Source organism: Gambusia affinis, linkage group LG15 (genome assembly GCF_019740435.1).
Source record: "Gambusia affinis linkage group LG15, SWU_Gaff_1.0, whole genome shotgun sequence".
NCBI classification, from domain to species: domain Eukaryota; kingdom Metazoa; phylum Chordata; class Actinopteri; order Cyprinodontiformes; family Poeciliidae; genus Gambusia; species Gambusia affinis.
Window position 1 is genome coordinate 18,707,533 of NC_057882.1, and position 530,599 is coordinate 19,238,131.

At 39.6% G+C, this 530,599-nt stretch overlaps 26 protein-coding genes, 1 long non-coding RNA gene and 27 other non-coding genes across 67 annotated transcripts; 7 read left to right on the forward strand and 47 right to left on the reverse strand.

The window, feature by feature from the left end:
- Window positions 1-27,172: 27,172 nt before the first annotated feature.
- On the reverse strand, window positions 27,173-42,556 carry LOC122844878. Its single transcript, XR_006372946.1, has 3 exons — window positions 42,454-42,556; window positions 41,804-42,158; window positions 27,173-27,922 (listed from the first exon to the last, which is right to left on the reverse strand). It is a non-coding gene; the product is annotated as an uncharacterized LOC122844878 (long non-coding RNA).
- A 31,920-nt stretch (window positions 42,557-74,476) lies between these two features.
- On the reverse strand, window positions 74,477-90,518 carry wnt11 (wingless-type MMTV integration site family, member 11). The gene is made up of 6 exons (XM_044141264.1): window positions 90,288-90,518; window positions 88,449-88,611; window positions 84,824-85,068; window positions 82,103-82,380; window positions 81,729-82,021; window positions 74,477-75,670 (listed from the first exon to the last, which is right to left on the reverse strand). The coding sequence occupies exons 2-6, from the start codon at window positions 88,529-88,531 to the stop codon at window positions 75,496-75,498; spliced, it is 1,074 nt and encodes a 357-aa protein (XP_043997199.1). The 5' UTR covers window positions 88,532-88,611; window positions 90,288-90,518; the 3' UTR covers window positions 74,477-75,495.
- Window positions 90,519-97,822: 7,304 nt separating this feature from the next.
- On the reverse strand, window positions 97,823-111,465 carry si:dkey-250d21.1. The gene is made up of 11 exons (XM_044140687.1): window positions 111,083-111,465; window positions 109,618-109,738; window positions 108,511-108,618; window positions 108,387-108,423; window positions 106,481-108,255; window positions 106,358-106,388; window positions 103,829-105,585; window positions 103,443-103,491; window positions 101,557-103,355; window positions 100,079-100,115; window positions 97,823-99,950 (listed from the first exon to the last, which is right to left on the reverse strand). The coding sequence occupies exons 1-11, from the start codon at window positions 111,175-111,177 to the stop codon at window positions 98,425-98,427; spliced, it is 7,335 nt and encodes a 2,444-aa protein (XP_043996622.1). The 5' UTR covers window positions 111,178-111,465; the 3' UTR covers window positions 97,823-98,424.
- A 1,117-nt stretch (window positions 111,466-112,582) lies between these two features.
- Window positions 112,583-117,747, reverse strand: thap12a (THAP domain containing 12a). Of its 2 annotated transcripts, none has more exons than XM_044141290.1 (5): window positions 116,405-117,747; window positions 115,912-116,029; window positions 115,330-115,428; window positions 115,008-115,044; window positions 112,583-114,936 (listed from the first exon to the last, which is right to left on the reverse strand). In XM_044141290.1, the coding sequence occupies exons 1-5, from the start codon at window positions 116,488-116,490 to the stop codon at window positions 113,120-113,122; spliced, it is 2,157 nt and encodes a 718-aa protein (XP_043997225.1). In that variant the 5' UTR covers window positions 116,491-117,747; the 3' UTR covers window positions 112,583-113,119. The 2 variants fall into 2 exon arrangements, with proteins under 2 accessions (XP_043997225.1, XP_043997224.1); XM_044141289.1 differs by having other exon boundaries at window positions 112,856-114,936; window positions 115,330-115,455; window positions 116,405-116,740.
- A 78-nt stretch (window positions 117,748-117,825) lies between these two features.
- On the forward strand, window positions 117,826-121,087 carry si:ch211-266i6.3 (cytoskeleton-associated protein 2). Its single transcript, XM_044141293.1, has 7 exons — window positions 117,826-117,924; window positions 118,134-118,186; window positions 118,289-119,037; window positions 119,115-119,442; window positions 119,528-119,588; window positions 119,696-119,921; window positions 120,012-121,087. Exons 2-7 carry the CDS (start codon window positions 118,142-118,144, stop codon window positions 120,274-120,276), a joined length of 1,674 nt encoding a protein of 557 aa, XP_043997228.1. The 5' UTR covers window positions 117,826-117,924; window positions 118,134-118,141; the 3' UTR covers window positions 120,277-121,087.
- Window positions 120,526-129,700, reverse strand: stt3a (STT3 oligosaccharyltransferase complex catalytic subunit A). 2 transcript variants are annotated; one of them, XM_044141292.1, is made up of 18 exons: window positions 129,609-129,700; window positions 127,388-127,508; window positions 127,234-127,294; window positions 127,034-127,155; window positions 126,101-126,246; window positions 125,658-125,748; window positions 125,432-125,538; window positions 125,188-125,352; window positions 124,916-125,096; window positions 124,210-124,365; window positions 124,023-124,114; window positions 123,361-123,516; window positions 122,979-123,167; window positions 122,578-122,694; window positions 122,400-122,502; window positions 122,119-122,307; window positions 121,124-121,239; window positions 120,526-120,882 (listed from the first exon to the last, which is right to left on the reverse strand). In XM_044141292.1, the coding sequence occupies exons 2-18, from the start codon at window positions 127,473-127,475 to the stop codon at window positions 120,844-120,846; spliced, it is 2,118 nt and encodes a 705-aa protein (XP_043997227.1). In that variant the 5' UTR covers window positions 127,476-127,508; window positions 129,609-129,700; the 3' UTR covers window positions 120,526-120,843. The 2 variants fall into 2 exon arrangements, with proteins under 2 accessions (XP_043997227.1, XP_043997226.1); XM_044141291.1 differs by lacking the exon at window positions 129,609-129,700 and adding an exon at window positions 128,159-128,258.
- A 521-nt stretch (window positions 129,701-130,221) lies between these two features.
- Window positions 130,222-136,846, reverse strand: ei24 (EI24 autophagy associated transmembrane protein). The gene is made up of 11 exons (XM_044140778.1): window positions 136,695-136,846; window positions 135,525-135,661; window positions 134,575-134,720; window positions 133,849-133,909; window positions 133,666-133,732; window positions 133,469-133,593; window positions 132,827-132,946; window positions 132,607-132,718; window positions 132,396-132,507; window positions 132,215-132,289; window positions 130,222-131,507 (listed from the first exon to the last, which is right to left on the reverse strand). The coding sequence occupies exons 2-11, from the start codon at window positions 135,564-135,566 to the stop codon at window positions 131,342-131,344; spliced, it is 1,026 nt and encodes a 341-aa protein (XP_043996713.1). The 5' UTR covers window positions 135,567-135,661; window positions 136,695-136,846; the 3' UTR covers window positions 130,222-131,341.
- Window positions 136,847-139,218: 2,372 nt separating this feature from the next.
- Window positions 139,219-152,049, reverse strand: LOC122845152 (beta-galactosidase-1-like protein 2). Of its 2 annotated transcripts, none has more exons than XM_044141239.1 (20): window positions 151,933-152,049; window positions 149,707-149,822; window positions 149,134-149,331; window positions 148,982-149,050; window positions 148,499-148,594; window positions 147,578-147,686; window positions 147,407-147,499; window positions 147,221-147,302; window positions 147,083-147,147; window positions 146,903-146,987; window positions 145,840-145,977; window positions 145,588-145,668; window positions 144,736-144,845; window positions 144,509-144,655; window positions 140,965-141,036; window positions 140,792-140,870; window positions 140,595-140,682; window positions 140,401-140,512; window positions 140,100-140,216; window positions 139,219-139,424 (listed from the first exon to the last, which is right to left on the reverse strand). In XM_044141239.1, exons 2-20 carry the CDS (start codon window positions 149,796-149,798, stop codon window positions 139,338-139,340), a joined length of 1,920 nt encoding a protein of 639 aa, XP_043997174.1. In that variant the 5' UTR covers window positions 149,799-149,822; window positions 151,933-152,049; the 3' UTR covers window positions 139,219-139,337. The 2 variants fall into 2 exon arrangements, with proteins under 2 accessions (XP_043997174.1, XP_043997173.1); XM_044141238.1 differs by having other exon boundaries at window positions 144,736-144,848.
- Window positions 152,050-155,105: 3,056 nt separating this feature from the next.
- On the reverse strand, window positions 155,106-183,688 carry b3gat1b (beta-1,3-glucuronyltransferase 1 (glucuronosyltransferase P) b). Of its 2 annotated transcripts, XM_044140974.1 has the most exons (8): window positions 183,435-183,677; window positions 173,422-173,585; window positions 172,227-172,368; window positions 159,193-159,695; window positions 159,032-159,049; window positions 158,753-158,860; window positions 158,069-158,172; window positions 155,106-156,223 (listed from the first exon to the last, which is right to left on the reverse strand). In XM_044140974.1, the coding sequence occupies exons 3-7, from the start codon at window positions 172,336-172,338 to the stop codon at window positions 158,086-158,088; spliced, it is 828 nt and encodes a 275-aa protein (XP_043996909.1). In that variant the 5' UTR covers window positions 172,339-172,368; window positions 173,422-173,585; window positions 183,435-183,677; the 3' UTR covers window positions 155,106-156,223; window positions 158,069-158,085. The 2 variants fall into 2 exon arrangements, with proteins under 2 accessions (XP_043996909.1, XP_043996908.1); XM_044140973.1 differs by having other exon boundaries at window positions 158,753-159,049; window positions 183,435-183,688.
- trnar-ucg lies at window positions 160,370-160,442 on the reverse strand. The gene has a single exon. It is a non-coding gene; the product is annotated as a tRNA-Arg (tRNA).
- Window positions 161,111-161,183, reverse strand: trnar-ucg. The gene has a single exon. It is a non-coding gene; the product is annotated as a tRNA-Arg (tRNA).
- Window positions 161,532-161,604, reverse strand: trnar-ucg. The gene has a single exon. It is a non-coding gene; the product is annotated as a tRNA-Arg (tRNA).
- trnar-ucg lies at window positions 162,798-162,870 on the reverse strand. The gene has a single exon. It is a non-coding gene; the product is annotated as a tRNA-Arg (tRNA).
- trnar-ucg lies at window positions 163,219-163,291 on the reverse strand. Its single transcript has one exon. It is a non-coding gene; the product is annotated as a tRNA-Arg (tRNA).
- Window positions 163,635-163,708, reverse strand: trnar-ucg. Its single transcript has one exon. It is a non-coding gene; the product is annotated as a tRNA-Arg (tRNA).
- On the reverse strand, window positions 164,055-164,127 carry trnar-ucg. Its single transcript has one exon. It is a non-coding gene; the product is annotated as a tRNA-Arg (tRNA).
- trnar-ucg lies at window positions 164,475-164,547 on the reverse strand. The gene has a single exon. It is a non-coding gene; the product is annotated as a tRNA-Arg (tRNA).
- Window positions 164,895-164,967, reverse strand: trnar-ucg. Its single transcript has one exon. It is a non-coding gene; the product is annotated as a tRNA-Arg (tRNA).
- On the reverse strand, window positions 165,316-165,388 carry trnar-ucg. Its single transcript has one exon. It is a non-coding gene; the product is annotated as a tRNA-Arg (tRNA).
- Window positions 165,737-165,809, reverse strand: trnar-ucg. The gene has a single exon. It is a non-coding gene; the product is annotated as a tRNA-Arg (tRNA).
- trnar-ucg lies at window positions 166,158-166,230 on the reverse strand. The gene has a single exon. It is a non-coding gene; the product is annotated as a tRNA-Arg (tRNA).
- Window positions 166,577-166,649, reverse strand: trnar-ucg. Its single transcript has one exon. It is a non-coding gene; the product is annotated as a tRNA-Arg (tRNA).
- On the reverse strand, window positions 166,996-167,068 carry trnar-ucg. Its single transcript has one exon. It is a non-coding gene; the product is annotated as a tRNA-Arg (tRNA).
- On the reverse strand, window positions 167,417-167,489 carry trnar-ucg. Its single transcript has one exon. It is a non-coding gene; the product is annotated as a tRNA-Arg (tRNA).
- On the reverse strand, window positions 167,838-167,910 carry trnar-ucg. The gene has a single exon. It is a non-coding gene; the product is annotated as a tRNA-Arg (tRNA).
- trnar-ucg lies at window positions 169,097-169,169 on the reverse strand. The gene has a single exon. It is a non-coding gene; the product is annotated as a tRNA-Arg (tRNA).
- On the reverse strand, window positions 169,516-169,588 carry trnar-ucg. Its single transcript has one exon. It is a non-coding gene; the product is annotated as a tRNA-Arg (tRNA).
- trnar-ucg lies at window positions 169,935-170,007 on the reverse strand. The gene has a single exon. It is a non-coding gene; the product is annotated as a tRNA-Arg (tRNA).
- On the reverse strand, window positions 171,172-171,244 carry trnar-ucg. Its single transcript has one exon. It is a non-coding gene; the product is annotated as a tRNA-Arg (tRNA).
- On the reverse strand, window positions 177,391-177,463 carry trnar-ucg. The gene has a single exon. It is a non-coding gene; the product is annotated as a tRNA-Arg (tRNA).
- On the reverse strand, window positions 177,809-177,881 carry trnar-ucg. The gene has a single exon. It is a non-coding gene; the product is annotated as a tRNA-Arg (tRNA).
- Window positions 178,672-178,744, reverse strand: trnar-ucg. The gene has a single exon. It is a non-coding gene; the product is annotated as a tRNA-Arg (tRNA).
- On the reverse strand, window positions 179,091-179,163 carry trnar-ucg. Its single transcript has one exon. It is a non-coding gene; the product is annotated as a tRNA-Arg (tRNA).
- trnar-ucg lies at window positions 179,510-179,582 on the reverse strand. Its single transcript has one exon. It is a non-coding gene; the product is annotated as a tRNA-Arg (tRNA).
- A 9,904-nt stretch (window positions 183,689-193,592) lies between the features above and the next one.
- On the forward strand, window positions 193,593-193,666 carry trnam-cau. Its single transcript has one exon. It is a non-coding gene; the product is annotated as a tRNA-Met (tRNA).
- Window positions 193,667-196,719: 3,053 nt separating this feature from the next.
- trnam-cau lies at window positions 196,720-196,793 on the forward strand. Its single transcript has one exon. It is a non-coding gene; the product is annotated as a tRNA-Met (tRNA).
- A 1,135-nt stretch (window positions 196,794-197,928) lies between these two features.
- On the reverse strand, window positions 197,929-202,354 carry LOC122844614. Its single transcript, XM_044140249.1, has 5 exons — window positions 202,264-202,354; window positions 200,497-200,587; window positions 199,995-200,401; window positions 199,826-199,899; window positions 197,929-199,744 (listed from the first exon to the last, which is right to left on the reverse strand). The coding sequence occupies exons 2-5, from the start codon at window positions 200,580-200,582 to the stop codon at window positions 199,655-199,657; spliced, it is 657 nt and encodes a 218-aa protein (XP_043996184.1). The 5' UTR covers window positions 200,583-200,587; window positions 202,264-202,354; the 3' UTR covers window positions 197,929-199,654.
- LOC122844611 (glucose-6-phosphate exchanger SLC37A4-like) lies at window positions 202,262-214,557 on the forward strand. Its single transcript, XM_044140243.1, has 10 exons — window positions 202,262-202,355; window positions 203,270-203,659; window positions 204,732-204,964; window positions 209,067-209,313; window positions 209,969-210,121; window positions 210,202-210,287; window positions 210,364-210,477; window positions 210,556-210,621; window positions 211,501-211,639; window positions 211,725-214,557. The coding sequence occupies exons 2-10, from the start codon at window positions 203,512-203,514 to the stop codon at window positions 211,889-211,891; spliced, it is 1,353 nt and encodes a 450-aa protein (XP_043996178.1). The 5' UTR covers window positions 202,262-202,355; window positions 203,270-203,511; the 3' UTR covers window positions 211,892-214,557.
- Window positions 214,558-215,331: 774 nt separating this feature from the next.
- On the reverse strand, window positions 215,332-219,258 carry si:ch73-1a9.3 (non-histone chromosomal protein HMG-like). Its single transcript, XM_044140248.1, has 6 exons — window positions 219,060-219,258; window positions 216,927-216,950; window positions 216,718-216,747; window positions 216,587-216,628; window positions 216,394-216,501; window positions 215,332-216,315 (listed from the first exon to the last, which is right to left on the reverse strand). Exons 1-6 carry the CDS (start codon window positions 219,075-219,077, stop codon window positions 216,268-216,270), a joined length of 270 nt encoding a protein of 89 aa, XP_043996183.1. The 5' UTR covers window positions 219,078-219,258; the 3' UTR covers window positions 215,332-216,267.
- On the forward strand, window positions 216,964-233,724 carry igsf5a (immunoglobulin superfamily, member 5a). Of its 3 annotated transcripts, none has more exons than XM_044140244.1 (7): window positions 216,964-218,147; window positions 220,836-220,984; window positions 227,985-228,299; window positions 229,451-229,741; window positions 231,969-232,088; window positions 232,233-232,257; window positions 232,339-233,724. In XM_044140244.1, the coding sequence occupies exons 2-7, from the start codon at window positions 220,885-220,887 to the stop codon at window positions 232,493-232,495; spliced, it is 1,008 nt and encodes a 335-aa protein (XP_043996179.1). In that variant the 5' UTR covers window positions 216,964-218,147; window positions 220,836-220,884; the 3' UTR covers window positions 232,496-233,724. The 3 variants fall into 3 exon arrangements, with proteins under 3 accessions (XP_043996179.1, XP_043996181.1, XP_043996180.1); XM_044140246.1 differs by lacking the exon at window positions 216,964-218,147 and adding an exon at window positions 226,297-226,370 and having other exon boundaries at window positions 220,911-220,984; window positions 232,339-233,722; XM_044140245.1 differs by lacking the exons at window positions 216,964-218,147; window positions 220,836-220,984 and adding exons at window positions 225,665-225,778; window positions 226,297-226,370 and having other exon boundaries at window positions 232,339-233,722.
- An 860-nt stretch (window positions 233,725-234,584) lies between these two features.
- pcp4a (Purkinje cell protein 4a) lies at window positions 234,585-247,704 on the forward strand. 2 transcript variants are annotated; one of them, XM_044140253.1, is made up of 4 exons: window positions 234,605-234,702; window positions 242,282-242,333; window positions 245,539-245,571; window positions 246,941-247,704. In XM_044140253.1, exons 1-4 carry the CDS (start codon window positions 234,694-234,696, stop codon window positions 247,069-247,071), a joined length of 225 nt encoding a protein of 74 aa, XP_043996188.1. In that variant the 5' UTR covers window positions 234,605-234,693; the 3' UTR covers window positions 247,072-247,704. The 2 variants fall into 2 exon arrangements, with proteins under 2 accessions (XP_043996189.1, XP_043996188.1); XM_044140254.1 differs by lacking the exon at window positions 245,539-245,571 and having other exon boundaries at window positions 234,585-234,702.
- Window positions 247,705-250,750: 3,046 nt separating this feature from the next.
- dscama (Down syndrome cell adhesion molecule a) lies at window positions 250,751-345,740 on the reverse strand. Of its 3 annotated transcripts, none has more exons than XM_044140251.1 (33): window positions 344,802-345,739; window positions 320,553-320,870; window positions 320,239-320,388; window positions 284,015-284,161; window positions 283,085-283,363; window positions 282,666-282,941; window positions 282,101-282,397; window positions 280,487-280,762; window positions 278,224-278,502; window positions 277,989-278,108; window positions 276,600-276,779; window positions 266,955-267,151; window positions 266,011-266,107; window positions 265,790-265,918; window positions 265,507-265,674; window positions 264,607-264,677; window positions 263,208-263,451; window positions 262,100-262,246; window positions 261,028-261,183; window positions 260,625-260,758; window positions 260,328-260,481; window positions 259,863-259,980; window positions 258,827-258,990; window positions 258,609-258,707; window positions 258,339-258,527; window positions 257,583-257,873; window positions 257,325-257,501; window positions 257,208-257,238; window positions 256,710-256,825; window positions 256,481-256,630; window positions 254,557-254,754; window positions 254,112-254,414; window positions 250,751-252,872 (listed from the first exon to the last, which is right to left on the reverse strand). In XM_044140251.1, exons 1-33 carry the CDS (start codon window positions 344,842-344,844, stop codon window positions 252,493-252,495), a joined length of 6,078 nt encoding a protein of 2,025 aa, XP_043996186.1. In that variant the 5' UTR covers window positions 344,845-345,739; the 3' UTR covers window positions 250,751-252,492. The 3 variants fall into 3 exon arrangements, with proteins under 3 accessions (XP_043996186.1, XP_043996185.1, XP_043996187.1); XM_044140250.1 differs by having other exon boundaries at window positions 256,472-256,630; XM_044140252.1 differs by lacking the exons at window positions 250,751-252,872; window positions 254,112-254,414; window positions 254,557-254,754; ... (20 more) ...; window positions 277,989-278,108; window positions 278,224-278,502 and having other exon boundaries at window positions 280,596-280,762; window positions 282,108-282,397; window positions 344,802-345,740.
- A 17,640-nt stretch (window positions 345,741-363,380) lies between these two features.
- Window positions 363,381-371,743, reverse strand: tmprss2 (transmembrane serine protease 2). 2 transcript variants are annotated; one of them, XR_006372928.1, is made up of 13 exons: window positions 371,664-371,743; window positions 370,280-370,375; window positions 370,047-370,163; window positions 369,822-369,951; window positions 368,411-368,527; window positions 368,283-368,323; window positions 367,952-368,120; window positions 366,261-366,427; window positions 366,058-366,156; window positions 365,431-365,462; window positions 365,320-365,351; window positions 364,289-364,441; window positions 363,381-363,950 (listed from the first exon to the last, which is right to left on the reverse strand). XR_006372928.1 is itself a non-coding variant. In XM_044140477.1 (12 exons), exons 1-12 carry the CDS (start codon window positions 371,686-371,688, stop codon window positions 363,927-363,929), a joined length of 1,281 nt encoding a protein of 426 aa, XP_043996412.1. In that variant the 5' UTR covers window positions 371,689-371,743; the 3' UTR covers window positions 363,381-363,926. The 2 variants fall into 2 exon arrangements, 1 of the variants encoding a protein (XP_043996412.1); XM_044140477.1 differs by having other exon boundaries at window positions 365,320-365,462.
- A 4,269-nt stretch (window positions 371,744-376,012) lies between these two features.
- On the reverse strand, window positions 376,013-383,034 carry acat1 (acetyl-CoA acetyltransferase 1). The gene is made up of 12 exons (XM_044140234.1): window positions 382,821-383,034; window positions 380,586-380,633; window positions 380,349-380,466; window positions 379,752-379,847; window positions 379,144-379,244; window positions 378,830-378,973; window positions 378,603-378,753; window positions 378,424-378,519; window positions 377,756-377,869; window positions 377,596-377,660; window positions 376,896-377,053; window positions 376,013-376,395 (listed from the first exon to the last, which is right to left on the reverse strand). The coding sequence occupies exons 1-12, from the start codon at window positions 382,869-382,871 to the stop codon at window positions 376,275-376,277; spliced, it is 1,263 nt and encodes a 420-aa protein (XP_043996169.1). The 5' UTR covers window positions 382,872-383,034; the 3' UTR covers window positions 376,013-376,274.
- Window positions 383,035-384,268: 1,234 nt separating this feature from the next.
- Window positions 384,269-386,014, reverse strand: LOC122844778 (collagenase 3-like). Its single transcript, XM_044140538.1, has 5 exons — window positions 385,902-386,014; window positions 385,576-385,823; window positions 385,340-385,488; window positions 384,990-385,118; window positions 384,269-384,890 (listed from the first exon to the last, which is right to left on the reverse strand). The coding sequence occupies exons 1-5, from the start codon at window positions 385,998-386,000 to the stop codon at window positions 384,724-384,726; spliced, it is 792 nt and encodes a 263-aa protein (XP_043996473.1). The 5' UTR covers window positions 386,001-386,014; the 3' UTR covers window positions 384,269-384,723.
- Window positions 386,015-389,581: 3,567 nt separating this feature from the next.
- LOC122845024 (collagenase 3-like) lies at window positions 389,582-392,204 on the reverse strand. The gene is made up of 10 exons (XM_044140978.1): window positions 392,106-392,204; window positions 391,732-391,979; window positions 391,490-391,638; window positions 391,278-391,406; window positions 391,025-391,186; window positions 390,793-390,916; window positions 390,554-390,687; window positions 390,301-390,460; window positions 390,018-390,121; window positions 389,582-389,907 (listed from the first exon to the last, which is right to left on the reverse strand). The coding sequence occupies exons 1-10, from the start codon at window positions 392,202-392,204 to the stop codon at window positions 389,798-389,800; spliced, it is 1,419 nt and encodes a 472-aa protein (XP_043996913.1). The 3' UTR covers window positions 389,582-389,797.
- Window positions 392,205-398,114: 5,910 nt separating this feature from the next.
- Window positions 398,115-401,114, reverse strand: LOC122845023 (collagenase 3-like). Its single transcript, XM_044140977.1, has 10 exons — window positions 400,982-401,114; window positions 400,600-400,847; window positions 400,358-400,506; window positions 400,146-400,274; window positions 399,893-400,054; window positions 399,661-399,784; window positions 399,422-399,555; window positions 399,169-399,328; window positions 398,913-399,016; window positions 398,115-398,802 (listed from the first exon to the last, which is right to left on the reverse strand). The coding sequence occupies exons 1-10, from the start codon at window positions 401,078-401,080 to the stop codon at window positions 398,693-398,695; spliced, it is 1,419 nt and encodes a 472-aa protein (XP_043996912.1). The 5' UTR covers window positions 401,081-401,114; the 3' UTR covers window positions 398,115-398,692.
- A 4,361-nt stretch (window positions 401,115-405,475) lies between these two features.
- LOC122845026 (collagenase 3-like) lies at window positions 405,476-407,830 on the reverse strand. Its single transcript, XM_044140982.1, has 11 exons — window positions 407,738-407,830; window positions 407,640-407,696; window positions 407,413-407,603; window positions 407,171-407,319; window positions 406,950-407,078; window positions 406,706-406,867; window positions 406,453-406,576; window positions 406,212-406,345; window positions 405,973-406,132; window positions 405,690-405,793; window positions 405,476-405,579 (listed from the first exon to the last, which is right to left on the reverse strand). The coding sequence occupies exons 1-11, from the start codon at window positions 407,828-407,830 to the stop codon at window positions 405,476-405,478; spliced, it is 1,407 nt and encodes a 468-aa protein (XP_043996917.1).
- Window positions 407,831-409,719: 1,889 nt separating this feature from the next.
- Window positions 409,720-420,837, reverse strand: LOC122845025 (matrix metalloproteinase-18-like). Of its 2 annotated transcripts, none has more exons than XM_044140981.1 (10): window positions 420,678-420,837; window positions 416,835-417,091; window positions 414,662-414,810; window positions 414,457-414,582; window positions 414,163-414,318; window positions 412,584-412,713; window positions 412,370-412,506; window positions 412,078-412,237; window positions 411,298-411,398; window positions 409,720-410,334 (listed from the first exon to the last, which is right to left on the reverse strand). In XM_044140981.1, exons 1-10 carry the CDS (start codon window positions 420,813-420,815, stop codon window positions 410,204-410,206), a joined length of 1,485 nt encoding a protein of 494 aa, XP_043996916.1. In that variant the 5' UTR covers window positions 420,816-420,837; the 3' UTR covers window positions 409,720-410,203. The 2 variants fall into 2 exon arrangements, with proteins under 2 accessions (XP_043996916.1, XP_043996915.1); XM_044140980.1 differs by having other exon boundaries at window positions 414,457-414,585.
- Window positions 420,838-430,882: 10,045 nt separating this feature from the next.
- On the reverse strand, window positions 430,883-441,529 carry acer3 (alkaline ceramidase 3). The gene is made up of 11 exons (XM_044140456.1): window positions 441,321-441,529; window positions 436,785-436,895; window positions 436,627-436,679; window positions 436,475-436,527; window positions 435,912-435,993; window positions 435,784-435,819; window positions 434,250-434,308; window positions 434,057-434,158; window positions 433,662-433,766; window positions 433,548-433,593; window positions 430,883-433,445 (listed from the first exon to the last, which is right to left on the reverse strand). The coding sequence occupies exons 1-11, from the start codon at window positions 441,421-441,423 to the stop codon at window positions 433,392-433,394; spliced, it is 804 nt and encodes a 267-aa protein (XP_043996391.1). The 5' UTR covers window positions 441,424-441,529; the 3' UTR covers window positions 430,883-433,391.
- gdpd5a (glycerophosphodiester phosphodiesterase domain containing 5a) lies at window positions 440,875-475,776 on the forward strand. The gene is made up of 18 exons (XM_044140454.1): window positions 440,875-440,931; window positions 455,410-455,683; window positions 459,858-460,032; window positions 464,213-464,316; window positions 465,437-465,530; window positions 465,608-465,667; window positions 465,762-465,860; window positions 466,313-466,406; window positions 466,715-466,860; window positions 468,023-468,105; window positions 468,341-468,491; window positions 468,614-468,835; window positions 469,739-469,884; window positions 470,556-470,703; window positions 470,988-471,070; window positions 472,960-472,974; window positions 473,199-473,311; window positions 474,311-475,776. The coding sequence occupies exons 3-18, from the start codon at window positions 459,916-459,918 to the stop codon at window positions 474,400-474,402; spliced, it is 1,767 nt and encodes a 588-aa protein (XP_043996389.1). The 5' UTR covers window positions 440,875-440,931; window positions 455,410-455,683; window positions 459,858-459,915; the 3' UTR covers window positions 474,403-475,776.
- serpinh1a (serpin peptidase inhibitor, clade H (heat shock protein 47), member 1a) lies at window positions 442,199-446,942 on the reverse strand. Its single transcript, XM_044140455.1, has 5 exons — window positions 446,753-446,942; window positions 444,166-444,774; window positions 443,985-444,083; window positions 443,136-443,368; window positions 442,199-443,020 (listed from the first exon to the last, which is right to left on the reverse strand). Exons 2-5 carry the CDS (start codon window positions 444,761-444,763, stop codon window positions 442,718-442,720), a joined length of 1,233 nt encoding a protein of 410 aa, XP_043996390.1. The 5' UTR covers window positions 444,764-444,774; window positions 446,753-446,942; the 3' UTR covers window positions 442,199-442,717.
- On the reverse strand, window positions 451,117-453,414 carry LOC122844736 (clumping factor A-like). Its single transcript, XM_044140457.1, has 5 exons — window positions 453,325-453,414; window positions 452,444-452,534; window positions 451,826-452,340; window positions 451,657-451,730; window positions 451,117-451,575 (listed from the first exon to the last, which is right to left on the reverse strand). Exons 2-5 carry the CDS (start codon window positions 452,530-452,532, stop codon window positions 451,561-451,563), a joined length of 693 nt encoding a protein of 230 aa, XP_043996392.1. The 5' UTR covers window positions 452,533-452,534; window positions 453,325-453,414; the 3' UTR covers window positions 451,117-451,560.
- Window positions 475,777-476,219: 443 nt separating the features above from the next.
- On the reverse strand, window positions 476,220-489,698 carry samsn1b (SAM domain, SH3 domain and nuclear localisation signals 1b). 3 transcript variants are annotated; one of them, XM_044140632.1, is made up of 14 exons: window positions 487,535-487,654; window positions 487,011-487,463; window positions 484,203-484,337; window positions 483,865-483,908; window positions 483,760-483,791; window positions 483,227-483,312; window positions 481,684-481,798; window positions 481,192-481,586; window positions 480,089-480,196; window positions 478,557-478,689; window positions 478,140-478,291; window positions 477,328-477,513; window positions 477,090-477,240; window positions 476,220-476,510 (listed from the first exon to the last, which is right to left on the reverse strand). In XM_044140632.1, exons 5-14 carry the CDS (start codon window positions 483,776-483,778, stop codon window positions 476,404-476,406), a joined length of 1,452 nt encoding a protein of 483 aa, XP_043996567.1. In that variant the 5' UTR covers window positions 483,779-483,791; window positions 483,865-483,908; window positions 484,203-484,337; window positions 487,011-487,463; window positions 487,535-487,654; the 3' UTR covers window positions 476,220-476,403. The 3 variants fall into 3 exon arrangements, with proteins under 3 accessions (XP_043996567.1, XP_043996565.1, XP_043996566.1); XM_044140630.1 differs by lacking the exons at window positions 487,011-487,463; window positions 487,535-487,654 and adding an exon at window positions 489,641-489,698; XM_044140631.1 differs by lacking the exons at window positions 487,011-487,463; window positions 487,535-487,654 and adding an exon at window positions 485,823-486,109.
- Window positions 489,699-530,599: the final 40,901 nt, after the last annotated feature.

The window sequence follows — 530,599 nt, forward strand, 5'->3', positions numbered from 1 at the left end:
AACTATAGAAGTCAATGATAAAACATCCCAGTACCAGAGGCAACTTTGGTGTTCCACAGGTCTGACTGATTGGACCAAAACTGCTTATCAATGAAGTGCTTACATTTGGTAAAAATTTTAATCAAGCACACAAAGATGCTCTTGCTTATTCTGACTGGGATGATGTGTGTTGGCCTCTGTGTGCACACTTGGTGCAAAGGTTTTGGGATTTAAAGTTGTAGGTGTGTTTGGGCTGTTAAGAGGTTTTCAGGATATGATCAAAAAGCGAACACCAAAAAGCTGATCATTAATGCATTTTATTGTGATGGACTGGCGACCTGTTCAGGGTGTACCGTGTCTCTGTTATTTAATTTTAAAAAATTTTTTCTATTTTGGGCAAATCTATTTTTTGAAGTGTTGCCTTTCAAGAAGAAAAAAGGGAGTGGTGCTACTCTCTGAAATTTCACATTTCCAAACAGCTGAATTTGTCTTTGTTGAGTTAAAGTTATATTTGAATTGCTTTATGTGTGCTCAACGTCTGACCTCTAATCAGAAGTGTCACTTTACAACCAGCTCTTTCTCATCTAAAATTCTTCCTATGACTTTGATCGATGTGCTTATGGGAAGTTCAGCCTTATTTCATATTTCTCATTGTTTGGGGACAGGTGCACGCTGCTATAATTCACGATCAGATCTTTGGCGCAAGCTAGCAGTCATCCACTGCTGGTCTGTCTAACTTGAAAACATCCTGTGTAAAAAAATACGACACACTCGGTTGAAGGCTGGAACCATTTGCTTCTTACTTTTCCGTGCCTTAAAGTATTGTAGTTGTCAAGCTTTTGGACTTAAGGAATACTTTAAACTCTTTCTCTCACAGGTATTCCCATAGTGGCCATTTGCTTTGGTCTTTGCACTTTAGTCTGATATTTTTGTTCCATTTATCTAAATGAAAAAAAAGTTGTTTTAAGACAGCACAGCAGGCCTGCTCTGAACTAACTCAGCCAGCTTCCTCTTGCCTGGAAGCTGCTGTTCACCTTTATTAGCACATGGGAAAGACTGCATGTGACTGAGCTTACAGTGCAGCCTGTTCTTGCTGTGAGCTCAGTTTCTAATGAAATGAGCCCTTCTGCTTTCCTTTACCTCATTACGCCCTTAACTGAATCAAACGCAACCCTTCTTGTTGTATTACTGTATTACTTTGTTGCCGGGGCTGCAGATAATGCTTCAATTTGTTCATGATAATTACCGGAAAACGATCGCTGAGAGTGTGTGAACCTTGCTGGCAGCTTGTAATTCTCATCTTGTGCAGCCAGATTGCTGTAATGTCATCTTCTAACAGTACCCGTAATCCCTCTGCTGACTGAACTAAACCTTCTTCCTTTGGAGAAAGTAAGATGGATGTTTTAGTTGGTCTTTGGAAAGAAGATCGACGACGCTGTCTGTCAAATTTCTCATGACACACAGCTGCTGATTCTGTCGTTTCTGTTTCAAGACTCGCATGAAGATGTTTCCTGATCCTCATCGTTATGTCACTTTGCTGGGTGTCCTCTCTCTCTCAGATGAGCCTCGCTGCTACCTGAAGGCCTCAAAGCTTCACTCTCTAAGGTCAGGTTTGTCTCCAAGCAGACAGAATAACCTAGATGCTTTTTATTTGTTAAAACTGTCTCTACGTCCGGTTTGTACATATGAGACAGATAATATGTGAAAAAGAAGCAAGCACATCTGCCCAGCTGCAGAAATACACAGATCTGATGGAATCAGCCAATCAGAGCCAGGAGGAGGGTCTTAGCGCTGTCAATCACCCTCTTGTATGCAAGGTTTTGAGACATTTGTTTCCCACAGTGGCTTTATGTTTCAGAACTTTTATCATTTTTATTGACCGGTTACATTTACTGACTCGTGCTTATGTAAACACAGAACATTATGGATCTGTGGTACCAAACAGAGAGGTGGCGCATTAGGAGATGTTCACACTTTACTTCAGAGGAGTCACAACTCCTAGCAGCAAAATAAGTGTGCAAATTAAAAAAAAAATAGCAAAACAAAAACTGCAAAAAGCTACAACACATTTTTGATGGATAAAAAAGTTACACACCCTTCACACGTCCCACTGTAACAGGAATCATCGCTTGTAGTTTTGTTTTCCATATAAGGTCATAATGAAATTGAAAGGTATAGACAACATTTTTGAAATTCAAATCTTTCTCCACACAGATCAACGTTTTGGTTGTGTTCATTTGTATTTGTGTTTAGGGAGAGAAGAAGTGAGTGAGAATAAGCAGATGCTGCTTCCTTCACTCCTAGTAGAATCCTCTTCGGGTTTCCTCTCCGCTCTCTCACTTTAAACCTCTCGCGTCTCTCACACTGTATGATCTGCTGTACTGCTCCTCGTCACAGGCACCTCGCAAAATAAACACAAGCTAAACTGTCAGACTACTTCTCCTCTTTAAAATACGGCGTGTCACAAATCGACTTCTGACCCCAATCCCCTCCCCAGGCGGCGTCCTCATTAACTCCAAGGTTTGTTTAAATAGAGATACTAGTTTTTAACCGTCCAATCCATCAAAAGTGACTGAGTTTAATGGCTTCGCTCTAAATTTGTTTTCTGAACCGAAGTCGTCCAGCTTGGGACGTTCTGGAGGAGCAAAATGTCTGATAAATGAAGAAAAGCTGCCATGTTCTCCGTCACGGCTGATTCATGCCTGATATGTCATGGATCCCCCGCTGCATTTTCAAATAGTCACAAAGCAGCATTTACAAATAACATTCAAATGTCCTGTATTCTTACTTTTTTCTGTTTTAGCTTTGTGTGAAAATGTGCACACCTTAGGGAATCCTTACTTCTGTTGATTACAGCGCTGAGCTTATTAAAAACGTTTTCTTTAAATTACCTGCTGACTTGTGACAGTTTCTACCTCATTACACCTTCTAATTCACCCAACAGGAAATCTGCAATATAAAAAAATAAAAGTGTTTAATTATATGATTTACACAGTCAAGGTACCGAGAATTTACACCTTGGTTCTAGGATTCATCTTGTCAGGGCTTATAATGAAAATAAACACACGAGAAATATCTGTTTTTCTTTTTTTTTTTACCAACTAATACATGAAAAATGCAGTTTTAGACACGAGAGGTTAATATGGGAAAACAGCAGCTTTGCACTTCTAAAACCAAAACTACAATTTATCAGCACAAACAAATAAAACATGCTATCTGTAAAGCAAGGTGGTGGAGGAGTGATGAGATGGGCTTACTTTGCACTGTTCTAGTTCTAGAATTAAGAGACATGTATTCCTGCATTCATTCTAACCTTTACACATAATTGCAAATATTTAGCTTTTTACCATTTTTTAAATAAGAAAATGAAATATTACTGTTAAGTGGAAAACTTGCATTTAAAATTCATTCAATAAATCAGAATATATTGAAAAGTCCGTCTTTTCCTACAACTTTATTACTGAGTGAACCATATTATATAGATTAATTAAAGCCTTTAGTCCTGTTAATTATGATTTTCCATTTTGCAGCTAATGAAAACACGACTTTTAAAATTGGAATATAACATTAGACCTATAAAAGAAATCATCCAGAAATGTAGCCTTAATTAAAACAATTTTTAATATAAAAGTTAACTATTTTAATCTGACAAATGAGCCTCATCAGAACAAATGAATGTATTGGATATGATTGCAACTTTATTATTAGGTTTATTGCTGAGACGTTTTGCAGTACATTTACAAACACCACACAAGTTGACTGGAATATTCAGTCATTTTCTTCTGTTTCTGTGATCAAAACTTTCACACAAACCTTGTTGCTTTAAATATTTAAACTTGACTGTGGTTCCTCAGTTCCTCTCTGCCTTGAGTTGACCAAAATAATCTGAAATACCTCATTCACAGCTGACGAAAAAGTCTCAGCAGCAGCAAAAGTCAAACTGTTCCTGAAGAAATAAAGTCTGGGAATACTTACAGAACTATTTCTACGACCGATGCTCCACAGAGTCCTATAATCTGCAAACAGATAAGACTTGAGACAACAGTGAACCCTCCATAAGGTTAGCGACCTTCCAAAATTCCTCCTAAAGCACAGCACCGTCTCATAAAGGAAGATTCAAAGACAAGATCTAAGAAGCTTTGGGCCTCTTTCACCTCAAAGGTCAATGTCTGCCCTCCCATCTGAAACGCAGAAAGTGAACATGGCCTCTAGGATATTTCTGGAGGAATATCAAAGGGGAAGTATTCTGTAAAATCACTTTTTCATGTTACAAAAACACACCTGGAGTGTTGCTTTGATTCGTTCACGCATGTTTGAGAAATCCTGTAGCAACCACTCAGCTGTGCAAACTCCAGGGTGGACCGAGTGCCTCGTTCGAGATCCAGCTTCCACATCACAGAGCAGACCTCCGCTCAGCTCCTCCAGACTAGCTACCAGTAATTAGCAAACACCTGGTGGAACCCTGAATCTGTTGAGCTCACTGTAGGAAGAAAAAACATTAAAAGCTTAATAGAGGAGCAACGTTGTGACGACTTCCTGAAGACGAAGTTTCAGAAAGCGCTGGAGTTCTGAAAGCGACAGAGGCCAAGGCATTGAATTACAAAGTCAGTTTTCTTTTAAGTCATCTTTGATAAATAAAGCATTTTTGTAACATAACTGGATTGTGCAAAACACAGAGTACTGTCCCTTTAAAGCTCACTTTGAACGACGTCTCTGAATCTTTTCCAAAACGTTGTGCAGACTGATGTGTGGAAGTTTGACCAGTTCAAACTTGCAGTAAGAATTGTTGGGGACCTCCCATATGCGGAGGAACCATGAATTCTGCTTTCTAAAAGTCTAGTTGGAAGAACATCTGGTCATCAGACTGTGAGTTGAAGCCAAAGCAAAACTGGGTTTTGCAGTTAAAAGATCCCAAACATTTACATCCACATCTGAGGGGCCCAAAGGCAACAAGATAGATGTTTCAGCGTCCCTCATTCCAGGGCCGGTCATAAACCTTTACTGACCTAAAAACGGTTTCACCTCACACACACACACACACACACACACCCTCTGCACTGCTGCAGCATTAAACAGGCTCTGGAGAGACGAGTGTGTTTGTTCTGCAAGAGGGTGACATCAGAAATGAAGTCATTAAGGTATCATGAAGTACATCTTCCTTCATTGGCGCACGGAGACCATTCTGTGTGACTGCAGCTCTTCATAGGCGGATTATAAACACAATACGGGGATTAGAGGACTGCATTACAAGCTTTGAGGGACGCATGCAGGAGCTCTGGTGTCATCTCAGATGTCACAGAGCTCCCTCCCCTTCTCGGGTGGTTTGGTTCATCCTGGGCCGTCATGGTTCTGATCGTTCATCGTCTGCTTAAAGCCGTCTCAGACACTAAAACTCCCCGCTTGGACAGAATCCCAGTTGCTGCTTCTGCTTTTTTTTTTTCAGCAGCAGGAAAGCCTCACTCTTCGCCGTGACTCCCCGTGTTCACCGTTTCACGAAGAGAAGCAGCTCCTTTCCCAGATCCCCTCGAACGCAGATTTTTATGGGAATTCCTCACACACTCCATATGGTCTGTGGCAGCGCTTCATGAAATGTAGAGGAAGTTCAGCGCTGGAAAGAAGACTTTGTGTAAAAATAGCACCTCAGTAGCAGCAGTTCCATTAACTGTAAAAGTAAGCAAATTAAAATTACAAAGAAAAATGTGAAACACAGCAATTTCAGAAAACGTTTTTTGCGCCAAGATGAGGTGTTTTTTCTTCCGGATTGAAATAGATTTATTTTACAAAAGCAGCAACGGAAACACTTTTTTCGCATTACGTGTGATCAACAGCCGGATGTTGCTGCTGGCAAAAACCACGAAGAAGACAAGAGGAGGAAGTAGGAGAATGAAGATGTTCTTGTTTCTGTCGGACGATGTGCAACCGGCTCCACCTGAGATCTCACAGCCAACAACTCTTCTGTAAAATGACTAATTTCTCTAAACGGCTGCAAACAAAGGCGCTCCGAAGTGTAAGATGCTTGACACTGACCTCCTTTGATTAGCGCCATGGATGAAATATGGATATATCTCATGTAACTTTTTACATCCATCGCTGTATATTTTATTTTTTACTTTATCTGTGAGTGGTCGTATAGGAAAGGTCGTGAGGCCGGGACGCCAACCTGGAGTGACTCATTTAATTTCTTATCTTATGGAAACACAGCAGTTGCAAAATTGTGACATTACCAGAATATCGACACACACACTTGTAATGGAAACACACCTTTTGACCGTTGAGCTTTTATTCTCTCAGGGTTTCCCTGAGTAAAATCTGGCGGGCTGCCAGGCTTTACTTGCACCCCCACTTAATTACCAAGTAATATTTAAAAATGTCCTGACGACATTAAAAACTATTTTAACTCAAAAACATAGTACGTCGCTGGACACTGCCCTGTAGCGCCCCTACCACTGAGCTCCCCAGGTTTTCTGGGTGAAATCCTGTTTCTACTTTATGAAATCTACCGATTCTTCATGACTCGTGTGATCTTGCTCTTGTCATAAATTTATGCCCATAGACATTGTGGTTTCCTGTGATTAGCTTCCAGCTTTTTTTTTCTCGATGATGTAACTGAGACCTGACATGTGGAGCAAGAAGGGAATCCTCCCCAGACACACAATGGGCTGCCCCCCCTACAGCTAACAAAGGCAAACAATAACAGAAGGCGTATCGCTGCGCACACGGTAACTTTAGAGTTTTCCTTGCTGGTCTCTTTGCTTTGTGCTGAATGTGAACATGTTTTTGAAGGGGATGTGCTTTCAAACATAACATCACGTCTTCTTTCTTATTTATGGACGTGATTGATTGTGCCTTTGAGGTAAATCCATGGCGGGATTCCTGGTCCAGAGAAGAGTCCTAAGCGATACCAGAAATATCCTAGAGCTGTTCCTGGGCTGCACCTTAGGAAACCTTAGGAAATACCTCTGGGTAGCTCAAAGGTTAGGGCACCAATCCATGGTCAATATCACTGGATTAGTGTTTCATTGACATATGTGATAAAAACAGAAACCAAATCATGTGAAATTTGTCCATCTGGCTCTCATGTAGTCAGCAAATCTGCTGAACAAAAATGCTGTGTCGTGTAAAGCTCTGTTGTTTTCACACATAAACTCTGTTCAATTGGGAGTGAAAATTACAACATTTCTTGCACTTCCAGCTGCTGCACTTCAGGACACTGTGTCTAACAAACTCAACCCTTTAAGCAGCCTGTTCCCCTTCTGACCTGTGGCGGCGCTCTACCGAGAACCACTGAAGGAAACCATGTCAAAATCTCTGAGGAAGACACTGGGTAAACTGTAAACACTGTTTTCTTGACAAAAGCATCTCCCAGTTGGATATGAATGGATTTGTTGCTGTTTACTGGCAACACAAGGAGAAAGGAGTGATCACTTCTACTTTCCACAAAGAAATGAGCGAACTTTGTGAAATTAGAAAAGATGACGGATTCCTTCTCAACCTCCAAAACATTCTCCGTTGGAAACACGTTTTACTGCCCCTCTGTGAAGCAGTGAAAGACTGGGACCTCTTTAGAACCCCATCTCAGGGTGCCAGTTTGTTAGGTCTCGTTATTCTTTACATAACATCATCACCCTTCAACACCTTCTGAACGCTTCCTCAGTTGTACTTGTTTATTTTGTTTTTTCTTGCAATCTGTCTTACTTATTTAAAATATTTATAGGAAAATGTGTCAGGACATATATATATATATATATATATATACAGACACACACTGATGTGTGCCCTGCCTTTGATGTGTATAAATGGTTCCCCCATTACAACCCAGATGCTGCACAGTGTTTCAGTGTTTCAAAGATCATTTTATCCTTTTCAGATTTTCATTTTTCACATCAAAGGAGGATTTTTTTTCCTCTTCAAATCAGTCAACTTTCACTGATCTCAAGCTGAATTTGAACTACTTTGTTTTTTTTGAATGGCACATATTCCAAACCTCATTCTGGTGGTAAATCAAACGATCGAAACTGCAATGTCGGCAAACTGCAGCAACATCCTAAAAGTAATTGTTGCATATCTCATACTGTTTAACCAGTGGCTTATATTAGTTTCTTTTACTTCTACCGTTTGGCTTAGTTTTGGTTAATAAAACTGTCATATGCCATGTGGTCTTGATCATCTGGGATTGTTTTACTAAAACTATATTTGACTGTTTGCCACTTTTATTTTTTTATTTTTTATTTTTTTACTGGAGCTGTCCCTTTCATTTATGAAATAAAGTTAACACCATTACAGTTTTCTGTGAAAATTCACATTTAAGAGGTCAAACATGTCAAATTGTTTCAGTAAGAGATAAAAAAAAAGTTTGTTTCTTTCGTGTGCCAGAAGTGTATCTTGGTGTGCTACCAAGAAGTTTTAGTTGCGGTTTTGTTTTCTCGCAAATTTACCGAGACGGCAAAGAGAAGAGAGTTTTTTATTGTTGATGTGCATAAATCAGGCTCCTTGTCTTATTTTATTTTTCAAATTGAGCCTTTGGGCCAGAGGATAAGACAAAATGGACAAATGGAATTACACTGCCTTGAGTTAAACCAAAGGCAAAACACAAGAATGAAATACGGTCTTAACAGAATACGGGTCATTATTGATCACTGAACCGTTGCAGTTCGTTTACATCACTGTCAGCGCACGAGTTTTAATTCAAGGAACTGTTCAAGAGAAAGATGAAGAATTCATATCTGAGACTTGGGCAGAAGATGTAATCTATTACCCTTCCTGGGATGTTGGAAGTTCAGAATGGTGAATAAATCTTGCAGGCTGTTGTAAATCCGTTAAATCATTTAAAGTGACCTCTGAGATGAAAAATTCCAGGATTTAGATAAAAGACTATTGAGATTTATTCGGTACAGAGGATTAGGTCGAAGTCTTCTGAATGTCTTTTCCTCTTCCACACACCAGAACAAATATCGTCACGCAAAACCAATGAATGCATATTTTATGTAAGCCAGGAGGGCGTCCAAAAGTACTCCCCCCTAGGAGAAAGAGAAATTATTTTTAAAGCTAAAATCAACAACAAAAAAATATTTATATAAATACAAATATATTGGGTTTTTAAAAAAAAAAAAAAAAAAAAAAACACATTCTGAACAATAAACTATTTTATTCAACCAAATAAATTTGTCAGAATATTTTGTACATTATAGTAGATGATCCGTCTAGTTTAAATGTCTAGATTCATTTCGGCTAGACTTATTTCTTTTTTTTTAAAAAAAAAAAAAACATTTAGTACAGTCTCAGCAATGATAAGTCACTCTTTCTTTGAAAATGAGTGACCCAAGTTTAATAAATTAGTTCAAGTTTAATAAATTAGTTTGACTTTTGCGACCAAAATGTTGTTTTTGACTAAAACACACTGGACAGATGTGGTTCTATCCACTAGAAAATTAAAGACAAAGTAAAATCTAGGAGAATTTTAAATTAGCAATATTATTTCCTAACTAGAAATAAAAAGCCTGAATTTGCATAAACCACCTGAGCAATTAATTGGGGGCCATCTTACAGGTGTGGAAAACGCTATTAGCTGGTGTTTGCGAAGCAGCCAATCCAAGAGCAGGATGGATTTTCCTTGCCGCTGATTGGTTGTTCCCCAAAGAGCATAGATAAGGGAGACTATTAGCTTCTTTAGCAGTTCTAAGATGGTTTTTACTGTGTGTGTGTGTGTGTGTGTGTGTGTGTGTGTGTGTGTGTGTGTGTGTGTGTAGTAAGGTTTTATGTTTGAACTATTAGAACTGGTGGTCATAAACGTCTTTAGGTCTTATGTATTTATGGGTGGTTGTAGATTACAGAGAGTCAACTGTTCCTGTCTACAGGAAAGATAAATGTGTTTCTCCTGACCTTACGTTTGGCTGTTTGGGTTCATTAGTGCTACATTATAGTGAATTTACTTTGGATTTATGTTACTTTGTGCCTCCACCATCAGGAGAACCCATGCTACAATTTGAGAACCTTGGATATAAAAGGAATCGAAGACAACAGAACAAAGTGATGCGACACCAACGACAGATATGTTGTTCGCCCTGCGACTTCTGACAAAGTTTTAGGAACCCCTTTAAAAGCCGGTTGGGACCCCGCAGTTAAACGTGCTAATGGGAAACAGCAGCTTATATCGAGTACATTTGTTTTCACAGGAAAGGGTTTATTGCCAAAACCGAAAAATGAAGGTCAACACCTTTAGGTCAGCCACTTTGTCACCTACATGGGTTTTATTCCCATAGCAACCATAACACAAATTACACACAAACCGCAGTGTCCTCGTTCCTACGTCCTTCCTGGAGTTCAAATCAGAAGGACATTCGACCAAATTTCAGCGTCAGAACAAATATGTCCAAGATTAGAAAGTAGATACAGTTTCCCTCCAAATCCCTACCAAAGACTATTATAGTACATTAATAATGAAAAGCACGTGGCTGCTGTTGCCAAGAATTAATGAGGTACCTGAATATTCTTTTTAAAGAAAATCTTGAAGAAGATCTTGGTGTTCTTTTAAATTCCCTTGTCCTCTAGGTAAGATCTTTGAATCCCTTTGGCGATTAAACACATCTGAGCTTCATTGTCTCCCAGTGAGACCCGTCACAGCCATCCAAAAGCAAAAGGGGAATGAAAAGTGTGTCTGTGAAAGACAACTGCTTGAGGTCTAAGTAGCAGAGGAGAGATTCATGGGGGAGGGCTCCAGGCCAAACGCTCTTGGCAAAGAGAAAAAAGTCCACCCTGCTGGTCAGGCAATCCAGTTTGTAGATTTACAAAAGCTGCCTGGCTGCATCACAAAAGAGACACTTAGATTGTATTTCTTTTTCCTTTTTTACAAAGAAAGAATGTCCCATTGGCTTCCATATTGGCGTGGATTTCTCCTGGACGCGGTGGAGGATTCGGCCCAGATAAATCCTGCTGAATCCTCCTTTGACTCACTGTTAAACTTTCTCCCTCATAGCCTCCACATCCGGGTTCCCAGCGGCACAATCTGACCGCCGGCACTTCCACAACGTCAGAGCTGGTTTCAAGCATTCATGTAGTGGTACAGTTCCTGCAACAGCACTCGTTACTTCGAGTTGTTTTCAAACGATTCATTCCGCTCTTCCTCTCCGAGGTGCTGGATTCGCGCGAGAAAGTTCCGTGTTGGACCTCTAGGTTTCTCTGCTGGAGTTCAGGAAGCCACCAGGGAACGTTAAAGTCAAGTGGTGTTGAAACTCTACTGACAGGATTATCCAGGAACAGGAGATTTATCGAATATGTGTTTTTGGTTTTCAAGTCGCCCGCTAAAGAACCTCCTGTTCTCGCTTTTTCTAGATGTCTGACTATTTTGTTGTCAATTTTTATTCGATTAAGGTCCAGTAACAAATTGAGTGGGATTTTAGTTTGTTCTTTTGTGCTTTTCGTGGCATTTGTTTCCAGTTGGTAATCAGTTTCTTTCTTGACAGATTTTATAGCTGAAGATCTGCAGCTGCCACTTTGTTTCAGGTCACCGTAAAATTAGCAACATGGACGACCGGAGCCTGCAGAACTGCTGTGGACTATTGGCAGGTCTCTATGCACTCCAAGATCCTTCACTTGTTGCTTGTTAAGTTAAACAAAGCGCATTGCAATGTATCATCACCGCCTATTTAATACTTTAAGTGCAAAAAGTGAAAGTAAAGACAAATAATTTGCAAAAGAAGTAACATTTATTCTAAATTCAGGAGCGCCACTGAGCTATTTCAATATTTTGAATATATTTCAAAACAGGGAAATGAGGTAAGATTGATTTTACAATAAGGATAGTCATTGGGTGTTGTGCAAACAAACAAGGATGCAAACCAAACTTGTCATTTCATCGTAAACCTTTTGATGAGGAAAACAGGCGGACTGGCAGCCCTGGCTGAACTTGTAGACTTGCTATTGAACACATTTCACAAGGTAAGATTAACTTTCATATACTTCATAAGTAAGTACAATTAATAACAGAATATTGCATTGTGGAGAATCAGTAACCATGGGGAAATTGCCCCACCATCATGTAGTCTATTTTGTATGAAAAAAGCTAGTTAGGATCTGGACATTGGTATACTCTACGTCTGCTCTGGTGTACATCATTGATGACATTTATAAATCACATGGCGTGAATTCAGGCAAAGTCGACGGTTTGATCAAATCAACAAGCGCGTCAGGAGTTGGGAGGTTTGGGTCGGTTTCTGAGCTAGCTATCTCCATCGTTTGTAAACGCCGCCGCCGCCGTCTATAAGCCTCGACTAGGTGTGCTACTTCTACCGATAATGTAGCTGGATTTGAACCAGCAAAAACAGCGTGGGAAAACAATCGAGTCGTTCAATACTTGCTTCGTCCATCATGGCCCCTGTACATGATTAGGTGACTTAGTTGCAAAGGGTCAATTGACAGTGCATGAATGGATGATTTACATGATATTTTCCTGTTTCAAAACAGTACAAATATACATGAAGTATTGAAATAGCTTAGTTACTAACCTGAATTTACTGTAAATGTTACTTCTTATACAAAGAAGTAACATTTAATACACTCACTGTATTAAATAGGTGATTATGATGCGTTGCAATGTGCTTTCTTTACAATCATTGCAGTGCTTCAGGCCAGTGTCTATAGGTTAGCAGTGATAATGCTGTGGGTGTGTGGAACATTAAAGTCTGTCCAGGTGCCTACAGGTGTTTGTGGTGAAACTTACTGAAAAGTCTTCCACAGTAGCAGTAGTTGTTATCAATGATGAAATTGAACTCTGTATCCCATCCTTGTTCTGAAATCCCCATATTTCTTTTTTTGCCGTTTAGCTTTTCTCCGGACCATCCGGTGGTGAAGGGATTGCATGAATATTAATAGTTAAAATCCTCACTCTGTCCGACAGAAAGCAGCATGCTGCTAATCACCACTGGTCAAGCCAGTATCCTCAGTACGCATTATCCTCAGCCTCTCTGTGGCCCGTTACTTAACTCCCCTGGCATTTTCCTTTCCTCCCATGTGTCACAGCAGAGGTGGATACAGTCTGCTTATTTTCTCCCCCTAAAAATTTAGCTTAACATTTAATGAATACATAAACTCTTAGCTGGAATTCTATAAATATGTCACTTACCTTGCCATTGCCTATTCATTTTAAAATACGTAGAGACGGGGAAACTTGTTGCACATTGCATTCCGGATGAATTACTTGGCTCTGAGTGAAATTCTGCACAATAAATCTCAAGGTGGATTTGCAGACAATAAAACTCTGTGTTATGTTTTATGGCTGAACAAGTAACTGTTTTGTGCATAAAGGGGAAAATTCATTATGTTGTCAGTGCGTGCGCTTGATATTTTTTACTAAAGCAGCAATCAATCTCTGCAATATTTGCAATATTTAACGACCATCCATTACACTTAAATAGATGTTTCTTAATTTTCCCTTTTAGATGAACCAGATGTCCAGTCAGTTCCCATGATGTGTGGAAAACTGCAGAGTGAAAAGATGAGACAATAAGACTCACTGCAAAACTAAAGATCATGTAGGAGGAATCCAAACTAGGGTTTGGATTGACGCTCTGCAAAATTTACTGCTTGATGAGAAACACAGATTTGTAGGGGGTCAATAAAAAAGCCAGTAGGAATCACTTTAAAATCAAATCAAAAAGAAGCTATCTAGCTAACCTTATCATGAAATCTCTAAGTACTCGTTTTTACTCTTTATTCCAGACAAAAGTCATTAAAATCCAACCAGAATAGATCTTGGATTTCTTCTCCTCATTACGCGTGACAGACACTGCTGGCATGAGATCTGATGTTTTATCGTCATGTTGGAAGCACGCTTGGGTCCAGAGTACCCAAGCGTGCTTCCACAACTTACTGAAGTTGTAGCTTATCCACGGTGTGTGGCCCAGTTGTACCAGCTTGGCTTGGTCATCAGGACATTCAAAGGTCAAGCAAGTTTGGGTGCACAGATAAATCGCCCAGCTGATAAATCGGTCCCAATTTCCTTAATTTTGGGAGATCGGTGATCACATGAAGCCGATCTTATCCACTTATTTCATCTACCTCTGCAAAGGTATAAAAATTAACCGCTGTCCTCTTTTGCTCTCCCGTGAGAGAGGGCTGGACAGACAGACCCACTCAGCAGGTTATGTCTCCACGTTTGTGGCTAACGATAGTTGCCCCACTGTTACTACCTAGACTTTCTTGCTATATTTAGCAACATTTCAGACAAAAAAAAATCAGTATGGGCCAACATCAGAATCAGCAGATCAAGCTTTTTTAAGATCGGTGATCAGCAAGAAAACTGCCATCGGTGCAGAAAACTCTTCAACAGTGTTTGTGGTGGCAAAGGCAGCTGGTTCAAGGAGTGTGAGTATTCTGTTTTTATTTGAGAAGTGAAGAAAAAACATTCTGCGATATAGTCAATTCATTTTAAAGAATGCGAGCGTTACGGCGGCCCAGACGTTCCCGGCTCTTGCTCCGTATCCAGCTCTGTTCTCTGTGCCGTCCGATCAAAAGCACCTCCTTATTGAAGCTTTCAAACCGTTAATGTCACAGGAAGAAACAGGCTCATTCTTACTGAAGGCTGCGAGTAGACGAGAGTATGAATACCTCTGTCATTACCTGAAGGTAAATATAAATTTGCAGTCATCAGCCAGCAGTTTTCTTTGGCTTACAAATCCATGTAAAAGCTCCAATGTGTGGTCTTCCACAGGGAGAACAGAACCAAAGTTGGAGGACAGATTTCATTACAGGCTGAAACTGCTAGTGATAATAATGCCTATTAGTACAATCTGAACAGGAAAGTGCAGCAGGTAGATACAGCACCCGACTCTGGGTCTTTGTAAAGTTAAATAAAAAAGGTTTTACACGCATATTTCGGTATATTTTTATGGAATTGTATGTTATCGATCAACAGAGTACAGGAATTCCCCCGGAAAACATGCTGACCCTGATGTTAGGCCACCAGCAGCCTAACATGTTTGTATTTTAAAAAATGTGAAAAGTTACAGAAATTCAGAGGTGCATGAGCCGACATTGTAATTTGGAAATAATAGTGTGTGAGTCAACTCTAAACCTAATCTGTCTTTACTGTCACTCTGACTGGTGTACAAAAAACGTATTTAAAATAAACACACAATGCCCAGCCTGGCGGGGCCAGGGCAAGGAAAGCCTGGTGACCCGCCAGGCTTATAATACACAGAGGGAAAACGTTGAAGTAGTTTGGATTGTTTGGCAAAGTGCAGTGTGAAAGCAAACTGCACCAGCTGAAAATTTAATAAAATGTTGCAACTTTGGTCCCCTATTGAACCGAGTCTGTCAGGCCACAGCAACAACAATGTGACAGCTGAGTGTCAATGAACAGTCACATCAACCCTATTAAACATTAGACAAGAAAACAATATATTGGAAGTTTTTATTATTATTATTATTATTATTATTATTGTTTTTTTGCTGGAGGTTTCTGGTGGTGGTTTTGTGGAGAGGAGGGAACGGATCGCCCTCATTAACCTTCAGTCCCTCACTGACAGACTTAATGAGTTTATTAATGGTGCTGCAGAGCAGAGATAGATGGCACTCGCCACCATTTAAAGCATTTTCTCCATATGTGTGAGCCCATCCAGCAGTCGTTGTCCTCTCGCTCAAAGAAAAAAAAAAAAAACAGAAACTCCACAGCTTCTCCCGCCTTCTCAGTCATCATCTCTGTGGGTCTCTCTGCGCTGATCAGATATCAGCCTGTAAATCTCAAGTAGTTTTAGCTCATTAAAGGGAAATAGCTCTATTTTCAGAGTATGTGACTTTATACTGTAACCCCAAACCACACGCACAGACACAAAGCCTCCCAATGCTCAGTATGGTTTCACTTATCCCTGTATGTTGTGATGAAGACCATAAAGCAGAGGGAAGGCTTATGCACATATTATTTATGATAAAAAGGGCAGTATTCATATAAACTTGTACATATTTCAGAGGAGTACTGGGGATTAAATCCACACATTCCCCTACTGTGGGATTTGACTGTGTTTCTTTTTTCTCCCCCCCCACCGGGCATTGGGTGTTATTCTAGAGGGCCTGGTCGTCTCGTTTTTCAGCAGCGGAAAGAAACATGGCTGTCCTCGGTTTTGAAGACCTTTCCAGAAACCCGTTCCAACATTTCAGCTCCGCCATGGTGTTGACAAACAGCAGTAACCACCCTGACCTTCACCAACCAACTTCCCTTGGAGAGCAACCTAAACAAATGTTATTACTCCAGGCTCTATTAATATTCCGATATAAATAGTGAAAAGGCTGATTTGCGTCAGGACTTTGTGAGCTTTTTATGGTGTCGATGGTACTGCAGCTGTCTGGAACAGTTGCAACACAGAAACTCGAGGTTGAATGTCAGATTTCTGGAAACACATTTGAACAGAGAGGATAAAAGAGTGAAAAATTGTTCGGATAAGGCGCAACAGGTCAAGCTTGAAAGCGCTGGTGTGATCCGATATGTTGTATTCTCCACATCCAGGGCTGGTTAGAATTTCTCGGCACCTCAAGGACAAATGTGTTATGATCTGATAGAACCAAACAGAAATGTTTCAATTCCAAAAGACTTAAAAATATCGCAATACCACACTGAAACATGGTGGTGGCTGCTTACCATTATTAATCTGAAAACACATCCAAACAAATTTTTGCTTTCCCAGCCAGGGTCCAGAACTAAATTTGATAGAAAGTGTGTGGATTGACCTGACGAGCGTTGTGTCCTTTTGTTACAACTCTTACAGCCTGAAATCTGATGGATTCATGCCTGATCCTTCAGAAACTCATAAAGACAGTTACAAATTCAGCCTTCTATCACCTAGGGAACATTTCCAGGACTAGAGGACTAATGTCCCAATAAAATCTTGAGAAACTCATCCATGTGTTTGTCTTTAATCGCATTGATAACTGCAATAGTGACTTTACAGGTCTGCCTAAAAACAGCGGCAGCTCATCCAGAATGCTGCTGCTTGCATTCTCACTAAGACCAGGACAATAGAGCACATCACCCCAGGTCAGATCTTATCAATATTATCCCATTCGTATCGTTTTATGGGGCTTTTTTCCACCAAACTGGTTCCAGTGGTTAACTGCTGTTGTTGTCTAAGAAGAATCAGTTCATTGTGTTTGCACCAAAGGTTAGCTCTATCTTCCCCCCAAAATTTGTTTCTAGTGTTAGTTTCTATTTCATCCCCAGAGGTTTTCAGTAACAATATCTGTTGAGTTTCCTGTGAAAATGACCCAACATTTCAGCGTTAGGATCACTCTGTCACTTCATTTTTCTGATTTGTTTTTTGATATGGCGCCCATCATGACAGGAATTGTTCGCCATATTGTGGGTGTGTTGTTGGAAGAAGCTGCTCTTGGAGGGTGTTTTGATCCAACTCTTTTATCGTGGCAGAATCAAGGTCAAGCCCTCTGGCTTGGATGAGAACCAACCTCCACATGGACTCCATCAGGATGCGTCACTGTTGGAAGAACTCAGAACTGATGGTAACTCTCACCTTTCCTCCTCTGGACAAAACGTTTGCCTGATGTGCTCAACAGTCAGAAGAAGTATTCATCAGGGAGAATAACTTTGATTTTGATCAATTTTCATTGTCAATTTCTTTTTTCTTCTTCTTCTTTTTTATATTGTGAACTTTTTACTGGAAGCAGGAAATCTCCAGTCTTCTGCTGTCCATCCAAGTCCTTCCTGCAGAATTTTGGTCGATTCTTATTATTTAGTTTGGGGTAAAAATGGATAATCTGATGTTCTTCTTGTTGCAAGCTTGTTGCCCAAAAGTTTTCATCTCCCAGTAAGAGGAGATGCACTGATACCAGTTGCTGCCTTTGACATTTCGAAAATAAATTTGCTTGGTGGAAGCAGCTCTTATTTTTTGGCTCTAATGTGAGGTGTTTTTTCCTTTCACACCAGATGTTGCCAAACCACAAAGTCTTATTACGAGAACAAACTTATTTAGGTGTGATTTTTATTGTGCTTCTTATTTGATGGAGGCACTGTTATTGTGAAACTGTTTTTTCAGCACTGGCAGAATAGTAGCAAAGTTTTGCTCACATTTGTGATGAAAAGTCATCTATTGAAAATGGGTTCTGCTGTACAATTTTCTAAATGCATTTGTAATAAATTCACAAATTCATCACTGATGAATCATCAGTGATTTTTACACATTAAAATAAAGAAAACAAGTACAAGTTATGTATCTTGATAAAAAAAAAAAATCTTACGGCATACTGAATTTATATATTTTCATCATTACAACACTGTCATGAGATTATCCTGAACTTTTTAAGATAGAGTAGCCCTAACCATAATAAATAAAGCTATTTTGAATTGACTATAATGGGTTTTCTTGGCTCCAAAAGTCAACAAAAAGGCCACAATGTTCCATATTTACCAGTGTTGTTCTGTTGATCTGCTTCATTTGGTCGTTAACCATGAAGACTCGACTTGTTTTGGTGCATCCATTTGTAAGTTGCTACATTGTTCTGGGGTTGTTGTTTTCTTTAGATATGACCTTGAACATTCCTTCACTGCTGGCCCTTGAAATGGATATCAAGCTTCCTCTTTCTTGATCAGAAAATAACCCATTAGCATTATTCTCATTACAGGTTTAGCACTGAAATCAGACACAGAATCAAAGACTTTTGTAATGCGGATGATGACAGACAAAATTATCTTGACGAGGCTTAGAGACACTTTTCTGCTTCTATTATGTAATTCCGCCCGACTGTGGAAAAGCTCCTGATTCTTCTGGCCACCTTCATGCTGTGGAAATAAGCTTCTTTTACAGATTCTGACATGTTGTTTACTTTATAGACTAAAGGGAAAAATTACCCTTCACTTCAGTTTCCGTCAAGATTTGTATTGTAGTTAAAATAGCAGGCAAACTTTCTAAAGGAAATTGTACAATGTTCACACAAAGAGAGAGAAAAAAAAAAATAAAAGTGCGACTTTACTGGTTGAACATTGACTTTGTACTCAATAATTGTATTAAAATTGATAATTACCTTGATAGCACACAAGAGGGAGGTCCATGTAACCCACTTTCATCTCACTCAAGGTGTCACACAGGTTACAAAAACCTGTTGCTAAGTACTTTGGGAAATAGTTTTCATCCTAAAAACCCTCATTTGCTTACTTCTTTTTAGAAATATGGCAAAATTAATCAAACGTTAACAACTTACTACTGCAAATTTATCTTACATTAACTCACATTTAAGTTCCAACCCTAAAACCTTCAGGATTTCTTTGACAGTTAAGTCACAGATCAGCCCTCCACTGCAACTCTTCCACTCAGCTCCTTCAGACTAGCCTGCAGTAATTAGCAAACATCTAATGGAGCTGCTCATCTGCTGAGCTCATAATACAATCTACTTCTCAGTGGAACGCTGGCAAAAACATTGTTAAAGGGTGACTAGAGGATGTTGGAGTGACTTACTGGAGGTGGCGTTTCAGAAAGAGCAAGAGTTTTTAAAGAGACAGAAGTCAAATTTCTCTGACATATACAGCATTTTTATAACAGCTGAATGCAACATAGTTACTTGACTGTGTTATAACACAGTACTATGTGGCTGGAAAGCACATAACACTGCCCCTTAAAAGAGAAGTTAATTTATACTCCAGTGTTTTGCAGTGTAGCAGCAGATCTCTGGGGAAGGTAACCGCATCCATCCTTCTGTCCATCCATCCATTCAACCAACCACCCACCCACTCTCTACTATTGCCAGAGGCACATGCCCTGAAAAGCAGAGCAGCCAGAAGGTGTCTTATTCACATTCTGGAATCACCTCATCTGACTCCAGTTGATGCAGAGGAAGAGTAGCTCTACTTGAAGCTGTCCCTGAAAAGGTAAATCAGACTCTAACTCTGAGAGTCAATCCAGCCACCTTAAGGAGGAGGTTCATTTTTAGCCACTTGTATGCAGGGTCTTGTTCTTTCACTCATGGTCCATATTCCATGAGCTTAATGTGTGGGTCAGACAAATTTGTAAACCAAACTCTTTGGCTCAGTCCTTTCTTCACCAGAACAGACAGAAGCCCTGGTTGTACCTTTGTGTGCCAGCTATCTCTACAGGAAAATAAGAAACAGGACTGGAGACAAAAGATAGACTTTTTTTAGATCAACCCACACTGGAGAGAAGCCGCTTTAGTGCCAAGAATGCGGATGCAGCTCTTATTTTGAACAGATAAGGAACAGATTTAAAACACTGTGATGTGATTTAGAAGTGGACTGAATCACAACAGAGTTATACAGAGACAGTCAGGAAAATGCTGCACCTTGATGAACACTGTGTAATTATTCTGGTACCTCAATAATAAATGGAATGACTGCAGTGTTGAAGTTGTTTAAACATAACTTCATTGATATAATAAGGTTCTGTTAAGGAATATTCATTTTATTTTGTCCTTGCAGAGTTGTAGTTCAGAAAATAGTTTCATTTCATGTATTCAATCCATGATTGCACACATACACTTAGAGGACAATCAACCTAACATGCATGTTGTTGGATGGTGATAAAGCAGCTGTAGAAAACCCATGGATGCAAAAGATGAACATGCAAATTCTATGCGGAAAGTTCCCAGGTCAGGAATTGAACCCAAGACCCCCATTTCTGCACCAACAACTGGACAACTGCACATCATTCTCAAAATTCACTGAAACTCTCCTGTGTGGAATATAAATCACTTAAAAGCAGTGAAAACCAAATTCTAGTCAGGCTAGGTTGTGTTTTATTGGTGGCTGTTGGTAAGAGTTTTGCATAAATTGGCTTGTTGATGAATAAGATTTAAATTTATGTTCCTAAATTCAGAATACCAAGACAATGTTGTGTAATTTAACATTGCGGAAAACATTAATAGACTTGCATCTTAGTGGAACCTATGACCACAATATTTTCTAGGTTCATGCATCCATATTCTGCAAAACCTAGACCCTGGGAACGCCCTGGAAAAGCTGGGATTTGTTTTTGTGTTACCTGAACCCTCCTGTAATTACATTTGCAGTAGTTTTCCAAAAGCTTCTTAATTTATTTTAGTTAAAGGTAGCTGCAGGAGGACCAGAAGAGGAGTTTGTGCCTATGAGGCCCTGCAAAGTGAGGTCTGGCTTTGTCCTGCAGTAAGAACCACAGACCTCCCAGGCAAAGATGTTGCCCTTATGGTAGCATAAACCCGTCCAAAATTCTGCTGCACCACACAGCGTCAATAATACCTCACCACATGAGAACGTCAGCCATGCCCTGGGCTATGAAGCACTCTCACAGCATCACAGTGGCAGCCCGTTGTGCTGTTTGCTGATACCAGCCCTGATGATCAGCCTCATTCTTGGCATGAGCAACCCGGTAATTTCTCTAGAAAAGCTGCAGAAACAGGGAATCTTTGAAGGCCGGGAGTCTTCCTTCAAAGATCTGTGAGGTTATGTGGGGTCAAACCGCAGCATCTCAATTGGCTAGCCAGAAACTTTCGCTTCGTTTTTGTTTTTAGTCATTCTTTGGAACAATTTCCAGATGCTAGATGGTGTCGTGTTCATTTGTTTAAACATTCAGACGCAAGTGCAGACATGATGATGGAAATGTCCAACCATCATACAGCTCAGGAAAGAGACAGATTCTGTGTTTCAGAGATGAATATGTTTTGGTCCAGATTCAGCCCAGAAAAACCCCACAAAACTGACTTGTGAAAATGCTGCTGAAGCTGGTGAGACAGTGTCATTATCCACAGTGAATCATATCCTGTACCAACATGGGATGAATAGCCACTCAGCAAAGAAGAAGCTATTAATCCAAAAGAAACAAGACAAACACCTTCATTTGTGGAGACATGTCCTGTGATCTGATGAAACTAAAGTAGAACTGTTTGGGCATGGTGGTCATTGTTACATTTTGTACTTGTTAGCACCAAATGTTGTGGGGCTGCTGGAAATATTGAAGCAACATCTAAAGACATCAGCTAGAAAGTTAAAGCTTATGTTGGCCACAGGTCCATATTCCAAATGCATGATAAGCTTAAGCATACAGCCAAAGTGGTTATAAAGTGGCTTAAGGACAACAAAGTCAGTATTTTGGTGTGGCCATCACAATGTCGTCAGTCATCTCATCTCCATCTTACAGAAAATTTGTCGGTATATCTGAGGCAAGGCAGAAGAAGCTGACCTGAGCTCCTTCAGTTCTGTTAGAAGAGACGGGCCAGAATACCAGGAAACTATTGGGAGAAACCTGTGGAAGGAAATCCAAAAGGTTTAACCCAAGTTATCAAATTCAAAAATAATGCTACCAAATTCTATGGAAATGTACACAAACTCCCAACTTAGAAGATATTAATAAATAAATCTCTGACATATTCTTTCTCTCATTATTGGGGCATCTAGAAAACATTTTGGTGATTCTGACTTAAAACGAGAAGTTTGGTCTGATTTAACTTCAATAAAAGGTACATGTCTGTTCTTGGGTGTTTGTAAACTCCTGGTTGTATAAAAGATCAGAGCCATGACAGATTAAACTTAACACCATAGTGAGAACCCGGTCATTTTTGGCACATTTACAAAGACAAGTAAAGCTCTTCTCCCTGCTCTGTTAGACTAAAGGCAGACTCAGGTGCCAGTCAGAAGCAACAGGAAATAAAAACCGAGATAAGCTCTGTTGAGAAATGCCAGGAACCTGCTGTAGTTTTTGTATAACAACAGTTGCGATGGATACTATCAGGCATCTTTGCTATAATATTAACGTCAGCCAAAGAAAACAGTCTGCAGGAAGCAATGCGCGAAACAGGCTGAACAAAGCAAAACAGAGGGCCCAGTATGACCTAGTAAGAGAAAGTAGGCGGTGTTCCAAGGAGAGCAGAGAAAACATGCAACCAAAATCTACCTTTTAGTTACAAATAGCATAGATGAGAAAGTGAACAATGCTACTTCCAGATGTTACTTCAGTTTCTGATGTTTTCAGGACGTAGCCATTGATACTGAAAACAGTGCTTTATAACGTTATTACATCCAGGGCAGTAGCCCAGGGCATGAGCATTATTTGGGGCAGCCCAAAGATTTTTCTTTTTTTAACCCAAATGTAATTTGAAAACATTGTACTATAAATAAAACTCGCTTATCAGGGGAGTTGTAATAATATTTGGGGATGTTAATGAATATAAACCGTCTTCAAGTATTTGAACATAATGAAGTTATAGGAGATTGATTTTGGAAGGTATTGGTATTAAACCTGCCATGCATCGATTAATTCTCCCTGATATGTATGTACTGTAATTTGCATTAGTTAAACCATTTTTCTGTGGTGGACAGGCCACCAATTGTGGCCCCAAAGCCTTTTAAATCCGCCCCTTCATCTTTTTCATATTTGTTGTCATATAACATTACAATATATAATTTGTGTAATTTAATTAAATGTATTTATTACTTTATTTCAAGCCATGCAAAAGAAAAATGCGTATAGTACCCCTTAGTAGATAAAAAAGGAACAAAGAATATACATATATTTACACAAACACATATTTCAACATGCATACAACAGGAACAAGATTTTGTCCTGAGTCATCAAATTCATGTTTTATATAAGTAATACTGTATTTAAATGTAAACAAGAGTTTACGAGCAAAAAAGTAGGCTATGATCATTTAAAAAACGCATCAAGCTGGATTAAATAGTTTTGAATTGTTTTATAAATAAAAAAAAGTGTGATGCGCATTTTGTATTTAGCCCCATTTTATACCGATCCACCTGAAGATGATCAAGTTAAACCAACTAGCTTTACAAAGTAAAGGTCGAGAGTTTATGAATATGTTTTCATACAACCTCATAAACAGTGTAGGACATTTTGTGTCAGACACGAAGGTGTCAGTGGAAATGATAAGTTGGATACATGTTTCTTTCAATGAATATTTGCACGTCAGCAAATTTAATCATTTCTGCATAATGAGCAGCACTGACACCATGTATGGTTTCTTAATAGAGATTGATACATTTAATCAGAGGCTCCCTTGGCCTTTGTCATACAAAGGATTTCTTTCCTGTCGCCATTACAGAACTGTCTTAATGACGGTGAAATGGCAAGAGCACAGGGGATGAAATCAGTTCAGGCTATCAAGAGCACATTATAGTAAGTGCACACTGAGTAACGGGCTTGCCACATATAAGTCACACATGTTCTGTAAACCAACACTGAGCCATATGAAAGTATGATTACAGTCTAATGAGGAGAGCCATTTAAAGTGTTTGGAGGTGCAGATTCCTCGTCCTTTTGTCTGCACATGGATGTTTGTGCTTTGGTGGCTGCAGTGACAAATGTGCTGCAGAAACATCAAGAAACGACAAGTTTGCCAACCTGCTCCTTAGTTTAACAAAGCAGGTTTCTCATTTTAAAGTCATAAGTCATGCAGAGGTATGAGTGATCCATACTGCTGCTCCCTCATTTCCACGTCCATGGACTGCGTCCGATTGAAGTGTCATTATAGCAAATATGGTTAACTTGAAAACGCTTGTATGTTCTTAGGGATAACAATAGTTGTGCAGCTGCTATGTTTGCTTAGATACTAAAAAACTGATATTAATTATGTTGTGCAGGGAAGGATTTACTGATACAAAAAGGCTTCAATGTAAATGTTTGAGTCTGACTTGCAGGCACACAGTTAATCCAGTGGACAATTTACCGTGGCTAGATAACTTAGCTTACATTGTTGGATCATGGAAACGAGCAGGAGTACCCAGAAAAAACACACACAGGTATGTGGAAACTTCAAAAATAAAGGCAAAAGTGATCCGACATTTGCTCCCAGATGTTGGTGAATCTTTTATTCCAGACTCTTAGTATTTTAGAGCCTGCTAGTCAACATGTTGCTGCAGTGTTTGAATCAATCCTGCTGCTTCCTACCTGTGTGAACATGGTCAAATAAGATTATAGAGGTGTGAGGAGTAGAGAAATAAAACACTTTTCTCATCTGTCTCTCAAAGTCCAATCAGGTAACTTTGTCTGCCTAATACGTCTAGAATACTATTGGCTCTGGATGTTAGGGTGAGTGCTTAAAGTTTTCTCATTTTGAAGATACAAAAAAGCAGGTTTTGAGTTTCCTGGGTAGGGTTAGGGTTAGTCGCTCGGTCACAAAAATATAGAAGATTACCACCATTTTAAAATAGTTTGTGTTGCAGGATTATGAGTATGTTCATTATACTGAATAGGTTTCTGTAAAAAAAGCAATCTTTACGTTGTCTGTAAGAACAACAACAAAAAAAGTTGTACTTTCAGTTTTTCCCATCTTCTTCCTCCGTCAAACTCTGGAAACCGAATGTACTAATGCATTCAAACAACAAGCAAAGAAAGATTAATATTATATAATCTGTACTTTGCTGAATCATGTCTGCCATTGTTTTCCATTGTGTCCAAACCTTTATTAAGGCTTCCTTTAAACTCTCAATAGTTCTTTAAAAAAGGTGGCAGCTTTCACATTGAGTCAATCTTAAGCAGAGATGAATAATGGGGCTTTAACAGCGGGGTGCACCAAAAAGGTGGTGTGGGAATTACCTGTGGTGGCAGGTAGGTATGAAGGATGAGTGCTGGTGAAGAAAAGATCAATGAGACAGAAACTGGAACGTCGACCCAGTAAGACAGAAACAGTTGGCGGTTCTGCTGGGTGGAGGAGGCCGGTGATGTAAACCCCAAAGCTCAGGACACTGATCCCGAGATGTCTCCTTCTAAGTCCTGATATCTTTTGTATAACTTAAATTGACTTTACCAGATTTATGTCTCCGTCTTCTCGTGTTTTGTTGGCCTTAGCGATTTCAACTCTAACTCTCATTTCCCACACACTTTTCTATTTTTTTTTTAATCAAAGGCATATGTGATCCCGCTATCAGGAACGCAGGAGACCCTGCTCATAAAAACAGTCCAGCTGTTTCTTTTTTTGCGCTGTCCCGGTTCAAGCCTAGGTCCATCAAAGTGAACATGACATGGCTTTGCTCAGAAAGTGGGGCAAAAACTCAAGTTACAGCAGAGGCTCCCTGGAGGACAGGACAGACAGGACACCTACTTTTATATTTATACGCTGTGCATTTTGAGTGCTCAATATATCTAATGCACAACGTCGTATCTTACGTACTCTACATTTGTTCTTTATTACTCTAGAGGACGTTAAATTGAATGAAGGGGAAAGCCTCTCTTGCTTGTTGTCTATAAAGATTATATTACAGATACACCGTTAGTCCTGATGCTGAACGTAAAGGAGGAAAGGGCTCTTGAGTATAGAAATATTCTACTTGATCACATCGATGGGAGTCTCTGATGAGAGATCATAGTACAAAGGAGCTGACTTGACTTTGACTCCTGAAATGTGCACTGGGGAAATACATCTAAAAGTGTATTACAGTGTTCATAGTGCAGTTGGCTTTCTTCGTCTGTCCAGGATATATCTTCCTCCTGCCATGGACAGTGTGGTGGGAATCTTCTCTGGAAGAGTTTTACTGGGGTCCAGAAAAGTTTCCTTCTTTAAGAGCTAAACTCCCATCTACGTGAGAAATGTTTCCCACCCACAAACATGCCAGAGAGGGAAATATTAAGGTCAGACAAATGAGTGAATGACAACAAACTGTGAGGCAAATTACATTTGTTCAGACTAAATTAGTTCATTAGATTTACTGGCTGCTTTGTTAAAGTCCTGTCAAGTTCATTTATTTTAGTTGTTTGGACTCTTTGGTCTAATGAGTGTTTTTGTTTTGATCATTTATTACTTATTTTCATATATCTTGTCATTTTAGTTTACTCTTTATGTGTTCATCTATTCTCATTGTTTGTGCGTTGGACTTGTTTCTTTAGACAAGTGTTTCTTTTTGTTTATTGTTTAGATTATATTCAGGTTTTCCTTTCATTCTCTTTGTTTCTCCTCACTATATTCCATTCAGCTCCTCTTCCCGGCTGCATCTCATTTCCCCGTTTACCTCTGGCTCCTTCCTTTCCCCAGCTGCATCTACTCACTTTTGATTAGCTCTTCTGGTCTCTGTCATTTCAACCTTCGCTCAGCATACTTTAAGCTCCCCACTTCTCATTATTCTCCACTGGCTCTCTTCCTTTCGTGACGATTTATTTCTCTTGTGTGCATTTTAGTCCAGACAAAAACTCACCAAACATAACAAATTCAATAAGTGAATTCCACATAGACCGATGTTTTCAAGTCTTTATTTGTGCTAATAATGATGATTTCTCACTTACATCTACTGAGAACATGACATGTAGAAATAGAATATTATAATTTAAAACACATATAAAAAAAATAAATAAACATTGCAATTCACAAAAGCCTCAATGGAGCTTCAAACAACTCGTGTTTTCTTTTTTTTTCTTTTTTTAGCAAAGTCCTGCACTAAATTTGACTGGATATTTGAGTTCTTCCTATCAGAAATGGCATATCCTATTAAAAATAATTGTTTTCCTGCCCACTTTGGGCATTCTCTATAGGACTGAGGTTAGGTCACTGGGCCCTACTGGGTCATTTGTTTTAATGAACAGGCTGACATCTACCTTTAGCTACTGGCTAACCATAGAAGCTTCTCTACAACTGCTGAACTCTAAAGCGCGTGTAAAGACACCTTGCACTGACTCACAGATTGCTGTCCTGCGGGAACGGAGGTATTCTTGAAAAAAGAGCCACAATAGGCAACATGTCACCATAATCCCAGTTACAACAGCGCCAAGAATAGAAGCCAAGTGGATACTGGAGATGGGGATGAACAATGCACCCTCAATAGGAGCACTGATGTATTTTAAGGCTCAAAATGGCTTTGATATCCTGATTGCTGTCCCTTGCAGTCCAACGTAATGGCCCTGGTGCGCTGGTCGCCTTAGGCAGCATCCAGATTTCCTTGTGGTTCGACGCCAGGGATCAGAGGCTGAACTGTTGACTCGCAGAGGAAACCAATTGTCAGTCGCCGGCTCTCAAGTTCTGCCTGTTGGTACACAAGGATGAATGAGAGCGTGACAGCTGTGGCCATTCGAATGAAAGGCTTGCGCTCGTTGAACAACACAAAGAGCATGCATGTCCAACAAGTGATATGTATGTCACAGCCGGCAGGCTTGGCTGATTGTAGGGTTAAAAATTCTCCTGACCCCTTTGGGCCTTTAACAAATGATTCTCACAGCGCTGGGGCAGCAGCCATATCCGATGTGTCCATGTGAGACACATGTGCTACAACTTAAGTCTGAGAAATAAATCACCTTGTAAGGAAAATAAGGAGGATTTTTAAGTTAACCCCTCAATGCCTCATGCTCACATGGGAACTTCCTTGGCTTGAGGATAAATAACATCCAGAGAGACTCTTTTACAGTTGAGGATTTACTCTGCTTGAATTCCATTCTCTGAATGGTAACAGGATCGTCCTTTCTGCAGGGTATGAGGTAGTGTGAATGTCAGATGACATCAGTGCAACAGGGTGGCAGTGTGGTCCATGGGGACGTGCGGTGTAACACCATGCTACCTGCCACACCCCCGGTGCCTAAACATCCTCCCAGGTGGGACTCCCTTCTGCTCAGAGGGGAAGTAAATCAAGTCTCAAGATGGCAGCTTAGTGGTGTATGGGTTTATAAACGGAAAAAAGGAAATCACATGAAGAAGGAGAGAGAGGAAGGTCATGCAGGTAAAAATTCACCTAGGTGCGCTGTTGGACCAACGCGATAACAATATGGGTAGAAACAGTTTGGTGAGTGAAAAGCAACCAAATTTAAATCAGGTTGATCCAAATTTGGCTGATTGTATTATTATCTCTCACTCAGACCTTCCTCTTCTGACTTATCAATCAATCAAATTTTATTTGAGTAACATATTTCAGCAACAAGACATTTCAAAGTGCTTTACATCATAACAAACACAAAAACACAGTCATTCAACATAGAATCAACAATCAAAACATGACATTAAGTCAAGTGCCATCACTAAATTCGTAATTGATTATGTTTCAAATACAGCAGGTGTGTTTTTAGTCGAGATTTAAAGAAAGACAGTATTTCAGCTGTTTTACAGTTTACTGGAAGTTTGTTCCAGATTTGTGGTGCATAGAAGCTGAATGCTGCTTCTCCTCTTTTGGTTCTGGGGATGCAGAGCAGATCAGAACCAGGTGTTCTGGTCTAATAATGATGTTCAGACCCTGACTAATGGAGACATTTTAAATAAAGGTGGGCAGATCAATCCAAAATGTCAATATATCGATACCAAAACGGTTCCAGGGATATCAATACATTTGCTGAGTGCTGTATATCGTTCAGGCATGTGAAGTTTGAGGGATCATTTTCCATCTGTTGCTGTGACTCCAACTGTCCCATCAGCCTCAGCATGCAGCGGCCTGTCACCACTGAGCCAGGGTGTTTAAGAGCTGTCAAAGTGTACACATCGAGATCAGTGTGCAACTCCGCCATCAGCATCTCAGTGTGTATCTGTCGCCGCATGAGACAGCTACATAATTTACAAAGAAGAGCCTTGACTTCAGCAGTTTGATGCATTTGTGAGCAAGGGCCCAAAAGGAAGGAGAGGAATGCAGGAAAACGGCAGAGGAGACAGTGGAGCAGCTGAAAATGAAGGGAACATAAAAGGGACATTCAGAATGAAAACCCACAACATGAAGGAAGGGAGGAAGAACAGAAAGAGAGGCGAAGAGAGCAAATGCAATAGTGAGGCAGAAGAGTTTAGTAAATGCAGTTAAACATCGCCGCTCCCTTGACCAGCTGTGACAACTCCCTGCAAAGTATAAACCTCATCTTCACCTCATGTCGACTATATACAGATATCAATTTGATTAGTCATTTAATTGCTGTTTTACAGCAGGTTCGTGTTCTGCAGAACATGAAAAACAAACATATATCCAACATCACACCACTGCAGGGGGGTGTGGAAAGGTAACCCTGAGTAACAGAAGCAAAGAGGCAGATGTAGAAAGCTGCTGCATCACTTTGCTACAAGGTTTGAACAACCAACATCTAGTTTGATCAGTTGTTTCACAATATCTATAACTGTGGCACCAAAGCACCCAATATTGAGTAAACAAAGCAAATACGTCACTGTGAACTCACAACAAACCCTGAATGGCACCTGGACTACATATGGCCATTCCTCTTACCCTGGAGCCAAACCTTAATCTGAATAAGGCTTACAGTTTATACCCGGAGCTTAATAACGTCATAAAACAATATACATACCTTTCGTCATTCAACATTTATAGCCTGGCTGATTTAACTAATGGCTTCCCCAGCTTGCAGCTGCGTTTGAATACTGCAATACAAGTATATTTATAGCTAAGCTAGCAGAAGCACAGTGGCTTCCGCTAGCTTAGCATAGCAGCTTGGACATTTGTTATGAGTGTTGCATTGTGGGGCCCATCTATGTCATTGGGAGTGAGAGGGCAGGCAGGTTGACAGGACAGCATGGCTGAAAGCATTACAGCATGAAGATAAGTGTTCAAAACAGAAGGTGTGAGATTTGATCTAATATTGGAGTAAACATACATTTACTCTGAGCTTAGTAGACAAGGCTCGTTCATGGCCATGATAAATCAAGTGAGAATCCAGAGTAAATCCCAGATTTTTATAAGTCGTGACGATAGAAAGAGGTTTGTTTAAAGAAGTTTTGCTGCTCAGACTAGCAGCTTGAGGCATCTCCAGTCAGGAACTCACTCTTGCCCCTGTGAGAGCAGCAGGCTGAGGTTTTACACAGCGAGAGCTGCAGAGAAGCATATTATTATTATTTTTGTATACGCGGCGCTCTCCGCCTCCTTGTTCCAGATCAGCCTGTGCAACAGGTCAGGGGTTCCAAACACAGTTTTAGTAAAAACATTCTTTATCAGATCACTTAGTGGTATCAGTCAGAACCCAGTTTATTTCAACACTTCGTTAAATATTGTTTTATGTACTGTTGGAGATTGGAGCCCCATGTTGGTCGTCGTAGAAGCATTCAGTCTTCTTAAACTTGTTCACATCTTGTCTCAGTACGAACTACAACATATTTTATTGCAGAAGAAAGTCATTGTTATGCAGAGAAGACATAAAAAGTCTTGTTAGCAGCTTGCCACAAGCAATAAAATGATTTTAAAGTTGCTGATACCCCTTGCACTGACACTTCGTCACAATCATAGGACTCATGAAACGTGGTGGAAACTTTCCCTGTACATCAGTCTTAGAATGACGTCTACAGTGTGAGACGTGGTAGAGGAGGAATGATGCTGAGGGAATCTTTTAGGAGCTTTAAGCTGGTTAGAGTGGGTGGGAAGATGGAAAAAGGTAAATATGGGAGAATTTTATAAGAAAATCTCAAAGTGTCTGACACAGATTAACAATGCTAGCTTTCAACAGCATTGGAGAAACTGGTTGCTGGCATGACCAGGCTGGTAACAAACTGGATTAGAAACATTTTTTGTTCCTTTTTTTAAAGAAAACTACCAAGAACTATGGTTATTTATAATTAAATAATTGTCATAAGCAATACGATTAAGATGGCATGTATTACTTTGCAGCATTGGAATTATGTTTTTTGTGTGTTTTTCAAAGAAGGGAGATTATATTTTACATTTTTGTTTGTAATTTTCATATTGAGATCATAATGCATTTAAAACTATAGTATTTTTTTCTAGAAAATTTAGGAGTGTTTTTTTTTTTTTTTATTGGAAATGTATCCTGTTTTTTTATGTATCATAGTCCTAATACACTGTCATACTCTGACCCTCTGTAACCCATACGGCTAATAAAACCATAGAATGCGTACGCGTGTGTGTGTGTGTGTGTGTGCGTGTGTGTGTGTGTGTGTGTGTGGGCTGGCTCACTTTCACAACCCACCCGGCCGTCACTGCTTGCTGAGCCAGGAAGGCGACCATGAACTAATAACAGCGCTCACCCGCATGCAGCCGTATACACACAAACTCATCCCAGGTGGGTGACAGCTGCTGATGAACTGCTTTAAAAATACCAGCGTTGACACACAGAGAAAAGCAAAAATTCTAATTAACGAACGCCTCTCCAATCTCCTGTTTTGATTTCGTGTGGCCCGTCACAGCTGGAACGCACACTTCCTGTGAGATTTCAGTCAGAAACTATCAAAATTCTTTTCCAGTTTCTAAATTAGTATTTCTAACATTATGAGATGCAGACCTCCAGGCCTGCAGCTCTCCACTGTCTGCTTAGTGCAACACAAGGAATGAGGTCCGTGTCTTAAATACTATAAACAAGAGGGATGGAAGCCTGTAGGAGCAGAAGATGCAGGAGGCTGAATTAATGGATTTTCAGCTGAACCTTGACAAAAGTGCGAGTTTCCAGCGTGGGAAAACCCAGCGTGCCTCGCTATAAAACACTGTAATGAGATCTGTGAAGGACAGAGGAGTGTGAAGGGGCTGTCCGCGCCGCAGGCCACCTTGACGGGCTGTTAGAAAGACGAGAACGGGTCGGCACCGCAGGTCCACAAGTGGAAAGCATGTGTGGGGGGAAAGAGTGCATGCGTGTGTTCACAGACAGCTAGTGTGTGACGGCGAGAAACTTCCTTTACTTTAATTAAAACAACATTGACCACCTTTCAAGTTTCAGGTGGAAAACAGCGCAGCTATTTTATTTTATTTTTTTACTTTCCATGGCAGTGTAAACGCCAATAAAGCAACCTCCAGGTTTGAACTGGAACACACACTTGAGCGGACACGCAAAGGCAAACAACACACACACACACACACACACAGAGAGAGAGCTGTGTTAGAGTTTAATCAGTTCATCATTTAAAAGTTTATTATTCAGATTAGTTTTAAAAGATTAGAAAACCCATCCGATTATATTGAGTTATTGACTTGCAGAATCCCCTCCTCTTTGACCAGCATGTAACAGAGAACGTAGTCAGAGGTGACTAGAGGACGGACAAAGCTAAACAAAGAGAAGCTCTGAAAGATAACTGGTTACTAAAGATTCACCTTCCAGCAGAAAAACAGCACTAAACATTCAGCTAGAGCTACAATGAGCATTCATGTGTTAGAATGGTACTTTTATTTTATAACATGATGGACTGAGTACGTAAAACCCCTTTCATCAGATTTCCTTCAGGCTATTTCCCTCCTTGATTTTGTCAGAGGAAGTGGTCGTTCACCTTATAGTTGATGGAAATAGTTTGGGGTTTTTTGACAGACAAGTTTTGTGCTTTTAACCTCCGTTGGTTGAAGCAGTGGGATTTAGTGCCACGCCCTCTGGTTAAATATTACTTGTTGGTGTGTTCTTGTTTCGATTGTGACTTGCTGTAAAATTAATTCAAGATCTGAACTGTGAAGACTCAAAACTTTGTCTTGTGATTGATGGTGCGCTTCGTATGTATCCGTAAACTGAAAATATGGTTTTGTGGTTGTAACAAGAAGAATGACCAAGTTCAAATGGTGTGAATACTTTTGGAAGGCACTGTATGTATGTTTGTATATGGATTCACCCACAGAGGGAACAACGGGATCACGGCTCCATCACAGAGGCTGTTTACTTGGTCTTGGCCAGAGCCACATAAACACACACCGACTCACAAGGACATTAAAGCCTGCAGCTCGGCGATATTAAGAGGTCATGCAAGTGACAGCTGATGCAGGGTACAAAACAAGGCTGTTGCTACAGTACAAACAGAGGGATCAAATACAAAGCAGGCGTTGCTGTCTAAGTCTGGAAAATGCTGCAAAAAGGCTGCAAAGCTGGTAATAAGCTCACGCTACAACAAATGGCTTTCTAAACAGGATCTGTAATGTAGCACGTATGGCGTGCTGTAAAACCTCCAGTTAGTATGCAACTCTATTTGCTCTTTGGCATGAAAGGGAACGGAAGGCGAGATGAAGCCGCCTAGATGGCTATCGGCTTGTTTGTTATGGCATTGTGTCTGCGTGCACTTCAACATCGGGAAGCACTTGGACTCTGATCTGTTGGAGTTCAAACGTATTTGTAGAAGTCTGCTCCCAATCCGCGACGTGTAAAAACTTTAAACGCATCCCACGCGATTCCATCTTCTACAAATTATGCTTGCTATTCATACTGCTCCCACGACGCAGACAGGTCAGAAACGTTCTGCTGCAGACTGTAGAGCCAGGTCGCTGATGGCACCATCCACTTGTGTTTCGTCCACCATTCCCTCCCAACAATGTACAGATGGTTTTCATATATCAGGGCTTCGTTCACTCAAAAAACAATGAAACACCTTTCTTTGAAACCTAATCCAACTGGGTGTGTTCTGCATCACTGTTCTAGACTTATAAATCAAGTTTATTGACTGTATTGTATTATGGTCCTCAGTCGTAAATGCATATCACATATACAGATTTATTAGACATTATTATAAAGAAACTACGTCACAGTTTAGAAAGTCAAATGCTGTTTCTACAGCAAAGGTAGGCAACAAAACTCACAGACTGACTGAACATCAGCAATAGAGATAACCTGTAAAAACTTAGAAGGTGTACTAATTTGCTGTTTTGGGTCATCAGGGGTTCAGGCAAAAAGAAAAGACAGTGGCAATGATCATGAACAATTAATCCTAAATGATTTGGGAAAGTTTAAATGCAAACTCCCAACAGTCGTAAACCCATCGTTTCACAGTAAGAGATCATTTACATGTGGCGAAACTTTTAAGACAGTTGCCAATCTTCTCAGCAGGAAATACTTTATGAGTTCAAACAGTGAAACGCTTTGACAAAACAAACCGTAGCTCCAACTCAGACTCTCCAAACCATTCTCCGAGAATGTTGAATATCACAGCTGATGAAAGTGAAATAATTTTTTTTTAAAAGACAATGAAGTATGGACTGTTTAGAGGAGCTGGAAAAGGTCTACGTTCTTCTAAAAAGAATGCGTCAACAAAAAGTTAGATTTAAAACATTTGAAGAAACCAACAAAAGCATCTGGACTGAGAAATTTGGACGGAGAATGTCCAACGTTGAGATGTTTAGCCATAACTCACAGTTCCATGTTTGGTCAAAACCAACAAGGTTACCATTCCAAAAACACGTTCGACCATCTGCAGTGGTGAGGCGATATGAAGATGTGGGCTTGTTTTGAAGCCACTAGTCCTGGACACCCTGCAGTCATTGAGTTGTTACTTTACATCTACCATTTGATCATCAAACACGTGACGTTTTGAGAATAAAGCAGGTAGAACATTTAATAGACACTTTGATAAATTAAAATAATTTTCTAAATTCTACTCAAGGAACGTGCTTATATGACTCCAATAGAAATATCCACCAGAATGCCCCTGGGAGTCGGTAAAACATGGGTTCATAATCTATTATAGAAGAATCAACAGGGCCACTCAGTGATCAGAACCGATATTAACAGGAATAGCGTGTAATGCAAAGAGTTCAGATAAAAACGGTGTGATATTTGAACATGTCTATGTTCATTGATCTCCACAATGTGTCAAAATACTTAAGTTGATTCAAAAATAGACTGATATGTAATGTTTAATATCATGCATGTCAACATCAGCACATTAACGCACGAGATTAAACTGAAAAGTTTAAAGTCTCTCCCTTCTCACTAGCAGCCTCGAATATGGGGCCTGCAGCACTTCTGCTAACAAGATCAATCTAAGCACATGCTATACAACAACCAATATAGACATATTGCATATCCATGTAACGGGCAAAAGCTCATCTAATTGATAACAATATTATCTACCTCAATAACACCCAGCAACAACACTAATCAGCTTTATGAAAGAAACATAACTAGAGGCTAATTAGTCGCTAACGACTCACAACACGCAACACAATCCTGAATATGAAGACCTGGAAAACTTTTCAAACTTAAAAAGTTAAGCACGGTATTAAATCATAATTAATAATTTCTGATTAATAGCAGTAGTGAAAATGTATACAGGTATAAAATGGACAGACCCAAACCCAGCTCAAAGCCATTAGCAAATGAATGACTGAAAAAGAGAAAAAGCAGAACAATCAAACATGAGAACTGCATGGATTTTATGGTGGAAACTCAGTCAGGTATGAACAAATACAGTTTACTGTCCCCAAAGGTGTACTACAAGTGTAACTATTTTAAAAAATAAATGTCAGGAGAATCATAAAACTAGACGAGGATCTGCTTCCTTTTTTTATTTTTTCTTACATTTTTTTCATAAGACAGAAATGTCTGATCTGTAAACAGAGGCAATTGTTTTCAGCCTCATTATAGGAGCATAACTATTCCTCACAAACAAAGACCCTCTAAGTGTCAAAGCTTATAAAATACCAAATTCCTTTTCAACACTGTCATCCACTGGCAATGCATTTTATAGATTTTTCCTACTCCAGATTTGCAGAGCCAATCCCTGTCTACTCCATTACACTTCCAATGTGCTCCCTTGTATTCAGTGTTTTTACTGTGAGAAAAACGTTGACCTCGTCGGCTTGCAGGTTGGTAATATGTTCAAATACCACAAAGTCAATTAGAGCACATGGTTCGCTCACGTGCCACTGAAAATGTCAGGATTTCTAGCCGTCAGTGTGAAACTTGAAAATGAACTATGGCCGGCTGCAAAAGGTGGAATAAAAATATATTGAAGCATAATTATCTGGAGATCAGTTCAGCCTTCTGCTTTTAGTCTCTTGGGGCAAACTGGCTTATTATTGGTCTATAAAGTTAATAGGACAAATTTTGGCCAGAAGTTTGCCCAATATTCTTCTTAATTTGGTTTTGGTTTCTACGGACTTCACTGGAAAATATTTGGCTGTCTTGCTCTGGTATGCTACATCGCAGTAATTTAACCTCTGTGGTTACATGGTTAGGAAACTGACCAAGGTCAACACAAGAAAACCACAGGAACCACCAGGTGTTCAATGCTTTAAAATCCAGTTTGAGATGGGAACAGGCTCAGCTGGGTCAGAACCTTTTAAAAATATTTAGCATCTTTCAGTACGATGACGTGCTCGAATTCAAAGTAAACCGAAACACAACGTAATTCTTACATTTTTCAAAAGAGAGAGAGAGAAAAAAAGAAGTATTTCTGGTTTTAAGGTTCAAATGTTTCCTTGAATGTTAACTTCCTGTTGATGACAACTTGGGTCATCACTTTCATTTTGTGAACAATAAATGTTTTAGAAACAGTTTAAATTTTTAAAGAGTTTTCTAACCAGCTCTGACTCTGCTTTGTTCCAAATTGTGACTGTAGAGAAAATGTGCTAAAAAATGATTTTAAGCTGAACATTTAGATTGTTTTTAGATTAAATCATTTTATTTTGTAAACCCCTTTTATGACCTGTTTTCTAAAATGTTTTTGTTTTTTGTTTTTTACTTAATCAGTTGTAAAACTGTCAGCCATAACTGTTGCTAGGATAAATATAACTTTATTTTCTTTATACCACTAAACGTTTAGCAAACAATATTACACCAATAAAAATTGTGGCTGTAAAAAATAATAAAATAGGTCGTCGCTCTAGTACCGATACATGTTTTATTAATTTATTTTAATCACCTTCCATTCCTCTGCAGTGCGTCTGCTTTGTAATATCGTCTCTCTGAAGCTGTTCTCCATATTTTTCCTCCTTTAGCTCCTGCTAAAGGTCTGCCCTCATGTCTGGCGTGGCTTTTTGCAGGAAAAAGAAGAGGTCCCCTGCATGTGACCTGCAGCGGCGTCTGAAATAGACCAGGCATGCCTTTGACCAAAGAATGAGTCTCGAGTAATAAAGAGCACTGTTGGCCTTTTTCAGGAAGGTGTTGAAATGTGCTCTAATGTCCCCGCACTTGTTAAAGTTTCCCTTTTAGAATTTAATAGTGATATTCCATTCTGGTTGTTCAATCAAACTCTAAATTGGTCTCACTCTCATGTTTGCTTTTTTTGACAACTGCAGCTTAAGAATTGCCAGGACCAACAAATGCAGCGCTGCGAAAACATATTTCTCCCCTGACGGACTCCTTCTGTTTTTGCTTTTAGTCTCAATTAAATGTTTCGGATCATCAAAAATGACTCTAATGTGAGAAAAGGAAAACCTGAGTAAATGCAAACCTGTTTTAAATGAGGATTTCTTTAATTCATTAAGAAGAAAAAGCCAACTTGCAAAAAATAACTGTTCCTGAAACCTGATAACTGGTTTAATGGATGGAATGATTGCCATCAAGCTTCACTGAGGAGGAACTGTATCTCAAAGTGATTCAATCACAATGGAGGGTTATCATACGTGAGCAACCTGACCACGATGAGTCAAAACAACTTTCATGTGAAAGTTTGGATTAATATAGAAATTGTTTAAAATGTCTTTGAAAATACAGTAACTTCTATCCACGTTCCTGCCATCCGTCCTTCTACTTCCTGTAAAATGTCACCCTTTCTTTGATGTTTGTCTTGGACAGAAGTGACTTTTTGTTTTTTTGCTGTGTGTTGTTCAAAACTCTTCACCTCAATCAGAACGTGCTGCCAGCATTGAATAAGCTCTGCCCTGGTGGCAACATGACTCTGACCTCGTTCTTTTGGTCTGGATCTATGCTCATAGGTGAGGGGTGGAACATAGACCGCCCCTCACTGTACCTCTATCTTCACCACCAAAGCCAACAACAGCTGTGTTTGTTTTTATTCAGCCATGCTTGTGAAAGTGATTTTGTTTTCAGAGTGCTGTCATAAAGATGCAGTATGTAACTTCTACAAAACAATATTTTTTTTACATATTTGTTGAAACTGTCACTATGCTGTGACAGTTTGGTATGACACAAATAGTCTGTGAAAAAGTTGAGCTCCTCTGCCTTTCCCCAGTGCTCCCAGAAACAACCAATCAGAGCCAGGAGGCGGGTCTTGGCGCTCTCAATCATCCTCTGTGTGCCGCTGCTCACTTGCCGTTCTTTTTCCCACCTTGCTCTCTGACTGTGGTAAATGCTCAGGCTAGTTAGCATGGCCACGGATGACTTTATAATGGATAAATGGTTTTCTTATAAATGTAAGTTGTTTCTTCTGCTATTAGCACATTTAGCAATGTGAGATGAGAGTGGTAAGATCTTCCTCCTGGCTCTGATTGGTTGTTTTTGGTCAGGAGTGGTGCCTTTCTTCAGACAACACTAGTAGTTCAGGGAGGAGATTGATCTAATCACAGTGAGATAAATATAACAAAAAATCTTTCTGTCACAGCAAGGTGACAGTCTTAACAAATATGTAGACAACGGCTTCCAACACGCGAGACCTACTTGATGCGAAACGATGATGGCTGCGCTCTTCTCTTGTAACTGCAGACTGAAATCTGACTCAGTCAGCTTTAAAACACATTAAACACTCTAGGCAGAGTGTTCCAGCAGCCTCCACCAGAGTGGTTCCCGTTCAATTGGACGAGGATAAATCAGGCTATTAACAATTATGCAGCATGCCCGGCACCAAAAATAAACCTTCAGCTGACAGATTTTTACCAGAAAAACAGGCAGCGTTTAGCGGGTACATGTTGAATTAAGACATTCCTTCAGTTAATTCCTGCATGGGAGTCTGAAGGAATCTGGATTAAAACGCCACGCCGCAGAATGAAAACACCACTAATATAGAAAATATTTTAATACGGAACCCCAACACTTCAATTTCAAATTAAATATTTGACTGGGGGAACTTTTAAAGGCCGTCCTTTAATTAAACATCTGAAGGTGCAGAAGGGAATCGTGGCCGCCTCCACGCCGATGAGAGACCTGCTTTGTTTTAAATGTTTAGCAGAACCCTGCGGCGTGCCGTATCCTCAAACAAAACCTCGTAAATTTAAATGTCCGCTTTAAAAAAACAGCAACAACAAAAACAAAGCAGCAATGAAATCTGAAGTCCTAACAGGCTCTGCAGTGTCGCTCCGAAACCGCTCAGCCGGCGGCTCTGGTTTTACTTTTCCCACCTACCGAGGCGAACAGAGGGCCTGTGAGACATCAAAGAGCACCGAATGCTCCTCCGGGGCATCCAGGGGCCAAAACATCTGAGTTCAGGCAGCATTTCACCTAAACAAATCACCACCTGATTGTGTCCATCTTATCATTATCCATTCTGTCAATCACTTCTTGAAAAGGGGAGAGAGGACGAGGAGGTCAGAGTTGCCCTGGAGAAGCGAAGCTATCAGCTCTGAATGCTCTGCAGAGCAAAAAAAAAGGCCTAAACAGGCCCCAGATATCTGTTTGTTGACTTACTTCAGGTCATGGTTTGTATGCCTGCTTCTGGTCAGCACAAGTCAAATATGAGGTGAGCATATTTTAAAGCTGCGACCTCTGTTTCAGTCATCCGCGCGCGCAACGGAGCGTTCTGATGCTAAATAAACAGATTTCTGCCCCCATTACCTTAACGTGCTCACTGTTACATTTGGTGACATAAGTTGTGATCTTAATAAACGAAAGGGGAGACGGCCTGTGTGAAAACATTTGTCCAAGCACACGGCAAGGCGTGTGGTTCCACCTGCGGTCGGGGGGTGGGGAAAGAAAGCTTCGACTTTTATTTTAGTCTCCTGGTCGCTCCACAGCAGGACAGTGGGAGCATTTAGTGGAAGAGCTGCACTCTTTGGACAACTTTGGATTCCTACCTGGAAGTAGAGTGAACCCTCGTCCCCATGTACACCCCGATGAGTTCATTCGCTGTTTAGTTTTAACTTGACCTGCAATTCCTTAAAGCAGCAGTATATTTTTATTTTAAAACATGTTTTTATATATTGTATTTTCCAGACAATAGAGCGCACCTTACTATAAGCCGCATCTACAAAGTTTTTTTGTTTTTTTAAACTGGAAACGTACATAAATAAGCCGCACTGGGCTATAAGCTGCCGTTGTGCCTGCTGCTAGCATGTGCTTGTTTTAAATGAAAATCAGCATTTTCTTCTTTGATTTCAAATTTTGACTTCCAGTGATTCACTTCCTGCTGAAGAGCCCCCTGGTGGTTGAAGAAAAATCCACAGAAAAGCCTCACCGGGCTACAAGCCGCATGGTTCAAAGCGTGGGAAAAAGTAGCAGCTTATAGTTCGAAAAACGGTACATATTTGTTAAAACTATCACTATGTTGTGTTTGTGAGAAGATTTATCTCCTCCAGCTCTTTATCTCCAAAGGAGGGTGAGCAGGTGCAGACGAGGGTGATTGACAGCGCTAAGACCCCCCTTCTAGCTCTGATTGGTTGTTCCTGGTTAGCACTGGTAGAAGGCACAGGACCTTGATTTTTTATTTTTTTGCACAGATTGTTTTGCACCATACCATCACAGCACAGTGATAGTATCAATAAATATGTAAAAAGTTAAAATTTTTAATAAAAATACCAGACTGCACCTTTAAACCAGTCGTGTCCAAACTTTTTGGCATTGGGGCCAAAAATGTCAAGTTGAAACTATGTGTTCTTTGTATTTTTGTTTTTAATTACAATACCAAAAACTAATTTACTTTTTATTTTTACCTTTTCAACTAGAAAATGAACTAACAATATTTTAATTGACATGAGCAAAGCAGTCTGATTTATGTAGACGGGATCTGTAAATAATTGTAGATTTAAAACTGCAGTTTTGGCAGATTTAAAAAGTAAAAAGAATTTTCTTTCAATCAGTTTTCTTTCGTACAGGACCAAACTACGGCATGAGTAGGTGTTAGAAATTGCTACCTTTTAAGAAGTATTAACAGTAATTTTAACATGTTAATTTTATTAATACATTCTGCTACAACTGGCCCTTTGAGGATATTCTTGATCTTATTATGGCCCCATATAAAAATTAGTTTAACTTTGTTGCCCTAAACTAGATCATATTGTGTTTTGTTCCTCTTCATCAGAATGTGCTACTTTCTGTTGATCCATCACAAAAACCCAGTGAAATACATCAAAGTTGTCAAGTAATGGTCCGGTCGCCATGGAGATTGGGATTAATTATGAGGTTCCACCCACCTGTTCCTTGTTTAGACGTTGTTTCTTCTGGTCTGGAGCTCTGAGGCCTCGTTATCAGCCTGCTGATTCCTGTTCTGCTGTAAGTCGAGTCACTCCTCTTTCTGCCAACCCCAGCTGTGCCACCAGTCCAACGACGGCACCAAATTATTCCTCAATCTGCATTTATCCTCTCTGGTTGAGAGCAAATTGAGTGCTTCTTCCAATCCGTTGCCAGGTCATTGTCGGGTTTGCGTCGCTGCACAAGCACGTCTATCTTTATATCAGTGTGACAGAAGTTTGGGGCTTTTTTCATGGAACCGTGTCTGTGCACTGCAGAAGTGCTGAAACCTGACAGTTCTAAGTCGCTGAGTGTTTTCTAGACAAACAGAAAAAGATTTGACAGTGAAGCCTCTAGTCTAGAACAAAGAAAAAAAAATCAATCTTTGATCAGAAATCATAAACTGTTAGAAGAAATCTTTATCCTAACTTTAAAAAATAAAAACCGCAAAAAGTATTGTGTAATGAAACGTCCCAACAGCTGTTTTGCTTTTCAAAAATTGTCTTCATTCTTATTGGTTTCACTATATTTTCCTGTCACGGATCATCAGACCCTGACAACTAGCTAAACATTGAAGAAAAGCTGCGGTAACTCCGGCATCGGGACAACTCACAATTTACTCAATTCCTGTTTGAAAGCACAATGAGCGGAGGAGAAACAGCGACTCACAGCTCTGGCAGTTATTAACCAAAAACCCACGACCAATCACCCTGACAGGCTGCGTTTAATCAGTTATTAGGTCTGTCAGAAAAATCCATCCCAGCATTATCTGCAAATTAAACCTCTTACTACAGCGCATGGAAAAAAGGACAGAATGGAAATGAAAAACACACAAGGTTTCGCCAAGTAAACTTACACACGCACAAAAAAAATCTAGAAAGAGCAACAGTTCCTTTTCTTTTGGCTCAGCTGTGCTGCAGCCTGCATGGTCTTTCTGAAAATGGGAAATGTTAAACAAAGCAAATAAAGCCAGGAAAGAAAAACCTCGAGATGTTTTACCCCACTGTCTGCTCATTTTAACTTGCCCTCCCTGGGAATGAGCTGAACATTAGGACCAAATGGGAATTTTTGGACCTGTTAAACGTCTACAAGGACACAAAGTGTTTTGATATTTGATGCTTTGTCCTCCTACAAAGAGCCGGCACCACAGTTTCACGCATCACTGATTGAAGAATTCTGGTTTATTGTCATGTGTAGTGTCTTTTTTTTCCCAAGTTTGAAATTGTTAGCAGATTTTCTTCTTCTCTTTTAATGTCCCAACAAAGACATAAGAGGCAAATTACTTGTGTGAGAGTAACAGAAAAATTTAAATCAATGCCACAGAAAAAAAACCTACATGCTCAAAATCTGTCGTATGTAACGTCTTTGGGTCTTATTGCGCAACTCTGCTATCTTTTTGAAGCTAGCAGATGAGAAATCAACACAGAGAGTTGGTTACCTCAACTCTTTAGAAAGTGCAAAAAAAATGGATTGTACTTTCTGGGAAGATTATATGAACATAAATACTTTGATAAAGCAATAGGGACACTTTAAAACTTAGTTTTTAAGCATCTAGAATGTGATAAGACTCTGCTCAGATTATTATTTATAAATATTTATAAATAAAAGTAATTTATTACTAAATTACTTTGGCTTTTAATTGTATCCAACTTAATAACTTAGCTTTTAACTGTGTGCTGCAGGTTAAGGAGTTACATTTACATTTCAGCTGTAAATGTCTTGCACATAACCCAAAAACCAAAAACTGCAATAACCCAGGTGCATGAAGTAATGCCTCTTTTGATTCAGTTTTCAGCCTTAGTTTCATACCTCAGAAATTATAACTCCACATACTTTCTGTCAGATTTACTCCTGGACTTTGTCTGGGTCCTAAAATGTTATTTTTCTCTGATGGAGTCATTGTTTTGTTCATTTGGCGCTTGGTCTCACAGTGAGTCCTGGAAAATAAAAACTCTCTTCATCTTTAGATTTTTAGGTACCTGAAACGTTTGGGTCATACTGGTATTTAGAAGTGCTCATAATTATCATGTATCATATCGGTCTCAGTTCTGGGACCATTTGTGACCCTTGGAATAACTTTGGTATTGTGCTTATGCTTCATATTTGGGTCTCCAGAAAAACCGATGCAGATGGACACTTTTTGTAATTTCAGTTACAACTTCAGTCAAATTTATTTCTTTTTAAGTGGAAAATATTAGGTACAACACAAAGCATTTTTACAATTTTATCCATGTTTAGGGGATTTTTTTTATTTTTGCATTTTTTTATTAATTTTGACATCATGGGACTTTTTACAGCCAACCCAAAAACTAACCAGAATGTACCTTTCTTTGTCTAAGACCTACAATAATTGATTGTTTTCTTCTTTGTTACATTACAAAATGCATTAGATAAAAAGAAAAATATGAAGTATTCACAAAAACATTATTTATCTTGTTTAATTAAAGAGGGGAACAGTGTGGCACCTGCGTACTGCCAACTCTGCACCAAGTTTAGACACCAGTGTTGCATCATCCAAATAGTTTAGATTTTGCTGGACTGGAGCAGGTTTGCTTGCAAACATTTTATATTTGCGTGTCAAGCGGGTAAAAGTACTCCACATTTGAGTCATCATCATCAAAGCAGACAATCAGCAGCAGCCAGTTACCCACTTTCACAGAACTTCAAATCAAAGCTTCAATTACAGAAGTTAATCTGTTTCCTGCAGTGCTGCGGTTCAGAGGAGGCATGAATAGCACTAAAGGGAGTCATGTCATGTTGGGCGCTGACAAACAACTTCTTAATGGGACTTGATAATCCCATGCAGCTCTCCTACTTTGCTTCGCTGGGATCCATTATTCTGAGGACTCTGCCCACTAGCAGCAGGAGACGCTTGGCGGCAGAATGGGGTACGGAGTCCGACAGAAGAGGTTGCAAATGTAAACCCCAGTAGCTCAGAGCTCTTATTGACTCTAAGCAGATAAGGCTATCTTCAGGCTAACGACAGGTCACAGCAGGTACCTGACCCATCCATTTCCCAGCAATAAAGCCGAGCTCAGAGCCTGCTCCCCCGAGGCTTCAAAGGAGAAGTCCACCTAAACGGGGCAACTCCGCTGGAAGTCACAGGACTGTGAGGGGTAACAAAGTCGCAAAGCACGAAGATGGTTGACCGCCAGCCTGTCTGGTCATCCATCTCTCTGTTAACGTTGCCTCAGCTCGATCACGCAGCACGAGTTCTCTCGAGAGGTCAAAGGGGAATGTCAGAAGTCCCTCTACCTCCTGACCCCCCAATCACCAGAGAAGGGCAGGGTGCCATTCAGGTCTTGGCAGTGTGTGTCCACACTCTGAACCAAAACAAAAGTCAAAGGTCGGAGGTTGTGAGTAGGCACCGGCTCACTGTGTCGAGCACAGGGAGTCTTCTGTTCATCCACGTGGAACTGGAAATGAGACGGCAGCAGAAAAAAATGGTGACAAGGAATAATGTAAAATCCAGACTTTTATCAGTCAGGTAAAAACCTGTGTCAGGTTTTCATTATTATTCTGTCTTCTTTAGTCTCTTTCTTTGATTGGGTCTTGTTTAGTTTAGTTATTCTTTAATGTTTAGAGTCATTTCCAGTGTGCTCTCCCACCTGTGTCACAACTCCTCCTGTTCACTGACTGGCCCGGTTTAAGAAGCGCTGAAGGGAGATGAGAGTCAGGCTTCAGTCAGTGTGAGGCGGTCTTTCTTACAGGAAACATCAGTTTGTGAAGTCCAACATCAGGATTCACAGAAATGAAGACAAATGTGAACATATTTGTTAGAAACGGCTCAGCATGCAGCACTGAAAAATTCAACCTGACATTTGTACTAATCAGAACCACATTACAAATAACCGAATTAAGCAAGTTTTTGTTTATTATCATTTGGGTTGAACCGATTATTGTACTTTTGCCCAAATTAGAAATCTACCAAACTAATGTGGAATAATTCTTTGATTTGCCAATTTGAATTTTAGATCATATTGAAAGATAGTCTGTTCATTTCCTCCTTCCAGAATCAGTTTTCTCAGTATTTAGTGGATATGCTATAATAAAATTTAGTGCAGAAGTTTTATAAACAGATTTTAGTGAGTTCACCATCGCTCAATGATCTTTTTGTTGGATAGTGAAAGATAAGCTGTAATAGTTACTGGTTCAGAAGGTGGAGTTCAAGCAGAGAAGCACACAGAGTAAACAAACAACAACAACACACACACATGCCTAGGAAGAACGAACAAATCTAGCTGTGATTTCAAAGTGCTTGCACCAATCTGCCTCCCTGTAATCCTGAAAATATGATTAAATCAAAGTACACAGCAAAAAGGGAGAAATTTGTACACAGTTTTTGTGTCAAAACGAATAGAAGTTTCTTAATTTTGTTCTCCAAATGTCTTATTTTTTTCATTAAAACCAATAAATATTGTTTATATATATCTTGCCCACGTAATAAATTGTACAGAAGGACAGGAAATAAACAAGATATTATGGGATTTTAATAACACATATCAAAGACGCGGCATAATAAATAAGCAATTTTTCTGTGAACCCCTTTTTCAACACGGCAGTTATTGATACTTATTTATTTCGTCTGCATTGTTTTAATATGTCCAAAATACATAAAATGAATATTTTTTTTACATTTACATCCGAAACATTAAGACAGAAACAGCGCGTTCTTAACCATGATGGGTTTCTCATGTAGATTTATGACTAAAAGAAAACTTGAAAGTTGCTCGCACTGTTTGATCTCTGCTTGGTATGTAGCCAGCTTTTCAATTTGCAGCCAAAGAAAGAAATTCTCCATCAACAGTGTGGCAACATGGCAATAACAACATAAAATTATAATGTATTATTGCTCAGAAAAGTAAACAGAGAAAATAAAACCCACACACACACACGCATCCAGACCATAATTACCCAAATGTTCAGTGGCAGAGGATGCCAGTCAGACTGGAGTCCCTTCAAAGCCCTATTTGCGCTGACAGACTCCTGTATCATTCTACGGCCCAACTGTCCTCCTGTGATGTGATTTACAGCCTCTCGTTTGGAGCGTACAATTAGGACCTGTAAAGTTGCTCCCAAAACGCTGAGCGCTTGTGTCTGTGCGCAGTTTCACCCCAGACTGAGTCGGATCTGAGCGTTAATAGCGGCAGCTCCCCCACAGAGACGCTGGATGCTGGTATGCAACACAACACACACACACACACACACACACACACAAGGCGGCACGACGACCTCCTGCTTTGCCAATCAGAGGATCAAGTCGCAACAGCTCCGGGGAAAAGTCACACTTGGATTCAGAGCTACCAAGGGCTGGACGGTCCGGGCCAAGCAGTGGAGCGTAACTTGCACTGATGGGAAACCAATATTTCACTGTCCCTCTGATAACTGCGCTGGGTATTATGATTGTATTTTTTACAGGTTTGCTTATGTCTGTGATATTATTTCATTAGGAGCTGTAAAAAAATAGTTGATTCTATGTTGCATTGTGTTTCTGTGTTTGATATGATGTAAAGCACTTTGAAATGCCTTGCAGCTGAAATGTGCTATACAAATAAAATTTGATTGATTGATTGATTGATTGATTGATTGATAAAAATCCCCAAGGTTTACACAAGCTCTTCATCTCATCCTGCTCTCTTTTCTCGTTCTCAATGTAAGCAGTGGAGACGAAAGAAATAAAGGAGGATCTAATCCTGATAATCTAAAGATCTATTACAGACAATAGTCACACTTAGTCGGTGTTATTAGAACTTTTGGAAAAGTTTTCAAGGAAAAACATAAGAAATAATTGTGTTTCTATTACAAACGTGTGCAAAACTTTGTCAATTTTCCACTAATGTTGAAAAAACACAATTTTGCAATTGTGGTGTTTCCATTAAATAAGAAACACAATTTTTTTTTTTAATCACAAGTAAATATATTTTTTCACGCGATAAGTCATTAACAAGCATGCCAAACGATGATCCTTCAGTTACTTCCTGTCTTCTTCGTGGTTTGCGCCAGCGGCAACATCCGGTTGTTGATCATGTGACTCATGTGATGCTACAAAAGTGTCCCCACTGCACTTTTGTGAAATGATTTCGATATGGACAAAAAATACCACCTCATCCTTTTATTGTTTTAAGTAGGCAAAATCGTTTTTGAAATGTCAAATTGTAATGATTTCAACAGAACCACAGTTAGTGTCAGTACGCACCTGCTGGGTGCAGTTCTATTTCGGATGCTCACCGTTTCAGTGCTTCTCTCCCTCTCTCTCTCTGCAGTGAGTGAAGGCATTTGACCTCATTCTCTGATCACAGCAAGCTAAACAAATCATCCCTAACTAACAGCTGTGGGTGTTCTGGGCTCACAACATCCCCGCAGTGCTTTGCTAATAAGTGACCTACCAGATGGAAAGACAGAGGACGTTTGAGAGCAAATGAGCCAGTTGAAAAAAGGAAACTGCATTAAAAGAAGATAAAGTGCTATTGAGCGTTTTAACTGGAACTGCTCCCACATGTGAAGTTCTTTTAATTATGATGTCAGGTAAAGAGAGAGAGAGAAATGTGGAAATTTAAAAGAGAGCTAAATGCTTACAGATAACAGAGAAAGTCCTGGAGACTGATGGGACATTTGTTGATATTAAATGTGTTTGCTACCTGAAGTTAGTACTTATTTTCACATAATTTAAATAAAAATATATATATATTATTCCAAATGCTGGGAAGTATATTTTAAAGTAATTTGTAGAGGTGTTTACTGTAAACCAAATCGCTGTAGGTACTTTGTAAAAAAAAAAAAAACCTTAAGTAAGTTACTATAGCACCCTTTATGAGTAAACAGAGATATTGTGTAGAGTTACACTGTAATACTCTCTGGTGGCATGAAGGTACAATTCACTTCATGAAACGTCTCATCCCTGTAGGAACCTGGCAAGTATCACTATAGGCACATTTATGACTTTTCACCAAAACCCGAACATGATTTTGACTTCCAGGATGTTAAATACAAACCAGTGACTGTAACGTCTCTCGTCTCTCAGGTGTAGTTATAAAGCAAGGCCAGACGTCGCTACAGAGGAATGTTGCAGGGGGCCCAGCCCTGCTTGACCTCAGCGACTCTCTGCAGCAGGCAGATAGACCTTCACCCTGTAATCCCACCACAACAGGGAGCAGCAGGGACGGCTCTGGCAGCTCGGCCTCTTTAAAGAGAAGAAACTCCCTGCAGGGACGGACTCCAATAAAATGCCTTTGTTCCTCAGGGAGCGCTACATCTTAGGTCCTCATCAATGCTCTGGTTTGGGATTTCAAGAGAAACTAAATACCCAGTGGCTGCGTTTGTCTCATGCTCCGAGTGAAGGCAAGATTAGAGTGTGTAGATTCATTAGGTTGCTCAGAGAGTTCTCACTGAGTCTATTAAGGGAGAGCTGAGTGATAACTTGTTAAAGAGCACAGGCGCAGGACAACACTGAGTTCACTTCCATCCCTTGGATTCATGGTTTTTACAAGTGCTGTGGTTGTATTGGGAACGACATTTAATTTAAAGCAGTTTGTAGTTTTAGCCATTCTACTTATTCCTCATGTGACAACAACCATCACACATTTTTAAAGCCTGACACAAAAGGCTTTGAAAGCCTGAAGTGAATTATTTTGTTTTTCATCCAATATTCTCAGTTGCGCATCCAAACCTTTAGAGTTGGTGTTGGTCCAATATACACACACACACACACACACACACACACACACACACACACACACACACACACACACAAAAGCAACATTATGTTGTTGCTTTTGTTCAAATAAAAGCCATAAAGAGTAAAGGCTCTCCCATATATCACTCAAAGCCAAACAGTCGATGAGCGAACAAGTAGAGACACACCTAAGTTTCCAGTTCACTGAGTCAGTCAAGTATACCAGTAGATGATTGTGTTTGATTGGGTCACGGTAGGTTTGTATGAGCCCTGGTGGTTGGTTCACTGGGTGCTTATTACAACGTGGTTCATGGTTACACAACTTGTGGGGACGTCGGTGCCAACATCTGGTCACAGTGATGTCCTTACTTTATGACCGCTACGTCTCATGCTAGCCCAAAATATCACCACTATCAAATCTCTGTCTCGCACCATCAAGATGATGTTAACATGAACAGGTGCAGTGGACCCCAGCATTCAAGGGGGTTAGGATCACACCTGTCAGCGAATATCTAAAATCCATGAATTCTTGAGACTCCGACTAAATACACTTAGTTCAAACACCAAATATACCTTAATACGCTCAGTGGAAACTGTCTTAGCAGTACTGAAGGAGCTACCGAATAAGCTACTATCTTCACCCTCCCAGCCAGTCATCCATCCGTCATCGTCCACTTAACCCAGGACCACTTGGGTCAGCTCCTCTGGAGGAACCCCGAGGCGTTTCCAGGGCAACCATGAAACCCCTAGCATGTCATGAATCTTCCTCAGGGTCTCCTGGACCATTTCACCAGGAAAGCCAAGGATACGATGACAGAGGCAGGCCGAGTTGATCAAACCAGCAGCCCATCGGTTCGATCTCATGGTGGCAGTTTTAACAGTTATGTTAATTATTTCAGCTGCATTTTGGGAGGTTGAGTGAATATGTGACTCATGGTGAATGACTGTGAATGTCTTCACTGGAACAGTAAATCAAGACTGAACGTTTCTCGACTCAATGTCGTCCACTGCAAAGACCTATGGATTTCCTTTTTGAACCACCGAACACAGTGAATGTTTGCTGAGGAAACAGCAAACAAGAAACGTATTCAGAAGTATGAAATGGTACAGATAACTTGGGCTTTGGTTTTATAACCTATCCCTGCTTTAAACGTTCTTCCTGATGTTTCGGCTGTGTTCCTTGGCCTTCGTGTCGCTGTTTGTTTTTTAACAAAACTCGGTTGCGAGGCTTTCATATTAAAGTTTCAGAGAATCTTGAGTTTCAGAGAATCTTGTTTTTCTCGTCTCTTGATTTCCAGTGACACCGAAGCAGCTGGAGTCATGAATAAAGAGCGACGTGGAATAAAAATCTCAACAGTTTCCAGCTGTCAGAGCTCTGTTTGTATGCTTGCATTGGCCATTGTACACACAGTTTCACAAATCAAAGGTGGAACTTGACCTCTTGCTAGTTTCTGTGCTCAGACGTTTCCCGGTTTGTAGTTTTTTCACATTTCAGTCCTTTGACAAGTCAGATGATCGAACCACATTCAATCATCTATTGTTCAAAGTCTAAAATACAGAACTGATCAATTCTGCACTGAACAGAGACTCCTTAAAAAACAGCTCAAGATTCTCAAAAGGATTGTTTTTAACCGTTTTTGGTAACAAGAGCACACTAAAATAAAAAATTAAAAATACAAGGAAAAATTATATGAATTATTCTACACTAATTAGAGAGGCTTTAAAACACAGGTTGGGATTTATGAAACCTTTCACCTTAGTTTTGAAGCCAAAAATATTGTGGTTTTAAGTTTTCCCAAGTCTCTTGCTGAAATCTCATCCCATCTCATTCTTGTGAACCCACAACTTCCTGCGTTGCGCTGTCTCTGGATGCATGTCAGCCATTTGCAGTAAATCACACTGGGACCGGACCATTCGTTCTGGGTTCATTAGTGAACATCAGTGTTCAGTACACATGTACATTATGCATGGAGACGTGATCTGACTCATTTGCACATTCCTTTGATCTATCTGTAATTAATGCACATTATTTTCTGTTACAGTGTTGTACCGTGCATTATTATTATTATTATTATTATTATTATTATTATTATTATTATTATTATTATTATTATTATTATTGCTACTGCTACTACTGTTATTGTCGTTGCAGTTTAGTTTTTTATATATTGTTTATAACACTTGAATAACTTTTTTGTATGAACCTTTATACCCGAAGCTGCTGTAACGCCTTAATATCCTCTTTGCATGACAAAAAACACTGTTTCTATTCTACTCTACTCATCTTTCAATAATGGCGTTTTGTGTAAACAAAAAGAAGCTGTTTATTTCCGCATTATAAAATCAGAATTATCATTCCAGCCCGTTAGCTGGAATGAATTAAAACTCTTAATGTTGACTGAGCGGGAAAACAAATAGTGTAAAACACAAAATATGTCATTTCAATAATACACATTGATATGACTTTAATCAACAGTCAATCCCGTTTAAGGCTTAGTCAAAATTATTATAATGTGATAGAGAAAAATGCTCTTTCATCACATAGCACGAATATCTTCATAATAACAGTATGTATGCTTCAAACCATTCATTTCTTTTTTGAGGTCACACAGAAGTCAAAAAGCGTTGCACACCATTTTGCTATAAAAACCCAATAAACATAATGGTAGTCGTATAAAGTCTTTGTTTGGACTAAATTATTAGGCGCTAACAACAGCTCCCTTTTGACTCCTGTCACGTTTTTATTCTTTACAATAAAATTTCTCCCTGCAGGCAGAACGATGAATAATCACAACATATGTAATTGTGTATTATTATAGAAAACTGTGACTTTCCCCTTTTTTTAGATGCAATTTTTAAAGTATGTTTGGTTTCGTCTCCTTGGAGACGACTGAGGAGCTTCTGCAGGTGAATGGAGGTTTTTTTGTTTGTTTTGTTTTTTATCAAATTCTGCGTTTCAGTAGGCAAGCAGTTGTAACCGTCTAATTATTACCTCTTCCTCTTTGGGAAGAGCTCAGAAGAGCAGAGAGGAGTTTCGTTCGCCAGCAGGAATTGCAATAATATTTGTTCTGCTGCTGCCGCATTAGCCCTGCAAGTCTGAATCCGCTCCGCTCGTTTATCTCTCTATCACAGACTGACAGAGGTCCAAGCTTCATTAAGCCAAAAGGACAAACACGGAGGAAACTACCATAAAAAACTGCCAAATTGCATTTGTTAATGATTCGTCATATGGACCTGTTTACATCTAATGAATACATCGTCTTGTGAAAGAGGGGAGGCCACCAAGAGAACAATAGCGGGAGTAAATATTTGATCCATCTTTCATCTACTCAGTGTCCAGCTGTCAGTCCATATGGAGGACGGCGGGACGGGGGATTCAGAACATTGCGTGCTGTGACCGTATAACGACTCAGAAACAGCTTGTGTGAGAAATGAAATATGGTTTTAATTGGAGTCTAAATGTTTATTTCTATATGTAAGAAGCATCAAAGCCACGGCCGAGGCTCTGTATACAAATGCGGTCGCTAGTAGAGACGGCTAATAGTGTTTACCTCAGCTGATGAGCAAATTTTCATTGTTGAATCCTTCAAGCAAACAAACACATCTTGTCCAATGGCTGTCTGTCAGCGAGGTCGTGTCTCGGCAGCCACTTTTCATTACTCGGCTCGGTTTCCGCTGAGGAGGGGGGGACACTTGTAGAGTCCAGATATTGGGCCCAGAGGAGCCCGTTAGCTGGAAGCACCAGTGAGTCGTGGGGGCCTCGGCCTTTCAGTGAAGACCTGCAACAGAAACCGAGCCAGATCGCTCAGAAACAAACCGCTTTTGTTCTGTTCGTGCTTCTGCATGCGCTTCTTTCTTAATCCTTAACCCTTTGAGGCCCTGCTCTGATTTGGAGTCACGTTAAATTAGGCTCTGATCTCCTATAACTTCATTCTGGGCTGCAGTGAAAGTCAAACCTCCTATGTTAGCTGGCTGAACAAGCACACATATAAACAGTATTTTCATTTAAATTACAAGATTAAAATTTATTTCAAGTTAGAAGAATACACATTCTTGATCCAATTTGTCATCCAAAAAATATGTCATCCATTTTATTCAACACAATTTATCACAATGATTTCCGCTCAGAAATATTGAATTGGAACACAATATGAGAGGACAGTGCCATTTTTAACCATTTTTAAATTGTTTTACTATGAATATTTGTCTTGAAAACACAAGAGAGGTCAGTGTGACCTTCTTCCATCTCATACCGGGCAACGCGGGATACAAAAACCTGAAATAGTCCCCACTGCTGCCTTTTTCTTTCAGTTTTTTTAGTGCCAACTTAAAAATTCTTGTTTATTCAACTCTTAGAGACGTGACAAATTAATAAAAAATTAACAACTTACTAAACTGTCAATTTATCTTTCACAAATTCACACATTTAAGTTCAAAATCCAAAACTCGCAAGATTTATTTGACTTAAAAAATAGAAGTTAGTAGACAACTAAACGCACGGAGGTGTTTTACAGTTTTACGTGTTTTACGGCTTTCTTTCTCTTTTTTTAGACATGCAATGTGAGTCAATAGAACCTCGTTTTACTGAAGTTACAGCTGCTCTTTTGCAAGATGAGTCAGTTTTGAACTTCTGGAAAATTACCTTTTTTTGGAAGAACAAGGAGAGCATCTGTAAATCATTAATTCTTATTTAAATTTAGGTCTAGACTTTGACTGGGCCATTCTGACACATGACTGTGCCTTGGTCTACCATTCCATTGTAACTCCATTGTCTCTGTCCTGCAGGAAGGTAAACATTTGCCCCGGTCTCGACTCTTTATCAGCCTCCAACAGGCTCAAGTATTTCCCATCTTCCTACCATAACCACCACATTTAAATCTGGGCATTGTATCTTTAGGTTGTGATGTGCCACACTTTTCAGATTATTAGACACAAAAAGACAATAGTGAAAAGCCTACTATAACTTTCCTTCCTCTTTATAATTGTGTTTCTTTTGGGTGTATTTTGTGTAAAATCACTACAAAATACCTTAATATTATGTGCGATGTGATAAATTGTGGGAAAGTTCAAGGAGTAGGAAAAATATGTAATCATGCTTTGCTTTTTCCCAGCCATGGAAATTGAAAATGAGAGATCAATTTAAAAACAAGGTTTCTTGAATGTATTTTGACTTACGTGTCTTTGCTTCTGCAATGTGAGTCAGGTGAAGGAATGACGGTAAGCTAGCATCAAGGCATTAAGCAACAAAGTGTTTTAACTATTATTATTTTAATGTCACAGTACATTTTGTTCTTCCTCAGGCCTTTAGGTGTGGTTTTACTCTGCCGGGTTCAAAACTTAACGGATCTCCTGAAAAATATGTAATCATACTTCGCTTTGGAAACCCTTGTTCTTTTTCTGCTTTATTCCCACCATCCTGGGTTATTCCTAAAATTAAAATGACAGAAAATATGAATTAACCACCCAGTAAAATTACAGGACCTTCCTTTTGGAGTCGTTGCTGATAGCTGGTCCTTTTCATGTTTTGTCCAGAATGTGTCTTCCACTAAAACGTTGCAAAGCAGTGTTATCTGACCGCACTCCACTTTTCTACTCTGTGATTTGGGTAAACGTATGATTTCTTTAATTGATGTGTGCTTCATGGTGTGCATTTTATCTAATGAAAAAAACTATCAAAGTCACAACTTTTGCAATAAGAAGTATGGAGAATCAATCCAGACAAAATCGGATTAATGAATAAACTTCAGGATTATATTATAGTTATTTAATTCTGTCGTAATTGCAAACCTTAAAAGAAACAAATTACTTTCTTTCTATGCATTCCCACATGCCACTTATTTATTGAATGCTCCGTTTATTCACATAGCATCTCTTATAACTAATGTTGTTCCAATGCACTTTACAGGGCAAATGTGAATATTCAGAAATATAAAGTCCCTTCCGTCCAATTATGTAAACAGATTCCTGTTGGTAGAACTAAAAAAAAAAAACAACATTTAGCGGCTCTAAAAAGGATATAAATAATGAGAAATTTATGGAGTAGAAAGTTGTTTCACATCTTCAAATTATGTGATTAAAATAGTGCATGTTTGCTGGGGTCAACAGCGTGGAGCACCTTAATTTTACAGTGACGTCACGCAATCATTTTTTTTTTTCTCTTAAGGATCAACTGACCATCTGGGAATTAAATCTGAAATCCTCTGAGTTTCCCTAATTGGCCGTTACTATCGTTATTCCCCAAATTAGTCCTAAACTAAGTCAAGCCATCGCTTTTGATTTCAAGCATCTGGCATCTCGAGGTGAGTGAATCTTCAACATCAAAGAGAAAATGTTGACACGTGGAATTTGTGACCTGTAAAGGTTTTTGTCTAAAAAATGCAGCACACTGACTCATGTGGCAATCATATTATTTATTCAAAATGATCAAATGTGTAGGAGGATGAAGCTGAATCGTTCTTTACCTAATGCTTCACAAGTTAGATGAGCAACTGAGGGCTGGTCTACAACATCTGGTTGCATAGCAACCAACTAACCCAACTAGAGGCAGTATGAGCCATGTCCACTGATTTTCATAGGTCATCAAATAAGTGAAAATTTATTTGTGGTTAGGTTATGTTAAATACAGTATATAGAAAAAAAACATCTATTTTTGGAAATATAATATATATACATTTTATATTTAATAATATTTACGTCTGTTAGCTCTTAATTAAATGTGTTGAACTGGCCTCAGCTGGGTTCATGTAAAAAGTTTCGTCTATTGGACCCATTAAATTACCCTGCTGGGTTATTACAAAGTCTGAATACTTTCTGTGAGAACTCATATGAAAGAACGAGTAGATTCAATCTCAAAACATACTTCAGGAAGGTAATTGCATTTTTGTATGACAAAATAAGTTGAGCTAAACCTAACAGTGCGATATTTATACAACAACTGTGTCAGGCAATTATCTGAGTAATTTATTGCACTCGTTTTATTAAGTAAATACTTGAAGAACTATAATGCTCAAAGTTTGTGTGAGTCGCTAACCCAGTTAAAAGAATCTCACAAACATACAAAAGAAATATTGATTTATTAATCAGCTTGAACCTGTAATTATCACACAGGTCACACTAATGGCCTTCCTGGACCTTCGAGTAGTAAGGAGACGTCCAAATATGAAACAGGAACAACTTATCAAATGTATGTTAGTTTGTCCAGAAGGTTTTACAATTAATATAATGTCTGATGATGGGGTGAGCGGGTTTGGATTAGATTTAAAAACATCAGGGCTTCATCAGTTCCCAGCAAGCGCTGGTTGTGGCTCACCACACTGTCAGTGAGGCAGAGACAGTTTCGCCTGAGAAACTGTCATGTCACACAAATCAATACAGCCACATTGCTTCAGAAATACCAAGAAAAACCACCAACCCATCACAGTTTGTCATCTACAAAACTTTAAGCTGCATTAGGTGAGAAGAAAGTCAAACGATCGATGCAGGAAAAACTATATTTTCAACCTTATTTCATCTTTTCAGTTTTGTATGTTTTGGGGTGAAGTGATAAGGATGGTGGTTTGAACGTGCTAAAGATTAAAGATTAGAAAGAAAGAGAGCCTGAACTTGCATCGGCACGGTGTGCAAACAGCAGCAGCGGTGTTATGGGGATGTAAAGTTGTGTGACTTTTGAAAGAATGGTCTAGATTCAGAGGCCTGAGGGAAATGCGCCGCTCTTGTCAGATTTGCAAACCAGGGAAGCAGGAAGTCATGGATTACTAATTTAAAGGTGATACTAAAAGAAATGTATATCTTCTTTCTTCTTTTTTTCCTACAGTTAATAAATACAAGAAGCTAAATGTTATATTTTCTTAAAAAAAAAAAAAAAACACTGCTTGAAGGAACCAGTCTTTGGTTCCTTTCTACATGTTTTACCTCCTTTTTTCTGTCAGTTTACTGTCGTAAAAAAGCTACCGGTGCCAAAAATTTTTTTTTAAAAACCCCCACAAAACACTGCGTTAGTGAAGAGGCCTCGTTTGAGTAAAAAGCTCCATGATCTTTCTCCTTTTCTCACGTCTCACTTTGCTGTCTGACCACTAGCAAATCAAGGCCACCGGAGCTCAAAAAATCACAAAATGGTGAGGTTTCCCTCTGAATTTGTCTTTTCACATATGTTTACAAGAAGTTGAAGACAGATTACCAAAATAAGAACTACAATAACAATATCATGAAATCAGCAATCTTTAATAAATGAATAAACACATAGCATCCAGCTGAGTAAACCATATAAAAAATAAATCATTAACGGATTTTAAAACCCAAACGACCCAAACTCTATTTTTTTAAACTCTATTTTATCACATCGATAGATTGAAAGTCATGTCTCTCCTTCTCCGTGCAGTTTGGCCATTTGTTTTATCTTATGGCATAAGCCGAGGTCGTCTGTTTCCCCAGAACTGTAGTTACTTCCAGGAGAATGTGGAGAACCACAAGGACGTTCTGATTACAATTTGTAGTCATATCTCAATTTGTCAGTCCACTTAAAAAGAAATTCCAAAGTGAAAATGACATGAAAGACATGAATTTCACTAAACATGGCTGTGGTTGAGTAAATATAATTTGCATGCTGACAGATTATTTCTGTTGCGAGAGTTATTAATGATCCGGGGGGTTCAGAAATCTCAATCAGGGGTTTAGCATACATCCCACGGATGTACACTGTGCAAATAATTTTGAACTGAACGTGATGTATTATTCTTATTATTTCATTTCGGCCCCAGCCGTCTTCTGGGAGCAGAAGGTGCAACTGATTAATGTTTCTCCTGACTCAGTGAACATGTGTTTTAGCGATCCTCTGTAGGCAGCGGCTTCATGCGGTAAACTGGACTGTTTGTCCAACCAGCTTTGGATTATGATGGACGAGGGAAGTGTGGGCGTCATTAGGCTACTACAAGAACTTTAACTATACACTGGAAAATCACTGGTAAGGACAAAAGAAACATATTCCTCATCTATACGTTCAGCTCTGATGCTCAGCTTTTAGTTTTATCAAATTATCACGAGCATGTTGGTGAACATATACAAACACGGCCTGTTAGCGCTGTTTTAAGACGCGAAAGGTGAAATTATACCGCTTAATTTTCATCTGACAGATAAAGTTACCTAAACTGTTTTTGTATGTGAGAGTCTGAGAGAAATCCCACCAAGAAAATACATAAAACAGCCTTTTTCCTGTTCAGTAAAATTAAGTCAAAGGTTTTTGGGGGGTTTTTAAACTGTTTTTAGCAACTTTATGAGTTTATCATGTTCATTTTATCATGTTAGCAGCTCTCTTAAGACCCAAAATGCTTTGGAAATAAGACAAAATCTAAATTTTTTCTTCTTTAAAATTACTTGGAGATATTCTTAGGATTCTTAGTGAATATAGGGCAAGGTATTTTGTTTCACTTTTAAAGTACTTTCTGAGAAATATAAGACAGAATCTTCCTACCCCTCGTTTCATGACAGCAACTCCAAATGACTGAATGTACATTGTTTTTTGTTTTGTTTTGTTTTTTTCTTGTTGGCAGGCAGTAAGCAGACAGAGTTCAACTAAGGGGATTAGAGCTGCTGTCAGGCAGACGGGGCCAGGAGGGTCCACAGGAAATGATCGCGGTCTCATGGAGGCAGGTTAGGGGCCAGAGTCACCAGACCAGCTGCTGCAACCAGGAGAACAAGAGGAGAAAAGCTGAGAAGAGAAATAAAATGAAGGCATAAGAAATCACAAAAGGAAAACCTTGACACAGTAGGAGAGGACAAGTTGGTTTAAGAAAGGAAGGAACTATGGTAAATACTGGAATCCTTTTCAAGCACAGGACAAACATCTTATGGGGAGCCTAATGTTGAGGTGTGAAGCCTTGATTTATTAAGTTTCCTTGTTCTGGAGGTTTCGTGGGGTCAGGCAGGGGGTAGTGGTTCATAAGTGCTGATAAATCTCTCCGGTTTGGCTGCTCACACACATTGCTCAGGCATGTGGAGACAGAGGAAGTAAACCAGTTTGATTCCTCAGCACATCACTCCCTGTGTAGCCGAGGTGTTTTCTGACTCACTGAGCGTTTATGAGCAGCGGCCAGCGCTCGGAGGACGGGAAGCGCTTCCTGCAGGAGGAATCGGACTCACTGTTGGACCAGCGTGTGCAAAGTATTTCCACCCCTTCAGCTTTTCCACACTTGACCCCACACTAACCAGAAACACTGACTATCTCGTAGATATTTAGTGACTAACACAAAGTAGCACATAATTATAAGGTGAAAGAAAAATGGTGATGATACCAAACCTGTGGCAGGAAGCTAACACAATCCCCACCATCATACATGGTAGTGGTAGCATCATACTATGGGAATGCATTTCTTTAGCAGGAACAGGGAAGCTCCAGTGGAATGGTTTGGACCAAAGCATACGAATCTGTTAATACAGGTTTAATCCAAGTTTTTAGTGATTAACTCTTCTTTCATGTTGGGTTAAAATGTTGTCTCATTAATTAATCAAATTAGTTTACTTTAATGTTCTACAAAAATGCAGACTGTAAAGATCCAGTTATACAGAGAGAGCTATTCAAACTTAGCTCAACCATAGCTCCGAGTTTTTCATTTTTCAAGAAAGTCCTTTAAGCACAACACATATACATATATAATAAATATATAAAACTGTCATCAGTCAAGATCTAACAGTTTTGTGATTCAACATTAGCTTCTGATAATTACTATATTACCAAAGGGGGAACTAATGTTGATGATTAGATCTTTAGGGTTAGCATGACTAGTTACCAATGTCCCTCAATGGTTAAAATATAAACAAAGTATTATAAGTAGCTTTAAATAATATTATACTGGTAATTTGCTTCATGTGGCTATGTTAGTTTACCTTAAAATAGCACTATTATACAACTAGGAAGAAGTTTTCTGTGAGCTGATCAGTTTTGGTACAGACTGATAAATGTGTTTGCTACATTGGTCAGAAGTTAGTAGCTAAAACCTGCTTAGTTTCATCTCTGTGTAAAAACTAGCATGGTTTGAGGCAACGCGTTTACATGCAATTTTCTAGTAGAGTCAATAAACTCGGGTTAAGAATGTATGGTCTAGTCAAAGTTCAAACCAAAATCTAAGTTAGAATCAGTAGCTTTAAAATCATACAGTTTTGAGACACTTTCCATCAAATCTGACTGAAACTAAGCTATTTTGCAAAGGAGAGTTGGCAAAACACTTTAGTTTAAAGCTGAAAGAAACATACCCAAAGTATCTTAAGCTGAGTTAGGGGGCTACGTAGAAATGCACAGCACATTTTTCAGATTAAAATGTGCAAATGAATTTGAAGGCCCATTTTTCTAAGCTGATACAAGCAATAAAAGTGAAAACCTTTATTCCAGAAATGGAGAAGTTTGCCCTCAATCTGTTTAAATTTAACTCAGTAGGCAACACTCAGAGCAGCTTAGCACAAGCTGACTATCGTCTATCAAAACAAGAGCAAGAAATAACAAACAAAGATGGGACCTGAGATTCCAGACATGCATGCAGGAGCCCCTCAAGAATGGACTGAATCAAAAAGCCACACAGTCACAACGTGGCCCCCCTCCAACTTCCACAAACGTGCACATCTCTCACACTGACAAGATAGTTAGATAATTTCTTCCTCCACACCCTCCGGTCAACAATTTAAGCTCGCAACTTTTAAAGTGACATTGGAAATAATTAGTCTCCTTCTTTATTCTGAGCAGTGCCACAGCTAACAGGCCTTAGCAACCCCAGGCGTTGTTTGGCAGAGAGCAAAGGACAAATCTGAGAGCGTTTTCCAGAATTAGGCACCTGAGAAACATTCCCCGGACCTTCTTCCCGTATCTATTTACCTTCGGCAACAATCTCTCACTGGCAGTTAAGAGAGAATGGCTCCCAATGCAAAGGTTTCAGACACAGATGTTTGAATCTAATTTAAAACCTGGAAGGAAGGCAGACTGACAGAGCTGAAGCTGAAATGGTAAAGAAGGGGCGTTCAGGAACGTGTACTGTGAGAGATAACAACTCAGCCTTTTTGCAACCCTGTTGATGAATTCAAAGGGTGAAGAACTGGTTCCCCTTTCTTTTCGGCTTTCTAAACAATCCTCTATTTGTCATCTGTGGATCAGCATTTGCTGTAGTTGTTTAAATGGCCTCACCACTTTGACCTCCGACTGGTTTATGAACTGTACCAGTGTGTGCTTGACCAGACAGCTCCTCTCTGACCAGCAGAGGCGCAGCAGTCTAAATACGAAGTCCACCCAATTTGGTCTGATAGACTCAAGGCGTATCTGTGAAATATCACTGGGATGACTGGTTTCGAGAGCCATGCCACAGTCCTCATCAAAGCGCTCTCAGGAACGCCAGCCAAAACAGAGCCGGGCTCACAGCTGCAGCTGGTTGGGGAGTTGGCTTGATTTAATCTGAGCTAAACATGATCTGATTTAGAGTTAATTTGGCCCTGGTGTGGCTGAAGTTTGGTACGACAGTCCACAGTCGAGCTGACAAGATAAAGTGACCTCTGAGGAGGTAAAGAACTTTACAAAGGTCTTTAAAGGAATAAAAGCACACTCCTGTCTGCAGCTACAAACAAAAAGCAGGTACAACACTTTAGTCTCATCTCCCAGAGAGCACTTAACGTTTAAGTGGAACCTCCACATTAGTAGTTTGCCCTGCGTCCACCTGTCACGGCGCAGCAGTGATCGAAACGCGTTGGCACGAGAGCACACAGGAAATCCCTCCAACAAAACACCCGACAGGCTGGAATGTTGGCACCGTGTTGGTACACAAATCCAACGGCCCATTCGACTCAGACTGAGCTCAGCGGTCATGTGACACTTAGAGGAATGCTGGAGTGCGATGTCGGGTCGGACGGGGTTAGCCAGACGTGTGTGTGTGTGTTTGGAGTACACAGGTGGAGAACCAACAAGTTTAGCAGAGGTCTTTGAAAGGGGGATTTGGGGACCAGCAGCTGAGGCTGAAGTGCTAATTCCAAACTTCTCGGCCAGAGAGATTGTGAAGGTCTCAGAGCTGAGGATGCCAGCCAAAGCTAAAACTTGGTGTCCTTTATATCTAGAATATTAACCAAATAAAAAGTAAGAATATAATATCATTTTGCATTGTTTTGTTAGAAAAATTTAGTTCAATTGTTGGTTAAAACCAGTAAAGTCAGTTATTTTGCTAGCCTAGCATGTACTGTAAAAAAGTTAAACAACTTTATAATATCTAATAAGACTTATATTGACAATCATTTGAATCTGCTTAACAAAATTCATACCTGATACAAATAGTGAAACCTAAAACAGCCCTCACAAATTTACATTTAAAGTTAATTTTTACTCAAACAAAATAAAATATGTATTTATACCACCTCTAATAATAAAGAGAAAAATGTTTATGGGCGTTAAAGCACTCAAACCCTTTATGCTAACTGGCATTAGTGATGGACTCCAAATCCCTGAGGCTGCCCTCCTCCTAATCTTTTGCTCTCTCCACAGATCAAATTAAGTCAAGACTCTGACGTAAATGTACATTTTGTAAACTACTGCTTTTTTTATTACGGTAACTTTTTGATGCAAGTGAATGCTAAACTAAGCTAGCTTAGTTGTGCTAGCTACTCAGCAAACACAACCCAGTGCTAGATTAAGATGGCAATTAAAATGTTTGTCGTTTTAAGGGAAAAAACTCAGTCTCTATTGTGAACTAAAGTCATTAATTCAGCCCCACTGATGGATTTTGTTACAGTGAATCATTTTGACATCTTACCATTTATTATTTCACTCTGACGCAGAAGAACGTTGACTTTTGATCAGATCTGTGTGGCACAAAAGAGCAGTCTGTGAAGACTAAGAGGCTCTTTCTAATCTCTTAAACTGTTTAGCTCTAAACTATTTAGGAGAGTGCAATGCTGAATTATTTGTTAAGGAAAGTGTTCTTTGTGTCATTCTTAAAGTCTTAAATGAAATAAATAAAAAATTTTTATTCGATTGTTCTAGTTTTATTCAACAGCATTAAGAGCTGTCGTCAGAAAGGATCCGCTGGGAGCCAAGCGTGCTCCACTGGAATCCCAGATCGCGGATGCTGAACCAGCACAGCTGCGATTTGTGTTGAGCTGCGGAGTGAAGATTGTGATGCAAATGCTCCAGGGAGCAGAGTCGTGTAGGAATGCACCGCTGTCCAATCCTCCAGGCCATGCTGTGTTTCTGCTGCAGATCAGGGTGGAAAGGAGATGAAAGAGGAAAAAAATCTGCCATGAATCTGCAGTGGGCATGCAGCACGGAGATTCTGCTGCTCTGGAGACAACTCTGTCACTTTTAGAGCAAACTGGACGCTTAGATATTAAAGAACATCCTGAAAAGCATGTCGTTTCCCTTGCTTGTTTTTATAGAAACATTTCTGGGGAGAAAATGGAGGAGGAGGTGACATTTTACCTGCAGGGACATTTACGTCTCAGTGTTGAGCGACTGCGGCGATTGGCTCGGCGGAGAGCGAGAACAAATGTGTGAATTATTTTAACTCGGGCGCAGAGATCTGTGATGATTCCAGGACACGACCCATTAGAAGGAATCTCTCTCACACAGACACACGCTTAAGCAAGGGATCCTGCACCTTTCAGTAATGCAAGACTCTGAAGATCGAATGAGGCCATTAGATGCCACCTCCAGCATCCTGCACACATGCACCGCTCCGTGCTTCTGCTTGGCCTCAGCTCCAAAAAAGATGTAAATATTAGGATTTGGCCATTAAGAATGAGTTGGAAATGTGGAAAGAGCAGAAGGGGCACGAGAGGGAGAAGAAGGATAAGTAGGGAGAAACGGGAGCTGTGGCAGAAATCAGATACCCTCAATTTTTACGTCTGAGCTCTCAATAATATGCTGGTGATGATCCCTAGCTGATGAGCTTTGGGGCAAAATGTTGCCTTTACCTAGTCAATATTTGCATATTGAATATTCACCGTAGACTTATGATTGCTATTCTCATACAATTGTTTTTTTTTAAAAGTAAAATAAGCTGAAAATAAATATTCTCCAGCAATCCACTGTGCAGTATTTGCAAAAGAAAAAAAGTCTATGAATTATCTGTTTATTTCAACATTTACAACTGCAGTAAAAATACTCAAAATAAGCTTCCATGCAGCTCTCCACATGTACAATAGTTTTTTATCTATACATGTCTTAACAAAATCTTCAATTAATTTGAATTAATTGAAGATTTAATTAATAATTAAAGACAAATTGTGATATCAAGACTGAAAGGGATTTTTTTGTTTGTTTGTTTGTTTTACTAGGACCTTTTTTGTACATAAAGACACCAAATTACAGTGGTTTTGTTGAGAAATCTGTTGCAATCCTAATGAGATCGACAAACTTGTTTAAGATGAATATCGGAGTTGAAAACGACTCAAACAGAAAATGTATATATTGGTGGGATACAGTTAGAGGATGATGATGGTCTAGACCTTCGTTGCTGTGTTTTCAACTGAACAACACCCTTGTTAGGAGGAAAATGTTGAATAAATTTAGCAACGAGCTGCAATTAGTGTAACTTTGGATCAGGACAGAATGCACATGGGAACCTCCACCTTAACATAGCAAAGCATAACATGTTCGGCTGAGAAATCAGGACTAAAATTAGCAAAGTGTTGAGAGTCAATGACAATACAGTGTTTTTTTGTTTTGTTTTGGGGTTTTTTTGTTCTCCATCAGACTTTAATGTTTTCTGTTTGATGTGTTTAAATCACCTAAAGCAGCCGGTTCGTTAAGATTTACGCACTTTTCCTACAAACTCACATCTGTTGACCACTACTAAAGAAACTCATTCTGAAAATAGCTTCACCTCGCCTCACTTTAGAAAATCCGAGCTATCCCTTTAAAAATACCCCTAGCCACTCGATTGCATTTTGTTTTGCTTTTTTACCTTCAATGGCTACCCTATTGTTTTAGAGCATTGATCGGGACAATTACATGAGCTAATGCGGGGCAGTAAATGCCCCCGGCTTCCCGGGCTGCTTCGGTGTGTTCACACTTTCCAGCTGCATGGTTATCATTTCATCAAGAGGTCTAAACAAGACCACACAGACTGCTGTGAAATGTTTTAGTGCAGGTTTAATGAGAGCTCTTCCAGGAGTATTTATCACTACAAGATTCTGTGACCACACACATTAAAATGTTTATTGGTGGGTGAAACAAGTTCCTCCTCCGTGATGTATGCCGAGTTGGACGAAGGGAGTCTGAGCGTTGCCTGCTCCCATCTTGATTGCGTAGATTTAGATGCCCAGCTGAAGGTTTATCGCATCGCGGGGACCAAATGCATGAACTTTATACAAATATCCGCATCAACATCGTGATTGCCTATTTTTCTACACCCTGCACGAGGATATCTACAAAGGAAGGATGGGAATGCACCTCACTCGGAAAACCGCAAAGTATTTGTGTTTTCTTGAAGTAATTTTTGCTCCATACAAGGAGATGGAAAAGAAAGTTATAAAACAGTTGGTTGAACGTAATGAAGTAAAAAAAAAAAAATTTTTTTAAAAAACCAAGAATTTTACAGATATTCTTACCATTATTACCTTCATATTATAGCTTATTGTTCTTTCTTAGATGCATTTAAAATTTTAGATATTTCAGCAATGTGCTTCAGAAAGGCTCTTTTATAAGACTTTAGAGGTCACCCAGATTTTCCCAGCATCCTGTAAATCACTCACAGTGTCACTTAAAGCTTCCTGATGCGTCTCACTTTATGATCGTAATTTCACCAGTTACAATTTTTTCAGCTTTTCTATTGTGTCAGTTTGTTTTTGTTTTTAATCTGCCTATTTGTGTTTTTCAAAATAGATTACAGTACAGAACTTAACTGGGAAAATTCAGATCCAAAGTCTGAAACACACAAAAAATTGTGCTCTTCTCTGTTTTAATAAGTTCTAAGGTAAGGCAAGGTAATTTTATTTATAAAGCACATTTTCAGCAACGAGGCAATTCAAAGTGCTTTACGTGAATTAGAAGGAAATACAAATAAAATAACACACCAAAGGAAAGAGCACAAGAATAAAATTAATTTAATCATGTTGATCCAAAGTATATAAATTTGATACTAGTGGAGCAGCGCTTGATGAGCAGTCATTGTCAAATTATGTTAATAAAGGCAGAAAATTCACTGTTTAATTTTACGGACTCTTTATAAGTCTGGATTCATGAGTGGACTTGGGCCCAGAGCCAGAACAAGATTCTCCATGCGGGCCCTCAGTAGGCTTTCGGCAGGGGGCCACAACTCCATTAGCATTTCTCTGAAATTGTGATCGATCGACTTTTTCTTTCTCCAATTAACATCCTGTTTTACACATAAGTAGACAGCCATGAATGAATTAAACAGATGAGGGATATTTGTTTTTTCTGCATGAAAGATATTGAAGCAATAATTAAAAATAATTTGTAAAAAGCCCATAAAGTGCTAAAAGAAAATAAATGTAATTGCTCTTACATTTTGACATATTTTGATTCTGGTTTAATTTTAGAACTTGGATCACCAGAACCGACAGTGTTGTTGCAAAACTCAAGGAAACCTTGCCTTTTTTATATCTGTAAAGTGGGGAACAGAAAATATGCTTGTGCAGGTATGAGGAATTAATAATGATTGAGATTTATGAAACAGAATGATGTCGTGAATCTAACAGCAAGACAGTACGTTTGTGTGCAAAGACATTGCTGAACGTTGCAACAATGGCATGTTCAGCCACATGACGTCCTACACTGGTTGTCTAAGAGGCATCCTCAAAACAATGTGGACTGCACGTAAATTAATGCTAAAATAAATAAGAAAATAACGTTGACAGGAGCAGCTCTCAGTTCTGGTCAGATTTGATTTTTTTATTCTAAAGCCATGACAACAAACGGTTACGCTTACAGGAACAAAGGATGTCCAACGTGTCTCTAATGCTTCCTCAAGGCAGACTCCCGTTTCAAATAAAAGAAATTAAAAATAAGATTAATCAATCATGAAAATCTCCTAAAAATACAGTTAATGTGTCAGAAGAAAAACCTGATTTGTTTTAAAATTAAAATCTATGTGAATTGTGCTTTGAATTCAATTCAATTAAGTTCATTCGATAATATTTGTTATAGAAATTTTTGACATTAATACTAGTAGTAGTAAATTAACATTTAATCCCAGTATTTCAATGTAATTTCTATTTTATTTTGTGGGTGATTGCCCTTCAGCACTGAAAGCATCCATCGGTTCTTTATGCTCTAATGAGGTAATTGAATAAATTTTTAATGCACTCCAAAACCTTTCAAACTCTGAGGTAACTCGATATCCTTCTGTTTTGATGGAAATCAGTTCAGCGTGTAAGGAAACAGACGGGACCAGAACCAGAATAAAGGTTTCAGATTGACAGAACATGTAAAATATGTCAGCGCTGATTTGGCCTTCAGTGTTTACCCGGAGCTCGAAACCTTTCAGCAGCTGCTCCACATTCAGGAGCTGCTTATTTATGGTCGATGCTGGCACATTGTTTCCTGCTTGATGTTCTCAGAGAGTGAAAAAAAACGAAGAGAAACCTTTATTTTTCCCACAACACAGCTCCCTTATTCAGAAAATTCACAAATCAAGTGTGCGCTTCAAGCATGGCTAATAGCACAAAATGGCTCTGCTGGCTTCCTATCGCTCTCGAATAAATGGAATTACCTCACTGAGGCTGAGAAATATGGAAGCAATTAAATCAAGGGGGTAATTTGGCCACTGTTCAGATGTAGCCCGATGTTAGAAACGGTCGAGAGAATGAGATAAATATACGAGCCGATTCTATGCCTTTGCCACATCTATTACTTGCTTGTTCTGTAAAATATGGTTCTTGCAAATGAGAACACAGGTTGAAAGATTTGTGAGAGCAACAGGCTGATTTGCTGTGATTCGCTTGGGAAGAAACGTCTGAATTTGAGTTCCCAGCCATTCGTTTGTACAACTTAACCGGATCGAAGGGAGTTGGGATCAGCTTTTATAGCTCCTGTTGTTTACGCACTCTAATTTAGGAAAGTCTAGTTGCAGTTTGAGCTCCTGGGCCTGAACTCGTCCTCGTTTTCCGACCAGAGATCAGCAGAAAATCATCAGCAGAGCCGAAAGGTGAGCGGCAGCCTCCCGAATGCAACCGACTCCAGATAAAGATTGACGCTTACGCCTGCTGACCTTTGGGCCACGCACGGTCTGCATGAAAACCGAATATTCTTCAAGAAATAAACAAGAGCCACATCTGCTTTCAATATGTCAGTATATGTGACAAACAAAGAGCTTTCCCCTTCAACCCAACAGCGTCCAACGTTGTCGGTTTGTTTTATACAACTGGAAACAGAAAGAGCGCACCGGAATCGCTTCAAATGAAGACACACAACCAGTAAAGAAAGGGACATTTTGTTTACTTACTTTATTTTGTTTGCTGCTCAGAAAATCTGTGACTCCCTGCACAGAAATATTAAAAGTGCAATGATTTATTTTTGAAAGGATTTCAATGAATTGGACTAGAAAAAAATTACTCCCCAACTAGAAAAATATTTTTATTCTGTTTTCTCCAACCAGCTGCCTGTTTGAAAAGCAATTATTCTAAAAAAACTAATCATTACAAACAATGTATCATTTAATATTGTTCCCCTTTTTCACTACAAACAGATTATGAATGAAATGACAATGATCAACTTTGCGTGACTGCAGCCTGTTAGATTAAGACGTTAACTGGAAAAATAACAAATGAGAATTTAAAAAACAAAAAAAAAGCACAACTGGCAGACTAAGGATTTGCCTCACACAGGCTAATGGCCCGACCGCCTAACTGATCTGTGGTCGGAAAACGAGGTCGGGCAATTGCACTTATCAGATTGTGTTGGCTGATGCCAGTGCTGCTGGATGGACGAACGTTTCTCTCTGGTCTGAAGCTCTGGGTGGTATCCAGTCTGTGGCTGTAACACGTTTTCCCCAGATCAGCTTTAACGAATGCTACGTTTTCCAGTCTTCTCCTCTGCTTCTTCAGAGTGTTTAAAAAGAAAGCAAAACGGGTACTGGGCTGTTTCTGGTAAGAGGGAGACTAATAAAGGCAAAACAGAAAAGATAGAAAAAGATTAAATAAGTATAAACATGCGTAGGCGTCAGCACTGATTGGTTAAAGGATCTGGTGTAATTATACTTTCTGTGTTTACAGTGAAGATGAAATTTCCAAACTTGTAGTTTGGAAAGTTCAAATTCAGGCGGGTAGATGGAGTTTTTTCACCAACACCCAACCTCAAAGTCCAACAAGGTTCCCTTGATATAAAACTGTTACAGAAGAAGTATAATTTTTTTTTAATGTATTTACACATCTGCTAATATTTAGACTGGGCATGCAGTGCCACATTTAGCAAATCCCAGTAGTTTTCAAACTTAGAGGTTGGGTTCAATTGGATTTGATGTTCCAAGTTTCAATATCTGAAGTACATGGAACAAACAGGTAACCACCGGTTCAGTGCTGTTAGCTACATAATGTTAATGTTTTCATAAATCCCTTGAAAATGATATCAGACTTTCTTCTTAGTACCACAAAAAGGAAACACAAGTGATACTTTTACTGCAACTTGAGAACTATGATTCTCAACACACGTATCTCACAAGCTGCATTGACTCTTGTAACATTAAGCCATGTTAATGGATGTACAAATACAAATATAACTCGGCGTAATTGTAAAACACAGCTTTACAAATTGGTTTTGAAGGTTAAAAAACAGGACATGAGTCACAGAATGATGAAGTGGAGCAGTGAGATAAAAACAACACAACCTGGGTCGGTTTTTGAGTGGATAGTATGCTATAGGAGATGATGATAAAGTATGATGGTAAATCACAGTTTGCACAAAATGTGTTCTTAATACAGACAAATTGTCATCTCTACAAATTGTTTTACTACATTATGCTCTTTTAAGGATACTTTTCCAGGACACAGTGTGACAGTGTCCTGGGATGTCATCCAGACATGACATTGAAATGATTAGGGATTTTTTATCGCGCCGTAGTAAAAACAAAGAATGTGACTGATCTGCTGTTGATGTTATTCCCAGCTCCAAGCTTCAATATCTGAAGAACATAAAACAGACACTGCGGCGTTTCTGTTCGCCTCCACAATTGTTGGAATTTGGAATCAAATCCCAACAATTTGATTCCAATTTGTTGGAATAAACTTTTTTTTTTTTTTTTTTCTTTTTTTTACCAGAAATATGGGTAAAAGTTCCTGGATGATTTTTTTTTTTTTTTTATCTTGAAAAATTTTTTTTACCCGACACACACTGTTTAGAACCAAGAGTCATCTTCAGATTTCTGTTGCTAAGGTTTAGCCGGTTTAACCCAGTAAGACTCTTTGCAAACACATCAGGGTTCTGCTGATCTTCACATGAATAAAGTCTCTTTAACCCTTTTTAGTAATGTTGCTTAGCTAGCTGCTTTTTCCCTCCCGGTTTGTTGACTCCCTGACTGAAGGCACAGACTGCTCTGTGGCCCCCCGACCAGATTTACTGCGATTATGCGGGGCACTGTTTACTTTTCCCAGCATACTTAGCTTTCTCTTTCTTTCATTCATTCATATTAATTATGCCTTTGCTATTTCCTTTCCTGCAGGGCTCCAATTCTGGCTTTCTATGCTAGCTCGACCACACACGTTAGCATCATCTTAAATCTCTCAACTTAGTTTCATCTGTTCCAGTGTCTTATATCATACTATATTATAGAGTACTATATAAGATATAGTGAGAATAAAATACTACGAAATTATCTAGAAAACAAAGTGGAGTTGTAGTTTTACACTGAGGGCCATTTCCAGATTTTCTGTGGGAGTTTGTAAAGTAATGAAAATTGATTTTTTCTGTGAATAATGACTCATATGCACAGTTGTCAAAAAAATGAATAAATAAAGCTAAGTTAAAAGTAGAACGATAAAATGAGGTTGAAATGGTCTTTTTTCTAAAAGATGTTCAATTAAATTGTTGGAATCATTGTTTGTTTGTTTTTTTGCCAATAATTTGCAGTTTTAAAAAATTATTTTTACAATCTGAATTTTGAGTTTCTGCATGTGAGCAAGATAAACCAGCTTAGCTAGACCTAAACCAATGGTAATTTTTGTACATTGTTGCTGTTAAAACTAATAATCTAAAAACATTAAATAAGAAACTAAACTCTCCAGCTCATTCCAGAGCATCCCAATGTATCTCTAGGCTTTATAGGATATTGCCCCTTGAGGTCATTTCCGTCTAATGGGTCATTTCCGTCAGTGACGTTGACCTGATGAGGAAAAACCTCACCATCAGTATCTGCTGCAGTGAACTTCTGACTTCTGTGGTTTGTGACCAAGCACCATCAACTGCTGCTGGTGTCTCTGTTTGTATCTTGGCTGTCCACTTGTTTGCCTTTATCTAGAAAGGTGCATGCCTTGCACGATCCGTTATCTCCCAGCAACTTGCCCAAACACACACACACACACACACACACACACACACACACGCACACGCACACACACACACACACACACACACACACACACGCACACAGACTCTCAAACACACATAACTGCCATTTTAAACACCACACAGTGCTGGGCTCCTTTTTTAAAGGCTGCAAAGTGAGGTTGGGGGGATGGTCCACAAAAGTCCATTTACAGTACGGGTCAGTACATCTGAAAGGCTTTACTACTGCAGCCAAATTCTTTGTCGTCCTCATTCACAGCTTGTTATGTAGACTGCAGGCTGCACAAAGGCAATTGGCAATATATTGTCTGGGTCAACATTAGCCCCCGATATATTTTCACCCCGCTCCATTAAAGTCTTCTTTTCCTCCTCCATTACTGGGCATTTCCCACAGAGCAAGGGGTCACGCAAACCATGAGCAGATACTTAGATATTCAGACAAAGAGAGACAGAAAGAAAGCCAGAACAATGGAAGTAATTCTATTTCTAGGGTCTATTTTGGACAACTGACCGCTAGTTTTGAGGCTATTTGTTCAACGGTTTTGGCCAAATCTCTTCACATTCCAGCAAAAACTGGAAGGTGTAATAACACAACTGAATAACAACAGGTTCTAATTGTGGCGGCACATTCAGGCCTCACATGAAGCTCGTTGCTATGTGAACTATCTGAAGGTGCGATAATTTAAGCAGGGTTAGGCTGAGGTCAGCTGAATACTTTCACGCCTTAATGATAACGATGGTTGCTCAGGAGGGTAACTTGGTGATGTCCAGCATTTCCATGCTGAAGCAGGTCAGGTTGGAGCACTATCTAATCTAGAGGAGGTGTGAGGAAATTAGTCAAACGTCTTGCGTGGCTTTAAGGTAAAAAACAGGGCAGAAGACTTTCCCAAAATTAAACAATTTACATTCACACAAATGGGTATTTCAACAAAAAAGTTATGTCTTAGGATGAGAGCTTTAGCTGGCGATTATGCATAACATCCTGCGTGTTTAGAATAAATTAATCCTGGGTCGGATCGCAGGGCCAGCAGGGGTTGAGTTGTACAACGTCCTCAGATCAGATCTCTGTCTGTGTGAGGCCTCTAAGTATTTGCTGCTCGGTTCCAACACCCAGTCACATTGTTAGCATGCATCGTCATTGGTTTCCTGTTGGAACATTAAATAAGTTTGTGTATTCAGGGTCTTGGCTTTGGATGTGGAGTCACATTTCTTCTCATTACCTGGAATATATCCGCCTAATGGGATCCGCTTAACCTGCGTTTGAAGCCAAGAACACAATACAAAAAAAGATTACAGCTGTGAAGCAACTTCTGAGTCATTGAATATGCGGTAAAAAAAATTGTGCTGGTGAAGAGATTCCCATAAGATTGATTCTTTTTAGTGAAGGAAGGGAAATACTCTGAATTTTTCTGCTTTCATAAATTTAGAAATCTACCACTAAAAATCATGAGCAGCCCCCTTAGAGGACTGTTTCTCAGCTTGTTCAGGCAGGCAGAAGTAAGCCTCTATGTTAGCAAAAAATCAACTTGGCTTTATTTCATGTTGCAGCTGGAAGTGGGGGCCTCACACAGTTAGGAAGCTGGAGCAGAGGTGAGATAGTTACTTTATTAATTAATTAAGTAGGTAAAACGTTCAGTTGAATACTCCAAAAAGCCTGTCAGGTTGAACCCTTCACTCAGTTAAATAGCCTTACAAATATTTTCATGTCTTATCACTGCACAACCAGAAACCTCGGTGTATTTCATTGGGCTTTTATATGATAGACCAACATAAAATAGTGAATAATTGTGGTGGTACCTCTAAAAAAAGGTTAGTTGTGCTAACTCCGAAACAATAATCATAAGTATTAGCTCAGCTAACGCTAAACTGCTACATCGACACGCTACTTAGCAGAAGCTAATGCTGAGCGCTAACTTCAATTCAAATTATCTCACTCGAGCACCAATTTAATTTTAACATTATAACTTACATGCTTTATAAGGCACTTAAATGTTGTGTTTATCTTTATGTCTTGTTCCCCACTGTCCATGTTTTATTTTGTTCCAGTACATATTTGACATAAAGTCATATGGGAAAAACAGAGAGAAATTGAGGAGAGGAAACAAAACTGCTGCATAAGCAAGATAAAGATACATACTCTTAAAAAAAGAGCATGGATATAAACGTCTATGTGACCGTGCAAAGAGAACAATTATGTCGGCTATTAGCGCTTCAGCGGAGGTGTGCCCGCCATTGATTGTGGGGATGCTTTGATGCCGCATGCAGAGGGAAGCTGGTCAGAGCTGAAGTGGAAGGAAGGACAACAATCCTAAACATACATTAGCTGTTCACAGAAACTCTCGTACAGTCTGACTGAGCCTGCGCTGATTTGAAAGAAGAAAGGTTTAAATGTCCATCTTTAGATGTGCAAAACACACAGAAAAATACCCCAGAAGATCTGCTGCTGCAATTGTTCTCAAACAAGGTGTTGACTCAGAGAGAAATCCAAACCACATTTTTCAGATTTTTATTTGAACCCATTTATTATTCTCCATCCACTTCACAACTATGCACTGCCTTGTGTTGGTCTATCACATTAAAGTCCAGTAAATAATATTGAAGTTCAAGTGGTATGAATATGTCTTTGAGGAATGCTGAGATGATCTGTTTTAATACAAAATATGCTGCAGTTGCTTTAAATGATATGAAACAACATGACTCTTAATGGTGTTTAATTTAAAATGCATAAAGTCTGTGAGGTTATGGGATATTTTATAAATACTTATTTCTTTATTTCAGTATACAAAATAACAGTATATACACCCACACAAAAGTGGTTTACAAAATCCATGAGTTACGCTCATATGCTCTGAAAAATAGAATATATTTTGATCTGCCTGCATGTCAGACGAAATTTAGATAATGCACCGTTTCACAGAGTTCTTTGATTTCTTCTCTCGTTCCACAGGGAATCAGGCAAGTCGTGGTCCAGGCGGGGCACGTGACGAGTCCCAGGCATCAACCGCAAAAATGTTCTGTGATTGAAAAGTACGTGAGGTTTTCCCTTTGTGTTCCTCTGTGGTGTATTGCTCCAGAGGAAAAAAAAAAAAGTTTTGATAGTACCTAAAAAAATGTGAATCCATGAGAGCCCTTTGATATCCAGGGAAGGAGGCCAAACATATCCTCCAGCATAAAATCCAATATTATTTCTTTTTACTAGAGATATGTTTAGACTGGCTTCCCGTATCTCTGTCACAGGGTGAGGGATTATGATTATTAACATGACAGCGAATAACACCCGCTAGGACTGTCCTCTTTCCACACTTTTCCCATCAAGAAACCTCGAAGCCCAGTTGGAAGTTTTGGAGATGAAACGTGATATTGGTACTGCAGAAGAATATACCAACTCTTGTCGAGATACGCATGCTAAAGCTGAAGACTGAAGTAAGCCTTCTGGGTACAGTAGTGCTTTGGTTAATCTGTAGCCTGGGGAGGGGGCTCGATACGAAGCCGAGGGGGCCGCCGGTGGATCACTTGCAGACGTATCTCTCCACGTTGCGCTCACATTTTTTGCAGGTTACGTAGCAACACCAGTGGTACTTGCAGTGGCAGCGTTCGACCAGCAGCTCTGTGTAGGGGTTGTAGCCGCGGCCGCAGCACATCAGGTCACAGCTGTCGCTGCCAACGGATGTTTTGTTGCACTGCCTGCATAAAAAAAAAAAGAAGAAAAAAAAGGAGACTTCCCCTCAGTGAAAGCGTTTTAGAACGAAACATTTTCACATCTAAAATAGCAAAAATAAAAAAATACATTATGGTACAACAAACATAAACAGACTGAAAGAGAACTGGACATATTTTTGGTTTTAGCAATCAATGACAGTGCAACTACAAAAAGAACCTTTAGGCACGTATTAAATATACTTTTCATTAAGTCCACATTTCTGTTTTTAAAAGTTTGGTTTTTTTAATGGTCTATGCACATTCTAATTTTAAAAGTTTTTATTGACTCTAAGTGGAAAACCATCATAATTAACATAAATATACTTTTTAATATTTTAATTTATTGAATGGTTCTGATTGCATAAGCAGGTTTGTTTTGAGAATGCTTAAAACATTCTACTTTCTACACTACTTTTATCATTTACATTATCAATCTTCCTCCAATACTTACATCCATCTATATGCTGATAATACAGTCGTTTCATGTTCTGGCAGCACACAGGAAGAGGCATTCAGTAAGATTCAAAATTATCTCAGTGCTGTTCAAAAATGAACTCTTTCACTATAAATATGTTTTAATGCAGAAAAATCCAAACTCAGGTTATTTTTAAGAATATAGCTCAAAGTTACCATGTTTCATACGACAGTTTCACATTTAAACTACACATTTAGCAGTTAGTGCAGAAATTTCAGCTGAAGATGCCGTTTTATTTTAGAAATCATTAGGGGTCCAAAGATAAATCTACCGAAATTTCCCTAATTTTGGGAGATCGGCTGAGATTTACGTGAGAAGCCGATCTTATCCGCCAACTAGGACACGTCTGCGTGTGCGCGGTTAAAAACAGTCACCCCACTGATGCCAACTTTGCAACTTTTGTCGCTATACTTAGTGACTTTTCAAACTAAAAAAATCTGTGTCAGCCAAATTTGGTATCGGTTTAAAAATCGTGGTTCAGAAAACTGCAATCTGTCCAACTCTAGAAATCAGCCCTGTTCCTATTGAAGCCAGGCAGGTATAGCTTATAAGAGGTTGTATATGTTGGAAACATGCATTCTGCCTCTCACTGTCTGCATGTTAGACTCAGCCTAGCATGGCTATCTTAGATTTATAACAAATCTCAAAGCTCTCTCCACAGACTATTTTTTTTCTCTGAGCTGGTCTCTACCTGAAGACTAAATCACAGATTTCTAAATCCATTTTTGGAAATCCACCTCCATGTCTGCTAAGCTAAATCTACCAACAGACGGTGGGATACTACCTACACCTTCCCGTGGTCCCGAGGGTCCAATGTGAACTGGACCCTGTCTTTGCTACATACTGCTCCTATGTCTGGAATCAATTACAGAATGTCTGAATTACAACAGAAGCTGATGTCTGAACACTTTTTAAGCGGTTTTAAAGGATTTGGAAAGATCTTGTTGTAAAGGTAGATTGCACCTAAAAATGTTTCTGTTTTGGTCCGGAATAACTTGCAAAATAGATTTTTCTATCTCTAGTTAAAATGAGGTGAATGAATGTTTTTAAAAAATCCCTTTCAACTCAATTCATTTACACTGTAATTCTAAAAGCCTTTGCCCCTGCTGGCCCTTCAATCATCTTCTGAGAGGTTGTGACCGAGAGGTCGTGCTCTCTTTATTCCAAACAATTTTTTCTTCCATTTTGATGACTTTGAGCAATGGCTGCTTTGGCGCCTCTCATTCCAGAGGTACGGGGGCATCCCGAATGAGCAAAGAATAGTCCTGTCATAAATCAAACGGGACACACCAGGCGACCCGCCCTTTCTTTGGCTCGGCCTTCTGAACGTAACTGTTTGGTTTTATGGTGGCGGGGTGTTAATGACCAGCAGGGTGAAAGAGCCTCTAAACTAATGACCACTGCAGGAGGGAGTGAGGGAGAACCAGGAGGTGGGATGGAGGGCGTCAGACTTGCTGCATCAGAGGGAGCTAGGGGGCCTCCACACGGGTCACGTTAGCAGAGTCAGGAGTAAGAGGACAAAACATCTGCAGGGTTAGATGCAAACATCAGGATTCTGCTCAAGGTCAAAGTATAGGGTCTTCCCAGGACATGACAAGCCAATGCAGCAAGTGATCCCATTTCATCTATTGGGAATGCTGGAAGGCTTGCACAGTGGCGCAGTTGGTAGAGCTGTTGCCTTGCAGCAAGAAGGTCCTGGGTTCAATTCCCAGCCCGGGGTCTTTCTGCATGGAGTTTTCATGTTCTCCCTGTGCATGGTGGGTTCTCTCCAGGTTCTCCGGCTTCTTCCCACAGTCCAGAAACATGACTGTCAGGTTAATTGGGCTCTCTAAATTCTCCCTAGGTTTTAGTGTGTTTGTGAATGGTTGTTTGTCCTGTGTGTCTCTGTGTTGCCCTGCGACAGACTGGCGACCTGTCCAGGGTGAACCCCGCCTCTCGCCCCAGAACGTAGCTGGAGATTGGAACCAGCAACCCTCCTGACCCCATTAGGGACAAGGGTGTTAGAAAATGGATGGATGGAATGCTGGCAGAATCCCACTTGGGTTTTTACTAAGCCAGCGATAGTTTTTTAGCTGGCAGAAAGGGACGAACAAAGTTAACTATTGTGTTAAGAAATACACAGATTACTGCTGGCACACATAAAATCAGAAATTTGATGGCTATAGAGAGGCAGCAATTTAATTTTGGACAGTTTTAGCTTTGGTGTCAATAGATGGCACCCAATACTATTATTATTTTTTCATGTATGTCCTCTTTATAAGTTGACTTTTTGGAGCTTTATGTCATCTTATAATATTATTCACTCATCAAAACTTAACTGGAGTTTGGCTTTGATACATTTATGCATGTAGCAGAAATCCTTGAATCTCCCATGGCAACCAATGAGGAGTGCCTGAATGCCTGCTCATACAATGCTCCACCTATTTACCCACAGATTAGCAAACATCTGAGCTTATCATACAAACTACAGCATTCCTAATAATGACTGTAAACAGCATCACAGAGAAGTATTGTTGCGCTGACATGCTAAACTGGGAGTGTCAGAAGTGGTAGGAGCGTCTTAAAGAGACAGAGGCCAATTTCAAGACGTCAGATAAGGCCGTAATACTTTAAAGTTATTTTTTGCATACACAGTATTTTCATAACAACTGAAGGTCATATAGTTAATTTATTGTGCTATAAAATGGCACCGTGTGCCTGGAAAATACATAATACCCCCTCTATCATATCATAGGTTCAAATAAAGCAACACAGAACCAAAATCATTAAAAAATATTTCATAATACAATTTTTAACTTTTGAGTGACCTAGTCACTAAAATATCATGAAACAGAAGTGAACTTTCCCAAGACCGGATGGCTTCCAAAGAAACGCCCAAGTTTTTAGGTCCTAAAAGAACCCAGAACAACATCTAAAGCTCTGCAGATTTCTCTGAAATTACATAGAACAACTAACTTTTAGCTGTGGCCTATTACATATGGTATCTGCAAGTTTCAGCAAGTCAAATTTAAGACTTTTCAAGACCTTTTTAATGCTACCTGGAATGATATTTAGGACAATCATGCTGCATTAGGCAAAAGGCAAATTTCTGGGGACTGTTTGAGTCTCGGTGCTTTCTCACCACAGAATTCACCTGGCCTCGAACGGGTTGGCAACAGAACCCGTACGAATGAATAAATGAATAAAATACAGAAAATATAGCTACAGAAAACAATAATAAATGTAAGTGAAGTGCATTCTTCAAGTTCAGTTTCAAGATAAAAATTATTTTCAGTTCTTGCTTTCTTTATTATTTTAAAAACAAATTTCAGCTCAAGAAAATGAGTGTCACCTCATGCCCCACAGGCTGAGTATCAGCCAGTATTGATGTGACAGTCATGGTGTAAACACTTATGAGTATAAAGCATGATGTTATAAACTGTGTTTCTGGTTTGTTATCACCATGCACTGCCCTCTGAAAGTGTCCTCGACATTAAGCCGGTCCTCTGCTTATCTGTGATAAGTGGCACAAGACTGCAGGACTCATGATTTAACAGTCATGTGTTCTATGACATTTATAACAAAACAAATCTGTCAGCTGCTCAGATGGCCTAATATGGCAGTGATGGCATCCATACCAAAGTATGACCCTCTTCCTCCTGAAGAATGAAAGATTCATTGTGATCCACAATAAAAGGAAACCAAACATTGACACAGGAACAAATCTGGACTTTTTTTTCCATTCCTTTGTTTGTAATCCACTGCAACAGAGATGTTTAAATTTAGCGACTTTAATTAAATCTGGGATTCTACGGGTTCTCTCCTGTCTGATGTCTTCTCCAAAAAAATGGGTCCATCTTTATCTCTGACCACTGCTGGCTAGATCCCCGTTTCTGCCGCCTACTCAGAGCAATATCAGCTTGAGGGGCCCTCGGCGCTAAGAATAACTCCATTAGTAATTGTTTTAGATAACAACACAAGCGCTACATTCACAGTGGCCTTTTCAGCGGCACATGCTCAGACGGGGGGGGGCGGATTGGACGCAGACGGCACGCTCTCAGGGGCCGCCGCTTTTTATCAGCCGGCCTGGAAATAAACGGCGGCAAAAGGCACAGCGGGCGGCACTTCACTGGAGTTCACTTCCTGGATGAGCAGACGTTCGGGACTGGTCATTTCCTCCTTTGTCTGGTACTGATATGAGTCACGCTTACAAATCTAACCCAGAACCCATCGGAGGTTATGGAGGATTTATTTCTTTTACCTCAAACATTGAACAATATTGCTTTGAACAGTGACGCCTGCAGCAAAACGCTCTGCTAAACTGTAGCATTTATCTCCAGACCTCGTGTTCTTTTGTTTGTGTGGCGATAGAAGAGATAAAACAGCTGTGATTAAATCCCGAGGTTTTAGCCATAAAGTGATTATTTTACAGCATTTAGACTGTGAAACTGAATTATAATCAGTTCAGTAAGAGGAGGCTCTTTCTTTCCTTCTTCCTTTCCTTCCCTCTTCCTTTCTTCCTTTCTTTCTTTGCTTCTCCACTGATGGCTTTAATCAAGCACTGATGGTTTATAATCCATTATGATTGCAGTTTACATAAAATATGAACTTTTCTGACTACTTCAAAGTGATATGACAAAATGATTATTTTGGAAAAATGTAGCCAATGAGAAATGCTTCGCTCTCCCTCCACAAAACTCCAAGGGTCCGCAAGTTAGAAAAAGGGTAGAAAATCTCTTCCTCTGGTGAAGAGTTTTTATCCTGATCTGAAAAACATGCCTCTAAAATTTCAGTCATTAATGGTTAAAGTTTTCATATTGAGATGATGGAGATTAAAAGTGAGTTCCTGTGGAGCAGTGAGTATAGGTGCCAACACCATCTTCCAAAAATAGATTAAAAGATGCGCATAAAAAACAAATTCAAATTTGTGCACCAAAATGTAAATTTTAGTTAATAAAATTCAATAACCTAGCATTCATTTATTTTTTTTGCTTGATCGTTTGAAGCAAACGATGCATCTGCAGCTAAAAAGATACTTGTAATAATAACATGCATCAATATAGTGTAGGCTAAACTGTTTATTATTTTTTGGATTAACTGATTAGTATTTGGAAAGCAAAAGTTGCTTAATAGGAAAATTTTATTTTATGTATTTATTTAATTTTACAAAATTTGGTGAAACTAAAGCTTTCTTTTCTTTTTATCAGTAGTGCAAAATGTATATTTATATAACATTTTTGGCTTAATTACTGCTCTGAACACGTTTTTCAGCAAGTGCCAATTTTTTTTAAACAAATATACAGTAACAACAAATTAAATACTAGATTAGTTGATTATTTTAATCATCATGATTAAGGCGATTAATTGTTTCAGCCCTACTTTTCAGTTTAAAGCCTTTGGATCAACGTACAATACTTTAGCACTTTATTCTATACTTTTGGTGAATCAGATGACAGGTTGATTTGTGGTATTTTGCCTCAGGTGTTTCTGCTACGATACGGACCCATTTCTACTGCACAACGGTACGTGGAACTGCACAGGTCATTTTAGGAATGAAAGAGACAGAGAGATCCAAATGCTGCTTCTTACCTGTCCTGCGTTCCAACAGAACCCAGTTTCTCGTTCTTGGTGCAGAAGTCCGGGGAGCTGTGCAAATAGATCATTTCATTCTCCCGCAGCGGCCTGACATCAATGTCTTTGGGGACAAGATGCTTGCGGGTGCCCATGGTCCGGTAAACCACCTTGGTAGCAGACAGGTACTTGGACTTGAGGTCCATGGCGATCTCCCTGAGGTCCTGGAGGCCTTTCCAGCAGGTCCTTATGGAGCAGGACCCAGAAACACCATGGCATTTACACTTCATCACCAGCGCCTCTTTCAGTGCCTGAACATCAACGAATCTGGATTAACTCACCACATCTAGAAAGAATAACTTAGCAGAACTCCTCCTCTAACACCCGCGTACCTGTCTCCCGACTTCACTGTTGTGAAGCTGCATCAGTTTGTTGGCACTGGAACTGGAGCGCTTCATCTTCATGGGGGCGTCTGAAAACTTGGAGCCCATGAAGATGCCGTAGTTGAGGTTGTCGGCACAGCCGCCCCAGCGGTAGCCGGGCTCTGGGATTTCTGCGGGGATGGGGCCACACGAACATATCCGTAGATCCCCGGAGGCGCAGGCTTGGGCGATGGTGTGGCTGATGGTCGCCGCCGACAACGCGTACACAAAAGCGGCCTCCCTCGTTCCTGAGAGACGGGTCAGAATATTAGGAGCAACATTTGTGTGGCCTCTCTTGTCGCAAATGGACCTAATTTTTTATTTATTTTTTTACTCTTATTTTAATATCATGGTTTTGGGCTGAAACAATTAATTATAAGGAATCAATTATTGTCAACTAATTTACTAATCGATTAATCGCTAACTGCATTGAGATGATATCAACAAATTCAGAGTGGTAGTTAAGCTAAGACTATAGAAAAATATATACGTATAGATTTTGCATTTCCAATAAATCAGTTTTTGACTTTATAATAATTTGCTCTTTTCCACTTCGTTTCAATAAATTGTTGCATTTGTATTTAATTGTTCAGAAGATAAGAAAATAATAGACAATAAAATTATTCTGTGATTACATTTTGGTAATTTACAAAAACCGTGGACACCCCTGACATATGGAAACACTGATGTACGCTACATTTATGATGTATATTACATTTACGCTACAAGTCATCATACTCCTGCAACATTTTCACATTTTGTTAACTTAACAACCACAACCATCATTGATTTTATTAATTTATGTAGAAGAAAAACACAAATGAGAAGCAAATAATTATGCTGTATTTAAAAATGGCTGCAAAAGGTGGTAGAGGTTCATCTTCCAGCTGGAGAACGACCACTAACATGTAGTAAGAGCTACAAAATATATTTAAATCAAAGCATGCTCAGGTGTTACAATGACCTCATCGACATTTATTCACAGATTCTCCTGCCAGCTTGACTGAGCTTGAGGTTTGATTAGATACAAAACTCAGTGCCTAGATGTGCAAAGTTGTTAGAGACATACCCTAAAAGACCTGCAGCTGTAAATGCAACACAATGAGTTGACTGAGCTAGGGTATGAAGTCAAATACACGACACACTATTCAGATTTCAGTCTTAGAAAAGATTTCACAGAAAAGGGGCCAAATCGGGCCCACCATAACTTTTTATGTTGACCTCTGTGTGCTAGAGACTTAAAACAAAATCTGGTGTGTGCTCAAATATTATTTTATGAATGAAATCAATGTTTTCATCTTCAAAAAGTTTATATTTTCACAAATATTTAATTCTAAGAAGAACTCATTGAACGGAGAGACAGCTATTTATTAATAGTCTAACAATTAGTTAATGGGTTTTATTGATACATTCTGCCACAATCTTGATTTGGTCCAAAATGAAAATGAGCTTGACAGCCCTGACTTAAGGCATACCTCTGCAAGGCTCTGTTTAAAAGCAATTAAAGGATCAAATTGCAGCTTTCATCACTATTCACTCATTTAAAGATGCTCAGATTAAAATAACAAGGAAAAAGGATAAAAAACACGCTTTTGATTCCCATATTTAAACCCGCTCTGCTTGTTATTCTACCTCTCTAATGTCCAGTCTGTTCTTCCTTTTCTTAAGTGCTTTCTTTGGTTTTGTTAGAACAAAAAACCAGAGACCTGCATACATAACCACCGGTTCTCATGCTCTAACGTAGAGTGAGCGCTGATGAGATTGGTAGTGATGTGCCGCACACATAATGTCAAAGCATGGGAGCAATCGGAGGTACGGGAAGGAATCACGGTTAGATCAAAGCCAGGCCCGGTCAGCGATGAGCCATTTCCTGTCCGGTGCAGACTGCTCATTTACCCCAAGGCAACCATGTCCTGTTCAATGAGCGCTGTACGTCCCAAAACCCCTCCTTGCTATTCCCAACGCGCCATCCCTGAAACTACCACTGACTGTTTCAAGGTTCTTTGGCAATGGGAAACCGCTGGATCAAACTGCAGTCCTAGCAGGCATGCGGCCTGAGAAAACTGGGTTTCAGACATACCAAACCAAATTACCACACCAAGCAACAGCCTCGGTTCAATTCCTTTCTACGGGTTCTTCGTGTTAAAGCGATGGGAATTTTTTTACTGGCAGCAAAATTACACGCCGATCATGAAAAGCCTGTTTTTAATCCAAACTCGTGTGGCTTTAAATATTTGCTTAGATTTGGAACTAGGGGTGGGCGATGTTGACTTAAAATTGTATCACAATAGTTTGTGCTACTATTGTGATAATGATAAAATTGACGGTATTTATTCATTTTTTTAAGGGAACCTTAGCTATGGCTGTGGCTGCATGACACAACAATCAGACCTCCACAAATACTGCTCTCGAAAACATTTGTGATACGCTTCTTTAGGACACCAGTCAAAGGAAGAAGTATGATTTGTGTCACTAAATGCACATAGTAATTTAATTTAATCATATTTTCAAATTTATTGATGTTTATTGATAATCTCAATGGAAAAAACTGAAGAAAATAGTAAAACTAACAATAATTTGAACTTATCGTCACAGTAAGAAATTTATTACGATAAGTGATAAACGATACAATAAATGCCCATCTGCATTTGAAACACAGTGGTCTCTCTCTCTCTCTCTACACCGCCGTACCTCTCTCCAGGTCCGGCCGATACTTGGTGGCGTTGAGGGGAATTTCGATGGAGGAGCAGTTCCAGCGCATGTCGGCGAACGTCTTCTGACACGTTTTCTTGACTTCGCGGGCGGCTTGGATGATGGTCTGCATGAGCTCCAGGTTGCTGCGGCACAGCTGCGCCTGGGAGGACACCATGCCGGGGAGCAGCTTGCAGTGCTGCGTCTGGTTGACGGGTCTAGAGGCCGGTGTGTGTGACAGCGCTCTGCAAGCAGCGAGAGAACACAAACAAACGCACTTTCGATCAGCGTAATACGCTCCGTGTTAAGTCTGAAATGTTAGCGCATTTTGCCGGACATAAAAAACAATAATGTTGTCATTTTGAGATTATTTTTCTAACTGTTAAAATAATAATAATAATAATAATAATAATAATAATAATAATAATAATAATAATAATAATAATAATAATAATAATAATAATGGCATATTGATGCAAATACACCTCAAAGATTTAAAAGAAAAAATAACATTAATTTCTAAAATTTATTTCTAAACCTGGAAGACATTTTAAATATCCGAAGCAAATAAATGAAACAGCCGAAACAATAAATAAAATTGAATATGGAGCATCAACAATACAAAATTGCCATTCAAAACATTAGGCTCAGACAGGAAAAACGGGCAAAAATGCCTGTTTGGACTTTTGTAAAAACACAGTGAAAGCTTTGTATCGTGTCAAATGTTTGCAGCATATTTCAAAATGGCGGCTTTTTAATAACATTAAAGTGGAGCCTCTCTTTAAAGATTACGCAAACGATACAAAGAAGCACGCAAATGAAAATTATAGCTCTCATTTTCATTTATAATGCGATTCACAGATTTATTGCTTATTGTTGACTTGTTTACTCCACATATTTTGATTTTGGTCCTGACAGTTAAAATATATTGATTCCTTGATTTGCGAAAGTATCACTTATATAAGGATAAAATTGCGAGATTTATTCCTTGCTTTTGCCAAGTGTTTGATTTCTGTCTTTGCCTGCACTTTAACCCCTGCTTTGGCACGCACAGACAGACTTCAGTCTGACATGAATCAGCAGAGAACAGACAATGAGAAGTTGGACGGATTCGGTTTACAACATTCTCAGATATTAAAGCAGGTTAGGGACCGAGCTTGCAGCGCCTGTTCCGCGTTAGCAGAGAGGGGCCGCCACTGGTACGACTGGGTTGGGCTCGAACTGAGCCAGCACTCGCAGGTGTTTACAGCTGCATCTGTTTTGTATTGCGCTGCTGAGCGAGATCAGGGCTCTGCAGCTTTCCCACTTACATTCACTCAGGCTTCTCACTGGCACACCTGCTGAGGTGTTGCCAGCGTGTCCTTCAGCCACGGAGAACGCACAAAGGCGTGGATTCACAGTAGACACACACAGTGATGCAGGAATCAGCCAGCCGGTGACTGACACCGGAAGAAAAGCGTGATTTGATGCATGACTGATGCATGTTTTCTAGTTTTCTAGTTTTGTTTGTTTTTTTTCTGTTGAAACAGATTTTACACAATAACAAGGTTCTACTCTGCATCTCCAGAGTCAGAGCCAAACAGGCAGTGTTCATTTTTTAAGCTTCACTAATCTAAAACAAACTAATAGAAAATAGCAAAACTGCCGAAACACTGAGTTCCTTTAAATCAAAACTTTCCCCTTCATTTGTAATAACTGGAACATTGATCAATATATATCTTTAACATTTTATTTAGGCGTTGTATCATTTAATGTGACAAATTTCATGTCATGATAAGAATTTTGATTTATTGTTGTCACGAGAAATTCCAGTTAATGTAAATGTTATTTTTACTATTTTCTCCACTGTTTTTTCCACGAGAGCATCAACAAGTATCGGTAAATTTGAAAATATGATCACGTCACGACTCAACTCATTTTACCCTTCTGCTCTTCTTCTGCCGCCAGAATTCGTCACATTCGTCGTCTCCGACGTGAAAACGTGCGACGTTGTGCTGATTTTACTTCACAGCGCATTAAAAGTAATGAAACAATTACAATTTCCTTTATAATTTCGATAAGCAGCGGCTCATATAAGTCACTAAACTGCACACCTCTTTAAGTGTGGCGTCCTGAAGAAGCTTATTTCAAATAGGAATATTTTTCAAGAGAAATATTTGTGGCGCTGTGAACTCTGTACCATTCAGTTTCCTTAAAAAAAACATAGTCTTAATCATCATTTTTATTATTTTTTTATTCTACGTCCACCTCTGTCACTGCTAATTTGACTCTGATTACTTTTTGGCGTTTCTGATGATGTCATTTGTCAAAATATAATGTTTTTTGCTGGTTTCATAATTAGATTTTCAAAACCATAAAACCTGCTTCAGTCTTTCAGACGTTCAGTTTTTCCCATCTCTGCAGAGCGAAGTAGTGCTGTGCTTCCCTCCCCAACCCGTTGCTGCGCACTTTTCCCCTCGTTTGTAAGACTGGCAGTTTCAGATCGCTCAATCTGTCAGTTTCAAACAAAACCAACTGTCACCATTATCAAGATAATGCTGTCTTAAAACCACGACTGTCGAGCTAAAGCAGCAAAAAGGTTGACTAATAGAGCGGTAAAAAAACACACAGCCAAAAGAGATCATATTCTGTGCAATAAGTAGTTGAAAATAACTTTTTAATTTTTGCTTAAGTCTACGCTTTAAAATCAAAATAGCACCAAATGTAATAATTAATATGTTGTCTTCTTTCAGAAGCAGTGTAAAAAAATGTTGGCGCTTTAGTTTAATAAAAGTTATTTAATCATGCTATGAATGTCTTTTTTTTATTATTTAAAAAATCTACATTGTACCACAACTTTACGCTGTTGTATTTTCACTTAAGGTTATCAAACCAGCCTAGTTTACACAAATGAGTTTATATGCATTAAAGTTATCCAGGAGAATACACAGAATGAAAAGGAGCGGGTTTGAGCTCAAACCAAATCAGAAATCATATCGGTGCATCTCTGTAAACTTTCTGCAACAAAAGACAAAAATAGCAAACATTCACCTCAAACATAAACTAAATCCAAAATAGCAACCTGGGAATTTTATGGACTTTCCAAACCTCTTGTGAAAATGGTTGTTTGCTTTAACATTACAGTGAGTAAAGGCAATCAGCCTCGGTATTTCATCTTCCAGCTACAGGGAAATCATTTTTTTTATAATTTGAGGCCTAACTAGACTACACACAGAAAGCGGTGACACCACCGCGGCGCCAACTCATTTTACCCTTCTGCTCTTCTTCTGCCGCCAGAATTCGTCACATTCGCCGTCTCCGACGTAAAAACGTGCGACGTTGTGTTGATTTTTCTTTACGCCGCATTAAAAGTAATGAAACAATTACAATTTCCTTTGTAATTTCGATAAGCAGCGGCTCAGTCGCTCTCCCCTGTCATCGGATACAAACACACAGAATACGCAGTGGAACTCCACGGAAAACTGGTGTCTGTTTCCAAGCTGACGTGAGCTTTTCCACTTTCCGAAAACATCCAGCAAGCAAAGTTCCAAATCTTCGGTGAAAACAGTTTACACATTAAGCTGGGGGAAGAAAAAAACGTTTTCTGCTTACAGAACAAGATGGAAGGATTGTGGAGGATACTTACAGCCATTTGATGCCCGAGCAGACCTGAGACAGCAGCAGAGCAGTGAGCACACCGAGAGGCAGGATGTGAGAGCCGCTCCTCATGATGGCTTCCAGTTCACACAAACACAAAGAGCTCACACTCAGAGGTCAACGCACATGGCCCGGCCCCCAGTCACAAAGTCCTGCAGCAAATCAGGAGAATATCAACACTGGTGCAACGCACACAAGAAATTCTGCAGGAGATGTAAAACACAACTTCAATATACATTTGAAAATTTCACATTAGGTTAAATTTAACTAAGTGCATGAAAGAGCATTTTAAAGTTGTACTATTTTGCCTTTTTATTTTCCATCTTAATTTTACTTGGTGAAATCCGCCTCTAAAATATCAAGGGAGTCGAAATAGGAAACAGAGAGAACAAAAAATACATAAATAAAGCAAATATGGGAAAACTTCTCAAGGCAGAATCCACCAGCAGCTGTTGTAGGCCAAGTATTCAATCATACAGCACGGAAAATCCTCTGCCGTAGCTCCTTCCAGCCAATAAACACAGGGAAAACAAAAGCAACAGCAGTGAAACTTAAAGACGATGGAATAGTTTGCATTTTCACAAAAATCTTTATTCTGCAGCTGTAAACATGCTCAAAACGGCACAACCAAAAATAATCAACTGTTTATAGAATCTAAAACGGAACACAAACGAATAGTGTCCTACTTTAATTTTCTACTCATTCCAATTAAGGGATTCTGCAGTGCGGAGTTGTTCAGTATATTCAGTTTATTTTTGCCCCTTTAACTCAATTTATTGTCACAAGGAAAAAATGTGAGAAACTCCAGATCAGGATCTCATTAGCAAGACAGCAGCTCAGATCAAGGCAGTGATTTGTGTAGAGACAGAGGGACGGGGCAGATCATCTGAGGCCTGATCTGATAAAAACAACCACTGATGAACTGAAAGCCTTTGAAGAGAGCGCGTGAAACGTGCACGCCGCAAGTAAAGCGCGAGGCAGCTCGGCGCTGATTGGTCGGAGTCGCTTTCGAAGTCGTTTTAACTAAATTAGGCGATATTAATTGTTGCCTTGGTCTAGATTTATGTGTGAGTGTGTGTGTGTGGCAGCGGCTATTCAAGCTCTGCAGGTTCTCACTGTGAGATAAATACAACACAATAATTAGCCAGTCGATGGAACAATGAGAAATCCTCGAGGAAAGCCTATTTCAAGCCTTTGTTACGAGTTTAAATTACTTTCCGATATTTGCATGTGACCAAGACTGACCCAAGCTCCTGTTTAAAAGGTAGGTCTGCACACACACACACACACACGCACCCACACACACACCCCCCCACACACACGCACACACGCACTCTCTCTTCCCTCTCTCTCACACACTCGCACACAGAGAGAGGAATTTTTTTTCTTTTCAGTCTATATTCTCTGTTTAAGCTCAGTTAAAATATCTAGGATAAACAATTGGGGGCTAGCTAAGTAGGCTGCATTACTTTTATCGGAAAGATGCTTTTTTTTTTGTTTCGTGTTGTTGTTTTTTTTTGTTTGTTTTTTGTCATTTTAACAGTTTTAACCACAGATGAAAAGTTAATGAACGAATCAAAATTTAATTAAAAATACTTTTTAGGACAAAACATTCCGTCGAAGCAGACCAAATATTTCTATCGCCAGACTTCAAATCACCTCCAGCTGAATTTCTCACCACCTACCATAAAATGATAAACTGCAGGTTGGACCTTACTACAGCTTACGGTTCCGCCGATGCCGTTCAGCAGCATATTATTTAAACCGAACACCGCGCTCTCTGAAGCAACAGCGTAACTTTTCCTCCAGCCATTTCTCCGCAGCTCACCTTTACCGCGCCGCTCCACAAGTCCGCACAAGCAGCCAGGAGGAAAAAAAGTTAAATCTCAGTGGGTCGGGTTATCCTTCAGGTCAGCTGTCCTGGTTCCTATCAGCCGGAAGCTTTAGTAAAATCCAAGACGGGGCGGTGGATCGGCTCCGGACAGGTACGCATGGTGTGTGTGAGCGGTGTCCGGTCAGCAGCCTGCGTGTGTGTGTGTGTGTGTGTGTGGGACAGACAGAGAGGCTGGAGTGGAAGTGAGCTGAGTGGGGGCAGACTGAGCTCTAAAATACCCCTGCCCCGCTTTGATCTCACTGCTGATGTCAGAACCGTATTAGCATAAGAACGTGGGCTGCACCGGTGTTTGGACCCGGAGCGAAACACCTTCATATTCCCACAGGGAGCTGGAGAGGACAGACCTCCAGTCAGCCACTGATGATAAATAGTCCGTTCACTTTTCTGCTCAGTGATATCTTTATGGTTTCTCTGGTTTTATTAACAAACGCCAGTAAAAGTCCATTACAGATCCCTGCGAGGATATTTAGTGGTGCCTTATCGAGCTTTGCATTATGTCACCACTAAGATATTGTCTTGTAAATGTAAATGTTATTTCTATATGATGTCTTAGATCAGAATTTTTTTTTTTTACTCTTAAAACGCCACACCTGTTTTAACAGTTTAATCTTATTGTCCTCTTTGGGAAATGAAAGTAAATGAACATTTTGCAAGACTATTAAATTTTAATGACTTATTTGTGAAACTTATTTGGGACTTAAGCATTAGAGTAAAGAAGGATGGCAATCTTTATCTATTTTATGTTGCATCACAAAGGCATCAGAGTCCAAAGAGTCCGCCGAGCCGAGCCGAGTCGATCCAAAAGTCCTGTTATTGTTCCGAGCACTGAAGCTCAGTTTAATCCACTCAAATCTCAGATCAGTTGTTCTCAACCTGTTAAGCTTATGACTTGCAAAATGTCAGCGGACAACACTCATTACCGTGAGAGTCAGTTAAATGTTTTATTTATTTCTGCAAAGTCTGTAATCTAAGAAGGGATACAAAGACAGCAAAGCCAACATATTATTTTATCCACCCTGAAGCGGTTTTCCATCTTCTAACATTTTTAGCCGTAATACGTATTACCAACTGTTATTTTTATTATTTTCTCTAGAGGATTATCATTCCACATTTGTTGAAACCCAGTCTTAGCTTTGCCAACCTCCGCCTTAGACGACCAGGGTAACTAACGCCTTATACAGGGACTAAAATTATCTGACAAAATGTTTTGTCTTTTCAGCTGCCAGTCAAAAAATATATAAATAGTTTTACTATAAGGCTGTGTTTCTCATTCTCTACTAATTAGGCATCAACTTTTATGACATTCTCATGGTTTGAACTATTCCTATACATTGATAAAAGATTAATTTTTACATAAAAGTTTGTATGAAAATGCTTTCGTTTATATTTTTTTTTACTATTTTGGTATACATAGTCAAACAAATATCTGCTTTTTATGTCTGGAAAAATTTCCAAAGAGCCAAATTATATCTTTTTTTTTCTTGCAGACAAGAGGAAAATGTTGTCCTCTTTCAGTCAGCTGACCAGCAGTGCACAGCAGCAGGTGGGGAAGGGCAGGTGCTGTTACTCTGGGCTCCATACAGTTGGATGGGGACTCTTCTCTGCACATTCTGCAGAGTTAAATCAACACTATGCCGAGTCTGTTTGGTCCTTGTCAGAATTGGTGTTAATTTAACTCTTTTCAGAGATATTTCAATAAGATATTGAGTAATTTTAACACTTGAAAAAATTATAACTACTCAAACTATTTTTGAAATAACTCTGTAAGAGTTAAATTAACACCAATTCTGATGAGGATCAAATAGACTCGGCATAGTGTTGATTTAACTCTGCAGAATTTGCCATTTTATTTATGCTATAAATTGCATGAATGGTATAATTAAAAATAGCACTCCATTTTTCAAACCATAATAAGTTGGTAGAGGTAACGAGACAATTCCTATTACTGTGACATGCAGTTTATCTATTTTATTTTACATTACATCCGAATGAAGAGCACAGTGGTGAATAGAAGCACCGTTGTTGTTCCAAACACCAAACTTGGACAATGAATGTAGTCAGATCTTAGATATGCAGGGTAGAGCCTTGTAAGGTTACTGAAACTCTAATAACTCCTATAAATGTCTTTTTTATTTACTATTTAGAAAATATTTTTACATTTACACTTTGTGGCATTTCTGGATACTTTGAACACAAAGTATCAGGGACTTTTCCAAATCGTCTTCACTTTTCCAAAAGCCTGTCGCAATAAGCAATTAATTACAGGATGAACTCAAATGAGCTCGATAATTTCTATTCTAATGATTAGTAATGATTTAGAGACTTCACAATCCATTTTATTTATGGTTTTGGTTGTGTGTGTTTTCTTTTTTATTGCGTTTTGTTGTCATGTTTTATCTTGGATGTTCAAAATGTCATGCAGTTTTTGTGTTAATGGTTCTGTACCAAATTAAAGTATATTTGTCTTTGAGAGAGCAAACTTTGCCATATTTGCCAATTATGCCATAATTGTTATATTAATTGAAAATGTTCAATGTTCATTATCGTTTATTGAAATATTTTCTGGAACAATTTATCATCCAACAAAATTTATTATCATGACAGGAAATTTTCAGATGTGATCAAGTTAAAAAATGTAAAGCTAATACAGAAACATAAATTCAGACCAACAAATACCAACTGAGATGAATTTTCTCCAAATTTTTCAAGCTATTTGAAAATATAAAACGAAGTTCTCGAGTTCCTCGCGAGACGACATACATCTTTCTTTAATCATTTCGGACATCATATAACAGTTACAGTATATGCGCCGTAATGCATTGTGACAGGATATTGTGGTCCGTCCGCATTTAGACACACAAACACTCTCTAACACATGTTCTATTTAAAAATCTAATTTTTTTTTTTAAAAAAGGAGCAGAAAAGCTTCCTAATGTTACATAGCTTTCCTTCTCGCTCTGTTTTCCTCCAGTATTAAGCACGCTGTAAACGATACGCCGCGGCTACAGGAACGCGACGTATCGTTTTGGCTCAAGATGTGACTGGAGCTGAGCTCTTGTCAGGACCTTGACCTTGCAGCTTCCACTGCTAACATGGCTGGCCTTTTGCGCCATCGGTGGGGAGCGGCGGCGGGCCAGGCGTTGTCATGCTGCTTTTGAGGCGGACCAAATCAATCCCCCTCCCCTTCCTCTTGGAACCCACCGCTGGCTTCAATACGTGTTTGCCAAACAGCTTTACAACAGCTCCATATGCATGAACCTTATTTACAATACACAGGGCCAGCGTGGTGGGGGGATGGTTTCAGAGAGGCTTGATGTGTTTTACATGGCAGTCGGCTGTGAATGGGCAACGAGGTCAGAGTGTGTGTGTGGGAGTTGTGGAGCTTGCAGCAGGACCGGGCCTGTCCACAGACTTTTTACACACAGGCTCTCCATTCCTGAGCTTGGATCAACACGCAGCCCCTTGATCTTCACATCTCACCTTCCAAGCAACACAGAAGATGTGAGGGTCGTTGTGGGGGGGGGAGCATGGTGGGTTATTATAACGAAATAATTCACGTCATGGAGGAGCAGAGCCAGAATGGAGTTATGATCGATAATCCACGAAGAAGATGAAAACCAGCTTTGCGGAGATAATGTTACGTTTGCATTGGAGTTTTTAAAACGGTCACTGCAGTCGAGGCTAGAATAGAGGGGATTACTGGGGAACATGCATCAGTGTCTCCTAAAGTCACGACTTCAGCTCCAGCTCCACGGTTTGGAAATGTTCAAATACACTTTCAATCAGACGTGGTTTGATCCAGAGCTTCAAGTTTATTTTCGACTGCAATGTCATGTAATTGAGACAAATACCCTCAGATGAGTGGATACTATTAAACCCAAAGAAATATTTCAGAAACCAAAAAAATGTAAACTGCAATTTATTAGCCTTCAGTCAAACCCTTTATGTAACTGTATTTCAGTTTTGCTGAGGAATTGTTTTGTGTTGCGTAAATGATTTAGAAGGTTTTCTGCGTGCTAATGTATGAGGAGGAAGAGGTTTCCCAGCTGTAGGCCTTTGTCCCTGTAATCTCAAGAGGATCAAACCTAATATCATGAATGGGGCGGCAGAGCTTTCACCCAGGAGGATCCCAGGACCAAATGGATGCGCAGTTACTGTCATGGATTAGGATGCATTCACAAAACTACCATGGACGGTCAAAGAGATTTGTTCAAATTCATTGGAGAAATTTGAAAAATTAATTATCCGTAGATTAAAATTTCAAAAATAAGAAAAAACCGTGTACGAATAGATTCCGCTTACTGAACTGGTCATTTTCCTTAATTAAAAAAAGATTATTTTCCCTTTAATGTTGTCAGTGCCAGCAATAAGAAAACCACAACGATAAACTAATAAACGAACATATTTCACTTTCTGACGAGGATACCTTCATCGCTGCCTGCTGTTCATCATCAGCCAAGCCCCCAGAAAACCGTAGATAATTCTCCCGTCAAATGAAAAGCAGGACTTTTCTTAAAAGCCATCATTTCTGGATTGAAGCAAGAGTTTAAAAGTGGGTTTTTCAAATGGAAACAGTCAGTGAACCGCAGCTGTCACGGTTAGCTTTCATTTAGCCTCTTATCTCTGATTCGTGCATGACACGTAGGCATGTGGATGTGCTGCCAGCTGGTTATTGACAAATAACAAGAACATTCTGGATCGGAACTTAGGTTCAGATTGGGTTTCGAAATGTTTTTGCGGCTCACAGATTAGTTTTGAGTGACGAGAGCCTCGCATTCACCAGGTGAAAATCCCAAAACTTTGTTGTGTCTGAAACCTCCACAGAAACAACAAGCATTGTCCAGTCGTTGTCTCACACACTTTGTTTGCATCACTTTACCCCCTCGGCATCTTTGTGCTTTGAGTATGGAGCCCTTTTAAGTGACAGATGGGGGAGAGACCTTAGAACTCAACATGAGGTCCTTCACATGCACTTCAGACTGAACTCCGGCACCATGCGGCCCATTTCAGACCTGTATCATCCCTCAACAAATGCTTCCTGTAAACAAAAGCTGGCACTGTGTTGCTACAATTGGTATTTACATGCTAAATTAAAACATTATGGGTGAAAATCCTGTCTACATTCTTGATAGAGGAGTTTCGGGATCAGTGTCTTCCTGCCAACACGGTGCTATTTACATCTCAGTGAGTCCAACTCGAGGTTTGAGTTTCCGTCGTCAGAGCATCAGTCAGGCAGGTCCTTCATGACAATGTACGACGGCGCCCTGGTATGTCTAAAGAGGTGTTTCTAAAGAGGAGCAAAATGTGTCAAGTTCCTTGGGGGTTACGATGGGCCACGAGGGGTGGGGAGACGACGCCAACCTTCTCAGACACTCCATTCATTTACAGATGTCTCTGCTCCCACATTTCCTGCTAAACACAAAGCTGAGGAGCGACGGCAGGATCACTAACCTCGGCATCGATTGGGCCACTGGCTTCTAAACATCACGGTAGATAAATTGTGCAGATACATCTGGTTTTTGTGAATATTTACACTGTTAGACCAGAGCACCAAAACATCCTTGTAACGGACTAACGCTTGGGTTTTTAAGGATTACAAAAGATTTGGACGTTCCTCTTCTGTATATTCACATTGCTCAGTGGAGACTTTCAAGAGTTGGAAAATAACTGCTAACTGATGCAGATCTTGATCTAGGGTTTGAAAGCAATAACTTCTTAAGTTAGATAAACCTTGAGATCCCTCGTAAATTGAAAAACCTCTTACTGTCAATCCAGAAGATAATTTATCTCACCAACAATACCTACACCAAACCTCACATTTCACTTACTGTTTCAAATCGTACAGTTTTACAACTGCAAATAAAAATGAAGTGTTTCTTAAGGATACAATGAACAAGCTGACATCTGAATAACTCAAATCAGAAGTTCTTCTGCTTGTAGACGGGTCTGCGTTGCGGTCTGTGCTGTCAAATCTCCCTGAAAGAAAACCTTGAAATGAAATCCATTTAAGCCCTTCTGTCTTTCCTGAAAGTGTAGTTAAATCCCAGCCGTGTATGGATCTGATTACAAGACTGCCACAGCTCTTATATCAGCACAGGACCTTGACATTAAACAGGAAGCCTGCTGCAAAGGTCAATTATGGCAATGCCTTGCTTTGCTTAGATAGGGAGGATGTGTTCTTCACGCTCAAACGCACAGGTCACACCTGAGGTTTTACCTGTAGCAGCCTGAGCACGGACATTTAAAAAGGTCCACAAATACAGCACGGCCTGCAAATGTTTAGCTCCTGGTGGAGAACAAAGAGCCGGGTTTATGAAAGGTTCACCAGGTTAAATTTTGTTTTAAAACCTTAAAACAATTTTGATTTCAATTTAAGTCCTACATCATTTATAAAAGTTACAGATCTGACCTAATAATTTATGTCACTACAGTGGTTTTACATTTAAATTAGCTTCCAATAGCATGTTCCGGCAGTACAGAAATGTTTATTAGTAGTTATTTTAGTCCTGAAATCCCTGTTCTCAAGCCAATTTCAATAAAAACACATTCTCATGTCAAAGTACTCAGAGGTAAACGTAACAGAAAGATTTTCTCTATGAACATTAAACTGAAATTTGGGTGGGGACAAAAAATACGAAAAACGTTAGAACTGTGACTAAACAAACTGAAGCTACATTCTTTATAAAAATCAATGATGAATGAACAAACGCAAAAGATTTACCACTTACACAAATGTAAATTTAGAGTCCAATGTTGATTTGGAGAATTTGTTTGTTGACTACAGGTAATGCAGGTTTTATACTTAAATTACAGCCATTTCTATTTGTACAAGAAAGATCAAGGACTTAAAAAAATAAAATCACTGTTTTCAATAGATTATAATTTTTAAACAGCCATGCAGGCTTTTCATTATTATTGCAATGCCTCCTTTCAGAACTGCTGGAATTCCTAACAAATGATTAACAGGAACGGCAACATCTAACAGCAGACATGCAGAATACACTTATTCCTTGAATTACATATTAACTAACAGACAAAAGCAACAATGGATCACAGAAGAGATGATTTGCATCTCCTGCAAATACAGGTTAAACACGTCCCGCCCTCATACCAAGAACCAGAATGGCCTCCTGTTCGACTGGCAAATAAGTAGCGACTGTAAACTAAATATTTACACAGCATATAGAGATAAAAAATCCCAAATGTTTCCTCTGGAGATATTCTTAGGCCAAGAATAGGAACCAACAGAGTGCATCATTAACAAGGGAAATTATTTTAATTATGTTTGGTACATCTGGTGAGGAAACAGCTTTTATAAAAGCATTCTTACTTTTGAATGCCTGTAGTTTGTTACCAGACACTTTTGAATAATAGGTGCACTGCACCACCTTGTGTTGACTTTTATATTAGCCTACAGACTTCAATAATTACCATCATGGTAAAAGACATTTGATAGTCAACAATGAACATATCTTTTTGGATCATTTTATTATTGTTTTTTGACAAATATATATGAAGATTTTCCTATAAAGGAAACATTATTCTCAAAGATACGTTTACAGCAAATTCATTCTCGCAAGGAGATGGCAAACACAGAAAATAATCAGACATGACAGAACTAACGATTTCTATTTGTGCCAAGGAAATATAAGAGTGAGTCTTAAAAAATAAAAAGTTGGTAAACGTGATTAAATTCAGTGTCGTTTCTGATTATGGGAGGAAAGGGGATAAAAGATTATCAAGTAAAACCAATGGGACAATGCTGACCATCTCACTTTCATGATAAGGGATAAAAATCAGTTTCTCATCAAGGCACAAGCACTGAGAACCATCACTGGGGCTTCGTGTTTTTCCATCGTATTGGTCCCATTGGGAGATACAACTGTACAAACTACAAAGGGAAAGAAAGAAAATAACAGAGCATAGGATTGAAGGATGACAACAGAAAAATTTAGTAATGTACAGGGACAATTGTCCATGAAGGCTAAAACAGTCCTTTAGTTAGGGGGTACGAAAGTCCACTTCCTCTCAAACACATTGCTCAAAGCTTCAACCAGAGGACCTATTACCCCTACAGAGAATGGAGCTCAGAGAGGGATCTCCTGTCTTGCTGAATGAAGTCCTGCAGACTCCTTTTCCCCTGCCTGAAGTTGCTTTCCCGTCGTGAAAATGGCAAAATGACCTGAAGTCTGAGGAGCGTTTCAATATTACTAAAACTTCTGATCTGTGACGTCTTGAGCGTATCGAGCACAGTGGCTGGAAGGTAACCTGCCAGAGGATCCAGCCATTTCTCCTTCCACGCCTTCATCTCAGAGTGAAGAGAGGACTGGTCTGGCAAGTCCTCCTTGTACAGGCGAAACACAAGACCACTAAGAATGCTGGTTTCCACTTTGAACATTGCATAAGGCACAATCTCCAGGCATCTTAATGTATCCAGTACCTTGTCTGTGAAGAGGTCATCAATTTCTGCTATTGAGTGCTCCACGACCTTCATGCCGACAGATTCTTTGTAAAAGTCACTCAGCGGCTCTAGAAGAACTGAATGCAGCATCTGAACGTTTAGCTTAGAAGCCAAGGAGACCGCTTCCTCAAACCAGGACTTGTGATGGACGTCAATCTCGCTCTTTAGCTTACCGAGGGACGCTTTGAGATCAGGCAAGGTATTCACAGCAAGCAACATATCTAAAGGTTTACCTTGAAGAGACTGACTTAGCTTTTTAGTTAAGCTCAGGACATTCTTCAGCACCACAGTTGAAAAGATAAACTCAAAGTTTCTGATCGCATCAAAGAAATTTGACGCTTGTCGCTGGTCTGAAGTACTTCCCTCTCCTTTCAGCTCATTCAGGCAGAGCATAGCTGCTTCCAAAATTTCTACCATAACCTCATGCATATCATGACTCTTCTCCCAGTTCTTGATGAGTTTGTCCCTCAACTCACAGGCCTTTGCCTCATCCTGCTGGAACGTCAACATGATCATGTCTTCCAGCATGTTCTGGCGTTCTACATTCTCTGTGAGCCAGTGTAATAATTTATCCATGAGTACGGATCCATTGGCTGCTTCTTCAGCAGGAGAGGATCTTGCCAGCCAAACATTGAGGGACAGAGCAGAGCTAACTGTTCTAATAGCCTGAGGGTATTTTGTTGCAATGGCTAAACTTACAGCCCTCATCTGAGCTCCTGCTTCACCAACACTTAGTGAGGCCTGTCCTCTGCAATACTCCATATTGAGTCCCCACTTCTCAGACAGGGCAGTTTCTATGGCCTCGGAAAGGACACCAGAGTCCTCGGTGAAAGGGATGAAAGCCAGAGTTTCCTCACACTGGATGTCCTCTTTGTTTAAGTACCTGATGCACAACGGGATATAGAGCTCACCATCAATTTCAACCACTTGCTCAGTTATGACCGTGAAGAACTGAGAGTCCCAGAGTTCCTTTAAGATTTGTTCACGTAGCTGCGGCTCGTAGAAAGACACTGCTGTTCTAGGTCCTTCAGCTACTTTTTGAGTCATTCCCTTATCTGGTGCTTTCACCTCTTCATCTGCAGGTTTTTCTGCAACACTTGATTCTTGGGATTCTGCTGGTTTCACATCAAGGTCCCCTAAATTTCAGTAAGAGAAAACAAAAGTTATACTCCTACCCTGAATTTAAACAAAACACAAAACCTGATGATGATGATGATGATGATGATGATGATGATGTTACTGAATAAGCAAAACATCAACTTACTTCTGTCCAACTTCAGTCTTTGGAGAACTTTCATGACCTAAAATGAGTTGAAAACTTCAGTTACCTAGCATAGATAGCAACCACAGATAGTTCTCCTGTCACTGCTTTAGTCATATTAGCTCATTGTGAAAGTACAGTACAATTTGTGCCTTGCATTTGAATTCTTCTTCTGGGTGAAACAATAATACAACTTCAATACATTTTAAAGATTTTGGATTTATAGTGGATTTTATCTACTGCACACAAGTTTTTTTTTTTTCTAAAAGCCTCCAATATATCAAAACTCTCCCATCCATTCAAGTTTTCTGTTTCAGAATTCCATAATTTTACAAATTGAGTTTCCCATCGGCCTTCCAGGGTTTTTTGGACATTTGAGGACAAAACATTGACCTAGTTGGCCCGGGTTATTTCCACACGTCTTGAAACATCCAACATTAAAGGTGACTTAAGACAAAATTACCAAAATTCATTTATCAAATTTTACCAGTTTAAATCAGGTCAAATTTAAGAATCACAGGTTTTACAGAAGACAAATTGCTTGGGACACCCAACCCTGTCAAGGTTTCAACCACCTGACCTAAACTGGCAGCTCAGATAAAAAGGAAGTTGGTCAGGTCAAATAGTATCAACTCAGGGTTCACCACAGCCAGAAGATGCTGAAACACAAGCAACCAGCACACTTCTCTTCATTTCAGTACCCTTTGGGAAAAATAAAGCATTTCAACTGAACTGAATAAGCAGAAAGCCTGCTCCAACAGCAACACCTCTTAAATCTTGACTGAAATTTGTAGCTGTCCATGTGGACAAGCCAAATGTATTCTGGATCAGAGTTTTATGACCAGATTGAGATATCTGGCCACAACGACAGGATGAATGTTTGAAGGATTAAAGACGAGGCGTTCCAACCTGAGATTACTGGACCAGCTGTTAAATAGGCTAATGGTCCCAATGCTAACACTGGTGGGTGGGAGAAATAAGAGAAGGCAGCTTTCCTCTTAATATTTCCACTTCACCTCAAGCAGCTAAATGTTTGAATTCTAGACAACTGGGTTTTCTACCATGACAGTAATCAAATACATAAAAACTAATTTTGACCTGCTTTATCCAATTCAAAACCAATCTTTTGGATAATATGGACCTGAAAATCGGTGAATTATGTTTAAAAGTAGCTATGTGCCAAGACAAGAAGTGTAATCAAAGATCTAAGCAGATTTTTGCCAGAATCCTGCTGATGGCAACAAAAAGCATACGGCTTCACTCCAAACTTACCAAAGTTAGACAGCTAGTGTATATATATATATATATGAGTTGATTTAAAACTTTTGCAACCAATTCTCACTTATAAAATTTAAAGTTTATATTATATGGGCATTTCCTAATGATTCCAATGAATCCTTATAAACCCAAATTAAAGACATTCAAGATTTTTCATTAGTATTGTTATTTGGCTAAAACGTTCATGTGACAAGTGAACATACCTGGGACAGACATGGACCGCTCTCTGGATCAACCTCCATGCACATTTCAATGACTTCTGGGAGTCCCTGCAGTGTCGCGGAGTGCAACAAAAGCATCACTTGACTGATCCGGTTGCCTCTGCATGTTGTGTTTTTAAACAGATCCCTCATTGAGTTCAGAGTGGTCTTCATCAGGTCACACTCCATACTGACACTTGGCAAGACAGCAACCAGTCTGAGCAGTAAGGTAACAGTTGGGTGGCTTTTGGACTCTGGATGAACAAGTGCTTCAGCGATAGATGTTGGAAGAGCACCATCTTGGTATTTCTCTCTCCAGACGGCAGCCCAAGCGTTAATTTCCTGCTCAGCCATGTCAGGCTCAGGTAGATCTGCAAGGTAAAGGCTGAAAGGCTTGTCTGTGGTCTCTGAAAGTATGGGTTGTGGATTGCAAGAAGGAAGCAGTGACAGGACAGACAGAGCCTTTAAATGGTTGTCTGAGAAGCAATATTTCATCTCCTCGATCAGACTATGGAGTAGTGGAATACTCAGGTTTTCTATGTAGTAAATCTCTGGGGAATCATAGCTATTAACTTCCTCTGAGAAGCACACTTGTTCAGGAGCCACCTTGGTCGCTAACTGGAATGCCTGTTCAAACCAAGTGGTATGCACAGAGCTCACATTTTTTAACATTTTCTCAAGAGTTGCTATGATGGAAGGGATTTTTTCCACCTCGCAAAGGATGTCAGCCGGGTTTCCGCAGCGGAAAACGGTGCTGCAGTTACGAAGAGGTGCACAGGTGTTCTTCAAAATCACAAGAGTGACAATGAAATCCATGTTCCTCAGAGCAGTAGACAGAACCTGAGCATGCATCGACTTGACGCCTGTGGCATTAGAGCTAACAGCATCTAAGCAACTGAGTACACCCTCTAATGTATCAGCAAGGATGTCAAAAAAGTCCTCCCGTTTTTTCCACCTTGAGCAGCATGTTTCTGGGATTTCCTCTAAAGCCTCTCTTGGCATGTTTAAAAGCCCATCAACAGCCTCTGCCAACTGTTCCTCTAGATCAGGAGATTGGTCAAAGAACAGCAGCAGATCTTCTGTGATGTCCAGCATTTTTGCCACAGAAGGACAAGGCACACTACTGGCCAACCAATGAGCGAGACCACAAGACTCACTGGGCGTTACGATACAGAGCGGATAGTTGTTGAGGAAATCTAAAGACATCTTCTTCAGGCTTTGATAACCTTGACCTAAATGCATGAATGCTTGGCCTCGGCACTTAGACATGGGGAAGCCCCAGTCTTCAGTAAGAATCTTTGCAAGGTTACTTGCTTGCCTGTCAACATCGCCATTTTCATTAAATGGTAAGAACCCAATCAGTTCCACTTTTGGTGTAGATTCCCCAACGTAACGAGTGAAAACAGGCAGGTAGGTTTTGTTAGTAATTTTAACAGGTTTATCGGTGATCAGGGAGAAAAATGGAGATTCCTGTATTTCTTTTAGTATGACATCTCTGATTCCGTTTATGAGGAGGTTCTCCATTTCGTCATCACTAATCCATGGTATGCTTTTGCCTTCACTTCCAAACCAGTGGCACAACTTCAGCTCCTGAACAAGAGGTTCTCGATCTTCCTCAGAGAGCTCACAGAGACTGCGTTTCTTTTTCCCCAGGAGTGCTGCCAGCCTAAAAACTGTAGCCAGGCTCTGACGGTTGTCTCCTGTGAGCCCGTTCTCATCCATGGCTTTCATTTCTTGGATCTGCAACTTCTCAGGAGACTGCTGAACACTGAGCTCCCCAGCTTTGTCCTTGATCATGTCAACTAAATACATAAAGGAAAATGGTTAGTTACCAGAAAAACATAGGCAAAAAAAAAACACATTTTAAAAATAATATTTTCACTGTTTACCTTCCATGTTATTTTCAGAGTTCTTGATGAGACTCTTTGATTCCTTGTCCTGCAAGAATAGTAAGACAATCATATTATTTATTAGATTAAACAAGGCTGTAGAGCAGGGGTGTCAAACTCCAGTCCTCAAGTGCCACTGTTCTGCAACTTATAGATGTGCTTCTGCTGCACCACACCTGGATAGAATAATTAAGTCATTAGCAAGGCTCTGGAGAAGTGATCTACACAAGGAGGAGGAGATTAAGCCATTTTATTCCAGTGTTTTGTACCTATGGCACATCTAAAAACTGCAGGACAGCGGACCTTGAGCACTGGAGTTTGACACCTGTGCTGTAGAGTAAAACAACCAGAATTGAGACATCACAGCAATGAACAGTGGTACATACCAAACAGATGCCCTCCAACGCTTGTGGCGTAACTTTCAAACACTGGCTGACCATACGGTCCAGATCCCTGCTGAAGTCTGTGCTGACGTAGAGCATAGCCAAACACACAGACCTGTCCTTGGGATGCGTGCGTCTCAAGTAGTCCTGGAATTTCTTGTGGCGCATTACAACACCACAGTCCTCTAGCGTGGTGCTGGGAAGGACAGACATGATCCTCAGCAGGGTATTGATGTTCCCAAAGTACTGCATGAGCGGCAGGCGTAACGTGTGAAATATGGAGCTCGGGATAGTCACGGATGCCACCTTAGTCTTCCATGTTACTCTCCAACAACAGAGCTCTGTGAAGAAGTTGTCTGCGTCAGGGAGGTCGCTGCTATAGAGAGGCGGCTTTGACTTCAGGCTCTCAAACATGTAGCTCACTGTGACTGAGCAGGGAACAAGGGAGAGGAAGTTCAGAGCTTCTTTGTGGTCATCTGAAAAATGATCCTTTACGGCATTGATGAGGTTATCTACAAGGGGCACACTTAGGCAGTCTTTGTAATAAGTGGCTGGCTTTATCAAGCCATCTTTTGGAAGAGAGTTGTCAGGCACTTCGATCTGTACTCTAAGGCTCTGTGCTATCGCACAAGCCTCATCAAACCAGTTCTGGTGGAACAACTTCATATTGGTTTTCACTCTGTTCAGAGTGGCCACGATACCACTGATTTGGCAAAGCTGGGACGCCGCACTGAACTGGTCCTTCTGGATACCTGCGCTGAGCTCTCTGGTGAAGGAGGAAGCATTCTTCAAGACCACCATGGAAATTATGAAATCAAACTCCATGACTTTGCACAGATGGGCTGCGGCTTGTTCAGAAACAGAAAGCTTCCATCTCTGTGGGTTGTTCTTGATCTTCTCCAGACATTCACATAGGGGCTCAAGCATCTGCACAAACACCTCATAAGAGTCATGCTTCTCCTGCCAAACAGCGCAGAACTTCCCCTGTAACTCTTGGACCTTTTCGTAGCTCTCTCTAAGGCCATATGCTATCACATGGTCAAGTTGTTTTTCTAGAGCAGCACTGCTCCCAAAAAAGGTCAGGATTTCTTCAAATGTATCCAGGGCTCTTTTAACAGCAGGCACTGGGATTGATTTAGACCACCATGTGTTGAATGAATAAGCAGAACAATGTGTGCTGATAGCAAGCGGGTACTTCTCTTGCACTTTGCAGGCAAAGGCTTTGAGCTTGTAGGAAACATCACCAGAGCCAAGGTAAGCTTGACCTCTGCAGTTACCTAAATCCAGACGCCAGTCCTCAGTTATTTTTTGCATAAGACTTTGCACCATGACGTCACATTCCAGATCTGCCTCAAGAAATCCTATCAACTCTAAACGCATGACATCAAAACTGTCAACAAACCTAATGAAGATGGGAAGGTATTCTTTTTCTCCCAGTTTCACAACACGGTCGATGATGAGGGAAAAAAAGGAACTGCCCACCTCTGTGAGGATCCCCTCCCTCACAGCGTTCTCACACACCGTGAGAACTTCCTTCATTTCAGACTTGGTCACATACTCCACCTCTCCATCCTGAGCAGGACATGCGTCTGTGTGCAGCTTGTAGGCAGCCGCCACTGCAGTCTGCAAAGCAGATTTAAGAGCTTCCCTATCAGTCTCTGCACATTTCATCTCAACAAGCCTATCAGCATCCATCTCTAGATTTATCCGCTTCAGTTCTTCCTCGGCATCCTTTTCAGCGTGGTTTCCATGGACTGTCACTGAATTGGAAGATGAGATTGGACCTTGGTAAGATTACAGTGTTATGATAAAGAAGAAATCTATTACAAAGTAAATTACAGATAATCTCAAATAACCCTTAATGACAACCATTGCTTAAAAAATAAATAAAAGCTCTTCTTAAAATCCAGACATGAAAGAACAAATGTCAGGGTTTATATGTTTATATTTATTTATTTATGATGTCATCTTATATTTATTTGGACTTTGAATTCAGGTCAACTCTAATAATCTATGACAGATTATTAGGGCCATATTGTTTTTTATAACTACAAGAATAACATCACAATCAGAATACAGTCATAATATCAGAGGAATGAAGTAGTAATTTTATGAGAACTCAAAAAATGACAAAAACAATTATGAGAAATGTTGAGCATCTTGTGAAGTTATACTTTTTGATATAAGTTTTGTTAGTAAAACCTAATGCTTAATAGAAATGGCCCTCATACTCCGTCTTACAACTCACAGAAGAGTTGATTGGGGGAAAAAAGCCACTTTTTATAATAATTTTGTCATTTGTAATTTCTTTTTGTTTGTTTTTTATATAAAGGTAAACAAGATATTTTTTAATGTTAAAATTGGAAAACGGATCTGGTATGACAACATCTCCGCCTTTTCCAGACTTAGTGCATTTGTAACAAAATTCATTAACAGTGAAATTAATTTACGGTTTTAGGCTTAAATGTAACAATGTCCATTTAATGAACTGTAAGATTGTGTTGGAACTGCAACTAAATTGCTTGAAATTACCTTGTGAAGGGTTCTCTGTTATGGCATCATCCTGTAAAACAGCAACACAAATGCACTTTAGCTCATAATGAACAGTAACCTCTTACATGCCATCTTGTATTCAGCCTGCGTTTGTCTGCTCACCAGCTGCAGCAACTTCAGGATGTCTGGATGCTTCTCAATGTATGACTCCACCATTTTCTCCACACTAAAGTGCACATCCTGGTTCACGTACACAAATGCCATGTTGCACTGTCTTTGTTCCTGCGGAGTGGCTTTCAGATAGAAATGACATCGCTCCAGCACCATGTGGTACTGTCCGTACACATCCGCCTCCGCATTTACACATGGAACAGTCCCCAACACCCTCAGTAAGCTCTGCACATTTGGGTAAAACCCAATATCTGGAATTTTGAGGGTAGCAAACACCGTGGTTGGGAGGATTCTCCGCTTGCTTGCATGCCTCCACTTCACCTCCCAACATCCAAGCTCTTCGTAGAATGTGTCGGGACGTGCGAGGTTGTTCAAGTTGGCATCAGCTACTTTATCCCTGCGAATGCTGAAATTGTGGTCGGCCATGTAAGACGGGACCAACGAGAGCCATCGGAGGATCCTCACCATCTCAGTGCTGAACACTCTCTTCACTTCTGCAACGAGGTACTGCAAGATGGGCCTACTCAGAGTTTCTCTGTAGAAGTCCTCCAGTGGGGTCTCAGTTGGGTCCACTTGGGCCATTTCTGGTTTAGTGATCTCCACGCCCAGTTTCTTTGCTCGGCCGACTGCGTCAGAAAACCATTTCCTGTGAAATATTGCTAGCTCTTGTTGGTATTTGCTGACCAGCTTTAAGGCATTGGAGATAGTATACTGCAAGGTACTGCTGATGCTTATTATTCCCCTGAGACTGGAGTTAAGTATGCTCACACAGCACAGTGTGTTCTTCAGAACAACAAGAGTGATGATGAAGTTAAAGTTCTTTAGAACTGGCTTGAGCTTAGCCATCTGTTCGGCTGTTTCTTCATCCACCTTCGAAATGATCTCATTGATGCAGGTAAGGAATGGTTCGAGGATTTCTAGCATGGTCTGGAAGGCGTCAGTGCCGTATTCCCAAATCCCACTGAGAGCAGCTTTGATCCGGTCAACTTCACCCTTTAAATGCCCATACGTCATCTGGATCTTTCCATCCAATCGTTTGCTCAGCTCTGGGATTTGTCGAAGTAATAATGCCACTTCCTGCACAGTATCTGCAACCTTCTGAATGGAGGGCACAGGCATGCAGCGGATTATCCAAATGTTGAACGCATACGGGTCACTTGGGGAGAGCACTACTTGTGGAAACTCTTGCAGGATTCTGCAGGTAAGATCCCGCATTTTCTGACACATGCTTCCTGTGGAGAGATAACTGAGTCCTCGACAGTGCTCCATCCTCAGACCCCATTTATTTCTCAGCTCAGAAAGTAGCATGTAGAACAGATTCTCTGCATCCAAGTCACACGGTAAGAAGCCAATCAGGTGCTTCTGGGGGAAACCTGCAATCGTTACCGACCGGATGAAAACCGGAATCTGCTCCTTTCCCTCTATGTTCGTCACGTCCTGGACAAGAATGGAGAAGAATCTCGACAGTCTGAGGCTGTTTTGGATCTCCTCTTGCATGAAGTGTTCACCGAATTGCAGGATTTCCTTTTTGTCTATTTTCTCGACACAGATCGGATTATGAGCCCGCTGACCCCGCACACTGCCAATTGGTTCATCCGTGCTGCTGTTTGCCCCATTGATGCTGAATCCCGTCAGAGCCAGGATTTCCTTAAAGTAAATCTTCAGAGTTTCTTTTGCTTTTGAGATGGCTACATCCTCTTGGGTTTGGTTTTCCTTTTGAGTTACTCCCATTTCTGTCAGCTCTTCTTTCACTTCTGGTGCATTTTCTGGTGTGAAATAATAATAGAAGCATAACTGAGAAGCTGAAATGATTGTACAAACTCATCATCTTTTAATGTATCAACATGTTCTTGGAATAAAGCAAGAAATTAAATTTCCAGCAAACTGAGCAAGTTACCTTTTGATTTCTTTACAACAGCAGCTTCCTCTTCTGACTGGATAAGGACACATTTGATCATTAGGGTTTTTATGCTTAACAAATTCCAAAAGGACTAATTTTAAACAATAAAATGTATACTTACTGGGTCTCTGGCTCGCTTCCTGTTGCATGATTCCTGTTGAATCACAGGAGCGGTAGAGTCAAATATGGTAGGAACAGCGTCTTCCTTTAACACACAGCTTGATGCAGTCTGAAAAAAAAAAGATATTAAATGTTAATTGCTGCATGCACAATGAAGATTCTCTGGTATTTTGGACATCTTATTCAATTACTGAGTTTTTAGGATGGTATATAAAGTTAAACTTTCACCCAAAGTTAAAGATTTTCTGTACAGTTTTAGTCACATTGCTAATGCAATGTAACTTTAGTGTTAAGTAGTGAGTGGAATGCCCACAAACAAAATTATAAACATCACCAAACGATATTGGGTTATTGTCTGTTGAACACATTTAGACCCGATGCAACACATATGTAGTTCTGTTCATAAAGTGGTGATTTAAGGACACAAACCTTTTCCATACTGGTTTAACATTGTAGCTGCTGAGAAATAAACAAATAAACCAATAAAATCAACCAAGACCCAGAAAAACATGTACTAACACTAACTCTGTCATTCCTGGTAGATTTGTCATCATAATCAATATGTGGTAAATACCACTGTTGCTACAGGTGACTACACCATGTTTGTTTACATTAGCATGCATTGGTAAAATTAATAATTCAAACAATAGTGCAGTCTACAAACATAAAGACTACACAGAAAATTAATTAAACAACCTGTAGAACACTAATCTCACATAGTTAAAATTACTACAAATGACAACACACTGCAATCTGGTTGGGCAGGTGACAGACAGTCTCTGTCTTCTGGTCTTGTGGCTCAAAAAATCTCTCATGCAAAATCCTCTTAATCTTTCCCGATCTGTCTGGAAAAAAAATCTACCCTGGCTCTACTTCACCTTACTGTTTACTTTTCAGCATAAAGCTATTAACCTTGTACTGGCTGAGGTTGCTTCCTCCTGCAACGCTGCCCCCTAGTGGCTGCCTTAGGTGAGTATTCAGCTACTACAGCCTCCCTGTCATGCATTAAGTTGATTTTCCACAAACCCAGTTACTACGTCAACAACTGACACCAGCTTCATTCGTCACTGATTGCCGACAAGACAACGAGCTCAGGATTGACTCTTACCTGTTGCTCAACCATGGAGGGCTCAAAGTGTTTTGCACAAACTTTGTACAGATTATGCAACTGCTCTGGTGGCTGTGAAGCCAAATCGTGGCGATGGCAGTTGATCAACCATTGCTGGCATCTGCAAAATAAATAAGATAGGTAATGACATTAAATAGCCGACTACAGACTCAGAAAAAATAAAAATAACTGGTAATAGTTTCTTAAAAATCTCCTTTGCACCAAGCAACCATGGCGCTGTGTGCTCTTTATTCCATCTTTCCGAACATGTGATGAATTAAAAGCTGCATGCCCAATCTGACTGACTTCCCCAGATGATTTAGTCTGGACAACCTTTGATTGAAAAAAAAAAAACATGGCCCATATTATGCTTTTGTTGCCGAGAATATAACTTGGCAAAACAATTTCTGAAATTAACTGTATTTTAATAAGTGAGACCCTTGTTATATTTTGGATATAGCATGAATTACATACCAGTTTTTCTGCAATCAGACTATTTCTGTAAAAATATTTCAGGTTTAGTTTATTGGGAAGGACGTACAAGTAAAATAAAGTAAGCAAAACAAACAAACAAAAATTACAATGATGAAAGTTTTTGAATTTGTATTTTTTTTTTTTTATTCTTTTTGTGTCCCATGGGAAATTCCAATTTAACAATTTCGGCCCACATGCCAAAAAGTGTGGATTTGATATCCTGTTTTGTTGCATTTTGACAAACTACAAGTTCCACAAATATTGATTTAGATCGCGAATAGATTTTTTGTATTTTTAGACTTTGAACAAAAAACTGACCAAAGATAACCCAGACTACTGAGAAGCTGTGGAATAACCCTTTATTCGGGAGATGGAGGGATTTCAGCCGGAACACTTTCTGTTTTCTGCATAGATATCTCGAAACAGAAAGCAGGTTTATCTTCAACAAAAAATTAGTCATAATTAGTCACAATAGCGTTATTGTCGCCAGTTAACTAACTGCACAAGCTAAACTGTGCAAACTTAGCTTTTCACACTTGCAGTAGAATTCATATAACTAAGCACGTTTTTAAAACCACAACGCCAAAACACTGCTACTCGAGATGTGCTCTTGCCATACTGCCCCCATGTCAGCCCGTGATACCCCTGTGGACTGTCTGTTGATCCGATAGCCATTTACACATTTGGAGGAAAAAAATACTCAATTGCGCTTATTTTCCTTGAGATTAATCGATTAATCAAAGTCAGGCATGACCTCTTATGAAACAGCCGTGGAAGTCCATAACGACTGATAAACGTGCTTGTTTCACACGGACTTTTCTTTTAAGAGTAACATGAGTCTGCGCCATTTTCCACAGAGTTGTGTCACTATTAGCTAACATGATGTAAAGCTAACCCCGTCGCTAACAGTCCAGGGCTAACACATTCATTTTGCAAGCTAAACGCGGTTTATTTCTGCTCAACTTTTGCACGAAATGAGACAAATCCTTACCGTTCCGGATCCAAAGGGAAGCTGAAAAGCGGAGTGGTGTTTTCGGACCCCTGCTGCTGGTAATCACAGTTCGCTGCAGCGCAGCAGTCAGTCATTTTGGACTGTAGTCTAGCTAGCAACTTAGCTAGCTTAGCTGGCGGTTGCAAGCTGGTAAGCCCACTTAAACCAAACTCTGTCTACAGAGCCATACCTTGGACATAAAATGCAAGCAACACCTTATAATTTCTATTGTACTTTCGTCTAGAGCTTCTTTGGTAAACTAAAAACCGACTAATTTCATGCTTTCCGAAGTTGAAGTTGCGAGCTAAGCTAACAGTGGCCGAAAGCGTGTTGTCCTATCAACCAGGAACTAATATATGCTATACCAATAGTTCACCAGCAGAGGGCAGAATGGGACAGACAGCGTTCTGTTTTGTAAATACAGTCTGCAACAGATATGGCTTTGTGATCATTCATTTACATTTTGTAAAACGTAACACGTAGTATTAGGGCCACGCTAAGAAAGTGATAAGACAAATGAGACAATAAAGTCACATTACGAGCATAAACTCGTATGAGATTAAAGCCATACGATTGCAGTAATATTACCACTTATCGTATTATTGACCTTATTTCCGAAATGTTGTAACTTTATCCGCATATTATTACCATTTCATTCTCGTGTTACTTTGACTTTATTCTTGTAATATTATGACATAATTATTTTTTACTTTGTTTTTAAGGCCCTAATACTCTGTTGTAAAAAAGCCTTTTTGTATTTTGATAATCACATTGACTCTTCTAATATGGCTTCAATATTTATTTCAATATATTGTTTAAAAAATAGCAGTTCACAACTGCTTCTGATCTAATGTGAGGGGTTTATGACCCTTACTCCACCACTGGTTGATAATATATTTATTGTTGCAATAAACCATAAAATAAGGCACTGATTTTTATTAAATGGAATATAAATGGAACTGTGGAAATGCTTCTTATAAGCAAAATCTAGATTTCAACATTATCATTCCACATAAAATCACCTAAGTTTTTGAAAAGTTTATGATCTCCGTCACATTGACATAGTCTAAATTTTTATTTATTTTTTGCACTGATTTGAAAGAGAATAAAAACAGTTCTGTAATATTTTCCTGTCTCCCAGCAATATTTTAAATAAAATACAAACCAACACTGAAGGGAAAAAAGACTGTTTAAGGCTGCTAAAGAGTTGACATGAACATATAGCATTAGCTGTAAACATACAGCATTATAATGGTAGGATTTAGGTCAACACAATCTGTGGCTTGAAAAGCGACGTTTACACTCTGTTCAATTTGACTGAGGTTGAGCTATTTAGTAAAGAATATTCAGTAGATGTTAAATGTTAGTAAAGTTATTCCCAAAATACTTAGTGCAATAGGAACCACATTGAAACATTGTAATGTATTGAGAGGAGGAGGTTGTATGTTATGAATACTAACACACCACCTCCCCAATATCCTCTTTATAATTACTCTTTCTAGCATATTAATCTGTCACATGCATTTTTAACAAAATACAGTGGTTTGTATTTTTGAAAAAACGTGAAAGATGTTAGGGAATATAAAAACTTTTCAAAGGCATTGAAAATGGAACATGCTAAATGGTTATAATGTATAATCTCTGTTTCCTGGTAAAATAATGAGATACTATTTATTATCAGTGTGACTTTACAATCACATCCAGAAATTATATTTTGAAAGCTAAGTAAAGAAAAACCTAAAGATAAAAGCAGAATGACAACAATACCAGAGAATTTAGAAATTCCTTCTTTTTAATTGCAAATTTAAGACTAGGCATGTTTTCTGCAAATCCAGACGAAACTCTCAAAATACCAGAACAAATTATTATTTTACTACAGAAATGATACAGAAATGGAAGAAAAGAAAACTATAGAGACCTAGTGTACAGACCTGCCCATATTCATGTCTACATTTCATCATAAAAAATAAAACCAAGTACAAAACGTTCTATTTTCATTTGAGGGTCAGAAAATAAAGCTCAACATTTTCTGGAAGCTCAAGAGACTTCCTGGCTTTCAGGGTACGTCTTCTGGTAGAGTTCTACCATGGAATCCAGATCAAACCCAACGTCATAGTTTATGTTGAAAAGGGCGAGGCTTTTTGACTTGACATTGTCAGGCATATTCTCTATGTACATCCGGTAACGCTTGAGCGCCACGTCGGAGGTGTCCTCCAGAGCCAGCGTGGGTAGGATGCTGAGGAGTCTCAGAGCCGTCATTACGTTGGGGAAGAACTTGACATCGGCCAGTTGCAGCGTGTCATGGAGGCTGGAGGGAAATGTCTCGCCTTTGCCTTTCTTGCTCCATTTGACCCACCAGCAGTGCAGCTCAGCAGAGAGACTGCCTGCATTTGGGATGTCATCGCTGAACACCTGAACGCTCTCCTCGTCCGGCTGAGTGGACTTCTTCCCCTCTATGATATCTGGGATCAGACACATACACCCCAAGACTTTGATGTGATCCTGAGAGAAGAGATCATTCATTTCGCCAATGACGTGCTTCACCGCAGGAACCGTCACATGCTCCTTGTAGTAGTCATCCTCCTGAGTGCTTCCATCTTCTCCCTGACGCTTCATCAAGAAGAACCGAGGAACCTTGACAGGGATCTCCATGGCTGCCGCTAGGTTGACGGCTTCGTCGTAGAAAAAGTCGTGATAGACGTCGATGTTGTCAGACATTTCCTTCAGGGACTGCAGCACAGCGGTCAAGCTGGCTGTAGCTGAATGGATGTCCACCGCTTTCCCTTGGAGATTTTTGCCAAACGCTTGGATGAGCAACATCACGTTTTTCAGCACGATTAACGCCATGATGAACTCAAAGTCAGTTAAGGCTTTGGAGATCTCTAAAGCACTGTGGGTGACTTGGTCATTCCACCTCATGTCTTCATTGTCATGGACGCTGTCCACACAGAGCAACAGTGCCTCTATGACATCCAGTGCCACCTCGAACCCATCATTCCTTCTGGTCCAGCTGGTCCGGCATATCTTCTTCAGCTCCTCAGCTTTGTCCTCTTTGTCTGGGTAGAAGATGGAAATCGCATGCTCAAACTCCACCTGCAGTAATGGTGACTGAGAGAAAAACAATTCAATCTGCTTAAAGGTGGACAGAACGAGTTGAACCCCTGACACACCCATATTGTTGGCCAGAGACAGGGTCAAGGGATTAGTAGATCTAAATGTCAGTATAGCCTTGGGGTACTTTTCAACCAATTTGGAAGCAAATGCTTTAATTTTTCTCGAGTGGGTCCCAGAGCAGGCGTGGGCTTGCGCTCTACACTGGCTCATATCTAAATCCCATCGATCAGTCATTTCAGATAGTAGTTTTTCTGCCAGGTCATTTTCATCTCCTTCAAAGGTCAAGAACCCCGCAAACTTCTCCTGATGACTTTTCAACTGGTCCACATAACGAAGGAACACCGGAAGGCACCATTCTCCTGAGATCTTCACTGGTTCGCCGGTAAGCAGTGAGAAAAAGCCGTTTTGTTTGACTCCCTCGATCACCTTACTGCGCACATACTGCTCACAAACCGTGATTAGCATGTCGAGTTCATTGGAAAAGCAGTTTTGCCTTGATGAATCAAACCTGTTCTTTAAGACTTCATCTCCACAGTTCAGGCGGTATTCCAGCAATGCCTGGAAGTTACACGACTTCAAGCCGTCATCTTTCCCATTACACGGTGCAAATGGCGGAATGCTTTGCTCTCCGAGCAGTAGAAGAACCTCCAATAAAGTCTTGAGGTACTTTTGCTTTTCATCTTCCTCTGGTACATTCTGGACAGTTTCAGTAATAGGCTCTGCTGGAGCTTTTTTCATTCCTAAAAACATATATATTTTGGTTACAGTTGGAAGACATTTTTAAAATTAAAAATGCATTATTTCATCTTACTTTTCCTTCCTCTTCTCTCTGTTTCACTGTCTTTTGTCTTCAGAGAAAATCAGACAAATCAAAAGTGAAATTAGATTAAAAACAGCTAAAAAGAATTTTTACAAATACATAAGAAATCCTTTCACAAATCATTCTAAAACATCATCTCCCTCTAGTGTGACAAATGTAGCATTCACCTTAACATAAAAAATCTTATGTTTAGGTGTTATGTCTGGCAAATGTAAAACACGTACATATGCAAAAAGCTGTCAACATTTTGAGACAATTACAGATGATGTAAACATTTGACATTGCTGTAATTATTAATCATTATTTTACCCACCGTCTCTTTACCACGTTTCACCTGTCCACTCTGAGGTTGGCCTGGACCATCAAACACAGACGGGACAGCGTCAGCTTTCAACACAGAACCTGGAGCATCCTGGAACAAGAGCACACAACGTAATCCCTATAAAAAATAAAAAATTAAACTTTAGGCTTTTTTCATACCACCATTGTGATAGTGAATTATATCAATCAGTCAAACTTTATTTAAAGAGTTCTTTTCATCCTAGTAAGTGTAACCCAAGATACCTTAGAGGTTAAAATAGGAAGACAAACTTTTAAAGGCTAGAAATGATCAACTAAAGTTTAATCAATACACAGATGAAACAAGTCAATATATTGATAGCGAAAGTGAAGTCAATCAATTTTACAGGATAAGAAGGTGTGGAAACAACATTGTGAAACAACATGAAAATACTGGAGAAATGTGTAAACATTTATAATGACAGAAATAAATCATTCTAAAAGCATACATAGTAGAGATGTAGAAACATAAATAGAAATCTACATATATATATGTATAGTGCTGGATCTCACTCTAATCTGCAACATAGACAAACAAACTGAGCACAGAACTTACACTATCAAAGGCAGATGCTTCAAAATGTTTCCCACAGAGTCTGTAGTATTTGTAGAGCTGCTCTGCTGATTTCTCTTTCAGGTCATCCCTCTGGCACTGTTCAAGCCACTTCTCCGATCTGAGGAACAAACCAGCTATACAATGACGTTACATATTAAAGAGTTTCTACATATTCAAATTCAAAAATACTTTATTGCTCCACATGGAAGATTAAACAGTAATAATTATAATTTTACATCTTTTTACTGAAAGAAACTGTCAGAAATATTCGTCCTTTTTGGGCCAATTTTTATTAAATGCACTCACTGTGAATTTATTGGGGATATTTCTACAGACATTAGGATTTAACTATGGAATAACAACAAAGTCTTAATGGAGCTCACAAGGCCGCACAATTTACATGCAGCGGTGCATTAAAAGACATTATTAGACCCGCGAAACCTATTTTATGCTAATTGATGCACATCTTCCTGGCTACATTAGCATCACTTACCTGTTTGGATCTCGTGGAAACCGGAAGAGCGCCTGAAAGTCCGAAATACCACTGGGACAGTCCAGCACAACGCAGTGGTTCTGCATGATGACTTTTTAGGAATAAAACTATATTTTTCGTAGATTTTTTGAAGAATGAGTCGAGTGCTAACGTTAGCTGCGAAGCTTCGAAGATCTAGCCTTACGCTATGAAAACCTAAGACTTCCGGTTATTGCCTTCAGAATAAAATTATAAAAGCCTCTGAAAAAAATGAACTTTAGTACAGTGTGGTACAGGAAGACCACCTACATTTCAAAGTTACAAAAATTGCATTTTTGGTTTATATGAAATTAATTTAGAGCAGCTGAAGTTCAATTAGGGTAAATTTGTAGCTAGGGGTATAATGAGAAGGATTTGGCCTCTTGGAAAGTTTATATTATGCATGCAAATGATAACAGATTTATAGATCGATTGATCTGCTCTTAGTAAAGGGGTTTCTTTCAACACGGAATTAGTTCTAGTTGTGTGTCTAGTATCCTTGGGGTTAAGGTTCAGGTCAGAGCAGATTACTTTGGGTTGAGAGGGATACTGCAATGGTGAGCTCTTGTTAAAGGTCTGATGCATTAGATTTAAAGAACCTTGTGAAAAAAAAAACCTTTAAGGGGGTATTACATATGCTTTTTACTAAGCCCACTGCCCACATAACTTTAAGTGGAAAATCACAGTCAGTCTGTGTAATTAATCCACATAATGTTTTACTTTGGAAATGAAGTCGCTGAAATAAATTAATTTTTATTTATTTATATATTAGATTTTACATATTTATTATTTATTAACCCTTATCTTTAAAAAAGTTCAATAATCAAACTTTGTTTACTATACGCTTTTGCTTGCGTTTCCATTTTTTTCTTATTATTTTGAAGGTATGTTAACGTCCGGTTGGTCTATGCAACGTTTAGCCTACGTACAAATTAGCGCGAGATTTGTTTGCCACTTTCCCAAGGTACAACAAACATGTCTCGACATGTTCCGAACATTGTTTATATTGTGGTTTTCTCGTCATATTGTAGATATGTAAAAACATAGCGTCTAAATCAAAGACAGCGACCATGGTTATACTGTGGATTATAGACGGTAATCATGGTGGCTGACCTGGAAACGTCTTTCACACACACAGTATGAAATGCGCAGCATTAAGCATTTCCTGTAAAAACTCACAATGTAATAAGTTTATCTTCACTACCCTCTATTTTTCTCCTGCCTCAGTCAGAACTGTAACACAATGGGTGTGTTCCGACCAGTACTTCTGGAATTCTATTTGGGTTCAAACATTCAAACTGCTGTAATGTAGAAGCCGCTCAGGCTACGTAATGACGCAACTGTCGTTTGACAATTTATTGGTTAGTTATAAATTCTCGCGATACTAGCCAGCCAATCGCAAAGCAATAAGCGCGAAGTTAAATGAAATTGTATTCGCGTGTTTTCCTCAGACAGAGGCTTACTGTGAAGGATACCAGTGGTGTTTGGACCAACCGTTGCAAGTAAGTTAAGATTTCTTGCAAGTCTGTGTGCGATTAGTAATGCCTGTAGTGTTTTTATGGTGATGCAGGCATATAACATGCCAAATACTGCTTGTTTTAGTCCAAAATGATAAATACGTCAAATCGATTCGATGGCGTAATTACTTTTTAGATATTAAAATCAGGCTTGTGTATTTCTCCCGCTAACTGTCTGCAACTGTAATTTTTAGGCCACATTATGGACACCGTCACAATTTCAAGACGAAAACATCCCAATAATAAGGTGAGTTCGGGATTAAAGTCTTATTATTTTTAAATTAAAGTATAATCAGCTCCCTTGGCTTTTACACCCGATTTAACGCTTATGTTCTTGTAACGTTACTAGGGAAACAAGGAGAACACCCAGCCTCCAACTGGAGCAAAATCCTTTGATAAAACGGGCCCTACATCAGCTATGCCATTCCAAATCAAAGCCAACAAACGAGAGGATGTCTTAAAAAAGGGAGATTCTCTTAAGGCAATGGGTAAAGAGCTGAGTAGGAAGCCAGTGTCTGGAGAGACTCAAAGAAAGTTTCAGAGAGATACTAAAGATGTCAAAGCACAAATACTTAAACCCGCTGTGGCTGAAGCTCCAAAACAATCATTAAAACCTGCTCCAGGGATGTACAAAGGGAGAATTGTTCAATCAAAAATTGGTTCTATTTGGAGGTCAAGTGATTCTTTGAGTGCAGCAGTTATTAAGGCACCAGCACGTAAACCAGAGAGCGAAAAGGTCAAAGGCACAGCCATAAAGAACAGGTCCAAATCTGTAACCGAGGTGTCCAGGCAAGTCGCCAAGAGGCCAGTGCCGATGAGGTCCAAGTCGGTTTCTGACCAACCCCATCAGGTGGGCAGGCCCCCCGTCGGTAACTATCGCCCTGCTGGATTCTGCTCTGCGCGGCCTCCCACCAGAACCCTCACAGCCACGCTACCACCTGCTACATCCAGAAGCACAACTGTGGCTGCCATCAAACCAAGAGGTGGTCAGAACACAAAGCCAAAGATTCCAGTGACTGACAAGAAAGCCAGTAGACCTGTGATCTCAAGCACACTGAGTCAGTACAGAGTTGCCATGGAGACGGCAGAGGAAAAACGGTAAAGTATACATGCAACAGAAATGAAAATTTGTTTTACACAACCTTACAGTTATTAAACATCTCCTTTTCATGCAGCGCAAAACTGGCTGAGTGGCTGGCCTCCAAGGGGAAGACCCTGAAAAGACCTGCCATGACAACAATGGCACCTCCAAAAGCAAAGCTTGCTACAAAAGTGAAAGTCGATCCAAAGGTTCCAGAGAATGTTGACCTGGAGCCCGGTGCTCAGTGTAGAGTTGAACCCAACCTGAGCGTGGAGCATGAAATTCTAGCATCGTCTGTGGAAACTCAGAGAGAAGAAGGAGGTAGTGCACAGAGCCCGATTCCTGGGATCATGAACACAACACTGGATCTGCTGGACGACTCTGAGGCAGACCTGTCTGAACCTCAGGGCAGAGTAGATGATGTAAGCAGATTTTTTTATGGGAATGGATTAAAAATGTTAGAACTGAGTTAGAAGGTAATCTAATCTCGTGCTTTCATGTTGACAGATTGTTGTGAACCTTTGTGATGCCTTGGAGGCCATGGCGATTCCCTCCGCAAGCTCTAATGGTACGTTTTCAAGGTTACTGCAGTGTATTTAAAGTCAAGATTATGTGTAACTTCATAATACAACCCACACAAGATTATTTTAATAATTCTCATTTTGCTTCATTAAGATGCTGATGCACAATGCAACCAAGCAGAAGAATGTAGAGATGAAGAGCAGAAGGATGAACAGATCCAGGCTGAGACCAAAGAGGAATCGGAAGTGAAGCAGGAAGATGTTGAGGAAAGTGAGGATGATTCAGAAGATGATAGTAATGATTATGTCATGGAGACAACACCCCAAACTAGTGCTTCAGTTATCAAATACAGTGTGAAGACCACCCCATACTTGCAGAGGTAAGTGCAGACTTTTATATTTGCAGCACAATTTGTTTACTTTCCGTCTTCATTCTTTTTTTTTTCTCCTTTATTCTTGAAACCACACAGTGTGAAGAAAACGATTGAAGGCGAGGTGAGTGCGAGCGCATCGAGGAGAAAGAGCAACATCAAAGACCTGAAGTTTCTGACGCCGGTGCGCCGGTCCAGTCGCATCCACCATAAATCCTCCCACCTGCCCTCAATGCTCACCGATCACGATCCATGCGTGTCGTCGCTGGCCGAGCTGGTCAAGCTGGACGACAATCCTAACGCGTACATCTACAGGAAGAACCCTGCGCTTCTGCAGGAGCTGCCGGACCAAAATACATACTAAGTATTTAGTTCTTGTACAGAAACGTAAAGGACTTAAGCTAAGGCACACTACATAGGCAAACTTTGTTTTACTAACGTAAAGTAAGTGTATGAAACTATTTTCTACAGTTACTAAATTTTTCTGCATAAAATGACACCTAATATGTGTCCTGTTGCGTTTTAAGAGTCCGAATTTTTAACTCAGAAAATCACAGGATGTGAGCTCTATTGAGAGCTTGCAATGACTAAACAAAAAAGACATTCAACACAATTCACAATCAATCCCACTTTAATTGATCACATTGTAAAAAAACAAAAAATCCAAAGCACTAATTGAACACTGCTTTCAGTTTCACACCCAATGGAAAATTACACGTCCTGATATCAGACGGGATGTTTTGACTCCGGCGTCTGGGGAAAACAGACATTCTTAAAACCCAAATAACCCCAAAACAACTCAAGAACCAAAATCACTTTGATGCAGTTTTCTCCCCTAAAGTATAAAAAGTATTTCTCGCAACCATCCGCCGATCCCATGGGAAGATGTTCAGTGCTGTAGGCTGAAGAGCAACGTTGCTGTCTGAAGGCTTTATGTCCTTGAAAGGCCCCGGTTGTCCAGATCTTTCACCTGAAACACAAACGTTGAATCCCGAAAGAAGACGATGAGTTAATCTGACTCCAGGACTAACATTTTCAAAGCTTTTAATCGATGTTGACTGTTGTCCAGTGGAACGCTGCAATGCAACATGTTCTATTTGTGCTGAAGTGCCTGTGTACATTCTAAACTGTTGCACTAATAATTTGAAGATTGAAATAAATACATTTTACCTTGACTGGAGTTTTCCCTCAAACCATCCTGACAGACTCACCTTGTATATCCTGACCAGCCAGTGTTCTGTAGTGTAGGCCTCCTCCAATACATCCAGCTCAAAGTCCTTGTTCCCAATCTCAGCATTTCTCACTCTGTCATAACCAGGTGGCCTCTCTGCAGAGAACAGCAGAATCTGAGTGGAAACTCTTTGCAGCAGTAATCAGTATTTATTTTAGGTCTTAAACTATGTGCACTTGTATTTGCAACAACAGCAGACAGGTTTTCTTAAAGTCCATCATTCACAGTGGAGCCTGTCACTGCACAATTGGTGCCAACAGCTACCCTGGGCATGGGCTAAAACAAAGACTTCCACCACTTTTCTTATTGTAATTGTAAAAATAGTGTATGATCTAAAAAGAACAAGAAATCAAGATTAAAAAATGTGACGGGCCATATTAAGTAATGGGAAGTGTAGAGATCTTTTGAGACCTTTAAACTCAAAAAGATGCGATTATAAAAGTTAAGGTATTTTTATCTGATTCCACCAGAAGGCGAACTGACGGCATAAATATCTAACAGTTCAATGTGTCCAATGCACAATTTTCTACTGAAATATAATCTTTGAACTAAATTCTGACAATTATTCTTTGAACATTTTTACAACATTGTCTAGAGAAATGGGTTCACTTACAGGCTACCTATTATTTTAATTAATATAAATAAAAATTGTTACTTTGTTATTTTAAGAAATAAAGTATTTTAGCCAACAACAGCTCGTGTAGTATGGGATTACATCTCTAATTATTTGAGATTACAGTTTTTCATTTACACAAAAGTAAAAAACATGCTAATTAAAGTGCATGAAATAGAAAATTTTAAGCTAAACCATAATCATCACAAAGGACTGTATCGAGTGCAAATCCTACAGATACTACAATTTGTATTCATGTAAAAAAAAAAATAATAATAAATTTAAATCTAGGAGATTAACGTTGGTCAACATTTTCTTCTTTGGCCTGTGACTAATCGGTACATACTGCTGGGATGACTTACTGCCCTCTGTGTAGACCTGTCCGAAGCGATAGTAGCACATCTTGTACATGAGGCAGTTGAGCAGGACGGGCGAACCCTCACGGTCCACTCTGAACTCTCCAGTGGGAGTGTAGTAGTCATGCTCCTTGATGTGTCTGCCAGTCTCCGTGCTGCCGCCAATGCGGACCATCCACAGAAACTTATTGATGTCTGTCATGTAAAGAGATGCTTGTATCACACTCAACACAGTAACTAGAGATATAGAGCACCGACAGGTAGCTTAATGGCATCTAGAGACGTACCGTCTGAGGAATAGCCAGTCAGTCCTCCGAAGATGACCAAAACGTAGCTAACGTCTAGCTCTCTCATGATCTCATAGGCCTTCTCCTCAGTGGATGCCATGGCCTACAGCACAGGAGGCATCCGCAGTCAGCACTGAAATCCTTTAGACGCGACAAAACTCTAAAAGGTAAAACTCACCTGTCCAACCCTGGAGATGTGCGTGTTGTTCCACGTGTTGTTGTCCACCAGAATGGTCCGGTTGGCCATGGCGGTGATCTGGTAGCCGTAATCCCACCACGACATCACTTTGGCATCCTGAGAGAGGAGAAAAACGCTTTACTTTAACATGTTTAACAAACATGCTCAGAGGATGAGCTGGGTCTGGCACTGGGTCCACCCAGGGGTTTTGCACAGCTGAATGGTTGCCGTGGGAGATTAAAGGATTTCTCAAACACGAGAGAGAGAGTCACAGCAACACTACAGGTATATTTTAGATGAGGGAATGACATTATAACATCACGTAAAGCTTAAAAAAGTTGTTCAAATACTGCCCCTTTAACAATCACCACACCCCCCTGCAACTCGTTTCGATGACTGACCTCGGGGGTGTTGTGGCGGAGCCAGTAGTAGGCCTCTCTGAAGTCGTCGAAGATGATGCGGCTGCCATCTCCTCCGCGGGCGGACAGGACGATGGAGGGAGAGGAGTAGGCCTCGCTGGTCACCCAGGTGGAATGGAAGGTGTAAGTGATGAGGAAGAAAGCCATGACCAGGATCATCCCACTGGCAACCTGCAGGGTACACGCATCAGAAACGCGTTACTGTTGAAGGAACATGCTCCTTCGACTGAAACACATGAGCTAAATCTGAAACGCTAAGATAAAATGGTAACATTAATGGTAAAGCTCATTGAAACACCAGATCATTTCTCTTTCAGCCTCAAGTGGGAAGTGCTCTAAACAGGTGAGTGATTTCTGACTTCACCTCATTTTTGATGGGGTAGGTGGAGTCCTGCTGCTTCTTCTTGTTCTTATCTGGCCGGCTGACGTCAAGGTTCTTCATGTAGGTCGTTAACACCTGGGAAACCCCGATACCCGACAGGATGCACATCACAGGAGCCAGCACCAGCATCAGGCGCACCTGGAAGCGTGAAAAGAAAATGATCCGTTCAATTTGTGCGACGTTGGGCATATTTACACAATATAAGAAATACTCTAAAAGATCCAAACAAATTACATTTTTGAAATAAGAAAATAAACACTTTAGTGCTCAAAACACATCAACAGAGCATTCCTTTAAGGAATCTGAACTAAAGCTAAATCTACACACCTTTTGAGGAGATTGGGATCAAATATATTTACAGACAAAGCTTTTTTTTTATCCATATGTTTGCAAAGTTTTGGATAATCTATTGTTCTGAATGAGGTTTATCCAGGAAATTACTTTTTGAGTCTGTATACTCCACTTAATGATTAATCGATTACTAAATAAACTAACGATTATTTCAACAACTGATTAATCGTGATTAAACGTTTTATCCCTATGTTGATCTGACTCTTTAGCACTTAAATCAGCAAAAAGATTTCTTTTCTACGATCCTTTGTGAAAGCAGATGTATTGGGGGAGCATGCTAAAAACAAACGTACCATGACAGCTGAGAAATACATGCTGGTCACTCCATACATGATGATGAAGATCCTGGCGTCTGATAAGTTGTTAAAGCAGTAGTACAGGCCGACTGGAAGAAAGGAGGGAAAGGTAATCTGAAGGTAAATGCACAAAGAGAGAGAGTTCACGTTGTGACGACTGCATCCTCTGCTTCTCCTGACTCACCAGGAAACATGAAGACAAGCAGCTGGAGGTCAAAGTAGTACGAGGACCAGGTGGTCGGCTGGTGCTCGGACACCGAGGCGATGATGGGGATGTTGTTTTTAGCATAGGAGGGGTCCAGCAGAGAGTAGAAACGGCCGGTCCAGGGAGAAATTTTACCTGACAGGAAACCAGAACGAGTAAAAAAAATAAATAAATAAATCACAACTCAAAGCTTTCCTTCGTATGGGAGGCCGTGAAGGGTTAGTTAAAAGACAGGCAGCATTCTGAATTTTGTAGCAAACTCAGATTTCTGGATATCTCTAAACTTACAAATACAAATTTCAATTGCTCTTTATAAATTATAACAGTTCAGTTATTCTCGTCAGTTGTTTATGTTAGAAGCAAATGTGAGGTTTACAACCAGAGAGAAAGTGAAATCCAGCATGTTCCAATAAATCGTCTCCCATTTCACAGACCAGTCCTCCGGTAGTCCATATGCAACGTCTTTGAAGTTGATTTGAATAACAGCTTTATTACATCAGCTCCAAGGACATAAACTTGAAGTTGACATGAGGACGTCATTTCCAATTTTGCCATTTCCATGCACCTTCTTTTAATACGGTACTTTAAAATTCGTATAAAAAAAAAAACAAAAAAAAAAACATACACGTACACATTGACAGAAACACCGTTATTGTCAGTCAAGAATGTCGGCAACGTAGTTTACCTGTGACCATGAGAACGGCTCCCACAGACAGCAGGATGAAGCCCACCAGAGAAATAACGCTCTTGAACAAGATCTCAAACTGCTGTGCGTTGAGTTTGCTGCGCAGATAATCCACAAAGGCGTGAATCTGGCACAACCCAAACACTCCGAAGGCGGCCATGTGCTCCGATGACAGCACCGGCTGGCGTGGGAGGGAAGACGCATAGTCACATGGAAGCCTTTTTTTAAAAAAAAAAAAAAAAGAAAATACTGCCACTGGTAATGCAACATACCTGAAAACCGACAAAAGAGATCTGCATTGATAGGATGGTGCCCAGGCAGTAGACGGTGCAGTAAGCCACATAGATACGATGAGAGAATCTGCCTGTGAGCATCAGCACCAACACGTGGAGGGGGATGAGGTTGATCAGGAACACATAGCCACCCCATGACGACACCTAAAACCACACACACCTCACAGTCACCGCTGTTAACTTTGAAGTGAAAAATGCCACGCCAACACCTCACTGGCCTCACCATGTAGAAGTATGCCAGCGCACACATGGAGGACCAATAAACCGAGCCGGTCTTCACCGCTTTGATCCACATGTAGTAGGTCAGCAGCATGCAGAAGATAGCAATACCTGAGTGGAGGAGGAGATACAGATGGTATCTTAACTATAACATTGCTTTTACGAGGCTGATCCAGAATCTTTCTGCAGCCTGAGACCCGATAGTTGAGCAGTCACTGCAGGCCCAGTACCTTCGTTATCATAGGAGCCCGCAACTGAACGGGAGATGTAACCAGGAACCACTGCAATCATGGCTGCCGCCAGGAGCCCAGCACCTGCATCCTACACAAGAAGAAGAAGCAGCTTTACAGACCAACCAAGAAGTACTTTTGAGTAAAAACAAAAAAAGGTTCCTTAATTAAAAAGGTGCCAAAATTACATAACTATCAGGAGAAACTGACTTTATTTTTGTAAACAAAGCAAGAACTCAAACTTTTGCCTTTCAAAGTAGGAGGGATTAAAATTGATTCTGTCCTTTCCTAATATATAAAACATATACCATAAAGATGTAGAAATTGGCAGTTGCGCTGCTTAAATCAAATAGTATCCCACAGAAAAAAAAGGCCTTTCATTTATAAACACGGGTAGTTTCTGGATTCTTCACTGAGAATGTGTTCCTGTGGTGGATTTTTACCTTCAGCTCCTTGGTGAGGTGGTAAGTGACGATGGCGGTGAAGGAGGAGAAGAGGGGAGCGAGAAACACACAGACGTTTCGGATGTCTATGGTGATGTGAAAAAAGTGGAGGACGTGGTAGAGGACGGCCGACGTAACCATGAGTCCTGGAGAAAGAAATGAGAGGAAGACGGTCAACTTATCATGTAGCAAGTCTGACAAAGTTGTTTAAAAATACTCCAAGATGAAAAATATAATTTAAAAAAAAACTAAAATCCTGTGTGAAGAAATAATTTTGATGATGAAAAAAAATTTCTAGGAATTTCTGATCTGTATTCTACGACTTTCTGTTTCCTGGGGTAAAAAACATGACGTGACACAGAGATCCATGTCTTTTAAACCCTGGACTTGCCTGGACAGGAGCCAATATTTAGTGTGCCAAATGTTATAGAGGGAATCAGTATGATTCTCTAAAGTTCCCTGCAGCAATTAGAAGCATCTTGGCATCTCCATGACAACCACTAAAGGCTCCCCTCATGTCTGTTACACAATCCCAAACTGGAAAAGCACCTCTGGGCCAGTGTTCGCTATGGTGAGGATGTATGATGCTGATGGCTTGTGGGAACATAATCAGGTTATTAAAATAACAGGACATTTTAAATAGAAATCTGCTGCACTACTAGTCAAGTAAACATGGGTTTTTAAGGGACTAAATCATCTGTAGTTGTGGTGATTACATCAAAAATTATTTCTTGACAGAATTTTTCCAACATGGATATAAAGACTGAATATTTTCTACTTGTTATGAGCAGAGATCATGCTGCTAAAAGAAAAGATGAATGTATATTTTGAAACTTCTTGGTCATCATGACAAATTTGTTAATGGATTGCTCTAGTTTCCATAATACAAATAAGAGCTAGAAAAGAGAATGATTGTAAGCTCATCATTCCCACCTGGGTAAATGGTGCCGCCGATGATCCTTCCCAGGGGATACCATGCTCGGTCATCGAACCAGTTGTGAAACTTATAAAATCCTTCTTCTGCCAGGAAGCGGGTGGTACGGTAGTTAAAGTATCTGATCGTTAGAAGAAAGTTAGGGTGAGCCAACAGCATGAGGACATCATTTCATCTAAAGGCATCAATGGAAACTTACGGATCAAACTCATGGATGACGCTTTCAAACCTCAAAACTGAAAAGAGCCTGGTGGAGAATGCTGAGGAGGAAAAAAACAAAAAACAAAACATAAACACTTGCTCTGTTTCGTTTTCCAGCCATGCTGTTAGGATAAAGGATGCAGAGGACTCACAGAGGACAGCAGCCATAGACAGAATGAGCAGCTTCAGCAGCGTGTCCTGCTTCTCATAGGACAAACGGAGGAAGCCCAGCTTGGTCATTTTGGTGAGATCAGGGACTGCTCACCGTACTACCTGTTCAGGACAGGAGAAGCAGTGGCGCACGTTGGTTAGATCCTGCATTATGAGACACTGCAATGATTAGCAAGAGTCAAGATTCAGGGTCTGAGCAGCTGGTGAGAACTTCTGTCTCCAGTCCAACCAGCTAAGGCCACGCACTGCATGTGGCGTCAGAAACCAGGAAGCGGCCACTCTGAAGCCCGTGCAGGCGGCTGTGTCCAGCTTTGCAATAAAACATCTTGTATAACGCTTTAAGCGGAATCACAGAGCCCAAAGAGGTTCTATTGGACCCTGCTGCTTAAACAGATAGCAATCTGTTTAAGCAGCAATCAAAGCTAGCCTTAAAATGGCATTAACCTACTTCCACGGCAGCTGTAATAAAAGCTAGCCAAGAAATAAAAATGTTTTCTGCACTTAGACAGCATGCACACATGTAGGGAAGAGTAGAAATTAGACAGTATGTGTTAGTTCGGTTGCTGTATGTACATGTAGAAGATAAACTACAGAGGCTAACATGTTAGCTCCTGTTGAGTGAAATCCGGTAACGGGCCTTTCTTTTTTTATTTATTTATTTTAAAACATCCATAAATTCAAGATCTCAAACAGAAAACATAATCCTGAGCAAAACAAGAACTCAGTAATACATTTTTTAAACACTCACTCACCCGCTCCGCCGCTCTTGCTACTCATACACTTTTCACACACTACCTTCACCCTCAAAGTAATCCCGCCTCCACTACTATTTGCGTGCACGTTTATTGGTCAAGTGCTTGTCAACGGCAGCTTACAAGAAATTTGATTGGTTCTTTCGTTGTCATTTAATCTTTGCTCTCTGCCTTAGCTCTGCGGTGTAGTGACGTGTCCTTAGACTAGATGAAGAAGTATGTCTCCATCTATTGGTTAAAAATGATACAATTGGAGAATCAAAATTGCTAAAAGGTTGTAGGTAAATCATGACAATTATTTATGAATATTATAATTAAATTACAATTAAAATAAAATACAAATGGAAATAAATTATTCCACGGTGATTTCAGCGCGCCAGTATAAATATACAAATACATAGGAATTGAATAAATTCAGATTAAAAGTTTATATAAGTTAAACTCATAAATATCTGCTTCTTGGTTCCGGCCAGCGAACCATTCCGCCACCCAGTGGTCGTTTTTCAGACCACTTAGTCTCCTGTACCACTCAAAAATGCACAATATGTCTATAAATAATTTGGGGATATTATAAGGAAGTGCTGAGATATACCGTTTTCCACCAAACTAACGTATTTGCCACTTCGGCACAAGCACAGTGAGAAGAGTTTAAAGGATAAAAACACTAGACTCAGAGCAAAACTCAGATGACCCAGCTTTCTACTAGCATGTAAACGCACCAACTACACAAATCTGGGAGCTCCCAAAGCGTGAAACGAGTCTCAAAAATTCTCGTGCACTCGTAACCGGATTTGTGCGTAATGCAGTTTTGTGTGTGTGTGTGGGTGTGTGTGTGTGTGTGTGTGCGTGTGTGTGTGGGTGCGTGTGTGTGTGTGTGTGTGTGTGTGTGTGTGTACTAGGTGACTTGTGCGTACTTTTTCAACATTTGTAGGCATAGGAGAAGGTTTATTTTATTTTTAAGGTTTACAAGTCCAATATTACACACAGAGAGATATTTTTACACACGCACAAATCCTTTTATATACACACACAAACGCGCGCGCGCACGCACACAGACACAGACACACACACACACACACACACACACACACACAGATATTTTTAGACTAATTTCACTCCATAAAAATAACAATAATTCCACGACGATAACATTACAGTAATTCTAAATGAAAAATATTAAATTTAATTTCCCTTTGAGATCAATAGGATATTTTGAATTGAATTTTAATTCTTCATACAACAAAATAACATAGGATCTCCATTATTAACAACAATAATAAAAATATTTTTTTTTATTTCATCTTATCCAGAATAACATTAAATAAACCACCGCAACGTTCATAACTAACAATCAGCAAAGAATACATAACAGCAGCTGCTGAACAAAAAAAGTAAGCAACAAAAAAGATCAGGGCAATATTATGGCAGAGGAGCAGAAGATGTAGCTTACCTGCCATCTACAAAATCCTCTATATTGTCATTGTAAGGCAAAGTGGAAATTTAACGTTCCCTCAACTGGCGTTGTCGCCACTAGCAACTTTATCACCATGGCGACCAAAAACTTTCTGTCATCTACTTATGGCAGGGGCGAGATTCTGAGCGCCACAAATACATTAAATTTAGAGATGCTGATTGGTCAAATGTTTATTTCTTCCCCTGGCAACTACACATGAATTTCAGAATTAACATGTCAGTCAGATGGCTAATCACATGGTTTGAAATAATCATAGAAAATTCTTGACCTCTAATGTGTTTTGGTTTCTGAAATACATGCACTTTTCTAACATACAGCAGCTAGAGAACAAAAGTATGTATTAAAAGGAGGAATTTGATGTTTTTTTGTTTTTTTTAATACAAACTGGGTGAAAAATGCAAATAGATTTACTTTAAATATCTCAGTTGCCTTATTTGTGCCAGTAGAATCTTGTTTTTGGTCAGGTCTGGCCAGAAAAGTCTGGCAGCAGGTATAAAATAAATGCAAACTGCAATAGCAGCACATTTTACTTTCCCATTCAAATCACACAAATGCAGAAATAATCACCAGACACATTTCAAACATTGAATACTGACCAAATTTTATTGAAATTAAATGTTACTTTTACAAAAAGAAAAAAGTAAACAACAATAAAATCACTAAGACTATGCTCCTGTCAGAATTGCACACTTTTTCAAAATCATTGCCCCTATCCACAGCCATGAGCTTTTGATAAATGAAAGAGAAAAGATTACCGAATGAGCTAGGGTGTCTGAAGAAAGGAGGTGCTGAAATTACGTACACCATAAAAAATCTTTTCAGATTAGGTATAATGACATCAGCTATCTGGGTTGGATAGGTTTAGCTAAGTCAGGGTGATCACCTACTTGTTTTTTTTGTTGTTTTTTTTAAAGAAAGGCCCTTTTTTTTATAGAGCTTCACATGGTTGTGCCTGAAGTGAAAAAGAAAACAGAGCTGCAGTGGTTTGGCAGTGTTGTCTCACTATGACCAGCCAACGACACCCAACCATTAAGAAATGGGGTTAACCTTTCACCCACTGGTGTCACTACATATACTACAGATAGTGGTGGTAAGCCAAAAAACACAAGAGTTACTATTTTTTATAAAAGGTAATCAACAGCAACATGGTACTGCCTGAATTGATCTAAAATTGCAACATAGGAAGGAAAAACAAACAAACAAAAAAAAGAAGACTCCCTTTAAAGGATTTGTTTAAGAAATTTGTCAGATATCAACATCCATGTGCAAGACTCAACACTAAGCAAAATGCTGCAGGTGGAACCTAAATGTGTCGTTTCTTCTCAATGCTCCTGCAAAGAGAGAAAAAGTCTATTTAAGGTATATTTGCTTAAGATTAAAACTATATGGTCTCTTGTGCTGTATTTGTTACAAAGCGTCACTCAAATGGCACATTATATAAAAAAAAAGAAAAACCTATGCAGAAAGAAGACCAAACCAAAATAAAGTTACAGCTGAATATATTCCTATAATGTGTTAAGAGAGAAGTGTGAGTCAAAATGTGCCTGGCGTGGATTAAAACTGAACCCAACAGCCGAAGATCGGATAACCTACATAAATCCTTCATTTTGCGTTGCATGTCGTCTTCTTTGACGTCAACCCCTCTGGAGGAATCGACACCGACTGATGCCAAACGTTGGTTGATATTGTTCGTGCTTCGCGTGGATCCATCACTGGCTGTGCTGCAGCAGTCTGTGGCGGTTTGGGGAGGTGTGGGGCGAGGCCAGCTTCTCGGACGAGGGCGACGGCGTCAGAGACGACTGCAGGTGGACGGTCTTGTGGAAAAGCTTGTTGCTGATCAGCACGACCAGAGAAAAGAGCCGCAGCTGGAAGTGACTGGGAGGGAACGCATGTTATCAGAGACGCATCAGGTTTACCAACGGCGTTACAGGAAAATCTGGAGCTACGCCTCATTTCTGTACATTTTAACCAAAAACGCCAGACCTTTTGGGTAATGTAGTAAAGGAGATATGACAATGAATGTAAAAGCAGCTAATGTTAAAAAAAATTAATTAGAGGATATAATTAGTACTACTTTTACATTATAGAGCACCTTGCCAAAGTGTTTTCTAAACGCTTCATATTTCTGTCATCTTACAACTACAAACTTCACGGTATTTTATCGAGATTTCTTGGGATAGAACAATAAAAAGACATAATTGTGAAGTTGAAGGTGAACGATACAATGGCTTAGTACTGTTAAAATAATGGAAGTTGGAGAAGTAGGATTGTCATGATATGAAAGTTTCAAAATCCATATTGATGCTAAAAAAATCAAGCTGCCAAGAAGAAGAACAAGAAAGAAATTCGGAAATGAACAGAGTTTAAAAGTGTCACGTCCCTGTATAGCGAAACATTAGACAAGATGGCGGCTAGAATAAGTATCTATGTATTATCCAGACACACTGTGTTCAAAAAATCATGTCACTTCAGTTATTATAAAAACAGTTTTTATAAATATGTAAAAAAAAAAAAAAAAAAAAAGAGGAGTGAGGGTTGGCTCAAGACTTTCCATGCATTTTAAAAGTCGTTGACACACTCACTACAGTTTTGTTGGTGTTTTTGCCTCATTTGCACTGATGATGAACAGAGGAAAGAGGATGGAGAACAAGCAGCCACTACAAAGGGGAAAAAAAACAGATCAGTTAGAAACTAATTCTGATTTTTTAAATAATGTGCTTGTGTACTTTCATTACATTTAAAAAAATTTACTCTACAATTGACCTGATGATGTATGAGGAGGGCATGGCGGTCAGCAGAGCCATGGGTAAACCGAAGCCAAAGTAATATGGCCAATTCCTCTCAATGTTGGACAGTCGTTGGTGCATCTCGATGCCTTCCACAAACAGACAGAAATAAATGATTATTTTAGCTTGAGCCCCCTCTTAAATCCACATAATTCACTACAAGAGTGGAAAACAAAGGGTAGTCTCACCGTGGTTGAACCAGCGATACTCGAAGCAATACAGGGAGTAGAGCAGAGACATGTGGAGGAGACTAACCATCTGTCCGATCGCATCGATGGGGAACAGGCTGACAATCATCCCCTGATGGACCACAGGTTTCATTCATTATGCCATTCGTGGATGAACATGTGATTTGATATCTTTACTTGAGCAGGAATGTAGTTTCTGAAAGGGAGGAAAGAGTTTTACCTGAATGAGGAAGAGCGCCTGGAGCAGCAGGTTGAACAGCATGTCGGCGATGATCTTACTGACACTGGGGAACGACTGGGCTTTGACGCCAGACACCTCAAACGCTAGGTCAGCTATATCCTGCAAACAAAGAACACAGGCTGACCTCTGACCTTTGGAGTCAATGTCGCTGTGATGACCTGACCTTGATCTAATTGAACCAATAATTTAATCTACGCTTATTTTTCAAAGTGTGTCCGTTTTGTTTGTTTTTTTAAGTGTCGGGACTTTAACTTGTTAATTTTGATTAAATGCGTAAATTTCAACATATTAAAAATTTTTAAATTGTTTCCGCTTTCAAATGTTCCTGAAACGCTTGATGGGTTGGAAATGTTTAAAACCAATCTGATGGCTGGCTAACCAAAATAAAGGTTTAAAACACAAATATCTTTGCTGTGTACCTCATATGTCTACTAGTCAATAACTTGGCATCATAAAGGATTTCTTAAGTGAGAATGTTGCTTATTTTGTCAATTTATATTTTTAGATTAAAATATGATTAATTAATTACAGACCCTGCAATTTATACAATTTTTTAAATCTAACCCCATCCCTATTTTTTTTTATTTTTTTTATTTGCACACTGCAGACTGTGGCTCTGACCTGGAACCAGATGGCGTTCACTATCTTGCTAAGGACGAACAGAGGGAGAACCCACAGAGCGCTGAAGACGGAGGTCAGGATGAATTCTAGCCAGGACCACACGCTGCCGTGGAGGGAGGGGTCACCTGGAGCACAGACAGCTTCCATCAACAACAAGCCCAACAATCCAATCCACAGTTACCAGCGGCTCTGCGTACCGATGATTTTTGCTGTGAGGGTCTGCAGCAGGGGGATAAAGACCCGGTAGAAGAGAAACAGACTGAGCTGAGGAGATAAAGCACAGTGAGGGATCATGTTTGACTGCATCCTGGGAAACAAAAAACAACAACAATTGCAAACCAAGGAGCTTCAGAAAAGAAGAGAGCAGAGAACCAGCTTACCCAGAACACTCCTCCATTCCAGGCACAGCACTGAAATATCCTGCTGGCTACTCTAGGCTCACTAAAAGATTAAGACAAATTATAACCGTCAGGATTATTTATAGTAAAAGAGATTTTAGTTTTGATAAGGGTGCGTCTGTGCAGAGTGGAAATCATCATTAACATTTTTACCTCTGCAATAAGTCAGAGCTGGAACATCATTATCATATGTTAAATATTTGATATTTTCTGAATGATGTCAGTGTTTATTATGCTGAGTACAGATCAGTTAAGTAAAGAATTTATCTATTGACCTTAAACTGATCACTTAAGTAGTTTGCTCCTTCAAAAATAAATAAAATTGGTCAAATAAAAGAAAGCTGGTGCTTTCTAGTGTGATAGTGCAAATATGGCTAAAAATAAATTAGGAAGTTTAAAATTAATATTAGAAATTCCTATTTTCTACTATTTTCACATGAAATATTTTTAGTGTCTCAGGTGACTGTTTCTGACAACCCAGAGCTGAAATCACAATAAAACATCGGATAAAACAAGAATTTTGCAATTGATAGACAACACTCATGAACGTTGTGACGACAACTGCAGCTTGACAGGCTGTCAAATTCCACACTCCAGACTTTTTCCCCAACATCTCTGCAGCATGCAGTGAATTCAACATACTACTATAAACAGAACAGCAGTGTGGAACCGCCACACCTCAGTCAGAACCTGGTGTTTCCAACCTACTTGTCCGGTTTGCGTTCCTCACTCTGTGCCCGTCTCTGTGCGAGGGCCCCGCTGGCCCTCCTTCTCCGCTGCTCTTCCCTTTTCTGCTGGATGCGAGCATCCAGCTTGGAGATGGTTCCGATCCCCAATATGGAGTCCTTGATCCCCTGACAGATCCGAACAAACACACACGTATGTGGTTGAAAATTCTTTTTATTTTAACACTCAGATTTTCTCAGTGTTGGGAGATGAATTCAACTTTTAGATTCAACTGCTGAGCTACCACTACAAATGAAGAGGTAGAGTAGAAAAACTGGGCCTGCAGGGGAATTTAATAAATTACGCACAGATGGAGAAAAAGTACAGACGCCTTTAACTCTTATCTCAGATGTCTAGCAGTCATACTGAATTATTCTGTGCCAGTAAATTATATTTCATGGACTAATATTTCACATATTTGACTATGTGAAAAGTCTAATGGTTTCCTTTATTTGAAAACCTTTAAGAATAAAAAGAAAAGTTGGATCTCTAATAATAACACTAATTTTAGTAGATTTTTTTGATAAAAAAAAAATTCTAAGCTGGCTTTTTTTTTTTGTCAAAAGGTCATGTAACTTCTGGGATTTACGTGAGCCTCTTTTAGCTGCACTGAAAGCAAAAATGGCTCTTTTGGAGTCTAAAAGTTGCATTTTTCATTGGGTTCAGATCATTTGAACAAACATTTCTGAAAAGGTTTTACTTGTTACCTGCTGGATCTTATTCTGGTTAATTTGTCAATTTTTTTACTTGGACATTCAAACCTTTATTATGTTGCACAGAGCACAATAAGGGACTGAATCTTTTTTCCACTTCAAGTATCCATACCTGAGTGTATGGAAGGCCATACACTCAGGTAAGCAGTCAAGCTAAACGACTACATCGTGATGTCCATCCTGCCGTGTCTCATGAGTGTGTGTCGCGTGTGTGCTGACCGTCGCGACATTCTGGAGGAAGGCCCTGACGCTGTCTGTCATCTCTGGACCAGCTGCAGATCCATCAACTGCAGAAGGAGGGGGGGCTGCTGACCTGATGGTCCGCTCTCATGGCAGGGTGGGGCTCATGTACTAACCTGCCGCAATTCATAAGAAATAAAAATATAAAATAAAAAACTCAATGCATTCCTCAGAAATCCATACAAATAAATACATAAGAGACAAAAAAATGTATGTTTTCAACCTACTTTATGTGCATAACTTAGGCTTTAACAATATTACTTTTTCACACAAGTGAATATACTTCAGATTGTTATAGTTCAGATTTATTAGAAAGAAAAAAGAAAAGAAACACAGCCTGTGTAAAATGCAGGAGATGTTTATTTCTCTAGAAGCCATTTTGTGCTGAATCACTAATAACGGTGTAACATGGTGATAGAAACTTTGGAACAAAAACAGCCCTTCCAAAGTCATTTCAATAACAAAAACATCTGACAGACATTTTATTCTACTTTCTAAGATATCATGGTGTCACATAAATGCTGCCTTGTTCTTTTTTTTTAATGCTAGAAGTCTAAAGTTAACTATCAGTCATAAGGTTCAAACAAGCTGACAAGTCTGAGAGGATCCTTTGTTCTCAGCTGGTGGAGGGGGACATCTGCCTGTGAACTCGGGAAAACAAAGCTATTCCTCTTATCCGTTCATGCCGATTTTGTTTTGTTTATTAGCAACAAATTCGAGCATTTATTCCATGGAAATATCATAAAATCATAATTTCACCTTCCTTTTCCTTAAACTATCTCAACAGCAAGGCATACCTGCTTATTTTAGACACACAGTTATGATTATTGTGTGCGAGTCAACATTAGCCAGCTGACTACAGGTAGTTAGCTTAATTTACTGGGGTCACTCAGGCAGTAGTTGATCCCGCTGACCTCTCAAAACGCCTCTAACTTGATCGGTCAACAGCCTCCTGTTTAACAAGAAGCCTCTAACTCCTAATATTTGACTTTCGCTGGGTTGTTCCAGTGTTGCTGTTAGCTCGTGTCTCTCTTAGCTCAGTGTTCACGCTGAGCAGCTTAAACTGTGCTGTTTTTATTCGAGACAACACTTATGGAGGCGAGCGAAGACAAAGACAGAGCACACAAAGAGCGCCATTATCTTCCTTACCTCATGCGACACGTTCACGGTTATAACCCCGGTAATAAATACGTCGTTCACTCTCCTAATGTGACAACAACACCAAACATACACTGCCAAGAGCCAGGGCCGTGCAAAACATATTGCGCAAGCTCCGACCGCTCGGTAACCTGGGAAATGTAGTACTTATTCCGAAACTTGAACGTGCGTTTGTCCATGGACGCTCGGTCTCCCCAATGTCGAACCCAATTTCGTTCTTCTTAAATGTCGGGCCTAAAAATAAACAACTTCGTACCCCATGTACTTAAACTATGGTTAATCTGATCAAATTTATTGGTTACCAAAATTTGTTATTAATTATGTAAAAAAAATAATAGTTATTACATTCTGAAAACGTAAAAAAAAAAGTTGGTTTCTTAAAAAAAAAACACAAAAAAAAACCTTGCTTTACACCCTACTTTCATTCTCTCTCTTTTTTTTCAAATTCTAATTTATTCCAACTGACTTCTAAAAGCCACCAACAAGCAAAAATCATCCTGCACGTTCACAGCCACCAGGTTCACTGATTACTAACCTTATATCTTTAAAAATGATCGTTATTTTTCAATGTAATAAGTGATGGTATTAATAGGTACAGCGACAAATAGACCCTTATTTAAAGGGGTAGTGTTATGTAAATTCAACTTTTCTGCAGCTTTACATCCTATTATTTTATTCCTTCATTAAAAACATACCTGGAATGTTAGCTTGATTCTTTCATGCATGTTTGAGGACTCCTTTAATCACCTTTGGCAACTTCAGAAAGCACAACTCCACAGCTCAGGTCCTTTAGACTAGTCAGCAGCAATTAGCAAACACCTGGTGGAACTATGCAGCATCTTAGCTTATTATACATGCAACTTCCCAGTGCAAAACTGGCAACCCCCCACCCCCCCAAAAAAAACAAAAAACCTTTGTTTAAGGGTTGATAGAGGAGCGATGTGATGACTTCATGCAGGTGAAGTTTCAGAAAGAGCTGGAGTTTTTACAGAGACAAAGGCCCAATTTTGAGGCGTTAAATTAGGAAGCAAAATATATTTTTAGTCATATTTGATTGACAGCATTTTTATAGCAACTGAAATTGACATAATTCCTTAATTGTGCTATATATCTATGTGCCTGGAAAACATAATACTGCCCCTTTAAATTTCTTTGGTGAATGTTATTGAATGACATCGTTATGCTGGATACAATTGGGGGTTCAACAGAAAAATCTGTTGAAATCTACAATGTTAATGATAATGAGTCAGAAAAATGTTACTGACAACAAGTAGACACCCAACAGTCTCCAACTTTATCTTTACCTCTTGTTCTTGTGTCTTTTCCTCAGGTTTAATTAGGTGTATACTTGCTGTTTCTGGATCTTTCTGGGCTCAAACCACTCCCAGAGTTCCTGTGGCCAAAAATATAACAACGTCACAACAGCTGCACTTAACCTCTGCTGCAGAAACGGAGGCATTGAGCCATGTGCATGTACTGAACTCAACATATCAAAGCACAACTGCACAGGAATTTTGAGGCCTGTTCTGCTGAACACGTCACGTTTGAAGAGTTTGCGCAGTTCACAGTATGCCCTGTAGGCGGCACCATTGCAGCTCACATGGATATTTTGGTGACGTCTGGGTTTCAGGAGCCAACAACTTAATTCTGTCCCATAAAGCAAGGTTTTGTTTTACACACGTGTTTGTATTAATTTAACTCTCCTGCCTTTTCACTCATGCAGCACAAACTTAATACAGTGGCTTGAAAAACTATTCATTAACCTTGAACTATTCTATATTCTGTCTCGTTTTTGTGTCCTTGAGCAAGACACTTCACCCACCTTGCCTGATCATTGTGGTGGATGGCTCCGGTGTGTGGCAGCCTCACTTCTGTCAGACAACCTCAGGGCATCTTTGGCTACAATCCTGTAGCTTGTCACCTTTGCATCTTTGTCCAGAAAAGTGCAATATATGTCTGAAGTAATTTCATAGTTGCCAGTAGCCGAAAGAACACGATAAAGATGTCTGTACATGACCAATATACGAGATTAAATAGTCTGGGCACGACAACATTTAAGACCTATGATTAATGCATTAATGTTGACATAATTTAGGAAAAAGTGCAATTAAGACATTTTACAGCCTTAGTTTTAGAACTTTAAGCATGTGGGGTTTTTTTGAGGTTTTAGCAATACTCCTGTTTTCTTTTAATTTCCATAGGTTCCACAGATCAGTCTGTCTTAAACTTCACACTCTCTCCCTGATCTGTGTGCTGCGTTCCTTGGTATTCATTATGGTGTTTGCTATGCAATATTCGCTAAAAAATTTTGAGAACATGTCAGAATAACTGAATTTATACTGAGATTACATTACACACAAATTTACTAGTTAGGACTATTTATGGAAATTCAAGTAAAGGGTTGAAAAAAAATGTACTTTTCAAATTTGTAGGTTAAAAACTGGAAAACTGTATGCAATGTGTACTATAAAATACTTAAAATTTATAGTTGTGCAACATAACCGTAGACCATAAACATTGATGACTGTTTATTTAAATACAATCACAGTAAAAAACATTTTGTAAAAATTAGAAAATAAATAATTAATGCACATGTTATACATCAAGATGTAGATCACTTTCACACCCAGATGTTCAGTCGATTTCTACTTCCATGCCCAGATCAGGTGAATCCTCAAAGTGGACATAGTAGTCTCCCTCCATCTCCTCAAAGACAACGATCTAATGAATTAAAAGGGAAGCATTACACACAGAAACATTTGCTCTGATTTAAGTTTGATGATTTTATGTCCAAAACAAACAAATCCACCGAGGACTGATAGAATAATGATTAAATAGAGTAGGGCACTGCTGGAGAAACAATGGAAATGACAGTGTAAAGAGATTTTACATAAAATCAAGAAAATTAGGGACAATCCTGAGGAACCTCTTCCTGTGACTGTCATATATAACATAAATATAAAAACAGTGTCTTGAATCAGAGGCTTCTTCAAATTCGTTGTAATGCAGATTGCTACAGGAGATATTTCCTGCCCACGGCCATCAGCCAACATAACAGTGAGTTACAACATTTAATTTCCCTTTGGGATCAATAAGGTATGTTTGAATTGATTTGAATAACCACATTATAGTGACTCAACATAGGCATACTGAATATTACTTAAGGGTATATAGTAGTTATTGATTAATCGATAACTAAAATAGTCATAAGTTGCAGTCCTAAACATTACATAACACTGTTACTCTCACAAAAGAAGGATCAGATGCTGTAACTATATCACACCTTACTATAATAACATCAACTTTTTTACAGCATGTTTTAAAATAAATGATGTCACTTTTTACAACTTGATTGACTGATTGATTGAATGAAAGACTGTCTGTGAACAGCTTTACCTGGTTTACTCCACTGTGGAGAAAGGGCCCAGGGAGGTAGAGAGACTGCTGTGGGCCCACTGACCAATAGCGACCAAGATTCAGACTGTTTATGAACACAACACCTTTTCCCCAGCCCTAAAACATTTGCATTAGCACACAGAACAACACAGACAAATCAGTGAGCATAAGTTGACTTTGCAGCATCATTCACACAAACAAAACACTAAAGGAACCTCTGCTATTCTCCTTTTAGTTTTTCATTCAGCTTTTCGCTGTAAAAAAAAACAAAAAACAAACACAAACGTCTTATTTCACTTACTGGCAGCTTCACAAACGTGTCACTCGGATAGCTGTACACAAACACTCTTCCCATAAAAAATCCAGGAAAGCTGGGAGTTTCTGGGAGATTTTTCCAAGATGCCTGATTAAGACTGAAAAAGATTCCTTCAAACACATTTTTAAACACAGATGGAAGTTGAATGCAGGTTGTTGGGTTCAATAAAGCACACAAACCTTTCAATAAAGTCGAATTTCATATCCAGGCTGTATGTTGTAAAACCCCGCAAGGGGATGCCGTTGAATAAAATGTCCCCCACCAGACCTGAGAGAGCAAAAATGAAAAGTGACTCATCACGTATCCTCGGACAATGTTCTGACAGTAATTTAATAGCAGGTAAAGCAAAGAATCTGCAGGCATTGCTGCTGGTCACCTTTACGCTGTTTGTCAAGGTTTCTTCCTCTGTGAACTCGTCCACGGTTTTCAACCAGGAAGCTCAAAGTCCGCTCTTCCTGTGAGGATGAAACACTTCAATGGTTACACCCAACCAGACACACCTTTGGGTTCCATCTCAGCCAATAACAAAGGGAGCTTCATTGTTCATACCTTACCATCAGGAACAGCCAGCTCAAGGATCTTGCGCTTCAAAAGACCAATATATTTCTTGTCTACATACACCTGCAGGACAAAATGGGATTTTTCAATTTACCCATAAAAAAAAGTGGTTCTCCACCATTACTGTTCTGCATTTTATGTAGCATTCATGCAATGTATAAAACTTCAAAAATTTGCTCAAACCAAAACCATGAAGGAACTACCCAGAGCAAGCCTGGTGAAAACAACCACTTCTTCTACGCTTTGCTTCATCTAGAGCAGGGGTCTCAGACTCGCGGCCCGCGGGCCAACTGCGGCCCTCGGGACGATAGTTTGTGGCCCCCACCTTAATATGAAAGTTTAATGTTAGTGTGGCCCGCGAGCAGTGATGTCAGTAACGCGTTAATTTGTAACGTTACTGACGTCGGACCACTTTTTTCAGTAACGAGTAATATGCTATTTCAAATCCAGTAGTCAGACTACAGTTACTTATCAAAATCATTTTTGCGTTACTATCTTCTTTTGTAATTTAATCGTATTTCCTCTACTCGTCTTGTCGAGTGACCGACGTCTCTATGCGACAGAAATGTAAACAATGGAGGGAGATGCGCATTTTGTTGGTGGAAAAACTGGAACTATTTTGAGATTCTGCTGACAAGTCCGATTATTATAAGCGGCTTTGGGCTTCATTTTTTAAAGTCGCTTGCCGATTTAATGAGTGGCGGGTTGCGCCTTTTTGGCTGTTTTGAGCGTGAAGTTGCTCCTTTGGGTTTGGAAATAAGCAGAGTCATAATAGCTAAATCCCAGAATTTGTTCGTCATTAAGGTAGTCTTACTCCATCTCTCCCTGTTCATCATTTCTCAGATGATCCGTCCCGCTGTGTCTTTGTTAATATCAAGTTAATATATTACCTCTGAATGACGTCGAGCTTCGCGTTGCGCTCCAGAAAACTGCAAACATCGAGACCAATATAAACAGCGCAATAAACGTGAAAACAGCCACGAATGAACGTGTCCGTAGTTTCCAATAATTATAATGGAAACTTAATTCTAATTATTAATACTAAGATAAGTGTCGCAAATCTGTGCAGCCATCTGAGCTGTGAGCTGCAGGAGGAGCTCTGTGCGCAGTGACACCAAATGCAGGGCCGTAACACAGAACCTGGAGGCTGGGGGGGAGGGGGGCTTTAAAATCCTTCTTAGAGTTTTCCAGACAACAGTGGACCACACAAACTACTCACGTTTTTTATTTTTCTACAATCTCCTCTTCAGTTCAACCTTATCAGTGGAGACACATTGTTGATGTTACCATTATAAAATAGCTTACAAAAAAGTATTGGCAAAGCTCAATGTGATTTTCACAGGAGGCGGAGCGTTGTTGTTAGCACCTGCTGAAAGTAACTAAAAAGTTACTTTTTAGTGTAACTTAGTTACTTTCCAAATCAAGTAGTCAGTAATCTAACTAAGTTACTTTTTCAAGGAGTAATCAGTAGTTCGATTAAAGTTACTTTTTCAAAGTAACTATACCAACACTGCCCGCGAGTTTGATATGATTGGCACTTTTCAGTGTTGTGTGCGGAGCTGACCTAACTTACCAATCACAGTGCTTCAAATGGAGCTCATTGACCCGCAGTGCCTCTCTGAACTCAAAGCCAAGTTCAGGGAGGTGAGTGGAAAAGCAGACAAGCTTGGGCAATTTTTGAGAGAATTGCCACCCAGCTTCCCTGAGCTTTCCCAAATGTTCAAGCGGACCATGTGTCTTTTTGGGAGCACATACTTGTGCGAAAAGCTCTTCTCTACCTTGAACTTCAATAAGTCCAAGTACAGGTCCAGACTTACTGACGAGCATCTTCAAGCTCTACTTAGGGTCTCAACTGCCTCCTCCCTTAACGTATTTCATTGGGATTTTATGTGACAGACCAACAGACCTCTAGCAGTAAGAAGTAGGCAGAAGAAACAGTTTATAAACTGTTATATTCATAACAGTTTATGTTCAATGTTCCATTCATGTTCAGAAAGTTAAAGGTTAAAGAACTGTTAATACAGCCATTTGAATCTGAAATATTATAATTACATTTATCTAGTCTTCTATAGCTGCTGTGTTATTATTATATTTTATTTATTTATTACTGATTAATTTTTTTTCTTATGAATTGTTAATTTATTTATTTTTTCATCTTATTTTGTGTTTAAAAAATAAAAATAAAGTCATTTGATAACATTGGAATGTTTTTGTAAGAGCTTTTCTTGTGGAAAACCCGATGCGGCCCAGCCTCGCCCAGACTCTACCTCCATCGGCCCCCAGGGAAATTGAGTTTGAGACCCCTGATCTAGAGGATCTGAACCCTCAGCTATTATGAAAAGATTGCTTGCTGGAGGCGTGGACTCTCTTTGACGTTTGAAATAATTGGATCTGATTTTACCCAACCGCTAACATTTGGCCATGAGGTATGTAATGCCCTAGCTAGATCGCAAAGGAAGCCACAGCAGGAACTTTAAACAATCCAGTGGGGAGTAGGGCCACTGGATTTTACCTTTTCAGTGATAAAATGTCTCAAATTCCTCTAGCTCAGACTTTAATGACTCAATATTTGGAAGAGTGCCCAATACAGACTGAATAGTTTTATTCACTTCCTTTGCTGCCATTGCCAAACTACAACCATATAGAGAGTGACTACAATTTGAAATCAGCAGACAAAATTGATGTCACCATTTGTAATTCCCCCTTTTGCTTGCTGATTGAAATTCAGTAGACGAAATTGAGCTCAATGGGAGAAATCCCTGACAGAACATTGCAGGGAGATGAGAATTGAGCAGAATTGTGTAGACATAGCAAAGGAAGCTATGGCAGGACCTGTAAACTGCCCAGGGGGGAGTAGGGTTATGCAATGGCCTAGCTAACCCGGAGCACTAACTGAGGTAACTCAACATATTGCAAAACAAATAAATAAAACCAAAAATATGTATACAGCAAACAACATGCCAGTAGCATAGCAAGCTAGCTGATTTTGTCAAGCTAAATTCCCGACATCAAGTGTCACTTCTTCATTTATGTGTTTAGACAACAACCTACCAATTTCAGTAAAGATCTGCTCTGTTTCCATGCCACTGGGTCTAAAATGCTGATACAAAATGCTTCTTTGTGCTAGAAAACACAAATCAGTTAATGACTCTGACTGGAGAAAAAAACTTGCTCGTGGAGGATGTTTTATTCATGGCAGTGTTCTTTGGCAGAGCTGTGAGGAAACCCACTCCCTTGGATACAAACACATAAATCTCATCAGAACGTCTCATGGTTAGCATCGCGCAGTCCTCATGGTGACTCATGTTAATTTTGCACTAATTTTCTGCTCTCCATCATTATGCTTTGTTCTTGAAGGGGTTTGTTTTCTTTGCAGTTCTTACCCAAATGTCTTCGGCTCACCATGCATGCAGATGCACTCACTACCATTTTTCACCCAGGAGGTTTTTAGTGCATGAACCATAATTAAGTAAAAAGTAACCCAACCTCAACAGAGTCTGAGCTCACAGCTTTGTGGGCAGGAACAATAACTCACCAGAGCACAATCCCGAACATTGTCACCTGACTGTAGAATCCCTCCGCTAGTGATGGTGGTCTCATACAGAGTGTAGCCATATGACTGGCCGTTGCCATTGTTTGCAGGTAGGTTCTCCATATTTACTGGCTTGGAGGATGTGAAAGGCTGCAGAGGAATTATAGAACAATAATGCAACTGGGAAGCTAACTTCTACTCCGTTAGACTTGTCACTGTATGTAACTCACACTCTCAGTGAAGCTTAAAGCATCCCATAATGAGAGATGCTGGTACATAATGGCAGTTTCATAGGAATCACTGTAACGCAACTTCGGCATGTCTGGGAGGCTGTTACCTTCTGCTGCACAAACATGAAAAACTAATCAGACAACAATGTCTTTCAGTAACAGCACCTTGCAAAAGTTAGCATAGCCCTTCAACATTTTGTCACATTCGAAACACAAACCCCCAACGTATTTCATTGGGATTTTATGTGACAGACCAACAATAAGTGGTCCATAATAGTGAAGTGGAAGGAAAAGGATGAAGGCTTTTCAAAAACGGTTTAAAAAATGTAAAGTTTTAAAATGTGATGCCCCTGTTGCTCTGATAACTCTGAATAAAATCCAGTGAAACCAGTTGCCTGTAAAGGTTGCCAAATTAGTAAACAGAGTCTACTGTGTGTAATTAAATATCTTTACAAACGCAAATGTTCTGAAAAGGTTGTTTCTTCGCTAATTGAGATTTTCTTAGTCTGTATACCCCAGTTAACAATTAATCAATTACTAAATTAGTTGATAATTATTTCAACAATCTCTTAATCATAATCTGAATAATTGCTTCAGCCCAACTCTAGATGCTGTGCGCTGTAAGAGACATAGCCTACAAGGCTTGCCACTAGAATAGTAAAAGATGGTTTATATTTATAATTTTCACACACTTATTATTTTCCTTTCATTTCACAATTATTATATTACATAAAATACCAATAAAATATACTTAGGTTGTGGTTATTCTCTGAAGAAATATAAACAAATTCAAGAAGTGTGAATAATTTTGCATGCCACAATACCTGTACTTCATACTCAAGGTTAACTTACGTCTGAATTGAGAAAATAAATCCCTTAGAAGGTGATACTTTGCAGTGTATCCCCCTGCTTCAGATAACGGAGCATCATAATCTGAAACGCATCAGAAAATACACTAAGTGTTTTCTATTGCCATCTGCTGGCTATTACAACAAAAACACTTTACCTCCATATTTTCGACAGCAGAGCTTCGTCACTCTAACCACATCTGTGCACATTTGCATGAACACTGCGGCTGTTTTGTTTATGTCAGAGCTCACTCACCATAGCTGGAGACCAAAGCTTTATAGGAAAGATCAGAATCTGCTCCGTTCATGAAGCCAAAACTGGATCCTCCGTGGAACATGTGCAGATTGACAGACATGCCTCTTCTCAGAATATTCCTTACTGTGGACACCGTGTCTAGAACAAAATTATATTTTCACAAACTCATCAGAACTAACTATAGTACCACATCATCAACCTTTTATTAGTCTAATTTTGCGGTACAAAGCATTTTTACATATTTAAAACTCTTTAAGGAGGATTTTAAATAATGACCTAATATCAGGTGCTAAAGTAGTATGAGCCCTTGTTTTATCATCTGCTTTCTCACGATGACAAATCCAGTTCAATCCAAAATTATTCATACCCTGTCAGATTTGAATTTAATTTACCAGCATATGTGTTCCTGATACTCACCAATCGCTCATTCATTCAAGAAAACATCACTTTTGAAAAATATCTGATTTTATTACCTGCTAATAAAAAGGCATGCTGAGTAATTTAAACCCATCTCAGCAATCAGTGAGAAGTGTCACAGTAATCAAATCGTTCTTATATTTGCTGAGTAGGTTCTTTTTTTCATGTTTCTTCTGGTGTTTTGGTGATTTATCTTTTGATATGAGCTCCAAATTTGAGATCTGATAAGGTAGATTACATCTACCTTATTGTTGTTTCCCTCGCAAATTCTTTAACAGATTCAAGTCAGGACTTTGACTAAGATATTAATACTACTTAAAGTAAGAAGTAACATGTTGGAAAATTAAAGGATTATTATAAACCTAACAAGGTACCGTGCTGGTTGCATGAACACCTTGTCACAGTGTCAAAGAACTCAAACCCTTGGTGTGGATACTTTATAAAAACTAATTTGCATAAATTTGTTAAAATTCAGGATTCAAGTCTTGCAGTAGTGTAGTGTAGAAGACATTGGGTTTTAAGAATGAGATTCGAGACACTGGACAATGCACGTACAAAACAAAACCACTAGACAGCATAACATCAGCAGAAAGGATACAATTTAATGAAAAGGTCGGTGCTAGCATAGTAGGCATGAATGAAATACCTTCGGGAGGCAGCACATGGTGAAGTTCCCCCCATGTATCATACCAGCCAGTCCAGTATTCCATCACCAAGAAAGGCTTGTTGGGCTGAAAAACAGTACAAGAAAGATCTGAAGTGTCAGCTAACATCGATTACGTCCAATAAAAAAACAGAGACAAAGAAACAAAGAAATATTAAAGACCTTGACAGAGTTCAGCTCCTGGATGATTCTCTGATTCATTTTCCGTAGCTTTACTGCCCGGAGAGCTTTGAGACAACAGATAACACGTTAAACTTTGAATGTATTTCTGTCCGTATACGTGTGCACACTGACATGTACCTCCAACAACACCCCCCAACTTAAATGAGTTGCTTTTATCTGATGTGAGCAAGACCTCTCTGATTCCTCTGGACCATAAAGCCTTTCAACATGAGAAGAGATAAAACACATCAGAAAGGTCTGTTGATGGCAAAACACCTGCCTGTATTTTGGGGAAATAGTCTTAATAAAAGATAATAACCTTACCTCTTTAATGAATAACATGTACTTTTCATCCTTTGCAAAAGATCCATATTCATTTTCAATCTGCACTGCAATAATAGGACCCCCTTTGTGGAACTAGAATACACAAACAAGTATTTAAGGCTATGGCAACAAATTAGAGCACAATACACTCATTTCCAATTTAAAACTGACCTGAAATGGAACCACTTTTGGTATAAGTTTGTCAAAATAGGTGTTGACAGCCTGAATGAAGCCAGGGTGAGTGGTCCTTAGTCTCATACTGTCGTCTCTGAGGAGCCAGCTGCATAAAAAAATCCAACTGCTACTTATCTGCCTTGTCTTTCAGTATTTTATGAAGACAGTTTTACATCCATAATATTGCATCATCGCCTTCCTAATCTTCTGACACTTCTTAAAGACATATCAATGAACTCTGTGACACAATTGTCTGAACCCTGAGACTTCTCATGTGTACTACATCCCTTGACATGTGTAGAGTGGCTCCAATTAACAACAGCCTAACCTATTCTCCTGTTACTTTTAGCTAAGAATTGTGTGCACTCTATGAACATTGATCTTTCATCCCCAAAAAATTTAAACGAGTTGGTGACATCACATCAAAACTAACATATCCTATCCTGGCTCATTCTGAACCATTCATCCCAATACACAAACACTATACAAAACAGAGGTAAATCAAAAGCAACACACGCATTTTAAGGATTTATCAAATAACAAACTGCTCCCTGCGACAGACTGACAACCTGTCCAGGATATACCCCGCCTCTCACCCGGAACATTAGCTGGAGATAGGTACCAGTATCCCTCCTGACCCTACTAGGGACAAAGGTGTTAGAAAATGGATGAATGGATGGACAAACTGCTCCTCGTTTTGTCAAATTTAGACCCACTTACAGCATGTTTCCTTGAAGCACAAACATGCATGACAAGACAGGAAACTGTGAACATAACTTCAGATTTTATCACAGCTTCAAAAAAAATAAAACTAAAACAACTCAGTAAGTCTGGCGTACTAAAGCAAACTTTCAAAAAAACTGAGGATGTCTTTCTTCATGGTCTTAGGAGGTTATATGTAAACAACATGAGTGTTACCTTGGCAGTCCTCCCAGGTCCATGTCGGCAGAAATATAGGGACCAGGGCATAAAATAACCCACAACCCCAGCTCAGCTGCCAGAGATATGAATGCTCTGCGAAGAAGAGAAAGAACACCCTAAAAGGATTTAGGAATATTATACAAATAGCTGTGAAAAGTGCCTGGCAACCACAAGCAGTAGTGTCATATCCCCTTGTGTGGATAATTGCTTTAATAAGTTGCTGCTGTTGTGGAGATTAGGCAGTTGTCAGGTGGGACTCCCTCTCCCTTCTTGCATGAGTTCTAGAGGTTGCATGATGGGAGCAGAAGGGGAATATTTCTAACCAGGTCTCAAAACAGGTGACATTGTTAGGAAAGCTAGGAAAGTGATGCAGGAATCTTGTTTTGGACCTCTGCAAGATTGCTTAGCCAGCAACATCCATGCTCTCTAACTAATCCTACAGGTTCTATAGTTAAGACAAGCAAATCACGTTCTCCTTACTCTAAATCCAACTGTGTGTGGAAGTTGAACACGCCCTTCTCCGGCTGGTGCAGACTCCATGGAACATGCCTGTGAGGATGCTTTAATTACCATTCAGGTGATGGCGATGGGTTTGTGACATAAAACAAACACAGTGCAAGTTATCTCCCTACGTAGTTAGGGTGTTGATGCCACAGGCCATCATCTTCAACAGTCGGTCTCTCCAGTACGGCCTGGGCACACGGAAATAGTGAACGGATCCCCCGAGGATGAAGAAGGGCTTCCCATCCAGAGTGAACTGGGATAAGTTGGTGTTCAGGCCCATCTTCCTCATCTTCTTCAAGTCCGTTTGTGATGAGCTCTGAAAGAATCTGTGCATAGTTCCAGTCACAATCAGGTTACCGGACATACGGGCTATTGTTCTTGAACTGACCACATGATGTACTCTGTAGGAATTTGCAGTTGTCTTGAGTTGGCAAAAAGTATAAAACAAGGGAGCAGAAACACATTTTTGTGAAGTCAAAACAGACTTTGACAATCATATGGACAAATTTATTTAGTTCATAACAGGTTTGTTAAATATTTTTTTACTATTTATCCTTTGTGTAACAACTTTAAACATGTCAGTATCAGACAGATATTAAGCAAAATTTTTTGGGACAATGACACAGATCTCCAAGTACTGGAGATTCAAAAATAACTTAATATCAGTATCAACTGACAAATTAAAATTAGACAACACTTACCCCAGATACTTGTAGAAGATGAAGCCAACTATGCACAAGCAAATGAATGCATGTATCTGTTTCTGTTTAGTTCTTGTCCTCAGGACACCCATGGGTGAGCTGTTGGATCCCCTGCTCTAAAACAGGAAGCGGTAGTACTGAGTTGACTGCAGCATCTGTGTGCAGATGAACTAAGGAGCTTGCCTGAAACATGCACCGCCTTGTGGGAGTGGCTCATAAGGCAAAGAGCTCACCTTAGTAACAAGGCATGTTGCTTTACTGTACATAATCCCCAAGTACTATCTTCTCTGTATCTTTGATGTTTGGATTACAACTTTAAATGGGCGGAATTATGTACTTCCCAGGCACATGCTGCAGTTTTAAAACACAATTAAGTAACTCTATTGTCTTCAATTCTTATAAAAAAGCTATATATGTCAAACATGACTTAAAAGAAATTTGGGCCTCTGTCTTTCTAAGAAGACCCTGTTCTTTCCGATGTTCCACCTTCCACCACAACAACCCTCCTCCATTGAACCATTAACGTTTTTGCCAGTGTTTCACAGAGAAGTAGTTTGCATGACGAGCTCAGCATACAGCAATTTCACCAAAGTTGCAGGGGAGGGTTGCTCTACAAGGCAGAAGCTTGGGAACAGTGTCTCTGAGAAGGAGCTGCGTGGAAAAGGCAGCTCTCAGTGTGATCAATTGCTTCAGCACCCAGAATGTTGCTTTCTCAAACATCCTTTAATCTACCGTGGAAGTCACGGAAGAATTATAGCAACACTCCAGGTATGTTTTTGATGAGGGAATAATCAAAATAATCATAAATAATATAAATCTCTAAAAGTCGATTTTACATTATACTGTCCCTTAAATATGACATTCAAATGTAATAGTAAAACAACAATACATTTTTATAGCTTTATTTTCAACATATGGAAACATAATGTTAAAGTTATATACTCTTGAATAAGTATCTGATTAAAGTCACATAGGTAAAAGGAAAGAAAAACAGTTTCAGTTGCATCTATTTGCCTTTAAAACAAACAAACAAACAATTAATAACGAGTATTCTATTTGTATTTTGGGACCTTTGATAAAATAAACTGGAACATGAAGCTACCATACTCAGATTCCCAACCTTTGAATAAGCCTCTATGTAAACGGGGCCTAAGCTTAGGCTAAGGCCCAGTTTACACAGAGCCTCTCTTATGTTAAACCATAACAGTGTTGTTGGTGTCCAGCAGCTCATTTACACAACACTTGTGAACGTAGTCTCTTTTTGAAACCAGTCAGAGTGAAGCTTTTTCATATCACCTTCCACAGAGATGTGAAGTACTCATGCCTACACAATATAGTTGGCATGTTTACGCAACATACTTATGGTGTTTATACACCATAGAATAGTACCCGAAAATTGTATTCAAATAAGAGTAGCACTACTTCAACATATTTTACTCAAGTTATAAGTAAAAAGTAGCCCTAGAAGAACTTCCTGAAGCAACAGTAACAAAGTATTTGGTAAAAAGTCTACTCAAGTACTGAGTAACTGATCAAATTATCACTCACTTATATATTTTAAAAATACACCATCGAACGGATCAAAATATAAAGTTAAATGGAAATGTTGGTATTTTAAGGACTGAAATAATAATAATTCATATAAGCAACACAAAATTAAATCAGACAAAAAAAAAATTCCGAATTTGTTTCCTTTGATTTAAAACATATGAAACTTTAACAGAGTGTAGGTGTGTCTTTGTCTTGTGAATGTTTGGTTAAAACATGCTTGTTTTTCCTTCAGTGGGTAGAAAATCCAGAAATCTTACTCAAGTAAGAGTATATGATACTAAGTAAAAAGTACAGTAGAGCAAAAATACTCCTAAAATTATTTTTCTTCTGAAAAGGTACTGTAAATGTAAATGTGTCACATTTGTACGCTAATTATCCCGTAATAATGTGATATTCGAAAATTTTCCTCCGTGGTAGCAATATGCTTCCGTAGAAAACGGCCGTAAAACTGTCTAGAGGCTAACGGTCGATATAATTTAAACTAACCCTAAACCCCACAAAGAGTCGCCATTTTCACGGCAATGGCTAATGGGGAATACAAATAACGGTAGTTTGGATTTAGGCTAGCAGCCGTTGATAGCCAACAACATAGAATCGGCGCCAATAAAATACTGTTGTCAATTTACAAACACTTCTAATAATGGTACATATCTATTACTTGTGCACTTAACCTACCTGTTTTAAACAGAAATTAGCTTCTTCGGTAATGGTTTCCTGCGACGAATGCTATTCAGCTTCAGGACAGGTTCCACTGAGCTTCTCCTGGAAAGTCAGTGTCTCTGTTATATGCTACTACTGCCATCTTGTGGAGTAAAATAGTAGTGCACCAGAAATAAACTTACAAGTAAATGTGAGTGCCACACAACATAAACATAAACATTTTATTTATGCAGTAAAATAAATAAAATGTTGGGGGGGAGGAAAGGAGCTGGAGGGATGTGACTTTTAATGGTCAAATAGTCTTTAGGTGCCACATAAACAATAGTGGATCGTGTCAAAAGGTACTGCTTCATTCCAAGCAAGATCCCTCTGTCTGTATCTGCTGCACTTAGAGGAAGTGCTAAAGTAAAAAAAAAAAACAACAACTAAGAATTAAGAAAAATTCCCAACAAATATCTTATGAAATAAAGAGTAGGTGCTGTCCTGATGGCAAAAGGGGATTGCACAAAGTGTGGACAGATATGGGTAATATTGATGTAAATAATTGTGGCAGAGGTGCTTTTCTTCATATGGACCCTATTATGCCATTTTAGGCTCAAAATAAAACATTTTCAGATTAAAAATTTTTATTATGTACTTTCAAAAGCTTAATACTCCAATCACGTAGTAGCTTACAAAGAATATAATCGAGGTTGTGTATTTACCTTTCTTGTCACTTTTGTTTTAAGTTGATCTATTTATTATTTCCCTCTAGGTCTTGTTGTATGTGATGTTTTTCGAGTAACTTTTTGAATTAAATCTACATTTAAGTCTAAGACAATTCATACCCCTGTCCGATCTTATGTCACTACAGTTATTTCTAAAGAGTTTGTGAAAATATAATTTTCTTCCAGTCATGGTACCCACATTGAGGAAAATCCAATGTCTCCTCTGCAGAAACAAAGGCAGGTCTGTCAATCTGAACATGATCCATGAAGGATCCTGTTTTGGTTTCATGAATGGAGCAGTTTCTGGTCCTCCTGCAGCTATGTTGAGTGAGGTCTGGCATAAACAAAACAGCTGTGGTGTTCATGCAAATATGCACAGATGTGTCTGAAATGACAAAGTTCTGCTGTTTAAAATATGGAGGATAGAGTGTTACACTGTAAAGTACCATCTTCTCGGGCACAGGTGTCAAACTCCAGTCCTGGAGGGCCACAGCCCTGTAACTTTTAGATGTGCCTCTGCTGCACCACACCTGAATAGATTAATTAGGCCATTAGCAAGGCTCTGGAGAAGTGATCTACACAAGAAGGAGGTAATTAAGCCATTTCATTCCAGTGTTTTGTACCTGTGGCACATCTAAAAACTGCAGGACTGCGGCCCTTAAGCACTGGAGTTTGACACCCCTATTAAAGCGGATTTATTTTCTCATTTTGACAGTAAGTGAACCTTCAGTACAAATTACAGGTATTGTGCAAAATTATTCACACCCCTTGAATTTGTTTACATTTAGTCAGAGAATAACCACAATTTCAGTCCTTTTTGTTGTATTCTATGTAATATAACAGCATAAAATGTAGAATAATTGTGAAATGAAAGGAAAATAATAAACATGGATAATAAGCAATAGTAAACCATCTTTTACTATTCTAGTGGCAAGCCTTGGAGGTAATGACTCTAACAGCTCACAGCATCTAGAGTTGGGCTGAAACAATTAATCATGACTAATCGATTGTTGAAATAATTATCAACTAATTTAGTAATCTATTAATCTATAACAGGAGTACATAGACTCAACAAAGGTACTTTGTAAAAAAAACCCATTCCCAGATAAATAAACATTTTGCATTTTAAATAATAATTTAAAAAAACATTTGTTTCTAAATATATTTTTGTCAAAACTCCTCAAGTGGGATTCTTTAGCTTCACCTGCAACAAAATTTAATTTTAAGCAACAAAATATTTATTTTCTTTTTTTTTTTAAATGAATTGAATTATGTGCTTATTTATATGTTTTTAAAGTGTACCTGCAAACAATGCCAAAGGCCAGTCACATTACTACACACTGTATGAGACCACCATCACCAGCGGAGGGATGCTACAGTAAGGTGGCAATATTTGGGGTTGTGTCTAACCATTACCACTAACCCAGTCCAGGGTCAAATAAGGATCAATTAAGGCATGGTTTGATTTAAAAAACACAGATCTGACCAAGCAGCTCTGTTTATTACAATCTGTTCATACTGCTTTGTGAAGTATATTGATTTGAATAAGCAAAAACTTAATAAAATGACGGTGGCGGAGAAGTTGATTTTCAATTAGCTGGTGTCAGTTAGGGGCAATTTTATGTGGAATTCAGCCACAAAGAATTATATTATAGAAAAATAAAGTTACTATGTCATATAAAAGTCAAATTATTTTTAAGTTATATAATATATATAGATATAAAGCATTTTTATAAGTACTACAGGTAACAGTTGCTTCACTTTGCTGTAAGTGAAGCAATATGTAATACTGCTCCTTAAATAAAATTATAGGTAATGATGTTTGAAATTTTGCTTTACAAAATCAGTGTTGGAATATTGAAATACTGTGCTTTTCAAGCAACAAACCCCAAGCTTGCTGTTCCTGATGCTAAGGTATGAATAATGAAGCTTCCTTTGTTATTGGCTGGGATGGAACCCAAAGGTGTGTCTGGTTGGGTGTAAACATTGAAGTGTTTCATCCTCACAGGAAGAGCGGACTTTGAGCTTCCTGGTTGAAAACCGTGGACAAGTTCACATAGGAAGAAACTTTGACAAACAGCGTAAAGGTGACCAGCAGCAATGCCTGCAGATTCTTTGCTTTACCTGCTATAAAATTACTCCCATTGTCAGAGGCTAGCTGAAGAGTCACTTTTCATTTTCGCTCTCTCAGGTCTGGTGGGGGACATTTTATTAAACAGCATCCCCTTGCGGGGTTTTACAATATCCAAATCTAAATATGCAGCCTAGTTTTATTGTCACATTTGTGTGCTTTATTGAACTCAACAACCTGCATTCAACTTCCAGCTGTGCTTAAAATTTGTTTAAAGAAAGCCTTTTCTTTATCAGGCACCTTGGAAAAGTCCCCAAGAAAAACCCAGTTTTAGATTGACAGTAATTTAACTGTTGGGTTTTTGCTGCATGAGTGAAACGACAAGAGAATCAAATAAATACAAACACATCTGTAAAACAAAAAAACTAGCTTTATGGGACCAAAGTAAATGGCTTTCTCACAGAACCCAGACATCACAAAAACATCATTCAGGTTATGTCCATGTGAACTGTAATGGTGCCGCCTACAGGGCAGACTGTGAACTGCGCAAACTCTTCAAAGCCGGAACCTGACAGTGTGCTGAGTTAAAGAGGTTCTGCTGCAGGTTGGTGGTGTATGAAATCAGAACTTGCAAGCTACGCTGGGAAGAATCGAAATATTTAATAACTTCTACTACGTGGAGTCATGGCTCTATATTCCACAGTTTTCCCACATGTTCATAATAAATAATCAGCAAACAGAATTTACAAAGAAATTGTCGTTTAAATTAGCAAATAGCAAACCTGCAAAGTCCAGAGATTGTTAACGAAACAGAATCATCTCTTTAATAGGAGAACAGCTCTGCAGTCCTTGCAGCACATCAGGAAGTGCTGATAATACATGAATGTGAAAGGTTGTTTGTGTTTGACAATAATAAATCAGTGCATGTGTGTGTGTCAGCTGGTTAAGTGAATATGTGCTGAGCAGAAATACAACTCCTAATTAGTGAGGGGTTCAGGGTGCTATCTAAATAGGCTAGTGTTGTACAGTACTAATACAGGGGGGGTGTAGGGAGAGCTTGGATCCCATCAGTGCTGTCTGCCAGTCAGTGCTGTGTTACTTCAAACAAGGACTTGTTTTATGTGCAGCCCTGTGCCCGACAGCCCACTGACCTCAGAACAAAAGAGCCCTATTAAATGGTGATTGGATGCTTGGCTGGTGGCATCTGTGCTGAGAGGGTTCTTTATTGCACACGGGTTCATCTCTTTCTGGAGTTTAAATCGGGTAACCTCCTTTGTTTCAGCTCCTACTGTGCCGGTTCCATTTGGCAACTCCTTCCTCTGTCAACTCAGTTCCGCCCAGCAGAACAAACCACAAAGTTCCTGTGCAGTTGTGCTTTGATATGTTGAGTTCAGTGCATGCACATGGCTCAGTGCCTCCATTTATGCAGCAGAGGTTAAGTGCAGCTATTGTGCCGTTGTTATGTTTTTGGCCACCGGAGCTCTGAGGGTGGTTTGAGCCCAGACAGATCCTAGTGAAGCTTCCTTTCCTGAAACAACATGTATACACTTAATTAAGACTGAGGAAAAGAAACAAAGACAAAAGGTAAAGATACAGTGGGAGCGTGTTGGGGGTCTACCTGTGTCATCTATGCAAATGTTCTGCCTCTGTATCAGCAAACATTATTTAAAATTTCATTATTATCTCAATTTTTCTGTTTAACGGTTGATTTAATTAATCCAACACTATGGTGTCAGTCTTTAAATGACATCTCAAAATCTATTGGCTTCTTTGCCAATTGTTACCCTTCCTCTTTACTCACATTACATTTTGCCCTCCTCCATCTTCAGTGTATACCTGTAAACAACCATACTGCAACCTTCTACTCCACCACTGCTGGTTAGTGTATGTCTCTTGTTAAGTATGCAGATAAACAGATAAGTAACCAAAATTTTATATTTAACCTTTTTTTATATTTAACTGCATTTTTTAAATAATATCTTATGGTGCACTTTCCATTGTTTCTAGTTCATTTCCTTATTTGGACCAGTTCATCATAATGAAATATAACAGATTAATACCTCTGATCAAACTAAGCAGATCTGGGAAACCCCTTCCAGATTTCATTTATTGGAATTACGCAACCATATTTCCCTACTCCTTCACAAGATCATAAAAACTTTAAATCATTGGTTATCATTAGTTTTGGTGCCCTAAAGCAGAGGGTATGAAACTGTCTGCAAAGTAGGAACAAAAAGTCTCCAAAGCAGATAAAGATTGTCCCCACAGTCTGCTCTAATTGTCACATAGTCACATCCTTTGTGATTGTACAAAATAATAATAAGATGACGCAATCATTACCCCTAACAAACACCAACATCTGCTGTCATTACGAGATTATCCAATAGTTATTGTTTGAATAAAACACACTTTTGGATTATTTGTTTCTTTAAAGAGAGATGGTGACACTGTGGGCTGCTGATCTGAGACCAGATCTATGCTAAGACATTTAAGAAGAAAGCAAAAATAATGCAGCCATACTATTAAAAAAACTGATAAGAAAACATTTGTGATATATCCTCAATAAACATGCTACAGTCATCACTGACAGACTCATACTCAGCTGCCATGGGACTAAATTTCAACCAGCCCTGGAAATATTTAGCATCTCCTTCGGCAAATGACTGGTGAAAATAGGTACGTATTTTATATTCTAGCCTCTTGCATATGTGATTCCAATAAATATCTGACACCAGGAGGTCGCTGAGAGGTATTTTGTTTGCTCAAGCGTGATAATCTGTCTGTTTCATTGGATTAAACTGGCCCAAACTGGGATCAGAGCCCCAGTAAACAGAAATAAAGTCAAATACAAATTGTTATAAAGATAAAATCTAATTAAAAAATGCAAAGAATAAGCATTTTTTTCAACAACTTTTATCCATAATTCACAAAAATACTTGATACTATGCAAAAGTTTAAGTAAAACAGAAGGGACAAAATAACAATGTGTGAATCCCAAATGAGAGCACACAACAAGCCATCCGAATCCAGATCTTATGGTTTAAAAAAACAACAACCCAGAAACCAACATTTAAAAAACAAAATGCAGCCATCCAAATTTTTACATCAAGGTGTAAAAAGTAATTTTACCATGAACATATATAAGTTAAAGTGTTTGTTATTGATAAATCATTTCTATGTTCTCAAAAATGCAGTCATTAATATTATCTTCTTCTCTCAAATCTTAATAGTACAGAGATGTTAATGGTTACATCCATGAAGGAAAAAAGAAATGTGTCTTGAATGAACTACACTCTTTCCCCTCAGGCCGTTTCACAAAAATAATCACAGTGCAGATTTGCATTAATTTATCTTTCTAAAGCTCAGCTATTACCTGTCGGTTGAAGAATGTCATATCTCTACATTGGAGTCTGTAAATCCTTTCTTGCCCTCATTTACTAGCACAGGCTTCTCTGTCCGTGTGTGCCACACTAATACCTGTAGGTAAGAAGACAGGCATGGATGAGCATGCCTGATACTATGCAAAAGTTTAAGTAAAACAGAAGGGACAAAATAACAATGTGTGAATTGTTATTTTCACACATTGTAACATCAGTAACTATGTTACTGATGTAACATAGTTACATCAGTAACTATGTTACTGATGTAACATAGTTACATCAGTAACTATGTTACTGATGTAACATAGTTACATCAGTAACTATGTTACTGATGTAACATAGTTACATCAGTGGCATGTAACTATGTTAGCACATATTAGCAATATATTGCTTAACAATAAGTAGAGCACTGACTACTTTGATGGTGTTTAATTTATCATATTTTATCACCTAATCCAGAAGAGTAATTCAGACACCAGGATTGGCCTGGGTGGCTGAATAATTCTTCTGGATTAGGTTTAAAACATCTACACATTTGTTCTACATGCTTGACTTTGGTGGGTCAGTCACAAGAAGTCCCAGTAAACTGCACTGTAGTTTGTAGTTGCAATGTTGCCAAATTTGTAAAAGTTCAAGTTGTAGAAATATATTAAAATTATTGAGAGAACTTCTCTTACCTTAGTGCAGTTTGAGGCTTTAGGCTCCAACTCACTCAGAGTGACCAGTTCCTTCAGTAAGCTGCTCTCCTGATATCCTCCCTTCACTCCTCGAAGCTTGAAATAAGCCTGAGGTTTGGACAGAATGAGGCCCAAGTTTACTGCAAACCCAGCCATGTCTATACCGAAAGGCCGGTGTGGGTCAAATACTGTTTTCCAGCCATACACCTTGCCTAAGGCATTTATTTTGGGTGACTCGTATCGCAGGCCACCCACAAATGCCACAGGCCACACAGATACCTTTTTAGTCGACCTCATCTGTTAGATGAAAACACAGACATAAAAATTACTCATTGGAGTTGACAGAAATGCTCCTGTTTCACTTCTAGCACTAAGATATGTTAAGGGAAGGCAAGGCAGCAAAAAGAGAAAACTATTACTTTTAAAACATATCCCCTCACCTCTTCAAACAATTGTAGACTGTATGTGTTGTCGTCATCTGCAAAGTAGACAACTCCAGGCTGGCTGTAGTTTAAGGGGAAGGTCTCTCGTAGCCACCGCAGGGCCAGGTTCCTCTGCAAGGTACCACGAGGTACTCTGGGGTTCCTCCCGTCTCCTCTAGATTTATAAGTCAATGGTGTCAAAATGTTGAGGTGGGTGTAGTTAAGACCCTTTTCCTGAAGGAAATGGCTAACCAGAGTGGTCCTCCTCTGGGAGTCTTCCACAACAATCCAGTGCAGATTGGACACGTGGAGAAGAGTGTTGGCCAGGCGGGTCAGCTCAGCTTTCTGCACTGGGCGGCTGTAAGTGGGAGTGATGATGTGGAGAGTAGGAAGGCTTTGGGACCAAGGTGGAGGCCGGCTGTATATGTACTCAGTGCGGACCACATGCACAATGTCACGGCTCTGCAGTGAGGAGGATTCCTTTAAGGCCCGAAAGTCTGAGCGGCCACCAATTGTGTCAGCTACAGAGGAGAAAAAAGAAAGTGAGCTGTAATTTCTGACACAAAAGTGATTTCCTGATCAACGAGAATTGATCGATTGGTTATAATGTTTTGAACCAGTTTTCAAAATATTATAACAACCTGGTCCTGTTATTCAATATATAGAATTATCTAGAGATGACCTATCCATCATGGGGGCTACACTTTAAAAAAAAACAACTACAAAGAAACAACATAGAAAACAGGAACAGAATTACATGGACATCTCCCATTCAATTCTGCAATTGGTTTATTAAAAGCAACCATGAAGGGACTCGAAACCCTCAATCTTCTGATTCAAAGTCAGACACCTGGTCCATTAGGCCACATGGTCCTGATAAGCAGGTTTTCAAATGTTTAAGCCATACTTTGACAATGTCAGGAATATTTGGAGAGGTGTATGAGTCTTGGGTGTGTAAGCATGCAGGTGTATATACAAGTTTTGAGATAAATCAGAAAAGTGCTTGGCAATTTGGCTAGTCTTTCATGTACACTGGAACAGAGAGAGTGCTATGGCAAGTTTGCATTAAATATATATTGACTTTACAGACTGGCGATAGTCCAGGGTATACTCTAATTGTATAACATAGCTGGAGATAGGCACCAGAAACCAGAATTACATGGACATGTCCAATCCGATACTGTTACATTAAAAACAACCATGAAGGGACTCGAACCCTCAATCTTCTGATCCGAAGTCAGACACCTTGTCCATTAGGCCACATGGTCCTGTTTATAAATAAATGTGGTGATTGGAACTGCCAAGTAATAAGCAGGTTTTCAAATGTTTAAGCCATACTTTGACAATGTCAGGAATATTTGGAGAGGTGCTGACGCTAGCTTAAGCATGCAGGTGTATATACACATGAGATACAAGTCAAAAAAAGCTTTGCAATTGGGATAGTCTTTCATTAACAAAGGAACAGAGAGTGTGCTATGGAATGTTTGCATGATATATATTGACTTTATTTTTCTTGGTTATAGCAATGGCAACTCCTAATTGTATAACATAAAAATAGGTACAGAATTACATGTACTTACATCACCATCCCAATTCTGTAAGTGGTCTATTAACAGCAACCATTAAGGGACTCAAACCCTCAATCTTCTGATCCGAAGTCAGATGCCTTGTCCATTAGGCCACATGGTCCCGTTTTAAAAACACTTGTGGTATTTGGAACGGCCAAGTCCTTAGCAGCATTCCAAACATTTACACCATACTTTGACAAAGTGAAAAATATTGGTAGAGATACTGATGCTACCTTAAACATGGATGTGCAGATACACTTGAGATACAAGTCAGAAAAGAGGTCTGAAATTTGGCGAGACCTTCAGGAAAACGGGAAGATAAACTGTGCATGGAAGGTTTACAGGAAGTGTGTTGTGACTATCAAAAGCAACCATGAAGGGACTCGAACCCTCAATCTTCTGATCCGAAGTCAGACGCCTTGTCCATTAGGCCACATGGTCCTGTTTTATAAATAAATGTGGTGATTGGAACTGCCAAGTCCTTAGCAGGTTTCCCAACATTTACGCCATACTTTGACAAAGTGAAAAATATCGACAGAGATACTGATGCTACCTTAAACATGGATGTGCAGATACACTTGAGATACAATTCAGAAAAGAGGTTAGCAATTTGGCCAGACCATCAGGAAAACTGGGAGAGAGACTGTGCAAGGAAAGTTTACAGGAAGTGTGTTGAGACTTTATTTTTTAGTTATTGAAATGGTAACTCCTGTTTGCCTAACAACATTGACATAGGCACAGAATTACATGGACATGTCCTATCCGATAATGTAAATGGTCTATCAAAAGCAACCATGAAGGGACTCGAACCCTCAATCTTCTGATACGAAGTCAGACGCCTTGTCCATTAGGCCACATGGTCATGTTTTATAAATAAATGTGGTGATTGGAACTGCCAAGTAATAAGCAGGTTTTCAAATGTTCAAGCCATACGTTGACAATGTCAGGAATATTTGGAGAGCTGCTGACGCTAGCTTCAGCATGCAGGTGTATATAAACATGAGATCCAAGTCAAAAAAAGCTTTGCAATTTGGCTAGTCTTTCATTAACAAAGGAACAAAGAGTGTGCTATGGAATGTTTGCATGATATATATTGACTTTATTTTTTCTTGGTTATTGAAATGGTAACTCCTAATTGTATAACATAAAACATTGCAGGTACAGAATTACATGGACATCATCCTCCCAATTCATTAAATGGTCTATTAACAGCAACCATGAATGGACTCAACCCTCAATCTTCTGATCCAAGTCAGACGCCTTGTCCATTAGGCCACATGGTCCGGTTTACAAACAAATGCGGTATTTGGAATGGCCAAGTCCTTAGCAGCATTCAAACATTTACACCATACTTTGATAAAGTGAAAAATATTGGTAGAGATACTGATGCTACCTTAAACGTGGATGTGCAGATACACTTGAGATACCAAGTCAGAAGAGGTTTGCAATTTGGCCAGACCTTCAGGAAAACTGGAAGAGAAACTGTGCTATGGAAAGTTTACAGGAAGTGTGTTGAGACTTTATTTTTAGTTATTGAAATGGTAACTCAATTTGCCTAACAACATTGACATAGGCACAGAATTACATGGACATGTCACCCTCCCGATACTGTAAATGGTCTATCAACAAGCAACCATGAAGGGACTCGAACCCTCAATCTTCTGATCCAAGTCAGACGCCTTGTCCATTAGGCCACATGGTCATGTTTTATAAATAAATGTGGTGATTGGAACTGCCAAGTAATAAGCAGGTTTTCAAATTTTAAGCCATACATTGATAAAGTGAAAAGGAATATTTGGAGAGATACTGATGCTGACACTTAAACATGCAGGTGTATATAAACATGAGATCCAAGTCAAAAAAAGCTTTGCAATTTGGCTAGTCTTTCATTAACAAAGGAACAAAGAGTGTGCTATGGAATGTTTGCATGATATATATTGACTTTATTTTTCTTGGTTATAGCAATGGCAATTTTCCTAATTGTATAACATAAAAAACAGGTACAGAATTACATGGACATCACCCTCCCAATTCTGTAAATGATCTATTAACAAGCAACCATGAAGGGACTCGAACCCTCAATCTTCTGATCCGAAGTCAGACGCCTTGTCCATTAGGCCACATGGTCCTGTTTTACAAACAAATGCGGTATTTGGAATGGCCAAGTCCTTAGCAGCATTCCAAACATTTACACCATACATTGATAAAGTGAAAAATATTGGTAGAGATACTGATGCTACCTTAAACATGGATGTGAAGAAACACTTGAGATATAAGTCAGAAAAGAGGTTTGCAATTTGTCCAGACCATCAGGAAAACTGGGAGAGAGACTGTGCAATGAAAGTTTACAGGAAGTGTGTTGAGACTTTATTTTTTAGTTATTGAAATGGTAACTCCAATTTGCCTAACAACATTGACATAGGCACAGAATTACATGGACATGTCCTAGGCGATACTGTAAATGGTCTATCAAAAGCAACCATGAAGGGACTTGAACCCTCAATCTTCTGATCCGAAGTCAGACGCCTTGTCCATTAGGCCACATGGTCCTGTTTTATAAATAAATGTGGTGATTGGAACTGCCAAGTCCTTAGCAGGTTTTCAACATGTTACGCCATACTTTGACAAAGTGAAAATATCGAGAGATACTGACACTACCTTAAACATGGATGTGCAGATAAACACTTGAGATACAATTCAAAAAAGAGGTTAGCAATTTGGCCAGACCATCAGGAACAAAGAGACTGTGCAAGGAAAGTTTACGATATATGTTGAGACTTTATTTTTCTTGGTTATTGAAATGGTAACTCCTTGTTTAACCTAACAACATTGACATAGGCACAGAATTACATGGACATGTCCTCCCAATTCTGTAAATGGTCTATTAACAAGCAACCATGAAGGGACTCAAACCCTCAATCTTCTGATCCGAAGTCAGACGCCTTTGTCCATTAGGCCACATGGTCATGTTTTATAAATAAATGTGGTGATTGGAACTGCCAAGTAATAAGCAGGTTTTCAAATGTTCAAGCCATACGTTGACAATGTCAGGAATATTTGGAGAGGTGCTGACGCTAGCGTCAGCATGCAGGTGTATATAAACATGAGATCCAAGTCAAAAAAAGCTTTGCAATTTGGCTAGTCTTTCATTAACAAAGGAACAAAGAGTGTGCTATGGAATGTTTGCATGATATATATTGACTTTATTTTTCTTGGTTATTGAAATGGTAACTCTAATTTGTAACATAAAAGCATAGGTACAGAATTACATGGACATCATGTCCTCCGATACTGTAAATGGTCTTTTAAAAGCAACCATGAAGGGACTCGAACCCTCAATCTTCTGATCCGAAGTCAGAAGCCTTGTCCATTAGGCCACATGGTCCGGTTTACAAACAAATGTGGTATTTGGAATGGCCAAGTCCTTAGCAGGTTTTCAAACATTTACACCATACTTTGATAAAGTGAAAAATATTGGTAGAGATACTGATGCTACCTTAGCATGTGGATGTGCAGATACACTTGAGATACAAGTCAGAAGAGGTTTGCAATTTGGCCAGACCTTCAGGAAAACTGGAAGAGAAACTGTGCACGGAAAGTTTACAGGAAGTGTGTTGAGACTTTATTTTTTAGTTATTGAAATGGTAACTCCATTTTGCCTAACAACATTGACATAGGCACAGAATTACATGGACATGTCATCCTCCGATACTGTAAATGGTCTATTAAAAGCAACCATGAAGGGACTCGAACCCTCAATCTTCTGATCCGAAGTCAGACGCCTTGTCCATTAGGCCACATGGTCCTGTTTTACAAACATATGCGGTATTTGGAACGGCCAAGTCCTTAGCAGCATTCCAAACATTTACACCATACTTTGATAAAGTGAAAAATATTGTAGAGATACTGATGCTACCTTAAACATGTACGTATAGATATACTTGAGATACAAGTCAGAAAAGAGGTTTGCAATTTGGCCAGACCTTCAGGAAAACAGGGAGAGAAACTGTGCAAGGAAAGTTTGCATGAAGTGTGTTGAGACAATACTTTTTAGTTATTGAAATGGTAACTCCTGTTTGCCTAACAACATTGACATAGGCACAGAATTACATGGACATGTCCTATCCGATAATGTAAATGGTCTATCAAAAGCAACCATGAAGGGACTCGAACCCTCAATCTTCTGATCCGAAGTCAGACGCCTTGTCCATTAGGCCACATGGTCATGTTTTATAAATAAATGTGGTGATTGGAACTGCCAAGTAATAAGCAGGTTTTCAAATGTTTAAGCCATACTTTGACAATGTCAGGAATATTTGGAGAGGTGCTGACACTAGCTTAAGCATGCAGGTGTATATAAACATGAAATCCAAGTCAAAATAAGCTTTGCAATTTGGCTAGTCTTTCATTAACAAAGGAACAAAGAGTGTGCTATGGAATGTTTGCACGATATATATTGACTTTATTTTTCTTGGTTATAGCAATGGCAATTTTCCTAATTGTATAACATAAAAAACAGGTACAGAAGTACATGGACATCACCCTCCCAATTCTGTAAATGATCTATTAACAACAACCACGAAGGGACTCGAACCCTCAATCTTCTGATCCGAAGTCAGACGCCTTGTCCATTAGGCCACATGGTCCTGTTTTACAAACAAATGCGGTATTTGGAATGGCCAAGTCCTTAGCAGCATTCCAAACATTTACACCATACATTGATAAAGTGAAAAATATCGGTAGAGATACTGATGCTACCTTAAACATGGATGTGCAGAAACACTTGAGATACAAGTCAGAAAAGAGGTTTGCAATTTGGCCAGACCTTCAGGAAAACTGGAAGAGAAATTGTGCACGGAAAGTTTACAGGAAGTGTGTTGAGACTTTATTTTTTAGTTATTGAAATGGTAACTCCAATTTGCCTAACAACATTGACATAGGCACAGAATTACATGGACATGTCCTAGGCGATACTGTAAATGGTCTATCAAAAGCAACCATGAAGGGACTCGAACCCTCAATCTTCTGATCCGAAGTCAGACGCCTTGTCCATTAGGCCACATGGTCCTGTTTTACAAACACATGCGGTATTTGGAACGGCCAAGTCCTTGGCAGGTTTCCCAACATTTACGCCATACTTTGACAAAGTGAAAAATATCGACAGAGATACTGATGCTACCTTAAACATGGACGTGTAGATATACTTGAGATACAAGTCAGAAAAGAGGTTTGCAATTTGGCCAGACCTTCAGGAAAACAGGGAGAGAAACTGTGCAAGGAAAGTTTGCATGAAGTGTGTTGAGACAATACTTTTTAGTTATTGAAATGGTAACTCCTGTTTGCCTAACAACATTGACATAGGCACAGAATTACATGGACATGTCCTATCCGATAATGTAAATGGTCTATCAAAAGCAACCATGAAGGGACTCGAACCCTCAATCTTCTGATCCGAAGTCAGACGCCTTGTCCATTAGGCCACATGGTCATGTTTTATAAATAAATGTGGTGATTGGAACTGCCAAGTAATAAGCAGGTTTTCAAATGTTTAAGCCATACTTTGACAATGTCAGGAATATTTGGAGAGGTGCTGACACTAGCTTAAGCATGCAGGTGTATATAAACATGAGATCCAAGTCAAAATAAGCTTTGCAATTTGGCTAGTCTTTCATTAACAAAGGAACAAAGAGTGTGCTATGGAATGTTTGCACGATATATATTGACTTTATTTTTCTTGGTTATAGCAATGGCAACTCCGAATTGTATAACATAAAAAACGGGTACAGAATTACATGGACATCACCCTCCCAATTCTGTAAATTTTCTATTAACAACAACCACGAAGGGACTCGAACCCTCAATCTTCTGATCCGAAGTCAGACGCCTTATCCATTAGGCCACATGGTCCTGTTTTACAAACAAATGCGGTATTTGGAATGGCCAAGTCCTTAGCAGCATTCCAAACATTTACACCATACTTTGATAAAGTGAAAAATATTGGTAGAGATACTGATGCTACCTTAAACGTGGATGTGCAGATACACTTGAGATACAAGTCAGAAGAGGTTTGCAATTTGGCCAGACCTTCAGGAAAACTGGAAGAGAAACTGTGCACGGAAAGTTTACAGGAAGTGTGTTGAGACTTTATTTTTTAGTTATTGAAATGGTAACTCCAATTTGCCTAACAACATTGACATAGGCACAGAATTACATGGACATGTCCTAGCCGATACTGTAAATGGTCTATCAAAAGCAACCATGAAGGGACTCGAACCCTCAATCTTCTGATCCGAAGTCAGACGCCTTGTCCATTAGGCCACATGGTCATGTTTTATAAATAAATGTGGTGATTGGAACTGCCAAGTAATAAGCAGGTTTTCAAATGTTTAAGCCATAGTTTGATAATGTCAGGAATATTTGGAGAGTTGCTGACACTAGCTTAAGCATGCAGGTGTATATAAACATGAGATCCAAGTCAAAAAAAGCTTTGCAATTTGGCTAGTCTTTCATTAACAAAGGAACAAAGAGTGTGCTATGGAATGTTTGCACGATATATATTGACTTTATTTTTCTTGGTTATAGCAATGGCAATTTTCCTAATTGTATAACATAAAAAACAGGTACAGAAGTACATGGACATCACCCTCCCAATTCTGTAAATGATCTATTAACAACAACCACGAAGGGACTCGAACCCTCAATCTTCTGATCCGAAGTCAGACGCCTTGTCCATTAGGCCACATGGTCCTGTTTTACAAACAAATGCGGTATTTGGAATGGCCAAGTCCTTAGCAGCATTCCAAACATTTACACCATACATTGATAAAGTGAAAAATATCGGTAGAGATACTGATGCTACCTTAAACATGGATGTGCAGAAACACTTGAGATACAAGTCAGAAAAGAGGTTTGCAATTTGGCCAGACCTTCAGGAAAACTGGAAGAGAAATTGTGCACGGAAAGTTTACAGGAAGTGTGTTGAGACTTTATTTTTTAGTTATTGAAATGGTAACTCCAATTTGCCTAACAACATTGACATAGGCACAGAATTACATGGACATGTCCTAGGCGATACTGTAAATGGTCTATCAAAAGCAACCATGAAGGGACTCGAACCCTCAATCTTCTGATCCGAAGTCAGACGCCTTGTCCATTAGGCCACATGGTCCTGTTTTACAAACACATGCGGTATTTGGAACGGCCAAGTCCTTGGCAGGTTTCCCAACATTTACGCCATACTTTGACAAAGTGAAAAATATCGACAGAGATACTGATGCTACCTTAAACATGGACGTGTAGATATACTTGAGATACAAGTCAGAAAAGAGGTTTGCAATTTGGCCAGACCTTCAGGAAAACAGGGAGAGAAACTGTGCAAGGAAAGTTTGCATGAAGTGTGTTGAGACAATACTTTTTAGTTATTGAAATGGTAACTCCTGTTTGCCTAACAACATTGACATAGGCACAGAATTACATGGACATGTCCTATCCGATAATGTAAATGGTCTATCAAAAGCAACCATGAAGGGACTCGAACCCTCAATCTTCTGATCCAAGTCAGACGCTTGTCCATTAGGCCACATGGTCATGTTTTATAAATAAATGTGGTGATTGGAACTGCCAAGTAATAAGCAGGTTTTCAAATGTTTAAGCCATACTTTGACAATGTCAGGAATATTTGGAGAGGTGCTGACACTAGCTTAAGCATGCAGGTGTATATAAACATGAGATCCAAGTCAAAAAAAGCTTTGCAATTTGGCTAGTCTTTCAGGAAAACAGGGAGAGAAACTGTGCAAGGAAAGTTTGCATGAAGTGTGTTGAGACAATACTTTTTAGTTATTGAAATGGTAACTCCTGTTTGCCTAACAACATTGACATAGGCACAGAATTACATGGACATGTCCTATCCGATAATGTAAATGGTCTATCAAAAGCAACCATGAAGGGACTCGAACCCTCAATCTTCTGATCCAAGTCAGACGCCTTGTCCATTAGGACACATGGTCATGTTTATAAATAAATGTGGGTGATTGGAACTGCCAAGTCCTTAGCAGGTTTCCCAACATTTACGCCATACTTTGACAAAGTGAAAAATATCGACAGAGATACTGATGCTACCTTAAACATGGATGTGCAGATACACTTGAGATACAATTCAGAAAAGAGGTTAGCAATTTGGCCAGACCATCAGGAAAACTGGGAGAGAGACTGTGCAAGGAAAGTTTACAGGAAGTGTGTTGAGACTTTATTTTTTAGTTATTGAAATGGTAACTCCTGTTTGCCTAACAACATTGACATAGGCACAGAATTACATGGACATGTCCTATCCGATAATGTAAATGGTCTATCAAAAGCAACCATGAAGGGACTCGAACCCTCAATCTTCTGATACGAAGTCAGACGCCTTGTCCATTAGGCCACATGGTCATGTTTTATAAATAAATGTGGTGATTGGAACTGCCAAGTAATAAGCAGGTTTTCAAATGTTCAAGCCATACGTTGACAATGTCAGGAATATTTGGAGAGCTGCTGACGCTAGCTTCAGCATGCAGGTGTATATAAACATGAGATCCAAGTCAAAAAAAGCTTTGCAATTTGGCTAGTCTTTCATTAACAAAGGAACAAAGAGTGTGCTATGGAATGTTTGCATGATATATATTGACTTTATTTTTCTTGGTTATAGCAATAGCAACTCCTAATTGTATAACATAAAAAGCAGGTACAGAATTACATGGACATCATCCTCCCAATTCATTAAATGGTCTATTAACAGCAACCACGAAGGGACTCGAACCCTCAATCTTCTGATCCGAAGTCAGACGCCTTGTCCATTAGGCCACATGGTCCGGTTTTACAAACAAATGCGGTATTTGGAATGGCCAAGTCCTTAGCAGCATTCCAAACATTTACACCATACTTTGATAAAGTGAAAAATATTGGTAGAGATACTGATGCTACCTTAAACGTGGATGTGCAGATACACTTGAGATACAAGTCAGAAGAGGTTTGCAATTTGGCCAGACCTTCAGGAAAACTGGAAGAGAAACTGTGCACGGAAAGTTTGCATGAAGTGTGTTGAGACTTTATTTTTTAGTTATTGAAATGGTAACTCCAATTTGCCTAACAACATTGACATAGGCACAGAATTACATGGACATGTCCTAGCCGATACTGTAAATGGTCTATCAAAAGCAACCATGAAGGGACTCGAACCCTCAATCTTCTGATCCGAAGTCAGACGCCTTGTCCATTAGGCCACATGGTCATGTTTTATAAATAAATGTGGTGATTGAACTGCCAAGTCCTTGCAGGTTTTCCCAAATGTTTAAGCCATACTTTGACAATGTGAATATTTGGACAGGTGCTGACACTACCTTAAACATGCAGGTGTATATAAACATGAGATCCAAGTCAAAAAAAGCTTTGCAATTTGGCTAGTCTTTCATTAACAAAGGAACAAAAGAGTGTGCTATGGAATGTTTGGTAACGATATATATTGACTTTATTTTTATTGAAATGGTAACTCCTGTTTGCCTAACAACATTGACATAGGTACAGAAGTACATGGACATCACCTCCCAATTCTGTAAATTTTCTATTAACAACAACCATGAAGGGACTCGAACCCTCAATCTTCTGATCCAAGTCAGACGCCTTGTCCATTAGGCCACATGGTCCTGTTTTACAAACAAATGCGGTATTTGGAATGGCCAAGTCCTTAGCAGCATTCCAAACATTTACACCATACTTTGATAAAGTGAAAAATATTGGTAGAGATACTGATGCTACCTTAAACGTGGATGTGCAGATACACTTGAGATACAAGTCAGAAGAGGTTTGCAATTTGGCCAGACCTTCAGGAAAACTGGAAGAGAAATTGTGCACGGAAAGTTTACAGGAAGTGTGTTGAGACTTTATTTTTTAGTTATTGAAATGGTAACTCCAATTTGCCTAACAACATTGACATAGGCACAGAATTACATGGACATCACTAGGCGATACTGTAAATGGTCTATCAACAAGCAACCATGAAGGGACTCGAACCCTCAATCTTCTGATCCAAGTCAGACGCCTTGTCCATTAGGCCACATGGTCCTGTTTTATAAATAAATGTGGTATTTGGAATGGCCAAGTCCTTAGCAGCATTCCAAACATTTACACCATACATTGGTAAAGTGAAAAATATCGGTAGAGATACTGATGCTACCTTAAACATGGATGTGCAGAAACACTTGAGATACAAGTCAGAAAAGAGGTTTGCAATTTGGCCAGACCTTCAGGAAAACTGGAAGAAAATTTTGCATGAAGTGTGTTGAGACTGTAATTTTTAGTTATTGAAATGGTAACTCCAATTTGCCTAACAACATTGACATAGGCACAGAATTACATGGACATGTCCTAGGCGATACTGTAAATGGTCTATCAAAAGCAACCATGAAGGGACTCGAACCCTCAATCTTCTGATCCGAAGTCAGACGCCTTGTCCATTAGGCCACATGGTCATGTTTTATAAATAAATGTGGTGATTGGAACAGCCACGTCCTTAGCAGGTTTCCCAACATTTACGCCATACTTTGACAAAGTGAAAAATATCGACAGAGATACTGATGCTACCTTAAACATGGACGTGTAGATATACTTGAGATACAAGTCAGAAAAGAGGTTAGTAATTTGGCCAGACCTTCAGGAAAACTGGAAGAAAATTTTGCATGAAGTGTGTTGAGACTGTAATTTTTAGTTATTGAAATGGTAACTCCTATTTGCCTAACAACTGCCAAGTAATACGCAGGTTTTCAAATGTTTAAGCCATACTTTGACAATGTCAGGAATATTTGGAGAGGGAATTACATGGACATCACCCTCCCAATTCTGTAAATGGTTATTGCAATGGCAACTAGTAATTGCCTAACAACATTGAAACAGGCACAGAATTACATGGACATGTCCCATCTGATACTGTGATTGGTCTATTAAAAGCAACCACAAAGAGACTCAAACCATCAATCTTCTGATCCGAAGTCAGAAGCCTTCTCCATTACGTCACGTGATCTTGTTTTCCAAACAAATGCAGTGATTGGAAGCGCTAAGTCCTGAGCAGTGTCCCAATCAAGCTACACAGAGACTAAGTCAAAAATCAACTACGAAGATATTGGAACTCTCAGTCTTCTTGTCCTAAGACTGAAGTATCTTACGCTAACAGTTGCTTACGTTAAGCTTACTAACTTCACAATCCATTCCAAAGAACTAGTTAATGTTTTATTTATAGTAAAATAAATCTTTTACTAATAAGGAGTTCTTATTACATATTATTACATCACATCTGACAAGATCGTCTGCATTAAGAAGATCTTATTACAGTAAATCTTTTTCACTAACTCCTCTCACTCACATAGTGTTTTGACATGTCTGGTCCTAATATAAATATATATCCACCACTTATGATGTGAATTCTTTTTTTTTTTTTTTTTTTTTTTTTTTTTTTACCTCTTTGAGCAGTTAGGACAGAGGTGATGTTGCTTTGGTGCCAAACACTGATGAGCAGCATCCAAGGCAACGCAATCAGTACAATGGCAACAATGTCTCGTCTCTTCGGCATCTCCAGGGTCACCCCGATTCATCTCATGGTCTGCAAGGAATAAGAAGATTTTTTTTTTAACTTATTTTACAGTTGTTGTTTGTTTATTTACTAAGCCAAAATTGGATTGTTTTCTTTCTGAAGAGACACTGTTAGAAACTCATCAGAAATTTCTAGATTTCTGCTCGGACTTCTTAAAAAGTCTTAAGCAACTCAACTATAATTTTAAATGAAGGCAGTTGAAGTCCACTTTGTTCTTTGGTTCTCCAGGTAAGCCATTACCTTCAACCTCTGGGCCTGACTAATCTGGATTCATACTAAATGAAGACACCTATTATCTTCTGAACGTACAACAATAAAGATTTTAAACCTTTAAACAGAACCCATCTGTACTGTAACCTGATGTTTTAATCCGTTTTTTTGCTGTTACAAAAAACAGCAATGGTAATGTGTGGATTACCATTCATTTAGTTATTCCCTTAATTACCCGTTACATTACATTGATGATACAATTTAAGATTATCCATTCTTTAGGTATCCAGATTACCATGTTGTAAAGGAAAGTACTTCCTTCATAGTACTAGAAGTGCGGTGGAGTCTCTTTAAAGGCTAATATTATGTATCATATTCTGAAGGCCATCAACATCCTTCAGCTGCAAGAAATAAACTACAGGGAAGGAGGAATTTTTTTTGAAGAAGCAAAACAGAAATCTAGGTCAGACGGTGCTCCGAGCTTTCTGTTTTATCTCAAGTGAAAGGAGGCTGATTGTAACGGAGAAATGGGAAAAGAACACCCTTCTGTTGTTTAACAGCATACCTAGATGTCAGTCAGATAAATCCCAAAACCTGTGTTTTTTATAAACTGTAACTGAACAGAAATCCTAAGACTAACCTAGAAGTTGATTTCAAAGCAGCAATTACGTTGGCAAAGCAATAACGCGAAGTTCCAGATACCAGTTAGTTGAGTGAAAGTATTGTAAATATTTTGAGCCTTGCAATGCTGCAATTTTTTAAATTTGCTTTGTTAACTTGAGATACACAATACACACCATTATCAATGAATACCACAATTAAAACAGGCAGATATAAAAGATGGATACTTACATATATGAACGAGGATCCATTGAGGCTAATCCCTTTTCTACTACAGTGTTGTGCCATACAGTGGTAAACAAATAAACAGAGCAATCGCTCAATTCCTCTTTGGAGACTTCCAGTGGGGGCTATTCAGCCATCGGGTCCCAGGGTCGCGTCCTTGGTGCCAGCCCCTGTAGAAACAGAGGAGGTCATCCCAATGAAAGAATGCTGCTTCTCACTGCAGAAACAAAGGCAGGTATTGTCGAAGCTGGCATGGGGTTAGGTTGAAGAGGCAGTCATGGCCACAGAACTAGGAACAATAGAATAAATCACATAAAAATTCTCACAGCAACACAAATGGATTTTTTTTTCTTTCAGGATGAAAATGGGATTGAAAATAAAGAAAGAGAATCTTATTCAATTCTTTTCTGCAATGTAAAGAAAGTTTTAGATGTTTTATAAAGACAGTACTGCTCCTGCTAACTAGCTTTTTTTTTCATCTGAACTATAATGTAGGGATGACATAAATGATTTTTATAAAATACTTTCTGCTAAAAAAAATTTTTGGGGGGGAAATTAAAGACAAACTGGCATCTCATTTCAAATGATCATGCTTCATTAAGTAATCAGACTTTTTCTGTGTAAAATTGTCTGGAATGTTACATATTACATTACAAGTAGTTATTTCAACATGTCTCATTTATGACATGAAAATATTTGCGTCATGCTGAAGAGTGGTGAGACAAAACAGATCACTAAATTTCATTTGTGAGGTTTTTTTGCTTTTTTCCACAAGTGGTGAAACTTGAAAATAGAACCGTGTCAATAAGAACTGCTGGGTAGCGCTCCATTTTCTTTTGAAATTGCTATCAACAACTCATCCTGTAGGCCAGAAAAAGAAAACAAAGAATGACATCTAAAGCACTGCAGACCTCAGATATGGTCAAGGTCCAACAAACAGCAAATATTTGTTGCCTCAAAGCAAGAAGGTTCTCAGTTTATATCCTGACCATCCTGGCTTTTCGGTGTAGGTTTGTCCCTTCTGCATGGGTTCTCCAATCTCCCTGAGCAGTGATGCTATTAAAGTTTGACCTCTGCTCTATGATGATCTGGTGACCTTTCTGGGGTGTTCCTTTTCTTTTTCTCCATTGACTGCTGTAGATTTGTGCCACCGCCTCAAGCAAACCTAAACTTGATGCCAAAACTTGAAAATCCATGTTGATTCAGCATTGACTGACTGGGCTTACCCGGGTTCATAGCTCACCCTCTCACCTGCTGGGTTCCACTCTGATCAGTTTTAATTAATTAAAAACAGTGTTCTAAGGCTTGTGCAGATGTTCTCAATTTTTATGTGTATGTATTTTAACCAGGCCAGTGATGAAATTAAATTCACACTCAGAGGATTACCACTGATTATCCAGTTTAACCTGGAGAGCTATCGTCTGCACACACTCTAATTCATACATAATCATCACATGACCATTTGGCTAAAATGTGAGGTCCTGTAAATATGAAGTTCTGCTGCTCCACAGGTTGTGGATGTTTACAATGAGAGGTAAAAGTATTAATAGTTGTATTGCGCTGCTGAGAATCCCACTAAACATTCAGTAATGTGAAAAAAAACAACCAGACTGCTAAAAAAGTCAATTTTACGCAAGACTACACCTTTAAACTACAGATATACCTGTAAATAACTGAATCCACACGTCAGAATCAAAGTGAGAAGAAAACAAGTCAATATAAGGAGTAGCATCTCATGATTTCAAGTGGCGTTTTATTGTGCCTCAAAGGCATCCATCCATTTATCCATCCATCCATTTATCCATCCATCTATTTATCCATCCATCCATCCATCCATCCATCCATCCATCCATCCATCCATTTATCCATCCATCCATTTATCCATCCATCCATCCATCCATCCATCCATCCATCCATCCATCCATCCATCCATCCATCCATCCATCCATCCATCCATCCATTTATCCATCCATCCATTTATCCATCCATCTATTTATCCATCCATCTATTTATCCATCCATCCATCCAATTAATCCATCCATCCATCCATCCATCCAACCATCCATCCATCCATTTATCCATCCATCTATTTATCCATCCATCCAATTCCTCCATTTATCCATTCATCCATTTATCCATCCATCCAATTCCTCCATTTATCCATTCATCCATTTATCCATCCATCCATCCATTTATTCATCCATCCAAGTACATGCATAATTGGACATTTTCCTGACTTGAATAAAACAATGCCCATAGAAGAAGTTACATCAACAGTTATTGTTGATGTAACTGGAGCAATTTAACTGATTGAAAGAACTGCAGCAGTTCTTTCAATCTTCATCCTTCATCTTCAGACAATAAGAGCCACATCACAGCAACATCGGAGTGCGTATCAAGAGGCATGTGTATGCATAACATTGATTAAATCAGAACCACACAGCAAGAGCAGATTTCATTATTTAAACTACTGCGAGCTTCCCAACCTAATTATACAAGCTCACTCAAGCTGCATACATTAACTTGTTTACTGGTCTTGTTGGACTCTGGGGATGAATGTGAAACTTTAAAAGTAGAGCAATAAGTACCAAGTAGTCCAAGCTCCTTCAGAATGGCTCATTTTAGTTAAGCAAGAGAATATATCTGCTGGTATTTCTATTTCTGTTCCCTTTGGTCCGAAGGCTGTTATATCCCACGCTGACGTCAGAAAACAGCAGTGCTGAGAGAACCCCTGCTGAGTCTCCTCACATAATCAGCATCCATGCAAAAAATAGCACTTGTGGATATATAACAATAAACTTAGAAAGTAATGGATTGCTGGAGAAAGAGGTAAGATTGAGTTTTTTTAAACATAAGATGTTTTTCTTAATGGTTGTTTATTTGAATTTGTCTCAGAAAATATTTTAAGTCTCAATTCATAATTCAGGGCTCCCCATAAATGTGACCACAGCTGTACATTGCCTCTCAGTAGATACACGTTGAAAAATTATGTTATTAGTTTCTCTAAAGCTTCTGGAAAATATTGTTACTTCCCTATATACTGGGTGCTAAAAATAAATCTGTGCACAAAGCTTTACTGCCATGAGCCGTGGCAACGGGAATTAACAATTTCCTCCTTTAGCCACAGTGGTTGGTTGATAATTTTTTTCAGACATTTCACCAGCCACTGTTTTTTTATTTTGACAACAAACCCGACCAGTACAAGCAAATTATGTAAAATATATGATTTATTCTTAGCTCTATGAAACCCGATTTACTAGCAATAGGTTTACCATACATATGTACACATATGTACTAATTTAACATAAAACATGGACACCTTAACAGAAATGTAGTGCAATAAGTTCACTTGAAGTAATTACTAACAGCAAACTTTAACTATACAACTGTAACACACTTGCAATGATTTCCTATATTGAACATTCAAATATTTTGGCTATAGTTTCCCCAGATGTAATTTCTTGAAGATAGTCTACTCATTTTTTAAACATTTTATAAACGGTACCAATAGCTGTTTCTGACTGCTCTGTTTGTTTTCCCTTACTTATTACGTTTTCTATTGAAATTCACAAATATTCACGTTATCCCTGTGTTTTTTTGACTGCCTGATAGCTTAGTGTAGGGGGCAGAGGGGTAGAATCGGCGGACACACATGTGCTACCGATTTCTTTGCCATACAAAGAAACCTGGAATGGAGTAGTGGAGCGGAGTGGCAATGTAATCACAATGCACTGTAAGCTATGTAATGTGTTTTGAGGCAGTTGACCAAAATCCCGGACGATTTTTAAATTCCCTCCGGACATTTTTTTTAGGTCTGAAAAGTAGGACATGTCCGGGAAAAAAAGGACGTCTGGTCACCCTACAAGTAGGAGTTGTTAATCGCGATGGGCATGTAAACCCCCTTGGGCATGCAATGCAATGGGCAAGGAATTACATGGAGATATACTATCTCCACCAGGGTTAGTCTTTTAAAAGCAACCATGAAGGGACTCGAACCCTCAATCTTCTGATCCGAAGTCAGACGCCTTGTCCATTGGGCCACATGGTCATGTTTTATAAATAAATGTGGTGATTGGAACTGCCAGGTCCTAAGCAGGTTTCCAAATGTTTAAGCCATACTTTGACAATGTCAGGAAAATTTGGAGAGTTGCTGACGCTAGCTTAAGCATGCAGGTGTATATACACATGAGATGCATGTCAGAAAAGAGGTTTGAAATTTGGCCAGACCTTCAGCAACACTGGAAGAGAGAGTGTGCAAAGGAAGGGTTGCCTGAAGTGTATTGAGACTCTTTTTTTGGTTGTTGTAATGGCAACTCCCAATTGCCTAACATTGACATAGGCACAGAATTAAATGGACATGTCCTGTCCAACACTGTAATTTGTCTGTTAAAAGCAACCATGAAGGGACTCGAACCCTCAATCTTCTGATCCGAAGTCAGACGCCTTGTCCATTAGGCCACATGGTCCTGTTTTACAAACATATGCGGGATTTGGAACGGCCAAGTCCTTAGCAGGTTTCCCAACTTTTACGCCATACTTTGACAAAGTGAAAAATATCGACAGAGATTCTGATGCTACCTTAAACATGGACGTGTAGATATACTTGAGATACAAATCAGAAAAGAGGTTTGCAATTTGGCCAGACCTTCAAGAAAACTGGGAGAGAGACTGTGCAAGGAAAGTTTGCATGAAGTGTGTTGAGACAATACTTTTTAGTTATTGAAATGGTAACTCCTGTTTGCCTAACAGCATTGACATAGGCACAGAATTACATGGACATGTCCTATCCGATAATGTAAATGGTCTATCAAAAGCAACCATGAAGGGACTCGAACAATCAATCTTCTGATCCGAAGTCAGACGCCTTGTCCATTAGGCCACATGGTCATATTTTATAAATAAATGTGGTGATTGGAACTGCCAAGTAATAAGCAGGTTTTCAAATGTTCAAGCCATACTTTGACAATGTCAGGAATATTTGGAGAGTTGCTGACACTAGCTTAAGCATGCAGGTGTATATAAACATGAGATCCAAGTCAAAAAAAGCTTTGCAATTTGGCTCGTCTTTCATTAACAAAGGAACAAAGAGTGTGCTATGGAATGTTTGCATGATATATATTGACTTTATTTTTCTTGGTTATAGCAATGGCAACTCCTAATTGTATAACATAAAAAACGGGTACTGTATAACATAAAAAACGGGTACAGAATTACATGGACATCACGCTCCCAATTCTGTAAATTTTCTATTAACTACAACCACGAAGGGACTCGAACCCTCAATCTTCTGATCCGAAGTCAGACACCTTGTCCATTAGGCCACATGGTCCTGTTTTACAAATACGTGGTATTTGGAACGGCCAAGTCCTTAGCAAGTTTCCCAACATTTACACCATACTTTGACAGAGTGGAAAATATCGACAGAGATACTGATGCTACCTTAAACATGGACGTGTAGATACACTGGAGATACAAGTCAGAAAAGAGGTTTGCAATTTGGCCAGACCTTCAGAAAAACTGGAAGAGAAACTGTGCACGGAAAGTTTGCATGAAGTGTGCTGAGACTTTATTTTTTAGTTATTGAAATGGTAACTCCAATTTGCCTAACAACATTGACATAGGCACAGAATTAAATGGACATGTCCTAGCAGATACTGTAAATGGTCTATCAAAAGCAACCATGAAGGGACTCGAACCCTCAATCTTCTGATCCGAAGTCAGACGCCTTGTCCATTAGGCCACATGGTCATGTTTTATAAATAAATGTGGTGATTGGAACTGCCAAGTAATAAGCAGGTTTTCAAATGTTTAAGCCATACTTTGACAATGTCAGGAATATTTGGAGAGCTGTTGACACTAGCTTAAGCATGCAGGTGTATATAAACATGAGATCCAAATCAAAAAAAGCTTTGCAATTTGGCTAGTCTTTCATTAACAAAGGAACAAAGAGTGTGCTATGGAATGTTTGCATGATATATATTGACTTTATTTTTCTTGGTTATAGCAATGGCAACTCCTAATTGTATAACATAAAAAACAGGTACAGAATTACATGGACATCATCCTCCCAATTCATTAAATGGTCTATTAACAGCAACCATGAAGGGACTCGAACCCTCAATCTTCTGATCCGAAGTCAGACGCCTTGTCCATTAGGCCACATGGTCCTGTTTTACAAACAATTGCAGTATTTGGAACTGCCACGTCCTTAGCAGCTTTCCCAACATTTACGCCATACTTTGACAAAGTGAAAAATATTGGTAGAGATACTGATGCTACCTTAAACATGGACGTGTAGATATACTTGAGATACAAGTCAGAAAAGAGGTTTGCAATTTGGCCAGACCTTCAGGAAAACTGGAAGAGAGAGTGTTAAAGGAAAGTTTGCATGAAGTGTTTTGAGACTCCATTTTTTGGTTATTGAAATGGTAACTCCTGTTTGCCTAACAACATTGTTACAAGCACAGAATTACATGGACATGTCCAGTCCGTAGGCTTGTCACGATAGTAAATTTTGCTCAGCGATTAATTCTCTCAAACATTATTGCGATAGACAGTAATATTGTTTAAAGACCTCTGTACACTGATTTAATTGAAATGACATAATAATGCATGGGATTTCCTGCCAAAGATAGATACGCTTTAAAGAACACTCAACACTGGAACTGTTTTCCAAATAAATGCTGTGATTTAAATGGCCATGACCTGAGCAGACTAAGAGTGACCAACTCCTATTAGCTTAAGCATAGGTGGTACTCTTGATATTCTATTAAAAATAAAACCTAAATCTTAAGGGACAGAGAATAAGAAGAATTATGTTTCTTCTTATTATTATCTTCTTGGAATGTCATTGTTGAACCATCACATTCAGCCATGTGTGATGGTTGAATGTCACAACCATCTAATTAGTTTTTTTTTCAATTAGTTAAAAAAAACTAATTAGTGTTTACTCCAGTATGCCATAGTAATATAGGTAATTATTTTAGCAAGATGCTGAAGTTGTGTTAAAAATCCACAAAGTATTTTCAAGCAGTCTACAGATTGTTAAAACTGTACTGATACTGCACATAAAGTGACAAACATGGTTTCTCTTGGCTTGAAAAAAATGACTTACATTTGAGGACTGCTTACACATTTAGGTTTTTTTTTAAAGTGTGCGCTAGAAGCACAAACTGAACATTGCTGTGAAAGTTCATCTGAAATTTTTGCACAATTGGCATAAACATCAGACAGCATTGTCATGAAAAATGACTAACTATCATCATTTTTACATCAGTGTGAAAAACATCAGGACTTTTTAGAGTCTATTGAATTATTAACTTAATAAACTAGTGTAGTTTTAGCGTTTGCCTTGAAATCCTCCCGTGAAGGCCATGTTCCCCAGTCTTTTTCTTTGTTGCTGAATCACCGACATCAACTGAGGCAAGTGTTGACTGCAGCGCTTTTTCTTTTGTGACTCATTCCATGTTCTCTCCATTTGTGGACAATGGCTCTCACTATGCTTCATTGGAATTCCCAAAGCTTAGAGATGAGTCTTTGAGACATGACACACAGATGAGTCCGTTCTCAAATGTCTTCAAGTTGGGGTCAGATGTTTTGATTTTGACATTCAGGTCATAGTATTATGTGGGGATAAATTCTTATGGTACTGGAGGTGCCTTGCTATAAATTAGGGGTGCACCAATTGCAGTTTTCTGGCCGATCGCTGATCTTTTAAAAAGCCTAACTTACCGATTCTGATTTTGGCCAATACCATTTTTGTCTGAAATGTTGCTCCATATATCAAGAAAGTTGCTGAATTAGCAACAATGGAGTGACTGATGTTAACTGTAAATGTGCAGACATAACTTGGTCATCCAGTTTGTCAGTCAAACCTCTGTCACAGGATTAAAGAAAAGCACAGTGGTTAATTTTTAGACCTTTGCAGAAGTTGATAACATCGATGGATAAGATCGGCTTCACATGTAAAAATCAGCGGATCACCGATCTCCCAAAATTAAGAAAATCAGCACCAATAATTCGGAGCACCGCAACTATACATTTCTTTCTCCTCATAAACATGAGAAGGAAACATTGTAGAGCATTGCAGGGAGAGCCAACATGCCGCCTCTAATGGGACCGTAATGCTGGTTTGGCTGGGACTCGCTCTGTCTATGGATCAATCCCCCTCTGCTTCAAGCTTCAGTCTGCCCAGAACCTCAACCAGCTTTAAAGGGTTCCAAATCTCCCACAAGCAATCTGATTTAAAGGCACTTTTTATACTGTACATCAAACAGTATAAAAGGACACACAGATATAAAAAAAGACAAACCACCATTAGTAGTTCAAAGGGTCATGACTTACTCATCTGAGCTAATGTTAATTCAGCTGGAGCTCCTCATGTAGATTAGACACAAACTAATGTAGAGAGAAAAATGGAAGGGATTTCCAAAGACCCACGGAACAAAGCTGTAGCTGAATACAGAGCTTTCTCCTAAACCTAAGGTTAAAACAGTGACTTTTCATCATTTATTGGTTAAAAAGAGTGATATTGTTTAGTATTTAAGCCCCCAAGTCTCTAGTTTGCTGAACTATTTCACTGCCACAGCAGCTCCAAGTCTTCTATCAGTTTTACACATCTAGAGACTAACAAGTTAAACGTCATTGCAGAATATCTCAAACTAGAGTGGATGTGAAATCTCATACAAGACTATGGTTAGGTTACCTTTTAGTTTGACCTGAACTGGCAGAGTAAGATCTGTTTATGGACATCAAACTAAAGGGGGTTGAATATACTTATTTTATTTTATTTTTCTGATAAAAGAATTTGAAAAACATCTCTATTTGTCTGTAACATAATCTCAGTTCAATTTATTGAAGTTTGTGGAAAAGGGGAACAACTTAATGGGATTTGATGAACACTTTTTAAAGAATATATAAATAAACTTGTAGTTTGTTTTTTAAAAATATCTGACGGTGAGGAATTCAGTTTTGTAAGTTTTGTAAACTGCAACATGTGATAAATCTTAAATTTAAAAGAGGTCCAACTAAAGAAAGACATCGTTTTCCTGTTTGGGTTTTTCCAAAAGCCAAGAAATTTCATACGGTGAGAGATATCGTGTTAGTGATTAGTGAATGCAGCATATTTATTGCTCAATACTGAACAGTTCTATACTGAACTGTTTCATTCTTTTTATTTACTTCTATGGAACATATAGAAAAATTATATTAAACCATTGTATCATACCGATATTCTTGTCTCTGCAAAAATTATTTTTGCAGTCTGGTTTGCGATTTTACGCCACAGATAATTTCAGTCAATTAATCCATTTAATTTTAGGGTAAATAATTGCTAGCAAAATTACAGTTTTTCTATGAAATATTTTTACATTAAATTTATGTGTTTTCTACATAAAATCACTTTAAAAATCACATGAAATTAAAGTTTTTTGAGTTATAGGTCATTCAATGTATTTTCTATCAAAGTTTAATGTTTTGGACTTTACGATCTATAACAGTTGGTATTTTACAAGTTTTCACTATCAATTTTTCCTAGTTTTTTTTAGAGTGCAGTGATTTGCTTAAACTTCATTGGTTCTGCGTAAACCACTGAAAGGGTTTGTTTCTCTTTAAGACTTTAAACAATGTCCACTGCTGAATCCTGATTTAAGTCTGTAGTTTGCGACACGAAGAGTTTTCACTTAAAAAAAAAAAAAAGTGAAACTAAAATACTGAGCTTTCCCATCCACAAAGGAGAGTCAATATGAAGATCTGCAGTGTGACAGAGCCTCATCAAAGCCATTTTACTTAATAGGAAAGAAAGCAATATCTCTACTTCTTACATATTTAAATCCTCTGCTCTATTACACTCCTCTTGTCTTGTAGTGATTTTAAAAGTACTCCTCAGATGAATTCAAAGGTTTTTCCATTTTAATAAAACCCCTTCTAATATTAACAAAACACATGAAAACAGGTGGAAAGCATACCCTTTAAGAGTTAAAGGCAAAATTTAAAGGGGGAAAAAAATCACGGTTGCCGACCTTATTTGCAGACTGAAGCAGCTGAGCAATCACATTCCTCCTCCTTCTTCTTCTTCTGCTGTTTCTGCCACATGGAGGATCTTATTAGGGGTCACTTCACACACGTTTAGCTGCAGTTGGTGCCGCTCACCACAGACGCTGCATCCCTGAATGAACGGATGACTGAAAAGGTGGTGGGAACGCTCGCTCTGTGCTCCAGCGCTCTCAGACTGAGACGTTGGAGAGGACAGCTCGTTTGGCATCACAGTCACTCTCTCCCTCCCTCCGTTTCACCCTCCTCCCGTCGCTCCTCTTCACTCTCTTCTTCCCTCTTGTTAATTGTTGCCAGCAGCTCCCCTCAAAGCCAATCATCTGCTTCCTTTTGACTTGCTGCTGTTATGAATACCAGTCTGTATGAATCCAGCGAAAGTGACAGAGATAGACACAGTACATGAAGACATATATGTGTGTTTTTAAAAGGGTCTGACAGAGCACCGGCTGTGAGGAAGAGACAGACTAACAATCAGAGGAACACATGGAGCATAGACAGAAAGCTCTGTTTTGGAAAGTAGGTGCATGTTGAACAAAGTGCCAGAAAACATGTGGGGCACAATGAGATTTTTACGATGAAAGATCACAGTTTTTTCAGTCATTAACTACTCCGTTTAGACTTTTAGAGAATTGTGACATTTAGAGGAAATGCTAAGCCGCTGAAGACGATCCACCAACTTGACTTAACCTTTACAGGATAATAGATTTTGGCTCTGCATCATGTGACGTCTAAGTGCTTGAAAACAATTTAAAAATGTGTTTTTCACAGTGAAAGCTGCAGATTAGTATTAGCATGTGTCTTACACAACTTTAATTAGTCATGATCTGAACTTTTGCGTCTTCAAAGGAAGTGATAAAAGTCTAAATGTCATAAATTGACATTTAAACTGTTTTCTCACTGCCAAAATACACGTGATGTCCAAAAATCATGTTTTGATTATATGATCCAATGGACATGAAAAATTTAAGAAATAAATTTGATCCACATTTACAATATATACATTTCAATTGATACACAAATTTGAGAATGTAACCTAAGTAAAACCCACAGTTTACATGTAATCCCAACTACAAGGTGATCATGTGGAACCCCCAGATTACATGTGATTCCCATGAAAAACTCAAGTGCAGCTCAAACATTTGTCATGATAATGTTTTGTCTACATATTATTTACATCTATTTACATTCTTTCCATCCATCCATCCATCCATCCATCCATCCATCCATCCATCCATCCATCCATCCATCCATCCATCCATCAAAGTGTGGATGGATGGATGGATGTTTAGAAGTGACAGTAGATTAGGTCAAGATTTTATTGCTTGACTAAATCAGTCACAGAGGGAAACCATGCATGCACAGTGAGAAGTCCGTTCAGAAACATCACTGGGGTTCAAACCCACGGCTGTTTTCACTGCAAGGCAACAAACAACAGCAAAACTATGTGGCCCCCTCCATGAACAGCATAATTAGGTCAAGTCTTTTTTTTCCCCATGATATTACAAATGAAAATGTTCCTTTAGACTCCTCGTTCTCTACAATGCTGGGTTCTCATTAGCCAGCTTGTAATATGTCGTCTGCCTCATCTCATGGCTGTCGGAAATGGGCAGGATGCAGAACATGCCTCGTTCATGTCAGGTGTTGGCTTGCAAAGCAGAGTCTCTCTCTCTGTATCCAGGACATTTTGTGTCTTTACAGTGGGGCCCTTTCCTCGGATAAGACACTGAACCAACCTTTTGTTGAAACGCTCAACTTGTGTGTGAGTAAAAAAAACATTTTATATTAAGAAAAGTATCCTATAATATAACGTATTTCTCCTTTGAAATTATTCTCCTTGTTGTATCGAAGTTACGCCAGAGAGTTACGCATCCCTAACCAGATGCTTTGGGGACATTTTGATTCATTTAATTGTGGCTTGTTTGGCTTTTTGCTGCGGTTCTAATTATTGCTACAATATTTTCTCTGATGTTTATTTTATGAACTCTAGATGGACCGAATCTTCCTTTAACACTTGAGTTTCTGCAGTAACTTCTATTTACAGCCGCGAACCTCCAGCCCAGATCCCGTCAGCAGCGGCTTTAACCCGCCTGGTGGAAACGTTAAGGAGAAGCAGAGAGAACAGAGAGCAGGTGGTACCGGGTGGTGCCAGGTGGTACCGAGTGGTGCCAGGTGGTACCGGGTGGTGCCAGGTGGTACCGGGTCTTTGACCTGCGTTTTGACTTGCGACTGACAGTCGGTACCGTGTCTTATATCAGGATGTCTGATAAAGACAGATATTCTTTATATCTGTCGGTGGGGCCGACTCAGACTGTCTGTAGCGAACCGGGCTTTTAGCAGAATGATGAAGTCAGAAGTTTCTCTGCAGCTGAAGCATTTATGTGTTTAGGAGTGAGGCGGGTTTTGTCCCGCTGCTGCGAGGACAATTATAAAAAAAATACAAATAGAAACAGTTTTTCTAACGTCAACATCAGACCTATGTTTTTATTCACAAACCTTTGTATGAAAAAATATTCTTGCCCATAATTTGATAGTTAGAGGACACAGATCCGCCCCCCTCCTCCTCACCCTGGACCCGGTGTGTGAACAACATGGAGGCAGAGAAACTGAGTCATTATTAGACTGAGGGCAGCCAGACTATATTTTGCTAAATTATTATATTTAGCTAAATATTATTGCTGAGGGGCACAAGCAGGCCTTCTGAGTCACAGATAAAAAAAATATATAATAAAAAATTGAAAACAATATATATTTTTTTTAAAAATAAAGGGCTCTAGGGGCATCAAGGATAAAAGGGGCAGGGGCTCAAGCCCCCTTTGTTTCCCCTCTGCACGTGCCTGTCTAGCAGCGATTTAAAGTTTCTGCTTGCGGAAGCGACTAATGGCAGAACATTGTCGTCTTGCTCTCTTTTTATATGTAAGTGTTCGCGATGTGACGTCTCTGATGCGTTTTCTGTTTGGGTCGCTCTGTGAGGTGTAAAGTAGGCCACAGCGCCTGGGGATCCTGTGAGCACTTTGACAACTTCCACATCCCCTCTAAGCTGCTCCCCAGACGGGTGAAGGCAGTATTTAGGCCAAAGCCACGCACTGTGATCCCTTTTAACAGCAGAAAGTCTGTCTGAAATCTAAGAGCATGAAATTTAGCAGTGAACAACGAAAGTGATGAAGCCATTGACATGTGAAGGAGAAAGAAAATACAGATAGATTCAAAACTGGGCTCATGAGATAACTGGGTGCTCAGCACACATTGAGTTATTTCTAGTTCAGTAAAAATAATGCATGAAGAAAACTACTGCCTTGGTAGGCAGTAGTTTTCTTCATGCATCTTCCTTGTTGCTACCTCTGTTACCAGCCAACAACTTGCACAAACTGAAGCTATGATGGTAAAAGGCAGAGGAAGAAAGAGGAAAGGGAAGTCGGACAGAAACAAAGAAACGGCTAAGCCAGGGTGAATGGCTGGGCATTTTGTCTGTGTGCGTCTCAGTGGGCAACTCACAGAGTGTGTTAATTCAGCCGACTCAAAGCATCGGGAAGAGAGGCTTTCCCAAACTGGCAAACAAATCCCTTCCCAAGCTTAATTAATATTCTGGGGACAATTCTCTGCTCTTTGTGCTTTAAAGTGAACAGCAGAATAACAACAGATTCAGGTTCAAGGTGCAGATGTTAAGTTCACATTTTGTCTGAGTTTTGTGTTCTGGTTATTGTTTTCAGTCTTTCCTTTACTCAGTATTTTAGGTCACTGGATTTCTTTGCTGCTTGCTTGTGTTCAGATGCAGCTTGCTCTTTCTTCTTTCTTCACTGTGGCTCAGTGAGTAGAGTAGTTATTATGCAATGCGAAGGTTGCGCGTTGCAAACCCACTAAAACAAAGTTAGTTTTTTGGCGTTATATCATTTGGTCTGATGAAAATAAGTGTCTGGTCATAAAAAAACATCACTTCAAAGAAAGCTCATAAGCCTAGATGTAAAAATTCACAAGGTTGAAAGCACTTGTTGGCCACAACTATTTGATTTTATTTTGATCTGCTTATCATTGAAATAAACAGCTGATATTAGATGTATTTTGAAAGATTTCTGGATGGGCCACTGATTATCTACACATGGTTGGTGTTTGTAGTGAGTAAACACCACTGGATCTCTGAGCCCTATTTACATTGACGTTAAAATGAAGGAAAGAAACATGGCAAAGGGGGTTATTATGCACTTTGCAGGCACATAGTTCCATTTTATATCACATTAATATGTTACCTTCATTTGTTCTAAAAATGCTGTACATATCAAGCATGACTTAAAATTTTTTTGCAATTTGAAGCCTTGAAATTGGTCTCTGTCTCTTTAAGAAGCTGCTGCTCTTTCCCATTATGCAGAGTCCCACAGATTTTCTGCATGATTGGATTCAATGCTTGGCTTCTTTGACTCAAGCAAGTTAATGTGAAATTGATTTTCTTTGAAGGCTTTTCAAATTTGGGGTTTCAATGAGTAAAACCCAAACTACGATTTTTATTAGGCAATCTGCAAAGTTAGCTGAACAGCAGCTAACTTTGCTGAACAGGGTCTATCATTTGCTCGCCAACCCTGGATGGAGTCTGTTCTTGTGGACTTTGCTAAATGACAGGCTTCGGATACAAAGCCTTTATCATGGGCTTCTAAGCTTACTGTCGCTACCTGTGCCATCAGCTCTGGGCTCATAAACACAAATCTCACTAAACACAGAGTACGTCTTCCTTATCAACAGATGCCCACAAAAGTAGTTTTCATGAGCTCATAATTTTCATTCTGTGTGTACTAAACAGGTGATTACACTCAGAAAGGGCAGAAGTTGGCCCAGGACTTTAGTTTTGGTGAATATCGTTCACCAAACCTCCACTAATAGCTTTGTTATGCTTTCCAGGTTGAAATATTTATGCAGTACATTTGTGATTCCATTTAATAACTTGTCATAGTTTTAGAAATTAGACCACATGCTAACCCCAAAGCTAACTCTTCAGCAGCTTAACATTAAGCATCCAGATGGAATGGTACAATTTCCATGTGACTTGGTCTACATGCCGTTTTATTTACAAGGAGCTGCTAGTTCTTCTAGAGGGCATAAGAGTCAGCATTACAAGTGAACCGATGGTTTTACAAACAGTTGTTTACATTTGTACATTTCTCGTGTGTAAACTATTATGTGTCTTTCATAGTTTTCATAATGCTGCTGAGCTCATCAAAAAACAACATTAGACTCAGAAGAGAAGAAAAATTAATCAGTAATAAAAGATGAAGCTATCTGAAGACGCAGTCATATAACTAAACATACTTTGGCTATCATTGAAGAGAGGCCCAAAGTAAATCACACACACATTCATCAGCAAGTATTTAGACTTATATGATGAATGTCCTTCTTTTTCTAGAACTTTTTCTAATTAAAGGTTTTGTGGAAAAAGTAGAAATAATTATGTTCATCACCGTTTCCTCTGTGGCGTACACATCTTTCTTATTTCTTCATCATTCATCTGTAGCTGTTTGTTCACTAATGTAGACAATCAGCCGAGTTCTTAATAATACCAACTGAAGGAAGAAGACCTTTCTCTTGAGAGAAGACTGGATATATAATGGTAATAATTACCCGAGACTCACTCCTTAGTTATTCCTCCGGAGATCTCCCAAAGTCTTTCAGCCCTTCCTCTCCGACCTGAAATTGGCACTGCTGCATAGTGCGGCATGTTTGCTCACAACAAAGCAGCAAAAGGAAATGGTTTGATCCCAAAAGCAGTGGTTGTGCTGCTGCAGTGAAGCCGGGAATGACTACCTACAGCACAAGTTTTCACATCCCTTAAACCCATCAGTCCTCAACGTCAACTGGTTGCTCTGTCATTTTGTTGTGACAGACTAGCACCAGAACAGCAAATAGCGATGCAAAGGGACAATGTCAGACAATGTTCAACATTTTCTACAGATAAAAGTCTGAAAAGCACAATTACAGCAGCATGTCTCTAGCAGAGAAGAACATCGATACCCAAATTGCTTAAGATCTGTCAGCTTAAATGGAGAGTCTGCATGTTGAAGCTAAACCTTAACTCTTGTGGCCTCTGATAGGTTTTCATCCAGGATTGTTTGGTACTAAGTTCTATCTATTTTCCCATTAAGCTTGACCAGTCCCTATCAAAGAAGCAGCTGGACTTCCACTGACATTACATTATACATGGTTGAACTCTGTTTAATAATCGATGATATCTAAAGGCCATTGATTGTCGTATAGGAGGCAGAAGTGGAACTGGATCCATCTGAACACTACACTTTCTAGAATGTTTTGGGGTAAATAATTTCGGAAAACATGCTTCATCTTCATTTCAATTATACATCAACTTATGTTGGTCCATCACAAAAAAACCCCACAAATCCCATTAAGTTCATTAAAGTTTGTGACTTCCTCATGATGAAAAGTGGAAAGGTCTCCTAATACGTTGTTGATGTGGTGAGTTTTTGAAACATGCAGATATATTTTCTTGTCTCTGTTGAAATTGTTACCTCACACGCCCTTCAATTGTTCATTTAGAGCCATAACTCTGGGAGACGTAATTAGAGTATCTGCTCCGGTGGACACAACAGAACATGTTGTATTCCTGCGGCTGGCAGCAGTCAATAACCACGCTATGCTAGCTGATGAAAAAGAACAAAAAGGAGGAAGTAGTCATTGCGCTTTGACAGCGCAGGCAGCTACGACCCTTCACAAGCATCAAATAGGACCGGTCAGCATGTTCCACTTAGATTACTTTCCACACATTCATATTTACTGACTTATCAAACTATGAACTGAAGATAGAACAAATTCAATTGGAAAATAAGTGCATGTTGGATATTATAATTAATGAAAGATAAGCCTTGGAGGATGTCTGCCAATATGAGTGAACGTCTGCTTTTGAATGAGCTGTTGAGAGACAAGTTATTTTTGTCGCTCCCCCTGCAGCTCCCCCCAATGACTCAGTCATGGAGATGAGTGCAGGTCCAGAAATCAACCTGACGTTTTTCCTCCTGCTGCATGTGGCGTTCTGCTGGAAACATGTTTGTCATCCATTGTTTTGCATTATCATCATGCAGCCACTCTATTGCTGGGCCATCCAACATGAGCATTAGAGAGCATTATGTTTTTTCCAGGCACGTAGTGCCATTTCATAGCACAATCAAATAATTATGTTAACTTCAGTTGTTAAAAAAAAAATCCTAAATATCGAATATGACTTAAAATAAATTTTACTTTGCTGCACCCATTGATATTGCTCTGGCGACTGTTTTTGTTACATTGTAGAGCTTTAAGATGTGTTTAAATCATGCCATGAATTAAGCACTGAAGCCTTTAAGAGCTGTCCAATCAGAATCCAGTAAAAATATGACTTATATCCTATTTTACACAGAATCCATATGGGATGAAATCAGAAGATCCGTCTTGGCTGATATATTGGGTATGAAATGATAATAACCATAAAATAAAACTTTAAAACCTTTCCCAATCAAGTGTACATGTTCAAATATCAGCTATAAGCTCGCTTGGTTTTCTTCCACAATCCTAAAACATGCATTGAATTTGAGCCAAGGCTCAAAACTGACTTTCCATTGCATTTGTGCCATAGCATGATTGTTTGTCTCATGACTTTGGACTCAAACATCCAGGTCTTCAGTAAAATCCACTCTAATTCAGGTTTAGGGCAACTCAAGGGCTGCAGCATTAGTAGCCCATCCTGGAGATGTGTGTGCATGCATGTATAGGCGTGTGGGTGTGGGTGTATGTGTGTGTGTAGGCGTGTGTGTGTACGTGTGTGGATGTATGTGGTGACTCTAAAACTATGACTCCAGCTGCAGCTTATAACTTGTGAAGCTCTCAGTTGCACTTTGCTTCACAATCCTTTCCCTTGTGCATCTTATCATATCACATTTGCTCAACACAAGGAGAAAATAAAATCCATGAATTAGCTTAACTAAATATTGAAACAGTGAGTGACACTTCTAAAAAACACATTCTTTTTTCTTTTTTTGATGCTCGGTTTAATGAGGACTGGAGTTCATGTGACGTTCATCCTCACATGTTCTTGTGAACACTGCAAACTCCCTGATGGTTTCTTTTCTGTGCAAATCCACGCAGCTCAGCTTGACAGGTCAGGCTGTTCCCTGACATTTAAACCAGCCGCCTGGTTTGATCAGCGGTACGGGCACTCGCTCCGACTCCACACGGTGATTATGTGACAATTTCATTTCTGTCAGCTCACGATAATTTGGTTGTTGACGGACCTCTTCGGTGCATCGTATAATCGTACTAGGGGCTGGCTGCTGCATAAATGCTTCACTACAGAAGGGATTTTGGTTACTGACGTTTGCATGAGAGATTCTTTTGAATTTTATTGTGCAGGTATGACAAGAAATATTTTTCACCTGCAGGTTATAGAGACACACTGATTTCTTTAATTTATTCCTGTTTATTATCTCTTAGATTTTTTTTAAATTTTTTTTTCAAAATAAATTTATTCTTGGATTTGTGTGCTTTCAGTCATATGAATACAGCTGGTTTCCAGCCAGTGATTTCCTCAATGTTGCTCTCGACACATCAGTGTCTAACACCAAGACAAGTCCTGCTGCGGGTGCTGTGTAATAAAAACTCAGCACAATCCCACGGGACTTTCTGCAAACGCAGACTGTCTTCCTGCAAGCAGCTGAGAAACATTTACATTTTTATTACATTTCAGTTTTTCCTTCATTATGCGTCTTTGCAGCTCTGAGCTGCACTCTCTCCATTTTTAAGTCCCTGTCTGTAGCTTTATGTTTGAAAGTCCAGGAAATGCTTTTGAGAAAAACAGTTCTGTACTGTAGAACTCATGAGTTATTTGTGCGTATTTGGTCATTCTTTTTAAATTAACATTTTAATCATTTATTTTTGCCTGAAATCCAGGTTGTATCGTTTACTGATACTCCACAGTACCGAGTTGGGGTTATGACTGGAAGCAACCCTCTACCAAAATCCCAAAGAGAAGTAAAACAGAAGCATGGAGATTTGCAATGGCCATGCTCAGCGTCAAGCAGCAGTGAGTTGGATGCATGAACTGAAATGTGGAGCTTATCCTCCACCCGTAGCCAAGCCGCCTCCTGCTGTGAAACCGGGATTGCTTGTGGAGTCGAGTGAACAAGATGATTTTTTTGTATCCATTCTGAAGCTCATTTGGATGTGCATAATAGCAGCTGATGGATTACTTCCCTCCTCTCTCATCCTGATGAGGAATTTGAAGCTTTAGATCAGGGATGGCCAACCCGCGGCTCGTAAGCCGCATGCGGCTCCTTGACCGGTTCCATGCGGCTCTTACGTTCATATAGTCTCATTCTGCCAAAAAGTAGTTCATTTGACAAAAAGTAGTCAAATGAACTGTCAATTATTGACAACAGCAGCACGCCATTACTGTTGGCCGTAACCACGCAAAAACAATACAAACAAAAAACAGTCTTTGTTTCTCTTGCAGCCTTACTCTTTCCAGTCGTTCGTCATCTGCTCTCACACAAAACCTCGCTAACCCCTCACTCTCACTCCCCCGCCCCCTCGCTCTGATCCATCCTGATGCATTCGCGGACAATGGGAAATCATACACTCTAATTTTAATCTCTAAACAGCGTAACATCCAGTAACATTTAGCACATACTGCAGGGTCGCCGCTATAATATCCAAGTTTCGCTTCGCTTGAGTGTAATACGGTATTTTCGTCAAATGCGCATGTGCGGAGTTTTTCAGTAAGAGTAAAATCATTTGAGATTTGTGGCGCTGATAACGCTAAGGTGAGTGGTTCAATTCCCTTACTGGTCAATGGTAATCTAAAGTCTTTCAGACAAACAATACTTCAAAATTAAAAAGGGTGTCAAACAAAATCAATACTTCAAAATAAAAATGGTTGTAAAACAAAATCAATACTTCAAAATAAAAAAAGGTGGAAAATAAAATCAATACTTCAAAATAAACAAAGGTGGGAAATAAAATCAATAATTCAAAATAAAATTTTGCCGGAAAATACACCTTTAAGCATGCTGATTTTGAAAAACATTACAGCATTTCTTCAAATCGTCATTGTAGAAAGTTCATGTACATTTTTCTAATACTGACGAAGACACAAGATTATGTGAGGCTGGTTAGCTCAGTTGGTTGGAGCGTGGTACTCATAAAGCCAAGGTCATGGGTTCAAATCCCACATTGGCCAATGGAATCATGAAGTGATTCACAAAGTCAACTCTTCAAAATAGCATGAGGCTTTAAATTAAACCACATTTAATGTTGAATTTGTAAAACCTTTGCATTTCAATACTTTTGTCAAGATCATGTAAGTTTTTCTAACATTGACAAAGACATATGATTATGTGTGGCAGGTTAGCTCAGTTGGTCGGAGAGTGGTACTCATAAAGCCAAGGTCATGGGTTCAATTCCCACATTGGCCAATGGAATCATGAAGTGATTCACAAAGTCAACTCTTCAAAATAGCATGAGGCTTTAAATTAAACCACATTTAATGTTGAATTTGTAAAACCTTTGCATTTCAATACTTTTGTCAAGATCATGTAAGTTTTTCTAACATTGACGAAGACACAAGATTATGTGAGGCTGGTTAGCTCAGTTGGTTGGAGCGTTGTACTCATAAAGCCAAGGTCATGGGTTCAATTCCCACATTGGCCAATGGAATCATGAAGTGATTCACGAAGTCAACTCTTCAAAATAGCATGAGGCTTTAAATTAAACCACATTAATGTTGATTTTGAAAAACCTTTGCATTTCAATACTTTTTTCAAGATCATGTAAGTTTTTCTAACATTGACGAAGATATAAGCTTATGTGTGGCTGGTTAGCTCAGTTGGTTGGAGTGTGGTACTCATAAAGCCAAGGTCATGGGTTCAATTCCTACACTGACCATCTCCAATATAAAGTTTTAATAAAATAAACTCTTCAAAATAGCAAGAGGCTGTATATTTAACCATTATGCACATTGATTTTGAAAAATAATAGAGTATGAGCTCCTTACTCAAATCTTCATTGTGGTAAGATCATGTAAGTTTTTTAAATCCATGGAAACTCAACATTATGAGTAACATTGTACTCAGGAAGACTTTGTCCAGCTGATGTTAGCTCAGCTGGACAGGTGTGGCGCTGATAACGCTAAGGTAAGTGGTTCAATTCCCTTACTGGTCAATGGTAATCTAAAGTCTTTCAGACAAACAACACTTCAAAATTAAAAAGGGTGTCAAACAAAATCTATACTTCAAAATAAAAACGGTTGCAAATCAAAATCAATATTTCAAAATAAAAACGGTTGTAAAACAAAATCAATACTTCAAAATAAAAACGGTCGCAAATCAAAATCAATACTTCAAAATAAAAAAGGTTGTAAAACAAAATCAATACTTCAAAATAAAAAAGGTTGCAAAACAAAATCAATACTTCAAAATAAAAAAAGGTGGAAAATAAAATCAATACTTCAAAATAAAAAAAGGTGGAAAATAAAATCAATACTTCAAAATAAACAAAGGTGGAAAATAAAATCAATAATTCAAAATAAAATTTTGCCGGAAAATACACCTTTAAGCATGCTGATTTTGAAAAACATTATAGCATTTCTCAAATCGTCATTGTAGAAAGATCATGTACATTTTTCTAATATTGACGAAGACACAAGCTCATGTGTGGCAGTTTAGCTCAGTTGGTTGGAGCGTGGTATTGAACCCTAAGGTCATGGGTTCAACTCCCACATTGGCCAATGGAATCATGAAGTGATTCGCGAAGTCAACTCTTCAAAATTGCATGAGGCTTTAAATAAAACCATATTTAATGTTGATTTTGAAAACCTTTGCATTTCAATACTTTTTTCAAGATCATGTAGGTTTTTTAAATCCATGGAAACTCAACATTATGAGTAACATTGTAGTTAGCAAAACTTTGTCCAGCTGATGTTAGCTCAGCTGGACAGGTGTGGCGCTGATAACGCCAAGGTAAGTGGTTCAATTCCCTTAATGGTCAATGGTAATCTAAAGTCTTTCAGACAAACAATACTTCAAAATTAAAAGGGTGGCAAACAAAATCAATACTTCAAAATAAAAAAGGTAGTAGAACAAAATCAGTACTTCAAAATAAATAAGGTTGTAAAACAAAATCAATACTTCAAAATAAAAAGAGGTGGAAAACAAAATCAATGCTTCAAAATAAAACTTTGCGGAAAAATACACCTTTAAGCATGTTGATTTTGAAAAACATTATAGCATTTCTTCAAATTGTCATTGTAGAAAGATCATGTACATTTTTCTAATATTGACGAAGACACAAGATTATGTGTGGCAAGTTAGCTCAGTTGGTTGGAGCGTGGTACTAATAAAGCCAAGGTCATGGGTTCAATTCCCACATTGGCCAATGGAATCATGAAGTGTTTCATGAAGTCAACTCTTCAAAATAGCATGAGGCTTTAAATTAAACCACATTTAATGTTGATTTTGTAAAACCTTTGCATTTCAATACTTTTGTCAAGATCATGTTAGTTTTTCTAACATTGACAAAGACTCAAGCTTATGTGTGGCTGGTTAGCTCAGTTGGTCGGAACGTGGTACTCATAAAGCCAAGGTCATGGGTTCGATTCCTACACTGACTATCTGAAATATAAAGTTTTAATAAAATCAACTCTTCAAAATACCAGGAGGCTGTATATTTAACCATTATGCACATTGATTTTGAAAAGTAATAGAGTATGAGCTCCTTACTCAAATCTTCATTGTAGTAAGATCATGTAAGATTTTTAAATCCATGGAAACTCAACATTATGAGTAACATTGTACTTAGGAAAACTTTGTCCAGCTGATGTTAGCTCAGCTGGACAGGTGTGGCGCTGATAACGCCAAGGTAAGTGGTTCAATTCCCTTACTGGTCAATGGTAATCTAAAGTCTTTCAGACAAACAATACTTCAAAATTAAAAAGGGTGTCAAACAAAATCAATACTTCAAAATAAAAAAGGTTGCAAATCAAAATCAATACTTCAAAATAAAAAAGGTTGTAAAACAAAATCAATACTTCAAAATAAAAAAAGGTGGAAAATAAAATCAATACTTCAAAATAAACAAAGGTGAAAAATAAAATCAATACTTCAAAATAAAATTTTGCCGGAAAATACACCTTTAAGCATGTTGGTTTTGAAAAACATTATATCATTTCTTCAAATCGTCATAGTAGAAAGATCATGTACATTTTTCTAATATTGACGAAGACACACGCTCATGTGAGGCTGGTTGGCTCAGTTGGTTGGAGCGTGGTACTCATAAAGCCAAGGTCATGGGTTCAATTCCCACATTGGCCAATGGAGTCATGAAGTGATTCACGTAGTCATATCTTCAAAATAGCATGAGGCTTTAAATTAAACCACATTTAATGTTGATTTTGTAAAACCTTTGCATTTCAATACTTTTGTCAAGATCATGTAAGTTTTTCTAACATTGACAAAGACATAAGATTATGTGTGGCAGGTTAGCTCAGTTGGTCGGCGCGTGGTACTCATAAAGCCAAGGTCATGGGTTCGATTCCTACACTGACCATCTCAAATATGAAGTTTTAATAAAATCAACTCTTCAAAATAGCAGGAGGCTGTATATTTAACCACTATGCACATTGATTTTGAAAAACAATAGAGTATGAGCTCCTTACTCAAATCTTCATTGTGGTAAGATCATGTAAGTTTTTTAAATCCATGGAAACTCAACATTATCAAATCTTTAAAATAAAAAAAATAGATTGTTGGAGGGCCTTTCTTTGTCGTCTCGTTCCACAATTCACAATACTTTACAAAGAAAATTAAAACATAATGTAAAGTATAGAAAGCCACAAGCTAGAAAATACATAAATTAATGATCTGCAGTTTGATTTCCATCAGTTCATTTTATTTAATATTTGGAGCATTGGAGGTATTCACAATACAGAATACAAAGACCTTTCTGGCACAAATATTTGTACCTAAACAACAAATGTAACTGAAGCATTTATTATTTATTTACCAGAACATTGTGGAAGTAAAATGTCCTAAACTCCCAAGCTAATCTAAAATGAAATGAAGAAACAACCAGAATACAAATCTGGAAGATATGCAACTGTAACCTGAAATCTCCATTTTAATAAACATAATCATTCAGCGCCATCTGTTGGGTGGAAGACTGCAACACATAACTGTTAAAAGAAACCCCCTAGATACATAGTAGGTTTTAAATTGTTCACCGAAATAGATTCCTGATTAAATTACTTTATCTTTTCATAAATTATATTTGTTTGATACTATCGATTGTTCCAGTCTCATAAAATGTTCACCAAGCTTGTTACAAAATGTATCACAAAAAAGCTTAAACAATCTGATTAAACAAGCAACTAATTTTTATTATTATTATTATTATTATTATTATTATTATTATTATTATTATTATTATTATTATTATTGCTACTAACAGGTGCAACCAAGTCATTGTTTTTCAATCACAAGTAAATCAGAAGTTATTTAATCCATTTGTCAGGTTCCATGTAAACACATGCAGATTTCATATAAACAAAAATCAAAGCATTCAAGTCCTAAACATTCAAATCAATCTCATACAAGTCATAATACTAAATGATGTGGTTTAGTCAAAAAGTAATAATTTATAGTTTTGATGTCGCTAAAAAAAACCCCTTAAAAACAAAACAGTCAGTGTGAAAGTCCAAGTCAAGTCCCGAGCCTTTTGTGATTTTTCTAACTTGACACTAGTCTTTTAATTTGTGTCTTGATATTGACTCAGCTCCACGTCTTGTAACCCAACTAAGAAACAAAAACTCAGACAACGCAGTTCGAATTGATCCAATTTATTTATCTAAAGAAACCAGCTGATTGCAGTCATTTTGTGACACAATCCCCCATCGTGAGCAAGCACTGGGCAACAGTGGGGAGGAAAAACTCCCTTTTAACAGGAAGAAACCTCCAGCAGAACCAGGCTCAGGATGGGCGGCCATCTGCCTCGACCGGCTGGGGAGTGGAGATGCAAACCAGGGCTTCTGGAGCTAAGAAGAAAACACACCACAGAGTGAATGACGGTGTAATGTCACTGAACACACATGATGAGAGAATAAAACGACGAGAGAAGACATTGTACCTGCGAAATCAGCATCACATATATATATAGATGTACATATATATGTGATGCTAATGTTTTGTTTTAATTAGCATTAAGTGGGAAATCATCATAGTGTACAGAAATAAAGGCTTAAAAATGTGTCTGTGTATAATGAACTTATGTGTTTATATATATCGCTTTGCATTTTCATCCAATTTAGTCTAGCTTAGCACATTAGCTGTGGGGGAAACCAGATGACCTGCAGAAAACCCATTCAGTTACCTTTACGATTGGTCTGCTGCTAGTCACCAAGCTAAGCTAAAACTCTGAAAACAGTCAGATGTTTTATATATATATATATGAATAATAATAATGTTTTATATTATACAAACTAATCATACATATGATTAGTTTATATTAAACTAATCATATAAAACTAATTAACTGAAGCATTAGTTTGTGTGACTGTGAACTACTTAAGTTCATAGCCACTCACACCTCAGGTCAATTTAGAATTAGCAATTGAACCAACAGTCATGTTTTTGCACTGTGGGAGGAAGCCAGAGCACCTGGAGAGAACCCACCCATGCACAGGGAGAACCTGGAACCTCCATGCAGAGACCTCAGATTGGGATTTAAACCCTGGATCTTCTTGCTGTTCCACTGTGCAGCCCTTTCTTTCTCAAATTTATACTAAAAATTGTTATTTAATTTTTGTTACTGAAATAAAGATGCTTACTTATTCCAATTTAACTATTAATAAATATTTAAGATTGTAAAGATTTACGCTTTTATGCCCTCCAAAATTCATTTTATAGTGAAAATCTAATGATTCTGCAGGTATTTTTTAAAACTACAGATTTCACACAACAAGTTTGAATGAATGTTTTCAGCTTGATTGAACTTGTGACCGTAGACGTTCTTACCTCCATACTTACCTGTCCATACCTCTGTCCTGTGTGGATCTGGTTTGCACCTTAAAACACAGACACACAGTTAGTGAGAAATCCTAAACTACAGAGAAAACTGAGGAGTGATTTCAGTGATATTCGCTGAAAGCAGTGTCCTGTCCTGTGATACTAATGCTAATTTATGGTGGGAGACAGTAGTCATTTGTTGTCAGAGTCTTCATCAGTTCTATTGGATCCATTATCTTCCCTTTGCAGTATGCATTGGAGGCCTGTGAATGAGAGGAGAGTTAGACATGATTTGACTTGTGTTTGTATAATGAGAATTAAAAGATGTAATGTTGAACACATACCATGGCCCCTGCAAAAGGGGATGCAGAAGACTCTTCAGGTGGGAAGCTTATGGCATAAATCGGGTAAGCCAGAACTGATCAATGAGCAGAGACAAAGCAGAAGACATCAGGTCAATGACATTTACTTTAAAACACAGAATCTACCATTTTTTGCTTAATGAGGAAGTACCAAAAACCAGGATGCATGTGATGAAGAACAAGAAAATGTTCTCCCTGGGCTTCATTTTGGGGAATGGTCTACTAATGACGGTCCTCCTTCTGTTTTCAAAGTGGATTTCTTCTTCTGCTATCATCCGTGCTTCAGTGTTCATGTTCAAGCCTGGGTGACGGATGGGTTCCGTGTATGAATCTATGTCCGAGTCTATGTATGGTATAGTTTCTGCATCTGAATCGATGTCCATGTCTATATATGGGATGGTTTCTGCGTCTGAGTCCATGTCCATGCCTACGTATGGAATGGTTTCTGCATCTGAGTCCATTTCCATCTCCAAGTCCATGTTCATGCAAGGGACGGTGTCTGCTATCGAGTATGCGCCGAAGTTGGCACATCTAGAACTCCTTTGCTCCCTGAAGATACTGCATGGGTCAAATAAAACAAGTGAAAACAGTTACATTGGAATTATTGAGTTAAAAATATGCACAAAGGTAGACACATTGTTTGTCCAGCTTACTCATAAGAATAGTGCTTGTAGGAGATGGTAGGCAGTCCTTCCGAGTTGTAGTAACCCGATAATTGTAGTCGACGGCTTCTTCTCATCGTGACTGTAAATGGAAAGGGAGACACAAAGAGACGGTCAGTGATTCGCTGACGCACAGCATGTTTCTGTTCTACACTATAGGCCACAAGTTAATCAGAAGGAATTTCACCAAAAAACTGTAAAACAAAAACTGATCAGAAAACTTGTACAGAGACCTATCACACCATTTAACATAAATTTACAAAAACAATCAATCAATCAATCGATCGATCAATCAATCAATCAATCAATCAATCAATCAATCAATCAATCAATCAATCAATCAATCAATCAATCAATCAATCAATCAATCAATCAATCAATTTTGGACTGTGTGAGGGGTGGGGTAGATGCAATCCACTAATTGTTCCAGTTCAGACAATCAGTGTATTACTGCTCTTACTATACTTATGTTATTTACCAACAGCCTGTATATTTTTCTTTCCCACATGAGTACAGTCACACAGCTTTTAAGTTCAGTTGTATCTAAGTTGGTGTATCTAAATTTGTTTACAGCTCAGTTTTTATTAGTGGTAAACAGGGACCATTAAGTCGAAAGATGTCTGAAGTTCTGAGCTACATTTTTTTCCAACTCCACAAAATCTATTTCTAAATCACGCTACCATGTTAAAAGATGGTTTAAGAGATATTTGATACACAGAACAGAAAATCTTATATTTAACTATTTTTTTCCATTTAATCTTTTACACACCCAGCTTTTTCTGCACACACCATGTTCAAAACCTGAAACCTGCAAGAAGTCCACATAGCTCACATTATACTTACTTTGTTTCAGTCTTATTAGAAGCGGTAGAGAAAATCTATTCTTGTGAAAATAAAAATAGTAATCACTACTCTAAAAGTATTCAACGGTTTTAACAAGGGCAGATTGTTAAATCTAATCTTGTCCAACTTCTCCAAAGACTTTACTCCTTCTGTCTGGAACTCTGGCCGAACAGAGAAACCTGTTGCGTTAAGTTCTCAGACGAGTCACGTCGAAGTCAGATTTTACCCAAAATTCGACAGTCACATGCGCACAAATGCGACAGAAAGTATTTTTGATGAGGCAGAACGAAGGAATCGTTTTATTGTTTCTGATGTGGCAAATTTGGCCACATGATGGCGCTGGAGTAAAGAAGATGTTGCAAATTATGAATAATTGATAAAAATTTCGTTACTCACATAATGGAATACAATTAACATTTTATGTTAGGGTATATTTATATTTCAAATAAGAGGACTAATGTTTCTAAAGTTTCCCACGTGTGTGTGCTCACATTAAGATAGTAGAAATACAGCATTTCTCCAGTCACATTTAGAAAGAAGCAACTTGATTCCTAAGAAAAGCAAAAAAAATAAAAAATTAAAATAAGATAAAATAAAAATAATTTGTTTCTTCTTTGTCAATCTGGCGTTTTTGTCCGGATAGCATTCAGGGACTTTAGTTTTATATTGAACCTAAATAATATGATTATTCTTGCTATAATCTGAAAGGAAGTACTGTTTAACTACGGGAAATGAATGTTATGAAGTCATCGTTTACTACAGTAGAAGCTAAAATAAAAATAATAAACATGAGTGTAACAAAACATAAAAAAAAGGAAAAAGAAAACTCCAAAGCCACATTCAATATGGCGGACGCACTGACGTATATCAGCAATGGGGCATTCGCGCTCGTGCATTGGTGTGTTTGCTACGTGCCTCCGCTCGTGGATGTGCTCGCTGAGCTGCTGATTCGTGAGCGCGCTCCGTCCTTGTAACGTGTATGGGACGAACCAGAGACGTGGATGAAGGTAAGGCCAGAGCGGCGTGTCTGTCGGCATCTCAGAGAGGGCAGCTGCTCTCTGATAAACGGTGTCTGCCGAGCTGGGTCGGGATTTGTATGCTAAATATTTAGGCCTAGAGATACAGAGAGCTGCTAAAACAAACCGATGTAGTTGTTTCCCGCACGAGCGCAGTAGCTCACTCAATATTTACCGGTTGGAAATTGCACATTTTAGCCATTCAGGACTCTTGATGGGTTCGGCGTTTGTTTTACAAACGTTGGTCCTTTGAAGACAAGTTTTGAAGTCAATGTCCATTGAAACGCTGTGATATCTCCAGGCTTACTGTGGTAACCGCTGTAACTTAAAGGAACATTTATGGTATTTTATCTGACCTTCCCAATTGGGAGCTTCAGCTCGTTTTTTATTCAGAAACCGGGAAGGTATTTTTGGTACAAAAGTATTTGTGCTTTGTAGACGAGAAGTTGGAATTGCAGAGAAAAATCCTATAGGAGTTTTGTAATTTCAGTATTTCACAAATATAAAACGACTGTTTCACCGTCACAAATGTTCCATTTCACAAGTCACAAAATTTTAAAAGTCTGCCTTTAATACTTTTTGCTCCACTCAGTCCAGTACATTTGGAGCAAAACAAATTTATACACCTTTCTTAATATCTTCACACAGACATTTTTCTTTTACTGTGTACTGTATATATAAAAAGGGACTGCTTCATCATACCATAACAACAAACATGGAGAATGTTTTATAATAATTTACACTCTACATCTTTTATTACATTTAACATTTCCTGTTTTAGCAAACATGTTTAAATATTTTTAATTTAATCACAGCTGTGGATATACTTCTGTCTGGTGCACTGAACCACGGCTCAGTGTGGCTGCTTCTCACTTAAGTCATGTTTGGTATGTTCTCATTTCCAGGCTGGTGTGAGGTTTCCCTCCTCTGTCCTTCCTTCTTGTACACAAGCAACGCTCTCAGACGTACAGAGCTTCAAGGCTGCAAGGAGTTCTGCTTATGGAAAACCCTCCACCTCGACTGCCTGGCGGATGCTACAGCTTGCTACTTTGTCTTTTGCTGGCTATGATTTAAAAGCCAGACGACCCAAATACAGGACTAGAAAAAGGCTTTTAATACGTTACATTTTGATCAGTTGACTGTAATCATGGCGGCTACAGGCTACGGTTACTACCGTGTGGTCATCTTCCTGTGCATGTTCACTGGCTACTCACTGTATTTCTTTAACAGGAAGACATTCTCTTTTGTTATGCCGTCTGTGATGGAGGAGATAGAACTGGACAAAGATGACTTGGGTAAGTACCGATTACTTTTACGCTGACAACTATTGCTACTTTTATGTGGCTATTGTTACAGTTAGCTGCTACACTTAACATTTTTAGGACTGATGAGCTATTCTTCTTTTCCGATTCTGATTGTTCTTTTATTTTTTTTAAATACCATAACATACAAAAGTTTAAAAAGTGCCTTATATAGAAAATAAAGAAATTATACCCATTTATGCATCTAAGCATAAATTTGACTCTGCAATCTCTGAGTTTTGCTAAACAATAAGTTGTTAATTTATATGTTCATAGGAAAAAATAGGAGTTGCTAGTTTATGTGCACCAAATAAATAGAAAAAATCTGATTTTTTATTTTTTTATTGAAAATATTTGAATATTTCACAGTCTTTAGTCAGAGGCCTCTTCATATGTGTTGCAAGACTGACTGCTACTGAAGATCCTTCCTGCCCACAGCATCACCATGCACAACAACTATTTGAAGATACTTGGATGATATGAGTTATGACAACATTTCATTTTCCTTTGGGATAAATAAATAATTATTGAATTGGCGCTTCTTTAATTTATAGTAAATTTACTCTCTGATCTGATCATCCAAATAGACTAACAAAGGACTGTTTAGATCAGTATTGAGTAGGCTAGACATTTTTCAAACCCTTGTATTAAAAATCTGTTTGCAAATAATTTAGCTATCTTTTTTGGTTATTTTTTTTATTTGTGCAACAGGTACACATTAAATTTATCCCTCCATTATCATAAAGATCAGAGAGAAAGACTGAATAGTCAGGGTGGATTAATTACAATTAATTATGTTGAAATTTTCACTTATAATTTTGCAGATTCAGGTTTTCTTATGATGAAGGAAGGTTGTATAAAGTTTCATGACCTTCAGTGAAATTCTTGTTAACCAGTGAACGGATGAAGTGGTGATGGCTGGCAGTCTAAATGTCTTGGTTGTTAGAAGTAATCTAAAGATTTTTTTCATCCTCATCTGTTAAGAAGTCCACATAGCTAATTAAATATGCGCCTTGAAGAGCCAGTTTGTTGCTTCAACAGGCACTATTTTGTTTTTCCTCTGCAGGTATGATCACCAGCAGTCAAACCATGGCCTACGCCATCAGTAAGTTCATCAGTGGCGTGCTGTCGGACCAGATCAGCGCCCGCTGGCTTTTCTCCATCGGCCTCTTCTTGGTCGGAGGCATCAACGTGGCCTTCTCTTGGTCTTCAACTGTGTCCATGTTCTCCCTGCTCTGGTTCATCAACGGCCTGGGACAGGGCTGTGGGTGGCCCCCATGTGGGAAGGTGCTTCGGAAGGTAATATTATCCTGCCTGTCGGATCATAAATCACAGGTCTGAGAGCCATTAGCTGGTCCTATGTGGGCATTATTGCCTCACATTTAGACAGTGTAAATGAAGGAAATGCTAAAAGTACACTGATTGAGGAAAAAACTCTTTATCAGCTTAAGAAGCAAGTTGATTTGGTCTGATTTGGGTGTAGCTTTGTTGGCACAACATTGACTCATATGAATATGTTTTGATTTGTAAGGATATCTTGGGATTTTTCTGCAATGAACACCAGTGGGTAGAAATAGAAATGCAGTAATCTGTCAACTTGAGACTGGAATTTGACCATTTTTGTTTCTTGATCAGCCCGGATCAGTGTCGCCATTCTTTTCTTCTATACATTTAATGCTCTGAAATTCCCCCATTGTCTCAACCAAGTATTTAGATACGTCACATTAAGAAATGTGTAAAGATTAGAGATATAAAGTGGCAAATATTTTTCTTTTTAAAAAAAATCATGTTTAAATGTTTCAGATCATTAAGCTAATTTAATGGTAAACACAAATGGATTAAATGCAAAATGCAACTTTACATAATGATTTAATTTATTAAGGAACAAACAAAGCTATCAAAAAACAACCTGGCCCTAAGGGGAAATATTATTTCTCCCCAAACCTAATAAGTCGTAGCACCCTTGGTTACCACTTCTGTATCAAGTGTCTCCAATTTGTACACAAACATCATGTTTAAGTGTAGCATCTCAATTGAAATTGAGCTTAAAGCTGCAGTCTGTAACTTTTATAAAAATATATTTTTACATACATGTTGAAACTGTCGCTATGACAGTATGGTATATGACAGATAATCTGTGAAAAAAAAAGTTCTCCTCTGCCTTCTACCAGTGCTTCCAGTTCTAACAAGAAACAACCAATCAGAGCCAGGAGGAGGGTCTTAGCACAGTCAATCATGGCCAGAAAGATGCTGCTCACAACTGCTTCCATCCCCTCCTTGCTCTTGGCTACGATATAGTTTCTTCCCATCAGCAAAGCCTGTCATGAATGCTAAGGCTAGTTAGCACAACTGATGACAGCAGATAACGGTATTCCTGTAACGGTGAGGTTTTGAGAGCCTAATTGGTGGTTTGTTTAATTTCCATCTGGGATTTGCAAGTCTTCCTGAATTTAATTGAACTAATCAGCTGCTCCAAGTTTCCTGTTGGGTTGAGTAGCTTCAAACTGCTGTTGTCTTCTTTCTGTTTGGAGCCTTTTTGTTAAAAATCTATTCATCTTCACATTGAATATGAGTGTAAACAAAGAAATTAAGAGAATTGTGGAAAACCCTCTGTCTACTTCATGAGACTGTCTTAGAAAAACAGAGTGTCTTCAGTCAGAGGCTTCTTTAAGTTCGCTGTGGTACAGATCACTACAGGAGATCTTCCCTGCCCACAGCCATCATTATCTACAACTCTTTGAAGAATTTTGAACTACTATGAGTTAAAGCAACATTTAATGTCCTTCTGGGATCAATTACGTATTTTTGAATTTGAAACTTAAAAAGTCCCAACATTTTGAAGCTTGCAGGCTGTTTATGATGCCTGTTGTCTGTCCGGAGACGCCACCTGCTGAGAAAAATACGTTTGAAGTCTCAGCTGTATATTCACCTTCATGTTAATTGTGGATTATATTTGGAGAGACCGTGGCCTGTAGGCACAAAGCAGTGCTGACATTTAGGAGCGGGGCCGCTGTGTTTGGTGTGAGCTGATCTCAGCTTCCTGTATGAAGTGTTGATTGTCCAGGACGAAAGCAGGAAAGCCGGCAGCAGTTTGAGAAATTAAAGGATTACCTAATAATCTTCTAAGGTTTCATCTATAAATAGCTGTTGGATTTCTTCCATGCATATTTTTAACTCCTGGTAGGTCTGAATATTAATTAGACATCTCCAGGTGTTTGTCTTTTCAAGAAAACAAATGGATCATATTGTTAGAAATGACTCGTGGATTTGAATGACTGAAGCAATTTGTTGGCATGTGTTCAGCGTGTGGTGGGGGGGTCAGATTACAGGACAGTGTATTTATAGATAATTCTAAGTAGATCTCCAGAAAAGAAGAGCAAATTTGCTAAAGGGCGTCTTCCTCCAGTTTTGTGTGCAAATATATTTAGCAGTTCTAACTGTGCAGGACAGCTAAGCTGAAGTCGAAGCTATGGATCAACATGGTGTTAAATAAGTCTGTGGCTACCTTAGGCGTATTCCCAGCAGTTTCTCAGGTTACTAGAGCTTTACTGGGTATGCTGTGCAAGGGGCTTTCATAGCTGCCCTGTAACTGAGTTACTGCCTGGGGGCATGTGGCTCCTATTTCATCCTGCTTTTTCTCTTGGAGCAACAAAATGAAAGAAAAAAACTTTTTAAACAGTGAATCTTTTCAAGGAAGGATGATTTTTAGCTAGATAGCATCTTGGCAACACCTGCTTTGATTTTCTTAGCAAATTGAGGTCAGGTTAATGTTGTCCATATTCATAAGGGCTTGGCTTCACTGCAGCAGTCTGTAGGAACTGGTACCTGAACCTGCAGTTCAAAGGTCAATTGTATGGAGTGGGATTAGTGACTTAGTGAGGTAATTTCAGGCTCAATCCTGTGTTTTCCGTGTCAGGAAAAAGGTTCCGTTCTTTCCGTGGTTTATACTCTTGGCAGGTTATATTGGAAATCTAATCTAAACAGCAGATTATGTTTGATAATACGTCATGGGAACACATTCCACTATATTCACAGCGGCTTTAGAGATTTAATTATTTTTGCCAATTTTCATTTAGACACAGCTCATGCTCAGTCAGTTAGAATAAAGAACATCTTTGAACAGCAATTTTCAAGTCTTTACACATATTCTCAGTTGGATTAGAATCTGGACTTTAACTAGGCCATTGATCTAAACTATTGTAGCTCTGACTCTGGTTGTTCACCTGCTGGATGGTGAACCTCCACCCCTGTCTTTAAGCTTTTACTGATTCTAACAGGTTTTCTTCCAGGATTGTCCTGTATTCAGCGCCATAAATGTCTGGCCAGTTTTCCTGTGCCCACTGAAGAAAATGAAACATGCTGCTGCTGTCACCAGGTTTCACTGTGATGCTGGTGGTTTCAGGGTGACGTTTTGTTAGTTTTCCTCCATAGTAACTATTATGTATGCAGCTTATAAAGTAATATTTTGGTCTCAAATAAGCAGACAGAACACCTTCTTCCTCATGTTTACTGACTCCTTTACAGGGAATTTCTTAGGCAAATCTAAACAAAAATTGATTTTACACAGTGCTGTCCCTTTAAAGCTGCAGTATATAACTTATAGAAAAATATACAAATATGCTATTTGTTAAAACTGTTGCTAAATCATGACATGCATCATGTAGTATGAAGCAGATGAACTGTGAAACAAATCGAGGTCCTCTGCCTTCTCCCGTGGTTCTACTGTCATCTGCAGAAATATACCGCTCAGCCATAAACAACCAATCAGAGCCAGGAGGAAGGTCTTAGTGCTGGCGATCATGTTTGTGAGCATGCTGCTCACACTTTACAGCTAGTTTCCCACATCGTAGCCTACTGTATTTACTTAAGCTAGCTAGCATGGTCACCTATGATGCTTGATAAATAGTTTTCTTGTAACACAAAGTCATTTCTCCACTATTAATTAAGCAGCACGTACACAAGTATGACTGGTGGCACTAAAACCTCTTCCAGGGTTTGATTGTTTTTATTTATTTCTTTTTGTTTTTTGACTGGGAACGGTGCAAATTATCTGGTATAATGTATTAAACTTCAGTATTTTTTCGCCTAACTCAAACGTTTGCTTCAAAAATAAATGTTCTTGGGGTGTGCTCCGGTGGTGTAGAGGTTAGCGCGCCCCACGTTTGGAGGTCTTCAGTCCTCAACACGGCCGTCGCGGGTTCGATTCCCGGATCTGACGACACTTGCCGCATGTCTTTCCCCCTCTCCTTCCCCCTTTCCTGTCAGCCTACTATGATAAAAGGGACACTAGAGCCCACAAAAAGGACCCCCTGGTGGGGGGAAAATAAATAAATAAACAAATAAATGTTCTAGGTCAGATCTAAAGAAATTTTAACCTCTCTCTGCGTCTCCTCTCCGCCAGTGGTATGAGCCGTCCCAGTTTGGAACATGGTGGTCTGTACTGTCCTGCAGCATGAACCTGGCTGGAAGTCTCGGTCCGCTCATGGTCACGGTGCTCCTGCAGTATTACGACTGGAGGACGATTCTGGCCATGTCTGGCGTGTTATGTGCTGCTTTCTCATTGGTTTGTCTGGTATTCATAAAGAATGAGCCGAAGGACGTGGGCCTTCCCAGCATTGAAGCTGCAGCTAAGAAGGGTGTGAAAGGAGGTAAGCAAAAGACATGAGATGTTTTTCCTGTAGAAATGTGCGCAGATCTTTTGTCGATATTCTGGTGTTTCCCTTAAATAAGAAATTAAATTAACATCACACACAAATAAGCTTTTCCATTCGATGAGTCATAAAAAATCATGGCAGCGACGGATGTAAAGAGTTACATGAGTTATATTTATAATCCACCATTGGCTCAAGCGCTCATCCGCTGAGCGACGCTGTGAGAACTCTGGTGAAGCCAGTGGCTCATTGTCCAAAAAGAACCAAACAAACCATGCTCCTCCTGCTACTTTCTGTCATCTTCCTCATGGTTTTCACCAGATGTAGCATTCGATTATTGCCGGGTAATGCAAAAAAATTGTTTCCATTGCAGTTTTATGATATACATCTATTTTAATAATGTTGAAAAAACACCACCTGTTGAATGTCTTCCTAGTGCAAAAATTTTTTATTAAAAAATGTGTTTTTTCAAAATTGTCTTGTTTCTTTTAAGTGAATGTATTTTCATAATTTCAATTGTGCATTTCTCTGCTTAATGGAAACGCAGCTTGTGTTACTTGATCTATATTCCACAGAATATAGATGGAGACGTCCAGAAGGTGTAACTAAGATGTTTTACAGAGAGCTTACCTCTTGCTTATATGCTCTGCAGGCAACAGTGAGAGCACCCTGAGCGAATTTCTCCTCTCTCCCTTCCTGTGGGTCCTCTCTCTGGGCTACCTGGTTGTTTTTGGGGTGAAGACGGCAGCCACCGACTGGGGGCAGCTATTCCTCATGCAGGAGAAAGGCCAAACTGTTCTCATGGGTGCGCTTTCCCATTTCTTGCCCCATCTTTGATTGTTGGTTTAACCTAACTGGTGCTGACCAAGGCTCTGTCGCCAACAGGCAGCACCTACATGAGTGCACTGGAGGTCGGGGGTTTTGTCGGCAGCCTCTCGGCAGGTTTCATCTCGGATAGAGCCGTAGCCCGTGTAAGTACCACTAACGACGCGGCTTGTGGTTTCAGTGCTGCTCTTGTTGAAATGTCTTCCTGTTGTGTTTCCTCAGAAAGGCTTGAGCATTCATGGCAACCCTCGTCATGGCCTGCTCATTCTCATGATGGCTGGCATGTATGTGTCCATGTATCTCTTCAGAGTGACCATCACACCTGAAGTACCAAAGGTAAGTCTAATGCATGATGATATAATTTGAAATATTTATAATCAACACAAGTCAGTTTGAAAAAATCCTTTTGTTCAGGAAGCTCCTTTGTGGGTCCAGGTCATCCATCCGGTGTCTGTTCTACTTGGAGTCTCAGAGAAAGAGGTACTTTCTGAAATGTTTTACCTTGTTTTTATCATTAACTTTACTATCCAATTCAGTGTCTTGTCTGGGATTTCTCCCATTAAGCTCAATTTCTCCAGTATAATTTTAAGTGTCAAGGCCAGAAGTTAATGATTAGGTAAAATCAGATCCAATTGTTTAAAACTTAAATAGAGTCCACGTCTCCAGCAAGCAATCATTTCTGAATAGCTGAGGGTTCAGACCCTCTGCAAAGTAAAGCATAGAAGAAGTGGCTGTTTTTTTATCAGGCTAGTTTTTGATCATACCTACAGAAAACCCAAAGCTATATGGACTGTATGGTTTTCAACCATTTTTTACCAATCACAAATCTGAAAAGTGTTTTGTGCACTCGGCACAAAGCTAATACTTTGTTAAGCCACTTTTTGATGTCGTCATGGCTGCAAGTGTTTGATGGTATGTCTTTACCAGTATGTCACTTAGCCTGTCACAGTAACACATTTTGCTGAACAATAAATTGTCCCAAAAGTTGTTGTGATAAATAATAATATTGTTGTTTTTGAGACAGTTCTAAAGTAATATATTGGTAATGCCAGGTGTCCTCTCAAAGAACAGCAAACTCTTGTAAAGAACATGTAACACTGGAACTGCAAGGTATTTAAAATATCCAAAATAAAACACAGCAACCAAAAACTATGATTTTAATGAAAATAAATAACACTTAAAACTGAAACTATACATAAAATGAGTTATGATGTCTCTAAACAAGCTTGCCCTTCAAAAAATATTAATCATTAGAATTTAAATGATCAAGCTCATTTTAATTTGTGATTAATTAATATCAACAGGCTTACTTGGCACATCAGTGGACTGATGAGTTTCTAATGTTGGTTTCACTGACAGATTTGGATTCTCTTCCTTGGTGCCATGTTTGGGTTTTCTTCTTATGGACCAATCGCCTTGTACGGAGTGATAGCAAGCGAAAGTGCTCCTTCCAATTTCTGTGGAACATCTCACGCCGTCGTCGCACTGATGGCAAACGGTAAGCTGCTGGGTCACATGACCAGAAATGACGCATATTAACGAAACTCTTTCATGTAACTGAAGTGTCTTTGTGTTTGTCACAGTGGGGGCTTTCATGGCAGGGCTTCCCTTCAGCACTGTTGCCAAGCAGCACAGCTGGGACACGGCCTTCTGGGTAGCCGAAGTCACAATGGGGATCACCACCATTGCGTTCTTCCTTGTGCGCAACATGCGCACCAAAATGGGACGAATCGCAGAGAAAATGGACTAGTCCATATTTTTTGGGGGGTGAACTATTCAGACGATGCAGCCCAGTAATTTAATAGGAGCTTTATTATACAAACTAATGTCAAACACAAATTAATCTGAAGATCTTTCCATTATAAATTTGTAGATACTCAGGGGGGCTGTAATTTAATTTACTTATTTATTTGAGTTTATTTGATAGGGACAGACACACATCGACATAGACAAACTGAACAAAACAGCAGTCCCATGTCCCATAGTGCAATAGCAACAGCTAATTCGCAGCACTTGTAACTAGATGGGCTTTTAAAAAGTACCTCTAAAAGTTAAAGTGATAATATTTTAAAATAACACAGCATAATGTTGATGACATCTACACACAAACAGTGAAACATGAAACATCAAAAATGGGTACAGTTCTGTTTTTCACATAACCAGAGTTTTGTTTGTTTCTTGAACGTACTGAAACTGGTTACAGACTTTAAATCAACAGGAAGTGAGTTCCAAACTGCAGATCCTCTCACTGACAGAGCAGTTTGAGCAAAAGTGGTTCTTCGAAAGGGAACCTTACAATTTCCATCTGAAGCTGCTCTAGTAGATCTGCTATTGCCCTGCAGTCTCTGTATGCAATCGCTTAATGGTCTAGGTGCATATGCATTTAAACACTTAAAAATCAATTAGATTTGTATCACTTTATATTTGTAATAAATAGTCACTTACACAGATTTAATCTTCACCAACACCAGCATGAAGTCGATCGCTTTTACTCACAAGCTTCTGGACAGATCTCTGGACGTATGATGCATTCTAAAGGAAGCCACTCTGGCATGAATGTCTTTACTGATGTGTTGTTTTCTTTGTCAAGATGAATCATTTGCACTGTTCACTCCATTAATTACCTAAAGAATGTAGCTATACATCATCAAACGTTTCAGTCGAATGTTTAGATCCACTGTGGAGATGGATGTCACATAAATCTGGGGCTTTAACTGATTTATTTGGTAAAATGAATGAATAATGTTCACCTGCAATGAGATTTACAAACACCAGGAAGATGATCTGAAACCGACCCGTTCTAACTTGACTGAAATTTGCAGCTTCTTAAACCTAAGGACAACAAACCACTTGTGAAGCACGGTGGTGCTAATGTCATTCTGTGTGTCCGATTTACTGCCAGCAGTACTAATGCAATGCAATAAGTGGATTAGGGTTGAAACAATTAATCAATTCAAACGCATTGAAATAATTAACTAAGTAATTAGTCAAATAACTAAATGATTAAAGCAGTAATTAAACCAAAACTGTACTATTTATATTTATATATACATGTCCATAAAATATGCTAGCCAAAACTCTTCAGCTTTTAGATTTAGCTTCTCCACGTTTAGATTTAATAAAGGAATTCTGTTGTCTTTTTAGCCAATTAGATTTATTTTCTTATTTAAAAAAGGAACTGAATTATTTGTTTATTTAGATCTTTTAATGTGTTTCTAGTATTGTATAACAAAGGCTTAAGTGGTGAAATGAAAAATCTACAGAAGGTGCCTTTTTTTTTTAACTTGATTACTTATCAGAGTAATCAATTGCTAAGATAATTGTTAGTTGTTAGCCCTAAAGTGGATAAAAATTATTTACGGCTAACCTCTAAGTTCGCTCTGTAGCTCGTCCAGGAATGTAAACTTCTAGTCTTTGGGGAGGTTCGTGTCGTACAACATTTATAAAGAGACATTTATGTCTCTTCTTCAAAAGTGCTGAGTGAAAAAAGTAGGTCATTAGTGGGTCTCTTGGGGATGTTGGCCTAACAAAGTGTCTGAAACTGGCACCAGCCCCTTCGGACGGACATTTGAACCCCTTGAACCAGCTTTGTGAGAACAGTGATTCATCAAAGCTTTTTTTAGAATAATTAGGGCTTGCATAATTAAAGCAAAGCAAAATGTTATGTTCTGGAACGGCTTTCCCAAAGCCCCTACCACAACATAAAAGAAAAGTGTATGAATTATATTTAAAGGCTGGGTTTTGTCATGAAACCAGCTCAATTTTAATGAGCTCCACCAAATCCAGTGTCAAAAACGCAATCACAACCAGAACTGTCAACGGCTACCAAAAGCATGTTTAAAGAGAACCTCGCTAAGAAATATTTTACCAAACATCAATATTAGGGTATTTAATCATGTCTGTTTAATTTTCAGAGACAATCTGTAATAAATTTCAATATATCGACAAAACTCAAAATAACAAATAAATAAATGAAGTTGTATAATCATCTACCTTAGGGAAAAATTTTAAATAAGTACTTAAAAGCCCAAACTGAACAGAGCATTCATGTCCATGAAGCACAAGTTTATTTCTAAACTTGTGATTGGAACTGTTTATACTACATAATGTGTTTTCAACACTCATCATTCACTTCATCAATACCAACTTCAACATTCAAGAGATGTGTGGAAACCATTTGATTTGATTTAGTGTTTCTTGTTGTATGATACTTGAATATCCCTATTTTGTGAAACCAAGCATGTCTGCTCAGAACAGCTAAATTGACCCCAAAAAACCTCATCATTTCAGTTTTTTTAATACTGAACAGGTGTTACTCTGCGTGGTGGTCTACTCATCTCAAAATGAAAGTTTTACATGGATTCCTTCAGTCTTTCTGTGATGCTACAATAAACTTGAGATACATATTTTTTTAAAGTCAAAATGTCAAGTCTTTTATCAATCTATTTTTAAACATTTGTTTTTCATTTTTCCTCGTAAACAAAACTGTTTCCTTTCATTTGTACGTAATCTGGAAAAATCAATGTGTGTTTTCCAGGTTTCGTTAAGTATGAGAAAATAAGACACTAGCCTTCCTGTGAACCTGCAAGTATAAGTGATTATAGAGAACAGACGGAGTGCTGAAATGCCGATTTAGGTTTATATACTCAGAATATTAAAGTGGAAGATGGAAAAGGATAAACATTTGTTTACTCTGACTGAATCCTTATGTAGTTAGTGATACCATGGAAAGCAACAATTCATCAAAAAGACAAACAGTTAAAGCTGCAAGCTACTGTGGAGCTGTCCATAGTCCTGAAATGGGCCTCACGTAATTTTCTTGGGGCACAACTTGCAAAAGCACCACGCTAACCCTTAATCATAGTCAGAGTGACAATTTCATCAACAAGCTATGGTTTTCTTAAGCATACAAGTGCTACTTTTCTTTTGTAAATGCAGCCAAATAATAGGAAATAATATCAAAAGCTCTGAGATTCCTATTTTATTTGCAAAGAAAACATGCAAAAATAAAAGTGTAGAATTTAGACTCCACATAATTCACCAGAGAACTCAAATCTTTTCTTTTTGTTCATTAGTAACTCTTAAATGCTACAGCTAAATTCAAAATTCATTTTTTAAAGGAGACGAGCTTTATATTGTCAGTCTTTTTCACTGCAGCAGTTTGCATCAACTGTGTGGAATGAAACAGCATAACAGCTACCAACTGAGTTTTATTGGTTTAACAATTATCACACAAGTACAACTCTAGACAAATAATAAAAAAAACTGCACATGTGGATTTTGATACAGAAACCACAGAAATATGGCTACTGTTGGTGTGAAAGTACAGTTTGTCTGTTGGCTTTAGAGAAGCCAGCCTCGGTAGTTTTTTCAGTGTAAATCCTACTTTAGCATGGCTAAGAACAAATTAGTTTTTCGCCATCCTTACAACGTACCGTCACACACTGCGGATTGAGAAGTCTTTTCACAGCAGCTATACAAATTTATTGCGATGCTATCACACGACAGACACAACACATGCGATGCACAGTTTCAAATGGGAGAGCTGCAGAACTAGGAATATTAGGATTTATTGATTAGATTGGTTAAGAAAACTGCATGAATACAAGAATAACCAAATAGGAAAAAAAAACTTACAAACATTCTAAAACACTGTTCTTCAATATAAACAAGAAAACAATGAGTTGTACGGTGACATCCACCCCCGCCCCAGCACACACTACAAGCCGTCCCTTATAAAGCTTATGGAATGTACTCCACACAGGTAAGCTCTTCCAGTTGTTATCCCCCAACCCCGCCGCCGCCGCCCGTCAAGCTTCCATGTTTGACGCACGAGCCCACCCCACACCCTCCCCTCCTTCACATTTAAAACTGAAATAAAATCCTCCGACAGTAACGACAACCGCAAATTTACGCTGATGCAAAATTGTGGGGCTTGATGAGTTGTGTTTTTTTCTTCTTTTCCCTGTGTCCAAATTGGTGTTTTTTTGTTTTAAAAAAATTGTTCTCTACAATCAAACTACTAAAAAAACCTGTATTTAGAAAATAGTCGATAAAAATATTCCCCTGAATTGTACAAGAAAAGAGGTACAGGGAGCACTGGTGTAAGACAGAGCTGGAGTGATGTTATTCAGCTGCCTCATCTTTTTGATCGGCTGCGTTCGTAGCGGGAGCCTGGAAATACAGAATATGCAATTAGAAACATCTCAGACGAGAGGAAATGAGTTTTGTTGATAAAGTTTAAACCCTCACCTCTTCCTCAGCTTTGGCTTCACCGTTTTCAGCTGGCGCCTCTGGTGCTTTTTCCTCAGGCTTGGCCTTTTCCACCTCCTTGGCTTTCTTGGCCTTAGCAGGTCCCTTCTACAAAAGAAAGTATCAAGCAAATCAGCTATTTTGAATTAATGGCACCGCCCCATAGAAGTAAAAGAAAAAAATTCAAACCTACCTTTGGCTTGGGTTTGGCCTCTGCCTTTGCAGGTGCAGGTTTCTGTGAAAAGAAATATATAAAACAATTAACTGAAGCACTGTCAGCCATAAACATTTTAAGAGAGAGATGATGCGCTTTTCTGCACTTACATCTTTCAACCGAAGAGATCTCCTCTTAGGCTGTGGACAGAACACACAGTTTGATTACTTTTAAGATTCTGACAGGACAAATGACATTGACAAACTGGGTTGCCACTGACCCCTAGTGGGTGGGTGGACAAACTGTTTCAGCAGTTTTGTCCCCCACCCCCAACATTTTATGTCCTAAATCAAATTGTGTTGTCGGGATTTATTCTTACCGCTGAGTCGCCTCCTGATGCTGCCTGTGAGGAAAGAGAGAGAAAAGGATAAAAACTTTTAGTCACATTTATTTTCAGTGGCTGTGTAGATTTGAATATTTAGAATATCCACATTAATTTTTTATTAAAGATGAGGACAACTTCTCCTTTCAGCCCTATGTGTTTTACAAATGTGTTTTAAAAATGATCACTAAGGCATACAGATCAAAAAATAAAAGAATAATCTAAAGAGGACTGATGGCTGTAAATCACTTAAAATTAAGATCTTGTTTGACTTTGGGATTAATAAAGTATTTTTGAATATAATAAGCCTTCAATCGCTTCGTGATCTTCCCAAATTGATGATTAAAAAAAATCAAATCCCTTCCTTCATGTATGTAAACTAGGTTTACAATTAGGTTTTATACACTTTACTGTGAGTTGGCAATTAGATAAAGGCAGATGGTGTGCAAATGGGGATAATCTTGTGACGCCTTCATTTTCATTTGGATTGATCACCTATCAGATAAAACTGATAGGTGATAGTAGCCAAAATTTTTTGTATTTCATCACTGAAGCAAATCAACAAAATTGCAGCAGGTAAACCAAAATCAACATGAGACTGTAAAAGTGTTAGTGCATTTTGGATTGATTTGTAAATCTAAAAAGCTCTGAGAAACTACTTCAATAGAAAGAATGGTGCGTTCTATGTGTATTAAAAGTCGGATTTTTGAGTTTCAAGTAGGAAATACTGTATGGCTTACTGAAGTCAAGTCTTAGAAAAGGAAAGTTGGGGGTTCAGCAAAGAGTTTAGTTCCAGTATGACTGTCGTGGATGTAAAAAAAGACGAATAGTGAAAGCTTTTGGCATAAACCATATTGAGCAGCATAATGCTGCTCAATATGCATCGCTGAGAACAGCATTTCTTGGTGTTTAAACTCTAACAACAAAAAGAAATTGATGGGGTTTTTCTTAACGTGTATCACCATTACAAAGCACAAACCTCACTGGTTTTCCGGTACGCGCTCGCTTTGGACATGACGTCATTTTCATATTCCGACGCCAATCAAACGCAGCATAAACAGCGAAAGGTAGCCCGTGAAAAAGTACGAAGGGAGAAATATTGAAGAGTTTAAAGTCGACTCTTTTCGTCGCACGGTGGCGCTCCTTCCGCTCCTGCTTGGCTACAGCAATTTCGGCAAGGAGGGAGAGAGAGAGGACTCCGCCTCCATCTTTTCTCTGGTAATAAATGGGACTGTGGCTGAACTGAGCGGCGGCGAGAGTGTTCCCGCCAGGAGTTTGAAAAGAGTCAGAGATGCTCAGTGACTCTGTCGGTCTGCTGCTAGCAGAATATGCTAGAACCCCCAGCAACAGGAGCAGCGCTACGATGACGGAGGCTCGCCATTGCATAACCTCCGAGTGGCCTGAGCCGTCCTGAACACAGGGAAGCACTCCGTTAACACGACGAATGCCAACTACACTTTAGTTTCCGCAGAGAAATTATGGCAGCCGCACGATAACATTCAAACGGGCAAACCAATAACGTTTTTATTTTCGAATTAAAGTCGAATTACAGCTTTTAGTTGCATAAAAAAGTTCGCACAAAATAACCCAAAACGGTTATCGAGCTAACCCAATCAGATACATGCAATTTTTCCACTTTTAATCATTCTGTCGTTTTCCCTCCATTAAACTTCGGCTTCCAGCGTGTCGACCTCCAGAGAAAACAATCAATATGCCGCCAACTTTCTCTGCAGAAACGCTGTCCAGCAATACAGTAGCCCGACCCAGCTCTTTCTAACACAACAAGAAGGCTTAAAGCTGTGCTACTACAGCTCTGAAGCAGTACATTCTGTTGTGGCATGAGCACAATATGTTGTAAATCGAGAGAAAGATAAGCAGGCGGAGTGGGATTCACTTCGCATGAAGATAATCACTGCACGTAGGAACAACAAGCCATGCAACAGAAGCAACCACGGCACACAAACGAAACTACAGCTTTACAAGCGCGTTCGCTCCGTGCACTAAACACGCATTTGCAACAGTATTTTAACAGCTCTGAACCTAACACGAAACCAGCTGAATTCACAATTGCAACAGTGTGTTATAATAAAGCCTTATTACTAAATGGATGAAAGATATCAATCTACTCACTTTGCTCCTTTTAGGCATTGTTGGTTTGTGTGGGGAGTTTTTTTTAACTAAAAAAAGGGGGAAAAATAGCCGAATTAAAGTAAATTAAACAGAAAATACAGTGGTATATTCTGGATAAAGCTGTGCCAATACAGTCTAATACAGCGCAGCGAGACTTTACTGTTCCATTGGAAGGAAAAACTAGCTCAAACCGGATTGGATTCTCCCCCTCCCTCCCTATTCAAACCCTTTCGCTTCCTGCGTGATTGACGGCGTCAAACCCCGCCCCTTTCGCGTGCTGATTGGACGACAAGATGGCGAACTGCACGATTTGAAATCTGTGCTCTTACCTGTGTGGATACGTCACATGCCAGTCAGCAGACATGCTATGTGTTTCTGTGTAGCCGTCTGCCATAACAAGGCAAAATTATTAAAGCTCCATTCAACCGCGTCGAAAAAAAATATTCGCTTCCCCTTGTAACACGTCTAGGGACATATTCCAAGAATATCTACGACACCAAACCCGTTCTTCCTCATGCAATAGCGGACTTTGAACACATTTATTGGCATGTGTCTGTTTAGAAAACTCAGAGAGGGGTGTGTACTCCCTTGGCCGAGAATCTTGGGCAAGCAGTTGAGCTTGGGAAAATGGCGACACGATGCATGTTGGTACAGTTCCTTGTGTGTGTGCGCGCGCGCGTGCGTTTGTGCTCGTGTGTTCTTGTGCAACCTGCTTGTCATGTGTTCTTGGAGTCGCTTACTGCAGGGTGTGTACAGTGTCCAAACATGACTTCAGTGGAAACAAGTGCGTTATGCTTTTAACACGTTCCATGTCAGACATTCACTCACTTTCTATGAGTGAAACAACAGCATCCTGATTGTTGACTTTTACATTGATACGACCTAGAAAAAAATCAAAAGCAATGCATTTTATATTACATTTTAAAAATACAGATCATGTGCAGCTGGTGGATTAATTATTTTATGCACTCCTAATGTTTATAAACAGACAAGCACACAGAATTAATGTTTGCATTATGATGTATTTTGGTTTATTTGGAAAGATCATTGCACATTTATGCACCAGAATGGATAAAGGGTAAACTCATAGGAGGAGGAATAGTTACAGGCAGCTGCCAGAGCATCCAACATTTAGCCAAAAATAGTGAGCAAAGTGCACCAGGCACTAAAGATTCTTCATCAGTTTTGTCTCTTTCATTGCATAATAAAGTTTTGAGGAGCATTTTGAAATCAGCCAAGAGCAGACCAGCCAGTTTAGATGCGTTTGACTATTTGAACCTCCTCATACTTCTCATATCAACCTGTTGTGTGCACATTATGACTGAATTTTTAAAATCGGCTCCTTCCGTCTTCGCAGTAGCTCTCTTAGCTTGAGAGAAATGATCAACAAAAGTTGATTTCAAGCTTATTTGTGTAAGACATTTCAGCAACAAGGCACTTCATAGTGCTTTACATAATAAAAACCCAAAAAATACATCAAACAATTGCGAAATGTGACACCATTAACAAACATTACATTTTGTGAAGTGCCATTGTCAAAATTATCAATACACATCAAATATGTTTTATGGTTCCAAATCAACTCCAAACAGGTTGGTTTTTAGCTGTGATTTAAAGGAACCCAGTGTTTCAGCAGTTTTGCAGTTTTTTGGAAGTTTGTTGTTCACAATATTATTCTGATTCCACTGAAACCAGTACCAAACTGTCTTCAACAGTCACCTAATAATTAATGAATAGATTCCAATTTTGTTTGATTTAATCTCATTATAAATCCAGTGTCCTGTGAGACGTCCAAATTTAAGAGTGTGGCAGAACCAGTCAAGGCATGGCTGCAGCAGAGAGGCCCAGCGAGGAGAACATTTATCAAGGAAGCAGCCAAGAGGCCCATGGTAACTCTGGAAGAGCAGCAGACATCCACAGCTCAGGTGAGAGAATCTGTTCTGATTAATTGTGCTCTCTACAAATCTGTCCAAATATTTCCACCATCAGGGAAAAAGGAGCTTTGGTCAGAGAAAATATTAAAGAAGCAGTATTATGTGTTTTCCTGTTTCAGTGTACCATTTTCTCGCATAATCAAGTAAGTATGTTTACTTTGTTAGTTATACAACTGCTATATATGTCAAATATGACTTAAAAGAAATGTTATTTTCTAATTTAACACGTTGAAAATGAGCCTCTGTCTCTTTAAAAACTGCTCTTTCTGAAATGTCATCACAACAATGCATCTCTATTAACACTGGTAAAGTTTTTACCAGCGTTGAACTCAGAAGTATCTTGCTTAATGAGCTCAGCAGATACGCAGTTCCACCAGCTGTTTACTAATTGCTTCTGGCTAGTCTGAAGGAGCTGAGTTGGGGCGTTGTGGGAGAGAGCTGCAGTTAGGTTTCAAAACATTTGAAAACGCATGCATCACAATAACACACTGCTTTTTTTTCTATCACGTTAAATCTAACAAAACACAGAAGTTTATTGATGTACCGTGACAAAATTGGTAAAAGTTTGATGTGTGATGTAAATTCTGGATTCTAAATTCAGCTGTGAACTTTTGTGTAATTTTACAGCATGCTGCCAGTCAAAGCTTGTTGGATAGATAAAAAAGAAAAATAAAGTTCAACAAGAACACCCATATTGTAGCTGCACTGTGAAGAAACTTGTAAAATAGATCTATAAATAGCCTAGCAGATTGAGTTACATCTGTCCGTGGGAATTCCTCTGTATAGACACCAGAGAGGGGAAAAAATGGCAATGATTGTGTAACCGGTTACAATGCGGTTGTGTTCACTATGGATTCCTTCCATAATGGCTCCTGCCCAGAGATCCGACTTCCCTCACCCCCAACCCCTTTCTTCCTCTTGCAGAAGTCTGCAGACCTTCAGTGTGTAGATTCTTAATTCGAGCGCTTTCCAATCTGACCTGCAAAAATAATTAATAAGCCAGGGTGGAAGCTAACTTAATGATACTGGCTTTTATTTCAAACTCAAACAATAGGTCTGTTGGATTAGAAGAAACAATAAGCGGAGTTCTGAGGCCTGTGCAATAACCAGAACACAGGCGTTGGCATAATCCCCAAGGGAGGTGACGGGATGAAGGTAAAGGTGACCTCATCTAAAGCCTCTTTGACAGAGGGCAACTTGTTCACATATCTTCCTCAGTGGTTTACAGTCTTAAATTTTGTGTTAATGAGAGGGAACTGGTGACTCTATGCTGCATGCTGTGCAAAAAGCAACAGGCATTTCTGTTTGCTTCCACCTGTAAAGCCATTTGAGTTGTGCAGACAGGAGATGAGTGAATGGATGTAAGGAAAAGCTTAGTCTCTCCCCTGTTACTAAGTGGATTTCTCCCATGCAGGGAATGGCAGCTGTCCCATATGGAGCAGCAGGTGAAGCTATAATATACCCGTCCATGAGAGAGGAAGGATATTGCTGCCTCCTTGTAGAATCTGAATGGTCCGTTTGTACTAAAAACAAGAAAAAAACAGAAGATGAGTTAAATATTTAACCTCAAAAAGCTGACAAAATGAGTTTGGTTACTATAAAATTAAAAATAAAACGAGGACCTTAGAAAATCTAACCCTTCCCAGGACAACAAATTGGTTTCATTTCGTCACCTTTGTAAAATGACGGCCTAAGTCATTTTTTACCAAAAGTAATTCTTTGGGGGGAAAAAATCACCACCTTTTTTTTGCCAAAAGATGAATTGGACAAAAAAAAAAAAAAAGACTTGTGCCATTATTTTACAAAGGTGAGAATTTGTTCCTTCAGCTTTTAAAAGACGTGAGCAGAGGTGTGCTTCTGACCTGCCCTTAACAGTCATTTACATGTGAGAGAGGGCGGAGGCTCGCCCCCGAAGGCAACAAGGCCTAATAAGCTCAGTAACAATAAACCTTAGTCGGCTTTAACCATTAATGAGGCGGCAGCTGACATAACAAAAGCAAATCCAACAATAGCGATTGATGCACTCTCCAGACTTTGCTCAGTTTTATTGTTGGCGACATATCCGCCTTTAAAGTCACGTCGTCTTCTCCGGGAGAAGGGGGAGCAATTAAACTGAGCTATTCTACAGTTGTGCTCGGTACAGTGAGACAAAGGGCATGATTTAGTCAAGCGCCCTGAGAGCGCGTGGCATACATTATGACTGATGATCCCTGACAGAGAGGCTCTGGTGACAGAGGGGGGCCTCCATATTGCTTCCATTGCTGGCCTTGTGCGGTGGGATCTGAGCCCTGACCCTCCCCCCCCATTATCTTCTTCCTGTTTCTCATGGTTGTCTGACAGCTTCTGCCTATACAATACAAGCTGTGTCTGGAGACATTCCACTGTGTGCCATACAGCAAGACTTGTAAAATGGCGCCCATGGAGCCTGGAAGCTGAACATTGAGCTGGCCAAGCGATAACTTTCACTAGTCACTAACTCTCTAGTTTCAGTTCATTTTTACAAAAATCCTTTTCTCTAGTTAGAAAAAAAAACCAGTTGATATATTTGAGTTTGACTTTATTGGACATAGTATAATAAAAGGATAAACAAGAATATACACACACACACACAAAAAAAAACTTTAAACAAAAGTCAGCAAAAGAAGAACAGTCGGGATTTACAGGCAGCGGAGTGAGTGGAAGTAAGAATTTATTTTACACCCATCTATACCATCATCCAATAAATTACTATCCATGTTAACTTGGTAAAATTGATAATAATTAGTATTTTCTGTATCTATTTCTATAACTGGTACAATGCATTCATTTGAATTCTAGTGTGAGCAAGCATCAAACATTTTTAACATGTAAGATTCTTTCTAAATCAATATGCCATAATGCAGTAATAATTGACAACTTCTTTAAATAGTAACAATAACATTGATAGTAGCAGTAATATCAGTGATTGTTTCTCATGTTGATATGCAGTGATAACTTGTTAAATGATGTTTTAAGCTGTTTTATGTTTTCTATACTTAACCAGTCCACAGCTTCACCCCACGTATTTAATTTTTTAAAATTCTTACTTTCCCCTTAAATTATAAAGTCCTTTTGTTTTAAGAAAAGCTTTTGAATGTTTCCTGGTAAGAAATTATTTTTGGCTTTAAACAAGATATAGTTACCATGTTGATAATACATATTTGATTCTATATTTGAAGCAAATGTCTAATTTTCATTGTTTTGTATGGACCAGTACATTCCAGTAGGAAGGTCATCTTTCCCAACTTAACTGTGTTCAAGTCGCCAGCAAGAAAACCAGACAGTTTTATTAGTCGTTGTTTATGCGTCACCTTTGTACTCACAAATATTTTAGCTCTTATTTGAATAAGAAAACCTGAAAGTCCCCTGAAATTTAGAATCACAACTGGAAAAGTAGATGTTTCTCAACAAAGCTGGGCCCCAACTGAAAAATGATCACCGCAAATATCCAAATGTAGTGATTTATTTATACTTTTGATCATTTGTGTCACAGGAAATCTGGCACACACTGTACTGTAAAACGGTTATTTTGAAAAGTTTCTTTAGCTTTTCAGCACATAAAATACAGAGAAAGACATTACTATTTTTGTTTTGAACATCTTTACCTGTTTATTAAACACAGTTATAAGCAAACCCAAACATGGGTAAGTGAATTATTATTATTATTATTATTATTATTATTATTATTATTATTATTATTATTATTATTATTATTATTATTATTATTATTATTATTATTATAAAAGTTACTCCATATCTGTTTTCTATGCATTATTATTTAACGATTTAATATATATATATGGACAATAATGAATGTTAAATGTCAACACGTATAATATAAAATGTGTCAAGCCAGCACAGCTCAAAATGGAAGCCCTTTCAAATTTAAGGTCCTTTGTGACGTTTCAGTTATCCTACACTGACCTCTAGTGGTTAGTTTTATCAGTGTTCGGAGGTAATATCCAGGAAGGAGGTAATTCTGGTAGTTTTTTATCTCCTCTCTATTACTTAATAATGCTGTTTTACACTCTCTCCTGCATCCTTGTTTATAAATTAATAAATGTCAAATCCGAATTATGGATGAACTTTTGGTATTTGGACAAAGAACATAATTTCTTTTCAACCTAGGATTTGAAGCTATCTGCACATGTTGCTGTATTTAATTGCAATAATCTCTTCTAAAATATATATTTTGTTGTAATTTAATTACTAAAGGAGTATTATTATTGGATGCATTTAGATTTCGAAACAGTAGTACTGAACCCTGCATATTTGTATCCATCAGGGCAATAAAAGATGGGAGTTTCAGACTGATACACGCTGTGAGGGTAAATAGAGAAGCTGTTTCCAAGCCCCTTTAGATGAGAAAACATTCTGGTCTCTGCTTTTTAATTGTTTTATTCCATGTTAGCAAGATTAATCTACATATTCCACATCCATTTGCTAAAAGAAAAGTTGAAAAACAAAAATAAGGCGAAACAAAGATCTTCATGTTAGCAAGCAACTTGATAAGAATGTCAAACCCGATTTTAACCTCAGTTGTAACACTTAGTTTCTTTGTCACACCTCAACTTCACCTGTCAGACGTGTCTTCAGGTGAAACATCTGAGGTTTTATGACTCAGTGACGTGTGTGGAGAGCAGATAAGGGTTGGCTTTCAGAAACCAAGGTTGGACTTTGTTTCCTGTGTCAGTCTGAATCCCACCTGTTAGTCCAGGAAATGCAGGTCTGATCGGCAGCACCGTCCACGGCAGGAACTGTCACGCAGTAAGTCCATCAAATTTGAGTTGTGGAAAAATATAACTATTGGTAGGTTTTTTGTTTTGTTTTTTTTTTTTACTCTGAGACTTCAAAATGATTAATACATGAGTAAAATAAACAGAAATGTTGCAGTTAAACTGACTTCAGTTTAGGATGTAAGAACATTTTGATGGTACGGTATTGCAAGACGGCAGCTGGATATCACAGACTTTGTGTTGTTTTCATTCGAAATGAAACGTCAGATCGATCCCTTGGAACAGGAAAATAATCAAACCCTCTCTATGTGTAGATTTTATTTGATCTTTTTCCCCTGTGTATCCACAGTGAAACCGTATCAGACGTTAAGAGTTGTTTTCCTAACCAAGAGCAGTGGAAAACTTGATGTATCACCAGTATTTTGACATCATTTCTATTAATGCAGGATTTTTAAAAAATACATTGTATTTCATTATCTTATGTTATAATGTCCAGATTCATATTCGTTTCCATCATTACACTAATTTATATGTTGTTTTGTTCTTTAGTGACAACACTATAATGATTGCTTCCTGGAAAATATGGTTTGGCCTTATGTCCATTTGTTTACTACAATGCAGAGGTCAGTGTTGTACTTATATGTATTTAAAAGTGTATAAATTGTGTGGTTGAATTAGTCTTTTAGGGATTTTGACTTTATATAAAAACAATAAAGAACAGGTAGCGATAGAATGAGGGATGTGTGATATCGCCATTTTTCCAGCGGATATTTTCTGACAGTCAATGCAGACATGGATATAAGACCATAAAAACTCTTCTGTAGTCAAATTAAAATATTATTGTTCCTCATTGTGATTGCATAAAGTTAAAAGTATGCAGAGAAAAGCTGTACTGTAAAACAGGAATCTATTTTTATCTTTATTTAACATTTTACAGAAAAACACTTGATTGTGTGTGACTTTAGCAGACTTGTGCACCAAAATTCTGTTTTCCACTGTTTGCTTTGGAGTAAATTTATTTTGGATCTAAACTCTTAAGTCTAATAAAGCCGAAAGCTAATGATGCCATATCTAATCCTGGAACCAATTTTAGGTTTTGTAACACTGCTTTTTTATATGTTTCAAAATGTTTTGTTGACATTGGAATTTTCTTTTTATGTCCATCTTAATTGAGAGGACTGGTGAAAACATCCACCTGTTTGTTAAAGAAAAAAAACATTTCAGCAAAGGTAATGGCTGAAATTCTGAAAATATTTTCTACTCCCAGCAAGTGGGGGGAACTTGATCCCTCAATACAAAATTTCCAGTCAACTATTATTTTTACTAGTTATTTTTAATAAACTCCAAATTCCTTCAATGAAATTCTCCTACAAATAGGAAAATATTCCCCAACTTGACATCAGTGAAGGACATGTGACAAATGGTTTTCAGAATTACTTTGTGTTTGACTTTCAGTCCATTCAAATGCTTACAAAGCAAAGTTGTTTGCTAAATTCACATAGCAAACAGCAACTTTCTTCAAGCACAAGTGTAAACAAAGCAGCATTCCTTGTTATGCTGCCGCCTGTTTCCTGATTCTATTCTCTGACCTAATATTTACAATAATGACTCTGAAAACATAAAACAATTTGACTATTGTCACCAAACAACTGTCAGTAACATCCCTCTTAAGCATAAATTTCAATCTAAGTAAATTCAACATGTCAATCATTTCTAGACAAATTAGTTAATCTCTACATGTACAAAAAAATTTGATGTAATTGTTAATTCTGCTATTCGTTAAACACTTTCAGAAAAATGTAGCTGCTTTTAAGTCAGGAAAAATTTACCTTCTAGGCAATCTAGTGTATTTTCACCTTTCTAAAATAGTGACCTAAATCATGTTTTGCCCAATTATTTTATTTTATTCTGTGTTTTTGCAAAAATCATCTCTTGGTAAAATAGAGGTGGTGATTTACTGATTTATTTTTTCTTTTTGTGCAAAAATAATTTTTGCCCAAAAATCTCTTTGGCCATTATTTTAGGAATGTAACAATATTGCAGTATGGATTTAATAAAATAAATAAAAGAAGTTCTTTTTGTCACTGACTAGAGCTAAATGTAACAGAATAAATTTTGGTGAAAAACGATATTTACTAACCAGCTGACAAATGTGGGATTTACATCAGCGGCTGCATTTACATTAAGATAAAATTCAGCATCCAGGTTGTTGTATGATTTCTTTGTCTTGTACCCAGTGGTGTCACAGAAGGTCCAACTGGAGCCTCTGAACTCAACGGTGCTGCGAGATTCTGATGTCCAGTTTATGGCCACCATTCAGGGAGCCTGGGATGTCACAAACTGGGGTGTCGGAGGGATTCAAGTCCTCACAATTGTCAACTCAACAAGTAGCATAATCCCATCGGCGGACAGATTTTCTGCCAGATTCTGCTTTAGTACCAGCAGAAATTGTGTGGAGTTTACCATCCATAATGTCAGCCGCGCTGATGCTGGGGAAGTTGTGTGTAACGTGCAAGGTCATCAACCAGTGACAGCCCAGCTTTATGTACAAGGTGAGGATATAAAATCTATGTTTTTACATTCAGTTTTTGAATCTTGGCTTTATAAATGACAAATTAAGCTGCAGACGCCTTGTAGTTCCTGTGGTATACTCTAGAGGTCAGGAATGAGCAATTTTCCACGTCTGATGCGCTTCTTGCAAACTTTTATTTATCGTCAGAAGTACCAAAAATAGTTAAACCAGAGTAAAACACAAAAGACAAACTACTGTAGTGATAGTGCTAGTTTATTTAGCACTATTATTATTATTGTTATTATTATTATTATTATTATTATTATTATTATTATTATTATTATTATTATTATTATTATTATTATTATTATTATTATAATTTAAAGAAACCATCCAGTAATCCTGAACATGCGACTGCCTTGCAATGAATGTTTTTTAAGAAACACAAATTATTAAATTAATATCAAGTTCTAAGTTATTATAGCTTATATGCAATAATCTAAGTCTGGGGTGTCAAACTCATTTTCATTTTGGGCAACATCAAGACCATGAATATCCTAAAACAAAACCTGTTAAACGTAAAATACCATCTCTCTCTGCACTCTTACATTTAAGTACAGTTAAACCCTTTTTCACATTGATGTAGTTTTGCTGTGTAAGAACTACTTTGATTTGATTGATTAAAAAATATTTAAGCACACAACTGTTTATTGAAGGTTCTTTTAAAATCTGGATTTGGTTCCTGGGCCTTGAGTTTGATTTAAGTGGACAGATAAATGTGAGGTTGGGTACATTTTTGTTAAAAATGGCTTTGTAATAAAGTGGTCTAAAAATCAACTGAACAGTTGAAAGACATTTTCCAAAAACAATTTGGAAGGGATCTGTAAGGTATGTATCAGTTCCCGAGTAGAATGATCAAATTTCCAAAGAAATCTGGAAACATTTCATTGTATGAATGTCAAAGTACAAACCTAATATAACACCAAGGACCCAAAAGTTTACAGTCTAAAGATGGGCTGAAGCAAATTGAAAGGATTATTACAAAAATATACCTCTACCTTATCGCACATCCTGTTTCTACGTTAAGCTAAAATAAATGTATCAAATAAAATCAAATAAATCCAGTATTGGATTTCTATCAAATGTGCTTGAGTTCTTCAGTCTAAACCATATTTACTTTCTCTTTATCAGAGAGTGGAACAGTCAACATCCCGGGTGGGAATGTGACGGTGATGCAGGATGGGGAGGTGGAGTTGGAGTGCTTTACGACTGCTTGGTTCCCCGCTCCATCCATCAGCTGGACCCAAAATGGTCAGGCTGTGAACATCAGCCTCTACAACACCACCAGCACACCAGATGGGGATTACTTCAACTCCACCAGTACCGTCCGGCTCACGGCCAGCAGGAACGCAAGAGTGGAGTGTTTGGCTTCTCTCTCAACACTCACCGCTCCACAGTCCAGCTCTGTCTACATCGAGATTGGTAAGTTGTGAACCACTGCTGTCGGTCATCAGTTGGGGATTAGTTTTGAACTGAATGGGACTTGATTATTTTTTGTTGTGGGTATTTTAACTCCATGAGCTGCAGCTCGACTAACAGAGATTTGATTTATATCTCCTGTAAACAATACCCGTGTTTCCTTTGACCATATAATTGAGCAATTTCACAATTCAAAAATAAATTAGCTGATTGGAAACACGGTGATTAAAAAAAAAGAATCTTGTATTTTGCTAAAACGTTTTGCTGCTAGGATGAGATGGGTTTTTGGCTGTATCAAAATTGGTTTATTTCACAAAACTGCAATAGAAACACTTTTTTTGTATCATGAGTCACATGATCAACAATCGCATGCCTCCACAAAGAAGAAGAAGACAGGAAGTAGTTTGAGGATCATGATGTGGCGTGATCCTCATTGGCGTGAACAATTGTATTCCCTCACAACACATCGATTGCGAAGTTGGGTTTTTTTTGGACATTAGTGGAATAGTGACAAAGTTTTGTGCACATTTGTAATGGAAACGCAGCTATTGAGAAGAAATGCTTTGCCCAGAAGGAAGAAGAGGATTCATCTTAAAGCAACATCAGTCAGCAAACTTTCTATTTTCAAGAAAAAAGCTTTGAGATTAAAACAGACAATTGTTTCTTTTTTTAATCCCAGTAGTTGGTTTGGTTTTGTCCTTTTAATTTTCCCTTTCAGTGAAAAAAAACTGTAATTAATTCTAAGTGTTTAAAGGTTAAAGTTTTTTTTCATATTTATAACATAATACTGGAGTATAAAATCCAGATGCTTTACAGTGTGTGGAGACAAACCACAGACTAAAGCTTGTTTACTCTGAGAAACTAGATGGACTGTAAAATCTGCAAAGTGCACCAGATTTAGAAAAGAAAACATTTCGATTATTTTTACTGTGTGTACAGTAAGGTATACACACACACACACACACACACACGAGCAAGAGAGTTTATAAAGGTACTAAACGAGAACCACAAAGCAATATAAAAGTACTAAAATAATGATACTAACTAATAAGTTTCCATGTGTTTTAGTTTTGTTAATCAAGCTACGAGGTCTTTTTGTGAGCTCTAGTGTCCCTTATATGACAGTAGGCTGACAGGGAGGGGGGGGAAGACATGCGGCAAATGTCGTCGGGTCCTGGAATCGAACCCGCGACGGCCGCGTCGAGGATGCAAGGCCTCCAAATGTGGGGTTGCGCTATCCCCTACGCCACCACATCACGCCCAAGCTATGAGGTTTTGAAGACAAACACTTACAGTGCATATCTTTCTCCACATTCAAAACATTGGTAAATCAGATAGTGACTGTAAGGAGGCCTGTGAGTGAGCTGAGTAAAACCCAGCTGGCTGAACACAAACATAACAGCATCAGTTTTAACTCAATGATGGATCCACTCAACATATGATCTGTGGCAATTACATTTCCAGAGTCAGGTTTCAGGTAAGCCAGGCACAGAAATAGCTTGATCACAAGATGAGGACACAGACACGAGAGAGGAAGTCTGGAGTCTTCCTTCAGCCACAGAATATAAGAAATAAAAAAAATCCTTGGTACAGATTTTGGGGTAACTTTTATCTGCATTAAGAAAGTATTATGATGGGCGTACTGTGGTGACGTAGGGGATGGCGCGACCCACGTTTAGAGGCCTTGGGTCCTCGGTTTGCCGCATGTCTTCCCCCCTCTCTCTCTCCCTTTTCTTTCAGCCTACTGTCATGTGAGGGACACTAGAGCCCACAAAAGATCCCCTGGAGGGGGAAAAAAAAAGAGAAAGTATTATGATTTCAAAAGAGAAGCACAGATTTGATGGGAAGACCCCCAGCTTTCTCCTGTGTTGATGGTGCAGCTGATGAGCTCACTGAGCAAATACAGAGGGCAAAGAGTGGACGCCTGCCGTCCCGGTGCTGGTTTAATATTCTGTCTGATTCCTCTTACATATTTAATTTCAACTCAGGTTTCGAAAACGAAAGCCTGGGTGTCTTTGAAAAATGTAGACAGTAGCTAGTTTCTGTTTACATGTTTAACCATCCATACATGGAAATAACTAACGTAAAAAAATTAACTTTTTACCAGTTGGAGTTAAATTACATTAGAGCATTTAACTAGATGTAAGAGCAGAACTTTATTGCTTTTGTTGGAAAAAAAAAAACCCTTTGTGGGACATTAACTTACTCGATATTTCCCTCCTCGCAACAGTTCCCAAACCTCCAGACTGGACAGTGCTGATAGCCGTAGTTCTGTCGTTTGGAAGTTGTGGTTTGTTGGTTTTTGTCATCCTCGTAATCATGATCTGCTACAAACACAGGAAAGAAAAAAGTAAGAGACATTCCTTCCTAATTCCTATCACTCTGAATGGAACATCTGTGTAATCCCAAAACAGAAAGTTTCTTTCTTTCTCAGAAAGTAAATTCAAAAAATGCTCTCAAATCCCGTAATGTGTTGTTTTATTCTCCTTTCTAGAACGAAATTACCAAGATGAAATGAGGTAAACGACCACATGTTTACTGGACAGTTTCATAAGTAAAAGCGTCTAGAGATTCATGGTCAGATGTTTTTGTTTTGACAGGAGAGTGAGAATGCACAGCCAGCTAAGTGTCATCAACACAGCTGAACAGGTAAGGGGTCAGATAAATGAAAACTACGAGCCGGAGAATCAGAGGAACGACACAATTGACTGGACTGAGTCCGGCTTCCTGAAACACAGACATATGACCTTTGTGTGATGACACACAGAGGATGGAGAGCTCTATGGACATTCGACAGACTTTTTGAAGAAACTTTAAAGTTTTTCCAGCTGTTTTGTCCAAAGTGTGGAGAGAGTAAGTGTCAAAGAGCAAAGACTGATAGATAATTTGCAACGCTGATAAAAAAATAAATAAAAATGTTAATAGAGGAGCAAAATTTATGATGACTTCCTGAAATTGGAATGTCAGAATGAACAGACGTTTGTAAAGAGACAGAGGACCAATGTCAAGGCATTCAATTGTGAAGTCAAATTTCCTTTAAGTCACATTTGAGACATGTAGCATTTTTGATGGTGCTTTAAAAGGATCCTGATGTGACTGGAAAACGCAACACTGAAGAAATCCTCAGAGCGGTGGAAAACTACCAGCTGATCAGACTGTTTAGAGACAGCAACAAAACTTAGCAGTCTCTTGTGAATGCGTAGACATTTAATAAATAACATTGTACCCCAAAGATAAAAACATTTTTGGTTTGAGTTGTGTAGATTTGCTAACATCAGCTGAAATCAAAGTGTGTGTGTGAAAAATCCAAACTATTTAATAAGAAGAACAACCAGTTGTTTGTTTAACTGTGGGAAAAACGTCTGACATATATTTATGGATGGATAATTTTTGTTGTTAATACATAATGTTTTTTGTTTTCTTCTGTAATCAGTGTCTGCAACTGTTTTCTTGAAATAGTTTTGTCCTCAGTATTTTCTGTTTTTACATGCCAGCGAAAATATTAACAAATCTCACTTTCATTTAGAAAATTGTTGTAGAAATCTCCTTAAATAAGAATATTCTGTTAGATATTTGTCAAAGAAATGTGTTATAGTTTAAAGATTTAAAGGTCTTGTTAACCAGGAAACACCACTTCTGTACTTTACAGACATGACGCCATATCTTATGTAATGCTTGGAAAAACATTAATGAACAAAGGAAAATTACCTGTACTCTTTAATTTTGCATTGTTGACTTTTTTTCTGTAACAGTGCTTTTACTGCCAGTTTTATGCCTTAGTTTTCATATTTATTTGTTGTGTCCTTGGATATCTTGAAAGAGGCCTATGGATAAATGTACTAAAACATTTAAATAAAATATAAAGTTTTTACTGTTTTCTAAATATAAACTTTCATGACTCCTGAAGTTATTTAAAGACAGATCAGTCATTATCAGTATGGGTGCCAGAGGTTTTGCATCCTTCAGTAAAAATCCTTCCAGTCTGAGAAACGCAGCATAAATCTGATTGCCTGCTGTTTTTATGTCTCAAAACTGGAAGCGGCGTCAGTGCCAGTATTGTCTTCTCCCAGATTGACTTGTTTGCATGAGACAAATGGTCTTTTTACAAAAAGGTCCTCTTTAGTTTGTGCTTTGTATTCTGTGACCATTCTTTGTATAACTTTAAATGCCTGGTTGCTTTTGGTGAGATGACAGTCCGTAGTTATGTGATTGCATGAGTTGTAAAAAAAAAAAATCACAGTATTGAAATTTGGATGTTAAGAGAAACTCTCGATTCTTTGTGCACTTTGATAATTATGTTAGTAACATAACATAAAGGGATAGTTCAGGGTTGTTGAAGTGAAGTTATTCCCTTTTATATTCTCTTAGATAATTACTCTGATAGAAAAAAATAACTACATGTTCTGTTCTCAGTATGCGTTTCATACAGGAAGATAAATGGTGATGCACTGCCTCCTACAGTCATTTCCCTGTAAGTAACCTGTAAGTGACTTTCTTGTAAATTACTACGTTTGCATAAGCACATTTATACACATCTGATCAAATTATAAATTTTAAAAACAGATTAATGTTAAATATACATATCAGTCTTTATTTTTTTATTTTTAATGCAAAGCAAAAACATTAAAGTCAGGGGTTCCTGATGGCTTTTCTTTTTATCTCACCACAGGTTCTTGGCTACAAGAAGTTTTTATGTTTATCTGTCAGCTTCCACTGTAAATTAAGCCAAACATGCAGCAGACGATTGGACAGACGGCTGCTCCTCAGACAGAAGAGCTCTGCCCATTGGGTTGTTGCAGACGTGCTGTGGGCTGCAGGGGGCTCTGCAGACTATAAAAGCATCCACTGCACACAGATGGAAGGAAGCACAGAGGGAATCCACAGCAGCTGTATCGTCTGCTGGCCGGAGCGCATCGCACACAGCTGGAATCCTCGCCAAGAGACGCAGCTCAACCATGAGTGAGGTAAGAGCCTTTCACTGAGCTGCAAAACTTCTTATTTTACAAATAATTTGATTCATAACTATGAGCATTTCTTAGACTTTTATGCAGTCAGTGGAACTACTACAGGCTCATGTGTCGATATTTTGTACTTATAAGTAATAAATCTCATTTGCATGCTGGTAAGCTTAGTTGAAAAATGATTTATAGTGAGCTGTCTGATGTTCCGTTTTTCCATGCTGTTTCCCTCAGCAACTTTTCCTTTAAAATTTTGTAAAATTTATGCTGTTAGAAAACAGAAGTTAAAATCCAGTCAGATTACCATGTACTCAATGTGCTTCTGGTTTTATAATCAGAATAAACCTTGCTCACAAGGTTATTCCAGTGGCTGCAGATCTGAAGGATAAATCAACGTCAAATACCAGAACGTTGTGATAAAGTTATGAACATGTTTCTGCGTGACATTTCAAGCTGGATCCGGTGTGATGAAGCGGAGACAACTCCGACCTCTACGCTTATGCATCATTTATTGGGGTCCGAAAATCAAACTTTGCACGTTGACTTGGGAGGATCTGAGATAGAGCGGAGCGAGGAGACTCCAGACACACATCGTTCAGTTACTGAATTATTCAGAGTAACTGCGAAGCCAGAGGAAGAAACAAAACAAAACAAAAAAAACACTCATTCTGTCAGGGTGCATTTGTGAGCACAGCCTCCAATAAGACCTTATCACGAATTGCTCACCCTGAGGATCACCACTGACTGAAAGCATGAGGATACATATTTTATCTTCCCCCTCCAACATCCCAGCTGCTCCTTGGAGCAACTTGTAGTCTGGTGTTTAGCTTTTATACAGTGTGACACAACATCCAACAGAAGTTTTATTCTTTAATTATCCCTGCAATTCTTACACAGTGACATTGAAATAAAAGTCTGGAAACTTTGAATGGTCAAATCATGGACAGCAGTATATGATGGGAAAATGCATGAGTTTCCTGATCTACATTTCAACCTGTCTTTAGTAACGACTCAATTTGGATTTTAAAGAAAATTATGATCATTGGGACCCTCACAAATGATCATAACATGATCATTTGTGATCAAACTAGCCTGGCCAGGCTAGATTTTGTCTCTGTGAAAGCAGAGACGCATTGGAACAGAAATTCAACATGGCTGCCGTTGTTTTCCTCTGGTCTGAAATAGTATTAGAACTCAATGTATGAAAGCTGAACGACCTGGTTTTGGATTCCAAATGTAGCTGAGTGGTTAAATTTTAAATATTGAGTCTTCTATGTGCAGGTCAAAGAGAAATGGATGTTAAACCTAAAGAAAAAATAGGATCAACTCTTTAGCTTGTTTCTTTTCTGGTTAAGTGTTCCAACTTAGAAGTTAAACATTTTAAAAAATAGCTTAGTTTTTGTTTGCATTCAGACCTGGCATGTTGGTGTGTGAATTATATGAATCAGAAACAGATTGTGCATCAAACTATATTTAAATCAGTTTAGCAACACATGAGAATTTGTTGTCTGTAGGGGGCGTAGTGTTCTGTTATTTCAGCCAAAAATGCACATTTCCTTTTTTTAACAACAACCCACATGCAGAGTAGAGTCAGAAACCATGCTGGGTTTTTACAAACATATAAACTTTTCAACATAAATTAATTTTCCAAAATTTTTGACAGCTGTATTAAAAATGTTCTTCCTCTCCTGCTAGCAGTTGTGAAATACCAGCAGCAATATTATAGACATTTTTGATCTCCAAGTTTCCATGAATGACCCTTCAAATAGAGCAACACAAAAGCCTTAAAATGAAACATCTGGGGAAAAAAACCCGGTCACCCCAAAAGCAAACCCCCAATATTAAAAACTGCAGTTCCGCCTTTAATTTCTTCCAATGAAGCAGAAGTTGCATCACTTCAACATTCCCACCTGACTGATTTGACTCACAATTTCCTTGGCAGACAGGAAACTGACAGCTCAGCTCGATCACTTCCCCGGTTCACACCATCAGTGCTGGAGCTCCACAGAGCTGTGTGCTTAGACCATTCCTGTTCACAGCACCTGGAATACTCCAACGATACTGAGAAACAATAACCATGTCATGAACTACCACACCAAACGCCAGCACCCTGTTGTCAGCAAAACTGCTGCAAAAGAGTAAATGTTCAAGTGTTGTTAAACAAAAACACTTACCAGTCTGCTGCTTACTTACACCTACTCTTACAAATTTTATAGAATTAATTTACCTATTTTTACAAAGTTGTAAAACTAAAATCACAAAGTTGTCCAACACTGCTGCAAAAAAAGGGCTGGAGTTCTAATGAGAGGTGTCTTTTAGGAGTGAAGTAAGTTCAGTGTATTCATATTGTTACTGTTGTGCTGCCATGTCTATTATGCTCTAATTACAAAACAACCCTTTGCTTCAACTCCATGTCGAATAACGGCCAAAACTTCTGCATTGCACCAGAAACTCCTTGTAGACACTTAATGTCTAACATCCATCTTTTCCCCTTCCCCATCTTTTTAATTTGGAAGTGTGTAACGTTGTAAATCTCAGCAGCTGGCGAGATTTCACACACTGCCAAATTAACACTGAAGCTGCAATAAAACTGATGTATTCTTCACTTTCCCATTAGTGTAACTGACATAATTTGCTATCAAATGTCCACACATGAGAACTTTTAAAAAACTGAGATGTAATTTTCTCACAGTGTCGCAGTAATTCCACTTCAGGTTAATTAGAGTTGAGTACTGCCTGCTATTAGACGCTCTGCGACTGTGACTTTCTCATCATTAAGGTTGTTTTTTTTTCCATTGAACTCACCTGGACAATCAAATACCAAATTCTCTTTCACACCTTTAAAATTTGCCAAAGAATGGAATGAGAGAAAAGATTCCTATGAACATTTTTAATGGAAACATCCTGTTCTAGAGTGGAGTGGGTCTTGAGGTGTCCTGCTGTGTTAGCAAAGCCCTAACTTTAATTACACTAAGAGTTGGGGGGGCATGGTAACCACTTGGCAAAGCTGTTAGCCCCATCATCCAAAGAGGAAAGGCCTTCTTTTTTTTCTTGTTTAATGATATTAGAGTGTTGAAAGATGCTGAGCAATATAGAAAAAAACTGCACGGTTGGTAGCAAACACTGTTCACGCATTGATTTCTCAAAATATTTTAAAGAGATTAAAATGTGACTGAACATGAAAATCAGGAAATCTAAAATATTTTTTGTTTACATTTGGAATACAGCTTTGGAAATAGTTCAGGGTGCAGTTCTCTGATTTACCGAGTGACCCCTGACCTCCTTTAAAAGATAAATAGAAATTAATCTAGTTCGATCCGTAAGCCATCTAAACCGTCAGCAGGCTTTGCTGCTGCAGAAGCCTGTTCTTTAGGTAATCTTGGATTCTGCAGGGCTTTGCACAAACAGACAACCATCACTCAGTGTACATTTGGATGCATCATCAAAACAGATTAAGATAGAACATATCATACCATATACTGCCAAAACGGGATCAGTGCTGCGGTTGAATTTTGAGCTTTTGCAAAGAACCATATGGATAAATTCATACCAAAGCTGTCAAAATGTTGCTCTGGGATTTTTGGGGGGATTGAACATAATTCCATGGTGATGGCTCATATCTGCAGACCGCTGCAATAACAGCAAATCAATAAAAATACAGTTCATGTATCATGTAGTAAAAATCTTTCAAATCATCGCTTGTAAAACCTAATTACTTCTCTTTACATAAAATAAATTTAGGAAAACTCATTGAGTAGTGAGCATAGCTTAATAAATCTGACTGTTGTAATTACTTAAGCAGTAACCAAACAGTGGGTACAAGCCGCATTTTTTAACTACTCATGTTGGAGGAAAACTACGTGACGGAAAGAGTTCCTGCTTTTTATTTGCTTCTCTGCTCAAACTTTGACAGAAAAAAAAGAAAGCAGTGATAGTTTGCAAAATAAACACAATCATATGCAAGGCTACACTCTCATAAAGTATTCATAAAAATGAACACACAACTCACTCGTGGTGCAGGTTTTTAAATGTAAATGGCAAAAAGCAGCTAATGAGAGTTCTGAAAGTTCAGCATGCTTGATGAACTAACTGCATAGATGAAGCTTTGACATCTACGTTTTCACCTTATGCATCCTTAAGCAACAGTTTGTGACAAATAAAAAAGTGATTTAATACCAACTTTTATTGCAGATATATCAAGAATCCCTAATACACACTGCAGGAGTGAAGTGGAGGCAAGATTCAATAAGCAGTGGCTTCTTGGACTGAACACTTGATTATTATTCCTTTTTGTATTTGTTTTTTGCAAACTTTCGTGCAGCCTAAAAGCAGCAGGTTTTATAATAGGCAATAATTTTATGTTTGATGGCAGTGCTCCAGTTGTCAGGTATTGAAATAGTTCCTAAAATAAAGGCTGAGTGCTAAAACCAGTTTATTTAATCTGTTTCTTGGTCAAAATGGGATGTCTAAACCTTGCCATCAAACCGTGTGGTGTAGCCAACATCAAACTGAATTGGAAAAAGCTAGACACAATATTAGCATGTAGCAAATAAACTCTGCTGTGCAAGGCCTAGTCCCGTTTGAGGTGGTTGTTACAGTTTGTGCTCGTTGTTTTGTTGTTTTTTTTTCAGCTCTTTTTCAGATCTATTCTTAGCTTTAAATTCTATTTTTAACCTGATCTGTAACTAACTGTGTGTGGAATCCTGTCTAAATGTTTTAAAATTGACTTTGAGGTGAAATGAATTATTAACCAGAGGACTACAGTCCATCGTTCAATCAGCCACTGCATCCTGGTCTCACTGTCGTTCCAGTCCGCCAGTGGGGCAGCTGCACCGGAGCAGAGACGGTGCCGGGATGAGCTGCCTCTGACCTAGATTTTCTTTCTCCTTGTTAAATTCTTAATAGATCCTGAGTGCAGCTTGGTGTGTCTCCCTGGGGAGTCCATGTAAAAGAACCAAAAATAGCCACACGCCACGAAGGTGGTTTATTTATTTGACCAATTCCCTCTACGTCAGCAATCCTTAACCAAAATGACTCATTTGTGCAGTAGAAGATCAGACCATGGTAATTCAACTTTACTTTAGGGATCGCCTCTACACCAGGATGTTTCCATCACATTTTTTTCATTGGCAACCTTCTGCTGGAACCTTTGTATTCATGCGTTTCCAGTTCGCCTGTATATTGGACGCACAAGCAGAATCCGCAAACAACAGCGATGGGAGACCAAGCCACTCTTCTCGCTCCACTGTAGATTATTTTTCTGATGAACAACCTAGATAGTCAATTAAAAACAACAAATGCCTTTGTTGTTGAGCTCTTATGTCAATTTATTCAATAATAATTTAGCAGCAAAAACACTCCGATGTTTTGGTTACGCAGCGCCTCGAGCGTCGCTCGTCTTGCTCGGCCTGAGGTGTGACGACACAGCCTCTCTCTCCCGACGGATTGCCACAGCGCAAATTAAGCAGATGAAAGTCAGCATGACGCCCTGAGTCCCAACGGCACAAACTGGCTTTGATTTTTTTTTTTTTTTTGAGTGATCAGAAAAACAGATGGTTACTTTGCCAAACTAACATTCTCTGCTTGCACTGCTTCTTGTGATGGAGCAGAAGGCAGATGTCAGGTCTTAGTTTGACTTTGTTCTCATTTGACTCACAGACATCAAAAGTGCTTTGGCATTTGGAAGCGAAAGCACGGAGTTAATAATTCAAGTCAAACATGGTGAGATGAAACGATGACCTCAGCTGGAAGCCATCTGTAAAAAATGATTTGCTTCATATCATGTGACACCTGTAGTGTTCAGCCTTCTCAATGGCGCTTTTGTACAAACCCAGTAATGCTAAACATCTCAAAGACTTATGAACTGTCTGACTTGATGCAAATGAGATTACTTTGCAAATGCTGGGCTTCGGAAACCCTCTGTCAGATGTCTTCTGCATTCAAAAGCTGCAGTTTCAAACTTTGAGAAGTTTGTGTTGGTTTCAACATTTCTTCTTAAGATCTATAATCAATCAATCAAAAAATAAGTTACTTTTTCCAGCCTTCCTGGCATGAATGGTAGTTAATTATTTATAAGCAGATGTAATGTTATTCTCGAGACCCATTCAGTAAATTAGATTATTGTAAAGCCCATTTGTTTTAGTAGCTCTATGACTAAGTGAAACACATTATGTAGATTGATTACACACAGATGGATGTTTGAAAGCTTTTATTTCTTTTAATTATGATAAGTTTCCACTTATAGCTAATTAAAACATGTTTAAAGTAGAATATTACATCAGACCAATAAAAAAGATATATTTTTAAAATAAGAAATGCGGCCTTATTAAAAAGTACACTTCAAGTTATTTTCAACAAGTACTTTTAAGACTGAGTGGGTCTAATTTATTGAATATTACAAAATGATTAGCGGGTGAAATTTCTTCCCTGTAGTCAGGATTTTTTTGGTTGAGCCTCTGGGAAATTATAATCATATTGTCACATTGCTGTGAGTTAGTAGAAGCGTACATAAATACTCAGAGCAGAGGAAATCTGACAGCTTAGCTGGTTTGGTAATTAACACAACAAAATGTCTTCATATCCATGTAATATATTATATTGCCAGATATTAACTGTAAAATGCTTTTATAAACAGAGGTTCTCAATAGTTCTAAATTCTACACATTTAGAGGTTATAGTAGAGATACTTTGCTGTAATAAATTCAACCTGCTGGTTTTCTGGTGAATCCCAATCCATGTTTAAGAGCAGCAGCCGCAATGGATGATTTATAATAATCCATATTAAATCCATATTTAGAGCCTATTTGACAGGTGTTGTAGGAAGAATAACACACGCTCTGTAACAACACTTCTGCTCCATTCAAACTCAGAATTGGTGAATGATAAACAATCCTGGTCAGTTGTGATCTCTTTTATCTGTATGGCAATAAACTGAGTGACATTTGGTTTCTAACACAATACCAAATCTTAAAATCGCTGTAGAGAAGGTTTTGTTTAAACCGTTTCCCTCTCTCTCCATATTAATGAAAACAATGAAAGAAAGCAGAAGTCAGTACTTCCTTCATTGGAAGGTTTTTCCATTCGGTTGGATTTTATCGACCTTTGAATCTTCTACCTGCTGCTGTTGGCCATAAGCGCTGGTTTGTTCACTTATTGGAACAAAAACAATAGATCTCTATAATTCTGTTCATCAGTCGGGACCCATAACCAAATAGTGGTCACACCAGTTGGTTTCTCTGTGCACCTTTGTTAACAATAGGGGGAACTAACAGTGTTGAAAACAAAACATTTCACTGGAAATGTTTTGCCCGTTGAATAACACTGATAAACAGCACAAATGAGTAAAAATGCTTGGGCTGCATCTTGGTTTTGAAAATCACTTAAAAATCACAATGACCTCTAAAGATACATTTTCTGCCCATTTTTTAAAAAAGTTTGGATTTAATTTTAAACATCGTAGAATACCTAGAATATCTTAGAGAATGAGGAATTTTAAAAAAGTTAAAAAAATCTTGAGTTCTTACCTACCTGACTGTGTTTTCCCCCTAAATGTTGAAACATTTTTCTTCCTTCTTTCACTTTACAGAGAAAAACACCTGGAGCAATGACTGGAAACACCAAGCCATCTGCTGGCCACGGTATGTTCAGAACTCCATGCTTTATTCTTGTTTTGGTTTGGTAGGGATCGAGAATTAAAGGCCCTCTTTCAGGCCTAAACTAAGAGTGATAATGATGAGGATTGTTTTTGTATAATCCTGTAATTGTTTTGTTTTGGTTCAGATGACATTTAGAGATTGTCCTTTCTAGTTTCCTGTTTTTATTTCTGTGTGGTTCGCTTTAGTTTTCTGTTTTCTGTCTCTCCTGTTCCTGGGTTTCTTGGTTTGTCTCTTTTGTTTCTGTTCAGTGTTTCCATTAGACTATTTTGGGTTTTGTTTCTCTAAATTTTACTACGTAGTAAAACATTTCATTTGTAAATTATTCTGCTTCCCGTCTGTCTTCATTTGAATCAGACACACAAAACGATCAAGAATCAGCAAATGCTAATAAAAGGCCGCATAATTTCCATCTTTTGGGTTTTTAAGATTAGCGTGTAATTTTTATATTCTTAAGATTTTTGTCAAGCAAAAATCTTTATTGCTGTTGCTGTTCTGTGTTTAGGTTTTTAAAAATGTTCTTCGTACTGCACCTTTAAGACATGTTCACCTTCCTGCTCAAAAATAAAAGCTGTAACCTGGTCATGCTTCAGTGCAGCTGATATGTTTTCTATTTTTATCTTGTTTTTTGCCGTTAAATCCAAAGATTTGAAGCTTATTGACTTTTATAAACCTCTTTCTTCTACAGTATTTCATTTTATGTTATTAAATTAAACTAATGAAAACATTTAACAGTAAAAATTTGAGTTTGTTTCACACAAACAAACAACCACCCACCTCTAGTGCGATTTCTTGTCTCATAACCACAAATGCTTTTATTTCTTCAGTGAGTTTTTTCTGCAGGTTACAAATGTGCACAAAACACCAAAAATGTTGTAATTGCGGTGTTTCCACTAAATAAGAAACACAATTAAAAATCACACGTGAATGAGTTTGTTCACTCATTAAAAAACATCGTCCTCCCACCACTTCCTGTCGTCTTCTTTGTCATTTCCGCCAGCAGTAACATCCTGCTATTGATCACATGACTCGTGATGCAAAGACAGTGTTTCTATTGCAGTTTAGTGAGACACACTAATGTCGATACGGACAAACTAACAAAAACAAAAAACACCTGATCCTAGCACAGAAACTTTTTATCAAAAAAACTTTAGTTTTTCCAATTGCCATAATTCTGCGGTCAATAGAAATGCAGCTACTGTTGCTAAATTATTTTCCGTATCAATGCACTACAAAATCTCCCGTTGTAATACTCTCTACTCCTTAAAGAGGACTTTCTGCTAACACAGTGCATGCAGCAAGTTAGCAGCAGCTAAATGACTCCATCACCTCTCTCCACTGAGAGAAGCACACCTGGAGGAGCATGTCTCTCCTCTCTGGGGCTGCTGATAAACCTGAGAGGACTGCTGCTGAATTGGATTTCTGTCCCAGCTGATAGGGAGCGTTACAGCACAGGTTCATCCCACAGAACACATCTCAGAGGTGATGGGGAGAGATGTGAGAAAGTTAATTGAATTTCCCAAAAGTGTGAAATGTGCTTATTTTTGTCATCTTTCTTGTTTTCCTCCATGATGTGGTTTCAAGTTGCCGATATTGAGTAAATGCAAAGTACTCTGACGTGTTGCACAAAATAAAAAGAAAGAATAAAAAAAAAAAAAATCTGCTGATGTTTTATAATAAAATAAAATCCAATTTTATCCTGTTTGCTGAAGTTTTCCTCTGATTCTGGGAATGAAAGTTTTTTTATTTGTGTTATCATATACGGTGATTCTTTTTTGTGGAAACATTTTGGCTTCGGGACTTTTGTAAAAAAAAAAAAGCATTAATATTTTAAGTTTTAAATATTTGGTTACAACACTAACACGTTTAACAATAAGAAATTAATGATGGATATGCTCAGGGTTGGATAAATTAATAATTACATGCGGTTCTTTTTCCACTATTGTCTCTGAATGTGTTCCACCCTGTTAGGGACATTTACATATAGACCACAAATAGAATGTAAATTTTGATAAATAATCACTTTTTCTTAAAAAGACTGTGTCCCTTTTACTATATAAAAAGTTTTATTCTTGAAATTGTAACAGATCATGTAACTGCGAATCATTTATGTTTGTATTGTAAAAAAAAAAAAAAATTAGTATTTTTTTACCAGTTATTACTGACAGCATAGAAAATGTTGATAATTTAAAAAACTTATACCTATATATGCATTTATTGGTCTTCAAATCCCAACATCGCACAGAAAATCAGTACTTAATGTCTCTGTAATAATATTTAATAAAAACACATTTTCAAACAGGGTGGAATGGGACATCACACAGTGGATCGTATCATAACAAGGTGGTAAATCAATGTCTCTGATTCTACAATCAGATGATTTCCATCATTGGTTGCAGGAGTTCAAGTCAAAGCCTGGGTAGAGTATTTGTCCTTGCTCTCTTTGGCAAAAACAGGTGATATCCCTGTAGTGGATTTTGCCTTGACAGGACCTGGTGGCTCCTCAGTGCTTCCCTTTCTGGAGAAGAAAGACGTTCTGCATTTAGGAAATGTTTCTAGACAACTATTTTGTATTTCTAAGTTGTTGAAATGCAGCAGGAATCTTTGGGCCAATTTCTGAGTCAACCTGCCGACATCAGTTTTCTTTAAGAACTATCTTATAAGTAAAGACAGAATAAAACAAAATTCACATTCTGACCGATCTTCAGCTTTTGTTTTATTGTGAGCAATGCTAACCACACCAATCATGTAGTTAGTATTGCTGGTATTAATAAACCTGCAGACTCCATGTGGCTCTTTTAGACCCTCCAATGTGTGCTAGTAACTTTTGCCAAAAATGCAAAAGAATTAGTCAATGCTTTTAAATGTAAAGGTAATAAACTGTACTTTTCCTACGCATTTTATTGCAATATATACTTACCATTTCCAATCAAGTTAACAATCCGCTGGTTCCCTTCAACAGCTGACTTCTTGTGTGAGATTTAGTCAGCTAAATCTCGCACAAAAACCCTTTTTAAAATTATTTTCCAAACCCTGTTTGTTAAAAGTGTGCCAGTTTTCTGAAGTCCAGCTAAAGTGAGATGACCTTTGACCTTCCAGAGAAGACGGGACAGTTAGGAAGAGTCTGTGCGTGGTTTGAGAGTCTGCCCTGCGATTCTGAAATATGGCTTTGTTTTCATTGTCATTCAAGCAACGCAAGGTCAGCAAAAGGCTCCGTCTAAACGTGAGTAAACCGTTTGGAAAAATCCCTTTTACCGCCAGATTGCCCACTTTCACCAGGACCAGCTCAGCATGCATGGAGCACAGCACTGTACGACCCACTTTGATGCATGAATACACATTACAGAGGATGCAGTGATGCAGTGAAGCCTCAGTTCTAAATGCAGGATATTTTCTGGGCTATTGATCACATTTTGTGTGTGTGAACAATCAACACTGCCTTAAGTCTGACACACACTGTGTTTACACCTTGAAGCACAAAGAATGAGGTTTTGGTTGACTGGAATTTTACAAGATGCACGTTGATAAGCCTCAAAGTTTCAGACATGATATCCCTTAGAAACCGGGGCTGTTTGGTTAGTCAACATTGTCTTTATGAAACAGAAAAAATTAAGTTTTAAATGACAAAGAAAACTCCAAATCTACTGTAAACCAAGCAGGTGGCTCTGCTTGGTTTTGGAGCAATGAAATCCGTGGATCTCTGCAGCACACAAGTCTCTGGACTCGGATACCGGTCTCTCGTCATCCAACACAGAAACCTGCATTGAAAGGATTCAAGAATGGCTCGCCATCATTACAGAGCGTAACTCTGCGGAACGTCTGGAGAAAACCAAAAACTGCGGTGTGAAGATGCAACCCTGCAAACACGAGAGCTTAAGCAGTTTGCTTAAAAGAAAATGGAATAAAATAATTTCAAATGTTACTTTTTTTAAGTTCCTGGTTTTTTTGTCGATAGCTTTGTTTACTGCACTTTAGTCCATGCCTGCATGTTAAATTTATTTCTAACTAACAGCTTATGTTTTCTCCTTTACTGTGATTACACTTTGTTCCACTCAACATAAAGATATTTTGAATGAAATTGGTTTTACATTTACTCACTTTTGTGATTCACCAGCCAACATTCTGACACAGAAATGTCTAATATTTAATTGGGACACTTTTTTTCCCATTCACTGAATATTTTGACCCAGGATTGTTTATGAAATAATGACAGTTTGGAATGAATTTTTCTACATCTGTATGTAAATGTAGAAAATAATAATAGTCATAAATAATTGAAAGTTATTTATTTTCTTTTCCCGAAAACTAATTGTGCAAACTGAATCCACAGTTCATCAAATGTAAGGATGTCAGATTTTGTTTGTTTAATGAGTTTCTTTCCTGTCAATGTTGAGTCTGATTTAACGTCGGACATTTGAGAAAAACAAGGTTTTTTATTCAACGTATATAAATATCTGTGTTTATTTAGGTTTGGACATTTGTCCACCGATATGCATTGGGTCTGGAATGGGTCAACATCTTAACCACAAGCTTCTAAAAGGGCCTTTTGGCTAAGTCTGTCTTCTCACTCTTTCCCTTCCTGTCTACCCCAGATGAAAAGAAAAACAACGTCCCCCAGGACTTTGACATCGACATGGACGACCCAGAGACGCAGAGGGCCGCTGTGGCTATCCAGTCTCAGTTCAGAAAATTCCAGAAAAAGAAGCAGGATGTGAAGTCATAGAGCAAACGTCGTCAGACTCGTCGCTCTCCTGATATGGTCTCGGTTTTGCATGTCGATCAAACTGCTGCACTATCCAGAGCTGCGAGGAGAACAGGCTGAGGTGGGGGGAGGGAAAATATTACTGTAAAAGTCTGTGTAAATTTTACAAACACTAAAACATCTGACATAAGCATTGGGTTGGTCAGTTTTCGGTTAGCCGGTAGAACTTCTGAATGGGTCATTTTCATCGAGTCTTATAGAACCGTGTGAGACGCAAATTTACACGCAGCAAATAATTGGAAATAAAAGTTTGTCTTTCCAGGAAAACAGAAAGACGCTGGCAGTTCAGATTATTTATGATTTAATAAAGAGCTCCACTGAATGTCTGAGTAGCTATAACTATGAACAGCTTCAGCTTTTACTTTCACGCTGCTGTGTTGTTCTGCTGTCCCTTTAACATCAACCCCTCACAGCTGTGTGAAACACTGTGTGCGTAATCTAATTCCTGTTGTGTGTTGTTGTGTTTCGCTGCTACAACATAATTGATTTGATGCTCCTGTAGTTTTCTTGTATATGATTAGTTTAGAAACACGCAAGCTTGCACACATGCATACAAAAAGAAGAATAAAAATCACTAATAAAGAAATTTAAAAAAGAAGAACACTGATGAGAAGGTTGCTGTCCTTTGCTTCACAGCTACAGTTAGGGCAAAATGTCAATGTCTGTCTGTGTTGGCATTATGGAGACGTGAGACAGGATTACAGCTGCAAAAACATGTTTTTTTTTTCCATATTTATTAAAAATGTCACCAGTATGGTACCAGACAGATAATTTGGGAAAAAATAAAGCTCCTCCTCCCAGACCTACTATTGCAGCCTGCAAAAATACACAGCTTCCGGACAAAAACAACCAATTAGAGTCAAGAAGAGTATCTTAGTGATGTCCATCAATCTCATGTACTCGCTATTTAGTGTAAAATTTTACTAATTTAACTGGAATTTGAAGCTTAAAAATTAGCTAAATTTCAAATATTGAATTTCAAATATGTTAAATTCAATATTTGAAAGTTGGGTAGTAGTTGGGAAGCTAATTATTTAGTTCGCAAACTAAATGTTACTGAAAAAAATCTTTAATTGTCTCCCAAATAAATATTTAATTTGGAGCTAAATTAGCCTGAAATTGTTTGGTTTGCCTATACATTTTAGACAGATGTGTCAAAGGTACTCACTTTCTCTACTGAACTAGACGTACAGATATTAGTATGAAAAAATATTTTATTAAAAGTACAGGTTGGACTGTTTTATTCCAGTAAAAGTACTAAAGTACACATTTTGAAATGTATTTAATTAAATAGGTTTAATCTTTGTCAGCTCCCACTTTCTGAGAGATGGAAAACACAATTTGCTGCTGCCCACCTCACCAGATCCACCGTACTGGACTCAACCCCTTGGATATAAACTGGCTGTAATCATCCCTGGATGCAGAGCTGCTGTGGACAGAAAAAAGGATCTGACTGGTTTCACTGAAAGCCGAACATCTTTGTTTCACAGCTTAAGTGGGTAATGATCAGCAAAGCACTAAATCCTGACCAGGAAATAAAGTTTAGTTAGTTCACAAACATCAGAACTATAGGAAGTTTATAATTCGCATTAAAACTAAAACCAGAAAGAACATTTAATTAAGATCTGCTGACTTATGTTTATTTATTTATTTTTTCCCATTTTTTTCTCCGAAGAGTTTTTGCGGCGCTAATGGCTCGTATTTTTGCGACAGTAGGCAGACAGGAAGGAGGGCGGAAAACAGGGACTCAGCTTAGTAAATTGCTATAATAAAACTTCACAACATACCTATATATTCTTAGTGATAATTGAATGTGGCTATGTTGACATCTTATAGCTGCATTAAGATAATTATTTTTTTGGATGTACATTAAATGTTTTTGGGTGAAAATAGTGTCTTATTTATTTTTGAAAATGCATACTTTTTTATTTTTTGTATCTACTTAATATTTAGTTATAAATTTAATCGACATTCAAAGACAAGTTCCATACTTTAATAAGTAAATAGCTGAAACAAATTTCATTTATGTTCAACAATTTAAATTTGAATGTGAAATCCGGTTTTTCGTAAAAACTAGCACCCTTTTGAAATTTTATCTTAATTTAATTTCTTCTGCACAAACGTTTTTGGAAAGTTTTCCTGTTATAGGGAACCTTTTCCTCATTATGGTCACCACATTATTCCCCAATAGGAGGCATTTCTTAAACTGACTTATAACGAATTTAAATAATTGCCGCAGTGTTGGCTTTTTTTGAAGTCTTCTTAAGGGAAGTTCTTTTTGGAAAGTCTTCCTGTTGAAGGGAATTTTTTCCTGTCGACTTTGCTATATAGAGCAGTCTTTCTCAATCTGTGGTCACCGGAACATTGGTGATCCGTGGGCGCCACCTAGTGGCCTGTGAGGTACTGCATGAACACGAACATTTATTTGACATGACCTCAACTCAATGTACCACACTAGTTTAACAAAGCATTGCGTTAAAAATAAGGATGGAAAACTGGCTAAAACTATTTGTCACAATTTTTAATAAACAGAGATATTAAATAACTATCAGATACTGAAAGCTGAGGTGATTCTGGAAAAAAGAGCAAAAATACAGACTTGTCTTGTCTTTTTTTTTTCATTTGGTAATCTCTTTTTTTATTCTGGTCTGGTTTTATGTCCAACCTGGTCGTAATTCCTGTTTTGTCTTGCTTCTGCTCTTGTTCCTTTTTGCATATTTTCTCGTTTTGCTTCTTCATTAGTCCTTTTTTGGTTCCACTTTTGTATTGTAATGCAATTTCTAAGTATGACTTTCTAATAAAGTTCAGGTTAAGGACTCATATTCACTAGTCATTTAAGATAATGACTATTATCAAGGTATAGACCTTGATAATAAACTGGTTTTAGGTTTATTAATCCTATGAATTTAGTAAAATGTTCTTCAAATGAAATGCCTAGTTTTGAGTAGATTTTATTTTAATTTCCAGGAGAACAGACCCCACTAGGACTGTGTCACTCCACAGCTGCTCGTGTCTCATAAATGTTAGCAGATGTTGGCAGGTATGATGTGGTATAGAGATTCTGTTTCAAACTGAGTTTATAAACCTCTGGGAAAAATTTAAAGTTTCTCTGATTTTACTCTTTATAGATACATGTTTGAGTAAAATGAACATTGTTCTTTTATTCTATGAATTACTGACATGTCTCTTAATGTTGTTCGTGAATGTATGTAGGTAAGCAGTTAGATTTACAAAACTGCACCAACAAATATCTTCTCATGGGTCTTAGCCCTGCTGGGGGCTAAGCACCCCTAAAAGTCAGATCCTAGAATCGCCCAAAATTCCAGGAAACTATTGTGGACGGAAACCCAATTTGTTTGACTCCAGTCACAAAGTTTAAAAGACAATTTTGATAAATATTGAGGACATGTATATAAACTTCTGAATTTGAAGTTGAAGAGAATATTTGTTTACTACTATTCTGGCATTTAGCAAATAGGAATGATTGTGATAATCGTATTTGAACTAAAATCACCTTCATTCACTTTAATGCCTGACAGGAAGGAAATAACGGAGATGTTTTCTTATGAAGTGTAAATGTTTAGTTTCTGCTCTGTGTCTTGTAGTTTCATGGGTGTCATGTCAAACCTGCGCAGGACACTTTGGGGAACAGCCATTTTATTAGTCAAATTTGAACCTTTGTGTTAGTTTCTCTTTATTCCAGTGCCACCATGGTGAACACCAATGTTAAAAATAAGAAAAAAAAGTGACATTTTTTTTTTGTATTTTGTTAAAATGTATAATCAGAATGAAGACAGTTAATAATAGAAACTAATCGTAGAAAACGACAGCATGACCTCACAGCGTTTTGTATCAAACTCCCGTCCCTTCAGACTAACTCAAAAACAAAACAAAACAGAAACAAACAGAAGTGGGCCAGGGCAGACAGCAATTAAAAACAGTTTCTTTATGTATATCCACATTATTCATATTTTTTTCTTATCTTTATTTTCATTTATTTATTTTTTCCCATAGACATTAGAAGTTTGGTTTGACGTTGGGGATTTCTGCTGGATTGTCTCACATGTCTTACCTTCCCTGTCGAGGAGCATCGCTGCCAACGCAGCAACAGTAAATCTACTGAGAGGAGAGAGAGCCACGACGACTCTACCTAGTGCACTGTAAGGAGAGGGGAAGGGGTCAGAGGTCAAGGGGGGGGGGATCTATCTGGACACACTTGAAGTGCAAACCCTCAGTTCTCTAAAGCCTCCCTGTTCTAGCTAACTTCATTTACCACCGGGGCAAACAAGCAGTGGCAAACTACACCTGAAGACATGAGCCGGAGAGCGTCCAGCCCTGTATTTATACTCACAACATAGTTATTTCTCATCATTACAGTACAGTATAGATCAATAGTTTTCATATACTTGTCTTATCTTTTTATCATATTGCACCATCAAGAATGGGACACAGAGAAAGATTAACAGAGACTCCATTTCCTAATTAAAACAAGATATGTGCAAACATGACTAAGGACTTTATTAACCAAATCAAATTCTTCCCTGTAATATCCACAAATAAAAGTGATTTCTCTTTTTATATATATATTTATAGTAATAAGAATAATAAATCTTCACATTGGATCATTTCATAGTGTGACAAAACGCCTGACTGGAGAACCCAGCCACGGCCGTAATCATTGTCTTTTAGTTGGTCAGTCCCCATGCATCCATAGGAAATAGATTTTTTTTTCTTTTCTCTTCAAAAAAAGTAACAATTTGAGAGCAGCTGAAAAGTTTGGACTGGTGTCAATTGCTTTTCATTCCAAGGTTTCTCCTCCCCCCCTCCGCCACCCCTGTTCCCTCCGAGGTTTTGTTCGCCATCTCGGGGGGGAAAAACGTTCCGTAGGAAAAAAAATGACTCCAAATCGTCATGTTCCACTGCAGGAAACTTAAAAAAAAAAAAAAAGGAATGAACAAAGTCTTGGATGTTATAAAAACAGAGCAGAAATGCTGACGATAGATCAGTTGGTACTTGGTAATTAATGATCGTTAATAGCTGGCAATTAACAATTAATGATCACTGATTAATAATAAAGAATTACCAAGAATAAATAATGCGCCCTTGTTGCTCAATTAGTTTGGCAAAGCTTCTCCTGGAGTCGTTCCAGATGAGTGAATTTTTCCTCCCAAGGTGAAACAAAAGCAAAAAATAATAAAAATACAAATAAACTGCAAAAGAAAACTCTAAAATCAATAAAAGGAGATTAGTAAAAGTGACCCCCCAGGCCATGAAGGGAGGGCACGTATATACAGAACTGCGTGGTGAGAGTCAGTTTGCTGCACTTGAGTGTTAAGTCCAGTGTTAGAGTGAGTTCTAGTCCCGCCCCAGGCGCCCCTGCTGTTATACCAGCGTGTAGGACTTTGCGTAGGAGTTGCTGCTCTGTTTCAGATGTCCTCTGGAGTCCAGCAGGGACTCCTGTGAGGTGCTGAGCTTGGCAGCCTGGGCCAGCTCCGAGCCCTCCCTGTGGGGGAGCGTGGCCGCCGAGCCGGGCTGCCACTGGGCCGCCGGGTCCCTGCTGGCCTGAGGGGCCTCCGTGGGCGTGGGCGGTGCCATGCGAGACGGCCGCTTTAGCGAGCGGCTTTTCTGGGGCTCCAGGCAGGTCTGGCCCATGGCGGCTCTCTCGCCGCCTGCTGTCCCCCTGGAGGAGCCCGAGCAGGACATGCCCCGGTTTAACAGGAAGTCCATGCGCAGGTATGGAGGAAGGTGAACCAGCTCGCCTCCTGCAGGACAACACAGAGAAAGCACAGTTAGCTTAGAATGATGTTGTGAAAACATCATCATGTCATAATCATAGCATTTTTATTTTTGTTTTAATCATCTAGTGTTTAGTTTCATACTTTTCTACTTGTATATCCATTTATTCACTGGATTCGGTTTCTTAATCATTTTGCATCATCATGTTCTTGTTGTGTGCTTGAGTCCATTTTATTTATATTTCCAGAGCAGTATGGTTTTAGGATGATAAAAATACAGACAATTGAAGTGCAACTGGTTCATTTCCCATGATGAGACAAAGACTTGTCCCAAATATAAGGACGTGTTGTTTAGACCGCACCTAATAAGTGAGAGCATTTCCTGTGCTAGTTAGACATGTGATGACTTGAACTCTTGTCTTCCTCTTATTCAAGAAAATCCTTGAAACAAACGTTTGGGGGCATCTTTCTCTGATTTGATTTGCCTCCAATGTTTCCTTAATACTAATTTTTCTAAGAGATGAAAAGACAGATGTTTCTTACCAATGCAAACACAAGAGTGATTGACAGTCATCCATTAACCCTTTAACAACCTTTCTACCAGCGACTAGAAAGCAACCTTTCTAGTCGCTGGTAGAAAGGTTAGTTAGTCGCTCCTTCCACTGAGAAGGAGCTCGTATAATGAGGTCAGCAGTTCCACCAGGTGTTTGCTAATTGCTGCTGGCTAGTCTGGAGGAGCTGAGTGGGAGAGGGGGTGCTTGGCTCCCAAGAGTATTTTACAAACCCGAATCGTTGCCACGGGAGATTCTAGGATTTATCAAACATGCATAATGGAATCAAGGCAACACTATGATTTTGATGTAGGAATAACATTATAACATGATGTAAAGTTCAAAAAGTTGGTTTTAGAAAGCAACTTTAAAAAGACAAGTTTGAATCCTACCAGTAAAACTCGATGAGAGCCACTTACTTGATAACAACTCGCTAAGAAATTAACCACAACTGCTTTTTAATTTATAAATGGGTTTGAAGTGCTTTCTTTTTTACATTTTTAAAATGAATTTCCTTGAGAAAAAGTGTGGGTGCTTAATGTTTGCTAGTGTGATGCACTAGAGAAGAATTATTATGGTACTTTCTAAATCCATAAACGGCAAGATTTATTAAAGTTAGTGTTAGTAGAACATGTCTAGAGGTTATTAAGCTGTAAGGAAGCTTCAACACACTGCCGCCTTTCAGGCTGCACTAAGTGGACCGCCGTGGTCTCACCCGGTCTGTGGGCCTTGGGCACGGCCATGTTCATGACCCGGCTGACGTCCTGAGGCTTGGGCGGGGAAGCAGTGAAGCGGCAGATGCCCGACTCGGACGGCGTGCTGGACGTCAGGCTGTCGGTGTAGTCGTTGGTGCCGGCCGTCATCTGCTCCGAGGAAGTGTCGGAGATGAAGCACTCGGTGATGGTGAATTTGGCGTGGCGCAGCTGCTCCTCCATCTTGGCGTGCTCGTAGGCCCGGGCCAGCTCCTCGTAGGTTGAAGAGGCGCTCTCTGTAGACACCATGCTGCTCCGCGCTCGGTCTGGACATGGCGTGGAGTTAGTGGAAGGATTAGTGCCGAGAGTTAGTGGCAGAACAAGGAACCTAAGAGCTTAGCAACAGATGGGGCCGATGGTACACATTTGAAGTTAGAAAACAGCTTTAGCAGTCAACTTGAAGCTCACCTGTGTCCTGAGATGGGCTAACGCTGTAGCTGTCGCTCTCCTTGTCAACAGAACCTGCGACCCTGGGTGTTGGCAGCCGCCAGTCGGTGCTGAGAGTGTGGGAGGAGACAGGGGGGTGGGGGCGGTTCAAAGTCCACTGGCTGGCGTAGCGGTTGCGGGCAGCTGGGCCGGCTTTGGCTGTTCGGCGGGCAGTCGGGTCTAAGGATAAGGAGGAGAGCCGAGCTTCATACAGAGTCTGAGTTAGGACCTCGTCACTTTCCTAAAATAATGGCCCAAGTCGTTTTTAGCAAAATGTGATATTCACAAAAGAAGAAAGAAATCACCCTATTGTTGTTGCCAAAATGTGACTTAAGCAAAAAAAACAAACAAATAAAAAAACAATCACATTTAGACTTAGGTCATTACTTTAGGAAGGTGACAATTTTAAGACATTAAATAACCAATTCAACATTTCTTATAAGTATGTCGCGCTGTTTTTTTTATTTTGGCATTTATGTTGATTCATGTTTATGTGGGATTAAATATGAAGAAATTAAGTTCTGTTTGTTAACCATCAGCTTCTTTTTCCCCCAACATGCAGCATACAGAAGAGGTTAAAATTCAAACAGTAAAGGACAGTTGGTGCACGTTGTAAAATAACGTATCGCACTGCTGGGAGAGAGCAAACACAGTGTATCACCGTCCATGTTTTGTTGCTAAACATGGACGGTCTCTTGTTAAAGACAGGCAGGCAGGTAAAGAAAACAATTATCCAGGTACCTTTAAGTTTTAAAATAACAAAACAAAAAGTAGTACAAGAGCAGGAAAGTCACACTGTGTGTTACTCACAGTTTTTGCTGACTGTTGGATGCCTGGCAACAGTGATAACACTATTATTTACTTGAACTGACCACTTGTGCCCTCAGGTGGTTGATCTAACTATCCCAGCTCTCTTACAGAAATCATCTGCATTTGCTCTCCCTGCGAATCAAATTACGTTCTAGCTGAGACATTTCTTCTGAGAGCCTCGCTTAAGGTTTTGATCAAGGCTCTGTAACCTTGACGATGCAGAGGACCATTTTTACCTTCAGTCCAGTGAAATAAAACTCGATGAGAGCCACAAATATTAAGTCAAAAAAAGACATAATTTTTGATTAGTAATCCAGGAAGTTTGTCATATTTATTTCCACTGTTGTGGTTTTAAAATGATAATAAAAAAGTAAGCTTGCAAAAAGACAGTAAATAAATGTTCTTCTATGAGATGTTAATAATTGTGGAAAATTTTGCAAAGAAAAAGCACATAGTTTCCAACCTAACAACAAGAAACCTGGTTATAAAAATATATTACAGGTACCTTTTGTGTCATTTTACTGTTGAAATTTGGTATTATTATTCAGTAAAAAAAGAAACTGCTGAAGCCTGCATTTGTCTATATTTATCCATTTTCACAAACATTAGGCTATAGTTATTTAGAGTAATTGTGGAAGGCTGAAAGAGCGACTAAAGCTGCAGGTTGATGTAGATTGTTTCCTCGGTGAGGAAATTCCTGCTCTTTTTCCATCATAAAAATGTATAAACTCCTTTTTTAAGATGAGAATTTATTTTATAAAGGATGATTAAATGTCTTTCATGGGAGAAAGATGATAAAAGAAGGACAAAAGTTTTTCTCTGTATCATAGTCCCTCTTCTGAGTTACTTCACTAAACTTCTGCTATTCACATTCAGAGGATCTAGATTTCAAACAATAAACCTGAACATGAAGAAGGGAAGAGTGCAAAACAACTATTTGAGTAAAAGTTTTACCCTAACATAAGTACCTAACAAATGTCGGACAACAAAACATGAATTCAAAAGAACAAAGGGGAAAACTTACAGCACAAAACAACAAATCCTGCAGCATTTATGTGTAATGATGTTAAAGAAAAAGATTCCGTACTGGACTTACTGGTTCCTGGCCTAGCATCTGATACATCTACCAGTGGACCAGTGGCTTGGGAGAGGGACTGGTAGTGGACAGTATGGGTGACCGTGGACGACTTTTGCTTCTGCGTCTCTCCGAAGTCGTTATCCGTCAGCAACACAGTGGATCTGTCGTCTGCCGGACAAAAAACACGAGATCAGGGCCAAAATACCAGCAGTTTTGAGCTTTGTGTTCACTGTCCTGTGACGCTTACCAACAGTCTCCATGGTGTCCCTCTCCTCAATGAGGAGCTGGGCTCTGGGGATGTCGATGTGCATACGCAGCGTCTGTTGCTGTTTGTTAATTGGTTCTGCCGGACGCGTGTTTTTACTGAGGAACACCAAAAGAAACCAAAACGGTAATATCTGAAGAGCATATAATTTGTTCTCAAAAGAAAGACAGCTTGTAATGTTTGCAGATTGTGCAGATCATAGCACAATCAAGTAACTGTGTTACCTTCAGTTGTGATGAAAATGCCAAATATATCAAATATGACTTAAAAGAAATTTTACTTCCAAATTTAACACCTTGAAATTGGCGTTTTGGAAATGGAAATAATTCTGTCAATCCTGCCTGACAGTACAGAAATCTAAATGTTTTCTGTACTGTCAGGCAGACGTAACTACTCTGTCTGTACTCTGTTCTGTACTGTGCCTGGAAACATCTTATTTCAGCTGTATTTCATCTAAAGACAAAGATGTTCAACACTTACCTCATGAGCATTTCAGCCAAACTTTTCGCATCTGGAAAACAATAAGAATTGTATTTTACGTGTTTGAAACTGAAGCAAATAAATGAGCAGTGAGAGTTGAGTAATAGTTTATCTCACCTCTCAGCCTCTTGAGCCTCTGCTCCCTCCTTCTCCTCCTCAGAACCAGCAGCCCAATGAAGATTACAACGATCCCCACCAACACACAGGAAATAGTCACCATCATCTTCAAACCTTCGCCTCCCCCAGACGTATCCTCGCTCACATTGGGCGCTTTCACCAAAGGGGCGATAGTACCTGTGGACAGGTAATTTCAAAGATAATGTAATTTCAAAAACTTTTTTTTTTTTTTTTTTGCAAACACTGAAAACGACGTACTGCCATCGTAGCTGAGCGTTGCAAACTTGACTCTCTTCTCAGCGTAGCCAGCACTGTTGGAAACTTTCATCTGCAGCTCATACCAGGTGGCCTCCTGCAGGTCGTACAGAATGTAGCTCTTCGTAAGGGACGTGCGCTGCGCAGTGGTCCAGGTGGGCGCATCGACGGCCCGGTACTCCAGGGTAAAGGAGGTGATCGGACACCCGCCGTTATTCCAGCCGTTGAGGTTGAGCTTGACCCGAGTGGCGTTGATGCTGGTGAAAAGCTCCTGTTCCTTAGAGTATTGAGGCTCTTTTTCAAACACAACGAACAAAGACAAAAAAAAAATGTTGCTTCTGTTCTCAACAAGGATCTACTGTCACTAACTTGTTTGGTAGAATGTTGTTGAAAGATCAAGAACTGAAAGTTCACTCAGTAAAGTGCTGACAACTTTTTCTTTAGGTTTTAAATAGAGTACAAGCTGCTTTTCTAATGAATCATGCAAGGAGTTAGCATGCTAACGTTAGCATAGCACTTCAATAAACTACAAAATGGTCAGAAGGAGCATAGTTTAGTGAAGTGTGTTTCGTCAAATATATCTCTAAAAACTGCCAATAAAGCTGCATCTATCTTAGGTTAGGTAAGAGGTTGTCTTGCTATGAATGGATCTCAGTTCAACACTCTGAGACCGCAGCAACATTTTATCAGAATTATACTTGAGAAGGGGCCATATAGGTTTCAGTCACAGTGCCTGCTAAAGTACAGGACAGCGGCTACCTTTGCCGTGGGTCTTTGCTTCTATGATTTCACTGATGCGACCAGGACCAACTGCGTTCTGGGCCGTGAGGGTGAACTTGTACCAGGTACCACACTTGAGGTTTTCCAGCCGATAGGAGCGCTCACTGGGACTGATGGCGAAGTTACCCCACTGTTCGCTGTTATCCTCCGAGTACTGCAAGATGTAGCCTGAAAAGAGCCGGGTGGGAACAACAACGGTCAGCCGTCGAGCTCGGTTCTACGGAACAGAAACGCTGAACCGCCTCCGACCTCGAATGGAGCTGCCGCCGTTGTCTCCTGGGATCCAAGAGAGGGTGATTGAGGTTGTGGTTGTCTTGGTGACGGTGAGGCGAGGCTGGTCAGGTGGAACTAGAGGAACCACAAGGATTTATTTATTTGAGAAATAAAATCACTAACACAGTCAGACTTGCATGGATGTTTTCAGACAAGTGATCCATCAATTTTTCGGCTCCGGTGGTGAAGCTCACCTTGAACCTGCAGGTTGAGGACGATCTTGTCTGAACCAAAGCTGTTGCTGGCCACACAAGTGTAATTCCCAGAATCTTCCGCTTTCACTGTGCGAATAACAAGGCTGCCATTTCCATGGACACTCCGCCGGCTGTCTATCACAACAGGAGCAGGGGTTCCATTGCTGGAACGCAGACAGATATTCACAGTTAACATTGTGATTTCAGAAAATATTAACATTAAATGTATTCACCAACTACAAACCAGTGTCTTGGATGTCTACAGTACCGTACTAAATGGTAATTGGCTTGTAGTTGTATAGAGCTTTACCTTGAGCAGAAGACCCCAAAAACACAACTTTCAGGCATTCAGACATTACAGTCTGGCATCACTCTGATCACCACCAGCAGGTAAGTAAGGTTGGTGAAGCATTTTGCCCAAGGACACAATAACTGAGACACCAGCAACCCACCGGTTGTAGGATAAACTCCTACCACCACCTTTGCCTCCTTCATCCCAAATCAAAGTGTTTGGAGTGAAAGTGTTCATACAGACATGATCTAAACTGACATTCGATGTCACAGCATAGTTTAAAAAATATTCACTTTACTGGGTCATTCCAACACAGGAACCAGCATATTCCTGTGTTGGAATGTACAACACATCCTGTATCTGATGTAGCATTTCCATGTTGCTATGATTGCCATGTTTGGCAACGGAGATGGACTGTCCAGAGTTATTTTTCTGTCGCATTGCTCGACTTGTTAGCTTAGTTTGGCGGCCATCTTTGGTAGAGTTGTAGTTTTTCCATAACTGATACATTTTCAGACAATATAACATCTAACCTTCATCACAAAGTTTTTTAGAGGTAGTACGTCTGAATAGAAATGGTTGTGCCATTTTTACCCTTAAAGCACAGGTTAAGTCCCAGTTGCTCATGTTGAAGTGAGTTGTTTAAACATCACAAAGAAGAAAAGTTCTAGGAACATGAATGCTTTTGCATTAAAACCTGAAATTGTGTTTGTTTTCTTTTGTTCTTATGTGTACCGCACTCACATCTCCTTCAGCCACTTGATGGTTGGGGACGGATCACCGACTGCCTTACAGGGGAGCACAATGTCCCTCATCCAGGGAGTCGTGACTGTCCTGTTGAAGGTCAGGATTCGAGCCGGAGCTGCAAACACAAACAGCACCCTTCCTGGGTTAGCACCGTTCGTGTTTTGTGACCCTTCAGCCAACTGATTCAAGGCTCAGTGTGTTAACAGTGGAGACAACATTGATCAGGCAGAATGCGGACGCCCTAATGGGAGCTGTGGGTTCCGACTCCAGAACCCACTCCAGAAACGCAATCAGCTTATCAGCTGGCACTCAAGCATGTACATGAATGCAGGCTTATCTGCATTAAACTGAAGAAACGGAAAGGAGATTTCTATTTCCATCCTCATCAGTCTGCCATAATGGATCATCTTAGAATTTAACTGTGGGCTTTGATAAAGAAATGAGCATGTGTTTGGTACTGACCTTCAGCCATGGGTTTGACAGTGATGATCTCGCTGGCATTTCCGCGGCCTGCGGCAGTGACGGCCACCACCCAGATGCTGTACTGTCGGTTCCTGCTCAGGTTAGGGATGCGGTAAAAGAAAACATCTGGAGCTGCTTCAAATTCACTGCTCACCTGCAGGAGGAAGGTGGGGAAAAAAAACCAAACATTTAAAGCATGCTGAGCTTGTTGCAAATCCCATTTGCTCACCAGCCTTGAACAAGCCGAGTACTGAAACCGAAATGACGGAACAGGAAAGTTGGTGGAATCGGTTTTACCGTAGGGTGTGGATTGGAGCAGAAAACTGTGTATTTCCTGATGATGCCGTTCACTTTGAGAGGAGGAAGCCAAGACACAAACACCACTGAGTTGGATGCAGCTGCAGCTTTCACACCAGCTGGAGGACCAGGAACTGAAAGCAGAAGGAGATCGGCTATTAGTATTAGTAGAGATGCTTAATCAGGCCTAATCAGTGACCAGCCTGTTAGAAACCAGAAAATAATAATAATATATATATATGAATATTTTGAAATTTGTTTTATTTCATATGTTGAATAAAACATTAAGAAACTGTTGCCTCACAGTTAATTTATTTGTAAGACAGCAGATCCTGATACCTGCCATCTGACAGTCGTCTTATTTATTTATTTTTCTTTTAAAAGGGTGTGTTCGTCTTCCTACCGTCCTCCTTGGTGCGGGTGTAAATCTGCTCACTGCGGACACCGTCTCCAGCTCTGGTGAAGGCCAACACCTGGATGCTGTAGTTGGTGTATTTCTCCAGTCCATCCAGCTCCAGTGAGGGTTTAGAGGTTGTGACGTTCCTGATCTCCCCGAGCTCTGAAGAGGCAAAGGAGAAACAGGAAGGAGTGAAAGAGAACAGTAAGAAACTATATTATGATCTAGAAATCACGAATGTGCGAATGTTGCTAACCACCATTGGTCCAACAACACGTCTGTCAGGTCTCTGTTGTTCTCCAGCTACTTTCTGTCTTTCAGTGTCACTTCAGGTACCCATCACTTCTTCTCTAAACCCTAAAACTATATGTTGTTGCTATATGTTTATACAATAGTGTCCTTGCCTTTCAAAAGTTAATTTCAGCTGCTTTGCATAGTATTTCCGATAAATAAAATGATTCCAAAAGTGTTTCTTCTACTCATTCTGAAAGTAGACATGCTTTCAGACAATCTTCAGAGGCCAGGAAGCTGATCTGATAAATATAATAAGTTGGCCACATCTGTCATATTTGTGATTTTATTCTCTACCAAATAAAACAATTGAGGAAGCAAGTGACTAAAATTGCCTTTTTCAGAGTTTTCTTAGTTCTAATTTTGTTTATTGTTGTACATACACAGAATATACCAAATGTCTTGTTACTGAGTTTATTTGCGTTTAACATTAGTCAAAAAATCATCTAAATGCATTATAATGCAAGTGTTCCCCCACTGTTACTATGCAAGCCGGTTCTGGCTGTCAAGTCAAAACCGGCTTGTTGTCCAGGCGGGCCAACATGATGTGACAATGCAGGGGCCAAAGGTAATCACACTGTCACAACCAATCCCACCAGCACAAACGCAGCATGTGACAGCACCATGCCATGCTGTCTGACGTCCAGCAGAGGACATCTCAGACGCCGTTCAACTAAATCAAGAAATTAAGCCGCTTTTCTTCACAGTTTAAAAATATTTTCTCAGAGCTGTGCCGTGTTTATGTGTGTGTGTTTTTGTTTTTTAAAGCCAAAGTGTGACTGAGTACCTCCATCAGGCAGGTTGGCCCAGTAGATGACCCTGAAGCCCAGCAGGTTGCCGTTCAGGGCGTCTTTGGGAGGAGTCAGCCAGGACAGGGAGATGACCTCTGGAGACGTGGCCACGGCCTGGACGTTCTCAGGAGGACGGCTCGGCACTGAACGAGTAGAAAAGGACATGTTAGAGACTACAGGGCAGAAATGCATGGCAGTACCCTCTAACGGCCACTAGATGGTGACAGATCCTCACACATGCTCCTTACATCAAAGCCTCCTGCCCTACATTTATCAGCTGTCTTAAACAAATAAATGTCAAACCAGGATTTTTCTTTGAATAGTTTAGAAAAGTCTGGGAAAGTTTGAAAATTTTTTTTGATCGTATCCAGTTCATGACAAATATGGAGATCAATTATTTTGGAAAGATTTAAAACAGCGGTATATAAATTTTTTTTCCCCTATTTGTGAAACTATCATTATGTTGTAACAGCATGGTATGAAGAGATAATCTCATCTAAAGAAATACACTGCTCTGTCAGAAGCAACCAATCATAGACAAGACGAGGGTCTTAGCGCAGTCAATAACTCTGTTGTATGCGCTGCTCACACCCACCCCCTTTCTCTCTGCCTCTCTACAACTAGCAACCCACAATGGAGCCTGTCGTGAATGCTAAGGCTAGTTAGCATGACCACTGATCACAGCAGATAAACCGTTTTCCTGGAATTGTAAGTTGTTTCTCTGCCATCACCATACTGAGTTTCACGTACACAAGGTTGATTGACAGTGCTTAGATCCCTCCTCCTGGCTCTGATTGGTTGGGAGCAGAGGGTTTCTTCAGACAGCACAAGTATCTCGATGTTTTCACAGATTATGTCTCATATTACATTGTTACAACATGGCGACTGTTTTAACAACTATGTAAACAGTCTATTCTTGTAAAGGATACATGCCAGAGCTTTAAGGACAACAAGTTTTCAGTCTTCTAAAGGACAACCATCTAATGTTGTATAATAACTATATCCTAAAACAAGGACTGTATTCTATCCCACTTTTTAATTGACCAAAACGTTTCAGTTCAATGGCCCTCATTTACCAAGTCTAAAAAGAAAATGTTTTCCTACCGTCCTCCAGAGAGGTAGCAGCCACCTCAGTGGAAGACGGCCCGGTCCCGGCGCTGTTGCTGGCCTGGACCACCACTCCGTACTGGGTGAACTTCTTCAGGTTGTCCAGGACCAGGCTCTCTGCGTTGTCCCCGGTCGTCTCCACGCTGATCACGCTGAACTGGTAGTTCCCCCCGGAGCTGTACTCCCGGTAGCCCACCTGGTAGCCGCGGATCGCCCCGTTCTGCAGGTGCTTCTTGGGCGGCTGGCACACAAATCATACGAGTGACTGGAAACCTCGTTTCTTAACACAATGTGATGTAAACAACCCAGATTCCCACAAACTAGTATTTTCCCTACATTTTCTTGTGTGTACTTTAAAAACTTTGTATTTATTTAAATCCTGGAGAAGAAGTCCGTAGTTCATCACCCAGGTGTGTTTTATTGTCACGATACATTTGTTAGAAGAAAAAAACAAACATGCACAACTGACTAGTGCCTTGTGTTCGCCCACTTCAAGTCAAGTTACAAAACCAATTTTAAGAATTTTAAACTCCACTGAACCATATTGGGAACCATTAACCACAAATAGAAAAAAAGAAAATTGCCAGTCTACAAAAAGTCTCAAGGCCTGTACCAAAAATTCCTCCTGGAGGTTACGACTGGAACCTTTGTATTGAATATATACCCTCGATATGTATGCATATATATATATATATATATATATATATATATATATATATATATATATATATATATATATATATATATATATATATATATATATATATATATATATATATAAAATGTTTAATGCCTTAAAATCAATGTAATTAATTAATCAAAATTAACAAGCTGATTTTCTGTCCTTAAAAACAAACAAAAAAATCATCTTAATTTCCAAAAGTTTTGGGGAAGATCAATGTCCTGCTACATCTGGGTCAAATTACCACAACATGTCAGAAACGCCAAAATTTAGTGTTGGTAGTACGGTGGTTTTGGGCTGCTGGTGTAAATTATGTTGCAGTGAATTTTGTTCTCCTGCAGAAAATCCTGAAAGGGAAAGAGTTCATGAGTTCTTTAATTCAACCACCTCTTCGTTTTGCAGAATTACAGTGACCCAAAGAACACCAGCAAATCCATCTCTGAATGGTTTAAAAAGAAAAAAGGAAGAATGTTAAAAGTCCTAGTCAAATTCTGTAGTTATTTCTGACTAATATGACTGTAAAAAGGGGATTCATGATGGAAAACCCTCAGTTAAAACAACTCTTCACAGAAGGACACACCAACATTCTTCCTCAGTGACGTAACAAATTCTCTGATAGTTTCTGCAAACAGTTGATGGGACATGTCTCTTCTCAAAGTCAACAGCAGCAGTGTGCTGCGTCTGGGTTGCATGTGGTAGAAACATTGTACTTACCCTCCATGTGACCCGGATGCTCTGAGAGGAGAGGGCTTCCAGCTGCACTTCTTGAGGAGGACCATCGGGAGCTGCGATCACATCATCCACACCATTCAGATATGGAAAAAAAAAAGAAAACAGAGTATGAAGAGTGAGTATGTGAACAGATGGGACGCTTGGAGTTGCTGGTACATCCTGAGGTTGAGGAGAAGCGCCCCGCAGCGCCACAGAGGGGTGAGATGAAGGAGTACCGGGATGATTTCTGTTGACCGTGGTGTGACATTTACTACTGAGGCCGCTAATTGAAAAGTTCTCCTTTTAGACTCGGGTCAGCGTGTGTTCAATAATGCAACGGAGCCAATGGGGCTCCGGGTTGGAAATGTTCTCAATTCGGTTAACAACACCTTCTCATTTCTGAAACCTAATTTATTTGTATGATTAAATTTGATATTACATTTTAAAAAAGAAGAACAAGTTTATGAGTTATTTAAAGTATTAGGTCTTTTACAGCCACACAGTATCAATCAAATAATTATGTCGTCTTCAGTTGTTACAAAAATGCCGTATATCAAATGTGACTTAAATTAAATTTGACTTGGCAAAATTTAATTGAAATTGAAGCTCTGCCTCTTTAAGAAGCTCCTGCATCATCGGATGCTCCGCCTTCAAGTAGTAGCTTCAAAATTTCTCAATTAAGTGTTTGCAAATGTTTATTATTACACTGAGAAATCGTTCGTATGGTGAGCCCCGGTTCCACATTGCTAATTGGAGCTGCTGCTAGTTTGAAGGGGATTCAAGGATTTCTCAAACATTCATGAAAGAGTCAAGGTGACACTCCAGGTGCGTATTTGATGAGGAAATAACGTTATAACACCGAAAAGTTGATTTTACATATAGATGCCGTCCGTTCCGACTCACCTGCTTCATCTGTGGTGATGGTGAGCTCGTTGCTGGCCTCGCTCTTCCCGATGAGGTTCTTGGCAAACATGCGGATGTTGTAAGTCGAAGAGGGGTGGAGGTCGATGATGGTCGCCTGGTTCAGCTGAGGCGAGACGTCTTTGGTCTTCTGAGCCGTGTCCCAGGATGCTGAGCGGGGAAACACGGAGGTTTTTATTGGGGTGAGTGAAGGCAGATTAAAGTAAGTCCTGTTAAATCCCAGCACTGACTCAGAAGCGTATGACTCTGGGGACTGTTTTTGCACCTGATTTGTTTTTGCTCTCGATGTCAAAGCCTGTGATGGGACTGTTGCCATCAAACCCCATGGTCCATCGCAGCGCAATGGTTCTGTCCTTCACTTCTCTGATCTCCACCTCGGGAGGATCCGGCGGCTCTGTGAAGCAGGAAGTCGTCCGACATGGTTTACTCTAAGCAACACCTCAGTTATGGATCTGTTCTCAGAGCACTTCGGTGGGTCAGTTCTACCTTGCACTGTGAGCTGAATGATTCCTCTGTCTTCACCAAAGGAGTTGATGGCATGGCAGGAGAAGAAGCCCGAGTCCTCCCTCACTGTAGGCATGATCTGGTGGATGTAGAGGGAGGCGTTATGATGGACATTAGCAGAGAGGTGGATGGTGTAGAAACGGTTTTTTTTATAAGAAAACAAAACAAAAAAAAAGAGGCTTTTTTGCCTCCCCCTATTTGTAAAACCAGAAATGGACCATGGAAGCTTAACTGATTAGATTATTTATTCAGTGTAATATATTTGTAAAGAAATAAAAATCCAGTTTATTGTTCTGTCTCATTAGGAGCTCCTGTTTCAAACGGTTTGTTATTCGCTGAATGTGGAATACTCGTGTATTTATATGGGATGCAGCCCGTTTACAAACATTATTATACTTAAGCCCCTAAACAGCAATACTCAGATGAATGTGTTTATTGTATTTTACAAATTTACTTTTTATGTGAGATGAGGATAATGGAGAAAAATGGTAACAATGACAAATGAACTGAAGCTCACCCAGACAGTAGAGGTGTGCTATGCTGCATGTTTTTGGTATCAATCGGAAGTCAAAACGGCGATATTTATATCGATACAGATCTCGGTCCAGTTCAACAAAAATATTTCTAGAGCCATAAAAGCAACACTACTCTTCAAAACAAAATCATTGTTTTTCTAATATCAACAATAGGACATTTGTTTAGATTTTTAATTTCAAAATGAACAATTTTACTTTTGTTTTTAGGTTTAAAACATTCAAATGCATGAAAGTTTGGTTGCTTTCTTCTCTTCCAGTAATTTTCCTGATGTTAAAGCCAACTATACATCTCTCTGCATGTAGCTATATCTCTATGTATATGCATAGCTACATGTGTTACCATCATTATATTAGCATCATTTCTTCACATGCGAACAGCTCCGTCCTCACCTGCAGGGTGGAGATGACTTCATCGCCCACCTCCTTAACGGAAACAACATAGCGGCTGGTCTCCGGGTTGATGATGCGTTCCTCTTTCTCCCAGCGCACCATGATGGGTTTTTCTCCGTGGGCAGTGCAGCTCATCTTCTTCTCCTCTCCCTGCGTGGCCAGCGTGGTGTTTGGGTAGGATGTGATCATGGCAGGAACTGAGGAGACAAACAGGCGTATCTGTCAGAATTCCCTTGCAGGTGGTTTTGGTTCCATATCCTGATGCGGCACAGAGAGAATCCTATTTTTCTCGTTTGCAGGCAGTCAGAAACAGCTCACTTTCTGAAAGTCCTGTGCATACTTAATGAGCTGTAAGCACACATGAGGTTTCGCTTTAATGCTGACTTTAAGGAAGCGTGTGGCCCTGCTGCGTATCTTGTATCAGAGGCTCCTTAATGGTGCAGGGAGGCTGTAACAACCCTCTGAAGACACCACACTTAACGCACAATAACGACATGCATGGCTCATTACACCCACAGCGGAGTGTATAACAACCTCGTACTCCCAGACGCTTTCGCACACACATGTATACTCACACACACATTCAGTCTGGGCCTTACACACAAACACACACCCACACACACACACACACGCACACACATGAAAACGCAAAGCATAACTCCGATGATGTGATGGAAAGTGTCAGGCAAGAGGTTGCAAACATTTAAGCCTCATCTCTTATTCACTCTGCCGCCATTTGGGGCTCGGCTACGGAAACGAATGCTGATTTATTTTGCATGACAAGTATGAATTTTTTGTGAGACACATTTGGGACGAGCGCCGGGGAAAAAACAGCTGCCTGGGTTTTATGTAAACATTTTCGTTTTAGAGCGCGGCTCCTTTGATCCCGCCCTAAAAAAAGGCTCGGTTGTTTGTTGACACCTCTGGCAGGGTGGTGTACTCTGCTAGGTGACAAAATATGGGGAAAGCGATACGGGAGGCTGACACCTTTCCAGCCATTAGGTCTACAGAGGATGTGTGGAGGGCGAAGCGTCACACGTTTCAACACTTTGGGGATTAAAAGGGAAAATCCCGTCTGTCAAGGTACACTCCCGATGTCTGACATAACAGGAAACGATCAGACTGTAGAAAAAAACAAATTAATAGAAGCTGAAAAGAGGAAGTAGCAGAAGCAGTACTCCAAAATTCAAATTCTAGGCCAGAAAAATCAACTAGAAAATATCAAACTCCAGCCTCACAATTCAACATTTATAAAACAGTAATAATCAATAATAAAACTGTAATAATCTGTGCCTCATTAAATCAGATGCCACTAATAAATTTGTAAAATCTTTTATATTAACTGTGTTTCTAAACAGAAACACGTTATTATTGACTTTTCTTGCTAACTGTGGTCAGGCCGCATATTAAGAACAGTTCTTAAATCTTCCACAAGATGAAAACATGAACTTGTGTCGTTGTCTTAGGTGAGATATTCATGGTTTCATTAAATCAGTTAGAAGAGGGCAGATTGCTCATCTAGGGTTAGGGCTCACGTTCACTGTTCTAGAATTTTGATGTTAGTGTTTCATTTTCTACAGTGAAAATGTTTTATGCACCGAATGATGATCAGGTTAAAACCATTTTCAGGAGTAATCATAGTTTCTAGCTGATTTTTTTTTTCTTCTTTCTGTTCATTTTTGTATTGGTTAGCTATAAAACACTTTGTATTTTAAGTGTGAATCGGTTTTGAGACCACGGTTACAGTTAACCATCATTGCAACATCTGCAAAGGGACAACAGGAGTAACTTCAAAGATACATAAATAAATCACTACATAATTACACCAGAACTGGCTAAAAATCATTCTCTCATCCTGAGCAAAGGTTGCTAGTCATTTTGAAGTGGTTTTAAAATGTCAGCCATCACTTTTTTATTAATTATTTAGTGCGATGTAAATTATAGCTGTTCATGTCTGCTGGAATTTCCAAAACCTGATCAGTCTCCAGATGTTTTCCTTGTTAAAGGGAGCAAAATCAACTTCTTTGAGCTTTACTTTACGCTGTAAATTCATTCCTTCATCAAAAACACTCCTGAAGCGGGTTGTAAACAGCATCATGGGGAAGCATTGTTGTTATGATGTGCTGAACGGGAAGCGTCGTAAAGGATTAAAGTTTCTTAAAAAGGGCAATTTCAAGGCTTCACATTCAACAGTGATGCAAATACAAATTTCTGTTAATGATTTTTGATGCATACAGCATTTTCATAACAACTGAATGTATCGTAGTTAATTGTGGTATAAAATGGCACAATGTGCCAGTACCAACATCTGGTTGTTGATCATGACTCTTGATGTGGAAAAAAGTGTTTCCAACGCAGTTTTGCAAAATATAGCTGAAAAACCACCTCATCCTAGAGCAAAAACATTTTATTGAAAAATAAAATATTGTTTTAATTGCCATGTTTCCACTAAGCAAATTTATTTTTCAAACGTGAAATTGCACAAGTACAAGAGCACAATGAAAACGCAGATACTGTCAATGCATTTCAATAAAGACATCTACAAGGTTAACACACCAATGGGTATTTATATTAGTATTTATTACATATATTCTTAGTGGAAGAAAACCAAGGTTTTATTTTATAATTCCTAAAAGTAGCTGCTCAAAACTCTCCAATCTCGATTAAAATTGTGTCAACTGAACATGTCTCCAAAATAATGTCCATGAAGAGCAGAAAAGAAAGACTCAATAATCAGAGTGTGTGGAACACGGCGAGGCCTCTGGGAAGCGGTTTGTGTGTGCATGTAAATTCAGCAGAGAGTATGTGTGTGTGTGTGTGTTGGGGTGTGTGTGTGTGCGGGTGTGCGTGTGTGTGTGTGTGCTCTTTGTGTGCAGCTGAGACAACCCTGAGGCAACGGCTGGACCCTGTGATTGTTGTGCTGATTTATTTTTTTAATATGCTGCAGAATTATCGCAAAAAGTGCAGAAGAAAAGAAGAGCTGTGATGCAGGAGGAGCGGACGGCGCCACACCAACAGTTCTGGTGATGGGTTTAATATATATATATCTTAACTGAATGTTACTTAATGTTTCTGTTCTCATGGATCCTTGTGGGCTGGTGTGTTCATGTTGACATGCACATCTGGAGAGCAGTGAATGCCCTTCAGTTTTGTGCTGCAGAGCGACACATCAGCAGTTTGGCTGTTTGGAAAGTGAAGAAGAAACAGCCGAGCATGCAGCGCATGTTTGCTGCGCAGTACAAAGTGTATTTTATGTGGAGGTGAGGAGAGCCCTGTTCCTCCACAGCAACCCAGAGGGCAGTGATGATACGCTTAAGCCTGCAAGGGATTGTGGGGGATAGGCTGGCTGCTGATAGGTTACTCCCCTGAGACAACCCCCCTGTACACTCCCTCTCTCTTTTCCTCCCCCCCTCCCAGCTCCCTGTCACCTGGCCAGGTTACCATGCCAACCAGCATCGGACAGTCTCTCCTCCTCTCTCTCCACCTCACCCAGGCTCCTCTCTCTCTCTCTCTCTCTCTCTCTACTCCTGGCAAAAAAAGGGGCCATTTCTAGTAGCCAGGAATAGAAAATGGACCTGCCATTGATTTCCACAGGAGTGGGATGATTGCACAATCACGTCCTGCAATGTCGCAGTGCAGAGGGCGGGGGGGGAAACATCACGAAAAAAAAAATGTTGCCAATGTGTCTAACTGCCGGTGTTAGTGATGTGGCAAACAAAATTAGCCAGATGGGCTAGACGGGAGGATGAAAATGATACGACATAATTACAGGTGGATGGCTAATTCAGTGACAGGCCATTCGGCTGTGGTCAGGAGGTAAAAAAAAAAAAAAAACACGGGTCATTGGGGTGAGATTATGGTTATTTTCAGCTTCATCTGAGTGGGATTACTTGTTAGTTGTAACTAAAGGACAGAAACATTATACTTCCAATTTGTTATTGTGGAAATCTGTTGTTTATTAACAGTTGGTGGCATTTTGTGGTTATAAATGTCCTGATTCACTTCAGTTTATTTGTACGGTGAAAAATTTACAACTAATGCCATCTTAAGGCACTTTAGAAGGAAAACTGACCCAATTTATATCCAAATATATGTCGGCTTTAACACATATTTCCATTAAACTGAATAAATTCCAACTTGGTTCTAGTTGAAATACAATGCAGAGCTAAGAAAAATGTATGTGAAGAAACCCAGCTGATTACGTCGAATCACTGACTTTGCAGCAACCTAAATGTTTAACATGATCAAACTGTAGTGCGCATTCATGCTTACCCGTATATATTCATAGAAAATTACGCTCATTAATAATTATTTTATTAGTAATTTGGCATTTATTTGCTCAACAGGCACATTATTTTGTACTTCAGAACAGGGATCAGATTTCAGGGTTCTGACAAACCACATTTTCCAGCTGGGAGTGTAATACTGGGAATTTTGGGATCTATTTGATACCAAGTATAATTAATATCACCGATACCACCGATTATAATTGAATAATTTGGTGATTTTACTTCAGTTAGTTCATTATTATAAAAGGTTTTATACAAATGCATGTGTCTTTTTATGAACTTTCTACAATAGAAGACAATTTACCAGTATAGAAATAACATAATTCCTCTACAAACAACTGTTCATTAGTTTAAGTTAGTGTGTAACTGTAATCTACATTTAACCTACATAGGAAAATATGCTATTTTTAGCCTGGTGTAGTTTTAAAACGGTGCTACCGTAATAGAGTGACTAAGTGGTTTGTGTCCATTTTTTTGACCATAAATTTTTACACCTCCAAGTTTTGCTCCTTTACTTTGTGTTTGAGATTATAATCTCTTTGTTGCTGTACTGCAGGAACCTGTTAATGTTCTAAGTTTTACCCTTTTCTTTTTTTCTCCTCTGTGTGTTTTTGTTTTTAAAGAAATATTTACAATATTTTCAAACTTCACAGTCAAAATGTCGTTTTTCAAAGTGAGACAAAATTGGCGTAGCCTTCTTTCAACCTGTCGACGGACGACTGGTGCAACATTTTCTACTCCATGAAGCCGGGAAACTCAGGAAACTGATAATTTTTTTTCTGGTAGATCTGAGCGATTCACTAGAACTGTAATAGATTATTCCTCAAACTGCACGATCTTCAGGAGATTTATGCCTCACAGTGGCCGTAACTTCTCTTCTTTTTGTTTGTTTGGATCTTGGTTTTAAAATAAATATCCACCCTGTGGTCCACATGCATTGTGCTGACATGGGAGTCTGTGGGTTGGGCCACGCGGCGGCCCAGCACCACGGAGAGCGCTAGGCGAGGGGACGTGAACATGCGGCTTTTCGCCCCGGGGGCCAGACTGTATGTGGGTGCTGAAGAGGGGTGGGGGATGGGAGAGGGTTAAAAAAGCAAAATCGCACATCATTGACTGGTTCAATGGCCGTCTGCAATGTACTGAAATAATTCCCTTAGCTGCACAATTGGCTCAGACATGGAGCATGATAGCAGCCGTGTGCCTGGCAGTAGAGCTGCACAGAGGAGGGCTGGATAATGGTAATATCACATGAAGGTCACAAGTAGATAAATATTTCATCTCCTTGAACCCTCTTGTATTATGTCATATTGCGACCACATATTTTCAGGACTTTTGTTCAAATGGCAGCACATGATGATAAAGTGGAAAGAAGGTTTTGGCAAATAAAGATCTAAAAGGCGTGAGCTTGTATTTAGCTGAATGCAAGGCAACCCTGGAAGAAAATCTGTTAGAAAAGTCTCAAGATTTTAAGGTTTCACTGTCCAGCAGGTCAACAACCCCAAACATGGAGATTAAAGCATATCTTGTGTTTGAATGGCTTCATCAAAACCCAGACCTAAATTCAAATCAAAACCTCTGAGTCTGAGCCATTTTACAAAGATAACCAGGCAAATTTTCAAGTCTCTAGAAAAGCAAAGCTGCTAGACTTTCCCCCCCCAAAAAAAAAAAAAGCCCTGTGAAAGTCTGAATAATAAAATCACACCCCACTTTTTAAATTATTTTTAAAAATGTCTACATCCTCCACTACTTTATCTTGGTGCGTCACATAAAATGCCAAAAAAATTCACTAAATTTAGGAACAAAATGTGAAAATCCTCTGGGGGTGTGAATACTTTTGCAGTGCAGCGTGGAAATCTTAACGGACAGCTCAGTGACCATGAGACCATTTAGCGCCGCTCTCTGCTGAAGCTTCATTATACACTCTGGCCTCATCACCGTCTTCAGACATTATGATGTCTAGCGGGCTTGATTGGTCTTAATTGGCTCTGATAAACATCGAGTGGCTGCTCACTGACTCTGATAGCATCCACTGTGCATTGGTAATGAATTGGCTGAATTGCATCTGTTTTGGATCCACTGTGGAGACGCTTGACTGAAAATTGCGTTAAAACCATCAGTTCAAGCTTCCACCTGCAGCCAGAGTGAGGACTAACTGGATCCACTGAAAAAACGGACGCTGACGGAGGCTGAGCGAACCCAAACGCAGGAGCTCTTTCGCATTCTCACACGGTTTAAAGCTGCAGCATGTAACTTTTATAAAATAATGTTTTCCTACATATTGAGACAGATAATCTGTGAAAAACTCCGAGCTCCTCTGCCTTCTCCCAGTGCTAAATAGAAACAACTAAGCTAGGAAGAGAGTCTTAGCGCTTATCAATCATGCTCACGTATGCGCTGCTCATCCCTGATAGCAGAGCCCGTAGTTAATGCTAAGGCTAGTTAGCATGGTAACTAACGCTTTTCTTTAAACGGTGAGTTGTTTCTCTCCCATTAGCACATTGAACATGATTGACAGCGATAAGACCCGCCTCCTGGCTCTGATTGGTTGTTTTTGGTCATGAGCGTTGTGTTTCTTCAAGCGGCAATAACAGCTCGGGGTGGATGTGAAGGAGATCTATCTTTTCACAGATTATCTGTCCATTATCGTACTGTCACAACATGGTGACGATTTTGACAATTATTTAAAAACTACATATTTCATAAGCGTTCCACACTGCAGCTTTAATTCTGGTGCAGCGAGGACAAGCTGTTAGAGCAGCCGGCACATGATGCATGGCGTATTATGACGAGACATTAGCTTGTGCGCACGCACACACGTCTCATAACAATGAAAGTGGCAAGTTATGACATCAGAATAGCAGCAATTCATTTCCTGGGGAGTCCACCACAATAGCGCGGTGGAGAGGGATCTACGGGGAAGCGCTAGCTTGCTCGTCTGGGCCATTATTCCTTTGTAATGGCTGTGGCGCAGCCAGCTCTTTATGTTAAATGGCGCGGTCCTGTGTGAAATGGGCGCCTTTGTGTGAGCTTGTTTGCTCACCTGAGAGCATCTCTGCCATCCGAGCATCTCTTCCATACATCTCGGATTCGCTCTATTGATTTTTCTCCTGTGTGTTTACTCACACATCAAGCCACATTTGGACAGCCGGTAACACACACACACACACACACACACACGCCATGCTATCCATCACATGAGCACGTCAGCCTGCGTTCCACCCTAATTGGCTCCTAAGCCTCTTAAGTAGCCACTGCTGATGGAATGGCGTAGGCTGGCCTGGATAAACAGCACGCAGCGTCCAGAACATCATAGCTTCAGATGGTCTACATTACACCTAGAAAACGTAGGGAGAAGCTTTAAAGGTTAATGAGCTCATTGTCTGAATGCACACACACATCCCCCACAGGGGACATGCAGCAAGGTGTGGCTCTCCTTGTGCCCAGGGGCCTTCCTCCTGCAGAGAGGAGACACAAATCAGGAAGGGAAAAGTGCCACAACAGCAAGATGGCTCTGGAGCAGAGAATGAGCCGGAGGGGCCGCAAACAGACACACAAAGGCCCGAAAAACAGGAAACACGACGGAGATCGATACTCTGATCTAAAGCCCAGGTTTCAGGGCTGCTTTGACATGTTATTTATAATGTGGGTTAATAGAAAAAAAGAAAAGAAGGCAAAGTAACGAAAGCGTCTCCAAGCTTCTGGGAGATCTATTGCTAAAAAACAATCAAGCATGACAGAGCAAACGCAGCAGCCTGCACTGAGGGAACAGTTAATGTGGGTTTTTATGCCTTTTATTCACAGCTTCTGCTATGATGACGCTCTACTACACTGTTTTTCAAAGTGGGGGTAGCGGGACCCATGGGGGACCAAACACGGTGTTGGGGGGGCCTCAGAAAATTAGAAAGAAGATGAAACAGAAAAGCAAAGAAATTTGACATGGTAATTTAACACACTGAAATTGTGTTAAAAATTCCTGCTCTTTCTGAAACTCCGCCTTCAGGAATTCAGGAAGTCCCCTCTATTAACCCTTTTGTAATGTTTTTGCCAGCATTGCACTGAGAAGTGGCTCCTATAACGAGTTCAGCTGATATACAGTTCAATTGAACTGTTCGCTAATTGCTGATGGCTAGTCTGAAGGAGCTGAGAGGGAAGGATGGCTGCTTAGAGAGGTGGAGGCTTGGAGAATGCACCATGAAAGCAGAGCGAGGTCCATCCAGGTGTTTTGCACAGCTGAGTGGTTGCCATGGGAGATTAAAGGATTTCTCAAACATGCATGAAAGAATCAAGTCAACATTGAAAGAATGTTTATGACAAGGGAATAACATCAGAACATCATGTAAAGCTAAAAATAATAATAAAAATTTACATGATACTGCTCCTTTAACAAAAAAAAAAAAAAAAAAGAAATTCTACACCGAAGTTAAACGTGATTAAACTTGCAAACTCTCTCCCAGAAACACATTCAAGTTGCAGACGGCAGCCTAACACATCTTCCAAATGACCTAAACAAAGTTTTTACAAGGTTTGAGTCTGGGAACATAATTTCAAAATCTGAAGATCCTACAATCACACAAACAACAGATAAACCTCTCATGATGCATAAGTGAAACAATTCTACAAAGAAGAGAGAAAAAAATAAATGCAAAACAGAAAGAAATCTATAAAGAGGAGCAGCACTATTTTACCACATCATGAAGTTTTCCAATATTTTTAGATGCGTAGTTCTAATTCTGAGCCTTCAGTAAGACGCGGTCACAGAGGAACTCTACCGTTTGGCAGACAGCGAGGATCTCGGCAGGAAGTCCTCTGGTTAAGGTTGATAAGAGCTGCAGGGTCGTAAGCCTCATCTAGCAATGACTGATCAAAATGTGCATCCAGCCAGAATAAAGCTGGAGATGGCACACTGTGCATAAAAAAACAACTCTGGCATTTTTGAAAAAAACAAACAAACAAAAAAACAAAAAGTGATAAAAATGTTTCTGTCTTTTAGCAAATACAAGGTGAAGAAATCTCCACACTTCTCTCAAATGCCTGCTCCACAAAAATTCCTCATTGCAGTTTCTGGCTATAAGCAGAATCCAGGGTTTAATCCAAAGTACTTAAAAATCCCCACTTTCTCACTCAGCAACTAAATTCTTTACTTTCACCAATGCAACAGCAGCAGTTAACAGGAAGTACAGGCTCTGTGCAGAGCAAGCGGCAGGATGCCATCGCTTAGACACCATGAATGCAGCTTCACCTCTGAGTTTTAGCTGTAACTGTCACTAGAACATCACCAGACAGGGACAAACCACCCAAAGGTGCAAAGGGCTCCCTGAGTCTTTTCAGAACAAAGGTATTTAAAGATCAGACTTACTTTTGACGTTCAGATACATGGACTTGCTAACATCGGCCCCGACGTCGTTGCTGACCCGACAGAGGTAGAAGCCGCTGTCTTCCTCCAGCACATGCTTGATGAGCAGAGAGCCGTTCACCAGAACTTCGATGCGAAAGCCTGAGTTGAGGGCGATGGGTTTGAACTGAGGTACCCCGGCACCTTTCAGAGAAAGCAGAGCAGGATGATCTCTTGGGTTAGACTGTGAGAAAGTCATTGCAAAAAAAATGGACATTTGTAAAAATGAAGGAAAGTAAAATGTCGTTTACTAATATGGCAAACACTTAGGGGTGCCTTAATCCCTGTTCATGCAGTGTATTGTCTGTTTCCCAAAGCTCCCAACCCACAGAGCTCCTCCAGACTAGTGGTAGCAGCAATTAGCAAACACCTGGTGGACCTGATCTGCTGAGATTATCATACAAACTACAATGCTCCTAAATACGACAATAAATAAGAAGTATTGTTGTGATGATGTGCTGAAGGTGGAGTAATGGAAATGGTAGGAGCTTCTTAAAGAGACAGAATTCAATTTCAAGGCATCGGATAATAATTTAAATGCCTTTTAAGTTGTTTGTGACATACACAGCATTATCATAAAAACTACAGCATAGTTACACGATTGTGCTACAGAATGGCACTATCAGGAAAATACATGGTACCGCCCCTTTAAAAGGTTTCCTTCAGAATTGACCAGTATTTAGCTCCAGCTTCAGTCACCTGCTGAAGAATAGTATCATCACAGCATCATGCTGCCACCATCGTGTTTCACAGTGCTGAGACACTGTCTGAGTTCCCTCACATAGATGTTTTGCATCCAGATGAAAAAGTTAATTTTTTTTCTGCCACCAGCACCTTCTTTTCCACATGTTTGCTTTGTTCATGTAAGTTTGAGCTTCTAAGACCCAAAACCAAAATCTCCAATCAAGGCAGTGGATGATTTGGTTCATGGACTTACTTGAATATATATATAAAAAATATATACCCTTTATTTCTTGCAAAAATATAGACAATTACTAAAAATGTATTTACAACTTAGATGAAAATGAAAGTTAACTCATTCTGATGTTTTGAGTTCAAAAAGTGGTAAAATAAAAAAAAAAAAAAGTAAAAACCTCCTATCATCACTCTGGACATTTGCCAAACAAAAGTGCCCCCAGCACACACATGGTGTGTTTTTAATCCCTTAAATTAATGGACGGCTCTAAAAGTTACCAAAGTAATCGAAATAATCCCAAATATAAAAATTAATTACAGAATTTGCTTCTAAACTAACTTAAGTATATTCTAACTACCCAAAGGAAAACTAAACTGATAGAAACTAAAACTGACAAAAAGTCAGCATAAATGGCCACATTACAAGCATTTGTTTACCTTTGGAGTATTCCCACTGGATGGTAGGAACTGGATAGCCTTCAGCTGAGCAGTTGAGGATCACCGCCTTCCCGTAGATGGCATCCTGGTCCTTTGGTTGCACCACAAATTTAGGAGGAACTGCAAGTAAAACAGACTTCTGGTTATTGATGCTTAAATGTGTTTCAGGTTATTTTTGGATTCTGAAGCAAAAAAAACCCCCAAAAAACTAGGCGCTTCTTCTCTCTTTGCTCACCTCGGACGATGAGCTGACTCTGGTGCTCCACAGCAGCAGCCTGGTTGCGAGCGATGCAGGTGTAGTTTCCGTTGTGGGCCAGCGTGAGGTTGGAGATGCGCAGCGAGCTGGTGAAGTCGATGTTGTCGATGGTGACGCCCAGGCTGGCCGGGATAGGCCGGCCGTCTTTCTGCCAGGTGATGAAGACGGGCTGGTCGCCGGACATGACGACGCACGGGATGAAGACTCGCTGGCCGATGGAGAACCGGGGAAACTCAAACGGGTGGATGGTAGGTGGGACTGCGGAAGAGACATGCAAATTGATTTCCCCTGCAGGCATGTGGCTTACATACTGTTCATTAAAGTTTAACATCAGCACATGTTAGCATTTCTCCTCCACATCCCAGGTTTTTTTTTTTTTTTTTTTGCAGGAATGAAAATTGCTTATTTTCTGTGAATCAGCTAAAATTTCTCTAATAACACGCAGACAACATTCCTACTCCTCCCCTCCCCACCTTTTTTTGCTCTCTGGGGACGCTGCAGCCATCGTGAGAAGCAGATCCTTTGGAAAATTAATGATTTAAAATAGCATTGGAATAAGCAGCACTTCAGTGCTTATTTAATTCACAACAAAATAGGGATAATAGGCTCCTGGGGATTCCCTCTCGGAAGCGGAGGAATGCTAAACAGCCGAGAGCCAAATTAGCCGAGGTGGAATCGCAGTGTAGCTTTTGCCTACGCTGTGTGATTTCCCCCCTTCGCGCACTCGTTAGCTCGTCAGGGCCCGTCAGAGAGAGGGAGGGGCCGGGTTTACCCATCCGGTGTTGCAAATTATGCAGCGTCACAGAGGAAAGAGCCATCTGAGGTTATCTTCATCTGGCTGTGCTCAGCACCGATGCATATTCCGGTGCGTTTCAGATGAACTGGCTGGCTGGGATGATGGAGATGAGCTCTGCTATGTGTGTGTTACATAGAGCAACCAACAAATATCTGTGTGAACTGTGAAATGCATTTTCTACATCACGCAAATTAAACATGGTATAGATCTATAACTTTGCAATGTTGTCAATAAATACTCATTTATATCCGTGAGAAAACGGAAAGGTTTGGAGACATAAAACAATATGAATCTGAAGTTCGTTTAGAATATGTTCATCCTTGTTTTTTGAAAGTAGCTCATTCTGAATCACAGATTTAAAAAAATGGATGAAAGAATGGATGCAGAAGTTTCAACCTCGGAGAACAAACTTTAAATATGATTGTTAGTTTATAAATCACTGAATGGCTAATCACCAAAATACATTAAAGATTTGTTATTTTATCAACCTTCCAGACCTTTCAGGTCTTCTGGTTCTGCTCTGCATCCCCAGAACCAGAACCAAACAAGGAGAAGCAGCATTCAGTCTTAATGCTTCATTAATCTGAAACAAACTTCCAGAATCGAGTTGCCATCGATTAAAAACAATGGTGTCATTGTTAATATATTTGATGTATAACTGATGATGAATACTCTTGATGGGATTTGGCAAACATGATGCTTACGGCTTGTTTCAAAGTTGGTATTATGTTTTCATCATGCCTTGCTGCTGAAATGTGCTACACAAATCCATGAAGCCTTTCTGGGATGTGTGTAACCTGTGTGCAGAGAAATCTCTACAGTTTGGGACATTGATGACCGTGCACGCATTAGCCTCATCATTAATTTAATGATAAATACACACATGCCACCAACGTTCCCCAAACAGCACCGCATATTGGCATCCGTCACAATGCAAAACCAAGAACTACAAATTGTTGCTGCAACAAAAATAGCATTATTAATATCCATCCATCCATCCATTTTCTGAACACCCTAGTGGGGTCAGGAGGGTTGCTGGTTCCTATCTCCAGCTGCGTCCCGGGCAAGAGGCGGGGTTCACCCTGGACAGGTCGCCAGTCTGTCGCAGGGCAACACAGAGACATACAAGACACACAACCATTCGCACACACACTCACACCTAGGGAGAATTTAGAGAGACCAATTAACCTGACAGTCATGTTTTTGGACTGTGGGAGGAAGCCGGAGAACCCGGAGAGAACCCACCATGCACAGGGAGAACATGCAAACTCCAAGCAGAAAGACCCCGGGCCGGGAATCAAACCCAGGACCTTCTTGCTGCAAGGCAACAGTTCTGCCAACTGCGCCACTGTGCAGCCCGCATTATTAATATTTGGGTGAATATTCACCTAGTCTGACTTCCTAACTGCGTGGCATGCATTGCAGCTGTTTAGACCGGGGCCTTACCTTTAACAGTAACGTAGACGCTCTGGTGAGTGGACAGCTGAGGCTGCACCAGCACGTTACACGTGTATTCTCCTTCGTCCACATCCTTCTGCACATCAAACAGCTTCAGGGTGCCGTTGTTCTCAAAGGCCCGCTGCCGGTGGTTGTACGGCAGCAAATTGGAGTCCTTGTACCACTTGATGGAATAGTAAGGGTAGCCGATGACGCGGCAGTGGATGTACATGTCCCGCCCAGCAATGGCAGTGAGGTTTTTCATTGGTCTGATGCTGGCAGGCCCTTGAGGACAACATTGGAGAGACAACTCTCTTAAAATGATTTTGAGGCTTGTGGGGTTGGCTGAATGATAGCTGTGCTGTGTTGTGTTTGTTCTAAAAACAACACAAAGGTTACATGCCTTGTTTATTCTTAAAACAAAGTGAGAGAACAAAAACCTGACAGGGCGTTCCAGAATGCCTCACTACGTTTTCTGCACAACATTGAAAAAGTGTCAATCTCAACCAGAAACATAACCTTTCTGCTTTTCTCACTCATGATTTGAGTTATTTGCATTACCACAAAATAAGTCGTACAAGAGGTCCTTTAGTATAATTTGATTACAATTCTATTTCTACAAACACAAATTTAACTCTGTACCTCATCAGCTTCCATAGGACACTTAATGTCCACACAGTTTTCCCTCTGTATTATCAGAACTACCCAAAACTTATCAAGCTCCACGGCTGCAAAAAGGATTGGCTGTCCCTCTCTAGAGTGGCACTTTCTGCTCTACATTACAGTTTTATTTTGAAAAATTACCCTTCTTCTTTTATAAGTATGAATCAACTCCGGCTCTCATGATATTCAGGAAACATTTTGGTTTCACTGTGTAGCTTGATGCTTTTGTGACACATTAGATGTTTTTTCTAGGTCCATCTGACATTGCAAAACAAATATTTAAAAATTGACTTCTTATCAACAATTATCTACCATTTTAGTGCTCAATCCAATTGTTTCTGCTTGTAACAAGTTCTTGTGGAACAAGATGTTACAATATTAGAAAGCCATGGTATGACTTCTCCACAGGTTGGGTCGTTTCCATCGCAATGGCTGTCAGACGTTAGGGCTGTAAATCAAATATGTCAACCTTTGTTTTATTGCATTCAAGTTTGGTTTGCTACTCACTTGTGTTGTTGTTTTGTCTTTTTACTGCAGTGAATACAACACTTTGCTTTCTCTAAAAGAGAGTACCTTCCAACCGTATATCGGAAGACATCCACTGGTATAGACTTTCATACTTTGTATAAGTAAGTAAAACACAAATCTTTAAAATATCCAGTTAAATTACACATGTGGAGTTTAGTTCAACTCCTATTTAGATCATTTTTGGAACAACTGTAGATATGAGAGAAATAAAAAACATTCTTTCTCAGCACTGAAATGTTTCAGTTGAAACCAATGTTTATTTTTCTTCCAAAGTATTAGACAAAGACCTAAACACTTTTCACAAACTTAGTGAGGCACTCCTTCTGCGTCTGCACATCTCGGTGCTTTTAAGGTCGCATCAAAACGAAACTTCTCAAGACATGTTGATGTGTGTATGTGATGGTGTGCTGGAAGAGTTGATCTGACAAGCACCTCTTACGTTTATTCGCGCCTGGTAGGAAACCGTCCCTGCCGAGTTGTTGCAGATGCAGCGGTACACCCCTCCGTCAGGGACCTGGGTCTGGGTGATGTTGAGGTGGCTGACCACGTGGCCTTCGCCGTTGGTGTAGTAGGAGATGCGGTGCCGACTGTCCCGGATCACAGGTTCGTCATCCAGCGACCACGTCACCCTCGGCTCCGGTGTGCCCTTCACCGTGCACGACAGTGACACAAACTCGTTGACGTTGTAGACCTTCTCGCTGAATGAAGCCAGAATCTTTGGGGTGCCATCTGGACACAGATGGGATTTAAATATAGTCACATGGTGTCTGCTAAGATCATCAAAGTATGTTAGAAAATCAAATTTAAAATGACAGAACAAGTGTGTTGAAAATTCAGTCGACTGGGCATTAAAACGCTGAAATAATTATTCAAAACAGCAAATTGTGATGGACAACATGTGTTAGATTAAAAACTGCATAGAAGTTGCATTTAGAGATCACATATTCACAAACTGATACAAACGCTCAAGCACCCATTTATGACTGTGAGTCCTGACCTTCCAGTATCACTTGAACAAAGTCCTGGGCAGACATCTTGCCATGCCTGGCGAAGCATTGATAGGCTCCTCCGTCGCTCTTGGCCATTCCAGCCATAACCAGATTCTCTCTGCTTTGGCCTGTCATGCGGACACTGTTGCTGGGGTAAATGAGCTCTCCATTGCGGTACCAAGACAACTGATACTCCTCAGACCCAGTTACACTGCAGGTCAAGGAAACCTGGCTTCCCACGCTGCCTTTCACCTTCCGTGGACTCACTGTTACCTTCAGAGGTTCTGTGTTTTAGGGAGGTAATCAGACATCAGTGATTGATGTCAAGAAGGAGAAATATGTACATTGTCACATTAAGCACTTCAGACATCTATAAAACTGATTTAACTCCCCACGGTGGGTTAGCAGATTACCAATGAGCACTGACCTTTTACGTGCAACCTGCCAACAACCTCAGCATTGCCGTAGCCATTCCACACTTCGCACACATATGCCCCCGTGTCACTGGGCTGGGCCCTCTCTATCAACAGGCCTGTGACACTCTGTCGAAAGCGTGTGTCTGGTTCCAGCGGTCGGTTGTCCTTTAGCCAACGGTATTTGGGCGCCGGGTGACCTGAGGCCTTGCAGGGCAGCTCCACTCGATGATTCGTCATCACCTCGCGACGCTCGAAGCTGTCCAGTATGTGCGGTGCTGAGTTGGTTGGATCTGAAGGGCAAAAGAGCGAGGCGTAAGTTGGGCTGTAAGCTTTGTTGCTACAGGTTGAGATTTACCCAATGTGTGATGCTTGTCTTGGTCGTCCAGAGCATCTACTGAAATGTTTTAAGCAACTCGTGATTTTAAGGTCCAGGAACTTTCTACTAAACTTGTCTGCATTGAACTGAGGACACTGTGAACCAGTGAACAAATAAGTCAGATGGTGAGCACAAGGTCAGGAGCTCAGATTCAGCTCTGCCCTGACGACGTGCGCAAGTGTCCTTGAGCAAGAACCCCAGATTCGGATCTGTTTACGTCTTTAAGAATTTACACTCCCATTTTGTATTCTTGCATTTCTTTACTTCCCAGTTCCATTTTGTAGAACTAGTACTGCCTCTTTATATTACTGAAGAGAAAGAGCATTGTCTCTCACCCAAGTTCAAATTACCTTTCTGGCACATAATCTCTTTATTCAAGTGCTTTTATGTTGTCAGCTTCATTTCTATTCAAATGACCTACAGGATTTGTCACTAGTACAATTTTACAGCCATATGTTCCTTGGTTATATATGCACATATTTGCACTTTTAATTTGTTCTTTTGGGTAGAAAATCTCCCTCATGCTGGTGTTTTAAACTCTACTTTTAAAACTCTGGTGTCTTACCTGAGACAATGAGACGGGCACTATTGCTCTGTCGGGTCTCTCCTGTGTACCGATGTCGTGTCATACACCTGTAGTTGTAAAGCCCGTCTTCCATTTGCACATCCAGGATATACAGGGCACCCGTGGATGTAATTAGAAACCGTGACACTGAGAAGAAACACATTCAGAAAGCAATATCAGCACACTATAAAGCATTTCTAAGTGTAGATGTACCTTAATGATATCATAAAATCAGTGAAACATAGATGATAAAATTACACCAATAAATGCTTTAAATGCCTGTAAGGGAAGCCATTACAACATGTGACATATTTATGTTACCCACAAGGTAAGTGCACCACACTGCAAAGTTATCTATTTCTTCCCATGAAGCATCTTCTCTTGATTCATTAGTCCCTGCTGTGCTCCCACTCAGCTTAATTGTCTTGTGCAATAAACATTAAAAGAAATAGTAAACCACTGTATTACGCTAGACAAACACAACTAGAGTCTCTTATGTGGTTTGGTCTGTTACTGTCACTCTCATGGCAAGAAATGAACCAAAACAGAAACACAAAAGCACCGTGGTGTAAGGATTCACTCCACAGATGATTACTACAGCTAAAACAAACGTACAATATTTCTCGTAAAAACAGAAGTCTGTCAGCCAAGGCCCGTAAGTCCAAATGGGTAAACAAAACATCTTCTGCCAGGTCACCTTCACTCACTCCCTGATTTGACTGACTGTCAGCATCAATGGCTCCACTCAATGGGTCCCAGTAACACGTTGTAGTGCCTCCGTTCCTAGAGAATTCCTGTGCTGCAAAGTTTTGAGGCATCCCTTCTCAACACACCTGAATTCCCTCAACAGGATGTCAAATGATTACTGGTATCCAGTAACCATTTGATTCAGGTGTTTTGAAGCAGGGATGCATCTAAAGGTTGCAGGATAGAAGCTCTCTGGAACTGGACTTAGTCACGACGGCTCTTCTGCCTTTGAAAACACACCAGATCCTAGCAAAATGGTCTTCCAAATATTATTAAAATCAAATAATTGCTTTGGGATGCTTAGCGTGGTGCTCCAGTATTTTGGTCAATGACTGTACAATGATTTGGAGAATGCCAGAAAAAGGTGGTCCATTTTTCCATGGACTGCCATCTTTTGGAGTCTAAAGAATCGTGATTGACATGTGAAAGGAATAAGTGAAGGACCAGTTGCCTGCAGATTTCATCACAGGAGAAGGTTGGCTTTTTAAGATAATAATAATAATAAAAGAATACGTGACAATCACAGACGGTAGCAGAGAAAGACAGCTGAGTGTATTCGTTTTGTCTTATACATTGTAGAAGCGGGGAACGGAGAAGATCCAATATTGAAGTCACTTAGCAAATATTTGCAAGTCAAGTGAGGTACGCAGCCCTGTGTGATTGTAGTCACCAAACATCTGCTGCAGCCCATTTAGCTCCGAACGGCTCTGAGGCGCAGTGACAAGACTGTGTGCTGTGTAGCAGTGTAACACAGCTCGTTATCATGTAGCTCATCGCTCTTCCCTCTCTCTCCTGGGGGAAACTCTCACACACAGGTCTGCTCTTCCTTTTTTTTTTTTCCTCCTCCCGCTCCAGACTAAAGTGCGAGGAGCCGGGGATCACAGAGCTCTTTGATAAGGCACGGCTGCGCAGGTCGGATGGCGGTAATGTAACACTAATTTGCATGAACAAGTGGAAGGAGACGGAGGTAGTCAATATTTATGAGGGGGCGATGTGCGCCGTAGCCGGTGGCTGCCGGAGTATTTTATGTCACGAATGATGGAGAGGCCTATCAGGGATGGTGATCAAATGAGGCTGGCGCATGGCGGGGGGATTCTGGAGGTACTGTGAGACTCATCATGATGCAGACTTTATGGGGTGTTGAATTACCCTCATTTAGTCCTGTCATGCCAGTTTAACACTGATTAAGACGGCTGGGGGAGACTCTTACACAGCACATCTTTAAAATAAGGGAATATAGATCACCAAACACAGCACATAACAGCATCTATCTTGAGTTTGTTGGCGAATTAAAGCTGCAGTGTGTAACTTTTATGATGAATATTTTTTACATATTTGCTAAAACTGGCACTTTGTTGTGACAGAATGGTATGAAACATAATCTGTGGAAAAATGTAGCGCCTTTGCCTCCTCTTAGGGCTAACACAGAAACAACCAATCAGAGCCAGGAGGCGGGTCTTAGCGCTGCCTATGATCCTCCATGTGACGCTGTTCATCGCCTCCTTTCTTCTCCTCCTTGCTCTAACACAACCTGTTGTGAACGGTCAGGCTAGCTAGCATGCAACCAATGACCAATGATGACTGTAACAACAGTAAGTTGTTTCTCTGCCATTAGAACATTGAGCAGTGCCTTCACAATGTTGATTGACAGCGCTAAGACCCTCCTTCTGGTTCTGATTGGTTGTTTTTGACCGGGAGTGGTGCATTTCATCAGATGACAATAATAACTCAGAGAGGAGTTTGCGGAGATTGATCTTTTTACAAATTATCTGTCTGTCTTATAACAAACTGTCACACAATGGCACAGTTTTAACAAACATTCAATAAAAGTTACATACTGCAGCTTTAAGAAAGACACGAACGACAGAAAAAGAAATAAAACTGGTGGAGGAGAAGAGTAAAGAGCCGTAGCCATAATATTGTCAGCAAGTGTTGACCTAGTTAAAAACAGGAGACCATGGATTTGACATCCAGGGTATTTTGTTCGCTAGTTGCTCAGAGTGTCCATAATAAAATCAAATGCAAAAGGAGGACATGTGAGGGAGTGTTGTTTCCATTTAGCAGGATATACCTTGTACCTCTCCTTTCCACTTTCTTTGCTTTTCTAGGAACATTTTCTGGCATCAGCAAAAACAACAACAGCCATCATGGTAACATACAGAAAAGGGACAAAACACAATTCTGTAAGATCTGCCATATTTGGAGTCATGAGGAGTGGAGCAGTTATTTTTCTTTCTACTCACGGCTTCAATCAGAGGAAACTGCTCTCATGAGTACCTACAGACCTAAACAGAGTTATCTTCTTTCAATACCTTAAGTACTTTAGCAAAATCTACAATTAATTCAGTCCAATTGTACAGACAAAATCAAAGTCAATTAAATCCATTCCAGTTCAAGCCTACCATAAAATAATGCGGTCAGGTTCATTTTATAATTTAAATTGGTAAAAAGGTTTCTTTCTAAGCACCCAGAAGATTGCATTGAGTCACTGACTTTGCCTCTTCATGAAAATAAGCGCCTACAGTGGACAGTTAATTGCATCCAGTTGTTACTTTGCAACAATCCTCCATGCTGAGGTCGCAAGTGGTGAAAGTGGAAAGGAAAACTCCTGTTGAAACCAGCAGCAGATCCAGGTTGAGCTCCCATCTGTCCTGATCTTTCTGCTCCTCGTCCTCATCCTTCAACAGGTGAAACAATAGAAGAACTCCACAGACCTTTCATGTTTACGGGTGTGGAACCTGTGTATTCATGTTTTTTAGGTACTTGGTTGTTGCAATCAGAGGAACAAGGATGGTGAATGCACAGTGTAGCCACACTGTGAGCATAATGAGGTTGTGGCTTTGGCATTTTCACTGACAAATAAAATCTTCTTTTAATGGAAATTATTGAATATTACAGAACAGATGTCTTTTTCATAAAAAGCAGACTGTTTGCTAGTTGCATTAAGGTAGTTTGTGTGAAGTACATTTTTAAGCAAGTAAAATAAAGAAATAATAAAAAACAAGAAACAGAAAAAAGTTCTTATTATGGCACATCTGAACTTTCAACATGACAGTTGTGGCCCCTGTAGAAGACGTTTGGACCCTGTTTTAGTAATAAAACATCAATATTTTGTGCAATTGTGTCAATATTTTTTTTCCAAGCAATTTTTATGACTTCTTTGGACGAACCCTGACCCCTCCATACCCAGCAGTAGCTCAGACTCCCTGACACAAAGCTGCAGCCCAAACCTACGTACCACGGGGTTGCATCCTGGCGGGTTGTAGGGATTTCTGTTTGTATATTAATATCTTTCTGTGTATTTCCATGCGTGTGTGCTGCAAGTGAGTGTTAATCCGCTAACGCCTCATGCAGCAGCAGGGACCAATGGTCAATAATAATGACTGGAGATGCTCGCCGATGCTTCTCCCTGCTGGCTCACCGCATGCCTGACCCCTCCCACTGCAGCCTGCGTTAGAAGATGTCAGACGCACGAGCGAGGGTTTTTGTTCACACCTGTGTGTACGCTTTGTAAATTACGGCTTCATTTCAGCCCAGGTGGCTTGCAGGACCATCAGTCGTCTCCTCTTCCCTTCCTCCCGGCCCACCCAGCTGCTTTGGCATCGCTGGTGCTGCAAACACAAGTCTCTTTCTGTGGCTCCTCACTAAATAGCTTCAATTAATCCCTGTTTAAGCCACGCTGAGCTTGCAAGCAGACGTTTTGTTCTCCAGGACACTTTGCAGTTTGCCATCGAAACCATAATCGCTCACGCAACTTAACAGAAAGAATGAAAATCCTGCCTGTTTGCCATTGAAGCACTTTTCGACCAAGGACAGTTTGCACATGTGTCATCGGAAGACACAAAGGTTAATAATGAGCACCAAGGACTGAGAGAGCAGGGTTTTCAATGAGGTGGGACACAATGACACATGGTGGCGTAGCTGAGCACTTTGACCTGAGCTTGCTGAGCGACCATCTGCCCCGAACCACCCCGCTTTAACCGGAAAGGATCAGAACGGACCGCTGAAGGCATTCCACTGCGGTTCTAATTGAGACATGAAAAGAGGAAGGATGAGACGGGAGGAGGAGGTGAAGACCCACTGAAGGAGAGAGAGACAAAAAAAAATTAAAGATCAAGAGGAAAAGAGCACCTCTGGGATACAACCACTTTCTGTCATCTTAAATGACTTACAAATTGGCTTACAGCTATGCGCTTCCAGAGAGAGGGGAGGGAGGAAAAAAAGAGGCAACTTTCATATGCTAATTCAGATCATGGCTAGGCAGAGCAATTATCAACAAAAGCGTCAGCCCTGTCTGTCTGACAGATCGCAACGGGAACCCGGCACCTCTATCTCTCTGAGTTTTACCCTGACTGGAAATGTGCTGCCGAAAAGGCAACAGCTCACTGTAACTCAGTGGTGTGGTTTAAAAAGAAGAAAAAATGTAAAGATAGCTTATTCCTTGAATTGCAATTACATCTGCAGAAACATGCTGGTAATAATAAGTCACTTTCCCCTAGAGCGCCTCGAAAACTTTGACTTGAACTTGATCAACAACAATCTGGAGCCCACAACCGGTGCAGTCAGCTAAACCACGCAGATAAAAAGTGCCTCCTCATCACTTTGCTATCAGAGTCCCTGCTGTGAAGCTGTCTTCGAGTGTATTAGTGAGCGGAGCGCGGTCTCAGGAGACAAGCCTGGCCCCACGGTGTCACCGTAACCTTGGCCACTCAAAGTCAGGTGAGGGAAGAAAATAAGGGATAACAATTCGCAGCGCTTTTGCAGCTTGAGGCCAAATTACCAGAAAACCTTTTAACTCCTTCCTGTTATTTAGAGATGTGATTTGCAACGTGTGTGCTGGAAAATTTTAATTACAGAGATTAAGAGCAGGCTAAAAAAAAACATCTTTTTAACTGTACGTCCTGAATTGGATCATCTCCACATGGTTTGTGCAACTCTGATAAAGTTTGTAGTGTTTCTTCATGTGGGGTTGGGGTGGGTAATTGTTTGTGTTGTTGGTTTGTTTTGATTGATCTATTCAGCACTTTGAGCTGCTTTTAGTATGAAGGGTGCTTTATAAATAAAACTGATTGACTGAAAACAATCCCAGATTGAGTTAGCTGCTTTCTGGCTTAAATGGAAAAAATTCCAACTTTTTCAGATCAGTGAAGGCAACACGTGTTACCAGTTCGTATTACGCTGTTATGCTGCAGGAGGAAAATGTGAATTCCACTCCAATGGAGCCCAGTACACATTTAGAACAAGAGTATGTCAGAAACAACACACTGACTTCACAGATGCAGAAAGATATTCAATTCATTTCCTTACGATTAGAACCCATGTTTTCATTACACCAGCAGGACACAAGTCCAACTACATGGTCAATAATCCTGATTGAATACTCTCTGATGTTTACATACTAGATTCCAATATGAAAACGTTTTGTGTGCTTTACTAACAGCAAAACGGCCTTTATAAATGGAAAAGAGGGGAAGAACGTTCCGCTAAAAGAACTTTTGGAATTTTCAAATTCAGAAATGTCCATGTTTTTTTTTTTTCCCAGAAAATTCCTGAAATTTATCTCAAAATTTCCGATTTATTTTTTTATTTTTTTATCAAGAATTTAAGATTTTTTTTTTTCTATCTACAACAACCATAGTAAGCAGACATAGAAAAATTACCTCATCCTAGAGCTTTTAAAAAAAAATTATTTAAATTGACGTGTTTCCAGTAAGCAAATTTATTTTCGCAATTCCAGTTTGCGAAGTTTTATAGCCAATTTTTATAGCTAGTGCTCTTACAGATTATATCCCAACCTAATATAGATAACAATGGAAGCTCACTGCAGATAGAGCAATTTTGTATTCTGGTTATTTATAATGAGCATAAATATATCGTGGTATAATAAATAGAAATTCATTCAGGATAATAAACATTTACAAGCGGCTGTCTTTTCATCAATCTGTAATTGGTGCTATAATATCACCGTATGCGATGCCACATTGTTTCCCAGTATGATAATGTGACACGGGGGACTGGCGCCAGAACTGCCAGAGTGGCCTGTGTGTAACGACGAGTGGACTGTGAGCCCAGTCGGGCCCGGGCTTTAATTAGGCCTCATCTCAATCATTGGCATTGGAAGTGCGATTTGATCAGGCTGGGGAAGAAGGGGGACCCTTCCAGTGTTCGCAGCCCGTGTAATAAAAATCATCTGTCACTCTTACAGGAGGTGCTCTGACAGCTGCTGCGGTTGCCATGACAACACGTTGGCTTAGTGTGCAGTATTCCCAGCATTGCAGCAGCAGGAATCAGGCTTGTCCAGTCTAATATTTGAGTGGACAGAAACACACATGAATTCCTCTTTCTTTTTAATATACATATACATTAGATCATTACCAAGTAGGAAGACCCAGAGATGACTGATTTTTAGTTCCATAGCAGAGTTTAAATGTTTTTTAATTTTAATTTAAAGTCTTAAGTTAAAATATTTAAAGGAGTTCATGACGTCATTAACCTTAAACAACCAGATCCTTCACCTTCACAGACAAACAGATATCTGTTTATCCACAGCAATGAATATCTGTGGATAAAGGTTTATCCCATGACGCTGTTTAATTCAAATATTAAATAAATAAGAGTACTGAAATTTAAAGTTGGATTATTAAATGTTTTTACATATTTCTACCACGACTACAGTATATCTCTGAAATTCACTATTTTCGTTTAAAAAAATGACTTAATCCAAACAATTAGTAACAATTTTAAATAACATCTTAAATTCTTTTCTCTATTTCTCATTTCAGAATCAATTAAACAAACAGAAAAACAAACGGACCTCTTGGCAGTACCCAGTCTGTAACCGTCTGGGTCTGGGCCCGGTTTTATTCCTTCTCTGGAGTTGAGCGTTTTTTGTTTTGTTGGGGTTTTTTTTATTGCCGCCCCTAATCAGCAGCAGCATCCCTCTGCTCATTAACTAGACACACGCTAGCCGCAGGCGCACGGCCTCATGTGTCAACCGCAGATAAAGATGTCATCTTCCGCTTCACTGAGTAAACTGCTATTAAAACTAGATGCAAATAGACGCTGAATGATATTCAAATCAGCAGACTGAAGGAAAGCTTAAACCCCGAAGCCACATAGTTGCCCCACATACCCGTATCAAGCTAAAGGGCTGAGGGAGCTGAGATGTCTTCTGTCTTCACAGCTTCACCCAGGAAGACGGTGGAGGGTTTTTCCAGGTATTTAAAGGTTCAATGTCCAGCAAATCACAAGCTGTATATGTTCTGTTTGTTCATCTGTATACAGAGTAGAGATAGAAATCTAATCTCTCATCAAATGCATGAATTATACATTCAATTTGGGCCTTAAATCAAAAATCTTTAAGCAATATTTGGATTGTATGATATAACCTTTAGGAATAACATGTGGAAAAGTTTGAATTTAACTTGGGTATGCAGAATAAAACTATATATTTAGGTTCATATATATTTATGTTTGGTTAAAAGACCCTTGAAGCTGCAGTAGGAAGTTCTGAGAAAACAGGACTGAAGATTTGAACAAGCCCACCGTAGCTCCTCCAGCCGAGAACTCAATAAAATGTCGGTTTTCCAGTGACATTAGTCCGTTTCTCCACCATCAGAACAGCTGCAGCACACCAGCAATCTTCGGCTTAAATTATGTTACGTGTTGAACGTAGGGGAAGGGTGTGAGCAGCGTCTCCATGAGTCTAATTGACACTGCTAAGATACTCCTCCTGGCTCTGATTGGTTGTTTCTGCTTCTGCAAACAGCTGTGAGTCCACAAGGGGGAGCCTGAAAAGCTTCTGTCTCCTTTTACATAAACACAATTTTAACAAATATGTAAACAGGACATTTTTAGACAACAAGAATAAAACCTGGGCATAATTTCACCAAGTTTTCTGGTTGAATTTGTAACATTTGTTTAATTAATTAATTAATTTATTTTTCAAACACAAATCAAGTTTTTACTCATAGCCAATTAATTTCTAACAGGGTTGAGCAGGGTTGTGTTTATTGGTCTGTTTTACCCATTTCTAAAGCCGTTTGGACGTGTTTGGGATCCTTGTGCTTCAGAAACATCCAATCATGTCAAGTATTCAACTATTTTACTGTAGACCTGAGATGAGATGGGAGAATCTGAAAGTAGAGCTTCTTTATTACGCCATTCAGTTTGTGCAATGCAACAGTACCGCTGGCAGCAAAGCAGAACCCTAGCATGATGCTGCCACCGCCGTGTCGGGCAGCCTGAACAGTGCTTTGGCATTTCAAAACCAGAAATCAAAACATGCTTCTTGTTCGAACAGATCAAGCATTTTCTCATGAAACAACTGCAGAAGACATTCTGCTTGTCGACGTGGGCAGCTGAACTCGAAGTTGCTTTCTTTAGAGCTGAGGCTTATCTCAGCAGCCTCTCAATCCATGCAGATGTAAACTGATAAAAATCCAATCTGCTGTTATTTAGAAATTTGTTTAAAAGACATTCCCATTGTTCCGAGTATTGGTCAATCAAATTAGTGCTGTAAACTAAAGGATTAGTAGCCTAAACATGTAGGTGACCGCTTGTATGTTTGAGCATGTGAAACTTATGCAGATCTATAAGGAAAATACATTGTAAATTCAAACCTTTGCATCCAATTATTGTTTGTTAAAACTAATTAAAGTTTTGTCATATCAAGTAACCCTAACATATAAACTAAAAAGCTAAAAATGTAGATCTCAATCCTGTCCCTCTGGATGTAAAATGCTCTCTGCACATGAAACTCAGTCTAATTTAAAACCAACACTGGCAGTCTTTGCCAGATGCTTTGTCCATTATGCTGCAAACAATCAAATGATATTTGTAGACTGGAGTCCATTTGTGCAGAACTCATTAGGAAGCTCTGATAAAAGATCTCTCTCTTCCCTCAGTCTGAGAGCAGCAGCTGGATACTCGCCTTTTATTCCAAAAGGGGCTAAAAGAAGTTCCCCCAATCGGAGTCAAATCTGAGAGGAAATCTCACCACAATAGCTCTCAAATCTGCGTGCCACTATATGACGAACTGTGCAGGGTAATTAGCCAGCGCTGGAGTCCAGCTATTAAACCCCGTTTTGTTTACAATCCTATCATTGGTCTCTCTCTGGCCAAGACTAAATGAGCCAGTGTTGAGCCTCAGCTGTACTATCATGAATATTCATCTGCGTGTTCTGAAAACCTCCCTCTGTGTGTGTGTATGCGTGTTGGGGTGTGTGTGGGTGTGTGTGTGTGTGTGTAGTTCTGGCAGACACTAAGGAAGCTGCAACTGTCTGCTCCGTCCCGATCCATCACTTTGTCCGGAAAATAACTCGAGCTCATTGGGAAAGCCAAACAAACCAGGCCTTGTCGGAGGGAAAACTGAGCTTGTTTCCACTCAAACAGCACATCGGCAGGTCAAAGTTGCCTTTCTACATCGCTTTTACTTCTGCTTGATGAAAGAAGATAGGAAAAAACAAAACAAAACAACCTCAAATAGCCTTTGTGTCACCTGGGGAAAAGATATATTTACTAGACCGACACACGTATCTGATCGCACGAAATGTCAATTTTCCAACCAAGTAACATGTTTTGGGGTTTTTTCTACTCAATTGTGCACCTCTCAACATCCTAATAATTACATTTGCTAAGTGTGAACCAGGGAAGAACACTCTAGAAAGCTGGGAGCAGCACATGGATAACCTAAATGTAAAGGAGCTAACCCATATACGGATACTCCCTTTGGGATTTCCTGGCACAGCATTCCTGCTCATGAAAATGGGTTTAAACACAGAGCTCATTGGTGTTTCATGGTAATTTGTGGTGGCAAGTGGAGCAAGGCGACGCTGCTCTGTGAGTAAAGCAGAGGGGGCACGAGGAGGATTAGATAATCAAACAGTGTGCCACTTTAAATAATCTCTGGCTCCTCTGGGGGAGGTGAGACTTAAAGCCAGAGCCCTTCTGCTTTAATTGTCTGATTTTCCCATCATTACAGTTGAGGGCCTCAGTAATTCAAGCTTATTAAATATTCAGGAACCATCCTGAGGAGGGAGGGAAAGCGAGTGCCTAGAGATGAGGCTGAAGAGCCGAGAGGAGGAGAGAGGAGGTGGAACGATGCTGAGGTAAGAGCAGACAAACATGATCAGTATGAGATGTTTTCATTCCAGATGTAAAAAACAACAACAAACTCTTGTTTTCAGTAATTACAGTTACAGTGTAAAGCTATCACCATGTTATGACAAAATGTAACAAGAGACGGATTATGTGTGAAAAGATTTTCTGTCCTTCACCTCCGGTTGAAGCTACTATCGTCTGAAAATTCACTGATAAAAATGACCAATCAGATCCAGGAGGAGGGACTTAGAGCTGTCAATCAATACTGTGTAGGTGAGATTGATTGACTGTTGTGTCTCTGCTACTGGCAGAAACACAACTTACTGTAACAGGAAACCCATTTATAAGCTGACATTGGTGGCCATAGCATTCAGGTTTAAGCATTTAAAAAAATGCTTAAACATTCAGTTTCAAAGTTCTCTAAATTTTTGCGTTTTGGGAGACATCAGCAGGGAGGGGTGAGGGTGGCCGGCTCACCTTTAACGATTCTGTTTATTCATTGAGAAACATCTGAAAAAAAAAATAACTGCGGTGAAGTTCTGAAACTATTTGGACTTTCTGTTGCTGTCAAGAGATAAAAAGTAATTTTTCTTGTTGTGAATCAATTCAGAAGATACACATTTAAGATATGAACCAATGACTAAATCAAAGGGTAATAGATAGTTAGCATTTGTACAGCTACACATGACTCAGCAGTAACTGGTTGACTGGTGCTGTCCATGGTGCTGAACCAGACAGTTCCCAATCTCAGAGAGATTCACCGGTTTTAAAAGTCACCTGAATGTGTCAGGGGAATTGATCATGGATCTGATGGGTTTAAACTATATGAAAAATTCTGGAAAAGACATCCTGTAAAAACAACTTCAATGTGAGTGTTTTAAATGGAAAAAATGTAAACAGTACGACTGTGATTAGCGTTGCAGCCTTTAGGCACCAACTCCAAATCACATCGAAGAAAAAGTTGTCTCAAGGTTCCTAATCTACAAGTTTTGTTCATCTTTGAAAACCTGAGACAGACTGTAAGCCAATCTCAATTTTTCCTTAAGGAATAAAATAATTTATAGGAAAGATATGGACCTACGACCACGCAAAGATGAGCAGGTTTAGAAAGAAGTGGAGTGGAGAACAGCCATTAGAAATACATCTGCTACGTCTGCTTTCAGAAATAATTTTCTCTGTATTTTAGGGGCAGAGACGTAATGTAGGCACTTGTCAAACAGGAGTTTACAAATTTAAACAAGAGAGATGAATTTCAGATGACATTTCAAACTGTTAACCGACACATATCTTTACATTAAATCTAGCATGTTGTTTTACAGGACAAGGTTAAAAGCTCAAAAAGACAAAAACAAAACAGTTTTCTGTCTGAATGTACCTCAGTCATATGTCGACATGTTTCATAAAACACAGTTTTCCTTAAAGAACTTTTGAAGCCTCTGACTTCATTTGAAACATTTCACTGCTAATTTCAAGACCTCCTCATTCACTTTCCCGTCCCTCTTCACCTCTGAAGAGTATTTATGTTATTCCGTTAATTATTTTTGTTTCTGAATGGTCGTTGAGGGCCAGTCAAGCTAAAAAAATAATCTTGTTCTGGTCACAGTCCAATTTCTTGTTGCTTCTTTAAATTACTGAATCAAACAAGTTCCAAGCCTAAAGAACAGAATGACTGTCTATCAAGATGTGAAGCAGAAGCAAACTGCACTTTAAGTGGGGAAAAAAGAAGACCTGGATCCTGATTTTATACATCTAGTTATTGAAAAAGATGCCAGCCAACTAACAGTGCTGATGCAGGAACTCTGAAACATTTCAACGTCCAGCCCCTCCACCTCTCCAATGGACAGAATAGAGACACAGCCTTTGTTTTGCAGGATGAGCTGACTGACCATGAAATGCTCCTTCCCTCTTAGAAAGACTCACAATCACAGTGAAAGAACATCTCTTCCTCTGTTTCACACCAGGTCTCTTCTGTTTCCTTCCTTTTTTTTTTTTTTGGTCTTTTTGTCTTCTTCCCTTCCCTCCCCCTGCTCCCTGTACCCCTACAACGCATTAGCTTGCAACGGTCAGGCCGCTTGACAGCTGCTCCACCTGAAGAATATCAATCAACGTTGCTGTGGAGACCGATTCTGACTCCCTCTCCCCGCCTGTTTTCTCTTCTGCTTTTCTTTTTTCCCCTGTTCATCACATTGTTCCTGCAATGAGGCGAAATGCGAACAAGAGTGTGTGTTTAGCTCTCCAAAGTCTAAATAAATCATCAGCCTCATAAAGGCTACAAATGTTTACAGAGTTTAGCTTCTAACACCGTTTTGCCACCTCCGGTTGCTAATTTCTTTGAGGCGTGACTGATGGAGTTGCAGATGCAATCCAAGGATGTTTCAGGCCATCACTCCAGATCAGCCACACAGACAGGCGTGGGATAGAAGAGTCTGTCACCGCTAACTCATGACACAACAGTGAACATGGTTAAAAATAATGCAGCCAAATGTAGCAACATGCTAATTGTAAAAACTGTTCACCATTTTCAGTTAATTTGAAAAAAAAAGAAAGAAAAAAAGGGGTGAAACCATTGACAAGCATTTTTTTTTTAAATTCTACTTATTTGTCAAACCCAGATGGAAGGCTATGCGCATTTTAAAAAATGTTGCATCACCTGGCAACCATTCCTCACGGATTAGTGACATTCTCAGGGGACCAATCACAATCTTCCGGCTAATTGCTCCAATCTACCGCCCGTACACTCCCACTCTGAGCCGGTCCCCGCGCGCCGCCCCGGCCCGGCTGCTGTACAAAGCACTCAGTGGCGAAACGACTCCCCGCAGACCCATCATCAGCCGCACTAGTGCCAGGCCCGCCGGCAGAGGGTTAAGTAAATATTGGGCAAAGCAGCTGCTCTCAGAGTACCGTCGTCTGCCTGTGTTGCAGCGCGCCCAGTCTGGTATAAATCACACGATGCAATTAGTGCCACGCTGTCCCTCCGTTCTCGTTAAACGACTCCGCCTGCTGAGGAAGCAACCAAACACAGGACTGCAGGGATGGATGATGTGAGAACAGATGGATGGATGGATGAATGGATGATAGATGAATAGATGGATGGATGGATGGATGATGTGAGAACAGATGGATGGATGGATGAATGGATGATAGATGAATAGATGGATGGATGGATGGATGATGTGAGAACAGATGGATGGATGGATTAATGGATGATAGATGAATAGATGGATGGATGGATGATGTGAGAACAGATGGAGGGATGGATGATGTGAGAATAGATGGATGGATGGATGGACGGATGGATGGACGGATGATGTGAGAACGGATGGATGGATGGATGGATGGATGGACAGATGGATAGACGGATGATGTGAGAACAGATGGATGGATGGATGGATGGATGGATGGATGGATGGATGGACGGATGGACGATGTGAGAACAGATGGATGGATGGACGGATGGATGGACGGATGATGGATGACAGACGGATGATGGATGGATGGATGGATGGATGGATGGAGGATGACGATGATTGATGGATGGACAGATGGATAATGGAGAATAGATGGACGGAAGATGACGGATGGATGGATGGATGGACGGATGGATGGACGGATGGATCTGATGATGGATGATGATTTGATCTGATGGATGGATGGATGGATGGATGGATGGATGGATGGATGGACAGATGGATGGATGGATGGATGGATGGATGGATGGATGGACAGATGGATGGATGGATGGACGGATGGATGGATGATGTGAGAACAGATGGATGGATGGATGGATGAATGGATGGATGGATGGATGGATGATGTGAGAATAGATGGATGGATGGATGGATGGATGGATGGATGGATGGATGGATGGATGGATGGATGGATGGATGGATGGATGGACGGATGGATGGATGGGCGGATGGATGGATGGATGGGCGGATGGATGGACGGATGGATGGATGGACGAATGATGTGAGAATAGATGGATGGATGGATGGATGGACGGATGGATGGATGGACGGATGGATGGATGGATGGGCGGATGGATGGATGGATGGATGGATGGGCGGATGGATGGATGGACGGACGGATGGATGGATGGATGGGCAGATGGATGGATGGATGGATGGATGGGCGGATGGATGGATGGATGGATGGACGGATGGATGGATGTAGCTACGTTGCTATCTTAGATCTTCTACATGTGACAAAATGTTTCTTGCTTGTTTCCTAATTGGTTGATATTTTTATGAAGTAAAGCACTTTGATCTGTCTTGTTGCTGAAATAAACTAGATTCTAGATTTTCCTTTGAGGTTGTCTAACTATATCCAGTAAATGGAGAAGCTAAAATGTTGTTTGCTTTAGTCTTTAGTATAAGAAAATAAAGAGCAAGCTTTTAATTTTTGCTTACTGTCATTAATGATGTACAAAAATCATGCAAACAGGAGACATGATGTCATGATGTCACGATGACATGATGAGACGTGATGTACGACAGCTCCCTGATGACAGATCGCCTCTTTAAGAGCGGCCAGCGCTCCGCTATCCCTCTTTAGCCTATATGCAAATGAATCCACTCCAGTAAATGACGGCCTAATTTATGATGTGTGCCCCGAGAAGTGATTATCAATGATGACTGAGCTGATTTCTATCGTTCATCAACTGCGATTTAAAATACCCAATTACGTCTTCAGTGTAATCCGGTCGTCAACAGCTCACAAAAGGACAAAAACCGGGGAGTTGGTGAGTAGAAAAATAGCCATCAGCACCCCATATTAACATATTGCACTAAATTACCACAATCACTGGGGGAGCATTTAACATGCCACTACCCAGTAGAGGAAAAAAAAAAAAAAAAAAATCAGCAAATAATGTCTGAATGAATGTGAGTGATTTCCATTCTGCTCTCTTTGTGATTGTGCCACCAGTTGCTGTTGTGTCCAGGGTAATGAGGAGGTAATAGGGCTGTAATTGGGCGGTGGGCTTATTAGAGATGGAGCGATGGCAGCGGACGAGCTCGCTGACAGACATGCAGAGTGCTCAGGTGCTCGACGCGTCTGAGTCTAGGGAGGACACCATTTCCTCCACCTGACAGGCCGACGTGGGGGTGGGGAGCGATGGGGGAGTTGGGTGGCCTCATGATAGAGGGGGGATGGGTCAGGGTGGATGGAGCAGGTGGAGGATGCTACCTACCTTACTGCGCTACAGTAGCTGGAAAATACAAGATGTAACAAAAAAGCTTGTCACTCCCAGATTGCGTACTTTGTTTCCACTTTCCTGTTTTATCCCCCCGTGTTTTGACTGTTCCCCTTGTTCTTCCTCCTGCTACCTTTCTTTGTCTCGCTCGGCAGCGTGCGTACGCGCGGGCGAGGAGCGGGAGACGGGAAGACAACTGCACAACAGCCGTCTTTCTGAAATATGCCTCCCTCCAAATTTCCCTCGTCTGCGTCTCTGTCAGACTGAGACAGATTCTCTAGTTTAGGTGCATTGTGAGAGGGAGGAAGACTACGAGGGGGAAGAGAGGTGAGCTTGGTTACTGTGGCAACCAGGAGAGTGACTCTAGGCAATGGCATAAGCATAGGGATTGGGTGGGGGGAGGATGGGGAGGTGGAGGTGAGGCTAGAGTGCTGGTGAAGGGATGCAGCAGGGAGGGAGGGGGTTAGCGTGCAGGAGGCAGATCAGAGGGAGGTGTCAGTGGGTTACAGCACACAGAGATTCACCCTCTTTTTTTTTTCCCTGCGCTGCCAGAGAAAAGGGGAGGCAGAAACAAAAGGAGCTGTCTTTTGAACGGTCGCAGCGCTGGATTGGACTGTCAGCGCCGCTTCCTAACAACCTCACTTAGCTCCCACTCCCCGACTCTATACCCAACTCTGTATCTCTCTCTCTTACTCCGTTTCTGTTCCACAGAGACGAGACACAAAACTGCTCAGGTGCGTCTCTTTGAAGCGATTCTGTTTGAATTCTAACATATCGGTTTCTGTAACTTATCTGGCTTCCGAAGATGATGTTTCGTGTGACGTTCGTTGCAAAGCGCCCATGCTCTCCTGAAAGTTTTGAACGTTTCCTTCAAACTAAAACCAAAACACAACAAAGTAGTACATAACTCTAAGGTAGAGAGAAAAGGACGCATTGTTTTCAGATTTTGTTGCATGTGAAAATCTGAAAGAAAAAACCCAGTTGCCGATTTCAATAGTGAAACCACCTTTCACTGCGACTACAGCTGCATTTCATTTGGATTATGCCCCCTTCAAGCTTTGCTTATCTAGATACCCAGTTTTATACCAAACAGCTCAACCTCACTCAGATGGGATGAAAAACATATGCAAGAACTTTTTCTTCTTTTTATTGCATTTTATACACCATTGTACATTTCTCTACTTCTGTTGCCATCACAACTTATCTGGCCCATTGCGAAACATGATGGGGTTGACGGTAAGAACTACCTGACCTTATGGCAGAAACCCACAGAGAAACAGACTGCCAAAGACAAACAGAAGCATGGGGTGGGTGTAATGAATATGCTGCCCCCTGTGGTGGAAATGACCTTATAAACAACAACATTCTGTGGCTGTAACCAAGCCTGCTGGGAGATGCCCTCTGAGGAAGGGCAAAAGGCCTGAAATTCACTGGACGGGTCAGACGCTGCTCACAGAAGACACAATATCAGACAAGACAAGCTGCTATGTTTTACTGTTAGTCACTTCACCTGCGGAGGAGACGTCATGAATTCCCTGTAGGACGTCACACCCATCAGTCATCCTCCGTTTTTACAACTCAGCGTATCGCAACATAACTTTTGCAACACGCTATTTGTTCCCCTGTATTCTGTGAGATAAATTATCAAAGGTCTCGCGGATGTCTGCTGCCACAGTGCCGCGGTGCAGCTCTGAGCGACCTGTTTTATTCTGCAAGACAAGCTACGCCTGCATCTACTGTGATCTCAGTCCTGCGTTCCGAATCAAACGACAGAGGAGACACATTCTCATACTTCAAGGGGAGCTTTCATGTCACCATAAAGGAAAGAGAGAGAGAGAGAGAGAGAGAGGAAGAAAAAGAAAAGGGGGAGTTGAAGATTGGAAGTCAAAAGCGAGGCATATGGCATCTTGGATTTCAGGCGAAGCGAACTGACAGGTTAAGTGAACATTTGGATAGGGATATCCGGAGCTGGTGGGGGGAAACGAGGGTTGTGTGGGTTCTGGCAAAAGTGTGTGTTTGTTTTGGTTGGTGGATAAGGTTGCTAAACACTCCCATCTGTTCGTGTCCCAAGGCACTTTTAGATCACTTACCTACTATCTTATGCAGATGAGTGTTGCTGTTCCAGCTCCTTCGACTTGCAGCAGATGAAGAATAATATAAATTTATAAATATGTCTGAATAATAGCAATGTCAAGAAGGAGAAACAAGGAGCACTGAGGTCAAGCTGTTTCCTAGGGAGAGTTTACTTTATCCCAGCTGATGATCACAGCTCCACCAAGATATGCGAGTGCCCCAACTATGTGCTCATTAGAATTTGGCTGCCTTTTGGCAGCAGCAAAGTCCCAGGAGAGAGATCTGCCTAACGGCGGTCCTCTATGCACGCTGAATTGCATTACATGAACTATACCAATACCCTGTCTTTCTCTGTCAAAGAAAAACAAACGAATGCAGCAGCTTAAAAGATGAATTCATTTTCTTGCCCAAGGGCTCTTTGTAATGTTGACTTGTTCAGTCATGGATTGAAACTCTGATTTTCCAGTTGACAGACAACTGTGAGAGATAAATGACAAGAAAAAAAAAATTATATCCATGACTCAAAGTCGTACTTGTGGTAGTGTTGATAGAGACTGCATTGAGCTGCAGGCATGAGAATGTGGAATAGAAGTTATCATTGGTGATGCGACTGGGTTGACCGTTTTCACTATATGGGATTAGTGACAGGCCTGACACAGACCCAAGAATCTTTTTCAGTCAGTGAAAGTGTCTGATCAGATCAAAGGTCATCAGAACTGAAGTGGAGAAAAATGATAAAATTGTTTTCTGAGAAAATTGTGATTTTCCCTTCTTTCTTTTTCTTGGGACTGAGCTTTTCATGGTCACTAGGATCATTTCTAATAGACATCTTAAAATGTCTATTGTGTCATTACCTTGTTTTCGTGAAAAACTAGCAGCCAAACTGTTAATTGGCCCCTCTGACACTCATGAAGTGACGTTGCTACAAGCAATAATGCTTTTATCTTTTTATCCAATATAGAAAGTGGAATCATCAAGACTCCTAAAGCCAGGCCGTCTTTACTTAAGGACATTTTCCTAAATGCCCCATGTAGCACAACCTTATTAGACTAGTCCAAACTATGTTGATCATCTCTAGTTTTAGCGTTGTTAAATACATTTTTATCTTAACTGTAGTATTTAAGTTAAGGATTTTATATTATACCCTGGCCTTGTTAGAACACAAGCCGTTCAACTTGGGAGAGAATCTCGCTTTGCCCTTGTCTTGTTAGGTGCAAACGAAGGGTGTGTGTGCTAAAAGATAGCATATTCAAATGAAGATAAGGAGCTTTAGATAGAAGGAGGGAGGAGTGGGAAGAGAGAAAAATGATTGAAGAAATGGAGCAAGGAAAGCAAAGCCTGAACTGATTTAAATCTGGTAAACTGTCAAGGAGAGGGATTAACCCGCAAAATCCTTGGCGAAAACAGCGACCCAAGTTATTTACTAGCCTTACAACCAGCTGCAAACCATCTGCACTTAATTGTAAGACACAAACTTTATGAAGATCAACAGGGGATTTGGCCACAAAGCCTCTTACGCCACTGAATTGGTGTCTCTGCTTCAAGGGAGAGTAGGGCGGCTGCTCGAAACTTGTCACATGTGCGTTGGAGGACACAGGCTCCCCTGCTGTTAAGAGTCTCCCTCGGGGTCCTGTCCTACTAAACACACAGACTAAACCTCTAGTATCAAAGTACAGTATATGGAGTACAGGGTACATGCTCTAAAGGACATACAGTTAATGGTAGCTTTGAAAAGAACCAAGGCAAGATCGATGACCAGACATCCAAATTTACACATGAGTGGTCAAGGCGAGCATCAAAACATTTAATTGGCTTGAGTCTCTGTGCCTTTTAGCAAGAGCCCAGCCATTAGGTCCCAATTAGGCATGTAAGTGGCCTAGTAACCCACCCTTACCCATAGAAAATTAGAAGCAGGAAGACAATACTGACACTGGCAGTGAGATATAAGCCTTTTACAAAAGCTGCATGAGGTATTGTTCAATGTAGGTCGTTGTCCAATACGTTGTCCTTGGCAGCCATCTGAAGGCAGGAGATAAGAGGTCCAGTCCAAGTCACTCAGTGGCAGGTAGCCAGCCTAATCCTATTTAACAAGATCTGGTCTGAAACTGGGCTGGGCCGAGTCACAGGGTCACATGAGGAGCCCGTTGGGCTCAAGCTGTTAGTTTGTGGGTATCACCACCAAAAGCATTGTGTTTTTCAAAAACAATGTATCTTTTGTCTGGGCTATGCCACTGACAACAGAGAATTGTTTGTGGATTATTCAATCATGGATATATTGTGTGTTAACCGATTCTGAAAACATTTCAGTGAAACGTTTCCAGAGGGAGGATGCAGCATACTGTCGCCTTCATTGACTGCATTATCTAAGAAATCACAGACGGGTCATCCAGGAATGAATACTGAGGGATCTAAGCTGCTGGCCTCTTTAACTAATTTATTTTCTTCTGCTGCACTAATTCCACCCGTCTCCATATGCTAAGGGATGGGGAGGGAGTGAGTGTGAGGCGTTGGGGGGCGAACTGGGTGGAGGGTTTAGGGATTAGGCCATCCAGGACATATGCCTTTCTAGTGTAATTACAGTTAGACTGAAGGGCCACGTTTCGTCGCTCTCTAGTCAAACACAAACAAAAAAGCTTCCCTTAAGGTACTGATATAACGTTCAACTGTATAAATTTAAGGGGCGCCATTATTTGTGTTCTTTGCAGGTAGTGCATTTTACAGTACAATCAAGTAACTATATTAACTTCAGTTGTTAAAAAATGCTAAAATATGAGAATATACTTAAAATCGTTGATTTTAAGTATATTTTGAAACTTTGCCTTCATAAAGTCATCACAACATCGCTCTGCTATTAACCCTTTATCAATGTTTATATCAGCATTTCACTGTGAAGTAGCTCAGCAGGTGGCAGTTCCACCAGGTGTTTGCTAATTGCTCCTGACTAGTCTGAAGGAGCGCAGTGGGGGAGGAGTGCTCTGTGAGGCGGGAGATCGGTAGCTTGGATACAGCAGGTCTGGGCGCCACTAGGTCCACCCCGGTGTTTTGCACAGCTGAATGGTTGCCATGGGAGATTAAAAGATTTCTCAAATATGCATCAAAGCAGCACTCCAGGTATGTTTTTAACGAGGGGATAATATTATAACATGATGTAAAGCCAAAAAACATCTGATTTTACATAATACTGCCCCTTTGAAGTTGTGAAATTTGAGCACAAAGCAGTTATCAATAAACACTTTGGACATTTTATCCACCGCTTTAATATCAATCAGTTCCAAAGGAGGACCTGTAGCTCTGTTCTTATGAAGGTTGTAACTTTGTGTAAACCTTAAGTCCGCCCTCTCCCCTCCACATCTCTACATTGGCGGGTCTAATCCCTGGTGGAACATCTGCTAGACGACAAGGCCACAAAAACGTAGTGCAAACAAGACTGGGTGACGGTGGCCATCAAGAGGCCTCAATGAATGAGCCAACGGACACGTCCATCGATGGTGTGTTTGCTCAGGCCTCAGACAGACACACGATACCCTGTGAGAGCACCGCTCTTATCAGCCAGATAAATACTCTATTTGAACTGAAGGAAGGTGACTTGCAGTGATGAGCAGTGCACCTGCTGCAGGAGGTATAGATGTGTGTGTGTGGGTGTGTGTTTATGAGAGGAAGTGGTAACACACCTCTTAGTTTCAGCTCAGAATAGGGGCCTCTACCTTTGACCTTTCTCAAATTTATCTGCTCATGTCTGTGTCAGGAACAGATTAATACATTCCTTTTCAATGTTTTTTTTCTTTTGTTTGTTATTATAAGCTCTGAACTACAGCAACAATGCCGGACTGACATAAAATGGCTGCTTTGGAGCAGCAGCAGAGGCCGACGGTGAGTTTATTTTCAAAGACAAAGGCTGATCATAAAGAGAAAAGGGCCTGTGGTGAGGTTGGGTTTTTATTTTGTGATTTCATCACCAAATGTTAATCTCAGTGTTTTAAGATGGGTAAAAATACTAGACTTTTATTCCTGTGAATCCAGTTTGCTATGGACCAAAGTCCCCCATTAACGGTAGGAATAACCATAGCAACCAGAGATTCAGCAGTGACTGATTCTCTGATTGCTCAAAATACGTTCCATTTACCGAACTTAATCCGGGAATTAAAATTTGAAAGATCCACTCACTCTTGTGCTCAGTGATCAGGGTAACAAAACAAGTTAGTAACAATCCCTGGGATTTACTGCTGACAAACTCTACAGAGACACAAGCTGCATTTCCACTAACTGTATAACTGTGAAAATTGGAATTACAAAAATCAATTATCTTAATGGAAACAAGCCAACATATCTAAAAAAAGTTTTGATAAAAAGCTTTTGCGCTCGGATCAGGTGTTTTTTTTTTGGCTTACTCTTGGTTATTCTTCCAAAATTGCAATGGAAATAATTTTTTTGCATCACATGAGTCATGTGAGCAACAATCGGATGTTATTGCACAGAAACAGGAAGTGGCAGGAAGATGACAGTGCAGCATGTTTTTTTTAACAGTTTATCACATGAACACATTTATTTATGTGTGATTTTTATTGTGTTTCTTATTAGACGGACACACAGCAATTGAAAAATTGTAGGGTTTTTCTTTACATTTGCAGAATATAGGCAAAGATTTGTGCACATTTCTAGTGGAAACTCAGCTATATTCACTGACAGGTTGAACGGCGCCAAACGTGCGACCGATTCAAGGAGATAGAAACAGTCAGAAGTAAAAAATAAACTGAACAATTTACACCTTTCCTAGTCAGGACGCCAATGTCCAGGAGTTGAGGAGCATTCCTGTTGATTTTCCAACTTTCCAAAAAACTCCAATTTATGAGTAAAAAGTGTCACAAATATCACAGCAAGTTGTTTTCTTTTTGTGTTTGACATCTTATAGCTGTCCCCGTTGAGTCCAAACAACGTCATCAGAAGTTAATGTTAAAATTAAGCAAATCCATCAGCAGTTTTAATGAACTTAATAACTAAACAGCAAAATACTTCCACTACAGTAAATCTAGTTAACTTTCAAAGTAAATCCATCAGTGGACAGCTGATACACCTTTAAATTTCAGACAGTGGCCCAAGTTGCACATTTTTTAAATTATGCTACTCAGCAGAACGCCTCTTTGAACCCAAGTATGCAACTGTAAATTTGTTTTCTGTTAGGACTTATGATTTTATGTAATTTTCTCCTTTTTTTTTTTTTTTACATTTCTGTGACTCTACATGCTTCCATTTTGCCTGTCACTTTGCTGCTGGTGCAGCTGAATCTCCCCACTGAGGGACAACAATATATATTTATGTTCTTTAAACAATAACCACATAAAAAAGAACAGCTGTAAAATTCAAATATTTTTTTAAGTTGTTCTAAAGACCTTGACACTGAAATGCATTTATTTTAAACAAAAGAATATCAACAACTTAATTTGTTAAATCAAACAGTATTGATTGGGTTTTTTTTGATCCCGTCTTTCAACAATTTCCACAATCTCGCCTCCACACCAGGACATTTCAGGCATTAAAGTGTAATCCTCAAATGGGGGTTGAGGTGGAGGAGAAAGAAGGGGATCAAGGCACAGGAAGACATAACAGAGGAAGAGGAGGAGAAAGAAGAGGAGGAAGAGGAGGAGGAGGAGGGTCTGCACCCTTAGAAAGAGACCACAGAGTGAATCCCAGCAGAGGCTTAACTGGAACAGAAAATTAGTGAGTTTTGCTCAAAAAATAATAATTAAATCAAGGATAAGAGGAGAATATTTCATCTCTCTTCATCCTTCTTTTCCTTTTTTTTACCCTCTATGACTAAATGGCTGCTGCACTGGTCACCTGACCTGGTTTTCATTTTGGAGCGCTGCACCAGTCTGCAGGTACGGTGGCCCGCCAGACCCATCTGGGACACCCAAAGATGCCCATCAGTGACCTACACATGCAACTTCAAGCCTGACACAGATAGCAGAGAGCTGACAGCTCCAAAAAATAAAAAAATAAAAAAATAAAACTCACATGAAAGAAGGAAGAAACTGGCAAACCAACAGTAAGCTTAATAGCTGCTGAGAGAGAGCAGCTTATCTTCCCAGCACAGCTAAAATGAGCTTCTCAATTAGATGAAAGCCTCTCTCCCTTTCTCTAATTTTTTTATTTTTTTTTTATTTCTCCAGGCAATTTATTTAGTGTGCAGGCGTGAGTGTGTGTGTGTAAGGAGTGGTGGCAGGGGGGGTGAGAGCAAACCGCATTGGCCAAGCGCATGACGAGTCATACCGCGCTCCAGCCAATCAGGTACAGCTGTCAGCGTCAACTCAGGCCCTCAGCAACAATATGACTATTTACTGTATTCAAGAGGAAAATCTATTTGGTTCCATCACTGCTCATCCAGCAAATCCCAGACAAAATGAGGAGAAATTAGTCAAATAAATAAAGAAATAAAGATACAAAGAGAAAATAAATTAATTTTACCGCAGTTTAAGATTTCTGCATTCCTCTTCCCACTGAATGAGGAACAATGAGAGTCAAGACAGACCTGAGAAACCTCACATAATAATAATAATAACTATTATTACCGGCTGCAGAAGAAGCAGCAGCTCCTGACATGCTAATTAAACATGTCTCCTTCATTTTTTGCAGGCAGTGGAAGATGCCTTTTTTTTTTTCTTTTTCTTTTGACAAACACTTTTTCCTGCATTGTGGATTAACTCGGATTATGCAAACAACCTTTCCTGCGCTTGCTTAACAGTTTTATTTCTTTGTCCTCTGAATCGGTTTTTTCCCCCTCTACACACACTCCCCTCAGTGTTGTGTTAGCGGAACCAAAGGATTATGCAAGCACTTCTACAAAAATTAGGTTTCCTCAACTTAAACAAAGTAATGTCGTTTGTTGGCAGGGCCGAGAAAAAAAAGAGAAAACACACACACACACACACACACACACACACACACACACACCCACACACACAAACAAAAACGGTCCCAGTTCAAAGAGTCGCCTTACAGTCAAGTAGATCAAAGAATTAATTGCATCTATTTATTTAACAACTAAAAATTTTACACATTTATTTATTTTTACTTGCACATAAATTAATGCTTAATTTTTTTTTCTCGCTTGATCTAAGTTTCCTACAAAACGCTTTTTGTTTCTGTCATTTAAATATCAATAAATAAGAAACCTCAATTTAAAAATAAAATAAAATCAACGAGGATTGTGTCTGTTCATGGCTAAACTGCATCAAATTGTAATCCATTTGACAATTAAAGAAATGTAATCAAAATAATAACGAATAAATGTGGCTTAATTTGTACTATAAGTTTAAGGTAAAGAGAACCATAAAATCAGCTAACAATAAATGAATAATATAAATATTTCTAATTCTTAGAAATAATAAGAATTAGAAGATTTTTGTTTGTTTAAATGGTTTGTATCAAACGAGGACAATATAAAAAAAATCAAAGGAGGAAAAAAAACAGATTATTTGGGTATTATTTTGAAATAAATACATGAAAACAGATGTGTTAACTCAAAAATACACAGTTTTGGTAATCAAAAAAATGTAACATATATAATTGCTTTGATTTATTTTAAAGAAATTAATGTTTTGTTCGTTTGCATAAAAATAAATACGTACTAGCACTCCTAAGCAGAAACCAAACATTGATGTATTCCCATTCAGACATCAAACCTACCAGTTTATTTTTCTTACTTGTTTATTTTTATGCATGTTGCCATGCTGCGTCTGATTACTGCCCATTTTTAGATTGATGGTTTGCATCAAGTTACTGTCACATAAAGATATGAGGATGTGTCAACGAAACCAAGGTTTTCCAGAAAGACTTTGCATAGAAGTGAATGGCTTTCTTTAAATTCTCCTGTGAGTGTTTTATTCACACCAAGTCCCAAACATTGAATTGAATTTCTCATAAAGCGAAACATGATTTATGCGCCACTTCCAGCTTCTGGAACTTTAAAGTTCCTGATGAGGATGAGAAAGAAATAAACGAATTACTTTACTTGTAATGTAAACATCTAACTTCAAATCTAGTGTTTATTTAAAAATTCATTTATTTAATATTTTTGTTATAAGTGGATGGCAAAAAGCCAGTAGCAACACATTGATTGAGTGGCTAACTATCAAAGATTTAAACAAAATTGTGAGGGAAATAATAAATAAATAAATACTCCTTAAGCGTTTGAATATTTTTTAAAAAGCCTTTTTTCTGTTTTATTTTTTGTTCGTCGGTTCTGAAGGTAGCAGTTGCAGAATAGAAAAATGTCTCGCGACCAAAGGATGCAGCGACCCTCGTTAGATAAAAATACCAAGTCTCTTTCTGCAGGCCTCTCAGCCACACATGTTCATAATCACCCTTTCTCACCATCTGCTCCACCAGAGTCAAGGTTACATATGACAGCTCAAAAAAAAAAAAGAGAGAGAGAGAAAAAAAAAGTGCCGCAGGAGTGCAGCCGTACATGACAGGGAACGTGGGCACAGAACGGTGGAAAGTGGGGGAGACCGCGGGGGAGGTTCACAGAAACCAGAACGCACACCGCATGCACCAAACGCTGGATGGAGACATCACTTCCTCTGCCGCTGCCACAGAACACTGTCTATCACTTCTTCTAATTTTGAATTATTTCACCTTCCTACCAGCATCTTTAACTCGTCTTATTTTTAAATATTCCATCCCTCTCTCTTGGCTGTGCTCTGCAGACTCCTGCGATGCGTTCCACTCACTCTGCAGCATCATCTGAACATTTGCTCCTTTGAAGGAAATCTATAAATACAATCATCAGACGTTATGTGCTGCATGCAAGGCTGACCAAGGATTTCCATGACCAGAAACCACTAAAATGTCCGTGTCAAACAGAGACGGGAGGGGCAGCGGGCGGGTGGAGGGGAGGTGTGCTGGTGTGCAAACAGTCACACATCAGAGGAGGTGAAGCGTTGATGTCCAGTGACATTTAATTTCTTGCTTGTCCCTTATCCTGAGAATCATCGCTGGGTTTGCTCCATACGAGTCTGCATTAAAGACCCGCTTGCTTCTTCTCTGTTTTTCTTCTTCTTCTTGCTCTTTGTCTTTCTTTTGTTTACCTCCCTGCCATAAAATGCAGCGCTGACGGGGACAGAGATGGAGAGAGGCTGAGGGACACGGGGAAGGGAGGACGGCTGTGAATAGGCAGAGTGAGTGGCATGCATGGACAGCCCCTCTGTCTCTCAAAGACACTGCAGCAGCTGCATGTGTGCGATAAGAGCAGTCATTCACAGCCAAGTCTGCCCCCCCTCTCCTCCTCCTACACACACACACACACACACACACACACACATCCAACGCAGACTGAGACGCACATCACTCTCTCAGCAGGTTCCTCCACGGTACTGGCTACTCAGAGCTGCCTTTGTGATAAATCGATGGAGTCACAGAAAATTATTTTGTTTTGTTTGGTAAAAAAAAAAGAAAAAAGAAAAAGTCTGGTGTCTGAATAATCACCAGCATGTAGTCAGCAGCAGCACAGGCTTCAGATTCGCTTCAGCTGCAGCTCCTGTCATTTTCCAACTGGAATGGCTCAAGCCAAAAGTCTGAAATAAAACCGAACTAAACGAAATGAATTAAAGACGAATACAGTCCATCTTATGTAATTTTAAATAAAATAAATTTTTGTACAAATACAAAACACGGTGTTGTTAGTAATGGCATTACTAAATTTCTTCTGTTGGTTTGAACTGTCTTAAAAAATCTGATATGTGTCAGTTTGCTGGTAAAGATTCAATCACAATTATGCACCTTTATATTTTTTTCTAGGACAGTGTTCAATGCTCACCACAATGTCTGCAATTAAAAAAAAAACAAAAACAAAGATAATAAACGGTCCAAAATGGCCGACTTTCTGTTGAATTATGGGTAAATTCCCAGAAGACCTTTTTGTGCATCTTGAGGAGATTTTGTGCATATGCCATGGAAATGAGGATATTTGTATGACCTTTAAAAAAAAGTAAATATTTACAAGACCTATAAAAATTTCCTTGACTTTGTTTATGACTAGTCCTCCAAAAAAGGGTAATTAAAAGAAATAAGCTCTTTAAATTCCTACCATATTCAGGGCTCAAGCCTTAAAAAAATTTAATTCTTCAAGTTCTGCTGTTGTAGTTTTGCTTAAAAAAATGAAAAACTCTTGGCTTAATGTAAAAAAACAAACATCTTAACCTGTCTGTATTATCTATTGAGAACTATAGAACCATGAAAATATCAGTAATCATATTGCATGTTCACATTTGTTTCACAAAGTTAGTCCCTGTGATGGACCAGCAACGTGTCCAGGGGGTTTTTCTTTAAATAATTAAAATCAGCAAAGACTGGCGCCTAAATCTAAAGATTCTCCCCACTTTCTTTAATTTATCATCATCATTAACAACTAAATGTATTTTTTTGATTAACTTCACATCAGCCTTTAAAGCTGCAGTGTGTAGCTTTTATTCAAAAAGTGATGTTTTCTCTGCAAATTTGTTAAAAATTTCACTATTTCATGTTGGTATGGTAAGAGATAGATAATCCGTGTAAAATCACGTCCACCCAGTGGTTCTACTGCCATCTGCAGAAGTACACCTCTTGGTCAGAAACAACTAATCAGAGCCAGGAGGAGGGTCTTAGCGCTGTCAGTCATGCTCATGAACGCCCTGCTCAATGTGCTAATGGCGGAGAAACAACTTACTGTTACAGAAAAATAATTTCTCCTGGTTATCCAGCCATGCTGACTAGCCTGAGCCTGCGTGGTAGGCTCCGTTGTGTGGAACTGGCTGTAGCCAAGGGCGAGTGAGTGATTGACAGCGCTAAGACCCACCTCTTGGCTCTGATTGGTTGTTTCTGAGCAAGAGGTATATTTCTGCAGATGGCACTGGGAGAGGATAGAGAAAATATAGATTTTTTTTTTTCACAGATTATCCATGTCATATTATTGTGTCTCGACAAAGTGACAGTTTTAACAGACATGTAAATAAACATATTTTTTATGAATGTCACTGCAACTTTAACCTTCAACTCAAACTAATTTTAGCCGCAATATTTCTTTGACATACGTTCAACCCTCACATTATGAGAACATGTGTAGAAACCTAAAGACATAACTGACCCAGGCGACAGTGTGCAGTCCTGAGTCCATACGATCCGCAGAAAGTCTAAGTGCCAATTAATCGGGGGCTCCTTCCACCGTTAGCTCATGTTGCACTTATAGCTAATCTGTGCTCTGGCGTGGAGCCACACATGACCTGGCTCACGTCCAGGCTGAGGAGCCGCGGAGGCAGCACCCATGAGCCGGTCCAACGGCGCGCTGAGCAGCATGGAGAGGAAGACGTGCCAAACTGCAGCCGCACAAAGGAGACCTCACTGTTTATCAAAGATTAAACAGTGTTTAGCTTCTTCCCCTCCTTCTCCTTCTCCTGCAGCCCAGCATGTGCTTCAATATATGCATGCGCACACACACACCAACACACACCTCCAGCTCACACCCTAATTGTTCGCAGCCCCAAGAGTTTAATAAAGAACAAATTGCGGTTACTGGTGAGCAAACAGCACAGTACGGAGGTGGGAGCGTGATCATTGCAGCAGAGATAGAAAAAAATAAAGAGAGAGAGAGAGAATCAGCCAATTTAATTAATATCTCTGTCAGTCTCAGACTGGAGCAGCAGGCTGCGTGGAGAACAGTAATGTGGAAACCTCACTGAGGGTCGGCAGGCTGTTACATATGCACTCATGTATTCCACCAGGACGAAGCCTTTTAAAGCTGCACTGTAAAGCAGTTTATCACCCAATCATGGAAACAGATTTTATTTTTCAAACGACTGTACCTCTCTGGATTTCCAAACCGTCACTATAATTCTGACAAGATTCAGTCCCAATCTGTACAAGCCTTATTTTTAATCTCCTGTCGTTTTCAGGTCCTGATTTTGTGTTTATCATGCTGCCTGCACACTGCCCAGCCCCACCGTATCCAACCGTCATGTTCCCATAATCCTTTGTGGCAGCTGCAGCCAGATTTATGCACACAGGTATTGATTTTCTTCCCAGCTTTTTTTTTTCCTCCCCTCTCCTTTCAGTGCTACCCTGTATTTATCTTGCCAAGCTCCGGCCAATGGGTGTGAGGAGAGAAGCAACTCTCATGCTCGCCAAACGCAAGCCGGCTTTATTTTGATTTTTCCAACATCGGAAGCCGCTTTGCCGCACGCCGCGGCCCCACCCTGAGCGGGATGCATGTAGGTGCGTCCTCCCATTCGCCATTCTCCGCAGGCCACCTGACCCATTTTTTCCTAGTGGATAACAAGGCTCCGGTCAGTCACAGCAGCCGGAACGACGAACACTGAAGAAAGAACGCCGTACAGCCTGTCACACGTCACATTACCAACCCTGCCTGTCGACAGCAGAAGGCAGAGGAAGGAGAGAACGAAAAAGGGAGCAAGAAGGATTTAGTTATTCTCTTTCTTCCTCCCCCTCCATATATATCCTTCCACACTGGGACCAGTAAAGCCATTACACACCCTCTCCAGCCCCCTAGCTCAAGGTTGCACTCAGCCAATGGCGACGCTTCCTGCATGAATTCTAAGAAAAGGGCAAAACTGACAGCGAGTGAGCTGCAGAGCTTCCCTCAACAAAAGCCGGTCATTATCCCACACTACCTGTGGGCTGAGGATTACCTCCAGTCCTACTTTCTATATATATGTTTACTGCTCTGTAGCAGTCATAGCCATGAAGAAGAACGTGTGAATCGCTGGTTGGTGTAGTATTGGTGTTTGTGGTATAAATGTTTTTGTTCACCCTCAGATCGGAGCACAATGCTGCCTTATGTTCCTAGTTAAACCAAGAACAGACTCGCTCTATTGAGCACAGTTAAGAGCTCATCTTTGGCATAAGGGTTTTCTGTATTTACATTGGTAAATGACCAAAGCATTTCACAAACACTTGGATAAAGCTACTGGAAATTCTGTCAGTGGTTACTGACTGACCTCTACATGTTAACAGATGATGGCTAAACATCTTTTTTCAGGAATATCTTAAAGAGGCAGTATTATGTATTTTCCAGGCATATAACCTTCTGTTATTATAAAAATACTGTACATATCAAATATGATTTAAAGTACAAAGTGAAATTTCTTTTGACACCTTGAAATTGGGTCTCTGTCTCTTTAAAAACTTCTGCTTTTTCTCCTGAAACTCCTTCAGCAAGTCATTGCAACATCACTCCTCTATTAACCCTTTCACAACGTTTTGACCAGCGTTGCAGCTGGTAAAAAGCTCGTATAATGATCTCAACACATGCGCAGTTCCACCAGATGCTTGCTAATTGCTGCTGGCTAGTCTGAAGGAGCTGAGTGGAGGATTTGCAGGGGTAAGGTTGCTCTGTGAGGTGGAAGCTGGAAGCTCGGAAACTGCACCTCCGAGGAGGAGCTTCGCCTCGAAGGTGACACTGAGTACAGCCAGGTGTTTTGCACAACTGAATGGTTCCCATGGATGAGAATCCATGAAAATCAATGTGGCACTCCAGCTTTGTTTTTGATGAAGAAATAACGTTATAAGATTACATAGATCACCACATCAGTATTCAATAGTAAAATCGTTCTTATCTGGAATTTTTGGACGTGCTGTGGTGGCGTAGGGGACAGCGCGACCCACATTTGGAGGCCTTCAGTCCTCGATGCAGCAGTCGCGGGTTCGATTCCCAGACCCGGCCGACGTTTGCCGCATGTCTTCGTCCCTCTCCTTCCCCCTTTGCTCTCCTCCCCCCTTCCTTTCTTCTCCTCCCCCCTTTCCTCAGCCTACTTTCGAATAAGGGACATTAGAGCCCACAAAAGACCCCCTGTTGGGGGGCGAAATAAAAGGTCCTGGGTTTTATCTAAACAGCGTCTATCAGCAAGGAGTTGGCTTGTTCTCTTTGTGCATGCATGGGTTTTCTCTGGCTACTCTGGATTCCACAAAGCATGCATATTAGGTTAACTGGCTATGCGACATCGCCCTTCTGATTTTTGTTTCTCCAGTACGTCTCCATATTGCCCTGAGAAGGACTGGCAACCTGTCCAGTCTTGGACACCTGGAGAGAAGTACCAGATGCTTTGGAGCTTCGTGGCATTGGTGAGGGACTGGGGGTCGAAGAAAACATACCGTATCTTAATCGTCAACAAACAATTTGGCTGAATGAAAGAGGCAAAGCGATGTGCTAACCTACCTCCAAGCTAGCAAAGTGGCACTTATTATCAGATATCAAATAAGCCTCCATAATTTTATTTGACAATTTTATATAATTGGATTCTAGAGCTATGTTTATGTAATAATATATTGGCTTGAAAAAGCTGGAGAAGCAGAGCAATAAAATGAAACCCAAACGATGAAACCAAAGGAAGCGGAGGATAGAGATGAGCAAAGCAAAGAGAATCTGTGTGATGGCCAATGGCCTTTGTGTTTTGGTCGTGTGCTGAATGAAAAAAAGCCCCCTTGTGTGTGTGTGCATGTGTGTGTGTCTGCAGTGTACCGCTGGGGGGCTGGCCCGACGGGTGCTGAATGCAGAGCAGACAGCATCAGGCCGGGGCAAATGACTACAAGGCCTCCTCAGTGACTGCAGCAAAGGCTGCACCTGGGGGAATGTCCCTGCTCAGCAGCACAGCCGCAGCCAGACACATCACCCCAATACATCCAGAGAGCCAACCCTGCAGACAAGGCACACAGCTCTACCAGGTACAATCTGCATTTAGATGGGTTTTTTGCTTTCTCTAACTTATAAGGAATACATTGGACAAATGATTAAAATGAAGTATTTGCTGCCCTTTCATCCTAACCTACATATGCACACAAATTTCTTGTGCTTTTCCACCATTGTGCCAGCACCAGCCATTTTCTACAAGGAGATGAATTTAAAAAGCAGGACTAACTTCAACAGGAATAACTTCATCAGAACGGTGCCATTGAGGTGCACAATAAAAGGTGTTGAAGAGGTACGTAACTAGCATTATTTAATCCTACAAAAAACATGCAAAACCTATAATAAAGACCAAAATCATTAATACATATGGTAGATTTAGATTTAAATTCAGGTTTTCCCCCAGTGTATTGTAAGCCTGGCGGGCCACCAGGCATTACTTGTGTCCCCACCAGGCTGAGCATTGCCGGAGGCTTCATTGCCATCACGCTCATCTTTAGCTCCTTCCACAGATTTTCTATCAGATTCAAGTTAGGAATCTGACTAAGAAACTCCAAAATATTCACTTAAATCAGAGGAAATGTGTCAAGATTTCCTCCAAGCAAATCCTGCCAGTAGTATCGATATATCTGGATTTTACTGGAGGGAACTATTCAGACTGGATTTTATCCTTAAACAGAAACCATAAGCAAACAATAATTGTAATTGTAATTTCTGTACAAAGTTACATTTCTAACATCCATCCATCCATCCATCCATCCATTTTCTATTCACCCTAGTCCCTAATGGGGTCAGGAGGGTTGCTGGTTCCTATCCCCAGGCGAGAGGCGAGGTTCACCCTGGACAGGTCGCCAGTCTGTCGCAGCATTTCTAACATTTTCTACAATATTTTAGCATTTCTCTAAGGGGACCAGAGCTGTTTGGTTGGTTTTGAATGGATCAGAGTTTGTGTCCTTGGACAGTCCACTATGCTTGAGTAGATATAAAAAAATGCAAATAAGCTCTGGCATTTACTGTGAATTTCCTACCTGTATGAAGTGTAAAGAATAAAATCCCTTCAAAATGTCTTAACACCTTTCCTTTATTTAAGTCAACAGGCAGCTCTGCTCTCTTGATCTAATCTGGTAAAACTTTCCAGTGATTCACTTTGTGATAAATCAAACTCATCTTTTCCAAAAAGAGACTTTTCTGATGGTTCTTTGTATTAAAAAAAGAAGGGAAAGACAAGTGAGCAATACCATTTGCTTTGCCAGTATGCAATGACCTAAAGCGCTTTTCATCATAAATTGAAAATCTTTTCAAATGGACAAAAGGATCCTTGAATAAGTCTTCTGTTAGTCTGCCCTGCAACAGCTCGAAAATGTCCAGTCCAGTGAGGACGACAGTAGGAATGTCTAACCAATGCAGCACACCAGGCTCTATCTCCTAAAGTGAAGCGTCTCGGTCAATTATTCATGCTAGAGACAGAAAAGCTTTATTTCTTAAAGCTTTTTTGTCTTTGTCAAAGTGTTGATATGATTTTAAATAATTGAATTGTGAAATGCCCTAGGTTGGTCTTGAGGTTGAGGGGTTGAGCCGTCTTGTGTGGAGCTGTCACTCACACAAACACACACGCACGCACACACACATAGACAGTGCACTTAAAAACTGTGTAGCAGAGAATGGGGGAAATGGACGATGCGATGCAGGGTGCGTGCATTGAGACGTGAATAAAGACCACTTGCTCATAGATTCATAGGCTTCTGTCATCCATTATTTAGCATGCAGGAGAGCAGTGGATTGGTGGCTAGATGATTTTTTTGACAGCATTTACATGGCTGATGGCGCCAGATGGGAGAATGATTTTACTGGCCGAGATAAGCACCTTGTTAGAATTTGCAACTTTCACTATAAAAGTAATGAGGAAAAGACGTTTCAAATTCTCAAACAGTCCAAGATTCACCTTTTTAGTTTCCATGAGGCATGAGCTGGTATGATTTACTCACAATTAGACAAGTTTTACTCTGGAACAGTTTTTACACAAGCATTTAAAAGCACACTGTCCCTTTCGGTGGACTTTTCATAGATTTGGGTCAGGATTTTATTGATACAGCGGAGTTTACTGAACTTCTGAGAGCCGAGATGCTCATGTGGTTGAATTGTTTTCATATGTCCAAAACATCATAGGCATCTCGACTAATTTTATAAACAGCCTGTGTATGATAGAGAGGTATAGGCATTTGTAGGGTTTTATATTCTTCCAGCACCGTTGGAATGAAAGGCCGATGTACAAAAGTGTGATGGGGGTAAAGCAGGAAGTACAAAAAGCCTCAGTCACGAGCCATCGATCAACAAGCATATCAACTTTCCATTTGCTAGCTCTAAACTTGCAACATTACCTGAATAAAAGTGATTGGTGCAACATCTTTTTTTTCTACGCAAGTATTGTTGTTTTATTTTGACCAGAAAGATTCCTAAAAAATCTCAATTGGTCTTCCATATATTTCTTCCTGTCAGCTCATCAGCAGTATTCAGCAGAAAAAGGTAAAGAGGGAACACTTCTACCCCACCTGTGCTCAGGTTATCAGCTTATCTGGCATCTAAGTAAAGGGTCGTGAAAACGTGGGGTTGTACAGTGAAAAACTTAAATTTTCTGAAGCCTTAGCAAACGTTTATATCCATAAATGGCAAGTTCTGCAACTGAAGAACAATATTGGCTGGCAGCGTTGTGGCAGACTCAGACTCTGCACCGCCAAACCATTGGCAACGAGACAACAAACAGTTCAGGGACATCACAGAACATGCTAGCACAAAAATCAATTTGTGTACAATTTAGAGATTGATATAGATTTCAACATGGCCAATATTTCCTTAGTGGACAAATGTGAAACGTCAACAAAAAAAAGGGAAGAGCAGTGGCTAGCCAGCACTTGCCCTCCATCCAAAAGCAAAATGACATTAGCACTCGTCTATTGAGTTTGCTAAATGCCCCACATAAAGTGAATTTTCCCCCCAGGGCTGGGAAACAATCACGCAGAAGAGCGTTCCATTTAAGTGATTTGAATGATCGGTACGCCGCAATGCATCCTATCAGCCAGAGAAATGGGTCAATACACTGAGACTAAGTGACACTGCTGGCAGCCTACACTCTCGTGGAAGACCGGGCAAAAGGAGAACAAGCAGGACCCTGCCGTCATTGGGTCAGACAGATGTAGAGAAACAGCTCTCTCTGCAGTGGCACACACCACCACTCATGGAAGCAAAGTTATTTCAAGACAATATAAAAAACCCAAAATCCAAATATCAATATCAGCACGCCCAGGAGGTCTGCGCCTGGTCCAAGCAAGACATACCTCACCAAGCATTCCCATCAGCATGTATACCACCATCTGAGCATGTCATAGTCCAGCAAACATCGTCACATTGGTTGTTAGAGAAGAAAGAGGTGTAATGCCTTACTTTCAGCATTGATTGACATTGTGTCTTTCTCCCAGGACACAACAGTGATGTAGGCCTCCACTGAGGCAGGGATAATGCACTTGAAGACCGCCACATTGCCTCTCATGGCTTTCTGGTCCTCCACCCGGACAGTGTACGGCTCTCGTAGGACTACAGGTAGAGGACAGAGAGGTGTGCAGTGTTTAAGCTGGAAAACGACGCAGGCAGAGTTCAGACAAACAACCTCTCTTAAGTGCAAGGTTAATTTCCAGGGCTACAACAAATCAATCGGTGGCAGAGACATTCAAAGAGGAGAGGGAAAACAAAAAACTGACCAGCCTTGATGTGGACATCTTGGCTCCTGATTCTCCCTGAGGGGTTCTCCGCTGTGCAATAGTAAGTGTTGTCGTGGATGAGTTTGCTGAAGCTGGAAGGGGGGATGTGGAAGATCTGAAGGGTGCCATTGGGGTGCACATGGCGGATCCCTGGCACATCATAGATCTCCTCACCGGTGGCCAGGTACCAGCGCAGTGAGACAGGGGGCACGCCTGCAGCGGGACAGGGCACCGATGTCCCTGTGGTGCTGGCAAACACTACCTCTTGCACAGATGCATTGACAAAATATAAGCTGGAACGTAGATCTTCACAGAAAACTGCAAAGAGAGAGAGAGAGGGAAAAGAACAAGATTACAAAATTGTAAGAAGATGTAATTCTAGTCCTGGTTTTTGAACCCAAAAAGTGTTAGTTTATTGTTTTTTTTAGTGCTGACTGCAGGACTCCACCTGTAGCCTCCTACTAGCATGTTGACTACTACACCTTAAGTAGTCAACATGCTACTTAGGGTAGCATGTTGTAAAGACAAAAGTAGTGGATTTAATCATATAAAAGGTACACTGTTGTGTAGAAATCATATTTCTGAAACTGTCTTATTTTGTCTGAAAAAGGATCTTTATGGTATAAAAAACATTTCAGTTAAATTGACTGAACTCATTTTGTCTACGAAGCAAAACGTATCTGCAACCGGATGCTTTTATGTAAAAATGAAAATTTTCTTCAGTTGTAGATTTAACAATAATTTTCAAGCTCTAACTTCATCAGCTAGAACTACTGTAAATCTCCACATCATTCACAAGGGACTCTGATGAGTCCAAAAGCTTCAACAGATCTCTAATATTACTAGCACAAACGATTACTGTCATCAATCACTGAGAACAGAAAACAACCTTTAATACAGTTCTTTAACAGTGCATACATACAACATGTAGCCAAAACTCTCATTTTTACAGCAGTCAATGTGATGTGATACACTTCTGAATACATTAGTCAACTCACGTTGCCAGTGTGAAGCCAGGACCTTCACCATAACGGTCAGTAATTATTGACAGATCCACGGTTAAATATACTCCTACTACACTTTTAGCACAAGAGAAACAACACCCTAAAACTTCCTGTGCAATTCCGCTTGCTACGTTACTGGCAAACATTAGCAATTGGGTGAAATTTAAAACCATAACTCAATCCATGCCTCTACGAAGCAATTGTTTCTCAACAGCTGAGAGCTCAGACACTCTCTACGAAGTAAATAAGGGCTGGTTTTCACCAGCTTATTGTTACCCCAGACTAGGCATGGATCATTAAGATATCAAGGTATTAAAAAGTTTTTGCCTTTTTTAATGACATGCTAACAGACTCAACAGAAACATACATTCATCTGATACATTTAATTTGAATACATACTCAAGTAAATCTATTCAACAGAAGCACAGCGGACTCAGATGGTACCGTTCACTGACTTCACCTACACTTACTACACACATCGACATGGACCAAGCAACCCTTGGTTAAAAGCGACATACACAAAGTAAATAAAGAAAATCAAGGGCCATCAGAAGCAGAGGAAGAAAAACAGAACTTGAGAGTGTCGCTGGTTTTTCATTTCTGCACCCAAAAACAATGCATGAATTTGCAGGTAAGAAATTCCTCCCTTTATTTTCTTAGCTCTTTTCTTCTACTTTTCTTCTTTTCTGCAAACAGTTTACAAATCAGCATATAATCCACAGTGACCATTGTTTGTTTTTAGTGTGGCCTGGTGGGGTTGCTGCGGCATTATTTCCATTTAGTGAACCACACATGTTTGGTAGGCCTTGCAACAAACTAAAAGGTCTCGAGGTGGAATGGTTAGCTGAAGTCAACCCACCAATATTCATCGTGGAACAGCCATTTGCCGTAACCACTATGAACTATACATTACATTATTGTCCAGTTAATTGATTGAGAACAAAACTTTGTTGACACTTTCTGACTCAAACTAAAGTTTTAAAGACTTCCAGTTTTTGGACATTTTGTATCTCAAGTTGTAGTTCATAAAGGTCATTAAACAAGTAATACTAAACCTTTTACAACAGTGTACCTAAATACTGCAAAACATTTGTCAAAAACCAAAAACAAATGTGGTTGAAAAAAATGTATCCTATAATTTTGGATAATTGCATTTTAGAGTCAAAGCTGAAGATTATGTGCGCAATTGGATTTACAACACACTAAAAGTTAGCAAATTATTTTGATGCCATCTGCTGAGCAGCTATAAACAACATAAAATCTGTTAATATTCAAATGCTGACTTTACGTTGGGTGTTTTGTGATAGGCGCAACCTTGTAAAGCTGTTGCATGAACCACCAGTGTCAGTAACCTACTGTAAATATTTCAGGCACCGCTGCCGTATACCACAGCCTCCACTCTGTGCTAATGTGGGATCCCTCCTCCTGTCGCCAGCCCACTTGCTTGGCTGCGCGACAGCTGCCAATCCCCCCTCCCTGGAGACCAAACATTTTAGCGCTTCATAAATTCCTAATGAGCGTTCTCGAGTCACCAGCCACTTCCACCCACTGGTCGTTCAACCTGCTACAGCAAACAAACAATGTGGCGAACACATGTTTCTGCACATTTAGAGCTAGACTCACTTCACACATGCAGTATTCTGAGGGTTGAGCCTGGAGGTGTTGAGAGAGGAAGGCCTGCAGTTGTCAACGGATACAAGACTGCCGTTTCTGATCCAAATGGTGTCAGAGGAAGGCAATGGAGACGAAAGGAAATCGCGGTTCAAACTTTGATATAGTCAGTGGTAATAGGCATGAATATCAAATTTAGCTTGGACTTTTTAATGATTCATTTGAGCCGTTCTTCTTCCAAGGTGGTGACTATACAATATAAAACTTCAAGGACTTTTTGAGCTTTTGAAGTAATTGTGAATTTTCTCAAACCATACAGGTCCAGAATTATACACAGAGGTTCACATACATTCATATATTTCACTAACACTTGATTAAATACTCCAAGCAATCCAAAGGTATACTTTTTGAAGTCATCTGCTAGTTTGTTAGTATTGAATATCTAACCATTTTCGTTTGGCAGAATAGTTAGATATAATTACAACTGTTTCCTGACACAGATCTAGAATTTGAGAATAATTCAGACATTTTCGATAGATCTATTGTAATACTTTGGTAAAGCCATTGTGAAAGCTTAATTATACCCTGCTATGTCATATGATAGAATGAATTTATTTCAGTAATACTATTTATACAATAAATATGAATAATTCATATAAATAGTACATGAATACTATTTATACAATAAATATTACTATTTATACAAATAAATGGGGGTTTGGCTAGCAGCAGCTTATTTAGATTTAAAGTGACAGTAGGCCCTAAAGCAACCCTACATATGCAGAACTCACCCGACTAAAATCTAATGATCTAAGAAGGATTTTGTGCAACAAACGTAATGAACATGCTTTATAAAGTCCATAGACCTGTCCGAACCTGATCAAGGAAGCATAATAATAGGCCACCTTCAATCTGAGGTTGACAGTTTTGGACCTTGGGAAAAAGTGACACAGCTGAATAACCTCTACGTTTGTTTCAATTGACAGTCTTGGAATTCTCAATCAAAAGGTTTTCTAAAAGAAAAGAAAAGAAGTTGTCATTTTAAGATAATTACAAAGTTCCCCTTCACTTCACTGAGCTCTTTAGACGTTCCTGCTGTCCTACACGTTGGTCAATCGAATGAGTGGTGGCAATCAAAACCTTTTTTGAGGACCAAGATAAACTACAAGCCACAGACATTTGAGAGTATTAATGACAAAAAGGCCTGATAATGTTAAAGAACCTGCAGCACTTCTTACTACTATATTTAGGGAAATGTAAGCATATATTTGAGGTTGTATGCTATTTTGACCTTGTGTGTAACAGAGAATATCCAGAGAGTTCAAGCTTGTAATACATAATATAAAATGACCATGATGAGCGAATGAAAACTTTTGGCTAAAGCTGCACATGATTTCAGGAACTGTTCAGATGAAGAACTCTTTACTGTGGGTGTTCATAGAGATAGATTGTGTTGACAGACAAACACCGAACCACACTCTTGCATAAACACAGTTTAGGCACAAGAAAGCTCCAGCGTTTGAGGCAAAATCAGAGACACGAGCTTAATAAACATCACGCTCTCCCTGCAGTGATACACGGGGGCCCTCTCAGTGGTTAATTTACGGCCTTGTAATCACACAGAGTAACAGCTTGTCATGGGTTTTCTCAAGTAGGAAAATCTGCCATCAAGATGATCATAAAATCCCAGCATCTGTTATGAATAGCGGGGAGCTTGAGGCATTTATGTGTATGACTGTGTCAGTATTGGCTCTCACCATCTGTCCACATTTCTGGTAATGATCTCCTAAATACCGCTGAGTCCTCTTGGCCCATGAAAGCAAACGCAACTGTCTGTTACTGGGATAGTTCGCGATTATGTGCGACTTCAGGTAATACCACAGACTCTATAAGTGGGTTTATGAACTAAATAAATTAAAGGTAATGTAAGAAAACAGGACATGAAATTATAATTTGTCAAACTTAATCATATCTGAGTTTAAATAGCTAAAATTTTAAACCAATCAGCATTTTTATACAAGAAAAAGCTGGAGTTTAAAGTTTGAGATACTCAAAATCATTTAGTTTTCAGATCTGGACCACAAGTTAAGACAAACTGTCATAAAGCCATAGGAAATAACAACCCAATTTAGATGCTGCCTGGATCTGTTTAGAGTGTGTTATCTCTTCACATTGGAATAATATATTCACATTTATCCACCTTCCCAGGATAGTAGCATTTGGCTGTAATCATCCATCAGAGAAATTGTATTCTAAATGAGAACAAGCGGCCATCAGGCGGGCTTTAGTCCCAGCATGTTTAAAGAGTGACTGAGTGATGAGGAGAGGAGAGCCCACCTCATAACTGCTTTTGTCTCAATAAAATGATTTGCACCAACTCATAAAAAATGGAGACCACCTCCGCCGCCACCATCAGCTTTTTATGGCTGGCTGATCCGTAAAGACGGTGGCAACTGATGGGGAGACGAACCCCACCCAGATCCCAACCGTTCGGAAGGATGCATTGGTGGTGCATTTATGTTTTAGCGCAGGGAGGTCAAGAAAAATAGTAAGTGTGGAGGGTCAAGAGGGCAAAGAGGGAAATAGAAAGCTTTCAAAATGGAGGTAGGTCAAATTTAACAGTGAAGGTGAAACAAAGACCATAAAGAAAAGAAGGTGACGACTTGAAATGGCCAGTGTTGTCACTTGATAAAGCTGCTCGTCACACTATTTCTTATTTTTCTTGTGTTTGGGTATATCAAGAAACATGTTTCATGAGTCCTAATACAAAGGAAAATGCATATTTTGCAAAACATTAAAGCTGCAGTATGTAACTTTTACAAAAATATGCATTTTCCACACTATGTTGTGGCAGGATGGTACGAGACAAGTTGAGTTCAAGTTGAAAAAAAATCAGCTTAAACTTGATTTTATTTTGTAAAAAATAAAATCAAGGTTCTCCACTTTCTCCCTCTTCTCTTTAAAAAATAAAAATAAACAAAGCAAGACAAAAAAAAACAACAAAAAAAACATTTGTCTTCTAAATATAAATTCAACTCTTTTTGTTCAAAGTCACATGCTGTTTTTGATACTTTTAAACGGATGTGCAGGCCTGGCCGGGCGTCTGTAAACTAAATTGGCCCTCAAAATATATTAATCATTAGAGTGGAAACTATCAAGCTCATCTTAACCGATCATGCGATTAATTGATTAACTGTGTATTGCAACAATGATAGATGTGTACCAATTAAACCACAGAAAGATGTGGATGTGGATCAACTGAGCTGATTTTCACCAAAAAAATGCTGAATAGTGGAGATGCAACATTTTGGCCTGACAGCAGTAACATCCCACCCTATCAGATGCTTAGGAAGCTGATGCTGCATCGTTGTTTACTTAAAGCAACATTCGCAAAATCCAAGGCAGGGAGATATAACTATGTTTAATGTTAATTAACATTGTTTCTGCAGATGTCTGTTTTAGAAAACAAACTAAAATTTATCTGACCTGTATTCATCATCGATTGGTTCGCTTATGCAACTGGGCAAGCAGATCAAAAGTGAATAGAAAAGAACAGCTGCTCTTTGTTTCTTCGGATTTCTTACTGCAGACTTTTTAAACTGCATTTCTGACTCCACTAACGTGGTTTGTGTTTACAGCTAGGTTAAGTGTTGAAATCTCAGCAAAACGCATGCAGGACAGAACAAATATCAGAACACTGTTTTCTGAGCCATCAATGCTTGAAAATGAAAAAACAGAACCACTGGGTCAGTGACCTGATCCTATCAATGTGGTTTGTGAAAACTGATCTCAATTAATATCAATTACAGTATTTTTCTTTTGGCGAATACCATAACCTTAATATCTGCCAGGCAGATATTAAGATTTTATACATGAGCGCAAAGATGTCAACAAAGCCTAGAGTTGAAGAAGGGAAGAAACCTGAAAAAGACACCTGCAGGCAGACATTTTTCATTTTCCTGGGCTGTTAAATAACAAGAATTGTTTGTTTGAAGACAACCCTAACAGTCTGTGACTTTTCCCTGAGAATTATCTAATAAAGGAGAAATTACATAAACCCAATTTGTATTTTTATGACATATTATTCGAATGTGCAGCTGTGAATTCCAGACAATTTATTTTAATAACGCTCGCTCGCAAGCAAGAGAGACAACATGTGGGCGGCTGTTGGCTGTCATCAAGTGTGTTTGTGTGCACGGCTGTTAAACGATAATCTGGTTAATGGATGGCATGAAAAGTAAGATGCAGCGCACAACAGATGTGCCGCTCGCAGATGCACTCCGTAAAGTGGCGAAGCGCATTTCTGAAGATGTGTTGATGATTCCGAAGACACCGGCGTGAGATCAAAAGCGGGGGCTGGCAACGAAATCTGGAGAGATGTGATGAAATTTTCATGTGGATTCTGTCGATAGCTGGTCCGCTCTGAGACTGATAGAGAAATATTTGAAGGTTGTCTCTGCCTGGCTGAGAAGCATGTTTCTTTGCATTTATTAAATAGATGAAAAACAATTTTGTACAGTAAGGATTCCTTTTTCTTTTTTCATAAAGCTTCTCTTCTTTTGTCAACATTGATACTCTAAAGGGGCAGTAATATGTAAAATCCAACTTATTGCATTTTACTTAATATTATAATGTTATTTCCTCATCAAAAACCTACCTTTAGTGTTACTTTGAATATTTCATGCATGTTTGAGAAATTATTTAATCTCCCATCTCAACTCCCCCACTCAGTTCCTTCAAACTAGCCAGCAGCAATTAGCAAACTGTGTCTCTGCTGAGCTCATTATAAGAGCCAGTTCTCAGTGAAACACTGGTAAAAATGTTGTTAAAAGGATAATAGAGGAGTGATGTCGCAATGACTTTCTGGGGGCAGAATTTCAGAAAAAGCAGGAGCTCTTAAAGAGACAAAGGCTCAATTGCAAGGTGTTAAATTACCAAGTCAAATTTCTTTTAAGTCATATGTGATAGATAGAACAACTGAAGTTAATATCGTCACTTAACTGTGTCATATAATACCTAAGCACTTTGTATTGCCGAAAATGTGCTATATAAGTAAAATTACCTTCATCTATAACACTGCCCCTTTAAAATGCAGTCTACCTTTGATTGCTTAATGAAAACACCAAATTCAAATCACCTCCGATTTCACCAGGCTGTCCTAATGTTAGATTTAGCTTTGCTGGAAAACACACCAAAAATAAGAAGTCATTTGTTCAATTATAAATCTCGCACATGCATAAATGATGAACTCTCCTTTTGCGTTGTCTACCCTGGTAAGTCTCAGAGGAGGGGGCAGCAGCAGGGAGACGGGGTCCTGTTGGGCCAGTGAAGTAGGTCTCCTCCACTAGCAGTGTGGAATAATGCTTAGCACAGTCCCACATGTCAGCACCTATTGGTGGCAGGCCCTGCTGAAATCCTCTAATCGTGGATTGCAGGTGACTCCTCGCGTAGTCATCCCCTTTGTGGAGCCGCTGCTGCAGCATTTAGAGCTCAAGGGCACCAGACGTGTTTCAGTCAAGGAGAGTGTATGCAGGCATGTCAGATGGAAGTGCATGCGCGAGGGGGTGGGCGTTAATGTCTGGAAGCCGATAAACATAGATACTGACTTGGGCTTGGTGTGCAGGCAAGACATCAGGTCAGATTTGGTAAAGAGACGTCTTGTTGGGTTTAGCCTGCTATCGTAAGATTCATCTTGAAGTGTCTGAATGAGGAAATGTTTTAACAATGCAACATTCTTAGAAATAAGGTTATACAAGTATGTTCTGGCTGCTCCTGAACAAACAAACTAAAAAAAAAAAGCTTCTTTTTTTAGTTTCATGTAATGCAACCACGTGAAACAAGGTAAAACATCATAAATAAAAAAAATAAATAAAAATTCTGCAAACAAAACATGTTGCAACCACAGACAAAATGCTCCCACCACAGGAAATCCAGACTTTTCAAAACCAAAATTTACAGTTTCAATTTATATAACAGACGGATGGCAATATAAATATTTTTCAAAAGTTTATTTTTTCTTCCCATGTGTATCCAGGCTTAGATAATACTAATATTCCAAACTTTTCCTGAAGGCTTTGGAGCCCTACTGTATATAACCCATTATCCTCCACTAACAGCGTCAATCAGTGGTTGCTTCCAAAATTACCTCACCACTTTATTTAAGTAAGAGTCTGATCAATACACATCCCACTTAAATGCAACATAAAAAGGTCTATACATTAACCCATATATCAGCCCATAAGAATTCAAGCCTGCTCATTTTATATTTACCTCAATCATACAACTTTAATCAGCTTATGCAAAACCTGTGCAGAGTATTCCAGTATTCCTGTAGCAATGAAATAAAAAAAACTCCATGGTGTTTCATCTTTTGCCATATCATTGCGGTTCACTGCTTAGCTGTCTGCTACAACAACTTGGTTTCCTCCATTCGTTCAGGGTTTTATCACATTAAATTAGCTATTAGCCTTAACATGTCCTCCCTGCTCAAGGCTGATAACATTTTGAAACAGCAGGGTCTGATTGGCTCAGAGCCACACTGTGCCCCTTACCAGGTCAGAGATCTTTGTTGTGTTACAGCTTGCACTGAGGCATCAAGGCATTAGGACGACTCCACTGGGGTAAACTATAGCACTGAGTCACACTGACAGCTCATGGCAGGCAAATCAGGTAATTAAGGCAGAACTCTGAAGCAGCCGCCTCGGGAAGCAGTGTGGTGGGGATGGGGGAAGGGCAAGGCCAGCTGATAGGGAAGGGTGGAGATTGGGTGGAGGACAGGCTGGTTTTCATGATGACATCCCAAACCTCCACCCTTTCCCCCGTCGCCTTAAGGGATTACACAATAAGCGACAAAGATAAGCACCGCACTGAGCATAGATGCATGCAGGCAAGAGTCCCCCCACTCTTCTAAATCAACGGTGCCCAATTTGCTCTCATGAATAATGTTAAGATCCCCATTCAGCGCTATGTCGCTCCCATGTAAAACCAATTTTACCTTCCTCTGATGTCAGCTCTCTGGAGGGCAAAATAAGAGTCACCTTTGAGTGGTCCATGGCAGTGAATGCTCATTTACATGAACGCCAGCAGACCACAGCAACGTTCCCAACCACTTGTTACTTGGAAGACTGATCAAATATATAAAGAATGTGTGACGTCAAGAACCACTGAAGGAAACAGCACAAAATAATTTAAGAAAACACAAAGCACAACTCCCGTCTTTATGAAATGTAGGCAAAAAATGGAATGGTGTCAGATTTTAGTGGTTGTAGGATTTCTCTTTTGTCTTAATATAAAATATCACCTCCTCTTTAATCCATATCTGATCACGAGCCATTTCTCCTGCTAAACACAGTGTTTAATTTGACTGCATTTTCCCAGAATGCCCTGCGCTATAGTTTGCATCCTGCTTTTGGAATGGTGCCCAATCACATATATGCATTGGGTCTGCACCAGAGTTCACTCCAATCAAACAGAGATCTAGGTTTGTAATCGAACCAGCGTTTGTTTGGCAAGAAACTAGAGTTCAACTAAAGTGGACTAAACAGGGCTGGTGTGGATGTACCCAATGACAGAAGAAGAAAAAATAAAAAAATAAAAACACACAGTTGAGAAGAGAACCCCCAACAAGTGAATAAATGGACAAAGGCTGGTTAAAGAAGACACCAGTCATTTTTGAGTTAGGACACAAACACCAAGCAGAGACTAGAGAAATCCATGACACCACAAGCCATGTTGGTTTAGGACTCTGCTGGACCCATTGAATTGCACTATTGGGGTCGTGTACAAACACTGGATTGTTTACCTATCTACGATATATAAAACACGTTTGCACAGACGGTTGACTTATTTTGTATTCAGGTACAATTGGTAACCAAATCTTCAGTAATTCAATATGTAATGTACTGAGTACATACCAAACTAGAACTTTAAAACCGGGCTGAGTAGCAAACCATCATTTTTGCATATGACTACAACTCTAGGGGACACAGATAGTACTGTCATTGGAACTTTTTCAACATCAGCTTTTTGGAGAGTGCTCAGCGTCACAGACTGGCAATGTGAAACCAAGCAACCCTCTACACAGACAGAACAACGAGAAAGCAGGTTTCAGTATCCGAAAGGTCTAAAACTTAAAAAATAAAATAAAATAAAAATTCTACATCTTTGCATTTGGGTTAACATTACATTATGAATTCTTATATCTCATAACATTAGTGAACGTTTCCATTTTCTAGACAGATGTAGCTGTAAGGACCATCAAAGACATCATGCACATTGCAGTCATACTTCTTGAATTTCAGAGAAAGAAACACAGATGGTCTGACTGGGACAGAAAAATTGATGCACAGTCATGGTCACCAAGTTATGAACCCCTATAGTGACTCTTAGAGGGGCAGTATTACATGAAAACAACTTTGTGCTTTACATCATATTATGTTATTTCCTCATCAAAAACAGCTGCAGTTTCCAAGCTTCCACGATTCGGCCTCACAGAGCACCCTAACCCACGACTTCCCCACTCTGCTCCTTCAGACTAGCCAGAAGCAATTAGCAAACACCTGGTGGAACTGCACATCAGCTGATGAACACATCATTATATGAACTACTTCTCAGTGCAACGCTGATAAAAACATTAAACGATTAATAGAGGAGTGATGTGATGACTTCCTGCAGGTGGAGTGTTAGAAAGAGCAGGATTTTTTTAAAGAGACAGAGGCCAAATTTCAAGGTGCTAAATTACTAAGTCACATTTCTTTTAAGTCATGTTTGATACATATAGCATTTCTATAACAAAGTTAACATCGTTATTTGATTGTGCTATAAAATGGCACTATGTGCCAGGAAAACACATAAAATTGCGCTTTTAAATAAAAGCGAAAAGTGACTTACAAGTAACTTTTCAGCAAAATGTAGGAGCTTGTTAAAGTCAATAATTCCTTAAGATTGGTGAAAACTTAAATGTCATAATCTGCCAGTGGAACAAGACATTTTAATTTATAATATGGGAAAATTTCTTGTTCCACTTGCAGATTATTTCACTTATAACTAGTACTATTTCTCCCATTTCTTAATAAAAAGTTACTTTTAAATTGCCTTTGTTTTATTTCAAGTGTGCTAAGATATTTGCACTAGAAACTAGACCAAACATACTTGGTAGATTTTGTGTTTTTGCTGTTAATTTTCTTACCTTCCTAGTGACAACGGCCATGTTTTAAACAGAATCCTGACAAGTTGTTAAGCTAACTATACTTTGTGCTTCATTCACCACAGCTCACCACATTAATGTTTAAAATGCTCAGCAGCCTGAGGACTCATAAGATGCACCACATTTTCTCTCTGACATCTTCTATGGGTCTATTTTGCAAATAAATTCCAACCGTTCTTTAAAAACTCTTTCATTTCACTCAGTAACTGACTCCGTTGCTTTCTCCAGGATTCCTGCGTGTGCGTTGTCATGGTTATGCTCACCGCGTGCGATGGATGTTTAGTGAAGTTGATCCAACCACCTTGTTGGCTTTGGTTTTGGTGCAGAAACTTTGGAGTCCTAAATTTCTTACCTCCGTTCAGCACCACCAGAGCTGCGCTTCACACAGAGCATTTTTGTTAGAGATTTCCTCTTTAGTCTCTGACTTTCTGAACCTTTCGACAGTACTTGACTTAAATTTGTATGTAATACTTTGAAGTGCAGTATACACTGTGCATACTTTCAGAGAGTGGTTGAGTGGCATTATTTCTGTTTCATTAAAGATTCCGCCCACATTTGCTCGCTTGCTAAACCACAGCCTGACTGAGCTGATGGAGGGGAAAAACAGACAGAAGGAGAGAGTGGATCAGGTAGGAAGAGGAGGAGGACATTAAACCCAGTGTGTGTGTTTGAATGGAGAGATTAGTTTAAGGAGGAAGGCTGACAACTTGAAGATAATCTACACTACTTATGCGATGTTGCAGCTCATACGTAATATAACCTGAGGCACTACATCTTTAGTTCCAGTGTCGTTAATCTGCCAGAAACCAGCACATGACGGTTTATAAAAGTTCACTTTTCATTGGCGTCTATTTTTGATAAATACCTTTGAGGCGCAAGAACCTTGTTTCCATTACAAATGTGCGCAAAACATTGTGAATCTTAATGTTGAAAAATCATAATTCTACAATTGGGATTAAATAAGAAATCACGCGTGAATAAATTTGTTCATGCGACAAGTCATTGGAAAATATGCCATGTCATCATCGTGCAACTACTTCCTGTCGTCTTCTTTGTGGTTTGAGCCAGTGGCAACAGTTGGTGATCATGTGACTCTATGATGTGAAAAAAAATTTTTCCATTGCAGTTTTGTTAAATAAACCAATTTTGATGTAGCCAAAAAAAAAAAAAGCGCCACAGCTTTTAATCTAAAAATCAAAGTTTTGTTGGAATTGTGTTTCCATTAAGCAAATTTGTTTTCAAGAAGTCAAATTGAGGAATTATGAGGTCAGTGGAAATGCAGCTTCTTATCTGTCCAGGTTTTCCTTTACCATAGATTTATGGACGGATTGATGGATTGTGACCATATCTGTTTTAATTAATCCCAAGGCACCTAAAATGCAAGTGGAAAATGTTTATGACAGGGCTACGTTCAGCTTATCTGTCCATTCTTAGTGTCATCTGTTTTCCTACAAAGTGCAATTAAAGCACATTCGTTCCATGAAAGAAACTTGTCACCAGCACTTGTTTTTCAAATTACAATATAATTTCAATAATAGCAGCTGCATTTTTAGGTCTCCCTTTAACAATGCAGATATGACCAGTGATGCACACTAACATGCTAGAAGTAACACACTAATGTGATCAAGTTACTTTTTTAAACTAATCAGTAAAGTAAGGGACTGAAATTGCAAATGACAAATTATGATGTTGTTGCAACATTGTTGAAGATAAGGATGAGGTTTGGAAATGTTTTAGACAAGGATCTAAATTATTTCCCCAATGAATATTTGGGTAGCAGGTTTCTAATAAACCAGCTCCTGCAGCTGTAAAGAGCTGCTCTTAATACACTGCCTACAAAAATTATTCAATCAATTTGGACGTTAATATTCTTTTTACTAATTAGTCATGAGCAACAAAAACCAGTTTTTGACCAAAAAAACTAAAAATTCTCTTTTTAAATCAAACAGAAAACAGATTGTACAAAATATTGACATATATTAAAATGTAACTTAAACCACAAGAATATGTAACTTAAAATAAGTGACTGTAAATATTCCCCCCCCCTTTCAAGTAACTGACCTAATTTAACAGAGGTCCAGCCAAGTGGTGTTCATGAATCAGCTCAGTGCAGTGACGGTCTCAAGTATTAGCATTAACAGACACCTGAGTCTGGAAAAGTCCATTCACTGGTTCATCAGTACTCCTGGCTCCCATTACAGCTTGAAGACTAAAGAACAGTCCAAGAACAGACAACACAACTCAGTGTAGGGTTAGGGTTAGAAGCTCAATGCTCGTAGTGGATGGTTAACTAGCATCGAGCTTCTTCATGCTAACAGGTGATTGTTTTGTTTCCCTGTCAAAACAAAACGTTTTAATAATATTACATTAAAACGTTTTCGTTAAAAACACCGAGTAGTTTTTTTAACTAGCATTTTTTTTCTCTTTCATATATTTCTTTTACTAGCTTAGGTAACTACTACAGAATGGGACAAGTTTTTATTTGGTTACTCATCTAATCATCAGAATACTCAACAGATTACTAAACTGTGTACAACAGCCAATATAAGGTATTAAAGGCAGTTTAAAACTTCCAATCCTCTCTTTTTGCATTAAATTGGCTCTCACAGACTCACTGAGCAATTTAGCATTTATTATGAAAACTCTCCCTCAGTAGGAAGTCTAGAAGAAAATAATTTGAATGCTTCTCAAGTCTGTTTATTACAAGAGAATTTAACTAACATCGGTATCAGACGGTTGTTTTAGCTTCACAAATACCCGAGATCAGAAATTGTCCACAAATCTCTGATTGGTGCATATTCTTTTGATTTGAAAGTCCTTGTGATGCTTTCATGGCATCAGAAGGTCCTAATTTAAGAATTATTTAAAAGAAACTGATTTTCTTTTTAATAAAACCACTTTCATGTGAAGTCTCAGTACAGTGCATGCTATCTACGGAGACAAAGAAAGAGGTAAAAAAAAAATAAAATAAAAACAGGACGCAGGTGGCAGTGGAGGGCAAATCAAAGTCCTGGGGTTAAGAAAGGATTGTGGGTCAGATGACTTTCCACTTTCAGAGCCCCTCCCATCTTCAGCCTTCCATTTTCCTCAAAGGCAACAGTATTAATTTCTCACTTACTTCCACTATGCGAAACCTACAGAGTACATTCTGAGTTCGGATGGATCTATATTCCGCTTTTATGTTACTCATAAAGTAAGAGAGATCGCGTTGTCTGTATTTTTCTTACATCACGGTGCATTAGAAGCTCTCCCTGTGATCTGGGAATATGGTTTAGAAATCTAATCATTTAGCGGTGTGGAAGGGAGCCTGATGCACCGCTATAATAAATCACCCTGACGGAAACACTGTCAGCTGAGAGCAACAGAGACAGACGCTATGGAGAAAATGGCAGCTGTCTGCATTAGAGCTGCCCTCGATCTGCACAGAGATGAGAAGCGGCTTTCATTAACCGCCGTGTTTCCTGTGATAACGAAGCCACAGCACATCAAACCGGGGTTTCACTCAGGGCCGTGCCCGCCTCCCATCGGAGCCCGGCGCGTATCCCTCATCCCATCCGACACCTGGGTCGTGTGCGCTAAACCGGCATCTCGGCGACAGAGGGCCCGGCAAACACCGCCAGGCAGCAAAAACACACAGCAACGTTTTCAGAGCGCTTAGTGCCCGGGATTAATCAAATTATAATTTAATCATCTGATCAAACAGCAATTAGCATAATCACTTCTGGGTAAGACCTGATAGAGCGTAGACTGGAGCAGAATGGAGCTGGGGGGCTAACAGCGCTTTAATGAAACATTCAGCAGAATGTTTGAAAATGTTACACATTCCCGGCTGCGGGAACGAAGCTGGATTAGGAATGCTAATCAAGGGTTTGGCTCATGAACATGTCCAGTAAGGCAGTCAGTGTTCACAAAATCAGCCCCAGAGTCCCTGACTTTTTCTTGCTCATCATCTTCTATGTGTCAGCTGCAATTTTATAGATGAAAGTGAACTTATTGTGGTCCAGATGTACTGTAACAGAGGAGAAGTAAAGACAATTAACTAGGAAAGAGGTCAATCCTGTAAATGAAGACTGTGTGCTGCTTCACAGAGAACAGTAGCTGCATTGTTGCAATGTTGACATTTGAAAAATAAATTCACTTAAAGGAAATACACCACATTTTGAAGAACTTTCTGTTTTCAATAAAAAAAAAAAAAGTTTAGCATTAGAATGAGGTCTTTAATTATTTATTTTTATTTCTTGGCTGTATCAAAATGAGTTAATTTTGCAAAACTGCAATGATAACATCACATTAATCACATGATCAACTACCAGATGTTGCCACTGGCACAAACCACGAAGAAGACGGCAGGAAGTAGTCCCTATCTTACAGAAGTGTGCTTAATAATAAACATTTAATAAACCTGTTGGAGGACATTAAGAGGCAGACATGATAATCCAGCAACACGTTTTTATCAACTAATCAACATGTTGATTAGTTGGCATCAGGCATCATAGCAGAATTTTACATGCTACTCTAAAGATTCAGGTTCAAAACAATAAAAGATTTAATCATTTACAGTTGATTGGAAGCGAAGCCCAAAATAATTTTCTCCAGGCGTTACATCTTCCTTCTGCTGGTTAAACTTCCAAACTGTGTAAACCCGTGATTGTATTCTGATTTCAGAACCCCAACGTAAAAGCAGCCAACATTCTTAGAAGTAAAAGATATGTAAGCTTGTTAATATGCTACTTAGTTTTAGATATTCAAACTCATGTCAGCACGGCTGCTCGCTGCAAGATAGAGTTGTGGTGTAAATCTTGCCATTTCTTTCGGTATAATGTTTTCAGCTGGCCCTCCAGTACTCCCACAGTCTAAAACATGCATGGCTCTCAGGTGGATGACAGTAAATGTGTATGTCTGCAAGGATGTTTGTTTCCGTGTTGCCATAGCAATCTTTCCAGGGTGTACCTCACATTTTTACCCAATGACTGCTGAAAAACCATACTAGGAATTAGGAAGGTAAGGAAATGGATGGACGCTAAATTCCATTACATACTCATTGTTCTAGCGATTGAAAAACTGTATGCATAAATGAACTGAAGAAAGCACAATGAATCCTACATGGTTACATTTAGGTTCATCACCAAGCTTTATTTCATTTTAGGTTCAACTAAAATCTGTCTTTTGTGGGAAAAAGAAAATCAAGCAATAAAGAAAAAGAAAAAGTTCATTTACAACTACCTGCTTGGTCCCAGCATTGACCTACTGCCCTACTTTATGTAAAAGTCCACAGACATAAATAACACACCTAATTGTTATCCTGTTAAGTCACCTTTCCTTTTAGCGCATTGCTGGACCAAGCTGTTTTTGGTGCCATGGCATTTTCAGAGAAGACAAAACACCACAGAAGATTTCACAGAGATCCAACTAATGAGGTTTGCCATCACGCTGAACTATAGCCTCTCTGTATCCTGAGACACACAAGCCAAAATTCTGTGAAAGGAAACTCTACTGTTTCTGTATGCAAGTTTGATGTTAACTGTTTGCAAGTATTAGCAAATACAGCAAACGTTGTCTTTGTTTCTGAATTGCCTCGTGAATTGTAGTCAGAACTAGAACTGCAAGCAGTTATCAACGGGTTCCTCACCCAATCCAGCAAGTCCCCCCTTTCCCCTTCCCTTCATATGTCCTGTCAGCCATATTGAGCACCTGTATTAAGTATGACTTGGTGATCAGTTATCCACTGAAGATGGTAAAAGTTACTGTATCAAAACTGCAAAACATTGCCTTCATACGTCTCTTACATGTTAAATTCCTCTATTGGCCCAGCAGCTCTACAGACTCGGCTCTACTCTACACACCGATGCCAACTTAGTGACTTTGTTGCTATATTTAGCAACTTTTTTTTTTTTTTTTTTTAAAGGCAGCTAAAGATAAATCTAGCAACTTTTTTCTTGGAGATTTTGGCGACAGCATACGAAAGAACAAATCATACATCAGCAGTGAGTGCTGCACTGAGACCCTCCCACCCCAACAGCTGCAGGTGGTCAGTCTGACAGCAGCCTCATTGTGCAGCAAACCCAGCCTGCAGTCAGGGCAGAGAGGAGATCAACTCTATCCCATTTCCATACAGCAGTTGCATCACGTATGTGCAAACCTACCACTCTGAATAACAAAGAATGTAAATATAATCTAAATATAGTATTTTTATGTGACCTAAGATTTTTTTTTTTATGAAACTGCCACACTAAAATAAATTTGCCTCAGTCATTTATTTGCCAAAAACATATTTAGAGTATTTTTAATCACATTTTGACTTACTGACTCTAATATTTTTTTTCTTTTAAAGCCTATGACGAAATATGCAGATTAGCTGATGACATCATCGAGCAACTTTTAGGACAGTCAGTAGCTGTAGTATCTAAACAGTGTAAGTAGTTCACTATTTTGATTGAGTAACAGTCCTAGTGGGCGGGTTTTTCATTTAGTTGGGTGACTCCAGTGTCTGAAGCATGGGTGTCAAACTCCAGTCCTCAAAGTTCACTGTCCTGCAGTTTTTAGATGTGCCACAGGTACAAAACACTGGAATGAAATGGCTTAATCACCTCCACCTTGTGTAGATCAGTTCTCCAGAGTCTTGCTAATGACCTAATTATTTTTTCAGGTGTGCAGCAGAGGCACATCTAAACGTTGCAGGACAGCGACCCTCCAGGACTGGAGTTTGACACCTGTGGTCTGAAGTATTGTGACGTGATCTGTACCCAACAATGGAGGACATGTTGAATATTCGCCTCACTCTAGGGCTTTTTGTCAGACTCAGTTGTGACTTTTTACAAAAGGTGTATTGGATTATGGTAAGGGAATCGCCCTGTGACTCCACACTCTAGCCAATCAGTGACCAACAGTCTTTTGATGTGTCTTTAGCTCGACTCTGCACCCTTGGAGTCCTAGCGAAGGAGGTTCTGAAAAGTGGGCCTGGTACCACACAATCATGTGGAAAACCTTTATCACTGCACAGAGCTGAGGGAAGTCATGCTGAGTAGATACTAGTGGAGAAATAAGCCAGAGAAAGTGATTAAGTGAGAACAGTTTTCATGTTGAGTAATGGCTGAACACTGACCAGAAGGCTAGATAATGTTTAAATAAGGTATGGAAACTAAGACGTGTTTTAGATGGTGTTTTAAGGCAGGAAATTACAGATATTGTTAGCTAGCTATAAACAGCAGCTCAAACAAGCAGCAGGTTAGATACCTGAACCTAAAGCCCGGTCAATTAACCAGCTGATATTAACTTTTTATGTCCATGTTACTTGATAAAGACAGGAGACCTGCTCCTAGATATTAGGGTTTAATTTCATATTTCTGCAAAATTGTTTATCAAAATCAAAACACCTTAAACAACATTATTGTAACTGCAACAATATGTTCCATTGTGTTTCCAGCAGGTGGAATGACTGCTAAAAAAGTTTTATGTTTAAAATTTTGGTGGTTTACCACAACATTATGGCACCATGGGATGCTTGGGGAGGTTTTGTTAACAAGTTTACAGCCTCCTATTATCTGCAATATTTCTCTCTACAACAACTGTAAATTGTTTTCTAGCCTATTTCACTTCAATTTAGTTAATTTAACCTAATATATTTCCCATATTTAATTCAAAACACATCACAGTGTTTACATCTCAGCAGAAAAAAGAGCATCTCTCTTTAAATTAACCCACACTACTAAGGCAAAAAGCGCAACAACAATGTTTAGTCTAGTTCCTGCAGATCGTGGCCTGCTGTATTTACAACAACACGAACAAAGAATAAGGACCGTGTCACCATCTTGTTTCTGGAAGAAAAAGAAAACAAGCAGATTTGATCCGACTCCTTGAGCGTTAGATGCAAAATAAGATGATCCGTCTCTACGTGGCCCATCTTGCCCCTCTCTTCCCCCTCTTTTTCTGCCTCACTACACACTATCATCTCCTTAAGCGTTCCAGTCTGGGTTAAATGAAACCTTTAACAGTTCAATGTGCATCCATTAACATATGCTTGAGTCTGCTCACAGCCAAGTCGAGGCACATGTACGCACTGCGGAGCCTCAAAGAAACTAAAAAGAATCCTGACCCGATGGCACCAACAAATCCCAAAGTGATTAGTCCGCTCTGTCCACGAAAAGAGTGAGTCACTAATCCTTTCTGATGTTACATCTTCAGCATCTTATTAAAACAAATAAAAATGGTCTTACTTCTTACTGCCATCTAGAGCACCAGCTATGATACTTCTCATGTTTACAGAAGAACTGAAGCCTCTTTAATTTATTCGTTGTCCTAAGCTTAAATAAAAACCTGAAAAGTGACTAAGAATAAATCATTGTATCTGGTTTTAAAACAATGACCTGTTTCACTGTGTTATTGTACAGAACCAATGGAAATATGACCACCATTTCATTCAAACCGAGCGTTTTGAAGCTTTGCTCCCTGTGGCCTACATTCAGTTGACTGGTGTGCTGATTTTAAAGTGCGACTGAAGAGCTGAGCTCGGCTGTTGTTTGCTGTGTTGCCGCGACTGTCAACCCTTCCTGCCTCTACGTGAAGTGACAGATGTAAACCAAAAGGCCTGGGTCTTCAGAGACCCACTTTCTCTCTGGCCCTCATGTGACCTCTAAACATCCTTGTTTTGACTGGTGATAGTTGTTTAAAACCGTAAAGTAGAACAGAATATGGTATCTAATAAAAGAAATACTGTGAAATGAATGACTTTTGAGGAACAGTAGCGCGGGATCGTCCTCTGTAGTGTTGTTACTATAAAAATGTTTTCTATCAAAGTGGCTGCCCTGGATTTCTGAAAAATCTAAGTTGCTATCATATGGTTTCTTAAAAAAAAAAAAACCTTACTTAGAAGTTTTCCAAATAATATTGATAAATCACAATTTATTAAACATGAATTATTATACATGAATGGTTTGTTCTGGAAAAATCTGATCATTGTGATGAAACATTGGGTTTGTGAACGAACGCTGCTGAGGCTTTTCTTCTGCTGTCCTTCCAGCAGCACATCAGTATTATTTCTCAGCACTACCACCTACAGTTTATAAATAGAACTACAGCAAGTCTGCCAAAATAAAAGCTGAAAGTGCAACAACACGACAAAGAATAAGGACTTTAGTACATTTCACCATAATTATGCAAATCATGTGAGTATCTTCTGACAATACTTTTGAATTATAAGTCCTTTTCTTTAGTAAATCAAATCTTTTTTTTCACTTTAATTGTCCAGAAGACCATTTCTAAGATATTTTTATTCCAACCTTTTCTCATGTCTCTGGGCTTTACTGACTCTGATGATCCCTGTTTCTATCGGGATCAGTCCAACTACTGATGACAGACAACTCGGATGCATTTTTACTAACATGAATGACCCAATAAATAGTTTACTTTGCAGAAACTATCACTAAACCCAAGTGCAGTGAAAAAACAACAACCTAAATTCCACTTTATAACATGATGAACTTATAATAAAAGATCTAATCTCTTAAAGTGTCTTTCAGTTCCACACAGAAAGCTATAGAAAGCTAAATGTATTCAAAAGCCAACAGAGGATCTCCACTGTATGTTTACAGAGCTTATTAGGGTCTGATGGAGCATTCGCTTCAGCCTCGTCCTCATCCCTGGCATGGCCAGGCAAAAAACCCCTAAAAAAAACCCCTCAAAAAAACCCAACATTATGCCACTTCCTCCATTCTGTCCCCTAATAATCAGAATATTTTGTTCCTATTACATTTATGGTTTTAATAGGCGCTTTTGCGAGAGCACTTCAAAGGCTCGAGCGGCGCTGAAGTGAACTCCACAGCAGCTTTCACTCTCTGCAGCAGTGGATTGTTTATATGCGCTGGAGATGAGCTTGCAAATGTGTCCTCAAATTGGCAAATAGCAGTTTGGAGCTAAACGGGGAAGAGGGGAGCTGAGGGGGGAACGTGTGACAGGCTCAGAAATGCTCACTGCAGAGTTTGATTTTTTTTTTCCTTCCTTCATGAAAAGGCATAGCAAAATATGAACAAATCAATGCGATCATTGAGGCAAATCAGACCAAGGAGTGAAAGGTAATCATCGTGTAATTGCAAGGAAGGAGTAAAGGGCTGTAATATAGCGAAAAGCGTTGCTCGGGTCACCTGAACGGAGTGCAGCGTTTTCTCCTGCCCAAAGCCCACACTGCAGCAGCACTCATTACCTGGGTCTCCATAGAGACAACCTCAGCAGCCCGCACTGGACCGGAGCTCTAAAAGCTTTCATTTCATAGAGCTGCAGCTCTCAGTCCAGAAGAGGTGCAAAATAATAATAAAAAATAAAATAAAAAAATAAAAAACATTCTGCTGGAGGCTCACCAGCCCCTTAATCTCTGCAGGCCTATTCAAGCACAACAAACAGGCGGCAGAAACAAAGCTATCAGAGATCAGCAGTCACAGATTCTTATTGCGAATGAAAGACAAGGAGTGAAAATACAAAGGGAGGCTTGTTTATGGTGCATCTGGGTATTTCATTATTAAAAAAAAAAAAAAAAAAAAGGTTGCATTTAATTCTTTGACTCGACACAGAAGGTCAGCATCAAACAGAGCGAGTTTTTTTTTAATATACATACGACAAATCTAACATTTGTCGCTATTGCACGACTGGCTGTGTCTGCCGTTCAAAGTTTTCCTCTAGCTGTCTGTAGCAGCAGCCATTTTGCAACACTGTTGCCTGGACCAAAGAGACTGAAAAAGCCATTCACCAGCAAAGCAAAGAGAAGGACTTTTTTTTTAAAGCTCAGTACAGAGAGACAGTCCTGCAGCAACCAGCGGCGTCCTCTTTTGTTTCCAGGATCTGTTTCCAGAAAATCATGTTTGTTTGTTTTTTTTTCTAAGTCTCCCCCTGCAAATAACGTCTGTCTTCGCTGAGCCCTTAGCATGGCCACAAAATGGTTTGCCTGTCATGTTTGCTTGACGCATCGTCCTCTGATCTCAGTCCACACTCTGGCCACTTTTAACCTCTTTCTTTCAATTTTTCCTCCCAGAAGAGCTTTTAAACATCCTCCTTTTCTGTCTTACTGATATCTGCCCCCCAACACACGCACATCCCACCCATTACACCACTGTGCCCCCCTTCACAGCCTCCGCCTTTCCTCAATTCTTGTATTCGCCGTAACAATCATAATAAAAAGTAACCCTTATTCCAAAGTGAGCAGAAAGCTTCTTATCCAGCCCGTCTTTGGAGGACTTTGCTGTGCTCAAAACGATGTATGGATTCATTTAGTGAGATGTGCGCTTAGGCAAGGGTTATAAAGGGCTTGTCTTCTTTTTTTTTCTTTCCCCCCCAATTCAAAATGACTCCACGTCTGTGCTTCTAATATGGCGGGTGCAATGCCGGAAAAAAGAAAAAAGGAAAAGAAAACGCAGACAACCTATGTATTCGTAATTCTTAAGCTACACATTGGATGTTGCAGGACAAACAAACATGGAAACATGCAATCCTATGTTAAAGCAATTTGTTAACAACCTAAAATAATAAAAATGGATGCATGTATTACAAAATGCATGTAAATGGATTACATTTCCACCAAAATGCTTGCTTGTTTTCAGTTTCAATTTATCATGTTGAATTCAAACAATTATTATTGTTCTGATTAAAGGCAGACTGAGGGACACAACTGATTTGTCTGAAATAAATTAGAAATGCAGCTTCAAGATTTAAACAATTTGCTGACTGCACCAAGTAAGCACTGAAGTATATTGAGGAAAAATCGTTTGCCAATTCATATGGTTTCATGAGGCAGGTTTTATAAGTAGAAATTGATTATTTGCTGTTGATTTGCAAGCAAAAGCAGGAAAAGCCACACAGACTGAGGCCCTGTGCAGGTTTAGGATGGAGAATAAATAATCGCCTACAGAAGCTGCTAATAATGAAGCTAAATAATTGTTAGATGTCGTTCAAACCTTAAATTTAAGGTTTAATTGAGGAATTTAAACAATATTTTTGGAAATGCATAATGTTGCTTCTGCAGCACAGGCTGCACCTATCATCAGCCTACATTTTTTCTCTCTTTTTTTTTTTTTTTGCTTCCCTCTCCTCTCTTTCTGCTTCACTTCTCCCTTCATAAAAGGTTATTTGTAAATGTTGAACCTGCAGAAATGGTGAAACAATTTTACACTTGAGCTCCATGAGGGCTCCTGCGGACTGAACCGTCAGCCCACCCCCCTGAGCCCCCACACGTACAGAGCCCATAGCCTGTGACAGGACATAGCAACAGCCTGTTCCTCATCCGTTCATTATAAAGCACCACTAAAAAAAAGGGGGATAAAAAGAAATAATCGAATTTTCTCAGCAGACCAGCACCGGCACCGTGCAGGCTGGGGTTCGAACCGTCGGATAACGCTGCGATAATTGGGCTAAACTTGAAGTTCCGATGTGCGCATAAGCATCACTCACCATTCAAGATGCACTGGGAAAAGATAAGAGCCAATATCCACATGCCCCGCTCCGTTCAATATCCAATCTTAATGCTTTTTCTTCTTCTCTCCACGCACTCTTTCTTGTTGTTTCTCCGTTTTTTTGTTTTTTATTATTATTATTATCCCTTCAACAAGTCAGTTGCAATGAAAGAAAGCGGAGCTTGCAAATCTCTTTCCCTCTCTCCCTTCTCTCTGTCTCTCTCTCTTTCTCTCTCCCTCAATCCTGCACGTTGAGAAAAAGAAGAAGAAGATGAAGAGGAGGAGGTTAGAGCTTCTTCCTGCTGGTGATTGTCTCCTGGTACAGCCGCAGATATTGTATAAGATCCACAACTGTAGCGTCTCTTCTGCTTCTCCCCCCTCCACACCCCGCGCCGTCGTTTGGACTTGACCGCACCAGACCGCACCGCTCCGGGCCTCAGAGCAGCCGTCCGCCCGTATCGGAGCGCTGCTCTGCGGGGAACATGAGCGAGCTCGGCTCGGTGCGCTCCGGTCCAGGTGAGCAGTGCCGACACCTCCGCTGCTGCTGCCGCTGAGTCAGAGGCTGGAGACACATAGGACAAAGTCCCTTTTTTTTCTTTTTCTTTTTTTTTTTTTTTTTGCGCACACCCAACTACAAGAACAATAAAAACAAACAAAAAAAGCCTTTTAAAAAATAAGGAAAATAAATAATATGAGATAAAAAAAAATTAAAAAAAAAATTAGAAGCGTGAAGCCAGATGTGTCATCCCAGCCGTGAGAGGGAAAAGTTGGAAAGAAGAAGAAAAAAATCAGGAGGATGGAGTTGATTGTTAGCTGCGCTGGAAACTCCTTTTCTCTTCTTCGCCGCCTCTCTCCGTCCGCGGAGCAACAAGCACACGCATCTTCCACGCACACAATGCGCACTGCTGTGGTTCCCTGCGCTCAGAACCTGCCCTGCCTCAGAGCGCGCTGGAATAAACCCGCGCCTCCTTCTCCGCAGACGCTTTTGTCCCTCTCCATTGCCTTAAAGGTACAAGGGTGGGGTGGGGAGGGGGAGCGCGCAGCTGAGCCTCTGTAGGAGCGTTAGAAAGCAAGAAAAAAAATATATTTTTTTCTTTGTATCACAGAGATGACGGATCAAGGTGCCCCACTCAGAGGCAGGGCTGCTTTAATAGGTGAGAGAGATCTAGCAATTCAGGACATCCTTCTGTTTTTGTTTTGTTGTTTTTTTGCTGGCACTGCTAGTGTGTAGGGCTGGAGGAAGGAGGAAGGGGGATAGTGGTGTAGCCTACACCTGACTTGATGCTATGGAAGAATTTAGGACAGAGAGAAATAACACATGCTAAATTACCTTAATTGGGGTGAGATGTAAATCCTGGGGGTTTGTTTTGGGGGGGGGGGGGGGGGTTAAGCTGTGTGTATGTGTGTGGAGGGGGGATCCTTCCAGCTGTAACCCCCTTGATTTCAAAAATTGACCTTGACAAATATGAGTAGTAATCCTCCCCTCTGCAGCAGGGGGCATCAAACAGCAGCCATGTCAGACCCACTCCATGAGTTGTGGTCCATTCCAACTGCACATGAGGACTGAGGGGGGGATATGAGAGGGGATTCACATGCACACTAAATGCCTAAACTGCGAGGTAAATGTTGATTATTTGAAATAATTAGAGGTGACCTCCACATTAACACATCACAGCTAGTAATGAGCAGGTGGCTCTTTAGAAAATAGACTGGCGTGATGTACAAAGGCGACTTCCTGGCAATGAATATTTTCTGCTAAATCTCTTTACTTCACACAATAAAGTAAAAAATAATTGACTGTGCTGTAATTATTGTACTGCAACCTGAGACTGAAACGCCGGCTCGGTTTTAACAGCATCCTTTAAAAGGTTTTTTCTACTCTACAGCCAATCAAGTTTTCATCCTCAGACTTTATAGTTTCACTAACACGGTCTGTTTATTTACAACTTTAACAACACTGACTCTAGTTATGAACTGATATTAGGATGTGAAATTATTTACTCTTTTCTGTTCTAACAATACTGCTTACACGCTATTAATGCATAAAATCTTTTCTTTTTTACATATATCTTCAAATAGGCCTTTTTACTTTGAAATCAATAATCAATTTCACCTTAATTTGTCACTGTAATGTTTCAGTTGTTGACTTTGTGTTCTATGACTTTGTATTTTTGTGGTTTTATTATGTAGAGCACTTTGAACTGCCTTGTTGCTGAAATGTGCCATACAAATAAACCTGATTAAATGTGATTGATTATTGATTGATATCGTAATTTAAAAAAATTTAAACTTGCACCTTAATTAACTTTTGTTCCAACCATGCTCATTGTGCTGTAACTAAGTTTGGGACTTTAGCGTGTTAATTTTGATGAAGTAGTTCCATAGATCTTAACGCCTTAATAATTTGAATGCAAATAATTGCTTTTTTTCTTCCTTTTTTCTCTAAATACAAAGGTTCCACCCTGAACAATTCTGAATTGTTTCTGGTACACCCTTAAATCAGACGCACACGCGGCATTCGCAAACAACGACGATGAATGGCAAAGCCACTTCTCTTGGCCCACTGAGGGCTAATTTTTACTTCAAAAAACGATTTGATGGGACACTGGAAAAAACCCGTTGTGTTCAAGTTGTGTTAAAAGGAGTAAGCCTATAACCAAATTATTCAAGCCTAAAGAAATCATCTTTATGCAAAACACCTTGCTTGTTTTTTAATAGAGAAATTTGGGCTTTATGGAAAAGTGTGTTCAATGCTGACTTTTATGATGTTATTTTCAAACCATACTTATTATCTGACAAAACGATCAGATCACATTTCCTGATTTGGTGAATGTGACTGTACAGGCACTAGAGGAGAGGCTGATTAACAAGCTTACACCCAAGACCCAACATCTGCATGCTATAAGAATGTCGTAAGTGAGAGTGTCTAAGTTGTACATTAAAATTGGGCGAATTCAATCTTAACGAGAGTGTATCTGCCTAGCATTGCTGTGGTAGCATCATGCTGTGGGGCTGTTTGTTCTTTCACAAAACTCAGACGAGAGCTATTTTTCATCTACTATTACAAAAACTTCACCAAACGACAAAGCTCTTTAGAAGTGCAACACAAAAACGAACAAAAAAAAAGGAAAACAATACTTGTGACATCTCCACGACCCATTTACGCCAACTACCCGCAACCCTAAGCCCAGCTTCGTATCTGTCTCATAGATTCAGCATCTATACTAGATATGAACAATTTTTCTTTCCACCAGGAATGCACAACCTGCCACCGCCTGTCTGGCCTCAGCATACGCTCCCAGCCAGGCGTCCCCCAAAATAAAACCGATTATTATCACTGCAGCCACCAGGCGTAAGACAGCGGGGATGAAACATGCAGTGCTTCTCTGTGTGTGTGTGCAAGAAGTGTTTGCTTCAGTGTTTGTAAAGATTATACCAAATCCCCCCTCATTGTGCACAGCTCTAATCTGCAGATTGGTGCTGTACAATGCCCTCTATCCATTTTTAAACACATTACTATTTGAAACCCTGCTTTCTTTATTTTGTTCCAGCCGACTGACAAGCCAATCCGATGCATCCCACCAGCAAAACAGATCTCCACATACACACCTACATTAAATACTTATTAATACAGTTCATTATATACGTGCATGTCAAAGGTAATTTTTTCCGCTGTTTATTTTTTCAATAATTTGAAGTTTGTTTCCTAGAAGGCCATAAAATGCCTCAAGTGGAGACAAGTTGTTTCTAATGAATGTTTGGACTGCCACATTTGGATTTCGTTCCCTTTAGCCGAGTAGAAATGTTTTCAAATCCAATCCTCTGCTGCCAATTTGAGCAAAATCAATCCAGAGTTTTAGCTCAAAGTATTGTTTGAAAATCAGCTGAAGCATTCATGCTTCACCAAATGGTGTTCTTACCACTCAAAGTTGAATAAAAAGACATTTGAAATGGCAACCTTGCTTGTTAAAATTTGATTTTGGGATCCTCACAACCCATAAAGATTGTACTAGGAAGCACTAAGACATTTCTCTAACCCATTATCTTTAATTTGTTTTAACATTTAACGGCTAAACTACATATGTTGTGCAGAACAGGGTCCCCATGCATTTTCTTGGTTTAGGAGCTGAACAGAGAGCAGCATTTAATTTTGCTCTGATCAAATCAAAGCTCTAAGACTATTCAGCAGGACAACATTTTTCCTGTATGTCTTGTCAAACCTGATTACCTGATATATCCTACAAGCTATATTATCAATGAGTTATATCTCAACAGAATGCAACATGCTAATATTAGCCTTGTTTAAAGCAGGGTACTCACCATGAGACCAGCTGGAACAATACACTAGCTTTCCTAATTGAGTTAAATACAGAAACAAAATATCTGTTCTTAAGTACAGTGGATTGAAGAGAATGTCATTGGTAAGTATATATGTGTTACACTGATGTAATTTTTTGTTTTCATAGTTTCAATTTTGTAGTTTTTGGGCATTCACATGCCATTGACTTTTTGTATTATTATTATTTTTGATGAAAAGTTGAACTGTGATTTGATTTTGGTAAATCAAGATTGGCACATTCCTAATTCCAGAAACTCATAGTTGAAGTATCACCAGAACTGTCGATATCAACAACAGAATTTTGGTATCCAACAAGATTTCAGAAATCTCAAGCATTCCTCCCCAAGTGTTCTGGTCCACTTCCAAATCATTCTTGTTTTGTATTGCTTATCTAATCTTTCAGCCATATGCTGAATGGTTCTCGCCAGCGTTTATCCCAGTGGAGGCTGTACAGAGATTGGATTAAAATCACTGGCAGTATGGTCAAACAGAGCTCCAACCTTATTTGTCTAATCCCTTCTTTAGGTCTCTGACATGTTGTGAGGTCATGATCAAATCAAAAGGCATTAATCTATTTATATTCTTCTGTACATTAAATGACTGTTTTTGCCCCCTACTAATTCGTTTCTAAGCATCCAAAAAACTGTTATTCATAACATGGGGTTTTCCAAAACTTAAAAAAAACGATAAAGAAAAATGATAGACTGCTATAACAATATATAAACTCGTGATGATCTGGTAATTTCCTTTATGATATTTAAAGAGGATGTTTAGAGTAATAATTAAAGGGCATGAATATTTTCTGATATTGTGATTAGTCTGATGATTGATCATCTTGAAACATTATGAGTAAACACAGGACTGTTGTTGGGCAGATTTTATGATTTAATAAAGCAAAGTTCTTAAGGAGATGTAGAGCAAGGTGATTGGTCAGTTTGGCATTATTTAGCTGGCTAATTATATTCTAAAGAAAAGCCAAAACGTCTTTGATCAGTGTAAGGTAATGTTATCTTAATATTGCTGATCATCTTGAGATTGAGAGTTAAGTGTCTTTGCAGATGCAGGTTTAACGGTCTATCCGCTCAAATCCATGTGCTTGTGAAGTTTGAGTTATCCGCAAAAAAGAGCTAAGCTGACTTCAGCTTCTTAGTGTAGTTGTAATTGTTTGGACCATTATATTAGCTCTCTGCAAACCAAACATATTTCCCTGTTTCCACAGACTGGTCTGAAAAACAATCTTTGATGAAGAAGCCATTGCTCATAGGTTAGTGAATGAAAGAAATGTCTCCAACTCCTCAAAGTAAAACTTCAGTTTTAGCTAAGTTAAGTTTTTACTGCTGCTTTCAATGCATCACATTTATAGCAATTTAGTTTATTTTCTTTAGTCATTTTTTTAATTGAATGTCAGGAAACAATTATCTCTGAGGTTCCTCAAGGGTGACGTCTTGGCACATTTGTCTTTAAATTACTCCTGTGTGGTAAAGTCAGATAGAAATAATTTTACTCCTGTCATTCCCATGCACATGATTCTCCATGTAAGTGTATTTTCCCTGAGATGATTTAACCAAGGCCCGCATCACATTGAAGCAGCAGTAAGAAGTGTTTCTGCATGTTTACATTTGTCTTATTGGGATGATATTCCGCAGACATGCCAGAAGTCAGCGACTGGTCAGCAGTCATTCATAAAGCAAAAGTAAAATTCTTTGAATTTGACTCTTCTGGTCCATAACTGCCCAACATGGGGTGTCAGCGTTGCTTAGTAACCACAGCACATGAGTGACCTTATCGGTGCGGTCATAAAAATGTATGAAGTCTTTTTTTTCCACATTCTCTTGTGTGCTGCTTTTTCTCCCTCTCTCGCTCCCTCTGTCTCACACAAACATCGACACAGACACGCAGTCCAGATGAACAGACCCTAAACGTGCTGTCCTTTGTACGTCTGTGTGGTACGTGTGTGTGCGGGTGAGTGGGTGTGTGTGCATGAGAGAGAGAGAGAGAGCAGCAGAGTGGTAATGAGAGGCTGTACCTGACACATGCCACAGACCGCATGGAGCAGCATAAGGAGTTGGCGGTGGGGGGTTTGCATCCAGCGACAAGAAAATCAGCACAATTTCAGAGGATGTTTAGTTTCACTAGAACATTCCTGTGATGTTACTTACAAATACAAAAAGGCACATAGAGGCTTAGGAATCCATGATATTTGGATTATATGTTTGCACCACTATCCATATCAAATCTCTGTGATAGACTTACAGGATGTAAATCTGTGCACTGTGGTTTCCAAATTAATCTGGATTTAATCCCCAAAACATATTTATTGAAGTGACAGATCGCTAGACAGCGCTGGCTTTGTGTGTACGCATGTGTGGGATTTTCCAAGGCCTTCATAAGCCAGCAGCAGCAGCAATGATAACACACAGGACATTAAACACAGCATCTGTCAGCTCGTAGTATCACAGCGACTGGCTTTCATACAAAGTGCTGCTCTGTTGTTCCCACAGGGAGCACAGATGTTAGCCTTGCTGTCGCCTCCGTAGCCATCTTTTCTCCCCGAAAACATCTGTACAGCTGTGTTTGTCAGGGCCGAAGCACCGCACGCCGCTCTTGAACTGTTGACAGCTAGGGGCAGGTCGGCACAGATGGCAGAGAGAGGGTGTCAGGAGACTGGCACCGGGTGGAGGTGGTGGAAGGGCAGGGGCGGAGAGGCGGTGGCAGGTAGAAACGTGTGGGGGCTCCCATCTGGCATTGGTGCTGGTAGTTTGACCCTGGGGCATATTCAATGTTTCCTCAGTACACAGCCTGTCAGGAGCTGGAAGTCACCTTGTGCAAAATGCCTTATTCTCTAGAAGGTTTATGCAGAGTTGAGAAAAGTGGGGAAAGCGGGGGTGGAGTCGGACACTACCGGTGTTATTACTTAAACTAACAGTACAAAGTACAATGGAGGCTTTGGAAACCATTGGGGAAATAAGTAGCCTGTCATTACTGTTTCAATAATTCTTGACTACAGAAAATACTGGATCACAGGTTTTGTTTTGGTCTATGCTAAAAAGATTCACACAATGGCAGCATAGCAGTAGAAAGATCCTTCGCCTGCCGGGATCTTTCTTTAGCCCTTGGTATTTTTATAGTGTATCATGTTACTTTTTTCTGATGTTTTCATAATTTGGAATGGCTGTATCACTCATAATGGCTTTCCTCTGCTGCTTAATAATGATCACAATGTCTGGATCTGTTGGCCATTACCAGCAGCTGGATAGCTCAGTTGGCAAGGCATCCCACCTAAGACACTGGGATTCGCCTCACAAGGCATACATCTTGGGATTATTTAGGTGGAGACTGTTAACCATCATTCAGTGTTCGATTATGGGCAAAACGATATTATGAGGAATTTCCTCAACTTTGAATCCTACGGTCTTAAATACACAACATGTCCTTTGTCTTGCTGCTCCTCTTCACTGTCAAGAGGAATAGCAGGGTTTCTCCTCGCATAGGTTCTTTTTAGTTCAACACAGTTCCAACAATATCGGACAGTTTGAATGCTAAACCACACGGCAGGATTAAGTTAGATACATCTCAGGTTGTTTCAAGAAATTACTATAAATTTCAAACTAAAGTTTATCACAGTGGCACAAGTGAAACCTATTTGAACACTTTGAAATCCACCAAGTCAGTCAGTCATAAGACTTAGATGAGGTCTTAGATTCTTTTGTTAAGGTATACAAACTGAAAAATATGGCGTTTTTTTGTTTTTTGTTTTTACAAAGCATTATTATTTTTTATTTTGTATTTAATGAGGGTAGCCAGTGCTAAGCTAACATAAAACTGTATATGCACCATTCAGTATAGTCAATATGTTGATTGGCATATGCCTAGTCAAATACAAACTTACTTTGTTTGCCAAAAGTCTGTTCACCTGGAAATAATCAGCATAACTTTAAAACAAATTCTTACAATTGAAATCCAAATTAAACATAAGTTATCCTAAGTTAGTATTTTTGAGATTTCCTGGTTCAGTCATTGTAGTACAACATTTACATTCCGCTTTCTGTGCATCAAAGATCGTTTTCAAACACGTTTATACCAAGTTGCAGACCTGACCAGACAATGTCTACAGACTGAGTATGAGAATGCCCCGCAGGCCTGATCACTGAACAGACTTGTGGATCCCAATGATCTGGGCAGCAGCATGGGGTGCTGCTCAGTGGGGGTGCCAGGCCTGACCTGGACTGGCTGTCCAGGGCACAGGGCCAACACACAAGAAAAGCGCTTTACGGAAGGGACATGTGGTCGGTTCAGGTCAACCCGACGTCTTCAGCCTCACCCATCCCCCGTTACAGCTCCCCTCCCTTAATCCCAGCCTAAGGCTTCCTCCTCACCTCTGCCCCCTCCCCTGTTTGGAGCATACAGTGAGGAAATGCCACCAGATGCCCAGTGTCTAAGACGGGCATTATGTTCTTAGAGGATGTCGTGGTAATTCTGCTTCTTTTCTGCAGACTGTGTGGTGTGTGGAGGAGACAGATCACAGAGAACAACAGGTAGCCATGGTCTCTACACGGTCACGTGGTTCTGCTGTCTATGCAAAACAAGATGCGACTCCCCCAGAGGAAAACATGTCCGTGTGTGGCATATTAGGAGATACACTCCTATCATTCAACACAAATACCGCACACACAGATAAGATTCTAATATTGTCCACAGTATTGTTAATGGCATTAAGGGCATAACTAAATGGTATTCAGGGATAGCAAAACAAGGACGCACCAACAGCAGCATTTAGTCTTGTATTTTATAACATGTTACTCATCAAGAATTTAAAACCGGAGGAGCAGGACTTCATCTGCGATAAGAAAAACTGTCAATCACAGGGACTCTGGGAGAACGTGCTTTGTCAGACCCTGAGGGGGCACCACTGACCTAAATACAAAATTGTCAACAGCAATGCTATGGTGACCAACCAAAGATAACTCTGGGGAGATAAACATTTAACCTGGAAAACGGCATTTAGTGGAAGGAGAGAGCACCATCTCCAAGGGTTCATTTTAAATTCTGACTCAAATTTCCACCCCTACAGGGTACAAAATACACTTTTTTTACATATATAATATACACATATGTACTCTGACAACAATACTGAAATGTTTTTCTTTCCTGTATGGGGGGGTCTTGTTATGAGAAAGTAGCTATCTTACATGGAAATCCTTTTGTTATTCCTTAAGCTTATTTATCCAGGGAGGATCAGTCGTTTGTTTTTCTGCTTTGTAATGATGGTATGGGCTGTACATACAGGAGAAAAGAGATTGTTGAGATTGCTATTAAAACCTCAGCAAAGATTATTTCTCAAATCCAAGCTCAGAGATGCTGAACGTATGTTCATTCACTGAGAACTGATGCCACCGTGTGGTCAGCAGCTGTTACTGAAAGGGTGGCAGAGCGGAGCAAGGAAATATGTAGACCAGGAGTCCCCAAAGTCGGTCCTCGAGGGCCGGCATCCTGAATGTTTTAGTTCTCTCCCTGGTGGCACCAACAACCTTTTCAGCATGTCAATGTTCTTCTTAGGCCTTCTAACGAGCCATAGTCTGATTCAGGTGTGTTAAACCAGGGAGAGAATGAAAACATGCAGGAGGCCGTGTGTCGAGGACCGACTTTGGGGACCCCTGAAGTAGACTGTAAAGTGCCTGTATGTAAAAGAGAGAATTTAATATTGAAATAAATAATTTTTGATCAAACATTATATCTACAATATCAGGTTAGTGAATGTTTATCCAGATACCGTCTATACATAAGGCACTACAGATACATGTTATAAGTTGGCATAAACCTACCAAAATGGAAATGATCTGTGGGCTACAATCTACCACTTTAGAAAACCTGCAGGTCAGGTAATTAATATCCACTCCCCGCGATTAACACAAATAAATTTGAACTCCTTTTGCTGTCATTTATAAGGTTTTGGAATTCCAGCGAAACACTGTGAGAGCCATTATCCACACACGAAGAAAACATGAACAATGCTGAGAAAAGGGTCACAAAAGGATCTCAAACAACATCAACAAGTCCATCTTCATGATTCAACAATAAGAAACACAATGGCCAACGTGGAAGACCCTATGGTGAAAGGGTGACCAAAAAACAGAAACACCTGAGTCAGATTTCCTAACAAATATCTTCATGAAGACTAATAGGAACAGTTTCGGAACGAGGACAATCTTTCCATTATTGATGGAACCATAAATTTTCTTCAGCGATTCTGAAGGAGAATATCCGGCCACGGCATTTTTTAAATGGAAAATGTACATTAACATGGCTGATTCACAGTTTAGCATGTTTTAGAATTTGTTACAAAAATGCAAAATATATTTTTTTTATACCATAAATGGTCAATGTATCATACGGGATTCAAACCTTTCATTGAAAAATAAAGATACTATTTTTAAAACAAACATAAAAATGTGTCATTAGGTACACCAGAAAATGTTAATAAAATCATTTCTTATCTGGGTTAGAAAATAAATTTGAATCAGCTAAAATCTGTCAGTGGATAGTTTAATGAATTGTCCACAATAAGTCTGAATTACATGTTTAAGTTAAAGTAATACTTTAGCTTCTGTTGTTTACAGAGATTTTTTATATTTCTGTTCATATTAAATACAAACTTGATTTGGCCAATAAGATGTGGAATGTATTGCAAAGCTAATACACAGATCCAGATGCGGCTCACATCACGTTGCTGGTATGATCAAACCTGGAAAAAACAGAAAAAAAGAAATCTGCTTTCTGTTTTGCTTTGTCATCAGTGTTCAGGTTGAAGGGAAATCCGCAAATAGCTCCTGTTTCACACAGGAAAATAGAAGCTGCACCCGCTCAGAACTGGTTGACCTACAAAACCAGCGAGACTGCTGACGTTCACCATCACTGCAGGACCCTGGTGTGTCGTAAAGACTCACGCTGATCTGAGAGGCTATGAGGCTTGACGTGTGACATCGACCTCACGAAGGAACAGGAGGGGGAATAAACAGATAACTGCCCGGTAACAGCGGCGCTCTGCTCATTGGCTGCAGAAGAACGTTGCATTGACTGTTTTCACTGTGCATAACCACATAGTCAAGATTACTGTAACACAGACACACACTAGCTTTTGTGAGCACAAAACACACACTCTTGCACACAGACTTTTTATCACCCTCACATAATTAAACATCACAATGACACACTGACAAACTGTTCTAGAGAACTGGGGCAGAGCCACACAGCTAAGCCTCGTTTTAGTTAAATATCTGCTGAGAATTCAGCAGTTTCCTCCCTCCACTTAGATTAGCATTTAGCCCCGAGTAACAGTGCTGTCATTTTGTCTTTACACCTCACCCACCGTGCTTCAGACTTAACGTCAATGCAACTCCTCGGATGCATTAAGGAGCGGCGCATTGCTTATGCTTTGAAATTAGAAAATTCATTCATGTGTCTAAGCTCCAGTTTGGTAGAACTTTTAAGCATACGGTTCACAAAATGAGAGAGCTGAAGAAAATGTTATTTTTGCCAAATCTGTAGTGTCAGTTTTCGCAGCTTGAAGACAAACTGCATAGATCATTTAATTTATTTTTTTCATTTTGGGAAATCATTGTTAATCTCATCTGCTTTATCCCCTTAAATCAGAGCGATCAAAGTGTCGGATAATAGTAGATTAGATTAGATTCTTTCTCAAACTGGGGTCCCCGGACCATAGTTTGGTACAGCTAGCTCACCAAAGGATTGCGTTAAAAAATAACAATGGATAATTGGGTTAAGACAATTTATACCACAACAGATATAGAAAACTACAAATGAAACAATTCAATCCTATAAAAATCTATTGTCAATCTCTTTATGTTAAATAAATTTAAAAAAATATGACATTATACAAATATAAGTGTGTCAGTTAGGATCTAAACAGTTCTGTGAAACGCAGCTTCGTGTCGGACAAGGATTTTTTAATATTTCAGCGATGCCTTACCCTTCAATTTTTCCAGTCGGTTGGGGACTTGGTTACCTTGTCACAACAGGTATGAAGAAACTGTTTGATAATTACCTTCCTGGAAAGGACTTGGACCAGAGTGCCTCTCAGGACGAGAGCACTTCCTCTGGGAACGAACATTCAATGGTTCCCCAAGAGCAAACTGACCCGGCCCGGTTAGTTTGCATTGTCAGCCAGAAAGTTGACTGTGAAGCCTCCGCTATGGATTTGACCAAGACATCGTCTCTCAACGCTACTCAGGATGTGAGTTCAGTCTTTGGGAACGATATGCCCATTGTTCCCAAAGAAAAAACTGACCCAGCTGGGAAAGTTTTTTCTGGGACTGAACTCACAGAGAAACCTTTGATGTCATAGACTTCATCTCTGGACGGCACATTTTCCAGCGTCACGGACTTGAAAAGTTCCTCGGACGAGGAATTTATTTCAGAGGGACAAAGAGTTTGCAATGAGAACAGAGTGCTTGATCTGTCTGTGAACTCATTGTTAAGGCGTAGGGTTTTTGTTGATCCTGAAGTGAACTGCAACCCGGACGGGGAAGCTGGTTTGACGGACAGGAACAGCACTGAAACCCGAGCTAATGATGGTTCAGTCACGTTTCCTAAAGACAAAACTACCCCAGATGGGGTAGTTGTCTCTCAGGATGAGAGGAAAGTCTTTGGAAATTATTACTGCGCTGTTCCTCAGCAACAAACTGACCCGGATGGGAAGGTTGTACATGAGGAACAAAGCAGGGTGAGACAGACAGAGGGCCACATCTGTAGATTTGTAAACTGGTTCAACACCAGCTGGATGAGTGCCGGTTTTCAGAGCGTTCTCAGCCTGAGCGTCACCAGACGGTGTCTGGCTCAGAGACACCTGTTTAAAGAGGCTTCATCAATCCCGAACTGTGCCACTCTGATCCACACTGCTGTCCACCGACCAGGATATTTCTTTTCCCCAGCAGAAATCTCCCCAGTTTTGATGGAAATGAGGGAGAGAGAACCGTCACCAGACGTGGGAAAACAATATGAAATCTCTTGATTACTGGAATCGGTTTTAGTTTGGCTCGACTCTTACGGTGGCAGCACAGATCGGGAGATGTACTGTGAAAACACCTGTACCGGATGTGGAACGTCGTTCTTACAGCTGCTGAATAACGGCCCCATCGTTGTGCTTCCGTCCTCACCATTGCTCACCGACACCGTTTCTCTTTTTAATAACTGGATCGATATGTGGCGCCAGCCTTATTGTTCTAGCTGCAGGTCAGGCTTAACCCGGAAAAACATCCTCAGCAACAACAATGTGATCGTCCTGTTTCTGCCACAGTGGGCCAAAAGAAGAAACCCAGTGATTCCCAATCCAGTCATGGAGGTTCCAGGAGAAATTGGAACCGAGTTGTACTGTCTGTCGTCCGTCATTTGTGGTGATGCTGAGTCAGCTCACTTCTACAGCTATTTGATTCGGGGACAACAGACAGTAAAGGTGGTGAATGAGTATGTCCTCACTCCTGGTAAACCCTGCAGAGAGGACATGTCTGAAAGGGGATTTATGTATGCTTACGAGAAGAGAACGAATGCAGAGAGACCTGACAATGACCACCTGAACACAACCAGTGTGACGGTTTCTCCTGGCCCTCCTCTCCAAAATGATGAAGACAGTTCTGGAGAGGTGCCAGAACCTCTAAATGTGGAAGAACTGAATAGCACAGAAGACACAACAAGCGGCCATTTTGAGGGAGGAGAAATGAGTGTGAGTCAGACAGAAGATTGGGGTCCTGAAATTTACAACAAAGAAGAAGAAACGTTCTGGGAGGATTTTATGCCAATGTTATTGTTTTTGTTTAGTTTGTTCTTGGTGTTATTTCCTTTTCTTGTTTCTTACTGGGCTGGTTATTCCACACTTTTCTGTCTTGCCATTGCTATTTTCAGTTTTCGTGATTCTATATTGGGACTTCAAATGGAAGCATTGGCAACTTCTAAATAAATTTAAAGTTTAAATAAATTTAAATAGTTTGCAGGTTTCTCTCCGGGCGCTCCGGCTTCCTGCCATAGTCCTAAAAAATGACTGTCAGGTTAATTGGTCTCTCTAAATTCTCTTTAGGTGTGAATAAAAAATAAATTTTGTAATTAAACTTTAGAAATAGTTTGCAGGTTTTTCTCCGGGTGCTCCGGCTTCCTGCCACAGTCTAAAAAGATTCAGTGCGCTTTATAGTGAATGCAAATTGGCATTTTATAATATCAATACTGTATGTATATAGATAGATAGATCTATATCTATCTACATAGGGGATTTATACAAAAATGTATTGCTGGGTCTCAGGAGGATATAGATCTATCTATCTATATAGATAGATATACAGTACAGACCAAACGTTTGGACACAACTGTGTGTCCAAACTTTTGGTCTGTACTGTATATCTATTTATATAAATATTTATCTATTTATATAGATATCTAGATATATAGATCTATATATTTATAGATGTATATAGCTATATATAGATCTATATATCTGTATATATAGATCTATATAGCTATATATAGATAGACATTATACCTGTGGGGGAAAATATAGACTAGATTTGCTTTGCTGGGATCTTTGACCATTTCTCAAAAGTTTTTGGGCTGTCAGACCTCCTTGCCACCACCTTAACCCTTAGCTCTCTTTATAGATTCTCTATCAGATTCAAGTAAGCCCTCTGCCTAAGCCACTCAGAAACGTAAATATATTTCTTAAGTCACCTCTTCAGTAGTGTGTTCTGGGTTATTGTCATACTAAGATGTCCAATGTTGCCCGGGTTTCTCTTCAGACTGCCTGATGTTATTGAATACCAGTTACGGCCCTGTGGTTTTTTTTCCAGGGGTGGGAAAGCTATAAATCCAAAGTACACATATATCAATATATAATAATAATATATCAAAATATATACAAAAGTATAGAAATCTGTGTATTTACATGAATGAAAACAACCAAAGCAACATTATAATTCCACTTTTTGTACATACATTTTGCCCTTCTATCCTTAAGGGAAGTAAATTTCTCAAAGTGATTGAAGTCAAGAATGCTTTTGAACGGTTCTTCTCCAGAGGCAATCCATTTAGTTTCAACAATGGATATTAACACGCATTTAAAAAAGTAGACTAATATATCGAAGGACCTCTTCTAAGGTCTGTTGCGCACTTTTTCCACGTTGCAGCGCTACTATTTAAAAACACTGTAAAACACCTACACCACATATTTATCGCCTACCTCACCTCATCATTTACCTGTCTTAATCCATGCTGGGTCATATCCTGATGTTTGAAAAGGAAGGCAGGGAAAGTAGAAAAAGGCGTTAGCCTCGCTACGTTGAGTTAGCTGACCTGTCGACTTGTCATTCAGAATAGCGTTACGTCAGCTCCATCGTGTCCTTCGTGGCGGGAAAGTCGGTATGCAAATCAAGCTGCATTCAGCTCTGACCTGAATGAGCTTGAGTTGAAGAGGACCTACTGCGCCTGTACAACTTTTAACGAAATTTTTCCGCCCCGGAAATACGTCACCAATCAGACAGGGTCGATGAACGAAAAAACTTTAATCATAAACTATAAACTATTTACTTCACACAACTAAAGATATACATACAAATATTTCAGAATATTTTTATTTTATTATTTCATTTTAATGTAATTTTGTAAATGTTTTATTCAAGGTAACGTGGTGAGTGGTGAGTGGCCGCCGCCCTCTATTGACCCGGCTGCCGCCACTTTTGAAAATCTTGATGTAGTTTTGTTTTTTATACTTTTTACCTGAGGTTTACTTGTTGAACAATATTATTAACAATTTTTTTTTTTTTTTTTTGAACTTTTTTATTCAGATTTTCCAGTGCATGTCACATCTCACACGTCTTACAGGTTACATGTACAAATACATGTTATCTTTTTTAAAAAAGGTTTTGTTTGTCCAGGGTCTTAAAGAAAAAACAAGAGAAAAGTAAATAAATAAAGATAAATAAATAAATAAGTGAGAAAAGAAAAAATAAGTAAATAAAAAAAAAATAAATAAAATGAAAATACAGAGGAATCTCCCATTCATTAATCGTAATTTCCATCAGTTGGGTTTGAAATGAATGCTTGAATTGAAGACCATTTTTCTATAAAGATGTCACTTTTCATCTGAAGTTTTGCCGTAATTTGTTCCATATGGTAAACCTCCCTCACTCTATTCTTCCATTGGGAAATCGTTGGGGGCTGAGGCTTCAGCCATGAGACCGTAATCATCTTCTTTGCGAGGACAAGTAAGATCTTTAAAATGTAAATCTTACTGTGATCTTGGATTTTATTCTGGAAAATACCTAGTATTATAAAGGATGGTTCTAGGGGGATTGTAATGCCCAGGCAGTTGTTAATTTCCTTTTGTATTCCTTTCCAATATGTTGATAATTTTGGACAGTCCCAAAATATATGAGTGAAGTCTCCAACTAGTCCACAACCTCTCCAACATTTATCAGAGGTGTTGTTAAATCTAGATATAAGAAGAGGAGTCCTAAAAAATCTCATTTTGATTTTCCATTCAAATTCTCTTAACGTTGGGCTATTTGATATTCTATGACCTTCCTTAAACATTTTTTCCCAATCCTCATCAATTATTAACAATTTTTATCCCAACACCGTAAAGAAACCATTATGTTTTTATGAATAGTCAAACCTGAGGGGAAATGGTGTGTCTGGAGAGCTAATTGAAGCCCTTTCTCCACGGACTTGGCTTTAAGCGGTTCTACCCAGTCAATCCCGGTTAAATTCGTCTTCATTCGTAGATCTTGGAAACCAACCAAGCAGTTTTCTGGAACCATCTCAGAGATGGTATAAGCCGGACATAGCCAAGTCTTGCGCACAAATGATGTGATTGGCAGCAGACTGCATTCATTGATAGCCCCATGGATTTATGTGAACAACAATACCTCAACCACAATTTTCAATCTGTAACTAGACTGTAGTAGTTGGCGACATGGTGAACTGATAATAGATATTTCCATGGTCAAATCTTGAGGCCCACATCCTTTTATCAATTGTGAAATACCAGGTAACCTGGTATAGGGGCAGGACAATACACAAAATGACATCTTCAGAGCTCCTGCAAGCAAATGGCCCATCCACATTCCTGCATTGATCCTGCCCATTTTCACATCCACATAGTGAGGAACACACTGCCAATGAAAATACACCCAACTTGCCTAGAACCAAGTCAGACATCTAGAGTTAGACCTGGTAATGGGGAAAGGGCTTTACTTTTAGAGATGGTTACAAAGAATATTGGTTTAATAGAGCAGGACTGCCCACTCACTTGAGAAGCATCAAGAAAGAAGGCCAAATAGATAAAAGGTAGCCCCGCGGTTGGATATGATGCTATGTAGGTCCTCAATTGAGTGGCTAATTGTGACATCTGTTTAACCCACTGAAGAGGTGTTGGCTCAGTATCAGGGGCCCATTAATTGGTACAAGCAGGTAGCAGATGTAGTCTGGGAGATTGAACATCTGCCAAACAGTGAGCCAAACGCCATGAGCAGTGATTCAACACCCAACTGATGGAGAAGCATCAAAGAGAGGACAGGGAAGAAGGGGAAAAAAGAAGACACTTTAAATATGACACACAAACCTTTAATTATATCACCAAGTGAATTATATCTGGTCTATTTCTCTATTCTCCTAAAATTAAATCAATGCATATAGTTAGAAATAATATTTCAATCAATAAATGTAGTAATTTTGTCCTTTTAGCATTTCACACAGAAACAAAACTTAACTTAAATATAACTTTTGATTGCTGGTACTGTATGTCATTTCACCAGTGCATAGTGTAATATTTGTTTGCAAAGAAAAGACACAAATTTCTTTGTTGTTCGAAATGTAAGGAAATACATTATCGTCTCAAAGCAGTAGTTAGCTTCCAACTTGCTAAGAGAACACAATTTACCTGGATGTGATGTCACTCCTATATCTCTACTCCAACTTTTGAAACTGTTTTTAGATTGATTATTTCACAATTTTACAAAAGCAGAACAGGGATAATTTAGAAGAAAATGCTATAAATGTCTCATTCATAAAACAAAACAATAAAAGCAACTGTTAAGTGAGATAGAAACATTAGCTGTAGTACTTTGTGTCAACACCCCAAAGGTAAAATCTAAGATTCAAAAAGTTTGGTGACCCCTGGGCCCTCATCTAGATGATGTGGATGTAAAGCAGAAGCATGCTACATCACTGTTTACATCACTGTTTTCTGTTCAAATAGGCTTTAATCTCAGGAGTTCCAAACATTTGGTGAATCATTTACAGTTGTTTTACAAAGAAATTACCTCACACGGAGCTTTGCAACAGTGAGAATACACAGAATCCTGAATAAGATAGTGAAAGTAATAAAGACAAAAGACATCATAAAATTTAAATGTACATTTCCAGTTAAATAATAAAAATCTCAGCCTGAGCATTTCCTCAAACTATCTCCCTATTTTTCAACGAGGAAATAGATCAGTTTCTGTAAAGTCACACCTTGTAGCATGTTGGGATGTCCACATCCAGATGAATGACTAGGTTAACTGTTCATTAACAGTGGCAGGAATCCACATTCAGACAAATCTCGCACATCTGAGCAAATAAATAGCTAGATTTTTTTTTCTAAAAGCAAACATTAAATGCTTGCATTGAGAAAAAAAGCATATTTAATAGGATTTTTTTTCTCCCAATACCTGATTAAAAAAAAAAAAAATCCTCATTAATCACATTTTCCCAATGTTTTGGACTCAAAGTGCATTGGTAGGGACATCAGAGTTCTGTTTGCCACTCATCCTGTGGAGATTAAAAAGGAAAGGCAGAATTAGATATTTGTGATAATGTTTATGGTTTTAAAATCTGCAAATGATTCACACAGTTTTAAACAATGTCATAAAGAATTACCAGATTCCACAAAAACACAGTTGAATGTCTTGGAAACACAAAGCAAGAACAAACAAAAAGCTGAAGTGTAAAGTTTAACAGTATTTAGCTGCAAAAAACAGAAACCTGCTGACATGCAAACATAAAAATCAGGAATAGATGTTTCGTTTTTTTAATCATTCAACGGCGAAGATTTAGGACATAAAATTAAATAATTACATTGGACAAGATGTTGATGCACACTACTGTACCTGCATTTGTTTCTGTATCCACTCCCTAAAGTACGATACATTGGAGTACATTCCTGGCTTGGTCTTCAAACCACATCCAAAGCCCCAGCTAGTGATCCCTATCAGCCACCATACATTTCCTGAGTTAAACACCAGAGGTCCTCCACTGTCACCCTACAGGAAACAGGACAGAAATTTGTCAGGACAATGTATTTATAACACATGCAATGTCATAAAACAATATGCTGCCACACATTTTTGCTGCATTCTTGACTTCTGTTGTCCCATCAATACACTGTAAAAAAACAAACAAACAGATCTCTTTTTTTATGGTTAAAATATCAGCAGCTGTGGCTGCCAGAATTTTTAATTCGGTTAAATTCTGGCAACCACAGAATTTTCCCGTATTTATTCAGAAAATGATCTGTATAAAATTTATAAATACAGATTTCACTGCATTTATATGGTAAAACTCTGGCAACCACGGCTGCCGGTATTTTAGCATAGAGACTTTTTTTTTTTTTACAGTGTAGCATTGCTTTACTCATTTACTCTACTTAATAAAATAATAACTGAAAACAACAAAGCAGCTGATGTCTTATTTGAAGCATTAGCTAAATTTCTTTTAAACATTTTGATACCAAACAGTTTCCTATGAAATTTACATATGGTATCCTAAAATAAATATCTAAACAATATCAAATTATCCCTGTACATCTAACCAAGGAGCTACCGTAGAATCATTTGTGCATTTATTTTAAATTATACTTTTCTTATACGCCAGTAAAAGTGATAGCAAGGTAGGTTTAAAAGCATGTGTATTGTGGGATCATTGCGGTAGATTTCACAGAGTTCTGTAATGTTTATTTTTTTATTTACGCTCATATTGAAGGCTAAAGATGGAGAAACAAATTCACCGCTTAGTGAGTGGTCAGAGAATTATTAACTAAATTATTCTGAAATCATCTGAAATAATTATAATATCTGATTCTTAGTTGTGATTATGCAGCTCTGGCATGTGACAGCTGTGATGCTTATGAGGCAAAACTAACTTGGCAGGTATCGACGCCTCCTCGCATTTTGCCTGCGCAGAACATGGTATCAGTTACCCTCCCATTCAACACGTAACGATGATTACATAACTCTCGAACATAAACGGTAACCTGAGCTTGATGTAGTTTATCAGGAGATGGACCTGAAAAAGAAAGATATATATATTTTCAAATCTATAGGTAACTTTACGGAAGTCGAAAGTGGACATTTTCCCCACATTCTTTTTCCAGATGGTTTTCTTGAGATAACAGGTACATATACCCACGGTTTTTTTGAGATGAGTTAATCTAGAGAAAACTAAATTTGTTGTCTCCACGAGATGATTGGTGTGTGTTTTGATCCTGAATCCAGCCTTCAAATGCATGCCGTTGTGTCAAGCGTTTGGAGGATGAAATCGGATTTAATACACATGCAAAACCATTGGAAAGTTAACACATTATAGCGAGAAAACCATTTCTGTTTTATCTTGAGAAAACAGAAAATTATTTTATCTTGAGTAAACCATCAGGAAATTTACTTGTTATCTTGAGAAAACCTTTGGACAAAGTATATGTGAGAAAATGCCCGCTCTTGGCTTCCGTACAACTTAACTTAGTCAATCATGACAATTACTGGTCCTCAACATGTGCAGGAAGCAAAATTCAAAAAATTAGAAAAAAAAAAGAAACACAGGGAGGAAAATTTGAGAATGAAAACAGCATGAAATGTCAGGAAAAGCTGATGTTCATTCAGCTCACCAGACGCATACAATTGCCCCCATCCAGTGACCCAGGCATCTTTGCTATTATTCATATGAAGCTCAACATTGGGAAGACACAGTGGTCTCACTGTTCTTTCTAAATAAAGAAATATAATGCATTTTGTCAAGATGAAGTGAATTGATGGTTTTCATAGATGTTAGTCTATAGATAAAACATGAATTTAAAGAAGAAGCACTTACGTTTGAAAATGATGGGCTTACTGAGTTTTAGCAATGCAATGTCGAAGTCATTGGTCTTAGGGTCAAATTTCTGATGTCTAACGATTCTCTCAGTTGGCATTCTCGTTGGCATCTTTGACAACTGCACATCCCCATAGGTTACCGTCCACAATTGAGGATCAGAAAGTCTGTCATGGAAAACAAATTTAGTGGATCTCGTCTTATGAGTAAGCCATACATGAATCATTTTTGTAGTATGGACAACTAGCAAGAACAGAACAGATCATTGAGTTGTACACATGACGCACATTGCTACTGCATGACACCCAGTCATTAAATTAGTACATCCATATTACCAATATTAATATTGGTCTAATATTGAAACCAACAAAATTAAGAGGTCCAATATAGACATAATTTATTTGGTCTGTCCAGATGTGCATTTGTAAAGACAGAGTTTTCAAGGAAGGGAAAGCTGTCAGAGAGCATAATTCACATCATTTCTGAAGCAGCAACTTTGACAGTGGGAAGGGCAGAATCTTTCACTGAAGACTACAAGCCAGTCGCAAGCGATCTTGTTGTCCTGAAAGGGCTGAGATGGCACAGTCAAAGTCAAGTCATAACAAATTTTGCTGGGCAATGAATTGTCCCAGTAATTACTATAATATTGTTGTTTTGAAACCATTTTCAAGTAATATAGTGACAATGCCACAACAATGCAATATATAGTCTCCCTCTCTGAGACTAATAAATCTTAATTTTGTAGAACTCTCCATACTGAAACTCCATAAATATAAAGCAGAACAACCAAAACCGATAAATAAAAAGGAAATAAAAACCACATACAAGTGAAGCCATAAGAAATGGATTATAAAGTTTCTGTAAAGAAAATATGGATGATCAGAATGAAAACTATTGAGCTCATTTTAATTTAGCATGCAGTTAATTGATTAGTTGCTTATTGCGACGGACTTACGAGGAGGTGACCGTCTCCAGACATACACAATGCCTTGTAGTTGTATAACACAATATTAAAAGCACTTACCAGAGTTTGATATGGTTCAAATTTAGGAGTGAATTTGAATGGTTGGAATTTGCAGATGACTGGTATCTACTTATCCTACTTCAGGAATCACCTGAGATATACATTAAACCCAAAGGTAAGATGACCGACCGCCCTCTTAAAAGTCTAATTGCAACTGTTTCCATTGCAAATGTAACAAAATTTTAGTTGATCTTCCACTAATAACATAAACACAATTTTGCAATTGGGGTTTATCCACTGAATAAGAAACTCTATAAAAATCATATGTGAGTAAATTTGCTCATGCGCAAATCATTAAAACAAAAGAAAAAAACCAAACCAAACCACAATCCTCCTCCTAGTTCCGGTCGTCTTCTTTTTCATATGATGCAAAAAAGGTTCCCAATTTCGATCCGCCCAAAAAACCTGCCTCATCCTAGCTCCAAAACTTTTTATCAAAAAACATGGTTTTTTTTATTGCTGTATTGTAATTGAGCAAATTTGACATTTGTAATTTTCGAAATGTCAAATTGCACAATTATTTGGCAAATGCAGTTTTTGCCATCAGAATGTCATCAGTTCTTAACATACCAATCACATAGTACTAAATTATGCCCAGGTCGAAGCGTAAGACCTAAACCCTTGAGCGTTTTTGCGTTTATTTAGAAAATAATGAGTAACGACTCACGTTTGGAAGCAGTGTGCTGCAGTCAGGATCCAGTATGAACTGACGATGGTGCCGCCGCACACATGCTGATGGTAAACCTGGAGGCTGACTTGCCATGGCCAAGCTCCTTTCACGGCCTCATAGCCGCCTACGACGCGACCGCTGGGAGCTGCGAAACTCTTGCCACATTCTCAACATTGAGAGTAAAAGAAGCAAAAAAATAAATAACATTGTAATTTAGTATTTCACCCTGTCACAAACACAAAGTCTCTGTACTTGTCTGATTTATTCTGTCATGAGTCATGCAGTAACGTCTTCTTATCTTGCACTCTTGTGCCAGTTAGAAACTCACCAATGCAATGAAGTTTAACAGCTCTGACTGAGCACTCTGGGCTGCAAGGTAAAGTAAGATAAGATTATTATGTTATTATTAGTTCACTCTAAATCACTATCCATACTAATATGATGTTGTAGCCATACCTGTGCATGAGCTGTGTCTGTATCGGGGATTCAGAGCTACTTCCAGACTTTAGCTTCAAGAATCCCGCTGGGGCTGAGGCTTTAAAGTTGACTTGAGAAGAGCTCTCATAAAACTTGCTGTGGGATACACAGAGAGACAAGAAACAGTGAACATTTTAGAGTATTCAGTGTTATGATCCATTCGTGTTTGGACGTTTAGCCTCCTCTGTCTATGCTTTAAGTATTCCTTTATTGTTTTATTCCTTTTATCTTTTGAATCAGTTCAGTTCGTTTCATTGTGTTTTTCATTCTCTTGTCCTCTTTTCCCTCTCCTTGCTCCCTTCCCCAGCTACATCCATTCACCTGTTATCTCTTTGGACCCTTTGTCATCTCCACCTCCTCTTTAATAGCTAAACTCTTCCTCATCTTCATTCATTGCTAGATGCTCTGTTATACCTCCCAAATATTTTTCTTACTTTAGTTGTGTCTCTGCTGGACTGAATGCGATGGGACACTCTGTTTCGTTTACCTACACTTGTGTCCTACCATTACTCTCAACACGACACGGAGATTTTTAAATACAAAAGTTTATAATGAATATATGGCAAATACTTCTACAAACCTTTAATTTTTTAACAGCTAAAAAAATCCCAAACCCAGATATCTGGATGGATGGAACTTTAAGACAAAAAGGACATCAATTTTGGCTAAACAGTTAATAATGATTTAGACAAAATCTTGATTGAACCTTTGCACAGTTGTCAGTTCTAACGTGCAATTTACCAAATTGCTCATGGAGTTCAAGCTGCTTATTTGTCATATAACTTAAAGGAAAATTTACAACTAATCTTGAAATCTGATAGGTCACCTTGCCTGGTCACCTACACTAGAATTGTCAACCACTTTGTTTGTAGCACACATAGATCAGTATTTCAAATTGGAATATTCAGACTGGAGACCAATTTAATTATAAGGACATGAAGTAGTTTTCTTCCCTTTTTAACTTCAAATTTTGACAACAAATCTAAACATACAGCCGTAGCTGCATTGTGATTGTTTAGATTAAAGACATATTGTTATTTCATGTGCTACAATGGCCTAGTCAAAGTCTGGAACTATTTATGGCAAAATTACAAAATTGGTGTCTGCAGATGCTCTTGATCTAAACTGATAAAGCTTGAGCTGTTTTGCATAAAAGAACGGGCAGAAGTGTAAGATGTGAACAGTTGGTAAATATATACTCCAAAAGACTGGCAGCTGTATGTGCAGCAAATGTGGCTTTGCAAAGTATTGAGTCAGGGAGCTGGTAAATGTAGGTCACACATTTCAGAGTTTGCTTTGTAACATTGTGAAAACCATGCCAATGAATCCAAATACTTTGCGTTCCATTCCAGTTTAAGATTAGGTAGATACGGGAATAAACTATTAGCACCTGTCGTAGCCCATCTGCACACACACAGTACTCCCGTAGTTGTCATTCCAGTTCTCGGCACATACAGGCAACCAGGCATTGTCGTCTGATGAATAACCTTGCAGCAGGAAATCAATCCCCTGCAGGCGAACTGTGCAGAACAAACAACCGTACTCAGGGACAACAATGGCGTATCGGTGTGTGTGTTAGTGAGGAACATTTAGGATTTCCATCTCAATATCTTACAGCATTGGGACTCATCTGCTCCGTTTGAACAGTCCTTTACACCATCACACCACCGGGTGAAGCTCAGACACTTCTCACCCGGTCCACATGACTTCCCAAATGGACACCTGTAATATACTGCAAAGACACACATAGAAAGAACAGATAATAAAAAAGAAGTGGAAGGACACAAGCAGAATCACAGTTAAGTTCAAAAACAAAGTCAAGCTACAACATTCTCTAAGTGAACGTACAGAAATACCAGAGCAAGATCACGCCCACTGCCAGGAGAATAACACCACAGAAGGTGGACTTCCGGGGATGAGGACACGACTTTTTTAGTCTGGAATCTGAAAAATATTCAAATTAGAATGCAAATGAAAGAAGGAACCCTGTATTACACCACATCACTGAGAAATACCCATCTTTTTTTCTTACTGTATGACATAAAATCAGGTGAAACCTTTCATGTTTTAAGTCAAGTATAGGATTGTAGGGTGCTGTTTTCAAAGTTATACAGTAAAAACAAATACTGTATAATTATAGCAACATTTTTGGTTAATTTAGCTTGTCATAGAGAAAGCAAATATGGGTGTTCATTTTAAAAAGTCATATTTCCACCATTTTACATTTATAGATGTCAGAGTTCAAAATTTAATGTTGAATTCATAAGCTATGTATACAGTTTACAAACTATTAAGCTTTCAAATTAACTATTTTGCTCGGAAGCTAAATATTAGTGCCCAAACTACATGTTTGAGGACCTGTGTATAAACTCTGCAGCTCGCGGTACTGATTCGTTGCTCAAGTAACATTTTCTTTTTAACCATCGATTCTACTCCTCTCGAATCGACATCTCTAACGTGCGGCGAGAAGGCACCGGGGAAACCGTATCTAATGGGGAAACGCGGATCTACGTAACAACGGTCACATAGACGTTTACGCTGTACTTTGCAGCAGTCTTTGTCTGTACTTACAACAGTCTCACTTTACAAGTGTAAAATAGTTCTTTATTTCCATGCGTTTGACATCATTGAAAAGCTTGTTCATGGTTTTATCGTGGCCAGTCACATTTACAAAACATTACCAGCCTTCTCATTTGTGAAGAGACTATTTTCATCTCAGGTTTAGATGTTGTTATTGTGGGGGCAATTTCAAGGTAGTTGGTCCGTGAATATTTTTGTTAAATGGGCTAAAGGATCCTCAGTCTGAAAAGGTTTGAGGAACATTGTTTTCCAGGAACAGTTGAATCAAGAGACGATAGTACTTTCAAGCCAGGACACTTCCGGTTTATGTTCATTTACTCTTAAATTGCTTTAGAGCAGCAATCGAAGTTTAAAACTTCCCATTTATTCATTCGTAAAACAAAATTATGTATGTGAAAATGAGCCCGAAAACTGTTTGTTTTGAAAACGTTGATAGCAGCTCTAAAGCAGCTAAAACGTGAATCTAACATGAACCGGAAGTGCTCTGGCTTGGTTGTAATGGTGGACGCTGATACAGAAAACTGTTGCTATAGAAACATGAGTAAATGTCTGGATAGCCGCTAAAACGGTAAGCCCTATGTTTCCAACTAACACGTTGGACATGTCAAGAGAAAAAGAATCGATTACATACATATTAAAAAAGAAACTTTACCTAAGCGACGACGGAAGCGACTCATTTCCGCCAGCAGCAGAATTTAATAGAAGTCCGCAAAACCCAGCTTTTATTTTGACATTCCATTTCCGTTTATCGTCAGGCTAATTTGCATATTAGGTAAATATTTAAGTTGCTAGAAAGCCATATATTTAGTTTGAAAATTAAATGTTCAGTTTGGAAACTAAATGTTTAGTTTGTAAAATAGACATCTAGTTCGCAAAATAAATATTTAATTTGGGGCTATTTTATTTTTTATTTTTTTTGCCAATCCCTCTTGCAGTAGAACACAATACAAGAAATGTCTCCTAAAATGTAGGCTTCTGTTTCTGAAGCCTGTAACTTGGCTTGTTGCTTTGGGTGTGATGGTTTCTTTGTAAATAAGCTGCATTTTAGCCCGAGTTTATATGGGACTCATTTTATTGTGAATAATGATACTTTCTTACCAGTTTCAGCTAGCACCTTCAGAGAGCTTTTTGTTATTGTTCTGTAATAAAATCACATGGATGCTTCCTATTTTTTAGCTGTGTAAGTTAAGAAATATAAAGCGTAACTATGCTTTTCTCACAAGTTGTCTTTTTTATTTTGATCTGTTAGTAAACATGTATTTCATGTATGATGCCATTTTTATTTCTTGCTGTTTCATTTACGTTGTATTTACTGAATTTAAGACTGAGTAGTTTCTATGTTATGAAAAATTACTAAAACTAAAAGATAATGTTTTGGAATCTCTTACTTAGAAAATGATTAAATTTAGGATTGCAGACTGAAGGAGTTTTTCTGCACAGTTTATAGAGTTAACACTGGTCAGCAAACATATAGTAATGGGTTAATAGCAACCATTTATACAAACAAAATAAAGTGGCAATAAGTTGGAAAGGTTTATTAATCCTTTTAGACTAAGACAACATTTCTATTTACTTTATTTTTTTACACAGTAAAACTTGTGTTATAGCAAGCCATCAAGATCAATTATTTTAATGTTTTAAATCAGAGGTGCCCAACCCCCGGGCCTCAGCGCAATAAATAATTAAATATTTCCGTTTTATGTATTACAGTATTTGAATTTGGAGGGTCATTTATTTTGAAAAATCCTTTAACCGGATTCTCTCGGTCTTGCGCGCCAACATTGAGCCCACAAGCAGCAAAATGAGTAAGAAACAAATCAGATGTCTTTGGAAAGCTTCTTTTTGAAGGGGAAAAGGCCCCAGAGAAGAGACAGGAGAATGGATTTATCCCGGTAGGTGAATCCCACATTCCAAGCCCGCTTTGCATGACATGGTGACCGGCACGCTAATGAGGCAATGGAGCCTTCAAACTGCTTAGAGAGCAAGTACACTGTGCATAAACTACACTGTCTTTATTGTGAGTTAAAATTTTCACGAAAGTAAAATATTCGTTTGTTGTGGCGCATCTGTATCTTATTTTGAAGGGATACGTAAGTAAACGTTATCATAGCGACCAGAGTCCGAGAGCGTTAGGGCAGTGGTCGAGACGACATGAGAGGAGTAGAGCTTATGAGTTTTAGGTCTGGTTCACACGTCGGCCGATTTTCCAAACCTCTGTGACCACACAGAACTGATAAAAGTCCAACAGGTACGATCGGTTCTTGTGTCCAGCCACACGAACACCACACACGAACCGATTCCACTCACGAATAATGGCCTTTATATGTAGTAATAGAAATTTCCACATATCGCCCCCGATGTCCACCGGACTCTTAGCTGCCAAGTCAACTGTTTGGGATTCCCTCCGTTCTTACGTCACCGCGCTTTCTGATTGGCTACCCGTCACATTCAACAGGCTGCGTTCTCGCTCCCAATCAGGGAAAACCACACAGGCTGAGATAATCGGGCCAAGACAATGTTGAATTATGCCCGATTTTAGTTCGGGCATTATTCAACACAACACCAAGTAACACACCACACACTGCAGGAGGTTGTAAGATTGGCCTAAAGGGAAAACCCCTCCCCGGGTCGTAGCAAAATTGCCAAGTCTTGACCGGTCCGCGGTAATAAAAAGGTTGGAGACCACTGTTTTAAATAGTCAGTTGAAGATGAGGTGTGGTGCTGATTATTAACATGAGATAGATTTATTCATTAAAACGATGGTTTGCTAAAGTAGGTATTCATACCTCTTGAACTCTTAAATGTTATTACAGTACAACAACAAACTTCAGATTCGATTCAGTTGCCCAGACTGAGTGTTTTCTGGATTCTGTTACAACTGCTAATGTTTCAGGTTATGTCTCTACCAGCTTTGCAAATCTAGAGACTAACATTTTTTCCCCATTTTTCTTTTTAAAGTCAAATTCAGTGAGATTGGATGAAGAGCACCGATTAAAAACAACGATAATATTATATAACAATATATTCCTAGTTCAATTTAAGTTTGGACTTTAACGGCACCCTCCGTAACATAATCTGAATTTATACTGACGTTACATCACAGACAGATGGACTCTTTTACCCGATTAGGTGTGTAATACATGGAATGAGTTACCCGACAATTTTCAGATGATCGATTAGGGAAAATTACACTTCACGGTGATGCTGCTCATTGATCATTAATCACATAAGATCCCTACTTCATGCCAGGTTAAGTGAAGCGAAAGTGAATAAGCACATTATTGTTGAGGCGGCAGCTGTTTCTCTGAAAGCCTAACTGAACCTGGATCTAGAAAGTGTTAGTAAAATAAAATGCATTTATGCATCTCTTTAGACATATGCCTCAATGATTAAATTGATTCTTCACCTACCTTATAATTCCCAGCGCAAGTTTACATAAGCTGCAAATCAAATTTGGCTGTACTTTTCTTTTGCCGTGGCGGAGGTGTTGCAGTCTGCTGGGTGGAGAGCTGAGCAGGGCCAGCGGTGTAGCTGGGGATCTGTGGGTAAATATTTTGACAATATGGAGGGGGTCTCCCTATGTCATTCTGAAACCCCGAGTTGTCGTAAATATGTTCGCTTCCCACATTGAGTGCTAACTTGTTCAGGAATAATCCTGATCGCTTCAGTCTAAAGCCTCTTAAATGGGGCTTCCTATATACAAAACCTACCTGATTGTTTTGCATACTGAAGCTGGTTTTACTGCTCTGGAGCTAAATCTGCAAAAGATAAAATTAGTTTTTCAAACATAAAAAAATGTTAATTAGCTTGAGATTATAGAACAAAATTCACTGAAATTCTTTAGAAGATAAAAATCCTACAAAGTCCTCCAGTCTTCCTTCCTCTCACCTTTAGCTCTGCCATTCTGCTCTGTCACATGTTCAGTACTTTTACTCTAGTGGTGGAATCACACCTTCACCTCTGAGCATGCAGAAAAAAAACATGAGCAACTATGGGCCGGTTATTGAATATAAAAAACACTGTTAGTTTATAACTACCGAACAGCTTAGCACCAAATAAATTAAGGATTTGTTGTATCAACCTTCCAGACTACTCGGGCCTTCTGGTTCTAGTCTGCTCTGCATCCACAGAACCAGAACCAAACATGGAGAAGCAGAATTCAGCTTCTATGCACCACAGATCTGGAACACACTTCCAGAGAACTGAAAAACAACTGAAACACTGAGTGCCTTTAAATCAAGGCCCAAAATCCACCTGTTTAATTGCCTTTCATTAGGAGTAGGTGGAACACTGATGAACATCTTTGATGTGTATTTGCTTGATGAGTCTAATGGCATTTAACAAAGTGCAATGCTTATTGCTCGCTTCATAATTGACAATTGTATGACGTTTATTGTGGTGTAAAACACTTTGAGCTGCCATGCTGATGAAATGTGCTACATTTCATCAGTCATGACTGTGTGAAACCCAGTGGTGGACAGTATTTACTTGAATACTGTACTTAATTACACTTTAGAATATCTTTAATTTGGCTATTTATTTTTCAGGCATCTTATGATTTTCATTCCACTACATTTCAAGAGGAAATATTGTATTTTAGACTCATTTCTAGGTAGCTTGTTACTTCTGTTCTAGGAGGTTTATTTTGTTTTTGTTAGACTCCATATATCACAATTGGACCCAGATGAACAATTCAACTTAACACTTTCTCACAGGAAGGCCAGTTACTTATGTAATGGAATCAGGCTGGTACAACAGTTTATACTTACATATTTGAGCTTGTAAAAAAAATAAAAATAAAAACTTTTAAAAACAGCCTTAGATTTTCATTCCCTTTTTCTGTTGAGAACCAATTTTATCACATCTCGTTTTATAGCTGAAAAGTGTCAAAAAAAGAAAAAAAATCCACCTCTAGTGGCAGGCTTATAAATTACAACATGAGTACCTTTAAGTTTCTTCTTGAAGGTCAAACCAGCATTGCAGTCAATAACCACACAACACTTTGAAAAACTATTTAATCACATCCTTTCACAGCTTAAATATCAATATTTGATTTTGACAAGACATTCCATCAAACAAGGGAGTGTTTGGAACGTTGGAGTCATGACGAGATCAGGGTTGAGTGTTACGTTTTGTTTGATTAAGGCCCTTGGAACTAAAGTTGTAACAAATGGACTCTTTACAGTCACGTTGATGTCCTAACCATTTGGAGCAACCGGCAACCACACGATGTAAAAGCTGAAAAAAGGCTCAGCTTTTTTCCCTACAACTTCTGGATGAGGATGGAAGACGCGCCGCCTCCTCCGTTGCAGATTCCTGCGAGTCCGTACTGACCAGACTTCAGGTTGTGCACCATGTGACCCACGATCCTCGCCCCAGACATCCTGAAAAATTCGAGCAGGTTAGTTTTGCTGGTTTTGTAAATGCAAAAGGAAGACGTTTTCTTCTGTCTCAAAAGGTTTGATTATCAAAAATAGACAAAAAGTTCCTTCTTTGATCAGCAAGTTTTAGAGTTTAACAAGCTGTCATCTTATTTTGAATGAAAAGCAGAACTCCAGGCCAAAGAGTTGGTACAATACTGCCATCTTGTGGTGACATCAAAACATGACAATTAAGTTGACATAAAAAAACAATAAACAAATACAATCAAAAATGCTCCATTCATTCCATTTGGAAACTGTGGATGAGCTGAAACTATCAGGATGATTTAGCTGTCAATTGAGAATTACCTCATCAGTTTCTCTTCCTTTACAATATAAACATATCAACAGAAGGTGAACAGATCCTAAGGTTGGTGTTGTGTGGAACCAGAAGCTGGTTTACTGTATTTTACACATTCTGGATCACCATCCCCACCGTTGCACGTTTCTCTTTGACCTCTTACCCAATCGGGTGTCCCAAAGACACAGCTCCTCCGTTGACGTTGACTTTTGCCGGGTCGATGTCGAGCATTTTGATGTTGGCCAGCACAACCACGCTGAAGGCTTCGTTGATCTCCCACATGGCGATGTCCTCCTTCTTCAGGCCAGCTGCGTCCAGAACCTGCAACCACAGGAGTATATTTTCTGTTTAAAGTTGCATAATGATTTTTCTCCGTTTAATCTTGAATCTGACAAATCATGTTCTCTTTTGCATGTTTGTCTTTTTAGTGCAGATTTACAGTGAATACATAAACATCCAGTTTACGTATAGAAATATAAAAGGCAATTCTATCCAATCGTTTGAACAAATTTCATCTCAAATGCAAACAGTTAAATTTGATCAAAGTCATCAATCAATAAAATCAAATGTTTTCTTATTTTTAAAAGCCTGTTTGAAATAAATCCAATTATTTCCTTGGCTTCCTTCGTCTTGTTATGATCTTGTGACGATGCTGTTGGTCAATAACTTTAAAAATCGAACCACAGACGGCAGCGTCCATTATTACCACCATAAATGGTGCGCTGCTGTGTGATTGCTACGTTCTTCTTCTGCTCATGCAGACTTTGAGGTTGTAAACCGTTCAAAAAGAACGCTTGAGCTTAAATGCTAGAAAGAATGCTCACACTAGAAAATGAGATTAGCTAACTCCACCTTCCACCCACCTTTGGTACAGCGTACGCCGGAGCAATGGGGAAGTCAATGGGTGCAACTGCTGCATCAGCGAAAGCTATGAAGAAAGAAGAATAAATTGTGGATCATCAGAGCTGCGAGTTTGATAGATAATCACTTCAACTTGCTGCGTTTTCTGTGTTTGGCACCTACAGACGATCCTAGCCAGCGGCGTGACATTGAGTCTCTTTGCGGCGTCTGCCGTCATCAGAACGAGAGCGGCTGCTCCGTCGTTCAGTGTGCTGGCGTTAGCTGCCGTCACCGTGCCTGAAAAGAAGCAGAACGTATTAAAGATTCAGTATGTAACTTTTCTAAAAATATGCTTTTTCCTTATTTGTTAAAATTATCCTTATGTTGTGACAATATATTATGAGAAAAATAATCTGTGGAAAAATTTTGCTACTTCCCGCTATTGCTGTCTGTAGAAATGCACTGCTCCCAGTCAACAACCAATCAGAACCAGGAGGAGGGACTTAGAGCTGCCAGTCAACTTTGTGGACGCACTGCTAAATGAGCTTATAACAGAAAACAACTTACTGTTACAGGAAAACCCATTTCCTGCAACAGGAAGCTATGCTAGCTAGCCTTGGCATCCACAACAGGCTCCGCTGTGCGTGCCGTAGAGAGGCACGCACACATACATGACTGACAGTGCCAACACCCAGCTCCAGACTCTGATTTTACAAATATGTATAAAAAAAAATAAAAAATTATAGAAATTACATACTGCAGCTTTAAATGAAAGAAGTCCAACTGAACATTAACTAGTCAGCCAAAATCAGGCCTGTTCTGCCTGTACGCATATCGGTTATGATCTTTACCGTTCTCTTTCTGGAAGACTGCCTTCAGTTTGGGCACTTTGCTGAAGTCCACCCTCCTCCACTCCTCGTCCTCGGACACCACCACGTCTGGTTTCCCTACAGAACCACAGAAACATCAGCCCAGTGGAACTTAACCGGCACGTCCTGCAGAGAGCAGTGCTCTCTGGGCGCTCCTGTACCTCTCTGTGGAATGCTGACTGGGACGATCTCCTTGGCCAGCACGCCGGACTCATGCGCCGCTTTGCTGCGGCTGTAGGAGTTGATGGCGTAGGCGTCCTGCTCCTCTCTGCTGATCTTGCACTGTTTTGCTGTGTTCTCTGCACAGTTTCCCTGTGGAAGATGCACACGGCAGTGTTGTGGTGCTGCGAAAAACCACAGATTGAGACGATTTTGCTCCAACAGTTACCATGTGGAACTTGTTGTAGACGTCTGTGAGGCCGTCCTTGACAATGAGGTCCTCCATCCTCACGCCTCCGTAGGGTGGTGTCTCTCTGGCCATGACGTACGGCACGTTGGACATGCTCTCCATGCCTCCTGCCACCATAACATCCTGAACACACACACACACCCAAACATGTTTTTATTCTGAAACTCTGCAAAGGATTTACAATCTTGTTGCAGAATATCAGATAGTGAAGCTGAAGCTCAAAAGAAAACAGACAAAACAAAAAAAAAGTGGTTAAAAATGGACTTTGTTGCTTTTAGCCTCACTTGTATTACCTGATGTCCACACATTAGACTCTGCGCCGCCAACATGATGGACTTCATCCCAGAAGCACACACTTTGTTGATGGTTGTTGCTGGTGTCCCAATTGTCAAACCTGGAACAAAAACATGAAAAAAATTTTCATTTCCATTAGTTTGATAAACTCAACTAGTGGCGTCTCCTTTGATTTTGAACATCGGTCGATATCTGTACCTGATCCGATACTTCAAAAATACATTTAAAAAATCAAAAGTGAATAAACATATTTGCGATATATTGCAATTTTTTTTATTGTATCCACCTTATTTATCATTTAACTACACCGAGGTTGTGCAAGTCAGACACAAGTACTTTTTTTTGTTACTGTGCAAGTTTCGGTTAAAAACATTTAGCAACATGAAAAGCTATATTTACTGTAATCTAACATATCGGGATGTATCGCAAAGATAAAAATAGAAACTATATAAAATTTGACAAAAATAAATAAATAAATACTGCAGAGTAAGGGCACCATTTCAACATCTAAACTGGACAGTTATTAGAAATAACTGAAGTCTTTTTTTTCTCCTTCATTTTAGTTTTTGTTCCCAGTTTTACAAGAAAAGCACCAACATGACCTTACCTGCCCCCAGCAGGGCCTGTCGTGTGGGAGCCTGACCCTCCCCCGCCTGAAGCACGTTGCCCATGTAAACTTCCTTCACCTCTTCAGGAGAAATTCCTAAGGAAACAAAGTCAACTCATCATCTTGTTTCAATTGAGCAATCTTTGTTTCACTTTAAAATAAAAACAAAAACATGCACCAAATTTTGGTGCAAACTTTCATTCTCCTGTTATTGTAAAGCTTAGACCTACTCATGTAGATTTTAATCGGTTCTTCTTTCTTTTGGGGAACAATAATTTACGAAGATGTAAAACGGTGTTCTTTATTGCTTGTCATTTAGATTAAAAGCAAAGGGAGACAGATGTTACAGTAAAACATCTGTTAGATATTTAAAACAACGCATAGAATGCTAATGCCGCTTGTAGTCATCTGACTTGACTTAAAATGAAAGAGCAAATGTTTACAATCCAAAAGTTTGGTCAGGTAACAAAAAAGAAACTCTGGCAATGTTGGGTTTTTGTCATATTAATGATCCCTGTTCGTTTACAAAGATTTTTAGCAAACTTCTCACAAACATGTCAAATCAGGCTTTAGACGGAGCCAACTGTGTCGACACACCTGCTTTCTCTATGGCTCCTTTAATAGCAACAGAGCCCAGTTTGGTGGCTGGAACTGCTGCCAGGCTGCCTCTGAAGGAGCCCATTGGAGTTCGCACAGCGCTGACGATGACCACTTCCTGTAAACACGCAATTTTTTTGTTTCGTTATTTTTTTTTTACATAAAACTGACAGACAGTTTTCTATTAAAAGTGTGATCCAAACACAGCTTGTTTACGATGCTTATACGGGTACTTACATTAAGCGTAGGCCGTGATGTGTAGGTTCTGGCAAAGTAACTGTGAGCCTACAATGACAAGACCGTAGAAAATATGACAATTCAAACAATTCATGAAGGATGCATTTGAAGACTTGTTTTGTAAACGTGAGGTTGCAAACATAAAAAATGTCTGCTATAAGGCTTTACTCGGGTGAACTAAGGCGACTTGGACATGTACGAACTTTTTGTCAGATAAGCCAAAACAGTGATGAAAAAAATAAGCATTTTAAAATCTAAAAATGACGGCTCAAAAATGAAATAATTATGGAATATTTTTACTTAAAAGTAAAGTAATCAAAAAATTTTTTAGAGAAGTGATGTTGAGCTAAACTTAAAAAGGAGCTTTAATTTAAAAAAAACCCAAACATCCATTTTGCAAATTCTTTTAGGACATCACAGCAAGGTTAAAAAGATGAAAGAAAATTTAGTCTATTCTCAGCTATAACAAGATTTGGGTGACTCTCTGAAAACAAACACTTTCTTTGTTCAGGCTAAATAAAATTTATTTAGAGCTGGCTTGGCTGCACTAAAATCTGTCTTTGACAAAAAAAAATTGGTGTAGAAATCTCATATTATGATACACAAAAAAAACGAAAGTAAATGATTTTAAAAAATGCAAATACTTTTTGTTGTACCAGTTATTTTGGTTTTGTGGTCTTGTTGAAGCTCTCAAACATAAAAACAAGTGTGTATTTCTTTAGATCCGCAACAAGTTGCTCTGAATTTTCCAAGTTCTTCCAAGCTTTTATTGAGCAGTAAACAAACAGAAGGGGAAGACGTGCAGCAAATGGGCCGACACCGGGAATCGATCCCAGGACAACCGAGTCGAGGACTACATACTGCGCGCTCCAATGTATGAGACTAATACAAACTCGCTGATGGAGGCCGTCTCTGCATGCAAACGAGTGGGCAAAATCAGAATCTGAAAACATTTCACGGAACACGTCTCTAATTCATTCATTTTTCTTTTACGATTGGAGTTTTCTCACAATACCTCTGTTTTCAGAGTAGGTGTGACGCCGAACAATGTCCGGGAATGTGGCGTTGCTCTCTCTGTTGTTGATATCGGAGCTGGAGAGACGAGAGCGGAACAGAACTGGGAAAAACCTTCTGTTTGTTGGCAGCTTGATTTTGCCCTTTTGTGTCTCATGCTTCGCATGTGTGATTCCACTGCCTTGATTCCCATCGTTCCGAGTTTGAAAAATTTCTTGCACAAAATACAACGTGCTACGTACATATTCGCTGGTACCGGTCGCAGCCACGTTGAAAAATTTTGGTTGAACAGCCAATTTTCGTTGAATTTACACTTTCCCATTTGGTCCAGGATAAAAACAACCACTGCTCCTGCTACAAGAACGATGTGCATCTGCACTGAGAGTCCCGCCCGCAACAACATCGCTTTTATTGGTTCCTCTAACGGGATCGCGTGACGTTAGGAGAGGCATTAACCATTGAAAAAAAAAAATAAAAATAAATGTCAACAGTTATTTTAATATTTGAGACGAATCACAACAATTAAATTAAATTTACGACATGTTTACATTTTAATATCAATTACGGCTTTATTTTTAAATTGATGAACCGCGGGAAACCTGGCACTTAACATTTATCTCTGTAATCCTTTAGCACAATTTAAATCGCATTTTCTCGCGGGTCAAATTTGTACAATTCTTCACCTGTAATCTGGGGCCAGAGTGGGTAAAAGGTGATCCAGATTTACTAAATACTATGAAATATCCCTTTGTCAAGAGCCACATGCGAAGCTTAGAATGGCATTCCAACTTTACCGGTTGTATTACCGAGATCAAAACTTATTAATAGAAGCAATGCTGTGGCTTTGGATAAAATGCATGACGGTTGTGCCATAGAGCTAGCAGCAGAAACTATATACAAGTAAAAGCAGCTCTGCAGCCCTATTGCAAAGTAACGCTAAGTTTTATGCTAAGTAAGTGGACAGTGGCAGTTTACTTATTAGCAGTATATGGCTTATTTATTGTTTTTATGAGTGCTATGATTCACGGTGAACCTAAATAACATAATGACTCTTTTTGCTGCTGTCAAACTGTTAAAGTTTGGCCAAGGACGCTTCTCAAACAGTAAACGCTTAGCACAGCTGCTCCAAGTTACGGCCTTCTGTTGCTATAGAGGTGCTAAAATGACTTTATTTTTGGCTAATATGCGATAAACTTTATCGTCATTCTCACTGTGACTTACCAGGCGCCTACACGTCCGAGTCTGCACGGTTAATAGTCTGCCGGAGGACATTTTAGCCTCAAAGACAAAACAAAGCAGGAGAGTTTCACCTTCAGTCAAGCAGCAGACTGCAAAGGGTTAAGAAAACAGCAGCCAGTACAGAGAGGGGTGTGTTTCGAAGACGTCATCAGTTGCTTGGCATTATGGTTGTTGTAGTTTAATCACAGTATGTTTCTGTGCATTTAGAATCGCTGTTCATATTGGACACGTCGACACACGAAGGAAACAAAAGAATGAAAAGAAATAAAAAGGGACAAGATGAGAAATAGGTGCTCCATTTTACCGAAACATACAGAATATAATTGCTTATATTTTATTTTGGTTTTCAGGAGTATCTGAACCCTTTCGCAAGCTTTTGATGAGAAGCAGCAAGCTCAATTCGTCAGCCCTGCAGGCTTCCCTCCACCCCCCAAGTTTTTTTTAATGAGGAAAATCCAATTTTTTTTTTTAGAAGTTGCCAGACTTATTATGTGTGGGTTTTTCTGTTTGTTTGTTTTTTGTCAAGAAGACCTTATTCTGCAATTGACAGGTGGGCACCTGTGGAATGTTTTTCTATTCCAGAGGTTTACAACTTTCATAATCCAAAGAGTAATTTTTTTCCCTCAGTCCAACTAACTAAAACTCTTTTAGAGTCGTAAATGTTACACGACCCTTGGAAAAAAGAGAGAAAGAGAAGCGGCATTCAGCTTCTACGCACCACATATCTGGAACAAACTTCCAGAAAACTGTAAAACTGCTGAAACACTGAAACTGCTGCATGTCAAGTAACTGGGCTTTTATTACTAATCAAATAGCTGATTTTTCTTGGAAAATTAATAATATATGTATTTTTTTCTAATAAGTATAAACTTATGTTGCATGTAGTATGCAATATGTTTGCACATTACAAAAAAAACAAACACCTATTTCGTCTGGGGACGCCTCCACCGATCTAGGAAAAGAGAAATGCTTTGGAGTGAAGTACAGAGGGCGCTATGAGACCAAAAAATGTGAAAGAACCTTTCTGCTGATGCCGTTGTTTCATCTGTTGACTCATTTGATATTTACCTCAAACAGTTAAAACTGGCACTGAATTCTTTGGAAGGCATCACATCTTATATTTCCATAATTTCCTCATTTACCAGCTGCACACAGTGGAGAACACGATGAAGACTTGTACATACACGGCAGTGCTTCTCAAGCATCTGTCTTCATCTTGAACCGTGTCAGATTTCTGTGGGTGTTTTATTGGAAATGTCTGTGAATCACCAACGCAAAGTAGTACGATGTTGTCAAGTGGAAGAAAAAGGATATATTTTACTTGAATTTTTACTAGTAAAATGGTTTGCATTTGCTTTTAGCTCACTCTGCTTATACCCCTAAATAAAAATGTAGGAATGTTCTTGTGAAAAGAAAAGATGACCGTAAAATTTCGAATGATGATTCTTTATTCACACATTCATTGGACAAATAATGGTTTCAGCTCCAACTAGGTGATGACATTTTTATTTATTTTTTGGTTATTTTTTTAATTCAGAAGAGTGTATGCCTAAATTTTATTCCACTACCTCTACATGAAGTACATTGTTAGATAAGATGAAAAGCTACGTAATGCCAAAAATAAAGCGCCTTAAGCTAATTACAGCCAAGCAGGTAGGTGTTCTTCAGCACATTTAGCAACTTCCCGCTCCACAGGTCATACATGTACATTCCGCTGTAGTACTACAGCAGTTAGCCCCGTGACTCAGAAAACAAAACTTGACAAATGAGCATTTGTACAAATTTAAAGTATAGATAATATTCCCTTAGATGTTAATGCCAAAGCTATATTCACCTTTTTTCTCGGTGGCTGCTGCCACCTTGTTCCTCATTCCTCATTTAAGCACTAACCATAAAGCGACTGGATGCCTCTGACATCATCTTGGGGCAGAACAAAGGTGTTGGGGTCTTTGTATGAGTACAGAGGGTACATGAGAGCAGAGCGATCGTTAGAGTGGGACAAGCCCAGAGAATGGCCGAACTCATGGGCAGCAACCAGGAAGAGGACGTAGCCTACAGGAGAAAAAATACATAATGAAACAGTCAGCTTGGCCATTTTCCACAAAGAAAACAAAGTCCCTTCCCAAAATAATGTATAACTGACCGACTTACCTCTTCTTGAACTAAATGTGAAGGTCTCATCATCATCAAAGTGAGCGTCTCCTCCGATGTCAGGGGAAGGAGCAAAGGCGTGGGCAAGAGTACCGCTAGGCCCGTCAAAGGGGTAATAATCACCATGTGCTGCTTGCAAAAAGTGTCTGATTAGTTTGCAAACCTTGTTTGATACAACCTTTTCAAACATGTTTAATGTTTCAACAATGACATGACTGAATCTTTGTTGTGAATAGTAGTACACAGCAAAGTCTGCAAAGAAATGCTTTGCTGTTTTAGTTTCTCCCTTTTGATGGAGCCACTAAGGATGTAATCTTACTCCCTGTGAGACTCTACAAGAAAACACTCACATTGGCGAGCAAAGGAGATCATGATGTCAGCCGTGCCACTGGTAAGTTTTGTGAACCTCAGAGGAGTGACTTTGGCCCAAACCTCTAGAGCTCTTCGAATGGAGTCATCCACCTCTGCCTGAGACATATCAGGGGTGTAATTCACAATCCTGTTTTACAAAAACATCAGTCAGCCACATCAGTACCATGGTGGGTATGACATATTTTACTGTACAGGTCCTCTTCAGACCATCCACCTGTATGTGATGGTGTTTTTTTTCCATTTGAGGCCGTCTCCAAAAGTCGAATATCGGGCAATGTTTTCATCTGCGACTCCACAGCGGGGCTTCTTCATCACCTCCAGAGTGTCGTCGTCCAGAGTGCCCGTTATCCGGAGACCAAAGAATTTCTGCATCTCACTCAGCTTCTTGTTCATTGGGTTGGCTCCTTTCCGAAGTGACGGGTTTTTCTCCTCTGTCAGGTTGAAGAATCTCTTCAGGTAACCCTGTTAAAGGAGACAACACAACTCAATGTGAAGTCAATGAAACTGAAGGAATTGTCCAGGACAGAAAACAAAACATACCTTTGCAAAACTTTCATCTTGCACTGTTATTTTGGAGACAGGCACACAGTAGACTGCGGCTGCAAAGCTTAGTACCACGTATACCCCAAGAGCCTTCATCCTTCCTTCCTGAGTTGGTTGGTAGTGATACGCACTGGAGTCAGCTGTTATATAGGGTGGATGGTTTTGGGGAGTAGGCAGGTTAAGCAACCATCCTCTTGGGACAGAGGCACAGGAAGCATTGCATGGATAAAAAGGGATCAATGGATCAGAGGAGAGGAAGATAAGTCCTCTGTAATTAGGACAAGACGTCATATAACAGTGGCATGACAAGACTGATAGCTGAAGTAAATATAATGTCATGATTAAGTCGGTTAAATAGTATTGTGAAACAGCCAGTAACTTGTACTATATAGATTTCCTTGAAATATTGATGTAAAACTAAATTGATGATTTGAATACCTTTTACTTTGATTTTAGTTTGTATTTGAATATGTTTCTAATTAAAATCACAGATTATTTATACCAAAGGCATTGCCTTCAGTTACATTGACCTCTGTTTGCCCTTCCTTGAACACCCTGTTGTTTTGTAACAGGTTTTGCGCAGTTGACATGCAAACCTGGAAACACACCATGAATGCATCACAAAAACCTGTCTTTGTGTCAGGTGCTCTTTTAATCATCTGCTCCATGTAGGTCGATGCCGGGAATCCAAAGATCTTCACTCACAAATGTCTACTCCTGCCCTGAGGCTCCTGGTTCTGCCCATAAGTCACTGATGGAGTCTGCGCGCTAATCTGTACAAGCTGGGTCATGCCGTGAACAAAAGGAGCCCTACAGTCTACACATTTTAAAGTTTACCATAAGTCAAACCACAATTTGAGTCCTGATGGTTGTAGTGCAACTGCTGCAACCTGAAAAAAATATAATATGAATGTATGCTGTAAGGCACTGTGTGCTATCTGGGTACATTGTGCACAAAATAATTAAAGTTTAGCAAAGTTCTCTCCAGTTATCACTATTTAACTGCAGTTTTCCATCAATACGTCATAAAATCCTGCATCACAAAAGAACACCCCATTGTAACACCTCGATCCTTTTGTCCCAGACTGCATCGCGGTTACTGTTTCATAACAGTGGACACCGGGAGGGGCAGGATTGTCTACATTGTGTAAAACGTCTCAGTTCTGATTGAACAACACATGTAAACACGCTGTGTTGAAACTGCAACCCAATGAGCTGACAGACGTTCATGCTGCTGTGATACATACATCTTCTGTGGTCTACAACAAAATCTGTCATTTCTTTGACTATTTTTGATGAAGTGATGAAACTCTTGTCCGTCTATCAGTCGTGTCTTGGCGTCTTATTTTAGCCCCACTACTCATTCGTCACCAATTGTGACTAATGATATCAGGAATTAGATCCTCACAGAGAAATACCCCTCCCACACAACATTATTCAGCTGTTTTTCTTTTGTTCAACACAATCCTTAAACATAAAGAAAATATGACTAATTGTTGGATTAAAATAATAACACCAACACCTGTTTGAATCACAACAAGATGTACAAAACGTAAACCTATAAGTTTCATTGATGAGATATCTGGAGTAATTAAAATAAAAGCATGTATTTGAATCGAAATCATGGCTCCACAGGTCTTGGTGAAGCTGTGTTGGTCAAGGCACTAGATTGCTGATTTCTCCAACATGTTTATGATTGTGTCATGATGGAAAGAAATGCACTGCATGTATGGAAAGAGAGACGACAGAACTTACGGTGACAAACTGGTTGTATCGTGTGTAGTTGAAGTATGACCGTCTGAATCATCATTCCTGAAACTGCATAAAAATCATTGGTAACTGTTTATCCTTTGACCTTGAAGATTCAGAACAACAATAACCAATGGAGAGTTAATACCACACACACACACACGCACACGCACACACACACACAAATGTACTAACATTTACGAGTTTGTATTCCTATCTTTATTAGGAAATTGTTTTGAGTTAATTTTACTTGCGTAGTGTAATTCAAACCCTCACAAACAAAATTCATATTTCAGCCCTCACACCAACCTCCAAACCAAAAAATAGTTTTCCACCTCAATGGAAAGTGATTTTAAAACAGAAAATGTTTTAAAAAGGTAACAAAAACCGTAAAGCACAAATTTGCATTCATGCATCATTCAGTATCAAACCGACATGCTAATATTAACATCTCATAAAAATAAGTTCTTCAAATATTTGTGAAAGATATGTAAGATCCAAAACCTCACAATGCTAAAAGTATGTGATGAACCAGATTCTTCTTTTTGATATGTTTTCCTCACAGAAAGCATCTTCCTCACTCTTTGTTATGTCTTCCCATAATATAGACGTTGTTATGTCTGTGTTACGGGGAATCAGATCATTTTCCTAGACATCTCTATCATATATTTACCCTTCTTCTGGATTTAAATGTAAGAAATATGCAGTACAGACCAAAAGTTTGGACACACTTTCTAATTGAATTCAATGAGAAGGTGTGTCCTTCCTATATATATATAATATTCAATATTCTGGACCTTTTTCATATTTCATTACAGTGCAACAAACTTCAGTTTATTTTATTGTGATTGTACCAACACAAAGAGGCACAACAGACGTAAACACATAATTGTGTGAAGAATTTTTTTTCTTTTTTTCCCACAAATCTAAAGATTATGTTTGTTTAACAAATTTTCATTTTGAGCAACAACCTGTTCAGAAAACGTACAACAGAAAACAGTAAACTATCATAGAACAAAGTTAAAAAAAAAATCAAAATAATTACAAAAGTTTTCAGTTCTTTTTTCTGCTGCAGTGAGATCAAGCAAAATTCTCCTCTCTTTGATATTTACCATTTCTTGACTTTCTTTCTTATCTGCAGATTTACAAGTATATAAATTACCTACAGTAACCAGCAGTAGGAATGATCTCAGAGTGGAAAATCTAAATAAAACTCCCCACAGCATTATTTACTTCACCTTTTCTTCAGAGCCACCATGAAAAAATTCCCGCTCTCCTTCCCCTTCAGTCGAGCAAAGTTATGCAATCTTACAACCACAGCATGCATGCACAGGATCTGGACTCTGGTACAGGCTTAAATTACTGTGACAGGCTGAATACTCTGGCATGAAAGTAAAGCTGAACGAGACCATAACCTGAAATCAGCCAGTCTCAGCTCTGCAGCTTGTAATTTGACGAATAAAAGGGTTTCTTGTGGTTTCTGTGGTTGTGTAATCAGATGAGTCCTGATTGTAGAACCCATCCCCATTTATTCACCCCAACAAGAGAAAAAGACCAGAAAACCAGAAGCGTTTTCTCACTGACTGTTTCTGCTGGTTAAATTACCTGTAATAACACAGCATGTAAACGACTACAACCTAAAGCTTCTTCCAGCTGAGTAGCGCAACCCTCCCCCACCTGTTGCTGTGAGATACAATTTAGCTGACTGAAAGAACAAAGAAGCGTTTTGGATCTAAAAGTGAAACAATCTAGAAAAACACTGGGATGTTGTTGCATCATCGATGCATATAACAAATGTACGAGATGTGTTTTATTTCATCTGTCATTTTATTCTTATTACTTTTTTGTGCATACATTCAAATAGTGCTGGAAGTGGGACATACAAAAACACTTCTTTTACAATTTGATTTGATTTATTTACACAGAAACATAAATAGCAACACAAACAAAGCAGTTACAAATAACACAAATGTAATACACTGTCATTAAAAAAAATCCACATTAATAGAATACAACAGGACGGATTATATTCCTAAGGTGTGGGACAACACAACAACATAAAAAGGTTTTATTATTGTTATTATAAATTATGGATGTAATTTTAGCATGAATTGAACCTTCCTTGGTTTTCTTCAAAAGCTGATCTAGTAGTTGTTGCAGGGCAGGAAGTAGCTGTTTCTCAGCAGACGCAGCATCTGCCCCGTCCTCAACCTGAACTCATACATGTAGGGACCACTGTAGAGGTAGGTGAAACCTGCAGAGCACAGATGATAAGTGTTAGTGAGGAAAAAGGAACTAGATTGGACAGAATCACTGCAGTCATTTAGTCACTTCATTAATCACGTGCTTTTGGAAGCAACTCACCTCTGTGCTGTAAAGCTGCTGTAACCTTCCTGGTCATTCCAGAGAAGGTTTCATCAACTCGCTTTGGGAATCCTGAGTCCATCGTCTTTGTAGTCTCATCATAGCTGAAAAGGAAGAAACAGAGAGAATAAGTATTTCTCCTCAAAACAGCAGGAAACACTTTGGTTGTGTGCAAACTACGAAAAAAAAGAATCCAAGAGAAGCAAATGGACAGCAAACTCTGTTGGACTGCTCTTCAAATGTAAACATTTCACCATTAATTTCTGGTCTTTCTTGAACACACCTGTAGTAATTTCTGCCAACGAAGAACAGAGTCTTGCCAGTCTCTGGGTCATTGAGGGCCGCATCGACTTTCTTGACTTTCTTCGGCAAACCAAAGCTGGAAATCGATTTGGGATAATCCTGTACCAGATCATAGCCACTGAAAGCCCAAACTTGACGATCTGTCAAGGAAAAGTTTAAAGTAGTTATTTGGGTGAAGGTATTTGAGTAGTGTATAAAAATACCATCAGTCAACAAAGACAGAAATCAAATACCTTTAAAGAGAAAGACTCTGTCTGACTGCTGACTCTCGTAAGCAGCATCAACACTTTCAGGGGCGTCGGGCCAGAAGTTTGCTATGAGAGTTTGATCAGGGATGAAACGCTGAGGGTGGATACGCCAGAAGAATCTGAAAAAAGACAGAGAAACTTAAAACACATCTTGGAGCCGTTTTTTTGCAAGATAAATAGTTGACTCCAGCTGGCGTTATTGGAGACTTAAGTTTCTACTCTACCCGTTCTTGAAGAACAGCATCTCTCCTCGTAGTGTGGCAACAGCATCCAAGACCAGGGAGGAATCACAGGCATCAGGAGTGGGGACAGCAGTTGGTCCAGGAGGAATTGGATCCTCGTTTTTGCCTGAAAAAATAGATGGTATATAACATCACACCTCAAGACTTATGGAGAGGTTCTTGAACAATTTTAGTCTAAGCTAGTTTGTTCAAACATGGATTTTATGATACTAACCATAAAGCGACTGGATGCCTCGGACATCATCTTGTGGCAGAACAAACGTGTCTGGGTTTTTGTATGAGTACACAGGGGCCATGAGAGCACCAGGGTCGTTAGAGTGGGACAAACCCAGAGAGTGGCCAAACTCATGGGCTGCAACCATGAAGAGGACGTAGCCTAGGAAACGGAGGATGAGTTACACCTCTTGTAGTTTAAATGAGGTAGGAAGGGCTGAGAGAGTCACTGACAATGTAAAGAACAAACCTACCTCTGTTAGAGCGGAAGGTGAAGGTCTCATCTTCATCAAAATGGGCGTCTCCTCCGATACCAGTAGAAGGAGCGAAAGCATGGGCAAGAATACCGTTAGGGCCGTCAAAGGGGTAAAAATCACCATGTGCTGTTAGAAAGGACATTTTCATTAAGATTGAAACAATCAATGACATCCAAACAGAAAGCATAAAAAAAGAGTTTGATACTCACCACCACGACCAAAGGAGATCATGATGTCTGCTATGCCACTGTAAATCCTTGTGAATCTGAGGGGAGTAACCTTGGCCCAAACCTGAAGAGCTTTCTCAATGGATTCATCTACCTCTGCTGCAGACATGTCTGGTGTGTAGTTCTCTATCCTGAAGAAAGAAGAAAAATGTTCCACATTAAACCACAGACAGCATCTGTGATTGTACACATCACTGAATAGGTGATCTTCTGAGATCTCTCACCTGTATGTGAGGTCATTCTTGCCCCACTTCAGATTGTTTCCAAAAGTGGAGAACTGAGCAACGTCTACGTCTGGGACGCCACAGCGTGGCTTCTTCATCATGGCCAAGGTGTCAGCATCCAGGTTCCCTGTGATCTGAAGGCCAAAGAATTTTTGCATCTCCATCAGCTTCTTAGTCACTGAGCTGATGGCACTTCTGAACGATGGACCTCTTTCCTCTGTCAGGTTGAAAAATCTCTTCAGATAGTCCTGGTGGAGAGAAAGAACAGAGAGGCTTCAGTCTGTTGCTCTCTTAATTCACATCATTTGTTGAATTAAAAGAGCATTTAAGTTTCTTACTACCCAGTACGTTCAATACACATCAAATGCACATACCTCTGCAAACTGCTCATCCTGCGGTGTGGGCTGTGATACCGGCATGCAGAACACTGCAGCCGAAAGGCTCAGGAGAAAACTCAGCGTGAACGTCTTCATGTTTCCTTGTTGAACTCAACTTGTGTCTCTCAACTCGAGGGAGCCCTTATAAAGAGCCTGGACAGGCTGTGTTGAGTAACTACCTACTTGAAAGAGTGACTCTTGACTCCTTTTATGGGTAGCAGAGGAAGTTTACAGCTGATTGTTCACCCGACACAAAATTTCCCCAAAACAAGACACTGTAATTATGACATGTGCTCTGTGTTGTTGCCACACGTAGTATAGGAGGATTTTTCCTATATCATAAAAAGAAACAAGCATTGTAAATTCATAAGCAATATCGTATTTTTTTTTCAGTGGTTGAAGCTCAATAAAAATAGATTTGTTGATACCAGAAATGAAGGATGCAGTGATGTCAAAGATTTTAGCTCTTCCAGGAAAATGATGCATAATTTTTTTTTGTAAAAACAAAAATAGGTATAATATATTGGAACCCATGATCAGTGGAGCCACCGAAGGTTGGGTTTATTGACCTTCGCAGGGTTTTATTGGTCAGACAACATTGCATGCATTGAATTATTTTATAGTTATGTATGTAAGAGAGGGGAAGACAATGTTCAGCAAGTTCCTTATTATTTATTTATTGTGTTTTTTCTGCTTAGCTGATATTGGGTGTGGGAGGGAGCAAGCTTAGGAGAGAGACCGCTTAAGCTTTTTCTGTGAGATCCAAAAGGTTTCACACCTCAGAATGAGGATATATAATCCATACTCTGGGTTTCCTGCAGTAGCGAGATACCAGGAATCTTGAACTCGTTTGTGGCAGAAACTGGCCCACTACCAAGAGGAGGCAGTACACATTCATTCATAACTTTGGATCACTCCATTGGATGCAGAAGGTTAGAAAATAAACTAGTTTAGTTAGTGGAAAATTTTATTAGTTACATCCAGCAGCTGCCAACAATGCCACCCCTTCTCAACCTAAAAATCACAATCAATCTTGTAAATACTTCCTTTGTTAGGACTTTTTTAACAGTGACATCAACAATGTTTCTCCTGACATTTCAAGTTTATCTCAAAAACTCTAAGTTTTTAAGCTAAACTTAAAAACATGTTTTTCAGGAAACTACATGTTTTTCATATTAAAAACCCCATAAACTCACACTTAGAATAGCGTTTATAATAGTATTTCCAGTTAGAAAACATGCCTACTTCTCCCCATGTCATTGCTCATGTTTCTGCTTAATGTGTGTTACACATGACGTATCCTCATGCTGACTTGTTGCATGTATAATGCCATTCACCATGGCGCAAGAAGATAGAAGACATTTTTACTTTGAAAAATGACAAAATTAGTAACGCACAGTCACTTGGTTGAGTAATTTTAAACTGATTACTGGTCTGATAATATTTGCTTTGGAGAAGTTCCTTATTGTTTTTATTTCAAACGCAAAGTCGGCATTACAAGTTGAAACTGGGGACAGTCAGGAGTTGCTCCCATTTTCCCATTATCTTAGAAACAATCCTTGTTTTAAATATCCAAGGATAATAATAATGTCTTTAACAAATAACTTTTGAATGCGAACCATGTGCAACAGTACAATAAAATCAAATACTGTCTGTCTTACTTCCACTTTTGTTTCCTTCTGACCGTGCTTGTCAGCAACTTTTCTCCGCTCTGCTATTTCTGTGCTCCCTGAATATTCGATTTTCTTGCAACCATTACACAACAAAGTGCTCAAAGTCACAGAAATATCGCAGTCCAGATCATCCCAACATTACGGTCTTTGTGCTACTAACTTGGAATCTGAAGAGCCTGTCTCTTATGATAAACATCAGGCTTTAACAAAGGTGATTCACTGGGATGTGCTGTGGTGGCGGAGGGGTTAAGCACAACCCACATAGGGAGTTCTTAGGCCTCCTTATGTCATAGGTTCAATTCCCAGCCTGGCGACCTTTGCTGCATGTTTTCCCCCTCTCTCATTGCCCACTTTCCTGTCAATTATCTATCAAATAAAGGCCACTAGAGCCAATTAAACCTTAAAAATAAAAGAGCAAAGGTGATTTACAGCCTGGCGACAGCTGGCTGTAAAATGATTTCTTTAACAATTCCCTCAGGAGCAAATAGTCACTGATAAATAGGGGCTCGGTCGTCATCTTAACTTTTTCACCTGGTGTACTCAGTGGATAAACTAATGGAAATCCCCCCCACATTAAACATGCAGAATAAAAAGGAAATCATCTCAAGTTTTTCCCCCTCATCAGCTGTTTAAGACAGTGGGCTGACAGAACCATGGAACCAGCCATTTTAATTTAAACAGTTAATAATAAAGTGGGTTCTTTGGAAATATCTCTAATTTTAAAACACATGCACAGGGATGGCCGTTACAGTAGAAGAGTGTTCTTATTTGGAATAATTGTGTTTTGAAACTAATGTCTTCAGCAACTTCTAAAGTCAGTGTGACTGAAAATGAAACGACCTCTGACAGGTTCAGTATCAGGGCAGATAATATCACTGACAGCCAGAGGTCGCTATTGCTTTTCACATCACAAGTACGTCTCCAGTAACACTCAGGTCCAAGTAAAGACCTGTAAGCCCCAAACTCAAGACAGGCAACTCTCGAGTCAAATCCTAAACTTGAGTGGATCCACCGCCTGTGTTTGGGTTTTTATTTCAAGACACAAAGACTTGGAGTGTAGATATAATAATAACATAAACAGGAAAATCATAAAATTTTAATGAAAAAAATACTGGAAATTTTACCAATTAATTTTATTATTGGGACATTTTCAGATTGCAGTGCTAACTGTTATAATTAATTGCCAATTTATTATTTCAGGTTATAAATAATGTCTAAATAAAAACTTGAAATTCCATAAATACGTATAAAAGTGATTCTTCAGGTCCCATGACTCAATTAGCTTTCAAGAAACATCTTCGTTTTTAAGATAACAATAACCACACTTAAGTTGTTATATTAACTAGTAATAAAAAATGGAGCATATTATTGAATTAGCCAGCAAGGCTATTGGAGTTGAACAGGCATCTGCAGCCGAGCTGAACATTGAGCTGATATTTTTTAAAAAGAAGGATGAAATTCTTGAGGCTTCGTCACATCCTCTGTTACTGAAGTTTGTCAGTGGCAATAGCAGAAAAATCTGGAAAATTTACTCTTTTAATTCACCCCACTGCACATTTATACAACATCTATAAATGTTTTTTTGGGGGGGGGTATCTGTTGTGTATGATTTTAGTTAAAGTTATCTGATTTCTTATCATGATTGATAGTCCATATGTTTTACTTGAATTGCTGTTTGATCACTTTGTAATGGAGTAAGAAAATTAATTAATCTTCATCACTTGTGTTAGTTCTGCAGTTTGTGGGTGGTTGCTACAAACTGCCTGAAAATTTTAAAAACTTAAAAAACTGACCAATTTCAGAAATGCAAAATAAACACTTTGTCATATACATTAGACCAGGGTCGTACTGGGACTCATCTTCAGCCTTCAATTCTTATGGTGCCCACACAAGATGCTGCCCTGGGCGTTTGCCCATTTCAGCCATATTAGAAACCACCACTGAACGACTGCACACAGGTTCATGTTAAAAACAAATTTTAAAAAGGCCCAAATATTAGATCGGTCAGTGGGATTTCCCCAGAACCTTCTGATTATCAAATCCAGATCTGCATTGGTCTCTGTGAATACAAATAAATGTATTTAATAAGTAAGCTGTAACATAAATTTTGCATGAGAAATTTAGAAAGCAACAAACAACATCCCATCCTAACCAACCCAATTTTTTTTTTAAAGTAAAAGATGCTCTCTGTTTCAGCGCATTTTGAGTTGACCTTATGATCCAATTCATTGCCATACATTTGTGGCAGCTCTGGCATTCTGTACAATGTTAATACAACAATTGGCAACGCTCACATCAATGTCTATGCAACTGCAAAAGGATCAGTCTTAGTTAGTTAAATGTGTGTTACTAAATTGCTACTAAAAGTTTCTTAATATTGTTGCATAGTCAGGGGCCCCTGAAAGACAAGGGGCCCTCCGCAATTTTTTTTCTTTTCTTCATAGAAATAGAAGAAAAATCGGGGCCCTGTCAATTACAAAATTAATTCTATCGTCTTTTTCTAATTGTTTTTATCAGGAAAAATTAAATGTTACCCCATCTAGACCAAAAAGCTCACATCATGAACCCCCCTGGATCTGCATGAAATGGTTCGTTCCTGCTTGCAGCGCTTGACGGTGTTCAGCAGCAGGCAGGAGAAAACAAGAACGGCTATGGCAGTTACTATACTGCTAAGAAAAATAATAAAGTCAGGTTTTCAAAAGGAGAGAGAGAGAAAAAAGACAAGAGGGTCAATTTGTAGCCCAGATTTTCTCCAAGAGAGGTGGATAGCTAAACCTGCTGAATACCTCTGGCTAAAACTATGCTAAATGGTATCAACCATTTAGCATAGTTAGCGTAGCTACAGACTACTGTTTGCCTCCATTTCACTAGCATTTAAAGAACAATGGAAAACAAATCAACCAACATATTCATATATTTAACTTGTAGCTGTTACCACACTTAACAACAAATGAGTCAGACAGCAGCAGCTCCAATCCCTCCTCCCTCTCCCAGTGAAAACGGTGAACAATACTGTGTTCAGTGAGAAGCTAGTTAGCATCATTCCAGGGAGTCTATGTAGATTTTTCCTGCCTCACTGCTCTTTTTACAGTCACACAACAAAACAATATATTTATTAATGACAGAAATTCAAACAAACAAAATTACAATAAAAAACAGCCTCTTGTCAGTCCAGATAGTCCTGCCTTAGGTTGCATTTAAATTATTTATGTGTTGCCACGTCCCTCCTGACCCGTCCCCTCCTAAGTGAAATTAAAGCTGAAGTACACAACTTTTATTAACAAAAAGTACAGATTTGTTAAGACTGTCAATATGTTGAGATATTATCTGAGAACAATTTAATTCCTCTGCCTTCTCCCAGTGTCTCTAGAAACAACCAATCAGAGGCAGGAGGTGGGTTTTAGCGCTGTCAATCACAATCTAGCCTCATGGAGGAGCTGGAGGATATTCATCTTCTCACAGATGATCTGTCTCATAACAAACTGTCATGACAAGAAAGCAAGGCACTTGCATGCGTTTGAAATTGTGCTGCTTTTTATGGGTCAAATAGACTCAAGAAATTGTAACAGCTGGTGGACCCAATAAATTTTTTTGTCAAGGGGCCCAAGTTCCCTGGCTTATGTTTTGTTTGGTTGTACAGATTTTTCTTTTTTTTTTTTCATTCTTTCATTTCGGGCTCGCCTCCCTCTGCTGGGTGAAAAGGCTTCACCACCACTGGCTTGTTCTCCTGTTTTCATAGGAAGCAAAATGAAAGCAGTTAAACAACACAGGGAGTTCAAAATTCCAGTTGCAGCGACAGGAAGAGGGAATGCCGATAAAAGGCCAGAGGTATTCAGCAGGTTGATTTATGTTACAGGTACAGTTCAGTTGTAACATGTTATGTTTGGTATTGGATATAAAGTATTTTCAAAGCAAACAACTCAAATCTTGAGGAAGTCAAAAGTCATTGGTGTAAAAGTGCAAGTCAATATTAAGTCTTGTGATTTCCTCAAGTCAAGTCTAAAGTTATTAAACTTGTGACTCAAACTTGTAATTTCATTCCAAGTTCCATGAGTCAAGTTAACGCCTCTGCAAAGTAGTAAAATGTGAAATCACTTGATTAGTCTACCGATTCTGTTTTAGAAACGTCATCTGTGCTAAGTGTTAATGTTTTTGGTATGATGGGAAAGTCAAAATAGCTGTAAATATTTTATATATTATGTTTACAAGGATCAATATTTCAGACTAAATTTAATTGAACTTTTATCCAAGTTTGCATATTTGTGTTGAACTGATACAAAGAAATTGTTTCATCTTATAGAAAGTCATTAAACAATCAGAATCAGATATTTGATCATAACACATTTATTTCATTTAGATGACCTGGTGAATGAAAACATGTAAACACGTACAACTCGAATTTGGGTATAACATGTCTGGGGATCAACATTATAGTTGATGCATGGTCATGTATTTTTCATGAAGAAATTGGTTGGTTTCAAATGATAATTGATTTTACAAAAATACACAAAACAGCATTTCTTATTGTGTAATTCTATTTGTAATATTACTTTGTTGAGGCAGACAAAAGGCTCTCACATTAGTACAAGGAATGTAATAAATGAACTTGTAAAAAGCAAATAACACAAAAAAGGACTGTCCAAATAATCTAAATAAATTACAATAAAAATAAAGTTAGAATAACTTAAAAAATAATTTTGGCATAAAACCCAGAATACATTAACATTATAAATAAACATTAACAAAATAAAAAAAAACATACACTTAGAGGAAAGGCTCATTATTTACCTGAAACTACAACACAACGGCATAAATAGGTCCTATTATTGTTATTATTAATATTATTATTATAAATTATGGATGTAATTTTGGCATTAATTGAACCTTCCTTGGTTTTCTTCAAAAGCTGATCTAATAGTTGTTGCAGGGCAGGAAGTAGTTGTTTCTCAGCAGACGCAGCATCTGCCCCGTCCTCAACCTGAACTCGTACATGTAGGGACCACTGTAGAGGTAGGTGTAACCTGCAGAGCACAGATGATATGTGTTAGTGAGGAAAAAGGAACTAGATTGGACAGAATCACTGCAGTCATTTAGTCATTTCATTAATCATGTGCTTTTGGAAGCAACTCACCTCTGTGCTGTAAAGCTGCTGTCACCTTCCTGGTCATTCCAGAGAAGGTTTCATCAACTCGCTTTGGGAATCCTGAGTCCATCGTCTTTGTAGTCTCATCATAGCTGAAAAGAATAAGATAAAATATGATAATTATTTCTTATTAAAATGCAGGAAAGAATGTTGCTTGGAAAAGGAGAACAGACTCCCAAGTTTCTTGGACTTTACTTCAAGTTCACAAAATTCACCACTGATTTCTGGTCTTTCTTGAACACACCTGTAGTAATTGCTGCCAACGAAGAACAGAGTCTTGCCAGTCTCTGGGTCATTGAGGGCCGCATCGACTTTCTTAATGTCCTTCGGCAAACCAAAGCTGGAAATCGATTTGGGATAATCCTGTACCAGATCATAGCCACTGAAAGCCCAAACTTGACGACCTGTCAAGAAAAAGTTTAAAGTAGTTATTTGGGTGAAGGTATTTGAGTAGTGTATAAAAATACCATCAGTCAACAAAGACAGAAATCAAATACCTTTAAAGAGAAAGACTCTGTCTGACTGCTGACTCTCGTAAGCAGCATCAACACTTTCAGGGGCGTCGGGCCAGAAGTTTGCTATGAGAGTTTGCTCAGGGCTGTTACTCTGGGGGTAGATTCGCCAGAAGAATCTGAAAAAAGACAGAGAAACTTAAAACACATCGTGGAGCCGTTTTTTTGCAAGATAAATAGTTGACTCCAGCTGGCGTTATTGGAGACTTAAGTTTCTACTCTACCCGTTCTTGAAGAACAGCATCTCTCCTCGTAGTGTGGCAACAGCATCCAAGACCAGGGAGGAATCACAGGCATCAGGAGTGGGGGCAGCAGTTGGTCCAGGAGGAATTGGATCCTCGTTTTTGCCTGAAAAAATAGATGGTATATAACATCACACCTCAAGAATTATGGAGAGATCCTTGAACAATTTTAGTCTAAGCTAGTTTGTTCAAACATGGATTTTATGATACTAACCATAAAGCGACTGGATGCCTCGGACATCATCTTGTGGCAGAACAAACGTGTCTGGGTTTTTGTATGAGTACACAGGGGCCATGAGAGCACCAGGGTCGTTAGAGTGGGACAAACCCAGAGAGTGGCCAAACTCATGGGCTGCAACCAGGAAGAGGACGTAGCCTAGAAAACGGAGGATGAGTTACACCTCTTGTAGTTTAAATGAGGTAGGAAGGGCTGAGAAAGTCACTGACAATGTAAAGAACAAACCTACCTCTGTTAGAGCGGAAGGTGAAGGTCTCATCTTCATCAAAATGGGCGTCTCCTCCGATACCAGTAGAAGGAGCGAAAGCATGGGCAAGAGTACCGTCAGGGCCGTCAAAGGGGTAAAAATCACCATGTGCTGTTAGAAAGGACATTTTCATTAAGATTGAAACAATCAATGACATCCAAACAGAAAGCATAAAAAAAGAGTTTGATACTCACCACCACGACCAAAGGAGATCATGATGTCTGCTATGCCACTGTAAATCCTTGTGAATCTGAGGGGAGTAACCTTGGCCCAAACCTGAAGAGCTTTCTCAATGGATTCATCTACCTCTGCTGCAGACATGTCTGGTGTGTAGTTCTCTATCCTGAAGAAAGGAGAAAAATGTTCCACATTAAACCACAGACAGCATCTGTGATTGTACACATCACTGAATAGGTGATCTTCTGAGATCTCTCACCTGTATGTGAGGTCATTCTTGCCCCACTTCAGATTGTTTCCAAAAGTGGAGAACTGAGAAACGTCTACGTCTGGGACGCCACAGCGTGGCTTCTTCATCATGGCCAAGGTGTCAGCATCCAGGTTCCCTGTGATCTGAAGGCCAAAGAATTTTTGCATCTCCATCAGCTTCTTAGACACTGAGCTGATGCCACTTCTGAACGATGGACCTCTTTCCTCTGTCAGGTTGAAAAATCTCTTCAGATAGTCCTGGTGGAGAGAAAGAACAGAGAGGCTTCAGTCTGCTGCTCTCCATGTGCAAGTCAACACATCATTTGTTGAATTAAAAGAGCATTTAAGTTTCTTACTACCCAGTACGTTCAATACACATCAAATGCACATACCTCTGCAAACTGCTCATCCTGCTGTGTGGGCTGCGACACCGGCATGCAGAACACTGCAGCCGAAAGGCTCAGGAGAAAACTCAGCGTGAACGTCTTCATGTTTCCTTGTTGAACTCAACTTGTGTCTCTCAACTGGAGGGAGCCCTTATAAAGGGCCTGGACAGGGTGTGTTGAGCAACTACATACTGGAGAGAGTGACTCTTGACTCCTTTTATGGGTAGCAGAGGAAGTTTACAGCTGATTGTTCACCCGACACAAAATATTCCCAAAACAAGACACTGTAATTATGACGTGCTCTGTATTGTTGCCACATGCACCTTGGGAAGACTTTTCATGCATCGTATAAAGTAATAAATATTGTAAAGAAGTATATAACGCTGTAAAGTTTCTGATACTGGTGCTTATATATTTTACCAGTATGTGAAAGGATTGTTAAAAAATATAGATTTGTTTTGATTGAATAATTTGATGATGTCACATAGAAAAAAATGTGTATTACAAACAATTTTAACGTCACCTGTCTTCATAAACCGATTTCAATAAATTAAAGTTCTGAATTAATTAATTTCAATAAAAAAATCTCAGTTATAAAAAATGACTAATAAATGAACAAGAGCTAGCTTCCGCAACCGAGGATTGCCACCCATCACACAATGCACCCGACCCCTTTGGCCTCTCACGGGTGGTGGGCCCATGGGACGGGGGGGCCCATGTTTCCTCTTTGGGCTGAGCCCGGCTGGGCTCCATGGGTAAAAGCCCGGCCACCAGACGCTCGCTGTTGTGCCCCCCCTCCAGGCCTGGCTCCAGAGTGTCCGGGCGAGGGAACGCAGAGTCCAAAGTTTTATTCATCATTGCGGTCTTCGGGCTGAACTTTGTCTGGCCCTTCACCTAAGACCTGTCTGCCTTGGGGTACCCTACCAGGGGCATGGAGCCCCAGACAGCATAGCTCCCAGGATCATTGGGGCACTCAAACCCCTCCACCGCGATAAGGTGGCAGCCCAAGGAGAGGGTTTTTGAGTTTTGTTTTAGGCTAAAATAATTTGATTGGTTGTTGAACTTCGCTCTTAGGGGATTCAACATTTGCCAATTTTTTTTTAAACATAGAAATGGACGAATGTGCCGTGTGGTTCTACTTATTTTCAAACAACTGCATTTGATTGTGGCTTCCAAATTAATATTTTGGTATCACGTTGATACTATTATGTTCAGATCATAAATCTGCAGACATGATTAATTCTATTGCAACTTTGATTGTGGAAGAACTCTTAGGTGACATCCGCTGATTCATAGGAAATCTAAACTCTGGCAGGTTAGGGAGCTTTGTGAGTCAGCATATAGATTTACTGTCCACTCCCATAGACCTTTATTAAACTAGAACCCGTATGTTCAGCATTATGAATGGAAAGCTACATTCTGTCAACAGTTGCGCAACACAGGATGCAGAGAGGAACTATAATGACTGATAAGCAATGTGCCATCTACAAGAATTTGCTCAACAGCAGTGATTGCAGATACATTAAAAATGCGTAACAGTATGAAAAACACACATATTATTGCATTAATCATAAACATAATTAAGCTTTTCTACATTACAGGCACTGTTCACAATAATCTCAATGTAGATATCATTTCTTTTAGTTACATATCTAATACAAATATTGTTCTCATTCCTTTTATTCAACAGTTGTTGGAAATCTTAAAACTTAAAATACATAAAGTGCAAGAAAATTACCCAAAACAACAAAAAAAAACATTTTTAATTTGCAAATAGCTTCAATAGATTGTATAAATTCTCTTTCTTTCAACACTATTAGACCCTGAGGCGTTACTTTTACTTGCTTGCAGTATTTATTAGTTTCCCAGTGTTGCTAACATTGTGGTTATTGCTAGAAAGATCCGGTTCCTCGTGAATATACACCCTCTACAATGTCATCATCAGGCTATTTCATCATCAGAGAACGTGATGCAAGTATGTATGCCATGTGATGCAGAAAATCAAGAATCCAAAACGAGGTTCAGACGCAGTGCTTCAGAAAAACACTCACAACCTGTAGTTGCTTCCACATTTTGTCAAGTTGCAGCCATAAACCTTATGGAGGGTTTCTGAGACTTCAAGTAGGAGACCAGTACAATTTAGTGAATAATTGTAAGATGGAAGGAAATAGAAGCATTCACGGTTTTCAAAATGTATTTATTTATTAAACACTCTGTATAAACAATGTGTCATGCTTTTGTCTTCTCCTCTACCCCATTTCTTCTGGTTCTCCTGAATACAGTTTGGTGTAAGGGACTGAACTTATGCTCAAACCAGTTGCAGTGAGGTAATTAGTAAACAGAGTCCAGCTGTATGTAATTTAGTAGGAATGCAGCTGCTCTCTGAAGGCCTCAAGCATTTGTTAGGGATCATTAGATATTTAGCAGTTATTCTCCACATGCACATTGTTTCTATGTTCCTGCTTCTCCAGGGCCTGTCAGTGGAAGCCAGTGGTACAGGTGCTTACTTTCAGAGCTTACTTTCAAAAAGGTGTGTGCAATATAAGACACAGTACAAAGCTTGTTTCTGCGGCATAACAATGTACAACAAAAAAAGTTGCAGTTTTCCCCAAAATGGCAATTAAAAGCAAGTGTCTCCAAACTCATCTCTGTTAAATTCCCAGCCTTAAGGCAGTGATGCAAGTTCTGTCAGGCAGTTACAAATAATGCAGAAATCTGTCATTGTGTCGTTGAGCAAGACTCTTCAGCCGCCTCGCCTGCTGGTGGTGGTCAGAGGGCTGAGTGGCACCTGTGCACGGCAGCCTAGCCTCAGTCAGACTATCAGACTGCACCAGACTACTATCCATATTCATAAACTGCCACCATCGACGAATGAGTGAATGACCGAAATGTGAAAAGTAAATTTTTCAATTGTGATTTCAATTCAAAGTCACAATTGAAAAGTTGTGACTTCAATTCAAGTTGGGGCCCTCTGGACTTTTAAGTGCTGTGCAAGTACAGAACATTTACCAAACTCAGGTGTGGGCACCACAAGTCAGCGGATCAACTTTGATCCTTTAAGATGTTTTTATTTCAAGCAAATAATTTCAAATTATAACACTGACATGTGTGACAATACATCAAATGGTTTTTTTTCCCCCCAATATCATTCCCTTAAGATGGTTAAGTTATACAGATTTATTCATACACTCAAAGAGGAATCCACATTCATGCAGCTAAACTGACAGAAAATGGCTAAACAATTGAACAGTCTAAATAATCAAAATAAACTGTAATAAACATAAATATAGTAGGGGTGTAGCGATACAATAATCTCACAATACGATACGATATCTGGATCACGATACGATATGTATCACGATATTTGGCAAACCATACAATTCGATGCACTTTTCCAATTTTCTGAAAGATTTTAGAGTGATTTTAGAGACATTTTGTGTTCCATAAACTTGGATTTAATTAACTCAAAACTGATTATAAGCACCAACTACAATACCTGACTCTGATTGGACAGAGTCTAACAGTCTACAGCTGTACAAAATGAACCAAAGATGCAGTGAGAAAATTAGTTTGTCATTTAATTGACGTGGATTTGACATAAAACTCAAAATTTCAACAGTGATCCAGGAGCTTAGATGGGAGATTATCAGCCTCTGTAGACTCTCAATATGCAAATGATGGCACCTATGTTTTTCTTTTTCTTTTGGCCACACTGTGGATGCATGTTGGAATAAAAAAAAAGTCTTTTGGACTATAGAGAAAAGGCTTTTCTACCTCGTCTCCTGGAGTTAGCCGTGTTTACTGTTAGCTGTTTACTACTAGCTGCTGGGGGAGTAGCTCTGCATTACCCCGTAGTGATCGACTCCTTACAGATGCGCAGCAACGCTGTTCCCCTGCTTGGATCTCTGAGTAGCTACCTTTCAGACTGCCAGGATCTCATCGTACTCTAATAAATATGATCGATCTGACATCGTCATCATGGCAATCCTTTCACAAAACCGGAAAAAACGGTTTTTGACATTTCTCTGACATTCAGAAAAATATGGTTTATTTATTTTAGCATACCTCCGGTTTTACTTGGCCTATTAACACAATTTAAAAACTGGTGTGTAGTTTATAATGGGCACTTTAAGCACAAGTTGAAAGTGAGACTGGGGAAGGCGGAGTCTTGCTGCTACGCCGTCACATGTTAAAAAGACGGTATAAGCCTATGGACCCTTATGGTTTAACGTATTGATACTCACGGATGAAAAATTTATACCTTCCGAGGGTGGAAAAAATTTATAAATATTGTAGAATCAATATAACTATACAGCCCTAAAAGACAGGGTAATTAAAAAAAAATCAAGTCAATATAAAAATATAAACTTTATAGAATAAGGTTCATTATTTACCTAAACTATGGTACAAAACAATGGCATGAAAAGGTTTTACTGTTATAAATTATGGATGTAATTTTGGCATTAATTGACCCTTCCTTGGTTTTCTTCAAAAGCTGATCTAATAGTTGTTGCAGGGCAGGAAGTAGTTGTTTCTCAGCAGACGCAGCATCTGCCCCGAGCTGAACTCGTACATGTAGGGACCACTGTAGAGGTAGGTGAAACCTGCAGAGCAGAGATGATAAGTGTTAGTGAGGAAAAAGGAACTGGATTGGACAGAATCACTGCAGTCATTTAGTCACTTCATTAATCACGTGCTTTTGGAAGCAACTCACCTCTGTGCTGTAAAGCTGCTGTCACCTTCCTGGTCATTCCAGAGAAGGTTTCATCAACTCGCTTTGGGAATCCTGAGTCCATCGTCTTTGTAGTCTCATCATAGCTGAAAAGGAAGAAACAGAGAGAATAAGTATTTCTCCTCAAAACAGCAGGAAACACTTTGGTTGTGTGCAAACTACGAAAAAAAAGAATCCAAGAGAAGAAAATGGACAGCAAACTCTGTTGGACTGCTCTTCAAATGTAAACATTTCACCATTCATTTCTGGTCTTTCTTGAACACACCTGTAGTAATTGCTGCCAACGAAGAACAGAGTCTTGCCAGTCTCTGGGTCATTGAGGGCCGCATCAACTTTCTTAATGTCCTTCGGCAAACCAAAGCTGGAAATCGATTTGGGATAATCGCCTACCAGATCATAGCCACTGAAAGCCCAAACTTGACGACCTGTCAAGAAAAAGTTATTTTCGTGAAGCTACTTGGGTAACATATAAAAATGCAATCAATTAACAGAGATATCAAATACCTTTAAAGTAAAAGACCCTGTCTGACTGCTGACTCTCGTAAGCAGCATCAACACTTTCGGGGGCGTCGGGCCAGAAGTTTGTTATGAGAGTTTGCTGAAGGGTGTCGCTCTGGGGGTGGATACGCCAGAAGAAGCTGAGAAAAGACAGAGAGAAACTAAAGCTACATCTTGGAGCCGATTTTTTGAAAGGTCAATTGTTGACTCCAACTGGCATTATTGGATACTTAAGTTTCTACTCTACCTGTTCTTGAAGAACAGCATCTCTCCTCGTAGTGTGGCAACAGCATCCAAGACCAGGGAGGAATCACAGGCATCAGGAGTGGGGGCAGCAGTTGGTCCAGGAGGAATTGGATCCTCGTTTTTGCCTGTGTATTATAATTGAATCCCAGCAATTAATAATGGACAAGTTCAGAAAATACTTTTTTACTCTGTTGCTAGTTTGTTAAAACAAAAACAAAGTAAAATAAAATAAAAGGGCATTTTTTGGTACAAACCATAAAGCGACTGGATGCCTCTGACATCATCTTGTGGCAGAACAAAGGTATCGGGATCTCTGTATGAGTACAGAGGATACATGAGAGCACCAGGGTCTTTAGAGTGGGACAAACCCAGAGAGTGACCAAACTCATGGGCTGCAACCAGGTAGAGGACGTAGCCTAGGAAACGGAGGATGAGTTACACCTCTTGTTGGACCAATCAGGTCATAGCTGAAAGAGACTGTATAAGGAATAAACTTACCTTCAGTGGAGCGGAAGGTGAAGGTCTCATCATCGTTAAAATGTACATCTCCTCCAATGCCGGACGAAGGAGGAAAGGCGTGAGCGAGATAATTGCCAGTTTCATGAAAAGGGCTATTGTCACCGTGTGCTGTTAGAAAAAATAACTTTAATTTTGAACAAAGAAAACTTTTTTGAGAACGTCCAATAAAATAAGCATTAAAAAAAGAGTTTGATACTCACCACCACGACCAAAGGAGATCATGATGTCTGCTATGCCACTGTAAATCCTTGTGAATCTGAGGGGAGTAACCTTGGCCCAAACCTGAAGAGCTTTCTCAATGGATTCATCTACCTCTGCTGCAGACATGTCTGGTGTGTAGTTCTCTATCCTGAAGAAAGGAGAAAAATGTTCCACATTAAACCACAGACAGCATCTGTGATTGTACACATCACTGAATAGGTGATTTTCTGAGATCTCTCACCTGTATGTGAGGTCATTCTTGTCCCACTTCAGATTGTTGTCAGCAGTAGAGACCAGACTAAGAGGTTCTTCTAAAACGCCACAGCGTGGCTTCTTCGTCATGGCCAAGGTGTCAACATCCAGGTTCACTGTGATCTGAAGGCCAAAGAAGAATTTTTGCATCTCCGTCAGCTTCGTAGACACTGAACTGTCCTGGTGAAGAGAAAGAACAGAGAGGCTTCAGTCTGCTGCTCTCCATGTGCAAGTCAACATATCATTTGTTGAATTAAAAGAGCATTTAAGTTTCTTACTACCCAATACGTTCAATAAACCTCAAATGCACGTACCTCTGCAAACTGCTCATCCTGCTGTGTGGGCTGCGACACCGGCATGCAGAACACTGCAGCCAAAAGGCTCAGGAGAAAACTCAGCGTGAACATCTTCATGTTTCCTTGTTGAACTCAACCTGTGTCTCTCAACTGGAGGGAGCCCTTATAAAGGGCCTGGACAGGGTGTGTTGAGCAACTACATACTGGAGTGAGTTACACTTTTTCTGAAGAATTTTGTTCATTTGACGCAAAAGGTCCCAAAACATTTCACTATAATTATGACACATTAAATACTATCCACATGTACCATGGAAAGACCTTTCCCGTATAAAAAAAAAAGCCGTACTCCTGTTGTGTTGGTGCTGCTAAGCATGGTGAAGAAAACAAATTGATTTTGCTTAAATGGTTTATTTATATCAGATAGAAAAGATAAAGGAACAACCTTGTAGTGACCTGTAAATGGGAGTTGGGCAATGGAGTTTGAAGCTTACAGGGATGTCCTTGTACAGAGCTGTGCATGCATTATACTTCTTTTAGGAACATTCTTTAAACACAAGACACATTTGCAAGAAGTTGCAGTTGTACCAAGACACTGAGACTGCTCTGCTTTAAGCAGAGGCTAAACCTCCAGTCTGCCGGGAACAGTCAAGCTTTTACTAGTTGAGAATCAAGATTTCAGAGGTGCTATCTCTCATCCCAGCTGCTTCAAAGTGGGAACTGCTCCAGTCCAACTGGAGGGTCGTGGCCTTAAGACAAGAGAATATCATCCACAAAAAGTAAACCCTCAAGTTTCAAATACACAAACTCTCCTCCTGCTGGGACACTGGCTAGGATGCTTCTTCACCAAGGAGGCGTCCTAAACAGTGTCACAAACCACCTCAACCAGCTCCTTTTGATGCAGCGAAGCAGTGGCTCTACTTTGATTTCCTCTCAGATGGCCTTGTAGAGGAAACTCATTCCAGCAGCCTGTATGCATGATTACGTTCTTTTGGTCACTACCCAAAGTTTGTGACTGTAGATGCCTGTAGGAACGGAGATCAACTGGTAAACTGAGGCCTTCGCCTTTTGACCCAAATCTCTCTTCCCCACAACAGATCAGTACAGCGCCTGCTTCTCTGCAGATGCAGCACTAATCTGTCTATCAATCTCACGCTGCACTTTTCCATCAGTATTGAACAAGATCCAGAGATACATGAACTTCTCCCTTTACCGCAGGACCTCTATGTCAACCCAGAGAAGGCACTCCACCCTTTTCCTGCTCAAGACCATGGCTTTGGATTAGGAGGCACTGTTCCTCAGACCAGGTGCATCCCCAACAGCCCCTCATGATGATTGTCACCAATGGAAGCAGAGTTCCCTCTCTCAGATGCTGGCATTTCAGCCATGTAAAGCTGGATACAGCCTGAAGACAAGGCTTGGGCTCCCCTTGGAGGGAGGGGGGTACATGTTTTTTTTGTGACCTTGTAAAATATGTGAATGTAGCTCATTCTGGCATCCAAGCTTTAAAATGAATAAATAAAAGTTGAAGCTTATTCTGCCTTTCAAAGAAAGACTTTGGCATCAGGATGGGAGTCTAATGTTTACAAATCTAACAAAAACATGTTTGATTCTACCATAATTCTGATCATTAGACATGTGACTCAAAGGAAAAAGGCTTTATTAGAGCAGAGAGTTTTTGAGTCAGCAGGTTGGTTTACTGTTTAATCCTCATAGGCCTGTATTAATCTAAGCCTTGTATGTTCTGCATTGTGAAGCTAAAGCTACATTCTGTCAGCAGTTGCACAACACGGGACGGTGAGAGGAACGACAATGACTGATGAGCAATGTGCCATCTGCGAAAAATTGATCAACAACAGTGATTGCAGATACTCACAAAAAAGTTTCAATAATAAACCCTTACTAGAATATAAAACCATATATTATTGTTTTATTTATAAAATATGTACCAGACATGAGGCTTTTCTATATTCCAGGTTACAGACCACAAAGCCACAGTTTCAGAGAGAAGAATAATAACTGATTTTATTCATAATGCCCTTTTTATCAAATTGAGATCTCAAATTGCACGTTCACATGCTGGTGGTGCCAAGCTACTGGACTGTAGCCACAGCTGCCCTGGGGCAGTCTGACAGAAACGAGGCTGCCATCATGACCACCACCTACAAGGTGGGTGAAGTGACTTGCCCAAGGACACCCAGACACATGTAATCTCTTTTTGTTTAGAAAACATATCTAATACAGGTATTGCTGTCATTCATTTCATTCAATATTTGTTGCAAATCTTTAAAATAAAAACATTTTTTAAATTGTACATGGCTTTGATAGATGGTATAAATTCCCTTTCTTTCAACACTATTACACACTGAGGTATGACTTAACCACTTCCCTACAGTATTTACTAGTTCCCAGTGTCACAAATACTGTCATTACTGCCGCAGAGAGACAGTTTCCTGTGACTATACGCACTCTCAGGCCATTTCATCATCAGGATATGTGCTTGTTGCTCTTTCCCATCTCGCAGTCCATTAGGTCATTAGCTCTGCTGACGGAGACAATACGGTTCTGGCCAAAGTCGTATTTATATTGCTTGTTTCCCTTGAAGAAGTTCACAAATCCTGCAGGAAATGAAGAGTCGATAATGAGGTTCAGACAAAGTGCTTCAAAGTTTTGCTATAAAGCAAAGTTTGGTTATAAAATAATATCTCAAGCAGCGACTTGGGTTCTGTTTAATTCATCATCTGAACATGAAAAGGTACAATACAACTGCAGCCCTTCACAAATATCTACCTAACCTGACATGTCATGTAAAGAGAGCACCCATGATCACTCTGGGGGAGCTGCAGAGATCCAGAGCTCACAAAGGAGAATCTGTTCACAGAACAAGAATCATTCAAACCCTCCATAAATTTGTATTTTATGGAAGAGTAACGAAAACAGAGCATTTATTGAAAGAAACTTAAATTCAACTTTAAATGTGTGGCAACATGTGAACATTTATGTCCACCCAAACTCACAGAGACTGAGCTGTTGTGGAAAGAGGAGTCTATAGCCGTAAAGCTGGTAGAAACAAGACTCACTGTAGTTTTCAGATTTTATTTATAAAAATATTTTAAATTCTTGCACCATTTTATTCTCACCAGATAAATTATCCACTATAACTAATAAATAATCAAGGGCTATGAATGCTTTTGCAAGATTCTGTATGTAATGGTACTAATTGAAAATGACTGTAACAAATGTAGGTTTAATGTTATTGGCCTGATGCTAATTGTGCCATTAGAAGGGATGTTTTTGGATATTCTTCATGGTTTATACCAGGCTTGAAAAACAGCTATTGACAGATGATAACACAGATCTGTAGGTTTATATCCTGAAGACAGATTCTGTGTAAAAAAAAACAAACAAAAAAAAAAAACTGCAACAAGATTTTCAAAGTGATGACCGGAAAGTCAAAATTCAACCCCAAAATACAGTGGAAGATAATGCAGAAAATGCAAATGCAAATTTCAAAAACAACTGAAATTTGTTTGTTTCTGTAAAGCCACAAAAAACAAACAGAAGAGAGATTATTTAACTACCCTCGTAGAAGACAGCTGCGTCTAAAGGGAATGGGATTTCCAGCCACTGTTGCTCGATGAGCATCGGTGATCCCTCCATCACTGCCCGCAGTTCATTGTACCTAAATAAGACACATTTGGGTAAACAGATGTTATTTGCTTCTTGGCTTCATTAAGTAACAACATGATACACTGTGTGTGAGTCAAAATATTCTTCTGCATTCACAAGAATGTTCTCTTGTTTCATCAGAACTGAAAAGGAAGCAGAACATCTGGTCTACTCTGCACCCAATAACAGAGTTTGCTGATGGATAACCACACATCTGGAAGATTTGGCGATGTTTTCTTTGCGACATGTATTTAGTTTCACTGAATCAGCATTTACAGAACAATTTTGACAAAACAGGCATTCTGGGACAGATGAGACAAGGCAATAAGAATTGTCAACTTTATCCGTCTGTTTCTGGGGGAAAAGGTCCTGAATGGAAACCCAGATATTTCTGTCCCCAGCAGGCGGCAACATCCTCCAATTCATTCTTGAAGATCTAAAGGGGTTTCCAGATCAGAATAATCCTTCCACTTACCGTAGACAGATTAGCAGATTAGAACCTGGATTATTTTCAGATGTCCATCTCCGGTTCCTTCCTACAGTACCGTACATTGTTGCTTTTAGATGAGATATGCAAGTGGATTCTATGTTGATTTTACAAATTTAATGTAAGATCTCTTCTCCATTTGTCCCAGCATGACACAAATAGCCAAATCAAAGAAAAAGATTGGGAATGCGAGAATGTGACCGACCTCCAACACTCATGGCCGGTGAAGAACACAGTGTATCGATCGTTTCTGAAGTGCAGAGCAGCATCCACTGACTTTATTCTGGAGGGGAAGCCCAGGTCTGAGATGTTTCTGGGAAAACCTTCCTGTAGAATCAAATGCTGTACTTTCCAGTACTGATCACCTGCAAGAAAAATACTTTTTTGTCTTCAAAACTACCACATAAACATCTCACGTGTGCTTGTAGTTCAGGCGAGACTCGTTTTAAAACTCATGTAGAGCTTCTGTCTAGAGTCCTCATTCCATCATGTCTTACCTTTGAAAAATAAAATAACGTTTTTCTCCACGTTCTCATACACAGCATCCAGGTGAGACGGTACAGAGTCTGACCACAGGCTGCTGATGAGAGTGATGCGTGTTTCAACAAAACTGGGATGCTTTCGCCACATGAATCTGCAAAGTCAGAAAGCTCTGGAGTAAATCAATGATCCTCAACAGAAAAAAAAGCACGCTCTTGAGGAAACACACACCTGTCTTTGAAAAACACCACCTCTTGTTGTAATTCGGTCACAGCATCAAAGGACAGATCTGGATCGCATTTGTCAGGGGTTTTGGGAGGAGGGCTTTTTAGTGACTGTAAGTGGAAGTTGGGGTTTTCACCTGAGGCAACAAAAGAAAACAACATAAACTTTGAAGAACTGTTTTATCCCAACCCGGTGGAACCACTGTTTACGGTGCTGCGCAAAAAATATTACTAAATAACAGCCTTGTTCATTCGGTAGGACTGTAAATGCCTCGTTCAAGACTTGCCGTGGGAGATTAAAGGATTCCTCAAACATGCATGAAAGAATCAAGGCAACACTCCACAGATGTTGTTTTGTTTTTTTGTTTTTTATGAGGAAATTATAATATTATAACATTATAATAAGAGTTAAGCCTCAAAAAAAGTTGATTTTGCATAATACTTCCGCTTTACTGACTGTAAACAGAGATGTGTGCAGAATGAGAAACCTGTGTCTGCATCATTACGAGACAAAGAATGTTTGTGCAAATGATAGGGAGCATGAAATGATCTTCATTTATGCTGAATCAATTGCTTTTGTGACTGTGATTTTAATTGTTGGGCATGTCTGTAGTGAGGAGTGGTGTCAGCGGGTCGAGGTCGGAACAAAAAAATCTGATGAGTTTGAAATAAACTTTGAAAACCTTTTGATCATATGTCACACTGTTTCATCATCGTTCATAACATCTTCTTTTCGCCGACTGGCCCAGTTGACATTCTGCTGGAGGAATCCAGCACAATGGGAGAAATCCCAGACGAGGCATTGATGGGAGATGGGAATTGACCAAAATTACGTTGGAAAGCAATGGCTGAGCAAGAAGGAACTAGGATTTTTAGGAAAGTTGATCAAATTATGGACAATATTCATTGCTAGTGAACCTCCAGGTCCACCTCCTAATCTGGCTTCACCACATGGAGTTTAAAGGTGCAGTATTGTGTAAAATCAACTTTTTGAGCTTTATATCATGATATAATGTTATTCCCTCAACGAAAACATACTTTGATTCTTTCATGCATGTTTCAGAAATCCTTTAATCTCCCATGGCAACCGTTCAACTGTGCAAAACGCCTTGGAGGATGAAGCTCCTCCTCGGTGCTGCAGCTTCCAAGCTTCCCCCACACAGAACAGCCCTCGCCTGCGACTCCCCCACTCAGCTCCTTCAGACTAGCCAGCAGCAATTAGCAAACACCTGGTGGAACTGATCTGCTGACATCAGCATACGAGCTACTTCTCAGTGCAACGCTGGTTAAGACGCTGCTAAAGGGCTAATAAAGGAGCGATGTACTGATAAATGCAGAGTTTCAGAAAGAGCAGGAGTTTGTTTTTAAAGAGGCAAAATACATAATACTGCCTCTTTTAAAAAAGAACCAAATATGAATGAAAATCTGTGTGTTCACCTGAAGAATGTTGTGGACAAGAAATACAAACAGAAATTCAATCAGATGGCTTTGGAGAATTTTGATGCGGTCTGAAGAACATACGACTGACTCGCTGAGAAGGGACTTCTTACAACCCACACAACATAAGCCTTCGGATTCACGCTCACCATAAAGGTGCTGGATGCTCTTCACGTCGTCAAAGGAGAGCTCCAAACTGGGTGCAAAGTTGTAAGCTGGGTACATAATGGATCCAGGGTCAGGCGAGTGGGAGAGGCCAAGAGCATGGCCGAATTCATGAGCTGCGACAACAGGCAGGCTGATACCTGAAGCGGGATGACAGGTCATACACGTTCAGAATCAGTACAAAACCTCACAGAAACCCAGAGGAATGTTGGGAGTTGGTACCAACAGGAGTGAACAGCAAGATTCTAGCATTCAACTCCTTTTTTAAAATCCCGTACCAGTAGAATTTAAAGTCCATTCCTCCTCAGAATCAAAGTGCACATCCCCTCCTATTCCTAGACCAGGGAGGAAGGCATGAGCCAGAGCTCCCCCTTTGCCAGAGAAAGGAGATCCATCGCCATGGTCTGCTGAAAACACCGCTGTGTTATCAATTTAGATGATACACTCTGTTTTAAATCATCGGGGGGTCATGACAAAGCTCACCTCCGCTGAAAAAAGCAATGCTAACGTCAGCTTCTTTTGCTTCCCTCCTGCGGAATCTAATGAGGGAAACGCTGGACCACAGCTTCAGCGCCCTCCTGACGGCTTTGTGAGTCCGACTGGCTGGGAAAGGGAGATTTTCACCAGCAATCCTGCAGAGACACATTTTCATTTAATTTACATGAAGCCATGGGAAATATTTAATCGACATAAAGAGGAGTTAAATATTCCTCAGATCTGCCATCACAGGTTTGATAAGCGGAGCCTCCGAGAATCCGTGTAAACTTCTCTTCTACTCTTGTAGCAACAGTTTCGTTCATTTGAGATCTCACTTTTAACAGGTTTTCAAACTGATGCCACTTCATTTGTAGCCTCTGCCTTGCCTTTCCATGATGTATGAGTGTGCACACACACACACACACACACACACACACACACACACACACACACACACACACAAAGTGTGCACATACTATTTGTGCCCACATGACAAAATGAAAACTTTCCTAACTGTTCCTTTATTGTTCTTATAGGAGAATTTTCCTTTGAAACTAAAAATTAACTTGTTTGTTTGTTGTTATTCTTCACGGGTATTAAATTTAATTATTCATCATCTTGTGAAGACTCACTCTTACTGTGACAAGCTTGATTCTGTAATATGTCTTTCTTATCCTTCTGGAAATTCACAGAGGAGCAGCTAATGATGCTACTGTTCTTTTGATTCATCTCAGTGCATTATTAGGAAACACTTTATTTGAAGGGGTGTCCATAAGACTGATGTAACACGTCATGAACAAGAACGAGTCTTCATGAATGTCTGAGATGGATTGTCATTCGGTAAATAATAACGCTTAATGGACTTTTAGTGCAAATTTTAATAGAACTTTGCATTCAAAGGGTCATTATTGACTAAATAATGCAAAGTTTACACTTTTAATTGACTTCTTATGCAACTTTGAGTGTAACTTTGCATTAATACTGTCATTATTTACCGAATGACACTCAGTGACAACAGTTGTAAACATTCATGAAGACTCCTTCATGTTCATCACCGCTGCTATGGCCTCTTTCTGACAGTGTCGTGTCAGTCTTATGCACACGCCTTCAAACAAAGTGTTAACCATTATCATCTTAAAAAAGTACAACGCAAGTTGACAGGCTGTTTGGTATTTAAGCCCTTCAAGAACAACAGGCTTCTACAAATGTTTTCATAACTCTGTTAAGTTTGTGCCATTAATGCAGCAACTTTATCACATAACATATATTTTACTTCCGCTCTAAATTGTGCAGCAGTGACTCAGTGACATTTCTACGTAATATCGTACGCTATGCAAGCGCTCTGTCTGGACATATGATGTAAGAAGCTTTACCACACATGGCTTGCCTGACGCTTGAGGGCCGATAAGGGACTTTTGTTCTGCAGCCGCTGATTCTGGCGTCAGAGTCAGAGTTAGATGGCTTTTTACAATTTGCTGACAGCTATGGTCTTTCAGACACATGTTTATGCGGGTGTGTCGGAAATGATTCACAGCCTAAGTGGCATTTGGGTCGACAGAATTGACCCAAATAATTAGAATTATGGAAATAAGCTTGCTTAATGGAAACATACCAATTAAAAAAAACAAAAAAACTTTTTTGAGCTATGATGAGGTAGTTCTTCGGCTGTATGTATGTAGCCTTTATTTGACCAGGCATGTCTCATTGAGATTAAAAATGTCTTTTTCAAGACAGACCTGGCCAAACTGGCAGCCACACACCAACAATTAAAAAGCAGAACAACCGGCTGTAACTACTGATCGATAAGATGAAGAAGTGGACAGGAAGTGGTTAGAGGATGATGGCACGGCATGTTTCTAAACGACTTATTGCATGAACAAACATATTCACAACTCAAGAGTAATTTCAACTGTGCTTCGCTTCATCTTGCTTACACTAAGATTAATCTCCTACCTAATCAGGCGTGTCAAAATTTTTAAGAAATATCCACAACTGACTGGGAATTTTTTCACTTCAAACTTTGAACTAAGTTCAAAATTGGTTGTATTTTACATCAACAGCTACCATAGATTCCACCAAATACACTGTAAAAATATGTTCCTGTGGACTAATCTTTTATAATCACATGTTTATTTTAGCTTTTTAGCTTGAAGTGCTAGGTTGTGAGCTCTTGTCCCACCTGTAGCTGATCGTCCGTTTTCTCCACCGCACGGCTCCCCCGTAAGGCTCCACATCTGACAGCCCACAGCGCGGCTTCTTCATCACAGTCAGAGTTTCCTCACTGAGTTTTCCGTCTGGAGTCAACCCAAAGAAACGTTGCATTTTCTTCACCTTATGGCAGAATCCCATTGTCTGGTCTGAATCATCTCTGGAGGCTGCCGCCCTTTTTCGTCTGTCTGGTTTGGGCTGGTAACCGTAGAAGAGGTGCAGATATTCCTGTGGAAAACGACTCGGATTACACCAGTGACATGAAGCTTACTCTGTTGTACCTGAGCAAAAGAAAAAACGCTACATTAACTTACTTCTGTCTGAGCAAACAATACATGTGTAAAGTTTTATTTTAAGGCAAAATTAAGATGGCGATGCAGTGCTTTGTTAAAATATTCATACCTTTGGATGTTTTCACACACTTTGGTCTAATTTATTGTCCTCTTGTCTATTTTTGTGATGGTGAAGTGGAAGAATAAATACTATAAAGTAGTGCTTGAAAAAAGAGAGGAAAAAATCTGCTTTGTGTTTTTAACCGAGGAGATCATCAACTTTCTTTCTATAATATGTTTCTCCATACCATTCTTCCATTTTGTGCAAAGATTACCCTGGCTTTTATGTAATATTCTAGATTTTGACATTTCTTTTTGAATTGTGGGCCAGTTTGGTTTCATAACGCCAAAATAAATTCTCCCACAAGATTTTGGACATTTTCAACCAGGCCTGGATGTTTTGGGGAAAAGGAAATTTTATGTCCATGACATAAAATCCCAATTTAATACAGTATTGATATTCTAAAGTGGGAAAGTATCGCCAGGCACTCTATGAACTAAACATGTTTTTCAACACCTTTTCCTGATCTTCATAAAGACGAGAGCTGGTCCATCTGAGATCACGATGAAACCACATCCTTGGAAATTCGATGGTTTGAAGGCAGCATTTATGTGATTCAGCGGTGTGTAACGACTCATGTTTAAACTCATGCGGACAGTAAACATTCCAGACGTGTTTTGTTTTTGGGTTTTTTTGTACATTAAATGACAGCATGTTGCAGAAACTTAGCTGCAAACATGTAATTGTTTGCAGCTAAAACATCCTCTGCCTCCTCAGACCTACAGCATTTCTACTGATTAAACTTTTTATTGTTTTTCAGCCTGCAGGTACTTTGTCAAAATAACTTCATGGTTAATAAACTTGAAAAAAATTCAATTTTAAACCATATCTGTCCGGTTCTTAAAGTAAATAGTTGATTTCCCAAAACATGACCTGCTTTTTTATGCCTTTGTTGACTCATTTTAAGTTTAGTAACTTAATAAAAGTTTGAGAACTCTCAGAAACTTGTGGCTGAGAAAGTTTTTGTGCAAGAACGAATGCTTGTGTTCAGGTGTGGAGAGACTGCTAAAGCTAAAGTGAAACTTAAACGCAAGCTGAGCCAAACAGTAAACATTCTGCGGACGTCAGACACAGTTTCCTGCTGATTTTACGGCCAAACGCTTCCACATTAAGATGGAGTAAAGATCAGTGAGTGAGGAAAACAAATCTGATTGGACTTGAATCACACTCAAACCAACATGTTTGAATTTGTGGAAGTGGCACTGAGATCCATTCTCATCACATCAAACACGTTTCAACCTCTCACCATGAGCACAACACAGAACACAAACAGCCCCAGGCAAATCACACTCACTTGAAAAACTTTTAACTTTCACATCTTTCTGTTTATGGAGGACACGGAAAATATTATTAGCTAAATTGTGACAGTGTCTTCAATTACTGCCATTATTTCTGTATCAGTTTCTGTGAGGGTTTGATGCTCTTTTGACTGTAGTTGGTCTAAAATAGGGGTGGAAACTCCTGGTCCTGGAGGGCCGGTGTCCTGCAACTCTTAGATGTATCTCAGCTTCAACACACCTGAATCCAACAGCTGAATCACCTCCTCAGTGCAGTCAGGTTCTCCAGAGTCCTACTAATGACCTCATTATTTGACTCAGGTGTGTTGAATTAGAGATGCATATTAAAGTTACAGGACACCGGCCCTCCAGGACCAGGAGTGCCCACCCCTGGTCCAAAATGTCCAACTACAGTTGATGGATCACATGTACAATGTGGTTCATCAACAAATCCAGTGGTTAAGGATATGATCCCCAGTCTTCCAATCAGAAAAAGGAATATTTTCAAAATCTCTCAAGAAGACTCTGAACGTTGTGCAGTGTGCCTCCAGCTGCAGCTTCCTGCTAAGCTAGTTGCTCAACTTGTCAAAGAGATTCTTTTTCTGCCAGCTTGTTAAGAGTGGATTTACTATTTCATCAACATTGAATACCTTAATCACCTCTTCATTTTTACCAGGAAGGGTAAAAATGATTCTGATGACTTACCCTAACCGATATCCAAAAACTGAGCGGACACTGGTAGATTATCCAAGATTAAAGCTTTGGAAATACATGGCAGCATCCTGTTGCTTCAGAATTGTTGAGTCTACAAATGTTTGTTCTTCCATTTAACTAAAAAAAAAAACAAGTTAATGTGTCTCTTCATCTGATTTTTGAGTCAAACATAAAACAGAATACACAAGGCAGACACAGAAAATGAAGACTGGATGTTTTAAACACCAAGAGCTCCGATTGGTGGAGCAAGGAAGATGTAAGTTTTAATTAGCAGAAGGTGGACATTTTTCCTGCCCTGCCATGTTCAGTCTGGAGCTGAGGGGAAATGAAATGTGCAAGGAAAGCATTGCAGTCAGGGAAGCTCAGTCAGCAGGGGAAAACACAGCAGACATAACCAAACGACAAGACAATCTAAACACCAGAACCTAAAAACGTACAGAAATACAAGAATAATACAAAATTATACAGTAGCTCCTTGGTATCCTGAAACAACAAATTAGTTGTAATCCAGAATAAATGTAAGCATTAGCTATGACAGGAATAATGTAGCACTACTACAATACTGAGGGATTGTGCTTTTTGAAAGACTCAGAACTGAACAAATGAAAGTTGTGTTGTCTTTACATGTTTTACAGTTTTGCAGCATTAGAAAATAAATCATTCAGTACATTCATGTCACCGTTTACAAAAAGAAACGTTTTTAGTCAATTCAGCACTGTTTTTCCGTATAGGGAAGATGCTAAATGTCTGATATCTGTATTAGAAATGAAAAGAAAAAAAAAATGTATTGCTGCAACCCTAAAGATGACTTTTTTCCTGGAGCAACTCAGTGTGTGGCTGTCCATATATTTTGTCTGCCGTCACCACAAGATAATGATCTCCCACTGCTGCTGCTGCAGATGAGATCGACGGCAGATTGGGGAATTGGCAGCTGTAAACAGGAAGAATCCCACCTGCCAATATCTCTGGACCACATTTGGCTTCAGGTGAAGCTTCACAAAGAGATTCAGCCAAGATATATTAGATCTGTGATTATCATTCCAAAGAGTGATATAGATCTATTTTACAATAACAAAACTCAAAGAGTGGAAGAGCCACAGAGAGCATTTGAGATGTAGGCAGGAGAAATATAGCCAAATAAAGTCATTTTTATTATTAAAGAAAGAAATCAAACACCAAATAAAATATAGCTTGATTGGTAGCCACTTTTCTTTACATTTTTTATTTTTTTTGAGAAGAAGCTTTATCTTAAAAAAAAAATAAAAAATTAAAGCAACTTTAAGAATCTTGCATGGAACATCACCACGTTCTGCACTGGAAATCACTCAGATTCAAAAATGGCTCCCAACACCCCAAACCTCACTATCCAAACACAAAAAACCTGCAGCATATAAAAACATATTGATCCAGCAGGTAAAAAGTTCAATTACCTCTGCAAATTTCTGGTCAGCCTCAGACGGTCCAGCTGGAGGTTGTGGAGGAGCGGCGGGGATGCGGAGGGGTGAAGCCCCCGCAGGACTCTGGTGGAGCTTCATGAGAGTCAGGAAAGTCATGCAGAGCAGATTCATGTTGAGCAGGCAGGCGCGTCAGTCAGCCTATGGGCCGACGCTGCACCACTTACACAGATCAGGATGCAAAGCAGCAAAAAAACACCTGCTAATTATCTGAGAATGCTCCTGTCTTGACAAGAACAGCGAGGTGATTTTTCCTGTGCCTCTCCTTAACGTGTCTTCAGATGAAAAAGAAGACCCCTCTTCTCCAACCCCACACCTCCGACTTTTATAGACCTTCCCAGAGGACAGAAATGAGAGCCAAACAGGCTCATTCTGAGCTTCATATATGTTATCAACATTCCTGACTGTTTCCAGCCACCCTTATCTCCACCGAGGTTAAAGGGAACCGCAGAGCTGCCTTAACCTGCAGGGGGGACACCCGCAGCAGAAAACAGTACTGTTGGTTTTAACTGGAGAAGACAACAAGGATCCTGCAGAGATTATATGTGAATTTCTATAAGATGTAGAATTTCGAGAGATAATCTCCATGTGGAGTTTGTAACAAAGAGCTAAAGAAATCTTGTCTTTTTCTTTCACAGAAAGGTACACCAACAAATTCAGATTCGCTAAAGGAAGGCTGGTGGTTCGAGTAAATAAGCAACAAATGATCTCACTTTGTTGTTTTATAGATGAAAATATACATCAAATTCATGAATTTCTCTCAGCTCTGTTCTTGAGATCAGCTCCCGAAATCTCCATGTTCCAACTTTATCATATTCGCCTTTTGACATTGGGTCAAAACGGTGATCAAGTTTGTTCCTTTATATTTTCCTTCAGTGGTTAAAATTTAGTTTTATTCACATAGCAGGTTTGAGGTACTTGTCTGTACACAAAATAAACAAAAAAAACTTTACTCATGGTGGAATTAAGCAGATTGTATTTGAAAGAAAACAGACAATTTTAGTGCAAACCTTACAAAGATGTGAAATCCTGCTCTCAAACTGAAAATGTAAAGTCTTTATGTTCAGCTTTTTAATTCCTACATGCTCACTGGCATGAATTCCTTATTTGTGTTTGCATGTTTACATGAGAAAACAGAGTTTTAGGGTCCCGTGCGTTACAGTCTGCGTCAAATAATGCTCCAAAAGATCCATATACGTGTCTGACATAATCCCCAACAACTTCACATTATCTTTCGTTTTAATAATTTTATATTCTAATTAGTGCTGTCAATCGCATAAAGAATTTAATCCGGTTAATCTGCCGCTGTGATTAATAACTATATCTGACGTTTTAAGCTTGAAATATAAATATGCACATAGTTGTGGTTTTTGCAGGAATGGTGCCCTGGGCAACCGTCTCCCTCTACCGCACTCCAACTAATGAAAATGCAAACAATCTGTTTGTTTTTTTTATCCCCCTTTTCTTTTTTATCTTTTTCTTTTACAGCTGCAAAAAGCTCCTTTAGTTGCTGTTACTCAACAGCAGCAAAACTTACTCTACTGCACATGAGTACAAGTAGTACCAAACATGTTCAGGGAAGAACTGACAGATAAGATTTCATTTTCTAGTTCTTGGGTGCTCCGCCCCTTCCTGATGTCACCCTGGGCAACTGCCCATATTGCCCATCTATAAACCGCTACTGTAAGCATGTTTTCAAAAAATGCTTTATTCTTTTTTGAAAGATTCTCAGTTTTCCAAGTTTTATGTGTATAAAGTTTCAAAGGAAGACATTTTGTTTTAAACGTTAATTTAGAAATGTCCCTGCATTCATTTCCTATGGAGCTTGTGCGAAGAGACACTTGTTCTCACCCAGATGTGCACATGTGAGTCAGGACTCATCATTAGTGAGAGGTAAGTCCAGCCAAGCAGTAATCAGATGTTTTATTTCTGCAAACTAGCAACTTTCTCATATAACGATGCAGACATGAGCTACACTGAGCAACACAGAGGATCCCACACCAAAACAGAGACACAGGGGAATTTAAAGATGCTCAGAAAAATCAAGACAACAGCTGCGTCAATTATGCGCAGGTGGCGGGGATTAACGAGGAATACTAAGGACTAAAAACCCAATCATGACAGCAACCCCCCTCAACGGCGGATACCAGATACCAAAAAATAAACAACAAAAGATTCTCAGTTCTGGACCTCCTCCTTGTGTAGATCAGTTCTCCAGAGCCTTGCTAATGACTTAATGCAGGGGTCTCAAACTCCAGTCCTCGAGGGCCGCAGTCCTGCAGTTTTTAGTTGTGCCACAGGTACAAAACGCTGGAATGAAATGGCTTAATATCCTCCACCTTGTGTAGATCATTTCTCCAGAGCCTTAATTATTCTATTCAGGTGTGCTGCAGCAAAGACACATCTAAAAGTTGCAGGACTGCGGCCCTCGAGGCCTGGAGTTTGAGACCCCTGACTTAATGTTTCTATTCAGGTGTGGTGCAGCAGAGGCACATCTAAAAGTTGCAGGACCTCCAAGACTGGAGTTTGACACCTGTGCTTTAGTGTAAAATAACATTTTCAATAGACCGGAAACAACGAGCCGCTTTTCCCTGAACACGGAAGCTGACGTATGGCACAGAGCGGCACAGAGCCCATTCCTTACGCAGTGTTTCTCAATTCCGGTCCTCCCGACCCCCTGCCCTGCATGTTTTAGGTGTTTCCCTTCTGCCACACACCTGGATTGAATATGTGGGTGATTAACAGGCTTCTGCAGCACTTGATGGTCATGCAATCATTTGAATCAGCTGCTCTGGAATAGAGGTACATCTAAAACATGCAGAGCAGGTGGCCTGAGGACAGGAACTGAGAAGCACTGCCTTAAAGGAAGTTGTGGTTGATTTGAAGCAATCTGATTGGCTGACATAGGTCCCTACACCGCCCCCTACGGGTAGGGCATGTTTACAACAGCACTCAGGGACATATTTGTGCTGATTCATATGGATGAAAACCTTTCCAGTAATCGATTCCATGTGTAAAATAATATATCTTTTAAATGTTGTGAGTATTTATAAAGGGCTGCACAGTGGCGCAGTTGGTAGAGCTGTTGCCTTGCAGCAAGAAGGTCCTGGGTTCGATTCCCGGTCCGGGGTCTTTGCATGTTCATGGAGTTTGCATGTTCTCCCTGTGCATGCGTGGGTTCTCTGCGGGTTCTCCGGCTTCCTCCCACAGTCCAAAAACATGACTGTCAGGTTAATTGGGCTCTCTAAATTCTACCTAGGTGTGAGTGTGTGTGTGAATGGTTGTTTGTCTTGTATGTCTTTGTGTTGCCCTGCGACAGACTGGCGACCTGTCCAGGGTGACCCCACCTCTCGCCCGGGACGCAGCTGGAGATAGGAACCAGCAACCTTCCCGACCCCATTAGGTAGGGCGTAAAGAAAATGGATGGATGGATGAGTATTTATAAAGTCTTGGCTATGCGTTAAATGATGGGAGTCCTGATTACTGGAAAAGATACAGATGGCTGATTGGACCAGGTCGCAGGTGTGAAGGAGAATCAGAGTCCAAACAGGCAGGAAGAGGAGATGAGACTAATTAACAGGAAGCAAAGAACAATAAAGAAAAAGTAAGAAAACACTAAGCTAAAAACAACAGAGAGAAATAATATGAGCATAACTAAAACTACAAACACAGAAGAAAACTAAAACTACACAAACCCAAGAGTAAAAGTTCATGACCTTATCCTCTGTGTTTTATGAGTTAAGTTAAACTTGTCAGAGCTTTCCATTGAAGGAACCCTCACTCTTAATTAACATATGACTTTACATTACTAACTGTACGCTTACCTCTTCATGTAAAACTAGAACCTAGAGGTCTGGTATGTCTGTTTAACTACTTTGCAGTTGATTGAGTTTGGTTTATTTGGTTTTTAAAATAACAGCTGGGCCGCTCACAGACGTCACATAATGAGCTGGATGTTTAGTGCAGGCAGCATGAAGCCACAAGGTTTAAACAGGAAACCACAACTTTATCCCTTTTGTTCCCACAGTGATGCAAGTTTGTTCTTTTCTGTAGCAAATCATAGAATTGAGGGGAAATTCAGGCGTAGCAGGAGCAAAGTGACAGGACATCGAGGCATGTAGGTTCACGCAAACATAAGTATTAAAAGATGTATATAAAAATCTAAATTAAGAATAACATATTGTATGGTGAGAGGAAATTCTGACAAAAAAAACTGTGCAGTTATAAAAAACAGAATACTACGATCCAAAGAAATATGCAACTGAGTAGGATAATTTTTAAAAAACAACATTTACGAAATGAGTGTTTACAATATATGAAAACACTAAGGGACACATAGAGAACGGTGGAAAAATCTGACCACATGATGATCTGTACCAGCATTAAAAGCCTCTGGATCCTTCTGACTCTGTAATAACTCAGGACAAACTTTTATATCATTTTCCCACAAATTAACTTACATCACTAAGATTTCTGACCAGATCAATTTTATTTATGACGTAAATCATCATCAGTGTCCTCTGGGCACAAAGCAAACTTAGTTTCTTAACCAAAGGATTTAAGTGCACTGTTGCACAATATTCACATGTGATCCATCCATCCATCCATTTTCCATTCACCCTTGTCCCTAATGGGGTCGGGAAGGTTGCTGGTGCCAATCTCCAGCTACGTCCTGGGCGAGATTCACGTGTGATATGAAAAAAATAAAAAATAAAATAATATATTTATATATATATAAAATACTGGATGGATGTAATGTGTGGATGTTATGGACATAGAAAAATTTTGGTATCGATGCAATACCATGTAAATACATGGGCAGTATTGCTGAAAATAATACAGATATCGATATTTAAAAAAAACAAAAAACATCACTGAATAATTTATCATTTGGTGACTCAACTTAAATATGGCCAAAACCTAAGTAGGAGAACTATTTTCCTTCAATGGTTAAAATTCAGTTTTATTCACATACCAGGTTTGAGGTATTTATTTTACACAAAAGTAAAAAAAACTTTGCTTATGGTGGAATTAAGTGGTTCACATTTGAAAGAAAACAGACATTTTTTCAGTGCAAACCTTACAAAGGTGTGAAATCCTGCTCTCAAACTGAAAATGTAAAGTCTTTATGCTCAGTTTTTTAATTCCTACATGCTCACTGGCATGGACTCCTTGAGGAAATTTGAGTAATCGAAGGACAAATAGATACTTTAAAAAAAAGTATCAATCTTATCACGCTAGTGTCTATTGATTCTCTAACAGCGCAGAATGAGTGTCTGACTTTAGGCAATGACTCAAACTTTTATTTGAGTACATAAAGGTGTGACGCAGACAGACCTTTTGAGAGATGCAGTTGACAAAAACACGTAATGCACTAACCACACAATACATACTGTAACATCCAACAACAGATGCTTAAACGAACAAAAAAGGACAATCAAATTTTCTCATTGGTAGTAAACCCTACAAACGCTAAAATAAATGGATCCAGATATACGATCCATTGACTAACAGGCAGTTAAAAACACTGGAAACAATGTGTCAACTGCGTGAACGTAAACTGAACTGTTTTCATTCAGCTGAAAGGTAGGGATTCCCAACATGAGTCATCCATCAGGTCTCACCCGGATTAATCCAATTGTGTGTGTAAGACGCCGACCTGCACGACTCCTACTCTCTTTACTCCTGAACATGTTCATTATTCAGGTGCTGGCACCGATTCTGAGTCAAGTACAGTAGTCACTGAGGGAGGGGGAGCTTACATCAGGACACACATCCTGACACTGAGTCATAAAATCTTCCCCGGCTCCCTTCAGGCCAAAACAAGAGGGTGTACTATAACAACTTTCTGAGAATGAAGCGCTGTTGTTTCGCAATAGCTGGATGATGAGTGAAAATTGCTCTGATGTTTCTTGCTATTACACTCTAATGATATTTCTAGATGGTTTATGAGTGATGCTGTACTCCACATTTTGTTAATGTGCATGAATATACACTTTCATAACAAACCTGAGCAGAAATCTAAAGTCAGTCCAAAGAATAAATTCTAAGTGAACCAAATCGCAGATTTAAAGAAGCAAGGACATGCATAAAGGTTTATCAGGATTAGAATGAAAAACAGAGATTTTATAGAGAGAACAATTAACTGATAAAGAATCTAGCGTTTATTAAATACACTAATGTTTACTGCTTAAGTCATTTTATATATAAAAAGAAACACACACACACAAAAGCTATCAATAACCTGGGCGTGCTGTGGTGGCGCAGGGGGTTAGCACGCCCTACGTTTGAAGGCCTTTGTCCTCGAAGCGGATGTCGCAGGTTTGATTCCTGGTCAAGACGACCTTTGCCGCATGTCTTCCCCCCTCTCCTCATCCTCTTTCCTGTCTGTCTACTGTCACAAAAATACAAGCTGCAAAAACTCTTCGGAGAAAATAATGGAAAAAAATAAAAAAGCTATCAATAACCGCATGCATTTCTACACAAATACTAAGCTAAAGGCGGAAAGTTTGGTGGAGGAAAAAAGGGAGAAAAATACAAAGATTCTAAGCTACCTGTCATTCTTTGGCATCTTGCAACAGAATTGCTATCCATAGTGAGTCTTTACAATGTGAGTCAATGCATTTTGGTATTTTATATTTTCTCAGAACCAGTCTGTATCTTTGCCCCAGTTCTCACACTTCTGTCACTCTGCTAACTGGACGCTAGCTTGGGCTCCATCAGTGGTTCCTTCCCCTGGCAGCGGTTTGGTCTGCTGGGTGTCCTGGCAGTTCCTGAGAACTCAACAGCCTCGGGAACTCATTGGTGCCAAGGGAAGGAGTCGTCACGAAGACCTGATCAGCCAATCAGAATTGAGCTTGGGAAACAAGCCATGCTTTGTTCAACAGCCAATACGTCAAATATATTTATTCATTTTTTGAAAACAGATAGACTTTGAATGTAAATAAACTATTCACATTGATAAAACTACATCATACCTCGTCAAACACCATGCTTTCACATTCAGTGTTTTAGAAAGTCTGATTGTGTAAACTGGATGGTCAAAGAGGTTATGTTTGCATAATTAAAACACATTAATCAAAGCTTGAGGTTTATTAATCATTTCAAAATCTCACTCACTTCTGTGAGTGAAAGTTCAGAGCTGGTGTTTTCTGCAGCGTTTTCTTTTGTGTTGGCTTTTGCTCAATACAAAAACTTCCATACATTAAAATTTAACAAATCTCAGGATTAGTTTATTTTTAGAGAAAAACTTACTGAAAACATCAGTAATTTAAATTGAAATCCATCTATTAATCGAAAAACAAGCTAAGTGTTAATGTGCTCTGTTACTCTGAGACGGGTCTGATGTAACAGTCTGTTCGGTTTCTGTTTCAAACTGTATTACTGAGTAAATGCACTCGGCGTGGGCATCCTGCTCCACGACTGGACCTGTGTAAAACAAACAGGAACGATCGTGGCAGGACGTTGCCGTCTTTAATAACGCCAAGGAAAAAAAATACACTGACGATCTTTTACACAACACAGCTTATGGCTAACACCCCTGGAGGAATGTGCTGAAGCGTATGGCTGTTGCAATTATTCTGTCTGTACTTGTTCCTCTTGAAATGCTTGGAACGGCCTCCGCTGTGCTTTCTGCATGTTGTGCATCATGTTTGAGGGTCAATAATTAAGGGATGCGCTCTAAACCAGGCAGTTTTCTTCCATTTCATCCAACATTAAAGTAGGGTGACCAGACGTCCTCTTTTTCCCGGACATGTCCTACTTTTCAGACCTAAAAAAATGTCCGGGGGGAATTTCAAAATCGTCCGGGATTTTGGTCAACTGCCTCAAAACACATTACATAGCTTACATAGCTGCATTGTGATTACATTGCCACTCCGTTCCACTACTCCATTCCAGGTTTTTTTGTATGGCAAAGAAATCGGTAGCACATGTTGGCGCATGCTTGTCCGCCGATTCTACCCCCCCGCACTTGATTGATTGATTGAACCTTCCTCTGAACCTTTACCTTTAAGAACAATACCTGACATGGCCGTTAACTGAATGCAGCTCAGCTATCTGCAATTTAAAGCACTAAAGATCAGAAATCAAACCACATCCGATCAGTGTGTCTTGTACTGTACACACCATCCTGGGTTTGGTGCTCATTTTTCTTGCTTAAATCAGAAAAGGTGCATTTAATTGGAACTTTCTACTCATTTCTGGTGAGTCTTGTCTAGACAGCCTTATTATTAGCGAGAACCAGGTTGCATTTGATAAGGCGCTAGATATCAACTCTGGCACAAGGTCAGTGTGGAAAAGGCGCTACACTCATTTATTCTAAAGAAATTGTGGGCAGTGGATGGATCAATGAAAGGACTCGATGACTAAAGCAACAAAGTGAGATTTGGACTGTGAGGGAGGGACGTGGTGAGCGGTATCCAACACAAACAACTTATTGGGTTCAGGAATGAGTCCTCAGTTTGCTTCAAAACAAGAGGACAACAGTAGCTGTGTTTCCATTAACAATAAAATTGTGCAAATTGATGGTATTACAATTAATTTGTTTAATAGAAACACGCCAATTTCGGTGTGGTTGTGGGGGCGAGGAGGAAAATAATTTTTTTTTTTGATAAAACGGTTTTATCGAAAGGCTCCATTGACTACAATTTCCACTATTATTATTAAGCGCTCCCAAATATAAGGTTTTTCGCTTCAACGCCTGAATAATGTGATAATCTGATGGCTGATAGATGATGAATGTTAACTGTTTAGATCCGTTAGATTTGTCTTGACGTATCGCATGAACAAGCCTCTTCATGTGTCATTTTAATTCAATTTCTTATTTAATGGAAACACAATTGCAGTTACGTTTTTTCAACATTGGAAGAATATAGATACATTTTCGAACATATTTGTAATGGAAACAGCTACTGCCACTTACGCTTTGTTTATATTCTGTCTCAAACACAAACATCGTTTTATTGGGACTTTTGTGATTCTGCTGACAGTCTAATTGTGCACGGCACAAATCTGGCTTTTATGGAAAAGTGTCACTAGGAGAGTTATTGAGAGAAAATGTCAGATTTAAAGTTGGCCACAAGCCATTCAGGGGAGACAACGGATGTGTTTTGCTCTAGATCACATGTGTCAAACTCAAGGCCCGTGGGCCACATGTGGCCCGCCATAACTTTTTATGTGGCCCTCTGCATTCTTGACTAAACATTAACTTAGTCTTAAATATTATGTTAGAAATCAAATCAATGTAGTTTTTATCTGTGGCCTGCCAAATTATATCAATTAGTCCCTTCAGTTTCTTGAGAAATATTGTCGAAATTCACACAAAATCAACAAATCCCCTGCACTTTTTAACGCTAATACATAATTGGGAGTTTAGTGCAGATACTTCTCAAAAATTGTCAAAAACTGTTGAATTAAACAGCTGCCTCAGCCTTAATTGATGTCAGATTATAGTCCATGATCTACACAGCGAGTAATAAACAGTTGCTTTTACCGTGATAAACAAGCGCAGATATCGCAAATATTTCCAAGTTAGCACCACAAGCACTGATTTTTATTGCAAATAGAATCACAAAATTCTGGAGGGACTAAAAAGATGTTCAATAATATTTAATTTTAAGGATTCATTGATATTGTAAATGTTGGTGAACGGGTTTCATCGATACATTCTGGCACAACCGGCCCTTTAAGAGCGTTGGGGATCTTGATTTGACCCAAAACAAAAAAGAGTTCGACAACCCTGCTCTAGATCAAAGCTTATTTATACGAATGGCCCATCAGTATCAAACCGAGAATCTGTGGCAATTTTTCCTCACATTTACGCTTCGATCCTACAAACTGCAAAACCGGTAACTGTAACAGCAACAAAATATGACTCTACATAATATTGGCTAAGAGGGATGAATACAAAAGTCATACGAATCATTTCTGCATTTGGAAAAATAACCTGAAATCATTTTCCATCTACTTCCCAGTTACAGCAAGGCGCTGTAATCTCTTTAAGTCACCTCAGTCCTGCTTTAGTTGCAACGTTTTGAGTGGACATGTTTTAGCTTTAAACAGTTCCTGCAAATACTTCCTGTTTTATGCTATACACTGTGAAATCACTACCAACATCCAACATTAGGTAACCAACACTGCAATATCTCCCGTAAGGCACCCGACAAACTTGAGTCACAGGATTTCAAGAGAGTTTGACACAATATTCTTTATTCGACATCAACAAACACTGATCAAATTACAACAAAACTGTTGGCAGAGTTTGGTGTTCTGGCCAAAAACACAGAAACTGTTACAGGATGAGATCTTTATACAGGCAAAATGTACGTGGAACAGAGTGGAAGTTCCACACGTGATCTGGATGGGAGGCCAAAGAGTCAGGCACAGACTTAACATTTAAAGCCGTAAACGTTGGTCCTTCTGAAGCGTCGGTGGCTAATAACCAGAGGGGAAGGGCGAATACACTGGATGAAATGAGAGGTTTATCACAAATATCAAGGCAACTTGGGTTACACTGCAGTGATAACAACAATAAGGCACCCTCTTTGAGATCTGCTCAGTTCTTACTGATGAGCAGTGACAGATTCACAAAGACGCCTGGAGGAGGCTAATACTTATGTTTCATATATTGTGCTCATGGATGTTTTTAACACTGAAAAAACCCAACTACACGTGTGTATCATGAAGAACGAAGTGATGCGTCGTGCGCTGCCTCAGATTACACAAACTTAGCTCCTAATGGCTAAAATGTGCATATTCCAGATATTCAGTTTTTGATGCTAATGCGTCTGCACCGCTTCACAGTAACAAAAAACACTAAAAGCCCTTAATTGAACACAAAATCTAAGACATGAAAGCAAAGGCAACGATTCCTGCGGTTCTGCAGTAGGAAGGTTTTAAACCGCATCTTCCGCAATGAGCTGAAAAGGTGCGCCATCTAGTGGTTGAATCACAAACTACACATACTCCTCTGTGCAGTCATCCGGATGAGCTGTGATAACTAAAAGCAATAAATAACAGAAAAGAATGCAATAAATAAGTGTTTGAAATAAAATGCAGCACAGTCAGTGATGTTAAAGTGTTGCGTTCAGTCATGTGATGAGATTTCTTGTCTCTCTTTTAGTAAATGCTGCTCAGGCTTGTGATAAAAGTGAAATCTTGTTCAGTTTTAATAATTGGATTTTGATTATGGCCAACAGTCTTCACAAGCGTTGTTGTGGTAACTAAGCTCGGGCCAATGTTAGATTGTATAAAAAATTTTGAGTTTATTTATATAATGTGAGTAAAATGCATAACCTGATCTCATTGCTAATGCGATGCAAGGGATGTCCCAATCTGATTCCAGATATTACATATTGCTGATTATGGCAGTGTTAGAAATGACCATTTTTGGAGTTCCTGAAGAATTTTATGCCACCTGCACCTCCAAGAATGCATATGATTATATTTGATGCAGGTGATGCGCAGCAATATAGTTTGATCCTGTAACCTGTTCATCAGATCTGGGTTTTCTGTTTATGTTAATATTCACAAACAGATAGAGAGGCTGTAACAGCTTCCTGCCTGTCTCTGTCAGCAGATGGAAATAATCAACAAGACATATCAAAACAGAATAAATTTGCTACTAAGAAATGATGAAACTGCACATTTTGGGTGACATGTCGTCAGAATCTGCTGATCGTTATTAAACGATTGGTTTGGTATTGGGAACAAACATCCTGATCAGAATGTCCCAAATTAATACATTAATGTATGTAGCTTTATGTTATTGTTTCTTATTGTGAGCCTGAACGCTACAATTCAGTGTTACAAACTTTCATTAAAACATTGGAAGGTAAACCAGTAATACATTTCACACATTGGATGACAACTAAATACAAGTGAACATGTGCAACTTTGGCAATAAAGTTAATTAGGATTAAAAAGAAAAAAAAAACTGCATCTGAATTCCAGTTATGGCATGTCAGTTTGTGGAAAATTCAAGTAAAATTTGAATTTTTACTTTTCTCATTAGATTAAAACACGCTCACTTCCACTTTAAGTTTGTTTTCATTTTTTCTTTTCAAAAACTACAATAAACTGATTTATCTTCTTAAGAAACTAAGCCTAAGCAATGATATTATCTCATTTGAATGGGGCCATGAATATATTTTGGCTCATATTTGATTATTTACTTGATTGGTCATAAACTGAATTAATTACAGCTGTTCAATTAATTTTACAATGAAACCTTTATAACTCCTTATATAATTGCCACTAAAGTGGGCTGAATCATTCACTTACTGAAAATGGTTGTTTGAAAAAAATAGAAGAGAAAAAGAAACTACCCACTTAAAAATAACTTAAACATACTATCCATCCATCCATCCATCCGTCCATCCATTTTCTGTGCACCCTTGTCCATAGTGAGGTCAGGAGAGGAGCTGGTGCCCATCTCCTAAACATACTAATCTAATAAATTATAATCAATGGAAAAAATCTTCACTTTCTTGAAATAATTCAGTGCTATACTTTACTTAGTCATTTTCCACAGCTCAGAACCAAACGGTCCCTAAGTTGGTGCCCTGTGGTACACCAGCTGCTTGCCTGTGGGCCAAGTTCCCAGCAGTAGCAAGGTGACACAGGCAGGTTTCTGCCAACAGTGCCCGGTTCGGCAGTCACCATCCTTAAGCTGCTCCTCATCTTCTCACTTCAGCTCGTCTTCTGTGGTTCAATGTGCAAAGTGGGCCAGATGCCACACAGAAACTGAACAAAGGGAACATCCAGCAACAGGTGAGGACTCAAGAGTTTCAAACATTCCATAATCTTTTAAGGGATTATCCCATAAAAGTTACAACACTGGCATACCTTAACTTTTGGTCTATACTTGAGGTAGGTGGATCTGATCTGCAAGCTGGAGGGATGCAGGCATCGTAAGTCATCTTAACCGAGCACTTTGCTGACACAGACTAAGGATCTTACCTGAAGAGAATGTGCAGGTAGGAACCAAGACCTGTGAAAATGTGCCACCAAGCATGGAACTGTGTCACCACTCCAACACCAGGGGGCAGCACTTGTCTACTGGCTCTGGGTTAGGAAAAGAAAAAAAACAAAAACCCTACTCTTTCAGACAATTTTATTTCCTGCTTTGATCAACAAATACATCCAAAAGAATTTTACTCATTTTAATTGATCATCTTAAAAATGTCTACACTTCTTGGATATTTTTAAATATTAGAAAAATAAAAGTCATTACTATTCTTTTACCTCTTAAGTGATCATTTTGATGAAATCTGTGTTACTTCACTTGTCTTTTTTACTGTCAATATGACATTTCTAAAACTCTAACATTGCTCACCTTCTTCTGTTCTGCTCACCTTAACGAGTCACAGAAAATGTTGTCGATGTTCCACAGCAGGAATCCCAACATAAAGATCCCTAAAGAGGTGTAACACAGACCCCTGAGCCATGGGTACACCCTGAAAACACAGGGCCAAAAAGCCTTTCGTCAGGACGCCGCTTTATTGAATACGTCTGAACTATTCCCTTCACAGGACTGGTGTTACTTACCATGTAACAATGAAGACAGAACGCATCACCAGGCAAGCTACCAGGGCACCATACATGACCTGAAAAGAGGATCCGTACTTAGATCTAAAACAATCCACAAGCAAATGTTTGCTACAGTTTTACAGAAACATGACACATGAAAGGAAAAACAAAAGTGTCAGCAGTTTTACTTCTGCTTACCAGGTAAATAAATATCCTGCAGACTAATTGGTGGAGGAATGCAAGTAACACCAGTTCAGAAAAGTGCATCACCTGGCCTGGAAGGCAGAAAAACTAAGCAATTTGTTTACTTCTGCATTTATAAGAAAAAAAGTTTAAAAATTAGCTTTAAAAAATGTTACAAAGGTCAGCAAAACCAGATTAACGTGTAAATCCAAATTAGCTGCTGCTGGCCACGCCGCCCAACTCAATCTTTAAGCTCGTACGTGAAAACAGCTGCAAACAGATGAGCTATTATGCAACCGTGCAACTTTGAAAAGCAGAGGTGGAGCCTGCTGCACAACCAACAAGAATCCAGCAAGCGGTTTCTGGATAGTACGTCAAAAATAAAACTCTTGTATTTTCAAGCAGCCCAGGTTTCTTGTTGACGGACGGTGCTGCTGGGGTTGCCAAGTAACCGGCTGGACTGCACCGGGATCAGAGGAGCAGCGCCTGCTCATTTGAGACATTACATTCCAGAGGTTTTTGAAACAGGTAATGTTTGAAACCCTAATAAAAAAATTGGTTGAGCGTTTTTCTTTTTTTTTTTTAAAGTGACGAGGTCGTTTGTAGAAGCAGTGGAGACCTTAATGGAGGAACTTGGTGCACACAGAACAACCCCAGTGACCTCCCAGAGGAAGGGCAATCCCAACAGGGACACTCACAGAGTGGATTGTCTACATATTCGAAACAACTCCAAAGTTGGGCTGACACTAACAAATTTTGCTAGATGACAAATTGTTGCAATAATTATTGCTATAAATAATAATATTGTTGTTTTGGGAGCATTTTCAAGTAGTATATCAATAATGGAATAGTAATGCAAGTTTGCCCTTTCAAAAGCTAATAAATAATATATACACAAACCTGTCCTTCAAAAAATACAAATCATTAGAATGGAAATTATCAAACAAATTTTGATTTTACCCATCAATTGCTTAATTGCTTAACTCCTTATTACCACAATCAGGAGTTACTCCAAGGGGATTTAAACATTTGTATTTTCAACTACCAACTAAGTCTAAGATAAAAATTGACCTTGGTTTTAATGTTGTGCAATTGATACAGGGACTGAATCTACCTATATATTATTGAAAGTAATCAAACCAAATCTCCAGTCAGTTCTGTAGTAGCTACTCTTTGAAGTTCTTAAACATAAGAAAATCAAACAAATAAAAAAAAAGTTAGAAGAATGCACTGAACCGTGTATATACTGCCTACCAATCAGTATCCACCATCTAGAGCGCGCCTGCTGTGTGGGCGGGTCCAGTGTTTACATAAGTCAAAGGTGACCTACTGCACCCTGATAGCAAACAAGGGCAGATAAACTCCTTACCTGGTGAAACACTGGCTCTTTCCACTCTAGGTACACCTGAACAAGATATACAAAGAACGAGAGGATATGACTGTTTTTGTTTACTATGTTTACAGTAAGCAACTCTTAAAGTACTTGCAGGCACTCACCAATGTGACCGAGACGCTGAAGATTATCAACAACACGATAGGAAACACACTGATGCTGTTCTCTTGCTTGAAGCACTCGTACCTGAACAAAAGAAAAATGTCTCGTCTTTTAGCTTCGGCTTAAGCTGCGTTAAAAGGTGAAAGTGGTTCATGAAGTACAAACATGGCTGGAACTTTGTAGTTCCCTGGAGCTGTGAGGCATTCACATGAAATTGGATTCAACAGGTCTTTTTACAGCCTATGTCACATTATACAGGCGTGGACAAATTGGCTGCCTTGGTAAAAATAAAAATGAACTTAAATTAAATCCTTTTTTATTGCAGTAGCGAAAAAAAGAAAACAATTAGAAAAAATTCTAATTTAATTAGAGAACATATATTCAATCAGGAAAATCACCAAAAAATTAGGTATTTCCTTCTGTAGCAGAATTATTGCTAACCCTAATAATTCATTTACATAAAATGTTACTGAGCATTTTAGACCAGCTTTCAAAACCAACTCATCAGTAAAGGACCTTAAATGCACCAAAAGAAAAAAAATGAAATAAAATCTGAACCACTTACAGACAGTACACAAACACACATGTACTGTAAATCATTGGCAACTCATCCAGCAGCTGCAAAACAGCAGAAAGAAAACATTAATAACAATATAATATAGAGAACAAGAAAGCTTGTCTGTGGATGTCTGGAGTGTGAGAGGATGAAAATCCCACCTGCATCTCATACAGCAGCGTCATGTGGAAGCACCAGGACCCGACACCGACGGCTGCGTCCCACCAACACACAGAAAGAAACGGAAAGACGTTTTAACATCCTGTTGTATGAGCGGCGGGACCAGCAGAAGTATCGGCCGTGAGGCCTTCAGCCTCACCTGAAAGACCAAGAAACGAGCAGATATAACGAAACTCCAGGCCGTCCCGGAACGTCTGGACGGCTCCATAGATGGGAGGAAGAATCATTATCAGGTTGCTGACGGTGTTCCCTGTTCAAACAGAAGAAAACAAGTCAGTGGTTCTGACTTTAGATTTAAACATTTGCAACTACTTCTAAATGGTTCTCTACTCCTGCTTTGTTTAAAGTCTTCTGTTGGCTTGAAAAGGGCCCACAGTACAAAACAGGATGTAATGTCACTGAGGTAACCTTGAGTTCAATCCGGTTTCCAAGGTTACTAATTAGGTTTCCACCACGTTCAGGCTTTTCCTGGTCTATTCAGAGTTCCTGCTTTGTCTGACCTGTTGATTCCTAATTTGACTGAAGCTGGCCAAATATTTGCATCTTCTATCACTTCTTTTAACTTCACAAGTTTATTTTTAAGTTGAAGTTCAGATAACAGATGACAAAGACAACCTTATCAAACTTCTAATATGGCCAAACTGTTGCTTTACAGAGTGTCTTTGCAACACCGTAAGTGCATGTGGCCTGGCTAAATATCAAATTCTAAAGAGCTCAACAACACAAAATCTTACCAAGAATTTTTGGTTTTGTTTCTACTGCAAACATCTCAGTACACTTGAAATAAGACAAAACTAACATTCAAGTAGCTTTTTCAGTTGAAAAAGTAACTTCTTCTACTGAAAAAGTAACTTCTTAGGAGTTTGTTTGAGTAATTAATTTCTTAATATTGACGAAAAAGTACTTGTTCAATTAGCAGCTTACTTCACTTATAACGAGATATTTTTTCCTATGATGTAAATGAAATAATCTGCCAATGGAACAAGTACTTTTTCATCAATATTAAGCAATTATCGACTTAAAACAAGTTCCTCTATCTTGGTAAAAAGTTATCTATAAGTTAGTTTTATCTTATTTCAAGTGTACTAAGATATTTGCACTGGAAACCGAACCAAAATTACTTGGTAAGCTTTTGTGTTCTTGCGGTGAACATAAACATGTGGCTCATGATGAACATCTGCAGATAAAACGACAAGCCACTAGATGACGTTATCAAAACTCCACCAGCCGGACAAAACAACGACGACCTGAATAAAACACAGGTGAACCATCAGACATATCAAGCAGAACAAACTGTTTATCTACAGCAGAGGCTCATTAAGGTAACATAACCTTGTCCTTGTTTCTAAGACTAAACAGATAATGTTTTTATGGCTCTGTAACACCGCGTGAAACACTTAAAAGCACTGACTCAATCAAGCATCAGTCTCTTCAACGTTTATCTGTTCAAATTTCCTGCAGAATCCACTGATTTCTGCAATAATTCGGCACCTCTAAGCCTCTTAGCGCTCCTGAATGGGCCTCTGCTGCCTTTCAGTGGGAACACAACTAGTTGCTGAGTTGGCAAAGCAGTCATCTTCCTGGGTCAACGCAGGAGGGTTGCTTTTATTAGGCTTACAGAGGTCAGATAACAAACCGTCATTTGTTGAACTTGCTTCACAGTCCAGGCCTAAGTGGGACAATGGGTATGTTTGATTCTGTAGCACATGTGGAAGGTTTCGATCTATTTCTGTCCTTCAAATTATATCCAGAGAAGTGCTTACACTACTTGTTGTAGAATTACCTTTGACTGATTTGGTGTCCGTGTCGTATCTACTTGTTGTACTGCTTTAACATTATCAGAACCACAGGCATTGTGATTTAAGTAATAATCACAGTCATGTATGTTCAAGGTTTCCCCCAGAAAACTTGCTAAGCCTGGTGGCAGGGTGCCAGGGCAGTCATTCATCCAGCAGTTCATTGTGCTTTTGAGTTGAAAAATGTTTCAAGTTTTCAAGGAAATTTGAAAATATCACTTGATAATTATGTGTTATTGAAATATTGGAAGATTAATAACGGAACACCAACTGTAAAGACTTAAAAATGCAAACATTTTAAAAAGACTTAAATAAGCAACGCTTAGCCTGGTGGGGGCCCAAGGAAAGTCTGGTGGCCCACCAGGCTTACAATAGAAACCTTGATGTTTAACCCATGCACTTAGATACTACTAGTATAGTATATTACCTTTCAGTTTTTATTTTTAGAAAAAAATTATAAATGTATCATCTATAGTGCTGACTAATAGACTATTTCTCTTTTGCTGTTGTTGTTGTTGTTGTCAGTTAAATATTTCACATCATCAAACAAATTCCAATTTAATGTGGGAGCGAAACAAAAAAAGTCCTGTAGTGTTTGTTTCACTTCATGCTCAACTTTATAACCAATCCTAAAAATTTAAGAAATGACAAAAGTGGTGCAATTAGAGGCGCCGGTCATGGAAACAATCAAAGACGACCCTGAATTTGAACATCAAAGTTCAGGCATGTGCCATTTTAAAATGGATGCATGGATAATAAACGCCAACCCTAAGCGAGCTTCAGCGCGTCACTGTGGGTGCACTGTTTAAACATTTCAACAAGTGCAAATATCTGGATGTCATGTGCGCTGCGACGTTCATCACGACGGCCACGCTCCACTCAGCCGTCACAGAGATAATCCACTAACGTGACGCCTCAGATGTGGGCTGAACGTTCCGGCCGCTCCAGGAACAAAGCCGCATTCCGGCCACTGAAACCTGAACAAGGGTCGTTTAAATGCCACGCCATTCTCCTGCAGCTGACAACCACCACCTCTGCGGGGCCGGCATGTGTTATTTATGCAAACAAAAGCCCCAACTGTTGGCATTCAGCAGGTTTGTTGTTGGTGGTGTAAAGGTTTAGAAAACCTGTCTACGATATTCTGCTGATTGTCGCTACAAAGGAGGTCTGAACTCTGACCCAGCTGGCCTGACTTCTCTCTGAGACTTCTCTCTGTTGCTTTAGGCAGACATAAACCAGTTTACCTGGATAAACCTATTAACTCTGCACATTTTAACTAATTATTTTCCCTTTCTTTATTCTCATATGCATTACACGCATTTACGAGTGCTATTTAAATAAACGATCCCTGCGATGGTAAATGCTGCTGAGATGTTTGTGAGACGTGAGTAAAAGTGCTGCTTTTGCCATATCAGTGCTTCATTCTGCTGACATGGCAGCTGTTTAAATGATCTGATAGAAGCATTGTTTACACTTTAATGGTGCTGGAGGAGCCAGTTTTTATCGTTAGACCAAACAAGAAGACTCAAAGAGAGCTGAAGGAATGTTTTATCTGCTTTAAAGATGTGACTGAGAATCACGCACTCTAAGAATCAACAACTAACTTAAAACCAGAGGCAGGTTTAGACATTGAGCCCAAGGAATTACCTAACAAACACATAATAAATTTAATTTATGAACTATCTGCTCTGTTGTGAGCTGCAGTAGCCAACGCTAATTTCTGGTGGTTGTACTTGCTCTGCCATACTTTCCCTTTGCTGCTCGTAAACAAACTTTAGCTTAGCTTCTGCCACCTACTTAACCGGTGGGTACCAATGAGTGCTAGTGGAGTGTGAAATGATGGAACTGCACCCTTTTTAAAAATGTATTAGTAAGTATGTATCTCCAAATAGATGATTCTGTGGATACCAAATCGTGAATAGATAGACATCTGCTGCAGTCAAATGCAGCAATATTTTTTTTATTTTAAGTATCTCATTTACCTATAAATGTCTATATACTTATAGATATACTTATAGCAAATACAAGGTATGGAAAAATCCCTAAAAATTTTTTTAAAACGTATGTACAAAACGCATAAAACCTTAGAAATACATGCTGTACACCTTTTTTTTAAAACCAGAACTTTATGTATACCATGAAGCCCGTAATGCCGAAACCAAGTAGGAGTTTAAACCTTCAAGGTTAAAACATTTATTAGCATTACTTCACCAACCACATCCCCAGAAACTGCAAACAGGATTTTTATTTCTATTTTTTGAATAAAATAGCTAGAGAGATTTTTCTTATATCAATTTACAAACAAGGACTAATTGTAGGAACAAGATTCAATTAGATTTTAAATAAGTTAAAGAAAATATTAATAAAAAAGAAAGAAAAAGGACATGGAGGGGGAATATGGGGGCAACCTGGCTAGTTTCGCCCAGGACTCCAGATGCCTACAACCACCTCTGGTTGAAATACAACACAGCTGCTGTAACAAAGAGTAAGGTAAATGTTTTAGGATTTTTCTAATGATTGCATTACCCAGCTGTCGCTGCACTGCACGAATCGATCTTTAGTAAAACTATTCGTTTTTCTAGCAGGTTCACACATTCCCAATATGTTTCTGTTTCCCTTGTTACCATACAGTTTTTATGGCAGGTCAGGTGCCGTACATGCTAACACTTAGCATGTAAACAGAGCCGAAATTAACGCGGTATTTCAGACACACTGAATAATTGTTCCAGTTGTGTAGCCGTACATGCCCAGTCTCAATGTTTACGTTATTGTGGGCGACTGTACGTGTGCAGTATGGCTCTTACCGCCGAAAAGTCTCTTAAAAATGAACCCCTGGATACGCGGCTTTTCGGTAAAAGGGATAGAAACGTCTTACTCACAGAACTCCGCGATGTAGAAAGAGACGACATAATTCTCCTCGCACCATTCCAGCGTTGAGGTCGGCCGCCCCCAGTATCCTTGCCTGTCTATCGAGGGAGCCATGATGGAAGAGGAGGAAGCGGAGGGTACTAACGGGTTTGTAGTCCCATCACAGCGCGAGCAATGCGCGAGCAATGCGCGTGCCCTCCTACTCGGGAGCTCGAGATGGACTGGCAGATAAAAACAGCTAAACTGGACCACTACAATGCGGGCAACAACACAGCAAAACATGCGTGTACAGACAGAATATTTGAAAGAATTTTTTATTTTTTTTATTCATTTGGTTCAAAAAATATAATATGACACGCACTAGATCAAAACAGTAATGGTGAAAATCTAGGCATGAACACAAAAATGGAAACCACCAAAAGTAACCAGTTAAGAGCACGGTTTTACTTTAAAGTATTATTACCACACTTGCAATATTTAGACATATATAAGGCTAGTTTGAAACATAAACAACTGTTGCTAATTTGGTTTGGTGTTTCAAGGTTTATTTTGTTATAAAGCTCTTATGTAATAATGTAAAAACTGCAACATTACTAGATATTATTTTCTCTCAGATTAAAATAAAAATAGGGGAGTTGGAACAGCTGTACCCGTATGTAGTTTAACCACATAGCCGCTAGGTGGCGCTAAAGGCTCGCGAATGTTTCAGAATGCACTGAAACGTTAATATGTACAAAAAATAATAATTCCAATGAGAAAAACATAACATCAATATTATTGTTATTATTTACTGCTTCCAATGTGTTAATGGGATAAACCTCACATTGGGGATTGCTGACATAAAATTACACATGCAAGTAATTAGATAATTTAAAAAAAAAACACCTACCGTACTTGTTTTCTCACATTCTTTATTTTAAAAGAAGGAAATGCCTCACAGACTTTTTTTTTTCTCAAATATGAAAGACATTCTTTTAAAAATGAAGAATGTTTAGATGAATCATCTGTTTCCAAGTGCATCAGGAGACCATGAAAAAACAACAACAGACTGCAACAGTGCAAAGAATAGAAACAAAAATATAGTTACCACTTTTGGAAAAAATATGGCTTTGTTGCTTTTTTTTATCTCAAATCTTAGAATTAGCCAAAGACAAACACTGAAATGCTTCATCTTGAAAATAACCCATTCAGACATTACAGTTGAACAAATATCCCATAATTGACCGCAATAATCCAAATTGTAGTATTTAAATTTTTTAGTTCTCAATCTATTATGTAAAATATTAAGCAATTTATTGTCAATTGGAAAAATACCTAACACAATTCCCATATTATGTGTTTTGGAATGGATTTTACAACAGTGGAATACAATTATACATCAAAACATATCCAGAACGTACAAATTCAGTTACAACTCATCTCTCATTTTTTCTCCTTTGGGCCTGACCATCCGGCCGATGAACAGTAGGGAGTTTGTTTTCTTGTCCTTGATGAGGAAAATGAACGGGTGGTCAACATAAAACAGCTTTGGGTTTTTGAGTTTCTCTGTGCCAAAGATGCTGGTATCAATTTCATTTCCGTGAGTGTCCCATTCCAAGGCAGCAGCATGGAGTACGCTGGACAGATAGAGATCCTTTTTCCCAGAGACGTTGGACAGATCAGCTTTGGATTTGTCCACAGCCTCGGTGAGGCCCAGGTCCTGAAGGTGCTTCTAAAAAGATACAAAAAGGAGCAGAAAGATTTGATGTGATGAAACTGCAAGGGTGAGAATCTCAGAGTGATGAATTTTCTCCAAAGAGAGCCTCATGAAGTGCAGCGTCTTTTACCTGCAGGCTGTGACTAACTTCCATGCTGACTTTAGGCAGAGAAACAGCCACTGCTGTCTGCTTCATTTTTCCCATCCATGTGTCCAGCTGCTTTTTACTAAGCATCTTCTCTAGTCTGTCCAGAGGCTCCACATGGTAGGGCATGACGAACACCACTGTGGACTTCTTATGAGCCAAAGGCATGCTCAGAAGATACAGTTTATTGGTTGTGTCATCATAGAAGTCAAATAGACCTGAAAAAACAGTGGCACACATATAGAGATTCAATATCTGTTCTTACACTGCACCCTGAGGAACCTCTTAAAGGGGCATTATTATGTGTTTTCCAGGCACATAGTGCCATTTTATAGTAAAGTCATTAACTATGTTAACTTCTGTTGTTATAAAAATGCTATATATATCAAATATGACTTAAAGACATTTGACTTTGTAACTTAACACCTCTTTCTCTTTAAAACTCCTGCTCTTTCTGACACTCCACCTTCAGGAACTCATCACATTACTCATCTATCAACATTTACTGTACAAATTGGCAAATTTGGCTATAAATGAGTATAACTTTGACCGCTAGATGGCGTCAAAGCGTTTCCAATACTTTCTTTTTTTTTGCCAGTTTGGGCTGAAAATGCAACAAACATTTTATAGGGGTTAATGAAATGTACAAAAACACACAACAAACTATCCCTTTAAGTAAAATAGTTTTGTGTCATATCTGTAATTTGTGAATCGATCTAAGCAGTTAGTGATCAGAAATTCTTTTTCCACAGTTCTTGTAGTGTGAACAGCACAAAAGTTCCTTATGTCTATTTTTTCCCGCCAGCAGAGAAAAACAGAGACTCTGTCACCCACCCGTGCGGTGCATCATCTGTAATGCCACTGTGTAGCTGCCGGACACCAGGAACCCTCGGTTGTCCACCATCGTGGGGTGGAACTGCTCATCCCAGTGAGCTGTGAGGAAAGGCCAGGCTTATTTAGAGCTCTTTCTCATGGAAGAGTTCAATTCCACACAGAGATACGTTCACACACTTACGTTTGAAAAACATAGCATTGATGATCATGGCTCCATCAGTGTTTTCCACGTCTTTGGTGACCTCGGGCAGCTTGCCGTCTGTGGACTTGGCCGCCCACTCGTTGATAGACTTAACAGCACTCTTTTTATCTCTGAAGTTGATCTTGGAATGGTCACATTTATAATGCTTTTTGCTGCTCTTCACAAAATCCTCCGCAAAGGTGACAGAGCTTGGTCCGTAGAGGCGGTTGCTAATCTTCCAGGTGACATTGCGCTCTTTTGGGTCGCTCACCTCAGTGAGAAGCTCTGCCAAACCAGAGTGCAGCTGCTCGTCCTGAACCTTGGCTGCGTTCAGGATGGTCTTCACTTGGGAAGCAGTGGAACCCTTTCCCCCGAGAGCCACCAGTCCCAGGGAGGAGGCCACCACCACGGGGGAGATGAGGATGTTCTCTGCTCCTTTTTCCTTTGCCACGTTCTGGTAGAGGCTGATAGCCAGATTGGCGCTGTTGTCGGCCAGAATGGTGGCATGGTTGCTTAGGACTTTATCTGCTGTTGTAGCCGTGGCAGCTGAGATTGCCGGGGCCAGAAGGGCCAGGGACACCAGGAATGTCAGCCACATTGTTACAAAACCTGGAAAGAACATGAAGTCAGTTATCAGTATAACAAACACTTTCTTATTTATTTTATTTTTGTTGTTTTGTTTTTTTATTTGTGTCAAACTTCTACATACAGAAGAACAAACCCCCACTACTGTTTGGTCAAATGTTTGTTAGCAAGTAAAAGCCTTGTAGCCCTCTCCATAGTTTTGTCATAATTCTGGGAGGGTAATAGACTTCTAAAGACCATCCCGTTGTACTATCTGTTTTGGTACGTACAGAGGGTCTGGGCTCTGCTGTTGAGAAAAGATTGCTTCCTGGAGACATGGACTCTGATGAGGTTTTAAATGTTATCCAATAGCTAATGTTTGCCTGTGACATGTAATGCAGCGGATTGATGCTATGAAGCTTACCGGAAACTGCCTGCACTGTAGACAACCATCCTCCACTGAGAGGAAAGGGAGGTGTTGAGCCGAAACAAACGGCTGTTTAATGTTAATTCAGTATTTGGTATACAGAACGGCTTTGTTCACTTCCTCAGCTGCCATCACTTACAAAAAAAAAATCCCATGAAAATCACTGTGATTTTCATGGGATTTTTTCTTTGTAAGGGCATTGCTTAAACTACCGGCAGACGACAATTCTTAAACACCGCAGAAAAATCTACGTCCTTCTTCATAACTTCTCCTTCTGTTCGGTGATTGGTTGAAATTCTACCAGAGGGAATCCAAGTCAATGGGAGGAATCTCACACTGAGCTGTGAACCAAGATTTGAATCCTCAATAGCGAAAGAAGGCAATGGCATGATAAGGTAGGTGACCATTTCATTAATTGTTTTTCTTGGATGAAGGAACTACTAAGGCTTAAATCTGATGTGAACATCAAACTACTTAAAACAACAATGTGTTTGTATTTGAGTTTGTATGTATAATTTGGACCATTGTGGATTGACAAAAATACACCACAAACTCAAATATTCACCTTTCTTGTTGAAATTCATCCAAATTCTTTTGGAAGTCAGAACTGCATATAGAAAGCTCCCAGAAAAGACTTGAAATTGTTGTGCAGCCATATAGACAGTTTTGGATCTATCTGAACCAAAACCCTGGCCTACTTGATCTGAGACGCTCATGACTGGGCGCTGCACTACATTTCAGGGCTGAAATATCATCTTCCAGTGGAATGAATGTGGTTGAATCTGATTGGCTCCGTGTTGTGTGGGAAAAGAGGCCACATGCTGCTACATGTGCTGTAAAACTTTTGCTCTCATTCTCTTTCAGCGTCCGTGAGCTAAGAGGAGAGCGTAGATCTGACAACAAGCTGCTTGTGTGCTGCAGCTTCCCAGGCATGTTTTCTACACGCTGATTAAAGCCTTGAAACCAAAATAAAAAGATGAAGCGATGTCTGGCTTCACCTGGATCAGATTTTTCTGCTCAGGAACATTTTTCTAACCTTGGGTTAGCTTGGATACCGACTGTTGTTGGCAGCTTCCGTGAGATCTACAAGCAATGCTGCATTTGACACTTAAAGATAAAACTCTCTTGCTATAAATATCAAATGAATCAGCAATGACTGTCTTAGACTAGCACAAGATCTCAATTTCAGAGGTAAAGTTGGACCACAACTGTCTCTGTAGAACTATCAGTTCATCTTCCTGGGCTTAAAACATGGTTTGAATGGATAGCAAGAATCTGGGCACGTTTATGTCCAAATTAGACAAGCATTATTATCAACTGTTTATAAACAAAAAACCACTGAAGAAGAAGAAACATCCTGCTTCTTAAATGAAATCAGCTCCAAAGCTGCAGCCATCTCACATGACTACACCCACCCGCTCATTCATTCTGGCTTACAGACTTCAACATCCACTCTCACCAACAGGTTTCAAACACCATCCGTACATGTGCAACAGAAACTTTAACACCAGAGCACAGGCAGACAGACAGACAGATTAAATGTCTGGACATTTGTTCTCCAACACTCCCTCCCTCCTCCATACTCCCAATGTTTACCTTTGTAGGCCTTTGGAATAATTCAGCAAGTTTGCTGTCTAGTTGGGTTCACATAGGTCCACAAGCTCCGGCCTTCTGAGCACGAAGTCAGAGTATCTCACGGAAGAGAGCAAAAGTTTGAGAAAAGGAGTTCCTGTGCTGGGAGAGAACAAAAATCTCTGCCCTGGGCTCCTATTTCTAGGCCGTCCCACCCAGAAGGAGCAGTGGGAGAACAAAATACCCTGCATCCCCAGGTCCTAAAGCCTGGATCTGAAGTCCGTAGCAACGGCATGGAAATCAAAATATGTTCTTCAGTTGATAAATTTCGAAAACTAGCTTTAAAGTTGTTGAAAAATGTTCTATTTTAATACAACTTTAGCTTTATTTAATCATATTTAGTGCAGCCTCATAGGACGCCTTGCAAAAATATTCATACTTTTGAATCTCTCAAAATATTGCTAGATATTATTAGCAAAGAATAAACAACTAATGTCAGTGTTTTTCATAAAATCCCCTAAAAATTACATTGGTGTTTGTAATTGTAAAATTTCAGTTTCAAGTTTAAGGGACAATAATACTTCTGTAAGACACTTTTCTCTAGTTTAAACTTCCTTTTCCTTCCCCTCCTCTTCCTGTAGCTGCATATTTGTGTCGTCAACGAGGACCGAGGAGGTCGGAGGACGTATTTAAATATGAATCAAAGGCTGATGTTGATTTTAACACCCTTGGTGAGGCTCCATGTGTGAGTCTGTGCTAAACTAAAATTATCAACTGTCAAAATATTAAAAGAAGATTATCTTCACACCCTATAATCTGGAGGTCGTACAGGTCAAGTTAGCATTTTTGTAACGGATGTTAGCCATGTAGGATTCTCTTCATGTTTTCTCTCAACTAAAGGATTTACCAGCATCATTATTGTCTGAAACTGGAGCCTGAGTTAAATGTAAAGGAGTCCCACCTCCGATGTCACATCCTCATGAGAGTTGCACATTGTTTGGAAGAGGGTCATAATGCAGGAAGTAGCAGAAGCAGCGGATGTATATCCAGCACAGAGCTGCCAATACACTTAGTCCCTGCAGCTCTGGAGCCATTTTTGTTCAGTTTGGGTTGGATGGGAAAACCAGACATACTTGATGTTCATGAGAGATTTAGGTAGCATTCAAAACAGTCAGTTTGACATGATACTGGCCCTATCAGTAATTCTGTTGGATGCAGAAAATGTTAGTTAAATGATGATTAAATGATGCCATTATAACTTGTCAACCAGTTAAGCTATTTGACAAGAATGGTAATGTTGTTACCTTTGTTACTTCCCTTGCTAAAAGAACAAAAAAAAAACAATCCTCTTTCTTTTCTATGCAGACGTTGTGCTCACTGTTGCTTGATAAAAAAATCTTTGTTGACACAATAGAAAGAGCAAAGGCAGGGAGCATTAGACAAGAGGCCAGCAGCAGGGATGATGATGATTATGATGACGATGACGATGATGATGATGATGATGCAGGGTCTTCTCAATTAAGGAGAGATTACAACTTCACTCTTATTCATGCTTAAAATATTTTGCCAGTACTCAGTAAATAATCTGAGACTGTCATACAGCAGCAGTGTCTTCATTCAGAGGCTTCTTCAGCTTCATCAGTTTTCAAGACTGACTGCCACTGGAGATCCTTCCTCCCCATCCATAACAACCCACTGAAGATACTTAGATGATATAAGACACAACACCATTTATTTTACCTTTGGGACAAATAAAGTATCTTTGAATTGAATTGAAGGTTCCTCACAGTGTACAAAGCACACAGCAAAGACATCTCAGGCAAATTCAGTTTATTTAGGTAACAAAACCAGCTGATTGCATGAATTCTTCGACACAATCCCCCATCGTGAGGAAGCACTGGGCAACAGTGGGGAGGAAAAACTCCCTTTTAACAGGAAGAAACCTCCAGCAGAACCAGGCTCAGGATGGGCGGTCATCTGCCTCGACCGGCTGGGGACTGGAGATGCAAACCAGGGCAGAGATGGAGGGAGGGAGAGATGAAGAGAGGGAGGAAGGGTGGAGGGAGGGAGAGATGGAAGGGGAGATGAAGGGAGGAAGAGAGGAATAGGTGGAGGGAGGGAGAGATGGAGGGAGGAAGAGAGGAGTGGGTGGAGGGAGGGAGAGATGGAGGGAGGAAGAAAGGAATGGGTGGAGGGAGGGAGGAAGACAAGGAGGGAGGAAGAGAGGAGTGGGTGGAGGGAGGGAGAGATGGAGGGAGGAAGAGAGGAATGGTGGAGGGAGGGAGAGATGGAGGGAGGAAGAGAGGAATGGGTGGAGGGATGGAGAGATGGAGGGAGGAAGAGAGGAATGGTGGAGGGAGAGATGGAGGGAGGAAGAAAGGAATGGGTGGAGGGAGGGAGAGATGGAGGGAGGAAGAAAGGAATGGGTGGAGGGAGGGAGGAAGAGAGGAGTGTGGAGGGAGGGAGAGATGGAGGGAGGAAGAGAGGAATGGGTGGAGGGAGGGAGAGATGGAGGAAAAATGGGTGGAGGGAGGGAGATGGAGAAGAAGAGAGGAGTGGGTAGAGGGAGGGAGAGACGGAGGGAGGAAGCGAGGATTGGGTGGAGGGAGGGCGAGATGGAGGGAGGAAGAGAGGAATGGGTGGAGGGAGGGAGAGATGGAGGGAGGAAGAAAGGAATGGGTGGAGGGAGGGAGGAAAAGAAGGAGGGAGGAAGAGAGGAGTGGGTGGAGGGAGAGATGGAGGGAGGAAGGGAGGAATGGGTGGAGGGAGGGAGAGATGGAGGGAGGAAGAGAGGAATGGGTGGAGGGAGGGAGAGATGGAGGGAGGAAGAAAGGAATGGGTGGAGGGAGGGAGGAAAAGAAGGAGGGAGGAGGAGAGGAGTGGTTGGAGGGAGGGAGAGATGGAGGGAGGAAGGAGGAATGGGTGGAGGGAGGGAGAGATGGAGGAGGAAGAGAGGAGTGGGTGGAGGGAGGGAGAGATGGAGGGAGGAAGAGAGGAATGGGTGGAGGGAGGGGAGAGATGGAGGAGGAGGAAGAAAGGAGTGGGTGGAGGGAGGGAGAGATGGAGGGAGGAAGAGAGGAATGGTGGAGGGAGGGAGAGATGGAGGGAGGAAGAGAGGAATGGGTGGAGGGATGGAGAGATGGAGGGAGGAAGAGAGGACTGGTGGAGGGAGAGATGGAGGGAGGAAGATAGGAATGGGTGGAGGGAGGGAGAGATGGAGGGAGGAAGAAAGGAATGGGTGGAGGGAGGGAGGAAGAGAGGAGTGGGTGGAGGGAGGGAGAGATGGAGGGAGGAAGAGAGGAATGGTGGAGGGAGGGAGAGATGGAGGGAGGAAGAGGGGAATGGGTGGAGGGAGGGAGAGATGGAGGGAAGAAGAGAGGAGTGGGTAGAGGGAGGGAGAGACGGAGGGAGGAAGGGAGGAATGGGTGGAGGGAGGGAGAGATGGAGGGAGGAAGAGAGGAATGGGTGGAGGGAGGGAGAGATGGAGGGAGGAAGAGGGGAATGGGTGGAGGGAGGGAGGAAAAGAAGGAGGGAGGAAGAGAGGAGTGGGTGGAGGGAGGAAGGGAGGAATGGGTGGAGGGAGGGAGAGATGGAGGGAGGAAGAGAGGAATGGGTGGAGGGAGGGAGAGATGGAGGGAGGGAGAGAGGAATGGTGGAGGGAGAGATGGAGGGAGGACGAAAGGAATGGGTGGAGGGAGGGAGAGATGGAGGGAGGAAGAAAGGAATGGGTGGAGGGAGGGAGGAAGAGAGGAGTGGGTGGAGGGAGGGAGAGATGGAGGGAGGAAGAGAGGAATGGGTGGAGGGAGGGAGAGATGGAGGGAGGAAGAGGGGAATGGGTGGAGGGAGGGAGAGATGGAGGGAAGAAGAGAGGAGTGGGTAGAGGGAGGGAGAGACGGAGGGAGGAAGGGAGGAATGGGTGGAGGGAGGGCGAGATGGAGGGAGGAAGAGAGGAATGGGTGGAGGGAGGGAGAGATGGAGGGAGGAAGAGAGGAATGGGTGGAGGGAGGGAGGAAAAGAAGGAGGGAGGAGGAGAGGAGTGGTTGGAGGGAGGGAGAGATGGAGGGAGGAAGGGAGGAATGGGTGGAGGGAGGGAGAGATGGAGGGAGGAAGAGAGGAATGGGTGGAGGGAGGGAGAGATGGAGGGAGGACGAAAGGAATGGGTGGAGGGAGGGAGAGATGGAGGGAGGAAGAGAGGAATGGGTGGAGGGAGGGAGAGATGGAGGGAGGAAGAGAGGAATGGGTGGAGGGAGGGAGAGATGGAGGGAGGAAGAGAGGAATGGGTGGAGGGAGGGAGAGATGGAGGGAGGAAGAGAGGAATGGGTGGAGGGAGGGAGGAAGAGAGGAATGGGTGGAGGGAGGGAGAGATGGAGGGAGGAAGAGAGGAATGGGTTTTAGGGAGGAAGAGAGAAAGAGAAGGAGGGAGGACAAGAGGAATGTGTGTAGGGAGAGATGGAGGGAGATAGATCTATCTTTCTATATGTAGATCTATAGATAGGTAGATCTATAGATAGGTAGATCTATAGATAGATAGATCTATAGATAGATAGATCTATAGATAGGTAGGTATAGGTTGTTAGTTTTCAGCTTGATTGAACTCGTGTAGACGTTCTTACCTCCATACTTACCTGTCCATACCTCTGTCCTGTGTGGATCTGATTTGCACCTTAAAACACAGACACATAGCTAGTGAGAAATCATAAGCTACAGAGAAAACTGAGGAGCGATTTCAGTGATATTCGCTGAAAGCAGTGTCCTGTCCTGTGATACTAATGATAATTTATGGTGGGAGACAGTAGTCATTTGTTGTCAGAGTCTTCTCTATCGGATCTTTCCTATGCACTGGACGCCTGTGAATGAGAGGAGAGTTAGACATGATCTGACTAATGTTTGTATAGTGTGGATAAAAAGATGCAATGTTGAACACATACCATGGCCCCTACACAAAGGGATACAGGAGACTCATCAGGTGGGAAGCTCATGGCATAAATCGGGTAAGCCAGAACTGATCAATGAGCAGAGACAAAGCAGAAGACATCAGGTCAATGACATTTACTTTAAAACACAGAATCTCAAAATGTTTTTAAATAAGGCGGTTACCAAAAAGCACGAGGCATGTGATAAAGAACAGGCTAATGTTCTCCTTGTATTTCTTTTTGGGGAACATCTTACTTCCGGTGGTCATCCTTTTGTTTTCAAAGTTGATTACTTCTTCTGCTATCATCCGTGCTTCAGTGTTCATGTTCAAGCCTTGGTGACAGATGGGTTCTGTGTATGAATCTATAGTCGAGTCTATGTTTGGGATGGTTTCTGTGTCTGAGTCCGTGTCTAACACCGTGTATGTGACGGTTTCTGTGTCTGAGTCCGTGTCTAACACTGTGTATGTGACGGTTTCTGCGTCTGAGTCCGTGCCTAAGTCTGTGTGTGCGATGTTGTCTATCTCTAAGTCAAAGTCCGTGTACGGGATGGTGTCTGCGTTCGTCTCCACGTCAAACTCAGGGTAAACAATGGTTTCTGAGTCTGAGTCCGCGTCTACGCCCAAGTTCACGTCTCTCTCAGGAATGATTTCTACATTCGGGTTGGCAAATCTAGGTTTCCTTCGCTTTCTGAAGATTCTGCATGAGTCAAATGATAAAAAAGACCTTAGTTACATTGAAGACAGCAGAGGACTGCGTTAGAAATATACGTAAAAGTGGACGTATTGCTTGTCCAGCTTACTTGAATGAAGACTCTTTGTAGGAGACGGTCGGCAGTCCATCTGAGTTGTAGTAACCCCTTGACATGAGTCGAGTGCTTCTTCTCATCATGACTGTAAACAGAAAGCGAGACATGGAGAGAAGATCAGTGATTAGCATAGACAGAGCACTTTTATACGCCATATTACTGGACTCTAGCATTGCGCTGCTATTGGTGGCAGCATGTTGCTCTGATACATTATTTCTAATTTTATGAATTTTGTAGACTTTTGTTTATAGACACGTTGCTTTTAGAACAATATTTCCTTTTGATGTTTGATGCTGTTCAACTGGGTGTATTTTTGCTGTTAGTTTTGTTTGCTTTTGGACAAATGGTGATAGTAGAGAAAACTATGTGTAACATTTAACTCCACAATAAATTGTGGATTTATTGCTGATATCTTTTACATCCACTTTGTACAAGATGTTCATTATTATTGCCATTTATATATTCTTTGATACCTACTTTCTTAAGGTTAAAAACATTAAAATAATATTACTTATTAGTTAGTTAGCTATGTAGCAAACTAGTTAGTTAGTTAGTTGATTAGTTGGTTAGTTAGTTAGTTAGTTAGTTAGTTAGTTAATTAGTTAGTTAGTTAGTTAGTTAGTTAGTTAGTTAGTTAGTTAGTTAGTTAGTGTGAGTGTGTGTGTGCGTGTGTGTGCGGGTGTGTGTGTGTGTGTGTGTGACTTAGGAAAAAAACAGTTAGAAAAAATATTGTTTCTGTTTTTACTAATTGTACTTTTTTTCTTCATTTAATTTCTTTTCTGTTTTCTTATCCAATTATTTCCTATTTTTTTGCGTACATCTTATTCAGTATCTTAATTACAATTCTGCACTATTTCAGACCACACGTTACTCACTTTGTCGTAATCTCGACAGAAACTGTAGAGCAAATCTAAGCTTGTCCAACTTCTTCAAAGGATCGACTCCTTCTGGCTGCACAGAAGGAGTTTTGCACCAAAGCAGAGAAACTCACCTGTTACGTCACGTTCTCAGTCGAGTCATGTTGAATTCAGATTTGACCCAAAGTTCCACGCTCACGTGCGCGCAAACGCGACTGAAATATACCAGCTAGACAGCATCGTATTTTATTTATTTATTTATTTATTTATTTATTTATTTATTTATTTATTTATTTATTTATTTATTTATTTATGCCGTAAGAATCCATCTTTAAACTCTTACTGTTCTAAAGTCATTTTGTACCTGTTAGGAGCCAAAAGGCAGCGAAGTTTGCTTCAGATTTTAAGCTCTCCGATTCGAAAGTTTGATAAAGAACTGCCTTTCACTTATTTATAACGACAACAATAATATGAATAATAACAGCTTGTTGTTATCATTACTAAAGATACAATTGATAACGACAAAACTGATATCAACTCTATTGTTATTTATTTATTTATTTATTTATTTATTTATTTATTTATTTATTTATTTATTTATTTAGAAAGGATGACTAGCATTCTGTAATTTAAACCAATTATTCACTCATTTAAGCAATTGTTTAAACATCATAGGGTATACCTATTTTATTTTAGGCGTTACATTACAAACAAGGGCTAAATGAATAATCATTATTCGAGTTACAAATAGATGTAAATACACCATTCTCGTTATTAATCACTTAAAGTAAAATAATGACTATTACGAATACATATTACACCATAGGGGCTTCGGAAAATACTCTCTTTCTTCAGGTTTTTAACTACTTCAACGTTGTCCAGTAAATGTAGTTACTGTAAGCGGCCACTAGAGGTCAACAAATACTTGCGGTAGAATAAGAAGACAACAAAAAGGAATCCTTATTTTTCAGGATGAAGTTGCCCTAATTAATAACGTTGTATTGGCTACCGTGAGATCACTCATATGAAATGTTGAAGTTAAAAACACAAAGCTCCTTTTCCCTTGCTGGAAAACTTCTAGTTAGAAGACCTTCCCTGCCAAATGTTTGGGATTAAAGGGATCTGCCGTAATTATCCCAAAACCAACAGTTAATCTGCTACTGCTGAGCCGGGAATAGATAGCTTACAGGATGTTACTCATCTGCTCCAACTCTTTGCCTGCGTGCTCCACCTTATGACACTGAGATGGTTCTCATCTAAACAGCATCAAGGTGGAGAGAGGAAGGTGGAGGATCGGCGTATTCTTGACTAAACATATGGAAAGTTTCACTTTATTCTTATAACCCAAAGGTCCTACATCAGCAATGCGAAATTGGAATGTGACAGTAAGACTGACATGCAAGTTAGTGGGCAACATGTAGAAAAAGATTTGCAAATATTTAAACTTCACGACAAACACAATTGTTTTGAAGATATAAAATAAGGAGTTATGGAGATCTGAGATTTTTCTGTTGCTCAGATGTGTTGCGTTAGCTGATGATCCATTCTGTGAGTTATTCATTCCTCTCTCAGTCAGTGGAGGTCCAGTGGTTGCTGGGTGAGCGCCTCCTATTTCAGCTAAACACACACTGCCCAGTGAAGCCTGCATGCTGATCTAGAAATAAAAGCTTTTTATTAAGCAGCAGAAGACTCAAAATTCTAATATGGTCAATGTCAGATGTTGAGAAAATATCTGAAGGATTTATCTAGAGAAATTTAAGTCATGAAAGAAAAAAAACTACTGTATGAAAGCCTGTTTGATTTTGCAGCATTAAATAGTTGTATGTATGGCTGCAATATCAAGAAACAATATAAACTGAAGAAACTACATGTTAAATGTTTCTGTCAGGTATATTGATAAACAATTAGTTTTTGTTAAGAAAAGACAGAAATATAACCTCAGATGATTTTTGCATCAGTTTTGCAGTTTGGTTTAAACCACCAACATTCAGTTCCTTCTGGTGGTTGAAGTTACAGTGAACACCTTGTTGAAATACAAAGAACTGTCTGGGGTTCTCAGGGGTCGTAGTAAACTGCTTCTTCTTCTTCTTTTTCTTTTCCCAGTGTATTTCGTAACTCCTCCCACATCGTGTCACACGGATTAGTAACTGCAGCTCAGCCACGCGCGCTCAGGTAGAGAAACCACCTCAGGTTCTGGACAGTCCGGTGTTGTGAAGACTGATGTGGGCCGCTGGTTCGCGGGAGAAGGCTGCTCAGTCATCTTCCTTTCCTGTCTGAAGCTTTTATTTGGGAAGAGATGTGAAGGTCCGTGGAAATAAATAGGGAGTTTGTAAGTGTTCAACCCTGAGAAGGTGAGGAAGTCTGCGGAGAAGACAAGGTGAGTGTTTGTTCGCTCTTTATTGGATTATCTTCATATAATCTCTCTCTTGGCCCGCAGCGGGATCATTGTCGACTTCTTGTAATAAACGTAGTAAAGGTGGGCTATTGAACGTACATTCAGACAGTTTCACTATCAAAACGGGACTTTTAATATACAGTCTCGTTCTGGAAAAAACAAGTTATGGAATTTCTGAAAAGGTTAATTGTTATAGTTGACTTAAATAATCACAGATAATTCGGTCAATGTTATATTTGCGCTACAGATTGATTAAAAACAAAAAGAAAAAACCAAAAAAAAAAACAACAGCTACCACAAAAATGTAATTAAACTGATTCAACTGCAAATAAAAGCTACAACAAATAAAATCCGGAATTAACGGAAAAGTATATATTCTAATTCTTTAATCGTGTTCTGATTCATGAATCAGCTGAGAAACGTTTAAAGAAAAAAAAAAACAGTGAATAAAGTCAAATGAAAAGCTCAGCAGATAAATGTTCAACAATTGAAAGAAGAAAAGTTCACTTTTAAAATGTTGAGTAGGTACCTACCTCCTGTAAAACCTTGTTTATGAGACTAATATGGTTTAAATGTTACTAAATAAACAGTACATCATATGCTTCTTGTAAACAATGCACAATGCACATTTTGTTCATTTCTTTGAATATCCTACACAGTTGCACATTTTTGGGGGGTCATATTGTACTTAACTGTATTTCTAATAGTCTTTTATGTTTTTATTTTTGTATATATTGAGTTCCAGTCACTTTGTTCCTGGTCCACCTGAATATTCCCCACCAACAGACAATAATTGACTTCTTTCCCTGTCCTATGTCAGATGCCTCTTGTGGAAACGTGTGTCTGCTCATTGCTGAGGATTTTGCAGTCTTGTGTGGTTGTTTGGCAACGATAGGTCAATGAACGCCGAGTGCTTAAATCAGCACAGCAAATACTAAAAAAAATAAGCCAACTTAATTAGAAGATATATCAACACTTCTCATTTGTGCAGCATAACTAAAACTGTGCTGTTGCCTCAGTCACTCACTGTCCTGGCAGAAAGCTCTGCCCAGAGCGTCTCACCTCAACTTGAGCTCGTCTCGTGTCCTGCTTAGCTGGGCAGCTGCTAATCTCATTGCCTTTGTTTCCTGCTTGAACCCTCCCACGGTTTCCTCGGAGAGGGTATTGAGTGTTTGTCGACGATGGAAAGCGCTTTCAGGCCAGGTTCAGTGGGAGATTAAAGACGTTATCGGTGTAAGTATTTGTGACAGAGTGGAAACGGACAACAGAACCTCAGATGGTAATGGACAAACGCGATAAAGGCTTTGTGGAAGCTGAGTGGCTAAGATTAGGGATTATTGTATTGTTTGAGTCAAGATTCGGTTCGGATGAGAAAGTAAGGGGGGAAAAAATAAGACTTTTTAAGAAGGATTTTGACTAACGTCAATGAAGGTGTTTGCTTACTAAAAAGTCAACTTTTCCACAGAAGCACAATTGAACGTCAGTATATTTTATTGTCACTGTATGTGATAAACCAATACAAAATAGTAATTGTAAAGAAGAAACTAAAAAATGCTTCTTTTTTTATGAAGATGTGAGTTTATTTGTACCTAGCTCCCTTCACCATGACACTACTAAGTAAAATCCAAGGCTGCTGATAGAAAGTACCTGAGGAGTGTCTGATATGTCTGAAAAACATAACATGTTACAAGCGTTTCATATCAATAATTATTGATTTGTTTTTTTGTGTTTTAATTATCTGAAATACAGCCAAGACTGTTGACATGACCGTTCCTGTTTCCTCTCAAGCTGTTGTACTCATTTTCTGTTTTCATTCCACGCTATTGCTTTTTATTTGACGCACCCTGTTCGTTTTTTTTGTGTGTTTTTTTCTGAACTCTATATTGGACATATTTTATTTTACTGATTGGTATTTGAACCTGTTCAGAATTTCATCGACTTTAATGAAAGCCTCAGAGCTGGAAGCAGGAGGTTTTTGTGAGAGATGAAACACAACCGAGCGTTGTCTGAAATTCATGCAAAAAAACTTACACTTTGTTTGCTCCATAATCAATGAGTATTACAGCTGTGCAACCACTCTACTTGTTTTCTCAATTAAATTGGGCTATTTAATTTCAAAGTCTAGGTTCTAAAGGAGCCCAACACCAAACTGGATTCTATTGACAACAATCACAATTTTTGATAGAAAAAAAAATATTTTATATCATTAAGAAGTAAACAAAAAAAAAACAAAAAACACCTTTAGTTACAAGACCCTGTTTGCAGTTCAACAATAACAAAATTTTTTAAAATATTTTCTCAAGTTGGAGTTCAGAACAATTTATTCAGAATCCAAGTTCTTCACAAAACATTTATTTTCTCACTGTTAGATTCCACGGGAACATAAAATCATCCAAAACAAATCTGTGGTAAAAAAACAAAACAAAAAAAAACTACAACATTAAACATCTATTTGATTGTAAAACAATTCAAAACAAATGTTGGCTGAAACATTTAACTCTAATATTGTTTTGATTTTCTAATATTGTGTACCTCTGATGCATTGCCAGACTACAGCTTGGGTGACACTGTCTCCCAAATCTTTTTCTATACTAGACTGAATCCATCGTTTGCTCCACACACTGCGGGTTTACAATCCCGAAAGAAGACAAACAAGGCTTAGATCATGTAGAGACCACAATGTATTTGGTCACCATTGTGATTTTCTTTGCCTTTCAATCATACTTTGTTTTGTTTTTTTTTAAGTTTATGTTCCACACAAGTGGAAATTAATCCGTCCACAGTCAGGCAGATTTAACTTGGCCATCCTCCATGTTTTCCCTGTTAAGAGATAAGGACAAAGGAGCAGTTGGTTTTGTCGAAGTTGACCAGGAAACTGACCTTTATCTGTGAAGGAAATTACTATTTGTTCCAGGATCTCTTCAACAATATGGGTGAGGAAAATTTAGATTTCAGAGTAGAATAATGTCCTACATGAAAAACCTTTTCCTTATTGCTGATTTGGTTGCTAAAAGGAGACGAAGCCGGGTTTATATGTGCTCTGCATCACTTGAATTGAGTTAACATGCAGTAGTTTCCAAAACGCACAAAAAAAGGAGCAAACCTTTTACAGGTTTTTAATATATGTGATAATACATCTGCCTCTCTTTTTGTGTTTAATCGTGTCTTTTTTCAGCCACACTTTTCAAGCATAATACTTAAATTTTTGACCATCAAAGACATATTCATTACTTGTTGAAAAAGAGTGATTTAGCTTGGTCGAGTTATTTACTTCAGTCTGTCTTCTTCAAAACTAATACACAACACACTTTATGGTAATCAGAATGAGCTCTAGTGTTGAATAACACTAAGATTACAGATAGAACTATGAATGTACATTTTTTCACGTAGACATTATTTAAGGGGCTGCACAGTGGCGCAGTTGGTAGAGCTGTTGCCTTGCAGCAAGAAGGTCCTGGGTTCGATTCTCGGTCTGGGGTTTCTGCATGGAGTTTGTATGTTCTCCCTGTGCATGGTGGGTTCTCTCCGGGTTCTCCGGCTTCCTCCCACAGTCCAAAAACATGACTGTCAGGTTAATTGGGCTCTCTAAATTCTCCCTAGGTGTGAGTGTGTGAATGGTTGTGTATCCTGTCTGTTTCTGTGTTGCCCTGCGACAGACTGGCGACCTGTCCAGGGTGAACCCGCCTCTCGCCCGGAACGTAGCTGGAGAGGAACCAGCAACCCTCCTGACCCCATTAGGGATAAAGGGTGAACAGAAAATGGATGGATGGATATTATTTAGGAAACCAGAAGAAAGGATTGGTGTTTTGTGCCAGATATTGGACAGATTGCTTTCTCCTTTTCGCTACCAACCCACTGATTTCTCAGTTTTAAAAGTGAAACAGTACCTGATCTTTAAGTCTGACTCAAAGGTGGTTAAACAGAAACCATATCATTATGGTAGACAAGAGTCACCTGTAAACAGTATGTTGATCTGCTCTTACAAGTGTCGTCACACCAACCAAGGCCAAAGGCTGGCAATATATTGATGTTGTTGGGCCAAAAAAAGTGTATGTGCCTCATGACATAACATCAGGCAGAGGAAAGTGTAATTAGCTGCTAAAAGGACGAGGATGTTTTTCCGAGGTCTTTAGTAACTTCCTTATGCCTTCTTCAGGGTTCCCAGTCGTATGTGGGATGTTAACGGACTGGAGACGCGTTGAGGCTGAAGGAGCATGGTGAAACACCAACCCTTACAGGTCTACGAGAAGCAGGTTCTTCTGTCTTTGGTCACCGGGATCTACGGCTGCCGCTGGAAACGCTACCAGCGTTCCCAAGACGAGAGCTCCAAGGTGAGAGAAGAACAAAGTATGGAAACCATAAAATGGCTATGATACAAAGAAAGCTGCGTCTGCAAAAGATCATCTTTTTATGTTTATTTATTTTTTTCAGGGAAAAAGGCAGAAAAGTGTTTTGGACACTTTTCTAAAACTGTATGAAGGCAATTTATGGAAATAATTTATTGATGCTTAAAGTGGAAACTTAAAAAACTGTCTTATTCACAAGATATCTACAACAAAAAAAAGGATTATGTCCATTTTTAGTTGAAAAGTGAAAGCCAGAGGCCTGACCTGTTTAGCAACGGCATATCTGCATCTATACACAATAGATAGGAAAACTGTCTACCACAAGTAAAGCATTAACAATTTGGCTGCACAGTTGGAGGCAAAAAAGACATAATTACAGTGTAAATAAGGATACATATAAAGATCTAGTGATGGTTAAATAGTAATATGGAGGGTGAAATATTTTCACTTTTTTTGACGCACGTTTTGAAGTGTCACATTTAAAAAGACAAAAATTTGAAATGACTTCCCCATGTTTTGAACAAAGGTTTTCATGCTCCTTTGAGTTTTTTTTTTTGTTTTTTTTGCTTTCTGAAAACTATTTAATTTGCAAAAAAGGGAGAGAAATAACTTCAGACTTAGCGAACATTTAGCTCAAAATGGCATTTCTTTCTCTGTGTCGCTACATTATTACTAGCAGAGCTGTTACATAACAGAACAATTAAAACCTACAGTAACATTCCTGAAAACGTCTCTCCATCTTTCTGAGACGTGTGATCCATGTTAGATTGCAAGTTCTTCTTCCTGTTTACTCCAGGAAATAGAGCAACGACAACATCTGATGACGTTGATGATTAGCTTAGCCTGGTTGATTCGCCCCAAGCCACTTTCAGTACCGATACAGATATCTGTATCTGTACCTGTTTTTCTGTATCAATAGTGATACAATTAGTCATTTTACACATAATGTAAAACAAATAAAGCATGACATCGCTCAGAGCACAAAGCATAGAACCAAACTCAATAGATATATCCTTATAGATGGGGCATATTGTCATCTATACCCAATCTATGTTTGCGACCGATACAGATATTTATATCGGATCTACATCTCTTTTTACTTCCTGTGTCTCCGTGTCATAATCTCATTGCTCGGCTTTGGACATTTGGATTAAGACGACTTTCCATTGTTATTTCCAACAGTCTGAAACGAAACCTTTAGATGTTGATCTCATTCTTTCTATGTGGTGAATTCTTACAGGCCTCCCAGATCAGGCCCCAGTAACTGCAGGAGCTGATCCTCTTCATAAAGGCTGCAGCAAATTTAGTGGACCACTGAAATGAACCAGACATCCAGCTGTGTTGGTTTCCCGCTGCGCTGCCACATCCCCCGCTGCTGCACGTCTCATTTTGTCACAGAGCGACAGCAGCTCTGCCATAAATTAGCCCATTTACTCAGTTTCAGAGCTGGGAAGTGTCAATGTGTAAAAAAAGAAGAGGAAAGCAGTCCGAGCACGCAGCTGACTCGCCAACGTTTGTGTGATTTCCAAAGCTTCATGTTGTCTCCCTCAGTGTGATCAAACTCTGGCAGGGTCCAGCATTCAGAAAGAGAAACAGCAGCTGTGTTTCCTTTAGCCTTAAAGGTCACAATTTGACATTTCGAAGAAACGATAAAAAGAATGTCGCTTAACGGAAGCACACAATAATTTTAGTGTTTCAATGTAAAGTATAAAGAGGTGGTTTTGTTGAAATCAGTGCAATGGAAACATTTCTTTCGCTTCGTAACCAGATGTTACTACTGGTGGAAATGGCAAAGAAGTGGCACGAGGAGCAAGTCACTTATCGAATGAACAAACTTATTCACATCATTTTTATTTTTTATTTTTTTGCTTTTCTTGTTTAATGGAAACACTGCAGTTGCAAAATTGAGTTTTATTTTATTTTTTCGACTTTAGCAGAATATCAACAAAGTCCCGCGTACATTTGTAATGGAAACACAGCTAACGTCTGCTTCCACTGCAGCGCAGAGCGACAGTGTTAGAAGAGGAGAAGAGGCAAGCAAAGTGGCAGTGCTGTGCACAAGAATAAGTGGTGGGTTACATGTGGTCACTTTGTCTCTGATCAGTGGAACAAGAAGACAAACCCCACAGGAGGCCGTGAGTTACGGCTCAGAGTGAAGAATTGTTCTTCTCATTTATCTTCACCAAGGTGATTTTCTCATCTTGTCTTGTTAGTCACAGCCTCGTTTGAACTCTTCTTCACCCCTTTGCCTGAAAGTGGAATTCTAACCTGACAAAGAAACTGTCTCCCTGAGAGCCACAGACGTAGATCTGTGGCAACTCAATAACGCTTTAGGAAATAAATAGGTCCCATACTGGAAATCTTCCGGTATCATCTGTTGTGTAATTCAGTTCACCATGCTGTTGTTTCTCACTTCTGATTTAAACACTTTGTATTTCCTTGTTGCTGAAAATGTGCTATAAAATAAATTTACCTAACCATACCTTTTCCAGATAGCAACAAAAAAAAACCCACACACACATACAATTAAATTTGTTTTTGTAATAACCAAAGCCAGTGTTGGTTGAAGTGAATTTTATATTTTAATTTTTTATAACAAATTTTTGTCATGGCATTTTCTGTCACCCTTCGCTTCTGTCATTTCAGAGCCTTTTATATAAGCTTCTGGAAAAGGGATAGTCCAGGCACAGTGTGCTAAAAAGTTAATCTAAGCTTTTCAGAATCCTTTGGGTTACCTATCATACTGGACTCCTCCCCTCAGCTTGGATTAGTTTCTAATCCAGTTAACCACTGAGGGGAAGAGTCCTTCAGTGTCGCAGAAGGTCTCTGTACCTTTGCTACACAAGTCAGGACGTCACAGAGAAACACACAGGACAAACAACCAGGCATTCACACACTCATACATAAAGACACTTCAGAGCAGAGGTGGGTGGAGTACCAAAACAATTGTACTCTACTGGGAGTAGTACTACTTCAACATATTTTATCTCAAATAAAAGTAGCTGTCCAAGAAAGTACTACAATATGAGTTAAAAAAAAAGAGGGTAAGAAAGGGATACTTAAATACTGAGCAGCTGAGCAGAACACCTGATTTAATACTTTTAAAAAAAACATCAGACAAAAGAAAAGTTATGTGCAAAGTTTAAATAATATAATTATGTAATAACAAATTAAAACAAGATACAAAAAGTTATTTTTTTTACAAAGCTAATACAATACGTAGCGTACATGTATGTTAGAACAAGGTAAGTATAGTGTTTACTGTGTCTTGTTGGTACCGGCAGATGAAAAATAACATTAAAACAACAAAGCTGGTGTTAAAAAAGAAGTCTGACTTTAGCATGAATGTTATGAGTGTGTCTGTGTGTGTGGCGCATTTTTCTTGAAAACGTGATTCTTATTCATTCAGTGATGTTACTTTCAGGAGTTTCACTGAAGTGAGAGAAGCAACACTTTATGATATTACTGAAGCAAATTCACCCAACAAACATGTTTTTTATACTGCGGAAGGAAGCTGGAGTACCCAGAGAGAACTCACACATGCACAGGGAAAATACGCAAACAAACAGACCCCTAGGTTGAGATTCAAACCCAGCACTGTTTTGTGTACCTCGTTTTCAAAAACTTGTGTTTTTTCTTTTTTTTTTATTTCCATTAGTTTCCATTAGTAGATAACGTCAGCAGTGAATGATAACACAACATATTAGCTCTTCTTGTCTTGCATTTGAGAGCAAAGTGCTGAATGTACTTTGGAATACCTGAACACATCTGGATTTAATGGAAATATTGCTCCAATGCATTTATCTGATTGGTTCAAAAATAGCGTGGGGTTAGCAGCTCAATAATAAAGGTGTGAGGTTATGGATGTTGTTCCAGGATCTCTGGATGCTCCAGGTTAGTCTTCCAGTTCATGTAAGGTTGAATGCTGGTAAGTTGGCTGAAGTTTGAAGCATTATAGCGTCCTGTTTTCCTTATCTGGGACTTTTACCATTAAATCAAACAGATATAGAATATGGACAAACACAGTATGACAAGTTGCAATGATAAAAACTTTTGCAGAACTGAAAATGCTAGAAAGCATTAGATGCAGTGTGTTGAACCTGAATCAGACTGAACATGTCAATTCAGATAACAGTTTTGGTTCTTTCACTGTTTTTCTTCACAGTGGGAGTGTGCATGGTTCACCATCTTGAGTAGTTCCTTTCTGCTCCTTCTCTTTTGGACCTATTTTTGGTTGGTGGCTCAGAATGACTTCAATGACTTCAACTGGTAAGTGTTGTCCTCTATGTTGTAACTTACTTATTGGGCAAAATATTGAATATTTGAAAGAACAGGGATCCTAATTTACCTCACAATACCCCCCAACAACATATAGAGACATAGGACATTTCTTTTTAGGTTTTCTTTGAACTCAGTGATGTAAATCATGGCAAATCATCTTACCTTTGGTCTCAATTTTCCAAAAGCGCACTGGTTTTATAAGTCCGTATGTGTGCTCAGATTGACACAAATCATCTTCTGTTTTGAGATAAGAAAGGAGAGTTGTTTTCTCCTGGCAATCCATTCAACAAAGACGGGATCTTATTCATCCAACTACACCTTCCTCCTGGATGATGGAGATCCACAATCCGTCTCTAAGGTTGGACGTTCAGTTCAACCACTGGAATTCAGGACTTTATCTTTTCCTTGTGATCCCTATATTAAGACCATAGATGAAGTTTGCACCAGAATCCTCTGGGTTGGTGGTCAGTCTCTCTCTCAAAGACAGGAGTTTAAATATCGTCTTGCTCATAAGTAATGGCAGCATGGAGCTAGAGATGGCTAGACCAACTCTGGCCTCATCTGCAGCAACGTCTGCTGACTTAGTGTCCTTGATTTAGGGGTCTCTCCAAACAATCCTACCCTGTTCTTTTATTCTCTCACTGAATTGTCATAAACTTTATTATTCAACATGCTAGCTGTAGACCTGTAGAGTTTTAAATGTGACAGTTGCGTTTTCTGTCGGCTTTGAACTCAGCTACTTATTTACTTACAATTGAAGCAATCCCATTTGGCAAAAGCAAGAGTTAAATCAGCGATTCTTGTCAACAACTGATGGTGTCATCCAAGACTTGTTCCCAAACCAATCTCTACTGGGTTCCTGTAAACTGAGTTGTTAGCATGCCACAGCAGTCACGAGGATGTCAAACGTTAGCAGTCTTCAGCTAGAAGCCTATTCTGATTCTTTGCCACACTGACTGCTGCCAACAGCATCAACAATGTCTCTTTCACAATAAATAAGGTATTTTTGAACTGGATTGTCTTGAACTAAAAATTTTGAAACACAGTATAGTCTTGTTTCATCATGGCACCATCTTGGATCATTCAGTTCTTATTTGTTCATATTCAGGTCGGTGTACAATCATTCTGGGGAGTGGAGGGATGAGACCATTCCCATCATCACCTCCACCACTGTGGGATTCATCTATATCACATTCCTCCTGGTAACAGCCTTTTCCAAACCTTCAAGCAGCTTCAACAATGATCGCTTGATGTACAGCTCACTGTTTGTACTTTTTAGATTTTGGCACTTTTCCATATATCCTTGGGTCAACAGCTCAATCTCTACTGGGTTCACAAGGTGCTGTAAGACGGCCTCTGAAGCTGTTAGAACATATGTACCCGATATACACTTCAGAACTACAGCTTAGGTTTACCAACCCTTGTCTCTACAGATTGGAGTCCTGGCTACTCTACTCACCACTGTCTCTGGTTTTGTCTCTGTCGATGATGTCTGGGGAGATGAGTGGGAAATTATTCTTGTTTCACTTCAGGTGGGAACATAATTACAGTTGAGTTTGCATACACCACATAAATCACAATTTCACAATTATAGCAATTTTGATTCTGTAATACGTATGAAATGTTATTCCAGGCATAGCTTCTGGGGGGAGGTTAGAAACTACCTGGCATTATACTTATTTGTCAAAATGGGAAAAGCTAACAAACTATGAACCAATGTTATGCTAAGATGTCAAGCTTGACAAATATGCTAATGTAAGCCACTGAATACTATTCCTTGGTAATAAATAGCACCAATGCAATTAGCAATTTGTCAGACAAGTAAACAGTGCACAACACCATCTTAAGTTCCCGGGTCAGTTAAGCATCACAAAAGTTATTTTATTGTCACAAGTATTAATTCCATTATGAAGTCCCTATTTTAGATCCAAATGTTTTCTGATGACTTCACACATTTAAGAGCAGTCCTATTCTTTCTTACTAGTTCACTGCTCCTTTCCTGCACATCGGAGGCCTGGTCACCATCACAGCAGTGAGCTGGTTGGTAGCTGGCTATGTGGTTCGCAAAGAGAGATCCAGTAAGTATTGATGTTTTTATGAACTGAACATTGTGAAGGTTTCAACCTTCAGTTGCATTAGTGTGTAGAGATTGTTATTATTATTTTTTATCTTTTGCTCTGTTAGGAATTAGATTTTGTACTTTGTATGGATCTAGCTGCTCTATGCATTTGCTGATCGGTGCGTTTGTATAACTGTCCACATAATTAACTGAATCCTTCAAGAACTAAATACCCAAAAAGCAAACTAACAGACAGCGAGTATGTAAAAGTGGGTAAAGGTGACAAAAATGACCTCTAAATCTGTCTTGTCTTCTTTTCATTATTAGATTTCCAGGTGATGGTGTTGGCGATCTACATTCTAGTCCTCCTGGCCCTTTGCCTTGCACCTCTTACCTTCACCTGCCCCTGCATTATGGACCGCCATGTCCTCAAACCACCACCACTCATTATTGGTCGACGGGGAGCTCCTATGGTGAGCTGAGACTCCAACTGTTAAAACAGAGGCCACAGAACTTTCAGAACCAAACTAGAGGGCCTTAGTTGGTATTCTGCTTACGGTACTTTTGTAAATAATACAGCAATAATGTAATATTTTAATACCTGTTGATCTGATCTTTTCTCTCAAAAGGTGACATTATGACGTTTCTTTAACATTCAGAGTGAAAGTGTGCATGTTTCAAAGCGGAAGATAAGATGTAAAACTCAATAACAAAATAAGCCTGATGTTGTTCAGCTTGGTGCATGGTGGTATGGACATACACAGTCAAAATGGTTGACTACAAATGTAGTGATGTTCAGAGCTGTGCTTTTCTACTGTGATTAAAGTCAGTCGACAGACTTCTCTGCAAGAATAACAGCCTCTAGCTAGCCTGGCCGTCGCCTTCCTGCGCAGTTCCTCTTGATTCTCATCTCCCTTTAGTTCTCCATCTGGAATTTCTTCCATTGAGCTTGATTTCTCAGGATAAATTTCATCCTGGTCAAACAGCAAACAGAAGGAGAAGTAGTGAACAATGACATTGATTTTCTGCACTGTTTTCGAATTGTAGTCTGCCTGTGGTTGTAGTTTGGTAATGACAATGGATGAAGCGTGCAAAGCCCTCCTGTCCCTGCTGGTCACGACTCCAGATATTGAACAATTACAGAGAAAGATGAATGTTTAAACTCTTTTATCACTGGCAAATAGATCACGACCCCTCTCATTAACAGCCATCTTGTTCAGCTTTGCACTTCTCTCTTCGCAGTGGGTGATGATTCTTTACATCGCATGCAGTTTTCATGCGAAATTGCGTGCTTCATAGCGTAGCTTCCTTCACAATCTAGTTGGTACATTACATGGTCATCAGCAGAACTCTGTAATTTTATTTTGTGGTGTTGGAATAAAAAATTGCGCGGCACCGATAAATAAATACATAAACGTAAAAGAGAACGATAAATGTCGAAAATGTCGAAATAAATGTCAAAAAAACATTGCAACACTATGCACCGACCAGAGCACCTAAGCCTCCATTTTCCGGCAGTTCTCAAACATTTCCATGTCAGAAAACACTAAAGATTCTAAGATATTTAATTAGCAGTTCAGTTTTGGTATTTTCTATACTCTGCACAGTGACTGACTGTGACACTCTTTGCTCTAGCTGGCCCCTGAAAACACCATGATGTCCTTTACCAGAGCCCTGCAGCACGGAGCCAGCTCTCTGGAAGCAGACGTCACCATCAGGTGATTAATTACTAAATAATGACTTATTCATATTTCATGGTTCTGAGCTTCTATATATAGATCCTGGCTGATATGTGGAATAGTGGTTAGAGATTGATGTGAGAAATGCAGTAAAACTGCAATTCATCAAACTAATGAACATGTGTTATATCTGCAAGTTAATTTTGCTCTACGTTTATTAGGAAATGTATATACTGGAGAAAAGGTAAAGGATGTTTTTTTTTCCCTCTTGAAGTGTGGATGGAGTTCCTTTCCTCATGAGGGACCACACCTTAAGACGGACCACAGACGTCAGTAAGGTCTTCCCCTCCAGAGAGCATGAGGACGCCTCCTTCTTTAACTGGACAGAGATTCACTCTTTAAATGCAGGCCACTGGTTTTTGGAGGTACTGGATTCCACTCTGGCTCAGACAGCTTCCAATCTAATTCTGAAAACACATCAATAGCGATTAGGACAGTGGAATTTGTGTGATCCTCAGCCTCTCCGTTTGCTCCCTTCTGCTTCCAGAGTGACCCCTACTGGATGGCAAAAACCCTGAGCCCGAAGGACCGCAGCCGGATAGGAAACCTGACGATTTGCAGCCTGGTAGAGATGCTCCGTCTGGCAGCGAGGGCCAACAGCTCCGTGCTGCTCAACATCCGCAAGCCTGCGCCGGAGCACCCGCGTTTCCGCAGCTGGTTCATGGACACGTTGTGGACGCTGCAGAAAGCAGGGATTTCCCAGAGAAAGGTGATGAGCTAGAAATGCACTGAGGAACTGGCTGGTACCCAAAACCTCACGGTTTTCAGCTTGATCAGGCCCTTACCGATGACCGGTCGATCTGAAATTGAAAAAGGAATCCTTTTTCTGGTCAGTGCACGGACCATATGCTGACCTGAGTAAAGACTTCAGGCTTGAGTTAGACTTGTGCTCTAACAGCCCAAGACTCAACTGGATGTGAGGTGTTGGACTAGAGTCTCAACAACAATCTCTACTTTATGTAATCAGCAGTAAGTGAAGATCATTTGAGTAAATGATTATTGTTGTCCCATTTGTTTAACCATTGTGGTTGTCATGGTGATTTAAGACGCAGTATGCAAGCTACAGTGCACAGCTTGGAGGAGGTATTGACTGGTGTTCTTGAATCCCTAAATGGTGATGCCTTAGATTAGCCTGATGATTTGAATTAATAACCTACGAGAATTTTGAGATTAGATGGTACGCATCTGATACAAGAATATTAATTTTGATCGTTAAGGACTTCACTTGGACATGGAAAAAATGACTTGTGAGCAACAAATATTGCAAAATGTTTTGTTTTTTAGAAGGACTACTCTATCAGAGAGATAGTGGGGCTTCTTCTCTGCTCCTAATAAAATTCATTGATCACCACTACTGGCAGCAAGGCTTAGAACAACAAATATTGCAAATACTGTTTCATTATCGTAAAGAGAAACTGCAGTTGGCTAAAACCAGGCAGAATAAGAGTTCTACAGTCGGAGAAATCAAAAATTGGGCTCAAAACTGATCAGTGCGTTTGTAGTTTGAAGTTATTCAAGTAAGTAGCAGTTTATCCCTTATATAATATTTTTTAATACCTTATCTGCACACTGTTTAGTCAGGATTTTCTCATGTTCCGCTTCTTTTTGCCAGGTGACATGGGCCCCTGACACGGACAGAGGGAGGGTGCGAGGTCTTCTGCAGACAACAAATGAGAAACTGTCAGTGGAGGAGATAAGGCACCGAGGAATTACAAGTCTGACCATCCACTACAGAAAGATCAGCTACCAAGACATTCAGTAAGAGCGAGCGGCTATTGCTTAGCAACAGATAAAGGGCTCAGATGCAGTCCTAGGAAGATAAAATGGAGCTTATTTTTAGCCGAGCTAATGACATCCAGCAGTGAATCACTGGCTTAGAAGTTTTAACTTTTTTCTCATGAAAAACTTTCAGAGCAGGTCAGATTTGTCTCTGGACTGAAATGTTTTTCACATTTTCCTCGTGTTCTTCCTTTATGTCTAGGATGTTGATTTTTATGGTTGTTTTTTAAGATCAGAAGATGTAAAAGCAACGGAGCAAAAAGTGATAATCCTTTAATTACAGTCATTGGTTCAAACATACAATTCAGCAACATCCCTCATTAAAATGTTATCTCTGCAGTTTAAAGTGCAGTTTATTTTGAGAAAGCCCCAAAACAGAAGGTAACTAAAAACAACAAATAGAAGTAAAAATGGATTGGCTCTCCAAAATATATTTGATTTTTTGTTCACGTTATACAGAGGAACTGAAAAACCTACAGTTGCAACAGCTTTCATCTAGATGCTCCAGTTCTGACCAGTATTATTAGCAATATAAGTTAGTTTTAATAGTTTTAATTTCCACTTACTGCAGAGAGACAAAAAAAAAAAAAAAGAGTTATAGGACTTCTGTTCTTACTGCTGACATGTATTTTTGTTTTCCCCGTACTCAGGGTTTATCTGGCTAACAATGTGAGCCTGACTGTCTACCCTGTGAATGAGCCGTGGCTCTACTCCATCCTGTGGTGCAGCGGGGTGCCTTCCGTGTCTTCTGACGCCCCTCAAGTTCTTCAAAAAGTGCCTTACCCCGTCTGGCTCATGGTAAACAGCCCTCTCGTCCGACAGCACACACACTTCAGCTTGCAGACGAGGTCAGTCAGAAACACAAGAGGACAGAAGGGGAAAGGAAAGAGACTGATGATGGCCCAGCGAGGCAGAGATGTGGAATAAGTCTTTAATTCAGCACAGGACCCTGGGAAAGAAGCTCAGAACAGATCTGAAGCGATGATGCTGTCCTGAGCTGTTTTTGTTTTAGTATCTTTAGATATGTAGTGACATCTAGTGGCAACAGCAAGAAATTACATGACTTCTTTCCTTTTTTGCAGAGTCACAGTGCTTACAACTTCATCTGGATGTCTTCAGACCTTGTCTCTGTCGCTGTCATCATGGGGATTTTCTTTTTCCAGAAGTACGTTAATTTTTACAGATATAAAAGACTGTTCAAAAGCCTCCAGTCAGTCCTCTTTCTTTAACGTGTCATTTATGTCCAAATAGCCAGATTTTCTTGTAATCTTTCAATGTGGTGTTGATCCACCATTCCCTAACTTTGCTGAAGGTCTTTTTGGGTTGGCTTATAAACATTGCTTCTCTACTCAAACATACTGCTTTACCTACTGTCGCTAATGGTGGGGAATTTGTGATTCTGTGGGTCTGTTTTCTTTAGAGGGCTCTTTAAAATATCCTAACATTTTAAATAAAAATCTTGTGGCCTTTGTCAGTAAACCATACTTTTGTGATTAATGGGACTTTCAGCAGGTAAGTGATCCATAGCCAGCTTGTCATACAGAAAGTTCATCAGACACAAAACTCGACCATCTTCCAGGAGAAATTTATATGACGGCATATGACCATTGTAGATAGAAAGAAAAAGGAGCAAATTAATAAAAAATTAAAAAAAATCCTCCAAAGAAATTTTGAGCTCAATCTCAGGCATTTTCTACAAAAAACCTTGGAGATTTCTGCTTTTGGAAAGTTGAAAATTTGCTAGAAAAAAAAAAACGTTCTAGAAAAAGCTAAAAAAAAATGTCAGCGTTTTCAACTGTTTGTTTTTTCTTGAAAATTTCAGAGCTTTATCTCAAAATTTCTGTTTTTCGGCAGAAATCTATTTTGTTTTTTGTTTCTTTTAAGCTGCAATGGCCATAGTATGCCGCCGTAATGTTAGATTTTCAGTGAAACTATAACATCTTTGCTGCAATCTGGACGTTTGCTTCCAGTAGTCAAAGTCTCTGACAATATTTTTTTGAAACCAGGTTAAAGAGTAGAACTTTTCAGAAACACACCCATGGAGGTGTGATGTACAGATGTGAAAACGCACATGCGCAGAACACCTGGCTGGCGCTTAGTCTATGCATGCATGTGTAGGACAACAAAAACAATGGCGGCTACCATTCTGCTGTGAGTACTACTTAACCTGCTCAGTTTGACACAACTTCTGAGCATTACACGAGCATTGGGTTCATCGGAGACGGGTTACTGTTTTCTAAATGAGCTGGAAGCTAGTGAAGTGGAAGCTAAGGGTCAAACCCACGTGTGTTTTGATGACAAGTTAAAATCACAGCGCCCTGTAGTGGTCTGGTGTGACAACTACAGCGGATTCAAGGTCTCGTCAAAACGTGTAACGTTTTCCCAATCGACATAAATGTAGCCTCAGTCCTCAGACTTTATAGAAAAACTGTGGAGAGTGCTGAAGAAAAGAGTCTAGCATGTTGTCCTTCAACAGACAACCTTGTAACATGTTTTGCTTGAGAAAGAAAACTTGAGATCGTTAAAAGAAGACCGACTGTAGAGTGTTTACCTCGTAGCCTATAGAAAAACGTCCTGCTTTGCAGTGTGCATTATTTGTGAAGGGCTGAAGTTTTGGAAGGCGGGGTCAACGTTTTCGTTCAGTGAACTTCCTGACTTTTACAGTCTTCTCTGACATTTGTGCAGAGTGCCTGGTTTGAAATGAGTCTGTAGTGCTGACACTGAGCTTCGCCACATGGCTCTTTATACTTCTCCTTCATCTTAGTTACGATGAAAGCCAACTGAAACTTGTGTCGGAAAACATAAATATTGTTTCGATAACATTTTGGAATGTTCAGTGACAGTTTGTTGTCCAGACAGGATGTGTGTCGGACTGGACCAGATTAATGTTTTGTCCGCTGTAGCTCGTCATTCTCATCATGTCGGCCATCTTCGTCCTTTGTGCCGCGACCTCTCACTGTCCTCCTGTCTTCTTCTCCTCTCACGCTCTTTCTTCTCCTGCGCTCTGCCTGATCTGCATTCAACCTTCCTCTGCTGCTCCCTGGCATCTGTCAGCTATCATATGATCAGGTAACCACGGCGTCCCCCTTAGCCTTTGTTTCCACCTCTCTCTGTCCTCCTCCCTGTGCTTTGTACGCCTGCCACTGTTGGTCTGATCCTGCCTCCCTTCACTGTCCTCTCGTATCTGATTTTCACCCATGTGTGTCTACCATCGCTTGAACACAAAGCTGGTTGCTCCTTCTATCCAATACCTAATTTTTCTCACAATGGTTTGAATGTATTTGTCGCAACAGGTGGAGGATAAGCGGCATGCAGAACTATAACCCAGAGCAGATCATGCTGAGCGCTGTGGTACGACGGCCCAGTCGAGACATCAACATCATGAAGGAGAAGCTCATTTTCTCAGGTGCAGCTCAGATTCCAGTCACTGTTTTCAAATTCATAATTAAGTTGTTCGGTGTGTGGAATACGTTTACTGCTAGCTATAATGTTAGCTAAGCTGCTGATAGCTACAAGAGCGGAAAAGGTCCAGTACATGATTTTTGAAGCAAAGTTCTGTTAAAGTAGGGCGATAATAATGTCTGATATAGTATTAAACAACGTCACTGAACTCCGACACAGAGCCGTAAAGTAATGGCCTTAGAAGCTCAGCCTCTCAAATCTAGCACGGTTGGTGGCATCAACAGACACTCGCTCTTTGGTTACCTAGCAACAACCTGTGGAGTAACTTGCGCAGTGCAGTTCCAGGTTTCGCCACCGTGCCTCAAAATGGTTAAAAATAAAAAACACCGGTGGAGTGAAAAGAGAAGATGAGTGCAACAGCATGAGAGCAAACTGTGAATAAAACAAGAAAGGTCACATCACCAGCCTAACAGTTTTTCAGAAATTAAAATAAAAAATCTAGTATTTTTCAGGCGTATTGTCCATCCCTATCTAATAGGTTATTTATTAGCAGCTAATATCTTGCCTGAGATAGATAACTCAGATGCACATTTATCCATGGATTTTTTTTAGCTTGTCCCACAAATTGAAGCTAATTGTTAATATTATAAAGGTTGTCTTAAAACTGGTCTAATTAAAAAAACTCATAGGGGTTTAAACAAACACTGTTTAATGCACATTTAAATCACCATAAATTTTCGCCCCTGGTGATTATTTACACAGAAGGCGATGATTATTCATCAGGAAATTAGTGAAGGAGGTAAGGCATGGCGTACCACCAATGACGACTCAGCTTATCTGTTACCTCAAAGAACTGTACAGAAATTTAAAGGATTTGTTTTATCCATGCCTACTCAGAATACAGTTTGGGAAACATAAAGTGACGACATTTTTTTCTTTTATGTGAGTGATTCCAGTATTGGGTGAGTTTCCGTCAGTTTTCCTGTCTTCCTGCGTCTCCCAGAGTTGAACAACGGGCTGGGCAGCACAGAGGAGCTGTCTCTGTATCCTGAGAACGGCCATGCTGGTTATTCTCACGGAGGCCTCAGCTGCTGAGCGACACAGACGGCTACAGGAACGGCTTGGATTTCGGCTGCTTCAGATTTTCTACTCTGAACGTGCTTCCCAACAGGGCAGACAAGAATGTATCCTTGCAGCGGTAGTGAAATCATGAGCTTGAAGTTACAATCACAATAATAAATCAGTTGGTTCGCTAGTTTCAATGTTGTAACAGCGCTGTTTTTTTCTTTTTTTAAAGATCCTTTTAATGTTTTTCATTTTAAACCACATTCTTTTAACGTACTGCCATATTTCCATTAAATCCAGAGTTTTTGTCTAGGGAAAAAAAAAAAATATATATATATAAGTATCATCGTCATCATCACTACCAAAGTACTAATTTAAAGTATGAACAGTGTGCCGGTCTGTGTCTTATCACTTCATGAATTAAAGTACCAGCATACAAATAACTGACCTTTAAAACATAAAAAAATAAGACATGACATTTTTTCCATGTCTTATTTTTTCCATGTTTCCATGTTTTCTTTTTAACAAATTTACCCTATTCTAATAAAAAGTAGCCCAAACACCTAAAACCTGACACCGGAAATGAATATCCCTTACAGTGGACCCCCACAAACACCGAAATCCACAACACTGATAATACTGATAACTGCCTATTTTAATAGTCCAAACACCAAATATACCTTAATATGCATTAATACTCACCATGGAAACCGTCTCAGCACTACTGCAGAAACTCTGCATCTACAGTCAAGGAAAATTAAACTCCTGAATGTGCTGCTATCTAAAAGCTAGCCAGTGGTGTGTCGGGTAGCATTGCACCTAGCCATCTCAACTTCCCAGCATGCATCTCTACGAAAAATTCACAAATAAATAAATTTTCTGTGAATAAATTAGAGTACAGTCGCAGAGAAAAATTCAGGAATCGGTCAATCTGCAGCTGTGACTAGGCGGGGGTCCATCTGTATTGTTTGTTCTGAGAAAGTTGTACAACAGATTTTATTTTTTTTTTGTGTCATATTTATTTCTTTTAAATCCAAACTAGACTGAAGATTGGAGTTATTTTTGTTAATAACTGATGTAAATATAACTTTGTTTTCTGAGGAGTTAAAAAAAAAAGTTTCAACAGTGTGAATTTTCATATTTTAAATTTGAATAATCTCGATGTCAAAGTGGATTGAGGGGCAATTTCATAGTTAAAGATTCTTTGTAAAGGATGCTATGAACATTCTGGCTCTGCTGTTGGGCCGTTATTGTTTCACACTTGTATGTAAAGTCCATTTAGCCGATGTGGCGACTTTCACATGCTGCCTTTTTGTTACATGGATGTACATGTGGAGTATTTTGACCTTGTAGCTTTTCACAGAGATGCTAACTTCAACTTCCAGCGTCTACTACAAGCTGCAGACTTAATGAGTGTTTAATAAAGTTTCTCTTTTCTTCTTATTATTGTGCAGTTTGCTTTTTGTGGAAGTCTGTTGAAACAAAAATATACCGTAGTTCAGCGGTATCTAAATGTTTTGTCACATGGAAGTAATTAGAGGCCAAAGAAGAAAGAAGGACTTTGCATAACATCACAGATTAAAAAAACATATATTTGTTTTTGAGCTCATGTGTCTATCCAATATTTTAACCGTAAAAAAGTTTTTGAATTTAAAATCTTGGTTATTTTATCTACACATAGTTTTCAAACAAAATGTGACTAATTAACTACAGACCATGCAATTAACTTGATTAAAAGTTTCAATCAAGTATCCCTACTATTTTAAACCATTAAGTAAAACCACAGAAAGTAAGATACTGATTGCTCATTAACTCTCCACAGAAGGAAACCTGTAATATCAGTGAGAAAACGTGTTCATCAAATCTTTATTTCAGAAAACAAATCGAGCTACAGAACAAACTCGTGTGAAAAGAAAAAAAAAAAAACGTGCCAGTTTGTGTGTGAGAACTTGAACATCAGCAAAAGGAAGCGATTCCCCTTCACAGCACGTTTATGTCCGGCTGTGCAGCGTATTCAGAGAGAAAATGAGGCTATGTGTCTTCCGTCATGACGCAGCCCGAGTCTCTGGGACGGCTCTTCACGTCTTCACTGGACCGCTCCGGTTCCGGACTGGATTCATCCTCCGCCAGGCTGTCGGCTAGAAGGCAGGGAAGCAGGTTTTGGTTGGATGAAGCGTGTGATCAGAGAGGCGGGTAGATAAGAAGAAATCGTGTCCTGCTGTGATTGGAGGAAGAGCCAATCTGCCCTCATTTGTTCCGCTCTATTCTCAGAAATGCTCTCTGAGGTTATCCTGTTAACTTTCACCTGGAATGCCTCTCATCCCGATTCCCTTTCTAGAACCCCAGTATTTATTTATTTTATTTTTCTGTTGTATTGTTTTGTTTCAGGTTTTGCTGCAGAATATTTGTATTCACAATGTTCGAATGTTCAAATCCGTTGGTCATTGTTACATTAATTGTGGTTCAAAGGCAGCTGTAAACAGGTGGGGTTTTAGTCTAGATTTAAAGAATGTTCCAACTGTTTTCTAGTTTCCTGGAAGTTGTTTCCAGATCTGTGGTGCATAGAAGCTGAATGCTGCTTCTGCCCAGAGGTCCGGAAGGTGGATAAAACAGCAGCCGATCTTAAATGCATTTTGGTGCTAAGCCATTCAGTGATTTATAAACTAACAGGAGTATTTTAAAGTCTGTTCTCTGAGCTACAGCGGTCTGGTGCTTACAGTGCAGTAGCTGCAGGGAGTTACCGGCGGTCAGCAGACGTTCTCTGAGCTCCGGCTGAGTCACGTTCAGCTCCATCAGGTCGCTCTCCCTCAGCTTCATCAGGTCATCTACTGTTTGGCTACCGGCGCGCTGCAGGGACAAGGTGTATTCCTGATGAGGCAAAAAGCACGATTTAGAGTTTGAGTCAACGTGTCCTGATGAACACAGAGGCGTCACATTAAGGAGGAAGAGCTGCACCTCTAAACCGAGGCGCCTCAACGCCTCCTGCACTGTTGGTTTCTGGCTCACTTCATGCAGGGCCGTGCTAGAAGAGTGTGTGAGCACGTCCACGTAGATGAACTTGAAGTTTCCCGTTCGACCGTTCAGCGAGCCGGTCCATGTTCCCATGGGGGGCTTGGCGATGACATCAATCACATCTCCCACCTGCAAATAAGTTCCTCTCAGTTTCAGTAAACCAGTTTTATTAAATCCCCCAAATAAGAGTTGTAAAGTTAAATCATATATACACTCTATGAAAAGACGCAACCTTTTTGTTTTTCCTCACTGTGAGTGAGTGAGGATTACCAGTCATTTCCATCTGTTACATGCCAAAATATTGAGAGAGATTTTTTAAAATCATTTAGCTCTTTCTTTAAAGGGGCAGCATTGTGTCTTTTTTGGGCACAGAGTGTCAAAGTTATAGAACAATCAAGTAACAATGTTATCTTGAGTTGTTATAAAAATGCTATCTATATATATATAACATCAGTTTAATAGTCATTGGGGGCAGTTCCTGTGGACTCCTCTGCAGACTGGGTGGTGGTTCCCCTGTTCTAAAAGTGGGACCGGAGGGTCTGCTCCAGTTATAGGGGGGTCACACAGGGTTACAGGATTTGTCAAACATGGATGAGAGAATCAAGGCAAAATATATTCCAGGTATATTTTTGACGAGGGAATAACATTATAAAATGATGAAAAGCTGAAAGAAAAAAAAGTCTATTTTACACAACAATGTAAGCTGAAGTTTAATTTGGAGGAACTGTTTCCAGTCTCCTCCAGGACTCGTATACCTTGAGTGTGAGCGACTCCGTGTCGTACGGACTTGGAACAAACTCCGTATGAACTCTCGCTCGGCAGCAGAACTGCCTGGGGAAGGTCAGATCGTCCTCCAGCTTCAGACTCTCTCTGTTACTGGAGCAGTTTGACCCACTGGTGACGCCACCTGAAGCACACAGGACAAGAGTCACTACACACAAAGTGGCTTGAGCTACAGAAAGAAATGTTAGTAAGGACTGGCTGTGGCTCATTGGACACTTGAACATGTGGCAAGGCCAATGTAAGATACTGAATCCCAAATTGCCCACCAAGATAGTGCATGTTTGTGAATGGGTGAATACTTGTAGTGGAGAAATACTGTGCTATACAAGTTCAGTCGTTTACCAGAGTACTGGTGTGTATAAGCAGGGATTTCATGAGAAATGTCTTACTGGAGGAGCTCTGTCCACTCTTCAGGCTGTAGAGGCTTTCCAGGGAGTTTCTGGACCGTCTACATCCGTTAGCACACGACTCTCTTTGGCTGGCCTCGCTCTTCGCTGCCTCATCGTTCTGCACGTCTCTGCTCTGTGGAGTAAAAATAATAGTAGTTGCATTTTTAATTTGCTCCTTATCTGCTCTGCCTCCTAGTGTGTGTGATTTAGCTCCTGTTGTCTCCATGCTCCTCCTGCCGTGTAGGAGCTCCTACCATCTGAAGCTAAAAAACAAAAAAAATAAAAAAACAAAACAGCCAGAAGTCGATAAGCTCCAGCAGAGCACCAAGGTGCAATTTAATTCTTCGTGTGACGGCGTAGTTTAAATCCCGTTCTTTTCTGAGACGCGCAACTGCTCTGGCAAGCAATACGCATAATCCTGTAAACGCTGGCTTGCTTTTTATAGTCAACACCAAAGAGGTTTGCTCTGAGTGAAATCCCTGACTACCTGTGGACGGCTTTCACTTTCCTGCTTCCTGTTTCTGTACAAACCACAAATGGTGGCCAGTGTGATCGCACTGTGTGACCCAACAGAGTCAGTTGGGTCACTGTTGTAAACATCTGTTAACAGTGGTTTCAAACTTCAGTCCTTTTAGATGTCTCTATGCTTCAGCACATCTGGCTCCAATATTAGCTGACGGCGGTGAGGTAGTTTAGACATTTAACTCAAGTGTGTAAAACAACGATGTCTAACTCATTTTCATTTTGGGCCAAATCAAAAATCTGAATGTTCTTAAAGGGCCGGTTGTGCCAGAATGTGTAGATAAAACCCATTGAACTGTTAAAATATTAATAAATAGCTGTTTGTTTCAGCATTCAAGAAGTGTTTCTTAAAATTAAATAATATTGAACGTTGATTAGTCTCTCCAGGATATTGTGATTGCTTTAGTAATTTTTTTTTGCTTTCAAAATGACAGATTTTGTGGTTCTAATTTAGAAATGTTTGCAAGGGATTTCTACGATATTTGCGCTACTGTGTGAAATTAAAAGTGACTTTTTATTATTACTTGCCGCATCAATTACTTGACATCAAGTAAAGCTGAGGTAGCACTGACTTAAACCTGATGTTTTCAACAAATTTTGAGAAGAATTTCCAGTAAAATCTGAAAGAAATGTGGGGAACTGTTGATATTGTGTGAATTTTTCAGATTTGTGATAAACCGGAGGAACTTGTTGATGTAATTCGGAGTTTAGAGGGCCACGTCAAAAGTTGCAGCGGGCCAGATTTGGCCCCCTGGCCTTTAGTTTGACACACATAGCGTAGGACGAGGAACAAAACTAAAAGCTGCAGGACTCTGGCCCCTGAGACCGCTGATCCATCGACATGCCTACATCCTGGTATTAGTTTATCATGAGTTCAGTTTGTGTCCTCTCACTATAGCATGACTCACAAAACAGGAAGTCTAGAAAAGAGTTTGGCATTGCAGGTGTGTCCCAGGTGTTTGATGCATGAGCTGCAGCAAAATAACACCTTTGTTTGATGCATAACTTACAACAAGAGCTGCCCGGGTTTTCTCTGGAGAGGCGTCGATGTCCTTTGAATCGCTTCCTGTCTCCGTCTCCCTCCCCTGCAGCTTCAGCTCCGTGGTCTCCTGGTTTCCCTGGAAATAAAGCACGCTTTAAGCCGAGAGAGACCGCTGCAAACGGATTTTACTCTTCAGCAAGTTGCTTTCCTGATTGCACTTTTTAAGTCAGATTGAGGAGTTTGGGATTCTGGAGCCATTATCCTGGATTCGTTTGAGCCCCGTGTTGTCAGATGGCAACAAATCACCCAAGCGGAACCAACCACTTGGGTAATACAGGGATTAAATATGTGTACTGTGGTGACAGATGGACATGTTTTTTATTCGCGGTATGACCCTCCAACATAAACGGGCCGTGTTCATTCCCTGTCTGTGACGACGATGCAGAATTAGGTTAAACCCTCTTAGCCATGCAACAATAGATAGGAAGTCTGTGCGCAGAAATGCGTCTGTGGTCGTGGGGAGGAGGGGACCGAACATCTGCACTTATCTTCAAAATAATGACTTTTATTTTTCTCGTCCCTTGAAACCAGATGTTTGCATACAACATAAGCTATCCAGACTTAAATTTTATTGCACAATCAAGTAACTACGTTAACGTCAATTGTTAAAAAAAAAGTGATGTATATCAAATATGACAAAAGAAATTTGAGAAAATTGAAGCCTCTGCTTTTTCTGACTCTCTGCCTTCAGGAAGTCGTCACATCACTCATCACTAATCAATTTATCAACATTTTTATCAGGTTTGCACTGAGAAGCAGCTCGTATAATGAGCTCAGCAGATGCACAGTTCCACCAGGTGTGTGCTAATAGCCACTGGCTAGTCTGAAGGAGCTGAGTGGAGGAGATGTGGGAGACGGCTGCTCTGTGCGGATGGAAGCTTGGAAACTGCAGCTCAGAGAGAGAACTGCACCTCAAAGGCATTTTTGCACAGCTGAGTGGTTGCCATGGGAGATTCAAGAATTTCTCAAATGTGCATGGAAGAAATTTTAACTTAACTCATAATCATCGTTACCCAACATAATAAAAAATACGTTTTTGTCAGAAGATGGCGTTGTGTGTCCTTATCTCACATTGCTTTGTGACAGCTGCAGATCTGTGAGGGACCGGATCATCCGTGACAGGGACAGATCCGACTGTTTCCGGTCCAGCTCCCGGATCAGACTCTCAAACCGATTCCACTCCGAGCTCCAGGGCGGGGTCGCAACGTTGCCGTCGTGGGCGCACAGTTCCCGAGGAGTCTGGTGGCGAGCGTGCGGACACTCAAACATCTTCTGCCTGCGTCGCCCCGTCTTTGGGCTCCAGAACCCTCCTTCGGTCGGGTCTCCATGGAGACTCTGGGCGTTCTGATGCGGCTGAAGCGAGTGTGACGCTGCAGCGGCTCTAGAGGAGCTCTTCTCCGTCCTTCTCGAAAAGCTGATACAGGTTAGAACTGTGCTGTTGTGTCTCACCCCTTCTGCCAAGCAATCTAAATATAAGCAAAGCAGAAATTATTATTATTCACCACTTTAACTCGGGTCACAGAACAGAAACAAACCTACAGAGACAAACCTACAGTGACTCACCACGTTTCTTGGCTGTGCATGAGTCTTTAACGCCATCAGTCTGATGGCCATTCTTTATGTGAACCAGTTTTTGAAGCTTTTTCAGTCGTCCTGTAGCTTCAGCAGAGTCACCAGGCTGCAGATGGAAACAAAAGCATCCGTTCAGCTTAAACATATCTGAAACTCACACACAAACCCAACAACACTTCACAAACGAGGACGATAAATGACGGAAATAGTTGCATTTAAATACATTTGAGTCGATTTACGTAGTAGCACCAATCCGCAACACTTGATTGATTCAATCCAATCGTGCAGACAGGTTTCAAGTCAGTTTCATAGATTCCAAATGAATCTTAACGTGTTTGAGTGATAATGTATGCTCGAGTGTTTTGACTGAACAAAGAGTGAGGGGTGAGCAAAGGGATCATGAAGGAGAATCAAGAAGATGAAAGAAAGGAAAATGGTTAAGAAGTGGGATGAGGAGAATGAGTGTGAGGGTAAGTAAAAGCAGAATAAGGGTGATAGGCTGGATGAAAAAGGGGGTTGTTAAGTGGGGTGAGAGTAAAACATGGGACGAATAAAATATAATAAGGATGGTAAAGACAGATTACTTCAATAAAGGGGCTATAAAGAGGGATATCGGCAACTAGATGGTTGAAAATGGGTAGAAACTATGTTCCCATTCAATCTAAATGAGAATTTTGGGTAATCTTTAAAAAAGTGAAATGAGAATTAAGCGTGTTTCCATCGACTGGTTTGGAGTGAAGTAACCAGGCTACGACTCTTTGTATGGCTGTAATAAACAGGAAGGAGAAATTGCAAACTAGCACAGAGCACACATCTCAGAAAAAAGCAACCCTGCAGGCCAACACTGATGAAATGTTGAAAGATGTAATTTTTTTATGCAGCCAGACGCTCAGATTTTTTGTGAATGTGAAAGTCAAAAATCAGCTGCTGCACTCAAACCCTGCAGTCTGAGGAAAATCCAGTAATCCCAAAGAACGCCCGGCAGAAGTAACTGGATCTCTAAAGATGATAAAAGACTTAAGCAGGCAGAGGATGGGACTCGTGTGGCTTTTTCTCTCCAATTCCGACACAAAAATCCTAGAAAAAGGCACCTGGACCCACACTTTCTATAAAGAAGACTAATAAAAAAATATTATCCTCTTAAAAAAAATGCAATACTTCTGATTTGCTCCCAATCAAAATATTACTGAAAACATATTTTCCAGTGAGCATAGATTAACCTCAGTCATTTCTTTCACGTGGATCAACCGGGTGCCCATGCATGCAGGTGTAGCACCTCTTTACGTGCATGATGGACGCTCACAGCCGTGTGCATCCAGGATTACACAACGCTCTGGCATCTGCACAGCTTTGCAAAATGATCATTTGAGCAGAAAAGGCCATTGTTTAGTCACGCTAACAACAAGGAAGCATTCAAATGCTCTGCACCACGTTTGGGAACCAAATGTGAGACTGTTGCTTGGAAAATGTAAAGTAAAAATTCATTTTAACAGATTATTATGTTAAAGTGAGATTTGTACTGGGTGGGTTCTACCTGAGCTGGTGGATCTGTCCTCGTTCTTTCTGAGGCCGGCTCCCTGATTCCGACTTGTCTTGTTAACGCGCTGCTCTCACTGCAAGCTTCAGAAAACAGAGAAAACTTTTTAAGGTAAAATTAAGGCCAAACACACATTTATAAAACGAGCCTTTTAAATGGAACTCATAGCAAATGAAAAGCACCTGAGCTGTTATTACAAATACTCTGTGGGAGTCTGCTGTACGTTTTAAATTAAGAAACTAAAAGATGGTCTCCTTATACATCAAATCCTCATCCTTTATCTGATTTTTATTAATGTGTCTTTGGTTTATACACTAAATAATAGTTGTAGTTCTAATTTTTGATGTATTAATTTAATCGTAAAAAATTACTCTTGCTTTTCTGTTGTTGATCAATTAATCACAGATCAGATCTGATTTACTGGAAGTTTTCTGATGCTGATATTTTGGCCCAGGTCTGGTTTAGCAATATCATCCAACTAGCACAGCACTTTTTTTTTAGACTGCAGTCTTATATTATTTTGTACTCACCAAAGGTTTCATCCTCCATTGGCTTACATGATCTAAAATGGCAAATATTAATTAATTATCAACTCATTATTGAAAAAAAAAAGTTAATAAACTCAGATGAAGTACCTTCTGCTTTCCTCTTTAGGTTTGGTCCTTGTCTGATGTTTGTCCTTGAAAAAATAAAGCATTGTCTTAAACAATGAGCTGAATGCTCAAACCAGTCACACAGTTTGTATAATTTCTCGCTAGACTTCAAATCAGAAGGTTTGTTCCAACGACCTGGCCCTCACACTTTCCAGAACCTTTCAGCGTGTCCCAGAGACTTTTATATTGCACCGTTTTTTACATAACCAAGCCCACAGTGATGGGCTGCGCTTAATAAAGCTGGATTAATTACTCTGAGTTCAACGTCGGTGTCGGTGTCTGCTTATTGTGGAGAGAAGACAGAATGGAGACGGACTTACAGAGCTGATGGGCGGGTCTGAGCCGCCCCACTCGGGTTTGCATCGTAGATGCCCAGAACTGCACTGACACCTGGGCGAGTCGTCCTTGTTTGTCTGGCTGTTCGCTGGCTCATAGATGCTCTCAGTGGAGCCATCCTAAGAAAACAAAACAAGCAGATTTTATGTCCTTATCATCGGAAATAGGACAAATATTCAAATACAAACTATCTTTGTTGGCTCTTGGGCAGTTGGGTACTCTTATAATATGCAATCTAACGTATATTGACATGTCTACTGAATTCCAGACTAATATCTGCGTGGTGGCGCGAGTCTGACAAATACTGTAGGACAAAATGTAAGAAGACGATGGACTTGTAGGTTTCAGCAGCAAAAGGTGTGGGAGGCATTGAGTACTAATAAGTTCATGAGGGATGTTGACCCATACTTGGGTTTCCCAGATTGGTCTCAGACATCATTAGACTTCTGCGCTAGTCATAGGTGGTCCATAAAAAACATGCTGTTCAAGTGTAAAGTCGTATTGAAGTGTACTTTGTACCAGGCCACCTTGTGCTAAAGGTTGATCATTGATTTTGCAGTTGCACCATCAGATCCGTATCATGTCTTAGACTCAATACCAACACATTTCCACTGCAACAATTCCCTGTTATGATAGTTACCATAACATGAGTTTACCATATTTCATGTTTTTTGCACAAACAACATCCTGAACCAAAATAGGCAACTTTATGGGATTTAAAACTAATTGTTAAGGAGGCAGCCTCAACCAGCGATGCTTTGCTTAGTAAAATGAGCAAACAATGGTCTCTTGAAAAAGTGCAGACGTTTGATATCCACAAATTGTTTGAATTGTTTTAGTCAGTTCAGTCAGGACTGTTAGTTTTCCACCATTGTAAGTTACGGTTACAGTTAGTTCTGGTAATAATTTCACAAAACCTCAGTTCTAAAAATCTAAAGTAGTTCCTGAAGAGGTGACCTGCCACATCTAAAGGCGGCAAAAAAAAGTAATCCCAGAGCCATCGATGTTCAGAATCAGGCAGGAGAAAGCTGCTGGATGCTGATTTCTCAAACAAGGAGCAGATTACGAAGTCAGAGTTGCTTTTTGGACGGCTTTTGTTACAAAATGCATTTCAAAAATCTGTCAATTTCCTATGCTAAGCAGAAAGAAAAATAACTTAAAAATAAATTCATTTTTATCGTCAAGTCCTGTGACAGAAATCGCAACAAGTAATTTCTAATCTTTCAGTATTAGTTGTGTAACAATGAATGTGTCGCAACTTTACCAGTCTAGTAGAACACCTTGAGAGGTTTTAGTTTAAATGTTTTGTTTAATAGAAATACATAATCAGAATTCAATAGAATCTGTCCAAATCTTAAACTTCCATTCCTTAATGTTAAGTCTGTGCAACTATAAACATGTTTTCATAAATCCCTAACCATGTACAGCAAAGAAGAATGCTTCTCAGAAATCAACCGAATCTTCTTTCAAACACCAACAACATCACCAGCACGCCTCGTAGATTCCTCAGCTGACCGGCTCTCTTCAAAGGTCGCAGGAGTCAAACAGATTCTCCCGAGCGACTAACTTAAAACATTTCAAACACTTCAGAAGCTCAGCCTTACCAGCATGAAGCAGAACAGGTTCATGTTCGACAGCCAGGGCCGGAGACTGTCAAAAGCGACCGAGCTGCACTCCGTAACCTCGAAGCAAACTTCTCCCCACACACACGCACACTCCCTAACACACCCCTGTGATGCAAGAGCCACGCAGCCCCCACGCCGTCTCCCATCCAGAGCCTAATCCTAGTTTTAAATCCCTCCTATAATCCAATAGATGCAGCGAGCCGTCACTGTCAAACGTTGGCCTCGGACGGAGTCAAAGCTCCCGTAACAACAGGACAATAGACAACAGGCCATGTTTGCTTGCCATGTGACTCAGATGATGTTAATAATAACCTGAGAGAGGGATGGAATAATCACTATGTGATGTTAAATGTTTTTTCCCTCTATTTTGGAATGGGGGGGAAACCTATGTGGTGATTCTGGTATCACCACATGTTCTAAAATGTTTTGAATGTTATTTATATTTGGATGTTTATGTTTGCATAAAAATATTCATTCATTTTCAGTCAATTCTGTTCACGTAGTGAGCCGACAAAATTCAGTTTGGGTCGTGATCCTCCAGCGTTTTGGCTTTCATAATATCTGATTTCTGCATTATTGCTACAATAGTCTTGCCATCTTTCAGTTGTTTGTTGTTGTCATTAGGGTTTTATCCTGCTAGTTAATTTTCTTGAGTTTCTCAGTTTATCCTTGTGTTTGTTTCTCTTAGATCAATGTTAGTATTTTTTTGTTAAGTTTATTGTTCTGTTGCCTCAGCTTCCTCTCCTGGTTTCATTAAGCATAAATATCAGCTATAGCCAGAGGCCGAAGCTCACGCACTACATATTTTTCTGTCTGCTTTTACATACAACTCACATCCAGGGAAAGTCTCCATCAGCCTGCACAAAATCTGTTTAGTGTGCGAGACGGACTGAAGACCGGAGTCTGCAAGTGTGTGAAACCAACTGACCTCAGTCATCTTCAGAAAAAATGTGTTTGCATTTCTTGCCTTGCAACAATAAGCTGATGCTACAAACGCTTTGGTACAATAGTTGTATTTTTAGCTATACATATTTACTTGACGTTAAGCTAGTTCATAACTGAATGGTGATATATTTATGAATAATACTTTAGCTTTGGAAACCAAATCCTCTGGGTGTTGGACACAAGCAGAACATGAACAGTTTATCTCATTAAAACATTACTTACTGACTTCTATCTTTTAAAAGTTTTCTTAAAGTTGTGACATTTAAAAGCAGTCCACGTCTCATTTAGACAAATCCCGTAAATCATAAAATGTAGACCATTTGTTGAATCTCTACTTTGACATTTGGAGCCAACAGAGTAACATCAGTGACATCAGCCTTCTTCTTTGAAGCTGCTGCTTCAAGCGAACAACCGTCTAAAAATGAGGATCTGAACAGTTATCCAGACAGTCAGGCGGATTGGTTCCCTTCCCCCAGCTTTTCACTTGTCTGGACCTTCTCTTGAGTCAACCATAGACAATGGTCGCATTTCACATTGCTGTGATCAGAACTTTGTAGCAGAATTAATCAGAGTATGAGGAAAATGTTTCTCTGAAACAGGGATTTTACTCAACTCTACTGGCTCCTTCATAGAGAAATTTCAAGAATCTTTGTGCTTCTTGGAGTTGACATATCCCTGTTGGAAAAAATAAATCATGAGATTTTTTTTTTCATAGAGTGCAACAGTGAGCGACAGAATATCTTTACATTTGAGAAGCTGAGATCATTTTTCCGCTCCAGTAATCCAATAAGTCAAGTTAAGAATTAAGATTTCAGAACATGTATAACTAATAACTAGATCAGGGTGGGCACTGCTGGTCCTCAAGGGCTGGTGTCCTGCAACTTTTAGATGTATCTTTACTTCAACACACCTGGGTCAAATAATGAGGTCATTAGCAGGACTCTGGAGAACCTGACTGCACTTGAGAGATGATTCAGCTGTTGGATTCAGGTGTGTTGGACCAGGGAGACGTCTAAGAGTTGCAGGACACCGACCCTCCAGGACCAGGAATGCCCACCCCTGATAGATAGTGATGCAGTTCTGGGATGTTGACTTTCCCATGAAGTTGCTCAAGGAAGCAGTGTGTTTCCGATGTGCCTCTAATTACATCCACAGGTGTATCTCTAATTAACTCAGGTGTTTTCAATAAACCTATCAGAAGCTTCAAAAGAAATGACATCACACATCCCAAAGTGTTCAAGGCATATTAATCCTAGTGTATTAAGAATTTTGACTGTGAAAAATATAATAAAATTACCTTAAAAATCTTCTTTTTCATTATTCTGCCATTTAGCAAATAGAACAAATTTTGATAATCCTAATATACCTAAAAACATGAAAAGTTTATTCTATCCAACCTGTGAAAAAAAGCATGTGTCTTAGTTTATATAAACTTCAGATTTTCAAAAGTAATTTTAGCAAATTTGACTTGAGGATAAACGCTTCCTCACCTTATTGCATATTTTAAAAAAGAAATGAGAAGGTGTTATAGATCGGTCAAAAATAAAAACAAAACACAAATTTACAGTTGACATATAAGGACTATAGGGATTAATCACACTATGGCAGTGATTTCTCAACCCTGCTGGTCAAAATGGTCAAGAAGGTTTTTGGGATGACAAAAATCAGATTTATTAGTCAAATGAAAATATAAATAATAAAGTTTCAGGGTATTTGTGGTTGTGATGGACAGGCGACCTGTCCAGGGTGAACCCCGCCTGTCACCCGTTGACAGCTGGAGATAGCAACAGGTTAGAATCATGTGAAATCAACATTTTTCAGCTTTACATCATGTTAGAATACCATTTCCCCATAAAAAACAAACATGGAGTGTTGTCTTGACTCTTTAATGTACGTAAGAAATCATTGAATCTCCTGTGGCAACCATTCAGCTGTGAAAAACATCAGGGTGAACCCGAGACGGAGCTGCTCCTCTGAGCTGCAGTTTCCAAGCTTTTGACGAAGCAGCCCTCCTTCAGAAGAGCTGATCTGTCAACTCAGCTCCTTCAGAATTAGCAAATTAGCAATTAGCAGTTAGCAAACATCTGCTGAACTCATTATACTCATTATATCTCAGTGCCAATCTGGTAAAAACGTTAAAGGGTCGACAAAGGAGCGCTGTTGTTATGCCTTTCAGAGTTTCAGAAAGAGGAGGAGTTTTTAAAGAGTCAGAATAATGACTTAAAAGTAATATTTTTTAAAGTCATATTCGGTTCGTATAGTATTTTTTTATAAAGTCACTTGATTGTGCTATAAAATAGTACTATGTGGCTGGAAAACATGTAATACTGTGTTCTTTCTTGCCTCATAAACACCAGGACATTTTGCTCTGTAGATTGTGGGACTTAACATCCACAGTTTCTATTCAGCTAAAAGGAAAAGAGAGAACATTTTAAGGAGTATGCAGAGCTCACTGAAGGTGCAGCAGTCTTTTGATACTTTTTTTTTTCAAACTTAAAGGGTTGCGTTTCTAACTTAAGAATATTGTGAAGCTCCCTTAAAAGCTCCTCTGTTGCATGCGTGATTTGCCTCAGGCTTGTTAGGCTGCTGAACGGAGGTAAGATCTTAAGAAGAATCTAAAGCAAACACTGAGAACCTAAGTGGTGCCGAGGGAGCGAGAAACTACCACTCTTACACAATTATGAAGACGGAAGAAATGCTGCTGAATCTTTTAGCTGGAAATGTTACAGCCCCAGAAGCTTTTTGACATGATTCATTTGCTGTTTTTCCTCATAAATTCTGCATGATAGTCTGTGTGATTAAATATTTAATGCTCACTCACATTGGCTTTGGATAGATAAATAAGAGCTCACCCAGGAGACGGAGGATTGGCCTGTGGTCATGTGGGTGAACTGACATGCTAAGTCGTTAGCATCCGCACAACGGCTGGAATGATCAATAAGAGAGCAGGCTAATCCCTGCTACACACTCCACACTACGCTGTGTATTTCATATATTCAGACTTTTATTAGCAGTTTTACTTTTAATTTTGTAAATAACTAACATTTAACACCGTTCTTGTAGTTAAATGTTAGTGTACTGCCCTCTACTGGGGAACTCAGTGGATGTCATTTCGCCAAAACTCCTCACTCTCTTTGTGGTTTACTTGTGTGTTAAATCAAAGCCTGAGGCCTAAATGGAAAAAAAACAACGTTCAAACTAGCATTCAACAAGCTGTGAGGAAAATACAGTTTAAAATCTTGCCACATTACCATTATCGGTACATCCAGAGAGAAAATAGGAAATGAAATCATTCATCTTCTTGGTAAGATGAATTTATGCTGATGGGGTGTAGACCACACATATTTTTGAATGAATTTAAGAAATAAAGCTTCAACATTTTTCATATCCATGTATAAATACCTAGAACATATTAAAGACCTGATTTAAGCCGCCCCAATTCCGCATCGCATCCAAAGTGAAACCTGTCTGGAGTGACTAATGATTTAATTGTGCGATGAAATACCTGACAATATAGTTTGGTAGCATTGTTAGCTCTTAAAAAAACTACCGGTGTTCATTTTCACTTTATTACCAATCAAAAAAGCCGTTGCCAAGAAATTTTGATTCTCTCCAAGGCAAAATTGATGCAGCATGGTTTGATCAATCAATCAATCAAGTTTATTTGTATAGCACATTTCAGCAGCAAGGCAGTTCAAAGTGCTTGCCATGAGAAAAACACAAAATTACATAGATATAAAGAAAACACCACACAGTTAACAATTGATCAAATATTACATGCTGAAGAGTGTCATCATCAAAATCATACACATCAAATATTGATGTTAGTGTAATGGAGATAAAGATGCTAAGTACAATGATGAACCGAAACATGTTTGTATCTTAGTAATGGCTTCTGCTGCAGGGGTCCTTCATTCTGGTTGTTTTCTGTTTCTCCAGTAGATGTCAGTGTTACACCTACTGATGAATTGGCTCTGTCTTCAGTTCATTAGTCAGGACTTGTCTGCAGCTTCAGGTGATACACGGTTATAGCTGAGGGCCACCGCTGCTTTATCTCCTATGCTAAATATCATTTATGTGTTTATCAGAATTATTCAATATTTTAACCATCTTTGAATCCGTTTTGTGAAGCTGCACTTTTAGTCTTGTAAAAACAGCCGTCGCGGGATCTTATATTGCGTGCATAAATTTCCTACGGTGCGGCAACACGTACCGCCGAAAGATTTAATTAAAGCCACTAATTCTTCTGTTGACAGACTGGATATAATATGATCCATTGATTCGCCTTAAACACCTTCCACGGAGTGTAATTAGAATATTAAATCACGGCTCCACCTTCAGCTCCAGCCTGCTCCTGCCTCAGGTGAAGCTTGACCTCCAGTCTGCAGAATAACCCAGTCAGGCCCCAGGCCCCCCCTTCACTCCGACCTGTTCGTCCAAAAACAGAAGATGGAGGCCGCACCTCTGACCCCGGCTTACAACCTCTCGTTTACCAGGCATTCCTGCGGTGACCTCTGACCCAAGGACGCGCAGAATCTCAGCCCAGAGGCTGCAACCTGGTGCCCTCTGTCCACGACCTTTTAACCTCTGCACACCCCTGGAGTCAAAAAGCGAAGCGGCTCGTCCCCTTGGAATAAACGACCCCTCGTCCTCTCGTCTGGCAGAGGTATGTGAATATTTTGACCTCGCGCGACCCTTCATTAGCGATCCCTTTTATGACGCCGCTTCCACTCTGCTACTTCGTCAGCACATCACAGATGGGGTTGGGAGGTTGGAGGAAAGGACAGGTGGAGGGAGGGGAGAGAGAGACACAAAGCAGAGAACGGAGGAAAAAGGCGGCAGAGAGAGGAAGAGATCGGGATGTAAAACGAGGGCAGGAGACAGGGAGAGCAGAAGAGTTTGCTGCACTGACTGAAATGTCACCTCTACATGACTTCCCTTGTCCTGATGCCGGACATCCTTATCTGATCTCCATTCTCCTTGGGAGTTGTAGTCCTGTTGACACAAAACAGGTCACCTGCAAAAAGCAGAGTGCCTGTTCAACATCAGCTATGAGCAAAAACTATTTCTAATGCATCCAGTGGCTCCATGAGTTTTACTGACACAAATGTTTGAAATGTTAAATGGGGCAGTATTGCGTATTTTCCAGCCACAGCATAATCATGCAACTATATTACCTACAGTTGTTGTACAAAGGCTGTATATTTCAAATATGACTTAAAATAAATTTGACTTCATAGGCCTCTGTCTCTTTAAGAAACTCTTGCTCTTTCAGAAACTCTGCCTTTAGAAAGTTATCAAAGCATCACTCCTCTATTAACCCTTTAGCAATGTTTTCACCAGCGTTTCACTGAGAAGTAGCTCCTATAATGAGCTCAGAAGATGAGCAGTTCCACCAGGTGTGTACTAATTGCTGCTGGCTAGTCTGAAGGAGCTGACTGGGAGAGTTGCAGGGGAGGGATGATACTTGAAGTGGAAGCTTGGAGACTGCAACTCCAACGAGAAGCTTCGTCCTTGGCAGCCATCCAGCCGTTTTGCACAGCTGACTGGTTGCCACGGGAGATTCAAGGATTTCTCAAACATGCACAAAAGAATCAAGGCAACGCTCACTCATTTTATCTGACTGAGCAACAATCAGGAATAACAAGGTTATAAAGAAGGGTATAACATCATCAAAACCGCAAACAAGTCGGTTTAACATAATACTGGCCCTTTAAGTCTTTTGCAGCATCTAACAGGTTTACTTCCTGGGTTGTTCTGAATGTAACTCCATTCATGTTCCCATCAAGTTTTGACAACGGTTACAAAAATGATCCCCACAGTATAATTAATGCCAGTGCCATCCTGTTTTGCCATACGGATGGTGTGTTTATGGTGATGTTCTGAGTTAGTTTTATTATTGAGTAGGTCCTGCTCCATGACATGGAAGCTCAGAAGCTTGGAAACTGCTGTTCTGAAGAGGAGCTTCGTCCTTGAAGGTGGGGCTAGGGTCACCCAGGCATCCTGCTCAGCTCAATGGTTGCCAAGGAGGTCTCAAGCAATCATGAAATAATCAAGGCAACACTCCAGGTATGTTTTCAATTAGGTAATAGCATTATAACATGATGTAAAGCTCAAAAAAGTCAACTTTACATAACACTCTTCCTTTAACATGCTGTATCCCTTTCCTTCTATGTCACAGTTATGCACTACTTTCTGTTGCTCAATCAGATAAAAGCATATTAGAACACTCTGAAGTTTGTGCTTGTTATATGAAGTGCGGATGCTCTTGTGAGGCGCTCTGAACCCGCCTCGAGGCGAGAGCCACACATCCACATCTGGAAGGTGGCAGATCTTGTTAGCTGCCACTTGACATGAGAAATGGCTGACACGTGTAAAAGATCTGCGTGCGTGCTCATGACATTGGTGTGGTGGCAGTCCAAAGCATTTTGGGGCTAAGTCAGATTGCGCTGACATTGCCTCGACACAGCGGCGGCGGCTCACTACAGGGCACGGCGGTGCCATGTGAGATGTCACTTCTATCTTTTATGTCACTCTCTGGAAGCCCTTCGCCAACTACTGGCTATCTCGCACCCCATCCCAACATCCTTAGGGCCACATTCGCCCTTCAACCTTACAGTAACGGGACGTTGAGGAGAGGTCAACCAGATCTTGCCTGCTGTTTACTTCTATTTTACATAATCTGTTGTGTCACTGTTGTGTCACTGTTGGAAACTGAGAGATACTGTGATAAAACACACAATAAGCCAGAGCTTCGCTTTGGGGTCTTACGTGGCAGAAGGTGCTTGCTCGTCAGGTTTCACCGTTGGCCTTAAAGTGACCTTTGATACAGTGTGACCCATGTGTCACAGAGCGGCCTTTCATTCACGGCAGTCCGGAGACAGCCGGCCTAATTACATCGTGTGTCTGTGAGAGTCAGAAAATGAGTTATGGCTGCAGGATCACAAAGAGCCATAAGACTGGTGTTCAGTTACTGGTGTACTGTTGCTTTTGTCTGCAGGATTTGTCAATAAACAAGGAAGTGTAACAACACGTCCCAATAGGAGTAGTGTGAGATTATTTCATAGTTATTGAAATTATAACAAGAAGAAGTAATTTCAGTTGTGCTAAGCTGCTTCATGCAGCCAATACTAACTAAACGACTAGTTAATCCATGCCAATGTGTCATGTTAAGCTAGTTAACAGAAATACGTTGTCACCAATAAACCCAATCCTCTTTCATATCCACATATAATTAAATATGAACACAGTTTAACATTAACTAAGTTCCACACTTAACTTTAAACGTTTTGATTGTTTCCTTGATTGCCTCCCAAAATTTCTAGTCGTCCATAAACTCAGGTGCTTAGCTAATATAAGCTTAAGAAAAATTCAGCAATTGTCTTCAGTATGAAGTGATCATTTATTAAGTATAAAGACAGTACATGGAAATTTTAAGTTTATTGGCCCCATTAAGAAGGTAGAACATGATAACAGGTGGAGAAACATAAGAAAATCAAGAGTTTGAGCACTAGTGGAACAAGTCAGAGTCGAGCCTGGTCAGTCAGTCTTGTAAAGTTTTTAGCAACTATGAGTCAAAAATGACTGGGGCACCGTATTATATAATCCTACATACACCATAATCAACAGAAGAGGACTTGCTTTCTACAGCTCTCATCAGACGCATTATAGGCTTCGATCTCTGAAGTCATATTCTGCCTCCCATTCGGCCACATCTATACCTCCTATTTTGAGACCGAGGTCACAGTTTACCAAATATTTTTAAGCCAATGTTTTTTTAGGGGGAAAAAGAGAAAAATCAAAGACTACCTTATCTCTGGGAGTGTAGCTGGAAAATCTTTAATACCTACACAATGCCAGTAGGTTTTTATAACCTCAGCAGAACCCCCTCAGAATTCAAAACAAGATTCTGAACTTGGCTCAAGCAAATTCTCTATAGAAGACGTGCTGCGCTCGACAATGTTTACCTTACCTTCTCAGTCAATAACTTCTTCAGCTACTTTAATGGCTACAGAGGCTGAACAAAGTGAAGCAGATGTGTGTTTACAAAAGGATGAGAAGTGCAAACACATCAGAAAAACCTTCGTTTCCACGGTAATGTGGACCAGACCTCAGAAGATACCGAACCGCTAAGTTCTACTGCGATCATCACCGGCTTTTTCCATTTTCATCAAACAGCGAGATAGAAACACTGACTAGAGTTGAAGCTTCAATAAAACAGAGGCGTTGTGAAACCCAGAAGTTGCATTGAAAGAACTTCTTGAACCTTGAGTTAGAAAACAGTCTGGTGGCCACACCCAGATTTTTTATTTATTTATTTTTTTATGTCAACGGCGTTTTGTGTAGCAGATATCACAGGTTGAAGTGACCTTGCTATCGTTTTGGTGGGTGAACCCTGCAACTATCAGCTGGAGACCCAGTGGATGAAAGTAGAGAGAAATGTCTTGTTTGATGTCAAAATTTCAAATGGAGAAATAATTTGGGACGTGAACATAGACAAAAGCAAAACCAGAAAGCATGACGTCACCATACACTCACTCTCTGTTTTAAAGTCACTAACCATAAAATGTAAATGTTTGAAAGTAGTTTGAGAATGAACTTTGAATGTTGGTTACGCTGTTAAATATTGCTGAAGATAAATCTTTTTCCAAAGTCTCAATGAAGTCCGTAGCAAAATTTTTTTATACTTTTGAGCAATTTTGTGGACACCACATTTATTCCCAGTTGAAGAACATTTTGTCCCAACCGCAAAATTCAAAGCAGTTTATTAGGATTTTATGTGACAGATGAAATTAGTGGTGGACAATGTAGTGCATAATTGTGTTTGCATGAAAAGTACATCAAATAAAAAAGTGCAAGCACTCTTCATCAAGAAAATGCATGTGATCTGTCCAATTTACCAATCTCAATACGTATATAAAAGTTCACAGACACACTCCGTCCAATATGACTGAATTCAAATTATTTTACACATGAAGAACGAGCAGCAATATCAGTGTCCAGATTTGCAAAACTGGTAGAGAAACACTAAACCTCAAATGACTTCCAGTTATGACTGAGGCTCAATAGTAACGCACCTCTTATTGCAGGTTTGGCACTCAAAATTTTCTGAAAGTCATGCGTCATTTTCCTTTACTTCACAATAGTGCACTGAGTCACATTTAAATGAAAAATGTGAAAAAAAATTCAAGGGGTATGAATACTTTTGCAATTTGTGTATTGTGTATTTTGTGAAAAAATGTGAAACGTGATGCATAGTAAGTGTATTTACAAGGTTTTGCATTGCAGCCCTCAATATTGATTATTTTACGTTTAAAAACTCCCAATGAATCCCTATTGTAAAGCATAACTGGAATAAATTGCCTGACAGAACATTGTAAATGTGGTTTTTTTTATGGCAGCCAATTTGCTATTTATTCTTTCCATGCATTCAGCGATTTAATTGAAGGTATTAAAAGTATCCCAGCGGTTCAAAAGAGCAGATAAAATCATGGATCTATATATAAAACGCAACGACAGTTATGTCAGAAACAAACAAACGGCACAGACATAATCCATTTGTGACCCATTTCTGTCCCTGCATGCTCTGCATTGTTTGAAATAATAAGAATTTCTTCTTATTTATTTTTTTTAAATCTCCCTCAGCCACTCAAATATCTTCAAAGCCCTTACTGCTGACAAAGGAGCCATCATTGCAGTAGCATGAAGAAAATAAGGAGTTCTGAGCAAACAGGGAGATAAAAAAAAAAAGTCACTTTTTTTTTATCCCACCAGTGTGACCCTCTTCTAATTTCGACATTCATGCCCATACATGTGAGCATCCAAATGTGTGAACTTGAGAGTATTAGTGCTGCTTCTTTGACCACATGGCAGCACAGGAAGGACAATGTCAACATGTTTTATTTTAATTGGACTGCAATAAAAATCTGTTTCAAGTTCAGAAACTAGAAATTCAATGGCTTTGATGAAAGTTGGTCAAATCTGCGGCAAGACACAAATATTGACCTTTTGCACGTGACGTCACGCTCTTCAGAGCGCGGCCTGCTCCACCATGATGGACATCAAAACAACCAGTTCGCTCCTGTAAAGTTGTCAAGAAACAGAACGCTGGTAGCCTGATATTGCACTTATTTGGTTGGTTTCACTTTAAAAATGGTCATAGGGAGCTGCTCCAGACAAGTTTAACAGGGGGGCATCAGCTTATTTTGGTGGGGCAAAATGAATACATAGCAATAATAATATTACTCAAGTAAAAGAAAAAGGTACAGTGAAGTAAAACTACTCATATAAGTAAATTTTTTCCAAAAAAGTTACTCAATGTAACAAGTACTACACACTTTTGAACATAAACAACAACATCAGTAGTCTACAGGCTTCTAGTTAACAAGCTTCTTTTTATTAGTACCGCTGTGTATGAGCCTCGGTCTGTTACGTTCACAGACAAATTATCCCGACTTGAACTTAAGAAGCCATTTCTAAATGGGCCAAAACAATTTGGGAAAACAAACACAGTCCAGAGTGTTCAAGACTCTCATCCCTCACTTTTGACGTCCGTTTTGGCGCCTGGCGTGATTAAGGGACGCAGTTGAACATGTGAACAATATATATTTTTTTGCTTGTTTGACACAAATGCAACTCGTCGTAACTTGTTGTGGTGGAGTCCAATCGCACGAAGGACAAAGGCAGTGTCTTTATTTGGGTAATTTACAAGGAACTCACAGGCGTGAAAGAGACAGCAAAGTTAGACGTAGTATAGTGGGATAATAAGCTCGGAAATGGAAAAACAACTGGTAGATCTGGTAAGAATCTGCCTAAACAAAGCAGCATTTAAATCCTGGGGAGGTGATTACTGGGACCAGTGTCAGGGAACAAAATTTACAGAAGAACATGAACAGAAGGGCTGACTAATGAAAATAGAACAAAAAATAGGGAGAACTCCAAAATTATATTTTGGATAATTTTCCACAATTAGAGAAGACAGGAGGTCAATGGGTCAATGAATCAATGGAAAAAAAAACATTATCTATGGTCCAAAAATATCTTGCTGACCCCAGTGACTTAGTAGAAGATACTATGTTGATGGCGAGGTAAAAGCATGAAGTTTTGGATAGTTTGTGTGACATTACATGTGTCATAAAACTTAAAAAATAAGAACACCATTCAACCTTGGTGATATGCACCACCAAGGTTGGGCTGTTATCTTTTCTTGGGGACCTGGATGACATGCTGTAATTGCTGAAGCCATGAATTCAGCTCCTTATCAGAAAACTTTAATGTTTGACCTTGGAGCGCTCTGGGTTCATTCAACAGAACAATGATCAAGAGCAAAGCAGCAAGATCATTCTGAAGAGATAAAAAAACAACAAAATAAAGGCATTGGAGTAGCCTGTTCAAACTCTGGTCCTGATTTAAATGAATTTATGAATATATATATATATCTATATAAATATAGATATATAGATATATATCTATATATATAGTTCCCCTGAAGGGGCAGTATTACGCATTATATGACCAAGTAATGCCACTTCTTAGCACAACCAAGTAACTGTGTTACCTTCAATTGTTATAACAAAACTGTTCATATCATCCATCTATATTCTGTTCACCCTTGTCCCTAATGTGGTCGGGAGGGTTGCTGGTTCATATCTCCAGCTAGGTTCCAGGCGAGAGGCAGGGTTCACCCTGGACAGGTCACCAGTCTGTCGCAGGGCCTGTTTATATCAAATATGACTAAAAATAAATTTACATCATATTTTAATACCTTGAAATTGAGCTTCTGTCATTTTAAGAAACTCCAGCTCTGTCCAACAGTCACCACAGCTTCGCTCCTCCTCTATTATCCCATTTACAACATCTTTACCGGCGTTTCCCTGAGAAGTAGCTGGCATAAAGAGCTCTAAAGACATGAAGTTCCTCCAGGTGTTTGCTAATTGCTGCTGGCTAGTCTAAAGGAGCTGAGTGGGGATGCTCTGAAGCCTGGAAACTGCAGGACTGAGAAGGAGGTTCGTCCTCGAAGGCTGCATCTGCCCTTTGCACATCTGAGCGGTTGCCATGAGAGATTTAAGGATTTCTCAAACATGCATGAAAGAGTCAAGCGACACTCTAGGTTTGTTTTTGATAACATGATAAGAAGCTCAACAAATGTTGATTCTACATAATGCCATCCACTTTAAGGTCCTGATGGTTTACAGCTGCACAGACCAGAAAAGGTGCCGTGGTTGTTTGGACATTAATTTCACCTATTTACGCTCTGAAAACTCTCATGCACCTTATCTGTGGGAATGTGAAGCTGTTGCTTTTCTCAGACCCATATCAAATAGGGCAGTTGCTCAAAGGCTGCTGTGCAACCGCATAGACAAACTGTTGTTCATAAAAGCAAAGTGGAGTGCATAGAGAGGCCTCAGGGACAGGTGATGCGCTGCCGTGATGCTGCCTGACATCTCCCTCAGAGGTGTTTCGGCCAACAAATAGCAGGTCTGTCTGCTGTCAGCCTGCAGGCCACCTGGAGGGGGGGATGGGGTCAGGCCTGACACTCAGCGCCATGACAGCAAACGCACCCTCCGCAGCCACCCACACCGCCCCCGCGTCTCATCCTCTCAATCCGGGGCCACGCCGGAGCCCCAGAATGCACCGGGAGCCGTCACGACCGATGAGGAGTGACGCCATTGAGAAGGGAGACAAATCCCTCTTTCCTTGAGGTGCAACAAAAGGTCAGGAGCCCGGTATCACCAGGAGAATTACTCACCGCACTGCCTACCTTGACATCGGCAGAGAACTGACCTGCAGGCAGCAAGACAGAATGAGACAAGGTGGGGGGGAGAAAACAGGTGGAGGGCCGGAGAGCTGTGGCAGATAGGTGGTGAGGGAGTAATGAGTAGGGAGAAATGACAGGGTCAGGGGGAGGTGGAGAGACAGGCCAAGGTAATGGGCTGCACAGAGTGTGTATGTGCGTCCTGGCATTTTGAAGTTGCGGTGTGCGGAGTAGGTCAGGTGTGTGTGTGTCTCCGTGCGGAGGTCTCTGGGTCATCGAAGACGTCTTGCCCTTGCAGCACTTTACCACATCCAGTTTCTCATCCACGCCTCCTGAACTTCTTCTGCATTTTTCCGCTCCAGTTGGCTCCGGGCAGACAATGCGATCGGAGCGTTCCTGTGTGGGGATTGTGAAGGCACTTTGCATTATTTTTTTGTTGTTGTCTTTTTTACTAAGGATTTCCACGGAGTGTGCACCTTCCCAAGGTCGACGCCCCTAATGAGAAATCTCCAGGGACACGAGGAACTATCAGGAAAAAATTAAAGCAGCAAAGTTAAGCCACTACAAGCTGCGTTTCTGTTACGAATGTGTGCAAGTCTATATTCTGCATATGTCAAAAAATCCCCAAACTATTTTGCCACTAAGGTGTTTAGAAATTAAATTAAAATCAAACATGAATAAATCTTTTAAAATCATGGTAGTGACAGATGTAAACAGTTACACGAGTTGCGTTCATAGTTGAGCCAATGGAACAACAAGCGGTTATGTATGTGGCATTTTGGGGTAATAATAGTAACACTTTTGAATGACATGCAACTTTTTGTGAACTGTGTGAAGCAGTGAGAGCTCTGATGGAGCCAGCTGCACATTGTCAGAAAAAACAAAACAAACAAAAATCCATCATCCTCCTACCACTTCCTGTTGTCTTCTTCATGGTTTTTGCCAGTGGTAACATCCGGTTATTAAACATATAATCCATGAGATGTGAAAAAAAGACGTTCCATTGCAGTTCTTTGAAATATATCTATTAGATGACCGAAAAACCACCTCATCCTAACTCAAAGACCCTTTTTGTCGAAAAGTTTTTTCGAAATTGCCATGTTTCCAATGAGCAAATTTATTTTCATGATTTAAATTTTAATGGAAACGCAGCTACTGTTCCTCCTCAGAGTGCTGTTGGATTTTTATCCTTTGCTCTGATTTAGCGAGTGTTTTTCTTACAACTCGAACTCACTGAAACCTGTGTGTGGCTGTCAGCTGCAGTTAGGCACTGCCACATTTGGATTCTGGAACCATCTGCTCCATCATACATCCCCACTAATAGCTTTCCTTCCCCAAACCCCTTCCATCAAAGCTGTCTTACTATCTGACATAATGTAGTTTTGCATGAGACACTCAATATTCAACAAAGCGTTCAGTATCTGACTATACACTGCCGTACAGCACTCTTGCAACCTGCCCGCATAACATAATAGAAATTTAAGCACAAGAGCACTTGATGTTTGACTGCTCTGGAGCCTGAGGAGCATGGAGGAGAGCTGAGTGGAGGACTGAGATTGATCAGTGGCGAGACAGTGGTTGTGCCGCTCGCTGAGTGTTTCGGATTTTTTAAGGTCACCCTTACCGGAGCCAAAAGGGCGCATCAATTTTAGAGCCCTCGCGAGGAGGCACCGCGTCTCATCCTCGATCACTCAGCCCCCCGTGGAGAAGCGACATCTGAAGGTGCACTTGATTTGTGTGGAATCTGCACGGCACATGATTGGAATAAGAAGTAAACAAGCACAGCCTGGATAAACAGATGGATAGCGTTTCAACATGAGGTACCTGACGGCTTCAGAGAACATGGAACAACTGGGAGGTAACTGATTAGTATGTTGGCAGTTGTCAAAAACAGCATGGCGCTGCGCAAGTCATACCGATGAGCGCATTTTGGAGAAGGCTTCTGAGAAGTTTATGGGCTCTTCTGCTTTGCTTTCAAAGTTATTATATTATACTGTAAAATTTGTAGGTTTTTTTTCTTTGTACATTTAAAGGAAGCAACACGAGGAGAGGGAATGTCCAGATAAATTTATCATTTCTAAAACATAATAGAATAACTGGCAGTCACTCTGTCTTGGAATGAATCTCAGCAGTACTACAGTTCCTTTTTCTCCATTAAATGCTAACATCTTCAAAAAAACCAAAACATTTCAAGATTTAGTAGGAAGGCAAACAATACAGTGAAGTAGTCTTCCTTAATTCTATGCACAAATAAGAAATAGCAGAAGCAGCATTGGAAATTATATTTTTAAACTTTGTGTAAAACGTCTTTTATGTTGGTCTAAATGCACTGTAGAGCTTTAAATCCTGTTATGTTGATAAATAACATGACTATGATACATTTGCTATGATGTCTCCATCTTTTTCAACATTTCTTTTTACTGATCTTGAGATGAAAACTCATTGTTATGTGCAGAATCTATGAGTATCCTGAAGAGGTGAAATTATCATCAGCTAAAAAGATCACCTGGAGCAAGCATTCAGCATCATGAAGTGAGTGGATCAGAGTTAATGCAGAAAGAGCTTCTTCTTAAATTTGAGCTAACACTTCAGTTCTAAATGTATGAAGGTTTTAATTTATCCCAAAGATTTTTCCATGCAGAGCAAAAACATTTGTTTGTAAACCATACTTTGCTTCTTAACTAAATATTTAATTTGAAAGCTGGATTATAAATGTATGAATAATATAGTGGAAAAAAAGGACTGAAATACCCTTTTTTTCTCTATGACTAAATAAACAAATATGTTGCTATAATATATTTGTTCTAGTGATTTTTCTCAAAGCACATAACACACCACCAATGTTACAGCAGCTTACCATGATGTTACGTTAGCCAACCTTTTCAGAACAGTGCTGCTGCCAACATGTCTGTCGTGAGTCTCTGGTGTCTTGTTGCCACTGATTCCCACTGCTGTTTGTAGATGCGTGCACTTCATCAAACTGTTTCTCCAGAGAACTGTCACTTATTACAGATGGATACAAAACGGTACTCAAGGTAACCTTTTTCAAGAGAATGGGGACAAAACAGCAAGGTCAAGATGTTATATTTCCCTTCAGCACGACAGGAAGATTAGCTTTTACATTAGCTGCTTTTCTACTGTGGAGTTGAAATAAAAGCAAAGAAATACAACAGCGAAATACATACACACAAAAATATATATTTTTTACTCCAAATGCATTATGGACCGTACAACAACAATCAGGTCTTACTAATATATAGACTAACACTAAATTAAATCTAACACATACAAAAAGCAGAACTCAAGGAAGAGCTAACACAAGGGAGTGAACAGAGTACGGAATTTTGTCAGTGACAAAAATCCACCACCACTAATGGCTCTGTTAAGTCAATCTTAGGCTGGACTGGTGTATACTGAACCGGGTATGGGTTATAGCCAAGTTACAGAAATTTGGAGTTGTTCTATTCCTGCACTTTTTAGAGTGTAGAAAGAGAGCAAAATGGCATAGCCAGGTGGAATCTAATCTGTTTAAAGATCAGAATTATGTGCTAATTATTTCAACTTTTAAGCATTTGGTCTACAAAAGCAAAATTATAGACAAAAGCAGGAGGAGAATAAAGTATTTTGAGCCTGGCAATTCAGTCTGTCAGATCCTTTCAGACTGAGCAAGGGTTTAGCATCTACCTCTCCTCTGCTGTATGTGAACCGATATCTAAATCTATGTGGGCTTGTGGTTCATAGGCAGACAGATCACATGGATACAGCAAAACCAGAAGGGTAAACATGGATCAGACAGTCAATGCCTGTAGTGCTTAGAGCTGAACATCGTTGTTAACATTATTTTAACTTCTGTTTGCAGCATCTCATCTGCCTCAAACTGCACGCCAAAGCCAAGCAGACAATAGTGGTAAACAATGTGAACAGCACCAAATCTTTTTAATCACTGAGCGAAATGCATGATGTGTAATTGGCCTAGACATGACCTCTCCTCCTTTAAGAGGAAGGTCAAAGAGAGGGCAAAGTTTCATCCAGGGACACACTTCGGAGAGTCCTGCAAGGACAAACACAATGAGGCGTTCATCCCTGTGACAGCTTCGGGGAACAGCAGTGAGTGGGAGGAGAGTGAAAAGATAACATCACAGGGAAGAAAAAAAACTCAGACAAGTAAAAAGGAGAATGAGGGGAGAGCAAGAGGAGGAGGAGGACAGTCATCAGAGATCAGGGTGACCCTGCGCCACTCAGGAACATGCTCTGCCTATAAGCTAAAGGAGAGACCTAAACTTTACCACTGAGTAATCGCTCTGCTGTCAGAGTCCCAGAGATTTGGCCTTGACGGCTTCCCAGCAGTGAACAGAACAGCAGCACTTCTTTTAAAATGCTGCATGACAAAACTGAAGCGAAGTTTTGAGCAAATGGTATAGCTAGAAACTAGCATAACCAACATACCACTGTTGAGCAAGAAATGTGGTCTCAAAATTTAAGTTGGGAAGAAAAGAAATTATGGTTATCATGTTTTTGTTTGGTTTTTTTCATGTTTTTTTTCTAGAATTGTTTTGACTCAGGTGGATTTTATTTCATGGAAAGTTTGGTTATGAGAGGGAAAAGGACGTGAGGTAAAGGTCAGCAGGTTGGGACCATGACGACCATGTTGACGACTGAGGCATCCATAAATCCCCTGCACCAACGTTGATCCCAGTTCTTCATATTTTTTATGTAACATTCAGATATTGCAAAACTTCAGTGTCTGTGTGTTTCCAATGCACACACACATCAACCAAAAAAAAAAAAAAAAATCTAAAATTTAGGTGTGGTTGTGTGGAGTATGCAAGATGTATTTTATTTTCAGAAGCCAGATGTAATTGTTACAAAACATTGATAACACTTCAAATAAGTCACATTTACATTAAATTAAAAGACAAAGATTAGCTTGATACAGTTAAATGCAGTTATAAATTGAGTATAGCTAATGAAAGCAGAAGATTTCATCAAATCTTAACTTTGAATGTGTGCTCAATCTAGGACAAGCATGTGGCGACAGTCGGAGAAACCATTATTTTTTAACAGGAAGAAACTTCTAGCAGAACAAGAGTCAGGATGAGTGACCTGAGCATTAAGACACACACAAACACTGATGCTGTTGAATACCTGCCAAGAATATTGATAAAATCCACACTTAGTAGCACTTATGAAACATTTTAAAGGGGAAGTACTATGCAAAATCGACTTTTTTGAGCTTCACATGGTGTTGTAATGGCAGATGCCCAAGTTCAAGGTGTTAAATATTAAAGTCAATTTTCTTTTAACTCATATTCGATGTATGTGGCATTTTTATAACAGCTGAAGGTAACATAGTTACATGATTGTGCTATAAAATGGCACTATGAGCCTGGAAAACACATAATACAGCCCGTTCCATAATATACTAACTACATGATACTACTCCTATACTACATGGTTCACCTTCACTGCATCCTCCAACAAGCAACTAGAGGCTGGGCAGCTTAAAACAGAGGAAGCCACCAGTAAAGGCTGACCCCGTCCACAAACAACATGAGCGGAGTACTGAGACCTGGGCACACGCCGAAATCCGCCTGGTTAAGATTTAATGCCTAAGTCATCCCTTCTTTGTCTGACCTTTCAGAAACAAGCGCTCCCATAGGCCCTTTGTTAGTTCAGCAGCTCTGCACTTTATGCTCTCATTTGCATTAAAGAGATCTTAAACAAATACCCACCCATGGCTTCCTCTCCCTGCCACCCACTGTGACCTCTCACCACCACCCACTCTCCTCTCCAGCCAGCCAAAGGTAATAGCTACCATACTGTGCTTTAAGAGGAGGGAGGTCTGCTCCAAACACTGAGCAGAGAGCGCAGGGTCACAGGCTGAATCATTTGCATGAGCAAGAGAGAGAGAGAGAAAAAAAAAACACTCAACAAAACCAATGAATGTTTCAATCCAACTTCATCAACATGCCTCAGTCTGATGGTGAGAGACGTTACTCCAACTGAGACTTTTTTGTTGTTCTTAGATAGTAACTTTTTAATCTACTTTCAATGATTAATTAAACAAACTGTATTGTTTGATAACTAGGATCAACTGGAATGTATGTGTGAATGAATTGAAGTAATTTGTTTTATAAGGTGCTGAGAGACATTGGTTGTGAATTTGCACTATATAAATAACTTTAATTGAATTGAATTATGTAAAATTGACTGCTGGACCTGCTGTTTTCTAGATTCCCCATCTCTCTCACCTCCCCCACTCAGTGCCTTCAGACTAGCCAGCAGCAATTAGCAAACATCTGGCTTATTATACAGAGGTTGTTATACCTGCTACTTCTCAGTGCAACACTGGTAAACACGCTGTCAAAGTGCTAATATAGGAGTGATGTTCTGATGACTTCCTGAAGGCTGAGTTTCAGAAAGAGACAGAGGCCCATTTACAAGCCATTAAATTATGAAGTCTAATGTCTTTTAAATCCTATTTGGATTTATATACAGCATTTTTCATAACTGAAGGTAACTCTAAATTAGCACTATGTACATGGAAAACACATAATACTGCCCCTTTAATTATTGAACGGATCCTTAAACCACGTAGAGCTTCAGGCCCCCATTAGCTTTACATGAGCTCATCCCATTCGCTGATGATGTCAGAAAAAAAAGACAGGTAGCTTTTTCACCCGGCCTGCGCCTTGAAAAGCGGTATGACCGGCGCTGTCAGCGCCCGAGTGTGTAGGACTGCAGATCAATAGCCAGCTATTGGGCGGACAGCGGCGCTATACCGCAGTGCAATCAGGGAGTTTCCTCTGGGGAGGAATAGGTCACCGGGGGTGCAGAGCGTCAAGCTGCTCATGTTGTTTAAGATGAGAATGCAGGCTGGTGCTGCATGTTTGTGTTGCAGCTGCTGGTGCGTGAAATGGAACTCAGGTAGCTGGGCGGGCCTAAGGCCTTCGCTGTATCTTCCGCCAAGTGATTACTTTACTCCATCGATTTTTCTTCCACCTCCACTGATCTGAGACGATCACTGGAAACAGAGGAAGAATAAAAAAAGGAAGGAGGAACCACTGATTGGCAGAGTTCGAGGATTCAACAGCTGATAGGACCTCGGCTGGCAACGGCCACTTCGGTCCTCCAATCATCTGGCTCACACAGGTACAACAAAAGTCTATTTGTACAGTACACAATGAGTGAAATATATTATTTCTGTTTATTTTTATGATAATGCCTTAAAACTACTGAAAACCCCAACTTCAATTTCTCAATTTCTTTATGTGAGAGCTTAAAAAAAAGCGGAATTTTTGAAATGCTCTGACCTTCACAGTCATGGGGAAGACTGCTGACTGAACAGCTGACAGTCACTGGCGCCCTCCACAAGCAGGGTGAGCTCCAAAAGATCAAGGCTAGAGAAGCTGACTGTCCACGGAATGCTGTATCCTAATACATTCGTAGAAAGTTGAGTGGAAGGAAAAAATATGGTAGAAAACAAGAATACACAAGCAACAAAAATTATGATGTAGGCAAGGGCGTAAATCCCATCTCATTATTGGGGGGGACCATAAACAGGAAAATTTCTTAAGACCAATTTTGAGGGGTCGGCAAAGTTGCAGTGAAATGTAACGTAAAATGTGGTGTAAAAGATTTTTAAACCACATTCAAGCTGAACGACCAAAAATGACTAGTAATGCATATCAAACGTGTTTTTCTCAGTAAGCAAACTGTTGAGAAAAAAAACCAACATTCAAATGTTACTAAGATAAAAGTTTTGTTCAGTCTGACTGATCTAATCTCTGCTACACCTTTACGAAATTTTATGGTTCTAAATAAAAAAAGCTTCAACGAGTAACTGCTCTTAATAAAATTCCTCATAAGCATTGGTTTATTGAAATGGCTCCCAATACAAGTTATGGGCTGTTTAAATTATAACTTGTTCATTTGCTTTATTTTAAAGCCATTTTTAGTTTTGCTATCTCCTGGGTGACGGAGAACCAGCAGGTAGACAGAAATTAATCAATTCTAGACTTTTCCAAGATTTAGGCCAATGGATATAGGCTAGGAGGATTATATCATATATAATCTGTCATTTTAAAATTTTCTAAGTATCTGAAGTTTTCACCAGCTGTTGAAATAAAACAAACTCTTTTGAATTAGTTTTAACAATCTGAGTTTTCCATTTAGAAATGATTAACTACAATGATTAAATTTAGGTTTTCATTTCATTTTAAGCTATGCGATGCACATGTATTCACAGGGTTGTTCTGCTGATTCTTTTGTTCAAAAATCATAAAATTCTGTCCTATATGAAGACAGTTCGTGGAAAAAAAATATCAAAACTTCCTTTTTTTTTTTATTTACTTTCACTTTACTGCTAAAATCTCTCCAATATAATAAAACGAAAAGAGATTCATTCTGGGGACAAACATTTCCCACAATCCCTCAGTCACAGCAAAACCATAGAAAATGTTGAACTTTGTGCACAATAACCACAAAATGGGAACATGTTGGATTTGTTTGCGAAAACAACAGAACATTCTGGCTCCCCGCGGAGAGAAAACACACTTGGTGTCAAAATGACTAAATTTTTACTACATACACTGCTGGCTGCCATCTTTGCATTTAAGATTCCTGAAAGTGTGAATGTTCAGGTAAAATCCACAGTGAGAAAAAAAATGATCTAAAAGTCATATTCTCTTACCTGTAGAAGAAAGAGATTGAATCAAACAAATAATGAGTTTGTGGAAAAGAGAAAAAAACGGTCACTGATGGCTAACAGCTGCTCAGAAAACCTAGGTCTTTTGTCTTGGTTGAATTGAACTCTGGTAGGGCTCGAACGTGTAATGCAGACTAGAGACTGCCCCAAATACAGGAAATAGACTATAGTGCAGTGCATTCTGGGTAAATACAACCAAAACAACTAGCGGGAGAAATGGCTCAAAGTCTTTTGCCAAAAACAAAAGCAAAACCCAACCCGCTAATACCTGTTGTCATTCCACTTTTGTTTACATTTCGTGAAGACAGAAGTTACGCTCATTGTCTCCTTCAGAAGTTTTTATTTGGCGCAGTGCCACCACAGGCTGTGGTGAAAAGGTTTTTTAAATTATTTAAATTGTGGAGAAAATGACAAACACTAAAGGCAGCTTCTTTGTTCATGAAAAGTAAACAAAAATTGAGTGTTAAATTTTAGTGCTTCAAGAATTTCTGAACCTTCGGCAAAAGACAACAGGTTTTAGGTAGACCAGAGTTTGCTTTTTTGGTCCCCGTTAGAGTTTGATTGGGTATTCACACCTCCCCAAATGAACCGGACTTTCTAGGAAATGAACTAGAGTTTGACTGAATTAGACTAAACAGGAATGATGTCAGTCGAGTTATGGGCTGTGAATCTGTCCACTTGTTCTCTACCTGATGCCCACAATTCCCTACAATCCCAACCAGGACTTAGTGCACAGAAAACAGATGGAAACATGTTCTGAGGTCTGTGTTTGAGTTGTGTGTGTTGAAACATCCGGTGTGGGGACAATATGTGCACAAGAACACCTACAGACTGCAGAAACACATATGTTTACATTAGTAACAGCTGAATAAAGGTCAGGGAACAATCACATTTAGACCGTCTGTCTAACTTTAATGTACTGTAACATCTCCTCCTGTATAGGAGGAACAAGTCTTTGATTGGCCAGCTACAGGGAAGGTCAAACACTGAAGCGTTCAGAGAGCATCATTAGGTGAGAAACCATTTAAAGGCCACGGTCATAATTAAGACCTGGGATCTGCGCTTAACACAGGCACACTCTGGCTCTGGAGGGTGATAAGTGCTTGATCCTGATCAATAGGATGCACAGCCCCATTGCCACTTGCAAAATCAATATTGTTTTATTTGCTGTTACAATAGGCTTGTCTGGTTGCAAATGAGGTCCGAACCTCAGAGTTACTTGGAAGTGAAGGCTTTACCCTGGACACCTCACCAAAGACTCCTGACATAGGACTTGTTAATGAAAAAGGCCAATAAGGACCTGAGCAGATGATCTGTTCAGTCAAAGTAAACATATTTGTGTTTTTGGGTTTTACGTGATAGAGCAATAGAGTAGTACAAAGTGGTGCATGATTGTTCAGTGCAAAGACAAAAATTCTACATTGCTTTCAACCTCTTTTACTGTATTACCCCTAAATAAAGCTCAAGAGGGTCCATCTGAGAATAATTTCATCTCAACATCTGTTTCTGGGCTTAGAGGTGTGTTAGAGAACAAATCCCATGCAGACCAAGGAACACAGCAGAGAGATCAGGGAGAAAGATGTGGAGAAGATTAAAGTAGAGTCAGATTAGAAAGAAATATCCCAATATTTGAACATTTCACAGAGCTCTGTTCAAACCATCTCTGAATATGGAGAGAGTAAAGCACAACTGCAAACCTGCGAGGGATGGCCGTCCACCGAGACCTGCAGACATCCACAGCTCAGGAAGGGGAATCTGTCAGTTTTGTCATCCTCATGCTGACTTAAAGTGAAGAAAACCTTTGTTTCAAAAATCTTTAAGAAGTCTCATTTACAGTTTTTCACAAGGAGAAGTGGCAAACATGTAGAGGAAGGTCATATGAGACCATGACTGAACATTTTGGCACATAATGCTGTGCAGAAAAACATTAACACTGGATATCATTCGTACTCATTGGCCACCAAAGAGCCAGTTCACCAGTAGAGTACGCCGCCAGAACAAACAGTTCCCCTCCAAAACAGTTGGTGGCAGCAGTGGTGTATGATTAAACAGCAAATGTCTATATATAAAAATAGGTGTATATTTATTCGCTTCAAGAATTTTTTTTCTTGTCTTTATGAAATACAGATGCCCTTGATGTGGCTCTGGCAGCTATTAGAAATCTAATTGAGAACTTGTGACAAGAATTAGAAATTGCTCTTCAAAAGACGAACAACAATGGGTAAAATTTTCAGTCAGTAGATGTGCAAAGCTGGTTAGGTACCTGAAAAGACTCGATCTGTAACTGCAGAATCGGTGTGTTTATGACGTATTGATTCAGAGGGGGTGAATTTCTGCCACATTCTGAGTTTTTTAGCAGCACAAACTCTTAACATATCCTTTCTGTTCTTCTAAATGATGTACTTGCCTTCAATCAATCAATCAAGTTTATTTGTATACCATATTTCAGCAAAGTGCTTCACATCATGAAAACATAAAACAAGTCATAAACACATCATCATTGTGAAAACCAATAACAGACATTACATTTTGTCAAGTGCCATCATTAAAATCACCAATACACATCAAAAATGTTGATCAATATTCCACTTATTATGGTTAAAAACAAACTCTAAACAGGTGGCTTTCTAGTCTTCCTTTAAAGGGACTCAGTGTTTTAGCTGTTTTGCAGTTTTCAGGAAGTAATGTGGAAAAAAATCCAAGGGGTACGAACTCTTTTTCAACAACTTCCAGACGAAGCGTTGCCTTCAGGGAGGGGTCAGACTTATGAAGATGCTGACTCCAGTATGTCAGCGTCTTCTGTTGGAAGTTACTGCAGCAATTCAGCTTGGTTAGCTCCCTCTGCCACAAGACAGTCTCAAATAATGGAGCGCATTGTGTTCATTAATCCTCCTCACACATTCCACAGAAATACAGGTGGGATGAGTTAATCTGGATTTAACAAACACGAGTCTTAACACCGAGGATAATTGTCACGGCAGGGCAAAGACGAGGAGACGAACAGTGATTTATACGATAGGAAGGGCTTGAGTTATGGATGGAGCCGGGCACTTCAGATTGGAGAGAAAAAGGTCCCGAACAGAGGGGTCATTAATAGACTCAACAAATCTGCTCATACGGAGAGAATGTACTGCGTTCCTCCAGTAGCACGTTCATAAATCATGCTAATGCCCTGGCAGATTTCACCTCCCATCTTGATTTGCTCTTGGCCTTTTAATTTGGGATGATATCAACTTTATCAACTCTCGCTGCCACATTTTTTTACATTTGCTCTCGGTTTTGTCAGCTAAATTTTGGGAAACTAACCTTGTTTTCCTGGACATCACCTGAGGAATATTATTAAAATTGTTTCTCCATTTGCGATCACCATGAAGCATCTGTGATTAAAAAAAAAAAAAATCATCACGTTACGTCTGAGGAATTAGAATTTAAGAAATAAACAGATATTTTTTGGTTAGACAGAGATGCTAAATTAGATTCAGTGAACATTTTGTTTGCATATAATTTGAAAATTAAAATAGAGTGTCAGACAGAAGATTATTCAGTCTTTAGGAATATCTTTATTTGACCCAAATTCAAATAATAAAAACATTCAGACTTCTTGAACTTTTCCTAATTTTCTCAAGTGATAATCACAAACCTTGTTGTGTCCTATGGGTGTTTTTTTTTATGTTACAGACGAGCACAATGTTGTAAAGTGGAAACGATTCATTGTTTTTATATAAACTTTGGTGTGCTGCTTTGATAAATAGGTTAAATTGACAGATGGAGCTGTCAAAACAAACTTCCAGAATGTTACTCTGACGAGGTATGCTATACCGACAGAACGTGGGCCCTTCAGTGTTGGCATGGATTATCAAATCAAAGGGAGTCCGATGCTCCCAGATTTAAAACCTCAACTCTTTTTAGCCCAACATACGCTATCAACTTCGTCACTGCACTTTACCAGAATCTATTCTCCACCCCTGTTGTCATGCCGACCCTCGCACCACTTGCTGTAACTCACCTGGGTTTCACCTTTGGGGGCGCCATTTTGTCTCGGCCAAACGGCGACGCTAATAAGGCTCCATAGCTCTCTGTGGCCATTAGCGGTGACAGGCCCGGTCAGGGACCAGCAGCTCTCTGCTGCCCCCGCCCCGCCACCCCATCTTCATCAGATGCGGTAAGCCACTTGCCCCCGCGGCTCTGGTCAGCTCACACCCTTGCACCCTGTGACACTGCCTGCAGACTTGAGGAGGTTGGCTGCCGGCACACACTGCACCCGCACACTGCAGCCAGGCTCTCTGCGGCCCTCCGCGGCCCCCAGTCTGTTCTGTCTGTTCAGCATCTCCCTTTAACCTTCATCTCGGAAACAATAAAGCAAGAGCAGAGAGGGTGAGGACGGAGAGAGAGGGTGTGAATTTGTGTGTGTGGATGTGGATTGGGGGGCCGGGGAGGGAGGGTGAAACGCTGTGGACATTTGACACATCTCCTTAAGCCAGTGTCTACTTTATTATCTTTGGCAGTCCTTATTGGTTGCACTAATCAAGTGGAAGGCAGTAGTGCTGTGTCGGGGGCTAACGCACTGCGTGTGACAAATATATTAACTGGAGGGAGACGGGCGACCTTGGCCGTGTCACCTGAGGACCCCGCCGGCTTTCTCTCTGCCAGCAGGAAACGACCTTCATATTAAATCCCCGCAGAGGTCAATAAACTAAATAATTCACAAAGGTTGTATACACTTTGCTCCGAAATCCGCTAAAAGAGAGCGAGATGGAGAGAAAGAGAGTGTAAAAAAGGGGAGGGGAGATGGCAAATCTTATTAACTTGTGAGCAGCAAAATGAGAACTGGTGTCCTTGTCGGAGTGTAGTCTCTTTATCATGGTGTGTGTGTGTGTGGGGGGGTCGTTTATATGAGCGTGTCAGAGGACGATGTAAATCCTGAATCTCCCTCTATTTCCTCACTGCTGTCATTCTTCAATCGATCCGTCATTCCGAGGCAACGGTGGAGGTGGAGGTGGGCCATAAGTGAAGAGGTGGGGAAGAGGGGATCAGCGCTCTCCAGTATCACAATATGGCCTGCAGTTTTATAGAACAACAGTAAAAGTCTGATCTTGTACGTTTTTTTTTTTTTTTTCATATTTAAAAAAAAAAACAAACTACAGGAATATCTTGCTTTTTTGAGATCATGCCTGCTTTCATAAATGTCTCTTTTTTTTGGGCTATGATATGCATCGCCACTGAAGTGGGCACAACCGCATCTAAAGGTCACAGACAGAAAACAAAAGACCTGCCTTTGCATCAGTGAAACTCTCAGCTAAGAGGGAGGTGAGGTGGTGGGGAGTCTCTAATTTGTCTGTGCTTCTGTGTTGTCTTCAAGTCACTGAAAATTACTTTTAAAAGGTTAAATAGTCATTGTTTACAGTGGCTTGTGAAAGTATTTGCACAGCAGCAGCAGTTTTTCTCTCCCCTCTCATTACCTGACATTACAACCATAATCTCTTGTGGATTTGACCGGCTTTTTATGCAACACACCCAGAAAAAAAAAAGGAGCATAATTGGAAAACGTGGAAGGAGAACGATAAAAACACAAATTTGTTAGAGAACACTTGAAACTTAACAGAACATGGCGGTCCAAAAATACACCCTGGTTGAAAGGAAGGCCACAACAAGTCCAGTCAGTCAGTCATGCATTGCATGGAAGAATCAAGGCAGCACTCCAGGTATGTTTTGGACCAGGGGAATAACATCATAGCATGATATAAAGCTCAGTTTTACATAATACTAACCTCTTCAACATAATTTAAGAGGGTATTACATCTGGGCTCTTCAGGATTTATGGTGTGAAGCTTGTCTGTAATCCTCATGGATGTCTCTGTTCTGCCCAGGTATTCCAGCCTCTCATCGTGATCTAAAAGCATCTTAGACGACCTGCCCGGTGCGTACCGGTCGTCCTTCGCCTGTTGGCACATACTCTCTATCTCTGAACAGGGATAAGTGGGTGCAGAAAATCTGTGAGTGAACAAGGACTGCTTTCTCTTTTTCTTTTTTTTAAACTGTTGGCAGGAAAAAGCCAATTCTTTCATAAGGCAACACGAGAGCACTGGATGGGTTTGTAAAGTTGCTTTCAAATAAAAACCACAAGTTCTTGAACAAAGTTAGAACAATGTGTTCTAACTGAGATGAGATGCTTGGTCATCAGGGTTGTTAGGCACTTCGCAGTGAGTGAGTCCACTATTAACTCCTCTTTCAACAAGTCATGAAATCCCGAAAACCGTAAGAGATTTGTGAAAAGTCAATTTTCTGCCATCCTCAGCGGCTATCATAAAATATTTAGATTTAAGCAATGCATGAAATCTTGGGCCTGGATTATGATTCACTCTTTAGTTCTAATGACAGCAATCAAAGGAAGGTGTCATCGGCAAACGGCTTGAACTCAACAGCATAAAGGAAGGTGTGAGCTTTCTAAACGTGAGAAAATGCATATTGGTGTCTGTCAGTAGGTAAAGGCTTAGTGGGAGTCAGGCATGCTAATGTTCTCTTCTTGTCGGGGGATTGCCCACTGAATGTCGTATTCTCTCTGGTTCACCCCAGATTTACTGATACGTCTTTTCCTCTGTACATCCTGTTGATCTGGCCTCATTTTAGCTGAAAGAAACAAAAACAACAAACTGTGCAGATGCAGTTTGCAAAATCAGATTATAAGGGGGAAGATGTCAGAGCACATCTGAAATGATATCTGTGACTGATAGCAGCAGATAGGACTTGTAATTGCAAGTCCTGACTGCAGCAGTTGTTTCAGAACCACCTATGGTGGCTCCGAAAAGTATGCACACACCCCTGCTACTCAGGTCCAGTAAGTATTTTATGATGGGGGGAAATGTTACCTTTATCAATCATTTTAAAGGGGCAAAATTATGTCAAATTGACATAATTGTTATTAATGTTACAATGTTATTTCCCCATCAAAACGTGCCTCAAAGAGCAGCTCTCCCCCGCGACTCCGCCACTCGGCTCCTTCAGACTAGCCAGCAGCAAATAGCAAACACCTGGTGGAGCTGCACATCTGCTGAGCTCATTATAGGAGCTACTGGTCAATGCAACACCTATAAAAACATTATTAAATGGCTAATAGAGGATGTTGTGATGAATTCCTGATGGCAACAGTTTCAGAAAGAGTAGGAGTTTTTAAAGAGACAATTTCAAGACGTTCGATTGCAAAGTCAACTTTTTTTATTCTGTTACAAATATATGTAGCATATTTATAACAACTGAATGTAACATAGTTATTTGACTGTCATATAAAATGGCACTATGGTCCTGGAAAATGCATAATACTGCCCCTTTAAAACGGTTTCCACATGCACTGTGGGTGTATTCTGTTCAATTCAACTGAAAACAAAAGAAAATATAAAAACAGAAAAAGCTGCAAAAACCGGTTCATGTAACTCCTTATATCCTTGAACCAACAGTTGATTAAAGCTCCTTCCCATTCATAGTTTTCTTTGTTGGCAGCAGTCAGGCAAACAAATACCTCTCAGATTTCTTGGACATCTCTTGTCTCTTGTTTTATTTTTTCTGAACTCTTATCCTAATCAACTAAATGACTTATTCTTTTGTTAATTAGGATGTTACCGGACATATGTAAAAGAACAAAACAAAACAAACAAAAAAGAACCCTGATATGTAGAACATAGCTAATGCTTGGCAGTAATTCCTGCAGCTGTTGCTGTCAGCCTCTTGGCAGCCTCCCTGACCAATTTCTGTCTCGTCCTTTCATCCATTTGTAACCATTTTAGTACATTCTGGACCCAAAACGGAAAGCACGACCCAGGAAAGGTCAAGCAGTTTTTATTGGTAATTTTTTTTTATGAGTGTACGAGCAGGAACGGGGCTGCTTCTTGGAAGAAAAGCACAAGCAGGAAGTAATTGGTTTACCCCGCAGAGGTGTTTTTATTTTCCCCCAAGATTTCCTCTTCGGAGGCTTGGACTTTGATTAACTGGAACTTATGGAGTCAGAGAGTGGAGAGTGTAAATTTACAGGGGATTGTTTCACCCACAGGACTGAAACAAGAAGGGAACTCTTTACGTTGGAAACCGAAAGTGGTCAGGGAGTTTACCTTCAAGGAAGAATAAACATGGGCAGGATTGTTGAGTTTATTTCAGGGTAATCAGCTTCACAATAAATGGTGCTTGATGTGAACGAAAGTAAACTGCATGCTAAATTTAAGCCAAAAGATAGTTGAAAACAGGGGTGTCCAAAATGTGTGGATCCTGACTATGATTCAGGAATGGTACAAACTTTATTGACAAGCACAGAGCGGCCATGAGTTGAAACAAGGATTTCTGAGAAAGGACGGCCTCGTTGTTGAGAATTCAGTAAAACTGACCCAAAAACTTTAAGAAAATATGTCCATCTTAAAATAATTCAAAAGTGAGTATATTTCCCATCTAACATGTATTATAGATCTATCTTATGCAAAGTCAGTTTAAAATAATTTCTTTCATCAAACTGTTCTGTGTAATCAGAATCCTAAAATAATGGCTGAAGTCATTTTTGCCAGAAGTTTTTTTTCTTTTTTTTCTGAAATCTCTTTTGTCAAAAAAAAATGGCATAGGCCATTATTTTAGGAAGGTGACCATGTTTAGATTTAGTTGATCTTGTAAAAGTAAAAAAAAAAAAAAACCACAATGACAGTAGTTCTTTTGCGTTGTAATTTAAAAATCTAGAATTTGAAGTTTGTTCAACATCGGGTTGAGGGTGTTCAGACCCACAAGCAGATTATTACAACTTTGTTTTAACAGTTCCTTTGTTAGATTTAATCAGGTTTCATCTGAATTGCACAGGATAAACATGACATCAAAAGGGATAAGAGTTATTTTGCATCATCAACCCTTGAATTTTAACACGGGTGTGTAGACTTCTGAGAGCCGCTGTACAGTACATGTGCATACAGTGTGCACATAAACAGGAATCTTGCTGGAGAAGAGACATTGCATAACCCGACATCTGGAACTTGCTGACACACTTGCAATTTCCAATGAATGCAGCAACTCTTGAGGCACCCTGTGCACGAAAGGGATGGGCAAGGTGGGTAGGGGTGAAGTGGGGGCGGCCACCGTTCACCTAGCAACTCATTTTCTTTCTTTCTTTTTTTTTTTTTTTTTGCCTGCGTGCTCTTAAAGCGTCAAACATTTCACAGCTCAAAGAGTTTGCGGGGGAAGTCTTTTAATATGGCTGGTAGCGTCTACGGCTGTCTTTGCGTCTTGCTCGTCTGCCTCTGAGGCGTAGAGCGGCGGATCAAACACATCAGTGCCATCACGGCTTGTCAGGGAGAACAATCACTTCTTGAAATAACACAAACAGCCGTTTTCAAAGACAAGACATGAAAAGATGAAAAGCATATCAAGAGTTGTGAATGTGTTTCTTTTGTGGTTGAGCATGTTCCTCTATGTGTGTGTGTGTGTGTGTGTGTGTGTGTGTGTGTGTGTGTGTGCGTGTGTGTGTGTGCCTTGTGCATGGAGGTAGCTGAGATGGGATTGAGAATTTAAGAGATAGCTTCTACTCAAGGTGGATTTCATGTATAAACAGCTGCTTTAGACGACAGGCAAAGAGAAAGAGGGATAGAGGAGGAAACAGTGAGCAGGGGAGGGAGGGAGGGAGAGGATGAGAAGGATAGACTTTAACTGTCTGAAGGACAAAGCCACTGACCCGCGGATCATTCAGAGGATTGCCTTTCAGTTTCAGAGCAAGGTCAGGCTGCTTATTTTACCTCAGTGTTTTCGCTAATCTGTTTTTTGTGTGGCACAAACAAACATTGAATATGTGCACACGCACGCACACGCACGCACCGAAAACAGGCCCCCCGAAATAATTACAGCCGTTGTAGGCTTTGCTATCAATAAACATTAGACGAGCAGGCTTTGTGCCTACATGGGTATCACACTACCTTGGACCTGTCGTGAATTTCAATCGCTTGGAAGAGGGGGCCGCCACAGACCGCACATGTCCACGCTGCATTCTAATGTCTCCAAGACAGTCTCCCGACTAATGATGCGGTCCTCAGATGAAGAGAATACCACCAGCTCTTAAGTCTATTGTTAGGCGTTCTCTTCTAATGAGCTAAAATCAGCCTCTGCTCGTATTGACAGGTCTTCAGGAGCTGGCTGTGGCTGTTGGTTGGCAGCTCATTAGTAGCCATACTATATTTATGTCAACACATTTACTGACAATCAAGGGAGGAAGGGGATGATGGGAAGCAGAGGCAGTCCCACGGGGGCCTGCCAGCATCTGTGGAGGAGACGTACCGGTGGGCGTTGAGCTCCTGGTGGAGCGGCTCTGTCAAAACGCAGCAACACCAAGGAGTGATTGCTCAGACTAGCTTAGTGCCCCACTGTGGCTTGGAGACAAGCGTTGCCATGAAGCAGTACCAAAGTACTGTTCTGAGAACAGTGTAATCTGCAGCCTTGTGTTTGTCGGGTGTGTGTGCGTGTGTGTGTGTTTCCACGATGGGTTAAAGCGCCCCAGTGTGTTCTGTGCTGATCTGATAATGAGTGAGCAGGGTCAATAGGATGTTAACAGCCCCGTGGGAACGACTGGGCTGGTGGTGGATGGGTGGAGCAAGGACGAGGGCCCAGGGACACAGAGCCGTGTTTTCACTGTCCTCGCTTGCCACCATCTGTGCGTGTGTGTGTGTTTTTAAGTGTAGCAGGGACAGTAAGGTGCCTCTGTCCCTGATATCTGACTCTTAGCTCAGCCCCCACTGTGTCCTCCCTGTAAGCGGCGCAGTCAAACCAAAAGCAGCTTGTTCTGTAGAAAAACAGCATCAAAAGAAGAGTTTTAATTAAATGGAATCAATTAGAACTTACTGTTAACATACCACAGTGGAGTATTATAAGCATTCTGAACTTACTGAAGTGATTTTAACATTTTATATGCTGTAATTCGGAGGTGGTAAGAAAGTTGTACACAATGGAGTCCTGTGTACTCAGAGTTTTTATATCTAAAATATTCCAAAGGAAAGAAGCGAAAAAAATCAACGTTTTTGAGTTTTATATCATGTTATAATGGCATCCCCTCATCAAAAACATAACTACAGTATGAAATCTAAGTATGGTCTTTGACTGCACCAACATGCTTCAATCTAATCAGTTGTAGCTCTGGCAGCATGTTGAGGGTCTTTGTCCTAATGGACTGTGAACCTCCACCCCAGGGTCAAGTCTTTTGCAGCCTCTAATGAGTTTTCTTCCAGCATTGTCTTGTATTTTGCTCCATCCATCTTCACATTAAATCTGAGCTGCTTCTCTATGAAGCCTCTCAACACCATGAAGGCGCCACCACCATGCCTCACAACTGGGGTGGACTGGTCAGCGTGTTAGTTTTCTTCCAAACACAAAAGTTTAGATTTGGTCTCATCTGACCAGAGCGCCTTTTTCTACATGAATACTGTCACCCAGATGTCTCATTGACAGTGAAGACAGGGGGAGGAGAAGTTGTCTTGCAGTCAGAAAGTTGGGGGTGGAGTTGTGTCAATGGGCCTCTAGGTAAGATAAGTAGGTAATTTTATTTGCATAGCTCATTTTCAGCAACAAGGCATGTATCTTCCAAGTTTTCGCTATTATTATTCAAGGGAGTGAGCATTAACAGGGCTGAATACATCTGCATGATAGACATTTCAGATTTGCAGTATAAACCATACCTAAACAATTATGCATTGCATAGTGTTTTCCTGTCACATTAAAGCACAATAAAAGCTGAGGGAAAAAAACAAAATCTAAAAAAAACCCCAAAAAGTAAATACTTCAGCAAGACATCATGCATTAAAACTCTGCACCAAAAAAAACTTTATTTTCTCCAGAATAAGACATTCCTCCATTATTCTCTCGCCGCCAACCTGAAGGTGTGTGCATTAGTAGCTTAACTGTGACTCATTATGCTTACAAATGGCCCATACTGAGAGAAAGAGTGGATTAGAAGAGCCATTAACCACAAGGTGAAAGAGTAATTGGATCACCCAAACATAGCAATAAACCTCATACAGATGGGCAGCATGTTAGCTGTGTGTTGTCGGGGAAACTCTTGTTACATGTGTAAACTGAGAGAGCGGCAGTGGTAGCTGAACAGAGCGGATGGCTACACGATCAGGACTACAGCCTGGCCTCTAATTGCTCAGAAAACACACACACACATGCTCTATCTCTGAGACACGCAAACACAATGACTGTATCAGTGTCAATTTGAACTGTCGGGTCAATATGAGCCAAAAAAATATGGGTGTCTTTTATGTCAGACAAGTGGCTGAAAGAAGAACTTGCACATAAGACAGAGGAGGAGCGAGAGAGAAGGCAGAGTGCTGAAAACACGTTGCATGTTATGTTGGCAGGAGCTGCAGTCAAATCCCCTGGCATTTGAGCTTTTTTTTTTTTCCACAAGGCCCCGCCTTTGCCATCTGATATTCAAATGCAGAGGAAACTGGAGGAGAGCTCCTCCCAGACCACCAGCAGTATCGTCAGGGATTAGTCAAAGAGCACCAACTAGGTCAACAAGATGCAGGGCCGGTGCCTGTTCAGGGGGACGAGAGGCAACTCACCCACACAGGAGTCAGCCTAGTCTTACCAGCCTTTATCTCTTTCTCTTTCTCTGCCCCCCCCTTTTTTCCCTCTTTCTCTCACACACACATACACAGACATAATCACACTCTTGCGCTCTCATACTGAGGCAGCCACGCTTACGCAGTGACCTGCTTTCCTGTACTTTGACAGTTATTCAAAAACAACTCGGAAATTCCTCTTGATTTTCTGTTTTCAGAGCAGCCGGGTATGGGTTAAGCATTGGATATGAGGCCAGGCGTGGGGAGATGTAAACATTCCCACTGGTGTCAGCCGCCACACTTCTGGTTCTGTGAAAGGAGATTTGCTTCGCCTGGTAATAGCAAAATTGCGATAAGATAATGAAACCGGTTAGAGCAGCAAAAATGTTGGGTTTTTTTTGCAACCAAATAGCTCTTTCACTTCTCCATGCAGCTGATTTTGACATCCTGCTGGTAAGTAATTATGACTCTGATACCCTGAAGTAAATTTCAGACACCTGTCCTTGACATGGCCATTTTCAGTCCCTTAACTTGCTTAAGGCAAAGTTTTTAAAATGAACTCTCAACAGTGGAATCTTGAAAAAATAAGAAACATAAAATACTGCTAGCACTTGAAAACCCCTATATATATATATATGCTTTAATAGTTCAAACACCAAATATACCTTAATATACATCAATCATTGGCACAAAAATTTATAGTTTCTGAATTGGCTCCTTTGCAAAAGTCAAGCTAATAGCATGTCAAGCAGCCTGGTGTTTAGGTATTTCAGTGTTTCAAGCTGCATTTTCTTCTGAATGTTTTAGAAATGCTCTGCAAACAAATCCACAAAAAGGCACATTTTCTGTGTATAATTTGCACAGAAAAATTCGCTCATCTCGGATGAGCCCCCATTTGTAATGGCCTGACTCAAAGAGCGCAATAAAGAATGGGGGAACACAACACCAACAACTATTCAAGCCCTCTCAGAGGTGTTTATTTTGAAAACAAGAATCGAGGGGATGAGGGCGGTAGCCCAGGTATGTCGGCATAAGCTCAGGAGCTGCCAATCTGACGTGTTTCCAAGTGTCTTTAGACACGTTTTTTTGTTTGTTGATGGAACAACAAACAATTAATAGGCCACACTGCACCAGCAGAGGGCTGTCATGGCACAAATAGGTGAATCAGTAATTATTGGACCACAAATAAGTGGGGGGGGGCTCTTTCCAGTGAAAGAGTAAAGATAACCATTATCCAATTGAGAAAACAAGGAAAAGACAACAAAAATGGGACCTGAAGAGGACTTAGAGATGTCCCTACAGTCTGATAGGTTCCAAGGCAGATTGGGGACGTGTTACTAGAAGTTATGGTGTGGGATGCTGCTAGACAAAGAAGCCTGAATGATTTAATTAAAAAGAGCTTCCAAAGTGTATCAGCATCAGTTTGTCTTTCTAACAGATTAGTCTTTTTACAGTTGCAACAGTATATAAAACGTTTTGAAAATGCCCTTTGACAAGGAAGTGTAGCCTTTATGTATCCACTATAGTGCTTAACTTTGTGTTAATAACTGGACAATATCTTGTCTGTTTCAGTGTAACACCTTAACAAAATAGGCCTTAAGGATTCTTTTTTTTTTTTTAAACCCAAAAGTTTTTATATACCCTCTCCTTCTTTGTGGTCATGGCAGCCTAAAGGCGCAGCTGAATAGGAAAGCAGACACCAGACCTATTGTGAGGCTGAAGCCATGATAGCCCTTCACAGAGCGCTTCCCCGAGCCTGGATCCTTTCAGCCTGCTCTTTAGCTCGCGATAGTAACCCAACACGGAGCTGCTACACTAAATAACACCAACATACCTGGATGGTGACTGGAGTATCAACTGTCTGAGCTCCAGCGGCCCTGAGGACATTTTTCAACATCCTATAGCGACCTAAGTCAAATATAATGTTGCCTTCCTGGAGGTCGTTTCCTGACTGCTCAAATTTAAATAAGTTACAGAGCGTGCTTATTGTGAGTCTGATGAGGAGAAGAATGCACATTAGGAGAGATGGAGGTCATCATGTTGAATCAGTAGCTTGGCGCACCTTCCGCGGCAGCTGTGACTTTCAGGCATCTCCTCTTAGTGCGGCGCTACATTGTGCAGGAATTATCTGCGCTGTCTATCAGACACAGTTTCATCTCCCTGACACACTTCAAGGACAAAAGTGGAATATTTACCGAGACGGCTGAGAAGGCTGTTCAGCATGTCTGCTGTAATCTACTCATAATCACTCGGCTGTTTGTTTTGAACAGAGGTCATGCATTTTCATCTCCATCCGTAGTTGGTTGCACCAGTAAATACAGTTTCTGTCGTTAATGAATAATCCACTCATCACAAGGCCAAAGTCGCAGAGTCTGCAAAAAGGGATGTCAGTTAAAGGGAATGACACTACTAAACTCACTAAAACAAGGGGATGTATACTTGGAACCGCAGAGGCTTATAAACCTTTTTTACTACACTGTGAATATTGCATGATCATAAAAAATGCTGGTACATTTGACAAGAAAAAAGTGTCAAAGGGGCACCAGAAAAATGGCATTGTAAAAAGGACAAAAGTCAAGCAATTTTGTAGTCGATGGAGACTTTTTGTATCGTTGCATGCTACATCTACGATGACACCAGCTATTGATCTGGTAACCTGTTAACTGATAAAACAATATTTCCTTTGTCAAAGCTGGAAACTAACTCGAACACTGTACAAATAATGAATTACTTTAGGTCAGTATTAGCACAGCAACATTGGTAAAAAACACATGCTATTATGCTAACAACCTACTATGTTTTTAACTTGTACCCTGACGTTAGCTAGATTAGCAACAAATTTGCTACTACTTTTTTTCTTTCTAAGTGTAAGCAAACTAAAATAGTATGGCAGTATGGGTTAATGCTCTATTTGTGGATTGTTCTACCGGTTATGCCTGGTATTATTTTTCACACAGGAAAATAGCATAGTCCCACACCACGTCCTTCATCCATTTGCACTGTAAATAATCTCTGGCACCAATATGAACCAAATTCAGTGACAATTTAAAGGTTTGTAAAAAACGTTTTAGCATTTTTTACCATGAGCCTCTAGAACCAACAAAACAGGATTATGCTGAACGAAAACGTTCAGTCTTCTTCTACAGGTAGGACACAAACTGCTTGTAACTTTTTAACTGAACCTCACTTCAAAAATCTTGAACACTCCCTTTAAGTGCTAGTTAAAACAGATCAGGACAAAGGTGGATTTCTAAGAAAATGTTTTGGTACTTTATTCATGCATTACTCAATGGTTATTTCCCCCCCCCCAAGGAGTGTAACATCTGTATTCATACTGTAGAGTTAGAGCATGCAGGGGTTCTTTCTTTTTGTTTAAATCAAGAGGAAAGGATCAGCATTTGTTTCTTTGTTTGTGTTAAATCAAAATCGCAGAGAACAGAGACTTAAAAAAAAACAAAGACCTTGGACATAGCTTACCTGAATTTATTAAACCTTCCACATTTTAGTGTTCTATTTGTACTGAGAAATATGAATTTCAAAGTTACTAGTAAAAATTAAACATTTAAACAGTTATCTGCAATATTTATTTATTTTCTAGTGTTTGTCAAGGAAATGGGCTAATTAACCAGCTATGTGAAAGTTAAGTCTGTGTATCAGACCTGCTGTCAGTAGCCGCAAGCTGCAGATTTAGAACAGTTACATTAATACAGACAATGGGTGGCTCTTCGTTAGTTTCAGCACCATGTTTTTAAAAACTGGAAATACTATCAAACATTATCATATTTCTGTTGTAAGGAAATGTTTTCGAGTCTGGGGACCAGCATAGCACAGCAACAGGTGGGGAGGGGGCAACCATATTCTATAATTCAAACCATTATAATTGTAATTCCTCTTGTATCTAATTTATAGCACAATAGGAACAGAAATTGTAACTGTAGCTTTCTAAAACCTGTTTACCTTGGTGCTTGTAACTTGGTCATGCCTAGAAGTCGCTGTACTGTAGCGATCAAGTGTTTTTTGTTCAGTTGGTCTGTCATTAAACCAGTCACACACACTGTGAAACATCTGTTGATGTAACAATGCAGAGGGGAGAGCGACTCCGGTCACTCTGGAACTTTCTGTGGCATTTTTCGCGGGGAACTTTAAACCGTACAGGTGCTAAAGCTAATCCTGTTGCAATAAGCAATAAATCAATTAATTGCATGATATACTAAAATTAAAATTATTTCCATTCTGATGATTAACATTTTCTGAAGAGCAATTTTGTTTGCAGAGCCATCATAATTCACGTCATTTAGGATTTTGGTTGTGTGTGGTATAGATCTGTTTTATTTATTGTGTGGAGAGTTCTGTTCAAATTTATTTGTATTTGAGAAGGAAAACTTGTATTATTATGCTATTATCGCTAAATTACCTGAAAATTAACATTCATCACAATAATTTCTGCCGCAATTTATTGTCCAGCAAAATTTGCTAACATTGTTTTCTCAAACTATGGTGTCTGCATTGTGACCAGCCCTGCCTACTTTAATGTAATCAATGACAACTGGTACTTTCTTTCTGATTCTACAAAGTTAGCAATGACACACTGTCCTCTGGACATAACTAACAGAACAAATTAGTTTGTCAAAGAAATAAGCTTGTCTTCATGTTATTACAATTTTTTTAACTGAAATTGGGGCCCAAAATCAGATTCAGCTGACGGCCCTTTGCAGTCTTGGGCTGAGTCTCATTACACCCCGAGTAGATAGTGGACCTATGTATAGTTGGACCTCATGGTGTGGGGGTGAAACGCTCTTTTAGTAGTAATGGTGAAGGATTTCATTTGCTGTTGCGTTGCAGCTGGAAGGTCCTGGGTTTGAATCCCGCCCTTGAGTTTTTCTCACTTCACGGTTTTAACTTTTTTTGTTCTGGTGTTCCAGGTTCCTCCTGCAATTCAAATGCATAACTGTTAATTGGCGCCTCTAAACTGTGTGTGGGTCTTTATCCTGGCCTGCCTGACCTTTTCCAGGATGTTCCCCGCCTCTTTCCCACTGACCCCACTAGGACAAGTAGGTATAGAAAATAGAGGCTCTGAAAATCTGTCTAAACACGCTACTTTTGGCTGGAAAGCAGAAACCGGTTTGACTCAACATGCCTGTTCGGAGCTTCCATATGGATTAAGTAGTTAAATGCATAGTTTCATGAAGCTCCTGCTCTTATTTGCAAATATACATAACATGTCTGATAAGAATCCACAAAATTTGACTGCAACAGGCCTCTGAATGTGAGCCTTCCCTTCTGCTCTTTATTTCTACTGAAGAAAAGCAACTGATCAGGAGGCAGTTAGCATTATATTTGTGTCATATTCCTCCAATAAAGTAATCCGTTATGCTTTTTATCACTTGCCTTGTTGATTTCATTGACTCAGGCTAAGTGCGCATCGGTGCAGCCAGCTTATGCTGTGTCATATGGTTTTTGGTGGGACTTTCACTGCAGCTGTACACGTGGGGAATGTCACAACCATCTCATATGCATTGCAGTTCAAAGGTTACAGTATGGTGTGACTTCCAGAGGGCCCTCCCACCGCAGCTCGCACCTGCCTCCTCCCTGAGAGGGCCGTACTTCACTCCAGACGTCGGGAGATACTGTGACTGGAATTGGGGAGTCAGGGGGAGGGGTCAAAGGTCGAGGGTTAATGTCTGCTGACTCTCCGCCTCCCTCCTTCGGAGACAATCAGGCGTCTGAATTTAAGCTCTCCTATGTTTGCACTTCGGAGCTCAGAGAGCGCCAAGCCAGAGCTGACCTTTGACTGCGTGTTCACATGTTTTGCATCTGTTTCTGTTGCGTGGGTCATTTTAAATAGTCATGGGGATACTGTATTGGTGGGTTTTTTTTAAAAACATCTCTAACAAGCCCTGAGGGTCAGGAAGCTTCTTTTCTGACTGGGTGAACAAATCAAATCTGCATAGTTCATCCAGGGATCTCAAGGATAATCTGCCCCAGTTACCACCAAGTGAACTCATGCCAACACAGAAGGTGAATCACAGAGAAGTCGGCCAAGTCATAGTATTATGCAGATGAAAATATTAGGCAATACTCTGGCATATATATGACTTTATTGTCTTTGTCTGCTGAGTAAACATACACCTCAGGCGTTTCAACTTTTGCTTTATCTACACTAAGTTATACAGGATACATGGTTTCTAAACTATTTTCAGACCAAACTGCAAGTTACTAAACGCTTGTTAATTTAGGGTAAAACGCAGCAAACTGCAGTTCAAAGAGTCATTTTCACCTTACTGAATAAAATTGATCTACAGTCATTTAAAAACATCAGCTGACAGCAATGAAACTCATTGGAACGTGACGTTTAAAATTACAATATTACATCTGACCAATTTTTAATACAGAAATGTAACCTTAATGGAAAGTATGTTTCATGTCTGCCTAAAAGCTGTTGATTTACTAAAGGTACTTTTAATCTAACAACTGACCCTCATTGGAACACATATTCCAATATACTGACTGTAACTGTATAAAAAATATGTTGACGTTTGTCTTTTTAGAACATTACGTTGCAGACTTTTATAATTCATTGATGTGCCATTATTATTGCTAGTATTAATACTTTTTTGTTGCTGTTGTTTTACTGCTCTACATACTGACAATGTCGTTCATATTACCATTTTTGCTCATACACATTCATATGCACAGTTTATAATACTCATTCTTTGCAACACAATACACTCTGTTTTCTTTTTTGTTAGTTCAGTGATTGCATTTTCCTTTCTTTCATGTAATGTATATGTACACCATAGGTTTTCTACTTCGATAATAAATAAAGTTAACAAATAGAAAATAAAAAAAGCATTACATTGCAGTATTGCCAATATATAAAAACATTACTTAGTTCTATATCCATTTTGTTGTTTTAAGTCATCAAAAGCTACTTTAGAGGGCCTACAAGAGCTGCAGGTTTCAGGCCCGTGGTTTCGAACAGACTGCAGTAACTGCAATCTCCAACTCTACTAAATGTGTATCATTTTTCTTCCGCTTCACAATTGTGCCCAGCACTATTCTGATCTGTCCCATAAATGCATATGACTCAATTAAAAATGCCAAAGACTTTTATGTGAATTAGTGTGTGGGTTTTTGTTTGGCCGTTTGCTTGCAGTCAGTAGGGAACACTTTCAAAAGTTAAAGAGCAATGTCTCACCTTGTGTATAATTTAGCACGTAAAAAGGTTTATTCTTACTTCTCCAGTCAGCATCTGTAATAAACATTCATTACACAATCAGCTGCATCCCACAAATAAATAACAATGTGCCTAAATGGGTTTTTTTTTGTGTTTCTTTTCTTTTTTCTTTGTCAGCCACAATTTGTCCCCACCCTGGAGTTCAAAAGCCAAACTTTCCTGAGCCACATTTCTGTGAAAAGCCTCGGGGGGCAAAGTTCAGTCCGCCCCGGGGAAGTGGCAGTGGGCTTGATGAAGGGGAGGATATTGTATCTCCATTTATGTGGCATTCGAGGGGGTTAGAGTTCGAAGTTGAAAGGTCGCTGCAGGTCAGAGGTCACAAGTTGAGATAGCATCCAAACTGCTGAGGCAAGTGTGCTCATCTGACTCCAAGGCTGTCATGTCAGGGCCCCCGGCCGGGTCCCGGGGCCCTGGGCCGCAATCAGGAGGCGGCAGTAAACGCAGCAACGCCAACTTTGTTTTATGTAACGCGCTCTGCCCGGGACTTTGATCGCACTTTTAACTGCTGTTCCAATCAAAATGCAAATTGAATGTAACACCTACTGCGAAGAACAGCCTTGTAAAAGAAAACTATCCGGTTTACCTCGCTGACGTGTTGAGTGCTGCCTCTGTTTATATTACTGCCAATGAACTGAATTACTGTTTAAACACCACGGCAGGGTTACGGTAGGTTAGGAGGCACAGTTTCCAACTGGCTGAATACAAGTGGCCAATAACACAGCGTGATGTGATAACACAGACGTGGGAGGAGGAGAAGGAGCACACACACACACACACGCCCACAAACACACACATATACACAAACTCCTACACACACGCTCATATTCGCTACCCCCCCGCCCGCCTTCTCCATCCTGGATTTGAAAAGGGAAACAGAGACGAGGATGGCGTTGGAAGTAGGTTATGTTGTTGTGTTCTTATTCGTGAGAACACTGACGTTCCCCAGGCTCCTTAGGGACATTTTGTTCAAGGCCATGTTGAGATGGCAGACTGCAGGCGAGCGGACCTGATATCACAGATTAGCACAGGATGACAGAGGGAGAGAAAAGCATCGCTTGGAATCACTATTTCGAACGTTTAGCGTTCACGCCGATGACGGCGACATGTACCGGGAGGGAAACGTGACGTTTGGGATCATTCACACAGTCTCTGTGGGAGAGCATCTGCTTCTTGGGAGCGACACCTCGCCGTCACACCAAAGTGACACGACGCACTCACACCTGGGGGCCAACTCGGTGCCTTGTTCAAGGGCACCTCAGCGCTGTTTATGCTGTTCATTTTCTCCACTTGGTCAGTGTGTGCCGAGGCAGGCTGTAAATATCCACTTCTTTGGCAGATATATTCTTTTAACTCTCAGAGTTTGGAGCCCATCCAAGGAGGAGCCAAATGATTTGTTTAGAGCTGCTGACACGCAGGTTCTCTGGGGCACCTCCCACTTTGTTAAGCTTAAAGACTATTTCAGTAGGCCCGTTTGGTACGAAGGCGGGCACGTCGAGACGAGCCGTCAAATCTTTCCTCCGACAAGAAATTGATTGTTCTCATCAGAATTCATTGGCTGTGGGAGTTCTGCAAGTATGATGCATCATGTCGGACAGACAGATAGATACTCCTACTTTCCCATGAAGTAAACATGGATGCTGTTACAGCTATTACTGCACTAAAAAAAAACAACTGCACTGTCCTTGTGGTAGATGGAGCAGACATGTACTGATCTTTTTTTCCCCCCATCTGAACTTTAGTTCCTATTTTCTGAGTTTTGAGGCAGCAGTGGGAACAATTGGAACTGCAATTGGAAAGTATGTGCTCCCAACCTTCATCTCGGTTTTATGAAGATGAAACCGGAGTTCCTTAAAAGATACACTGTTGACGTATTTACACGCCAAAATTGGTAGAAGGTCTGTGTGCTGATGCATTCATTGAATTAAAAAAAACGGGATTAGGGAACACAGCTTCCTGATAAAAGCTGAAATGAACAAAAACTTGAGATCATAAAAAAAAAGCTTATTCCTGCCTATTTTAATTGTTCAAACACCAAATATACCTTAATGAGCATCAACACACACAGAAGAAACCATCTTACCACTATTATAGAGGCTAACATCCTCTGCACAATATGATTTAGTTCTACTGCACAGGAAAAATCCATAAAGACGTGTGATTCAATTGTATCTGATGATCCTTCAGAGCAACTCAAAGGGAACCTGGCAGAGTGATGGGTCACCAGACAAATATGAAAGTTATGTGACCTACCAAGCTATGAAAGTTTAAAGGGTTAAAAAGGCAACATGTGGGTAAGAAATGGGGGCAAACTGATTTGTAGCCACTTTTGTAGCCACTTGTAGAACGTTTTTGTATTTTTTTAAGCGCAGTTCTTGGAGATTAGGAGACCACAAAGTGCTACATAACCACCACTGCATGAAATTGCATGTGGACTGGAATGTATCTAAAGTTAAAAAAAAAGGGACAAAGCTTCAAATTGTTTGAAACAAATGCTAAATTTAAAACATTAAACCTTCAATAATTCTTTTTTTTTCTCAAGAATTG

Excerpts from the sequence above, each read along its gene's own strand:
- LOC122845024 (XM_044140978.1), bottom strand. The coding sequence starts at position 392,204 with ATGAAGACGTTCACGCTGAGTTTTCTCCTGAGCCTTTCGGCTGCAGTG. Across the intron at positions 391,407-391,489 it reads GATCTCCTTTGGTCGTGGTG|CACATGGTGATTTTTACCCC; the intron begins GTGAGTATCAAA and ends CCTTTCTAACAG. Across the intron at positions 390,461-390,553 it reads CAGAGTCTTTCTCTTTAAAG|ATCGTCAAGTTTGGGCTTTC; the intron begins GTATTTGATTTC and ends TTTCCTTGACAG.
- samsn1b (XM_044140630.1), bottom strand. The coding sequence starts at position 489,670 with ATGACCACAGGCCAATCCTCCGTCTCCTGG. Across the intron at positions 478,690-480,088 it reads AAACCCGGGCAGCTCTTGTT|AGCAGAGACGTGCAGAACGA; the intron begins GTAAGTTATGCA and ends TTTACTCCACAG. Across the intron at positions 476,511-477,089 it reads CTCCCTGCAGCTACTGCACT|CCGACAGCCTGGCGGAGGAT; the intron begins GTAAGCACCAGA and ends CCTGCCTTCTAG.
- LOC122844778 (XM_044140538.1), bottom strand. The coding sequence starts at position 386,000 with ATGAAGGCTCTTGGGGTATACGTGGTACTAAGCTTTGCAGCCGCAGTC. Across the intron at positions 385,824-385,901 it reads AAGATGAAAGTTTTGCAAAG|GGTTACCTGAAGAGATTCTT; the intron begins GTATGTTTTGTT and ends CTCCTTTAACAG. Across the intron at positions 384,891-384,989 it reads CACATTTAGTTCAAGAAGAG|GCTACGTCCTCTTCCTGGTT; the intron begins GTAAGTCGGTCA and ends TTTCTCCTGTAG.
- ei24 (XM_044140778.1), bottom strand. The coding sequence starts at position 135,566 with ATGACAGACAGCGTCAGGGCCTTCCTCCAGAATGTCGCGACG. Across the intron at positions 134,721-135,524 it reads TCCTCCAGAATGTCGCGACG|GGGATCAAGGACTCCATATT; the intron begins GTCAGCACACAC and ends CGGATCTGTCAG. Across the intron at positions 133,910-134,574 it reads GAGGAACGCAAACCGGACAA|TGAGCCTAGAGTAGCCAGCA; the intron begins GTAGGTTGGAAA and ends TTAATCTTTTAG.
- acer3 (XM_044140456.1), bottom strand. The coding sequence starts at position 441,423 with ATGGCTCCCTCGATAGACAGGCAAGGATACTGGGGGCGGCCGACCTCA. Across the intron at positions 433,767-434,056 it reads ATTTTCTGTGACTCGTTAAG|AGCCAGTAGACAAGTGCTGC; the intron begins GTGAGCAGAACA and ends TTCCTAACCCAG. Across the intron at positions 433,594-433,661 it reads TACCTGCACATTCTCTTCAG|CTTGCAGATCAGATCCACCT; the intron begins GTAAGATCCTTA and ends GCATCCCTCCAG.
- thap12a (XM_044141289.1), bottom strand. The coding sequence starts at position 116,490 with ATGCAGAACCACTGCGTTGTGCTGGACTGTCCCAGTGGTATTTCGGAC. Across the intron at positions 116,030-116,404 it reads TTTCCACGAGATCCAAACAG|ATCGGAGAAGTGGCTTGAAC; the intron begins GTAAGTGATGCT and ends TTTGTTCCTCAG. Across the intron at positions 115,045-115,329 it reads TGAAACGTGGTAAAGAGACG|ACAAAAGACAGTGAAACAGA; the intron begins GTGGGTAAAATA and ends TTTTCTCTGAAG.
- LOC122845023 (XM_044140977.1), bottom strand. The coding sequence starts at position 401,080 with ATGAAGACGTTCACGCTGAGTTTTCTCCTGAGCCTTTCGGCTGCAGTG. Across the intron at positions 400,848-400,981 it reads AGGATGAGCAGTTTGCAGAG|GACTATCTGAAGAGATTTTT; the intron begins GTATGTGCATTT and ends TCTCTCCACCAG. Across the intron at positions 400,055-400,145 it reads CACCTTCCGCTCTAACAGAG|GCTACGTCCTCTTCCTGGTT; the intron begins GTAGGTTTGTTC and ends TCCGTTTTCTAG.
- LOC122844736 (XM_044140457.1), bottom strand. The coding sequence starts at position 452,532 with ATGATGAGAAGAAGCACTCGACTCATGTCAAGGGGTTACTACAACTCA. Across the intron at positions 452,341-452,443 it reads TACAAAGAGTCTTCATTCAA|AATCTTCAGAAAGCGAAGGA; the intron begins GTAAGCTGGACA and ends TGACTCATGCAG. Across the intron at positions 451,731-451,825 it reads CACATGCCTCGTGCTTTTTG|TTCTGGCTTACCCGATTTAT; the intron begins GTAACCGCCTTA and ends CTCATTGATCAG.
- serpinh1a (XM_044140455.1), bottom strand. The coding sequence starts at position 444,763 with ATGTGGCTGACATTCCTGGTGTCCCTGGCCCTTCTGGCCCCGGCAATC. Across the intron at positions 443,369-443,984 it reads ACAGATGATGCACCGCACGG|GTCTATTTGACTTCTATGAT; the intron begins GTGGGTGACAGA and ends CTGTTTTTTCAG. Across the intron at positions 443,021-443,135 it reads AAGTTAGTCACAGCCTGCAG|AAGCACCTTCAGGACCTGGG; the intron begins GTAAAAGACGCT and ends GTATCTTTTTAG.
- si:dkey-250d21.1 (XM_044140687.1), bottom strand. The coding sequence starts at position 111,177 with ATGACTGACTGCTGCGCTGCAGCGAACTGTGATTACCAGCAGCAGGGG. Across the intron at positions 108,424-108,510 it reads GGAAGCGAGCCAGAGACCCA|TCAGAAGAGGAAGCTGCTGT; the intron begins GTAAGTATACAT and ends GTCCTTATCCAG. Across the intron at positions 99,951-100,078 it reads AAGACTGAAGTTGGACAGAA|GGGACCTTGATGTGAAACCA; the intron begins GTAAGTTGATGT and ends ACTGAAATTTAG.
- LOC122845025 (XM_044140980.1), bottom strand. The coding sequence starts at position 420,815 with ATGAATCTGCTCTGCATGACTTTCCTGACTCTCATGAAGCTCCACCAG. Across the intron at positions 414,811-416,834 it reads AAACGGACGATCAGCTACAG|GATTGCTGGTGAAAATCTCC; the intron begins GTGGGACAAGAG and ends GTGTCTCTGCAG. Across the intron at positions 411,399-412,077 it reads ACCGGCCATGAGTGTTGGAG|GTACAATGAACTGCGGGCAG; the intron begins GTCGGTCACATT and ends TGTCTTATTTAG.
- igsf5a (XM_044140244.1), top strand. The coding sequence starts at position 220,885 with ATGGCTGCAGCAGAGAGGCCCAGCGAGGAGAACATTTATCAAGGAAGC. Across the intron at positions 220,985-227,984 it reads AGCAGACATCCACAGCTCAG|TGGTGTCACAGAAGGTCCAA; the intron begins GTGAGAGAATCT and ends TCTTGTACCCAG. Across the intron at positions 228,300-229,450 it reads AGCCCAGCTTTATGTACAAG|AGAGTGGAACAGTCAACATC; the intron begins GTGAGGATATAA and ends TCTCTTTATCAG.
- si:ch73-1a9.3 (XM_044140248.1), bottom strand. Across the intron at positions 216,629-216,717 it reads GATCTCTTCGGTTGAAAGAT|AAACCTGCACCTGCAAAGGC; the intron begins GTAAGTGCAGAA and ends TTCTTTTCACAG. Across the intron at positions 216,502-216,586 it reads AGGCCAAACCCAAGCCAAAG|AAGGGACCTGCTAAGGCCAA; the intron begins GTAGGTTTGAAT and ends TTTCTTTTGTAG.
- acat1 (XM_044140234.1), bottom strand. The coding sequence starts at position 382,871 with ATGTCCTCCGGCAGACTATTAACCGTGCAGACTCGGACGTGTAGGCGC. Across the intron at positions 379,848-380,348 it reads AGGAGCCATAGAGAAAGCAG|GAATTTCTCCTGAAGAGGTG; the intron begins GTGTGTCGACAC and ends TTGTTTCCTTAG. Across the intron at positions 378,754-378,829 it reads TCTACAACAAGTTCCACATG|GGAAACTGTGCAGAGAACAC; the intron begins GTAACTGTTGGA and ends CATCTTCCACAG.
- si:ch211-266i6.3 (XM_044141293.1), top strand. The coding sequence starts at position 118,142 with ATGGACACCGTCACAATTTCAAGACGAAAACATCCCAATAATAAG. Across the intron at positions 118,187-118,288 it reads GAAAACATCCCAATAATAAG|GGAAACAAGGAGAACACCCA; the intron begins GTGAGTTCGGGA and ends TAACGTTACTAG. Across the intron at positions 119,589-119,695 it reads TCCCTCCGCAAGCTCTAATG|ATGCTGATGCACAATGCAAC; the intron begins GTACGTTTTCAA and ends TGCTTCATTAAG.
- stt3a (XM_044141292.1), bottom strand. The coding sequence starts at position 127,475 with ATGACCAAGCTGGGCTTCCTCCGTTTGTCCTATGAGAAGCAGGACACG. Across the intron at positions 122,695-122,978 it reads TCCGCCACAACACCCCCGAG|GATGCCAAAGTGATGTCGTG; the intron begins GTCAGTCATCGA and ends CTCCTCTCTCAG. Across the intron at positions 120,883-121,123 it reads GGCTGGTCAGGATATACAAG|GTGAAAGATCTGGACAACCG; the intron begins GTGAGTCTGTCA and ends TTTGTGTTTCAG.
- LOC122844614 (XM_044140249.1), bottom strand. The coding sequence starts at position 200,582 with ATGAGAAGAAGCCGTCGACTACAATTATCGGGTTACTACAACTCGGAA. Across the intron at positions 200,402-200,496 it reads TACAAGCACTATTCTTATGA|TATCTTCAGGGAGCAAAGGA; the intron begins GTAAGCTGGACA and ends TGACCCATGCAG. Across the intron at positions 199,900-199,994 it reads CACATGCATCCTGGTTTTTG|TTCTGGCTTACCCGATTTAT; the intron begins GTACTTCCTCAT and ends CTCATTGATCAG.
- wnt11 (XM_044141264.1), bottom strand. The coding sequence starts at position 88,531 with ATGAGGAGCGGCTCTCACATCCTGCCTCTCGGTGTGCTCACTGCTCTG. Across the intron at positions 85,069-88,448 it reads TGCTCGGGCATCAAATGGCT|AGCGCTGTCACACACACCGG; the intron begins GTAAGTATCCTC and ends CGCTGCTTGCAG. Across the intron at positions 75,671-81,728 it reads TCTGTTGGAACGCAGGACAG|GCAGTGCAACAAAACATCCG; the intron begins GTAAGAAGCAGC and ends TTTTTTATGCAG.
- LOC122844611 (XM_044140243.1), top strand. The coding sequence starts at position 203,512 with ATGGCGGCTACAGGCTACGGTTACTACCGTGTGGTCATCTTCCTGTGC. Across the intron at positions 210,288-210,363 it reads CGGATAGAGCCGTAGCCCGT|AAAGGCTTGAGCATTCATGG; the intron begins GTAAGTACCACT and ends GTGTTTCCTCAG. Across the intron at positions 210,478-210,555 it reads TCACACCTGAAGTACCAAAG|GAAGCTCCTTTGTGGGTCCA; the intron begins GTAAGTCTAATG and ends CCTTTTGTTCAG.
- b3gat1b (XM_044140973.1), bottom strand. The coding sequence starts at position 172,338 with ATGCCGAAGAGACGAGACATTGTTGCCATTGTACTGATTGCGTTGCCT. Across the intron at positions 159,050-159,192 it reads GTCTACAATTGTTTGAAGAG|ATGAGGTCGACTAAAAAGGT; the intron begins GTGAGGGGATAT and ends TTCATCTAACAG. Across the intron at positions 158,173-158,752 it reads AAGCCTCAAACTGCACTAAG|GTATTAGTGTGGCACACACG; the intron begins GTAAGAGAAGTT and ends TCTTACCTACAG.
- LOC122845152 (XM_044141238.1), bottom strand. The coding sequence starts at position 149,798 with ATGGGTGTCCTGAGGACAAGAACTAAACAGAAACAGATACATGCATTC. Across the intron at positions 144,656-144,735 it reads CTTTAAGCTTCACTGAGAGT|CCTTTCACATCCTCCAAGCC; the intron begins GTGAGTTACATA and ends ATTCCTCTGCAG. Across the intron at positions 140,871-140,964 it reads TGGCTGTTCCTGATGGTAAG|GAAGAGCGGACTTTGAGCTT; the intron begins GTATGAACAATG and ends TCATCCTCACAG.
- LOC122845026 (XM_044140982.1), bottom strand. The coding sequence starts at position 407,830 with ATGTTCACGCTGAGTTTTCTCCTGAGCCTTTTGGCTGCAGTGTTCTGC. Across the intron at positions 407,697-407,737 it reads AGGATGAGCAGTTTGCAGAG|AAACTTAAATGCTCTTTTAA; the intron begins GTACGTGCATTT and ends TTGGGTAGTAAG. Across the intron at positions 405,580-405,689 it reads AGCAGCTTTACAGCACAGAG|GTTTCACCTACCTCTACAGT; the intron begins GTGAGTTGCTTC and ends TCTGCTCTGCAG.
- tmprss2 (XM_044140477.1), bottom strand. The coding sequence starts at position 371,688 with ATGAGTCGCTTCCGTCGTCGCTTAG. Across the intron at positions 368,121-368,282 it reads TGTTAAACTTCATTGCATTG|AATGTGGCAAGAGTTTCGCA; the intron begins GTGAGTTTCTAA and ends CTCAATGTTGAG. Across the intron at positions 365,463-366,057 it reads GGGGCAATTGTATGCGTCTG|GTCCATCTCCTGATAAACTA; the intron begins GTGAGCTGAATG and ends TTTCTTTTTCAG.
- pcp4a (XM_044140253.1), top strand. Across the intron at positions 242,334-245,538 it reads CAAGCCATCTGCTGGCCACG|CAACGCAAGGTCAGCAAAAG; the intron begins GTATGTTCAGAA and ends TTGTCATTCAAG. Across the intron at positions 245,572-246,940 it reads GCAAAAGGCTCCGTCTAAAC|ATGAAAAGAAAAACAACGTC; the intron begins GTGAGTAAACCG and ends TGTCTACCCCAG.
- gdpd5a (XM_044140454.1), top strand. The coding sequence starts at position 459,916 with ATGGTGAAACACCAACCCTTACAGGTCTACGAGAAGCAGGTTCTTCTG. Across the intron at positions 469,885-470,555 it reads ATCAGCTACCAAGACATTCA|GGTTTATCTGGCTAACAATG; the intron begins GTAAGAGCGAGC and ends CCCCGTACTCAG. Across the intron at positions 470,704-470,987 it reads CTTACCCCGTCTGGCTCATG|AGTCACAGTGCTTACAACTT; the intron begins GTAAACAGCCCT and ends CCTTTTTTGCAG.
- dscama (XM_044140250.1), bottom strand. The coding sequence starts at position 344,844 with ATGTGGATATTGGCTCTTATCTTTTCCCAGTGCATCTTGAATG. Across the intron at positions 283,364-284,014 it reads TGCCCGTCTCATTGTCTCAG|ATCCAACCAACTCAGCACCG; the intron begins GTAAGACACCAG and ends TTTGCCCTTCAG. Across the intron at positions 261,184-262,099 it reads GGCCAACCTGCCTGATGGAG|AGCTCGGGGAGATCAGGAAC; the intron begins GTACTCAGTCAC and ends TTGCCTCTTCAG.